Here is a 466,925-nt window from a genome sequence, read left to right on the forward strand (position 1 = left end):
GAGAAGAACACGTTGACGTCTCACTGTTTGACGCCCATGGTCGGACCCAAAAGTTACATCTCGATGACCTGCCCTTGGGTTCGGCATCGAAGAAGGCCAAAATGTGTTCGACCTAACAGACTGCCATGCCTGTTTCGGGATCGAGTCACAAGGTAGAAGCTTCCACTTTGGAGCCGAAACGCGTACATACCACCTCGGAGCCGAAACATCCAAGCTCCTCTTCGGAGCCGAAGCATGCAAAGTCCTTATCGGAGCTGAAAAAACTTCAATCTGCTTCAAAAAACACATTTTCGGCCCGATTAAAGGAGTCAATCACCAAGTTTTTTGAGCATACATTTGTGGGAAGTCAAAATATTCCATCTGCAGAGGAGGCAACGAAATTAGGCCCATTCTGGAAGTGATGGACCACAAACAGAGGAAAATCCAAATCCAAAAGGATACAGGGAAAATTATTGCCTCTCCTCTTCTATATGACCAAGAGGAAACTGTCATTCCAAGAAAGTCTTGAGGCTGGGCCTGCACCTGCAAAAATATTTAAGCACAAGGAGAAGCCAAAAACAGTACATCAGCCTTCTCCATCGCATTCTCCTTTCCTTCTGCACCACCTCAAACTCCACCACCACCTTCACCCACAGTTTTCTATACAATCTCCTGCCTCTTCACATGGGGATTATATGGGTGACAGTCCTTATAATGTAGTCCCATGGGATATGTATGATCCAGACCCTATTCCATCTAATGACCCTGATCTATATCCCACAAGGCCATCTCCACCGGAAGACACCAAGGCCTATAATCGGGTAATTGCTAGAGCAGCCACATACCACAATGTGCAGCCGCACTCTGAACCCTCCCCTCTACACATAAACAGTACCAATGTTTGCCAATACTACCAGGCGTGCTAAAACAAACTGATGACATTTTTAAAGAACCAGTAAAGGATAGGGTATTAACACCAAGGGTAGATAAAAAATATTAAGCTGCATTATCAGATCCCATTTTTATAACACAGCAATTGCCACCTGATTCCATTGTGGTCAGTGCATCTAGGAAAAGGGCAAATAGTCCACAGGGGATGCCTTCCCCCTGATAAGGAAAGCCGCAAATTTGATGCAGCAGGCAAAAGAGTGGAAACTCAAGCTGCAAATCAGTGGAGAATTGCCAACTCCCAAGCTCTTTTAGTCAGGTATGACAGGGCTCATTGGTGTGAGATGCATGAGTTCCTCCAATAAATCCCTGTGGAACACCAAAAGAGAGCACAGCAGGTAGTGGCAGAAGGACAAGCTATTGCCAACAAACAAATTTGATCAGCCCTAGATGCAGCGGACACTGCAGCTAGGGGAATAAATACTAACCTTATGATCAGAAGGCATGCTTGGTTGCGGTCCTCAGGATTCAAACCTGAAATACAGCAAGCAGTCCTTAATATGCCGTTTAACACACAGCAGCTACTTGGATCAGAGGTGGATACCACCATTGAAAAATGAAAAAAGGACTCCGATATAGCAAAGGCCATGGGTGCCCTATACACAATACCTTTTCGGGGTACTTTTCAAAAGCCTCAATTCAGAGGGGGTTTAAACCTTAAGCATCAGAGGCCTCTACATCCCAACAAAAACAGGGACAACAGTTTTATTCTAGGGGATCTTTCAGAAGATTCTATAAAGGACATGGCTTCAGAAGTAGGGGCAAACCCACTGCCACAAGAAGTGCCTCCACATCATCAAAGCAGCAACTTTCTCTGCATCCCCACACAACACACATCTCCTGTGGGAGGAAGACTGCAACATTTTTACCGCCACTGGCACAAAATTACATCAGATAAATGGGTACTGTCAATTATCCACAATAGTTGTTGCCCAGAACTCCTCTCCATTCTGCAAAATATCCCCCCTAGCTCACACAGGCTCTCTCAGGAACATATTGTTCTGCTAAAACAAGAGGTAGAATATCTTCTACTCAAAGGTGGTAGTACTATCACTCAAGAAGGAACAGGAGTATATTCTCTATACTTCCTCATACCAAAAAAGGATGACACTCAGACCAATCCTCGATCTCAGACCTCAATCAGTACATTGTCTCAGAGCATTTCCACATGGTCACTCTACAGGATGTCATCCCCTTTTACAAAAACAAGACTACATGACAGCATTAGATCTATAAGATGCTTACTTCCATAATCCCATACGTCCAGCACACCGCAAATACTTGAGGTTTGTGATAGGCAAGCACTACCAATTCAAAGTGCTACCCTTTGGAGTAACAAAAGCACCAAGGGTATTTACCAAATGCCTAGCAGTGGTTGGTTGCAGCATACCTCAGAAGACAGTATATACATGTCTTTCCCTATTTGGACGACTGGCTCATTAAAGCCAGTACCATTCCAAACTGTCACCAATACCCACAACCAACACCCTATATAGTCTAGGGTTCACAATCAATTACCAAAAGTCTCACCTTCAGCCAGTGCAAATACAACCATGTCTGGGAGCAATTCTGAACACACTGTCAGCATTAGCCTACCCAAACCTACAAAGAATTCAAGCGTTCCACAGTCTCATATCTCAACTACAATACAATCAAACTTACACAGTAAGGTTTATTATGAAACTCTTGGGAATGATGGCATCTTGCATATCACTAGTGCCAAACGCACATCCAAACATGAGACCCCCGCAACGGTGTATTTCACAACAATGGTCTCAAGCACAGGGTCAACGTCACAATCTAGTGTTATTGGACCACCAGACTTACAACTCTCTGCAGTGGTGGAATCACACAAACCTATCAAAAGGGCGGACATTTCAGGACCCTGTGCCACAGACCTTAATAACCACAGATGCATCAATGACAGGTTTGGGAGCGCCTCTCAACAACATCTCATGATACAGGGACAATGGGATTCAGTCCAGAACCGAAAAAACAAAATGACCACACGTCGCATCCAGGTACCCACACCCTTGATCCAAGGACAATGCTCTATGGATCAATTGGTCCAGGATGTTCCCCGACACTTTTTCCCCCGCTCTCATTTCTGGTCAACAAAATTAGTTGCGCCTCTCTTACTATAATACTCGTAGCTCCCACCTGGGCACGTCAACACTGGTACACAACACTGTTGGATCTGTCTGTAGTACCACATCACAGCTCCCAAACAGATCAGACATATTGACTCAAAACAAGGGTCAGATCAGGTATCCGAATCCCAGTATGCTCAACCTGGCGATTTGGCTCCTGAAGTCATAGAGCTGGGATAGGTACAGCTTCCATTAGAATGTATGGACATTCTAAAGGAGGCACGTAAACCTACAACCAGACAGTGCTATGCAGCTAAATGGAAACGTTTTGTATATTACTGTCAACCCAAAAACATTGATCCACTTAAAGCATTGGTACAAGATATTGTATGTTATTTGCTTTACTTACAGAAACCAAATCTTGCATATTCATCTATTAATATTCATTTAACAGCAATATCAGCATACCTCCAAAACAGACAGCATACCTCTCTGTTTAGAATTCCTGTCATAAAAGCTTTTATGGAAGACCTTAAGAGTTATTCCACCTAGAGCTCCTGCCAGGAATCTTAACATTGTGCTCACAAGGCTTATGGGTCCACCATTTGAACCCATGCATTCTTGGGCTCTTCAGTTTCTCTCATAGAATGTTGCTTTCCTGGTAGCAATTACTTGCTTAAGGATTCACTTTAGAAGAACCCTTTTTCCAAGTTCACAAACACAAAATAGTACTTAGGACAAATCTAAAATGTGTACCATTTCACATCAGTCAGTCAGTGGAATTGCCAGTCTTCTTTCCACAGCCAGATTCAGTTGCTGAAACAGCTCTCAGCACTCTTGATCTCAAAAGAGCTCTCATGTATTATACAGACAGAACAAAAGATTTTAGAAAATCAAAAGAATTTTGTGGCTTTTCAACAGCCTCATAACGGTAATCCTATTTCCAAACAAGGATTGGCCAGATGGATAGTAAAGTGTATTCAAACTTGCTATCTTAAAGTTAAAAGGCAACTATTAGTAACTCCTAAAGCACATTCTACTAGAAAGAAAGGAGCTTCAATGGCATTCTTAGGAAATATACCAATGGCAGACATATGCAAAGCAGCCACATGGTCCACACCACACACATTTATTAAACACTACTGTATGGATGTGCTATCTCATCAACAAGCAAATGTTGGTCAAGCAGTACTTAAAACACAATTTCAAACTACTCCAACTCCTACAGGCTAGCCACCGCTTACATTAGGAGGGGACTACTTTTCAGTCTATGCAAAGCACGTGTATCTGCAGCTACACATACCATCCAACGGAAAATGTCACTTACCTAGTGTACATCTGTTTGTTGCATGTAGTGCTTTAGATTCACATGCACCCTCACTCCTCCCCAGAAGCCTGTAGCCAATGTGGTATTTTTTTATGTAAATATGTATATACATTGCATGGACATCTTCTTTACTTACTGTACATCTACAATTCTTCACTCCTTCACCCTCTGCGGGAAAACAATCTAACAAACGACTCGATGCCCATGTGCACTATCACCGAGAGGAGTCACCACTCGATCTCATGACTCGAAAAAAGCTTCTTTGAAGAAAAACAACTTCTAAAACTCCGAGCCCAACACTAGCTGGGGAACTTATGCAAAGTATGTGAATCTGCAGCACTACATGCCATGAACAGATGTGCACCAGATGAGTGACAGTTTATTTATATATATATATATATATATATATATATATATATACACACACTTTTTTTTTTTTATATATATATTTAGAAATTGGCAAGAATTAGTGAAAAAAGTTAGGGCCCTGGGGAGGATCAAACCATATACTAAAATAGTGGAAAGTGAAGTCCCCCACCCAAGGATATAGAGTAGTTAGAGGTGATCTTGAAGAACTAGGGATCACAAAGGATGAGTACCTGCGTGACCCCCCCAGTGACCAGGAGAGCAGAGGTAAGTACCTGGTCTTCCCCAGGACTAACAAGAGGACTTAGAAATGGATTGTGAAAGAACAGGACCAGACCAGAGGAAACCAAATGTGGATTTTGGAAGTAGAGGACCTGCAAAAGAAAGTGACAGAGTACAGTCCACGATGGAGTGTCCAGCTGGGGCAGGAGCCACTCCCCACACTTCTGTGGATGAAGATCTGGGTCGACTGGGGAAGAAGACCAGCGGTGGAGTCCAGGAGCTGCACAGGAGTCCTTGGAGTGGTGCAGATGGTGTCCCACGTCGGGTCACAGATGGTCAGTGGTTTAGGATAACCACCACCAAGTCTTGGCAATTGCAAGAAGAAGCAAAAGAGTTGCAAGGCTGAGGAGGACCAGCAAGGTTCAAGGTACACGACCCTTGGAGGGGAGCCCGGGCTGACCCTCAGCAGTCGGGACGAGTCAGCAGAAGCGGTCGCAGCCCCTACAGGAAACCCACTGGCAGCAGGCACAGTTAAGTTGCAGTGAGGCCCATTTATCACACCTGGAGAGGAGTCTGTTCTTGGCAGGAGGAAGTCCTGGAGGCCAGGGCTACTCTGAGACTGAAGACCCCTTTGAGTATAAGTCAACAAACCTTGGTTGCTGCAAGAATCTCAGTGCACAGGGGTGCTGTCCTGTAAGAGGAGGCAAGGGCTCACTGTCTCCTAAGTTGGACAGCTGGCAGAGTGGACCAAGGGGACTGCTCCAGACCACCACTCTTGATGCAGGATCCATGCAGCCAGCTGTTGTTGCTGTAGGTGCTTGCAGATGGAGGGGAGTGACTCCTCCTTACTTCTTGTGCAGGCTGAGGTCTTGCCGACCCCAGAAGATGCAAAGCGGGGGAAATGTTGCAGTTGCTGGAATGAGCTGAAGAAACTATGTTGCAAGGTGAGTTGCAGTCTTATCGGTTCCTGGAGTGTCCAATTACGGTTCCAGTGGCTTGGAGCAGAAGCAAATGATGCAGAGGAGTCCTCGTGGAGTCTTGCACGTCAAATATAGGGACCCATCCTCAAGAGTCCCTAAAAGGGGGTTTGGTCACCTTTCACAGTGACCCCCTATCACGAGGGGTCTCTGACGTCACCTGCCTGACTTGGCCACTCAGATGCTCCCAGGGGTCTCTGCACCTCTTGGTTTCAAGATGCCAGAATCAGGTGGCCATCTGGAGGAGCTCTGGGCACCACCCCTGAGGTGGTGATGAACAAAAGAGTGGTCACTCCCCTTTGTCTAGTTTCGTGCCAGAGTAGGGACCCAGGGTCCCTAGACTGGTGCAAAACGGTTTATGCAAGGAGGGCACCAAAGGTGCCCTTCAAAGCAAACTGGTGGCTTGGGGAGGCTACCCCTCCTAAGCCTTGTAACACCTAATTCCAAGGGAGAGGGTGTTGCCTCCCTCTCCCACAGGAAATCCTTTGTTCTGCCTTCCCCTGCTTGAGCTGGTCAAGCAGCAGGACAGAAACCAGGGGGGGGGGAGGGGACAAGCAGCAGCGCTGTCAGCCTAGAAAACTCTAGAAGACTGGAGCCCCCAGAGTGCATGGGATCATACAACCATTAGTATTGGGTTATGATTCCGAAATGTTTGATAAACATGCCCAGGTTCGGAGTTACTATTGTGTAGCTGGACACAGGTACCTGTGTACAGTACACATGTGAAATGGCTTGCCTGCACTTACGAAGTCCATTGCAATAGAACTGGAGTTTGTAGGGGCACCTCTGCTCATGCAGGGGTGCCCTCACACACAGGGACCTGCACCATGCCCTCTGGGCTAGTAAGGCCGATCATAGGGTTGACTTACAGTGACCTGTGGTGAAAGGGTGAATGCACCTTGTCACGCAGCCTGAAATGGCAGGCCTGCAGACACATTTTGTATGGGCTCACACTTGTTGAAGGGGAAGAAAGAAAAAAAAAAAACATGCTGCAGCCCAAGGGGGGAACCCTGGTGTCCCAATGCCCTGGGTACCCAAGTGCCACTTACAATGGGACACCAGTTTGCCAATTGTGGAGTGCACAAAGGTCCTAGGCAACTGAATTTGGAGGGAGAGAGCACAATCCCTGGGGTCCTGGTTAGCAGGATCCGAATGAAAACAGTCTAAGCACACTGATAGGCTAGAAGTTGGAGTAACCATGCCAAAAATAGGGCACTTTCCTACAGCTCAGGCCATTTTTGTATCATCAAAAATGGATGTGGCCAAGTGAAAGAGGTCTTGAAATTTGCAGTGTGTCAAAGTGTACAAATGTCATCTATTTTAATGACATTAGTGAAGGCAACTGTGCACCCTCTGCAATCCATTGATGAGGGGGGTCAACTCAGCATGTTTTAACATGATTATAATCTTGCACGCTGTCTAGTGTCGGAGGGTGGGGAAAGAAAGGGATACAAAACAAAGAAAAAAAACTCTTAGGTAACCTTGGTTTTTAATCGGAAATGTTTTTAATGCGTTGGAAAACATTTGATTTGAATAGTTAACAATAAATTGATAGACTGGTTTCTGAAGCAGAATATTTACCATATGTGTAATGGCCAACATATACCATTTTCCTTAAGGGTTATCACCAATCTTACCAGATCTACCAGGAGTTGACAGCAGCTTAGATTTTCATTGTGTTAACCTAAAAGGGGAGGGGGGCTTAGAGCCCTCCCATTGCTTTTCACTGGTTAGCTATATTGTCACTCTTATTTGCTGGTATGTTTAGTCGGTATGCCACTTCACTTCCTCTTCGTGTGTTTCTCTCTTCACTGGAGCATGGGCAAAGTACTGCTCCTTGGTGGTGCCCTGTACCTTTCTGCTGCTCTTGCTTTCTCGTACTTTTTAAATATAATTTCAGCTCAATAACAGTGCATGTATTTGCATGCAGTCTTGCCCCCTGCCACTTTTGTTGCTGTTTGCCTGCCTGGTGTTGCTTTCATTCTCTTTGCAACTTCCACCCTCCTGTTGTTGTAGCTTGGTGCCCTGATTTCTCCTCCCCGCCCCCCCAGTGCTTAATTTGCAAATAAAAGCGTGCTGGTTCCCCCAAAGCCCTCCTCTTAAACAGGCGGCTCCTGCAATTGAATGTGGGAACACGGAATATTGAGGCGGCGTAATCCTGAAACCATCTCGAGCCTCTTCAGTCCATTTACTGCCACTCACAGCCCCCTCAGCTCACTCTAGCAGCTTTCTACTTTCTCACTTTGTGACGCATTTTCATTTTTCCCTTCCCTCGTCTTTCCCCATATGTGTCTTTTGTTCGTGCCAAATGCTTGAGGCAAAAGAATAAGCCCCGGCCCTCAAAAATAAGTGCCGGTGCTCAGCACCGGAAACAACAAGCACAAATTAAGCACTGCCCTCCCCCATTGTTGCCTTTTCCACCTCCTTGGAACCAGAAAATATAGATGCGCAGCCAGCATCATATCACTTTTTTCCTAACTTTTAGCGGCAATGCTGTGCAACAAGGCTAAAAAAAAAAAAAAAATATGACAGGTCCAGTAGCTCTGGTAGGCAAGAGATACTGGCTTTACTAATATATTTTTTTTCATTAACAGCCAGGTGCCTGTGGTATGCATGCTAACTACTTCGATAGCATACATGGTTTCGTAAGGTCCCAGCAATGATCAAAACTTGATGCATCGACCCAGTGAACTATCTGACCCCCCCCCCCCCCCAAAGAACCTTGCCACCCTACATGCCTGTCGTGGCACCAACAAGTAGTGGCCACTGTTCCCTGCTGAGCCATATTAGTATACCTGCCAAATAATGCAAAGATTTCCCCGTGTGACGAGGGGAGGACCTCGTGCTGAGAAGTACCCAAGAGGCATTTAATTAATAATACGCGCCCCCAAACCCCATCCTCAAAACAAGCAGAAAAAACAAAAATTGCTGGTGCCGATATCCCCGGGTGTTCTCACACCCCTTAATGGAGGTCTGCAGTTCAATGCCTGTAAGTATAAGCCGGAATCAACGGTCTCCGTGCGAGATGGCAGGTCTGTAGTTTGTGAGATTGAGTTTACCCATCATAAACGCCACTTTTCACAAAAGGTGTGGTCGGGCAATGCCTCCACTTCATCTGCTCCTTCCCTAAACTGTTTTATGACGGATTAAGATTGCGATGGCAAATTCAGCTCCCACACTCATGCATTCGGCCCACTGTAGTCCCTACCATAGCCCATTTTGGCACTTCAAAAGCACACAGAGGATGTTTCTCTTCAACCCTGCTCTCACACAACTCTTTCCTCGTGTCACCTTAGCAAAACTCACAAAATAATTTCGTATACCATCCAGAACTCTTAATATTTAACAGTAATAATTTTATGAGACGGCTAACTAGCACCATTCACTGTGTACGTCAGCACCGAAAGGCAGGACGATAGACCGCAGGCGTTCACAAAGTCAACATGTCTGTGTCATTATGACTAAGTGTATAATGCGCTGGGAGTACCAACGGGGATACTGGCCCGTGCACAATTGATAACACGTGCATCGAGACACTAAACAATGCGTTATTCGTAGTTCGTTCTAGTGCCATTAAGCCAAGCCTATAAACCTTGCATTTGTATATTTTGCTAAATGCAGTCAGATAATCTACACGCTCTTCCGGGTGAGTCATGCCCACTGCTTCAAGGCACACTGTACACATTTCACTATTGGTGTCGTGTCTCGTGTAGACCTACACACTGTAGATGTTTCACGTACGTGCATTGTATGGTTAGATGCCTCATACAGCCATGCATCAAGTACTAAAAGCAACTAGACAGCCTATAACCAATTCGAGTGTTTATCGCAAGCATAGTGCACAACCAGAGAATATAAACAGTGCATGATTTTTGCCGAGACAAACTGTAAATAATGGAGTATTTGGATCATGTGTTTAATTCAGTCAGAGACAAACCGCCTGCGATCAATTTGCCATTTGTGGTATGTGCCTGGTGTAGCCACACCCATGTTGTAAACGTGGTATTATGCATCGTGTTTTTTTTGTTTTGTTTGGATATAGGCAAACAGATCTTAGAGGGCACTATTTGCATGCTGTGTTATTTAGTCTGACTGTCTGTAAATAAGGCAGTCAGACATACACGAATCATGTAACAATAGTGTACTGGTATCACAGATAGCCAGACAAACGTTTTAAATGCTGCACTGTGCAATCACATGGGCGCACATTCTTAGCACCCCACTCTCTGTGTCAAGTGCTTTGGAGCACTATTTAAATCATGTGCAGCTTGTGTGCCAGCACACAGAATGTAAACGGTGCACTATTGGCATCATATGCTAAGAGCAGCCAGAACGGGTAGCAATGACTGCACCGTATCACCTGTGACTCCAGTAGCCCTAAAAACATACTGTGAACAGTGAAATATTTACATCACATGCTTAGAGCAGTCTGTAATCACTACACTGTCATGTCTCCTGTAGCCACACAAACAATGTAAACATTGTGCTATTTGCATCATATGCGTTTAGCAGCAGGAGAATACAACCATGCTATATATATATGGTTGCAGGGACATTGTGGTTGGGGAAATAAAATTTTAAAAAACTTAAATTCACTTTGTATATAAAAAATAAAAAAAAGGAATCTGTTGTTACCCTGTGAGCATCTGTTTGTGGCATGTAGTGATGTAGATTCACATGCTCTGCATACTCCTGCCAACTAGTGTTGGGTCCGGAGTTGTGCAAGGTGTTTTTCTTAGAAGTGTTTTGAGTCACGAGGTTGAGTGACGCATCCTCTCAGTGATATTGCGCATAAGCAACAACTCCATTGTTAAGATTCTTTTCCCCAAGGTGAGAAAGGAGTGTAAGGTGTATGTAAATGATGTGATGACCATGCTAAATGTAAATGTACATAGTAACTGCAAAGGCATCCGAGTCCTTGCATTAAGGATTTAATGACTGGAATTTGGAAAATGTAGACATGCTGTCTGTTGTAGATGTAGGCAGCAAGTTGTAACCGTATGGAAGTGTACTTTAAATCTGCCTTTTGTAAGTGAAGCAGATTGTAGACAATGTCGAGCACCGTAGCTTTCAGAGGATCAATTTGTTTGGATTGACAGTAGCAAACAAAGCGCTTCCATTTAACAGGCCCAAGTGGTAGGTTTGCGTGCTTCTTTAAAAAAATCTGTACATTCTAGTGGAAAGTCAAGGTAGCCAAACTATGACCTCAAGAGCCAAACTGCTAGGTTGAGAGTTTTCAGGTCTGGGAGCCTGTTGTGCCCTTGATTTTGGGTGAGAAGGTCCAGCCTGTTGGAGAGAGTCTTGCTTGGGATCTTACAGAAAGATCTAGGAGTGTAGTGCACCAAGGCTGATGTGCCCATAAGGGAGCCACCAAGAACATTGTAAGAGAAGTCTACCTGAGCTTCTGAACCAGGAAGGGAAGAGGTGGAAAAGCATAGGCAAATATTCCTGATAAACTCATCCATACGGCATTGTCCTTGCCCATTTGTTGTACACACATAAGCAATAAGTGAAAAAACACACTCAAGGACTTAACTCCAGGCCAATAGGTTTTTATATGGAAAATATTATTTTGTTAATTTATTTTTAAAACCACAAGATTCATTTAGCAGGTAAGTACATTAAATGAATGGTAGTTTACACAGTAATACTTAGAACTTTGAATGGAATCAACTATGTACACACTTTTCTTTAAAATGGCAAAAAGCTATTTTAAAAGTGGACACTGCAATTTTCAACAGTTCCTGGGGGAGGTAACTAAAGTACAGTTTTTAAGGGTAAATAACAAACTTACAGGTTCAATCTCCTGGGCACAGGTAGCCCACTCTTTGGAGTTCAAGATAACCCCAAACACCCAGCAACACAGGGCCGGTTAGATGCAGAGGTCAAACAGGAGCCAAAATAACCTGGATCCCTATGGAGACAAGGGGTACTTCGTTCCGGTCTCCTGGCAGGTAAGTACCTGTGTTGTAGGAGGGAAGACCGGGAGGTTTGGAGTAGTACTGGTGGGGCCCCAAGTAGGCACAAAAACCACACCCTCAGTGGCACGGGCGGCTGGGTGTAGTGTGCAAACGGCATCGGGTTCTCAAAAGAACTCTATGGAGGTACCTGGGGGGGGGGGGGGGTCATTTAGGCGCTGCAGGCAGGGCACAGGGGGCCTTTCGGGCAAGCCACCGACTGGGCAAGGGTGAGGGCTGCCTGAAGCACCTCCACCCAGGATAGGCTTTGTTTCCGACCACAGAGTGCACAAAGGCACTCATCCCATGTGGTCAGAAACTCGTCTGGAAGTGGCAGGCTGGCACAGACCTGTCAGCCTTGCACTAGCAGTTGGGCAAACATACAGGGGGCATCTCTAAGATGTCCTGTGTGTGCATTTTTCAAAAAATCCCACACTGGCATAAGTGTGTTTTTTTTTTTTTTTGTGCGGAGAAGTTTGATACCAAACTTCCCAATAGTCAGTGTAGCCATTATGATGCTGTGGAGCTCGTTATGACAAACTCCCAGACCATATTCTCAGTATGGCTACCCTGCACTTACAATGTCTAAGAATTGACTCAGACACTGTAGGGGCCTAGTGCTCATGCAGCTATGCCCTCACATATGCTACAGTGCACCTGCTTTAGGGCTGTAAGGCCTGCTAGAGGGGTGACTTACCTATGCCACAGGCAGTGGTTTGTGGGCATGGCACTCTGAGGGAAGTGCCGTGTCGACTTTGTCTTTTCGCCCCACTAGGACACACAAGCTGCAAAGCAATGTGCATGTACTGAGTGAGGGGGTTCCTGGGGGTGGCATAATACATGCTGCAGGCCTTAGGGACTTTCCCTGCCCACAGGGCCCTTGGTATCAGGGGTAACTTTTACAAGGGACTTAACTGTGTGCCAGAGCTGTGCCAATTGTGGAAACCAAAAGGTACAGTTTTAGGGAAAGAGCACTGGTGCTGGGGCCTGGTTAGCAGAGTCCTAGCACACTTCCAATCAAAGCGGGCATCAACACTAGGCAAAAAAAAAAGTGGGGGGTGACCATGCCAACAATGGCATTTTCCTATAGCGAGGGTGTTAATTATTTGAGAACTGCAGCAGCCCTCCTCCCCTATTTCAGCACCAGGGATCCCTCCCCCTTGCCAAGTGAGAGGAAACAGCTGTGTTGCAAGGGTGGGTAGCTCTGTATGTAGGAGTCTCCAAGACCATGAATGGCTCCAGGAGTGCCCCCACTCTGCCGTGCCCTGGGGTGGAGGTCCCTGGGGCCAAAAGCACCCATGGATGGAGGCCAGGTAGTCCCCCTCCCCCTTTTCTTCATCAGCCTAGCCCTGGGGAGGTGGTTGACCCCAGGACCAAAATCAGTCAGTTTCTTGTTAGTGCTTGCCAAATGCTAGTTTCTTTAATATTGCCCTTGAGCTTATCATCTTACTAGTTTGCAAGAGTAGAGTTTGACACACAGCTGTACTTTAGTTTTAACCATGAACCTATTTATTTTCTCGTACAAGTCTTTTTTTGAACCTCCACCCTTCCAGCAACAGCTTCGAATTGAGTCAACAGTGCTAACCCAATACAAAGCTTTTGAACTGAAGTCAATGGCACTAAAGAGTGTACATTTGTAGGTTCAACTAGTATTGTCCTTACTCAAATGTTAACATTTCTCGCTTGGAGTCTGGTAGAGAGAGTGGCAAGAGGATAACGATATGAAATAAGTAAACAAATATAAATATATATATGAAGTCAGCTAAGTAGTAGGCACCAGGTTCTGGTGTACTCTGCAGCAATTATTAAAGGTTCTAGGACTTCAAAGTACAAGTTGTTCCAGAAACTGGTGTAGAGCTTATTTAAAATGCCTACCAAAGCTTACAGGCTTTTGTAGTGTGATCTCATTGCTTTCATTTAGGTTTTACATTTCATCATCCATTCAGCAGCCCTGTAGGCAGCATCACTGAGGTGAATGGGTTCTCTTTTAATAAGCTCCATGCGGCGGTATTGTAACCTTACTGTCCAAGTTAATTGTGTTCATTATTTATTATTACGTAGGAGATGGAATAGGACATTCTGCCACAAGGTAATACTTTTAAGGTCTGGCATTATAGCCATGACTTTTTGATTTTTGACCAGAATTATATGTATAAATATACTTTCAGGCAGACCTCTACATGCACTCGTTTGCTATTGTATTCACGTTTTTATTCTGTATATTATTGTACACAGCATGGAATGCCACGTTAGCTCACTTCATCCATTGGCTAATTTCACTGAGTGAGAGAATTCTGGCCCGTCACAAGGAGCACAACCTTACAGAAAAAGTAGGTCATCCAAGTGTTTGAGCAATGCTCACGTTTTAGGACCAAAATTATTTTTTTAGCGACGTTTTTCTTACTTTTTGTGACTGAGGAGGACCCAGTAGCTCTTTCAACAATCAAGTCAAAAGGGACGGTTGCAAACACCGACATACTGGCTTTTCCAATGCTGGTTTTATATAGCACTTCAATATCGCACCTTCTGGCTATTAAACGCTAGTGTTATTATATCCAAATGTAATGGTATTCAAGTTCACCATGCTGGAACTCGAAGAACAACAGATGTGCAACCATAAGCATTCAATTCGCTGAACCAACCATGCAACTGAAAATTAGCTGGGGAAAAAAAAAAATGAAAATCATAAAAAGTTGATCCATATGGTGCCGTTTAGTTCATGGTATGGACTCTAAGGCAGCGCAAGGGTTTTCACTATTGAGATTTGTTGTCCACGATAAACGTAACACGTGTATAAAAACCTATCGATGCTGGCCACATCTGTGTGAGCAAGACTGTGTTCAGTCCGGAATCTTAGGAATGCGCTGTCTAGCTCTGTGCACGTGGCCGGTTTCGAGTGTTGCGCGGCTCCATGACGCCAACATCCTCAGGCTGTTTACACACAAGGCGCCGCGCCCAGCCTCATTACCAAGTTAGGAAGTGGGGCCTGACACCACAGCAGCGAGGAAGGGCCAATGTCAGGCACAGGCGTGCTGTACAAAAAAATATAGAAGCGAGACTGTTTCACAACTAGGAAAGCGGCCACGATTGTATTTTCACTTTCACACAAAACGTGACCAATTTTCTGCTGTCACATTCCAAAACGTGGCCGCTTGGCTACCGTTTTTCCCCACCACTGATTCAGACGAGATGCACGACCTATATTCTCGTTTCGCCGGACACAACTAACAATGAAGATCCCAACTGACAGAAATTCTACTAGTAACCTCACATGCCTGCATCTGCCACCCACCCACATCTTAAGGTGGCCGCCTTTTATGCACATGAAGTAGTAAATTTTTGTAACAAGACCCATTTGCCCTCTCCGTTTTCAAAATGACCGCAGTCAGCGGTATTTTTTTTAAATCCAGACTAAAAATGTGTCCTGAATAACGTTCTCAAAAGTGCCATCTAAACTATTTTTGAACGTCTGCCTCTCCACTGGCCTGTGTGTAAATTAGAATAATTTATTAGGGTAGGACTTCCAAAATGGCAGAGTTGGAGCAGGCAATTCAGTATCAGACTCTCATATGTTTGTTATTAGTTCATTAACAGTATTCTCACACGCACAGCGTTAGCCAACTGCATGCAGCTTTCTCCTGTGCCCTCAACATCACCTTATTGTTACAAAGCTATACCTACACCTTTCATTGCACTTACTAAAACCCTGATCAGTAATATAGCGATGAAAAAGCAAAAGCCCCCTCCGATGAAGCTTGAGATTTGTCCCACCCTCCTTAAATACGTTTTCAACCTTGTCACCCGTCTGTTTAAACCACTCACACCGCCTCATGTTTACATCACCTACCTTACAGCCCATATAATTTGACCATTACCTCCCAGCTTTCGCTTCCATGTTTTTTTAAAATATTTATTTCGAAAAGGAAAGTACAGTCCACGCAGTGACGTTCACAGTATGACTGACTTAGCGACCAAGTATCTAGTGGAAATAGACATTGGCAAAGTCAGAAGTCCTGGCACTGGCCACCAGCTTTTTTGTCTTGGTCATTTTTAGGTCAAGGGTGCAAGTGATTTGACCTGCTGTACATATTGTGGGCTTTCAACTACGCCCACCACATGCCCATCACTTTCATTCACTTATTCATTTGTGGGCTTGCCTTTCAAAAATCACTTGGTCATTGGTAAATACTTAACGTTTGTCCTGCCTTGGGGAGGTTACCACCTTGCAGACTGATCCGGTTACATGGATTAGTGCAAGATTGCTGATATACTTCAGCGTGAGTGAACAACTTTTTTTTTTTTTCTTTGCTCCGTGGCTGCCATGGCACTCGGAGCTTGAACTTATCAACGGTATTAGAGCGCTGCTTACATTGTTTGAACTTGCGCCCCCCCCCCCCCCCCCCCGCTCCAGGTCCGCTCCACCCTCCCCCGAAAGAGGGATTTTTATTTTTGCTTCTTTTGTTTGAGCTCTGTGGCTGCAAAGATGCTCTGAGCGCTAACTGGATCAGTGGTATTAGGGCACTGCTCACATTGTTTACACTGTTATCTAATAAAGTCATTTTATTTTTGTCTTTTATTCATGTAATCTGTAGGTTACCAGATCACCTTCTCAGATAATGCATGGTAAATATTTGTTTATTAGTGCGAGCACTTCCAGGCACATCGGAAATAATTTTCGTTTCAGGCCGAGGTATGATGAAAGCACAGCCAGTAATACCCGGACAAGCTGTAGGCGAGTGTCAGTGTAGGAAATGAGGCCTGTGTAGTCTGCAGCAGGGGGTAGGGGCCATGGACAAAACAACGGGTCAGTAGGACACATAGCAGAGACATAACATAGTCGAGACTTGACCCAGAGGCAGAAATACCAAGCCATTTTCATTCCAGAAAGAAAACAGTTATTTTGAGATTTTAACATTGTATGCACTCATCTGCTTATTACACGTTCTTTGCAGCAGGTATATTAACACTCTGCGCTACCTTATGATGACTCCAAGCTTCCACTAGACAAAAGTATATTCTCTTGCCAGAAAGAACTTTAATCACCAGCTATTCTGCCATTTTTGCCTCAGTATTTAATCATTTGACATTTATATGCAGCAGCCGTGTTACTGCATAGTGCTTTAAAGCTATTTTCTGCTTCAAAGATGCTTGTTTTTTTGGGCCGCCAGGAATAATGAGTTATTTGTTTGAGTGCAATATTACAACTTTACTGAACTCCCTAATAACTACCATCGAAATTTGTGCACTGCAGCCACTTCCGAACCCTGTGCAGGCAGCCAACCCCAGCTCTTGAGCTGTAGCTGCAGTCTGTGATGAAACAGTCAGGTAAGGTGCTGAGATCCTGGCTCCGCGTCTTTCTACTATTATACACTACTATTCAAGAGGGCATTCCAACTGTAATGTTGTAAAGGGGGAAGCAGGCCTTTGAGTAGTATTCATAAAGTTGTCCAGCTCCCAAGTTCAAAACTAGATTCACTCATTTAGTTTGTTTCTTCTTTGCGTTCTGAGATTTGTAGTTTTATGTTAATAATGTGATACAAGCTAGAAACCATCCCTTGGAGTAGTATTTGTAGAGTTGTCCAGCTCCCTAGTTTGATGCGTGATTCACTCATTTGGTTTGTTTCTGCTTTATCTTCTGGGACTTCTAGTTCGTTGCGAATACAAAGCAGAAACCGGACTAGATGAACTATACACGTTTGAGTCTGTGAAACTTGAGCTGTGTGCGCGTGTATTTATAAAACTAACCTCAAGGAGGCAGCTGATTATGCTATACAATGATCAATATTTTATAACTAATATTTCAGTTCAAGACTGAGGATCATTAATATCATGCGAGATGGCTCTCCTCAAGCGTGTGAAAAATCATGGGTTTTGTTAGACTCCCCAGACTGCAGTAAAGGGACAGTGATCCAGTAAGCACACATTCTTGGAGTACAATTATTTATTTATTTAGTTAGTTAGTTATCGCCCCGCAGTCAATGTCACCTGTACCAACTGCCAAGTAAATATGTTTGCACCTGGGAGTAATTTGTGTTTTAAGGGCCTTGTTAAAAAAAGATGTTCTAGTAGGCCTACTAGCCCTTTAGTTATATAAAGGGTCACTGAAATTATGTGGCAAAAAGGACCAAAATATGCAGCAGGGTTGACCAATTAAAGTCCAATTGTGCATTTACAAAACCAATAGCTCCAACTAAAGTAAATGAAAGACCTATTGCATTGTACATGCTTGTTTACTTAACTTGTCATGTTTTTGGAAAACGTTGTTTGGAATGTTGCTGGGCCCTCTTCAATTAAATAAAAAAAAAAAAATAAAAAAAAAAAAAAGGACAAAAAACTAAAATATTTCTTTTTCACGGAAAGGCATATTGCCATTGTAGTCCCTGGCACTTAGCGAGTGTAGCTGTGTTGTTGGTAATGGGCAGAATGCTGTCACTTACAGTGGAGTTAGCCAATGGCTGGGTTGGGCTGACCCACTGACCCATTCTGTATGGATTTGTGATATTTCGAAAGCTCCCACTTTCTTCACAGGAGTAAGCCAAATTTTCCAAGGAGTGCTTGAAAGAAGTTACTAAAGCCATAAAAAAAAATGTGTTGTCCCTTTACCAGAACTAAACACCAGTTCTGGTGCTATCTAGTCTTGACTTCTGAGATGATAGACTGACACTTTTTAAGGAGATGCCTGCTCCTTTACAATGATGTGCTTGTCTGAACTGAATTTCCAGTGCAACCATTAGGAAACATGCGGTGGCCATGATGGTGTAGCAGCTATAGTGTGGATAGGGCAAATATATGCGACCAATACAAATGACCACCATCCGATGAATCACCAGGGATGTTTTCTTACTGGAAAGTATGGCATTGCTAGGTTTCCCATTGAGTCATGTGAACATGAAACAACAAAATTATATTTTCATGAATTTCACTACAGTCAGTAGCCACACAATTTCGGGTTCAGCCTAGGCAGCACACATGTACTGTCTCACGGCATGCTGTAATCTACTTCTGTGGGCTTTCACCACGTGCCCACCACTTTCATTCTTTCCTTGGCCTGCCTTTCAAAATTCCTTTGGTAAATGATTTACTTTTATCCCACCTTTGGCTCTTTGGTTCCCGCCCTTGAGACTGACCCCGTTACATGGATTATTGTACAACTGCCCATATAGGTTAGTGTCATGGCACTACTTTTTTCTTTTGCCGCTGCTTGTTTAGTTAGTTTCCTGCTAGTGTTCTGCTAAGTTTCCACAATGGTTTGTTTCAGGGCATTTGGCTCTTATCTGGGGAAACATGCTCAGCTGACGCCACTTGCCAACCAGAATGTATGTGTGTAAACAAACTTTAATTCCCAATACATTTTGAGCCCCTGCGGCGCCCTGTTTCATATTATTGTACATTTTCAATTAACTACTCCTTGGATTGACAGTTAGGCTTACTTTTTTTTTTTTTAAACACACAGGGCGAGCCGACAAACTCAAACCCGGCTTCCCAGCTCTAAATATTATGCCACATCCTCTCGCCAAGACAATTAGAATTTTTTTAGGGTTGTGTGTAGCAATTGTATAGCTCTTCAATCCCTAGCAGCATAGTACCCAGGATAATGTGCTGCATGGTTAAACACTTATAAGGTCCCAGAAGCGAGACCTATTGGCAATGTCAATGCTTGTTATAATTTTTTTTGTCCTAATTGGTGACCGTTTTGCAGGGCCACTGGAGTAATATTCAGCGGCTGCCGCTTTTCCAACATAATTATACATTTGCAGAATTTGACTGCCACATAATCCATCAGCTGCTGCTTAATCTGCAGATTTTGACCCAACATTGCTTCAAGCTCACACGGTTCAAAAGCTACTAAAAAGGTGGCAACATGTGTTCATGCACAGTAGAAGGCTCTTTGTAAAAGTGAACTAGTCATCTTTCAGTTGCTTATTGATGCATTTAGTTAAGAGGTACTAGTGATGTGAAATCTTTGGCCAGGCAGTGTTACCATCAGTAAAAATGATAAAATAATGAAGTAATGCTATCACAAAATGTACTGTATTTTGCTGCAAAATTTGTGGTTTCTTGCCATATATTTTGGGCCTCCTCTGCAGCATAATTCCAGTGGCCTTGCCTATATAAACTGAACTACGGAGGTATTGATTTTGTCTTCTGAGAAGAAGCGATCAACATACTAGCAAGTTGTATTTTAGAGGGGACTCGGTTTCCAAATTACTTCAAAGTAAAATTTTAAAAAATGGGGAGATGTACTATTCAATTGTAACATACTAAAAAGAAAATGTTATAATTTGCCTTGAATAGTATTACAACTGTTCCCACTTTAACTCTGAAATGTTTCCCCTTTGTAATACATCAATTTACAAAAATCAGTAATTTACCCTGTAAAAAAGAAAAAAGAAAAAAAGCAGCACAACACATTTAAGTATGACAAACATTTTATTATTCACATCAGTTTAACTCAATACACATACATTCAAATGAACTGTCTTTACAGAAACACCCAGGCAATGCACATGACAAACTGTAAATTAAATAGTTAATTGGTTTTAGTTTTTAGTGGTATGGAAAATATATATTTCTCTACACATGTGTGTGTGCGTGTGTTTGAAATAGAAAAAGAAATAAAACTTGTTTAACCAACAGCCACTCACGAGGACAATATATTTTCTTAATCAAAGTGAGCAAAGCAAATCAAATACTCAGAAGGTTTGCATTTGTACTCTCCTTCGTTAGCCACTGTAGACCTGATGAATCCTTGAGGGGCAGTATTTAAAATCCAAAGGTGCTCTAAAACATAGAAAAAAAGAAAGGAGTGTAAGTGCAGCTACAAGACACAACATTTAGACACATAAGATCAATGGTATGCAAAAATAATTAGATATTTAATGATAAGCAATAGCATTTTGACCAAAAAAAAAACCCAAAAGCTATAAAACACATCACCATGTTGGTTCCAAAAGGATGAGGCAGTACAATTCATAGATTTCATATCATTAAGGTTGCTGTCTGGGTTTGGGGTGATTCAGTTATTTATGTTTAATAAGTTGTATGCACTTTCAAAAACACCCATACAAAAGATGTGCAGAGGGTTTGCACAGCATATTAAAATAAAAACACTAACAGGATTAGCTGAATTATACAAATACCTCTGACAAGGCAGCCAGAATCACCAATACAAGGTTGTAAGTTGTCAGTGAAACAACCCTGTGCCAGTATTGATAGGAAGCACCCATTATTGATTACATGCAGCAGTAAGATGATAAGTAACATCTAACAATATCTTCTACAGCTGAACCAAATACAAGTGCAGGTATCGAAATGAAGGTGGTTGAATTAATTACAGATACTAACCCCTTGGGTGCCGGGGACGAGCAACGATGCTTGTGTGCCAAGGACAAGACCAGCTTGTCCTGCGGGAGTGCTAGCGCGGCCCCCTTCGGTCACCCACCCACCAACACCCCCCTGGTCAGGGATGGCAGGGTTAGTGCTTCCCCTGCCACACGCCCCCTCTCCCCACCAAACGACGATCAGATGACGAAGGTCTCCCAGGGCACCGACGTTATCAGATGCTGCCGGGGACATGCTGGAAGCATTTGCTTCCAGCGCCGCCAAGAAGAAAGACTCATTTTTGGTGAGTCCCTACCCCTGGGGGGCGAGGAAGAAACAGACATAGGGGGAAAGGAAAGAGTTTTTCCCTTTCCCGTGCCTATTTTGAATGGATTCCTGTACCACGATCGCCGGCTGTGGAGCAGGAATCCACCCACTAGACACCAGGGATTTTTTTTTGTATTTAGGGGAGCCGACCCCTCAGGCAAGGGTTACTCCCCTGGGGGCAATATTTATTGGATCTGTTTTTTAGACACCTCCCCCCAAATCCTCCCAGGGGGCTAGATCAGCCGATTTTGCAAAAACCACTAGGCACCAGGAATTTAGTACATTTTATATTTATGGCATCGACCGCCCTGTGCAAGGGGTCGCTGCCCAGGGGGCAATATATTTTTCGGCTCCCCCCCCCCCCCCGGGCTAGATTAGCCATTTTCTTTGGCCGATCTGGCCCCCAGGGGGAGAGGGAAGGTCGGTCGGTCAAAACCCACTAGGCGTCAGAGATCTGTGAGTGTTTTTTCTTTGTTGGGGGCAGCCACTTGGGCAAGGGTGGCTCCCCAAAGGAAGCCACATAAATCTTGGCCATTTCTGCCCCCCCTTGGGGCAGATTGGCCTATTATTTTTAGGTCCATCGGCCCCCAATGGGGGCAGAAGCCACAAAAACACCAGGGATTTTTTTTCGTTTGTTTTTTGTGTGTGGGGGAGAGGGACTGCTACCCCTTGGGCAAGGGTTGCCACCCCACTAGGAGGACACATAACTGTTGGCCAATTCTGCCCCCCCCCCCCCTGGGACAGGTAGGCCTATTTTTTAAGGCCCATCTGCCCTTAAGGGGGGGGGGGGGGGGGGGAGGGGGGGGGGGGGACAGAAAGCCCACTAGATATCGGGGAAGATTTTTTTTTTATTTTTTATAAAGAGGGTGGCGGTAAGGAAATATCCCCATCCCATATAAATAGGCACAAAGTTGTTCGGCCCACCGGCAGATTGGGCAATTACCCCCGATCCACTCCAGGAAGGGTGGGGGGCGAGAGGGGCTGAGAGAAAGCCTACTAGATGCAAGGGAACTAAAAAAAAAAACTAAAAAAAAAAAATAGAGGGGTGGGGGCTGCCAACCAGTATGGGCATGGTTATGCCCCCCACCCCAACTGCAGGGAGTAACAGTTTTGAAGCCCCCGCAAACTAAAGGATCTTATCCCAACGGCAAGCAAGAGGACATTTGATTATTTTAGGTTTTGATTTTACATTTGGGCTAAAAGAGCTTGGCTAACTCTCAATATCGTCCCACTTAGAATGGTGAGTGGCTGCACTTTTTGGACTTTGGTACGCTGCCACCTAGAAAAATCTACCAGACCTAGACACATCTGAAAACCAAACATCTGGGCGAGTCCAGGGTGGTGTGCTTCACATGCATCTCCAAAACATGCCTTATTCTGCAGCACTTTTTTCCCAAAAAACAAAACAAACAACATTTTAGCTGTATTTTGGATCATTTCTTGGTCTCCTCCAAGGAAGCCCACAAACTCTGGGTACCTTTAGAATCACTAGGATGTTGGGGAAAAAAAGGATGCAAATTTGGCGTGGATAGCTTATGTGGACAAAAAGTTATGAGGACCTAAGCGCAACCCCAAATAGCCAAAAAAAGGCTTGGCACAGGAGTTGTAAAAGGCCTGGAAGCAAAGGGGTTAACAGAGTATCCCATAATGGACGCTCACTGTTGACAAAAACCGTTATACATCACCATACTGGCACATATTCAAATGTACAGAGCATACACCAATCATGCATGTATCAAAAGAGGTACATTCAACATCAGGTCCAAGACATAATGTAGAAAGGGTATGTACTCTTACAGGGATGTGGAATTCCTATCGCCCGGGACATCTTGTTTGGGGTCAAGGGCAACAAGTTTTTATGTTTACTTTGTCCTTGGGACAAGTAGGCCCAACCCTCTGCAGCACAAAACCTTTGGCTGCCTGTTTACAGAGAGTGGAACTCTCTGCAGTTGAGGTAATGTTTCCAAAAGATAATGCTGTTCGAACTTGTATTTATGGTTCATTATGTGAAATCCTTCATTATTAGGGTGAGTGCTGTAAATAAATGTTTTAAGGTCACACTTCACTACTGACGTTGGTTCCAGCACAAAAAAAAAACAAAACTTGTATACACATGTTTGAAAAGTTTAGGCTATGAGGCTAAGTATAATTCTCCCAGAATGCTCTCTGATTAGATGCAAATGAAGTGTCATTTAGTAAAATGTGTTGGTGCATGCTAGTATTTCCCAAAAATATTTGTAATGGAAAATCAGTGTAACCATTTTCAACACGATTATGGGAAGCATGAAAATAAACAAACGCTGACAAAGCCAACTGATCTGACATATTATTATAAGTCTTTTAGTTTCATCAATGCATGTCTTGTTTTGACATGGCTTTTGTAACACTTTATTGTTGTGGGAGCCATCAGGCCCTCAACACTGTAACAAACACTGGCAAAAAAAAAAAAAAAAAAACGTTTTTGAACTCTAAAAGCACACGTTGACACCAGTGGCACAACAAAGGCCCCGCAGCTGCCCTCCTGGGGGCCCCTTCAGCACAGCACCTGGCCTGAGTGAGTCTGGAGAGGGGGCTCCTCCATGTTCTTTGCAAAGGGGCACTCTCCAGTTTCGTTACGTCACTGATTGCCACTGTAGTTCCTGACACTGAACAAAACTACTTTGTGTGCCAATATGCTCCTTGTGGAAGAGCAGAATGTGATCGCTCACAGTAAAGCCAGCCGAAAGAGAGAGAAATAGAAGTTTAATAAAAACAAAATGTTTTGTTAACACCAGACCTAATTAGGGACCAAGACCCACATGTAGGTAGCTTTTTGCATGTCGCAAACAGCGACTTTCGCTGTTTGCGGTGTGCAAAAAGCACATTGCGATGCACAAACCCAGTTTTGCGATTCGGTAACCTGGTTACCGAATCGCAAAACGGGTTTGCGACTCGCAATTAGGAAGGGGTGTTCCCTTCCTAATTGCGACTCGCAGTGCAATGTAGGATTGTTTTGTGACCGCGGGCGCAAACCAATCGCAGTTTGCACCCATTTCAAATGGGTGCTAACACTTTCGCTAATGGGAAGGGGTCCCCATGGGACCCCTTCCCCATTGTGAATGTCAGTGTAAACATTTTTTCAGAGCAGGCAGTCGTCCTGCGGAACATTGCCTGCTCTGAAAAAATGAAACGAAAACGTTTCATTTTTGTTATGCATCTCGTTTTCCTTTAAGGAAAATGGACTGCATTACAAAAAAAAAAAAAAAAAAAAAACTGCTTTATTAAAAAGCAGTCACAGACATGGTGGTCTGCTGTCTCCAGCAGGCCACCATCCCTGTGAGGGCCGCCATTCGCAAGGGGGTCGCTAATTGCGACCCACCCCATGATTATTCATGAGGTGGGCATTTGCGAAGCCCTTGCGAATCACAGATGGTGTCAGGGACACCATCCTACATTTGGATTTGCGACTCGCAAATTGCGAGTCTCTCTGACTCGCAATTTGCGGGTCGCAAATCTGAACCTACTGACATGTGGCCCCAAATACTTAAAGAAAGTCACAAAAGTGCACCCATGGTATATGTTGTACCCCTATAAAATATCTGTGAACTGTATTTTAGCATGGGTAAATACGATGTGTAGATTTGCTCATGTGAAAATCTATTGAGCATTTGCAAGTTCATTTTCCCTACAGCCACTTTCTTCCCAACCCTGGAAGAAGTTCTAATTCTGCCATTGTCAGGAGTAAATGTCCAACCTTTCTTATTATGGGAAAATATTAGAGAGAAGCTGGTGAAAATCTTTAAAACATGCAGGTTAGTAGGTTTGCAGACTCAAAGGCATTCCAGCCCTTGAACTATTGCTTACTGCTTCCTCCAGCCCCAGTATGCAGATCTGCAGAAAGGTGGAAAAATAAGGAAATTGCTAGAGTAGGGATTGAAACTGCAAGTATTCAAGCCCTACTAAGGTAGTAGCCCGGGCATAATCAGAGAGGCTATTATCAGAGCTCTTACATAATGAGATTGCTGCCATAATTTGTCGCCACACTACATGGCACCAAAGGGACAAGTAGATCTTTTTACAGGACAAGTAGATTTGAGAAGCAACCTGTCCCCTGGACAAGTAGATATTTTAATAAATTCCACTCCCCTGACTCTTAACTTAATACAACTCCACATTTTTGTTCTTCAGAACAACCTTTCATTAAGTGTTCATGAACCCAAACCTATGTAACCAATGAAATGAGCCACCATGTCCTATTTGGTAGCGCCATCAAGAAGGAGAAGTTAAGAGGCAATTTTTGTGCCTTTCTGAAGTCCAATGATTCTTGAAATATTGAGAATCGAGCTTTGCTTTCATTAATTGATTTAATTTTTAAAAGAGGATTTCCAATTAAGGGCGCAAGTCCTCTCTATGGTAGTCAGGGGTCTGGGAAGAAACAGTACAATTATTACCAGAGATATCTCTGTTCCAGCTCTCTTCATTTTTTTTCCAAGTCTTTTGAGGTGCTTGATGTTAAAACAGGATCTATTCTCCAAGCGGCAATGCCGCATTAATGACAGTGTAGAAATACACTTGTCGCATCAAAATAATTCACTACTGTTTTCTTTGTGCTCAATTGAGTCTCTTAGAAAATGATAAAACGCAACTGATTGTAAATTACACCCTAGTTGCAGCTGAACAAATATTTTCAATAGCATTCAGTTAGTTGTGTCAGCAAGTCCATACAAGGCTGAAAATGTGATTTCGGAATGCAACTAGCACTGACAGGGGTCTAAAGACTGGCCTGTGGAGGGCATGAAGACAGATGTGTGATAGCTGGAGCTCATGTGCTGGTTTGAGAGGGGCGTTATGAGGAGACTACTCAAAGTCAGAAGGTGAAGGTAGTCAAAGTACTGAGATTTTGAAGGTGCATGTCAAGTAAAGGGGAAGTGGGGGAATAGTCCATGAGCATTACCATGGACAGTGAGAGATTTGTTGGCTAATGTGGAAAAAACCCAGCATCAATTTAAGTACATGGAGGAAGTGAACGCCTACAGGTTTATTCAGTGCCAATTATTGAAAAATGCACAGACATTGCCACTCTGGAAAACTATTGCCGACAGGTTTATTCAGTGCCAAATATTGAAAAATGCACAGACACTGCTACTCTGGAAAACTATTGCCGGCAAACCACCTTAATGCGCGGGAAGCCTTCTCAGAGCCGCCATTTTGGTTTGAGGGCACCTAAGTCTTTTCCTTCTTGGTGCAGTACCCTATTTAAATCGCCCTATGATGTGGACACGCAGCAGATAGCTTCTTTTCCATATGGGGAACTCTCTGCTATAGTGATCGCTAATTTTTTTAATTTTTTTTTATACAGAACAGTTAGTGAACACTTGATTTTTTTCACACTAAAGATGTTTTTTAGGAATTTTTAGGCAATACGGTTTTGGTTTTTTAACTTTCACTGGCACTTTTGAGTCACTTTCTGGTTCTTGTGAAGCCTTTTCAGAGCCGCCATTTTAATTTGCGGGTGCTCTAGTCTTTTTCGTCTTGGTGCAATTCCCTTTTTAAAAATAACCCTATGATGCAGACGGGCTGCTGGCATGCCTAAGGCAAGCTAGTCTACGCCTGGAGTGCTACCAGCATTAGCCATGCTACTCCCCCCCTAGCTCTGCTGACTTATTAAAAACTTGCACTAAGTCTATTTCACATTGTGAAAACATCATATCTTTATGCAACATTGAGGGCCCGGTTTCTTGTTTTAAATGTAAAACACGCCTTTGGGTACTAGACCCCCATCAGCTCATGAGACATACATGTTACAGGGTGGCCTGATTAACGCTTGTTCCCTTAACAAACACTCCCAGGAAGTCAATAATGCTATTTCTGAGGTTCAGGCTGATTTTTTTTTCACCACTGAAACCTGGTTAAAAGACTGGTCCAATCCGGATATTGCCCTTGCACTTCCCACAGGTTACACCATCTCCAGGCAGGACAGACCTAGTCGCTAGGGCGCAGGTCTTGCCCTTATTTTTTTTAGAGAATCCTTCCAGGTTGACACTTAATTTTAGCTCTGCATCAGAAGCTGAAAGCTCAGGGTTTTGCCTGAGGATCACCTCTCCCAATCCTTTGCAGGGGGCCTGATTTACCACCTCCCAGGTTCAACGTTCCTGGCCTCACATGGCAAAGCTCTAGCTCACCTGGAGCTTCAGAACTCCAACTTCACCATTACAGGAGACTTTAATTTTCAACTGGACTGTGCTACCGACTCAGACGTAATTAATTGTTCTCGTATTTTGAGATCCTTAGGACTACATACATTGATTTTAGGACCCACACATGAGGGGGAATCAAACTCTCAATGGCATCTGCTCAACAACCCCAACTTATTAGTAGAGGTCCCCATCCAGCAGAGCTGGTCAGACCACGTGCTAACTCCTTTCAAAATCACTCGGGAGCAAGGCAATCTTCCCTCCTCGGCTCCCTGTTTGGTCCCCTCCACCTCATGTATGTGGGGTAAAGTATCAATAGATCCTAGATTCTCAAAAACTCTTGATTCTCCCCCCAATCTGTAAGCACGAATTAAGGACAATGTGGAATCATTCAATAGGTGGATATCTCAAGCAGCTACCAGTTTATCGTGAGTAACTCTGGATCAAAAAAGGTCTAAATCTCTACACCCGGCCCCCTGCCTCAACCAGACCCTAAGAGATCAACAGCTACACCTGCTCTGCAAGCAACTCAAAAGAAAATGGCGTACGGTCTACAATCTAGAAGATTTGACACAATTTAGACCAGCAATTAAAGCCTATCACAAGTAGATTAGGTCTGCAAACTCTCCCCCCCCCCCCCCACAAAAAAAACTCATTTTTTTATATGCAAATTGAGGAAGTCCAATTTGGCCAAAAGCTTATCTTCAAGATCTTGAATTCTTTTCTCAAGCCTATGGCATTGGAAAAACAGATCCTGCCATCTCAAGCATTATGTGATCAAATCTCGTCTTATTTTAAAGAGAAGGTGCAGATCATTTTAAGGGATTTTATTACACCTGCTTTTGCATCTACTGACGTATGGTCGTTCGAGCCCTTGATAGTAGAGTCTGGTACTTTGGTAGCCTTCTAAGCCATTTTACTGGCCCAGTTCTGTCAGGCCATCTTAGCTTGTAAATTCGGCCATAGGGCCTTGTGGTTGCAGGGACTTGTTTTCATCTAATAAAATCCTTGAAGAAATGTTGTCGCTCACAGAGAGGAAAACAGTAGCCTGTGCACTCATTACTTCCAGGCTGAACGATTACAAAAGTCTGTATGCTGGATCCTCTAAACCAGTGGTTCCCAACCTTTTGACTATCATTACTGGACCCCGGGGATCGCCACTGAATCATTACTGGAATCTGGGGACCCCCAACTGGGTCATTACTGAAAGCTGGGAACCTAATCTATTAATATTATTTAATTTTCTAAGCAGTCGCGGACACCCTGAGGAGGCTTCGCGGGTCCCCCGAACAACAAGTTGGAAACCAATGCTCTAAACAGATTATGCATAAACTTCAAGTTGTCCAACACATGTCTATTAGAGCAGTACCTAAACTGCCTATAAGAACGTTCGCTTCTGCAGCCTTGAAAGTACAGCGCTGGCTGCCAATCCACAAGAGAGAGCTCTTTAAAATCCTCTTGATTAATTTTAGAACCCACAAAGCAACTGGACAGAAATTCTTTACTGCAAGGTTCACCCATTAGACTACTAGAAAAACCTTGAGATCTTCACATGCCCATCTGCTCATACCTGCCCCTTTTAGACTGAAAACCAAAGGAGGTAAATCTTTTACTGTTTTAGGCAAGACGGCCCGAAGCTCCCTCCTTAGCTACTTAAGGTGTATAGCCTCTGAACCAGTTTTCAGAAAACAGCTCAAGACGTGGATCTTTGGGATCCACAACTCACTTTGTTGTTCTCCCATCTTGAGAGTCATTAGCCCTTCTTCTGATGGGATCCCCCTCGCCATAAGCAGATCACTTCTCACCCTGGAATAGTGTGCGGATGCTCCTGTTGGAGTGACAGTTGCGCTCTACAAATGATTAATTCAGTTCAATTCAATGCACTGTACAGATGCTCGAGCAAGGCTATGCACTGGAGCACGGAGTAAGAAAATCTCACTGAAGTCCACTGACTGTCTTGCACACTTACCTCTTGCCCTGATATCCCATGCCTATTCCTTATTGAATCTGAAAACATAAAAAATGTTTTAAGGACTATGCACTCAAGTTCACTAGCAGCATAGCAACTAGCACTAAAACATTGGAACATTTAACTCACAGGAGTGCATTCATTTCTTTAGACAAATGTTTGGTGTTCGACTGCAGATATACAACTGAAGGTTGACATTGATGTTATTGTTCACCTGGATGTTCTGAGAAAAGAATTTCATTCCTCACCATAACCTGCACATTTTTATGGTTTAATTTATAACCATAATTGCACTTTGTAGGGGAATTTGAGGATTTTCAACCATACACAAAAGGTGTTATTGTGGGGAAACTGGCACCCTTTTCCAGTATAAACTTTTTGGTTTCTGGATGCAATCTGGACTGAAGTGCAATGGGGTCCTGCTAACCAGGTCCCCGGTGCCAGTGTTCTTTCCCTAAGATTGTGAAAATATTGATACCATTGGCAACTCCTTCAGCTGCCACTATAAGTCCCTAGAAAATGGTACGTAGGTACCCGGGGAATCGGGTACCAAGAGTAGGCCCCGGAGGGCCGCAGCAGAGATTATGCCACCCTCAGGGACAATGCATCCATGTGCACTCAACACTGCTATTGCAGGCCGAGTGTACTGGTGCAAACCCAACATGGAAAAATGACATGGCACACAGCCTGTGTGACCGGTCGACTACACACTATGCCATATAGGTAAGTCACCCTTCTGGCTGGCCTTTAAGCCCTAAGGTAGTGTGTACTACACTGCATGTGTGGGTACAGAAGCATGAGCAATATGCTCATACTGTGTTCGTGCCAAACCTGGGACGTAGTAAGTGAAGACAGCAGCCATTTCAAAGGCATGTACTGGACACTGGTCAGTACGAGTTTCACAGCTACATGATGGCCACTCTGGGTTGTTTGGTATCAAACAACTGAAAACAGTAGATCCCAACTGGCACCAGTATTATTTTATTGCACCTTAGAGATGACCCCCTGCAAAAGCTAACTGACTAGTCACAATCAACCTGCCACCACCAGACAAGATTCTGGAACCCTGGGGTGAGAGTCTTTGCTCTCTGGCTTCAGAAAACAAAGCACTTCCTGGGCAGAAGTGTTACATCTCCTCCCTCAGGAATGTGCACAGCCCTGCCTGTGAGCTTCAAAGGGCTTACCGCCCTTGAACCACGACCCCAAGCCCTGCAAGCAGCAGATGGCTTCCCAAGTTGCAAACACCCACTTTTGGAAGGCGCAACGGAGGCCACCCCCAGCTTGTACCACCCCTAAGGTGTAGCATGCAAGGTGACCTCTCCATTTCATTTTCCTCCATCATGCATGGTAGGAGAATAGCTTATCACAGATGAGGAAGTGACCTCTGCCCACAGGAAGTGGTCACACAGTGGGTATAGCCACTCTATGGTATATGATACATGGGTTACTACTAGGTACACCCCTAGAACTGCAGATCAGATTCCAAGGACACAAGAAGGCAGCAACAAAGACGACCCAAGGCTCAAAAACTGCATTCCTGATGAACAAGGAATAAGGCGCCAAACCCTGCCTGCTGCACCCAGGGCTTGACAATCGCCACTAAGGGATTACATGGATAGCGTATTGATTCTACAAAGCCCCAGATCTCCATCCTTCTGAAAATAGCCAAAGATCTCCCTTTGGAGTGAAGGCATCACTCCCTGCAACAAAGAAGCAAAGACCAGTGAAGTCCAGTTTCCTGACTGGCCGCTGACCAAGGAACCGGCACAGTAGTCGGACCAAATACCACCCGACGGACACGAGTACAAACCCTGCAAGTATGGTACCACTGCGACCTCGAGTGGCTGAACCGTGTAATAGCCAGGGATAATGCCCCCCAAACCACCCCTGACCCCCATTCGAGGGACTTCAGGACACGCAAGAACCAACCCTCCAGACTGGTCCTGCTGACCTGCAATCCACCCTCAAAGTGACCTGCCTCCTGCTTCGAAGGGCACCTTTGCACACAGCTCTTGGCTCACCTATTTGCTCTGAACCCGGACTCCCTGGACCCTGCACCGGAGAACCAGCTGTGCTTTAAAGGTCCCCTACCCCTTGCAACCTCTACACACCAAAGGGACCCAACAGACTCACCTTGTAGTTTGCCTGTGCATTACTTTTCCAAGTGGTCCCCTGCTGTGGTCCTGCACCAGCTCTAAGGACTTTCAACTTACAAAGTTCTTACCTGATTTTGATGATCTTGGACGTAGAAATTTCATAAAAATCTGAAGTATTTTTGTAAATTGGTCAAGTTATTCCTTTGCCTGTGTTCCATTTTTATTGATACTGCGAGTACAACAAATGATTTGCACTTCTCCAAGATTGGACTAACTACTTGACCAAGCTGCCATAAACATTAGAGCATTAGATGGTCTAGTTTTTACCTCTGTAAATCAAGGAGGGTTTGCTTGGACTCTCTGCACAGTGCACATCATTTTTGTACACTATATAGTGAGCCCACCTCCTACGTTTGGTGTCTCAGCGGTGGGATTCAAGACTTTGCATTTGCTGTTACCACTTTGTCAATATGTGAGCACACAAATAACTCAAAATTGCCTTTAGCTTAACTGCATTTTTTTCAATTGGCTAAATTTTTCTGTAAAATGTTAAACTAACTGCTAAGGCCACGGTTAGGTTCCTACAACAAGAGTTAGAATTAAGAGTCCTTACTTTAATTGGCCTTATCCAAAATGGGTTTTACATTTCTAAACAGGTCTCAACTTTAGTAGCATAAAACATGTCAGACTCAGAGAGCCAGAGCCAGGAGCTCAACCTGGCCCCTTACATGGCATATACCTATGCCCAGTTAAGGAAACTCTGCAAGCTGTACAAAATTTGCTACTGGAAAACATGCCAAAGTAGACCAGCTTAGGTTTCTGGTGGCACAACATAAAGTCCACTCCAGCTACAAAATAGATGGTGAAGTCTCTAGTGGAGAAGATGATACTGTGCACAATAGGGATGAAGGTAGCTCCTCTACTCCTAGCACTAGTGCACCTACTGACGAGGGCCTGACTTTGGACAAGTTGACCAAAAGACTGACTTTGGAGGCTCAGCTTTTAGAAATAAAAAGAAAAGAGTTGGGCTTAGCACCCATCTATTGTGGCAGAATATCAATAAATAGGGAGGAAGAAAGGCCTTTCAACCTAAAACTACTATAAGAAGTTGTCCCTGCTTTACCAAGAATGGAATGATATCATGAAGTGGTTTACTGCCTTTGAAAGACTCTGTGTTGGGAGGGAAATCAAAAAGAAGCATTGGGGTATTCTGTTACGGGAACTGTTCTCAGGCAAATGCAGGGATATGCTCCTGACTGAGTGAAATCGATGCTAAATCCTATGACCTCCTGAAGGGTACCCTGATTGAGGGCTTTGGATTTACCACTGAGGAATACTGCATAGAATTCAGGACGACTCAAAAATCCCAGAGTCAATCCTGGGTAGAATTTGTGGACTTCACAGTAAAGATACTAGGTGGTTGGTCAAAAGGCAACAAGGTACCTGATTATGAAGGGCAGTATAATTTAGTAATGAAGGAACACCTCCATGAAAAGTTGCACCAGTACCTAGTTGTTTTGGGGCCAGTCTCCCCCCCCCAAAGGTTCAGGAGGAAGAGTGATCACTGGGTAATTACTAGGGTGCCCAAAACTAGAACTGGAGAAAGTGACCAAAAGAGAAAGAGTCAGGGAAACACCACCCCTCCGCCCCACCAAGAGAAGAGGATGGACCACCCCCAAAAATAAGTCCAGGAGGGTGGGCCCAAAGATACCTCACAAGACAAAAGTGGGTACACCAGGGAGAAAACTGTAATGCTACTAAGACATGGTGCCGTAACTGTAAACAGAAAGGGCACCACACCAAGGACACTTCTTTTCCCACAAATCAACACACTAGTAAACCCCCAGGGGTAGCCAATGTAGCCATAGGGGATGAATCCTCAAATGAGGAGATCCTCTTAGCCTTTAAGTGGAAAGTGAGCCCCACAGATGAGTTGGAGATTCCAGAGGGGAGTAGACACTTCCACCACCTACTGCTGAATGGGATCTCAACCACTCCCCTGAGAAACATCTATGCCAGTCACACAGCTGTTCATGATAGGTAGGTGCTCTCCAACCAGTACATCCCAGGAGACTTCCAGAGAAAGGACTATCCCAGGGAAAGTTATTTATTTATTGTTTTTAAATATATTTTTATTGTTTTGTTTCATACTTGCAGAACTTTGATTACGTTACCTTTCACCCCCTCCCCCTGCCCCCTCAGCTGTTCAGGTCGAATTCCCGTGCTCCTTTCCTCTGGGCGCTGTCACCTTGGGTTTTGCTACCGATTGTTTATTGTCCAGCATATGGCAAGCCTGCTTGCTAGTCCGTGTTAATGTTTTCAGTTGAGTCTGATTCCTCTGTTGAGATGTCTTGGTCCTGAGGGTTGTCTATTGGGTGTTTCATGCGATCTATCAGCTTGTCCCATTGCTGTGCCCTCTCTGCGTTTCCCGCTCCTTTTGTCAGCTCCAGGCGTAATACCTCGCCTTCTGCTTCAGCCCATTTAATCAAAGTGTCTTTCCACATTTGGGCCCTCGGTCCTTTGGGATCCTTCCAGTGCATTGTGATTTCTCTTTTTCCTAAGATTAACGCTAGATCTATGAATTTGTTCTAAAGTTTCCTAGTAGAGTTACTGCTGGGGTTCTCGCCAGTTTCCTTCCTGTAATCCTTTTAGTTTCTTTCATTACCTCTTCCCAGTAGTTTGTTAGTTCTCTACAAGTCCATAGCATGTGTAGTAAGTCTGCCCATTGTTCTGTGCATCTAGGACAAGCGCTGCTTGCGTTTTTGTACATTGATGTTAGCTTGGCTGGGCTCAGGTATGCTCTATGGTATATGTAGATGTTGATCAATTTAAACCGGGCATTCCTAGACACTTTGTAGACTTGGGCTGTGATGTAACTCCACTGTTCATCGTCTATGTGTTCCCCAATATCTGCTTGCCATTGGGTTTTTAGAGTTTCTAGAGGTCAGTGCTTCTGTTTGCAGTGTTTTGTATATCGTGGATATTGTCTTTCTGTCTCCCCCTATTGTGCAAATGGCATGGCTTCCTGCGTGTGTGGGTGGTTCCCTTAGTCCCTGTTTCCAGTGTCGCTGTATCAGAGCTATTAGAGATCTATGTGTAAGGAACATCCCGGGCGGGACCCAGCAGTGTGTCATGTCCATGTATGTCATGAGCTCTCCATTCCTGTATAGGTCCCCTATCGTGGTTATTCCGTGCATCTCTATATTCTGGATCCCTGCTATAGAGCTGCTTCCGGGGAGTAAAGTCAGGAATCTTGGGGGGAATTTCGGTGTATATGGGGACTTGACTTGCACTCGCTGCAGGCTACGCTTCCAGCATGCACTTATTACTTGATATTCCAGTGATTTTGTCACCTTCCTAACCCCTGGAGCTATTAGTATCTCTGCGAGAGCTGTCTCTTTCCCTGGGCTTTCAGCTTCTAGCGTTATTACAGTGTGCCATTCCTTTGCTAGCCACTGGAGCTGTCCCGCCAGATAGTATAGTTCCATATCAGGAGCTGCTAACCTGCCTTCCGCGGTGGGCTGTTGCAATTTATGCAGGGCCAGTCTATGGCGTCCCGCCCCCCATATGAAGCCGGTGATGACGGAATTGATTTCCCTAAAGGTCGCTCTAAGTATCAGCACCGGCAAAGTCGTGAAGCCATATAACATTCTGGGTAGTGCCACCATTTTTGTCAAGGCCACTCGCCCGGTTACTGAGAGGGGCAATGTTTTCCAGATCTGGGTGGCTGATTTTGATGCCCGAACTTCTTGGTTTACATTTCCTTCTAGGAGATCTCCCAGTTCATGATATATTTGTACGCCTAGATATTTGAACCTTGTCGGATGCCATCCCAAGATCCCAGGGAAAGTTATGATAGGCCTGCAGCCATAGTTCCCCTAGAAGTAGCTGGGATCCTTAGCTGGAGAAGGGCGATAGTCATTACAGACCTCCCCCTTGAGGGTCTCCTTGGAAATGACCACCCAGAGGTTGGTCAGACCCCAAAATTGGAGCTGGTCCTCTCCCAAGGGTTCTACAGGTGCTGCCCCTGCAGTGTCTTCAAGTAGGCCTCAGAAGAAAAAGTAGGAGACTTAGACAACCTTTAAGGCTCCAGAAAGCCAAGGAGATTGTGTTCCATCAGGGAAGAACTCCACAGTTGGAACTGGTGAAGCGCAACCTCACCCACAAAAAGTCCTGACCAGTCAGGCAACTGTTGAGCCCGAGTTGGTGGCTCCTCAGTTAACAGATAAGAGTGGAAGGCGTGAGTTTGCTACAGGATGTAGTGGCACATCACTCCATTACAGAAGACATGCACCATGGACCAAAAGAAGCCTTCAAAAGGTAGCCCTGGGCCCTGTGGGTGAAGAGCTAAAGGAGTGGTTGTGGGCACTGACCACTGCAGTGGCCTCTGTTTGGTGTTAACCTTTATGGTTGCATGGCTCTTGGCATGGGGGCCTAACCCTATACCAAAGAGAAAGATAGGCTTCCAGTCCCTGTAAGTCATGGTGTGGTTACTCAAGCCATGGTAAGCTAGGGGCTGCTCTCGCTAAGATAGAGATAACAGAAGTGGGCACCTCTGACCCAAAGACCAGCCTGTTTCCCTACTCTTCCTCCTCTGACAGACTAGGAAAACTGTTCCGGAATTGGCTAAATCTCCTGGCTTGTGGGGTTTGTGTGGGAAACTGGCACCCTGTTGCACCCCTGGGGTGAGAGTGTTCTCTGGGTTCAGAAAACAAAGCCCTTCCTGGGCAGAGGTGTTACACCTCCTCCCCAGGAATGTGCACAGCCCTGCCTGCAACCATCAAAGGGCTTACCGCCCGAGCCCTGCTGCTAGCATCAGATGGCCGCCCCCATTGCAAACCCTCACTTCTGGCAGGAGCACTGGCGGGAAAATGCATGAAGGACAGGAGGAGTGGCCACTCGCACCTTGCACAACCCCTAAGGTGTTGCATGCAAGGTGACCTCTACAGTTCTTTTTCCTCCATGTTGTATGGTAGGGAAATAGCCTATCAGGGATAAGGAAGTGACCTCTGCCCACAGAAAGTGGTCACATAGTGGGTGTAACCATCCTAAGGTAGATGACCCATTTGTTACGACTAGGTACTCCCCTAAACGCCCACTAAATGCAGTATTAAGTGGGAACCCCTAGACCTGCAGATGAGATTCCAAGGCCAGCAACAAAGAAGACACAAGGCTCAAAAACAGCATTCCTACTGCACAAAGAAAACTGCGCCAAACCCTGCCTGCTGCACCCAGGACTTGACAATCGCCGCTGAGGGGTTGTATGGACATCGGATGGACTCTACAAAACCCCCCCAAGGACCTCCACCCTTCTGAAAATTGCCCAAGATCTCCCCCTAGAGTGAAGGCTCACTACCTGCAACAAAGAAGCAAAGATCAGTGAGGTCCAGTTCACCGACCGGCCGCTACCCAAGGGACCGGACGAAGCAGTCAGACCAAATTCCACTCAACTGACCCAGAGGACAAACCCTGCAAGTGTGCCAAGTTTGGTGGCACTGCAACCTCCAGAGGCTGAACAGCGCAATAGCTAGGGGTACTTGAACCCTAACGTCAGATACACAGAAGAAAAGTCCACTCCGGATTCTCAACAGACCAGGAGCAAACACTAGTTGAGGGACTTCAGAACAAGCAAGAACAACCCACCACCCCTCACCCCCCCCAGTGTGTCCGTGCTGACCTGCAATCCACCCTCAAAGTAACCTGCTTCCAAGGGCACCTTTGCGCACTGCTCTTGGCTCACCTATGTGCTCTGGACCAGGCCCCCTGGGCTTTGCACCAGAGAAACAGCTGTGCTGTAAGGGCTCCGCCCCCCCCCAACTCCTTGCGACCTCTACACTCCAAGGGGACAGAATGGACTCGCCTTGTAGTTCACCTGTGCACTTTTCTAATCTTTGAAAGATTATAACTTAAAAAGTACTCATCCGATTTTGATGACCTTGGTCTTAGAAATGTTATAAAAATCGGAAGTATTTTGGGAAATTGGTCTTGAGTTAGTCCATTGAGTGTGTGTCCATTTTTATTGATACTGTGAGTTCAACAAATGCTTGCGCTTCTCCAAGAGTGGCCGAACTGCTGGACCTAGCTACCATAAAAATTTGAGCATAAGGTGGTCTAGTTTTATCTCTGTAAACCAAGGTGGAGTTGCTTGAACTCTCTGCAAAGTGCACATCATTTTTGTACACTATATAGAGAGCCAGCTTCCTACAGTTAGAAGCAAAACTAATTATAACAACTACATATTAACATTTGTTCACTGCCTTATATTATTTGCTCCAGTGTTCTTAAAAGGCCACAACAGTACCTTAAAGTATAGCCCACTCGCTCACAATTTTCTTTAGATAGTCTCTTTAGGCCCATTTTAACAATTACCTATTAAGATGTTTGTAACATTAAATGGTTGGTTTAGGGTGGTTATCTTGAAAAAGGCGATTTCTTGAGATTGAAGCTAACACTGGGCAATGACTGCAATTAGAATATTTCGGTTTACTTTTCATGGTTGAATTGTTGATAATTAAAGGAACCATAGACAATGATGAGGGCGAGAAGATTTTGATGATTCTGTAATTCCACCAGAGAAAGTACTGTACTTTGTGCTGTATAATTAAGAATACCTTTTCGCATAACTTGGTCCTTCACGGTGCATCATTCTAGTAGTTCGTAGAGTGTTAAAGACCTGCAGCAGAGGGCTACTATTATGTTGATGAAATTCGTATATCTCACAGGAAAACCTTAACTCTGAAATGCGGCGTTTAATATCACTGCATTTTGTGCAATAAAACCAGCAACAAGTATAATGCTTTATAATTACAAACACACTGTTAATACTACAGAGGAAATGAAAAATCTTTGGGTAGATGGCAGCTTTTAGAGTGAAGGGAGCAGTTGGTGATGCACGAACACAGGGCTGAGTTTTGATAATTTGAGTGTTTAAAAGGTTGGATGGACTGCAGATGGTGTCGATATATCTGAACAAAAGTATTACCTCATTCAGGCACGTAATCAAGAAGGTGAATGTACATAGGTGGCTCTGTGGAATGGGAGGGCAGGCAAGGGTAGGAGCTGTGAGCACAGGAGAAGGCAATGAGCACTACCAGCCGAAAGCAGAAATGTGTATATTCTATGACCTTTATTATTAAGCAGACTTCCCAGTATTTTGTAAACCACGATGGGTTCTTGTGTATTCAAAGTATGACGCTGCATACATTGGTAATGTGACTTCATGTGGTGTATTTAACACACCCCTATGACCACCGTTTGGAGCTCTTGAACTGCAGTGGCAGCTGCTCACCTGTTAACACTTTCATCTCTGTAGAGGAAGAAACGTTTGCATTATGACCCTGGTTAACAACACCAGCAGAAAAAAAAATCTCCGACTACCAAGTAGCACCTGTTTGTTTAAATGTTTTCAGAGTAATTTCTTGATTTGACTACCATTTTATATGTAGTCAGTAGACATGATTTGCCAACAATAAACTGAAAATGATTTCAAAAGTATTCTTTTCACATGATATATATGATTGTTGTTAATTTTTATTTGTGTGCAGCTCACAGAGTCAGAAGGACACTACAAAGGAAACAAGTATTGGTAAGCCAGTGGGTCTAGCCACTTTATAAATCAAAGTGCTCTTCATTGGGTAATCATAATGAGTTAACAGTTGGAGGGACAAGTGCGTTGGTAGATTTACGAATGACATTGTGGAAGACTCGGGGGAACAGATGCAAAGTTAGAGGAAGACAGGCTTCAGGCAGTGACATTACTATAAACAGGACAAGAATTAGCAATACCATATCCGACTGAAGCCTTACACAAAGCATGGTATTCATCCAGCTAAAACATTCACTGAAACAATACAGTACGTTTTCTACGAGTCCATGTAAAGAGTGAACCATACACTGAAAATTCACGATCCATCCATGCACCTGTAGTGACATACACCTCTCTGTAAGTGTGGAAGGAGCCTAGCTTTACAACAATTTAATCTATGTTTGCCCAAGTGATGGGATGTCTCATGCCTTGTAAAAAAAATAAATTAAAAAAAATACACTTATCCGTTTCGTTCTCATCAAGGCAGGTGATAAATTATGGCAGTATCGCTGTATAAGAGCTCTGATTATAGGTAATCTGATTAAGTTAGGGCACACACTTAATCAGGGTATGGTAAGGCTCATATGCTGCCATCTTTCCGGTAATCTACAACTAGCGACTGGAAGTGGCTGAGAAACACTAGTTACAGTGTGAAAGGTCCTGAACTTACATATTTAATGTATTAACCAACCCCTTGAAAAAAGGGAATAACCAAAGGTTATTTTAGTACAGTTTCCAGGCCTAATTTTGCAAACTTGAGAATTCATGAAAGTAGTAAGCCCGCACCAATGCAAGGGCGCAGGTGCGCTTTTGTGACTTTAAGAAGCGGTCTTCTAATTTATTTTTCGTTTACTCATAATAGTTTTACATTTCCATTGTTAATCCTTATTAAATACTGGTGTGCATCAAACATTTTTTCTAAATGACATCTCAGAAATGGTATTTGAAGGTGCACACTATTTAGCGAACTTCGCAAAAAAAAAATCTTCACATTTTACTTGTAAAGCCCACAACTGCCAATCTTGCTTTCATGCTTGCGGATAAATTTGCATATAAACGAGGAGCATTCTCTTAACACCACAAAAAAAGTCTCAAATTGTTAAATTTTGCAAACATCCATGCTCGTTTTATAGCAGAAAAAAAATGTTAAAAAAATGCTTATCTTGGGGCACTCATCCCAACAGTGAAGGTTTTGCATTAATGATTAATATATACAAGTTTAAACAGCTTCAGCCGATTGATACAAATCTTGCCCTAGTGGAGGACAATCCTTTCTCGCAGATCTGTACTGTGGTACAGTGAACTGGCAACCAAAACAACTTGTGCTGTGGAAAGCTGGGTCACTTGCCCAGTGAACAGTATAAACATGAAAGGTTGTTCCCGGTCATGCTAATTAATAGGGCCTGGGTGTCAGGCCAGAGGGATCCTACACCCCTACTTTTTATAGGCAGCTAGGTCACTTTCCTTTGAAAACAAGGCAGCAAAGCATTTTCCCTTTCAGAAGATAAAAATAACAGTTGTCTCAAAGTGCTCGAGGTTGCCAAAATGGCGAATAGGGAGGCAACATGTCTTTCAAGTGAGCAGACACAAATGCATGCACAAAAAAACTCACTTGTTTTCTGTGTGACAGCAATGCTTTGTTGGTGAGCCTCATCTGTATTTCTAGTGTTTATGGTGCTGACCAGGCTGTACTTGCTGTAAATGAGAATAGGAAATTAGTATGGCTGCTGCCCATGTTCTACCTTCTCTGTCTAAGGGATAACCTTTGCATAGCAATCAAAGCTGGAAGCACTGCTATTGGTAAAACACAGGCAGATTAAGGGGTGCAATATCCACCTGGATAGAGACTCAATAAAACTGATCAAGAAGGACATTTACATACTTGCAAATATTAAGCAGCTGCTAAAAGGGATGTTTAGGGTAAAAAGTATTATGTGATATCCAAATTGACGTTTACACTGGTTACTGCAGGTGAGCTGCCATCCATTTGAACAAATTTGACAGATTATTAAAGAAAGGTTCTGCTCATGCACTTCAGCATAATTTACATGCCGACCTACTTTGTCACTGGAAATGGCCGCAATGCTGTGCAACAATTGTGAATGCAATCCGGACAGATTTAAAACCGAGACCCAGTTGACACATTCTGGTCCAACAACTATCTACGGAAAACCCTAATATTTAGTCTTTTTCTCAGGCACTAGTTCTGCAGTCAAAGGACTATTGTTTTCAGAATGTGTAAAAGGTTCCTCGACAGGAGGCAGTAATCCCTCCACAATGCAATCGATTAGAAACCAACTTGATTACCAAACACAGACATAGGGGATATTTGGATATATTTAAACTATTTTCTTCTTTTTTTTTTTTCTTCAACAATGATTTCCAAATGATAAGACAACATAGGCCCGCTCGAGGGAGTAGATTGGAGGGACAATAAGATGAAACCTAGGTTGGCCATATTAGGGAGGCTATACTTGATCCAACTTAATCACAATTTTTTCATATGGTTTGGAGTTTTTGTCTAGGATACGGAAAGTGGTGTTCTATATTCCAAATGCAGTAAAAGGGGCTGGTGTTCCCTGTATACATTTCATCCAGACTGGCCCTCCTAGGAATACTGGAGACTAAGTGGGTACCCACGAGGAACGAACTCTGATATGGCTGGTTACCCTGCTAGCTAAAAGGGAAACAGCTAAATGCTGGCAATAAAAGGCAGCCCCTCCAATATGGAAATGGCCAAAATGCATGGATGGATGCTCACCCAGTACTGAAAAATCTAATCTACAATTCTAGAGGCTGTTCAGTCAAAAATAAAATTTGGGGACCATGGCTAAAATACTTTTTTTTTAATACCTGCTGAATGAATCCACTGTTATGGATTACTGTGCTGCAAGATAACATTTACTCTACCTGGATACCAGATAATGTCTGTCATGTATAATATACCATCTGTTTAACATGTAATGAACAAGTTGAAGAAAGTAAAAAAAAAAAAAAATGAAATACACACTACTTTTGAGTTGCATCCCCTACCTGTGAACAATTAAAACAGGGGAGGGATTCAAGGTAGCAACACATTACCTTTTTGTCCACACGAACGAGTGGCTGCCTTAGTGAGATATCCTCGGATGATTCATTTGAATTTCCAAAAGACTACAAATTACTCTAATGCACTGTAGACATCAGCATTGTGAAAACGTAAACATCCCGTACTGAACTGCTGGTCCCAAAGCATCTTTATGAGTGAATTGGTCATCTCTGATTTTGGCAATAGATCAATGTTTGCTTCTGCCACAACCACCATTCAGCAAGCAATAGGTGTGCAGTGATGTAATGAGGTGTTTTTAAATGAGGATACTGCAAAATACACAAAGTTTACAAAAAATAGGTAAAGCCACAAAAGGAAACAAGCATTTGCACTGCAATAGGTTTTTGCATTTGCTTGGGTTATAGCTACTGGCGTTGTAAATTCATAACTGGACTTTTCTTGCCACATAAATTGGTCAACCCTGCCTCATAAGTTCATCGTTTCCTGCCATATAATTCCAGTGGCACTGCATGTAACTAAAGCACTCCCCATTTACCTTCTTCCTCTATCTGCAGCCAAAATTAAAATGTTGACATTTATCATCCTAATTTAAATCTGCCGTGCTAATCCTAATAGTATACCACTTGCACCACCCCACCATCAGAGTTGCTGGATGCCTAACACAATTCCCCAAAGCAAGGCAGCCACAGAGTAACGAGAAAAATAAAATAGAGGGGTCACCCAAACATATCAAGAGTGTCCATCCAGTCATAGGGACCTATCTACCAACACTTTGCACTGGGTTTGTGTCATGAAAGTGACACAAGTAGAAAATGTTTTTTTCTAATTTTTACTTTCCTTCGCAAAACTTGGTTTGTGCTGGAAAATGGCAAAAAGTAACGCAAAGTAGCACGAGGCGCTGCTTTGCATCAAGTGGGGATTACATGGGTGTTTCCATGCAACCACCCACCCTTTTTGATGCAAAACCCTATCTACCAAAAATTGAGAGCCAGGGTTTTGCGTTTAAAGTTAATGCCTTTTAAAACCAGGTGTTAAAACGAAAAATATTGTAATTTCTCCTTTCTTTTCTTAATTTGCACACTTGCTGCAAAGTAGGAAAAGTTTCAGAAGTTGCCTAGGCCTACTATTTTGTACTGGAAGGTTAACCTTCCAGTACAAAACCTATGACAGACCCTCTCACACACCCTTGCACTAAGGTGCCATGGTGTGTGCGTGGCGCATGGCAGCTGAAATCGGCGCCAGCATTAGGGAAAGGGGAGGAGGGCCATACCTCTGCAGACATGGCGCTCTTCTGCTCCCTCCTTCTCGCGCCACACAGCACAGATTTGTTGCCAGCTGCGCTGCATTGCCAGGAAGGATGGTACATTTTCCCAATAGTGTAATAAGGATGTTAAGTTGGCCTGATTCATGGTTATAATTGTAATAAGATGAGATTATTAAAACATATACAATTATCATATAAACCTTTATCAGAAATAAACTTTTGGCATTAGACTGTAATGCTCAAAACATTCCCTAGAGGCCGCCATAACAAAAATATAATTTGTAAGAAACATGGTCATGTAACCATATTGCTAGCCCTTAGGGGGCATAACCTCATGGAAAAAAACAGGATAAAGTAATGCATTGTAACCATATACTTAGCCCCTTGAGGGCGTTTTTAGGGCTAGAATACCTACTGCAATGATATTACAAACAAAGCTTTTAAAACAAAACTTCTCCCAACTGTAAAACAAAATGGTTTTGGCCATGAGAAAGCACAAAAGGCACTGAATGATGGGAGGAGTTATTATTTTGGGGTCCCCACTTATCTAGTGTGGTGACACAGAGATGACGTAGGCAGAAGGTTTTTTGATGGTGATCCCATTGTCCTAGGACCCCCACAGGCGGAGTTATGAGCAAAAACGTTTAGTAAAAGTGATGTCCTGCAAAGCATTATGGGGCAAGTTTCCGTGCCACAAATATTTTAGAATGTGGATAGGACTGTAATGCGTAGAACAGCCCCTAGAGTACACCACAATGAAAATAGCATTTGTAGAAAGCATGGTCATGTAAATATATAGCTAGCTCCTAGGCATAACCACGTAAAAATATAATAAATAATGCAGTGCAACCATATATTTAGCCTATAGAGGGCATGGTGCATTACACATTTTCATAGTAACAGAACTATAGCAATAATGTTACAAACAAGGATCTCAGCTGTAAAAACAAAAGTTCCAGCTATGACAATGCTTTAAAAGACACTGAATGGTGGGAGTGGTTATTATTCTGGGGGTCCCCACTAACCTAGTGTGGGGACCTAGATATGACCTAGGCAAAAAGAGTGCACCGTGCTGAACATTTTGGTGGTGGTCCCATTGTCCTAGAGCCACCATAGGCTGAGTTATGAGCAAACATAATTTGTAAAAGTATTGCCCTGCAAAGCAATATGGGGTGATTTTCCCAAGTGCAGTGCATACTGTAGTATCTGTTCTCCTGCTGTCGGGACAGCCCTTTCGCTTTGAGGATTTCTGTTTTAAGTAAAGCATAAACCAATTTCAAGGGTTAAGGGTGGGGGGAGCCACACTGAATGACTGATTAGGTAACTGTGAACAATGTAATCCTGTTGTGGCTGTTGGTCCTGTGAGCGCCATGGCCGCCATGCAGTACAAAGGAGAAAGACAATAGGAATAAACAGTTTGCCCACGCAGAAGTATATCAGCAATTGTGCAATAATCCATGTAACAGGAGCAGTCTGCAAGGCATGACAAAAACAGCCTCAAAGCGGGACAAACATGAAACATTTACTAATGACTAAAAGTGATTTTTGAAAGGCAAGCCTAGGAGGAATGAAAGTGGTGGGCATGAGATGGGTGTGGTTAACAGCCCACAATACTTACAACAGGTCAAAGCTCCTGCGCGCTCGACCTACAAATACTACCAGTACAGGCACTGAACGTACTAACTTTTAGGCAGATGACCACAAGAATTCACTCAGTGAAGAGAGTCAACGGGAAAGTGGGTTAATCTCCGCAGCAAAGAATGGTAGGCAGTGGAAGAAAATGTGAATGAACAGACCAAGCTAGGACTATTACTGACAAAAAGGCTATAAATTATATATTTTCAATGAAAAAAAAAACAAAGATTACAGGGACGTTTATAGTTAGGTTGATGATATACCCATACAAAACCACAGAAATTCAGCAGTTAGTTATATTTATAGTTATACTAAGAAACTCACTCATTGTCCAAAGTTACTTTCCGGTACAAGTTTTAGTTTCTTCAGATAAGTACAAGTATAACTGGAACTGCTGAATTTCTATGGTTTTATAGGAGTAAAACATCAACTTAACTACAACGTCCCTGTAACCTTTAGTTTTTCCACTTGAATTTTATTTTTTTATCAAGCATGTTAATATAACCATAACCACCACACCGCACAGCCCTCCAGCCAACCCTCCTCCATGCAGAGCACTGCTTTTGTGCACAGCAGGTTTTGGTGTGCTAGTAGGTTCCCCCCCCGTTTCTCGGAATCGCAGGTCCTTCGCAAGCTTAACCAGGGGGCAGCATAGAGCTTCACAGTGAATCCCTGGACGAAAAAATGTTTTTTATACACACACACACACACACACACACACACACACACACACACACACACACACACACACACACACACACACACACACACACACACACACACACACACACACACACACACACACACACACACACACACACACACACACACACACACACACACACACACACACACACACACACACACACACACACACACACACACACACACACTCCTTAGTTTGACAAAAGGAAAGACCGCAATCCAAAGGACTTCATTTTCAAGCTACTTTAATGCTGGGCTCAATCAATATGACAAGAAATACACAAACGCCCGACGCGTTTCGGTCATTACGACCTTGTTCACAGGCATTTCCGGTCATGCCTCTTCTCAGTGTTTATATACACATTCTAAACCCCTTAAAAATCAACATTTCATAACAACCACTAATAAATGTTTTTAATCCCCCTTATTTACACTACAATTCTGATTTATGAGTGTACTGAGTTACCGTAATTCAAACCAATTTGATTTTCATCCCTCAATCGATGAGAATTATATGGCATTGTGGGTGTAGTAGTTTTTACCCATTCTCCATGCTTAAATGCATCTTATAATACAATGTACCAGTACTTCGTTATCACTGCACTTCTTATTTGTGAATGAACTAAATTTACATGATTCTAACCAAATGCAATTAAAACCACCAATCAATGAGAGATCTACTGCATTGTGGGTATACTGGTTTTACCCATTCTCCGTGCTTAAATACATCTTCCAATAGTATATCACCAGTGCTCTATTTGCAAATAGGTTGCTAATTTCCGTATTGGATTTTTTTTTTACAATTTCTCTTGCTGGTAATGTATAAGCTGGTATATCATTCTAAACAACTCTAAAACAACAAAATCTCATTAAACAACAACAAACGACCATATTATATATTAAATAAAATGTCCAGAATTGAGAATGGACATTTTATTTATTATATAATATGGTCGTTTGTTGTTGTTTTTTTAATGAGATTTTCGGTGCGGCTCTGTAATGATGATTCTCGGTGTTTAGCGAAAACATACACACTGGAGTGTATGTATAAACTCATGAGTTGTTTAGAATGATATACCAGCTTATCCATTACCAGCAAGAGAAATTGTAAACAAGAGTAAAAAAAAATCTGGCCCCAGAACACGTCTGTGTAGGACTAACACTGTTTGGATCAATATATATATATATATAAATAAATAACTCAGTATACTCCTAAATCAGAATTGTAGTGTAAATAAGGGGGGGGGGTTAAAAACATTAATTAGTGGTTGTTGTGAAATGTTGATTTTTAAGGGGTTTAGAATGTGTATATAAAACACTGAGAAGGGGCATGACCGGAAATGCCTGTGAACAAGGTCATAATGACCGAAACGCGTCGGCATTTGTGTATTTCTTTTCATATTGATTGAGCCCAGCATTAAAGTAGCTTGAAAATGAAGACCTTTTGAGTGCGGTATTTCCTTTCGTCAAACTAAGGAATTTGTTTACATTTCGCAACAGATGTCCTACAGTGAAACCAGCACCTCCGGAAAACGCAGTGCACCAGAACACGCCAGTGTAGGACGAACACTGTTTGGATCAATATATATATAAAAATAAAAAAGACAACTTTTTGATCCCTCCATGTGTCCCATGAGGTCAGGATGCCTGTATACTGACCGTTTATATGTTTTTACATTTTTTTCCCACTCCCCGAGCCAATACGAGAACCAAAATGGTGTCCTCAACTTTTTTGACAGGTTTCGGCGAACCAATCAGGGCATTGCTTTTCCACCGGATCTGCCGAGGATCAGAGTCCCTAGATATACAAATTTCTTTTGCCTTTAATAACTCCGAAACTACTGAACAGATTTACACCAAATCACAGAAAGCATGCTTTCGGGACAAAGAGCTAGCTTTCTGCCAAATGTGGTGTAATTCCCTCCAGCGGTTTGGGCTGTAGTTGTATTCGAAATCCCTGTGGGAAATTGCATGGGGAAAGTGCGTCTTGGGACACACAAGCCCCCCACTTCTGGCCCCCGGCTTGACGAATCACCCTGAAACTCAAGACCGTAGCTGAAGTGAGTGATAAACTAGTTTTGAAAATGTCATGAAGATTCGTCAAACTGTGCCAAAGTTATTGGCAAAAAATGCTTTTCCTATGAAAACTTAGCTCTATTTATATAAACACACACAATTTTTAACTGTATTGTGATTCTTTGTGTAAAGATGAGAGGTGGGGTGAGAGAAACAAAAACAACCTAAAACCGTCACTAAGCCAGACCTAAGAATGACAAAATTGACACAGCTCATGTACTCACATCACTCACTTTAGAGTGCCCCAAATAATTTCCTTTTAATTCATAGGATGTTACAGATACCAACCTAAGACTTTTCTTATATCAAGAAGGACTTAAGTATTTTTTTAAATAATATTCTATGTATTTATTTATTTAGTTGAACAGGAGGGAAAGTAAATGAATGACTTTTTTTTTTTTTTTTTTTAATACAAAGCATACATGTGTGTGTATAAAAGGGATGCGTTTTTAACTGCAGACGTGTATTGCCTGAATCTTTCACTGCTGTACTTACAGACACTAGCACATGGTGCAGATATGAATGACTACATTGTATGAAAATATTTAAATCTGAATGCAATTCATCAAAACAAAGTCTGTTTCTCAAGCCTGGTCAGTAAAATGCGCCCATTGCCAATAAAGTTAATTGTATATTAATGCGGTGGTATCACTTTCTGTAATAAGACTGCATTTGATGTCATTGTGTTTTCTATTTTAATAAGATCGCCAACTCATGTATTTGGAATTGTACTATGATGCCCCACCACCAAACGATGTCTGATTTCAATCATCACTCCTCCTATACGTTTTTGGTCAGTACAAGCATATTGCATTCAGTCTGACATGTGCAATAGCTCGTTTTAAACACAGTATGAACATTTTGCCAGAAAACGGAGAATGACTAATCAGCGCAAAATTGCATTTTAGAAAAAGAGTGATGGAGATAATGAACAAGCAAAAATTAGGGTGAGAAAAAGCAAATTGGGCCAACATGAGGTATAAAACAAAACATAGGCCATAAGATTTAGACTAAGAGTAGTGGATTTTGCATGTTGGAGAGCGTCCTATAGTGTTATTCAAAACTATTCAGACAGGATTTACTACAAAGAGAGAGTAGCTTGCAAAGAATGCACAACCAGCTCTAGTTCCAAACTCCTCACCTCTCCCATCGTATACCTCACTGCTCAACCCTCACTCCTAAACCCAATTAGGCCAGTCCCAGCTCCTCAGCTGCTCCATGGCCCTTCTGCCTGCTGCTGACAGCCCCACCCACACTGTTGAGCCTGACTACAGCAGCTCCACCCCTATTCATGAGACTGATCGTGGCAGCGCCTCCTGCATTCCTGAGCCTGATTGTGAAAGCTCCCCCCACATTCCTGATCATGACTGCATGCTCACCCCGCAAACCCTGACATCGCCATGGCCACCCCTGACGGCTACAAGATGATACTCCGAGACCATACCAACAGGCATGGCGGGGGCATCACCATCATCTTCAAGGAAACCATCCAATGCACCATTACCGACCCAACCCCCCTCATGGAGGAGCACCTCAACATCTGACTCCAGACCATTGCCAACACCTTGATGCAATGCACCCCTGCATACAGACCTCTAGGACCATGCCCTACCTTCTGTGATGCATCGTCAATCTCATCACTCCGCCTTGCCACCGACTCCCTCCACTACATCATTTTCTATGATCACAATTTCCACCTTAACGACCCCATAAAGAACATCAGCCTCACCCAACTGGTCACCACACACACACACACACCTTCACTTCTAATGAAAAAAAATATGTCACCCATGTGACTGAACTCAGCTGGACTGACCCACGTTATCGTCTACTTTACCATCTCAAATTCCCAGCACACCACCTCAGCACCCCCGACTGGACCTGGAGCAAGGTAACAGAAACCCTATGGCAGAGGTCTTCAAAGTTTTTGATGCCAAGTCCCCACCTGTCAACATTTTTTAGGTGTAAGGACCTCCCTCCTGCCAAAAATGTCCAGAATGTGGTACTTATCATCGATGATCATAAATGCCCCCAACTTCCACAGCAAATCATTTTTACGGTGGATAAATATTAGCCAGTGTTTAGCAAACCAACGTTTTGTGGGTGACTCCTAGTTATGTTACGTTAGTTTGCTGCTGTTGTTGGCTTCAATCATGTTTTTGTATGGGGGGGTTTGGTGGGCTGGAGAGTGAGCGCAGAGAACCATGTGAAAGCGCTTTACAACCAAGTGGTGTAACATCCTGTGTTGTGCCCCAATGCACCTGCGACACACTGCTTTCTTCTTCTGCTGCTGCCTGGGAGTGAGAGCTGGCCTAGGTGCAGGGGTGCAGCCAATTGCTGAGGCAGGCACAGCCTGGGCGGGAGAGCAGGTGTTGTAGCAGCTAGCACAGTACTATAGGACAGTGCATGCATGCAAGACTTAAAAAAAAAAAAAAAAAAGAACACAACAAAAAAGCCACACATACAGGGTTCAATTTAGCCCAAAAATGTAATCAGTGGTTGCACATGGTCAATGAGGCGTGCACCAAACTGGAGGCACAGCCAGCAACGCGAGAAAGAAACATAACTGCAGCTTGCCGCCCGGGCTGAGTGAGTCTTAGCTGAGGGCAGACTGCTGCAGCCAGTGCAGTTGAGACCCCAGGCCAGCACCACCTATATTGTGATGAGTGAACTGTAGTCAAAGAGGCGTCAGTGCTGTGTGTAGTGCTCTGCTCCAATTCTTCCCAACCTCCCACCATCCGCACAGGAATGGGCAGCAGGCCAACAAACTGTCGAACTTTATTAAAAAAATAAAATAAAATAAAAGTATAGGAACTAAGATGCGGCATGCAATAGGGGTGATGTCAGTGAGCGTGGGAGCAGGGTCAAAGGTGTGGCCCCCAAAAAAAATATTCAGTAAGTTTTTTAGGGCTCTCACCGCCGGGTAGCCACGTATGTAATAAAACACAACTTAAAAGAAAATTAAATTTAAAAAAGTTGTTATTCATTGGGAAATGCACGACAGCACGTTATGAAACCTCTATTACTTAATGCACTGCAGTGGTCTGTGTGTAACCAGAAAGCCACACAATTAAATCGTTGGTGTTGCAGTGGAAAATAGTGACTTGTGTATTTTTAGTGCTACGAGGTCACAACCTGTGACAGAAAGCACTGTGAATATGCAAGTCATCATTTTAAACTTTAATTACACACAGTATGAAATATACTGCTACAAAATGCATTAAAAGTTTTACGATGAAACGGTGCTTCCAAAATATAGGTTTTAGCAATAACTAGACTGTAATGCACTTGTTTACATACCTGCACCCCTTCAACACCTACTCGTGTTAGTAAGCGCTATGTAAGTAAAATTAAAAACACTTGCATCACTGCACAGTTGTAAACTGCACTACCACTCAAAAAGAAGAAATCTTTGTTATCACAAAGTTTTGATCAGTGAAAGCCAGTGCTGGCTCCCAAGCATCCTTAAAATTTGCAGATTACCATTTACATTTGCAGACTTAACTCTTAGAGCACATTTGCATTTCTTTCGTGCAGCAGGCACCCTGGCAGAAGGGTATCCCACACACTGAAGTCCTCTGCCCTGTGGGCACAGGCACTAGCCCCTGCACAACTCGAGCCCTCAGCAGACCTCAACCAGGCGGAACAAAACTTCACCACCTGGATCACCAAATCCGCCGACTAGAGTCACCCCCGCTGAAACCAGCTAAAACCAACAACACCTTCAAGTCAGCGAGATGGTACACTCTGGAGGCAGCAAAAAGAGCAGCAATCGCTGCCCGCATTGACACCGTAGCTAACCACACAAAAGAACTCTTCAGAATCATCAATGGATTCTCTAACTTGATAGCCACAGAAACCACCATCAACCCATACCAGGAACTCCGCGACTCCCTGTCAGGCTACTTTTTCTACAGCAAGATCACTACCATATCTAACAATTTCGACTTCCCAACCCTCCACCTCCAGCCCAGATAACTCTCAAGCAGCGAACACCAGCCACACGATAACCTGGTCCCAATTACCACACAGACCACAGCAGCCATCATGTCATCAATCTATTACGGAGCACCCACCGACCCCTGCCCCCACCAGATTTTCAACAACAGAGCCAAAACTAGTAGCATGGAACTAACACACATCCTCAACTCCTTCATCTCCACTCCTGGACAAATGGAAGCATGCAGAGGTCAACCCCCCCCCCCCAACCCCTTCCCTAACCCCCCCGCTCAGCCCGACCCTGTTCATCATCTACAAGACACCCCTCGCAGACATCATCAGATCCTATAGACTCAATATAGTCTCCTACACAGACAACACTTAACTAATCCTCTCACTCACCGACGACCCCCACCACGCCAAAGTCAACTTCTGCAATGCCATGACCAACGTTGCAACATGGATGAAAAACAGTGGCCTCCAACTAAACACTGGCAAAACAGAAGTCCTGATCTTCGGGAAGAACACCTCCATATGGGACCATAGCTGGTGGCCAGCAGAACTCGGACCAACGTCTTCTCCATTACACCACGCATGAAACCTCAACATCCTTGACTGCCAACTATCCATAAATCAACAAGTACATTCCATCACCTCCTCCTGCTTCTACATCCTCTGTATGCTCCACTGAATCTTCAAATAGATACCTACAAACACCAGAAAGACAGTTATGCAATCTCTGGTCACCAGCCGCCTCGACTATGGCAACATTCACCATGCCGGAGTGTCTTCCCAGCTACTTAAAAGACTACAGAACAGCACAGACGGACTCATCCTCAACCTCCAAAAGCACTCAGTTATCACTCCACACCTCCGGAACCTCCACTGGCTCCCCATCCAGAAGAGATGCCAATTCAAAATCCTCACACTCACGTACAAAGCCCTCCACAACTTATGGCCTTCCTACATCAAACATCGACTGAGCTTCTACGGCCCAGCAAATTAACTATGCTCTGCCTCGCTAAACCTCTCACACACATACTGCATCCATTGGAGCTGCAAAAGAAGTAACTCCTTCTTCTACACAGCAGCCAAGTCCTGGAACCTTCTTGCCCCTCCATCTCAGAACAGCTCTCTCCCTGGTGAACTTCAGGAGGAGACTCAAGACGTGGATTTTCGACAGAGGCACAGCATCCTCAGTGCTGCACTTTACAAATGCTGATTGACTGATCAATCTTCTTATCCTGTATTTTCATCATTGCTTCTCATCCATTATTTGCTCACCTGCAGGGGTGTGAAATTTGTAGAGCCCAGAACATATTGTTTGGGGTCAAGAGTATCAAGTTTTCATGTTTATTTTGTCCTTGGGACAGGTAAGCCCCTGCCATGAAAAGCACAAAACCTTTGGAGTTTACAGTACCACATTATGGATCTGTGACAGAGCACGCTCTGCTGTGAAGGTAATATTTGTATCCATATGTTCATGCTGTTCAAACTGGTGTTCATGATTCATTAATGCAAAGTCTTTATTATTAGGGTGAGCGCTCTACGTAAATTATGTAAGCTCCGTTTACCATACTGCCATGGGTTTCTGTACAAAAAAAGTGTACACGTTTACAAAGTTTAACAATATGAGGCCACGTATAACATTCCCAGAATGCCCTCCGATTATATGCAAAGACTGGAAGAAGATTGAGGATTCTTTGCTTTAAAAAAAAAAAAAAAAAAAAAATGCAACTAGTGTTAGATTTTAGCTCCCATTACTTTGAAGCATCATCTGGTAAAACATGCTAGTATTTTGGGAAAAAATTAAATCACAATGGAAAAATCAGTGTGAAACCAGCTTCAACACGATTGTATGATACATGAAAATAAACAAGCCTTAGAAAAGCCAGTAAGTTTGGCATTGGTGGTAAGCCTTTTGGTTTTGTGAATGTGTCTTCTGTCGATATTTCTTTTTGTAAAACTTCATTTTGTGGGAGCTACCTGGCATATACAGTTATAACAAAACAATGGCCATAGGCAAAAATATTTTTGGTCTGAAAGAGAACACACTGCCTTGTGAAAGAGCAGAACGCTGTCACTTTTAGTGAAGCCAGCTAAATGATTAATAGACATTAGATATAATTTAAACAACAACAAAAAAAAGTTCTTGGTTAATACCAGACCAAATTAGGGGCCAATTTTTAAATGTAGTCTCAGAAGTGCACCAATGATATGTGCTTGCATTAGTGCAGATTGAAGACTTTCAAGAAATCACAAGTAATTACAGGAGTAGGCCTGGAAATCGTACTCCTAGAAAATGTCTGTGAGCTGAATTTTAGCACTAGCAAATGTACACGTGTAGATTTGCTCATGCAAAAGTCTGCTAAGCGTTTAAAAACTCACTTTTCCTCACATCCCCTTTTTCCCACCTGGAAGAAGTTTTACTTCTGCCCTTGTCAGGAGTAAATTATCAAACCTCCTCAGTGTGGATAAAGAATTAGAGAACAACTGGTGAAAACATAAGTTGTTATGTATGTAGATCTGATAGCAAGAAGATATAGCAGGGTTTGAACGCTAACAATTCCCTGATTTGATGAGTCTGGGCATAACCAAAGATGCCATTATCAGAGCTCTTATATAATGAGATTGTTGCCATAGTTTGTAACCTTACTGCATGGCACAAAAGAGACAAGTGGATGATTTTTTTTTTCTTTTTTTAACAGGACAAATAGATTTGAGGAGCATCCTGTCCCCTGGACATGTAGATACTTTATTAAATTCCTACCCCTCTGACTATACTCCTCATCCCCTGGGCCAACTCTTATTCAGACCTACTTCTCATGCCACATCCACGGGCCCATGCAATCATTCCAAAGCCTTCATCTATCATTCCTCAAGCATTTTTTCATATAGCCAAGGTATACCTGATCTATTCATCCCATTACTGTTGTAGGGCATGCACATGATTGTTGCAATTTGTTATGTTGTTGAGACTAGGCGTATTGTAATGATCTGGGTTTTGAACTAGTATGCAAAGTCACACAGAAAGACAATTTAAGTTGTCATTGTTGTTAATCATATGAATACACCTTTTGAAACATTACATTCTGCAATTTTAAGCAGATTGTGACGTTTTTCCGCCACTTGTGTGGACATCAAGAAAGATTTTTCTTTATTTTTCAGGAGAATTTGCCTGGTTTGGCTATTTACCCGCTTATTTCTTGACATCTGTCGGCTATATCACTTAAACCATATTGTATCAACAGTATCTGCATTCATGAGCACTGCAGGTCTTTATGTGGCTTCTATATTTCATTTGTCTCTCAGAATATAAAGTTATAATAGCTTAAGTACTTAAATAACCTAGAAAATATGGCCTTCATATAGACATTAACTTTGAATCAACAGTAACTACTGGAATGTGGAAGCAGGTTATTGCATCCAGTAATCGTGGCTTTAGCACCTGGTGTTTACATGGACTTAACTTGCAAAAACAATATTTCAAAGAATTTTCTCACATTTAAAAGGAATACAGTAGGCAACCTGATTTCACTGGTTCTTATGAGCATAGCATTTCTGTGATGTATACGGTATTGATGTTTCTAAATGCTACATTTCACATCTGTAATGTAGCCATTCCAGATTATTCTTGGGCTTTGATGCAAATAAGTGTTACGTACAGGAAATCCAGACAAAAGATAAATTGAGGCATAAGTATGGTTCACCATATTTTAGTCAGAAAATGATTAATAAAAAAAACTTCGCCCTCATTGTGTGGCCTGACAATTTCTAGTTCTGTGCAAACCTGTTTGCAGGAGGGAGTTGGAATTACACATGCTGCAAATGTTACTGCATCAGAGAATTACAGGATGTGATCAAGATTACATACCCTGTTACATTTTGGCAGTCATACCAGTCAGAAATAAACTCGGGGAAAAAGCTAACTGATTAAAATAACATGGTGATTATGGTGTGGTGAACATCAAAATATTTAGGTTAGTTCCCATTATTGGGGGGAAAACTTGTGAGATTTGTTATTTATTGCTTATATCTGGTTTTGTGTGTGATAAATATCTTACCTTCGGGGCAATTTATGAGAATTAGTGGGATCATTGATCCTTAGCTTGATTTAATAACAAATTATGTGTGTCTCCATACGTTTGTACACAGAGTTTTAGACTGGTGGGAGAGCAAATACAAACCTGTACATCAAGTATTATCTGCAATATTTAAGGAGACAAGGAAATGGTCAGAGTAAGTGGGTATGGTTGCCCTCACCCTACTTCAACTCCTATTTACATAGGTATACAATCCTATCTAGAGGTATTGTCATTAAGTGGCATTCACTGGTAGAGTTATAATTGCAGTGTTCATGGGGTTGGGTAGAATAAATAAGTCATTTGTAATCTATTCATCTTTATTATTACATATATAGACAATGCAATTAGTGTGGAAAAAACATTGCTACATAGAACAGCCATTTAGACCCTGATAGACAGTCTGCCTGGGATGAGGAGGCCATGGCTTCCACCATTATAGCAAAGGACCATCCGGCCCGGAGATCCCAGTCTGCCTGCCAATGAGCTCTGTGCTTTAAAGGGAGAGGCTGTTCACAATATTGCAAGTTTGCAAGTGTACGCCAACGTTTAAGGTGTCTGCTCTGCAAACTGTTTTGTTTAGCGAAAACTCAAAGCAGGAGTGTCGTTTTAAGGCACACTACATTTGGCATGATACCTTTTGTGTTCTATTCTAGATGCTAATGCACTCCACGTTTGCAGGTGGAATGACAGATTATACCACCATCACACTACTGTCAGTTCGGATCTGAGGCTGGCAGGCTGCTCTGCGTCGTGGGCCATTGTATTCAAATTATTTTAATTACTTCAAGTTGGTCCGCCTCCTCACCACAGTTTGGCGACAAGGAGTGTAGTAATGGTTGGGCCACCAATGCCAGGATCTTCGCACTGTCAACTAGATTTTCCCCACATCGTCACCAACATGGGAGCCGTGAGAGCCTTATTTGAGCCACAGCTCAGTCGAAGAATATTCATCATTCAAGTTTGGTTTTGGAGGGCATATCCAAAAGTTGGGCTCGAGCTCTACCAAGCTCAGTAACAATGCACAAGCTCCCATAAGATGTCACACACTTGTATGGCACAAAGTAACATGCCCTCATCCATGAGCGGGCATGACATCAGCAAGCTGATGCTGTAACGCATATAGTACAGCAGCCATCTTAAATTAGGGGCAGTGTTGCGGATAGCTCTTGAAACAAGGCTGAGGTTGTTGGATCTGCAACACGGTTTACCTGGTGCTGGAGTACCAGCACATGCAATATTACAGTCAACTACAGAAATATTTCATTATCATTATTTTTTTAAATACAAAACTATCCTTTAGAAGAAGCTGTGAGTTCACCAGTTATTAAACTCCACAGACCGCTGTGTTTTAATTTGATTTATCCCTGTATGCATCCTTCAGCATGGCAGGTGTCCAGCAAATCACTATACCACCACTGTTCTTGTCACAGCTTGGTTAACTACAAATAAAATGGTTGCAGTGGTTTAGATGGTTTAAAAACCATTTACTAGCTATTGATTCAACTAAGTATAGTCCTGTGCATAGATCTGCTTTATAATTTAGCAGTTCAATACAAGCTGTACACCAAATTTTAGATAATCTACCCACGTTATCATGTACAGAAAAACGTAGCATGTTTAAAAGTTAAAACAAGGGACAGTGGAGAGAGGAGCGGGAGAAACCGCAATGAAGCAGTAAGGGACAGGGATGAGCGCCGAAACATCATTTAAATAACAGCCTGAGTTATTTAGGCTTACTGAAGTGTAACAGTGCTATAGACCCTTACCTCAATCTTTAAATTCATTTAATATATAGTTGATTCACGACAAGGAACATCTGATAAGATATGCACATAAATAAAAGTAGCAACAGTAATGTTTCTTTCACAAACATTGTATTCATGAACTCTATGCTCATGTAGGTTTGGCCTTGCAAGGTTGGTGGAGCTGGTCATGTTGGACTAGTTTATAGTAACATTAGAAAGTGATGGCATTTGTAGGTAATGGTACATTACCAAGATTTGTATGTGTAGCCCCGCTCTCTCTCTCTCACTCACTCCCTCTTGCCCACGTTCTTTTGTTCTGTTTTCGTCTCCCACTTTCTCGTAGTTTCTCTCTGGCAAGGTCTGTATTCAGTTTAGTATGCCATGTGAAGTCCCTTAGGATACCTGTATATTGTTTTTCAGTCTCTGACTTTGTGCATAATAGTAATTAGCAGTGTCGTATTTAGCTGTATATACATTATAATCTTAGTTCCTTTGGGTTTGAGACATTCTTCTGTCCAACTTGAGTAACTTCTTGTTTGCCACAAGACATTTGTATATGCATAATTGTACACAAGATACAATTACACATGGGAGGATGTCATCTCCTCCCTCTAACGGCACAATTTACTTTTGTCACCATTGGAAAATATGTTTTAATGTGGAGACAACCCTTTCCTACACACCAATATCTGATGGCGATCCCATATCAGCTTTGAAGGAGATTTACTACTCTGCCATAGGTCTATTCAGCAGAGTAGGAAGGTGTCAGGAAGGAACTTAGGAAAAGTATACACTCGTGCATAAAAGGTGTTACAGAGCCTTTATACAAAGTCCACATTGGGCCACCAAAGTCCAGCTCCTTGAGTCAGATTAGAGGTTACCCAATGTTACTTCTATCATAGGGCAATAATGTGCATGAGTAAAATACCTTCACACTTAAAACGAATGTAAGTCATCCGCGATGAGTGTGAACTCTTCTCATGGCCTTCCTCACTTAGGCAAGTACCTACAGGCCTGCATATTTTGGGCACGATCATAAAAATAGAGGAATGGGGCAGTAATGAAGGGCTCGAGGGAGAGAGGAATGGTTATTAAAAACAACCACAATTTCAGAACTTTGGGGAGAGTAACAAACAGTCCCAATCTATTTTTACACCGCTAATGCAGGCACATTAGTAAATGAAAGGGGGTGTGTAGGAAGTTGGCTCTGTATGTGCTATTTCAAAGTAAGGAATAGCATGCACAGAGTCCAAGGGTTCCCCTTAGAGGTAAGATAGTGGCAAAAAGAGATAATACTAATGCTCTATTTTGTGGTAGTGTGGTCGAGCAGTAGGCTTATCCAAGGAGTAGTGTTAAGCATTTGTTGTACATACACATAGACAATAAATGAGGTACACACACTCAGAGACAAATCCAGCCAATAGGTTTTTATATAGAAAAATATATTTTCTTAGTTTATTTTAAGAACCACAGGTTCAAATTCTACATGTAATATCTCATTCGAAAGGTATTACAGGTAAGTACTTTAGGAACTTCAAATCATCAAAATTGCATGTATACTTTTCAAGTTATTCACAAATAGCTGTTTTAAAAGTGGACACTTAGTGCAATTTTCACAGTTCCTAGGGGAGGTAAGTATTTGTTAGGTTAACCAGGTAAGTAAGACACTTACGGGGCTTAGTTCTTGGTCCAAGGTAGCCCACCGTTGGGGGTTCAGAGCAACCCCAAAGTCACCACACCAGCAGCTCAGGGCTGGTCAGGTGCAGAGTTCAAAGTGGTGCCCAAAACACATAGGCTAGAATGGAGAGAAGGGGGTGCCCCGGTTCCGGTCTGCTTGCAGGTAAGTACCCGCGTCTTCGGAGGGCAGACCAGGGGGGTTTTGGAGGGCACCGGGGGGGACACAAGTCCACACAGAAATTTCACCCTCAGCGGCGCGGGGGCGGCCGGGTGCAGTGTAGATACAAGCGTCGGGTTTGTAATGTTAGTCTATGAGAGATCTCGGGATCTCTTCAGCGCTGCAGGCAGGCAAGGGGGGGGTTCCTCGGGGAAACCTCCACTTGGGCAAGGGAGAGGGACTCCTGGGGGTCACTTCTCCAGTGAAAGTCCGGTCCTTCAGGTCCTGGGGGCTGCGGGTGCAGGGTCTCTCCCAGGCGTCGGGACTTAGGATTCAAAGAGTCGCGGTCAGGGGAAGCCTCGGGATTCCCTCTGCAGGCGGCGCTGTGGGGGCTCAGGGGGGACAGGTTTTGGTACTCACAGTATCAGAGTAGTCCTGGGGTCCCTCCTGAGGTGTTGGATCGCCACCAGCCGAGTCGGGGTCGCCGGGTGCAGTGTTGCAAGTCTCACGCTTCTTGCGGGGAGCTTGCAGGGTTCTTTAAAGCTGCTGGAAACAAAGTTGCAGCTTTTCTTGGAGCAGGTCCGCTGTCCTCGGGAGTTTCTTGTCTTTTCGAAGCAGGGGCAGTCCTCAGAGGATGTCGAGGTCGCTGTTCCCTTTGGAAGGCGTCGCTGGAGCAGGATCTTTGGAAGGCAGGAGACAGGCCGGTGAGTTTCTGGAGCCAAGGCAGTTGTCTTCTGGTCTTCCTCTGCAGGGGTTTTCAGCTAGGCAGTCCTTCTTCTTGTAGTTGCAGGAATCTAATTTTCTAGGGTTCAGGGTAGCCCTTAAATACTAAATTTAAGGGCGTGTTTAGGTCTGGGGGGTTAGTAGCCAATGGCTACTAGCCCTGAGGGTGGGTACACCCTCTTTGTGCCTCCTCCCAAGGGGAGGGGGTCACAATCCTAACCCTATTGGGGGAATCCTCCATCTGCAAGATGGAGGATTTCTAAAAGTCAGAGTCACCTCAGCTCAGGACACCTTAGGGGCTGTCCTGACTGGTCAGTGACTCCTCCTTGTTGCTTTCTTTGTTCCCTCCAGCCTTGCCGCCAAAAGTGGGGGCCGTGGCCGGAGGGGGCAGGCAACTCCACTAAGCTGGAGTGCCCTGCTGGGCTGTGACAAAGGGGTGAGCCTTTGAGGCTCACCGCCAGGTGTTACAGCTCCTGCCTGGGGGAGGTGTTAGCATCTCCACCCAGTGCAGGCTTTGTTACTGGCCTCAGAGTGACAAAGGCACTCTCCCCATGGGGCCAGCAACATGTCTCAACTGTGGCAGGCTGGTGGAACCAGTCAGCCTACACAGATAGTCGGATAGGTTTCAGGGGGCACCTCTAAGGTGCCCTCTGGGGTGTATTTTACAATAAAATGTACACTGGCATCAGTGTGCATTGATTGTGCTGAGAAGTTTGATACCAAACTTCCCAGTTTTCAGTGTAGCCATTATGGTGCTGTGGAGTTCGTGTTTGACAGACTCCCAGACCATATACTCTTATGGCTACCCTGCACTTACAATGTCTAAGGTTTTGTTTAGACACTGTAGGGGTACCATGCTCATGCACTGGTACCCTCACCTATGGTATAGTGCACCCTGCCTTAGGGCTGTAAGGCCTGCTAGAGGGGTGTCTTACCTATACTGCATAGGCAGTGAGAGGCTGACATGGCACCCTGAGGGGAGTGCCATGTCGACTTACTCGTTTTGTTCTCACTAGCACACACAAGCTGGCAAGCAGTGTGTCTGTGCTGAGTGAGAGGTCTCCAGGGTGGCATAAGACATGCTGCAGCCCTTAGAGACCTTCCTTGGCATCAGGGCCCTTGGTACTAGAAGTACCAGTTACAAGGGACTTATCTGGATGCCAGGGTCTGCCAATTGTGGATACAAAAGTACAGGTTAGGGAAAGAACACTGGTGCTGGGGCCTGGTTAGCAGGCCTCAGCACACTTTCAATTGTAAACATAGCATCAGCAAAGGCAAAAAGTCAGGGGGCAACCATGCCAAGGAGGCATTTCCTTACACAACCCCCCCCCCCAAACGAAAGAGGATGAGACTAACCTTTCCCAAGAGAGTCTTCATTTTCTAAGTGGAAGAACCTGGAAAGGCCATCTGCATTGGCATGGGCAGTCCCAGGTCTGTGTTCCACTATAAAGTCCATTCCCTGTAGGGAGATGGACCACCTCAACAGTTTAGGATTTTCACCTTTCATTTGCATCAGCCATTTGAGAGGTCTGTGGTCAGTTTGAACTAGGAAGTGAGTCCCAAAGAGGTATGGTCTCAGCTTCTTCAGGGACCAAACCACAGCAAAGGCCTCCCTCTCAATGGCACTCCAACGCTGCTCCCTGGGGAGTAACCTCCTGCTAATGAAAGCAACAGGCTGGTCAAGGCCATCATCATTTGTTTGGGACAAAACTGCCCCTATCCCATGTTCAGAGGCATCAGTCTGCACAATGAACTGCTTAGAATAATCTGGAGCTTTTAGAACTGGTGCTGAGCACATTGCCTGTTTCAGGGTGTCAAAGGCCTGTTGGCATTCCACAGTCCAGTTCACTTTCTTGGGCATTTTCTTGGAGGTGAGTTCAGTGAGGGCTGTCACAATGGATCCATATCCCTTCACAAACCTCCTGTAATACCCAGTCAAGCCAAGGAATGCCCTGACTTGAGTCTGGGTTTTTGGAGCTACCCAGTCCAGAATAGTCTGGATCTTGGGTTGGAGTGGCTGAACTTGGCCTCCACCTACAAGGTGTCCCAAGTAAACCACAGTTCCCTGCCCTATCTGGCATTTGGATGCCTTGATAGAGAGGCCTGCAGATTGCAGAGCCTTCAAAACCTTCTTCAGGTGGACCAGGTGATCCTGCCAGGTGGAGCTAAAGACAGCAATATCATCAAGATAAGCTGTGCTAAAGGACTCCAAGCCAGCAAGGACTTGATTCACCAACCTTTGGAAGGTGGCAGGGGCATTCTTTAAACCAAAGGGCATAACAGTAAACTGATAATGCCCATCAGGTGTGGAGAATGCTGTTTTCTCTTTTGCTCCAGGTGCCATTTTTATTTGCCAGTACCCTGCTGTCAAGTCAAAGGTACTTAAGAATTTGGCAGCACCTAATTTATCTATGAGCACATCAGCTCTTGGAATTGGATGAGCATCTGTCTTGGTGACAGCATTGAGCCCTCTGTAGTCCATACAAAACCTCATCTCTTTCTTTCCATCTTTGGTGTGAGGTTTGGGGACTAAGACCACTGGGCTAGCCCAGGGGCTGTCAGAGCGCTCAATTACTCCCAATTCCAGCATCTTGTGGACTTCCACCTTGATGCTTTCCTTAACATGGTCAGACTGTCTAAAGATTTTGTTTTTGACAGGCATGCTGTCTCCTGTGTCCACATCATGGGTACACAGGTGTGTCTGACCAGGGGTTAAGGAGAAGAGTTCAGGAAACTGTTGTAAGACTCTCCTACAATCAGCTTGCTGTTGGCCAGAGAGGGTGTCTGAGTAGATCACTCCATCTACTGTGCCATCTTTTGGGTCTGATGACAGAAGATCAGGGAGAGGTTCACTCTCTGCCTCCTGATCCTCATCTGTTACCATCAACAGATTCACATCAGCCCTGTCATGGAAGAGCTTAAGGCGGTTCACATGGATCACCCTCTTGGGGCTCCTGCTTGTGCCCAGGTCCACCAGGTAGGTGACCTGACTCTTCCTTTCTAGCACTGGGTAAGGGCCACTCCATTTGTCCTGGAGTGCCCTGGGAGCCACAGGCTCCAGAACCCAGACTTTCTGCCCTGGTTGGAACTCAACCAGTGCAGCCTTTTGGTCATACCAAAACTTCTGGAGCTGTTGGCTGGCCTCAAGGTTTTTGGTTGCCTTTTCCATGTACTCTGCCATTCTAGAGCGAAGGCCAAGTACATAGTCCACTATGTCCTGTTTAGGCTCATGGAGAGGTCTCTCCCAGCCTTCTTTAACAAGAGCAAGTGGTCCCCTTACAGGATGACCAAACAGAAGTTCAAAGGGTGAGAATCCTACTCCCTTCTGTGGCACCTCTCTGTAAGCGAAAAGCAGACATGGCAAGAGGACATCCCATCTCCTTTTGAGTTTTTCTGGGAGCCCCATGATCATGCCTTTTAATGTCTTGTTGAATCTCTCAACCAAGCCATTAGTTTGTGGATGGTATGGTGTAGTGAATTTATAAGTCACTCCACACTCATTCCACATGTGCTTTAGGTATGCTGACATGAAGTTGGTACCTCTGTCAGACACCACCTCCTTAGGGAAACCCACTCTGGTAAAGATACCAATGAGGGCCTTGGCTACTGCAGGGGCAGTAGTCGACCTAAGGGGAATAGCTTCAGGATACCTGGTAGCATGATCCACTACTACCAGGATATACAGATTTCCTGAGGCTGTGGGAGGTTCTAGTGGACCAACTATGTCCACACCCACTCTTTCAAAGGGAACCCCCACCACTGGAAGTGGAATGAGGGGGGCCTTTGGATGCCCACCTGTCTTACCACTGGCTTGACAGGTGGGGCAGGAGAGGCAAAACTCCTTAACCATGTTGGACATATTGGGCCAGTAGAAGTGGTTGACTAACCTCTCCCACGTCTTGGTTTGTCCCAAATGTCCAGCAAGGGGAATGTCATGGGCCAATGTTAGGATGAACCCTCTGAACAGCTGAGGCACTACCACTCTCCTAGTGGCACCAGATGTGGGGTCTCTGGCCTCAGTGTACAGGAGTCCATCTTCCCAATAGACCCTATGCGTTCTATTTTTCTTGCCTTTGGACTCTTCAGCAGCTTGCTGCCTAAGGCCTTCAAGAGAGGGACAGGTTTCTTGTCCCTTACACAGCTCCTCCCTTGAGGGTCCCCCTGGGCCTAAGAGCTCAACCTGATAAGGTTCAAGCTCCAAAGGCTCAGTTCCCTCAGAGGGCAGAACTTCTTCCTGAGAAGAGAGGTTCCCTTTCTTTTGCTGTGTTGCAGTTGGTTTCCCAACTGACTTTCCTTTCCTCTTGGTAGGCTGGGCCATTCTTCCAGACTCCAGCTCTACTTGTTCACCCTGTGCCTTGCATTGTGCTCTTGTTTTCACACACACCAGTTCAGGGATACCCAGCATTGCTGCATGGGTTTTTAGTTCTACCCCAGCCCATGCTGAGGACTCCAGGTCATTTCCAAGCAGACAGTCCACTGGGATATTTGAGGAGACCACCACCTGTTTCAGGCCCTTGACTCCTCCCCATTCTAAAGTAACCATTGCCATGGGATGTACTTTTCTCTGATTGTCAGCGTTGGTGACTGTGTAAGTATTTCCAGTCAGGTATTGGCCAGGGGAAACCAGTTTCTCTGTCACCATGGTGACACTGGCACCTGTATCCCTCAGGCCCTCTATTCTAGTCCCATTAATTAAGAGTTGCTGTCTGTATTTTTGCATGTTAGGCGGCCAGACAGCTAGTGTGGCTAAATCCACCCCACCCTCAGAAACTAGAGTAGCTTCAGTGTGGACCCTGATTTGCTCTGGGCACACTGTTGATCCCACTTGGAGACTAGCCATACCAGTGTTACCTGGATGGAAGTTTGGAGTGGAACCTTTCTTGAGACAGGCCTTGTCTCCAGTTTGGTGTCCATGCTGTTTACAGTTATGACACCAGGCCTTTTTGGGATCAAAGTTTTTACCCTTGTACCCATTGTTTTGTGAAGAGGCTCTGGGCCCACCCTCCTGTGCAGGTTTTTGGGGGCCTGTAGAAGACTCTTTACTATTTTTAGTTTTGGTTGTCTCATCACCCTTCCCCTGGGGAGTCTTTGTGACCCCTTTCTTTTGGTCACCCCCTGTTGAAGTCTTGGACACCCTTGTCTTGACCCAATGGTCCGCCTTCTTTCCCAATTCTTGGGGAGAAATTGGTCCTAGGTCTACCAGATGCTGATGCAGTTTATCATTGAAACAATTACTCAATAGGTGTTCTTTCACAAATAAATTGTACAGCCCATCATAATTACTTACACCACTGCCTTGAATCCAACCATCTAGTGTTTTCACTGAGTAGTCAACAAAGTCAACCCAGGTCTGGCTCGAGGATTTTTGAGCCCCCCTGAACCTAATCCTGTACTCCTCAGTGGAGAATCCAAAGCCCTCAATCAGGGTACCCTTCATGAGGTCATAAGATTCTGCATCTTTTCCAGAGAGTGTGAGGAGTCTATCCCTACACTTTCCAGTGAACATTTCCCAAAGGAGAGCACCCCAGTGAGACCTGTTCACTTTTCTGGTTACACAAGCCCTCTCAAAAGCTGTGAACCATTTGGTGATGTCATCACCATCTTCATATTTTGTCACAATCCCTTTGGGGATTTTTAACATGTCAGGAGAATCTCTGACCCTATTTATATTGCTGCCACCATTGATGGGTCCTAGGCCCATCTCTTGTCTTTCCCTTTCTATGGCTAGGAGTTGTCTCTCTAAAGCCAATCTTTTGGCCATCCTGGCTAACAGGAGGTCATCTTCACTGAGAGCATCCTCAGTGATTTCAGAAATGTGGGACCCTCCTGTGAGGGACTCACTATTTCTGACTAACACAGTTGGAGACAGGACTTGAGGGGTCCTGTTCTCCCTATTTAGGACTGGAGGAGGGACATTGGCCTCCAAGTCACTAATTTCTTCCTCTGTGAGGTCATCATCAGAGGGGTTGGCTTTTTCAAACTCTGCCAACAGCTCCTGGAGCTGAATTTTGGTAGGTCTGGAGCCAATGGTTATTTTTTTGATATTACAGAGAGACCTTAGCTCCCTCATCTTAAGATGGAGGTAAGGTGTGGTGTCGAGTTCCACCACATTCATCTCTGTATCCGACATTATTTTGCTAAGAGTTGGAAGACTTTTTAAAGAATCTAAAACTGTTTCTAGAATCTAATTTCAAACTTTTAACAAACTTTTAAACTCTAAAAGACAATGCTAAACAGGGACTTAACACACAAGGCCCTAGCAGGACTTTTAAGAATTTAGAAAAATTTCAAATTGCAAAAATGAATTTCTAATGACAATTTTGGAATTTGTCGTGTGATCAGGTATTGGCTGAGTAGTCCAGCAAATGCAAAGTCTTGTACCCCACCGCTGATCCACCAATGTAGGAAGTTGGCTCTGTATGTGCTATTTCAAAGTAAGGAATAGCATGCACAGAGTCCAAGGGTTCCCCTTAGAGGTAAGATAGTGGCAAAAAGAGATAATACTAATGCTCTATTTTGTGGTAGTGTGGTCGAGCAGTAGGCTTATCCAAGGAGTAGTGTTAAGCATTTGTTGTACATACACATAGACAATAAATGAGGTACACACACTCAGAGACAAATCCAGCCAATAGGTTTTTATATAGAAAAATATCTTTTCTTAGTTTATTTTAAGAACCACAGGTTCAAATTCTACATGTAATATCTCATTCGAAAGGTATTGCAGGTAAGTACTTTAGGAACTTCAAATCATCAAAATTGCATGTATACTTTTCAAGTTATTCACAAATAGCTGTTTTAAAAGTGGACACTTAGTGCAATTTTCACAGTTCCTAGGGGAGGTATTTGTTAGGTTAACCAGGTAAGTAAGACACTTACGGGGCTTAGTTCTTGGTCCAAGGTAGCCCACCGTTGGGGGTTCAGAGCAACCCCAAAGTCACCACACCAGCAGCTCAGGGCCGGTCAGGTGCAGAGTTCAAAGTGGTGCCCAAAACACATAGGCTAGAATGGAGAGAAGGGGGTGCCCCGGTTCCGGTCTGCTTGCAGGTAAGTACCCGCGTCTTCGGAGGGCAGACCAGGGGGGTTTTGGAGGGCACCGGGGGGGACACAAGTCCACACAGAAATTTCACCCTCAGCGGCGCGGGGGCGGCCGGGTGCAGTGTAGATACAAGCGTCGGGTTTGTAATGTTAGTCTATGAGAGATCTCGGGATCTCTTCAGCGCTGCAGGCAGGCAAGGGGGGGGGTTCCTCGGGGAAACCTCCACTTGGGCAAGGGAGAGGGACTCCTGGGGGTCACTTCTCCAGTGAAAGTCCGGTCCTTCAGGTCCTGGGGGCTGCGGGTGCAGGGTCTCTCCCAGGCGTCGGGACTTAGGATTCAAAGAGTCGCGGTCAGGGGAAGCCTCGGGATTCCCTCTGCAGGCGGCGCTGTGGGGGCTCAGGGGGGACAGGTTTTGGTACTCACAGTATCAGAGTAGTCCTGGGGTCCCTCCTGAGGTGTTGGATCGCCACCAGCCGAGTCGGGGTCGCCGGGTGCAGTGTTGCAAGTCTCACGCTTCTTGCGGGGAGCTTGCAGGGTTCTTTAAAGCTGCTGGAAACAAAGTTGCAGCTTTTCTTGGAGCAGGTCCGCTGTCCTCGGGAGTTTCTTGTCTTTTCGAAGCAGGGGCAGTCCTCAGAGGATGTCGAGGTCGCTGGTCCCTTTGGAAGGCGTCGCTGGAGCAGGATCTTTGGAAGGCAGGAGACAGGCCGGTGAGTTTCTGGAGCCAAGGCAGTTGTCGTCTTCTGGTCTTCCTCTGCAGGGGTTTTCAGCTAGGCAGTCCTTCTTCTTGTAGTTGCAGGAATCTAATTTTCTAGGGTTCGGGGTAGCCCTTAAATACTAAATTTAAGGGCGTGTTTAGGTCTGGGGGGTTAGTAGCCAATGGCTACTAGCCCTGAGGGTGGGTACACCCTCTTTGTGCCTCCTCCCAAGGGGAGGGGGTCACAATCCTAACCCTATTGGGGGAATCCTCCATCTGCAAGATGGAGGATTTCTAAAAGTCAGAGTCACCTCAGCTCCGGACACCTTAGGGGCTGTCCTGACTGGTCAGTGACTCCTCCTTGTTGCTTTCTTTGTTCCCTCCAGCCTTGCCGCCAAAAGTGGGGGCCGTGGCCGGAGGGGGCGGGCAACTCCACTAAGCTGGAGTGCCCTGCTGGGCTGTGACAAAGGGGTGAGCCTTTGAGGCTCACCGCCAGGTGTTACAGCTCCTGCCTGGGGGAGGTGTTAGCATCTCCACCCAGTGCAGGCTTTGTTACTGGCCTCAGAGTGACAAAGGCACTCTCCCCATGGGGCCAGCAACATGTCTCTACTGTGGCAGGCTGCTGGAACCAGTCAGCCTACACAGATAGTCGGATAGGTTTCAGGGGGCACCTCTAAGGTGCCCTCTGGGGTGTATTTTACAATAAAATGTACACTGGCATCAGTGTGCATTGATTGTGCTGAGAAGTTTGATACCAAACTTCCCAGTTTTCAGTGTAGCCATTATGGTGCTGTGGAGTTCGTGTTTGACAGACTCCCAGACCATATACTCTTATGGCTACCCTGCACTTACAATGTCTAAGGTTTTGTTTAGACACTGTAGGGGTACCATGCTCATGCACTGGTACCCTCACCTATGGTATAGTGCACCCTGCCTTAGGGCTGTAAGGCCTGCTAGAGGGGTGTCTTACCTATACTGCATAGGCAGTGAGAGGCTGACATGGCACCCTGAGGGGAGTGCCATGTCGACTTACTCGTTTTGTTCTCACTAGCACACACAAGCTGGCAAGCAGTGTGTCTGTGCTGAGTGAGAGGTCTCCAGGGTGGCATAAGACATGCTGCAGCCCTTCGAGACCTTCCTTGGCATCAGGGCCCTTGGTACTAGAAGTACCAGTTACAAGGGACTTATCTGGATGCCAGGGTCTGCCAATTGTGGATACAAAAGTACAGGTTAGGGAAAGAACACTGGTGCTGGGGCCTGGTTAGCAGGCCTCAGCACACTTTCAATTGTAAACATAGCATCAGCAAAGGCAAAAAGTCAGGGGGCAACCATGCCAAGGAGGCATTTCCTTACAGGGTGAAACCTTAAACCATATAATAAAGGTGAAATTATGTGAACCCCAAAGCATTCGTGGAGGACATTGGCATGTCAAGGTATTTTACGGCAAGCGCAGAATGTCTCGACATGAAGAAAAAAAAAGTCACAAGCGTTTACATTGCAATTAAAGGGAAGGACATAACTGGTGGCAGAACTTGGCCAAAATGGGATTGTATCTCAAACCTTGTTCAGAAAAAGCTATTTTCCTTGGTGGCATGCCTATAGTATACATTAACAGCACTGAAGAAACGCTTGAGGGCATTTTGAGTGAGTTTAATGAGGTGTTCCAGAACACCTCAGGACCAACCAGCAGTCCCGTTTCCCTCAGTGTGAGAAACTAGCTCAAACAGGTGTTAGAAGATCTGCGTGCCTAAAGTATTATTGTACCTTGTGACTGTTCCCTGGATTGCGCCAGTAATGGTAACCCACAAGGAATCTGGTTACAATAGATTATGCGCTCTCATTCAATAATATACTTTTAATGAAGATGATATATGCTCTTGTGTTATTTGGCTTGAACGTCCCAATTGCTGAAGCCTTGCACTTCCTGGTTTCAGTTTCAAATGCAACAATTGCTGAAGCCTTGCACTTCCTGGTTTCAGTTTCAAATGCAACTGAAGTCCTTTGGGGAGCCGTTACTATGACAGAGGACAGAAAGCCCAGCCAGGCATGAAGAGGTAGCATCAGTTCAAACATTTTTCCTTTACATATTCTAATGAAAAAAATGTTTTAGATAGGCTCACATTGCCTCACTCCACATGGTGATTTAAAGGCCAAGCTTACTTAGTAGCTCACTCACCATTTCCAAATTCATAGAACCTTTCGCTAGGTTAGGTGAAACAGAAATACACTTACCAAAATAAAATAAAATGGTGTATGTCACTGAATTCCTTGGACACACATGGTTGGCATATTTATTCGTTGTCCTGAACAAGCAGATGCGAAATTGTTTTTTCAGTGAATAGATCTATAAAATTCAGCCCGCAGTCTTAACTGATAGGCTGTTGTCAACCAATAAGTATGAAAGGGTGTGTTAGAATAATTGGTGTAATGTGAGGTATCAAAAATAGGGACAATGCATGAGGGACGAATAAAAGGAGATGAAAAGAAAGGAGAAATAAAGAATGACCTAGGATGAGCGAGAGATGAAGGATGTGAAGCTGGGATGAGAAGTGGGAAACAACTGCTAATGGATGATAAGTGAGGCATGATGGATAATGGATGAGGGGTGATGGACGAAAGATGAGAATTAGGTTGTGAGAAAATCAGGAAAGGCGCACAACAGATGATTGAGAAGAAAAAGTAATGCAGGATGCGAAGTGAGAAATGGGGACTGAGAATGTGCTAAAATTGATTTACTATATGTGCTTAACTAGTTGATTTTGTTTGGAAGAGTGTGTTAGCATGATGAAGGCGAACACTGTTTTTAGGGTCGAGCCTGCGTTGCATGTGCTCGCGCATGCGTATCGCAGCGAGAAGCTTTTATATTTAGAAAAGGGCTCGAAGCCCTGTCAACTTCACGTCAGTGTTTTTTATTGGTTCGCGGGCTTGCCTAATAAAATCTGCTTGCTTTCATTAGTCGAAGGCAAGCATACGTGATGCCTTTTCCGGTGGCTAGCCCTCCTCGAGCGCAGCGACCAAGTACAGAAAACATGCGAGGCTCGCTGTTTTCCATCAGGCTCGTGGACTTCTTTTTCTCTAATTTACAAGCGTGATCTCGCTTGGCAGAAGTCAAGCGCTTTACATAGTTATTTTCACTTTTTCGGGTTGTGTACACAAATGCACTTTTACCCGATAGGTGAAAAGTCGGGTTAGGAGTTTACAACGCGATCAGCTCTAACATGAGCAAACGCGAGACCCGTTGCATTGTAAATGCTTGATTCTGTATTACGATGTACCAGGTAAAGGTGGCACTGACAGACAATGTGAATTAAGTGGTCCTGTGTGTTGGGAAGCCTGCCAGAAGCCACAATATCTGTATAACCTGTGAATAAAAGGGTGCCTACTCAAATGTAATCACGGCACGTGGCAAGCAGCACTTTAAAAAACACAAAACCCCGCCAATAGATCTCATTTATCTTGCACTACGTTTTTGCCCACAGCTAATATTCTGGGGTTTCCTTCTGCAAAACCCTTCTAAAAAGGTACTGTGGTAGCTCATTTTTTAATTATTTATTGTGAATGTCACAGAAAATGTGAAATAATTTATTAAAGACATGTCTGCTCTGTATGTGCGCAAGAAAATGAATGTTTGCTTGTCGTCTAAGCTCATTGGCACAGAATGTGTTTTTTTTCTAAACGGTTTTCTAAACGAAACTTTGTGAAGTGCATTTTTACACTACTTCTCCACAGAGTTTTGACTGATGGAAAGGAGATGGATCCAAAGTAGGAAAGTGAACCATCGAGGGGGAAGAGCTGCATGAGGGAGAGTTGAAAGACTGGCGGCTGAATAGTTAAAATGTGAGTTCAGACTATGAAGAGTGAATTAAGTATGGGCAAGATGGGACAACTGCATGGCAAACAAGCATTTGCAATGCAACGGGTCTCGCGTTTGCTCATGTTAAGAGCTGATAGTTTGTAAACTCCTAACCCGACTTTTCACCTATCGGTAAAAGTGCATTTATGTACGTAACCCGAAAAAGTGCAATTAACTGTGTAAAGCGCTCGACTTCTGCCAAGCGAAATTGTGCTAGTAAATTAGAGAAAAAGTAGTCCACGAGCCGGACAGAAAACAGTGAGCCTCGCATGTTTTCTGTACTTGGTCGCTGCGCTTGAGGAGGGCTAACCACCGGAAAAGGCATGACGTATGCATGCCTTCGACTAATGAAAGCAAGCAGATTTTAATAGGCAAGCCCACGAACCAATGAAAAACACTGACGTGACGTCGACAGGGCTCTGAGCCCTTTTCTAAACACTAAAGCGTCTCGCTGCGATACGCATGCGCGAGCGCATACAACACAGGCTCGACCCTAAAAAGGAAAGGAAATGCGATTTAAAAGGAGAGTGTGAAAGTGATGATGCAGTTAAGTTAACAAGTGAGCCTGGCACACCCGAGGTAGGAAAACCGTTACAGTATTGAATTAATGAGGTAGGAAAACCGAGGATGAGTAAAAGACGGCTGGTGACTGTAGTTAAGTATGAGAAAGTGAGTGAAGGGAGACTGGGATGGAATGATGAAGGTCGAGTTAACTGAATTGAACAGTCACTGTGGAAGGCTGGAGCAGAAGTGCTGGGGTAATAAATGTGGAAACGCTGAAAAAGGACTGTTGACAGCTGAACATGAAAGTACTAGGCTAGACATGCTGAACAGTAATTGGTAATGGGATAATGTATGACAGCTGAACAGTGGGATTAGATGCGCTATGTAAGTGAAATGAAAGCAAACTGTTCAAGTTTAAGTTTATTGACTCGGTTAATTAAAACCATCGAAATTCCAAAATGCATAATATAAATACTTTGCCTACTCATTATGTTAATAGAATCCCATAAAAAAAAACATAAAAGCTTATTTGAAACTAAAACATATCATGATAAAGAGTTGTGCATAGCTAAAATGTTCTCCACTTAATTCCAACATTGGTCTAGAACTTTACTTTAGGACTTTCTTACTCCCTAACGAACACTAGAATAGTAAATGAGTGAAGCCGAGTGAGAATCCTAAGTAGTACCTAGGGATGTTTCCTGGCTGGAATTAAACTTTCGGAGCTTTACTATTCATAAAATGATGGCCCTTGCACACTCTGCTTCAACTTTATTCACTAATTCTTTCTGAGCCTGTACCATGAATTTGGTCCCTAGACAAGAAAACTGGATTGAAAGTCTGCTAAGCCAGCTTATAATGGCCGGTCTTACATGAGCGTATGTTCAGTGTCTTAAAAATGTTTTTAGATATACTGTCCTGAGGCGTAGCAAAGCCGGGCACGCACAGAAAATGTGTTCTAATGACTCTTGTCTATACCCACACAGTCGACAGGAATGTGTCAGATCCTGCTGTCTCCATGAAGGGACCATATCCTTTGTTTCCATCACCCCAAAGCGGAAAAGCATGAACCGATGTTTCAGCGACTGGTTGAAGGTTGCAGATAGGTAGTCCTGTGCCCGTAAAGTTTTGTATGATGTTATTATAGTCCAGGCGTGCTGTCTGCTTGCCAGTTTTTGTTTATCAGAATTTAAAGATTTCTTCTTAGTGACAGTGTTTGCCTTACGAAAAAACTCCTTTTTGTCCGGGTTCTGGTCCCAGGCTTCTAGCAAACCTAGTGCTTTAATGCTTTTATTTAAGTGATGACCCCAGGTGCATTGTTATGTATGTATAAAATGCATCGATGCTATGCTGTAGCCCAACAGGTGTTTGGCTGAGTAGAACTATGTCGTCTGCGTACTGTAGCCATGCAATTCCTTTCTTGGCCAATACTGGCGGGTGGCTATTTACGGGAGCTAGAGCCTCGGCTAGGTCTGCAAGATAAACAGCGTGGGAGCCAATACACACCCTTGTTTGAGTCCTTTTGCTATTAATATTCTGTTGGAGAGGTGGCTGCCCTCTCCAATTTTTACTTGCGCCCAAGTACCTGTGTACAAGTCCATCACTGCGCCAAGGAGGCTGCATGGTAAGCCCCAACCTTTCAGTTTCTCCCATAGGCGGGTTCTTGGTACGCAATCAAAAGCTGCCTTTAGATCAATAAAAGCATGCAAGTAGCCTTTTTTTCCTAAGCCTGTCTTTGTTTCCCAGCAGGGACAGGGTTGCCAGGTTGGTGGAAGCACCCATACCAGCTCTGAAACCTGTCTGGCATTGTGGAATTAACTGTCTGTCATGAATCCATTCTGCTAGTTGTTGCAGTAGGCAGGATGCGTAGAGTTTTGCTTCCACGTCTATCAATGCTATTAGCCTGTAGTTTGAAGGATTTGCGGGGTTACCTTCTTTGTATATAGGGTAAATAATGCTGCCTTTCCATGCATCTGGGAGACCCGTAGTGCCTTGGAGCTCGTTAAAAAGCAGCGCCAAATAATACGCCCAGAATGAAGGGTCTCCTCTAAACAAGGCGTTTGGAATACCATTCTGACCAGCTGCCCCTTCCATTTTTAGTTTCTTGATAAGGCTTGTCAGCATTTCTATGTCAATAGTCATTAGTGCGTGCTTTCTTTCGTTTCCGTTTAGAGTTAAGTCTGTTTGCGCTGTCACTCTGAAGCCAAAATTAATCTTACTTGAGTCATTGGCTATCTGTGTGGCCTCCTCCTTCGCATGGTGCTCTGGGATTGAGAACATTGTCTGTACCTGGGCTTCCCATGTGACTGCATCGATACCTGCATTTGTGTGTCGATTTTGTCCCTTAGTTAGTCCGTTTATTAGTTCCCAAAACTTTGTTATTTTTCTGTTTGTTGGACATGAGCAGCTTGGTCCACAGATCCTCGTGATAACTGTTTTGCCATCCAGCAGTTTTTCTTATATTTGGCTCTTAATTCAGAAAGCCTTGTGTCATCAGATTTCCTCCCCCAGTGTACGTCCTTTTTTTTTATTCTCTAGAGACTTGATTTTTTAAATTGCGCAATGTCCTGTTGAACCATGGCTTTTCTTCTTTGCGACTCTTGACTTTGTTTTTTGACTATGACCGCAATTGGGAGACGTTTTTTGATGGAAAATGTGTTTATTAAAGAATCACACAAGTGCGTCCAAGCGATCACTCGTTCTCCTTGGGGGTGGTCTTCTACTGCCTGCACTCTTAGTGATTCTTTGACCTCTTTAGTTGTGCCTGCACTGTGGTACCACTACTTCCATTACTTTGTCGAGGCCCGGCCTCTTCCATTTCAGTTTTTTGTATCATAAGTCACTGGGGCTGAAATTATGATATTAGCAGTCGGGAGCCGATTCCATTCATTCCGGACCTTAATAAGTTGTGGAAAGTGATCACTCTCTGTTCGTTGTTGAATCCTATATGCTGAAACCAGTGGCAATGCGGTTTCGTTTATTAATGTAAAGTCTATGTTGGATTTTTTTGTGCCACTTGAAAAGGTTACTTGTGCGGATGAGGTGTCCTCAGGGAGAGGCGTCAGGCAGCGCAATCCCAGGGTTTCAAATTTTATATATGTGCATGTTCCGTTAGGGTGTTTTGTGCTGCCTTCTCAAATCAAGGTTGACATCACCAGATAAAATGAGGATTGCGTCCTTATTTTGTTTCTGCAGCATTTTTAGAATATTGGTCAATGTTTCAATGTTTCCACTGTTTTGGATTTTGTTAGGGTGTACATATACGCTGATCAATAGTAAAGTTCTGTTGTTACCTGATGTTCTAATTTTATTGATAGCAGCCAATCAATTCCCAGGTCGATCTGTTTGATCACCCAGTTGATTTTTGTGGAGCAATACGTTGTGAGGACCCCCCTTGGGGTGTCCATGTTTTTGAGGTTGTTTTGCAGAGACGTTTATCCCAGAATAACCCGAAATTTGTATTGGCTCCATGCACCATGTTTCCTGCAACATGATGATTTCAAACTGCTGTAGAAAACTCAGAGCCGCCCTGTCAGTAACCAGATTTTTTAAACCGCGAGTGTTCCAGGAGCAAATATGGATATATTCTGGGTTTTCGTCAGGACCATTTGTAGTTGTTGTCATTTAAATCTTGCCTTTCAGCCTGTTTGACTGTTCAGGGAGTACCAATGAAGATCTGTTGGTGCATGCCAGGATGGGACGTGCTTTGGTGCTTTACAATTGTAATGTGGTCCCAACCGCTTAGGGAGGTTTCTACTCCCACGTCCCCTTTTAAGATTGAGACGCCCTTCTTTTGTTTCGGTACCAAAAGGCTAGGGTATCTGGGCGGTTTTAGTTTTTGCAGAGCGATGCCCCATGCACTAAACGTATCTTGATGTGCTAGAATTTGGTCAATAATGGCAGACGTGGCCCAGGATGTTAGCGTTGCCTCTTTATCTTTATTGTTTGGATGTGGAGTGATTACCACAGTCATCAATTCTGTTGTTGAAATGTGAGCCAGGGGCAAAACGCATTTATTAACTTCAGTATGGTGCCTCTATTTAGAATGTCAAAAGCCCCCTTCAAATTATAGCAAGGGATGAAAAGTAATTTATTTTCCTCTGGGGCCGTGTTGCCCTGCGTTGTCTCGTGTCCTGGGATTCTTTTTTGTGCCCCGCTGTTTGTGCAATCATATGACCAAGGATGGTAACCATGATCTAATATCTGTTTGTTGTTGCCTGCGGGTTGATTTATTACGGTCATGTTGTGTGCAGAGCTTGTGCATTGAGGATTATGTTCCCAGGGTTTGCCAGTTTCCTGCCTGTCAGTAGACCGCTGAGTTCCCTGTTCTGGGCACTGCCTGATGATAGTTCCATTTCCCTGGAATTCTCTTAAGGCCGTCTCTCCGTGCAAAAGGCTGCTACCCTGCTTGTTGCTGGAACGGGGGGTTTTCAGAGACTTTTGCTGTGATGTTGATAGATTAACAAAAGTGCTTGGTTCGCCAGTAGAATTGTCCTTGCTGGCTGGCCGTTCTGCCCTGATCTGTCTAGATTGGAGGATCTTGTTTCTGGTTTCAGTGCGTTCCGATTCCTTGGACTGCGTGCCATTTGATTTAGCAAACGATTTCCATATACAGCTTTGCTGGACCCCCTTTGTTTTTTTCTGTGCCTTCCTTTTTTTCGTTTATTTTCCCATTTCGAAAGAGATGATTCCTCCACTGTTGAATTGTTGGGAATTAAATCCTTCGATCCATGCTTGAGGGGTCCCATTTCTTGTGTGCTAAGGCATGATCTGCCCTCTGTGTTGCTCTGAGACATTCCCTGTTCGGATAAATGAATATCCTTGATATTATTGCTTTCCTCATGGGATATCTTTGTGTTTTGTGGGTTGTCCTTCTTCCTTTGGCTTTTGGGGGTCTTCTTGCCACAACTAGTAAGATGCTCTTCAGTTCTAAGGGTCTGGATTTTTAACTCTTTCAAGATGTCATTTAGGATATCCAGGGATCTTTGTGAGTTATCGCCTGTGATGGAGCACTGACATGTCACCTGCTGAGTGTATGAGTGGGTTTGAGGCCTCTTTATCAGATCATTCAAGGATTGTAGCTTGTTGTCGATGCTCACAATGTGGATGGCAAGGATGTTGAGTAAATCTACCTGAGTATCCTGCTTATCTGCTTGAAATTGGATGGCTGCTGATAACGCGTCCATTGTTGCTAGCAAGGCCTTCCACGAGTCTCCAGATGCTGATGGTTCTACGTTTGCTTTAGGCCCCGTTGTGTGGTCTGGTGAGTCTTCAAGTTGCTCTGGTTGCTCCATTGCCATGACAGCTGAGGATGCGTGCGTGTCGAATGTTGTTGTTGTTGTTATATTACAAGATGAGAGATCTTTTCGTGGTGAGCTTGTACTACAGGTAGATCTCATTTTTGTTTTGTTGTTTGCAAACTGAGTGCCCTGAGGTGTATCAATGAAAGCAAGGTCTATAATACCTTGAGAGGAGAACATTGGGGGAGTATTGACTAGATGAGGTACTAGTGACAAAGATAAAGACATAGTGAGAAAGGGTCAATCAATCAATAATTGTAAAGCGCGGCTACTCACCCGCGAGTGTCTCGAGGTGCTGGGGGAACTTTGTCTGAGGTGCAAGGGGAGGTTGTTCTAACTCTTTGATGCAGTGTAGGTGAAAGATCGTCCTCCAGCAGTGGTTTTATGGATGCAAAGGATGGTGGCCTGGGCTATCTGAGCGGAGGGATCTGGATGGGGTGTGGAAGGAGACGCAGTGGTTCAGGTAGGCTGGTCTTGCGTTGTGGATGGCCTTGTACAAGAGGGTGAGAAGCTTGAAGGTGATTTGCTTCTGGACTTGTAGCCAGTGGATCACAACTATCACTGTTGTTAAAAAGTTGATACATTCATATTTAATAGAAAGTATGCTACAAGTGACATACAAGCTCTATCCGATACTTCACTACAATTAAAGTCTAGCACCAGATGTTACTTAAAGTAAAACAGAAGCTCCAAAGGACCCAGACTGCTAACCTGTGCAAGCGTCCGAGTACCCCATTTTCTCTTAAAAAGACTTCAGGAGAAAATGATGCACAGGCATCCATTCACACTATGTGCCTCAAGCACCACGACAAGCACAATCCCACTGCTTTCATCACACAAAAAGTACCACTTTCACAGTAAGACCCGCAGTCACTCTACCTTTGGTTGTGAATTTCTTCGAGTGCATCCCCTTGTTACAATGCTACAAACTGCGTGGCAGGTCTAAATAGAATTTAAAATGAGAATAGGATACAAAGATGGCAGTGAAAGGTAACTTGCTAACCAAAATTTGAGGGTAAAAATGTAATTTTAGTGCAAGTTGAAAGGTATTAATCAACAGGCATTGTGGAAGACAGTGTAACTCTAAAGGAGCGTGGTACAGAGGAAAAACATGATACTCATTACCCAATACCTAGTCTTCTATGTCATGTTAAGGTGGGGGCAGGAGGATACGTAAGACTACAGGAGGGTAGGGGTATGAGGGAAGAAGCAACACAAAACGGGAGGGTACAGAGTGGGGAGAAGAAGCAATGCGAACAAGGATGAGGGGCAAGGGGAGGAAGCAACACAGACAAGGGTGGAAAAGGGAGAAGAAAGAGCAAAACAGACCACGACGACATGGGAAGAAAATAGTACCCCAGTCATAGCACGAGGAGTGGAAAGTCCGCAATCAGCACTTGGTCCAAGCTCCATATGAAAAAAGAGGAAGTGAAGCTGGCATGCACTGTTCTATTCGGAGCCACAACAATAAAGCAGGATGACTTAGGGGAATAAATTACATTTTTTTAAATGCACAAAGTCACCCTTGTCACTGGATATACATTTATTACTTAAAATAATCATATTGATTTCATAGTAATTGCCAAAGAAAATGTAGACCTCTTCACCACAACCGAAAGCTGTAGCATTTAGGTTCTTTTGACAAATATACTTAACACAAACATAAATTAAAATATGATGAAAATATCACACTAACAGTCTTTTATGGGATTCCTTGTGTCTTCCCCAAAGTTCGAAGCAAGGTGGTGCAACCAGTCATCTGCAGATCAAATTCACCTAAGGTAGTCCAACATCTGCCAAGGCTCTAGGCCCAAATGGCCTCCTTTTTCACTTAGCTATCTCTATTCTAGTATTTTTTATTTTTGCAGACTCCTTTTAAAGATTGTCGGCGCGTTTCAGGCATTACAAATTCGGCCTCATCAGTGCACCGGAAAAAAGGAAAGCTCATCAAACCTATTAAAAACATATCACAAGTACACATAAACAAATACACCTAAAAAAGCCATATATCAAGACAGACTAGGAGGAGGCACCATGTAATTTTGGAGGACACCTTAATAAAACCAAATAGTGCTGTTGTGACCATTCACATGCCTTTACTTATTAGGGCTAGACACGCATACCCCCATGGTCGGTGCACATTTCTAGTGATATCCACCATGCAACTTTTGGTGTTAGTTATCCAACGCCTCATCTTCCCCTCTGGTTTTTGACGCTTGGTAGTGTTTAGGAGCTTAAATGACTCATTTATTGCATTTGAATGCTACAAAGTAGTTCATATCTACAAATTGGGGCAGATTAGAACTTGCAAACACACACAGAATTGTGGAGCCATCGAGATTTTTAAGTCAACCAGATCAGGTTACTCAATAGTTACCTTATAAGCAGACAAACTACTTAAAAACCCACACAAAGCAAATAAATTAAAGCCAATGTCTTTCATCTCACTACAACGCTGGAATAATGCACCCGCTGTCCCTTTCATTTGTCTCGGGGAATCTGAGGAATCCCAGAAATTTGAACTCTGGGCTCTTAAACAACAAATAGGAAAAGAGCAGTTCATCTTCACTGTGCACGACTCTCAGGGAGCTTAGGCAGGAATAATGCAAAATAGCGTTTTAGCGTAGCCTTTGTGACATCCTGTAGAGCAGAGGTCTCCAAACTTTTTAATGTCGTGCCCCCACCAGTTGAAAAATAAAAATCATTGGGCCCCCCTCAGAATTTTTCACAATTATTTTATAAACGTGGCAATGTTTAAACATGTCTAAACCTATTTAAACATTGCCGTTAAGTACTGTTACCTTTTTAAAACTGCAATAACATGCTTCTGCTTAAAACAAAGGCCTGTTATCTGTATAATATTTATTTTGTCCAGAGTCTGGGGCCCCCCCTGGGATCACTTCGGGCCCCCCTAGGGGGGCCCGACCCCCAGTTTGAAGACCTCTGCTGTAGAGTAATTTCGGCCCATATTCATACTTTTTGACGCTAAACTGCGCTAACGCAGTTTAGCGTCAAAAATTTTTGCGCCGTCTAACGCCATTCTGAAGCGCCATGCGGGCGCCGTATTTATGGAATGGCGTTAGACGGCGCAATCAGACCGGCGCTGCCTGGTGTGCGTGGAAAAAAACCACGTAGACCAGGCAGCTCCGGCGTTGGGAAAAAATGACGTTAGGGCGTCTTAAAATGGCGCAAGTCAGGTTGACGCTAAAAAATCGTTGTAACCCGACTTGCGCCATTTTTTTTCGACGCCCATCCCCCATCAACATGACTCCTATCATTGTAAAGATAGGAGTCATGCCCCCTTGCCCAATGGCCATGCCCAGGGGACTTCTGTCCCCTGGGCATGGTCATTGGGCATAGTGGCATGTAGGGGGGCACAAATCAGGCCCCCCTATGCCACAAAAAATAAAAAATAAATACTTACCTGAACTTACCTTAATGTCCATGGGATGGGTCCCTCCGTCCTTGGGTGTCCTCCTGGGGTGGGCAAGGGTGGCAGGGGGGGTCCCTGGGGGCAGGGGAGGGCACTCCGGGCTCATTTTGAGCCCACTTGTCCCTTAACGCCATGCCTGACCCAGGCGTTAAAAAGCGGCGCAAATGTGCCGTTTTTGGCCACGCCCACTCCCGGGCGTCATTTTTGCCCGGGAGTATAAATACCACGTAAAGGCCTGGGAGTCATTTTTTAAGACGGGAACGCCTCCCTTGCATATCATTAACGCAAGGAAGGGGTTCACGCTAAAAAATGACGCACACTCCGGGCACTTTGGCGCCCGAAGCGTCTAACGCCATAGTATAAATATCAGTGTCATCTACAGCCGCGCCAATCCCAGAAGAAGGTAGTGTCTCTAATCTATCAGTACACATAATTTACAGGCAGAATGTTAAATGAACTACTACATGTCGGTCAACAAAACACTTAGGTTATAAAAAAGAAATGGACCATAAAAGGTATGCAAATGTTACTTCTAAACAAGTACCATGGCACTGTGCTGATGATAAAGAAAAAGTAACATGCAGCTCAGCACTGTAAACGCCTTCAGAGGAAATGTGCCCTATCAGCCTTGTGGGCTCATGTTGTAATACCTGGAGAGCGAGCCGGGCAGAGCAAAAGAAAATTGCGCAGCCTCCCGAAGTAGCCACCATTAAGATGAAGCGCAGCATATTTTAACCAAAAAAGCAACAATGGGATGTGTGCAGAAAATAAAAGACGTGCTTACAACTGGAATACAATTGTAGAACAAAAGTTTCCAGCTTCCTCGTCACGTATTATGAAAGTGCCAACAGGGATGGGGAGGGAGGGTGTTTAGCATGGCAAGTAAGGACGCCGAGCAGCTCCAAAGAGAGTAGGAAACAATTACCAATATATATATATATATATTTTTTTTATGTCAGCGTCATGGGAGGGACTAACACTGCAATAATGGTTTTAGGGTTTGCAGTGGAGGCTCGGGGTGGAATGGAGACCTGCTATAGGAATTGCACAGGATAAAAAGGCAGAACTGATCACTAGCAAGGAAGGATTTTTAAATTACACTGCAACCAACAAATGAAATCGCTTTAAGCCTGCAGTGTAAGTATACAACAAGTTGTACACTTACGCTCGACCTAATAGGTTTGTGCATGACAATGCATGCCATTCACACTGTCCATCATCAAAGAATGGTGGTGTACACGCAAGGAAAAGAACTTAAATAAAAAAATAAGTACTTTTGGAGTGCACAAGAGCATGTACGTTGTGCATATTTCCCTTCTGATCCAGCCATGCAGCACACAAGCATGCTAATGGGGTGTATTTCACATTTTCTATGGATGGACATTGGGTATACTTGCCCACTGGCATGCATGACACTAATTGTACTACATGTTGCACAACACCAACGTTCTGTGTAAGAACACAGCGTCTTCCTCTAACAAGCATTGGCAAAGCCAATAGGTCTCGTCTTTGTGAGATTTATTGGCTTTGTCAATGGTTCTTAGCTATGTTGCAACATGGCTGAAAGTAACGAAAATAAGCTATACAACACAGCCAGCGCTGAACGCGAAATTGCTTCAAAAAAAAAATATATATTATAAATAACGTTCTTCCACTCTACAGTGAAGCCAGCGCTGCTGTACAATATGGGGAAAAAACGTCAAAGCCATAGATCTTGCAGAAGCGAAACCTACTGGCTTTGCAAATGTTTGTTCAGTTATTGAAGAGCACAGCCAACTTTCAGTGGAGATTTTTTTTTTTTTTTTTTTTAAACAAGATCAAACTGTCAAGGCTTTGCTGAAAAGGGTGAAGTGTTGTGCCCTCAAGCCACTTCTAGGTAGACCGTTAATAGAAATAATTGCATGGTCTGTGTTCACAACTTTTTCTACGACTATTCACCTACGACAAAGTATCATAAATCATATGTAAATATCGAGGTGTTGTCTGGAATGAGCACACACAAATCAATAAAATCACTATACATATAGACTGGGTATTATGACACGCTTTTAGCGGTGGACTAGTACCACGTACGGCATGTAGCAAGAGTATGTATAGGATGGCCACAAGTAACTGACAGTTCAATTTAGACACTACCAGATAGTTTGTAGACAAACACAAACCATTTAGGACACGGAAATACCAGACTTTAGACCAATCGAAAATAAATGAGACTGTAATTTCCGGAAAACAATCTGCTAAATGCACATCGAAGTGAATAAAGATATCGTCTAGCCTACAGTTTTGTAAGTAGAGCCGCTTTCGCCGAGTCACGTGATAATCTTTGACAGCTAAATTGGGAGGAGCTGAAACAAGCAATTCCGAGCACGTATCTTTCCACGTCATTACGTCGGACCCGTTTTCGACCTTATTAAACGAGTCTTTAATTTAGACACATATAAACGCCCTTGTCACTAACAAAATCGATTCCACGTACTCACGAAGTCCATCTGATCGTGATGACCCGCTCCGGTACCTTCCACTGACGAAACTCACCTAAAATTCAGGAGCACCTATCTTCCTCTTCTCCGCCTGGGCTGTAAACAGGACGGAGTCCGCACAAAATGGCGCCCACAATTTATGTCTCGCGCATGCGCACGAAGAACATCAAGTCTGTTTCTAGTCTCAGCCTTCCAAGGGAACATGTACTAGCGCTTCTTTTCTCCCGCCTCACTTCCGGCTGCACTTTAGTTAACTGACCAATGGGCTAACTGAACCGGTGTTCCGTGCCCCCTGCCTTACCAATAAGCATTTTCAGGTCCACATCCGGATTCACATGGCCAATTACTTGTTGGTAAAATCTGAGTTCGCTGGTTCAGGAAGCCAATCAGTGTGGTTTTCCCGTAGCACGAATGACAGCCCACGTTTATCTTACCTGCAATCCTTTTAACCTATCAACATTGACCATAAATACTGACCAATGGGGGTGCCCAACGCCCAGGCCAATCGCAACCACAGAGCTGAATCTTCAGCGTAATAACTGACCAATGGGGTTCGGGGGACTGCCGTCGGCTCGGGCTCAACAGCTTGTTATGTCTGTGGCTGCTCTCAGCTCAGAGGTGGGGGAGTGCCGCTGAACTTTCCGTGGCTGTCGTGAGGTGGGGGCGGAGACGGGGTGTTGCAGGTAAGTGGGGGTGACTGCACTGAGTAGTACAGGAGTAGACAATGCGTACATTCGCACATAGGGGGCTAGAGAGGCACACCGGGGGGAGGGGTCGGCCACAGGGGCGCTAGTAGGTGAGGGTATTTCACCGGAGACCAGCGGGAAAAGGGTTCCCCGTAGCAGCTGGGCCTAATTATACAACTTGCATATCGCCAAGTGAAGGGACCGGCTGCACTGAACGTCAGCCTGAATGCTGTTCACGCAGGCCCCTCTCGGTACTGTACCAGGAGATGGTACTTGCCTTCCGAGCACTGTGGGAGGGCCTTTGGCCCCCGATCTGTTATCCGAACCTTCATTCTGTGTCCCCTTTCAGGTTCCGCATTGCCTACCCTCCAGGTAACCTCACACAGATACTACCCACGGCCGGAATTGGGGAGGTGGCGACTGCATTGCAAGAACAGTGTTCGGGTTTTTGCTACCACCCTGGGCCCCCTCCAGGATTGAGCCCATTAGGTCTGTCGCCACATTCAAGCTTTGGCTCCCCTCATGAGCAGCCCTAACTCTGCCTTAAAGTCACTCACATTACCGCTATCCTCCAAGGATTCAACTCGCACCTCATTGTAGACGCCGAAAATACCCTCTAAAGCGATTCCTTCTGTTAGCGATGGAAAGCATCCACGAAGAAGCACCCGTCCAGCTTCAGTTATCCTTATGTGAAACAAGTTTTCTCAACTAATGAGTAAGAGCGCGGTTTAATCACTGCAGTTGAACTTCATATGTACCTGTAGTTTAGAAGTTAAATGGTGTGCCACCGTTACGACTAACTACCATAAAAAAGAATGCAGTTTTCTCCCCTATAAACGGTGTCCAAAAGCCCCTCGGTGACTTTCGAAGTGTCGTTTATGTGCCCGAGCATAGTTTCGTTCATTCACGGTCATCATGGCGTTCAGCAAGCATTTACTGGTCCCTTTTCACCTTGCCATAGTGCATCCGCGTGCCATTCGTTCCCTGTGCTGAACCCTATAAGTGCCTAGTCACCCAACCCCAGAATTATGAATAGTGTAACTTAGTGGTTCCCAACCTGTGGTCTGGGGACACCTTGGGGTCCGTCAAACCTCCTCAGGGGGTCCGTGACTACTTAGAAAAATAAATAATATTAACAGATTAGGCCCCCAGCTTTCAGCAATGACGTGGGGGGTGGGGGGCTGATTCCAATAATGATTCATTGGGGGTCCTCTGGTTGCAGTAATGATAAAGTGGGGGTCCACAGAAGTCAAAAGGTTGGGAACCAATGGTGTAACTGATGCTCGTTTCTAAACCAGCAACCCATCGTACTTGACCACTGCAAAAGGTGGCAAAATCCAGATAACCTTCCTAGTTGTTTTATCCAGCGCTTCTATATATATATATATTTTTTTTTTTTGTTTCCACTAAACCTTGCCTCCCCCCCCCCCCCAATTATGCACTTGTAAACCCTTAAAGCTCGTACGTTTCTGGCCTTCCCCACTGTCTCAAAAACTGACTGCTCTCGCCACAGTGTCCAGTTGACCAAATTCTCTTGTCATAGTTGTCCTTATAATATTTAAAACACTCGCATTGTCCCACTGCAAGATTTCCCGCCTGTGCACCCAATCCCTGCGCTACCCTTAACTGCTCCGTTCCGTACTCTTGGGCGAACAAAGCCAGCCGCTGTCCTTCCACGCAAGTACCTCGTCCCATCTTTTCTGTAAATTACACAAATATTGTCTTTGGCCGACCTTGTATTTCTCAGAGTCCGAGGATTCATTTAATCTACTCCTCTGTCAAATGAGGTTAAACTTACACCAGATTCATGTGCTTTCCTTGCTCTCTACTGTTATGGAAGATCTGACTCACATAAAATCATTCTGCCCCCTCAGCTACAACTTCTTTCCCTAATCTGGAGAATGTCAAAATAGTCCATTTTTTTTCTCGCTTCCACGTCTTATACAGCCACAGGTTTCCATATTGCCTTGAGTAGAGCTGCTTCTACCTCTGTAGGTGCCAGTCATCGTCCTCTACATCTAGCTGCTGCTGTGCACACTGCAGCAGCCTATTCTCTACCCCATGGACTGGACCCCCTTGTAGACAAGAAAAACCGTCCCGGCTGTTCAAAGGCCCACTGATGGGTTTTTGTGGAAGTAAAGTAGTTAAGTCCCTTGTGTGACATGAGGGTTGGGTCATAGCAGACGGGGATTTCATTGCTAGCCCCACTCTAGCCTACTTGGAAGCCTTTCTCTTCCTCCTGAGAACTACTGCGCTGGTGCATCCCTCTGCTCTTACAGTTAACATGTATATTGTTACTAGAGTATAGTTTCCACCCTTCCAGTCTCTGCTGTGTCATATTAGTGCTTCTCTTTCAATTTAGGTAGTGTCAGAAACAACCCTCTTAAGTTGTCTTGCTTTGAGCGCTAAAGCAGTCTCGCCCTACAATCTCCTCAGTGGCACTACTTCTTCCGTCTCGAAGTGAAAATTGTTGGCACCCCCAAGTACTCCTTCTTAAAGAGTTCAGCTATCACTAGCTTCACGAGTACTTTCTATTCTCCCGTCGCATCACCTTGTTTTTGCATGCTTAGCAAGAGAACAGGATTAAAAAAGCAAGAGTCCTGAAAATGCTGTCTGTGGATGAGACTTGTTGGTTCCTTGAATACTCTGTAAGTTGTTCTCTGAAGAGATTGTTTTTTATTGAGACGGTAGAGTGGGTTGGAACGGTAGTGGTACGTTTAGATTTTTAGATTCTAGTTTCACAGTATGGTTGTAACGTGCAAGAGACAGGTCAGTGGGGTTACCTTAGAATCCAATATTCTTCCAAGCTAGACATCCTCACACTCTAGATGTGAGACGACTTGGGTCAAGAGGTTCTTAAGAAAGCCATTTTAGAAATGCATAGTCTGATTTATGTAACCTGAGTTAATGTATTTACCCTGTGTCTTCTTCACTGTGCCAGCGTTTCCTAAATCTAGAGTGATTCTTTACTCACCTTTTGCGTCCCAAGGTTGTGATCCTTTTTAGTGGCATGGTTTGAAGAGCTTCCTTATTCTTGTGGTGCTGTCACCAAATGTTAAATTTTGCAGCAGTTCCCCCTCCTGTCTTCACTGCAGGGAAAAAACGTTATTTTTGATTACACTTTTTTTTTTTTTTTTCTGGCACAGCAGTTCAAGGTGCTCTGTCGCACTAGTACGCACCAATAGTTTACCTGTCATTACTACTGAGGTAACTATAAGTCCAAACCTCACGGCATGATAGCCTTCTCTCCCTCAGCTGCCTCCACCAACACAAAGACAACGTGCACAACCATATCCCGGCTGACCTTGACTCCTTGCCCGCATATAGAAATCGATAGGTGAGACAACTGACCTTTCCGTTTCATATCCTTACCACTAAATTTCCTCATTGAGACAGTGACTCACTTAAAAATGAATATGCCCAAAAAAAAAAAAAAATAACACTTAACAAGTTCTAAGCCCATGTTACATTTAAATGTGAGAAACTGACATTTTCTGCAAACCCCAGTGACTCATTAAAGCAACACATTATCCAAGCAATGGTAGTGCCTCTTAAGTTAGTGTGTGTAAGCGTGGGTCAGCTTTGGTTTACTGGATCTCTTTTGTGGTAAAAGAAAATATATTGGAATACCTGTGGTGAAACCCAAATTGTTTGTACTTCATTCCTAACCGGCCGAAATCAAACTTCATCCACAAGCAAATCAGCACCTCTTCCAACCTGAGACCTAAGTCCTGTTCTGGCAAGTTATAAAATTCTGCTCTTATATTTTCAAATCCGTCTGCAGTGCCTTAATTCTTCCCCAAACTAAGGAGTCTCCTCACAGACACTATACAAGCTGGACAGATCACACTCCTTGTGAGGGGAAAAATCTTGACCAGGCCCTACTTCAATTAAGAGGTGTGTTGCATACTAGTTGAACGCCATCACTGCTAAGAAATGCCCACTTACAGAATATGAATCTCTCTTGCTGTCAGGATTCAGCATTGACAGTGCCTTACTAAAACGTTTTGATGACGTATCATGTGGGATTAGTCATTTTTAATTCATTTGAGATTTATCTTGCATTTGATGTACTTCAGATGTGGTCTATGTAAACCACACTTGTGGTGCCCTATATAAAAATGTTAAATAATAGGGGTCATGTAAACCTTACTCGTGCCATTTCTCTTTTCCGTTAACAAGTAAAAGGCTTTAGCATCATGATGCAGTGATTTGCTTAGCGTACTGGTCCTAATTCAGTTTTTTTAAAGTATGGTTGATTTATTTTGTGACAAACAAATGTATGGTACTGTTCGACCATTGGTGAAACGGGGATAGCTGAAACATTTCTTAGCTCAGCCAGCAAACATCCTGTGCTTTTGTCTTGCACTTAACATCCCTGCACTACCAACTGAACCTTCCTCCAGCTTCTATAATGCAATTGCTGGTTCTGTCCTTAAGATTCTAATGTATAGCGATGATTCTAGTAAATAGAAATGAAGTGTGATTTAAAACCATTCTTACCCTCACAAAGTGGCTCATATTTTACCACATGTTTTCTTTCTTCGCCAGCACCAAGTAGAGCACCTTACGCTGTAAACTCAGACCTTTGGCAAAAAGCCACATACCATTACCCCTGTGCCCTTGCTCTGTTTGACAGTGTTCCCAGAATCTTGCAGAGCCTAAGAATTGGGAATGTGGCAGAGACTAGCCTTCCAACACCAGTTTTCTCTTCACTCATATATGTGCTGTGCATCTTAGTCCTTTCATATGCTCTGTTGTATCATTTTGTGTTACAGTTGGTAACCAGACATCGTTCGAGCTGGAATCCCTCAAATAACCTGTAAAATGAAGGTAAGCTGGCTTTTAGTGAACTGCAGTATGTGGTATGACTTTTTTATTGTCTGGGCAGTTTTTATTTTCTAAAACACAGCTTCTGATTGTTCAGTAGTTTAATCCGCCGTTTGCTCAAGATGCAATCCTGATATTGAAATTTAGCTCTGATAATTCTGTGTTGGTGACACTCATTACCTGAATGTTTTGAGGATACAACTCTTGGGTTGATAAGAACCTAGCGTTGTGGCTGTTCTTCCTCCTCTTTTTTTTTCCCTGGGCCTTTGAAATTTTGAGGCTGTGCAGCGGTTGTGAATGTCTACAATACTTAGCTTTGTGTATGTAGCTGAATTAAGAGCACAAAATATCTGTTGGTGAAATAGGATTTGCACAGTATGACTTTTGGAGGTGTTCAATCCGTTGTTGGATATGTTCTTTGATAAATTATTTGTATAGGTTAACACTCCTGATAACGTGGTTTCATTGCTATTTTGTGATGCACAATTGCTTAGGTTAATGTGTGTATTGGGAAAGTCTTAATAGATTTATTCGCTGTTTTTTTTCCTGTGGTTGTTGTTATTATTATTATTATTTTTTTTTTTTTTATTTCGATGTAAATGTTTTCATAGGCTCAACTGAGCAAAGTTCATATTTACAAATGCCACACTTGTGCAAAGGACATCTCTATCCACAAACAAGATTAGTTATATTTCTGAATTAGGTTTGGGTTGAAAAAATATAGATTTTGTTAATTGGTTCTTGTACCGAATGCAGTCTTCCATTAGTGTGGCATCACATTACTTTTCAATAGTCTATGGTATAACTGCTTTTGGATACCTTAACATCCAGTATATAACTTATTCAGGTTTTGTTGTATGTCTGTTTAGAGTTCTGGCTTAATCCGTGTCATTGTGAGGTAGAGTGTACAATTGTTTGATGGCCAGTAGTATTGTGAACACGTTGATATCAAACTAGTGGAGACTGTCTATGCCGCGGCATTCTTTCTGATATGTTCTGCGCAAGGTTATGTTATTGTTCATTATTTTTGTGACCATTGGTCATAATTTAGAGTACATCTTGGCGCTGAGTGTGTCTGCAGTGTTCTAAGATTGGCACACACTTCTGGAGCATTTCTTAAGATGAAAGTCATGGTCTTAATGGTCAAAGGAAGAAAGGGGGAAAAAATGGCAAGTGTTGTATGTTAAGACTTGAGTTTGAATATTATATACGGCAAAGAACCCCCAACATATGGGGGGCGGGGGGGACACCGGCTGGGCAGGGGTGCGTTCATAGGTTATCAGCATTTGATTAGCACCATCAAGCATTCATGTGGCACTGGAATACTTTAATTATCTGGGCCCCTTTTTCATATGGTGGAAACTGTAGTCTTTGCCACATAAGCCATCATCTGTCGCATGATCTGTAGATTTTAACAAAAAAAATGTCTAGCTCAAATGGTTCAAAAGTTACTAAAACTGCGACGACATGTGTTGCCACTCAGTAGGAGGCCCTTTGAAAAGCTGAATTGGTCACTTTTGTATTGTTTATTGCTATATTTGGGTGTTTAAAAGCAAAAAGGTTTCGGGAACATCTGAAGTGCGGAGTACGAAAGTAATGCACTTGCATACTGTTGGATATGTTTCTAACTGGCTTCCCCTCTGCACACAAGGCGGCTAGTTGATTGCTGTTCTAGCTGGGCATTGGGCTCATGTGGAGAGCATTTCATTGCTACCATTACATTTGTAGTCTGTGAAGCCCAGTTGAGCTGTAGAGTTTTTCCCTATTTAAGAACATTGCACTCCCCTGACCTCCAAAAATCATTATTCAGTGAGTTTGAACTCTGCCCGTTGAAGGGAAAGGGTGTGAATTACACATGCACGTTTAATGGTCCACGTGTACTATACTTACAGGTTTACTTTCAGTAGGGTGCACAACAGCTGTATTTATTAAAAAAATAAAAAAGCAAAACCTCACTTTATTCCTCATCTTTGCTGATGACAGTCCTGAGATAAAGGTTACAATTTATGATTTGCTGTATTACCTTAATTTTTTTAAAACTTTATCCAGGCCTCATTTGGCGCGTGTAATTTGGTGTAAGCTGAAAAGATAGCTCATGATAATTTCACATGTTTGGTGGATGATCGTTCTCAGCTATAGCTCCATGGGATCAAAGTGATGATGATCTGCCTTCTGTAAAATAACCTTTTGCTCATCCTTGGTTGCTTGACTCGAACAACAAGGATTAGCTCAGATAGTATTTGTGGTAGGTTAAAATATGCAGCCTCCAATGACTTTATCAAACTAGCACTGCTAGTTTGTGAAGTCCTTAAGACAGTTACCACTTGCTGATACTGCAGGCAGTTGTTTCTCTTGAGCTTGACGACTTCAGCAATAAAGTGGATGACTTGTGGAGCTGTTACAGTTAAATATTTATAGTGTTATTTAATAGTAATTTGGTAAGTGTGGCAAACCAAGTAGGAATGCTATAGTGTGCTACATGTCTGGTTTTAATCTTGAATATTTTTTTAATAACTAGGCAGCAGATGAGCCTGCCTACCTAACTGTGGGGACTGATGTCAGTGCCAAATACCGAGGTGCCTTCTGTGAGGCAAAGATAAAGACCGTGAAGAGGCTGGTGAAACTGAAGGTACAGTAAAGATACTGTCTTAAGTATTCGTCACAGGTCTTGTGTTTAGCTTATTGCTGTCATGTTAATGTTTTAAGTTTGCTGGAATTCTGAAGATTGCTCCCCAAGATCAGTTTCCGGGCCATCCAATTAGTATTGAGTGTATACAATGTCACTTTTTTTTTTTGTCATGTTGTTTATCACTCTCAAGGTGGCATTGATGTTAAGTCAAAGCAACCTACCGGAAGATAGATCATGATGGGTTTTTTGAGCCTTTGCCTTTTCTTTTGTCAACTCCCCCAGACCAAGAAGGTATATCCTCTTAATCTTGTTGGTTTCCGGTTCAGGGATGTTGTGCAGAATATGAATAATTGCAACTATGTCTGTGTTCTGTCTCTGTTAGATACTAATAATATGTATGCTCCTCCTCACCACAGCTGTTTGCGATGAATACGGAGTATTGGCTGCCTAATGTAATTTCTGAATAATCACAAGTAAAATTTTCTGAAAATGCCCTCATTATCGAGCTACGCCACTTATTGCAACTAAATGTAGAGGAATTCCGATTGGAGCAGTAGTCCTTGCTAGACTGAACCCTGGGATACCCTGGTATGTGGTAGAATGTTCAAATAATTGTGGTACGCCCTCAAAAGGCTCAAAATATGGGAGTCCAGCTTTGAAAAGAAGAGATCGTATTTAATATTAAGAAGAGCCCTTCACTGGCTCCCTATAAGCGCTAGTGACTGTTTCTGTGCCCATCATTATCAAAATGAATCCTTAATAGCCAACAGAATGCTGTGCTGTGAGGGCGGTAACTTCCTAAGCTGAATCAAATGTAGCCTTACCACTTTGGGAAAGATGTAGAGACTGATATCTTGGGGTCTGCTAGTGAAACGGTCTGCAAGACTACATAAGTGAGAAACTGATTTGGTCAAATAGAAGGTATAGCTTAGGAATCACATCTTTTAAGCCCTCCTCTGACGAGGAGTCCATGACCAGCACTTAAACCCATTCTGCTTTCAGGAAGTGACAATCTACTAAATATTATTTTTGTATTTCTACAAATTAGACAGCAAGCTTCATCAATTTTTCATACTGATTTTGATTTAATAGCTTGTCTTTATTCTTCGGTTTTAAATTACATTTTCAGGTCATTCTCAAAGAGGATAGCTCCACACTCCTAGTGCAAGATGACCAAGTGAAAGGGCCTTTACGAGTATGTATATGTCTTTCATTTAAAACATTTTTTTGCAGTGCATGACATTACGTTGCATTTGTTTTTGTTATCAATTTCTGTGTATTTATTAGGTAAATTATTGCATTTTAGGTGGGTGCGACTGTTGAAATGAAGACCTCTGAAGGATTGGTCCAGGAAGCTGTTGTCAGTAAATTGACAGATGCTAGTTGGTATACTGTTGGTGAGTTGGAATGTTAAGCCTAAACAAAGTCATTGTAAAATGTGTGCGCAAATGTACAGCAGTGAGAAAATGTGTTAATTTGAATTGCTGGAGAGCAAAATAAATATTTACAAAGGGAAGCTGAATTGGATCTTAATGTTGTGTTTACTTTACTTGCATCATCCTAGGTAATGTGGGAATCTTACAAGGAGAGGCATGGGTGGGTGCTTTCTTCTAAGTTTGACATGAAATAGCAGAGCTTAAGTAGTGTCTACATCCAGGTGACCAATCAAAGTCTACCAATTGCATTCCAATAGACTCCCATAACTGGTTGAAGAGATACCTGAACTGACAAGCACAGCTGCTTTCCAGTTTAAAAACCAAAATTCTAAAGTCTTTAAAAGGAGAAATATATCCTAGTCTTGTGTTTTTTTTTTTTCTTTTTTTTTTGTTGTTGTTGTTGTTGTTGAAGAAATTCCTAGGTTCAGTTCTATGACATTAGCTTAAAAATAGTAAAAGAAAATATCAGAGTGGAACAAGCAGTTCTGAAGCCATAGAAATGGTCTTTTTTTTTTTTTTTTTTTTTTTGTAGGATTAACTAAGCAATCTTCAGTTGATTTCTGCAAATCTGTAAAGTAACATGTTCAAATTATCGAGTTCTTTCTAGCCACACACTAGCTTCTGGATGTGGATTATCCATGACTTGCAAGTCTAGTTGCAAAGACCTGTCAGGAGAGGGGCAAACATTAATTAACTTATTATTCATTGAATAATATTGTTTGACAAAATGATTGTTAACTAGCTAAAGCACAGAAATTATAGTAATACACAATTTATTGTTCTAGCAAAAGGCAGTTTTTTTTTCTTTCAGACTACCTGTATTAACCCTTTACATCTTGTTTGTGCTACCTTGGTACAGTTAATTTCTCAAGGGGAATAACTTGAATAGAGTATAGAGCACTGTAGTTTTGATGGCCTATGGACACTAGTTGTAAGAAAATCAACCCCTCACCCCCTCAAATATACGGTGGCTGGCATTCTGAAGCCAAGAATTACCTTAAATATGCAAGCACCTGCATTTTGCTATAGGTGTCCCCGTATCACAATAATTATTCCCCTATTTAAGGGCCTACACGTTGCCCTGGTACCTTCCCTTGTGCCAGTAATTACCTGTAATATATGCCAGCGACAGCATTTCACCTCGAATGCCTCCATAAGACAAGCATTATCCTGAACTTCGCAGTACCAGTGACTCTATCTAGCACATCTTACACTATCTCTCCAGTCACTCACTCTCTTATTCACACACTCATCCTCATTGTGTCACTCTCACTCAGATTTACTTCCACTTACTGTATCTCACACTGAAGGAGACTCTCTCAAATGCTAGTGCACAGGTGGCATTGGTTTGGACTTCTGGTGAGCAGTTTCTTGTCTTCAATAATTAGAGTTCCATATGTCCCTATGGGCTCCTGTCCCTGTGCAACTCCGCTTAGTGCAGCATTAATGGCTATATTCCAGACTAACTCCTGCTACGTCACTCTCCTCCTCACTCATTCAAACTCTTGCCTTCATTTTTGGTTTACAGTGTCTGCTAAATATTATGGCTTGTGATTGTGGTAAGTAGCTAAAGTATACCCTCATATGTGAGGTCGAAACATTCATCTACAGAGAGCTGTGTTCTTAAATGGCACTCTGTAGGTGTGTTGTGCCTTAACAATAGCCTCCTGAAAACAGGAGGGGGGGGGGGGGTGAGAGAACTGCCCTGCGCACTGCCATGTTCATAAAAACGCGAGAGTATTGTTTTCATAAACACTATTAAATAAACTAATTAGCAGTGTGTACAGAGATTTGCGGTTTTATGTGGTGGCTCACAGGTGGCAGGTCTGTGCCCTGACACACCTGTTGACAGGCTGACTTTGTTACTGTAAAGAAATGGCTCCCTGTTGCAGTTACCCCCCACTTTTTGCCTGATACTGATGCTGACTTGACTGAGAAGTGTGCTGGGACCCTGCTAACCAGGCCCCAGCACCAGTGTTCTTTCACCTAAAATGTACCATTGATTCCACAATTGGCACACCCTGGCACCCAGATAAGTCCCTTGTAACTGGTACCTCTGGTACCAAGGGCCCTGATGCCAGGGAAGGTCTCTAAGGGCTGCAGCATGTATTATGCCACCCTAGAGACCCCTCACTCAGCACAGACACACTGCTTACCAGCTTGTGTGTGCTAGTGAGAACAAAATGAGTAAGTCGACATGGCACTCCCCTCAGGGTGCCATGCCAGCCTCTCACTGCCTATGCAGTATAGGTAAGACACCCCTCTAGCAGGCCTTACAGCCCTAAGGCAGGGTGCACTATACCATAGGTGAGGGTACCAGTGCATGAGCACTGTGCCCCTACAGTGTCTAAGCAAAACCTTAGACATTGTAAGTGCAGGGTAGCCATAAGAGTATATGGTCTGGGAGTCTGTCAAACACGAACTCCACAGCACCATAATGGCTACACTGAAAACTGGGAAGTTTGGTATCAAACTTCTCAGCACAATAAATGCACACTGATGCCAGTGTACATTTTATTGTAAAATACACCACAGAGGGCACCTTAGAGGCGCCCCCGGAAACTTAACCGACTATCTGTGTAGGCTGACTGGTTCCAGCAGCCTGCCACACTAGAGACATGTTGCTGGCCCCATGGGGAGAGTGCCTTTGTCACTCTGAGGCCAGTAACAAAGCCTGCACTGGGTGGAGATGCTAACACCTCCCCCAGGCAGGAGCTGTAACACCTGGCGGTGAGCCTCAAAGGCTCACCCCTTTGTCACAGCCCAGCAGGGCACTCCAGCTTAGTGGAGTTGCCCGCCCCCTCCGGCCACGGCCCCCACTTTTGGCGGCAAGGCTGGAGGGAACAAAGAAAGCAACAAGGAGGAGTCACTGGCCAGTCAGGACAGCCCCTAAGGTGTCCTGAGCTGAGGTGACTCTAACTTTTAGAAATCCTCCATCTTGCAGATGGAGGATTCCCCCAATAGGGTTAGGATTGTGACCCCCTCCCCTTGGGAGGAGGCACAAAGAGGGTGTACCCACCCTCAGGGCTAGTAGCCATTGGCTACTAACCCCCCAGACCTAAACATGCCCTTAAATTTAGTATTTAAGGGCTACCCTGAACCCTAGAAAAGTAGATTCCTGCAACAACAAGAAGAAGGACTGCCTAGCTGAAAACCCCTGCAGAGGAAGACCAGAAGACAACAACTGCCTTGGCTCCAGAAACTCACCGGCCTGTCTCCTGCCTTCCAAAGAACTCTGCTCCAGCGACGCCTTCCAAAGGGACCAGCGACCTCTGAATCCTTTGAGGACTGCCCTACTTCGATGACGACAAGAAACTCCCGAAGACAGCGGACCTGCTCCAAAAAGACTGCAACTTTATCCAAAGGAGCAGATTTAAAGACCCCTGCAATCTCCCCGCAAGAAGCGTGAGACTTGCAACACTGCACCCGGCGACCCCGACTCGGCTGGTGGAGAACCAACACCTCAGGGAGGACCCCCGGACTACTCTACGACTGTGAGTACGAAAACCTGTCCCCCCTGAGCCCCCACAGCGCCGCCTGCAGAGGGAATCCCGAGGCTTCCCCTGACCGCGACTCTCTGAAACCTAAGTCCCGACGCCTGGAAAAGACCCTGCACCCGCAGCCCCCAGGACCTGAAGGACCGGACTTTCACTGCAGAAGTGACCCCCAGGAGTCCCTCTCCCTTGCCCAAGTGGAGGTTTCCCCGAGGAAGCCCCCCCCCTTGCCTGCCTGCAGCGCTGAAGAGATCCCTTGATCTCTCATTGACTTTCATTACAAACCCAACGCTTGTTCTAACACTGCACCCGGCCGCCCCGCGCCGCAGAGGGTGAAATTTCTGTGTGGGCTTGTGTCCCCCCCCCGGTGCCCTACAAAACCCCCCTGGTCTGCCCTCCGAAGACGCGGGTACTTACCTGCAAGCAGACCGGAACCGGGGCACCCCCTTCTCTCCATTGAAGCCTATGCGTTTTGGGCACCACTTTGAACTCTGCACCTGACCGGCCCTGAGCTGCTGGTGTGGTAACTTTGGGGTTGCTCTGAACCCCCAACGGTGGGCTACCTTGGACCAAGAACTGAACCCTGTAAGTGTCTTACTTACCTGGTAAAACTAACAAATACTTACCTCCCCCAGGAACTGTGAAAATTGCACTAAGTGTCCACTTTTGAAATAGCTATTTGTGAATAGCTTGAAAAGTATACATGCAATTGAAATGTTTCAAAGTTCCTAATGTACTTACCTGCAATACCTTTCAAACAAGATATTACATGTTAAATTTGAACCTGTGGTTCTTAAAATAAACTAAGAAAAGATATTTTTCTATAACAAAACCTATTGGCTGGATTTGTCTCTGAGTGTGTGTACCTCATTTATTGTCTATGTGTATGTACAACAAATGCTTAACACTACTCCTTGGATAAGCCTACTGCTCGACCACACTACCACAAAATAGAGCATTAGTATTATCTCTTTTTACCACTATTTTACCTCTAAGGGGAACCCTTGGACTCTGTGCATGCTATTCCTTACTTTGAAATAGCACATACAGAGCCAACTTCCTACAGTTACCTTCTCCTGGTTAAAATAACTAACCGGCTAAATTAGCTGGTTTGCTACCGTTAATAGTTTGAAGCATATTTGTAAAAGGGTAGGTAAAGGTTGTGTTTTGTGCTGTTGTAAGGGAGGTGACTGATGCATGCATCTCTCTATATTCTTTTAAAACATAATTAAAAAAATTATATGACTCTACAGCTAAGGCATGGATTTAAGATTTACTTCATCTGAATAACAGCCCAAAAAACATCTTTCAGCTTCCTGGATTATATCATGGATTCCAAATAATACATAGTCAACTACCACAACATGGCCACGATATTTTAAAATCAATTTTCCAATGTCTATAATGTTATACACTTTATTTTTATTTTGTAATTTATTATTTTTATGTGTAGGCCTTTTTCAAGTAGTTGATCTTACCCGAAGGGTGGGGAGGGCGTATTAAGTTTTGATGTCAATAGAAATACGGTAGTGTGTTAAACATTTTTATTATTCTTACAGTGTTTGATGATGGCGATGAGAGGACGTTAAGGCGGACTTCACTGTGTTTGAAGGGAGAGAGGCATTTTGCAGAAAGCGAGGTAATGAAGACGTATCTTGTACTAAAGCATACCTTTATAGCTTTGTGTAATGGAGCAAAAGTCATCCTTGCTTTTTTCCTCTCTCTCTCGCTATTAGACACTTGACCAACTTCCCCTAACCAATCCAGAACATTTTGGCACTCCAGTGATTGGGAAGAAATCTAACAGAGGAAGGAGATCATCCCTTCCCATGTGAGTGTTTAAAATACGTTGAACTAGCTTTCACAGATTTTTCTGTTTGTGTGTGTTTCTTTCTTTTTTTTTTTTTTTTTGGTATGAACACATTAAGTTCTAAGCATCTAATGTAGTACAGGTGTTTTGTGTTTTCTATGATGGCTTGTGCGCCTGGATTTATACATGCTTTATCATAAATGTCCCTTGCTAGTCGGGCTTGTGTACATAAAATAAATCACTACAGTGAACATTGAGTGGTTGGGGATGGCCTTATGGACTACCATTACGTCACTGGCACAGCTGCTGTGCTTCACATAAAAATGACATCCTCCCAGTTGTGATCAACTTCACCTCTGTCCTCCTCAAGCAACCTCAAATGACTGCTGGATCTTTGGCCATTTGTAAAGCTTTGAAAGTCTTCTTCAGCACTGTGGATTGAAAATCTTTAACTACTTAAGATTATGCCAGCCCTTCCATTGAAATAGCAGTGTACATCCTGGACGCACTTTTGAAGGGAGGGGGGGCACATCCCTATCCCTATTGGGGGAATCCTCCATCTGCGAGATGGAGGATTTCTAAAAGTCAGTCACCTCAGCTCAGGACACCTTAGGGGCTGTCCTGACTGGCCAGTGACTCCTTGTTTTTCTCATTATTTCCTCCGGCCTTGCCGCCAAAAGTGGGGCCGTGGCCAGAGGGGGCAGGCAACTCCACTAGCTGGAGTGCCCTGGGGTGCTGTAACAAAGGGGGTGAGCCTTTGAGGCTCACCGCCAGGTGTTACAGTTCCTGCAGGGGGAGGTGAGAAGCACCTCCACCCAGTACAGGCTTTGTTAATAGCCACAGAGTGACAAAGGCACTCTCCCCATGTGGCCAGCAACATGTCTGGTGTGTGGCAGGCTGCTAAAACTAGTCAGCCCACACTGGTAGTCGGTTAAGGTTTCAGGGGGCATCTCTAAGATGCCCTCTGGGGTGTATGTTACAATAAAATGTACACTGGCATCAGTGTGCATTCATTGTGCTGAGAAGTTTGATACCAAACGTCACAGTTTTCAGTGTGGCTATTATGGTGCCCAGCAAAACCACATGGGGCGTCTCCTGGTGGTCCACCGCCCTAGAAATCTCCCTACTTTCTTTCTGGTCTCTACCCGCCTCCATCTCACCTTTTTCTCATACTACTACTGTGATCTCCCCAAAAACATTTTTTTTAGACTCTTCCCTCCTATCCCTCCATTATCCTTTTCAATCCAACTAACCAGCTCAAATGTCCACCGCTCAAATTAAATCACATTTCCCTATACTAATCCACCGCTGATCCTTTTTGGGTTCCGGAGTAGCATTCTACTTGCCGAAAAGCAATATGATGCCTCGTCAGGGGTCCCAAGCGCTATATAAATACAATTACAATATAGAGGTGGCTAACAGTTCATGCTCAAACCCCCCTCCCTCTTTTTTAAGGGCACCCATCAGGAAGGTACTCAGTGGTTAGATGGACCCCCAGGCATTCCCTTGAGTCAGGTGCAGTAAAGCAGGTGGATACCTTTCGTGCCCTAGTAAATAAAGATCGGTCTGAAACCTGAAGACTGAGGTGGATGAAAGGTCAAGAGCTTTTTTTTTTTTTTTTTTCTTTTGATACATATATTTAAATAACACACTGTCCTTGCCTGCGCCTAACTAGGGATACTCTACTGTGCAAAGGGGGACCGTGCACTAAAATTGAAATTCTGGACCTAGAGCGATGATGTATTAGTGATGTTACAACCTGTTTTGAATGTTAGATGGGTTGGTTTCTAAGGGTCTCATTCTTACTTATTGAAGTTCTCTGTATTCCCCAACAGGACAGAAGATGAGAAAGAGGAAGAAAGCAGTGAAGATGAGGATGAAGATCAGAAACGTCTCAACGATGAGCTACTAGGCAAAATTGTGAGCGTGATGTGCATCAGTGAAAATACTGAAAACCCAGACTGGTATCCAGCCTTGGTAAGTAGGAACTCTTCTTGTCCGTGTTTACAGCTTTAATTCCTCAATTTGGAAAGCAACGTTTACTGGATGTGAATTAAGAAACAGTTGACGTTGATGCAGTCTACCATATGGTTTCTCAGGTACAGTACTTCGTTGGTTCCTCTCATTGTGGAGTCTTTTTTTCTAACTGGCATAGAAGAAGCTAAAAACGTAATTTTCACTACAGAGATCTGATTGGTGAAAAATAATTACGAGCACTGATTAGTTTTATATTCAATAAGAATTATTTAAAAATGTTGCTTTTGTATGCTTTTTACTTTTCCAGTTAAACTCTTTCACTCTTCCAATAGTCCAAAGAAGTTGTGTATTGGCCTTTAGTCCTCCGACCCTCGTAAGACAATACTCTTCCTGGGTTCCACTCCCCTTCTGTTTGACAGCTGTCAAAATCAAATGTTTCTGAAAGGCTCTCACAAAAGAGTGACTCTTAAATAGCTTTGGCTTGTTTACGTGCCAGTACCAAATTCTGAGAGTTGATAATTCTTTTTTTCTTCCTGAGAAGGGGCTTTCAAAAGGAGTGTGCCCTAATGGATGTTTGAAGCGGGTGGAGGTCGTCTGTGTGACCTCCACCCGCTTCAGTTTTGTTCTGTGAGGATATGTGACACGTCTGGAGTGGGTGCAGTTCACTTTGTACTTAAAAGGATGGGCTCTTAATGGGGGTTGAAAGCGTGTCTGCTGCAATTTTATAAATAAGTTGTGGAAAATGCTCTTGGGTGACTATCATAAAACACTGTCACTGCACAGGCTGTCCTAAGTGTGGCAGGTTTTACTCTAATAGGGAAAAGCTACTTTGAACAAAAGAAGGGTGTGGTGGGACATTCTTCGTCCCTTCCTACAGGTAACTGAACCCTAGGATGCACAGTTTATCATGCTTATGGTGTTCCAGTAGACTTGATTACATAGCTGCAAAACCACAGAATGTTTGCCCTTGATTACAGTCGATGGTCGTGCCTTCTAACATACACGGATTGTTATGTAGTTTTCTCACAAGGAAAGGGGTAAAAATAACCTCAAGTGGCAGATATCCTAGAACCCAGCACCTTGTGGAGTTGTTAAAGTGTCATATCTCTGGGTCCTGTTCGATTAGGAACTGTCCTTGTCCCTTAAGTTAACAATCTTGCTCCAGAGCTTTTTCCATTACCTGTGCCAGTACAATCAATCAACATATTGAATTGATGATTTCCAGTGTTTAAGTTGATGATAGAAAATTTCACGAGTAATGTGATATGTCATAAGCTGTGCATGGCAGAAGCACAGGTATTTTTTTTTTTTTTTTTCTCATTCACTAAACTGTAACTGCCAAATTTCTATGGTTTTTCAGTTTCTTCTTTTATTTCAACACCCATTCAGTGAATATTACATGTTTAATAATTTTCTGTCCTTTTTCATAGAGGGATAAACCCTTCCTACCACACCATCATTCACATATGTATATTTATTTCGAGGTAACCCCTCTCACCTAATACCTTGTTTTCTATGAATATATAATGTTCCTCTTTTAAAAAAAAATATATTCTTAATTCCTATACCCTATGCTAAACTCTACAAACTCTACTACCCTATACACCCTGAACACTAAAAACAAACTCCTTTCTGCTCCCATACACTACTCATCCCTGTACTCTAAAAAACACTGACAACTCCTATGCTATTCTTCCCATTGAACGCTAAAAACCCATACCATCGTCCCTAAAACCCTCTTTCTACCCTTTATAGGTGCTGGATCCACTATCATATCCCTCACATCTGCAAAATGTCTAAAATTAGCAGGGGGGGGTGCACTTTCAGTATCACCTTTCCTCCCCCATTCCGTGCATATTCAAAGAATATTCCATTTCATTACTGTGTAGCTACCCGTGCCCTGTGTATCTTTTCAAAATACAGTTTCTATTACGCAAAATCTAGATTAATTTGTTCTAGGCAGTCCCTCCCACGGCAGCCTTGAATCTGCTGTATATTTTGAGTGCCTGAGTAGCCTTTGGTAGGCAGTCCCAATTTGTTTTAATCTTAATGGAGACCAGTTTTTAGAGGGTGCTTTAATAATAATCATCACCTCTTTTGATTTAGTTCACTAATATTTTGATGCTGGGAGTTTATACTATCCCATTACATTGCTCTGTATCCCTCTCCATCCTTTCTTTCTTAAGTTCCCAGTTTTGATCATAACCAAATTTCCCTCAAATTCCCTACTACCTCTCTCCCCAATCTACTACAAGCCCAACTTCCTGTTGTTCTAGCTTCCATTCTAAACTCTTCCCCAACTGTCTTGCGTGCTCTGTCTCGCTCACAGTGTCTGCTGTTTCCTTCAGTCATCCCTCATTTGTGTTTTAATCCTTCCCATGTCATCTGACATGGAGTCACTAATGTTTATTTAGGAGCATATTCACCTCATTGTAAACTTCAATATTAAAGTGTGTTTTCTGAATTCCTCTCATCCCGAAGACAGCATAGTGCAGATGTCTTTTATGTCTTGTCTGGGAGTCCTTCAAATCTTTTCAGGATTATTACACAGATAAGACTCTTAATTTCTATTTGCTTCCAGATTGCACACCTTCACAGTGGGTTGTAGTCCAGTGAAGCTTTTCAGTTGTTTTTGAAAGACTTCCCTTGAGCATTGTGAGTCTTCCTCCTAGGAAAAGAAACTTATTTACTTGTGGTTAAAAAAATATTTATATATATTTTCACAGGGGGTGTGAAATGTAATAAATTATGTACTTGTCCATGGGACTAGTTGCTTTATAAATCTACTTGTTTCTTTGGCGCCATGTAGCGCGGCGTCAAAGTACGGCAGTAATATCTTTATATAAATACTCTGATAATAGCCTCTCTGATTATGCCAGGGCTAATACTAGCAGTTTCCTTATTTTGTCACCTTTCCGCAGACCTACATACTGTGGCTGGGGATAGTGTTCAATTATAGTTCCAATGTTGGGATGCCCTTTTGAGTTTTCAAATCTACTAACATGCATTTCCCATTTACTCAGAAAGGTTGGGAATTTACTCCTGACGGGTAAAGTAAAGAAGTAAAATATCTTGTAAGGTTGGGGGGCAGGGTGGTTAAAGGGTAACTTAACATGTAAACGCTCAGCAGATTTTAGCATAAGCAAATCTACACCTGCATATTTGCTTGTGCTAGAATACAGTTCACACATTTTCTAGGAGTACTATTTCCTGGTCTATTTCAGTAAATTCCTGTGATTTCATGAAATACGCAAATCTGCACTAACGCAAAGACACATACCAGGGGTGCACTTTTGTGACTTTCTTTTAGAATTGGCCCCGTTATTACGTCTGCGTTAACTAAGACCTTTTGGTTTTATTAAAATGCTCTTTCTCTCTCAATCCATCAGCTGACTTCCTTGTGACTGATCCTACTTGCAGAACCTGCTCCTACTCGTCACCCATGAGGGTATCCAGGTGCTAAGTTCCACGCAGTACATATCCATGTTGCATAACAATGATCGCAATCTACTCTTTCACAAGGAGCATACTGGCACACAAATTAGTTTAGTTCAACGCAGGAACTACTGTGTCAATGTGTGCTTTTTGCGACCAAAAAATATTTTTACATTTTTACTAATATTTGCTGCAGTGATGAGTGCCCAGCAGCCCCCACAGCAGTAACGTTTTACAAAAGCCATGTCAAAATAAGACCCGCATTGACAAAACTAAAAAAGACTGTCCAACAATGTTGGATCTATTGGGTTTACTAATGCTTGTTTTATATGCATGTTTCCCATAATCTTGTTGAAACTGCGTACACCGACTTTACATTGTGAATATTTTTTGGAAATACTAGCATGCATCAACACATTTTACTAAATGATGCTTCATAGAATCAATTTAGCTTTCAAGCTTCTGCATATAATCCTAGTAATATACGTCGTTTCATATTTGTAAACTTTACAAACGTGTATACTTTTTTATTTTTTCCTTCTTCTTTTTTCCTGGGACCACTGTCAGTAGTGCAGTCCCGAGCTTACAACATTTAGAACGCACACCCTAATTAAAAGGCTTTGTGTTCGAACAGCATTAACATATGGACACAAATATTATCTCATTTGCAGACCGTTCCTTTCACTGCTCTATAATGTAGTACTGTAAATTGGCAGCCAAAGGGTTTGTGCTGCGGAGGGGTGGAGATTGGGCCTACGTGTCCCAAGGACAAAATGAACCTGAAAACTCGCTGTCTTTGACCCCAAACAATATGTCCTGTGCATTGGGCTGTAGGAATTCCACACCCATGAATGTTCAGATGAGACTTACACATATGGTGTTTACTACTTTCACCCATGCAGTGTACTCAAATTCTGCCCTGTCCAACCTTCACCACAAAAAATTGAACAGGAAGGACAATCTCCAGCATTCCTGCTCTAAGATGCAACCTGGTCAGGGTTGTTTCTATATAGACAACTTCATCTCCTTAATGTCTTTGTTGTATCTCTACCGAAAGCATCTAAGTTTCCTCTAGTGGCGAGCAAAACTGCACTGGTGCCTAAATCTGTCTCCAGCTGTGAGCCATATGTGTCTGTCCCAACAATCTTTCCAATATAAATCCTTGCTTACTAGAACTCCGTTGCCCATTGCAAAATTTAGGACATGATGGCAATCGATTTTCTTCTTAACCATAGCTACAGATCCTTGATGCATATGAGAAATATTATGTTGATGGTGACCGTTTAGAACCAACTTTGACAAGAGTTTGACAAGCAGTACTTGATGCATATGGGGAATCATTGTGCTGATTGCGTCTAGGAACTTTGTCACAAGAGTAACAACACTGCTCAAAGTCCTCGTCAGTTACAGGCACATGATTTTCCAAACTACTGCAAAGGAAAGCTAAAGGAGAAGGCATACAAGATAGAACATTGTGTCCCAGATCATATCACAATGACTTTGATCACCTGTTTGTGACACTTATTAGAGTTTCATTGGGGGGGGGGTCCTGATATCAACACAAAGTGGAAAATTGGTAAAGAGCACATTGAGGGGGCTCTGCACGTGACGGGTCTTGTTAGTGCTTGAATGTGATCAGAAGATGCCACCTATGGTAGAATGCCTGTAAACTGCCTTGGCCACTTAAACACTTTTTTACAAATGTTATTTTTTTGATAATGGGCATCCGCATGCTTTGACAATTGTGTTGAAGGGGATTGTACATACTACTTACCCATTCTGTTTTTAAGTCTCAATTGGAAGGGCACCTGTCTAGCTTTGTGAAGGTTATGTCTTCTGCCATCAGCAACTACATCATCGATGTGCTTTACTTAAGCAGGGTTACTTTGAGCAAAGATCACACCACAAAGCACACTTCTCCAGCATGCCACCAGAAGTACATCCTTGAAAAATGCCTGGACTAAATTGCCTCTTAACCTACATACAAATATGGAAGTTTTTTTTTTTTTCCACCTCTAGTGAACTTTGCAAAGTCTACATTCACTGTCTTTGTACCTGCATTAGTTGTTCCAATATTTTTGAAGCTTTCCCTTCAGGACTTGAGGATAGCTCTAGGAGTGCCTCTGTCTGTGTCCTCCGACTACATGGGAACTCCACATAGATTCATGGGCCTGGCCTTCGAACCTATCCATAAGGTGAACATCCTTGGCTGTCATGGAACTCTTGCTTTGCTGGTGGCTCTGTCTTCATCCACCAAAGTTGAAAAAAAAAAAAAATGAAAGCATTCATTCTGAGAGTATCTATTCTGTAAAGCATTTATACCAAACTTCCATCAGACTCTCACCTTCATACGCTTGCAATCTTCCCTAAAGCGTCTTATGAATGGGCATTCCAGTCCTTCGATTTTCCACATTACCCCACCTCACATTGTAGTAGTAGCTGCTCACATCAGGAGACCGCATATGCACGCATTCCCTTACTTAGACGACTGGTTAATAAAAAGCAGCACTCAGCAACAGTGTCTTCTACACACACAATACGTCATAGAAACACTACACAAACTAGGGTTCTCCCTAAACTACCAGAAGTCACATCTACAACCGTGCCAAATACAACAGTACTTAGGAGCAACAATCAACACACAAAAGGGAATTGCCACTCCGAGTCCACAAAGGGTACAATCCTTCCAAAATGTAATTTTAAACATGTACCCAAACCAACACTATCAAGTGAGGTTTGTAATGAAACTCCTAGGCATGATGTCTTCATGCATAGCCCTTGTCCCAAACGCAAGACTACACATGCAGCCCTTACAACACTGCCTAGCAACACAATGGACACAGGCACAGGGTCAACTCCAAGATCTAGTGTTGATAGACCGCCAGACACACTTCTCGCTTCAATGGTGGTACCCTATTCATTTAAACCAAGGGCGGCCATTCCAAGACCCAGTGCCAAAATAAGTGATCACAACAGATGCTTCCATGATGGGGTGGGGAGCACACCTCAACCAGCACAGTATACAGGGACAATGGGACGTTCACCAAAAACAACTGCACATAAATCAGTTAGAACTGTTAGCAGTGTTTCTAGCATTGAAAGCATTTCAACCACTGATAGCCTACAAACACATTCTTGTCAAAACAGACAACATGACAACAATGTATTACCTAAACAAACAAGGAGGGACACACTCATCACAACTGTGTCTCTTAGCACAAAAGATTTGGCATTGGGCGATTCACATTCGCCTAATAGCACAGTATATCTATCCCAGGGATTCAAAACCAGTTAGCCGACAATCTCTCAGTCGAGATCACCAACAAACACACAAATGGGAGATTCATCCCCAGGTACTACAAAACTACTTTCTACGCTGGGGAACACCAGAAATAGACCTATTCGCAACAAAAAACGCAAAATGCTAAGACTTCGCGTCCAGGTATCCACACCCTCAGTCCAAGGGCAATGCGTTATGGATGAGTTGGTCAGGGATATTTGTTTACGCTTTTCCCCCTCTCCCACTCCTTCCTTATCTGGTAAACAAATTGAGTCAAAACAGACTCAAACTAATACTAATAGCACCAACCTGGGCTCGCCAACCGTGGTACACAACACTACTTGACCTGTCAGTAGTACCTCATATCAAACTACCAAACAGACCAGATCTGTTAACTCAACACAAACAGCAGATCAGACACCCGAATCCAGCATCGCTCAATCTAGCAATCTGACTCCTGAAGTCTTAAAATTTGGACATTTAGACCTTACACAGGAATGTATGGAGGTCATTAAGCAAGCTAGAAAACCTACTACAAGACATTGTTACGCAAACAAATGGAAAAGATTTGTTTATTACTGCCATAATAATCAAATTCAACCACTGCATGCTTCCGCAAAAAACATTGTAAGCTATTTATTACACTTACAAAAATCTAAACTAGCTTTTTCTTCTATCAAAATACATCTCATAGCAATATCTGCCTATCTGCAGATTACACATTCAACATCACTTTTTAGAATCCCAGTCATCAAAGCATTTATGGAGGGTTTAAAAAGAATCATACCCCGAGAACACCACCAGTCCCCTCGTGGAACCTCAATATTGTATTCACACGACTCATGGGTCCACCATTTGAACCCATGCACTCCTGTGAGATACAGTACTTAACCTGGAAAGTAGCCTTCCTAATAGCTATCACATCTCTTAGAAGAGTAAGTGAAATACAAGCATTTACTATACAGGAACCCTTTATACAAATACATAAACATAAAGTGGTTCTCCTTACAAATCCCAAATTCTTACCAAAAGTTTTATATCACCGTTCCACCTAAACCAAACAGTGGAACTCCCAGTCTTTTTTCCACAACCAGACTCGGTAGCTGAAAGAGCCTTACATACGTTAGACCTTAAAAGAGCACTAATGTATTACATTGATAGAACAAAACAATTTCGCAAAACAAAACAATTGTTTGTAGCCTTCCAAAAACCTCATCCAAACAAGGCATTGCCAGATGGATAGTGAAATGTATTCAGACCTGCTATATTAAAGCAAAAAGAGATCTACCTATTATGCCAAAAGCGCACTCCACTAGGAAGAAAGGCGCCACAATGGCCTTTCTATGAAATATACCTATGACAGAAATCTGTGAGGCGGCCACATGGTCTACGCCTCATACATTCACAAAACATTACTGTGTAGATGTGTTAACAACACAACAAGCCACAGTAGGACAGGCTGTATTACGAACATTATTTTAAACAACTTCAACTCCTACAGGCTAAGCCACCGCTTTTGGGGAGATAACTGCTTAATAGTCTATGCACAGCATGTGTATCTGCAGCTACACATGCCATCGAACGGAAAATGTCACTTACCCAGTGTACATCTGTTCGTGGCATGAGACGCTGCAGATTTACATGCGCCCTCCCCGGGAGCCTGTAGCAGTTATAAGTTGATGAAACTTGTACATTTGTAGATATATACTATTTTTTTTTATACACATTATGTACATACATACTCACTCCATTGCATGGGCACCTTTACTATATACACAACTCCTACCTCACCCTTTACGGGGAAAACAATCTAAGATGGAGTCGACGCCCATGCGCAATAGAGCCGAAAGGGAGGAGTATGTACATAATATGGTTAAAAGTGATATATTTACAAATTTATAAATGTTTAAGACCTTTTTTCAACTTAATACGGCTACAGGCTCCCGGGGAGGTGGGAGGGCGCATGTGAATCTGCAGCGTCTCATGCCACGAACAGATGTCCACTGGGTAAGTGCCATTTTCTATATATATAGATAGATAGATAGATAGATCTATATATAATATAGGAAAATGGACAATTAATGTCTCTTCAGTTCGGCCATCTTTATGTGGGACAGCTGATTTAAAATTATTATTATTAAAAGCAATAGTACTCTACAAGTACAGCACTTTGCACAACTGTGTACACATTTTTGTACCTTAATATATTGCCCTATTGTGTGTGTGTGTGTTGTGTGTATATATATTTTCTGTGTGCTTCATAGGCAAACATGCAGAATGTCATACCCCCGGCGCCTTTTCTGCAAGATCCAGGAGATCCACCTCTTGAATGGAAACTTTGGCTACGGTCGTTTAAAGCATATCTGGGTGCCATTGATGGTCATAAGTTCAGACCAGAGAGAAAAAAAAGTTTATTATATTATTATTTGGGAATCGAGGGACAGAACATTTTTGATCATCTTCCAGTTTATGAACTCGCAGAAGATGAGGAGCTAGATGAGTTTGAAATGGCTGTTTCTCAATTGGACAAGTATTTCGTTAAAACTAAGAACATTGTTGTCCATCGTTATAAATTCTTCACAAGGTCCCAGTGAAAGCATTGACACCTTTTTATTACTGCATTGAAAGTTCTTGCAGCCAAATGTGAGTTTGAGAACTTTACATCACAACTCATCCGTGATCAGCTGGTTGCCAGGTGTTCTTCAAAAAGAATTCAGGAGAAGTTGTTGACTTGTAAAGATCCTTCGTTGGATAAGGCTATTGACATTGCTAAAAGCATTGAATGTTCCATGGAGGATGCCAAGCTATTAGAGGCTTCCATGGCTAGTGCAACCATCTCTGGTGCAGTTATCAGTACGCAAAGTGAAAGCAACAATAAGCGTTTGGAAAGAAAACAGGACAATTCATTTTTAAGAAATAGAATCAATCGGAAACTCACATGCTACAGATGTGGTTCTTCAGGGGTGTGGAATTTATTAAAATATCTACTTGTCCAGTGGACAGGTTGCTTCTCAAATCTACTTGTCCTGTAAAAAGATCTACTTGTCCCTTTGGTGCCATGTAGTGTGGCGACAAATTATGGCAGCAATCTCATTATGTAAGTGCTCTGATAATAGCCTCTCTGATTATGCCAGGGCTACTACCATAGTAGGGCTTAAATACTTGCAGTTTCAATCCCTACTGTAACAATTTCCTTATTTTGCCACCTTTCTGCAGATCTGCATGCTGGGGCTGGAGGAAGCAGTAAGCAATAGTTCTAGGGCTGGAATGCCTTTGAGTCTGCAAACCTACTAACCTGCATGTTTTAAAGATTTTTACCAGCTTCTCTCTAATATTTTCCCATAATAAGAAAGGTTGGACATTTACTCCTGACAATGGCAGAATTAGAACTTCTTCCAGGGTTGGGAAGAAAGTGGCTGGAGGGAAAATGAACTTGCAAATGCTCAATAGATTTTTACATGAGCAAATCTACACATCGAATTTACCCATGCTAAAATACAGTTCACAAATATTTTATAGGGTACAACATATACCATGGGTGCACTTTTGTGACTTTCTTTAAGAATTTGGGGCCACATGTAGGTAGGTTCAGATTTGCGACCTGCAAATTTTGAGTCGCAAATCCGAATGTAGGATGGTGTCCCTGACACCATCTGTGATTCGCAAGGGCTTCGCAAATGCCCACCTCATGAATAATCATGAGGTGGGTCGCAATTTGCGACCCCCTCGCGAATGGCGGCCCTCACAGGGATGGTGGCCTGCTGGAGACAGCAGACCACCATGTCTGTGACTGCTTTTCAATAAAGCAGTTTTTTTTTTTGTAATGCAGCCCGTTTTCCTTAAAGGAAAACGAGATGCATAACAAAAATGAAACGTTTTCGTTTCATTTTTTCAGAGCAGGCAGTGGTCCACAGGACCACTGCCTGCTCTGAAAAAATGCTTACAGTGACATTCACAATGGGGAAGGGGTCCCATGTGGATCCCTTCCCTTTTGCGAAAGTGTTAGCACCCATTTGAAATGGGTGCAAACTGCGATTGGTTTGCACCCGCGTTCGCGGTCACAAAACAATCCTACATTGCACTGCGAGTCGCAATTAGGAAGGGAACACCCCTTACTAATTGCGAGTCGCAAACCCGTTTTGCGATTCGGTAACCAGGTTACCGAATCGCAAAACTGGGTTTGTGCATCGCAGTGTGCTTTTTGCATGTCGCAAACAGCGAAAGTCGCTGTTTGCCACATGCAAAAAGCTACCTACATGTGGGTCTTGGTCCCTAATTAGGTCTGGTGTTAACAAAGACATTTTGTTTTTATTAAACTTCTATTTCTCTCTCTTTCGGCCGGCTTTACTGTGAGTGATCGCATTCTGCTCTTCCACAAGGAGCATATTGCCACACAAAGTAGTTTTGTTCAGTGTCAGGAACTACAGTGGCAATCAGTGACATAACTAAACTGGAGGGTGCCCCTTTGTAAAGAACATGGAGGAGCCCCCTCTCCAGACTCACTCAGGGCAGGTGCTGTGCTGAAGGGGCCCCCTGGAGGGCGGCTGCGGGGCCTTTGTTATGCCGCTGGTGTGCTTTTAGAGAGTTCCAAAACTTTTTGGGGGGGGTTTGCCAGTGTTTGTTACAATGTTGAGGGCCTGGTAGCCCCCACAACAATAAAGTGTTACAAAAGCCATGTCAAAACAAGACACGCATTGATGAAACTAAAAGACTTATAAAAATATGTCAGATCAGTTGGCTTTGTCAGTGTTTGTTTATTTTCATGCTTCCCATAATCGTGTTGAAAATGGTTACACTGATTTTCCATTAGAAATATTTTTGGGAAATACTAGCATGCATCAACACATTTTACTAAATGACACTTCATTTGCATATAATCAGAGAGCATTCTGGGAGCATTATACTTAGCCTCATAGCCTAAACTTTTCAAACATGTGTATACACATTTTTTTTTTTTGTACTGGAACCAACGTCAGTAGTGAAGTGTGACCTCAAAACATTTATTTACAGCACTCACCCTAATAATGAAGACTTTCAAATAATGAACCATAAATACAAGTTCGAACAGCATTATCTTTTGGAAACACATTAACTCAACTGCAGAGAGTTCCACTCTCTGTAATCAGGCAGCCAAAGGGTTTGTGCTGCAGGGGGTTGGGCCTACTTGTCCCAAGGACAAAGTAAACATAAAAACTTGTAGCCCTTGACCCCAAACAAGATGTGTCACACGCACGTATCTTCATTCAAGAATTGCCCAGCTGTACAACAGGAGTGCAGAATCTGCAACAAATTGGGACATTTGCAAGAGTGTGCAGAAGTGCCAAAAAGAACAACATTCGTTGTGTGATTAGTGGTGATACAGAGAATGTAGTGGAAGAACAAATGAATGAATATGTGTTGGTGATTAAAGATTCTGCTAATGTTAACAGAGTTGTTGTTGATCCTGACATCGATGTAATAATTGATGGGAAAAATATTAGGTTATTGGTAGACACTGGGGCTCGCATAACCATAGTGGCTCAGGAAAAGTCCATGGAAAACTGGACCTCTAAAACTCTTTACCCTCCAGATGTTTCCACTGTTGCACTTGAGGATAGCAAAATTGTTTTGATAGGTTACTTCTGGGCCTCAATAACCATTTTCGACAGAACACTGCGTGGTAAGATCTATGTAGCAAAAAAAGGATCAATGTTCTTGGGTTGCTTCATCAGGCTGAATTCAACCTAGCGATCAAGCCAGGCCGAGACAAACCTGTGGTTCTAGATCATGGGTACTCACAAACGTTTTCTCGGGGCCAAAATTGCAGTATGGTTTGCGGCCGAGGGCTGCACTGAAGTGACAGCGGGGGTGGGGGGTGGCGGAGCTTATAGGGGGCACAACCACCCCGCCCCCTTTTCAAAACATTGCTAAACAATGCTGCATTTTGAATCCAGGTTTAACTACAAACCTACAAAGAGGACATTTTGAAAAACATTTTTATTATCCGACAATAGTACTCTTAAGAGGCATGACATGGTAATCCTTGTGGACAGGATATTCAGCACAGGCCCAATGCAGCACAGTTTTCTCTGAGTCTGGAAAATAGGTATGTCAAAGGAAGACATACTAAGAACTTATTTTGCACTTCATGTCTCTTATTAGTGTTCTGTAATCTGGTATTATGTCTGAAACGGCAAGCCTTAAGAGCTGATCCAGATGTAAGTCTGTTAGCTTATTTCTTAGTTTACTCTTCAAAAGTCCCATTGTGGAAAACGAACTTTCGCAAACATATGTTGACCCAAACATACAAATTATTTTCTGGGCCACTGTAAAAAGAACAGGAAATTTGTCATAAGGCACAGTGTTCCAGAATTCTTCTGGTGCCTGCCCCAAAAAAGATGCTTCGAGAGCTGAGTTGTGCTGCATGTCTATCAGCTCCATTTGAGCTTGCGGTCTTTTCACGCCAATAAGTTCAACAGCATCAAGATTTCATGCACTCACCATCCAGGGGTTTTCAACCAGCCTGAACAGGGGGGTGAGGGTTCTGAATTGAGAAAATCGCCTTTTGATCTCCCCAGAAATTTCCTCAAGACATGCACCAAAATTTAGCATTGGCAGCATTTCTTGTGCATTTGGAAACCTCTGAGTCACAGCCAACAGTTTTAGAAAGTGGGTGAAGTCAGCAACATCCAGTTGTTCTTTGAATAGCACAAGCTTACTTTCAAATGAGTAAATACCATTCATCATGGACCACACAAGCTGTTGCTTGCCTTGCAGCATCAAATTAAGAGCATTGAAGTGTGCAAATAGATCTGAAAGAAAATGGAGCATTAAAAGCCATTTCACATCCTTTAGTTCTGGGAATGTTTGACCTCTGCTGTTTGCAAAGTGTTCAATTTCAGGAAGGAAAGCAATGAACCGCTCCAGAACTTTCCCTTTGCTTAGCCATCACACTTCAGTGTGCATCAAGAGGTCTGTATATTCAGCTTCAGAATCCTGCAGCATAGCCTTAAAAAGTCAATGGTTAAGGGCTTTGGCACAAATAAAATTAACAATTTTCACTGCAAGTTTTAGGACGTTATTCAGTTCTCCATGCTTTAATTTTGCACAAATAACGTCCTGATGAATAATGCAGTGGTAGTCTATTACAGGCTGTCCAGTGTGCTTCTTTTTAAGCAAAGATACAAAGCCTCTGTCATGGCCTACAATAGCAGGCGCGCCATCTGTTGTGATGCTAACAAGACTATCCAGTGGTATTTAATGTGTTTCAAAGTAGTTGCAGATACTGTCCAGAATATCTTCTCCTCTTGTGTGCCCGTGCAGTGGTAGAAGGCACAGGAGCTCTTCTTTGGGATGAAGCGATTGGTCCAAATACCTCACTGTAGTAAGTTGGCTCTGTATGTGCTATTTCAAAGTAAGGAATAGCATGCACAGAGTCCAAGGGTTCCCCTTAGAGGTAAAATAGTGGTAAAAAGAGATAATACTAATGCTCTATTTTGTGGTAGTGTGGTCGAGCAGTAGGCTTATCCAAGGAGTAGTGTTAAGCATTTGTTGTACATACACGTAGACAATAAATGAGGTACACACACTCAGAGACAAATCCAGCCAATAGGTTTTGTTATAGAAAAATATCTTTTCTTAGTTTATTTTAAGAACCACAGGTTCAAATTTTACATGTAATAGCTCTTTTGAAAGGTATTGCAGGTAAGTACTCTAGGAACTTTGAATCATTACTTTAGCATGTATACTTTTCACATAAAACACAATAAGCTGTTTTAAAAGTGGACACTTAGTGCAATTTTCACAGTTCCTGGGGGAGGTAAGTTATTGTTAGTTTCAACAGGTAAGTAAGGCACTTACAGGTTTCAGTTTTGGTCCAAGGTAGCCCACCGTTGGGGGGGTTCAGAGCAACCCCAAAGTTATCACACCAGCAGCTCAGGGCTGGTCAGGTGCAAAGGTCAAAGAGGTGCCCAAAACACATAGGCTATAATGGAGAGAAGGGGGTGCCCCGGTTCCAGTCTGCCAGCAGGTAAGTACCCGCGTCTTCGGAGGGCAGACCAGGGGGGTTTTGTAGGGCACCGGGGGGGACACAAAGTAGCACAGAAAGTACACCCTCAGCAGCGCGGGGGCGGCCGGGTGCAGTGTGCAAACACGCGTCGGGTTTCCTTCAGGTTTCAATGGGAGACCAGGAGGTCTCTTCAGCGGTGCAGGCAAGGGGGGGGCTCCTCGGGGTAGCCACCACCTAGGCAAGGGAGAGGGCCTCCTGGGGGTCACTCCTGCACAAAAGTTCAGTTTCTTTAGGCGCTGGGGGCTGCGGGTGCAGGGTCTTTTCCAGCCGTCGGGAAATGGAGTCTAAAACAGTCGCGGTCAGGGGGAGCCTGGGGATTCCCTCTGCAGGCGTCGCTGTGGGGGCTCAGGGGGGACAACTTTGGTTACTCACAGTCGTAGAGTCGCCGGAGGGTCCTCCCTGAGCTGTTTGTTCTCCACCAGTCGAGTCGGGGTCGCCGGGTGCAGTGATGCAAGTCTCACGCTTCTTTCGGGGAGTTACAGGGGTCTTTAAATCTGCTCCTTGTAACAAAGTTGCAGTTCTTTTGGAGCAGTGCCGCTGTCCTCGGGAGTTTCTAGTCTTTCTTGAAGCTGGGCAGTCCTCCGAGGATTCAGAGGTCGCTGGTCCCTTGGAAAGCGTCGCTGGAGCAGGTTTCTTTGGAAGGTAGGAGACAGGCCGGTAAGTCTGGAGCCAAAGCAGTTGGTGTCTTCTGTTCTTCCTCTGCAGGGGTTTTTCAGCTCAGCAGTCCTTCTTCTTCAGGTAAGTTGCAGGAATCTACTTTCTAGGTTCAGGGAGAGCCCTTAAATACTAAATTTAAGGGCGTGTTTAGGTCTGGGGGGTTAGTAGCCAATGGCTACTAGCCCTGAGGGTGGGTACACCCTCTTTGTGCCTCCTCCCAAGGGGAGGGGGTCACATCCCTAATCCTATTGGGGGAATCCTCCATCTGCAAGATGGAGGATTTTTAAAAGTCAGTCACCTCAGCTCAGGACACCTTAGGGGCTGTCCTGACTGGTCAGTGACTCCTCCTTGTTATTCTCATTATTTTCTCCGGCCTTGCCGCCAAATGTGGGGGCCGGGGCCGGAGGGGGCGGGCAACTCCACTAGCTGGAGTGTCCTGCAGTGCTGGCACAAAGGGGTGAGCCTTTGAGGCTCACCGCCAGGTGTTACAGCTCCTGCCTGGGGGAGGTGTTCGCATCTCCACCCAGTGCAGGCTTTGTTACTGGCCTCAGAGTGACAAAGGCACTCTTCCCATGGGGCCAGCAACATGTCTCTAGTGTGGCAGGCTGCTGGAGCCAGTCAGCCTACACAGATAGTCGGTTAAGTTTCAGGGGGCACCTCTAAGGTGCCCTCTGTGGTGTATTTTACAATAAAATGTACACTGGCATCAGTGTGCATTTATTGTGCTGAGAAGTTTGATACCAAACTTCCCAGTTTTCAGTGTAGCCATTATGGTGCTGTGGAGTTCGTGTAAAACAGACTCCCAGACCATATACTCTTATGGCTACCCTGCACTTACAATGTCTAAGGTTTTGCTTAGACACTGTAGGGGCACAGTGCTCATGCACTGGTACCCTCACCTATGGTATAGTGCCCCCTGCCTTAGGGCTGTAAGGCCTGCTAGAGGGGTGTCTTACCTATACTGCATAGGCAGTGAGAGGCTGGCATGGCACCCTGAGGGGAGTGCCATGTCGACTTACTCATTTTGTTCTCACTAGCACACACAAGCTGGTAAGCAGTGTGTCTGTGCTGGGTGAGGGGTCTCTAGGGTGGCATAATACATGCTGCAGCCCTTAGAGACCTTCCCTGGCATCAGGGCCCTTGGTACCAGAGGTACCAGTTACAAGGGACTTATCTGGATGCCAGGGTGTGCCAATTGTGGAATCAAAAGTACAGGTTAGGGAAAGAACACTGGTGCTGGAGCCTGGTTAGCAGGCCTCAGCACACTTTCAATTCAAAACATAGCATCAGCAAAGGCAAAAAGTCAGGGGGTAACCATGCCAAGGAGGCATTTCCTTACACTCACCCAAACTAATAACTTGGCCACATCGCCTATATCTGTGGACTCATCCATGGCAATGCTGAATAACGGTGACTCTGACAGCTTTGATCACCTGCTCCTGGATATTTTCACCCATTGCCTCTATTCTGCGTGCACAAGTGGAATCCGATAGCTGTAATGCACCGATTTCTTTTAAAATGCTGGATTTGTTGCTATAGTTTTCAAACAAAATTTCAGCTGCTGAAAGGAAACCTTTCTTCACCAGCTCTGCCTCCGTGAATGGCTTCTTATGTTTGGCAAGCAGGTAGCATATTTTGAATGATGCTTCTGTAACAGCCTCAGATTCCTTCATTTGGCAAAGGAAGAGCTTCTGCTGGGAAAGAAGTGTTTGGTTTAACTATGCCACTTTTGCTGAACGCATTTGTGAGTGCAATGGGAAGTTCTCACTATAACTTGCGTTTCGAGTTTTGTAGTGCCGTTCCAGGTTATATCTCTTAAGAACATTTACTTTCTCTTTGCAAAGCAAACAGGTAGCTTTCTCCTTTGGCCATTCAACAAACAAGTACTCTTTTTCCCATGCTGCCTGGAATGATATGTGTTCACTCTGTATGGATCTGGGTTGTTTGCTAGGCTTGGTACTGGACTGTAGGCCATTGGTCTCAGGTGAGTTTGTGCAATGAGTATCAAGAGTCAGGAATCAGATTTTCCCCTCACAGCCAAAGGACCGACACCACTTCACGAGCGACCGATGGACTGACACCGCCTCACGACCAATGGACCAACACCGCCTCACGACCAATGGACCAACACTGCGTCTCGCTACAGACCTCTGTGCACAACACCAAAGTAATATAAAGTGATGTGTAAAAGGAAACGAAGCATACCGTGATCTAACAATTGTCAACACACATGCTGGCCTTTGCCGATTCCCAGAGAACCATGTTATAAAATGTATTTTTTGCAATTATGCTTGCAACCTGCTAGGCATACTAGAGTGATAATGAGGCCAATGAATGGTATACGGGCCCCTTTTTAGAGATTGTTTTTTTTTTTTCAGCATGCTGGGTCACACAGCAATAGAAATCAACTGTGCACGAAATGCCAGGGGCCAGATAAAAACAAAGTATATTATTGTGAGACATTTTCAACAGCCCTGGCTCTAGTAGTATATTCCTACAGTAATCACAAGAGCCAAATGGGAATGTTCCAGAGTATATCCCTATCCTAATCACAAGAGACATTTAATTAAATGCAGCAGCCATTTATCAACCGCACCCCTGGGAGGAGGAGTAAGATGAAGGTGTTTGCTCATCACACAAAGTGTACCCCACTGGACACTTCACAAATGGTTTGATTTTATATTGGGATTGTCATCTGATTTTTGGTAGTTTTCATGGGTGGGTGGTTTCTCTCTGGCTGTACTGGGTTGGTGGGTATGGGTTATAAAAGTAAGCATTATTGTTTGGAGGTTGCACAAACAAAGGTCTAACTTGGTGCCTAAGCATTACAAGACAAAGATACAGCAGCACAGTTCTTACCCTTGCAGGGTCCGGTCTATCACACACAGAGCCATCTGCTCTCACCCCTACCCCAGTACCACACACAGCGCCATACACACACCGTGCCATCTGCTCTCACCCCTACCCCAGTATCACACACAGCGCCATCTGCTCTCACCCCTACCCCAGTAACACACACACAGCGCCATCTGCTCTCACCCCTACCCCAGTATCACACACAGCGCCATCTGCTCTCACCCCTACCCCAGTAACACACACAGCGCCATCTGCACACAGTGCCATTTGCTCACCCCTACCCCAGTAACACACACAGCGCCAACTGCTCTCACCCCTACCCCAGTATCACACACCGCGCCAACTGCTCTTACCCCTACCCCAGTAACACACACACACAGCGCAATCTGCTCTCACCCCTACCCCAGTAACACACACACTACATGAAAAACAAATAAATAACCAAAGAGCCTTACCTGCCTCAATAAAGCACTGTAAAGATGCCACAAATATACAACGGAAGGCAGGCAGGCGGGCGGGCGGCAGACGTGGAGACAGTGACAGGATGCAGACGAAAAAGCCCCGTAAAAGTTAGCTGCAAGCGCTGACTTTTAAGGGGCTTTGGCTTCCCGCCACTAGCCAAGATCGTCATGGAAACGCCATAAATAATGGCTGCTGTACGTAAACATAGAGAAGGGCCTCAGGAGATGCGCAAAGAAGCCACTATTGCGCATGCTCCCGCGGCCCTCTTCTATGTTTATGTACTGCGGCCATTATTATATGGCGTTTCTCGGACGTGTCCGCGGGCCACCAAGGTAGGTCCGTGGGGCCGCTGGCGGCCCGCGGGCTGTACTTTGAGTAATGTCGTTCTAGATGATGAGAGCTTAAGTCCAGTCAATTTTGTCTCTAATTCGGTAGAGATATGGCAACATAAATTCACCAAATTATTTCAGGAACGACTTGGCAAGATTACTAACTATTCTCACACGATAAAACTCAAACATATTGCTCTTCCTGTCAAGCATAAGCTGAGGAATGTACCTCTAAGTGTGAGATCTGATTTGTCCAAGTTGCTAAAGGAAATGTGTGAACAGGGTGTGATAGAAAAGATTAATGCGACTTTGTGGTTATCCCCCATAGTCCTGGCTAAGAAAAATCATGTGACTTGAGGATGTGTGTGGACCTGAGAAGTTTGAATGAGGCAATTTGGGTGGATAGTTTTCCCCTCCCGAGAATTGATGATCTGATTGCAAAAATTGGCTCCTCTCAGTGGTTCACCAAATTAGATCTAAGGTCAGCTTATCAAGTAGATTTAGATGTAGAGTCTAGACATCTTACTGCATTTATTACGCCTGATGGTACTTATCAGTTTTGTAGGCTACATTTCGGCTTAGCCTCAGAGGCTGCGGCTTTTCAGCGTCTTATGTCTGATATGTTTGTAGACAATCCTAATGTAGCAGTCTTTCAAGACGACATTCTTGTGTTTGCTAATAATGAAGCTGAACATGATCAAGTTTTAGAGCAAGTGTTTCACACATTAGACAGAGATGTAACCCTGAGAAAAGGTAAGTGTGTCTTCAAGGTCGATGAAATTGAATATCTTGGCCATGTCTTCTCAAGGTGTGGCATCAAGCCCAGACCAAGTCTAGTTAAAAGTATACTAGAAGCACCTCCTCCCAAAACCAAGGATCAGCTACTGTAATTTCTGGGGCTTTGCCAATTTTATGCTAAATTTCTGAAGAACTTTGCCAAAAACACTGAATGTTTTAGAACCGTATTAAAGAAACATGTGTTCTCTTGGTCCAATGAATGTAATGACATGTTTGAGCAAATCAAACAAGAAATTGTTAGTGTTCCTGCACTTCAACACCCCTTTACCATCCACAAAGTAACTGCATGGTCGAACGATTCAATTGAGCGCTTGTAGACTATATTCAAGCCTCATATAGAAATCACCTGTCCATTGATGAAGCTATTAAGGATTTGGTTTATTCTTATCGCACCACACCTCACTCTGCCACGGGGAAAACTCCTTTTGAACTCATGAGGGAGGGTGGCATCCACAGAGTTGGGCCCTTTTTGGATGGTTAAGTTATTCCATGCAGGTTGTGATCTTAAGGACCTTTGGCGGGTTGCTGAATGTAATTCCAATGTCAGTGGTTTAAAAAGGGGAACTGGTGAAGGCAACAAGGGAAGTAAACTAAAGGTTGGCGATTGGGTAAGGGTGAAAAATCCTGTGCTAGTTAAGAAGGGATTTTCTGAGTTTATGGATGCTCAGCAAATACGTGAAGTGCGAAAGAATGCCATCAGGCTGGCTGATGGAAGCTGGTGGAACAATTCTCGCATAGCTTTGGATCCTGTTGCACAAGATTATTCTGATGTCACTGGCAGTGAAATTACACCAGGCATCAATGGAGAACACAAATGTAGGAAAAGCACTAGAACACGTCAAATGCCCCCAAAAAATTGAGACTTTATGTCATAATTTATTTTTTGTTATGTAATTTATCTTTTGTGTGGTTTCATTATTTGTCATTCGAGTTAATTTTTTAAAAAAGGGGAAGATAGATGTGGTGACTGCTTTGTATTATGTCCTCGTGGAGGCATAGAACAGTGTGGCATCATTGACATGTCACGCTGTTCTGGGTTCCTCGTTAGGCAGTTGCTTCTCTCTGTGCCCCCTTCGTATACGGATCTTCTCTGTCTCTTCGATATAAATAAATCCAGAAGAAAGGATACGTGTCTTCAAGAATTAATTTCCCCTCACTTCATAAACCTATCCGATTTACATCACTTCTGTTCTAGTGATGGCCACATCAACCCAACCCACCCACCCGTTTTCTTTCAGTAATGGTAGTTGATATGCAGCTGATATCGCAAATTTTAAGAATTGCTAGCTTACCTTCAAAGAATCATCTTTCATCCCACAACCCCATATAGCCAGACCTCACTCTTCTTTCTTATACCCCAACTTGACTGTGTGCAAGGTCTCAAAGTAAAATTTCCTGGTAACACAATACAGAAAGTGGTCCACAGGAAGGCTCCTGTTGCTGTTTCTCAAACACGTTATTGTTCTATGTAAACTGTACTGCTGCTTACGTTCTTACAAAAAAAAAAAAATCACTCATCCATTTGATAGCCTAATTTCATCTAAAATGTTTTAAAATATATATATTTTTTCTTATTAGGTTGTATCTCCCAGCTGCAGTGATGATAGCACAACCGTGAAGAAGGACCAGTGTTTAGTTCGATCGTTTGCGGATTCCAAATTGTAGGTTATTTGACATTTGTTTTTTGTTAAAATAGAAGTTCAGCTTGTAATCCAGGTTTTTTTTCTCCTTGCTTAATGGCATGTTAAGGTGTAGAAGTGGTTTATACTGGTATGTCCTAGGCAGACTTGGGCTATATTTACACATCCCAGATCATGTAACACATAAAACATAAAGTCGACTGGGGGGAAGGGGCAAGTCTCACAAAGCAGATTTTACACAGCTTTCACAGACATTACCAAGACATGTCTTTGCACAGTCTAATGCTTGCCTCGTTGTGTGAATCAGAATAGCAAGATAAACTCAGACATCACATTTTGAATCCACAAACGAGAAGCGTAGGTCCGTACGTTTCTTTCTTAATTTTTTTTTTTTAATGTGGTCATCAAAGGTGTTGTCTTCTCTCTGCAATTCGCCAAGATTTAAGGTGTATATGGTGTCTAACACAGTTTGCATAAATTGTACCCTCCACTCAGCAAAGTATTCTTAACTGTTACATTGATGTAGTCCTTAGAAGAAATATTTCCTGCCGTGACCCTCTCCTGGGCACCCAATATTGCTCTTCTAGAGGTGGTGGGTCTTATGCATAAATCTGCCGTTCAACATATCTCATGGAAAACCTAGTTGTTAGTGGAATAGCTTATTCTTGTAGCGTGAGACTCAAGCTTTAGGTTCCCTGCCACCACAGTAGTGTTAAAACAGAATCTGCCCCATTTGCCAAAGGTTGTTTGATTACCCTGTAAATCATTTCATAACTCACTTCTTTACAAAATTAGTCCTCTTCTGCGGAGAAATCTCCTCAAACACTCTAGCCCTTTGTTTTTAGTTGAAATAAAGGACATGAGGAAATCTACTCATCAGTCAGCCATGGGCATGTTTTACACATGTAGCTACATCCACAAAGTTCCTCACAAGAGGGGTCTTTTTATGCATTGCTCTCTTAACTAAAAGGCAATTAAATCCTTTAGATCCAGTCTGATGGCCTTTTCAACAAGGCAGAAAACTGCTACAAAATCTTAACAAATAATGCATCTCAATTTTCTAAAAGTGAACGGCTCGAAGACGGAGTTGTTAATTTATTGGGTTAATTGAAAACCTCTGAATCTGCCATTCATTTCAGAAGCAGAACAGTGTTGGTGCCAAAGCAGTGCTGGATTATTACAATGGCATTTACCAGGAACTCCCCAAGACAACCTTGAACTGCCTTCAGCTGTTCTAGATTGCACCTGTTAAGCTAGTTAAAAGTAAATCCCATGTGCTCTCATATCTCGACCTCTTGCCTGTTTATAAGCATGCCTTGTTTAATGCACTGCTCTTTGAGTAATAGCAGCCTCTTGAGATAAGACAATGCTCCATCAATAAATTCCAAGTCTATTTCCTGAAACCTGCATCAAACAGAGCAACTGCTTGCAAACTTGGAAAGACCAATTCTAGATTCTGAGCCTTTGGAGTTCAAGCAACTCTCCATTTGCACTGCCTTTATCTGTCCAACTATCATGTTCAGAAAGGTGTCAAAGACTTGGTTGTGGTGATTCAATTTCAGAATCTCAGATGCTGGTAGAGCCATTGAAGCCTTTTGTATATGTGCATATTCACCATGAGTATTGCAGTTTCTTTTTTTTCCTTTATTTTTGACATTCACTGAAAATGGGAAACAACTACTTGTAGTACAATTTATATATTTTCCATACCCTATGTTCTTCGTTCAGGTGCTAGGCTTACACCTGTGTGCATTAGGCCTTAAACATAACCAGTTTAACATTCTTTATTCTTGCCTTCATTTAAAGTTTAGCATTCCTGGTATATAAAAAAAACCAAAAAAAAAAACCAATGATTAAATTTATAGGTGCTTAATGCTTCATTGCCCACTGGCAGACATTTCTTGAATGCATATGATGGCAGGACATGAAAGGTCTAGACAAAGAATGAACTGATGTTTTTAATGTACCTTTGGCATGGTCATGAAGGAGACCTTGGGCCAGGCCCTTTCCACTTTAACTCTTTCAGTGCCAAGATGTATGCTTCTCTCTGTAGCAGAGCGTTGTTAAAAAAAAAAAAAAAAAAAAAAACGGTGGTTGTATGTTCAGACGTATGTACCCCTGTGGCCCAATCAGGACTAGGTATAGTTGCAGCTTTTGCATCACTGTGTCCTTGCACGCTGAAAATATCACAATTTTGTTATCATTTTTTTTTTTTAAAACTCTTGCTACTTCCTCTACTTTTTAAACAGACAAAAATGTATGAAGCTAACCAAGGAAGTGTTTCCCTGAGCCTCAGTAGTCTGGAAGTGCTTAAAACATAAGTTTTCCTAGAGGATGTTGTCTACATAATTGTATATGTATTGTAGCATTTATGTATTACGTAATAACCCTATGTAGGGTGCTGAAGCAATTGCCTCTCTGGGTAGCACTCTACACCAGGGTGTGTGGTTGAAAGGATTATTTGTTTTGAACCTATGCAATAAGTGTTTCCTTGCCGTTCGTGATGACCACAGAGTTGAGTCTATCGTATTGTGGGACACGGAGCTCGCAGTGTGTTGGATGATGAAGTGTCGGGCACAGGCGCTCAGTCTTTTTGGTTTTCAGCATGCTGGGAGCTTTGAACAGCTCTACAGACACCGCTGTAGTATTTTATTTTTATTTGCTTAACTCGTTTCTTCACTGGGCTTTTCAGTCTGAGATTTTCTATACTTGTGGTCCTGTTCTGACATGGTTGGAGGGACACAGAAGTGGAGGGGTCTGTTGCGATGCGCATTTATTATTATCCCATATCCAAGTGTCATTTTGAGATTTAAAGAAGCGGTCAGAGTATATAGGTATTTGGGATCTGTAGTGGTAGACCATATTCTAGTCCTCTATATTGTTGCTCAGTGTGCCAGATCTGTTCAGTCATTCCATACCTGTTCATTTGGTGAAGCCTGTTTTAATTATTATTATATAATAATAGTGTATATTTGTTTTTTAGCTGTACACTGCTGGTGATGGCCAACTCTCATAGCACATAGGTTTTAAAGGAATCTAACAGGTATAAGTTAAAATTGGCTGCTGCCGTCTTCATATGGTCTTAAAATTTCTTGTGGGTCATACCTTATATATGCAAGTACATATGCAAGTACATATCTGTATAATGCCACGGCGAACCATAGTTAAGCCCTTCTTCGCTTAACTGCATATCAACAGCAGTTTGCAGGTCTTGTGATTTTCAGTCTGTGGGTCACAAGGATTCCACTCGAGGTTGCGACTGTTTTCTGGGCTCCGTTAGGATGTGGGGTGCAGTTATCTATGAAATGGCCATGTTTTCAACAGTCTTTGGAAGTGTGCATTCTCTTGACTGCTTCTAATGCAGGCTTTGGGTGAGTTCCAGAGCTTGGCGGCTTGCACTGAGAAAAACGTGCTTCCTAGGTATTTCTAATGGTAAGATGCTATGATAAGTTTTGATAGCCTGGAGTGCAGAGCTCTCTTTGGTTTGTATTGCTTGAATTTAACTTGAAGGTCTAGCGGTCATCTTCCTTGGAAGACTCTGTGGACAATGCAGAATGCCTTGAACATAGTGAGAACAGCAATAGGTAGCCAGTGGATTGATTGTAAACTGGACTCATGCTTTCTGAGTGAGACGGAGAAAGAAGCCTTGTGGCAACAGTTTGGATGAAATGTATTTTGCGTGTGATGTGTGGGTGCAACGTGGTTTAGGCTGTTGACCTCGTCAGGCTTGGAGATTAGATTACAAGTGTCAGGCTAGCTTCCAGGTTATGTTGGTATGCAAGGTATAGGTATGATATGACAGTGTTTTCGTTGGTTAAGAGGCCCTTTGTGAAATTTACCTGCAGTATCAAGGATAGGTTTGAATCCACGGTTAATCATAGGTTTCTTCTTTTGATGTTGTTGGAGGTTAAGTATTTGTTGAATAATAGTGACGTTATGATGGACGCCCGAGAAACACCATTGTGTTTTGTGCGAAAAGGTAAAGATGAGACAGAGTCCAGACCATCCAGGGGTGCCCAGACAGTACAGTGGGCAATGCCCACCTTTTTTGGAGATGCTTTCCTTTTGGACAGTGGTCGAAGAAGTGCAGCTGTGGAGTCCAGGTGATGCAGGAGTATCCCAGGAGTCGTCAACAAGCTGTCCCATGCTGGTTGTCGGACTGCAGAGAGTTCAGTGGTCAGTAAAACCACCAACAAGCCCTGGCAGATGCAAGAAAGCGTTGCACGGAGTGTTGCAGAATTTTGGAGAGCAGAAATGTCCAGGAGACTCTACCTTTTCAGGTAAGTAAGGGCCAACCCTCTGCAAGTAGTCAGCATGAATCATTGGAGCCCCCAGCAGGACCCTCTGACAGCAGTCTCTGGGAGGCCTCAGCAGCACAGCAAAGAGGGGTGCCCACATCTCAGGAGCTGCGGAGAGGACTTTGTTCCTGGAGCTGTGCAGTGCTGGAGACTGGGGCTTCTTGGAGCTAGGACGTCTTCGGACTGAAGAGCCAACAAGCCTTGGCAACCACAGACGGAGTGCACAGGTGTTCCAGCTATGCAGCTCCAGCGAGGGACCTCAGACTTCTCTGTTGCAAAGAAGACTGGTCAGACCTCTGGAGGGCCACAGAACTACCACATGTAATGTGGAGCCTTGGAGTATCTGTGGGACAGCAGGATCTACAAACCGGTTGTCAACCATGTGCTGTGATGCCTGTGTCTTTTTTTGTTTGTAATTTTCAATCTTTTTTTTAAAGATTTTGAGATCAGTTCATTGGAAATTTTGTCATAGGAGCCTTGTGATGGTATTGTTTGTGAATTGGCACTCTGAGTTGCGGAATTCTGTTAGGAGTTTATGGAGTTCTTTAGAAGGGTAGTCGGCTTCAGTTATGACTGTTAAGTAGTGGTCTTTTTGTAGGTTCTGTTAGAGAGGCTTAGTGTGCTTTTGTTTGGCCCATTGCTTATTTTCTCCATTTGCTTGGTAGTAAGTTGAGTTGTGTTTTCATTCTTTTGATGTTGTAATTAACGCATATGTCTTTGTGGTCAACCCTTGAGATTTTTTTGTTTCAATTTGTTAGTGCAGTTTAGTGAAGTGCTAGTTATAGGTGTGGATGTCCTTTAGCCATATGTTTATTGATGTTCTTTCTAGTTGAGCATTGAGTTGGTGTAGGTCTAGTTTTTTTTTTCATGGTCCGTACGACAGTTTGTTGTTTTTAGGTGTCTTTGTTGTGTTGTTGTTGATAGCAATGGTGAGCTTGAAAGTGATAATGCGGTTGCTCCAGCTTATGGGGGACTTGTTTCTTACTGCACCTTGTTTAACGGTGCAGATATGACCTCTAGAGTGTGTCCTGTGAGTTGGGTCAGAAAAGATTTGTGGAAGTTGAGGGCTTCCTGGTTGGCTGTAACAGCTGTGGCTAGATTCTTTTTGGCAAGCCATATCTTGATGCCTCCTAGAGTGTTTGAATGTTTCAGATGGGCATTGGTGGCATTGCTGCATTGTGGTGTATATATTACGAGGAAGTTATAAGTTCTAGTTGGAGTGGTATTGCCTCTTATCATCAAGGATTCACAGCCATTGTCCAGAGTGAGGTTTTCAATTATTAGCGGTGGTGTTTTCTTCTTTTTTTTTTTTTTTTTTTTTTTTTTTTTTTCTTTTTCTTTTCTTTTTCTTCTAGGCCACTTAACCTATTTTGGCAATGAGATTTTTGTTTATGATGTGAAAATGAAGTGGGATGGCTTCTGGCATGTGAGTGCAGAATCTTTGCTGAGCCACGTTTCTGTAATGAAGGTTAGATCTAGTGTTTCTGAGAGTGGGCTGAAGATGTTAAAACTATTTGTGTTCATTGATCTTATGAGTAGGCATTTTATTTGGTGTTTTTATTGCTTCTACATGTCCTAGTGCTTTGTGTGTATGTGTTGTGGAGGTTGAGTATCATAAGATATTTAGATGTGGCTGGTAATTGGTGCTTGCAGCTTTTGGTTAAGTAGAGGTTGAAGGGAACACCCCTAACCTGCCACTATCTACCTACGTGTGTCTGCTGTACTCCCTGACCTCTAGGCTTAGAGAGCCCCAGTGAGCAGTTGGCCTTATGCCAGTAGGAACCTTAGTATTAACCAATCCGAGTCCTAGACCTAGAGTCATTGTAAGTTCTAGCTCTGTCAGCCGGTCAGAACCTTAGCCTTATCAGCCAATCGAAACCCAAGTCCTAGGGCCAATAAACTCACAGATAAGAGTCCGGGTAGAATCAAAGTTTGACACATTGCTCTTTTGATTATTTACCAAAAAAAAAATAAGTATCATAACAGTGACTGTATGAAAAGTATAAAAGGTACATACTCCCTAATTCTGTGCAATGTAAGGCATCTATTGGTGCAAGCCAGGCCTGCACCACCACCCCACCCCACCCCGAATTACCTGGCAGGGACAGTGTGTTGTACTTGTCAGTTGTCAGATTTCTTGCAATTTTTCCCAAACAAATGGTAATTTCCTCCAGTCTTCCTCATGCAGAAACAAAGATAACTAACTCAGTGTTTTTCCTTGCATTGGATCCTGAATAGATGAGCATGCTTGAATTAGTATAAGCCGTATCGAGTAAAATCCATATATATTACATCCATAAGATTCTATGACTAATAAATAGATTGCACTTAAGCGAGAAGGGGTTCACTTTAGTGGAAAGGCTGGTGCAAATCCAGCTGATTCTTGGAAAGGCTGAATTCAGGCAGTGATATTTTGCAGATAAACGGATGTGGTAGAAGAACTGCTGCATAAAAGGCAGCCTTGGCTTTCATTTGCTTGTTGAATATGCTGTCAAAGCGGACTATAGAGGATAACCAGCCTTGGAGTAAGTACAGTAGCAATTCATTTTTCTATTTGTTGTTTTGGAAATGGACACCCTCTTCGGGGATCGCCATAAGCCGCAAAAGAGCAAGTCCATTTGACTGAATTGCTTGGTACTGCCGGTGTAGGTTTGTAAGCATCTGTGAACTTTGAGGAATGCATTGTTCGTTTCTGCTTGTCGCAGAGTTCTGGACGAATGGTTTGAGCATGATAGGTGAATTAAAGTAGAAGCCTATAGGCACTTTTAGAATGAATGTTGGGTTATTTTACAGTATTACATTGTCTTAATGTAAGCTACAAAAGTGGATTTGGAAGTGAGAGAGTGAATTGCCTGTTGGATTTCTAAAGCTTACAACAAAGCAGTTTACCATGACAAATTTGATGTCTGCTTACTACGTGGGTTTGGAAGGTGGTTTTATATACTGACCAAGAACTGTACTGAGCTCTCATGTGGGAGCCCGTGAATGTACAGGTTGGAAGATCCTGAACAACTCTCCAAAGAAATCAATGAACTTTGACAGTAGGTGTAGAGACTAGGATTCTTAAAAATGCATATGGTCACCAAATGGATACTAATAGCCTGACTGTGGCAGATGTAAGAGTTGGGGTTAATATTTGACAACAGTTTCAGCAGAGCTTCCATTTTGCTCAAAGCTATGGTCTCCACCTGACTGCATGGGCAGTCCGGTGAGATATCGGACTGTGAACTCTATGTTCAGGAGCCATGCTGATAAGCTCAAGGAGGCCAGGCAGTGGCGGGGAACTTGATTGTTCTACCTGGACAGTGGGTACTATTGTTTCCTCAGAAGCAATGTCAGAGCTTTGAAGAAGTGCAGAACACCTCTGACCAATACTGAAGGGCCATGGCAGAGGGCAGAGGCTACAAGTATCAGCTGGCGGGCCCTCTTGGCTTTGATAGCTCTCAGAACCAGAGTAAATGGAAAGACTCAAGGAAAGGTCTTGAGCTATGATTTCGAAAATACATTAAACCAACCCGGCCCCTCCCCAGTCCCGGATGCTACTGCCTTCTGGTGAAGTACCTGCAATTCTTGTTCAACAGTGTCGCACACTGTCACCTTTACCAGAAGGTCGTGGTTGCCAGATCTTGATGTAGTTCACATCAGCAGCAAAATCAATATAACCCACCTTCACTAATGGTTCCAAAAAGACACAATTCCTAAATATAATAAAGATAATTCATCAAGACAAAAGTTTCAATGTACATTCATATCTATATATTTCATATACATTTTATTTTAAAGTTTATATTTTCATTCAATTACATATTATATTAATAATGTGCACTGTACAAAAGTCCTATAACTCCTGGGAAACAATGGAATAAAAAAACTCACATGCACACAAACACATTCATGATTTTAAAAAGCAGGAAGGATGGGGATAGAGATATATATATATATATATATATATATATATACACACACACACACACAATCTAAGGCTCCTCCAATTAACAAAACGGCTTGGTTATGAATCTTCAATATTTAAATCTTCAGTATCCCGAAAATGCTCTGTTTTAAAGAGTCCTCTATTCCTGATTTAATGCTTTTACTTCATGATGAATGTTTGTTCGTTGATGAAAGGTAATTTCCATAAGCTATAGATCACAAAAGTTGTTCATCATTTGGACTTTCAATCCCCTCTATAGTACGTCTTTGTCCTTAACGGTGGTGCCGACTCTCGTTTCGGTGGCAAGTGGCCACAAGGGGTCACTCACCTTCAGGGCACAAAGCAATCATACATACAGAGCCATCCCAGGAGAGACTAAAGCAATAATACTCTATTCCTTCAATTTAAAGTGATTGCATAAAACTGATGGCTTGACGGCAGAAAAAACAAAGAAAAAGAATGAAGGAAAACAAATACGAAAGAAAAGAAAGAAGAATAAGAAATTCAAAAAACTATAGTGGTTCCGTCCACACAGGTGATTCTTGCGCTTATGCAGGAATGGATAAATATCCAAAAAGTGTGAATGCATGCACATGATCATGCATTGTTTATTAACTGGTATCTTCACTTATCTCTGTACTTTGTACTTCTCAATACCACATCAAAGAGCATTCCATTATTTAAACCAGACTCAATGTAAATTTAAGAACCTATATGATTGATTGTACAAATGGCCTCAATCAATTAACCGAGTCTCATGAAGAGCTTTCTGCACATCCTAGGATTTCTCTACCTATTGGTTTCCAGTGAGTAATTTTGGAAGTCGTGGAGTCTCTCAAATAACCGTCATAGCTGTCCTTTCATAGATGGCATGCACGGGCAGGAAAACAAAGCATGCCGCTTGGAATGCAGTGGTAGAAGGACACGGAAAACTTGAGTAACAACCCGGAAATGCTTATGGTTCTGAGCGGAACAATATATTGATAGACGACGGACCTCACAAAAGCTAGTTGACAGGCAAAAAGGGCAGTCGCCATATTGGAATGTTTATATTTTGAAAGCCGACATGGAGGGGAGCCAGACCCTTTACTAATTTAACAGTCTGAATAGTTATTTATTTAACAACAAACTTCACACAGGCTGAAAAAGAACAAAGATTATCAGCCACCATGTAAGAGTATTAATTTCAGCAAACGATAAAACGAAAGATGGTACCTCGTATTGATTAGCAATTATCATATGGGATAATGTCCCACATTGACAAAATTAAAACTGTATAATCAGACAACAAGGAATGTATCCAGTATAATATACAACATCGGACTCTACCGAAAAAAATAAAATAAAATTGGCAACAACATTCGCCATATTGGGGGAGGTCCTCGATGGGAAAACTACATATCCTGCTACAGACGTATCATGAAAAGGGCATCTACATAAAGGCATCTACAACTACAAGGTTAAAAAAGACCGTTAGCATGCATACAGATGATAACTAGACCTCAAGGAAGGAAAAACTTCCCATCTATCAATAAAGTAAATCTCCACCAAAAGATAGAGAAATAACTAGATCTAAAAAAGGATCATAAAAATGTATTGCAATATTATCTTGACGGATTACGAATGACAAGGACCAACTTAATGTTTCAAAGGAACACATTCCCCCAAGGAATTTTATCATTAAGTCCTTCGTACACTGTGTCTAAAAAGTAAATCCAAAAGACTTCTCTTTTCCTTCTATGTTTGTCAATATCACCATGGGATGCTTCAATTTTCTCAAGAATGGTCCATTTCAATTCACCTTCCTGATGACCCTTCTCTATACAGTGATCAACTAATGGAGCCTGAATTCTCAGATTCTTGATTGCTGACTTGTGTTCGCAGAATCGTACTCTTAATTATCTTCCTGTCTCCGCCACATAGCCTAAATGTCAAGGACACCTACTACAATATGACATTAGAATTTTGACAATTAGTCATAGTCCTTAAATTAACAGGTTTCTTATTATACTGAAAGGTGTCGGATATCCTGGCTTGAGCACAGGCATGGCATTCTCCACACCGTTGGTTACCTAAAACGGGATTGGTTCCTTTTATGCTTTTCTGAGTAAATTCATTACCTTTCAAGGATTTAGCGTGAACCAATTTGTCTCGAAGGTCTGAGTTTCTCTTAAAAGCAAACATAGGTCTAGTGAGTGGAGCATAATCATCATTAGTATTCCATATATTCTAATGTGTATTAAGGATTCCCTGTATTTTGTTGTTAATATTGGAATGTCTGACAACACACACCATCCTAGATTGAACCACACCAAAAAAATGAACAAATAAGGCGTCCCAATCTTAATATTTAGCTCTTTTGTAAGCATCCCAAATTACCCTATATGGATAACCTCTCTGTAAAAATTTCTCCTTCAGTGTCTTGGCATTTGTCATATTCAGTTAAGCTACTACAGTTCCTCCGTATCCTGAGAAACTGACTAAACGGGATGCTTTGTCATCTAGGGTGGACACTTTCAAAATGCAATAACCTGTTCTTGTTTGTAGGTTTTGTATGCAGAGTTACTTGTAGATGTCCATGTTCCTCAAAAATGAGAATATCCAGGAATTCTATCCTCCGATTATTAACATTAGGGGTGAATTTAAGATTGTTCTCACATAGGTTAAGCCACTCGGCGAATTCCTGGAGATGACCTCTGTCACCCTCCCAGATAAAATATAATCAGTGTACGCCCCCAATGTTTGACATAATGAAATTGCTACATTCTTTGATAGTGTGTATATATACTTCCTTTCAAAGAGACCCATGTAAATATTTGCCACACTTGGAGCACATGCTGCTCCCATACTTATTCCCTTGATTTGTCTAAATATGTCTCAATCGAATTCAAATAAGTTGTTCTCAAACTATTTTGAGACCACTCGTAATAAAGGCAACAGGGGCATCGGTGGACTCTTCCCATCAACAAATGTTGTACTGCCTTATAGGCTTCGTTTTGGGGAATATTAGTATACAGCGCCTCAATCTCCAATGTACCTAAAAATCCCCTATGAGGGTTGAATTCAAGACCCTCTGTTTTAACTATCATTTGTCCCGTATCTTTGATATAAGAGGGGAATTTAGTAATCAAGGGTTTAAGGAATGAATCAATGTATTTAGACGATGGTTACGTAACCGAACCAATAGTAGAAACAATAGGTCTAAGAGGAGGATTATTGATCTGCTTATGTGTCTTAGGTACCCCATATATTACAGGTAGTTTAGGATTGCTCGCGCTGAGAAAGTCTGCCTCCGATTTAGAAATAGTGCCATTCTGAATGCCCAATTCACAGATGGTATGAATTTTGAGGCAAATAAGTGCACTAGGATTACTTCTCACCCTTTTGACAGTGTTCTGGAACAGAGAGCATAGATTTTATTTTTTGTTTATATAGCTCATTGTCCAACAGAACAATATCTCCACCTTTATCACACGGATTAACTGATATTTTTGTTTTGTTGAAGATCTCTCAAGGCTTCTCTTTGCTCTTGAGTGAGATTAGGAGGGGGGGCTGGAACGTACTGAATTGCTTGTTTGATTTTTTTTTTTTCTCCAGAAACTATCTTTTCAAAAACACCTACTTCAGGGTCTGTTTGGTCTGTAGGACATTGTCCTAAGATCATCCATACATTTGTTAATGACTTCTGGGATGTTTCGTATTCAATACCATTGCATGCTCTATTGCATGATCCCAAAGCAGCCTTCCAAAACCGCAGGAGCCTTTGTGCTGCTATGCTTGTTGAGGTGAAACATGGCAGTCATGTTGTCCATTCTTGCTAGCATTGGCAAATTTGTTAGTCTTGGGAGAAAAGATGGCAGATAATTTCAGACCTCCCTCAGCTCTAGGGCCTTGATGTCAAGGTCCTTCACCTGAGCCTCGTGTTCTTACTTCTTCAAGGAGGGCTCAACACCCTTTCCAGGGACATGTCTGTGTTCATGACAAAATGAGCCGGAGGTTGAACTTTATTTCTAATGGATACTTTGAACTACATATTCCTCAACTTTATAATATTCATCTGTTGCCAGACTAGAGGATTTTAAACAGCAATGCACCAGCAAGACTGAGTTGCACTGTACAGCTGTGTGTTGACTTATTTTTTTTATTTTTTTTTTTTTGCCTACCCCGGAAGTAGTTATGGAGCCACATATAATCTCTACCCTCTGCATGTCGGTGTAAGTTCTTTATTTCATTGCCTTCATGTGCTGATCTGGAGCTTGCTTCCCACCTTTTTCCTTGTCTGACTAGTTTTTTGTTTTTTTTCTTATAAAAATTATTTTTCCAGTGTTGAAGGGAACAATATTGCCTTCTAAAACTACAGGGTTTATGCCCTGTAAGGACTGTTGCAAGTAAAGGTTTGACATCTGTAGGAAAGTACCATCTTGCCAGGCATGTTACCCCCATATTTCACTGTATGTATACTGTTTAAGCCCTTGTGTCACTGGAATCCTGCCAGGCAGGACCCCAGTGCTCATAGTATGTGCCCTGTGTGTGTTCCCTGTGTGGTGCCTGTAGGAAGTTGGCTCTGTATGCACTATTTCAAAGTAAGGAATAGTATGCACAGAGTCCAAGGGTTCCCCTTAGAGGTAAGATAGTGGCAAAAAGAGATAATACTAATGCTCTATTTTGTGGTAGTGTGGTCGAGCAGTAGGCTTATCAAAGGAGTAGTGTTAAGCATTTGTTGTACATACACACAGGCAATAAATGAGGAACACACACTCCGAGACAAATCCAGGCCAATAGGTTTTGTTATAGAAAAATATATTTTCTTAGTTTATTTTAAGAACCACAGGTTCAAATTCTACATGTAATATCTCATTTGAAAGGTATTGCAGGTAAGTACTTTAGGAACTTTGAATAATCACAGTAGCATATATACTTTTTACATAAAACACAATAAGCTGTTTTAAAAGTGGACACAGTGCAATTTTCACAGTTCCTGGGGGAGGTAAAGTAATGTTAGTTTTTGCAGGTAAGTACACCACCTACGAGGTTAAGATTGGGGTCCAAGGTAGCCCACCGTTGGGGGTTCAGAGCAACCCCAAAGTCACCACACCAGCAGCTCAGGGCCGGTCAGGTGCAGAGTTCAAAGTGGTGCCCAAAATGCATATGCTTCAATGGAGAGAAGGGGGTGCCCCGGTTCCGGTCTGCCAGCAGGTAAGTACCCGCGTCTTTGGAGGGCAGACCAGGGGGGTTTTGTAGGGCACCGGGGGGGACACAAGTCCATACAGAAAGTACACCCTCAGCAGCGCGGTGGCGGCCGGGTGCAGTGTGCAAACAAGCGTCGGGTTCGCAATGTAAATCAATGGGAGACCAAGGGGTCTCTTCAGCGGTGCAGGCAGGCAAGGGGGGGGCTCCTCGGGGTAGCCACCATCTGGGCAAGGGAGAGGGCCTCCTGGGGGACACTCCTGCACTGAAGTTCCGATCCTTCAGGTGCTGGGGGCTGCGGGTGCAGGGTCTTTTTCCAGCCGTCGGGATTTTAGAGTCAGGCAGTCGTGGTCAGGGGGAGCCTCGGTATTCCCTCTGCAGGCGTCGCTGTGGGGGCTCAGGGGGGACAACGTGGTTACTCAGTCTCTGAGTCGCCGGAGGGTCCTCCCTGAGGTGTTGTTTCTCCACCAGTCGAGTCTGGGTCGCCGGGTGCAGTGTTGAAAGTCTCACGCTTCTTGCGGGGATTGCAGGGGTCTTTAAATCTGCTCCTCTGAAACAAAGTTGCAATCTTTTTGGAGCAGGTCCGCTGTCCTCTGGAGTTTCTTGTTCCTCTTGAAGCAGGGCAGTCCTCTGAGGATTCAGAGGTCGCTGGTCCTGGAGAAAGCGTCGCTGGAGCAGGTTTCTTTAGAAGGCAGGAGACAGGCCGGTAGGACTGGGGCCAAAGCAGTTGGTGTCTTCTTTCTTCTTCTGCAGGGGTTTTTCAGCTCAGCAGTCTTCTTCTTCGGTAATTTGCAGGAATCTAAATTCTTAGGTTCAGGGGAGCCCTTAAATACTAAATTTAAGGGCGTGTTTAGGTCTGGGGGGTTAGTAGCCAATGGCTACTAGCCCTGAGGGTGGCTACACCCTCTTTGTGCCTCCTCCCTGAGGGGAGGGGGTCACATTCCTATCCCTATTGGGGGAATCCTCCATCTGCAAGATGGAGGATTTCTAAAAGTTAGAGTCACTTCAGCTCAGGACACCTTAGCGGCTGTCCTGACTGGCCAGTGACTCCTCCTTGTTATTCTCATTATCTCCTCCGGCCTTGCCGCCAAAAGTGGGGCCGTGGCCGGAGGGGGCGGGCAACTCCACTAGCTGGAGTGCCCTGTGGTGCTGGAACAAAGGGGGTAAGCCTTTGAGGCTCACCGCCAGGTGTTAAAGCTCCTGCCTGGGGGAGGTGATAGCATCTCCACCCAGTGCAGGCTTTGTTACAGGCCACAGAGTGACAAAGGCACTCTCCCCATGTGACCAGCAACATGTCTCGAGTGTGGCAGGCTGCTAGAACCAGTCAGCCTACACGGGTAGTTGGATTAGGTTTCAGGGGGCACCTCTAAGGTGCCCTCTGGGGTGTATTTTACAATAAAATGTACTCTGGCATCAGTGTGCATTTATTGTGCTGAGAAGTTTGATACCAAACTTCCCAGTTTTCAGTGTAGCCATTATGGTGCTGTGGAGTCCGTGTTTGACAGACTCCCAGACCATATACTCTTATGGCTATCCTGCACTTACAATGTCTAAGGTTTGGCTTAGACACTGTAGGGGCACAGTGCTCATGCACTGGTGCCCTCACCTATGGTATAGTGCACCCTGCCTTAGGGCTGTAAGGCCTACTAGAGGGGTGAATTATCTATACTGCATAGGCAGTGTGAGGTTGGCATGGCACCCTGAGGGGACTGCCATGTCGACTTACTCGTTTTGTTCTCACCAGCACACACAAGCTGGCAAGCAGTGTGTCTGTGCTGAGTGAGGGGTCCCCAGGGTGGCATAAGATATGCTGCAGCCCTTAGAGACCTTCCCTGGCATCAGGGCCCTTGGTACCAGGGGTACCAGTTACAAGGGACTTACCTGGATGCCAGGGTGTGCCAATTGTGTGAACAAAAGTACAGGTTAGGGAAAGAACACTGGTGCTGGGGCCTGGTTAGCAGGCCTCAGCACACTTTCAATTCAAAACATAGCATCAGCAAAGGCAAAAAGTCAGGGGGTAACCATGCCAAGGAGGCATTTCCTTACAGTGCCTAACTGTATCACTGAGGCTCTGCTAACCAGAACCTCAGTGTTTATGCTCTCTCTGCTTTCTAAATTTGTCACTGCATGCTAGTGACTAAATTTTACCAATTCTCATTGGCACACTGGTACACCCATATAATCCCCATGTATATGGTACTTAGGTACCCAGGGTATTTGGGTTCCAGGTGATCCCTATGGGCTGCAGCATTTCTTTTGCCACCCATAGGGAGCTCAGACAATTCTTACGCAGGCCTGCCACTGCAGCTTGCGTGAAATAACGTCCACGTTATAAGTTACTTATGTGCAGTAAAAAATGAATGTGAAATAAGTCACCCTATGTCTAACCTTCACCTGGTGAAGGTTGGGTGCCAAGTTACTTAGTGTGTGGGCACCCTGGCACTAGCCAAGGTGCCCCCACATCGTTCAGGGCAAATTCCCCAGACTTTGTGAGTGCATGACACCATTACACGTGTGCACTATACATAGGTCACTACCTATGTATAGCCTCTCAATGGTAACTCTGAACATGGCCATGTAACATGTCTAAGATCATGGAATTGTCACCCCAATACCATTCTGGTATTGGGGTGACAATTCCATGACCCCCCCGGGTCTCTAGCACAGAACCCGGGTACTGCCAAACTGCCTTTCCGGGGTTTCCACTGCAGCTGCTGCCAACCCCTCAGACAGGTTTCTGCCCTCCTGGGGTCCAGGCAGCCCTGGCCCAGGAAGGCAGAACAAAGGATTTCCTCTGAAAGAGGGTGTTACACCCTCTCCCTTTGGAAATAGGTGTGAAGGGCCGGGGAGGAGTAGCCTCCCCAGCCTTTGGAAATGCTTTGATGGGCACAGATGGTGCCCATCTCTGCATAAGCCAGCCTACACCGTTTCAGGGATCCCCCAGCCCTGCTCTGGCGCGAAACTGGACAAAGAAAAAGGGAGTGACCACTCCCCTGACCAGTACCTCCCAGGGGAGGTGCCCAGAGCTCCTCCAGTGTGTCCTAGACCTCTGCCATCTTGGATACAGAGGTGTTGGGGGCACACTGGACTGCTCTGAGTGGCCAGTGCCAGCAGGTGACGTCAGAGACCCCCTCTGATAGGCTCTTACCTTTCTTGGTAGCCAGTCCTCTTTTCTTGGTAGCCAAACCTCCTTTTCTGGCTATTTAGGGTCTCTGCCTTGGGGAATTCTTCAGATAACGAATGCAAGAGCTCACCAGAGTTCCTCTGCATCTCCCTCTTCGACTTCTACCAAGGATCGACCGCTGACTGCTCCAGGACGCCTGCAAAACCGCATCAAAGTAGCAAGACGACTACCAGCAACATTGTAGCGCCTCATTCTGCCGGCTTTCTCGACTGTTTCCTGGTGGTGCATGCTCTGGGGGTCGCCTGCCTTCACCCTGCACCAGAAGCTCAGAAGAAATCTCCCGTGGGTCGATGGAATCTTCCCCCTGCTAACGCAGGCACCAAAAGACTGCATCACTGGTCCTCTGGGTCCCCTCTCATCCTGACGAATGTGGTCCCTGGAACACAGGAACTCTACCCAAGTGACTCCCACAGTCCAGTGGCCCTTCAGTCCAAGTTTGGTGGAGGTAAGTCCTTGCCTCCCCACGCTAGACTGCAAACCTTTGTACTGCGTGATTTGCAGCTGCTCCGGCTTCTGTGCACTCTTCCAGGATATCCTTCGTGCACACCCTAGCCTGGGTCCCCAGCACTCCGTCCTGCAGTGCTCAACCCGCTGAGTTGGCCTCCGACGTCGTGGGACCCTCTTTTGTAACTTTGCGTGGACTCCGGTTCAAACATCTTCCAAGTGCCTGCTCAGGTACTTCTGCAGGTGCTGCCTGCTTCTGTGAGGGCTCCCTGAGTTGCTGAGTGCCCCCTCTGTCTCCTCCTCCAAGGGGCGACATCCTGGTCCCCAGCAGCACCCAAAAACATCTACCGCAACCCTTGCAGATAGCAAGGCTTGTTTGCCCTATTTCTGCTTGGGAACACTTCTGCAACCTTCATCGGGACGTGGGACATCTTCCTTCCAAAGGAGAAGTTCCTAGTCCTCTTCGTTCTTGCAGAATTCCAAGTTTCTTCCATCCGGAGGCAGCTTCCTTGCACCTTCATCCGGGGTTTCCTGGGCTCCTGCCTCCCTGGACACTGTTGCGACTGTTGGGCTTGGTCCCCTTGCTTTGCAGGTCCTCAGGTCCAGGAATCCTTTGTCAGTGCACTGCTGGTGTTTGTTGTTCTTGCAGAATCCCCCTATCACGACTATTGTACTCTTTTGGGGTAGTAGGTGTACTTTACTCCTACTTTTCATGGTCTTGGGGTGGGGTATTTTGGACACCCTGACTGTTTTCTTACAGTCCCAGCGACCCATAGGTCTGGGGTCCATTCGTGATTCACATTCCACTTTTGGAGTATATGATTTGTGTTGCCCCTATACCTATGTGCTCCTATTGCAATCTATTGTAATTCTACACTGTTTGCATTACTTTTCATGCTATTACTTACCTAATTTTGGTTTGTGTACATATAACTTGTGTATATATCTTATCCTCTCACCAAGGACTCTCACTGAGATACTTTTGGCATATTGTCATAAAAATAAAGTTCCTTTATTTTTAGTAACTCTGTGTATTGTGTTTTCTTATGATATTGTGCGTATGATATAAGTGGTATAGTAGGAGCTTTACATGTCTCCTAGTTCAGCCTAAGCTGCTTTGCCATAGCTACCTTCTATCAGTCTAAGCTGCCAGAAACACATCTTCTACACTAATAAGGGATAACTGGACCTGGCACAAGGTGTAAGTACCTTGGATACCCACTACAAGCCAGGTCAGCCTCCTACAACATGCCCATGAGGTGTGTCTATGGTGTTTGGGTTTGGCACATGAGTCTAACTAAGTCTTGCTAGGGGTGTGTACTCGTGAATCCAAAGGTGAACAGGGAATGCATAGCTTTACGTTACTGCACACTGATGGGTCTCAGGAAGCCTCTCCCACGCCAAATTAAGGACTCGGACCATTTCCGCACTCAGCGCCTCTCCTACCAGAAGTCATTTTTGCAGTCCAAGTGGAAGCTCAAGAAAGCGAAGTGGAATTAGTCTCTGTCCCACCACTCTCTGCCATAAAGGTCACAAGAAAGTTGTGGGCGGCTTGTGTTGTCGCTCCTGATTCGCCGCTGACTGGTCAATTCTGCAGCTGACAATGTATTCTGAGTTTCCCAGTCTGTCACTGGTGACATAACAGATTGAGGTCATTTATTGTGCCATGTTGCAGCGTTTGGTACTGTTATGACTCCCCAGGCACCAAGCAACTTGAGAGGCCTCCAGTTGGTTTACCACTGGTTAGTCTGCTGTCGGTGCTGTTTGTGCCTCCTGGGCTCTTCTTGGGTTTTGCTCCGACATCGAAGCAGACTTCCAGCCCAACACCAAAATCGAAACTGGTCCTGTTGGCACTGATGCAGACACAGGTGCCAGAGGGAAAAAAACTGTTTCCTTAGTCCTGTCCACCTCTGACCTGGATTCATCTCCACCCGAGTAATTTAACGCCCTGATGCTGTACTGACACACCCAGCCCAATCATATTTAGACAAGATCATGTTTTTGCCTCTTGAGTCTCATACCAGAGACTCAACACCTTTTTGGTTTTGACTATGATCAGAGTCAACCAGCCTTTCGAGATGAGGATTATTTTCCCCCAGCACTATGGTAACAATTTAATCTTGAGCTTTCAGGAGGCCTGTGGGTTGGCCGCTTTCCCGGGCATTGGGTTGTGGTTGTTTCCTGGACCATCAAAGAGAGAGCCTCCTTTGCTGTAGTAATAAGATGGGCTACTGAGGTATTGGATTTACAAATGCCTTCTATGGAAATTATAACTAACCTATTGACAAAGATTTTGTAACCTCGACAAACCTCATCCAATCCCTTAGTTCCTTTGAATGAAGCCCTGACTGATCGTCTTATAGGTACCTGTCTGAGCCTTTATGCTGACCACCAGTGTACAAGCAGCTTAACAAATTCTATCAGCCTATGCCGGACAACCCTTAATTTTTGTCACAGCACTTTACCTAAGTTTTGTGGCAGTAGGATGAACCCCAGTTTATTCAACACATGTCCCCAGACAGTCCAAACAAATCAGTTTATTCAGGAAACAGATGTTTTCCTCAGACAGCCTGGCCCCCTGGTCTGTCAGTGCCAGTTGTTGGCTGGGTGGGCATACCCATGCTTTATGGAACATGGTTGATGAGATCTTGGTGGCAGTCCCTGAAGAATGTTGGGCCAGTCTGCTGGATTTTGGCTAAGATGCTGCAAAATCTGTCTACTGGGCTGGACACAGACTGCTTGGGAAAAGCAGTTGGCACTAGTGTGGTAATTCACCAGTGGGTGGGATGAGGACCGCGAGCTTCCATAATGATGTGCATACCTCCCTAATACACATGCCGTTCGCTGGATCTCTCCTGTTTGGCCATAAGGCTTATTTAGCTTTGGAACGATTTAAAGAAAGTTGGGCCATGGCACGTCCTTTGCACCAATTCTGCGAAACACCACCCCAATAGTTTTGTCCATTTACATGGCTTCTTCATAGGTTGGCGTACCAGCACCACCAAGACCCACCACCCTCACAACAAGCACCTCAGTCCTTTTGGAGTCAAGCGATATAATCAAACACAAAAACCCCAGGCAATCGGGCAGTACACTTCCCATTCCCCCACTTCTTAGCATCAGCCTCCAAGCTGCTTTAGTGTGCCTTAAGTGGCACATGGCCACCGTGCAGGTGGCAGGAACAGACATGTCCACCAAGAGTGTTAAAAGATAACATCCAACAAGTGGATCAGCGAGGCTATGACCTGCCACACCTCCCTCCTCTTTTAGAGGCTCTTTCTGGGGAGCACCTGTCCATCTTATTCGAAGTGCAATAGAGTGGTCCCGTCCCAGTAAGTAGGCTTTGGCTGTTATTTCCACTGTTTCCTTGTGCCAAAGGAGGATGGACACCTTAGCTCCATCTTAGATGGCCACCATCCGAATGCCTTCTTGTGGCAGGAGAAATGCAAGATGCTCAAGCTGGTACATGTTCTGTCCTGGACCAAGCAACTGAATGATGGCTTTGCATCTGCAGGATGCCTGCTTTCATGAACGTGTCCTCGAATCCCATAGATGATCCTTGTGGTTTAAGGTGGATCAGGAGCATTTCCACTTTGCTATTCTCCCCTTCAACCTCATCAGTGCCCCCTGGATGTTCAAAAAAGTGCTGGTGGTCGCAGCACAACTATGTCGAGGTAGAGTAAAACTGGGATCCTCAATCTACAACTAGCTGTTGAAGGCTGGTCCACCTCAGTCAGTCAAAGACCACCTTTAGACAACATGGAACCTCCTGTCATTACTGGGGTTCTGTCAGCGTGCCAAAGTCACACCTGACTCCTTTGCAGGGAGTTCTTTTGGCTGGAGCGATCCTGGATGCATTGCAGTTTTGGGTTTTCCTTCCACAAGTTCAGGCCATTCAGGCTATAATACCCTTTGTTCTGGGTCTCTGCGAAATTGGCTGTGAGGTTTCGGGCTTCTTGACATTCTGTATCCTGCACATCTATTAGCCCAGATGTCATATGTAAGTTCTGCAGTGAAACCTGAAGTCTGTGGGCGGGCCGCAGGGTAGTCTGTTGGTATCCACCCATGTTTCGTCAAAGAATGCGTAAGGCCAGCTGCAGTTGTATTGACGGCGTACCTCTCTCGTTGTCCCATGCAGAGCGAACAGTAGTGACAGATGCATTGCTCCTGACATTGGGAGGTTATTTGGGAAAAGTGGAGATCAGCGATCTCCTGTCTCTGCACATCTGTTGGATTTGTGGGCCATTCACCTGAAAACCTTCCTACTGTCTATCCAAAGAATGTTGTTTCAGGTTCTCACCAACACCACACCTTTGCTACTGTGACAAGCATGGCAGTGTAGGGTAGGGCAGGGTCCTGTGCTAGGAGGCACATCAGCTCTGGAACTGGCTGGAGCCTCATGATGTTTCCCTAGTCATGGACCACCTGGTGGGATCTTTGAACATCAAGGCAGACCATCTCGGCCAGCAGCGCCTGGTAGATCACGAGTGGCAGTTAAACCCCCGGGTGGCACAGGGCATCTTCCAGCAATGGTTAGATCTGTGACCACTGAAAACAAGTAAGGTCAACTTTTTTGCGTAGTAGAATTTCCGAGAAGGCTGTCTCTCAGACTCATTCTGAATAGAGTGAAGCATGGGACACCAGTACGCCTTCTGACCTGCCTCCAGTTCTGAATGTAATCTGGATTGGGCAAGGAGTGTGTGGTACCTGGAACTTCTGGGCATAAGCCTCTCTCTTCCGTTCAGGCTTCTGGTTTTGGAGGATCTCCTGTTAAAGCTGCAGGGCAGGGTCCTGCATTCTAACTTGCACAATCTGCACCTACATTCAACGAGATTAAATAGTGGCAGTTGGCTCTGTTTGCACTTCCTCCCGAAGTTGTGGATGTAATTCTGGTTGGCAGGGGTCCTTATACAAATTGCAGTTGGTGAATCATTTTTTCGCTGTGATAACTGCAGTGGTCTTTTGACAAACCTGAGCATATGGCTGTGTCTCACTAGGTCTGAAATTCACTGATCAGATGTAATGTCTTGCCATTGAAAATAAAAGGAAGATATTCCACTTCCCAAAAGACACTAGGAAATAGGCATTGGAAACGGGGAAGCTACGCAAGCTGGAATTCACTGTCAGTATGAGGAATCCTGATGTCCCTGACTAAAAGTTGTTTTCTTGCGTTGCTTTCTGAAATATGAGGAGTAAAGCATTTAGCTTCAACTTTTGTATAGTTCAATTGCCTATAATATGGCATCTGTGAAGTTTGTTACTCTGGGGGTAGTATGGTATGCAATGAGAGATCTCTGCCCCTTTCACCAGTAAAGTCCAACTCTGTTTCATATTTGAACTCCCTGAAAGAACTAGCCATGCAGGTGTCTGATTTGAGCAATTGTATTGCCTCCTCTAAGTGCTTTTTTAAAAAAGATGCTTGCCATCAAACGGCATGTGTAGGATGCAATGTTGCTCATCATAAGTATACAAAGTGAATCATAAAAACCCATGTCATCTAATGACCACCGGTCTTGCCATATACTGAAACCTGGAGATAGCCACATCCATGCCATCATCTGTTTCGGCCTCTGAAGCCCTTTTTTGCCTCTTGGAGAATCTTGTGCAGAAGATGACTGAGATATTGGGCAATGTCCGCCCACGTCTTGAGATCATAGAGATCAACTATAGTCAGAGAGGTGTCCGTTTTAAGGAAGGAGACTTTTTTTTTGTCCATATGTCTGCCTCCCCTTTCCAGCAGTGCTGTGGAAGTTGGTTTCCTAAACCAGCAATGTTCAGCTTGGAACTTACAGTGCCATTGTGTTCTGAACCAGGTATACAGGTGTTGTATCTGCTGCTCTTTCCCTTTTGAAACTAGGTAGTAAGTGTAAGGAAATGCCTCCTTGGCATGGTTACCCCCTGACTTTTTGCCTTTGCTGATGCTATGTTTTGAATTGAAAGTGTGCTGAGGCCTGCTAACCAGGCCCCAGCACCAGTGTTCTTTCCCAAACCTGTACTTTTGATTCCACAGTTGGCACACCCTGGCATCCAGGTAAGTCCCTTGTAACTGGTACCCCTGGTACCAAGGGCCCTGATGCCAGGGAAGGTCTCTAAGGGCTGCAGCATATCTTATGCCACCCTGGGGACCCCTCACTCAGCACAGACACACTGCTTGCCAGCTTGTGTGTGCTGGTGAGAACAAAACGAGTAAGTCGACATGGCAGTCCCCTCAGGGTGCCATGCCAACCTCACACTGCCTATGCAGTATAGATAAGTCACCCCTCTAGTAGGCCTTAGAGCCCTACGGCAGGGTGCACTATACCATAGGTGAGGGCACCAGTGCATGAGCACTGTGCCCCTACAGTGTCTAAGCCAAACCTTAGACATTGTAAGTGCAGGGTAGCCATAAGAGTATATGGTCTGGGAGTCTGTCAAACACGGACTCCACAGCACCATAATGGCTACACTGAAAACTGGGAAGTTTGGTATCAAACTTCTCAGCACAATAAATGCACACTGATGCCAGTGTACATTTTATTGTAAACTACACCCCAGAGGGCACCTTAGAGGTGCCCCCTGAAACCTAATCCAACTACCTGGGTAGGCTGACTGGTTCTAGCAGCCTGCCACACTCGAGACATGTTGCTGGCCACATGGGGAGAGTGCCTGTGTCACTCTGTGGCCTGTAACAAAGCCTGCACTGGGTGGAGATGCTATCACCTCCCCCAGGCAGGAGCTGTAACACCTGGCGGTGAGCCTCAAAGGCTTACCCCCTTTGTTCCAGCACCACAGGGCACTCCAGCTAGTGGAGTTGCCCGCCCCCTCCGGTCACAGCCCCACTTTTGGCGGCAAGGCCGGAGGAGATAATGAGAATAACAAGGAGGAGTCACTGGCCAGTCAGGACAGCCCCTAAGGTGTCCTGAGCTGAAGTGACTCTAACTTTTAGAAATCCTCCATCTTGCAGATAGAGGAATCCCCCAATAGGGATAGGAATGTGCCCCCCTCCCCTTGGGAGGAGGCACAAAGAGGGTGTACCCACCCTCAGGGCTAGTAGCCATTGGCTACTAACCCCCCCGACCTAAACACACCCTTAAATTTAGTATTTAAGGGCTTCCCTGAACATAAGAATTTAGATTCCTGTAACTTACCGAAGAAGAAGACTGCTGAGCTGAAAACCCCTGCAGAAGAAGAAAGAAGACACCAATGCTTTGGCCCCAGTCCTACCGGCCTGTCTCCTGCCTTCTAAAGAAACCTGCTCCAGCGACGCTTTCTCCAGGACCAGCGACCTCTGAATCCTCAGAGGACTGCCCTGCTTCCAAGAGACCAAGAAACTCCCGAGAACAGCGGCCCTGTTCAACAAAGACTGCAACTTTGTATCCAGAGGAGCAGATTTAAAGACCCCTGCAATCCCCGCAAGAAGCGTGAGACTTGCAACACTGCACCCGGCGACCCCGACTCGACTGGTGGAGAAACACCTCAGGGAGGACCCTCCGGCGACTCAGACTGTGAGTAACCAAAGTTGTCCCCCCTGAGCCCCCACAGCAACGCCTGCAGAGGGAATCCCGAGGCTCCCCCTGACCGCGACTGTCTGACTCTAAAATCCCGACGGCTGGAAAAGACCCTGCACCCTCAGCTCCCAGCACCTGAAGGATCGGAACTCCAATGCAGGAGTGACCCCCAGGAGGCCCTCTCCCTTGCCCAGGTGGTGGCTACCCCGAGGAGCCCCCCCCCCCCCTTGCCTGCCTGCACTGCTGAAGAGACCCCTCGGTCTCCCATTGAATCCTATTGAGAACCTGACGCTTATTTGCACACTGCACCCGGCCGCCCCGCGCTGCTGAGGGTGTACTTTCTGTGTGGACTTGTGTCCCCCCCGGTGCCCTACAAAACCCCCCTGGTCTGCCCTCCGAAGACGCGGGTACTTACCTGCTGGCAGACTGGAACCGGGGCACCCCCTTACCTCCATTGAAGCCTATGTGTTGTGGGCACCACTTTGAACTCTGCACCTGACTGGCCCTGAGCTGCTGGTGTGGTGACTTTGGGGTTGCTCTGAACCCCCAACGGTGGGCTACCTTGGACCCCAATTTGAACCCCGTAGGTGGTTGACTTACCTGCAAGAACTAACATTACTTTACCTCCCCCAGGAACTGTGAAAATTGCTCTAAGTGTCCACTTTTAAAACCGCTTATTGTGTTTTATGTAAAAAGTATATATGCTCTTGTGATTATTCAAAGTTCCTAGAGTACTTACCTGCAATACCTTTCAAATGAGATATTACATGTAGAATTTGAACCTGTGGTTCTTAAAATAAACTAAGAAAATATATTTTTCTATAACAAAACCTATTGGCCTGGATTTGTCTCGGAGTGTGTGTTCCTCATTTATTGCCTGTGTGTATGTACAACAAATGCTTAACACTACTCCTTTGATAAGCCTACTGCTCGACCACACTACCACAAAATAGAGCATTAGTATTATCTCTTTTTGCCACTATCTTACCTCTAAGGGGAACCCTTGGACTCTGTGAATACTATTCCTTACTTTGAAATAGTGCATACAGAGCCAAATTCCTACAGTAAGCTTCACCGAGAGACTGATGTCTATAGGATTTTATCTTCTAGCTTCCAAGTGTAGTCTGCTATAAGGATGGATTAGACTGATTTTTCTAGGAACTACCTTGTAATTATAAAGAAAACAATCATTCTCACTACTTTTTACCGGTAGGACTTATTCCTATGATGTTGTATTAAGGAATGAAAGCAGGTGGTATCATCCAGAGGAGTGGTGGGCTCACCAGTTGCAGATGCCGCATTGTTGTCTTATTTATTTAGTGCAGTTTTGCTTCTATGTTACCATCCAAAGAGTCCTTTACTGCGCGTGAACAGTGCCTTGACTGTAAAGAGGCTGGTTTGGAGTTCGGAGAACTATACAGTCTGTGGCTGTAATTGTTGAACTGACCTGAGGAGTTTGTGGTTGAGCTGGCTGGTCGCTGAACTGGTCGGTCAATCAGGGGTGGTCTGATGTAGTTAAGATGCACCTTCAGGGTGTGCAGGAGTTTAAGGAAAACAACTATAATAGTCAGTTTATGATGATTAGTACTCTGAGCATTGCTGGATCTTGATAACGTCACTGATAATAAAATTCGTCAAAATGCCTTCCGTAATATGGATGACCACATCTCTAGTGGGAGTTCTCATGATGGATCCCTTTGTCCTCATGATCTTAATACTGCTGCTTCTTTTTGGCCCTTTGTGTGAAGCTGAAGGAGCCTTCATCCTGCAACTGTCTTCTTTGCATAGAATGTTTGCAGGTAACTCCTGAGGGACTTTACTTGATGAGGAATATTCAAATGTCATTGTACGGTTTGTGGGAGCCGTGGATAGAGAAACCAGCTTTATCTGTAGTGCTGATATGGTGGTTGTGTCATCAGTTAAGGTGATGCAGTAGGTGATGGAAATGTCGATAGGCATGCTGTCTGAGTTCCTGATAGTGGGTCTGTGGACTGTGCCACGCATGTCAACTGACAAGGTATCACCTGTGTTCATTTGAATGTGGATGAAACGGATACAGCTCCTTTCCTCATTGCAGTTTTTGACAGATGTTTGTCTTGTGATGGACCTTAGATGACTAGGTGGCCTCTCTGACTTCCTGACCTTTTATTGGAGGCCTGCCACGGATGTTCCTATGCAGTAGTTGATGGATTCAGGTCCGAAGACACCTTGTGAGGTGGTGATGTTTCCTCAAAATTATATTTGTGTTTTTTTTTTTTTTAACTTGATGGGAGGCACTATGAGTGGATTCCTTGCTGGAAGAGGCCATGTCACTTCATTTGAAACAACCGAAGCAGTCTACCTTCCCTGTCACTCAGACTTCCAGCTGAAACATTTTGACAGCTCTTGCATTCTTGCACTTGTGCTGTGGATACAGGTAGTAAACTGTGAGCTAACCACAGGTATATCTAACTATATTCTATATTGACCATCTGTGTAAAGATTAAGGAAATCTTACTACTAGTAGTTGGTTGTAAAAGACTATTTATGTTGACCATTGGGTCTAGGCTAGTCATGATCCTGTAGGTATAAAAGTGCAAGTATTTCCAAGCAGAGACAACACTTTCTTGTGTATCCCGTTAATGGGGCACACCAACCATAAATCCAGAAGTGTGGTTGCACGTAGCACAAATGGAGAACGGTCTACTGGAATTCATGAAACGGGAATATCTCTACTCCGTTGAATAATCCTACAACAGTTTACACATCAGACTTTAAAAAAAATGTTTTTAATTTTTTGTGTTGTATGTAGATCATAAATATGTTTTTGTTTCCTATTCTATGTTTTCAAAGGTGCACCTTTTTATATTACAAAAGCCTTCTTTTGTACTTTGTAAGTATTGTTGAATTTGGTTTGAACTGATTTGCGCTCAGTTGGCTTTTTATTTCAACATTATTGGCAATATTTTCTGTCTTTATTCCTTTTACTTTAATAAAGCCACCATGCCTTCACTTCTGGCCAAATTTCCATTTTGCTATGAAAAACTGATTCTCTTTGATTCTGCATCTTCCTTTACCCGATTACCACCAGGTGCAGAGACGATAGCAAGAATACCTATTGAGAATGAAGAGGGGATTTTGCTCCCTTGCAAAGATAGTTAACTCACTGTAGTATTTCTCCTGGTTGATTTTCAGCCCTTCTTCTAATGTTAGAAAGGAAAAACAGTACCAGTTGCTCGGTCCTTTTCACTGCTAGATAATGTTGTCAACCTCTACTTCAAACCAATCCTAAGGTTGCACAAGAGAAAGAAGTTTGTACTGAGGACTGTGGGCCTCAACCACTAAAGAGAAAGCACATCTGTTTTGTCAGAAGCAGAAAGAGTTGTCCCATCACCACTGCAACCTCCTTCAAAAGGAGATCTTTGATTCATTGTTGGTAGACTGTAACTCCTGCTTCTGAAGCCAGATGATGGACAAGTGTCTCCTAAAAATGAGGTTTTTTTCAGGGGGTGGAACTAAGCTTAATTAGCTCTGGATCACCTACTTGGGGGATGTGTACAAAGGGGATAGTCTTCTGTCGTTCCAAGACCTAAAAGAATAGTATGGACTGGATAAGACACAATTTTTCCGATATCTGCAAGTGCAACACGCCGTGGAGGCCCATATTTCTTCAGACACTCACCTCCCTGAAAATAGCCTGCTAGAGGCCAATCTACTAACCAGGAAACTGGGTAAGAAAGCAGTATCCCAAATTTAGAAGTCACTACTCACGAATACCACAGATGGTTTTGTCCACCTGTGACTGAAATGGGCACAATGGGTTGGGTAACCTGATGACTGTGACTTGCGGGAGGAATTCCTGGCCCCCAGGGAACTAGCCATCTCAGCTAGGCTGCGGATGATATTTAATTGCCTCCATGCAGCTTACATAACCGCAGCAAGACTACTGAATGTCTATCGGAACGCTTTCAACCTGTGCTAGGTGTGGCCTCCCTGGGGGGAGATGTTCTCCACATGATCCTGAGTTGTCCTCAACTAAGGCCCTTCTGGGAGGGGGTTGGTAATGACATGGCGGAGGTATTAGGGCTCCCTATAGACTTGAGTCCTAGGTTAGCTGTGCTGGAGCTGCTGAAAGAATTGGGGGGGGGAGGCAAGCAGAAAGGACATGTTTCGTAGTTAAAAAAGGGACATAGAACGTATGTGGACGCAACCCAAAAGTCCATAGTTGGTGGGATGGAGGGCGGGGGAGGATTAGTGCGCGCACCAAGAAAAGCAGATCTATGGTGCCCAGAAAAACATGACAAAATATGGGGGACATGGTGGACCCACCATGGAGTACTATTGTAATGTTACAATGAATGCTGGTGGACCGGTAATGCAACGTGAGATTTGCTATCTAACCTTACTGTTGCTAATGTTGGAGCGCGATGTGTATACACTGTTTCCAACATTCAATAAAAATTTGGTTATATAAAAAAAAAAAAAAAAAAAACTTAACCAACTCTCTTGTCCGGAGTCAAGGTAATTCCTCAGACTTTAACATAGAAACACATCAGAGCCTTTGATTCCCTAATTGCTGTGTATCCTAGAACCCAGTATATACATCTTCTAGACACCATCAGCTGTGCTGGGCTGTTGGGATCATTCTGTGTGGGGGTTCAGTGGTTCATGGAAGAGTATGTGAAAGAAAAAATACAAGACTGATAGTTTCAAAACCAGAGTGTCAGTCTGCATATCTGCTAATACAGCAGCTTGGACAGAAAAAGGATGTCCAGGCAAAGATCGACATGCTGCCTGGGCTGTCTCTAAGCCTTTCTTTTTTCCATCACAGGATAATTTGTTGTGCATATCATTAGAGAAATTAACTGCATACAAGATAATGTAAAGGCCATCAAGGTCTGAGATTTAGTGATGAGGGTTATTCTTCTTAGTCTTTGTTTTATTAGTATGGTGGTTATTATAATGATTATGACGAAAGTTTGAGGACTGATCATGTTCACTTGCACTCTCTGGTAGGGAAAGCATTACAAACATCTGAGAGAGACCAAGAATAACAAGGCAAATATTTGCCCATGGATTTCCAGAATGTCTATAATAAGATGTAAAAACATCACCTCCTGACTTTGTTCTTTCAAGGTTTAACATTTTCTGTACTCTGAAGATTATATTGGAACTGCAACTGTAACAAATGATGGAGCAAGCACCAAGTCTTAAGAAGCAGGACTACTGCAAAGTATATTTTCTTGTGAGGAAAGCAAAGCCCGAATAGGCGTTAAAAGTCTGTTTTGGACCTTGGAACAATCTGTGTGGTGGTTTTCCTTGCTGGTTGGCTGCGCTGTAATTTTCATTTCTTTGAATGAAATGGGAGTGGGTGATGTGGCTTGTAGGTATAATGTTTTCTATAGTGCATGTCTCCATGGGAAGTATGTACAGGGAGGGGATGCAGGGACTTAAAGCTGTCACTAAACTGTGTCCACTGTGATATTGTATGTTATCAGATACCTACAATGTCACTACTCTTAAATACACACTGTAACATTCTTTACAATCTATATGGGTGTGTCAGAATTTTCAAAGCACTGTTTGAACTTCACTAAATGTTGCTACTGTTGATGGCTAATTTGATACCCCTTCATATTCTAGATAAATTTGACTTGCCCACCTTGCATGTTCTTAAGTAGCTTGTCCACCTATCTTATATAGAGTGGTTCTATCGCGTGATTGGGTGGTGCAAGAAATTGGTATGATTGCAAGGTGAGTTGTGGTATGATAGTGACACACTATTTGTTCGATGGAATAGGAAGCAATGCAATGGTGTGCTGTTGGATGGTGTAGTATGGGAGGGTTTTTATAGTGTATTTCACTATTTGGGATATGTCAGGTGGTATAGCTGTCGTGGTATGATAGTTTGTGGTGCTGAATGGATGTAATATGCATAGTGACTAACTGAGTTAGTGAAAGTATATCTTAGTGGGCATAAGGCAAGGGTGGTGCCTGGTCTGATTTGTGGCATACATGTACTTGAGTAACTTTTTGTGTGCTTGATTGCATACTCCGTCTCATCCTTAAATGGTAGAAGGTCTTCTCGTGCAATTAAAGGCATAAAGAGTGCAGAAATGAGGCATAATTTATTTGATGTTGACATTGGTATGTTTAATATCTAAATTTGCAAATGTTGAATGCATTGCTGTTCGTACTGTTTAACAATATAATATGATGTTCTGCAGCTATTCTGTATCCAGGAGAGACGTCTCGCAAATTGATGCTCTAGACCTTTTGAAATCAGAAATGTCTTCAAATCAAGGTAAACTAAATCATGTATACTTGGATGTCATTCCAAAAATTCCTGCTTTTGCATTTCATTTGTTTACTACCAAAGATAACCTGTTTCAATATGTGCCTTTTTAAAAACATTTTTTTCATTTATAAAGGCGCATAGTAGCCGTTAGATCTGATTTCTAAACCCAATATAAAACAGTTGTGCTCTTTGCAGCGTGCAAGAACAATAGTAGGTCCTACGGCATATTAGTAACTGTCTGTCTCCATTGAGATTTTTTCTTTAATCCCACTATGTATGTACCAGTAAGCTTGCTAAATATAAGGATTTGGAGCGTCCTTTGACTTGACTTCTCTTGGTCCTGTAGAAGCATAAGATACTCTGTTGACATGTCCTTCTGCCAATTCAAATTGCATGAGTAGTCTGTCCGTCCAACCACCTCCAGTCTTCCAGTGACTATCAGAGAAGCACCTCACTAGTAATATGCCTAGTTTGTGTATTATTTTTATTGTTGTTATTGTTGTTGTTATTATTATTAAATCAGATGTTCCCAGGTAAGATGGCAATTTTCCTATATCTACAAAGTTTTTTAGCATGTCCTTGTCAGGGTCAATTATTTTGAATGGGATTTGCGTTAAGAATTCGGCAGGGAACATATTTGGTTGGGAGTCTTGCCAATTCGAAATGACAGAGGGGCATTAAAGTCATCACCTTGAAATCTTCATACTGGCGAGCTCACTCTTTGCGGGAGAGACTCTAGACTGGGAGGTCTTTTATAACTCTCCAGCACCACTGGTTTGACGGCTGTGTTCGGTGCATATAATACAGTATAATATGATACAAAGGTTTGTGCAGTTACTCTCAACTTGGAACCCCTGTTGAACCATTATAAGGCCCGGTATATCTTTTTCAATAAGCAGTCGGACTTTTTTATCCGTTTTGTTTCCCCTTTGATAAATGCAGCTTTGGGCTGCCAGCCAGGCCATGCCACCTTGAACTCTCTCAAAAGTTTGTTTTAGGTCTTTTTTTTTTTTTCTGTACTCCATATTGTGGGGTGTGATCGAGATTGGAGTCTGCAACTACCAGGATTCTAACCCTAGAAGATGCACTTCTGGTCTTGCAACTCCACCTTTCTGGTGACTAATCTTTCGTGCTGGGAGGCTCCGTATTACCACCCTGATTGTGGCTCTGAGCACTTTCCAGAGCGTTGGAGGCAACTCCAGTGTCCTGGCTTCTCTCGAAATAACATGTCTGCTTTACTTTTAACATGTGGTCTGAATCCTGAGTTAGTCAACCTCGCTGGAATCCGTCTGTCTACTGCCCCATCCCTTCATTTCAGTATCCATTCCCGAGGTGCAGGTTAATATAAAGCATCAAAGTACTGAAAATGAGGAGTAAGAAATTTAGGAATTTAACCACATCTTCCTTTAGATCAAAGAGACTGGATGGGCCTTCTCTATTACTGTAATTGAAATCAGTTTAATTTCGGAATCTGTGCTGTTGTTGAGTACCGCCCCTTGTCAAATAAAATCCGGATTTATAGAGCGCAACTACTCACCTGTAAGGGTCTCATTACAGCCTACAGTCCACTCCACAGTCCAAATGACTAACAGTGCCTTTCAGAAACAACAAAAGACTTGCTATCTTTAATTTAATAACTGGGTTTTAAGGGTCTGCACACAGGAATGCACTCCAGATTAGGACTTGATCTACAGAAAAACTGCCAACATATTACAGAATATAAAGCTGTGAACGAGCTACAACAAATTGACATCCAACCTAGGCCAAAGAATTAAGTGTTTGGGACTAACAAAGAAAGCTACATTTGTGGTTGATCAGTGGCAGCACAATTTAATGCCTGGCTTTGTTTAACCTGTACAATCCTCAAACTTCTCAGTATAGGGAAAAACGTTCAGTACTTACCTTTAACACAAAATGTGTGTTAGGAAGATAAGAGGTCTTTGTCCTCAATCTGAATTAGTATCATGTCTGCAGGCCATTCCCCCTTAGACCAGTGGTTCCCTACCTTTTGTCTTCTATGGACCCCCACTTTATGATCACTGGAACCCGGGGACTCCCACTGATTCATTATTTGAATCAGAGGACCTCCAATTAATCATTACTAGAAGCCAGGGACACTGGCCTAAACATGGATGATGATTCAAAACGCAATACAATACGCAAAAAACACAGAAACAAACATTCATCAAACACATACACACAACACATTTTAATTTGTGAACAAATATAAATAATTTGAATAGGAAGGTTGACGCATTTCTAAATTAAATTGAAGCTACACATCGTCCATACCATATTTGATGTCATGCACCTGCACTGCTCCCAAGAATCAATCTCAGGATACTAATTACATTTTTAGATTCCAGTTTCAAATTCCTTGACAATTAGTGTTTTTCAGTTGTACATTTAGCCATTTTACCTATATACACTTTATTAATCTGTTAATATTTTATTTAATTTGTGAAGCAGTCGTGGACCCCTTGCAGAGGCCTTGCGGACCAACAGGGGCTCCCTGCACTACAATTTAGGAACTACTGCTTTTTTTTTTGAAGTACTAAATGAACAGAAGCCTGTTGTTCGAGTAGGAGTTAGTGAATGGGTTTGGGAACGGAGAATACTAAAGAAGGGTTAAAGTTAGATGTTGGGTGTTGAAATGGAAAACAGTTTAAAATGTGAGGTTGTTTGAATAGTCTCTGCTTCTTCCATAAACAATATTGTGCTTGGTCACAATTCTATTTTGCTTTAAGTAGGTGTGTATGTGATATATATATATTCGATGGCATGTGTAGCTGCAGATACACATGCTGTGCATTATCCTGCCATCTAGTGTTGGGCTTGGAGTGTTACAAGTTGTTTTTCTTCGAAGAAGTCTTTTCGAGTCACGAGACCGAGGGACTCCTCCCTTTCAACTCCATTGCGCATGGGCGTCGACTCCATCTTAGATTGTTTTTTTTCAGCCATCGGGTTCGGACGTGTTCCTCTTCGCTCCGTGTTTCGGTTCGGAAAAGATAGTTATCAATCGGAAAATTCGACGGTATGTTTACGCTCGGTACCGGGTTAGTGCTAGCACATCGACACCGAAGAAAAGAAGAGCTCTGGCAGCCCTTCTGGGCTTCCACTCCTCGGCGGGGCCTGGTCGGCCCGACCGCGTGCATCTTCAAGGCTCATGGAACAGACCCTGTAGGAAGTTGGCTCTGTATGCACTATTTCAAAGTAAGGAATAGTATGCACAGAGTCCAAGGGTTCCCCTTAGAGGTAAGATAGTGGCAAAAAGAGATAATACTAATGCTCTATTTTGTGGTAGTGTGGTCGAGCAGTAGGCTTATCAATGGAGTAGTGTTAAGCATTTGTTATACATACACACAGGCAATAAATGAGGAACACACACTCCAAGACAATTCCAGGCCAATAGGTTTTTGTATAGAAAAATATATTTTCTTAGTTTATTTTAAGAACCACAGGTTCAAATTCTACATGTAATATCTCATTTGAAAGGTATTGCAGGTAAGTACTTTAGGAACTTTGAATAATCAGAATAGCATATATACTTTTTACATAAAACACATATAGCTATTTTAAAAGTGGACACACTGCAATTTTCACAGTTCCTAGGGGAGGTAAGTTATCGTTAGTTCTTGCAGGTAAGTAAACCACCTATGGGGTTCAAATTGGGGTCCAAGGTAGCCCACCGTTGGGGGTTCAGAGCAACCCCAAAGTCACCACACCAGCAGCTCAGGGCCGGTCAGGTGCAGAGTACAAAGTGGTGCCCAAAACGCATAGGCTTCAATGGAGAAGGGGGTGCCCCGGTTCCAGTCTGCCAGCAGGTAAGTACCCGCGTCTTCGGAGGGCAGACCAGGGGGGTTTTGTAGGGCACCGGGGGGGACACAAGTCCACACAGAAGTTACACCCTCAGCAGCGCGGGGGCGGCCGGGATGCATTGTGCAAACATGCGTCTGGTTTGTAATAGGAATCAATGGGAGACCAAGGGGTCTCTTCAGCGGTGCAGGCAGGCAAGGGGGGGGGCTCCTCGGGGTAGCCACCACCTGGGCAAGGGAGAGGGCCTCCTGGGGGGTCACTCATGCTCTGGAGTTCCGATCCTTCAGGTCCTGGGGGCTGCGGGTGCAGGGTCTTTTCCAGGCGTCGGGATCTTAGAGTCAGGCAGTCGCGGTCAGGCGGAGCCTCGGGATTCCCTCTGCAGGCGTCGCTGTGGGGGTTCAGGGGGGACAACTTTGGTTATTCACAGTCTTGGAGTCGCCTGGGGGTCCTCCCTGTAGCGTTGTTTCTTCACCAGTCGAGTCGGGGTCGCCGGGTGCAGTGTTGCAAGTCTCACGCTTCTGGCGGGGATTGCAGGGGTCTTTAAAGCTGCTCCTCTGGAAACAAAGTTGCAGTCTTTGTTGAACAGGGCTGCTGTTCTCAGGAGTTTCTTGGTCCTTTTAGAGCAGGGCAGTCCTCTGATGATTCAGGGGTCGCTGGTCCTGGGGAAAGCGTCGCTGGAGCAGTTTTCTTCCGAAGGGGGGAGACAGGCCGGTAGAGCTGGGGCCAAAGCAGTTGGTGTCTCCGTCTTCTCTGCAGGGTTTTCAGCTCAGCAGTCCTCTTCTTCTTTAGGTTGCAGGAATCTGAGTTCCTAGGTTCTGGGGAGCCCTTAAATACAAAATTTAAGGGCGTGTTTAGGTCTGGGGGGTTAGTAGCCAATGGCTCCTAGCCCTGAGGGTGGGTACACCCTCTTTGTGCCTCCTCCCAAGGGGAGGGGTCACATTCCTATCCCTATTGGGGGATCCTCCATCTGCAAGATGGAGGATTTCTAAAAGTTAGTCACCTCAGCTCAGGACACCTTAGGGGCTGTCCTGACTGGCCAGTGACTCCTCCTTGTTGTTCTCATTATTTCCGCCGGCCTTGCTGCCAAAAGTGGGGCCGTGGCCGGAGGGGGCGGGCAACTCCACTAGCTGGAGTGCCCTGTGGTGCTGGAACAAAGGGGGTGAGCCTTTGAGGCTCACCGCCAGGTGTTACAGCTCCTGCCTGGGGGAGGTGATAGCATCTCCACCCAGTGCAGGTTTTGTTACTAGCCCCAGAGTGACAAAGGCACTCTCCCCATGTGGCCAGCAACATGTCTCGAGTGTGGCAGGCTGCTAGAACCAGTCAGCCTACACGGGTAGTTGGTTAAGGTTTCAGGGGGCACCTCTAAGGTGCCCTCTGGGGTGTATTTTACAATAAAATGTACACTGGCATCGGTGTGCATTTATTGTGCTGAGTAGTTTGATACCAAACTTCCCAGTTTTCAGTGTAGCCATTATGGTGCTGTGGAGTCCGTGTTTGACAGACTCCCAGACCATATACTCTTATGGCTACCCTGCACTTACAATGTATAAGGTTTTGCTTAGACACTGTAGGGGCACAGTGCTCATGCACTGGTGCCCTCACCTATGGTATAGTGCACCCTGCCTTAGGGCTGTAAGGCCTGCTAGAGGGGTGACTTATCTATACTGCATAGGCAGTGTGAGGTTGGCATGGCACCCTGAGGGGAGTGCCATGTCGACTTACTCGTTTTGTCCTCACCAGCACACACAAGCAGGCAAGCAGTGTGTCTGTGCTGAGTGAGGGGTCCCCAAGGTGGCATAAGATATGCTGCAGCCCTTAGAGACCTTCCCTGGCATCAGGGCCCTTGGTACCAGGGGTACCAGTTACAAGGGACTTACCTGGATGCCAGGGTGTGCCAATTGTGAAAACAAAAGTACAGGTTAGGTAAAGAACACTGGTGCTGGGGCCTGGTTAGCAGGCCTCAGCACACTTTCAATTCAAAACATAGCATCAGCAAAGGCAAAAAGTCAGGGGGTAACCATGCCAAGGAGGCATTTCCTTACAGACCCCGTTCCGCTTCTGCCCCAAATGCCACGCTAAGTATCCTTATACAGACCAACACTTGGTCTGTAATCTGTGATTGTCCCCCGAACACAGAGGATACGTGCGAGGCCTGTCGGGCATTTCGATCCAAGAAGACACTGCGGGATCGTAGAGCTCGAAGACTTCAAATGGCGTCGACACCGGGCAGACACCCAGACGTCGAAGAAGAGGAGACATTCTCCATTCCAGATTCGGACTCGGACGAGCCCGAGAGAGAGCAGCCGACGAGGCAACAAACTGTGAGTAAACCAGCCCCGGCAAAGACTCATGAAGGCCCAGGGGACGCCACTGCCAACAGGCCATGGCTTTACCCGAAAGCACGGTGACCAAACATCGGCACCGAAAAAGGCCTCCCAGCAGCTGAAGACATCCGACTCCGGTCGAGATACCGGCTCCGACCAGACTCTGCACCGAGAGATTGGCACCCCGAAATCCAAAAAGGTTTCTTCGGAGCCGAAAAAGACTGCTGAAAAGGTTTCGGTGCTGAAACACGCAGCCTCTGAGCCGAAACACAGCTCCTATACAGACAAACAGGGCCTTTCCTCACAATTAAAAGGCCACAGGTTTGAACAACAACTGGGCATGGGAGAGCCGGACCATACCCAGAGGAGGCTCCATATACAAAGACACGGGGAAAATCAGAACTCTTCCTCCAATTAAGATGAGGCGGAAATGCAGCCAAAAGCAAAAGTGGCTAAGGAAAGAACACCACCACAGTTTTCTCCACAGCCATCGCCACCGCACTCTCCACATCTGCCCCCAGTAGCAACACCCCCATGATGCAGTCACCAACGCACACAGGGATGAGCCAAGATGACCCGGATGCATGGGATCTGTATGATGCACCGGTCTCAGATAAGTCCGGATTGCTACCCGGCAAGGCCATCAGCACCGGAGGACAGTACTGCTTACATGCAGGTGGTTTCCAGGGCAGCTACTTTTCATAACGTAGCGTTGCATGCAGAGCCCATAGAAGATGACTTCTTGTTCAATACCCTGTCATCTACGCACAGCCAATACCAAAGTTTGCCAATGTTACCAGTCATGTTAAAACACGCCAAACAGGTGTTTCAAGACCCAGTCAAGAGCAGAGCCATCACACCTAGGGTGGAGAAGAAATATAAACCTCCCCCTACGGACCCTGTGTACATTACACAACAGCTAACTCCTGATTCGGTGGTAGTAGGAGCAGCCCGGAAAAGGGCAAACTCACAAACTTCTGGAGACGCACCACCACCCGACAAAAAGTAGGAAATTCGATGCAGCAGGCAAAATGGTGGCAGCACAGGCAGCCAATCAATGGCGAATTGCCAATTTGCAAGCTCTACTGGCAAGATACGACAGGGCACATTGGGACGAAATGCAACATTTCATTCAACACCTTCCCAAAGAGTTCCAGAAACGTGCCCAACAGGTTGTCGAGGAGGGCCAAACTATCTCCAACAACCAAATAAGGTCGGCTGTGGACTCAGCAGACACGACGGCCAGAACAGTAAACACGGCGGTAACCATTCGGAGACACGCGTGGCTACGTACCTCCGGATTTAAGCCAGAAATTCAGCAGGCGGTTCTGAATATGCCTTTCAACGGACAACAATTGTTTGGGCCGGAGGTGGATACAGCAATAGACAAACTGAAGAAAGACACTGACACGGCCAAAGCCATGGGCGTGCTCTACTCCACACAGAGCAGAGTCACTTTTAGGAAGCCGCACTTTAGAGGGGGGTTTCGGGCCCAGACCACAGAGCCTTCCACGTCACAAGCCAGACCCACATACCAGGGCCGATATCAGAGAGGAGGTTTTCGGGGACAATATGGGGTGGACAGTTCCCTAAAACAAGAGGGAAATTCCAAAGCCCAAAAACCCCACAAACTAAACAGTGACTCCAACGTCACAAACCCCCACCACACAACACCAGTGGGGGGGGAGGCTCACAGATTATTACCAAAATTGGGAACACATAACTACGGACGCGTGGGTCCTAGCCATTATCCAACATGGTTATTACATAGAATTCATACATTTGCCACCAAATGTGCCTCCAAGAGCACACAAAATGTCCAAACAACACTTAGATCTGTTACAACTAGAAGTCCAAGCATTGTTGCAAAAAGAAGCAATAGAGCTAGTACCCAACCATCAAAAAGGAACAGGTGTTTACTCCCTGTATTTCCTAATCCCAAAAAAGGACAATACACTGAGACCCATATTAGACCTCAGAACGCTAAATCTTTACATCAAATCAGATCATTTACATATGGTGACACTTCAAGACGTGATTCCCTTGCTCAAACATCAGGACTACATGTCAACATTAGATCTCAAGGATGCTTACTTCCACATACCCATACATCCTTCCCACAGGAAATACTTGAGGTTTGTAATCCAAGGCGTGCATTACCAATTCAAAGTGTTACCGTTCGGGATAACAACCGCACCAAGGGTATTCACAAAATGCCTTGCAGTAGTAGCTGCTCATATCAGGAGACAGCACATGCACGTATTCCCTTACTTAGACGATTGGTTAATAAAAAGCAGCACTCAGCAACAGTGTCTTCTACACACAAAATACGTCATAGAAACCCTTCACAAACTAGGGTTCTCTATAAACTACCAAAAATCACATCTACAACCATGTCAAATACAACAATACTTAGGAGCAACAATCAACACACAAAAAAGGATTGCCACTCCAAGTCCACAAAGGGTACAAGCCTTCCAAAATGTAATACTAAACATGCAGCCAAACCAACACTACCAGGTGAAGTTTGTAATGAAACTTCTAGGCATGATGTCTTCATGCATAGCCGTTGTCCCAAACGCAAGACTACACATGCGGCCCTTACAACAGTGCCTAGCAAAACAATGGACACAAGCACAGGGTCAACTCCAAGATCTAGTGTTGATAGACCGCCAAACACACTCCTCGCTTCAGTGGTGGAATCCTATAAATTTAAACCAAGGGCGGCCATTCCAAGACCCTGTGCCTCAATACGTGATCACAACAGATGCTTCCATGATAGGGTGGGGAGCACACCTCAACCAGCACAGTGTACAGGGACAATGGGACGCTCAACAAAGGCAACTTCATATAAATCATCTAGAGCTGTTAGCAGTGTTTCTAGCGTTGAAAGCATTTCAACTTCTAATAGCCCACAAACACATTCTTGTCAAAACAGACAACATGACAACAATGTATTACCTAAACAAACAGGGAGGGACACACTCATCACAAATGTGTCTTAGCACAAAGAATTTGGCATTGGGCGATTCACAATCACATTCGCCTAATAGCACAGTATATCCCAGGGATTCAAAACCAGTTAGCCGACAATCTCAGTCGAGATCACCAACAAACAAACGAATGGGAAATTCATCCCCAGATACTAAAAACTTACTTTCTACGCTGGGGAATTCCAGAAATAGACCTATTCGCAACAAAAGAAAACACAAAATGCCAAAACTTTGCGTCCAGGTATCCACACCCACACTCCAAGGGCAATGCGTTATGGATGAGCTGGTCAGGGATATTTGCTTACGCTTTTCCCCCTCTCCCACTCCTTCCGTATCTGGTAAACAAATTGAGTCAAAACAAACTCAAACTAATACTAATAGCACCAACCTGGGCTCGCCAAACGTGGTACACAACACTACTAGACCTATCAGTAGTACCTCATATCAAACTACCAAACAGACCAGATCTATTAACTCAACACAAACAACAGATCAGACACCCGAATCCAGCATCGCTCAATCTAGCAATCTGCCTCCTGAAGTCTTAAAATTTGGGCATTTAGACCTTACACAGGAATGTATGGAGGTCATTAAACAAGCTAGAAAACCTACTACAAGACATTGTTACGCAAACAAATGGAAAAGATTTGTTTATTACTGCCATAATAATCAAATTCAACCGCTACATGCTTCCGCAAAAAACATTGTAAGCTACTTACTTCACTTACAAAAATCTAAATTAGCTTTTTCTTCCATTAAAATACATCTCACAGCAATATCTGCCTATCTGCAGATTACACATTCAACATCACTCTTTAGAATCCCAGTCATCAAAGCATTTATGGAGGGTTTAAAAATAATCATACCACTGAGAACACCCACCAGTTCCCTCGTGGAACCTCAATATTGTATTAACACAACTCATGGGTCCACCATTTGAACCCATGCATTCTTGTGAGATACAATACTTAACCTGGAAAGTAGCCTTCCTAATAGCTATCACATCTCTTAGAAGAGTAAGTGAAATACAAGCATTTACTATACAAGAACCCTTTATACAAATACATAAACATAAAGTAGTTCTCCGTACAAATCCCAAATTTTTACCAAAAGTTATATCACCGTTCCACCTAAACCAAACAGTGGAACTCCCAGTCTTTTTTCCACAACCAGACTCAGTAGCTGAAAGAGCCTTACATACATTAGACATTAAAAGAGCACTAATGTACTATATTGATAGAACAAAACTATTTCACAAAACAATTGTTTGTAGCCTTCCAAAAACCTCATGCAGGAAATCCAATATCCAAACAAGGCATTGCCAGATGGATAGTGAAATGCATTCAGACCTGCTATATTAAAGCAAAAAGAGATCTACCTATTACACCTAAGGCGCACTCCACTAGGAACAAAGGTGCCAAAATGGCCTTTCTAGGAAATCTACCTATGACAGAAATCTGTAAGGCAGCCACATGGTCTATGCCTCATACATTCACAAAACATTACTGTGTAGATGTGTTAACAACACAACAAGCCACAGTAGGACAGGCTGTATTATGAACATTATTTCAGACAACTTCAACCCCTACAGGCTAAGCCACCGCTTTTGGGGAGATAACTGCTTACTAGTCTATGCACAGCATGTGTATCTGCAGCTACACATGCTATTGAACGGAAAATGTCACTTACCCAGTGTACATCTGTTCGTGGCATGAGATGCTGCAGATTCACATGCGCCCTCCCGCCTCCCCGGGAGCCTGTAGCCGTGTTAAGTTGATAAAAATTGTACATTATAGGTTGATGTAACTTGTACATTTGTAAATTTGTAAATATATATCACTTTTATACACATTATGTACTTACATACTTACTCCATTGCATGGGCACCTTTACTATATACACAACTCCTACCTCACCCTCTGCGGGGAAAAACAATCTAAGATGGAGTCGACGCCCATGCGCAATGGAGCCGAAATGGGAGGAGTCCCTCGGTCTCGTGACTCGAAAAGACTTCTTCGAAGAAAAACAACTTGTAACACTCCGAGCCCAACACCAGATGGCGGGATGTGCACAGCATGTGAATCTGCAGCGACTAATGCCACGAACAGATGTACACTGGGTAAGTGACATTTTTTATTTATATATATATATATATATATATATATATATATATATATATATATATATACACATACATTAACAGATAAATACGCTGACATTGTACCTTTTTAATGTAGACCAATTATCATTATACCATTGGCGTATTGAAATTGTTAGCTATATTAAACACACAGAATTAGAATCCAAGCAATGATTTGGTTTAGAGTCTAGGCATATCAAACACAATTCCCCTATACTGCCACTAGTCCCCTCAAATTGTGAGCTTTTTTTCTTCCACAGCTGCCGAATGCGATATATAGATATAGATATAGATATATATATATATAGATATATATATATATATATATATATATATATATATATATATATATATATATAGATTTCACAGCCATGCTTTGATCTAATCCCTTTTTTCCACATTTCAATGATTGACATGTTTTTTTGCAATGTCCCTTTTAACGACGAGTAAACCAAACCGCAAAAACACTATTTGTGTCCGTATGTAACAGTGTGTAGCAAAGCAAGTTTCTAGTGTTTCTTGAGGCTCCACCTTACCTCTCTCTGAGGATACAATTAACTCCCTCCTAAAAGGGACCTTATTTACAATAATGCCATGGTGTGTGGATAACCTCTCCTGTCTGGCTCTTAAACCGAAGCAAACCCCGGGAGGCTATCTGGCTGTTACACTGGAATTTTATCAGGTGAGATGGGCAATTGAATCAGTCAAAACTGCAACACTATGGCTGATTTATGTGTGAATATTCTTGCTTCCTGCCCATCTTTCAGTGATGTTTCAAATGATACTTTCACAACCCTGTCTCAGCTTATCAAGAGTCTGGAGTGTTAATCATTAATGAGAAGCCTTTGTAGGATATTTTGTGTTCTGTTATTCCCCATCAATAACTTAGCCTCTGCCAGTTCAAAATCTGGAAGTTTAACCAAATACGTTATGTGTGGGGTGATTGCTGGATGTAACTGGAGGTATAGAAAATACGTCATTTGTGAAGCTCAGTCTCCTCATCAACCTCCCCTAAAGAACAAAAGGTTATCTAATCGCATCTCTCAATTCAAAAGTCCTGACACTATCCCACCTGCAGTTTCATTGCGATTTGAACACTTGGCCCAATGTGTTTCCCCATCTCATTGTGGCTTTCTGGTTTGCTTATACTACTATCCCAGATCGGTGAAGTTTCTCACCATATCTAAATCACTGTATGGGTGCCTCTGATGGAGGGTTACGAGAGAGTAACTCCAAAGTGAAGTAAAAATAGGTGGATGTCTGTCTGCCATTTTTCTGTCGCAGTGCAGTTTGAGTGTGTGTTCTACAGCCATTCATTGACCTTGATCAGGTGTGATGCCTTGTAATATGAAGTGATGTTTGGTGCTCAGATTCCCCTGTCGCAGTGACACTTAAAATATTTTTGGGGGAACCCAAAAGCCACAGAAAAACCTGTATGCTTGAGTTGAGCCGTTCTTGTTTGTTAAATTTTGAAGTTGGTAAATTAGTCTCAGCAAGGCAACCATCTTAATTAGAACTGCTCTTCCCATAAAAGAGGGGACCACAACGCAAGTTGGATATGTAGTCTGTCTGTAGATATGTTTTTCTGTCACGGCATAGCAGCTTCTTGTAAATACTCAGGACACATACCAGACCATTTTTTTCATTTATTTTTTTAAACTTTGCCCACCATGGCCATATGTTCCAGTGTGAGCAGTCCAGCCTGCCTGAACTGCCAAGTTCTCTCCAAACCACCACACAAGCAATCCAGTTTCACCGTCATTGGGGCTCTTTAGTCGGTTGCTGGTTGGTTCCAGTGGCATGGTGAGCATGGCACCTATGTCTGGGCATTGTGCTTAAGACACAATAGTAAAAGACGACAAAGTGTTGCACAAGGTGCAGTTTCTGTAGCACAGCATTAGAAGTGCCATGTGCAAATGATTTCAAATAAAAAAAATAAAAAAGCTGATGCCACCTCCAACTGTTTTTATGTTGAAAAGACTGTTGCATGCACAAAACATTTACTGCGCCCATCACACACCAGCCTACTATCAGGTCTTCTTGTCTGGTTTATTCTTCTAATTAAACTGCTAGACATTTTTACAAAGCAATGTTGCAGTTACTGCTATGCCATTTTAGTTGTCATTGAATGCATGTGAAGGACTATCGTTGTAATGGTTGGGCATTGAATAAACCTAAATAAATGTAGTTTCTTGTGTATTTTATACTGTTGTTTTTTATTGTCCAAGAGCCCTTAAGCTCCACCCAACTTGATTATTAGTCTAGGTGGTGAAGCAGTTCTGGAAAGAAAATCAACAACAGTAGCATATATGATGTGATAAGAACGTACAAAATCAATTTTGACTATCTGCAGTACAAGTATGTCTTCCAAGTGTAAATCTTTTTGGTTGCTAGGTGCCTTGGAGTCACCAATTGTGGTGTTTTTTTTTTCCTCTCCTATTGCGATGTTGCCAGGAGCTTCCTGAAATGCTGGTATGTGGGTAATCTTTTCGACCCTTGTGTTTCAACATATTAAACATAAATCGACATGTAGGTTTAAGGCTTGTCAGAAAAGACATTCTAGGCCCGAGTGTACTCTGTGAACCTTTTCTGTGGTATTACCACATGCAGCAGAAAGGTTTGAAATTAGTACATCACATTTTAATTTGATTCTGGCTTTGAGGTGAAGGGAGTGAGTGTGGGTTTGGTATAATTTCAATTCCATTAAGGCCCCTTCCTACCTTACTGCTTTGTGAATTTTTTTGTATTTATTGAGGAGCAAAACCATTTCAGCAATGCTTTACATAGAAATTAAAAGTGGTACATGATGTTCTCAGCAGGATGGTTAAGTTTGTCTGGGAAGTGGAAGGTGTTCTGAATTGGATGCAAACAATGTTGGCATATATAAAAGTAATAAAGTTTGTTTGTTAGACTTGTGGAGTGATCATATTGTGTGGGAAAGTTAGAGTTGAAGAGCTCAAGCAATAAAGTGTCATTGGTGTTATTGTTTTTTTAAGAACAGTTAACTGCTGGTTAGGAAGGAATATTTGAGGTTGAGTGAGGTGCTTGTCTAGTAGAGTGGCATAAGCAAAATAGGTTAATTACGATATACTACCAGTGAGGAGATGAATGTTGACATAACATAGAAATTGGGGCAGCAAATAGTGTCGATGTCTGATTGGTAAGGGGGTAAGCTAGCCTATTAATAAATAAACTACAGAATGAGAATTCTATTTTTTGGGGGAATCCAATCTGGCTGTAGCGTGGAACTGTGCTGATGTTTGGAGGTTATGGCAAAACTGCCCCAGAGATAAAGTACATTTTGGGAAAACTCATTAGGTTGCAGTAATTTTGTAATAGGAAAGGGCAATAATTTCATACTGCTTTCCTTACAGCCTAGTTTATAGGATGTATTACATTTGATGGTGTCTACCCTCTGTTTGGGGGTCATATCCCTCTTCCCATCACTTAAAAATATTACGTGAACAAAAGAAATCAGCATAGACAATCATGGTTCAGATGCCCATAATTGAGCAATGTATACATACAGCATTATCAGAGGTAACTAGTGTAGGAAGCTGGCTATCTATGTGGTGTGCCAGTTTAGGGGCACACTATGGAAACTGTACAGACAACCCCAGTTGATAGAGGCTTTAAGTAATAACACTAAGTGCTCTCTTTTGTGGCAGTGTGGGTGTGCAGTTGAGCACCCCCAGTCAGTAATTGGGACACACTTTCAAGAAGTAACACGGGACCAATTTAGAAAACTAATACTTATTTTTATATATTTAACACCAATAACTTCAATCTTAGGTAAGTACTTATAGAGTTAGTAAATTTACAGGAAAGACAAAAATGGATATTGTAATCCTATGGATAAAAACATACTGCATACAGTCACTTCTCAATGACTTACAGGACTGCCCTCTTGGACTTTACGTGAGTGGTGGTCAATGTCCAAAGCAGCACCAACAGGCCATCTTGGTCAGCTCCGGGGTGTGTGAGTGCAGAGGTGCTTTTCGGCATCTGGGGCCCTGCTCAAGTCAATAGGGAAATGGTCCTGTTGAAAAGAGGCTGCAAGCAGGGGGTGGGGGGGAGAAGAGAAGAAGAGGGGTTCAGTCTGGTTAAATCTACAGGGCGACTTCAGGGTCTCTGGCACTCGGAGACACCAGCTGTTCAATGATACTCTGGCTGGGGGAGGGGAGGGGGATTGTGTGCAGTGTTGCTTTGTCTAGCTGGGTCGCAATGTGGGAGGTTATCGCAGTTTTCTTTACCTGTGGAAAGAGGCTACAGGTGGGAGCTGGGGGACCAATGCAGCCAAATCCAGGGGGGAGCTCTGGACCTGATTGATTCACTTTGATTCGGGTGCAGAGGTGCCTTTTGGTGTTGGATCTTGGCAGTAGGATGCTCAGTCCTTGTATTGGTGACCTGGTGAAGAGGGGAAACAGGGCAGTAGGGCCACTCTTGATGCTGGGCTTGTGAATCCTGACATCCCTCTATGGTAGACCTGCCTTTGTGCTGTTGGGAGTCTGGATTGGACCACAACAAGCCTTGTTTGCTTCAGAGGGTCCGATACCCCTCCCAGAGCAGGGAGGCTCTGGGAGGGGTCAGCATCTCAGACCTTCAGTGAAGTGGCGGGGCTGATCTCCAAACAATCTTTGCCTAGCGCATTGTTTCCTTGGTGGGCCGGACAGTCAACGGACAGAGTACTTGACTTAGTGAGCAGTGCCTTCAGATGCAGGGATGCAGTTTCTCTACTTCAAAGGAGATCCTTTCCCAGTTGTGAGGTGTTAGGCAGCCCTCCAAAGGTTTGGGGAGGTTGTCCAGCTCTTTGAGAATTTGATCCCATTGATTGTCGAAGTGAAAGCAGCCTGGAGGAGTTTGGCACCAGTCTTCGGTGCACGTCTTCGATTCTTGCTCTCTTGGTCTTTTTCTTTCTTCCTTGGTTCCCAGTAGTCAGACTTGACACTTTCTGGTGTCAGGGAGCCCCTGGGTGTTGGAGGAGTGTAATGTAGTAGCCAATGGCCTACTTACCTCTGGGGTCACTAAACCCCCCATATGACCACTTCCTGCAAGTAGTGGGCATCACCCTGTCCCAGAGTTCCTGATTTCACCACACACAAGATAATCAAATTCTTTCCTTTGTGTTCACTTCAGTTAGTCCACCCTAGGGGTATGAATAGCCTGATAGTGTACCAAGCCTCCTGACTATCTAATTTGCCACCTGTCCTGGTGCCAAAGGAGCCTCAAGCAGAGGGGGGTGGTAGCCTCTCCCAGGCCTGGGGGAGGCCGGGATCGCATATTGAACTCTGCAGGGACTTTAAAGTCCCTGGCTTGGCATGCAGATTAACTAACCATACTGCTGGATGCGGTGATGGCACCTCCTGGCAGAGAAGGCATTGTTTCTGATGTCTGAGAGTAGGGGCTTTCACCTCCAGAGGGGGTCAGAAATTTGTCTGTGGTGGCAGGCTGGTTGAGACCAGTCAGCCAGCACACTTGAGAGCTAGTACGGTTTCAGTGGGCACCTCTAAGGTACCCTCTGGGTGCATATCATAATAAATTCAGTACTGACATCAGTGTGGGTTTATTAAGACGAGGTGTTTGATAACAAACTCCATAGGTTTCAGTGAGCCATAATTTAGCTGGGTTACTTGTTTGACCAGTGCCAAGTACGTAGCTTAAGATGGCTTCCCTGTTCACTTGTAATATTTAGTTATAGAGCTAGATATCTCATCTCATGCTGATATGCCCTCACATAAAATATAACAATGTACCCTGCCTTAGGGCAATGCGATATAGTAGGTCACATATGACACGTAATACATAGCTGCATACACTCATAGCATGAATAAAACCTCATAGCATGAATAAAGTCAATTACAAGCCAGGTCCGAGCTTCCCATGCACAGTATAAGGGTGTATAAAGTTCCCTAACAGAGGGATCAAAATATTGACAACAATAACAAACCTAGGGGCAGTGAACGAATAGCCCCAACTCGCCATTACTATCAAGAAAAAGTAAAAAGAAATTAAAATAAAGGAAAGGGAAAACAAAAGAAAAATAGGAGGGGAGAGTGGGGAGGTAGAGGGAGTTCACAGGAGGGCGGGTCACAGTGGGGGCTGTGGGTGGAAAGGGAGGAGTAAGAAACCCAATAGCGGGTTGGGAGGGGGAAGAAGGGGGAATCTGCATAGTCCTGTCTGTCCCAAAATGTGTGACTTGTAGCGTGGAAAGAGGTGCGATGCGTTTTTTTTAGTTTTTTTTTTTTATTATTAGTCTAAAAATCTGTACGGTGCGGAGGAGAAAAGCAGCGAAATTCTATTCTTGATATGTAGGCTGAGGAGTTGCCGTATCGTCTCAGATTTCATCTCTGTGAGAGCTAGTTTATGGGAAAGGTGGTCCATTGCCAGGACATGCCAGAACTTGAGGAATCCCAGCGCTGTTGCAGAGGGCGAGGAGTTGTTTGGCTGCTCCGGTCATGCGTATAAGTGTTTTCCTATCGGAGCGTGTCATACCTTCTACTTGAATTGTCTTAAGTCCTAGCAGTAATATGTTGGGGTCTGCCAAAGTTGGATAGTCCAGTGTGTTCTCAAAGTGTCCTAGGATTTCTTGCAAAAAGGTTTGGATCAAAGTGCAGGACTATTAGATAAGCAGAAAGTTCCCCTCTGCCTATTCCCTGTGCCAGCATAGAATCTGTGTGTTTTGTGGAACTTTAGTGGCATCAAGTACCATTGGTGCATAACCTTGTATTTGTTTTCTCCATTAGGGATACTCCTATACAGTTTCGGGAGGTACTTCTGTAAGCCCTCCCATTAGGCCATTTATTTCAAGGTCCCCTTGCCGTTGTGTTTGTGTGCATTGTGGGAGATTTACAGTTTTGCAGTGCTCTGCATATGTTTGAGGTGAAGCCTTTTGTGCTATTATAAAAGTAAATATTTTTTTCAAATGATTCAAGGGTGTGCGATGCTGCGGAGTGTTTGGTATGTGTAATGCCCAGTGATGCAATTGGAGCTATTGGAGACAAACATTCTGACGGGTGATACTCCATTTTGCATTGCTCTGAAGATTTCATGGCTCCCTTTAGAGAGATGTCACTTAGTGTCCTGCAGTTGTCATTTCCCACTCTGGGAATAAGCTTGGAAGTAGCACAGCTACTGGGTGCTGGACAATTGGGGTGTTAGGGGAGGTTAAGGTGGTAAGGCTCCTTTGTACCGCCACCTAGTCCAAGATATCTAGTACTCTTGGTGGGTGTGGCAGTGTAAGGGCTAGTGGGGCGAAGATGGCATGACAGCCAGGCCAAACCCCACAAGAGGTGGCAGGTCACCATGTGGTCCATGTTGAACCAAGGTTTCTTGCGTTCTCTTGCCACCCATTCTGCTAGGCAACGTAAATGAGCAGCTGTGTAGTAGTCTAACAGGTTGGGTCGGGCTAACCCATCTCTCTCCCTTTGGAACATGAGAATTGTTGCTGATATACTTTGTTTTTTTTCTCCCTATATAAATCAGAGAAGTGGAGCTGTGAGTGTTAGAATATCTGAGGCCCTTATTCTGTTTACCCTTTTAACAGTATGCTGTGGATTGAAGTTTGTTCTATCAGAGAGTATGTTGATCAGGCGTCCAGTCAGTTAATCCATTTTACTGTAATCATCCCTGCATTTCAGTTTGCTACCCATCACTTCATCCTTGAGTAACATCTTGCATGCAGACAACTGTGACCCCTAACTAGCAGTCACTCCATAATATATCCAAAATGCTTTGCTTAGTGTAAACCCATTCAGTAGTTTTTGAGAAATTAGTGCTTAAAGGTTTGCTGGTCTAGGCATGAAGAGGTTACAATTTGTAGATAACTGGACTGTTAATTTGCATGTCCTCAGACTGGCAAATATTATTGAAATAAAGGCACATAATTAGCCTAGGTAGCTTTTTCTCTTGTTGAAAATTGTGGATTTGCAAATCTGGTTGGGGAGTTGCAAAGTTGCAGCACTGTCATAGGCTGGCAGTCGCAGAGAAAATTGTTGAACTCCTCCTCACCCACTATGGTGCACCAAGCACCGTGTTTGAGGAAAAATTAAAATACAAATCTGAATAAGGGGGCCTACTTGTTGGGGGAGGGGACAAAGGCAACAAAAATATTTTTTTAACATGTATTTCGTAGTGTGATTTGTGAATCCTTTGCTGGATTTGCAGTACTGGGACCCTCCTTGGGTCCCATGTGCTCATCTGAGGCCCCAGGGTTTGTAGATCCTTGGGTGGGGGGGGGGGGGCTCTGTTTGGCTGTTAGCCAAGCAAAGCTGCAGTCTACTAAAGTGGAAGTTTACCACCTGCTGTTTGTATACACTGCCTAGTCTTGGCCCAGTCCTTGCTGCTAACCCCTTGTGGCACAGTCAAAGTCCTGGCGCAGAGGCGATTGGCCACACACTGCATGTTGAGGGATTGACTGCTGGAGAGACCATATTTCATCCTAATTACTAGAGTCTCAAAATGCTGGTTTAAAATTTGTGCACATATAAATGTATATGTTTCTACCAGAATTTCTGTTATAATTTATTAGTCATGATATGTCAATCAAAACTCCATTGTTAGTATTTCAAAGGATTCAAATTATATTTATCATTTGTTTAGTAATGTTCATAATGAAATTTATGCTCTGATATTTTACTTCTACCACTGCTCTCCGTCTTTTTCAATAGAACCGACATAGCAGAAGATACTGTAAAGAGTATGGCTGCATCAGGGATCCTTTTACTCAAAGCAGGTGCCCATGACAAACTACCAAATCTGCTGTTTTAGAACAAAAGCCTCATGAATGCATGTGAAAATAAAGATAGTTAACCCCTACACAAGACTTAGTTTTAGGTTGAGCGTATGGTCTCTTGTATACTTTTAAGTATACTTCTTCTGTATGCTTATAGCCATTTCATTTGCTCGTTTGTCATTTAAAAAATCTTCCTTGCTAGTGGTCAGTCACCCCTCTTTGTCTCTCCTTTTTCTTTTAGGGAGCATTGACCAACTACTGTGTAATTAGTCTGTCCTGTTAATCTGTTCTTTAGGGGACTTTTCTTTTTCTTTTCTCTCTCTTCGTTTCCTGCTCATGTTGAGCGAAGCTTCCCTTTTCATTTGCAGAGCATTCTTGCTCTCCGCTTAGCTTCGCTGTAAACAGGCTGTAAATCAGGCATTATCTTGATCACATTTGCTCTTCGTCAGCTCTGTACCCTCTCTCACTGCGCTCTCTCTCAGCTGCCTGGCTCCCACCCTTTATTGTTTTCAAAGTCATGGTCAAACTGTAGTCAAACATATTTGTGTGCGGCATGTCCCAAACCTTCCAGTCTTATCCTGTGTAAAGTGGGGGAGGGATGTGGCATTAGCCTGCCACTGTAGCAGCACACAGCGTTGCTGCCTCTTCCAGGAAAGCCCACACGTTGCCAGTGATCTGCTACATGCATTTTATTACTATTATTTTATTTTATTTTTTTAATCCTCACAAGACGTCAAACGAGCCAGATGCAAAAAGATAAGTGTTCAGTGGCTGCCACAACTCATCAATTTTGCACCACTGCAAGGAAACCCAAAGAGCAGCGCGCCTCAAGATGCTGTGTCATGCTCTCTAGGCGCCCCATGGAAGATCCACGAATTGTAATTGACTGTAAAGAAATGGCTCCCTGTTGCAGTTACCCCCCACTTTTTGCCTGATACTGATGCTGACTTGACTGAGAAGTGTGCTGGGACCCTGCTAACCAGGCCCCAGCACCAGTGTTCCTTCACCTAAAATGTACCATTGTATCCACAATTGGCACACCCTGGCATTCAGATAAGTCCCTTGTAACTGGTACTTCTAGTACCAAGGGCCCTGATGCCAAGGAAGGTCTCTAAGGGCTGCAGCATGTCTTATGCCACCCTAGAGACCCCTCACTCAGCACAGACACACTGCTTACAAGCCTGTGTGTGCTAGTGAGAACAAAATGAGTAAGTCGACATGGCACTCCCCTCAGGGTGCCATGCCAGCCTCTCACTGCCTATGCAGTATAGGTAAGACACCCCTCTAGCAGGCCTTACAGCCCTAAGGCAGGGTGCACTATACCATAGGTGAGGGTACCAGTGCATGAGCACTGTGCCCCTACAGTGTCTAAACAAAACCTTAGACATTGTAAGTGCAGGGTAGCCATAAGAGTATATGGTCTGGGAGTTTGTCAAACACGAACTCCACAGCACCATAATGGCTACACTGAAAACTGGGAAGTTTGGTATCAAACTTCTCAGCACAATAAATGCACACTGATGCCAGTGTACATTTTATTGTAAAATACACCACAGAGGGCACCTTAGAGGTGCCCCCTGAAACTTAACCAACTAGCTGTGTAGGCTGACTGGTTCCAGCAGCCTGCCACACTAGAGACATGTTGCTGGCCCCATGGGGAGAGTGCCTTTGTCACTCTGAGGCCAGTAACAAAGCCTGCACTGGGTGGAGATGCTAACACCTCCCCCAGGCAGGAGCTGTGACACCTGGCGGTGAGCCTCAAAGGCTCACCCCTTTGTCACAGCCCAGCAGGGCACTCCAGCTTAGTGGAGTTGCCCGCCCCCTCCGGCCACGGCCCCCACTTTTGGCGGCAAGGCTGGAGGGAACAAAGAAAGCAACAAGGAGGAGTCACTGGCCAGTCAGGACAGCCCCTAAGGTGTCCTGAGCTGAAGTGACTCTAACTTTTAGAAATCCTCCATCTTGCAGATGGAGGATTTCCCCCAATAGGGTTAGGATTGTGACCCCCTCCCCTTGGGAGGAGGCACAAAGAGGGTGTACCCACCCTCAGGGCTAGTAGCCATTGGCTACTAACCCCCCAGACCTAAACACGCCCTTAAATTTAGTATTTAAGGGCTACCCTGAACCCTAGAAAATTAGATTCCTGCAACTACAAGAAGAAGGACTGCCTAGCTGAAAAACCCCTGCAGAGGAAGACCAGAAGACGACAACTGCCTTGGCTCCAGAAACTCACCGGCCTGTCTCCTGCCTTCCAAAGATCCTGCTCCAGCGACGCCGTCCAAAGGGACCAGCGACCTCGACATCCTCTGAGGACTGCCCCTGCTTCGAAAAGACAAGAAACTCCCGAGGACAGCGGACCTGCTCCAAGAAAGGCTGCAACTTTGTTTCCAGCAGCTTTGAAAGAACCCTGCAAGCTCCCCGCAAGAAGCGTGAGACTTGCAACACTGCACCCGGCGACCCCGACTCGGCTGGTGGAGATCCAACACCTCAGGAGGGACCCCAGGACTACTCTGATACTGTGAGTACCAAAACCTGTCCCCCCTGAGCCCCCACAGCGCCGCCTGCAGAGGGAATCCCGAGGCTTCCCCTGACCGCGACTCTTTGAATCCAAAGTCCCGACGCCTGGGAGAGACCCTGCACCCGCAGCCCCCAGGACCTGAAGGACCGGACTTTCACTGGAGAAGTGACCCCCAGGAGTCCCTCTCCCTTACCCAAGTGGAGGTTTCCCCGAGGAATCCCCCCCTTGCCTGCCTGCAGCGCTGAAGAGATCCCGAGATCTCTCATAGACTAACATTGCGAACCCGACGCCTGTTTCTACACTGCACCCGGCCGCCCCCGCGCTGCTGAGGGTGAAATTTCTGTGTGGGCTTGCGTCCCCCCCCGGTGCCCTACAAAACCCCCCTGGTCTGCCCTCCGAAGACGCGGGTACTTACCTGCAAGCAGACCGGAACCGGGGCACCCCCTTCTCTCCATTCTAGCCTATGTGTTTTGGGCACCACTTTGAACTCTGCACCTGACCGGCCCTGAGCTGCTGGTGTGGTGACTTTGGGGTTGCTCTGAACCCCCAACGGTGGGCTACCTTGGACCAAGAACTAAGCCCTGTAAGTGTCTTACTTACCTGGTTAACCTAACAAAAACTTACCTCCCCCAGGAACTGTGAAAATCGCACTAAGTGTCCACTTTTAAAACAGCTATTTGTCAATAACTTGAAAAGTATACATGCAATTTTTATGATTCAAAGTTCCTAAAGTACTTACCTGCAATACCTTTCAAATGAGATATTACATGTAGAATTTGAACCTGTGGTTCTTAAAATAAACTAAGAAAAGATATTTTTCTATATAAAAACCTATTGGCTGGATTTGTCTCTGAGTGTGTGTACCTCATTTATTGTCTATGTGTATGTACAACAAATGCTTAACACTACTCCTTGGATAAGCCTACTGCTCGACCACACTACCACAAAATAGAGCATTAGTATTATCTATTTTTACCACTATTTTACCTCTAAGGGAACCCTTGGACTCTGTGCATGCTATTCCTTACTTTGAAATAGCACATACAGAGCCAACTTCCTACATTGACCATATAGTATTCTCACAAAATTTCCTAGAGACATGATTGGTGTCGTTTTATGGCTTCATGTCAGAGTAATATAAGCAAAACAATGCAAGGCTTTTGTCATTTTAAACCCGCATCAGACTCCATTTTGCAGCTCACTCGTTTTCCTGCAGCTTTGTTTATGTGGGGGCGTGATGGGTCCTGGTGCGTGACAGGCTTGAAAAGAGAGAGCATAGACCGGATTTGACATCAGAGTACATTTCCCTTTTGAATATTAGTTCACTTTTCCTTCCTTGGACAGGCTATAAAATTTTAATATTGGCTCTTCCATATCCTTGTTCAGTTTTGTTAATCCTACTTCATGTGAAGTAAGGCAGCTGCTATACGGTAGCGCTGATGGAGAGCAACAAAGGAAACTGAACTGCCTGTGACACCATTAATCATAACGTCTTTCCTGGGCTGTAGTCATCTGTGGTGAATTGGTGGCATGCATGCTAGATGTTTAAAATAAATAACAAATTAGCTTTACTCTACAAAATACACCTATTTGAACTACTTTGTTGTGCCAAGGGCCCTAGCCAACTCTAGAAATAAGAGGCCAAACAAATAGCCTTATTTCTTCGACTCCCCCCACCCCCCACAATTGGAAGTATTTTTTAACAAAATAAATACCAATTAATAGCACTGTGTATATTTGGAAACAAATGAATATTGCCTTAATGTGAGAGAAGTGTCTATAGGAACCTAATCCCACGGTCTAATTGTAGAAAGTATCTTTTGGAATAAGAATGCTTTTCCGTCTCTTTGGACAGGAAATTTCAATCTATGGGTGCTAGCGGTATCAGCTTCAGGTTACCCTCCTAAGTGATTGTGCGCTCTACAAATCTGCATAACCTAACCCAATCCTAAGAGGGCTGTTCTTCATTGCTGATGATGTAGTTTAACATGTGTACGTGGCCCTACCTGCTCTTTTTCACTCATTATCCATTTTCTTACTGATTGGTAGTTTTCCACAGCCTTTTCTTTACTCTCTGAAAATATTTTTTCTAGTTTGTTGATAGAGGCTTATTTATAACCTGCACTAATGCTGTTGCTAATTACTCTTTCTGAGGGAGTCTTTTTTCTTTTCTTTTCAGTGCTCTGTACCCTTTGTTCATAGTCGAGATTTGTTCCACATCCAACTCATCAAATCTAGAATTGCTCCCCATTCCCTATTACTTCTAGCACTTTGTTGTTCTAGTTATTTCCACGCTCTATAAGGAACAAAATATAAGTACCCCTAATGGCTATTTTATGGCATGGACAGCAGACCCATTGCGTGAAAAAGAAAAAAAAAAAACACACACACAAAAAAAAAACCACTGTACAGCATAGGATGCATTATGTCCTATTAACTGCACATGGCCTCTAAAGAGAAAATAGTCTGCCTTTATAGGAGAACAGGGTGCATGGAAGCCAAGGGTTCTTGATACAAAAAGTGAGCTGAAAAGAGGTTTAAGGAGAAAAGTGATCAGTAAAATGATTGCTGGCCAGAAGTCCAGATCTGGGCCTTCTGCTCAACCAAGGACTTTACTGCTTTTCGCTCATTGTTGTATTCTGTTTATTAGGCGCAATGGAAGGAATTTGAAGACGTTTCCTCTGGAATGGCAAGCAGAGCAAGGCCTTGATAGCCTGTGATATGCAGACGCCTCCCTACTGGCTAAATACATTAAAGTTGTTACTTTCTGTAGAAGATGTTCTTGGATATTACAGGAGTGCACAAGAAAAATGGTGATATCTGCTTGATTTTATTAGACCTAAATAAGATGGGTGAACATCTCTCACAAAGCATAAACCTCGAAACCAATTCTTACAGAGCCAGACTCCTGGAGTGGCATTTAGTCCTGAGCTATTCCAGAATTAGCTAGCATATACTAAAGTGCTCATCAAGTGTTAAATACACTGTGTTATATGTTAATTCATTTTATGAGGCACATCCCCAACATCATTGACAACTAGATACTATCAGGGTAGCTTGGTTTACAGCAAGGATTCTGAATGCCACAGAAACACAAAGCATATTCCTTTCTGACACAGAACTGTCTTAATCTTACTGAGTTCACAAGGAAGGAGGTTGATTCCATTGCTCAGCTGCCATTTGAGAGTAGGTTCAGACATCTAAACACACATGATTTGTTCTAAGCAATGCAAACCTAATCATTTCTAATGTGCAATGGACTGCAAAGCCAATATTGATGAAACTGACTGTTGCGAACATGCCCTGCTTTTCCCTAATGAACCCTGTGAGCGGTGGTCCCATATAAAGAGGCTATTATTGGCCGCTACAAGTGGGGCATTCCTGTTACAAAACATTTTTGCCCATAACTTGCCACATGATGTGCTCTGTCTAGGTCATCTCTGGGTCCCCACCCTACGTTGGGGTGGGACCCAAAATAATAATAATTTTTTTTAAAAAAAAGTAAATAATGGTAATATTTTCGATACTTGCTGCAGATAGAGAAAATACTTTAGTTATATGCAGGGCTATGGAATTATGTGACGGAGGACCAAATTATGCAGCAGGATTGACCAATTTCTTAGGCAAAACAGCCCACTTGTGTATTACGCCAATAGAGAACTATTGCATTGCAAATGCTTGTTTTAGTTTCAATAATCGTGACTGTACACCTTTTATAAAACTGTAAGCAAACAAACTCTGCTGAAATACGGTGCCAGTCTAATGCAAAATAAATAAAGGCCCATTCAAGCCTGTTTATTTTAGCTCGCTTAAAACCATGGTAGAAATAATGAAGCAAAAGCTGTTATAATTTTTTTTCACTTGCCACTTTACAGTTTTTCTGTCTCTTGTACTCCAACCACTCTACCCACACTTTTAAGTTAACCTGATTCATGTGAACTCTTCTAACTGGAATAAATTTGAGCCTTGCAAAGTAGTCATTATACAATCCTGAGCAAGTAGTTTGCACCCCACTCCTGGAGGTCAGTTTATCTTGCACATCCCTGTGTTCTCACTCTGCCAGATGAGTGATTCGAGGGGGACATCCACCTACAAAGCAGACAGCCCAATCAGCATCAGTAGAACATCAGTCTGTAGAGCAATGTGTATAGAATTGCAATGAAAAAATATACCAGCGTCATTGCATTTCAAATTGCATACCACAACAGATTGCAGCAACGGACTTTCTCTGTGCTCATGTTCTTTCTGGAAATGAGAGTACACTTTGGAAACAATACATCAGTAAATAGGGGAGGCAGAGCCATTGGTATTTCATCTAACAGGAGTGGGGCCTAATTTATTAGTTTGTCTGTTACTTGGGTGAATGCACACTCCAGGTGTTCTTTTGACTGCCCCTTTGCCTAAATGTCACCTAACCCTCTTAATGTCACATTCCCAGTCGTGGGTCTACAGAGCACCACTATTCATTCTAGAAAGTTCTGTGCTATATTTAGCAGTAATGTATAATGTTTTTTTGGTCAGTAACTGCGTTCCACTAGTTTATTTACTGTTCTCTAGTTGTCTTGTCATTTTACTCTCATTAGCTCTTCTAAACACCATGGCCCTCATTCTGACCCTGGCGGTCTTTGACCGCCAGGGCGGAGGACCGCGGGAGCACCGCCGACAGGCCGGCGGTGCTCCAATGGGGATTCCGACCGCGGCGGTAAAGCCGCGGTCGGACCGGCACCACTGGCGGGGTCCCGCCAGTGTACCGCGGCCCCATTGAATCCTCCGCGGCGGCGCAGCTTGCTGCACCGCCGCGGGGATTCCGACCCCCCCTACCGCCATCCAGATCCCGGCGGTCGGACCGCCGAGATCCGGATGGCGGTAGGGGGGGTCGCGGGGCCCCTGGGGGCCCCTGCAGTGCCCATGCCACTGGCATGGGCATTGCAGGGGCCCCCGTAAGAGGGCCCCTACATGTATTTCACTGTCTGCTGCGCAGACAGTGAAATACGCGACGGGTGCAACTGCACCCGTCGCACAGCTTCCACTCCGCCGGCTCGATTCCGAGCCGGCTTCATCGTGGAAGCCTCTTTCCCGCTGGGCTGGCTGGCGGTCTGAAGGCGACCGCCCACCAGCCCAGCGGGAAAGTCAGAATTACCGCCGCGGTCTTTCGACCGCGGAACGGTAACCTGACGGCGGGACTTTGGCGGGCGGCCTCCGCCGCCCGCCAAGGTCAGAATGAGGGCCCATATGTATACAGTCAAGTGAGAAAAGAATACATCTTTGCTATTCCAGTTTTATTTTTCCAGGAGCCTGGCTTCCGTGCCAAAGCTGTTTAACAGGAGAAATAAGCAAAGTCGACCTTCAGGTTCATTTGTTAGTTCTTCTGCTACCCTTGCCTCCCCAGAGAGAGAGAACTGCTATCCGGTTACTGGGGAAAATTGCTTACCCTTTCTGTTATGGTAATTCCATGCTCTGTAATTATTAGGCATTTTCCAGCTTAGGACTGTTTTAAGAATTACTTTCTAATACAAATAATTCCAAATTTGTAAATATCCATGTACTTTTCTAAATTGTCGTCTCCTTGCTACTTGGAAAGCAATACTTGTGAATCTTGTACAGACGTGAAACCAAATTTTCTTTCCCGATAAACATCTAACTTTATTCAGTACGTTGAAGTTTTTTTTTTTTTTAAATAAGATGTTTCGAGGTTTATCTAATCATGGAGAATCTAATCCATCAGGGAACCCAGGAAGGACAACTACTGTTAGAGGTATGTTTATGATGAATAATTCTAAATACAGATTCATCACCTTGTGAGAATACCTCTAGGTGCCAGACTGGATTTTCTTTTCTTTTTTCTCATCATTCCCCCTCTGGCACCGGTATGTCTCATTGTGCAGCTCGGTCTGTTCTGTAATGCCCCAGCAGTGACTTTGACGTTACTTCCTTTATTTTTGCTGATCTGTTGCTTGCTTTTTCCATCTGTATCTCCTGAAAATTATTTTCTTTAAGATTTTCAAACCTTTGTGCTCAAGGGACCTGTCTAAACTTGGCAAGGATTGCTGCAAGCAGATATCTGACTGGCCCTTTGTGGTGTGTAGGCTCCTTGCATTACTCTTAAGTCATACAGTGACTGTGCTCAGATGAATCCAAAGGCCTTCTAGAACTGCAAGGGCCAGATTTTCATTGTTAATGTCTATAGGAAGGCCTGGTCTAAGTAGGTCCAGAGTTCGGCATCCACACACTTTGTCATCGGGTAGGTTAAATAAAAAGAAGCACAAGAAAATGGTGCTTTCTCACCCTACGAATCCTAGGAGGCCTCCAGTCGAGTTACCATTGACCGATGAATTCCCATTGCCAACTGTGCCTTTCAAGTCTGCTTTGGGGCCTGCTCTGACTCCAGGGTTGATTACTGCTCCAACTCTTGCGACGCTGGGACCGGCGCCGGCATGTCAGATTTTTCAGACTCTGAAAATAATCTGATGCATCCTTGATAGAAGTCGCATCCACTTTTATCTCTCCCACAACTTGATGCCGACACGCTTCCTGCTAAATTTATGATTTTGTCACCTGGAGCCACTAGATGAGTAATCATACCTCACAATTGTATGACAAAAGTGTTTTTCTTGAGCTTTGAATGGGCAGTGGCTTCTGTAGTTCGCAAGACATTGGCCTAAACGCCACCTGGCCCTTCTACAGAAGAGTCTGCCACGTTTACCTTTATCTGGTGAAAAGCTGATGTACTAGACCTTCAACTTTCCCAATTAGAAGTAAGGACTAACATGCTCACAGAGGTACTGCAGTGATGGTAGACGTAGGAAAATGGCTCCTTTTTGCAGTTACCTCCCCCTGCCCCCCCACCTCACCTCACACACACACACACTTTTTGCCTGATATTGATGCTGACAGAGTTTGCTGGGACCCTGCTAACCAGGCCCCAGCACCAGTGTTCTTTCACTAAAAATGTCCACATCCACACTGCCATTGCAGATTGCCTTTTTCTCCTCACCAACACAAACAAAGTCGACATGGCATCCCCCTCAGGATGCCATGCACACACAATGCTGCCTGTGGTATAGGTAAGTCACCCCTCTAGCATGCCTTACAACCCTTAGGCAGGGTGCACTATACCACAGGTGAGAGCATAGCTCCATGAGCAATATGTACCTACAGTGTCTAGGTCCATTCTTAGACATTGTAAGTTCAGTGTGGCCATATTAAGAATATGGTCTGGGAGTTTGTGAAAACGAACTCCACAGTTCCATAATGGCTACTCTGAACACTGGGAAGTTTGGTTTCAAACTTCTCAGAATAATAAACCCACACTGATGCCAATGTTGGGTTTATTTTAAAAAAAGAAATGCACACAGAGGGCATCTTAGAGATGCCCCCTGTGTTTTACCCAATCCTTCAGTGCAAGACAGACTGGTCTGTACCAGTCTGCCACTGAGAGAAGACTTTTGACCCACTGGGGTGAGAGCCTTTGTGCTCTCTGGGGCCAGAAACCAAGCCTGCACTGGGTGGAGGTGCTTCACACCTCCCCCCCTGCAGGAACTGTAACACCTGGCGGTGAGCCTCAAAGACTCAGGCCTGGTGTTACAATGCCCCCAGGGCACTCCAGCCAGTAGAGATGCCTGCCCCCTGGGCAAGCCCCCACTTTTGGTGGCAAGTCGAGAGGGATAATGAGGAAAAACAAGGAGGAGTCACCCCCTCAGCCAGTACCACCCCTAAGGTGTCCAGAGCTGAAGTGACCCCCTCCTTGAGAAATCCTCCATTTTGCTTTGGAGGATTAGGATCAATAGGGATTGGGATGTGCCCACCTCCACAGAGGGAGTGGGCTCAAGGAGGGTGTAGCCACCCTCAGGGACAGTAGCCATTGGCTACTGTCCCCTGACCCTAACACACCCCTAAATTTAGTATTTAAGGGCAACCATGAACCCAGATCATTAGATTCCTGATAACCTACAAAGAAGGACTGCTTAGCTTAAAAACCACATGGAGAAGAAGGAAGATTACAACTGCTTTGGCCCCAGCCCTACCAGCCTGTTTCCTTCTTTAGAGAACATGCACCAGCGATGCATGGTGCGGGCCCAGCGACCTCTGTCGACTCAGGGGACTGCCCTGCACCTAAGAAGGATCAAGAACTCCTGTGAACAGCGGACCTGTCCAACCGAGAAAGAAGAAACCATCTTTAAAGGGACACCCACTTCACTCCAGAAGCGTGGGTCCCCAACCCTCTGCACCTGACGCCCCTGGCCCATGTCCAGAGAAACTAACTATCCAGAGAGAACCCCCAGGCGAGACTGATGTGTCCACCCTGGGCTTAGCTCCCTGCACCCGCACTACGACGCCTGCAGAGGGAATCCAGAGGACCCCCCTGACCGCAGCTGCCCGGAACAAAGATATCCGCTGCCTGGAGAAGCACTGCACCCGCACCTGCAGCCCCCAGGCCTGTGAGAAACCGACTACCAGTGCAGCAACGACCAGCAGGTGGCTATCATCAGTACCCAGTCAGTGGGTGGCCCGAAAAGCCCCTGTGCCCTGCATGCAGCGTCTGAGTGACCCCCGGGTCCCTCCAATGAATCCTATTGAACACTCTGTTTGCCCACTGTACCCGACTGCCGCTGTGCTTCTGAGGGTTTGTGTTATGAGCCTACTTGGGGCCCCTCCCGTGCTCTACCAAACACCCCTAGTCTGCCCTCCGACAACACGGGTACTTACCTGCAAGCAGACCGGAACCGGAGTACCCCGCTGTCGCCATAGGCGCCCATGTTATTTTGGCTCCTGTTTGACCTCTGCACCTGACCGGCCTGTGTTGCTGGTGCTGGGTGTTTGGGGTTGACTTGAACCCCCAGTCGTGGGCTACCTACGCCACGGACACTGAACATGTAAGTGCTTTACTTACTGCTAACTAAACTGTACTCCCACGAACTGTTGAAAATTGCACAGGGACCACTTTTAAAATAGCTTATTGCCATTTTATGAAAAACTGTGTACATTACTGTTTTGATTCAAAGTTCTAACTATACCTATGCAAAGTACCTTTCATTGAATGTACTTACCTGCAATCTGATCCTTGTGGGTCTAATAATTAACAAAAGGATATTTTTCTATATAAAAACCTATTGGCCTGGAGTTAAGTGATTGAGTATGTGTTCTCACTTATTGCTTGTGTGTGTGTACAACAAATGCTTAACAGTACCCTCTGATAAGCCTAACAGCTTGACCACACTACCACAAATAGAGCATTACTATTGCCTTTTTATTGCCTCTTGGAAACCCCTGGAATCTGTGCACTCTATATCCCATTTTGATATAGTATACACAGAGCCAGCCTCCTACAGCAGTGATCCACAGAACCTAGTCTACTGTTCAATGAGGCACTGACAGGTATGCTTTTTAGCACCGGGGCTGGCCAGTGTCTTGACTTCCTGTTAACTGACAAATAGCCAGGAGACTGACTGCCTTATTTAGATCTCAGAAAACCCGTCTGCCTTATTATGATCTCCATGGAATATAATGGGGTCGTAATACCGGAGATGGGCAATCCATTACATTTGTGACAGACCATTCCCCTCCGCCGAGATCTAAATCCGGCCAATAGTCCCTGACTCTTGGGTATCCATCTTTCCTCCTGATGTGACCAATACCAAAAAGCCGGATAGTCCGGCATCCACCAGCCGGTTGAATCCCAAGGCGTTTCTGAACAGACATCCAAAGTCAAAACACATGGAAACTTTTGGCAATTCCATGTTCTTGTCTGCTAGTCTTGTACTCAGGTCCGTAAATTATAGTTGTCTCCTGGGGTGTTATTCCCATGTGTAAGGAAATGCCTCCTTGGCATGGTTACCCCCTGACTTTTTGCCTTTGCTGATGCTATGTTTTGAATTGAAAGTGTGCTGAGGCCTGCTAACCAGGCCCCAGCACCAGTGTTCTTTCCCTAACCTGTACTTTTGTCTCCACAATTGGCACACCCTGGCATCCAGATAAGTCCCTTGTAAATGGTACCCCTGGTACCAAGGGCCCTGATGCCAAGGAAGGTCTCTAAGGGCTGCAGCATGTCTTATGCCACCCTGGAGACCCCTCACTCAGCACAGACACACTGCTTGCCAGCTTGTGTGTGCTGGTGAGGACAAAACGAGTAAGTCGACATGGCACTCCCCTCAGGGTGCCATGCCAGCCTCTCACTGCCTATGCCGGTATAGATAAGTCACCCCTCTAGCAGGCCTTACAGCCCTAAGGCAGGGTGCACTATACCATAGGTGAGGGCACCAGTGCATGAGCACTGTGCCCCTACAGTGTCTAAACAAAACCTTAGACATTGTAAGTGCAGGGTAGCCCTAAGAGTATATGGTCTGGGAGTCTGTTTTACACGAACTCCACAGCACCATAATGGCTACACTGAAAACTGGGAAGTTTGGTATCCAACTTCTCAGCACAATAAATGCACACTGATGCCAGTGTACTTTTTATTGTAAAATACACCCCAGAGGGCACCTTAGAGGTGCCCCCTGAAACCTTAACCGACTATCTGTGTAGGCTGACTGGTTCCAGCAGCCTGCCACAACCGAGACATGTTGCTGTCCCCATGGGGAGAGTGCCTTTGTCACTCTGAGGTCAGTAACAAAGCCTGCACTGGGTGGAGATGCTAACACCTCCCCCAGGCAGGAGCTGTCACACCTGGCGGTGAGCCTCAAAGGCTCACCCCTTTGTGCTAGCACCGCAGGACACTCCAGCTAGTGGAGTTGCCTGCCCCCGCCGGCCACGGCCCCCACTTTTGGTGGCAAGGCCGGAGAAAATAATGAGAATAACAAGGAGGAGTCACTGGCCAGTCAGGACAGCCCCTAAGGTGTCCTGAGCTGAAGTGACTAACTTTTAGAAATCCTCCATCTTGCAGAACCTTCAACAGAATATTCTGGATGCATTGAAATACATATTCAGATCGGATCTAGGCACCACCGACTGTCTGGGTAGGGCAGTGTTACCACCAGTGTGGTGCTTAAGCTGCATACCTGGATACGCTTCACAGGACTCTGAAGCGTTATCCAGCAATCACTTATGGACATGCACTTTGATTCATCTGCCTCTTTGAAAACAAGACTGACTCTGGGTTATTGCGCTTCAAAGAGCACAAGGCAACAGCATGATCCCTGGGCCTAGCACTCCCCTCACAGCTATGTCCCCAACAATATCTCTTTTGCAAGGTTTTGAAAGAGGCTGACATCCGAATGCACACCAGCCTTTGGCTCAGCAGCAACAGACCTCTGAAACCTTTTGGGGTAGAGGTCTATGATCCGGTCACCAACAGCCAGACCCCCAGGGGCCTGAAGATACCCAATCTCTGCCTCTTCCTCTGCTGCAGTGCCTCTTTAATTGGCCTTCAGCTGTGTACTCTCACCCCCATTGGAGGCTGGATAAGCATCACGTAAGACCGATGGGTGCTTCAAATTAAATTTTTCCAAACCGTTACCCCCTACCTTTGTTTTCCAGTTCAAAATCTGAGAAATGCCCACATTTTGTCTGCATTGGATTCAGGAGTCAGGATGGGGTTTGCAGCATGCCTATTTCCACATCCTCATTCTGCAGTCCCAAAGATGCTACTTGCTGTTTCAAGAAGGCCACAAGCACTTTTAGTTCTCTGTGTTCATGAAAGTATTGATGGTGGTTGCTGCCCATCTCCGGACGTTGTAAATACCAGCCTTTCTGTATGACATCAATAGGTCAGCTGTAGGTGGTTTCACCTTCAGCAACAGCTATCTCTGGCATTTTCCATTATTGTGGTAAATTCACACCTGACTGCTGCACAGAGGTTTCCTGTTACTGGAGCAGTCCCTTACAATGTACCGTTCAGAGCCTTTCCTCTGCCTCAACAAGTCCAGGATATTCTGGCCATGATCCCAGTGTTTCACCCTTTGACGTGAGCGTGATTCTGAGGCGTCTTTGCACCTTGACTCCTACTAGTGGACCACACAGAGTGGCACATTCAGGCTGTGCAGTGGGATCTGAAATCTGAGTGGGCTCTGCACTTGAGGGCACTTTTTGGCTTCTGTCCTGGTGTTGGAGTAGACTGCAAGAGATCTGCAATAGTGGCTGGTGGACCACAATTGATAGATCCCTCTTCCTCACCCACCCAGAGTTGATAGTCATGATAGATGCATTGCTGCTAGATTAAGGAGAGTCTTCTAGGAGAGGGTGACCTCGGCCCCTCCACATCAACCTGTTTGGTTCTGCAGGCGACTTTATTCCTCCCATCCTCCAAGGGGTAGCTGTGCACATCCTCACAGACCACACCATTGTCATGTGGCACTGCCATAGTCTGGGTAGGGATGGTTCTCAAACTGTCTGGGGTGTCGGGGCATCTCCCTGGTTGTACAACACCTAGCAGGATCTTTAAACGCCAAGGTGGATGAACTCCGCTGGCATTGCTACACTCAAGGTGGTACAGAGGATCCTTTAACAATGGGGTAAGCCCTGGGTCGATCTTTCTGGCACTTTCTCTGAAATGAATTTTGGTTGGAGGGGAACTATGAGACTCGTGTAAACCTTCCCATCTTTACCCCTCCTGTCCAAGGAAACCTGAAGATGATCTGGAACCATTGTGTCGGAGTCATCATAGTGGCTCTGGATTGAGCCAGGAGACTATGGTACCCAGAACTTTAGGCCATGAATATCGATCTTGGTTAGAACATTCAGCTGCCTCTTCGGGAGGACCTCCGGTCACAGCAGCAGAGCAGGGTCCTGCACTGAGCCTGAACAACTTGCACTACGTGTGTGGAGATTGAGTGGTGACATTTGAATGCTTTTGATTCCCCCCCCCCCCCCCCCCTCTTCCGTGCCCCCCCCTCTTATCCAAAGTAGTTAAGATTTTTGTCATCTAAACTTCCCTCTGCTAAGAGTAGGTGTGCGGAACAGTGGTAGAAGTTTGTTGTTTGCTAGTGTTCCCAGTGTATCCAACCCCTTCAAGCCCAGTTATTAGATGTTATTTTCTCCTTACCTCTTGCGCAGCCAGTCCTTATTGTGGCAACAGGTAAAGGATATTTGTAAGTTTTTCGGTTTGCCTGATCAGCTCTGTTTAAATCATCTTCTGTGATGCGTTTTTGAAAGGGCTGACCAATATGGTCCTACCAAAACCCCTTGAAATGTCCCAGTGGGAGTTCCATCTGGTTCTACATTTGTGATGTGCACTGCATTCAAGCAAGTGCAGTTATGACATTAAAAAGTGTTCCTCATTGTGACCACATCAGCTTGTCACTTGCAAGCAATCTCTCCAGCTACTGTATACTGCCATCTTCACAGACAAGTTAGTGCTAATAACCACATGGGGCAGCCTAGCACCTTGCCGAAGTTCTTTGCACCTCATCATCCAAGAAGGGAGAGAGACTCTATCACTTGGATACGAAGAAAGCTTTGAGCCTCTATATCAAGAACACCAAAGATTACCATGTAGACAATCTGCAATGGACCTACCTAGAAACGCCCTCTGTAAGCCTGTGGGCTTACTCCACCAGAGCCAAAGCTGCTACCACCCTGCTGGTGTGCGGAGTTCCTGTTTGGGACTCATGCCAGGATGTGATGTTGGCAAGTGTTACTCCTTGGATAGCCTGCTTGTATTGCCAAATCCAGCTGGAAGGCCGTACCCATTCAGTCCTCCAGTGTTTCCTGATCTGAGCCATTCTAAAGACTTACAACGTGGGGAGGAATTGAATTAGTATTTATTCTCAAGTTGAGGAATCTGTGGTTAGAAGTATCCTTCAGAAGAACAAGTACTTACCTTTGGTAATGCTCTTTCTGGTGGTTACTTTTTCTCTAAGCAGATTTCTCATCCACCCACCCTCCTCCCCATTATGCGAAATAGAATTCTTTGGTCCATACTAAAACTATTCCAATTACAGATCTGACCCCAGCCACAATCTGATTATTAAGGGCTCTGTGTCTAGCACAGACTATATCAAAAGGAAACTGACATTGAGGCGTGAAGCTGGCAGTTACATGCATCTCCGGTGTCACTTCTGGGGTGAGACAGAACCAGTACAGTGCTGCAGAATCCCATCTATGCCGGTTCTTGAGGCAATTGCAGAGAAAAAAAATGTCCAAAATAAAGTCTGGAGGCTCTGGGATTACTCAGAAGATGAGGAATCTGCAATTAGTTGGAGTATCCGCCTGAAAGAGCTTTACAAGTCACTCAAAGAACAAATTCTCTTAACTTTTCTACTTACGCAGTTAAAATCGCATTCAATGGCTTGTGTGGCTGTAGATCCACATACTCCTACCATCTAGTCATGGGCACACAGTGGTTCAAGTTGTTTTTCTCACAGAAGTGTTCTGAACCACGGGAATTGAGTGACTCTTCCTCCCTGTGATAGTGTGCATGTGCATTGACTCCTTTGTTAGATTGTTTTTCCTCCGCCATTGGGGTGGAGAGAAGGCACAAATTGTTGTCATTTGCGCTTTTCCACCTTAGCGCTCGTTTCGAATCATCTGTCTTGGCGCCGACCGCACGCTCTTCGCATCCTCGCCCAAATCAGACCTACCTTACCGTGTGACGGCGACCGATATGCTAACCTGATGGAATGGACTCCATTCTGTGTCTGCCCTGGGTGCCACCCTAAATTTCCCCACACCGCTCAACATCTGGTGTGTAACCTCTTCCTCTGCCCTGATCATCAAGTGGCTGCCTGTGACTCCTGCAGATCATTCCAATCAAACTGCGCTTTAAGGCTGAAGGACATGCCGATTGGAAATGGAGCACAAGACTCTGGACGACACCCCAGACATTTTTGGGGAGTAACACTCACAGGCGGAACCTGCGTAGGAAGAGGAGGCGGCCCTCTCCATCCAGGACTCCTCCGACATCAAGTCTGATATTGACAGCTACTAAATCACTTCTTCCCAACCTGTGAGTACCGTCACCTCTTCTGCTCACCCTTAAGAGGCCCCTTCTAGAAGGCCACTGCCACCATGCCATGGTCTGACCGAAAAACTGCTTCGGTTGCCCCGCCTTCCAGCTCCGAAAACATAATTCAAGACAGTTATTGACTTCGGTTTCGACCTCCTTCATATCAGACCTAGCAGTCGTTTCTGTTTCGATCCGAGCCGAACACCTACAGCCTCCACTTCGATGCTGACAAAATCGCACTAACTGAAGCCTTCGGTGCCGAAATCATCAGACAGCAAAGACTTCAACCAGTCTTCTGCTACTCCTTCTCATGTGGAGCCTATATCTTCCAAATTCAGGAGGGTACAGGATGCATGATCACTTCACCTCCTCTTCTTTTGAAGAGGAAGCTTTCCTTTCAAGAAGTTTTGGACACTCCATCTCAGAAGAGGAAAACCAAGGACAAGGCCACCAGACCAACTTTTAGGCCTTCTCCTCGACCTCCTCCAGCCCTCCAACGCCTTTTTCTCCTCCACCTCCCCTCCTCATGCTTCACATACACAGGAAGATTAAACTCCTCAGAGATCCCCTTTATTTACCTGGGAAAATTTGGGTGGGCCTCAACATGATCCAAATCCCTGGGACACTTATGATCCTGATCCCATCCTCTAACAACCCAGACCTCTACCTTGCATGCCCATCACCTCCAGAGAACACTACTTCCTCCTACCAAGTAGTGGCACACGCAGCTGCATTCCCCAATGTAGAGTTTCACTAAGGCTGTATCAAGCAGAACTTACTGTTCGATACACTTTACTCTACTCTCATGGATATTCAGTTTGTTCCAAAGCTCCCGGCATGCTTTGTCACCTGTCAAAATTTTAAAGGAACCTGTACACTTTAGTTATCACCCCTAGATTTGACAACAAATACAAACTTGCTTCCTCTGGCCTAATATATATTGGATCACAGACCCCCTCCTCACTCAATTCTTGCCACCCCAGCACAGAAACATGCCAGCAGTCAGGCCACCGGGGACTCCCCTCCTCCAGAGATGGGACAGTAAGAAAATTGATGCTACAGACAAGAGGGTTGCTGCGCAAGCAGCCAATCATTGGTGTATTGCCAACTTGCAAGCATTATTGACCAGATATGACCGGGCTCACTGGGATGAAATGGAGGAGCGCCTCCTGTTTCTACCAGATGAACACTGGAAAAGAGAGCAACAAATAGTTGCTTAGGGTCACACTGTTTCCTACGACTCAGTTCATTGTGCCCTGCATGCAGCATTAATACTAGAATTCTCCTCAGAGGGCACACTTGGCTCTGCTGCTCCGGTTTCAAACCAGAGGTACAGCAAGCAGTCATTAATATGCCTTTCGACAAGGAGCACCTTTTTGGGCCTCAAGTGGACACTACCTGTGAAAAGCTCAAAAAAGATAGACACAGCAAAGGCTATGGATCCCCTCCAATCTCCTACACAGAGGGGCACTTTTTGTTGCCCCGGTTTTCGAGGTTCCTTCAAAACCACATCCTCTGAGGCATCTGCATCACACTCCAGACAGCCTTAAGCCTCCTACTCTAGATGCTTCTACAGGAGTTCCTTTAGAGGCAATAATAATAAGGGATGAGGTAACAGCACTGCCTCCTGTGGCTCTTCCTCCACTGGAAAGCAGTGACTACCTCCTTCCGCTCATTATACACCTGTCAGGGGAAAACTGCAAAACTTTCGTTTGCACTGGGTCAGCATACCCATGGACAAATAGGTCTTCTCCCATTATCCAACATGGTTATTGTCTGGAGTTCATCACCACGCCTCACAATATTGCCCCGACAGACTTGCTCAGGAACACCTCATCCTTCTCAAATGAGGTCCAATCCCTTCTTCTCAAAGAGGCCATAGAGCCTGTGCCATTGCAACCCCAATAGTTAGGAGTATACTTCCTATACTTCTAATTCCCAAAATAGGCAGTTCTCTCAAGCCTATTCTTGACCTCAGACCACTAAACCAATAAATCCTGTCAGAGCACTTTCACATGGTACCTCTTCAAGATGTTATTCCACTTCTACAGAAAGGTGACTTTGACAGCTTGAGATCTAAATGACTCCTACTTTCATTTTCCCATCTACCCTGCACAGTGAAAATACCTAAGATTTGTTATTGCAGGAAAGCATTACAGTTCAAGGTTCTGCCTTTCGGAGTCACTATTGCTCCCAGAGTCTTCACTAAGTGTTTAGCGTTGGTGACTGAACACCTCAGAAGGCAGAACATCTACGTCTTCCCATATCTAGACGACTGGCTCATCAAAGCCAGTACCTTACAGCATTGCCAATATCACACCCAGTTGACAGTGGATCTCCTTCACAAACTGGGTTTTTCTCTGACATTTTCAAAGTCCCCCCCCCCCCCACAACTCTCCAGGTATAGCTGTATTTAGGACCCATGCTCAAAGCAGAGTTAGGGTTAGCATACACCAACCCTGTCCACGTTTTCAGTCTGTTCTCCCTCAATTTCAGGAGAATAATCATACATAGTAAGAAACATTATGAGACAGTTAGGGATGATTTTGTCTTGCATTGCCATCGTTCCCCATGCCAGACTACACATGCATCCTGTATAGCAGTGGCTGTCTTGCCAGTGGTCCCAGTCACAGTCACTGGAAAGATCTAATGTTGTTTGACCACCATACTCACAGTTCTCTGCAATTGTGGAACACCATCAACCTGTAGAAAGGGCGGCTTTTTTTTTTGGACCCAGTGCTTCTAGTCATCCTGACCACAGATGCACCACTGACTGGTTGGGGCGCTTACCTCGAGGACCTCACTGTACTGGGCCTTTGGGATCTCAGTCACCAATCCTGCACAACAATTATCTCAAACTTCAGGCAGTGTTTGTAGCCCTGAAAGCATTTCTTAGTCATCTATCTCACAAGGCTGTCATAGTCTGCACAGACAACATGACAGTCATGTATTATCTACAGAAATAGTGGGGACATGGTCGTCCCAGTTGTCACAAATCTCTCAGACAAAATGGAAGTGGACTCTCCGCCACCACATCTACCTGGTGGCAGAGTATCTCCCAGGGACTGACGACAACTTTGCAGACCTGCTCAGCAGGATGCAGCAACACATCCATGAATGGGTACTCCAAAAGTGCAAAACTCCTCAGACCTTTTTGCCACAGCAGAAAACGCAAAATGCTCAAGGTTCGCCTCCAGGTATCCACACCCTCTGTCCAAGGGTAACGCTCTATGGATGAACTGGTCAGGGGTATTTTCTACTGTCGACCCAAACGTATTGACCGCATAAAAGCTACTGTTCAAGGGATCATTTGCTACCTGCTCCACTTACTGAAAACAAATCTAGCTTACACTTCCATTCGCCTACAACTCGCAGCTATAGTTCTGTATCTAAAGAACAGACAACCTATTTATTTGTTTCAAATCCCAGTCATTAAAGCTTTCATGGAAGGCCTTAAAAGTAATTCCACTAAGGGTACCCCATGCACCATCCTGAAACCTCAACATTACGCTCACCAGGCCCATGGGCCCTCCTTTTGAGCCACTTAATTCATGTCCTCTTCAATACTTTCTTGGGAGGTAGCTTTTTTCATTGCCATCACTCAGGCATGTACGTGACCTCCAAGACTAACTTTGGAAGAACCTTTCCTCCAAATTCATAGAGACAAGGTGGTTCTTCACGCAAACCAGAAGTTCCTTCCTAAAGTGTTTTCACAATTCCAGATAAACCAGTCCATTGAGCTACCAGTCTTCTTTCCGCAACCTGAGTGTTCGAGAAAGAGCTCTCCACACTCTAGATGTTAAAAGAACACTTGTGTTTTACATTGACTAAAACAAAGAGTTTAGGAATACTAAACAGCTGTTTGTAGCTTTTCACTACCTCACAAAGACAGTCCAATATCCAAAACAGGCACAGCTAGATGGATAGTTAAATGTATACAGACTTGTTATGCTAAAGCAAAGAGTCTGTTACCTGTTTCCCCTAGAGCACATTCTACTACGAAAAAGAGCATCACTATGATCTTTCTCGGAAATATTCCTATAGCTGACATTTTGTAAGGCAGCTACATAGTGTACACCAAACACATTCAAGAAACACTACTGCGTGGATGTACTTGCACTTCAGAAGGCCAATGTGGGTCAAGCTGTGCTGCAAACACATGTCCAGTCAACTGCAACTCTCACAGGCTAGCCACCGCTTTCATGGAGGGACTGCTTTACAGTCTATGCAGAGCATGTGTATCTACAGCCACACATGCCATTGAACAGAAAAGCTTACTTTCCCAGTAAGCATCTGTTCGTGGCTTGTAGTGCTGTAGATTCACATGTGCCCCACCTCCTCCCCGGACACCTGTGGCCACTGCAGTTAAACTATATTTGTACATAGTTACATTTGCATGGAGATCTTTCTCTGTACTTCTCTTACACTCCTTTCCCACCTGCCTGCAGGAAAACAACTAACAAAGGAGTCAATGCCCATGAGCACTATCACCAAGAGGAAGTCACTCGATCCTGTGACTCAAAATACTTATTTGAAGAAAGACAACTTGCACCACTCCTGATACAACACTAGATGGCAGGAGTATGCAGCGCATGTGAATCTGCAACACTACATGCCACAATCAGATGCTTCATGGATATGTAACATCTACCTTTTTTAGTTTACAAAAAATATATATATATATATATATTTTTTTTTAACCTGTGGTTATCACAAATTAAATTTAGGACCTACTTAGGCTACAAGAGGTTCAGATACACTAGTGTACTACTTCTTGCAGGGTTGTTTTTTCAGCTGCTACCTGTCATATGCCATGCTGATTTCCTTGCAGGGCTCATTGTATTTTGGAAAGGTACATCTTATCTTAATTTGTGCATTTCAGTTTCAGATGGTTTGTGACTAACATGTTGAGCATCTTGATCTTTTAGGTTTAGAAGAGGCAAGTTTCTTCTTGAAAACAAGGGGTGTCCCGGATAACTGGAAAATGGACATGAGTGAAATTTTAGAGTCCTCCAGCAGCGATGAGGATGATGCGGAGGGTGAAGGAAGTGAAGATGAGAAGAGCAAACTGGAAGAAGACGAAAAAGTAGAGGTTGTGGTAAGCTTGTCCCACCAGTTACTGCTGTATGCATGAATCATAGATTTGAACCTTAAACATGAAAGAGCATGCCTTACTATTGAATGTATTGTGGACTTTGCAGCTTAGGATGACCAGAATGGTAAGTGGAGCTCCTCATTAGTAGGTTAAATATGTCGAGATGTCAATGATTAAAAAATAAAGTTGATATCTTCAGTGTAATCCTTTTTAGGGAATGTGTTTAATGCAGTAAAAGGCATTGTTTTCTTATCTCGCACTGATTACACATAATCTACATTTAATGACCTGCAAATATCTATGGTTTAAATTTTTAGTTATTGTTAGGAAATGGCTTTTTTGTTTGATCACCCTCAGTTTTTTTCAGACTGATGCTGCTGGTGTACTGACGCCTCTAACCAGACCTCAATATCCATGCTCTGACCCGAACATGTATGTTACATTGGCTATCCTCAATTGGTGTAGGCTAACTTACGCCCCCCCCCCCCCTGGAATTGCAGCACTGGTTGTGCCACCCTGGGTGTAACAAGAGTGAAGCAAGCCTCCCAGTATGCAATGGCAGGGTGCAGCATATTTGACTGCATGTGTGGCTGTGAATACACATGCTCTACGTCCTCCTGCTATCCAGTGTACAGTCCAGAGCTGTGCAAGTTGTTTTTCTCCTGTCAGTGATTATGCACATGGACATCAACTCCATCATTAGATTGGTCTCTCTGCCGTCTGGTTCAGTCGTGTGCCTTCACTCCGTGCTTCCATTCTTGTTCTATTCTTCTGATTCTTATCTATCTTCGGCTGTGTTCTTGTTTGTGTTTTTCCATCTCTGCACCTCCTTAAACTCTACTGCTTTGGCGTTGTTCAACTGAGAGCCCTTCGGGGCCTACCTTTGACGTTCTTCCAGCCTTTCCGAAGATGGTCTGTGGTAATGGAAGGTATGCCCTATTGGTTTTGCCTACATTGCCACACAAAATAGCCACACTCTGTGTGCAATTTGTCTCTCCCTCCGAACCACAAAGAAGCAGACTGAGGCTTGTAAGTTGCTCAGGTCAAAGACACTTCCTCGCCTCAAAATGTCTCACAGGGCCGTAGACCACACTTCTGACATCTTTGGCAAGAAACACGCCCAAGAGCAGATAACTTGTTGAAGAAGAGGCCCTTATCTCTTGACTCTAGCTCTGACGTAGACCTAGAAATGCAAGAAGTTCCATCTGCTCAATCTTTGAGTACCGCAACCCCTGCCACATCCCTCCACCCAAGCTGACCAAAAATCTTCAGCACCAAAATTTTCATCTGAGGTCACCGGTCTACCACTTCTTCCCAGCCAGTCCCTCCATCTCCGTGCCAACGAAGCCTCACACAATAACGCCAAAATCCTTGGTTCCAAAACCCTGAGAGCCGAAAGACACCAAACCTTCATACGCTTCCACGTCTCCTATTAAGCCTATGTTGGAAAAGCTGGACATTTGGCAGCAAAAGATCTAAATCCAAGTAGGAACTGGTCTATTATTGCTATGCCCTCCTCTCCTCCACCTCTAAAGAGGAATTTGACTTTTGATGAAAACCATGGACAATGCAACCAGCCTTTCTTCTACTTCCTTCCATACCTTCCCCTCCACCACCACCACCTCCATCTCCCCCCTCATTCTCCTCAACCATTGCCACCACCAGTGATCCCCTGGACATTACACCTCCGGGGTCACCATAATCTGATACTGGTGGGTTAGGGCAGGGCCACAAAGTGATTCTGACACATGTGACATGTATTACACAGATTCCAATACTGAAAATTATCCTGATCTGTACCTAGCTCATCCTTCCCCACCTGAGGGCACAACATCCTACCAGGAGGTCATTGCGAGAGCAGCAGCTTTCCACGGTGCGGAGCAACACAAGGAACCACTTGAACAAGACATCCTCTTTTTACAACCTAGCAGCTACACACAGCGACAACACATTATCTGCCCATGTTAGCGGGTGTGCTGAGACACGCTGTGCACATCTTTGAGGACCTGGTTAAAAAATATAAGACTGCGTCATCTGACCCTGTTTTCATTAAGGCCAACTGCCACCGGACTCCATAGTCACCAATGCAACATGCAAGTGGGTCAGTTCCCAAGCTACTGGGGATATCCGACCCCAGAGAAAGAAAGTAAGCACATAGATGCTGTGGGGAAGAGGGTTGCAGCTCCGGCTGCCAACCATTGGTGTACTAGACATTCCCAGGCCCTTTTGGGACGGTATGAGAGAGCCTGCTGGGACGAAATGGAGGAGCTACTCCAGTACCTCCCAAAAGAACCTAGGAAAAGGGGTCAACAAATTGTTACAAAGGGGCAAACCAACACCTCTACTCGTTGTGCCCTTGATGCAGCATATACTGAGGCTCAGGGAATCAAAACAAGCTTGTGTGAGGTGTTCTGCTTATAAACAAGAGGTCCAACAGGCTGTCCTTAACATGCCGTTTAACAAAGAACATCCCTTTGGTCCTCGGGTAGACACCACCAAAAACAACTACTCCCATGGGCACTTTTTGTCACCCAGGTTACAGGGTCCTATAAGTCCACTCTACAGAGGCATCCACCTTACAACAGAAGCTGGCTCAGAGTTCAAAACCAAACCAAATGCTACTACAGAGGCTCATTTAGAGGCAACAACCACAATGCTAGGGGGTAAGAGACTCCAGAGCAACACCCTCCACCAAACAGTGACTACCCTATCCTCCCCCACAACCACACAATAACTAAATCAAAAACCAAGTGCAGTAAGCCCAAAGGAAAAACGCATCAATCCCTAGTAGTTTTTAAATATTTAAATTGTACATAAATGGCATATAATACAGTAAAATGTAGTGTGCACTACCAGCAAAGTTCCTACTGCACAAAGGAACCAAAGGGGTGAAGGAAAAACACCCCAAATGTTAAAGAGCAATAAAGTGGGTTGTGCACCACCAACAATTGTAAAGACATATAAATAATATTCCAAGAAAGTCGTAGATTTTCATAGATTTCTTCCAGAAGGTTTATTTGATGCCACAGTAGATTAATGAAGAGCAACAAAACAGCAGCCAACGCGTTTCGCCCTATATACTTGGGCTTCTTCAGGGCTGCAAAAGTTAACAGATAGCCATAAGGCAAAAGTAAACTAACAGAATTATTTCTAACATTACAAGACCAAAACATATAAAGCAAAAATAACAATTACAGAGTATGATGTGCAAAAACACCAATTACATCCATTAAGAAGTTTTGTTTCAAAAGAAGGAAAATAATTTCTTCAAAACTATCATACTAATTATGAGTCAGTCTTGAGTTGTAATTAGTAAGTGGAACCGACAAGGGAGAAAAATAAGAGAAGGAGTAATCAGAAAAATCCAAGATGTGAATTCAGAGAATTGCATAAATAATGGAACAGTGCACAATAGCAACATGCCATAGCAGTTATACTGAGTAAAATAGTTACGCTGATCCGTAAACCAAGGTGCTGCCAACATTACCATAACACCAGATCAAGTGATCCATCACCAAAAAGTGTGGTTGACTGAGGCTCAAAAATGACAACTCGAGAAGAGGAATAAACGAGTAAAATTGAACTAAAAATATGCAAAAAATGAGAGAGAGTAAGTGCAGGAGGATAAATAAAGAGAAAAATAGTTCACTATGAACAGGCACATACCGAGTAGTAAGTTCCAATATAGGGTCAAAAGTCGTTTGTGAAGTGAGTATAGGATGCCAATGAGGGTTCAAGGAACTGAAAATGAAAATAAAACAAAAAGTAAATAAAGAAGGGCGATCCATATGTTGAAAAATAAGAAATAAAAAATAAATAAATAAAAGAGGGGGGTTGAAAAGGTACAAAAGTAATAGGGAGAGGGCCGTAATCCACAAGTGCTACTATGAATAGATTAATATCACTCCAATTGTAAATAAAGTGCCATTATCCAGCCTTACCGTCTGATACTTTTGCAGACTATCTTATTGCCGGCCGGATTTTCCAAATTCAAGAAACTAGTGTAACAGGACGGGCCCGGTCGCGTTGCCGCCCGTCTTGTGGGAAAAGTACGCGGCGCGTTCAAATGTTGACAAAATACCGGCAGAGAACGCCGAGAATTTGTAAACACCGCCGTACGTTGAATACGGCAGAGTGGTGTGAAAATAGTGAAGGGACAAAGCCCAGAAAGTGCCTTAGCGCGAGTAATTAGAGCGGCGGCCATTTTGAAATGGTCTATGGAAGTTCCTAAAAAAGTAAATGGAATCGAATACCATAATTACAAGGATGTTATCATATGTAGTAGTGGAATATGTCGCAGTAATGGGATTGTATTTCCTAAAATGTGTGTAAGAAATAAAGAAAAGAAGTAAAAGTAAAAATAGAATAGAAAAGAGAGAGAACAAGTGAAGGAAACAATCATCAGTGCAAAGTTAAAACAGTGAGAGACTATCAAGATCCCAATAGGAAGATGGTGTCATAGTAAATAAATATAATAATAGTGTGCAGTAAAAAATATACTTAACAGAGAGGGGGGGGCGGGCTATGGTTTCTATTGTAGTCAGATCTCAGTATAACAGGAAATTAAGTCTATTAATATACAATAAGCATACATGTATACAAATAGATGTTATTAACACTGATAGCAATTCATGTGTTGAAACCTAGTACAATCTCAAATAATAGATGAGAGATATTAGTGTTTTACATGTGTATACATCGTCTTTAAACTCCTATTATGTACAACGTTTTTGAGAAATAACTATTAATATTCAATACTCCACTATGGCACTAGTAATGCCATTATAAATAATAGTGGAGTTCATGGTCAATATTGTGCCCCAACTCAACCGTACGTAAGCGACAAATCCATGCTGCTTCTCTTTTACGTAACTGTAGTTCTCTGTCACCCCCCCCCCCTAGGGTTCGGTGGAATATGGTCAATCCCATGGAATGAAATTACATCGTCATGTTGGTGTGTCGACATCATGTGTAACGATAAAGGATATCTATTATCATTATTCCTAATGGCACGTATGTGCTCCTGTATTCGATGTTTCAATTGTCTTATAGTACTTCCCACGTATATTTTATTGCATGTACATTTAAGAATATAGATTACAAATTTGGTGTTGCAATTAATAAAACTCTTGATAGAAAAGACCCCTGTGTTGTTGTAACAGAAAGTCCTAGTTTTATCCAAGCCGAAGGAACACACATTACATTCACAACATGTATAAAAGCCCAGAGGCTTAGCTGGAAGCCAAGAAGGTACATTGGGTACAGACATATAGCTTGGACAAAGAAAGTCTCTTAATGTTTTACCTCTTCGGTAGGTAATTCGAGGTGTTGCGGGAAGGGACCCCTTAAGTCCGTGTAGATCAGTGAGTAAATACCAATGACGTTTTAGTATTTTGTATATGCCCTGACTAAGCACCGTATATCTAGTTACAAAGGACAAACGTTCATTGTGTGTCTTCTTTTTTCTTTTTGATTTCAATAACAACGTGTCCTTTCTGGATGTTTTCATGATACGTTGTTCTGCATTACATAGAGTCTGGTAATTGTAACCTCTATTAATAAATCTCTGTTTAACAAGTCTAATTTGCTCGTGAAAAAGGTCTTCAGTGCTACAATTTCTGCGCATGCGTATCATCTCACCAAAAGGAATATTATTAATGGTGGAGGGGGGATGTGCACTTGTTGCATGTAAAAGACTGTTACAAGACGTAGATTTCCTGTACAAAACACTCTGTATAGTGTTATTCTGAATGAAAAATCTGATGTCCAAAAATTCAATGCTGTCCCTACTATAATGGAGACTAACCACACAATACCTGTCGGAGGGAGACTACATTTATTTTCATCCAGTTTGGGATACCCTCACCACAGACAGCTGGGTATTAGCCACTATCCAACATGGCTATTGTCTGGAGCTTATTACCACACCCAACATTCCACCTCACACTCAAAGATTAACGCAGGAACATCAAACACTACTCGAGCAGGAAAACCAAGCTCTTCTCGGATGGACCATCAGACCCGTTCCTTTCCAGCATTAGGGCTCAGAAGTGTATACTTTGTACTTTCTTATCCCCTCAAAGGATGGGTCGTTAAGGCCAGTCTCAGGCCTTTAAACAAATATGTCCTATCAGAGTACACCTTACAGGATGTCATCCCATTGCTGCAACAAGGAAACTTCATGGAACACTAGACACTAGACCTGAAGGATGCCTATGTCCACATACCAATACATCCAGCCCATCGCAAATATTTAAGATTTATCATAGTGGGCAAACATTAACAGTTCAAAAATACTTCCATTCGAAGTAACCACCACACCTAGAGTTCACCAAATGCCCATAAGTGGTCGCAACTCGTCTACGCAGACAAAATGTCCAGGTGTTCCCTTACCTGGATGACTGGCTTATCAAAGCCAGCACTCATCTGTGCCAACAACACACTCCAATGACAATTAATCTTACGCAGATTAGGATTTTGTCATATTTGTTGAATTTGCCAGTGCTTGTTTGCGATTAAGTAAAATGCTTTGATTTACTGTGCCTTGTAAATTCTATATCGCTGGAACCCTCCGGTGGAACTTTTTAATTGTGTCTAAAAATAGTCTATTTTTAGGGACGAGCGCAAAGCGCTTCGTCCCTCTTCTAATCTCTCTTTAGTGGGATTTTAATCACGCCCATGTACGTCAAGTCACTTTCATTGGTTCGTGGGCTTGCCTTTTAAAATACGCTTGTTTTCATTTGTGAAAGGCATTCATACATCTTGCCTCTTCCGATGTTTAGCCCTCCTCGAGAGCACTGGTAAACTACTGGAAACATACGAGGCCCCATGTTTTCTGTATGGTTTCTGGAATACCTTTTCTCTTTATTTCGCAGTGCGAACGCGCTCTGATTTTGTTTTGTTTTTTTAAAAATGTTTTAATTTTTTTTTCATTTAATGTGGCAAAAAAAGTCTGGTCAGGAGTTTACAACGCTAATAGCTCTAACTCAACGTAATGTGAGACCCGTTGCATTGCAAATGCTTGTTATAAATTGGCATCAAAGTTTGTCAATTTCTTCTTGAATTGTTTTGGTGCAGTTTAGATGCTTTACACTTGTTCCTTTTTATAAGTATTGGAGCTTAGAGCCAGAGCTACCCAGGGTTGAGCTGAAAATTTGACAAATGAAACTTGAGGGTCCTGAAAGGGTTGGTGAGTGTATTACACAGTGAGGTCACACAACCACACCATATATTATAACACATATCCTCATAATTGTAAACCTTGTCTGTGTTTTTGTATGCTGGGCTTGGTAACACCATCTTGTTTAACTGGTAAATCAAAATTTAATTATTTTCTTCTGGGCTTATGTTTTCATGCATTTGTAATGTTTCTGGATGGTCATTTGGAATAAATGTAGTATGTTCATGTATATTTTTCTATGCAGTTCCATTTGCCTACATTGGATTGATTAGTTTGGGACTAAACCAATGATGATTCAGAGTTCTCCAAGCAAAAGATGCTAAAAATTACTGTGCCCCATAATACTCTTTCTTCTGACCTTCCTCTAGATTAATGCGATATTGTCTTGGTATCATTAGCAATCAGAAAACTTCTATAATGCTTAAATACTTCAAAGGCCAGAAAGTAAATGTCCCCCTATTATTACTAGGTCCTGGTTACCGCCTGCCTCCCTAAACTTAGCACCTCGGTTACCATAAGCCTCATTCCTTTCTCTGCTCGCAGCCATCCGATATTTTGTGTAGTACTGTCTGTGCTAATCTGGCCATCCTACCAAACCTTTCTGAATGACCCGAGATTGGAGAGGTATCTGATATGGATAGGCAATTATTTCCAAAAGTCTTGGGCCTGAAAACCTCTTGATTCGGTGGCATTTTAAGCTTGCATTTGCTGCCTCCATTAAAGAAAGGTAACTTTTTCTCAACGTGCCTGAAGGCTGCAAAGCTGGATCTTTTTATCCTTTTTTTTTTTCTGTGAGTGCCAACCTGATTGAGACTTCTGCTTTACTTCCTCTGAATGTATTGACTGTTGCTAAAATTAAATATAAAGAAATTGCGAGGAAATGCTTTTAGATTTAAATGGGCCATGTAGGAAGTTGGCTCTGTATGTGCTATTTCAAAGTAAGGAATAGCATGCACAGAGTCCAAGGGTTCCCCTTAGAGGTAAAATAGTGGTAAAAAGAGAATACTAATGCTCTATTTTGTGGTAGTGTGGTCGAGCAGTAGGCTTATCCAAGGAGTAGTGTTAAGCATTTGTTGTACATACACATAGACAATAAATGAGGTACACACACTCGGAGACAAATCCAGCCAATAGGTTTTGTTATAGAAAAATATCTTTTCTTAGTTTATTTTAAGAACCACAGGTTCAAATTTAACATGTAATATCTTGTTTGAAAGGTATTGCAGGTAAGTACATTAGGAACTTTGAATCATTTCAATTGCATGTATACTTTTCAAGTTATTGACAAATAGCTATTTCAAAAGTGGACACTTAGTGCAATTTTCACAGTTCCTGGGGGAGGTAAGTTTTTGTTAGTTTTACCAGGTAAGTAAGACACTTACAGGGTTCAGTTTTTGGTCCAAGGTAGCCCACCGTTGGGGGTTCAGAGCAACCCCAAAGTTACCACCCCAGCAGCTCAGGGCCGGTCAGGTGCAGAGTTCAAAGTGGTGCCCAAAACGCATAGGCTAGAATGGAGAGAAGGGGGTGCCCCGGTTCCGGTCTGCTTGCAGGTAAGTACCCGCGTCTTCGGAGGGCAGACCAGGGGGGTTTTGTAGGGCACCGGGGGGGACACAAGCCCACACAGAAATTTCACCCTCAGCAGCGCGGGGGCGGCCGGGTGCAGTGTAGAAACAAGCGTAGGGTTTTCAATGTTAGTTTATGAGAGATCAAGGGATCTCTTCAGCGCTGCAGGCAGGCAAGGGGGGGCTTCCTCGGGGAAACCTCCACTTGGGCAAGGGAGAGGGACTCCTGGGGGTCACTTCTGCAGTGAAAGTCCGGTCCTTCAGGTCCTGGGGGCTGCGGGCGCAGGGTCTTTTCCAGGCGTCGGGACTTAGGTTTCAGAGAGTCGCGGTCAGGGGAAGCCTCGGGATTCCCTCTGCAGGCGGCGCTGTGGGGGCTCAGGGGGGACAGGTTTTGGTACTCAGTCGTAGAGTAGTCCGGGGGTCCTCCCTGAGGTGTTGGTTCTCCACCAGCCGAGTCGGGGTCGCCGGGTGCAGTGTTGCAAGTCTCACGCTTCTTGCGGGGAGATTGCAGGGTTTTTTAAAGCTGCTTCTTTGGATAAAGTTGCAGTCTTTTTGGAGCAGGTCCGCTGTCCTCGGGAGTTTCTTGTCGTCGAAGCAGGGCAGTCCTCAGAGGATGCAGAGGTCGCTGGTCCCTTTGGAAGGCGTCGCTGGAGCAGAGTTCTTTTGGAAGGCAGGAGACAGGCCGGTGAGTTTCTGGAGCCAAGGCAGTTGTTGTCTTCTGGTCTTCCTCTGCAGGGGTTTTCAGCTAGGCAGTCCTTCTTGTTGTTGCAGGAATCTAATTTTCTAGGGTTCAGGGTAGCCCTTAAATACTAAATTTAAGGGCGTGTTTAGGTCTGGGGGGTTAGTAGCCAACGGCTACTAGCCCTGAGGGTGGGTACACCCTCTTTGTGCCTCCTCCCAAGGGGAGGGGGTCACAATCCTAACCCTATTGGGGGAATCCTCCATCTGCAAGATGGAGGATTTCTAAAAGTTAGAGTCACTTCAGCTCAGGACACCTTAGGGGCTGTCCTGACTGGCCAGTGACTCCTCCTTGTTGCTTTCTTTGTTCCCTCCAGCCTTGCCGCCAAAAGTGGGGGCCGTGGCCGGAGGGGGCGGGCAACTCCACTAAGCTGGAGTGCCCTGCTGGGCTGTGACAAAGGGGTGAGCCTTTGAGGCTCACCGCCAGGTGTCACAGCTCCTGCCTGTAGTACATTAGGAACTTTGAATCATTTCAATTGCATGTATACTTTTCAAGTTATTGACAAATAGCTATTTCAAAAGTGGACACTTAGTGCAATTTTCACAGTTCCTGGGGGAGGTAAGTTTTTGTTAGTTTTACCAGGTAAGTAAGACACAGGGTTCAGTTTTTGGTCCAAGGTAGCCCACCGTTGGGGGTTCAGAGCAACCCCAAAGTTACCACCCCAGCAGCTCAGGGCCGGTCAGGTGCAGAGTTCAAAGTGGTGCCCAAAACGCATAGGCTAGAATGGAGAGAAGGGGGTGCCCCGGTTCCGGTCTGCTTGCAGGTAAGTACCCGCGTCTTCGGAGGGCAGACCAGGGGGGTTTTGTAGGGCACCGGGGGGGACACAAGCCCACACAGAAATTTCACCCTCAGCAGCGCGGGGGCGGCCGGGTGCAGTGTAGAAACAAGCGTAGGGTTTTCAATGTTAGTTTATGAGAGATCAAGGGATCTCTTCAGCGCTGCAGGCAGGCAAGGGGGGGCTTCCTCGGGGAAACCTCCACTTGGGCAAGGGAGAGGGACTCCTGGGGGTCACTTCTGCAGTGAAAGTCCGGTCCTTCAGGTCCTGGGGGCTGCGGGCGCAGGGTCTTTTCCAGGCGTCGGGACTTAGGTTTCAGAGAGTCGCGGTCAGGGGAAGCCTCGGGATTCCCTCTGCAGGCGGCGCTGTGGGGGCTCAGGGGGGACAGGTTTTGGTACTCAGTCGTAGAGTAGTCCGGGGGTCCTCCCTGAGGTGTTGGTTCTCCACCAGCCGAGTCGGGGTCGCCGGGTGCAGTGTTGCAAGTCTCACGCTTCTTGCGGGGAGATTGCAGGGTTTTTTAAAGCTGCTTCTTTGGATAAAGTTGCAGTCTTTTTGGAGCAGGTCCGCTGTCCTCGGGAGTTTCTTGTCGTCGAAGCAGGGCAGTCCTCAGAGGATGCAGAGGTCGCTGGTCCCTTTGGAAGGCGTCGCTGGAGCAGAGTTCTTTTGGAAGGCAGGAGACAGGCCGGTGAGTTTCTGGAGCCAAGGCAGTTGTTGTCTTCTGGTCTTCCTCTGCAGGGGTTTTCAGCTAGGCAGTCCTTCTTGTTGTTGCAGGAATCTAATTTTCTAGGGTTCAGGGTAGCCCTTAAATACTAAATTTAAGGGCGTGTTTAGGTCTGGGGGGTTAGTAGCCAACGGCTACTAGCCCTGAGGGTGGGTACACCCTCTTTGTGCCTCCTCCCAAGGGGAGGGGGTCACAATCCTAACCCTATTGGGGGAATCCTCCATCTGCAAGATGGAGGATTTCTAAAAGTCAGTCACCTCAGCTCAGGACACCTTAGGGGCTGTCCTGACTGGCCAGTGACTCCTCCTTGTTGCTTTCTTTGTTCCCTCCAGCCTTGCCGCCAAAAGTGGGGGCCGTGGCCAGAGGGGGCGGGCAACTCCACTAAGCTGGAGTGCCCTGCTGGGCTGTGACAAAGGGGTGAGCCTTTGAGGCTCACCGCCAGGTGTTACAGCTCCTGCCTGGGGGAGGTGTTAGCATCTCCACCCAGTGCAGGCTTTGTTACTGGCCTCAGAGTGACAAAGGCACTCTCCCCATGGGGCCAGCAACATGTCTCTAGTGTGGCAGGCTGCTGGAACTAGTCAGCCTACACAGACAGTCGGTTAAGTTTCAGGGGGCACCTCTAAGGTGCCCTCTGGGGTGTATTTTGCAATAAAATGTACACTGGCATCAGTGTGCATTTATTGTGCTGAGAAGTTTGATACCAAACTTCCCAGTTTTCAGTGTAGCCATTATGGTGCTGTGGAGTTCGTGTTTGACAAACTCCCAGACCATATACTCTTATGGCTACCCTGCACTTACAATGTCTAAGGTTTTGTTTAGACACTGTAGGGGTACCATGCTCATGCACTGGTACCCTCACCTATGGTATAGTGCACCCTGCCTTAGGGCTGTAAGGCCTGCTAGAGGGGTGACTGACCTATACTTTCATAGGCAGTGAGAGGCTGGCATGGCACCCTGAGGGGAGTGCCATGTCGACTTACTCGTTTGGTTCTCACCAGCACACACAAGCTGGCAAGCAGTGTGTCTGTGCTGAGTGAGAGGTCTCCAGGGTGGCATAAGACATGCTGCAGCCCTTAGAGACCTTCCTTGGCATCAGGGCCCTTGGTACTAGAAGCACCAGTTACAAGGGACTTATCTGGATGCCAGGGTCTGCCAATTGTGGATACAAAAGTGCAGGTTAGGGAAAGAACACTGGTGCTGGGGCCTGGTTAGCAGGCCTCAGCACACTTTCAATTGTAAACATAGCATCAGCAAAGGCAAAAAGTCAGGGGGCAACCATGCCAAGGAGGCATTTCCTTACACAACCCCCCCCCCCAAACGAAAGAGGATGAGACTAACCTTTCCCAAGAGTCTCTTCATTTTCTAAGTGGAAGAACCTGGAAAGGCCATCTGCATTGGCATGGGCAGTCCCAGGTCTGTGTTCCACTATAAAGTCCATTCCCTGTAGGGAGATGGACCACCTCAACAGTTTAGGATTTTCACCTTTCATTTGCATCAGCCATTTGAGAGGTCTGTGGTCAGTTTGAACTAGGAAGTGAGTCCCAAAGAGGTATGGTCTCAGCTTCTTCAGGGACCAAACCACAGCAAAGGCCTCCCTCTCAATGGCACTCCAACGCTGCTCCCTGGGGAGTAACCTCCTGCTAATGAAAGCAACAGGCTGGTCAAGGCCATCATCATTTGTTTGGGACAAAACTGCCCCTATCCCATGTTCAGAGGCATCTGTCTGCACAATGAACTGCTTAGAATAATCTGGAGCTTTTAGAACTGGTGCTGAGCACATTGCTTGTTTCAGGGTGTCAAAGGCCTGTTGGCATTCTACAGTCCAGTTCACTTTCTTGGGCATTTTCTTGGAGGTGAGTTCAGTGAGGGCTGTCACAATGGATCCATATCCCTTCACAAACCTCCTGTAATACCCAGTCAAGCCTAGGAATGCCCTGACTTGAGTCTGGGTTTTTGGAGCTACCCAGTCCAGAATAGTCTGGATCTTGGGTTGGAGTGGCTGAACTTGGCCTCCACCTACAAGGTGGCCCAAGTAAACCACAGTTCCCTGCCCTATCTGGCATTTGGATGCCTTGATAGAGAGGCCTGCAGATTGCAGGGCCTTCAAAACCTTCTACAGGTGGACCAGGTGATCCTGCCAGGTGGAGCTAAAGACAGCAATATCATCAAGATAAGCTGTGCTAAAGGACTCCAAGCCAGCAAGGACTTGATTCACCAACCTTTGGAAGGTGGCAGGGGCATTCTTTAAACCAAAGGGCATAACAGTAAACTGATAATGCCCATCAGGTGTGGAGAATGCTGTTTTCTCTTTTGCTCCAGGTGCCATTTTTATTTGCCAGTACCCTGCTGTCAAGTCAAAGGTACTTAAGAATTTGGCAGCACCTAGTTTATCTATGAGCTCATCAGCTCTAGGAATTGGATGAGCATCTGTCTTGGTGACAGAATTGAGCCCTCTGTAGTCCACACAAAACCTCATCTCTTTCTTTCCATCTTTGGTGTGAGGTTTGGGGACTAAGACCACTGGGCTAGCCCAGGGGCTGTCAGAGCGCTCAATTACTCCCAATTCCAGCATCTTGTGGACTTCCACCTTAATGCTTTCCTTAACATGGTCAGACTGTCTAAAGATTTTGTTTTTGACAGGCATGCTGTCTCCTGTGTCCACATCATGGGTACACAGGTGTGTCTGACCAGGGGTTAGGGAGAAGAGTTCAGGAAACTGTTGTAGGACTCTCCTACAATCAGCTTGCTGTTGGCCAGAGAGGGTGTCTGAGTAGATCACTCCATCTACTGAGCCATCTTTTGGGTCTGATGACAGAAGATCAGGGAGAGGTTCACTCTCTGCCTCCTGATCCTCATCTGTTACCATCAACAGATTCACATCAGCCCTGTCATGGAAGAGCTTAAGGCGGTTCACATGGATCACCCTCTTGGGGCTCCTGCTTGTGCCCAGGTCCACCAGGTAGGTGACCTGACTCTTCCTTTCTAGCACTGGGTAAGGGCCACTCCATTTGTCCTGGAGTGCCCTGGGAGCCACAGGCTCCAGAACCCAGACTTTCTGCCCTGGTTGGAACTCAACCAGTGCAGCCTTTTGGTCATACCAAAACTTCTGGAGCTGTTGGCTGGCCTCAAGGTTTTTGGTTGCCTTTTCCATGTACTCTGCCATTCTAGAGCGAAGGCCAAGTACATAGTCCACTATGTCTTGTTTAGGCTCATGAAGAGGTCTCTCCCAGCCTTCTTTAACAAGAGCAAGTGGTCCCCTTACAGGGTGACCAAACAGAAGTTCAAAGGGTGAGAATCCTACTCCCTTCTGTGGCACCTCTCTGTAAGCAAAAAGCAGACTTGGCAAGAGGACATCCCATCTCCTTTTGAGTTTTTCTGGGAGCCCCATGATCATGCCTTTTAATGTCTTGTTGAATCTCTCAACTAAGCCATTAGTTTGTGGATGGTATGGTGTAGTGAATTTGTAAGTCACTCCACACTCATTCCACATGTGTTTTAGGTATGCTGACATGAAGTTGGTACCTCTGTCAGACACCACCTCCTTAGGGAAACCTACTCTGGTAAAGATACCAATGAGGGCCTTGGCTACTGCAGGGGCAGTAGTCGACCTAAGGGGAATAGCTTCAGGATACCTAGTAGCATGATCCACTACTACTAGGATGTACATATTTCCTGAGGCTGTGGGAGGTTCCAGTGGACCAACTATGTCCACACCCACTCTTTCAAAGGGGACCCCCACCACTGGAAGTGGAATGAGGGGGGCCTTTGGGTGCCCACCTGTCTTACCACTGGATTGACAGGTGGGGCAGGAGAGGCAAAACTCCTTAACCTTCTGGGACATATTGGGCCAGTAGAAGTGGTTGACTAACCTCTCCCACGTCTTGGTTTGTCCCAAATGCCCAGCAAGGGGAATATCATGGGCTAAGGTCAGAATAAACTCTCTGAACGACTGAGGCACTAACACTCTCCTAGTGGCTCCAGGTTTGGGGTCTCTGGCCTCAGTGTACAGGAGTCCATCTTCCCAATAGACCCTATGTGTTCCATTTTTCTTGCCCTTGGACTCTTCAGCAGCTTGCTGCCTAAGGCCTTCAAGAGAGGGACAGGTTTCTTGTCCCTTACACAGCTCTTCCCTTGAGGGTCCCCCTGGGCCTAAGAGCTCAACCTGATAAGGTTCAAGCTCCAAAGGCTCAGTTCCCTCAGAGGGCAGAACTTCTTCCTGAGAAGAGAGGTTCTCTTTTTCTGACTGTGTTGCAGTTGGTTTCCCAACTGACTTTCCTTTTCTCTTGGTAGGCTGGGCCATTTTTCCAGACTCCAGCTCTACTTTTTCACCCTGTGCCTTGCATTGTGCTCTTGTTTTTACACACACCAGTTCAGGGATACCCAGCATGGCTGCATGGGTTTTTAGTTCTACCTCAGCCCATGCTGAGGACTCCAGGTCATTTCCAAGCAGACAGTCTACTGGGATGTTTGAGGAGACCACCACCTGTTTCAGGCCATTGACCCCTCCCCATTCTAAAGTTACCATTGCCATTGGATGTGCTTTAGTCTGATTGTCAGCATTGGTGACTGTATAAGTTTTTCCAGTCAGGTATTGGCCAGGGGAAACCAGTTTCTCTGTCACCATGGTGACACTGGCACCTGTATCCCTCAGGCCCTCTACACTTGTCCCATTAATAAAGAGCTGCTGCCTGTATTTTTGCATGTTAGGCGGCCAGGCAGCTAGTGTTGCTAAATCCACCCCACCCTCAGAGACTAGAGTAGCTTCAGTGTGGACCCTGATTTGCTCTGGGCACACTGTTGATCCCACTTGGAGACTAGCCATTCCAGTGTTACCTGGATTGGGGTTTGGAGTGGAACTTTTCTTGGGACAGGCCTTGTCTCCAGTTTGGTGTCCAGACTGACTACAGTTTCGACACCAGGCCTTTTTGGGATCAAAGTTTTTACCCTTGTACCCAGGATTGGTTTGTGAAGAGGCTCTGGGCCCACCCTCCTGTGCAGGTTTTTGGGGGCCTGTAGAAGACTCTTAACTATTTTTATTTTTGGCTGTCTCACCACCTTTCCCCTGGGGAGGTTTTGTGACCCCTTTCTTTTGGTCACCCCCTGTGGAAGTTTTGGACACCCTTGTCTTGACCCAATGGTCCGCCTTCTTTCCCAATTCTTGGGGAGAAATTGGTCCTAGGTCTACCAGATGCTGATGCAGTTTATCATTGAAATAATTACTTAACAGGTGTTCTTTCACAAATAAATTGTACAGCCCATCATAATTACTTACACCACTGCCTTGAATCCAACCATCTAGTGTTTTTACTGAGTAGTCTACAAAGTCAACCCAGGTCTGGCTCGAGGTTTTTTGAGCCCCCCTGAATCTAATCCTATACTCCTCAGTGGAGAATCCAAAGCCCTCAATCAGGGTACCCTTCATGAGGTCATAAGATTCTGCATCTTTTCCAGAGAGTGTGAGGAGTCTATCCCTACACTTTCCTGTGAACATTTCCCAAAGGAGAGCACCCCAGTGAGATCTGTTCACTTTTCTGGTTACACAAGCCCTCTCAAAAGCTGTGAACCATTTGGTGATGTCATCACCATCTTCATATTTAGTTACAATCCCTTTAGGGATTTTCAACATGTCAGGAGAATCTCTGACCCTATTTATGTTGCTGCCACCATTGATGGGTCCTAGGCCCATCTCTTGTCTTTCCCTTTCTATGGCTAGGATCTGTCTTTCCAAAGCCAATCTTTTGGCCATCCTGGCTAACTGGATGTCCTCTTCACTGGAGTTATCCTCAGTGATTTCAGAGTTGTTGGTCCCTCCTGTGAGGGAACCAGCATCTCTGACTATTATTTGTGGAGTCGGGGCTTGAGTAGCCCTTCTCTCCCTAAGTAGGACTGGAGGGGGGGGAATTTCCCTCCAAGTCACTATCTTCATCCTCTGAGTTGCCACCCTCAGAGGGGTTGGCCTTTTCAAACTCTGCCAAGAGCTCCTGGAGCTGTACTTTGGTAGGTTTGGGGCCCATTGCTATTTTCTTTAGTTTACAGAGTGACCTTAGCTCTCTCATCTGTAGATGGAGGTAAGGTGTGGTGTCGAGTTCCACCACAGCCACATCTGCGCTAGACATTTTGCTTCTAAAAGTTGGAATACTTTTTAAGAATCTACAACTGGTTCTAGAATCTAATTCAAACTTTTACAAACTTTTAAACTCTAAAAGAAATGCTAAACAGGATCTAACACAAGGCCCTAGCAGGTCTTTTAAGAATTTAGAAAACTTTTCAAATTGCAAAAATCAATTTCTAATGACAATTTTGGAATTTGTCGTGTGATCAGGTATTGGCTGAGTAGTCCAGCAAATGCAAAGTCTTGTACCCCACCGCTGATCCACCAATGTAGGAAGTTGGCTCTGTATGTGCTATTTCAAAGTAAGGAATAGCATGCACGGAGTCCAAGGGTTCCCCTTAGAGGTAAGATAGTGGTAAAAAGAGATAATACTAATGCTCTATTTTGTGGTAGTGTGGTCGAGCAGTAGGCTTATCCAAGGAGTAGTGTTAAGCATTTGTTGTACATACACATAGACAATAAATGAGGTACACACACACTGAGACAAATCCAGCCAATAGGTTTTGTTATAGAAAAATATATTTTCTTAGTTTATTTTAAGAACCACAGGTTCAAATTTAACATGTAATATCTTGTTTGAAAGGTATTGCAGGTAAGTACATTAGGAACTTTGAATCATTTCAATTGCATGTATACTTTTCAAGTTATTGACAAATAGCTATTTCAAAAGTGGACACTTAGTGCAATTTTCACAGTTCCTGGGGGGGTAAGTTTTTGTTAGTTTTACCAGGTAAGTAAGACACTTACAGGGTTCAGTTTTTGGTCCAAGGTAGCCCACCGTTGGGGGTTCAGAGCAACCCCAAAGTTACCACCCCAGCAGCTCAGGGCCGGTCAGGTGCAGAGTTCAAAGTGGTGCCCAAAACACATAGGCTAGAATGGAGAGAAGGGGGTGCCCCGGTTCCGGTCTGCTTGCAGGTAAGTACCCGCGTCTTCGGAGGGCAGACCAGGGGGGTTTTGTAGGGCACCGGGGAGGACACAAGCCCACACAGAAATTTCACCCTCAGCAGCGCGGGGGCGGCCGGGTGCAGTGTAGAAACAAGCGTCGGGTTTTCAATGTTAGTTTATGAGAGATCAAGGATTCTCTTCAGCGCTGCAGGCAGGCAAGGGGGGGCTTCCTCGGGGAAACCTCCACTTGGGCAAGGGAGAGGGACTCCTGGGGGTCACTTCTGCAGTGAAAGTCCGGTCCTTCAGGTCCTGGGGGCTGCGGGCGCAGGGTCTTTTCCAGGCGTCGGGACTTAGGTTTCAGAGAGTCGCGGTCAGGGGAAGCCTCGGGATTCCCTCTGCAGGCGGCGCTGTGGGGGCTCAGGGGGGACAGGTTTGGGTACTCAGTCGTAGAGTAGTCCGGGGGTCCTCCCTGAGGTGTTAGTTCTCCACCAGCCGAGTCGGGGTCGCTGGGTGCAGTGTTGCAACTCTCACGCTTCTTGCGGGGAGATTGCAGGGTTTTTTTAAGCTGCTTCTTTGGATAAAGTTGCAGTCTTTTTGGAGCAGGTCCGCTGTCCTCGGGAGTTTCTTGTCGTCGAAGCAGGGCAGTCCTCAGAGGATGCAGAGGTCGCTGGTCCCTTTGGAAGGCGTCGCTGGAGCAGAGTTCTTTTGGAAGGCAGGAGACAGGCCGGTGAGTTTCTGGAGCCAAGGCAGTTGTTGTCTTCTGGTCTTCCTCTGCAAGGGTTTTCAGCTAGGCAGTCCTTCTTGTTGTTGCAGGAATCTAATTTTCTAGGGTTCAGGGTAGCCCTTAAATACTAAATTTAAGGGCGTGTTTAGGTCTGGGGGGTTAGTAGCCAATGGCTACTAGCCCTGAGGGTGGGTACACCCTCTTTGTGCCTCCTCCCAAGGGGAGGGGGTCACAATCCTAACCCTATTGGGGGAATCCTCCATCTGCAAGATGGAGTATTTCTAAAAGTCAGAGTCACCTCAGCTCAGGACACCTTAGGGGCTGTCCTGACTGGCCAGTGACTCCTCCTTGTTGCTTTCTTTGTTCCCTCCAGCCTTGCCGCCAAAAGTGGGGGCCGTGGCCGGAGGGGGCGGGCAACTCCACTAAGCTGGAGTGCCCTGCTGGGCTGTGACAAAGGGGTGAGCCTTTGAGGCTCACCGCCAGGTGTTACAGCTCCTGCCTGGGGGAGGTGTTAGCATCTCCACCCAGTGCAGGCTTTGTTACTGGCCTCAGAGTGACAAAGGCACTCTCCCCATGGGGCCAGCAACATGTCTCTAGTGTGGCAGGCTGCTGGAACTAGTCAGCCTACACAGACAGTCGGTTAAGTTTCAGGGGGCACCTCTAAGGTGCCCTCTGGGGTGTATTTTGCAATAAAATGTACACTGGCATCAGTGTGCATTTATTGTGCTGAGAAGTTTGATACCAAACTTCCCAGTTTTCAGTGTAGCCATTATGGTGCTGTGGAGTTCGTGTTTGACAAACTCCCAGACCATATACTCTTATGGCTACCCTGCACTTACAATGTCTAAGGTTTTGTTTAGACACTGTAGGGGTACCATGCTCATGCACTGGTACCCTCACCTATGGTATAGTGCACCCTGCCTTAGGGCTGTAAGGCCTGCTAGAGGGGTGACTGACCTATACTTTCATAGGCAGTGAGAGGCTGGCATGGCACCCTGAGGGGAGTGCCATGTCGACTTACTCGTTTGGTTCTCACCAGCACACACAAGCTGGCAAGCAATGTGTCTGTGCTGAGTGAGAGGTCTCCAGGGTGGCATAAGACATGCTGCAGCCCTTAGAGACCTTCCTTGGCATCAGGGCCCTTGGTACTAGAAGCACCAGTTACAAGGGACTTATCTGGATGCCAGGGTCTGCCAATTGTGGATACAAAAGTACAGGTTAAGGAAAGAACAATGGTGCTGGGGCCTGGTTAGCAGGCCTCAGCACACTTTCAATTGTAAACATAGCATCAGCAAAGGCAAAAAGTCAGGGGGCAACCATGCCAAGGAGGCATTTCCTTACAGGCCATTTTGTGAAATATTGTGCCATTTGCCTTAAAACTATCAATCAAAAAATGTCTTGAAACCTGCTTGTCTGATATTGGTTAGCGTTGTCTTTTCTGTGTTTTCATTAGACAAGTGTGATGTTTAAGACACAATTTATTTTTTAGGAGGTGCTTTTGGGGGGGGGGTTGCGGGGGTTATTGCTAAATAGGTGATCAGGTAGAAACAACAATGTGAAGGAGAGATGTCTCATTTGCTATTGCCAGAACATCCAATAAATCCACTGTAACTCTTAGCGTTCCATATTGCAGTCTGAAGCCTTATTGATATTCATCCAAGCAGCTTGGATCTCAACAAGGTCTTGAGACTGATCACATTCTACCCTTTTCCAGTATCATTGATAGCTAGTGTAACACTGAAGGGGGGCAGTTGCTCGGCATCTCCGTATCTAAAGGTTTCTTTTTTTAAGCATCGGCTTGTTAGGGGACATGAGGTTGTATGCTGTGCACTGCAGTATATTTATCAGTTCAGTTTATCGGTGTTATGCTCTCGGTATAGGCCTTAGCTGCCATTGCCATGAAAGAGTCTGCACTTACCTTTCTTGTATATGCTTCATATATCTTTAGTGTATATGGTCCACACAAGCATGAAGATTGATAGACATTTGTTTGCATATGCCTCATTTCTGGTGATCAGTTTATCATGCACCAAAATGTCTGATGGCTGCCATGATTTAAACAGTTGTTTTTGAATTCCCACTTTTTGTAGTGACACTGCACTAAGGAGTGTCAATATGGAGGACTGTTATTGCTTATCTCAAGAAAAGCACCAAATTTCCAACTATTTAGATCCGGGACCCTGGTGGTTCCATGAAGGCCACTAAAAAGATGAAATAGTCGTTCAAGGCCAACCAAAGCCCAGGCATAACTACATGGCCTGCATAGGTCACCTGGAGCTTGCTGGTAACACCTATATCGATGAAAGAAGTACTTTCTGCAGTCCCTAGGCTTGCCCAAGCTTTTAAAAGATAGATGATTGTGTACATATAGAAGATCCTTCTCAAATCGCCTAGGATCAATCGTTGGATTTAAGGATTGGCAAGAACACTAGTGAACTGAATGAAAATGTTCTTCTCGGACTAGCACAGAGCGAGCAGTGGAAGGCTGTTTGAGGACATTTTTCACTGCAAATTGGTTTTATGGAAGTCATTACAGCTTTAATGACTCACCACCTGGAAAATTATGGTTTTATTCACATTCTGCATGAATGCTAGAGCAGAACTTTAGAATGAGGATGGTAATGTGCTGCAATTGGAGTATTTGAGTGGTTAATGGAATCCAGTACCTCCTAAAATGAAACTCTAATTTTGGAGCTCTGTACGGTTTCTCAAAGCTTAATGTGTCATAGTCCATAATGGTGCAAAAGTGCATTCTAAACCATTTAGGTGGTGTAGAAAAAATGTGTCAGGATAGGCTGAGTGATGGAAAAATCCAGTGCTCTGGTCTCCACATCAAAATGAAGTGAGCACACCCTCTCTTCTAAATGATGTGGTTTATGCTTCGCTGTCCTAATAACCTGCTTGTTATATGGAGCCCTGGAAGGCCAACCCATTATACAGGATTAAAAATCAAAAAGCTTGGTTCATGTACATCATATAATGAAGCAGAGCGTAAATGCCCTTAAATCGCAACCAGTTGATAATATATCTTGGCTAATCACCTGACTGGAACTTGATTTCCTAGTGGTGCATGAGGCACCATAATGTCAAGCATAAACCAACCTTAACTGAACCACCAGACTGCTTTGCATGAAAGGAAAAATTTAATTTGCCATATGTGACATGGTAAATTAAGTCTACATGTTATATGGTGGATTGATTAATGTGGCAGGTTTTGAGACGGGTTTGACATTCCCAATTCTGTTTCAAATTTTCTGCTGCCTTTTTTTATTAGGTTAAGGAAATGTTAAAATTAATGCTTGAAGAATTTCCAGTTAGTTAATTTATGGAACAATAACTTTGTAGTGTCCTCCTGGTCACAGATTGTTTAAATCTTTGGTTACAGTTAAGGACGCTTTTTGCTTTTTGGTGACTGTAGGGAGCAGGCCTGGTGTGTGGTGGGTACTCAAGGTACTTACACCAGGTATCCCCTCAGTGAAGTGTAGGCAGTGTCTAGCAGCCAGGCTGTCTAGAGGTACCTGTGGATGAGCAGCCAAGGCTTATCTAGGAGACATGCAAAGCTCAGGCAAAACCACTGTAGTCGCACATGAAAGAAACTACACACTTACAACAATAAAGGTAATTTATTTTAGTGACACAATACCAAAATTACTAAAAAGGCACTGCTCCCTTAGGAGGTAAGTAAACCTACTAAATATGTACACTAGTGCTGGTTTAATAAAATGTGCCGGTCCTCAAACAAGCATTTAATTCAAGCCATCAAATCCAAGGATGCCAACGCCATCCGCTTAGCTAGGAAGTCCTACCAGCTAGCCATACGCGAAGTGTGACCAAGATAAGTGGTGGGCAGCACTCAGCGATGCTGCGCGCGAGAGGAATTGTAGGATGTTTTGGTCCCTGGCAGTGCAAGGCCCAGAAAGCAGAGGATTGAACATAACTAACATTGCCCCAAAAGACTGCGTAGACCATTTCAGTGGGCTGTAATCCAATGATCATGAAAGCCCCATTCCTGATCACATGAACCCTTGCTTAAACATTACTACAGTATCCACCACTCAGGTGCCTCAGCTGTTTTCCCAAAAAGACCTAGTATATTCCCTAGGCACTATAAAGCGCGGCTGGGCCCCTGGCTCGGATGGTGTTCCAGCAGACCTGTTCTAAACTGATATTGCAACCTGTTCAAGATACATCACCATCATAGCGAATGCAATAGCATCTGGGGCACCAATCCCTGAGTCCTGGAAAGGGGCTATTGTTGTCCCGATCTTTAAAAAGGGCAACAGATCACTCCCCTGCAACTACAGGCCAAATCAGTCTAATCGATTGTGCGCAAAAAAGTGCTCTGCCACTGTCTCTTGAGGAAGATAGAAGACTGGATGACTGAATATGATATCCTTAGTCCCCTCCAAGCTGGTGTCCGGAAAAAAATATCTACCACTGAGCAAGCCCTCGGGTTCCCATTTTTATACTGGAAAACTGCTCATTGGCAAAGGGAGCATATATGTAGCTTTTGTGGACCTAAAATCTGCATTTGATCTAGTACCCCGCAACAAACTATGGGACACTTTCCTGAATGGGAATTCCCAAGCACATCCTAGCACTATTGATATGGCTCCACAAGGGCAACAATGCATGCGTCAGCTGGAACAACAAGGGGCAACTAACTGATAGAATCCAGGTATCAAGGGGTGTGTGGCAAGGGTGTGTCCTTGCCCCCACCCTCTTCTCCTTGTATATCAATGACATCGTCACCTCTCTGCTTAGAGTGGAGGCTGACGCACCATCACTTGGCACACAAAAAAAATCCCTGTCTTGCTCATTGCAGACAACACTCTCCTGATATCCAAGACCCCTAGTGGATTAAGGAAACTCCTCACGTGCTTTGAGGAATTCTGCTCCATGCGGGGACTTGAAATCAAAGCCACAAAAATTAAATTAATGACCCTCAATCCCCATAGATCCTTTAGAGGGAAGTTCACACTAGAGGGCACCACGCTTGAGAAGGTGGGCATCTTCAACTACCTGGGTATAGCATTGACTGATAACATGTCTTGGAAACCACTCATAAGAAAGCAAGTTTTAAAACTAAAGCAAACAACAGGGGTACTAATAAAGGATTTTCACCTCTCACATACAAAACCAATTTGCCCAGCAATCAAGATATACGAAGCCCAGGCTGTGACCTCAGCGCTTTACGGGGCTGAACTATGGGAATATGCTCAAATCCAAGATATAACCATCCCTGAAAACAACTTACTATAAACCTTGTGTCCCTCCCACCAAGCACCCCACTGTTCCCCCTTTTTAAGGATCTTGGTATGAAATGCATTGGTCACAAAGCCCGCCTATGCCCTCTTCTGTACTGGCGGTGTCTCTGGACTACCCCAGAGCTCGAATCCTTCAATGCAGCTCTGCAGGGCATTTTAGAAACTGACCATCTTCATAGCATCCCCTGGCTTAGATATATCAAGGGTTTACTCTACTCACCTGGGCTTAGAGAACTCTGGAATTCACCAACTACCTCCTCCTTTCCCTCAAAAAACGAACTTAAAAAACAGTATTGGCACATGGTAGACTCCGAAGATCTGGGGTCCGCACTTTACACTACGTTATCTTGCGACTTTGTCAACCTTAAAGAGACATGCAAGTACGAGGCTTTCTGGGACATAATCACAGTACCAAGGGAAAGGAAACTGCACTTTCAGTTCCGCATTGGCATGCTGCCACTAAGACCGGATACCAGCCGCTGGTCACACGAAAAATCAACCACTTGCCCAGCCTGCAAAGCCCCCATTGAGAACCTTCCTCATGTCTGATTTGCTTGCCCCGCATACACTGCCTCACGTAGGAAATGGCTGGCCCCGGCATGCAGACTGCTGGGAGTCTGCGGTTCTGAAATAGCTCTCCGAATCCTCAGATCAGACACTCTGCCAACGTTAGTGATCGCCGTCGCCAAGTTCCTCGGAGCTAGTTGGATTGTTAGAGGAAACATTTTATCTCTTTAATGGTTCCAACAAGATTGTTCTATTACACAGTGGGAGTGTATTTTATCTTTATTTTATTCTTATTTTGTCAGCCATAGGTATCGTTATATTTATTTAAACTGTGTATTTGTATTGCTGCTATGTGCTTTTATGGCTCTTGTAGCCGAAATAAAGTTCTTTTGACTTGACTATGTACACTAGTAATCAGAAATGGACATAGAAAAGGTTAGAAAACAGTGGAAATAGCAACAAGCAATAGTGACTCTAAGGGGAGCCCAAACCATATACTAAAAAAAATGGATAGCGATAGCGTACCCGGAGCCCCACCTAGGTTAGTGGAATGTGTGGAGGAGAGCTGGGGGGGGGGGGGGGGGGGTACTAGAAAACCATCAGGAAATCAGGAGTAAATTACTGGAATTTCCCCAGACCACCCAAAAGGAAGGAAAAGAAGAAAAGACACCAGACAAGACTGCAAGAAACCAGTGGTGGATTCCCGGAGACGAGGACCTGTGGAGAGAAGGGACCAAGTCCAAGAGAGTCGGTGGAGTCCAGGAGGTGTAGTAGCTTCTACCCACCTAGCTGTACTTGCTGGAGTTGGCCGATGGTGAGGAAGAACAGGTCAGCACTGCAGCCCTGGAGCCGGAGAAGAGTTCCTGATGTATGCAGAGGATGTCCTATGCTGGAGTGAAGATTGCAGATTGGTGTCTGTACAGGAATTCCACCAACAATCCTTGGCCCCTAACACTGCATGTAATATATGTAAGTAATCCGCACAGCAGGCCTCAGTGTCCTAAGGGAGCATGCATTATATTACGTGTAAGGGCTTATCTGCAAGAGCAGATATGCCCCTGCTATGTCTTTGTCGATTCTTAAATATAGTAAGTTGGCAGGGAAGCCATTTTAAATGCATGTGCTATGCACTGGTCAGTATGAGTTTCCCAGCTACACGATGGCTTCACTGAAAATAGCAATGTTTGGTATCAAACATCTCGTATGGATAAACCCACACTGATTCCAGTAATGGACTTAACAGTACATGTACCCAGAGGGCACCTTAGAGGTGTTCCCTGAAAACCTTCCAGCCTCTGGTGTGCTGGCGGACTAATTTGAGCCAGCTTGTCATCACCAGACATGAGTCTGGCCCCCTAAGGTGAGAGCTTTTTTTCTTGGGTGGTCAGCTACAAAGCTTGCCCTGAGAGGGGTGTTTCACACCCCCACCTATCAGGATGACTTGCAAATATACCCGGGGGGACTCCCTACCTTAAATAAAGACTCTAGACCTCACACGAACAGGGGACCTGTTCTCTTCAAACTCCAAAGAAAGGACTCTGAAGCCTGTGGCGCCACCAAATCCCAGTGCCTGAAGTTGCCATTGCACCAGTCGCCTGTGGCCTCAGTTGAATTGGGCCACTGGTGCCAACAAGGTTCCCCAGCCCTCCACAGACTGAGTCCATCATAGTTTCACCCCTCCTAGACTCCTTGACCAGACCAGCAGCCTCTGCACAGAGCCCCCCTCTACTGCGACTGCTCTAGTAAGAAGAAAACTGGACACATGAAGACACTTCTGCACCTGTGACCCTTGGGCAGTGGAGAAGAGGACCAAAGGTGCCTACCAGTGCCTGAGTATCATGAGGTCCGAGCCCTGCTATTGGTTCAGCCCGATTGGCTTCCTAGCCAGAGCCCGCAGCCTCTTTTCGTAGTGACCGATCTCCATTGATGCGCATTGGGCACCCAACATTGTTTTGCATCTGGCAGCCCCTGTGCTGCTGGTGCTGTACTGCTGGTGCTGCCTTGGACCATGCCTGCCACTCACCTTAACTTCTGGAGATTGGTCTTGTAAGTCACTGTAATCTACCTGTTTGCAGAACTTGTTTTTCCTCCCATAGGATAACATTGCAGATGTCAGAAATTGCACTAAATGCCTACTTTTTAAAGTGCAAGGAATTTATATTTAAAAATGTACTTGCCTAAACGATTTTTCTTTGATGCCTAAACACATTTAAAGATACTTGTTATTTTTATAAAATAATGTGGATCTCCTTCTTGAGGTGTTCGTCTTAATTATTGACTTTTTTGTGTATTTGTAGATGTCTTGCACTCCTCTGTGTTAAGCCTAAGGCTGCTGGACCACACTACCTCCAAATACAGCACTTTGGGATTGTATAGGAAGCCCCTCTCCATTCACTGAGGAAACCCTGGACTCTTTCCACAGTATATCTAGTTATTTACATACCACATAAAAAGCCAGCTTCCTACAGCAAGGGTCAAGGCCACAGCAACAGGTCACAGCAGCCGGCACTGGGGCGGCCAGGTGCAGAACGGTGTTGGATGCCCAATGTTAGTCAATGGGGATACGTCCAGTTGAAAAGATGCTGCAGGCTTGGATTTGGGATCCAGGTAGGGGGGAATCAACAAGTGGGTTCCAATCATGAGATGCTTGGGGACGTGGGATCACCTTGGGTCTTTTTCTCCACGGGCCATGGGTGATGGGTGCAGAGGTGTCTTGAGGGATCTGGCTTTCACCACCGGATGCTTGCAGTTGAGGGAGCCTGCGGGCAAAGGCTGCAGGTGGCGTTCGAGTCCACAGTGGGCAAGTCGAAAGTGGGCTTTGTCCCTGGAGGGCTGGGGCACAATGCTGACACAGTTGGTCCACTTCTAGTCAGGCTGTGTGGCACGGGTGCAATGGTGCTTTCAGTTGTCTGGTTTTCACAGTCCGGCGTCTTCTCGGGTCTCTTGGTCTGCCTGCAAGATGCAGGGAAGCAGCTCCGCTGCTCCACAGGAGTTCCTGGGTCTTTGTTGAAGGCAGGCAGTCCTCCCAGGCTTTTGGAGGTACAGCAGCTTGCAGGACGAGTCGACTTTGGCGCCGATTGGTGGGAACAGCACAAGCCGGCAGGGCTGGGGACAAGTCAGGTGCTTCTTCCTTGGACTTTGCTTTTGCTGCTCTTGTGTGTCCTCCTTCGTAGGTCAGCAGGAACCTGATTTCCTGGTGCCAGGGTCCCACAAAATAATAATTTAGTGGGTGTTTTTAGGGAGTTTAGGGTAGTAGCCAATGGGCTACTTACCCTTCGGGTCACTGCACCCCCTATATGACCACTTCCTTTGGGAAGTAATCATAACCCTCTCCCAGAGTTCCTAAATCTTCCAACACCAAGATGGCAGGTTTCTTAATGTTTTGTCCACATCAGGCCGCGCACCTTAGGGGTGGGGCTGATCTGAGGGGTGGACACATCTCTCTGAATACTAAATTTCCCTCCTGTCCATGCACCAAATGGGTCCTGGGACAGGGGGTGGTCAGCATCTCTCCTTTCAGTGAAGGTAGATTTGCGTACCAATGGCAGTGGGCTTCTTTGAAACCTCATACCTTGGAATGCAGATTTGAAGGTCATCCTGATGGGTGGGCGTGTAACACTCCTGACAGAGGCTTTATTTCTGACCTCCAGAGAGCAAAGGCTCTCACCCTTGAAGGTCAGAATCTCTCCTGTTGGTGGCAGGCTGGCTAGAACTAGTCAGTGAACCCACCAGCAGTTGGTAGGTTTTCAGGGGGAACCTCTAGGGTGCCCTCTGGGTGCATGTATTAATAAATCCACCACTGGAATTAGTGAGGGTTTTTAATAAGAGATGTTTGATACCAAGCATCCATATTTTCAGTAAAGCCACCAGGTAGCTGGGGAACTCGTAGTGTCCAGTGTCCAGCACATGTACTTAAAAATGGCTTCCCTGTTCACTCACAATGTCTATGAATCGACACATCTGCTCTGGCAGATTTGTCCTCACGTAATATAATACACCCTGCTTTAGGGATAAAAGGCCTTCTGTAGGGGTGACTTGCATATATTGCACGCAGTGTTAGGGGACGTGGCACACAGGCTGTGTGCCATGTTGTGTTTTCACTTTTAGCTGCACCAAGACATGCAGCCTGCAATGGCAGTTTGCATGCCCTAGACAAGGGGACCCTGAGGGTGGCACAATACATGCTGCAGCTCTTGGGGACCTTGTCTAGTACCCATGACCTGGCTACCAGGGATACACTTTCTAGGGGCTTACAGGGGAGCCAAAGTTATTGCCAATTGGGTAAAAAAATATGCACAGTTCTAGGGAACGAGATCTGGCACTGGGGACCTGGTTAGCGTGGACCCATTGCACTTTCAGTCCAAATTGCATCGAATACCAGGCAAAACATAGGGGTGACAATATTAAAAAAAAAAAAAAGAAAACGGGTCACTTTCCTAAAGGTTCCCACTCTGTGTTGGATGCTTCTTGCTTCTTCATCATTTGCTCCCATCTAGCACTGGAGTACTTCTTTTAGCTGTGTTGTCTAGCATTATTGCTGCACACAACTGTTGCTACTGTGGAGTAATCACAGGGGTAGGTTTGGGTGTGCTGTGTCACTCCTACCTTGGCAAACCTCCTTCTGCTTTCACATATGATCTTTGTTAACAAGTCTAGGCTAATCTCTTGAATATCTCTACCTGCCTTTGTCTCAGTATTACACCTCCCTAAAACGGTGTTGGTGGGCATGCAAACCTTTACTAATGTCTACAAGGTAGTCTGAACAGACTAAGTAGGATGATGGTTTTTAATTTCCCGTTTAGCATGCTCACTCAGCTTTGCAAAAACCTTCCCTTGGGTAAATTAGGCACAAGTCCGCCCTTGTGACTGCCAGAAATCCAGTAGACATTTGCCAAAATCAAACTCTTTCGACTGTGATAGAAAGTTGCACGTTGTCAAGGATATCTCAGGAACCCAAGCTATGAGAATAATTACGCTTTGCAGTAGAGATCATTGGGTAGACTTTCATAAAGTCCATAAAAGGCATTTTTCCAGAACAAACGTAACCAAATGAAGCACAGTGCTAGCAAGCAGGAGACAATTGCCAAAGTGTACATGTTTTAGTTCAATCAGTTAGTGAGGAAAACTGTTATTGATTATGGTACGTCTTCGAAAGAAAACCTTACTTCTTTCTTTGGGTGTGTGGAATTCCTGTTGACACACGCTCAGGACAAATTTCTTGGGGTAAAAGGCAACAGGGTTTTATGTTTGTTTTATTCTGGACATGGAGGTTCAACTCCCTGTAGCACAAACTTTGGTAGCCGCAATGTGGATCTTTGAAAGAAGATTGCCTGGCACAAATGGCAACGTTTTAATCCATATGTAGAAGTTGTTAAAATTGTATGTATAACTGACTAATATGAAGCAATTTACTACTGGGGCAAGTGCTGTGAAATCTGCTTCTTTCACTGACTTTAGTTCCAGTATACAAATGTGTCACCTGTCTGTAGAATGTAACAATTTGAGGGTCTTGCTTACCAAATGCTTCCTGAAGCATTAAAGCAAGATTGCTAGTGGTTTGCTTTCAAAATAAAATGTACTAAAACCATGCAACTTGTTGGGGGTGGGGGTACGTTTTAGGCAAATTTAAATAGCAGTTCTGAAGCATTGTATAGTGATATACGTTTTATGCTGGAGGTTAGGTGTAAACCCATTATGGGCAATGTGGAGAAAAAACAAATGAGTGCCCAGGACTTTAAGAAAGTCACAACAATGCACCAGTATGTATGTCCTTGAACCAGTGCGGATATATAATCTTTGTAGATCAATAAGTTATGACTCCCACAGATTCATCTGATTAGCTGCAGTTTCTGCAACCATCTGTGATTCCTTTGCCTCTTAAAAAAAAAAAAAAAAAAAAAAATGGCGTCCATGATGCTGACGTAGTGCAGCAGCACAATGCCGTGCCTGTAAACACATAATTCCTGCCTTAGCCCAATGCAGACGTTTTTGTGCACAAAACATATTGAACACCAGCTAAACTTGTCAATCTGGAGCTAATTTCAGTGAATAGCTGTTTAAATTGCTAGGAAAAGATGCTGAAATTGAACACTTGTATTCTGATAGAAACTTCTGATCTCAGCTTTGTCACCTTATGAATTTCCCTAGGTGCCATACTGGATCTGAAAGTTTTTATTAGCAATTGCCTCGCACATCAGTGTTGGCTCTTTCCCATCCCAGATGTGAAGTCTTAGCCTTATATATGCACCCCTTCCTTGCATCAGTTCCTGTCTTTCCACTCCTACTGACTCGGATCCTGGGCTTCTCGAATAATCTTAAATGGACAGTTTTTTTTTCCATGAAACTTGCAGCAGTGTGCAGACATGTCACACCCCCCCCCCCCCCCCCCCCAAAAAAAAAACTACAGAGTTTATGCAGTGTCGAAACGGTCATTGACAGATGTTAGCGACGGATACCCATGACTTCCGTCTGTGGTGTCTTGGATCCAAACATGATTCTGCATTGTGTGAATGCTGCATAAAATTAAATCTCAAACCCATCTGTGATCGTGAAGCGAAACTCTCAGTGTAACTCAGAAAGAGTTCAAAGAAATGGTCCCGGCCAAAGTCAAGAATACAAATGTGCTGTCCTTCCCAAGGCCGCTCTTGTGTCCAGTCATCATCCTGAGAGTCCTGTGATTTGGATAAGTCACAGGTTACAAAAGTTTAAACAAGTGTGTCCATTTTCCTGCCACTGTCGTGTGGCATCCTGGGCACCTCTGGGCCACAAAGTTGTTGTCCCACTTTGGAAGAGTCTGATGTTGATCGCGGTGCACCCCAACGTTCCTTGTGCCAACAGCGACGCTTCAAATGCTCCAAGAGCTGAAACATGCCTTAGACACCATGCTTAGTTCCCCACTGGGTCCCTCTGACACACCTTTGAGCCCCAGCAATCCGGGGGCTGGTCCCTTCCTTAGGCTTGGCACCACAGACTATTCCGGTGCAGCAGCCAACGCCAGCCTTGGCACCTTGACTAATGCCACCAATTTGATCTCTGATGGCAGCACCGATGTCAGAAACGGAACCAATTGTTTTGCTGGACTACGGAACACATCTTCCACCACCGAGACTACACCAGAATCCAATTTCGACCAAGGAACATATGTCCTTCACCATGATGATGATATTGATGTGGATGACAATTATGGCATTTAGCACTATGACGATGGGAATCTCTTTGACATCCAAGATGACACTGGCCTGTGTACCTCGCCAAATATTGGCCTTTCCTCCTCAAACCTCAGATCCTTATGATTTGGGTGGTTCCACGGCAATGCAGAAGTTAGTGTATTGCAGCACAGATTTTAAAAAAATGACCTAGTCTCTTGAAAGATGGGAAGCAGACCTTTGCACAGATTGAGTTAGAAGACCAGTGAGAGTGTACAGATGCTTGTGTAGTGTTTATGTAAGTAATGTAAAGACCCAGAAATCTTCCAGTTCCCCTAGAAAGAGGTGTTAGGGTACATTCATGCTCCCCCAGACTGTTTGGCTTGCTGCATATTAGTTGCTGCACACTTTAGTCAAGGAACCTTTCTCCCACAAAATGTTGATAGTCTTTGAGCAAATAATTTTCAGTACTGACTTAATCCAGCAATGATGGTAAACTGATGAAATAGACTAAAAACTATTAGGAGGCTGTCATGTGAGTAACCTTGCTCTGTAAAGCACCGGAACGGACTCTGAATAGTGGTTAGACACCACTCTGTCTCAAGGGCACGCTGTGATTGTGAAGGAACGTCATGCCTACCTTGCTGTACTATATAGCTGTGTTCTTCAGGGCTGCTTGGAGTTATCTCATTGAACTCTACCAATGGAAAATTCACCTCGAGAATCTGATTCATGATCCTCATGCTTGGATGTTGTCATAGGATCTGATCCGGTCACATAACAATCCTTCATTAATGGATTTAACCAATCAATCAATCATATTTATAAAGTGTGCTACTCACCCGTGAGGGTCTCAAGGCGGTGGGGGAGGGGGTCACTGCTGCTCGAAGAGCCAGGTCTTGAGCTGCCTCCGGAAGGCGAGGTGGTCCTGGGTGGTCCTGAGGTGGGCGGGGAGGGAATTCCACGTCTTGGCTGCCAGGTAGGAGAAGGATTTCCCACCTGCAGTGGTTCGGCGGATGCGAGGGACGGCGGTGAGAGCGAGGCTGGTGGATCGAAGTTGATGGGTGGGCGTGTAGAAGGTGAGGCGACGGTTGAGGTAATCGGGGCCCTTGTTGTGGAGGGCTTTGTGTGCGTGGGTGAGGAGCCTGAAGGTGATCCTTTTGTTGACGGGTAGCCAGTGTAGGTGTCTCAGTTGGGCGGAGATGTGGCTGTGGCGGGGTACGTCGAGAATGAGGCATTTTGTATTCGCTGAAGACGTTTCTGAAGTTTTGCGGTGATTCCTGCGTAAAGGGTGTTTCCGTAGTCCAGGCGGCTTGTGACGAGGGCGTGGGTCACAGTTTTTCTGGTGTCAGCGGGGATCCAGCGGAAGATCTTTCGGAGCGTGAGGAAGCAGGAGGACGAGACGGCGTTGACTTGCTTGGACACGGTGAGAAGGGGGTCCAGGATGAATCCGAGGTTGCGTGCGTGGCCTGAGGGGGTCGGTGCGGTGACCAGGGCCGTGGGCCACCAGGAATCGTCCCAGGCGGACGGGGAGTTTCCGAGGATGAGGACTTCCGTCTTGTCTGAGTTCAGCTTCAGGCGGCTGAGTTTCATCCATTCTGCGACGTCTTTCATTCCATCCTGCAGGTTGGTTTTGGCAGTGGCTGGGTCTTTGGTGAGGGAGAGTATCAGCTGGGTGTCGTTGGTGTAGGAGATGATGTTGATGTTGTGTTTGCGTGCAATGTCGGCGAGGGGGCTCATGTAGACATTGAAGAGAGTAGGGCTGAGCGAGGAGCCTTGTGGGACGCCGCAGATGATCTTGGTGGGATCCGAGCGGAAAGGCGGGAGGTAGACTCTTTGGGAGCGGTCAGAGAGAAAAGAGGCGATACAGTCCAGTGCCTGTCCTTGGATACCGGTGGAGCAGAGGCGGGTTATTAGGGTGCGGTGGCAGACTGTGTCGAAGGCAGCCGAAAGGTCGAGGAGGATGAGGGCGGCTGTTTCTCCGTTGTCCAGCAGGGTTCGGAAGTCGTCGGTGACTGCGATGAGGGCGGTTTCCGTGCTTTGGTTGGCCCGAAATCCGGATTGGGAGGGGTCGAGCAGGTTGTTGTCTTCGAGGAAGTTTGTCAGTTGTTTGTTGACGGCCTTCTCAATGACTTTGGCCGGGAAGGGGAGGAGCGAGATGGGGCGTAAGTTCTTCAGGTCGCTGGGGTCCGCCGTGGGTTTCTTCAGGAGAGCATTGACTTCCGCTTGTTTCCAGCTCTCGGGGAAGGTGGCAGATGCAAACGAGCTGTTGATGATAGTCTGGAGATAGGGGGCGATGCTGGCGTCTGCTTTGTTGAAGATGTAATGTGGGCAAGGGTCCGAGGGGCATCGGAGTGGATGGTGTTCATGGTAGTTTTGGTCTCTTCGGCGCTGATGGGTGTCCAGGCGTTGAGGGTGACGGCTGGGGCTGTGGGTTCTATGGTGGTCGGCGGGATCTGTGGACCGAAGCTGTCGTGTAGGTCGGTGATCTTTCGATGGAAGAAGGTAGCAAGGGAGTTGCAGAGTTCTTGTGAGGGCGTGAGGGAGTTGGAGCTGGCGTTGGGATTGGAGAGCTCTTTGACGATGTTGAAGAGTTCTTTGCTGTTGTGGGTGTTCTTGTCCTGTCTCTCTTTGAAGGATGCTCTTTTGGTGGCGCGGATCAGCTGGTGGTGTTCGCGGGTGGCGATTTTGAGGGCTGACATGTTTTCTGCGGTGTGATCTTTGCGCCAGGTTTTCTCGAGGGTACGGCAGGTTTTCTTGGATTCTTTGAGGGCGTCTGTGAACTATTGAGGTTTCCTGGTGTTGGTCTGTCTTGGGAGGCGTCTGAGGGGGGCGAGGTTGTCAGCGCAGTTGGTGATCCAGTAAGGCATTAGTGACACTCAGATTATAAGAGGTGATGTCACTTTTATTCAAATTTTTCCACACCAAGTACTGTCTGCTACGTAGGCTCCAGAGGAACTTGCAGTAATGCGATTCAGATGTGTCTGAATGATGTGAGCTGAAAGTGAGAATACGCTGAAGTGCAAGTAAGGGTGTAAGCAAAAATGGGAGTAAAAGTCAACAAAAGCAGCCATTGAGTCACTGGTTATCAGCTAAGTAACTAGGCAAAAATGAAAAGTTTAACTGGACGAAATACAACTGTGTTCACTGGGAAACAACCCACAGGGGAAAAGTAGTACTTTAAACAAGCACATGAAAAGGCATACTTAAATGCAGTTAAATGTATAAAAATCCTAAAAGAAGCATCTAGCAAATATACATCTGAAAAGCTCCTCCCAAATGCCCCATGTCGAAGTCTATTACTTCGATAGCCCTCAGTCATGCTATCCATTTTTACTTTAATTAACATGCAAGTGTAAATATAAACATTTGAATCCAAATCCATAATTTAAAGTAGTCCCCTGTTTGTTCATGACCAGCTTCTAATTAAAATGTGAGCGTGGTATGCCTTGGTATTGGGCAATTGGCAGAAATTGTAGAAGCTGTTTAGACAAGCCCGTGAAAATTGCATCCCGTTGCACCCTTCTCACATGAAAGAAAAGTGGATATTTTCAAGCAGATTTTTTTCCAGCTATGGAGAAAGAACAGTGGAAACTGGGTGTCTTCCCGTGGTGCTAGATCAGCAAAATCTTTTGGGATGTGTGCTATTGAAAAGAGAAACTCCCCTTCTCAGTGTTACCTGCCTTTCCTTCTGTACCACTGTGTCCCAAGAGACCAAGCACCAGGGAAAGATTGACAAAATTCTGAGGCAAAGAATGCAGCACCTCAGGGAGGAGTATTTGTAGCAGCAGCATTTAAAGGGGGCGTCTTAGTACCCCCACAAGAAGGATTAATGTTGGAGGACCAGGTTAACAAAACCTTTATTTTCACAGGAAAGCCACTACATGCCTTGTAAAACGATGCCTACTTGGATATTGGAAATTTACTACAATCCCACAATAATAACTATTTTCTCAAGGACACTAAAGGGGTCATTATAACACTGGTGGTAGGTGATAATGTGGTGGTACCACCCCCAACAGGCTGACGGTACATACATATTATGAAATTGACGGGTTGGCTGCAGCCAACCCGCCAATTTACCATTCCAACCACCATGGCGGTAGCAGGCGCTGGGCTGGAGATGAGAATCTCCAGTCCGGTGGCCACTATTGTACCGCCAGCTGCATTTTGAGCCTGACACCTGCCATGGTTTTTGTGGCATTTACAACACCACGAAAACCATGGCGGTAGGCCCTACCGGTGACAGGGAATTCCTTCCCCGTCACTGGTAGGAGGCTCACCCACCCTCTCTCCATCCACGCTCCCCCCCCTCCCCCCCCCCCCCCCAACACGCACCATGCATACACCCACTCACTCACACTGGCATACATCCATTCATTCTCGCACACATCCATACACACATTCACACTGACATGCAGGCACGCATTCACATTTCCATTTGTACACACATTCTCACACAGATACACAGACATGCAAACAACACTACACAGTCGCATTCATGCACACTCACACATTCATGCACACCACCCCCCCCCCCCACACACACCCACACACCACCCCCCCCACCCACCTCCCCTGTCGGAAGCCCAACTTACTGCATCCAGCGGGTATTCCAGACGGGACACTGCTACCGCCAACAGCACCCGCCAGCAGTACACCGCCAGACTGTATCATGTGTCATGATATGGCTGGCGGCGGTCTACTTGCGTGGCGGAGCTGGTGGTAGCAGCAGCACCTTACCACCACCCGGCAGTATGGCCACAGACGACTTTCCACCCTTCTTGTGGCAGAAGTGGGACTGTGGTCAAAATTGGATGGACGGATGGTAGCTGCAGTGACTGTCTTATGGCAGCCGTCACCACGGTGGTAGGCGGCCTATACTGCCAATGTCTTACTGAGGGCCTAAGAGTGCATATTGGGTTTCCAAGTACCCATCCCAGGACACGGCCTAACATCCTTTTGTTTGAAGAGTTAGAGGTCATGTCGTCAAAACTAGAGGGGTGAAAGTGATTGTTAATTGAGACCTTATGATGATTAGGTCGAAAACCAATTTTGGGTACATACTCTGGTTTGAGTTCGAAAGGGGATTTAACAGGTGTAGAGTGTGCCAGGCACTGGAGTTTTCAACCAGGATTTGCAACAGGAAAATCCTGAAGTAAATCATGGCAGCAAAGTGTGCAAAATGACATCCACATCCACTAACGCATAGAATAATTTGCAAATTGCATGCCAGTTCCTCATTCCTGGATGTACAAACCTTAGTACGCTGCAAATGGTGCACTCAAACTTCACAGCCTTTACTTTCACAAATGTGATGGTATGCAATTTGCACCCAGTTTTTGCAGCACAGCATCTGTGCCTGTCCTGTTGTAAACCACGAATAAATTTGCTTTCTGCCATTGACCATTTGCGATTCACAGTTTGCTAATATGTTGCATTCAGTTTTATTTGTGTGGAGTCGGGCTTTTTTATTATGTGTACCGAAAAAAAACAGGGAGAGTTGCTAACAAGCAATCCATTCAGGGGTGTGACCCCATTGAAAAGGTTAGGGACTCTCCTTTCTAGCGGTACCTCTCATGTCAGTATCTATGGCTGGAAGACGGGACTACGCCCCTAGCCCACATAATATTTTTATGATTTTTTGTTTTGTTTTTAAGGGCATTCATCATTTTGTTTATTTTCGGTTCTTGTCCAGGGCTATAACGCCGCTTCTTGGGTAAGTAGAACCACGAGAGTACCATTTGAAAGAGGAGACCATCTATTTTCTAGTGGTGCCTCTTTAGGAGTAATTGTCCTAGGGATGGGTGGATTTTATGGCCCCATGCATGCAACAGAAGACATCTTTGAAGTGTAGTTGATTGGCTTTCTACTCACTATAACACTAATTCCCAAAAATTTACATGGAAAGCACCTAGGTTTTTTTTTTTTTTTTTTTTTTTTTTTTTATTTTTTTTTTAATACCATTGATCAAAGGAACATTTTAATCGGTTGATCAAAACCAACATAAATTGAAATCCTCCTCTCCAAGAAGTTTTACAATCTCTTATTTTACTAACAGAACGAACATCCGAGATAAAGCATTCCGTTGAGCGTGTGACAAGTCACTCGAAACATTGTGTGCAATTTAAAAACTGTTGGGTTCACTTCAGAATGGGTCAGTTCCACAATGTTTTTGTGTCCAATGATTTCGCCAAATGTCTGTTCAAAATATAATAAATAATAAAATATAATATTAGTTACTTTTTAAATTCTCAGTGTAAGAAACGAAGAGCGGCCGAGTTGGTGTACGTTTCAGGGGGAAAAACACCAGTCCTGTGTTTCGTTTGTGTTAGTCTTTTTCTGCTCCTAGATTGAAATGCCCATGGTTTCCCTTGGTGTAACTGACGATGCACTTCGACCCTAGCTGTGTGAGTGTTGCCTCAAGACTTAGAACTGGATGTCTGCTGATTGTTAAAAAAAAATAAAGATTAAAAACCTGAAGGGACTGAGTTCAGATTCGTCTTATTGGCACAGTGCGTCTCTGTGCTTATGTCTCGTTATATTGCTGTCACCCGGACATACTTGTTTAAGATTGTGCAAAAGATACACAAGGTAAAAAAAACTGTGTTGTAAACGTAACACGCCTATGTTTTGTACAGCGTATGGTTACTGTTCCCAAAACTGGCAGACATCAAACTTGATACATATAGGTTAAGTTGGTGTATTCCCAGAGCAGCCTGGTTTATAACTCCAGAGCGTTTAGGGTGTCCCAAAGCTTCTGTTCGGGGCAGAACTTTGCGTGTTTTGCTGCTAGAGTTACAGGGGAGCAAGCTAGTAAATGCACATGTTAATCTTACAAGTAAAGTGCTGCGCTCACGTTAGAAAGGCTGGCTTTAACAATACAGTGGGCTGCAAGCTGAGCATGTCCACACAATTTAAACCCACTTTCACGATGTGGTTGCCTAAAAGCTATGTGTCCCGCTGCACCATTTATGGGTGTTAAGTACTCGCGGGAGTACGGCATGCCTGCGAATTGGATGTTTGCTTATCTCGCACGAGGGTTCTTGCTGCTCAGGCCAAAGGACTGTGGTGTGTTTGGACAGCTAGGCGTGTTTACAAAGTATGCCCCAATGAGAGAAAAATAGAAATAAACAATTAAACAATTGCTACTTTATTAGCTATTTGTCGTGAGCTGTGAAAATAGGTAAAGTAGCTCATAGAACACGTGTTTTTTTTTTTTTGTTAAGGTCTTGCTCAGACTTGGCAGGAATGTTTTTAAGCATGGGTAAAGTGGGCCCTGGTCCTAAGCCTTTCAGGGGGTGCCCTGATGCTGCCGGCTGTGTTATGCAAAGAGGTTGCCGTGATGAAATTGAATAATTCTTAAACGGATTGTTTTAAAAAACATTTCCTTTAATTTTATTTTAATGTGGGTGATGTCTGGGAGTCTGTAATAGATACGTGTTCGTGCTTTTCAACGCAATGCAACATCCATAAAAAAGTTTCTTTAGATCAAAAAAGGGCCCCGCATGGGCGTTACAAAGATTATTTCCAACATATTAATGAGCTGCTGCTGTATATTCTAATTTTGAAAACCTGTCACTGTCCTTGAATAGCAGATGTAAATGCATTTAGAATTTGAACCTGTGTGCCGCATGAACACTTTCAGTGACATGGCCGAGGAGGGCAAGAAAGAACTGAAAGTGGATCACGATTCCAAAGCTATTCCGCTCAGATCCCCCATATTACGTTGAGTCCAGGTCCGCCGAAACCCTTAGGATGTCCCTGAGACTTTACTCTTTTCTCCGCTACGTTATTTTCTTTCTATGCATCCGACGTGTAGGAAGGATGGTGTCGGCATGCACGATTTGTGGGGCAGCTCAAATAGTTTACATTTACTTTTCAAAGTGCTTGTGATTTTCAGTCTCAAGCAGGACTGCTCGTGCTTGGGGAAGGCCTCCATTGTTGCCACGGCAACACACTATTGGTTTGAGTGAGCATGCTCAGAAGAGACAGGAAGGTTCAGCAGAGCTTGGCAGGCTGCCAGTGGAGGGCTGCCAGATGCTTTGAGATGGGTTGTCTTTTTCTTTCCCCTTCCTTTCATGTAATGTCTGACTTCTCTATATGGGAGAGACTACAAGTGATGCAGTAGATGCAGGTGCCGTGCATTCACCAGGGAAGCAGACAGTAGGCTCATCTGAAACGTGCAGGCGTTGAACAGTTTAAGCAGAAGCAAAAAGCAACATTGAGGCTTTAAAAATGCAGCATTAGAGGTAAGCTGCTTATGTGACATCGATCATTGATATCGTGGGCGGATTTTATTTCTTTACTGCGGACGTTGTGAGGCCTGTACATAAAATCACGCGTGCGATATAACCGTCTTGAAAGCTGTAAGATTTGAGCTTTGCTTATTGTCTGCATTCCTAGCGTTTCCCCCACCCAGCCATATTGGCTTCCTGAACGTAGGAGTGAGCTGTTAAATGGGATGATGGTAGATGAATGTGCATAAAAATGGTAACTATTGGATTTATTTGTATTACACAATCTAAAACGAATATGCCATATACCGCCGGGGTTGAAGTGTTGCAGGCTGTAATCGTTTTTCCACTAGCGTTCTCCTCCGAGCGGGTCTCACTTAAAGGAATGGTTCGTCTGACAGCATGCCTTCCCCTCACGTTTTCCACCGGGCTTCACCGTGCAAGCACTTTGAACAAGCAGTTTACGAATGAAATGCGCATTTAAAATTTAACAGAGGGTATCTTCGGCAGTGAACATGTGGATAATCCTTCTAGGAGAGAACTGCAGCAGCTGTGTACTGCTTTCTTTGTTTGCAGCATGCAGAGGGGAATGGAAAAAGTGAAATGAGGTGTACACCTCAAAGTGCAGCATATTAGCCAAGACATCGCTGGTTCGAATGCCGCCCCCCCCCCCCCCTCTGGTGTTATTTAGGTTCACAATGTAGCTTATGTGTAGAAAGTAGATTCCCGAGTGCTGAGACGTTTTATACATGAATTGATTCCAGATGTTTCTTGTGAAAGCTTCTGCGTCTGACTGTATTCACCTCCACTAAGTAGATCCTGACTTTGCGGGGCCCGTTTTGGTCGCACTTGAATGTGAAATCTATCCACACCAGCACAGCAAAACCCATTTTTCTTTTGTCTGGCTATCCCCACATAACGGAGCCGAGGCTGCATGTGCCTCATGACACTGTTTCATCAGTATGGAACAGTAAGAGACATTCTAGAAGTTTCATCTCATTATATTTAGAAATTATATGTTTGCCCTCGTTTGATACTACTGCTTCCTTGGTGTTGATGGATGATGCAATGGGAGTAAGTGTATTATTGTCCTTCACCTACCGATCTGATTTTGGAGACCAACATGCATGTAGGTCTTTCCTATTGTTATGGGAATGAGCACTTGTTCCACCTGGCCAGGCTCAGGGTGTACGTGCGGCCCTCTAAGTCTGGCCCCTTACATGTCATGTGAAGTGTCCCAGGGTTTGATCTTGGCTCCCCATGTCAACCAGTATCTTTATAGAGTGATGGCAGATTCGGCCAGCTCTATGCTCCATTATGCAGGCGAACATATATTATGTTTCAATTATGCACACCTAGCAAAAAGTCAGTTGAGTGCTGTACATTGTTAAAGATTCGCCTAAAGCCAACGGGTGATAGGAGAGATAGCTAGGTTGGAAACCACTAATGTATTGTGATGTACAGCATTCCTTAAAGAGGTGTATCTTTAATTCTTTGCTAAATTGGTGCGCTCCTGATGGATACAGGGATGTTCCAAATTCTGGGTGCATGGATGAAAAAGGCCTGCTGCTTTGTTTCTGGTTTTTACACTTTTTAGTCTCCAGTGTGGTGTTTTAGCTGTGGATGTGCCAAGAACAACCAAACCTGGTGAGCTTGTTTGCAAGATAAGTCGGGGTGCTGGTTGTGATGACTATGTAATGATGCAGCTGGTTTCGAAGATGGTGTGGGCCAACAAGAGGGAGCTAATGAGGTCCAATGCAGATGACATTCTGTTATAGTTGTGTTGCAGGAAAGCAATGCCTGAGGAACTGCCTTTGTGACATTGATGATTAAATGCCCCTCACCGTCCTAAATGTAATTTTTTTTTTTTTCAATGTCTAATCAACACTTCTTGGAGCCCCTCCCCTTTTCTATAGGCTAGGCTTGTCCCCACAGCAAATTTGCTTGTGATAATTATTTTGTTCCACTTTTATTTTAAAGTCACTGACCGTTCTACATTTTTTTTATCGACCGATTCTTTTGACAAGGCCAAAGCACCATAGTTCTCAGGCATGACATTAGAATTACCTTTTGTAATCCTTTTGCCTGAATCTGCCTTTGTGACAATCGCGTTCTGTAAACGGCAATCTTTTTAATCACTGAAAATGTATTTACTTCTTTTTTTCAATTGCAGAAGCATGTGCCTTGGCTCCAAAGTGCTTGAGAGGAGAAGAAAGGGGGTACTCTTTGTGTTCAGCTTTGAGGATGTGGGTTTATAAAGTAGAGTTCATGGGAACTTGTGGTGTCGCACATTGGGATCAGTGTGGTGATTAGACGGTGTTGCAGAAGACATAGCAGTGAAGCGAATAGTAAGGTTAATTATTAGTTTGCCTTTATTTACTTTCCCTGTATATGGATAATGTTGGTTGGGAGGGTGTGGGTGTGTAGAGCTACCCATATGGCAAGAGAAGGTTGTCATGCACAAGGCCGGTATGAGTTCTTCAGCCGTGTGGGAGCAAACCTCTTGCTTCACTAAGACAGGTTTCAGTATTTGTTTTGTAGTGTTGAATTAAAGAGTTTGAATGTTAACCTGTGTCTGCATTGGGTGGATGGGGATGAATAGACTGGGTTTGGTGTATTATGTTCCTCTAAAGGAAATGTGTCCTCTGTTTGGAAGAGCTGGGTCTTACTGTCCTGCCTAAATTCCAGGTAATCTTGAATGTTAAATATATTTGCCAACAGTGAGTTTTAGGGTGTGTATTTTTAAGTGAAACAAGCCTTAGCAAAGCCTATACGTTTTTGGCTTTGCCAATGTCTTTTAGCCATGTTGTATAGCAGAGCAGAGTGCATGGCATACAGTGGTGTGGAGTAGTGTGGCATAGGGTGGTGGGGGTCTGTGGTGGAGTGGTGTAGAATAGTGGCAGCAGAGTAGAGAAGAATGGTGTAGAGTGCAGTAGCATAGAGTGAAGCTGAATGGTTTAGTGTGCGTTGGTTATAGTGGTGTAGAGTGCAGTGGCACAGTAGTGTGTGGTAGTGTAAAATGTTGTGACCCAGAGGCCTGCTTCTGAGTCTCAGTTCAAGTTCTGTGGGGTCCTTAATCTTTGGATGTCTCATTGGTTTAATCAGTGGTTTGCAGGCAGAGGTCCAGCACTGGTGAGCATAGTTTAGAGAAAGTAGAAGAAAAGCAGAAAGTGTTTTACTCTGTAAATGATATTTGGGGTACAGGAGATAATTGTGCTGTGTCTTTATTTGGAAGACACGCAGAAGCCCAGTCAGTTTACAGAACCATATATGTGTATTCTGTGCCATAACGACTTTCCTTTTCACTTTCATAAACGAGCTGGTTAGCTTACAGTGTTAGGAGGGGGGTTGATTAGGGAACAGAAGCAACACTGAAGTGGAGCATGTGGGACTTTATAGAAGCTACACGGACGGGCATATGGGAGATGGCCTGAAAACACAAGGACTCATATGGAATGCTCACCGCTCTCCTCCCCACCCCACCCCCAAAACCACCACCCCTAAAAATGTACCTTCAAAAATGTGAGCAATAGAAGGATAAAAGTTCTTCGTCCATGATGCGGAGGGAGGGGGTCAAGCAAGACATAGGTATGCAGTGATAGGAGTGAAGCAAATCCGAGAGACACCGCAGCTAACCTTTGCTAAGCTATGGGCTTGTTAAATATTTATTAAGCACACAAGCACCTCAGTTAGAAGTGTTTTTCCAAAACTTCAGTTAAAGACATATTGGTCCATTTGCTTGGGTTGTCCTATGGGTTGAGCAGGTTGCCTTTAAAGAGATGTGTCCACCCCTCCCTTGGATAACGTATGGAGAGTTTAAGGTGGTGGAGGTATGTTGTGACCTAAGTAGAGTGTCTAGTATAAATTGTCTTTGCACCCTCTCCTGATATTTCAAGCATGAGCTAACAAAGACATTTTTAACTTTTTTGTGAGATATATCATGAAGCTCATGCTTGCGTCTCAAGACAATCTAGCAGTTGCTTGCCACCAGGTCAACTTCCAGCTATCTGATTTTGCTTTTTTATGGTGGTTTTGGGGATGTATCCTAATGGACACTTCTTCCTGTAGATTCCTTCTATGCTCATTAATTCAAGATGTCTGACAGGATTTGGAAAAATGCTCTGCTATTGGGAGCCAGGGTGACTCATGGCGCAAAACCACATGGAAGTTAATACTGGAGGTGGCATCACTTATTAAAATTGACGTTTGTGCACAATAGATATGGAAAGAACCAACTCATTTCTTTTGCCTTTTTCTAGTTTGTGTTTATTAAAACTCCTTTCGATGGTTATGCCTTGGTTTAATCCCTCCTGTAGTGAAAAATGTTTGTTTCAGTCCCTAGTCTATTATGCATGTGTGAACCTTAGTCTTTATTCTTATGAATCTGGACAGAGATTTCATCCGTGTGTGTGTGTGTTGGTGGTGTGTGTGTGTATTCGTTCCCAACGCCTAGGACATATTGTTTGGGGGTCAAGGGCAAAAAGTTTTCGTGTTTATTTTCTCCTTGGGACAAGGAGGCCCACCATCCTGTGGCACAAACCGTTTGTCTGCTAGTTTACAGAGAAGGGAACTGTCTGCAGTTGAGGTAATGTGTGTCCATATATTAACGCTGTTCGATCTTGTATTTATGGTTCATCAATGAAAAGCCTTCATTATTAGTGAGTGCTGCAAATATACGTTTTAAGGTCACACTGCACTACTGACATTGGTTCCAGTTAAAAAAAAAAGTGTGCACACATTTTTGAAACGTTTTAACAATACAAGGCCAACTATAATGTTCGCTGATGAAATGCAAATGTTTGCAGAAGCTTCTAAGTAAGAGTGATGATTCTTGGCTTTCAAAATAAAATGTTCAGGAAAAAAAGGCAAGTAGGAAAACATTTCCGCTAAAATGAGATTTTAGATGCTATTTCTTTGAAGCGTCATTTGGTAAAATGTGGTGATGCATTCTTGTATTTCCCAAAAATATTCCTAATGGGAAATCTGTGTAACCGTTTTCAACAAGATTATGGGAAGCATGAAAATAAACAAGCACTGGCAAAGCCAACCGATTCAACATTTTTTGTGAGTCTTTTGGTTTCGTCAATGCATGTCTTGTTTTGACATGGCTTTTGTAAACACTTTATTGTTGTGGGAGCTGCCAGGCCCTCACATATTTGTAACAAACACTGGCAAAATGAAAAAGAAAAAAAAAAACGTTTTTGGTCTCAAAAATCACATATTACCACCAGTGGCAAAACAAAGGCCCAGCAGCTCCCCTCCAGGGGACTCCCTCAGCACAGCACCTGCGTTGAGTGAGTCTGGAGGGGGGCCCTCCATGTTCTTTGCAGGTGGCCCGCTCCATTTTCATGACGCCACTGATTGCCGCAGTAGTTACTGGCACTAAACAAAACTACTTTGTGTGCGAGTATGCTCCTTGTGGAAGAGCAGATGCGATCACTCACAGTAAAGCCAGCCGATAGATAGATAGAGAGAGAAATAGAAGTTAATGAAAACAAAATGTCTTTGTTAACGCCAGACCTAATCAGGACCTAATTCTTAAAGTTAAAAAAAGTGCACCCATGGTAAGTCTTTGAATTAGTGGCTTTCATGAATTCACAAGAACTTACAGAAGTAGACCAGAAAATCGTACTCCTAGAAATTATTTGTGAACTGTATTTTAGCACAAGCAAATATGCATGTGTAGGTTTACTCATGTGAAGATCTATGGAACGTTTACAAGTTCACTTTACCTCCCTAACACTTTTTTTCCCCAACCCTGGAAGAACTTCTACTTCTGCCATTGTCAGGAGTAAATTTCCAACCTTTCTTATTATGGGAAAAGATTAAAGAATAGCTGGTGAAAATCCTTAAAACATGCAAGTTAGGATGTTGACAGACTCGAAGACATTTCAGCCCTGGAACTATTGTTTACTGCATCCTCCAGCCCCAGTTTGTAGATCTGCGAAAAGGTGGCAAAATAAGAAAATTGCTATATTAGGAATTTAAATTGCAAGTATTCAAGCCCTACTATAGTAGTATCCCTGGCATAAACAGAGAGGCTGTTATCAGAGCTCCTACATAATGAGATTGCTGCCATAATTTGTCACCGCACTTCATGGCACCAAAGGGACAAATAGGTTTTTGTACAGGACAGGTAGATTTATGAAGCAACCTGTCCCATGGGCAAGTAGATATTTAAAAAAATTCCACGCCCCTGTTTCTGTTCTGTTATGCCACCATCCCATTTACCTAGACTGTAAATTACTTAACTGATATAAACAAAGACAGCATCACTCTTTATGTAGGAGTCATTGATGAAAACAAATCCCAATAGCCAACAGATATTCACATGTTGATGCTTTCTTTGGTTGGGATTCAAACGTACTGGAATTCATTGAAATTTATTTAAGAAAAGATGACTGTGAAACTAACAACCTTTTTAACAAGAACACTGATATGCAGCAGTATTTGGACTTGCAAAATGCAGCAAGGCTAGACACCTTGTCCAGAAAGAGTTTAAATGCCCCTCTGCATAACCTAACGTTATTAAAAAAAAAAAAAAAACAAGGATCAGCAGTAGCACTTCTGGCGATCACAAAGTTAATCCCAACTTAGTAACAGAAATTCTGCTGTTAACCAGGACTGCCTCGTAGCCATTGCTAACTTTCAAACATTCGTAGCTAGAAACTTTTCCCTCAGCTTGGGAGGAACCTAATTGCACCCCTGTGGTCCATACATTCTAAACTAGAATCCTGGTTTTAGTTGTCGTTCAAGACCAGGCCTAATTGTTTTTCCTTCTGTCCCCTTTGAGACTCAGACCATAAATGCCTTTTACAAAAAAACCATTGTTCCTCATAGTCCGGCTCTGAAAATGGCAAACACTTCCTCCCATCTGACAATGTACAGCTATGCAGATATGGGAAGTGGCAGCTCTGACCACCAGTAACATACCACTCCAAATTAAAGATCCTTTTAGCCTGCTGTTTGAAGATGTTAAGGAGAGGTGTGAAACCTATTTTGAGCTTAGGTTTCGATAAAATGTATTAATTTCCTTGTCTTTGAATACTGTTTTGGTTACCTGCAAGCATGTTTTGATGAATTTGTGAGAATACTATTGCCTGCAAGGATTTAAAACAAATTGAGACCACACCTTTCCTAGGGTTTTGCCTCACCAACCTGCTAATTCCATCAATAATATATAACGTTTCATGATTATTTCAGACCATAGTACATGAGAAAAGGTCATCCATCTCGAGCATCACCCTATCGATGTTATTACTTTGGTCTGTCCAAAGACATTTGCAGAGAAAGGAATCGGGGAAACCTTGTCTTCTACATTATCTTCCAGGCTAGCAACATGTAAAGTTCTCTAATTGTTTCTTTCATTCAGGACCTGCCAATTTTCTGGCTAAACAGAGCAGATCTTTTCCCTGAATAGAGGACTTTGGTCTTATGACAAAGCCTGACAACCCTTTGCTTTAAGGACATGAGGCACAGACGTTAGTGAATGGACAGTTGTTTTTGACCTCTAAAAAACAAAATCAGCCTCCAAAGGAATACAAGCGTGTGCATGGAAACATGTTATTGCAAAGTGGTGCTCTCACCCTTTGCGTTTCCTAGGCATTGATCCTCAAAATTAGTTTCCATGACTAAGGACAATCTAACTTTTTACACTCTAGTCTCTGTTTACTCTGCTGCGTAGTGGTGCTTATTTTATGTTGCCTTGATTGATGCTGAAAAACGTTTAAATTATTTGCTTTCCCTCAATGTTTAGCTTCTCGTTATGGTACTGTTGTTTTTGATGTCCATTCTCTTCAGATCTCTTCTTTCTTGTGATATGAAATATTTCTCATTCTAAATTGGAATTTTTTTGATCGCCATTACTTTAGCCAGGAGTGTAAAGGGGTACTTCATGTGCATATGTCCCAGCTGAATTTTCAACAAGACCATATCCTTCTGAGGGACAGGAGTACGTTTATATGTGGTTGTATCCGGGTTTTATCTGATCTAGAAAACACACAACTGAATATATTTCCTCCTGGTGGACTACTTTCATATACTGGATTCAAACGGTACTCTCGGATTTTATGGTGCTCATTCCAGAGTTCTAGTCAAAGAAACTGTGGGGCTTCCCTGGTTCTGAAGGAATGCCATTACGCAACTGCTCATCCTCTGTATGAAAGTTTTGCAGACTGAGTGAAATAAGGGTTATGGTGCTTGCCCTGGACATTGTGCTGAAAATCAATGATGCTTGGGTGTGTGCCCACAGACTCCATATTCAGAGTACTCATTCAATATCGAAAAGTAAGGCTTCTGTCATGTTTACACAAATGGAGTATTCATCCTGATATTCATAGTGCATTTAGAAATGTGGGGGTATACACACGTGAATCTCTGTGCATTTCATTGGAAGGCCATTACTCCTCTATAGGATTTCCAAAAATGTGTTCTTTTGGAGTCACAGTGCAAGTACCTTAGAATTAACAATGTGGCTTATTTTTACACATTTTTTTTTTATTATTCAAAAGGTCTTGAGCAGCTACCCAAAATTTCAGGAACTGATCCTGGTGATTTTGGATTAGCTCATCTTTAGATGGCTCAGAGGAGTCCGGTTCCCAGATCTATAGCCTGTCAAGGAGGGTTTTTCCACTGCTTAATTTGCAGCAAGGGTTGGAGTGGCAGACTGATGCTCCTGCATATGGACCGAAACATCCTTCAATTACCTATTTGGCTCCTTAGGCGGAGGTAACTTGAACATCAATTCTTTGACGCGTTCAGTATTGTGGAAAATAATGTGCGAAAACGCAAAAGGCATTTAAATTCTGCGGAGTTTTTGTTTGCAGCTAACAAAGAAGGTTTGAAGATGACCGTCGTTAGGGTTATCAGATTCCTCTTTTAATTACATTTCGGAAACTCATTAACTGTTATATTTTAGATTCTGTGGTTTCTTTATTTTTAGGGTAACTGTCAAACCGGTAAACTCTCTTCCTTAAATCATTGATCAGTAGTGCCTCAAATTGATATTTACAGAATTAAAGGTTTAAACCTTTGCACAGCACTCTTCTCGAGTACCTTACTGGTAACTGATTTCCTTTTATTGAGAGCTTTAGCTTTTTTGGTGTCAGAGTTGCAAGTCTTGTCGGACTGTTTAGCAAAACAAAAACTGGAGCTGTTAAGGGCTTGCAGTCATATATTCAGAGCTGCCAAATACACGTTGGACACCTTTTTTATTGTTTCCTGTGGGCTTGCTTCTAAAGTTTGGCTCCTGTAAAACAGTCGGTTTCCATCAGATTAGTCTCCGCAGTAGATGCTAAAAGAGCCCATCAAAAGGACTGTATTTGATTTTTTGAAAAAAGATGGCTCAATATTATCATGTTGGGTACAGTAATAAACCTTAGTAGGCTTACCATTGGTTGGCTTGTTAGTCCCATATGCTTGCTTATTTAATGCTTTCCTTCCAATTTTTGTGTTTGTCTCCCTGGAGCATATCTTCTTTACCATCCATTTGATTTAAAAGCTTACTGCCCACAAATAGAGAACCCTTTTGTTCTTTAGCACATTTACTTGCATGGAGTGCTAGTCTTGCTCTCTTCCGCAAGTGCTACCAAACTCCACCTGCCCCAAAATACACACAATCCTTTAGTGAATTCTGTATTGCTCCATCAAACATAACACCCGCCACGTTGCCCCATTCCTCATCCATTGCTTTTTCCACTGCTCCTTGGCTTATTTTGCTTTGAATTTAATTTACCCCTCCTCGTGCACTTGTTGTTCATCTGCCCCGGGCCGCTCCCCATTGCTCCCACATGTTGACTTATTCCCCAAATGCTCCGCCATTTTTTCTCCCAACCCACGCATTACGTTCTTATTGAGGACACATGCCTATGTACAAGTCATCCTGCTTTCTTTTTTTTCCAGTTCTGAACAGAAGCTAGAAAGCTAGTAGTCGAAAAGATGAAACCCATTGACTTTGCCGTTGCTTACTTTACTTTTCAGAGGCATATCTATCCAGATCGCTATTTTTTTGCTGGGTAATGTTTGAAATATAAAGAATCAGTAGAGGAAAGGGTATCAGATGAAAAGGTTGCATCGTTTTATCAGCATTGGTTCAGATGTAATCTGTTTTTCCCTCTGCAGATTCTTTATTGCCAACGTCCTCTTTCTATCTTCTGGTGCCTGCTAGGCTGGAAACTTAAACAGTCTTGTAAGGTGGCACTATGTAAATACTGTTGTTCTAGTTATACTGGACACATGGCTTGGAGTCCACAACTGCAATATTTTCAAAAAGACACATCTGCAGAGGAAGAACAGGATCCATTAGAACCCACCATTTGAAGATGCTTACTTCTTGGATCAGTGGATACTGTTACTGCCTCATGGTATTTCTCCCTATGCATCATTACCTCCTAGATTGAGAGTGGGGGAGGGGAGTGTCAAAGCCTAAAACCGAATTATGTTCATTTTAACGGGTACACGACGAGGTGCTACGGACTTAATTTTTTTAAAGCATTTGTTAGGCTCTACCACTTGAGGGTCCTATTTAGCCTTTTCAGATTAGAAAAGTATTAGTGAAATCAGTTCAATACTTGTGCCTTACAGGGTAACAACCACCTGTATCTGTCTAAGAGCCTTTCAAATGTTGTAATATTTTTACTGAACTAGACTAAAGCATGATCTTCTTAACCTGCTATTTACTGTCCTCTCCATAGCCTGAAGAAGAGCCCGATCCAGAAGAAAGGGACAACTTCCTTCAACAGCTTTATAAGTTTATGGAAGACAGAGGTACTACATTGTGTCTTTTGTTTATGCACTTATCAGCGTATCTGTTTCCTAGGCTCTGCGTCAATAAGCATCACCAATAATAAGAATTCTGCAATATTTATTTGATTGGTGTCTGCTTGGATTTTGACACACTAATTGTGACATCATTTTCAAGATGGGCCTTTTAGCTGAAAATCGTCAATGCAAGGGAAGTTGAGGTTATGATGCAACACCTAAAAAGCTTTGAAGATTCCTAGTTATGGTTGTATATTAAATCATAATTGCAACGGCCCATTCTTGGATAATATTTATGACCTCATATGTTACATTGAAGATTACATCCTCGGAACACTACTGAGGGAAAACCTATTTTTACTGTTTCACAGCTTTTATTCTCGTAATGAAAATACAGCTCTGACTCTTTTACTTCAAACATGTACTTGTTCAATATGGTATTCTAATTTAGACTGTGAGCTCTTGATGAGGTTGCCCGTTTGATGACCTTGCAAATGGAGCCACTGTTTTTAATGCAATCATACCATAACTGTTGACTAGCACTGAAGTTTATCTTTTTTATGTAATATTAGGGGATCTCATCAGTGCAAAGGTAAAAGCCTTTCTAAGGAATATCGTAGGTCAGCTGGCAGTCTGTGGAAATTCAGCCTTTCATCACTGCCATGTAACGCAAGCTGTAGTGTCCATTATTGGTGATAATATAAGTGATGTGTCCTATGATATCCTTGGCATTGGCGGTGACATGTTGTAGGCCCGGCATAGTTCCACGGGATACATATTAATTGTTTATGGGGAAAGTGCCCTCTTTCTTGTCATGGTTACCCCCATTTTCTGCCTGTTGTCCGTGTGTTTGAGTGTTCACTGGGATCCTGCTAACCAGGACCCCAGTGATTATGCTCTCTCCTCTAAATTTGGTTGCTACTGACCTCTTTTCTTCCCACAATTGCCATTTTGGTCCCCCTCCACCATGTAAGTTCCTAGTATGGTACCTGGCTACCCAGGGCATTGGGGTTCCAGGGGATTACTATTCACTGCAGCAGTTATTCTGCCACCCATTCTGAGCCCATGCAAAGCGCCCTGTTGGCCTGCCATTGCAGCCTGCATGAAACGGGTGCATGCACCTGTTTTCACTACACCAGATCACCAGAAGTCACCCCTATGGTAGGCCCTCTCTGCCCAGAGGGCAGGGTGCAGGTACATGTGTGTGAGGGCACCCCTGCACTAGCAGAGGTGCCCCCACAAACTCCAGATCCATTTTCCTGGACTTTGTGAGTGCGGGGACTCCATTCTGATGGATACAACTACCTGTGGATTCCTCACCTAATGAATTCTCCCATGGCGCCAGCATTCGACGAAAATCTTCTTCCTAGTCTCTGCACGTCGACGAGGACGTCACTCTAGCCCACGCGACGCCGTCTGACGTCATACAGGCAATAAGAGGTCCTCGACGACGTGCCGACGTCAGTTCCCTTTTTTCCGTGCATTCGAAACGGTTATCTTCGAGGGAGCAACTGTTACTTTTGTGGTTACAGTGTATTTTTGCTGCGTAGTCTTTCGCTGTGGGAATAATGTCGCAGAGAAAGTCTGGATTCAAGCCTTGTCGTGAGTGTGGAGGCAAGATGTCAGTGACGGATCCTCATTCCGACTGCCTTTGGTGTTTGAGCTCCGACCACGACGTCTCGACTTGTGATTCATGCCAGCACATGAATCCAAAGGCCCTCAAGGAACATGAGGCGAAGCTGTTTATGGCGAAATCGAAAAAAGAGAAGCATCACAAGAAGTCTTCTTCGCCAAGACATCGGCGTCATCGAGACTCCCGGCGCCGTAGAGAATCTCGGCGTCATTCGAGCAAGGAGACTCGTTCCAGGTCTTCGGATCGGCGCCGAAGAACATGGGAGATCAGTCCCACGGTTACGCCTCATCCTTCGACGCCGTTGCCCTCTCCGGCGTCTCCGACTTCACCTGGACAGGCGTCGGTGATTGAGGTATTGGAGCCTCAGGTGTTATCTCCGGCGTCGCAGACGTCGAGGCCGGCGTCGGGGTCGCCTCCGAGACAGGCACCCCGGTATCCGGCTTTTCCCACCCCTGGAGCCGATGGTTCCGCATTCTTGAATGCGATGTATGCCATCTTCCAACAGATGGCTCCAGGGGGTGCTCCGGCTGGGCCTTTGGCCTTTTCATTGGGTGATCCTGCGCCTCTTCGGCCGGCACCCTTTATGCCCTTTCTCCCTTTTGGGAACGTGGGCTCGGCGCCGGTGTCGGCGCCGGTGGCCGCTCCGGTGGCTTCAGAGGGATTAGCCCCGGGGAATTCCATCCCGTCGACGTCGGGATTTCGGCCTGTGACTCCGGTGGCTCCATCTGCTTCGACTGCTCTTTCGTCGGCGCCGAAGTTACCTGCGGCGCTGGACGCGGCGTCTGTGGCTTCTGAAGATCGGCGCCGATCTTCGACTTCGGCGGAGGCATTGTCGACTCCGCGTATTGAGCAACGGCTTCATTCGAGGAGACGTGCTCTCCGTGTATTAGAAGAGCAGGAGTACCAACGAGCCCTGGAAGAAGGAGAGCTAGAGGACTCGGGTGATGGGCTGCGTGGTCTGGAGTCGGCCAGTGGGCTGGACACTTCCCCTGAGTGGGATCTTTCGTCCCCAGGAGAATATACTGAGGAGGCTGCTTCCTTTCATGCAGTAGTACGGAAGGCAGCTAGTTTTTTGGACCTGCCTTTGCCGGTGATGGAGGCAAAAAAAAACCTAACCGAGGTGCTACATCCGGCCTCAGCTGCGGCAGAGCCTCTTTTGCCATTTAATGACGCTCTGCTGGATCCGGTGTTAGAGGTGTGGAAGAGGCCGGCATCTTCCCCAGCAGTTCACAGGGCCGTGGCCAGGAGGTATCGGGCGGCTCCAACTGACCCTGGTTTTCTGTCTAGGCACCCTACGCCGCAGAGCTTGGTGGTGCAGGCCTCCTGTTCATCCAAGTCAGCGCCTGGTTCTTTCCCGACGGTGCCTGGGGACAGAGATTCAAAGAAACTGGAGGCGCAGTCCAAGAAGATTTTTTCGTCCTGCAGTCTGGCGTTGAAGGCCACCAACGCAACCTGTATCCTGGGGAGGTATATTCATGCTCTGATGGATGACATTTCCTCATCATTTACAGAGCTTCCCCAGGGTCTTTTGGACGTTGTTTCAAATGCCCAGGCTGCTGCGACCCAGATTATCCAGACTGGACTGGATACGACCGACTCGGTGGCCAGAGCAATGGGCACAACTGTGGTGGCAAGGAGGCAGGCCTGGCTCCGTAACTCGGGCTTTTCTGCGGATGTACAGCCCACATTGTTGGATCTCCCGTTTGATGGGGACAAACTGTTTGGAGCCAAGGCTGATTCGGCATTGGAACGTTTTAAGGAGAGCAGGGCCACGGCTAAGTCGTTAGGGCTCCAAGCTCCTTCTTCCACGGCCTCTTCCAGATTTTTCAGGAGGTTTCGTGGATTTGGGCGTGGCTCTTCCTCCTCTTCCTTTCGGAGAAGATATCAGCAACCTGCCTCTTCCCATCCCTATAGATCTTTTAGAGGGAGAGGTAGGGTCCGCACCAGAGGAGCCTCTCAGCAGCACTCTGCCTCTTCCTCATCCTCTGGCGGGGTGCAGCAGGGGAAGCAGCCTTAGGCTTCCACCATTCCCCACTCACTCCTCTCCTGTAGGGGGAAGATTACAGCATTTTCTCACCAAATGGAAGACTGTTACAACGGACACTTGGGTTCTCAGTATTGTGGGAAAAGGCTACACCCTTCCCTTTCGGGAGTTCCCGCCCCTCATCCCACCCCGCCCTTCTTATTGTTCAGAAGAACACCTCCTGTTGCTAGAACAGGAGGTACAAGCCCTCCTTTCAAAGGGCGCGGTGGAGTTGGTCCCAGAGCAGGAAAGGGGTCGAGGATGTTACTCAAGGTATTTCCTGATTCCCAAGAAGGATGGTCGTTTGAGACCAATCCTGGACCTGAGGATCTTGAATTGGTTCCTCAAGCAGGAAAAGTTCAAGATGCTGACCCTAGCACAGGTGCTTTTGGCGTTGAACAAGGAAGACTGGATGGTGTCTGTCGACTTGCAGGATGCTTACTTTCATGTCCCGATACTCAAGTCACACAGGAAGTATCTCCGGTTTGTGGTGGGATCGCAGCACTATCAGTTTGCGGTCCTTCCGTTTGGTCTTACTTCAGCACCTCGAGTCTTCACGAAGGTGATGTCGGTGGTTGCGGCAGAACTCAGAAGGAAGGGGATAGCAGTATTCCCTTACTTGGACGACTGGTTGATCAAAGCCAAGTTCCCGGAGCTTGTGTCGCATCATCTGCAGTCAACAACCCAGTTGTTGTTCGACCTGGGTTTTTCGGTGAACGAGCCCAAATCTCACCTAGAGCCCTCTCAGCGCCTCCTGTTCATAGGGGCAGTACTGGATACAACATTGGGTCGGGCCTTTCCTCCGCCTCAGCGGATTCAAGATATTCAGGATTTGGTTCCAATGTTTCGAAATGGAGCGGTAGTTCCAGTCCTCAAGGTCCTTCGTCTGCTCGGTCTGTTTGCCTCCTGCATTCTGTTGGTCACGCATGCTCGCTGGCACATGAGGGCTCTTCAGTGGTGCCTCCGAAGGCAGTGGTCTCAACACAAAGGGGATCTAGAGAGTACTGTCAAGATCTCCAGAGATGCTGCTGTGGATTTGAAGTGGTGGATTGCAAGCAACAATCTTTCACAAGGAAAGCCGTTCGAGCAGTCGCCACCAGTGGCCACAGTCATAACGGATGCTTCCACTCTAGGGTGGGGAGCTCATCTGGGGGATCTGGAGATCAAAGGCCTTTGGTCTCCAGAGGAACAGATGTTTCACATCAATCTGTTAGAGTTACGGGCTGTACGTCTGGCTCTCAAGGCCTTCCTCCCTTCCCTTCGCGGTCAGTCGGTACAGGTTCTAACGGACAATACTACCATGATGTGGTACATAAACAAGCAGGGAGGAGTAGGGTCGTACCTTCTCTGCAGAGAAGCTCTTCGACTATGGTCCTGGACAAAGGACCATCAGATTTGCTTGATAGCAAACCATCTGGCCGGAGTCTTAAACGTGCGTGCGGACCGTCTCAGTCGCCAATTCTCGGCAGACCACGAGTGGCGTCTCCATCCAGATCAAATCCGTTTAATCTTCCAGAGGTGGGGGTTTCCTCGGGTAGATCTGTTTGCCACTCGAGAGAACGCGCATTGTCCGTTATTCTGCAGTCTCCAGTATCCGATGCAGGGAGCGTTGGGGGACGCGTTTCAAATAACCTGGTGCGGCCAGTTGCTTTACGCGTTTCCTCCCATACCCTTGATTCCTCGAGTATTGAGGAAGATTCGCCAGGACCGGGCTCTAGTCATCCTAATAGCTCCGGATTGGCCAAGGAGGGTATGGTACTCCGACCTTCTCCAACTCTCAATGTGCCCTCCGCTCCGTCTCCCTCTCAGGGCAGACCTCCTCTCGCAGTCGCAGGGGCAGGTTTTACACCCCAACCTCCAGAGTTTGCACCTACATGCCTGGAGATTGAACGGGGCAACCTGAGTTCCTTCTCTCTCCCGCCTGAGGTAGTGGATGTTATATTAGCGGCCAGGCGACACTCCACTAAATCTATCTACGCTAATAGATGGTCTAAATTTGTTGCGTGGTGTGGAGAGAGGCAGATTGATCCCTTACATGCTCATCTATCGGACATTTTGTCTTTTGCTCTGTCTTTATCGCAGAAAGGTTGTGCAGTGGCTACCATTAAGGGTTATTTATCGGCCTTGTCAGCCTTCATATGTCTTCCAGACCAACCATCTTTATTTAAATCCCCTATTGTTATCAGATTCTTGAAAGGTCTTCTAAATAAATATCCTCCAAAACCATTCGTTATGCCGCAATGGGATTTGTCCTTGGTCCTGACTTTCCTTATGGGGTCCCCTTTTGAACCTATGCATTCTTGCCCCTTAAGGTATTTGTTTTTAAAAACAGTCTTCCTGATAGCTATAACATCAGCAAGGAGAGTGAGTGAGTTGCAGGCCTTATCAGTAAAACCTCCTTATACAACTTTTTATGGGGATAAGGTGGTGTTGAGGACCAAGGCTGCTTTCCTCCCGAAGGTTGTTTCACCTTTCCATTTGGCTCAGGCAATTACTTTGTCCACGTTCTATCCTCCGCCTCATCCTTCCAAAGAGGAAGAAAGACTGCACCGTCTGGACCCAAAGAGGGCGTTGAGCTTCTTTATTGATAGAACAAAGGATTTCAGGCTGGAGGATCAGCTGTTTATTGGATACGTGGGCAAGAGGAGAGGAAAGGCAGTCCACAAGAGAACACTATCCAGGTGGGTTGTTCTTTGCATTAAAATCTGTTACTCTTTGGCAAAGAAGGATCCTCCTGAGGGCATTAGAGCTCATTCCACCAGAGCTAAGTCGGCCACTTCGGCCTTGGCCAGAGGTGTTCCTGTGGTCGACATCTGCAAGGCCGCAACTTGGTCGTCCCTTCACACTTTTGCAAAACATTACTGTTTGGATTCTGAGGTTAGAAGGGACGGCCATTTTGCACGGTCAGTGCTGCAGGATTTCTTGGTTTGACCATTTGGGCACCCACCGCCAGGCGTGGTACTGCTTTGGGACTCTATTCATTAGGTGAGGAATCCACAGGTAGTTGTATCCATCAGAAGAACGAGTTACTTACCTTCGGTAACGACTTTTCTGGTGGATACATTAGCTACCTGTGGATTCCTCACGGTCCCACCCGCCTCCCCGTTGCCTTTCTGGTCTTACCAAGTAATCCTTGAGTGCGCTCCTCTTGGTCTTCGAGGGTGCAATAGATGTTGTATATAATATATTTATATATATGTATATATCTTTGTGTATATACTTGATGTGTATATATATTAAAAAAAAGAAGAAAAAAAAAGATATATATATATATATATATATATATATATATATATATATATATATATATATATATATATATATATATATATATATATATATATATATATATGATTTACAGCTATTCAGGCAAATGTTGTGTATTTTACAATGTTATGGGATGTTGCCTTGCTCTTTCATTGCATTGCATTGCCTGGTTGTTCTCATGCACGTAAAAAATGATTGGTACTGACGTCGGCACGTCGTCGAGGACCTCTTATTGCCTGTATGACGTTAGACGGCGTCGCGTGGGCTAGAGTGACGTCCTCGTCGACGTGCAGAGACTAGGAAGAAGATTTCCGTCGAATGCTGGCGCCATGGGAGAATTCATTAGGTGAGGAATCCACAGGTAGCTAATGTATCCACAGTAACTCGTTCTTTTATGCGTTTACTGGACATAGGTCACTACCTATGTCCAACTACATAATGGTAACTCTGAACCTGGGCATGTTTGGTATCAAACATGTCGTAATCATACCCCAATACTGTTGCAAGTATTGGAAGTATGATTACATGCACTCTGGGGACTCCTTGCAGGACCCCTCAGACTGGTTTCTGCGCTCCTGCTGCTTGATCCGATCAAGCCCAGGAAGGCAGAACAAAGGATTTCCTTTGGGAGAGGGAGGCAACACCCTCTCCCTTTGGAAATAGGTGTGACTGGCTTGGGAGGGATAGACTCTTCAAGCCACTGGTTTGCTTAGAAGGGCACGTTTGGTGCCCTCTGTGCATAAACCAGTTCAGGGACCCCCCCAGTCCCTGCTCTGGCGCAACACTGGACAGTGGAAAGGGGAGTGACCACTCCCATGTCCATCACACCCAGGGGCGCTGCCCAGAGCTCCTCCAGAGGGTCCCTGGGTTCTGCCATCTTGTTTCCAAGGTTGGCAGGGAACTCTGGGAGCATCTGAGTGGCCAGGCCAGGCAGGTGACGTCAGAGGCCCCTCCTGATAGATGCTTACCTGGTTAGGTGACCAATCCCCCCTTTCCGGGCTATTTAGGGTCTCTCTCTCTCTTGGGTGGGGTCCTCGGATTCGGCTTGCAAGGTTTCCAGCAGGACTCCTCTGCAAGCTTTGCTTTGACTTCTGGCCTCCGGAACAGCGACTGGAACGTCCAGGACCCGACAAGCTGCTTCCAAAAAGAAAGGACTCTTCAGCAACGTTGTTTCTAGGGCTCCTGCCAACTTTGCAACAATTTCCTCGCCGTGTATCCTAGTATACTGCAGCTCTTCAGCCCGCACAAGAAGAAGGAATCTCCCTCGGAGTGAAGGAGTCACTCCCCTGCAACCGCAGGCACCGACGACCAGCAACGACCGGCTGCGTGGATCCCCTCTTCTGCTGAGCTGCGTGGATCCTGCATGACGGGTGGTGGTCCGGAGTAGTTCTCTTGGTCCTGTCTGCCAGCTGTCCAACTTCGGTGGAGGTAAGCCTTTGCCTTCCCACGCAGGACGGTGCCCCCCCTGCACCATGTCTCTTGCAGCTGCCAAGGCTTGCTTGCATCTCCTCTAAGGGATCTTCAGGCGAAGTGAAGCTCCAGCCCCCAGCACTCCATCCTGCAATGCACAGCCTCCTGCGTGGTTCTCCTGTGGTGTGGGGTCCACTTTTGTTGTGTTGCGTTGGCTCCTACGACTCCGGGGTCCCCGTCCTATGGGACTCCTGTGGGTGCTGCATCTGCTCCTGTGGACTTTCTGGCACTGAGGGCTCTCTGAGACTCCCCCCTCCTGGGTTGAGTCCCCCCTAGGCCTCGCTGGTCCCCCACAGCACCTCTTTTCCACTAACCGCGAGTTTGCCTTTGCCAAGGCTTGTTGGTGGAAATTCTGCACGGACACCCATCTGCAATCCTCCTTCGGGCGTGGGACATCTTCTGCATCCATCACAAACTCTTCTCCGGCTCCAGGGCTGCAGTGCTGACCTGTTCTTCATAATCATCGAAAAACTCCTGCATCCACAGCTGGGAGGGTAGTACCTGGTACTCCTCCTGCACTCCACTGTGACTCTTGGACTTGGTCCCCTCTCTCCACCGGTCTTCTTTACTTCAGGAATCCACCGCTGGTTTTCTTGCAGTCTTCTCTGGGTGTCTTCTTTTCCTTCTTTGCCTCCTTTTGGGTGTTTTGGGGAAAATCTATTGTTTTACTTCTGCCTTCCTGGTCGCTGGGAGGTACTATGTTACTTATCTCTGGGGTTTTCTAGTACTCCCAGCTCCCCTTTACACATTTTACTGACTTAGGTGGGGGTACCTTGTTCACATTTATTTTTTTTTTTTTTTAGTATAAGGTTTGTGCTCCCCCTAGGGTCACTATTGGTTATTATTATTTGCACTGTTTTCTAACCTTTTCTGTGCCTATTTCTGATTGCTAGCATATATGTTCAATGGCATGTGTAGCCGCAGATACACATGCTTTGCATATTCCGCCCTCTGGTGTTGGGCTCGGAGTGTTACAAGTTGTTTTTCTTCGAAGAAGCTTTTTTCGAGTCACGAGATAGAGTGCCTCCTCCTCCCAGTGATAGTGCGCATGGGCATAGAGTCCTTTGTTAGATTGTTTTCTTTCCGCCGTCGGGTTCGGACGTGTTTTCTCTCGATCCAGTAAATCTCGATAAGAAAATTCAAAATGTATTCTAATCTTTCTGTAATATCCTCGATATTGTTTTCGATCGGGTTTCCAACTATACTCGATCCTATTCAAACCGTCAAGGTTGGTTTTTTTCTCACCCTTAAAAAGGCAACGCCCTTTAAGGGCCTGCTTCCATGTGAGTCTGATGTAACAAACTCAACTTCTATTCTGTCCTCAGTGTTACGCGAAATTTCTGTACACCGATCAGCACTCAGTGTGCAATCTTGGTCTATCTCCAGACCATCAAGAAGACAATTGCGACGCCTCTAGATCTTTTCGATCTAAGAAGGCTCTTCAGGACCGTAGACCTCATCTCGAGATGGCGTCAAAACCAACAGAAGAACACACCGGACATCTTCGGTGAAGAACATGCCCAAGAGGAGGTTTTGCATTAGGCAGTCTTTTTCTTCCAAGACTCAGACTCCAAAGAACATTCACATGACAACAGCCACTACATGCCTGCGGCGCAGTACGCGAGTACAACTGCCCCATCACACCACACACATTACTAAAGACTCCAGGACTGGTTGGCAAACCTCCACTGCCGTCAGGCCATAGTCTGATTTGTAAACAAAGTCCGGATGACCAACCTTTGGGTTCGGCACGGAGGTTTAAGACTAAGGTGCACTCTGCTTCGACCAAACTGACTCCACACCAATTTCGGAGTCGAGACGGAAATCCAAACTAACCACTGCAGAGCCGAAAAGGATTACACCACCTTCGGAGCCGACACTTACGGTTTGACCAAAACAAAAGTTTCAGAGTCGAATGCTAGGGGTAGTGAAGAAACTACTTCAACCCAGGAGTCCATAGACATTCAACCTATTCTAGAAGTGATGGACGCCAAACAAAGGAAAATACTTAATCAGAAGGACACAGGAAGTCTAATCGCCTCCCCTCCAACATCCTTTAAAAGGAAACTGTCTTTTAGAGACACTTCAAAAAATGCACCTCCATCAAAGAAGATCTTTAAGCACAAACTGGGAGAGGCTTAAATGTAGAAACACCCTTCACCACATTATCCTGTTCCTCCTTCCACAACTATCACCCACATATGAGGCACAATTATCACCATATACATCCTCAATTTCACCACATAGGGATAATTTTAGTGATGAACAGGACACAGATCCATGGGACACATATTACTGTTCCCATATTACCAAATGACCCTCAGTTATATCCTGCCAGACCCTCACCACCAGAGGACACTACAACATATAATCAAGTAGTGGTTAGAGCTGCAGCACACCATAATGTGCAAATGCACACTGGCCACATAGAGCAGGTTTTTCTGTTTGACATACTAGCATCAACACATAAGCAATATGAATGTTTTCCTATGCTCCCAGGAATGCTCAGACATAGTTCTCAAATCTTTCAAGAACCTGTTAATGTTATTAGATCTGCTGTGGATGCAACTGATACAGCAGCTAGATAGGTTAACACCAGTGTGCTTATTAGGAGACATGCCTGGTTGAGATGTTCAGGTTTGAAACCTGAGATACAACAGGCAGGTTTAAACATGCCATTTGATAAGCAGCAATTATTTGTCCCTGAAGTTGACACCGTGATAGCTGTCTCTGAATCTTTTTTTAGTTTGCCTAAGGTCATGGGGGTTTTGTATACCACACCCACCAGGGGGGATTTTCGTAGACCACAATTTAGAGGGGGTTTCAAACCTTCAGCCACGGAAAAACCATCCACCCATCAAAAACAATCCTCCCAATTCTGCACTAGAGGATCATTTAGAGGCTTCTATAGAGGATCTAACGGTAGAGTTAGAGGGAAACCCTCAGCATCCAAAGGTTCCTCACAATCTAACATACAGGGACTTTCTCACCATCCCCACAGAGCACACATCTCCTGTGGGAGGAAGACTGGTAAGTTGCTATCCACAACGGCATAACATCACTACAGATCAGTGGGTTCTGTCAATTATCCAACATGGTTACTATCTAGAACTGACTTCCACTCCTCCAAATATTCCACCTCGTTCACACAAATTAAATCGAGCATCTCATTCTATTAAAACAAGTAGTACAATCACTTTTTGTAGGAAGCTGGCTCTGTATATACTAGCTCAAAGTGAGAGATAGCGTGCACAGAGTCCAAGGGTTCCCCTTAGAGGTTGATAGTGGCAATAATAGATAATACTAATGCTCTATTTGTGGTAGTGTTGTCTAGCATTAGGCTTATCAGAGGGTAGTGTTAAGCATTTGTTGTACATACACAGGCAATAAATGGGAACACACACTCAAAGACTTAACTCCAGGCCAGTAGGTTTTTACATAGAAAAATATTATGTTCGATGGCATCTGTCGCTGTAGATACGCATGTTCTGCAATAGCTCGCCATCTGGTGTTGGGCCGGAGTGTTACAAGTTGTTTTTCTTCGAAGAAGTCTTTCGAGTCACGGGACCGAGTGACTCCTCCTTTTGTCTCCATTGCGCATGGGCGTCGACTCCATCTTCGATTGTTTTTTTTCCGCCATCGGGTTCGGACGTGTTCCTGTCGCTCCGAGTTTCGGAACGGAAAATTAGCTAATTTCGGAAGATTTTCGTCGGTATTGTTGCGTTCGGGATCGGCGTACTTAGATTCCACACCGCATCGAAGATCGAAGAGCTCCGGTGCCCTTCAGGGTAGTTTTTCGATCCCCCGTCGGGGCCTGGTCGGCCCGACCGCGTGCTGAAGAACGCCGATGGAACGGACCCCGTTCCGTTTCTGCCCCAAATGCCACAATAAATACCCCTACACAGACCAACACTTGGTCTGCAACCTGTGCCTGTCACCTGAGCACAGCGAACACACCTGCGAGGCCTGTCGTGCGTTCCGGTCCCGAAAAACACTCCGAGACCGTCGAGCCAGAAGACTTCAGATGGCGTCCGCACCGACAGCCCAACAGGAGTTCGAGGAACAGGAAGAGGAAGGTACCTTCTCGATCCAAGACTCAGACTCCGAAGGATTCGACGATACACAAACCGTGAGTAAGACGTCGAAAACCACACAGAGACACATTTACAAGGCCCAGGGGACGCCACTGCCATCCGGCCATGGCTCCACCCATAAATTCGGTGACCGACCGTCTGCACCGAAAAAGGCCCAAACAGTGCCGAGGTCGTCCGACTCCGGTCGAGACACCGGCACGCAGCCTTCTCGGGACCGAGAAAGTGCTGGAGACAAGCCTCGACACCGAGATGCCGGTGTGGACACGGCTCGACGCCGAGACAGCGGCACCGAAGCAGATCGACGCCGAGAGGTTTCGGCCCCGAAAAAGAAAAAAGTCACCTCGGAGCCGAAAAAACACGCAGACAGGGTTTCGATGCCGAAACAAACTGCAAGCGACCCAGCTCCAGGCTCTTATACAGAAGAGCACTCGCTAACCTCCCAAATGCAAAAGCATAGGTTTGAGGAAGAGCTACAAGCAACTGATGTGGACCATACGCAAAAGCGTATCTTCATACAGCAGGGGACAGGAAAAATAAGCACCCTTCCCCCTATTAGGAGAAAGAGAAGGTTGGAGTTCCAGACTGAACAGACACCACAACCAAAAGTGGTGAAAAGAGTTACCCCACCACCCTCTCCTCAGCCCGTGATTAACGTCTCACCAGCACAAACTCCATCACTCTCCCCAGCTCACACCACCATGAGCCAGGGTGACCAAGATCAGGACGCATGGGACCTATACGACGCCCCAGTGTCAGATAATAGTCCAGAGGCATACCCTACGAAGCCATCTCCACCAGAGGACAGCACCGCGTATTCTCAAGTGGTGGCTAGAGCAGCACAATTTCACAACGTAAGCCTCCACTCAGAACAGGTCGAGGATGATTTTTTATTCAACACACTCTCCTCCACCCACAGCTCGTACCAAAGCCTGCCTATGCTCCCTGGTATGCTCCGGCACGCAAAAGACATCTTTAAGGAGCCGGTCAAAAGTAGGGCAATCACACCAAGGGTGGAAAAAAAGTATAAGGCGCCTCCTACAGACCCGGTTTTCATCACTACACAGCTGCCACCAGACTCTGTCGTTGTAGGAGCAGCTAGGAAGAGGGCCAACTCTCACACATCTGGAGATGCACCACCCCCAGATAAAGAAAGCCGCAAGTTCGATGCAGCTGGTAAAAGAGTCGCAGCACAAGCTGCAAACCAGTGGCGCATCGCAAACTCCCAGGCACTACTTGCGCGCTATGACAGAGCCCACTGGGACGAGATGCAACATCTCATTGAACATCTGCCCAAGGACTTACAAAATAGGGCAAAACAAGTGGTTGAGGAGGGACAGGCCATTTCCAACAACCAGATCCGCTCCTCCATGGACGCTGCAGATACAGCTGCACGGACAATTAATACATCTGTAACTATCAGAAGGCATGCATGGCTCCGAACGTCTGGATTTAAACCAGAGATTCAACAAGCAGTTCTCAATATGCCTTTTAATGAAAAAGAACTGTTCGGTCCAGAAGTGGACACAGCGATTGAGAAACTCAAAAAAGATACGGACACTGCCAAAGCCATGGGCGCACTCTACTCCCCGCAGAGCAGAGGGAATTACAGCACATTCCGTAAAACGCCCTTTCGAGGGGGGTTTCGGGGTCAGAGCACACAAGCCAGCACCTCACAAGCAACACCGTCCAGTTACCAGGGACAGTATAGAGGAGGTTTTCGGGGACAATATAGAGGAGGGCAATTCCCTAGAAATAGAGGAAGATTTTAAAGCCCCAAAACCCCTACTACTAAACAGTGACTCACATGTCACTCACCCCCTCCACACAACACCAGTGGGGGGAAGAATAGGTCATTATTACAAAGCATGGGAGGAAATCACTACAGACACTTGGGTTCTAGCAATTATCCAGCATGGTTATTGCATAGAATTTCTACAATTCCCTCCAAACATACCACCAAAAGCACAAAATTTAACAACACACCATTCCAATCTCCTGGAGATAGAAGTGCAGGCACTATTGCAAAAGAATGCAATCGAATTAGTGCCAAACACACAAATAAACACAGGAGTTTACTCACTGTACTTTCTGATACCAAAGAAGGACAAAACGCTGAGACCAATCCTAGACCTCAGAGTAGTGAACACTTTCATCAAATCGGACCACTTCCACATGGTCACACTACAAGAAGTATTGCCATTGCTAAAACTACACGACTACATGGCAACTTTAGACCTCAAGGACGCTTATTTCCATATACCAATACACCCATCGCACAGGAAATACCTAAGGTTTGTATTCAAAGGAATACATTACCAATTCAAGGTACTGCCTTTCGGATTAACAACCGCACCAAGAGTCTTTACCAAATGCCTAGCGGTAGTCGCTGCACACATAAGAAGGCAGCAAATACATGTGTTCCCATATTTGGACGACTGGCTAATCAAGGCCCATTCGTTCATAGAGTGCTCAAATCACACAAATCAGATCATACAAACCCTCTTCAAACTCGGGTTCACCGTCAACTTTACAAAATCCAACATTCTGCCGCGCAAGGTACAACAATACCTAGGAGCCATAATAGACACATCAAAGGGAGTAGCCACTCCAAGTCCACAAAGAATTCTAAATTTCAACACCATCATACAACGCATGTATCCAACACAAAAGATACAAGCAAAGATGGTATTACAACTCCTAGGCATGATGTCTTCATGCATAGCCATTGTCCCAAACGCAAGACTGCACATGAGGCCCTTACAACAATGCCTAGCATCACAGTGGTCTCAAGCACAGGGTCACCTTCTAGATCTGGTGTTAATAGACCGCCAAACTTACCTCTCGCTTCTGTGGTGGAACAACATAAATTTAAACAAGGGGCGGCCTTTCCAAGACCCAGTGCCACAATACGTAATAACAACAGATGCTTCCATGACAGGGTGGGGAGCACACCTCGATCAACACAGCATACAAGGACAATGGAACGTACATCAAACAAAACTGCATATCAATCACCTAGAACTTCTAGCAGTTTTTCAAGCACTAAAAGCTTTCCAACCAATAATAGTTCACAAATACATTCTCGTCAAAACAGACAACATGACAACAATGTATTATCTAAACAAGCAGGGGGGGACGCACTCCACGCAGTTAAGCCTGCTAGCACAAAAGATTTGGCGTTGGGCAATTCACAACCAAATTCGCCTAATAGCACAATTTATACCAGGGATCCAAAATCAACTCGCAGACAATCTCTCTCGAGATCACCAACAGGTCCACGAATGGGAGATTCACCCCCAAATTCTGAACACTTATTTCAAACTCTGGGGAACACCTCAGATAGACTTGTTTGCGACAAGGGAGAACGCAAAATGCCAAAACTTCGCATCCAGATACCCACACGAACAATCCCAAGGCAATGCCCTATGGATGAACTGGTCAGGGATATTTGCTTACGCTTTTCCTCCTCTCCCTCTCCTTCCTTACCTGGTAAACAAACTCAGTCAAAGCAAACTCAAACTCATATTGATAGCACCAACTTGGGCAAGGCAACCCTGGTACACAACGCTGCTAGACCTATCAGTGGTACCCTGCATCAAATTGCCCAACAGGCCAGATCTGTTGACACAGCACAACCAAAAGATCAGACACCCAGATCCAGCATCGCTGAATCTAGCAATCTGGCTCCTGAAATCCTAGAATTCGGGCACTTACAACTTACCCAAGAATGTATGGAAGTCATAAAACAAGCTAGAAGGCCATCCACCAGGCACTGCTATGCGAGTAAATGGAAGAGGTTTGTTTGCTACTGCCATATTAATCAAATACAACCATTACACACAACTCCAGAACATGTAGTGGGTTACTTGCTTCACTTACAAAAATCTAACCTGGCTTTCTCTTCCATTAAAATACACCTTGCAGCAATATCTGCATACCTGCAGACTACCTATTCAACTTCCCTATATAAGATACCAGTCATTAAAGCATTCATGGAGGGCCTTAGGAGAATTATACCACCAAGAACACCACCTGTTCCTTCATGGAACCTAAATGTTGTCCTAACTAGACTTATGGGTCCACCTTTTGAACCCATGCATTCCTGCGACATACAGTTCCTAACCTGGAAGGTGGCATTTCTCATCGCCATTACTTCCCTAAGAAGAGTAAGCGAGATTCAGGCGTTTACAATACAGGAACCTTTTATACAACTACACAAAAATAAAGTCGTCCTAAGGACCAATCCTAAATTTTTGCCAAAGGTTATTTCACCGTTCCATCTAAATCAAACAGTGGAACTTCCAGTGTTTTTTCCACAGCCAGATACCGTAGCTGAAAGGGCACTACATACATTAGATGTCAAAAGAGCATTGATGTATTACATTGACAGAACAAAAAACATCAGAAAGACTAAACAACTATTTATTGCATTTCAAAAACCTCATGCAGGAAACCCAATATCAAAACAAGGTATAGCCAGATGGATAGTTAAATGCATCCAAATCTGCTACCTTAAAGCTAAACGACAGCTGCCCATTACACCAAGGGCAGACTCAACCAGAAAGAAAGGTGCTACCATGGCCTTTCTAGGAAACATCCCAATGCAAGAAATATGTAAGGCAGCCACATGGTCTACGCCTCACACATTCACCAAACACTACTGTGTAGACGTGTTATCCGCACAACAAGCCACAGTAGGTCAAGCCGTATTAAGAACATTATTTCACACTACTTCCACTCCTACAGGCTGATCCACCGCTTTTTGGGAAATAACTGCTTACTAGTCTATGCAGAACATGCGTATCTACAGCGACAGATGCCATCGAACTGAAAATGTCACTTACCCAGTGTACATCTGTTCGTGGCATCAGTCGCAGTAGATTCGCATGTGCCCACCCGCCTCCCCGGGAGCCTGTAGCAGTTTGGAAGTTACCTTCAATTATTTATATATGTATCATCTCAACCTTAAATAGGTGCATACTTAGTCACTCCATTGCATGGTGTAAGGAAATGCCTCCTTGGCATGGTTGCCCCCTGACTTTTTGCCTTTGCTGATGCTATGTTTACAATTGAAAGTGTGCTGAGGCCTGCTAACCAGGCCCCAGCACCAGTGTTCTTTCCCTAACCTGTACTTTTGTATCCACAATTGGCAGACCCTGGCATCCAGATAAGTCCCTTGTAACTGGTACTTCTAGTACCAAGGGCCCTGATGCCAAGGAAGGTCTCTAAGGGCTGCAGCATGTCTTATGCCACCCTGGAGACCTCTCACTCAGCACAGACACACTGCTTGCCAGCTTGTGTGTGCTAGTGAGGACAAAACGAGTAAGACGACATGGCACTCCCCTCAGGGTGCCATGCCAGCCTCACTGCCTATGCAGTATAGGTAAGACACCCCTCTAGCAGGCCTTACAGCCCTAAGGCAGGGTGCACTATACCATAGGTGAGGGTACCAGTGCATGAGCATGGTACCCCTACAGTGTCTAAACAAAACCTTAGACATTGTAAGTGCAGGGTAGCCATAAGAGTATATGGTCTGGGAGTCTGTCAAACACGAACTCCACAGCACCATAATGGCTACACTGAAAACTGGGAAGTTTGGTATCAAACTTCTCAGCACAATAAATGCACACTGATGCCAGTGTACATTTTATTGTAAAATACACCACAGAGGGCACCTTAGAGGTGCCCCCTGAAACTTAACCGACTGTCTGTGTAGGCTGACTAGTTCCAGCAGCCTGCCACACCAGAGACATGTTGCTGGCCCCATGGGGAGAGTGCCTTTGTCACTCTGAGGTCAGTAACAAATCCTGCACTGGGTGGAGATGCTAACACCTCCCCCAGGCAGGAGCTGTAACACCTGGCGGTGAGCCTCAAAGGCTCACCCCTTTGTCACAGCCCAGCAGGGCACTCCAGCTTAGTGGAGTTGCCCGCCCCCTCCGGCCACGGCCCCCACTTTTGGCGGCAAGGCTGGAGGGAACAAAGAAAGCAACAAGGAGGAGTCACTGGCCAGTCGGGACAGCCCCTAAGGGGTCCTGAGCTGAGGTGACTCTGACTTTTAGAAATCCTCCATCTTGCAGATGGAGGATTCCCCCAATAGGGTTAGGATTGTGACCCCCTCCCCTTGGGAGGAGGCACAAAGAGGGTGTACCCACCCTCCGGGCTAGTAGCCATTGGCTACTAACCCCCCAGACCTAAACACGCCCTTAAATTTAGTATTTAAGGGCTACCCTGAACCCTAGAAAATTAGATTCCTGCAAACTACAAGAAGAAGGACTGCCTAGCTGAAAACCCCTGCAGAGGAAGACCAGAAGACAACAACTGCCTTGGCTCCAGAAACTCACCGGCCTGTCTCCTGCCTTCCAAAGATCCTGCTCCAGCGACGCCTTCCAAAGGGACCAGCGACCTCGACATCCTCTGAGGACTGCCCCTGCTTCGAAAAGACAAGAAACTCCCGAGGACAGCGGACCTGCTCCAAGAAAAGCTGCAACTTTGTTTCCAGCAGCTTTAAAGAACCCTGCAAGCTCCCCGCAAGAAGCGTGAGACTTGCAACACTGCACCCGGCGACCCCGACTCGGCTGGTGGCGATCCAACACCTCAGGAGGGACCCCAGGACTACTCTAAGACTGTGAGTACAAAAACCTGTCCCCCCTGAGCCCCCACCGCGCCGCCTGCAGAGGGAATCCCGAGGCTTCCCCTGACCGCGACTCTTTGAATCCAAAGTCCCGACACCTGGGAGAGACCCTGCACCCGCAGCCCCCAGGACCGGAAGGACCGGACTTTCACTGGAGGAGTGACCCCCAGGAGTCCCTCTCCCGTGACCAAGTGGAGGTTTCCCCGAGGAACCCCCCCCTTGCCTGCCTGCAGCGCTAAAGAGATCCCTAGATCTCCCATTGACTTCCATTACAAACCCGACGCTTGTTTCTACACTGCACCCGGCCGCCCCCGCGCTGCTGAGGGTGAAATTTCTGTGTGGGCTTGTGTCCCCCCCGGTGCCCTACAAAACCCCCCTGTTCTGCCCTCCGAAGACGCGGGTACTTACCTGCAAGCAGACCGGAACCGGGGCACCCCCTTCTCTCCATTCTAGCCTATGTGTTTTGGGCACCACTTTGAACTCTGCACCTGACCGGCCCTGAGCTGCTGGTGTGGTGACTTTGGGGTTGCTCTGAACCCCCAACGGTGGGCTACCTTGGACCAAGAACTAAGCCCTGTAAGTGTCTTACTTACCTGGTTAACCTAACAAATACTTACCTCCCCTAGGAACTGTGAAAATTGCACTAAGTGTCCACTTTTAAAACAGCTATTTGTGAATAACTTGAAAAGTATACATGCAATTTTGATGATTTGAAGTTCCTAAAGTACTTACCTGCAATACCTTTCGAATGAGATATTACATGTAGAATTTTAACCTGTGGTTCTTAAAATAAACTAAGAAAAGATATTTTTCTATTACAAAACCTATTGGCTGGATTTGTCTCTGAGTGTGTGTACCTCATTTATTGTCTATGTGTATGTACAACAAATGCTTAACACTACTCCTTGGATAAGCCTACTGCTCGACCACACTACCACAAAATAGAGCATTAGTATTATCTCTTTTTACCACTATTTTACCTCTAAGGGGAACCCTTGGACTCTGTGCATGCTATTCCTTACTTTGAAATAGCACATACAGAGCCAACTTCCTACATTGGTGGATCAGCGGTGGGGTACAAGACTTTGCATTTGCTGGACTACTCAGCCAATACCTGATCACACGACAAATTCCAAAATTGTCATTAGAAATTGATTTTTGCAATTTGAAAAGTTTTCTAAATTCTTAAAAGACCTGCTAGGGCCTTGTGTTAGATCCTGTTTAGCATTTCTTTTAGAGTTTAAAAGTTTGTAAAAGTTTGAATTAGATTCTAGAACCAGTTGTAGATTCTTAAAAAGTATTCCAACTTTTAGAAGCAAAATGTCTAGCACAGATGTGACTGTGGTGGAACTCGACACCACACCTTACCTCCATCTTAAGATGAGGGAGCTAAGGTCACTCTGTAAACTAAAGAAAATAACAATGGGCCCCAAACCTACCAAAATACAGCTCCAGGAGCTTTTGGCAGAGTTTGAAAAGGCCAACCCCTCTGAAGGTGGCAACTCAGAGGAAGAGGATAGTGACTTGGAGGAAAATTCCCCCCTACCAATCCTATCTAGGGAGAACAGGGTCCCTCAAACCCTGACTCCAAAAATAATAGTCAGAGATGCTGGTTCCCTCACAGGAGAGACCAACACCTCTGAAATCACTGAGGATAGCCCCAGTGAAGAGGACATCCAGTTAGCCAGGATGGCCAAAAGATTGGCTTTGGAAAGACAGATCCTAGCCATAGAGAGGGAAAGACAAGAAATGGGCCTAGGACCCATCAATGGTGGCAGCAACATAAATAGGGTCAGAGATTCTCCTGACATGTTGAAAATCCCTAAAGGGATTGTAACTAAATATGAAGATGGTGATGACATCACCAAATGGTTCACAGCTTTTGAGAGGGCTTGTGTAACCAGAAAAGTGAACAGATCTCACTGGGGTGCTCTCCTTTGGGAAATGTTCACAGGAAAGTGTAGGGATAGACTCCTCACACTCTCTGGACAAGATGCAGAATCTTATGACCTCATGAAGGGTACCCTGATTGAGGGCTTTGGATTCTCCACTGAGGAGTATAGGATTAGATTCAGGGGGGCTCAAAAATCCTCGAGCCAGACCTGGGTTGACTTTGTAGACTACTCAGTGAAAACACTAGATGGTTGGATTCAAGGCAGTGGTGTAAGTAATTATGATGGGCTGTACAATTTATTTGTGAAAGAACACCTATTGAGTAATTGTTTCAATGATAAACTGCATCAGCATCTGGTAGACCTAGGACCAATTTCTCCCCAAGAATTGGGAAAGAAGGCGGACCATTGGGTCAAGACAAGGGTGTCCAAGACTTCAACAGGGGGTGACCAAAAGAAAGGGGTCACAAAGACTCCCCAGGGGAAGGGTGATGAGACAAGCAAAACTAAAAATAGTAAAGAGTCTTCTACAGGCCCCCAAAAACCTGCACAGGAGGGTGGGCCCAGAGCCTCTTCACAAAACAATGGGTACAAGGGTAAAAACTTTGATCCCAAAAAGGCCTGGTGTCATAGCTGTAAACAGCATGGACACCAAACTGGAGACAAGGCCTGTCCCAAGAAAGGTTCCACTCCAAACTCCCATCCAGGTAACACTGGTATGGCTAGTCTCCAAGTGGGATCAACAGTGTGCCCAGAGCAAATCAGGGTCCACACTGAAGCTACTCTAGTTTCTGAGGGTGGGGTGGATTTAGCCACACTAGCTGTCTGGCCGCCTAACATGCAAAAATACAGACAGCAACTCTTAATTAATGGGACTAGAATAGAGGGCCTGAGGGATACAGGTGCCAGTGTCACCATGGTGACAGAGAAACTGGTTTCCCCTGGCCAATACCTGACTGGAAAAACTTACACAGTCACCAACGCTGACAATCAGAAAAAAGTACATCCCATGGCAATGGTTACTTTAGAATGGGGAGGGGTCAATGGCCTGAAACAGGTGGTGGTCTCCTCAAATATCCCAGTGGACTGTCTGCTTGGAAATGACCTGGAGTCCTCAGCATGGGCTGAGGTAGAACTAAAAACCCATGCAGCAATGCTGGGTATCCCTGAACTGGTGTGTGTGAAAACAAGAGCACAATGCAAGGCACAGGGTGAACAAGTAGAGCTGGAGTCTGGAAGAATGGCCCAGCCTACCAAGAGAACAGGAAAGTCAGTTGGGAAACCAACTGCAACACAGCAAAAGAAAGGGAACCTCTCTTCTCAGGAAGAAGTTCTGCCCTCTGAGGGAACTGAGCCTTTGGAGCTTGAACCTTATCAGGTTGAGCTCTTAGGCCCAGGGGGACCCTCAAGGGAGGAGCTGTGTAAGGGACAAGAAACCTGTCCCTCTCTTGAAGGCCTTAGGCAGCAAGCTGCTGAAGAGTCCAAAGGCAAGAAAAATGGAACACATAGGGTCTATTGGGAAGATGGACTCCTGTACACTGAGGCCAGAGACCCCAAACCTGGTGCCACTAGGAGAGTGGTAGTGCCTCAGCTGTTCAGAGAGTTCATCCTAACATTGGCCCATGACATTCCCCTTGCTGGACATTTGGGACAAACCAAGACGTGGGAGAGGTTAGTCAACCACTTCTACTGGCCCAATATGTCCAACATGGTTAAGGAGTTTTGCCTCTCCTGCCCCACCTGTCAAGCCAGTGGTAAGACAGGTGGGCATCCAAAGGCCCCCCTCATTCCACTTCCAGTGGTGGGGGTTCCCTTTGAAAGAGTGGGTGTGGACATAGTTGGTCCACTAGAACCTCCCACAGCCTCAGGAAATATGTATATCCTGGTAGTAGTGGATCATGCTACCAGGTATCCTGAAGCTATTCCCCTTAGGTCGACTACTGCCCCTGCAGTAGCCAAGGCCCTCATTGGTATCTTTACCAGAGTGGGTTTCCCTAAGGAGGTGGTGTCTGACAGAGGTACCAACTTCATGTCAGCATACCTGAAACATATGTGGAATGAGTGTGGAGTGACTTATAAATTCACTACACCTTACCATCCACAAACTAATGGCTTAGTTGAGAGATTCAACAAGACATTAAAGGGCATGATCATGGGGCTCCCAGAAAAGCTCAAAAGGAGATGGGATGTCCTCTTGCCATGTCTGCTTTTCGCTTACAGAGAGGTGCCACAGAAGGGAGTAGGATTCTCACCCTTTGAACTTCTGTTTGGTCATCCTGTAAGGGGACCACTTGCTCTTGTTAAAGAAGGCTGGGAGAGACCTCTTCATGAGCCTAAACAAGACATAGTGGACTATGTACTTGGCCTTCGCTCTAGAATGGCAGAGTACATGGAAAAGGCAACCAAAAACCTTGAGGCCAGCCAACAGCTCCAGACGTTTTGGTATGACCAAAAGGCTGCACTGGTTGAGTTCCAACCAGGGCAGAAAGTCTGGGTTCTGGAGCCTGTGGCTCCCAGGGCACTCCAGGACAAATGGAGTGGCCCTTACCCAGTGCTAGAAAGGAAGAGTCAGGTCACCTACCTGGTGGACCTGGGCACAAGCAGGAGCCCCAAGAGGGTGATCCATGTGAACCGCCTTAAGCTCTTCCATGACAGGGCTGATGTGAATCTGTTGATGGTAACAGATGAGGATCAGGAGGCAGAGAGTGAACCTCTCCCTGATCTTCTGTCATCAGACCCAAAAGATGGCACAGTAGATGGAGTGATCTACTCAGACACCCTCTCTGGCCAACAGCAAGCTGATTGTAGGAGAGTCCTACAACAGTTTCCTGAACTCTTCTCCTTAACCCCTGGTCAGACACACCTGTGTACCCATGATGTGGACACAGGAGACAGCATGCCTGTCAAAAACAAAATCTTTAGACAGTCTGACCATGTTAAGGAAAGCATCAAGGTGGAAGTCCACAAGATGCTGGAATTGGGAGTAATTGAGCGCTCTGACCGCCCCTGGGCTAGCCCAGTGGTCTTAGTCCCCAAACCTCACACCAAAGATGGAAAGAAAGAGATGAGGTTTTGTGTGGACTACAGAGGGCTCAATTCTGTCACCAAGACAGATGCTCATCCAATTCCAAGAGCTGATGAGCTCATAGATAAATTAGGTGCTGCCAAATTCTTAAGTACCTTTGACTTGACAGCAGGGTACTGGCAAATAAAAATGGCACCTGGAGCAAAAGAGAAAACAGCATTCTCCACACCTGATGGGCATTATCAGTTTACTGTTATGCCCTTTGGTTTAAAGAATGCCCCTGCCACCTTCCAAAGGTTGGTGAATCAAGTCCTTGCTGGCTTGGAGTCCTTTAGCACAGCTTATCTTGATGATATTGCTGTCTTTAGCTCCACCTGGCAGGATCACCTGGTCCACCTGAAGAAGGTTTTGAAGGCTCTGCAATCTGCAGGCCTCTCTATCAAGGCATCCAAATGCCAGATAGGGCAGGGAACTGTGGTTTACTTGGGCCACCTTGTAGGTGGAGGCCAAGTTCAGCCACTCCAACCCAAGATCCAGACTATTCTGGACTGGGTAGCTCCAAAAACCCAGACTCAAGTCAGGGCATTCCTTGGCTTGACTGGGTATTACAGGAGGTTTGTGAAGGGATATGGATCCATTGTGACAGCCCTCACTGAACTCCCCTCCAAGAAAATGCCCAAGAAAGTGAACTGGACTGTGGAATGCCAACAGGCCTTTGACACCCTGAAACAAGCAATGTGCTCAGCACCAGTTCTAAAAGCTCCAGATTATTCTAAGCAGTTCATTGTGCAGACTGATGCCTCTGAACATGGGATAGGGGCAGTTTTGTCCCAAACAAATGATGATGGCCTTGACCAGCCTGTTGCTTTCATTAGCAGGAGGTTACTCCCCAGGGAGCAGCGTTGGAGTGCCATTGAGAGGGAGGCCTTTGCTGTGGTTTGGTCCCTGAAGAAGCTGAGACCATACCTCTTTGGGACTCACTTCCTAGTTCAAACTGACCACAGACCTCTCAAATGGCTGATGCAAATGAAAGGTGAAAATCCTAAACTGTTGAGGTGGTCCATCTCCCTACAGGGAATGGACTTTATAGTGGAACACAGACCTGGGACTGCCCATGCCAATACAGATGGCCTTTCCAGGTTCTTCCACTTAGAAAATGAAGACTCTCTTGGGAAAGGTTAGTCTCATCCTCTTTCGTTTGGGGGGGGGTTGTGTAAGGAAATGCCTCCTTGGCATGGTTGCCCCCTGACTTTTTGCCTTTGCTGATGCTATGTTTACAATTGAAAGTGTGCTGAGGCCTGCTAACCAGGCCCCAGCACCAGTGTTCTTTCCCTAACCTGTAATTTTGTATCCACAATTGGCAGACCCTGGCATCCAGATAAGTCCCTTGTAACTGGTACTTCTAGTACCAAGGGCCCTGATGCCAAGGAAGGTCTCTAAGGGCTGCAGCATGTCTTATGCCACCCTGGAGACCTCTCACTCAGCACAGACACACTGCTTGCCAGCTTGTGTGTGCTAGTGAGGACAAAACGAGTAAGTCGACATGGCACTCCCCTCAGGGTGCCATGCCAGCCTCTCACTGCCTATGCAGTATAGGTAAGACACCCCTCTAGCAGGCCTTACAGCCCTAAGGCAGGGTGCACTATACCATAGGTGAGGGTACCAGTGCATGAGCATGGTACCCCTACAGTGTCTAAACAAAACCTTAGACATTGTAAGTGCAGGGTAGCCATAAGAGTATATGGTCTGGGAGTCTGTCAAACACGAACTCCACAGCACCATAATGGCTACACTGAAAACTGGGAAGTTTGGTATCAAACTTCTCAGCACAATAAATGCACACTGATGCCAGTGTACATTTTATTGTAAAATACACCACAGAGGGCACCTTAGAGGTGCCTCCTGAAACTTAACCGACTGTCTGTGTAGGCTGACTAGTTCCAGCAGCCTGCCACACCAGAGACATGTTGCTGGCCCCATGGGGAGAGTGCCTTTGTCACTCTGAGGTCAGTAACAAAGCCTGCACTGGGTGGAGATGCTAACACCTCCCCCAGGCAGGAGCTGTAACACCTGGCGGTGAGCCTCAAAGGCTCACCCCTTTGTCACAGCCCAGCAGGGCACTCCAGCTTAGTGGAGTTGCCCGCCCCCTCCGGCCACGGCCCCCACTTTTGGCGGCAAGGCTGGAGGGAACAAAGAAAGCAACAAGGAGGAGTCACTGGCCAGTCGGGACAGCCCCTAAGGGGTCCTGAGCTGAGGTGACTCTGACTTTTAGAAATCCTCCATCTTGCAGATGGAGGATTCCCCCAATAGGGTTAGGATTGTGACCCCCTCCCCTTGGGAGGAGGCACAAAGAGGGTGTTCCCACCCTCCGGGCTAGTAGCCATTGGCTACTAACCCCCCAGACCTAAACACGCCCTTAAATTTAGTATTTAAGGGCTACCCTGAACCCTAGAAAATTAGATTCCTGCAAACTACAAGAAGAAGGACTGCCTAGCTGAAAACCCCTGCAGAGGAAGACCAGAAGACAACAACTGCCTTGGCTCCAGAAACTCACCGGCCTGTCTCCTGCCTTCCAAAGATCCTGCTCCAGCGACGCCTTCCAAAGGGACCAGCGACCTCGACATCCTCTGAGGACTGCCCCTGCTTCGAAAAGACAAGAAACTCCCGAGGACAGCGGACCTGCTCCAAGAAAAGCTGCAACTTTGTTTCCAGCAGCTTTAAAGAACCCTGCAAGCTCCCCGCAAGAAGCGTGAGACTTGCAACACTGCACCCGGCGACCCCGACTCGGCTGGTGGCGATCCAACACCTCAGGAGGGACCCCAGGACTACTCTAAGACTGTGAGTACAAAAACCTGTCCCCCCTGAGCCCCCACCGCGCCGCCTGCAGAGGGAATCCCGAGGCTTCCCCTGACCGCGACTCTTTGAATCCAAAGTCCCGACACCTGGGAGAGACCCTGCACCCGCAGCCCCCAGGACCGGAAGGACCGGACTTTCACTGGAGGAGTGACCCCCAGGAGTCCCTCTCCCGTGACCAAGTGGAGGTTTCCCCGAGGAACCCCCCCCTTGCCTGCCTGCAGCGCTAAAGAGATCCCTAGATCTCCCATTGACTTCCATTACAAACCCGACGCTTGTTTCTACACTGCACCCGGCCGCCCCCGCGCTGCTGAGGGTGAAATTTCTGTGTGGGCTTGTGTCCCCCCCGGTGCCCTACAAAACCCCCCTGTTCTGCCCTCCGAAGACGCGGGTACTTACCTGCAAGCAGACCGGAACCGGGGCACCCCCTTCTCTCCATTCTAGCCTATGTGTTTTGGGCACCACTTTGAACTCTGCACCTGACCGGCCCTGAGCTGCTGGTGTGGTGACTTTGGGGTTGCTCTGAACCCCCAACGGTGGGCTACCTTGGACCAAGAACTAAGCCCTGTAAGTGTCTTACTTACCTGGTTAACCTAACAAATACTTACCTCCCCTAGGAACTGTGAAAATTGCACTAAGTGTCTGTAGGAAGTTGGCTCTGTATGTGCTATTTCAAAGTAAGGAATAGCATGCACAGAGTCCAAGGGTTCCCCTTAGAGGTAAAATAGTGGTAAAAATAGATAATACTAATGCTCTATTTTGTGGTAGTGTGGTCGAGCAGTAGGCTTATCCAAGGAGTAGTGTTAAGCATTTGTTGTACATACACATAGACAATAAATGAGGTACACACACTCAGAGACAAATCCAGCCAATAGGTTTTTATATAGAAAAATATCTTTTCTTAGTTTATTTTAAGAACCACAGGTTCAAATTCTACATGTAATAGCTCATTCGAAAGGTATTGCAGGTAAGTACTTTAGGAACTTCAAATCATAAAAATTGCATGTATACTTTTCAAGTTATTGACAAATAGCTGTTTTAAAAGTGGACACTTAGTGCAATTTTCACAGTTCCTAGGGGAGGTAAGTTTTGATTAGTTTTACCAGGTAAGTAAGACACTTACAGGGTTCAGTTCTTGGTCCAAGGTAGCCCACCGTTGGGGGTTCAGGGCAACCCCAAAGTCACCACACCAGCAGCTCAGGGCCGGTCAGGTGCAGAGTGCAAAGTGGTGCCCAAAACACATAGGCTAGAATGGAGAGAAGGGGGTGCCCCGGTTCCGGTCTGCTTGCAGGTAAGTACCCGCGTCTTCGGAGGGCAGACCAGGGGGGTTTTGTAGGGCACCGGGGGGGACACAAGTCCACACAGAAATTTCACCCTCAGCGGCGCGGGGGCGGCCGGGTGCAGTGTAGAAACAAGCGTCGGGTTTGTAATGGAAGTCAATGGGAGATCTAGGGATCTCTTCAGCGCTGCAGGCAGGCAAGGGGGGGGTTCCTCGGGGAAACCTCCACTTGGTCAAGGGAGAGGGACTCCTGGGGGTCACTCCTCCAGTGAAAGTCCGGTCCTTCAGGTCCTGGGGGCTGCGGGTGCAGGGTCTCTCCCAGGTGTCGGGACTTTGGATTCAAGGAGTCGCGGTCAGGGGAAGCCTCGGGATTCCCTCTGCAGGCGGCGCTGTGGGGGCTCAGGGGGGACAGGTTTTGGTACTCACAGTATCCGAGTAGTCCTGGGGTCCCTCCTGAGGCGTCGGATCTCCACCAGCCGAGTCGGGGTCGCCGGGTGCAGTGTTGCAAGTCTCACGCTTCTTGCGGGGAGCTTGCAGGGTTCTTTAAAGCTGCTGGAAACAAAGTTGCAGCTTTTCTTGGAGCAGGTCCGCTGTCCTCGGGAGTTTCTTGTCTTTTCGAAGCAGGGGCAGTCCTCAGAGGATGTCGAGGTCGCTGGTCCCTTCGGAAGGCGTCGCTGGAGCAGGATCTTTGGAAGGCAGGAGACAGGCCGGTGAGTTTCTGGAGCCAAGGCAGTTGTCGTCTTCTGGTCTTCCTCTGCAGGGGTTTTTCAGCTAGGCAGTCCTTCTTCTTGTAGTTGCAGGAATCTAATTTTCTAGGGTTCAGGGTAGCCCTTAAATACTAAATTTAAGGGCGTGTTTAGGTCTGGGGGGTTAGTAGCCAATGGCTACTAGCCCTGAGGGTGGGTACACCCTCTTTGTGCCTCCTCCCAAGGGGAGGGGGGTCACAATCCTAACCCTATTGGGGGAATCCTCCATCTGCAAGATGGAGGATTTCTAAAAGTTAGAGTCACTTCAGCTCAGGACACCTTAGGGGCTGTCCTGACTGGCCAGTGACTCCTCCTTGTTGCTTTCTTTGTTCCCTCCAGCCTTGCCGCCAAAAGTGGGGGCCGTGGCCGGAGGGGGCGGGCAACTCCACTAAGCTGGAGTGCCCTGCTGGGCTGTGACAAAGGGGTGAGCCTTTGAGGCTCACCGCCAGGTGTCACAGCTCCTGCCTGGGGGAGGTGTTAGCATCTCCACCCAGTGCAGGCTTTGTTACTGGCCTCAGAGTGACAAAGGCACTCTCCCCATGGGGCCAGCAACATGTCTCTAGTGTGGCAGGCTGCTGAAACCAGTCAGCCTACACAGATAGTTGGTTAAGTTTCAGGGGGCACCTCTAAGGTGCCCTCTGTGGTGTATTTTACAATAAAATGTACACTGGCATCAGTGTGCATTTATTGTGCTGAGAAGTTTGATACCAAACTTCCCAGTTTTCAGTGTAGCCACTATGGTGCTGTGGAGTTCGTGTGTGACAGACTCCCAGACCATATACTCTCATGGCTACCCTGCACTTACAATGCCTAAGGTTTTGTTTAGACACTGTAGGGGTACCATGCTCATGCACTGGTACCCTCACCTATGGTATAGTGCACCCTGCCTTAGGGCTGTAAGGCCTGCTAGAGGGGTGTCTTACCTATACTGCATAGGCAGTGAGAGGCTGGCAGGGCACCCTGAGGGGAGTGCCATGTCGACTTACTCGTTTTGTCCTCACTAGCACACACAAGCTGGTAAGCAGTGTGTCTGTGCTGAGTGAGAGGTCTCCAGGGTGGCATAAGACATGCTGCAGCCCTTAGAGACCTTCCTTGGCATCAGGGCCCTTGGTACTAGAGGTACCAGTTACAAGGGACTTATCTGGATGCCAGGGTCTGCCAATTGTGGATACAAAAGTACAGGTTAGGGAAAGAACACTGGTGCTGGGGCCTGGTTAGCAGGCCTCCGCACACTTTCAATTGTAAACATAGCATCAGCAAAGGCAAAAAGTCAGGGGGCAACCATGCCAAGGAGGCATTTCCTTACACAACCCCCCCCCAAACGAAAGAGGATGAGACTAACCTTTCCCAAGAGAGTCTTCATTTTCTAAGTGGAAGAACCTGGAAAGGCCATCTGCATTGGCATGGGCAGTCCCAGGTCTGTGTTCCACTATAAAGTCCATTCCCTGTAGGGAGATGGACCACCTCAACAGTTTAGGATTTTCACCTTTCATTTGCATCAGCCATTTGAGAGGTCTGTGGTCAGTTTGAACTAGGAAGTGAGTCCCAAAGAGGTATGGTCTCAGCTTCTTCAGGGACCAGACCACAGCAAAGGCCTCCCTCTCAATGGCACTCCAACGCTGCTCCCTGGGGAGTAACCTCCTGCTAATGAAAGCAACAGGCTGGTCAAGGCCATCATCATTTGTTTGGGACAAAACTGCCCCTATCCCATGTTCAGAGGCATCAGTCTGCACAATGAACTGCTTAGAATAATCTGGAGCTTTGAGAACTGGTGCTGAGCACATTGCCTGTTTCAGGGTGTCAAAGGCCTGTTGGCAGTCCACAGTCCAGTTCACTTTCTTGGGCATTTTCTTGGAGGTGAGCTCAGTGAGGGCTGTCACAATGGATCCATATCCCTTCACAAACCTCCTGTAGTACCCAGTCAAGCCAAGGAATGCCCTGACTTGAGTCTGGGTTTTTGGAGCTACCCAGTCCAGAATAGTCTGGATCTTGGGTTGGAGTGGCTGAACTTGGCCTCCACCTACAAGGTGTCCCAAGTAAACCACAGTTCCCTGCCCTATCTGGCATTTGGATGCCTTGATAGAGAGGCCTGCAGATTGCAGAGCCTTCAAAACCTTCCTCAGGTGGACCAGGTGATCCTGCCAGGTGGAGCTAAAGACAGCAATATCATCAAGATAAGCTGTGCTAAAGGACTCCAAGCCAGCAAGGACTTGATTCACCAACCTTTGGAAGGTGGCAGGGGCATTCTTTAAACCAAAGGGCATAACAGTAAACTGATAATGCCCATCAGGTGTGGAGAATGCTGTCTTTTCTTTTGCTCCAGGTGCCATTTTTATTTGCCAGTACCCTGCTGTCAAGTCAAAGGTACTTAGAAATTTGGCAGCACCTAATTTATCAATGAGCTCATCAGCTCTTGGAATTGGATGAGCATCTGTCTTGGTGACAGAATTGAGCCCTCTGTAGTCCACACAAAACCTCATCTCTTTCTTTCCATCTGTGGTGTGAGGTTTGGGGACTAAGACCACTGGGCTAGCCCAGGGGCTGTCAGAGCGCTCAATGACTCCCAATTCCAGCATCTTGTGGACTTCCACCTTGATGCTTTCCTTAACATGGTCAGATTGTCTAAAGATTTTGTTCTTGACAGGCATGCTGTCTCCTGTGTCCACATCATGGGTACACAGGTGTGTCTGACCAGGGGTTAAGGAGAAGAGTTCAGGAAACTGTTGTAGGACTCTCCTACAATCAGCTTGCTGTTGGCCAGAGAGGGTGTCTGAGTAGATCACTCCATCTACTGTACCATCTTTTGGGTCTGATGACAGAAGATCAGGGAGAGGTTCACTCTCTGCCTCCTGATCCTCATCTGTTACCATCAACAGATTGACATCAGCCCTGTCGTGGAAGAGCTTAAGGCGGTTTACATGGATCACCCTTTTGGGGCTCCTGCTTGTGCCCAGGTCCACCAAGTAGGTGACCTGACTCTTCCTCTCTAGTACTGGGTAAGGGCCACTCCATTTGTCCTGGAGTGCCCTGGGAGCCACAGGCTCCAGAACCCAGACTTTCTGCCCTGGTTGGAACTCAACCAGTGCAGCCTTTTGGTCATACCAAAACTTCTGGAGCTGTTGGCTGGCCTCAAGGTTTTTGGTTGCCTTTTCCATGTACTCTGCCATTCTAGAGCGAAGGCCAAGTACATAGTCCACTATGTCCTGTTTAGGCTCATGGAGAGGTCTCTCCCAGCCTTCTTTAACAAGGGCAAGTGGTCCCCTTACAGGATGACCAAACAGAAGTTCAAAGGGTGAGAACCCTACTCCCTTCTGTGGTACCTCCCTGTAAGCGAAAAGCAGACATGGCAGGAGGACATCCCATCTCCTTTTGAGTTTTTCTGGGAGCCCCATGATCATGCCTTTTAATGTCTTGTTGAATCTCTCAACTAAGCCATTAGTTTGTGGATGGTAAGGTGTAGTGAATTTATAAGTCACTCCACACTCATTCCACATGTGCTTTAGGTATGCTGACATGAAGTTGGTACCTCTGTCAGACACCACCTCCTTAGGGAAACCCACCCTGGTAAAGATACCAATGAGGGCCTTGGCTACTGCAGGGGCAGTAGTCGACCTAAGGGGAATAGCTTCAGGGTACCTGGTAGCATGATCCACTACTACCAGGATATACATATTTCCTGAGGCTGTGGGAGGTTCCAGTGGACCAACTATGTCCACACCCACTCTTTCAAAGGGCACCCCCACCACTGGAAGTGGAATGAGGGGGGCCTTTGGGTGCCCACCTGTCTTACCACTGGCTTGACAGGTGGGGCAGGAGAGGCAAAACTCCTTAACCATGTTGGACATATTGGGCCAGTAGAAGTGGTTGACTAACCTCTCCCACGTCTTGGTTTGTCCCAAATGTCCAGCAAGGGGAATGTCATGGGCCAATGTTAGGATGAACTCTCTGAACAGCTGAGGCACTACCACTCTCCTAGTGGCACCAGGTTTGGGGTCTCTGGCCTCAGTGTACAGGAGCCCATCTTCCCAATAGACCCTATGTGTTCCATTTTTCTTGCCTTTGGACTCTTCAGCAGCTTGCTGCCTAAGGCCTTCAAGAGAGGGACAGGTTTCTTGTCCCTTACACAGCTCTTCCCTTGAGGGTCCCCCTGGGCCTAAGAGCTCAACCTGATAAGGTTCAAGTTCCAAAGGCTCAGTTCCCTCAGAGGGCAGAACTTCTTCCTGAGAAGAGAGGTTCCCTTTCTTTTGCTGTGTTGCAGTTGGTTTCCCAACTGACTTTCCTGTTCTCTTGGTAGGCTGGGCCATTTTTCCAGACTCCAGCTCTACTTGTTCACCCTGTGCCTTGCATTGTGCTCTTGTTTTCACACACACCAGTTCAGGGATACCCAGCATGGCTGCATGGGTTTTTAGCTCTACCTCAGCCCATGCTGAGGACTCCAGGTCATTTCCAAGCAGACAGTCCACTGGGATATTTGAGGAGACCACCACCTGTTTCAGGCCATTGACCCCTCCCCATTCTAAAGTAACCATTGCCATGGGATGTACTTTTCTCTGATTGTCAGCGTTGGTGACTGTGTAAGTTTTTCCAGTCAGGTATTGGCCAGGGGAAACCAGTTTCTCTGTCACCATGGTGACACTGGCACCTGTATCCCTCAGGCCCTCTATTCTAGTCCCATTAATTAAGAGTTGCTGTCTGTATTTTTGCATGTTAGGCGGCCAGACAGCTAGTGTGGCTAAATCCACCCCACCCTCAGAAACTAGAGTAGCTTCAGTGTGGACCCTGATTTGCTCTGGGCACACTGTTGATCCCACTTGGAGACTAGCCATACCAGTGTTACCTGGATGGGAGTTTGGAGTGGAACCTTTCTTGGGACAGGCCTTGTCTCCAGTTTGGTGTCCATGCTGTTTACAGCTATGACACCAGGCCTTTTTGGGATCAAAGTTTTTACCCTTGTACCCATTGTTTTGTGAAGAGGCTCTGGGCCCACCCTCCTGTGCAGGTTTTTGGGGGCCTGTAGAAGACTCTTTACTATTTTTAGTTTTGGTTGTCTCATCACCCTTCTGCTGGGGAGTCTTTGTGACCCCTTTCTTTTGGTCACCCCCTGTTGAAGTCTTGGACACCCTTGTCTTGACCCAATGGTCCGCCTTCTTTCCCAATTCTTGGGGAGAAATTGGTCCTAGGTCTACCAGATGCTGATGCAGTTTATCATTGAAACAATTACTTAACAGGTGTTCTTTCACAAATAAATTGTACAGCCCATCATAATTACTTACACCACTGCCTTGAATCCAACCATCTAGTGTTTTCACTGAGTAGTCAACAAAGTCAACCCAGGTCTGGCTCGAGGATTTTTGAGCCCCCCTGAACCTAATCCTGTACTCCTCAGTGGAGAATCCAAAGCCCTCAATCAGGGTACCCTTCATGAGGTCATAAGATTCTGCATCTTGTCCAGAGAGTGTGAGGAGTCTATCCCTACACTTTCCTGTGAACATTTCCCAAAGGAGAGCACCCCAGTGAGATCTGTTCACTTTTCTGGTTACACAAGCCCTCTCAAAAGCTGTGAACCATTTGGTGATGTCATCACCATCTTCATATTTAGTTACAATCCCTTTGGGGATTTTCAACATGTCAGGAGAATCTCTGACCCTATTTATGTTGCTGCCACCATTGATGGGTCCTAGGCCCATCTCTTGTCTTTCCCTCTCTATGGCTAGGATCTGTCTTTCCAAAGCCAATCTTTTGGCCATCCTGGCTAACTGGATGTCCTCTTCACTGGAGTTATCCTCAGTGATTTCAGAGTTGTTGGTCCCTCCTGTGAGGGAACCAGCATCTCTGACTATTATTTGTGGAGTCAGGGCTTGAGAAGCCCTGCTCTCCCTAAGTAGGACTGGAGGGGGGGAATTTCCCTCCAAGTCACTATCTTCATCCTCTGAGTTGCCATCCTCAGAGGGGTTGGCCTTTTCAAACTCTGCCAAAAGCTCCTGGAGCTGTACTTTGGTAGGTTTGGGGCCCATTGCTATTTTCTTTAGTTTACAGAGTGACCTTAGCTCTCTCATCTGTAGATGGAGGTAAGGTGTGGTGTCGAGTTCCACCACATTCACATCTGTGCTAGACATTATGCTTCTAAAAGTTGGAATACTTTTTAAGAAACTAAAACTGGTTCTAGAATCTAATTCAAACTTTTACAAACTTTTAAACTCTAAAAGAAATGCTAAACAGGATCTAACACAAGGCCCTAGCAGGTCTTTTAAGAATTTAGAAAACTTTTCAACTTGCAAAAATCAATTTCTAATGACAATTTTGGAATTTGTCGTGTGATCAGGTATTGGCTGAGTAGTCCAGCAAATGCAAAGTCTTGTACCCCACCGCTGATCCACCAATGTAGGAAGTTGGCTCTGTATGTGCTATTTCAAAGTAAGGAATAGCATGCACAGAGTCCAAGGGTTCCCCTTAGAGGTAAAATAGTGGTAAAAATAGATAATACTAATGCTCTATTTTGTGGTAGTGTGGTCGAGCAGTAGGCTTATCCAAGGAGTAGTGTTAAGCATTTGTTGTACATACACATAGACAATAAATGAGGTACACACACTCAGAGACAAATCCAGCCAATAGGTTTTTATATAGAAAAATATCTTTTCTTAGTTTATTTTAAGAACCACAGGTTCAAATTCTACATGTAATAGCTCATTCGAAAGGTATTGCAGGTAAGTACTTTAGGAACTTCAAATCATAAAAATTGCATGTATACTTTTCAAGTTATTGACAAATAGCTGTTTTAAAAGTGGACACTTAGTGCAATTTTCACAGTTCCTAGGGGAGGTAAGTTTTGATTAGTTTTACCAGGTAAGTAAGACACTTACAGGGTTCAGTTCTTGGTCCAAGGTAGCCCACCGTTGGGGGTTCAGGGCAACCCCAAAGTCACCACACCAGCAGCTCAGGGCCGGTCAGGTGCAGAGTGCAAAGTGGTGCCCAAAACACATAGGCTAGAATGGAGAGAAGGGGGTGCCCCGGTTCCGGTCTGCTTGCAGGTAAGTACCCGCGTCTTCGGAGGGCAGACCAGGGGGGTTTTGTAGGGCACCGGGGGGGACACAAGTCCACACAGAAATTTCACCCTCAGCGGCGCGGGGGCGGCCGGGTGCAGTGTAGAAACAAGCGTCGGGTTTGTAATGGAAGTCAATGGGAGATCTAGGGATCTCTTCAGCGCTGCAGGCAGGCAAGGGGGGGGTTCCTCGGGGAAACCTCCACTTGGTCAAGGGAGAGGGACTCCTGGGGGTCACTCCTCCAGTGAAAGTCCGGTCCTTCAGGTCCTGGGGGCTGCGGGTGCAGGGTCTCTCCCAGGTGTCGGGACTTTGGATTCAAGGAGTCGCGGTCAGGGGAAGCCTCGGGATTCCCTCTGCAGGCGGCGCTGTGGGGGCTCAGGGGGGACAGGTTTTGGTACTCACAGTATCCGAGTAGTCCTGGGGTCCCTCCTGAGGCGTCGGATCTCCACCAGCCGAGTCGGGGTCGCCGGGTGCAGTGTTGCAAGTCTCACGCTTCTTGCGGGGAGCTTGCAGGGTTCTTTAAAGCTGCTGGAAACAAAGTTGCAGCTTTTCTTGGAGCAGGTCCGCTGTCCTCGGGAGTTTCTTGTCTTTTCGAAGCAGGGGCAGTCCTCAGAGGATGTCGAGGTCGCTGGTCCCTTCGGAAGGCGTCGCTGGAGCAGGATCTTTGGAAGGCAGGAGACAGGCCGGTGAGTTTCTGGAGCCAAGGCAGTTGTCGTCTTCTGGTCTTCCTCTGCAGGGGTTTTTCAGCTAGGCAGTCCTTCTTCTTGTAGTTGCAGGAATCTAATTTTCTAGGGTTCAGGGTAGCCCTTAAATACTAAATTTAAGGGCGTGTTTAGGTCTGGGGGGTTAGTAGCCAATGGCTACTAGCCCTGAGGGTGGGTACACCCTCTTTGTGCCTCCTCCCAAGGGGAGGGGGTCACAATCCTAACCCTATTGGGGGAATCCTCCATCTGCAAGATGGAGGATTTCTAAAAGTTAGAGTCACTTCAGCTCAGGACACCTTAGGGGCTGTCCTGACTGGCCAGTGACTCCTCCTTGTTGCTTTCTTTGTTCCCTCCAGCCTTGCCGCCAAAAGTGGGGGCCGTGGCCGGAGGGGGCGGGCAACTCCACTAAGCTGGAGTGCCCTGCTGGGCTGTGACAAAGGGGTGAGCCTTTGAGGCTCACCGCCAGGTGTCACAGCTCCTGCCTGGGGGAGGTGTTAGCATCTCCACCCAGTGCAGGCTTTGTTACTGGCCTCAGAGTGACAAAGGCACTCTCCCCATGGGGCCAGCAACATGTCTCTAGTGTGGCAGGCTGCTGAAACCAGTCAGCCTACACAGATAGTTGGTTAAGTTTCAGGGGGCACCTCTAAGGTGCCCTCTGTGGTGTATTTTACAATAAAATGTACACTGGCATCAGTGTGCATTTATTGTGCTGAGAAGTTTGATACCAAACTTCCCAGTTTTCAGTGTAGCCACTATGGTGCTGTGGAGTTCGTGTGTGACAGACTCCCAGACCATATACTCTCATGGCTACCCTGCACTTACAATGCCTAAGGTTTTGTTTAGACACTGTAGGGGTACCATGCTCATGCACTGGTACCCTCACCTATGGTATAGTGCACCCTGCCTTAGGGCTGTAAGGCCTGCTAGAGGGGTGTCTTACCTATACTGCATAGGCAGTGAGAGGCTGGCAGGGCACCCTGAGGGGAGTGCCATGTCGACTTACTCGTTTTGTCCTCACTAGCACACACAAGCTGGTAAGCAGTGTGTCTGTGCTGAGTGAGAGGTCTCCAGGGTGGCATAAGACATGCTGCAGCCCTTAGAGACCTTCCCTGGCATCAGGGCCCTTGGTACTAGAAGTACCAGTTACAAGGGACTTATCTGGATGCCAGGGTCTGCCAATTGTGGATACAAAAGTACAGGTTAGGGAAAGAACACTGGTGCTGGGGCCTGGTTAGCAGGCCTCAGCACACTTTCAATTGTAAACATAGCATCAGCAAAGGCAAAAAGTCAGGGGGCAACCATGCCAAGGAGGCATTTCCTTACAGTGTCCACTTTTAAAACAGCTATTTGTGAATAACTTGAAAAGTATACATGCAATTTTGATGATTTGAAGTTCCTAAAGTACTTACCTGCAATACCTTTCGAATGAGATATTACATGTAGAATTTTAACCTGTGGTTCTTAAAATAAACTAAGAAAAGATATTTTTCTATATAAAAACCTATTGGCTGGATTTGTCTCTGAGTGTGTGTACCTCATTTATTGTCTATGTGTATGTACAACAAATGCTTAACACTACTCCTTGGATAAGCCTACTGCTCGACCACACTACCACAAAATAGAGCATTAGTATTATCTCTTTTTACCACTATTTTACCTCTAAGGGGAACCCTTGGACTCTGTGCATGCTATTCCTTACTTTGAAATAGCACATACAGAGCCAACTTCCTGCACATGGGCACTATTACTACAATTCAACTCCTACCTCACCCTCTGCGGGGAAAAACAATCGAAGATGGAGTCGACGCCCATGCGCAATGGAGACAAAAGGAGGAGTCACTCGGTCCCGTGACTCGAAAGACTTCTTCGAAGAAAAACAACTTGTAACACTCCGGCCCAACACCAGATGGCGAGCTATTGCAGAACATGCAAATCTACTGCGACTGATGCCACGAACAGATGTACACTGGGTAAGTGACATTTTCATTTCTTTACTTTAGAACCACAATATTCAGGATTCAAGTAAGTACATAAATGGTAAGGTACTTGGCATAGGTAAATTTAGAACTTTGAATGAAGACAGTAAGGTACACAGTTGTGGCAAAAATGGCAATAAGCTATTTTAAAAGTGGACACAGTGCAAAATTCCACTAGCTGGAGTGCCCTGGGGCATTGTAACACGGAGCCTGAGCCTTTGAGGCTCACTGCTAGGTGTTGTGGTTCCTGCAGGGGGGAGGTGTGAAGCCCCTCCACCCAGTGCAGGCTTTGTTTATGGCCTCAGAGAGCACAAAGGTGCTCACCCCAGGAGATCAGAAACTCGTCCCTCAGTGGCAGGCTGGCACAGACCAGTAAGTCCTGCTCTGAAGGGTTGGGTAAAATACAGGGGGCATCTCTAAAAGGCCTTCTGTGTGCATTTTGTAATACATCCAGCACTGGCATCAGTGTGGGTTTATTATTCTGAGAAGTTTGATACCAAACTTCCCAATATTCAGTGTAGCCATTAAGGAGCTGTGGAGTTCATCTTGACAAACTCCCAGAACATATATTCTTAATATGGCCACACTGTACTTACAGTGTCTAAGAATGGACTTAGACAATGTAGGGGTATATTGCTCATGCAGCTATGCCCTCACCTGTGGTATAGTGCACCCTGCCTTAGGGCTTTAAGGCCTGCTAGAGGGGTGTCTTACCTATGCCACAGGCAGTATTTTGTGTGCATGGCATCCCGAGGGGGATGCCATGTCGGCTTTGCCTTTTTCTTCCCACCAACACACACAATCTGCAACGGCAGTGTGCACGTGTTAGGTGAGGGGTCCCTTAGGGTGGCACAACACATGCTGCAGCCCTTACGGACCTTCCCTGGTCACGGGCCCTGGTACCACTGGTACCTTTTACAAAGGACTTATCTGTGTGCCAGGGGTGTGCCAATTGTTGAAACAATTGTACATTTTTAAGTGAAAGAACACTGGTGCTGGGGCCTGGTTAGCAGGATCAAAGCACACTTCGCAGTCAAGTCAGTATCACTATCAAGCAAAAGGGGGGTGGGGGTGGGGTAACTGCAATGAGGATCCATTTTCCTACACTTCTACTCAAAGGTGCAATAAAAGTGGTACCTGTAGCTCAACAACAGAAAGGAGTATTTTCTCTATACTTCCTTATACCAAAAAAAATGGTACACTCTGACCATTTCTAGATCTCGGACCTCTCAGTCAGTAGATCCTCTCAGAGCATTTGCACACGGTTTCTCTTCAAGATGTCATTCCCCTAATACAAAAACAGGATTACATGACCGCATTAGATCTAAAAGATGCTTACCTTCACATTCCCATACATCCAGCACATCGCAAATACCCGAGATTTGTGATAGCAGGCAAGCATTACCAGTTCAAAGTGCTACCTTTTGGGGTATTCACCAAATGCCTCGCACTGGTTACAGCATACCTCAGAAGGCAACATATACATGTATTTCCCTATCTGTACGACTGGCTCATAAAAGCCAGCACCATTCAAACCTCTCAACAGCACATACAATACACAATCGATACCCTACACAGTCTAGGGTTCACAATCGAATACCAAAAATCTCATCTCCAACCAGCGCAAATATAACCGAATCTGGGAGCAGTTCTGAACACTCAATCAGGATTAGGGTACCCAAACCCGCAAAGAATTCAAGCTTTCCACAATCTCATATCACAGCTACAATACAATCAACTTTGCTCAGTAAGATTTATCATGGAACTGTGGGAATGATGGCATTGTGCATAGCAATAGTACCCAATGCACGTCTAAACATCAGACCCCTGCAACGGTGTCTTTCACAACAATGGTCTCAGGCTCAGCGTCAACTTCACAATCTAGTGTTGTTGGACTGCCAGACTTACAACACTCTGCAATGGTGGAATCACACCAACTTACCAAAAGGGCGGCCATTTCAGAACCCTGTGCCACAGACCATAATCACTACAGATGCATCAATGACCGGTTGGGGAGCCCCTCTCAACAATCTTACGATACAGTGAGAATGGGACTCAGTACAGCAGACTTACCACATGAACCACTTGGAATTGCTGGCAGTGTTCTTGGCACTCAAAGTATTCCAGCCACAGATCACAAGCAGAACAGTGTTAATAAGGACAGACAACATGACAACAGTGTACTATCTGCAGAAACGTGTTGTCCCTTCAAGCTCAAACAATTTTGAAGTAGACAATTCACAATCGCGTTCACCTACTAGCAAAGTATACACCAGGGATACACAACCAACTAGCGGACCTCTTAAGCAGGATGCAGCAACAAATACACTAATGGGAGATTCACCCACAAGTAATTCAACAGTACTTTCATATGTGGGGAACACCAAACATATACCTTTTCACAACAAGCAAAAAACGCAAAATGACCAAACTTTGCATCCAAATACCCACACCCTCGGTCCAAGGGCAATGCCGTGTGGATCAATTTGGGATATGTGCTTATGCTTTTCCCCCTCTTCCACTAATTCCGTTTCTGGTCAACAACATCCATGACACTTCCCTCACTATGATACTTATAGTTCCCATGTGAGCACGTCAACACTGGTACACAATACTATTGGATCTATCTGTAGAACCACATCACAAGCTTCCAAACAGACCAGACCTATTGACCCAAAAGAAAGGTCAAATCAGGCATCCCAATCCCAGTATGCTCAACCTGGTGATTTGGCTCCTGAAGTCAGTTTGGGTATCTACAGCTCCTATCAGAATGTATGGACATTCTAAGGGAAGGACGTAAACCTACAACCAGGGAGTGCTGTGTAGCTAAATGGAAACTTTTTGTATATTACTGTCAACTCAAAAACATTGATCCACTTAAAGCATCAGTACAGGATATTGCATGTTATTTGCTTTACCTACAAAAAGCAAATCTTGCATATTAATCCATTCAGATTCATTGACCAGCAACATCAGCCTACCTCCAAAACAGACAGCATACCTCTTTGTTTAGAATTCCTGTCATAAAAGTTTTTATGGAAGGCCTTAAAAGAGTTATTCCACCTAGAGCTCCACCAGCTCCTGCCAGGAATCTTAACATTGTGCTCACAAAGCTTATGGGTCCACCATTTGAACCCATGCATTCTTGCACTCCTTAAGGAGAGTAAGTGAAATTCAAGCATTCACTTTAGAAGAATCTTTCTTCCAAATTCACAAACGCAAAATAGTACTTACGACAAATCTAAAATTTCTATCATTTCACATCAGTCAGTCAGTGGAATTGCCAGTCCTCTTTCCACAGCCAGATTAATTTGCTGAAAGCTCTCCACACTTTTGATCTCAAAAGAGCTCTCATGTATTATATAGACAGTCAAAAGATTTTAGAAAATCAGAACAATTTTGTGGCTTTTCAACAGCCTCATAACAGTAACCCTATTTCAAAACAAGGATTGACCACATGAATAGTAAAGTATATTCAAACTTGCTATCTTAAAGCTAAAAGGCAACTATAAGTAAGTCATAAAGCACATTCTACTAGAAAGAAAGGAGCTCCAATGGCATTCTTAGGAAATATACCAATGGCAGACATATGTAAAGCAGCTACATGGTCCACACCACACACATTTACTAAACATTACTGTGTGGATGTGCTATCTCGCAATCAAGCAAATGTTGGTCAAGCAGTGCTTAAAAACACTATTTCAAACTCCTCCAGCAGGCTAGCCACCGCTTATTTAGGGTGGGACTGCTTTTCAGTCTATGCAAAGCATGTGTATCTGCAGCTACACATGCCATTGAACCCAAAATGTCACTTACCTAGTGTACATCTGTTCATGGCATGTGGTGCTGCAGATTCACGTGCACCCTCCCCGGAAGCTTGTCACCATTGTGGTACTTTAAGTAAATATGTATATACTTTGCATGGACATCTTCTTTACTTACTATATATATGTACATATACAATTCCTCACCCCTTACTTCACCATCCTGCGGGGAAAAAAATCTAACAAAGGACTTGATGCCCATACGCACTGTCACCGAGAGGAGGAGTCACTCGATCTCGTGACTCAAAAAAACCTTCATCGGATTAAAATAACTTGTAACACTCCGAGCCCAACACTAGATGGTGGACTATGCAAAGCATGCGAATCTGCAGCACTTCATGCCACTAAACCGATTTTAGACCATAACCATAATCCTCATTCACAAGGTGTTTGGAAAATCACCTTTAGTAGCCAATGTGGGTGTCCTTGGAGCAAAGTTGTGACAGTGACTATAATCTATCTGCAAATAAGACTCTGTAATTTGGTTAAGGTCATTAGTAAATAAGAAAATTGTTGTTTGATAGTAAATATTTTTCCCAATTAGATAAATTTGCACGAAAAGACACAGATTGTGTACAATTTCAGATTGGTCATGAGGAGAGAATAGAAAAGGAGGAGAGTGGTTGTGGTGTTTGGGGCTGTCCAAGCTTTAGTTGCTAATCAGTTTCATGAGATAATTCTGCTGAAACATGTACCAATTGCTGGACAGGTTTACACCAAACTTGGAACATAAAATAGATTGGCCCAATTTGGGTTCTTTGGTTTTTAGCTTGCTGTAAAACAGTTCAGCTGTTTTTGAGAAGTTTTCACGTGACAATTTGGCCGATCTTGACAGGCATGAACTAGTTCACGAGTAGAAATTTGATTTGAAGGTCCTAGTTTGCAACCACACCTTCAAAATATTGTTGGCCATATGAGGTCAGTGTGAGGACATCCCAAATAAAGTGACCAGGCCACATGTTCAAGGGATTGAAAATGATTCCACTGTTCGCAGCCCCATAAATAAAAAAAGAAAAATGAACTCAAAATCCTAAACAACAAGTTTCAAAGTCATATAGGAATAAAAAAGGATATCCTGGGTATTTAACATGTCATCGCTGTAAGGAAATGCCTCCTTGGCATGGTTGCCCCCTGACTTTTTGCCTTTGCTGATGCTATGTTTACAATTGAAAGTGTGCTGAGGCCTGCTAACCAGGCCCCAGCACCAGTGTTCTTTCCCTAACCTGTACTTTTGTATCCACAATTGGCAGACCCTGGCATCCAGATAAGTCCCTTGTAACTGGTACTTCTAGTACCAAGGGCCCTGATGCCAAGGAAGGTCTCTAAGGGCTGCAGCATGTCTTATGCCACCCTGGAGACCTCTCACTCAGCACAGACACACTGCTTGCCAGCTTGTGTGTACTAGTGAGAACAAAACGAGTAAGTCGACATGGCACTCCCCTCAGGGTGCCATGCCAGCCTCTCACTGCCTATGCAAGTATAGGTCAGTCACCCCTCTAGCAGGCCTTACAGCCCTAAGGCAGGGTGCACTATACCATAGGTGAGGGTACCAGTGCATGAGCATGGTACCCCTACAGTGTCTAAACAAAACCTTAGACATTGTAAGTGCAGGGTAGCCATAAGAGTATATGGTCTGGGAGTTTGTTAAACACGAACTCCACAGCACCATAATGGCTACACTGAAAACTGGGAAGTTTGGTATCAAACTTCTCAGCACAATAAATGCACACTGATGCCAGTGTACATTTTATTGCAAAATACACCCCAGAGGGCACCTTAGAGGTGCCCCCTGAAACTTAACCGACTGTCTGTGTAGGCTGACTAGTTCCAGCAGCCTGCCACACTAGAGACATGTTGCTGGCCCCATGGGGAGAGTGCCTTTGTCACTCTGAGGCCAGTAACAAAGCCTGCACTGGGTGGAGATGCTAACACCTCCCCCAGGCAGGAGCTGTAACACCTGGCGGTGAGCCTCAAAGGCTCACCCCTTTGTCACAGCCCAGCAGGGCACTCCAGCTTAGTGGAGTTGCCCGCCCCCTCCGGCCACGGCCCCCACTTTTGGCGGCAAGGTTGGAGGGAACAAAGAAAGCAACAAGGAGGAGTCACTGGCCAGTCAGGACAGCCCCTAAGGTGTCCTGAGCTGAGGTGACTCTAACTTTTAGAAATCCTCCATCTTGCAGATGGAGGATTCCCCCAATAGGGATAGGATTGTGACCCCCTCCCCTTGGGAGGAGGCACAAAGAGGGTGTACCCACCCTCAGGGCTAGTAGCCATTGGCTACTAACCCCCCAGACCTAAACACGCCCTTAAATTTAGTATTTAAGGGCTACCCTGAACCCTAGAAAATTAGATTCCTGCAACAAGAAGGACTGCCTAGCTGAAAACCCCTGCAGAGGAAGACCAGAAGACAACAACTGCCTTGGCTCCAGAAACTCACCGGCCTGTCTCCTGCCTTCCAAAGAACTCTGCTCCAGCGACGCCTTCCAAAGGGACCAGCGACCTCTGCATCCTCTGAGGACTGCCCTGCTTCGACGACGACAAGAAACTCCCGAGGACAGCGGATCTGCTCCAAAAAGACTGCAACTTTGTTTCAAGAAGCAGCTTTAAAGAACTCTGCAACTCCCCGCAAGAAGCGTGAGACTTGCAACACTGCACCCGGCGACCCCCGACTCGGCTGGTGGAGAACCAACACCTCAGGGAGGACCCCCGGACTACTCTACGACTGTGAGTACCAAAACCTGTCCCCCCTGAGCCCCCACAGCGCCGCCTGCATAGGGAATCCCAAGGCTTCCCCTGACCGCGACTCTCTGAAACCTAAGTCCCGACGCCTGGAAAAGACCCTGCACCCGCAGCCCCCAGGACCTGAAGGACCGGACTTTCACTGCAGAAGTGACCCCCAGGAGTCCCTCTCCCTTGCCCAAGTGGAGGTTTCCCGGAGGAAGCCCCCCCTTGCCTGCCTGCAGCGCTGAAGAGATCCCTTGATCTCTCATTGACTTACATTGCGAACCCGACGCTTGTTCTAACACTGCACCCGGCCGCCCCCGCGCCGCTGAGGGTGAAATTTCTGTGTGGGCTTGTGTCCCCCCCGGTGCCCTACAAAACCCCCCCTGGTCTGCCCTCCGAAGACTTGGGTACTTACCTGCAAGCAGACCGGAACCGGGGCACCCCCTTCTCTCCATTCTAGCCTATGTGTTTTGGGCACCACTTTGAACTCTGCACCTGACCGGCCCTGAGCTGCTGGTGTGGTAACTTTGGGGTTGCTCTGAACCCCCAACGGTGGGCTACCTTGGACCAAGAACTGAACCCTGTAAGTGTCGTACTTACCTGGTAAAACTAACAAATACTTACCTCCCCCAAGAACTGTGAAAATTGCACTGTGTCCACTTTTGAAATAGCTATTTATGAATAACTTGAAAAGTATACATGCAATTGAAATGATTCAAAGTTCCTAATGTACTTACCTGCAATACCTTTCAAACAAGATATTACATGTTAAATTTGAACCTGTGGTTCTTAAAATAAACTAAGAAAATATATTTTTCTATAACAAAACCTATTGGCTGGATTTGTCTCTGAGTGTGTGTACCTCATTTATTGTCTATGTGTATGTACAACAAATGCTTAACACTACTCCTTGGATAAGCCTACTGCTCGACCACACTACCACAAAATAGAGCATTAGTATTATCTCTTTTTACCACTATTTTACCTCTAAGGGGAACCCTTGGACTCTGTGCATGCTATTCCTTACTTTGAAATAGCACATACAGAGCCAACTTCCTACAATCGCCAAATGCCACAACATTAATTTTGAATCCTTTGTGCATTACTAGAGGCTACGTACTTAAGCACTTGGCATTGCGGGTTGTTTAAGACAGTGCCTTGCAGGGGTCTTCTGTAGACTGTGTGGTAGAGAGTCATGTTCAGTACCCATAGTGTGCTGTGCACAGTTAGAGGTAAAACTCAAGGGCGAAGGAGCACTGAGGATGGGTGAACGAAAGTTTCTAGATATTGATTAATGGCCGTCATGACATGCAAAATTTTAACAATGTTTATGGTATAAGCTTTAGACATTAGACTCCAACAACCACAAGCAATTAATACTCTATAATGAGTACACATTACAAAAAGGAACTGACAAGATTTTACTTGTTTTTAATGACTGTTACAACACCTTGTATATTTTGTATATTCTCTAAGGAGTGGACAGTTCTTGGGCTAATGAATACCTGGTGGATTTTCAGTTCCTTCCCCATAATTGAGAAGAGCTAACCTCATTAAAAATACCCTTTTTCTAAAGAACCACAGAGAGGTGTCATTCGTAATGTGTCTGACAGTAAGGCGCCTTGATTTCATGCCTTTACTATCTGTCTGTAAAGCATCCCAGAAGTCCCTTACCTAAGGTTTATAATTTAATCCAGAATGGTGATGGATATAATGACCGATTCTGTATTGTTCATGCTACTTAGGTGAGAAGTCCTGCATCTCCTTCCTAATGATATCACTACTAAATCTTGATTAGATTTATGCAGTTAAATCCTGTATTGCCAACCTTAATTTTTCAGTGCTGATCTGGTTTGTCAAAGATAGTCAAATCTGGGACAACATCAAATTAGCTCTTGCTGTAATAAATATTGCTGAAGAAATGGCAATGAATGTCTTTTCTCACCTTGGCTGCTAAGAAAGCATTCAACGTAGTTGAATGGGGGTTGCCTTCTAGATTGCTGAGCAAAACAGTTCAGGTTCAAAGTATGAAGACCCTTATATTGGCTAGCTACCAACGCTGAAGAAGCAAGATAAATGTAAGTTGGACATTTTTGACACATAGTGCTGATTAGAGGAACTCGGTAGGACTGCCCTGTCTCATCCCATCTCTTTGCACCGTAAGTGGAATTACTCATACGTAATATACAAAACAATTCCAACACCCATAGCATACAATTTAGCTCCAGGCATCACAAGTCTGCTTTATTTGCAGATTGTGTGTTTCTTCATAACTCAAGACAAAAGAAACCCATATTTCATAGTCTAATCAAAAATGTTAGTGAGCCATCACACTTCGTTTATCTGTGCCAAATCAATTGGTATGAACATATCTCACCCCCATGGGTAACAGGCCAACCACTATGGCAGGATTTAGTTGATCTAGGGGCCAACATACACATTTGGGGGATTTAGCTCCCCTCCTCAGATTGATAACTATTTAAATGTAACGTACCACATGTGTTGGATAACCTAGGCAAGTGTCTCTTTATGGTGAGGCGAACTAGAGATCTCTTAATTTATGTTTACATGTATCAAAATTACCTTTATCCCAAGACTTTGGTGTATGTTTCAGTCTCTTCCACTAGTTTCTCAAATCAGTTCTGCCACAATACAGAAATTAATAATACAATTCACCTGGTTGCCGATATTCCTGGGATGCGTCTATATGTGAAGCTATGGGTGGTGTTGGAACAAGGAAAAAAACTCAATTCCCTTACATAAGAAGTTACGGTAAACATCAAACTGAGTGTACTAATCCTGTTTGTGACTTCAGTGTTACTGGAATATTGGAATAGACAGTCCTAAAGGGCAAAGCCAAGATGTCTCTCCAATCCTGAAGAACACTAGTTTGTTGCTGGATTCAAGGCACTCGCTGCTACTGAGTGATCTGTTTGTTTATTGAAGTGGTGGTTAGTAGCCAGTCATGCACCCAGGCCTACAACTTGCACCGAATCGATAATTTCAAGTTAATGCAATTCTTCACTGAGCACAGACAGTGGTTCATAATGTGGGAGGCTGCAGAGTTCCTGTGAAAAAACTGAATGGCAATTTTGATTATGTTGTACCTGGCACTTCATTTAAAAAAAAAAAAAAAAAAATCTCCCATGAATTTGGGCCGCAATAGATTAATGGGTTTGCATCATGACCAAGGGAGTTGAGATCATAAACTGGCCAGAACCTGATGTGATCAGTGTTTCCTCAAGGCATCGTATCTGCCACTAGCTTGTAATTGCTTCTTCTCACCCAGAGCTTATATACCCAGATGGGGAGAACTACACAGCAATATTTTTTCTTCTGTTTTGGGTGTTAACCATGAAAATGGTTGACAGCAGCAAACCTGATTGAATCATTATCTCAATTACCTTCAAGTGTTGCAGGCAGCTCATTTGACTGCCCCCAGCAACTTTTCCCCAGAGACCTAGCAAAAACATTAAAGATCTGTGCTACATGCTAGAAATCCAGGTAACGTTGAGCCCTATTATTTTTTTTCAGTGAGGGATGCTTTGCATCTTTTAAGAAGATTTCAGATCCTTTAGAAATATTTGTTGTTAATTAGCCAGATAGAAGCTGGGAATACTGGTACCCAGAGCCTTTTGCTCTAGCCACGTGTGAGAAGCAAGTATGTTTGAATAAAATGTGTCAACCCTAAAAAAAAAAAGTCCTCGGATTGAATGGTGTTGGTAACCTTATATACCAAAAATTCCCCGTACCCATCTACTCACCACTGCAAACGAGGCATCTGCCCACAAGAGAAAACCAGGATACTCAGTGTTGTTCTAGGTGATTCTTTAGCCAGTTGTCGATGCCCCTTTGAAGTGGGCAGTCTAGTCTTTTGAGTTGACAGTTCATCTAGGGTCCTTAGATGGGCCCAGCTGAACTGAGGCCAGTTGACAAAGCTATTTCTACTAGCTGGTGCAGTCCAGCCTCTCTAGCAAACATCTAGATCTTCCTTCTCTCCTTGTATAAGCAGGAATTTAGTTCCATTGAGTTTCTTATACTCTGGCCCAGTCTGTTGGGAGAATGGCAACCATGCAGAGGTCTTTCTTGGACTGCAGCACTGGCCTCCTCATTGTGGACCCTGTGTTGTACAAAGAACTTGTTGAATAAGCCAGTGTGTTTAATCATTTGAAGGCTAAGACGGGCTAAACATCCTTGTTAATGACCGTTTTTTGTGGTCTTCTGTCCCCAGCTGCAAGAATACTTGATTGATTGAGCTCAGGTGGGAATTTGTTCAGTTGTGTTAAAGCTTTTATAGCCAGGGAAGATATCCAGCTCCCAGAACAGGAAAGAGGTGGGTTTGACTGCATCAGGGTAAACCCGATCTTAAATAGCATCTGTTTGCTAACCTCATCCACCTGGTGCAGTAGTTTCAGGCAGGTGGACAGATAAGTGTGTGTGCAAGATGATTAATCTTTGTGGTAACTCATTCTGATGGATACTTTAACCATATACTCCTCACTTTGTGAAAACCCCAAGGTGGTAGACTAGATCTGGAGATTTTTCTCAAGTTACCTCATGCACCGGCAGGTGGCAACGTGCAGTTCCATCCAGCCCCAGAAGTAACAGCGAAGCCACATATAACCACCACCCCTATGCACTGGCATAATTTTATTTCTTTCTGAGCTTATGGACACAGATCTGGCGCTAGCGCCTTTGTTTTTCTGTCATGTGACGGAAAATGATTTCCAAATTTCACACAGTATGCATGGGAAATGGTTCCCCCCTAAAACTACAGGCTTCAAACCCTGCAAGGACTGTAACATACAAATGTCTATGGCAAGCCCTCACTAGGTTGCTCTGTGGTGGACAGGTACATCACACCACTTAGTTATTAAACCGAGGCGTCGGGTTGAACGCGAAGGCCATCGCGACTGCAGGGCCAGGGTCCACATCACCAATCTCAATCAGAAGTCCTATAAAGGCCAGTCTCGCTTGAAATTGATGACACGTACTCAGGGCTGTTGAGGAGCAACAAATTCCCATTCCAAGTCACCAGGTAAGTCGAAATCAAAGAAAAAAGAATAATAAGTCAAAACGTGACCAACCCTTCTTTCTGCCATGCTCAATAAATCTTTAACATCAGGATGCCTCCCAATCTCATTCCCTGTCCCCACCAAAGATCCAATCCCTCAGCTCATCCAGACAAACCCTGGATTCACAAGTCCATCAGAAACGTCACAACAGACCAAGGCCTTCAAAAAGCAATGATGTACATATTTGGCACCCTTCTGGCGAGCCTATTGGCCCCAAGGAGGCCTCCAATCAGACTGCTGCCGACAGGTCTAATCCCAAAGCAATCTCTGTGCCTCTTGACCCCGCTGTGAAATCTGAACAGGACTCTGCCCCCGAGTCGGGGGGCATACCTCTCACCCGGTGCTGAAATTCTCCCCTGTCTCCCACGCGACAACGCCAGCAGTGACACCACTGACATCGGAGGAAGAAAGCATTGCCCTTTTGGACTCTGAAATGAATCTGCCACACACCTGACCAAAGTTTGCACGAACATTGACCTCTGGCACAACCCATCCAGATTACAATGCAGCAGACCTGTTCTGCGGCACTCTCTCCTCCTTCAAGCAGGTTGAATCCTATATATCCCTACTATACCTCCAGAAGGAATTCCAAACACATGGAGGCATTTGGCAAAAGAATGTTCTTATCTGCCAACCTCGCCCTCTGATCAATCAATTAAATTTCTCTTAGGACTCTGTTCGCACTTCTTATGGGACATTGAGTGAGATCTTGCACACAGCCCCAGAAGACATTTGTGCAAATTATAAATAATTCTTTAAACAAAGTAATCACATCTGGGCTGGATACCACCGACTTCTTGGGTAGTACAGTCCGTACTGTACCAGTATAGTTTTTCGGCACCACACATGGATACGTTCCACAGGTTTTTCATGTTTATGCTGAGGCATCACTGATGAACATGCCTCCTGGAGGACAAAGCCGACTTGGCCCTATAGCGCTTCAAAAGAAACCATAGGCCATAGTGCGCGTCCTTGGCTTTTCAGTAGCAGTGCAGCAGTATCCCCAACAGTTCTTTTTCATTCCTTTACATCAGAGAGGGAAGTCAGTAAAGGCTATGCCAGGCTCTCTTCTGCAACAGCAGAGCTCTCCCCAAACTTTTTTTCACTTAGGGTTTGAATATTTTTCCACCAGCGCCTAGGACCTAGGGGAAATGTAGTACCCAGTCTCCTGCCTCAACCCCTTCCATACATACCAACCTGCCCCACGACCTTTTTAAAACCCCATTAGCTTGCCCTCCTGCTGGAGGCAGGATGAGGCATTACCTCCAAGGTTGGCAAAGCATTACATCGGACAGATAGGTGCTTCAAATTGTTCAGGATGGTTATGTCCTGACTTTCCTGATTTCCCCTTCACACATGCCACGTACACCACAGCAACAGTCATTTGTGGACCACATCCAGACACATCAGCAAACCTCCTCATATCTTTGGGGTTCTCTGTCAACATACAGAGGTCACAGTTGACACCTTTGCACCTTTCCCATTCATCAGAGCCATTTTGGATTCTGTGCAGTTTTGAGCTTTGCCTCAGCGAGCCCTGGAGATTTGGAATTATAGCCCAATGGTTCCGTCTTAGGCCTGGATCTAGCCGAGAGTGTCTCTGAAGCGTTTTGGCCATCTAGCCTCCAGTATGCTGTAACTGGGCCATGTGAGGTGGCACATTCGGGTTCTGTATTGGGATCTGAAGTCTGTTAAAGGAGACTGCTAATGATCTACAGTAGTGGTTGCTAGACTGCACTTGGACTGGTAACTGTCAGTTCTGGGTGGGGAATGGAGAGCAATCCGTCATGATGACTGCATCGTTTCTGGGTTGTAGATGGCATCTGAGTAAAGTGGAAATCAGGCGACTCTGGTTTCCAGCGGAAACTTGTTAAAGTTGCAAGTGATTCATTTGGCAATGAAAGTCTTCCTCCCGTCCTTCAAGGGGGAACTAATGCTGGACCTTGCACACATCATCACTGCCATGTGGTATTGCAACAAGTAGGGTAGAGTGGGGTCATTGGTCCTAGGCTGGCAGGCTCTGCGCCTCTGTAACTGACTGAGTCGGCAAGGCATTTCTCTGGGCATACACCACTGTGCAGGATCTTTAAACGCTAAGGAGGACAAACTTAGTTTAAGAATAGTGATTAGTCTCAAAAGCGGCACAGGGTGTCTTCTGACAATGGGTAGAAACGTGTTTTTTTTTGGGGGGGGGGGGTTGCACTGCTGAGAACATGCAGTGTCCAAACTTTTGCACATTGGAGCACCCAAGGCGACCCATCCTCAGATACTTAATGCGTAAAGCGCAGCTCAGAATTTCTGTAAGCCCTGTACCTCTCTTGTCTAAGGTTCTGAATATCAAAAACAGGGCCCAAGTCATCTTAATGGCCCTGAATTGGTCCAGGAGATTGTAATTCCCAAAACGTCTGGCCATGAGTATCTGTACTCTGATCTGACTGCTGTTTTCGGAGGTTCTTCTTTTGCAGCAACAAGGCAGAGTCATGTACTGGGCCTATGAGGTCTACACATCCATGCTTAGAGACTAAATGGCGACTGTTGACTTCTTTTAATCTTCCTCCAGGGGTAATGAATGTCATCTTGTTAGCCAAACGGCATCCACCTAGAGCATCCATGCTGGACATTGGGAGGAGTTTGTCGCTTGGTGTACCTCTCTGCAGATTAGCCCTTAGAAGATTAATTGTCCTATGTTGTGTGTTTTCTTTCTAGTGCAGGAATGACTTGCTGTGACTACTGTCACAGGATACTTGGGTGCCCTCTCAGCCTTTCTATGGTTACCTCATTAACCATGATTTTTCAACCCAGATCTTTTGTGATATCACAGTGAGACCTTAATTTGGTCCTTAAATTCTTGATGTGCACTCCATTTGAGCCAGTGCTTAGTTGCCTTTTGAATCTTCTAACATTGAAAATATTGTTCCTCATAGCAATAGCAGCTTATCGCATGAGTGAGTTGCATACACTGTGTTTTCCAGCAACCATATGCGCCAACTTTTCAGACACACTGGTGTTCAGGAACAAGGCAGCGTTCCTCTCTACGGTTGTAAATTGCACAGTCTATCACACTTCCAGCTTTTTGTTCCACCTCATCCATCCAAAGAGGAAGAGAGACTACATTGGTTGGATCCCAAAAGAGCTTTGTGCTTCTATTTCGATCCCACCAAAGAACATCGGATAAATGATTATTCTTTGGTCCTGCGAACCCCACAAAAATGTAGTCTGTTGGTGCAGAAAAGAACAATTTCAGGATGGATGTCCCCTGCATAAATATCAGATAGGCACTAGCTAAGAAGCAGCCCCCAAAGTTTAAGGGCTCGCTGCACAAGAGCCAAAGCTTCTACCACTATGTTGCTGTGTGCAGTTGCCTGTCTTGGACATCTATCAGGCTGCTACGTGGGTGTATGTTGGCACATTTATGAAGCACTACTGTCTTAATGGTCCAGTCTGTCAGGAGGAGCACTTTGCTCGTTTGGTCCTGCAGGACCTTTTGGTCTGAGCCACTCCACAGACCTTAGAAGGGAATGCTTTGGTATCTATTCACAAGGTGAGGAATCTTCGGTTAGAAGTATCCATCAGAGTACCTAGTTACTTACCTTTAGTAATGATCTTTCTGGTGGATATTCTGCCTAAAAGCAGGTTCCTCACCACCTCTCACTCCTCCCTGTTTTGTGGAATGGTCTCTTTTCCACCTAAAGTTCACAAGCTAGACATCTGCACACTGTCATACTGTCATCTTTGTGTTTTTATGGCTCCATGTCTGACAGCGCAGACAATTTTGAGGCAGAAATGGACATCAGCACGCTGGGTTGGTAGTTATATGTGGCTCTGATGCCTGTACTCTTTCGATCCAGTCTGGTATCTGCGGGTATTTGCAAGGTGGATAATCTGCAGTTAGAGTATCCACCTTCAAGAGTGTTACTGAAAGTAAGTAACTTGTTCGACTAGCACAACGGAGACTGCCATCTTGTGCTGCACTCACATGGAGGCCGATGTACTGACACAAAATTTAGAACCACATCTTACTGGGTTGTGCGATGGGTGCCGATTTCAGTACCACTGTTACCTTAAATCCTATTCAAAACTTTGACAGACTAATGCCTTGAGACCAATGACCTGATTGTCTTTAACTGTTTTATAACTAATCCTTTTGAGAGAATGCACAAAATTACCTATTTAGCTATTCTTGAGTATCTGTTGAATTGAAAAGGTTTGTTTGCCATAAGCAGTCCGCTACTTCTTTTGTCTGTTACTTCATGTAGATGTTGTGTTAAACACTATGCATTTTTCCCACAAGGTACACCCATCAATAAGCCACCTGTTTTAGGCTACAAGGACCTTAATCTGTTTAAGCTTTTTCGACTTGTGTATCAACACGGAGGGTGCGACAATGTAAGTATAATTTTATGACATTGCTCTTGTGCAGTGATTCTTATCTTTTGTATTCACCTTAATCCTACTTTATCACTGCTTGAAGACAGGGACCCCGTCCTAGGCAATTTCTTCTAATTGGACCTTAAAACAAACAAGTAAACAAAATGCAGAAACAAGTATACATCACACACAGTGAAATATTTTAGAGGTTGTCGTTTTTCAAAATTTGTTTTTGTTTCTAAAAGATGGACTGATATGCTAGTCTCTAACATAGGACTTTGTCTTTTTTTTTATTTTTTATTTTTTACTGCTATTACTTGCTCTGTTTTTGTCAGTGCAACCGTTGAGGCCACTAGTTCTCCACTCAAGTCAACCTAACAATACCAACTTGCTTTTTAGCATGCAGCTTAAAAATCCATCATATTTACAGAGCATTTTAAAATTTTCAGTTTCACTTTTTGCTTTTTTTAATGTATTTATCTGCTAATATTTTTAGTTTTTCAAAACCGTTGTGTACCCCCTATGTAAGTGTCTCAAACTCCAGGTTAAGTACTGCTGCTGTGGAGTCTTGTTCTAATCTGTGCTCCAAGCATAGGTTTATTTATTTATTTTTTAAACACCCCCTGTGGATTTTGTGTGTGGGAGGGGTGTTGGGTCAGAATAGACAACCCAACGTTAAATGTTTTCAAGTATTAGGAGTTATCAAAGGTGGGAGTTTAGCTGCTAAAAGGAACAAAAGCAGTAAATCCATCCCTAGAAAGAGGGAAAAATGGTTATTCTTACTTTTAGCATTTTCACACGGAATAGGTCATTGTGTAGACTGACCCAACAATTCTTTGCATGTGCCAACATTTGCATTTATTTATATGCATTGGGTAAGGTCATAATGGTTCTACAGTAAACCATACTAAACTTTACTAAATAACACAATTAGTTTGTAGGAATCTGGCTCTTTTATATAGTATTCCAAAAAGCGGTAAGCTGTGTAAAGAGTCCAGGCTATCCCTTAGAAGTGGACAGGGCTTTTTTTTATAATCCCAAGTGCTCTATTTGCTGTATGGTGGTCGAGCAGCTCAGGCTAATCAAAGGAAAGTGTTTGACATCTGCTGCATGAACACAGTCAGTAAATGAGAGAGACACACACATTCTATAAGGAGATGGGCACCAATTTAGAAAAATACATGTTTTATATCTTTTAGCACCAAGATATTAGTTATTGGGTAAGTATTTTTTTTTTTAAGTTGGCAATTTTGAAGTAAACAGCAAATACACTTGCATTGACTTTACTGCAGTACTGTTATCCAATGGGAAAAGAAACATATACAGCATAGGAATACTTGGCAGTGACTTACAGGACTGTTCTTTTGCAGTGAAGCATAAGGCAAGGTCCAAGGCAGCACCAACAGGTCATCTTGGTTGGCTCTGGTGCTTCCCGGTGCAGAGGTGCTGTTGAACGTCTGGTGTCGTAATATTATCCTATGGGAAAGAAACATATACTGCATACATGTACTTGACAACGACTATCTGATAGACTTCTAGTTGCAGATTCCATACCTTAGAATTTCCCCCAGGTGTCAGACTGGATCTGGAGATTTTTCTTCAAGCAGTACCCTTGTGCGTCGGTAGGTGGCATCGGTCGACTATATGGGCGTCGTTGGCATCGTAGTTGCCGTTATGACATCAGGAGTACTACATAGATGTTGCCTCAGTGCAGTGACGTCAGTTCTTTTCTTTCCCCGCCACGCGCTGATCCGGAAAGAGCTACTATGGCCTCTTTTTGACCTATTTCGACTGTTTTGTTGAGTTCTGAAGTGAGTTTTTGATGCTTCGAATGTCCCCGAAGAACGGGTTCAAGCAGTGCGATGACTGTCACCGCATGATGATGGTGACGGATCTGCATCCGGTTTGTCTGTGGTGTCTGGAGCAGGACCATGACCCGAAGTCGTGCTCAGAGTGCCAGGCCATGCACCCGAAGGCCTTGAGGGAGCGTTCCCTCAAGCTCATTGGCGGCCCGGCGCTCGACTCCGCATAGGTCCCGGTCTCGCTCGATAGGAAGGTTTTGAGGCCGTTCGCAGAGCCACCACAACTCATTTTCCTCAAAATCTTAGGGTGCAGGTAAGAAAAAAGTCGAAGCAGTGTCACTGCACTTCGAATTCGCCCCGTCGCTCGGCCGACGCGGGAGGAGCGTCGATGCTCAAGACCTCTATTCTCGGAGCCTGAATATGGGTCCGCTCCGTGCTTCCCCATGTTTCCGGGAGCCGGAGTGACCCCCCGCCCAGCTTAAGGAATTCTATGAGGCCATGCGCCTCATCTTTGACAGGCCGACCCGATACAGCGCCTTCGGGCCCAAGGGGTTCGTTTGATGGGCCTTCGGTTTCCATGCCGGCAGCCTCGGCTTCAGCCACAGAGGTCCCCTCCGGATCCGGTCACAGATCCGCACTGGGGCCGGTTGCACCACTGAGACCTTCCCCGATGCCGGGTCGATTGTCGACCCTCCTGACATCGGTAGTGCCCACTATTGACGTTGACCCGACCCTTATCCCTGAACGACTCTGAGTCGGAGCGGTGTTGGCCGACGCTGCCTCTACCTTTGATGGGGCCTACTCACCCCAGGTCGAATTTGGCAAGGTCTGTGGACTGGACACTTCTCCAGACACTGGTATGCTGTAGTCTCCTACTGTGGCTACGGCGGAGGGAGCGACTTACGCTATTGTGGTCAGTAGGGCGGCCGAGGTTCTTGGCCTAGAGCTACCTACTGTAGGTCAGGTCCAACTGCCTGACGGAGGTGCTTCAACTAGGGGCTTCCACATCTGAGCCCCTTTTATCCTTCAATGAAGCACTTACCGATGTCCTTTTGGGTACTTAGTCCTATTCACTGTGGCCCCTTTGTTGGGTTTGGACCATCACAGGCTGCCATCGTCCCAACACCTCACGCCTGAAAGTCTTGTCATCCAGGCTTCCTCTTCCTCAGGCATATTCCCTTCCTCACCCCCGGATATGGAATCAAAAAGGCTGGAATAATTTAGGAAGAAGTTGTTTTCTTCCTCCAGTCTCGCGCTGCGATCTGTGAACACCGCATGCCTTTTGGGACGCTATACCCACTCTCTGGGATACAGTTGCGCAAGTCCTGTCTCAGATACTGGAGGAAGCCTGTGCTATCGTCTCCCAAGCTGTCAACAATGGATGAGATGTGGTGAAGTTCACAATCTGATGTGGGCTGGACACAACTGACTCTGGGCAGATTGGTTGCTACGACAGTGGCCTTGAGATGCCCACCTGAATGCGTACTAATGGTTTTTCAGGGATGTCCAACAGTCTCTCATGGACATGCCCTTTGATGGCTCCTGTCTCTTTTGGAGTCAAAGCAGACTGTCTTGGAGAGACTTGTCTTAGTCTTCCCCTATCTCGATGACTGGCTTTTGAAGACGGACTTGCCCCAGAAAGTCTTCTCCCACCTTCAGACTACGGCAAGCCTCCTGCACACGCTGGGGTTCACTATAAACATGCCAAAGTCACACCTGAGTCCCTCTAAGACACCCCCTTTCATCGGAGCTGTTCTGGACAAAGTGCAGTTTCGGGCTTATCCTCCTAAAAAGCGAGTCCAAGAAATTCAGGCTATGATTCTGATCTTTCAGCCTCTGTTTTGGTTTTCATTGAGATTGACTGGGCGCTGCTAGGCCTCATGGTCTCCTGCATCCTGCTAGTGACACATGCCAGATGGCATATGCGGGTTCTGCAGTGGGACTTGAAGTTCCAATGGGCACAGAATCAGGGGAATCTCTCCGACATGGTCCAGATCTCGGAGAAGACGGTGGAAGACCTGCAGTGGTGGCTTTGGAATCCGCATTGGGTCCCCGGCAGATCCCTCTCCCTTCCCCAGCCAGCTCCATCTATAGTGACAGATATGTCGGTTCTGGGTTGGGTCGTCCACATGGGAGAGGCGGAGATCAGAGGCCTCTGGTCTCCGGCGGAGTCTGGGCTCCATATCAATCTTCTGGAGCTCCAGGCTTGCGTTGATATCATTTCTTCCCTCTCTCAAAGGGAAGGTAGTGCAGGTGTTCACTGTCAATACTACCGCCATGTGGTTCTGCAAAAAGCAGGGCAGAGTAGGGTCCTGGACCCTTTGTCAGAAGGCACTATGTCTCTGGACATGGCTGGACATCAGGGCATTACCCTGGTGGTTCAACATCTGGTGGGTTCTCACAACGCTAGAGCGGACAAACTCGTCCGTCATTGCACAGCCGATCATGAATGGAGTCTCCATCCGGAGGTGGCGCAAAGGTCACTTTCAGCAGTAGGGAGAGCCATGGTTAGATCTGTTCGGCTCCGCAGAGAATGCGCAATGTCAGTTGTTTTGCGCGTAGATGTTTCCAAGGGGGCACTCGCTCTGAGACTCTTTTCGTCTCTAGTGGAACTCTGGGCGGAAGTGGTATAGGCGGAAAGGCACAATGGAGGCCAGAGTTCTCAAGAAGAACAGGAATGACCCGGCCCAAGTCCTCCTGGTGGCTCCGGACTGGGCACAGGAGAGTATGGTATCCAGAGCTATTGAGTATGGCCATCGATCCTCCACTCAGACTGCCTCTTTGGGCGGATCTTCTGTCGCAGCAGCAGGGGACGATTCTCCACCCGAACCTGTCCAGTCTCCGCCTTCATGCATGGCGATTGAGAGGCGCCAGTTGACGACTTTTGATCTTCCACCCAAAGTCTGTGATGTTATCTTTGCAGCCAGGCATCCCTCTACCAAAACTGTATACGTCTGTTGTTGGCATAAATTTGTGGCATGGTGCACCAACCAGTGTTAATCAATCAAACTATTTGTTGAGCGCGCTACTCACTCGGAAGGGTCTCAAGGCGCTGATGGGGGGGGGGAGGGTGCTACTGGTCTTAAGGTGCTTCCTGAAGGTCAGGAGGTCTTGGGTCTTGGGTCTTGCGTCTTGCGTAGATTGGCGGGGAGTGCGTTCGAGATTTTGTCTGAACGGTGGGAGAAGGATCTGCCGCCGATTGTGGTACAGTGGAAGCGAGGGACTGTTGCGAGGGCGAGGTTGGCAGAGCTGGCATGTCGGGATGTGGAAGTTGAGTCGATCGTCGACTTACGCTGGTCCGGTGTCGTGGAGAGCTTTGTGAGCGTAGATTAGGATTTTGAAGACGATCCGTTTGTCGATGGGTAGCCAGTGGAGGTCCTTGAGGTGGGCAGAGATGTGTTCATGGTGAGGGAGATTGAGGATGAGACGTGCTGAGGTGTGTTCTGGATGTGCTGGAGTTTTTTTGGGGAGCTTGGCCGTTGTTGCCGTGGTCCAGTCTGCTGCTAACAAAGGCGTGGGTGACCATTCTTCTGGTTTCTACGGGAATCCACCTGAAGGTCTTGCAGAGCATTCAAAGGGTGTTGAAGCATGAGGACGAGATGGCGTTGACTTGCTGGGTCATGGAGAGTGAAGAGTCTAGTATGAAGCCGAGGTTGTGTGGGTGGGTGGTTGGTGTTGGGGGTGACCCGAGGGTGGCTGTCCACCAGGAGTCATCCCATGCTGACTTGTTGGGGCCAAAGATGATCTCGTTTTTTTCTGAGTTCAGCTTGAGGTGTCTTGCTGTCATCCATTTGGCAATAACGAGAAGGCTGGTGTGGAGGTTGTTCTTGGCGGTTGCGGGGTTCCTTGTGAGGGAGAGGATGAGCTGGATGTCGTCAGCGTAGGAGATGATGTTGAGGCCGTGGGATCGGACAATGTTGGCTAGCAGGGCCATGTAGATATTGAAGAGGGTGGGGCTGAGTGAGGATTCCTGGCCGACTCCGCAGATGGTTTTGGTGGCCTTTGACGGAACAGGGGAGACTAACTCTTTGTGTCCTCTCCGAGAGGAAGGAGGTGAGCCAGTCCAGGGCTTTGTGGCAAATTCTGGCGTTGAAGAGGCGTGTGCGGAGGGTTTGGTGACATACGGTGTCAAAGGCTGCAGAGAGATCGAGGAGGATGAGGTTAACTGTTTCACCTTTGTCTAGCCTGGTACTGATGTCGTCGGTGCAGGCAATGAGGGCTGTCTCGTGCTGTGGTTTTTGCGGAATCCTGACTGGGAGACGTCTAGAAGAATGTTTGTAGGAAGTTGGCTCTGTATGTACTATTTAAAAGTAAGAAATAGCAAGCACAGAGTCCAAGGGTTCCCCTTCGAGGTAAGATAGTGGCAAAAAGAGATAATCCTTATGCTCTATTTTGTGGTAGTGTGGTCGAGCAGTAGGCTTATCAGAGGGTAGTGTTAAGCATTTGTTGTACACACACAGGCAATAAATGAGGAACACACACTCATAGACAATTCCAGGCCAATAGGTTTTTGTATAGAAAAATATATTTTCTTAGTTTATTTTAAGATCCACAGGTTCAAGATTTACAATCAATACTTCAAATGAAAGGTACTTCACTTAGGTATCTTAGGAACTTTGAATCAGCAAAATAGCATGTACAGTCTTCACAAAAATGGCAATAAGCTATTTTAAAACTTGACAGTGCAAATTTCAACAGTTCCTGGGGGAGGTAAGTGTTTGTTAGCTTTGCAGGTAAGTAAACCACCTACAGGGTTCAAAGGTTGGTCCAAGGTAGCCCACCGTTGGGGGTTCAGGGCAACCCCAAAGTTACCACACCAGCAGCTCAGGGCCGGTCAGGTGCAGAGGTCAAAGTGGTGCCCAAAACGCATCGGCTTCAATGGAGAAGGGGTGCCCCGGTTCCAGTCTGCCAGTAGGTAGGTACCCGCGACTTCGGAGGGCAGACCAGGGGGGTTTTGTAGGGCACCCGGGGGGACGCAAGTCAGCACAAAAAGTACACCCTCAGCGGCACGGGGGCGGCCGGGTGCAGAGTGCAAACAGGCGTTGGGTTTGCAATGGAGTTCAATGGGAGACCCGGGGGTCTCTTCAGCGAAGCAGGCAGGCAAAGGGGGGGGGGGGGGGTGCTCCTCGGGGCAGCCACCACCTGGGCAAGTGAGAGGGCCACCTGGGGGTCGCTTCTGCACTGGAGGTCGGATCCTTCAGGTCCTGGGGGCTGCGGGTACAGTGTCTTTAACAGGCGTCGGGTTGTTAGAAGCAGTCAGTCGTGGTCAGGGGGAGCCTCTGGATTCCCTCTGCAGGCGTCGCCGGGGAGTCCTCCCTGTAGTGTTGGTTCTCCGCAGGTCGAGACGGGGGCGTCGGGTGCAGAGTGGAAAATCTCACGCTTCCGGCGGGAAACGTGCAGTCCTTTAAAGTTTGTTTCTTTGTTGCAAAGTTGTTTCTTCTTTGGAGCAGAGCCGCTGTCCTCAGGAGTTCTTGGTCCTTTTAGATGCAGGGTAGTCCTCTGAGGCTTCAGAGGTCGCTGGAGCCTGGGGAACGTGTCGCTGTTGCAGTTTCTCTTGAAGTGGGGAGACAGGCCGGTAGGGCTGGTGCCAAAGCAGTTGGTGTCTCCGTCTTCTCTGCAGGGCTTACAGGTCAGCAGTCCTTCTTCTTCGTCTTCAGGTTGCAGGAATCTATCTTGCTTGGTTCTGGGGTATCTAAATACTCAATTTAGGGGTGTGTTTAGGTCTGGGGGGGGTTAGTAGCCAATGGCTACTAGCCCCGAAGGTGGCTACACCCTCTTTATGCCTCCTCTCTGAGGGGAGGGGGGCACATCCCTAATCCTATTGGGGGAATCCTCCATCTGCAAGATGGAGGACTTCTAAAAGTCAGAGTCACCTCAGCTCAGGACACCTTAGGGGTTGTCCTGACTGGCCAGTGACGACTCCTTGTTTTTCTCATTATCTCCTCCGGCCTTGCCACCAAAAGTGGGGCCGTGGCCGGAGGGGGTGGGCATCTCCACTAGCTGGAATGCCCTGTGGCGCTGTAACAAAGGGAGTGAGCCTTTAAGGCTCACCGCCAGGTGTTACAGCTCCTGCAGGGGGAGGTGAGAAGCACCTCCACCCAGTACAGGCTTTTTTACTAGCCACAGAGTGACAAAGGCACTCTCCCCATGTGACCAGCAACATGTCTGGTGTGTGGCAGGCTGGCAAAACTAGTCAGTGCACACTGGAAGTCAGGTATGTTTTCAGGGGCCATCTCTAAGATGCCCTCTGGGGTGTATTTCACAATAAAATGTACACTGGCATCAGTGTGCATTTATTGCGCTGAGAAGTTTGATACCAAACTTCCCAGTTTTCAGTGTAGCCATTATGGGGCTGTGGAGTTCGTGTATGACAGACTCCCAGACCATATACTCTTATGGCTACCCTGCGCTTACAATGTCTAAGGTTTTGCTTAGACACTGTAGGGGCAGAGTGCTCATGCACCTATGCCCTCACCTATGGTATAGTGCACCCTGCCTTAGGGCTGTAAGGCCTGCTAGAGGGGTGACTTATCTATGCCATAGGCAGTGAGAGGTTGGTATGGCACCCTGAGGGGAGTGCCATGTCAACTTAGTGATTTTCTCCCCACCAGCACACACAAGCTGGCAAGCAGTGTGTCTGTGCTGAGTGAGGGCTCCCCAGAGTGGCATAAGACATGCTGCAGCCCTTAGAGACCTTCCCTTGCATCAGGGCCCTTGGTACCAGGAGTACCAGTTACAAGGGACTTACCTGGATGCCAGGGTGTGCCAATTGTGGAAACAAAGGTACAGGTTTAGGGAAAGAACCCTGGTGCTGGGGCCTGGTTAGCAGGCCTCCGCACACTTTCAAATCATAACTTGGCAACAGCAAAGGCAAAAAGTCAGGGGTTAACCATGCCAAGGAGGCATTTCCTTACAATGTTGTCCTCCAGGAAGCGGGAAAGCTGGTTATTGACCATCTTCTCTGACCTTCGCGGGGAAGGGGAGTAGGGAGAAGGGAGATAGGTCGGTAGTTTTTTAGGTCTTCGGGAACGGTGTTGAGAAGCTTCCATGAATGTCTGTGATCATGCGGTGGAAGAAGATAGACAGGGAGTCGCAGAGGTCTTGTGAGTGGGGAGGGTCGGTGGAGCAGGACTTGGGGTTGGTGAGTTGCTTGATGAGGAATAGCTCCTTGCTGTTGTGTGTATTGTTGTCAATTCGTTCTTTGTAGAAAGATCTTTTGGTGGTCCGGATGAGCTGGTGGTGTTTGCGCATGGTTGCCTTGAGGGCGGGGAAGTTGCTCTTCGATTGTTCTTGGCGCCAGGTTTTCTCAGATTTCCAGCATTCTCGTTTGGAGGCCTGGAGGTCTGCGGTGAACCAGGCAGCTTTCTTGTTGACGTGGGTGTTGGTTTTCTTGAGTGGAGCGAGGGTGTTGGCGCAGTCGTCGAGCCATTGCTTCAGGTTGAGAGCAGCGGTGTTTGGGTCGCTGGTTTTGGGTGGTAGGGTTTGGGCGAGGTTGGAGATCAGTTGTTCCATGGAGACCTTGTTCCACTTGCGTTGAGGGAGCGGATACTGTTGGTGGTGGGCTTCAGGAAGGAAAAATAAACTCAATGGTGGTCGGTCCAGTGGAGTTCGGTGGTGTGGGTGATGTTGACGTGGCTGCTGGGGGAGAAGTTGGCGTCGTTCGAGTGGTGATCCCTTCTCTGCCCCCCTATCTGAGGTTCTTTTGTTAATTCTTTCTTTGGCCCAGCAGGGCTCTGCCTTGCGCACCCTTAAAGGGTAGTTATCTGCCATTTCGGCCTTTCTTAGTTTACCTGATCAACCGTCACTCTTTAAATCTCCAATTGTGAGTAGATTTCCTGAAAGGTCTCACACATTTGTTTCCTCCCACTCCATTTATCATGCCTCAGTGGGACTTCAATCTTGTCCTTACTTATTTAATGTGTACTCCCTTTGAGCCGAAGCACAATCGTTCCTTACTGCTCCTCACCTTGAAAATTGTCTTTCTTGTTGCATTCACTTCTGCTCGCAGGGTGAGTGAGCTTCAGGGCCTTTTGTCCAAACCTCTATACTTGTGTGCACCCTGACAAAGGAGTTGCGCACTAAGGCTTCCTTCCTTCCTTCCTTCCTTCCTTCCTTCCTTCCTTCCTTCCTTCCTTCCTTCCTTCCTTCCTTCCAGTCCATCACCCTTCCTACTTTTACCATCCCACACATCCTTTCCATGAGGAGGAGAGACTGGACCCAAAAAGAGCACAGACAAAAAGTGGGGGTAGCCATGACAAAAAGAGGCACTTTCCTGTACTAACGATTTCTGGGTGGACGATCAACTCTTTGTCGGGTATGTGGGTGCGAAGAAAGGGAAGTCGGTGCAAAAACATACCATCTCTCGATGGGTACTTCTTTGCATCAAGATGTGCTACGCTTTGGCCAAGAAGCAACCCCCTGAGGGCTTGCATGCTCATGCCACCAGAGCGACTGCTGCTTCCTCTGTGTTAGCATGCGGAGTTCCTGTCCTGGAACTCTGCCTGGCAGCTACTTGGGCATCCCTGCACACGTTTGCTAAACACTACTGCCTAGACAGTCAGGTCTGTCAGGACAGCTACTTAGGTCGTTCTTGCCTGCAGGACTTTCTAGTATGATCTTGGTTCGCAGCCCAAGTCAGAAGATGGCATTGTTTGGGTATCTATTCTAAGGAAAGGAATCTGTAACTAGAAGTCTCTATCAGATGTACAAGTTACTTACCTTTGGTAACAAAACATTTGATAGACATATTCTAGTTGCAGATTCCTTACTGGCCCACCCATCCTCCCCGCTTGCAAACTGATTTCTAGGGACAGGGATTCCCCCTTCAGGGCCTCCGCTCCGGTGCACCAATCTAAATGTTCTTAGCAGCTCTTCGCCTTGGCGTGAAAAGTCGTTAAAAGAAACTGACGTCACTGCGCTGAGTCGACCAATGCCACCTACCGATGCACAAGGGTATTGCTTGAAGAAAAATGTCTGGATCCAGTCTGACGCCTGGGGAATTTCTAAGGTGAGGAATCGGAAACTAGAATGTCTCTACAAGATATTTTGTTACCAAAGTTAATTAACTTGTACTACAGAACTGTTCTTCTGGACTTAAGATAAGTATTGGGCAAGGTCCAAGGTAACACCAACAGGTCACTTAGGGAGGCAATGCAGTGTCCAGGTTCGGGGGATGCTTTACAGCATCAGGTGTACTGTTCACTTTAATGGGAAACGGTCCTGGGGGAAAGAGGCTGCAAGTGGGGACTGGGTGACCTTGAGTCTTGAGGGTCTTAGCCACGCAGACACACCATAGGTCCAATGGAACTCAGGCTGGGAGGTACGTGTGCAGTGGGTCTTTGTCCGGCAGGGTCGTGTTGCTGTAGACACTCAAAGTTCTCTGTTGCCTTTCAAAAACAGGCTGCAGGCAGGGACTTGAAGACCATTCTGGCTAAATCCAAGGCCGGGCTCCGTTATCAACCATCTTGGGACCTCGTTGGCACCGTTAGCTGACTTTGACTCGGTCTGGGGAGCTTGGGTGCAGTGGTGGTTTCGGGTTTTCACAGTCCAAGGCTCTCTTGGTTTCAATGTCCCACCCACAGAGGCTGCAGGCAGGGACTGGTGGTCCAGTCTGGCTAAACCCAAAGGGGTTGGGCTCAGCTCTGGAGGGTCTCTGGATCTTGTGGGCACAGTCGGTTCACTCCTTTTTGGGCTGTGGGGCTTGGGCGCAGTGTTTTGTCTGGTGGGGTCACACTGGCAGAGACTCGCGTGTTGGTGTTTCGTGCCCGCAAATGTGTAGGGAAGCAGCTTCTCTGCTCCAAGGGAGATGATGGTTGCTTCTTGAATTGCTGGCAGCCTTCCCAGGCTTTTGGAGGCTGATCCGATGCAGGATGAGTCTTCTTTGGCTCAATTGTTGAAGACAGCAGGCAGGCCGGCAGGGTTGGCGCCAAGTCATTTGCTGTTCCTCAGTTCTTGCAGCTCTTCAGCATCCTCCTTCTTTGATCCAGCAAACCTGAGTTCAAGGTGTCTGGAGGGTGGGCATCTAAATGCTGAATTTAGGGGTATGAAGGGTAGTAGCCATTGGACTACTTACCCTTGGGGTCACTACAACCCCTATATGACTTTGTCCTGTGGGAAGTGGGCATAACCCTCTCCCAGAGTTCCTAATTCCACCACACACAACATCGTGTAAGTCCTAGTGTTCGTGTTCACTTCAGGTAGCCCACCCTAGGAGTGTGACTATACTGGGAGTGTAACACGCCTCCTGACTATGCAATTTCCAGCCAGTCCTGGTGCCAAATGGGCTTCAGGGCAGGGGGTGGCATCTCCCTGGACTGTGGAAACCTGGGTTGCATATCAAAGACGGCAGGGACTTTGAAGTCCCTGGTATGCTAAATCATTAGTCAACCTGCTGGAGGAAGTGTGAACACCTTCCTCTTGAGCAGGTATTGTTTCTGGCCTGCGACAGTCCGAAACCTGTCGGTGGTGGCAGGTTGGATTATACCAGTCGACTGGTCCCCTGTCGGCATTTGTCTCACCGACGGTGCTGTCGTTGATATGTTGATATTGTCAGAGCATTTTCCAGACATGCGTTGAGAGTATTTTTTTCTTGAATTTTGGCAGATCAAAGAGTTTGAATCAGTTTGATTCAATACGTTACCGGGAGCAACTGAACACACTCCCCAACCAGAAGGGTTCAGCTTTTGAGTGGGGCATCAAAGGGGAAGCACAGTACATGGCAACTTGTAAATGTTTTAACTAGCTTTCTGTAACTAGGGATAGTGGGATGTTTAGAATGCTCCAGTAATTTAAAAAGTCTTGCTTCTGCATACAAAGTTTCTTTCAGACGATCCAGGTGTAATCTGGGAATAAGCACAGCAGTTTTGTAGTCAACATTTTGAGGTCTGCTGCTGGTATTAATGGTTTGATTACCACGCAAGTTTCTACCAGCATTGAGCAAAATTTCTATTGCATTTATGTGCATGTGTGTGAAGTCTGTATCAAGTGTTAAGCATGATGATCTTAATGGCAGCAAGCTTGACCACGCACTGTGTAGTATGTAAATCTGCTCCCCCATCCCTGTGTCCTCTTTTGGTGCCACTCAGGGTAGACTTCCCATTACAGTGGGAGTGACAGATTCCACACTTGAGCCTCCGAAGCCTAAACCTTCATCCAAGGAGCAAGGCAAACAGAGTGGTGTGTTACCTCATCTTGTCAGCTAATTCCTTCTCAGCTAAAGCTATTCAGTCTGGACGTTGCTCACTTCTTGTTACTTGTTGCATGGAGGAAGAAGTTGACTCACACCTGCCCCCCGTACTTTTGTCTGTGTTGCTTATTTTCTCCAATATTGCATCTTTCATAGATTCACATGCTTGAATCATCCCCGTCGTCTAGGTGGGAGCTTCACGGTAACCTCAAATACACAAAGCAGTAGGTTTTAAAACCACTAGGCCTAGGTAGGCCCCATAGGCTATTTTATAGCCTATCCATTTTGTTTTGTGAAAAGACCCAAAGTTCAGTGCCAACCAATCAGGCTTCGGGCACCCTCCCAAACACTCACGACAGAGGCTGCTTTCCCTCAGATTTTCTACCGCACGTCGTGTGAAGGGAGTCTCCCTGAGCTCTGCTCAGTTTACCTTTTCTGACAGGAAATGTTTTCTCTCAGGAACCCAGCTTTCCAGCTATATCATGTCTGAAAAGACAAAAAAGGGTCTGTTCAGAGACTGTGGCAGTTGTGGGAAGAAGAGACTACATGTTGATGACCCCCACAAAAAGTGCATCTACTGTCTCCATCCAGACCACAATGTGAGAGACTGCTAGATCTGTTGCACCTTCAGTCAAAAAACCCTCAAGGACCGTGAGGTTAGGCTTCTCTTGTGGCTACAGAAACAGAAAGCCTGGAACATCCTTCCTCAGATGAAAGCGAAGCATCATCTCATGCTTCTCAATCCCTAAAAAAAACAGGTGAGAAAGGAAGATTGCCTGATGAGCCACCGAGAAAGATGGCCAAAAAGATGAAGCAGATCTCTGAGGCACAAAAGAGACATGAAAAGAGTTTTTCCCAATCAGAGACCCACACAAGGTTGCCAAAAAAGGTTCTTTCAGAGCCTACTTCGCCTCTGCAGAGGAAGAGTACAGCGAAAAGTGCATCCCTGTCTGTCACCGCAACAAGATCCGGTAAGGTTCTCTTCAGACAAACACCCATCGACGACCACCCCGTCGATGACGGTGACATCAAGGACAGTGTCGTCGAGGTTTGCAACAGCGGTCTCACCGATGATCATGACGTAGTCACCATTGTCGTCGACGACGATCATTACAGCAAAGATATTTAAGCAAGCTTCGTCAACGGCGAAGGCATCGTGGGTCCACCAATCGACTAAGGCACTACTGTTGACGAAGCACCTGTCTGAGGTTTAAGAAGGTACCGTCGTCAAGCACACCGGCGACGACAGCACAGTCGGTGAGACAAATGCCGACAGGGGACCAGTCGACGAAGGACCCGTCGACGAGGATATCGTCGACAGTAATGACAACGTATAAACCATCGACCCTCCTGGGGATTTAACCGGAGCAATCGTCAACAATGATGACGTACTCTCAAGGGGACTCAACAAGATTCTTGGCTCGTTCACTCATCACCATGGGGGAGAAATCATCTGACATTCTTCCGATGCATACCTCCCCGAGCAATGTATTGCCATATCCCCTGCAACATCTCTTGGATGACGCGTACTCCCAAGATGAGGGAATGTTTGGTGCAGCTAGTAGCCCTTCTCAGCTGCATGTAAAATGTCAGGACTTTGATGAGGAGGATGAATGGCAGTACCAGCCCAACTATGCTTCAACATCATACCCTCCGAGAGAACAACAATTATCCCTCTCCATGCCAAGCACATTGGTGGCAGACCTTCAGTGTATGCTTAACGACTACTACAGAAGATTTCCACCATCAACACTATCCACGCCACCCAAGCCTGACAGCCACCAGACGCCTCGTCAAACCCCGAGGACCAGTCTCCTGGAGACGCCGCACACTGGCTTACCATTGAGTAGCCAAACGCAAGAAGATCATCCCTCGTCTGACGACGAGAGGGAAGAGGGTGAGATAAGGGATTCAGTGGCAGGTGAATTGGATGATTACTTCTGCCCCACACCATCTCCACCTCCACCTCCAGCAGGTCCGGTGGATTCGCCTCCGGAGGACATAGGAGGTTTTCATAATTTGATCTAGAGAGCGGCAAAGTGATTTGGCCTGTCTATTATTTCTCCCGAAACAGAGTACTTCCTTTACGATTTCAAAGGGCCATCGAAGAGATCGGTAAAGGCTATACCGATAGTAGACTTCTTATGGCAGGAAGGGTTGAAGGCGCTGAAGAATTTGGCGACAGTGCCTTCACAAATGCCAAGGCTATAGAAGAAATATAAGGCCCCAGATGATTCTCCAGCCTGTTTAGTGTCGTAACCAAAACCGGATTCGGTGATATCGCAGGCGGCGCAGCGACGTTCTAGGACCCCTTCCACACCTATAGCATCTCCCCCAGACAAAGAAGGGAGGCGATTGGATAATATCGGAAAGAAATTCTCCTCTGTAGCGGCGATCACGGTCAAGGCAGCTAATTCCCTGGCCATTCTAGGGAGATATAATCGCCAGATGTGGGCAGAAATGTCTGCTTTCTTGGATCTCTTGCCGGAGGATGTCAAGGTGGAAGCGAAGAAGGTATTGCAGGAAGGGGAACGGATTGCGGCAGAGATTATAGATAGTGCAATAGACATTTCTTTAACAGGTTTCAGACAATTAGCTGGGGCAGCAGTCCTGCGTAGGCAAGGATGGCTAAAGTCTACTTCCTTCTGACCGGAGCTCCAGAGCTGGGTTCTGGACATGCCGTTTGATGGAAAAGTCTGTTTGGAAAGCATGTGTACGACATGTTACAGGCCATCAAAACAGATACGGATATGGCTAAATCACTAGGTACCCTACAGTATAAGAAGCAACCTTTTCGTGGAGCAAGGGGTAGAAGAGGTTACTCCTTTCGAGGGGGCTACCATCAGTACAGACCCCAGTATCAGTCTTCCTCCACAGGACCCCGGCAACAGTACCACCAACAGCAGCAACATTACCGGTAGCCACCGGCTGCGGCCAATAAACATCCAGCGAGAGGAAGAGTGGCTGCCCGAGGAAGGGATAAGGGCAGGAAACAATGACCTGCCGGCCATACCAGCGTACTTCCCCTAACCAATCTCGAGGGTTGGCGGTCGCATCACTTCTTATTTCCTTCAATGGGCAGCAATAACATCAGACAGGTGGGTGCTTTGGCCATACTCTGGAATTCACACAGACACCACCGGATGTCCCCCCGTCAGGCCCTCCGCCCCCGAGAGGGAACCAACTCCTCAAGGAAGTACAAGTGATGCTGTGCAAAGGAGCAATAGAACTGGTCCTTTTTTCTCACAGGAACAGGGGATTCTATTCCCGCTTCTTTCTGGTAAAGAAACCCTCCGGGGACTGGCGCCCCATTCTGGACTGAAGAGCACTAAACAAGTTCCTAAAGAAACAATCGTTCAGGATGGTGACACTACAGGATGTCTTGCGCCTTTGAAATACCGGAGATATAATGACATCCCTAGAACTCCAGGATGCTTACTTTCATATTCCAATACACCGCAACCACCGCAAATTCCTCAGGTTCAAAGTAGCTGGTATGCACCTCCAATTTTGAGTCCTTCCATTCAGTTTGAAATCGGCCCCCAGAATTTTCACGAAAATGTTGGCTCCTGTAGCAGCACATCTCCGCCAGTCGGGCATGCAGGTTTTTCCCTACCGCTACGACTGGCTCATAAAGGCACCTTCAAAGCTTCAGATGGTACGTCACATTTCGGTTTGCCTCCAATTGTTCAACAGCCTCTGGCTTGTCGTCAATTATCAAAAATCTCATCTTCACACAGGTATTTAATTTCTTAGGAGCAATACTAGACACGGTCCGCAGCAAGGCGTATCCGTCTCACGAAAGGAAGCAAAAGCTAAGCTCCTTAGCACGCAAACTCTCTACAAAAAAAGTTTGTTTCAGTCTGCACCTCCAAATCATTGCTAGGGATGATCTTGTCAAGCATTCCGCTGGTCCCAGATTGCAGGCTCCATATGCGACCCCTGCAAGAACAATTGGATGCACAGTGGACTCAGGTGCACGGTTCTTTCGAAGACAGGGTTTGCATAACACCTATAATGCAGACCACCATGGAGTGGTTTGCAACGCTGACCAATTTGTCCAACGGGCTCACATTCCTTCATCAGGTGCCCAGTTACATAGTAACAGACGCTTCTCTCCAGGGATGGGGTGCACACTGCCAGGATTTACAAATCAGCGGATCATGGAATGCAAAAGAGGTTTGTCTCCACATAAATCACCTTGAGCGCAAAGCAATAGGTCTAGCTCTCAAAGCTTTTTTTGCCAAAACTTCAAAACTCATGCGTCTTAATCAGAACGGAAAATACTACCAGCATGTTTTATCTAAACAAGCAGGGGGTACAAGATCTCTACAACTTTCGCAACTGGATCAGGACATCTGGAAATGGGCCATCATGCACAACATTTCTCTCAAAGCGGAGCATGTGCCAGGACAGACCAACGTTCTGGCAGACACCCTGAGCAGGACAGTTATACCATACCACGAGTGGGAGCTAGACCAGAAAATTCTCGATCGACTCTTCCTTTTATGGGGCAGCCCAAATCTCGATCTGTTTGCCACATTCGAAAACAAGAAATGCCAGTATTATGCAAGTTGGCTTCCCCAGAAAGGATTGTGGGGGAATGCGTTTTCGATGAGATGGTCCGGGGTCAGTGCCTACACTTTTCCTCCGATCCCGCTGATACCGAGAGTCATCAAGAAAATGAAGACTGAGGGTTGTCGCCTTATGTTGGTAGCTCCCAGGTGGCCCAGACAGGTCTGGTACGTGGAGCTCCTAATGCTCTCCGAACAGCCACATGTGCAACTCAGAGTACAACCCTCTTGAAAATGCACCAGGGGCAAGTCATACATCCGGATCCGTCATCTCTTCACTTGTCGGCTTGGCTCCTGAATTCAATGAGTATGTAAATCTGAACATTTCCTTGGAGTGTAGAGAAATCTTAGCCAAAGCTAGAGCTGACACTACCAATGAAACTTAAATGGAAACGTTTTTGTATATGGTGCGCAGCGGAAGGTATACATCATATCTCTTCTCCGGAGCAAATACTACCATATCTGTTGCTTTTGGCAAAGACAGGACTTTCATACTCCTCTATTCGAGTACATCTGGCAGCGATCTCGAGATACCGTAGATCACAAGACATGGTCTCATTATATTCCACCAGGATTGTGAAGCAATTCATGAGGGGCCTGTCCGTGCTTTCCCACCAGTCCGGAAACCTCCGCCTTTATGGTCCTTGAATATTGTCTTAATGCAACTCATGAAAGCTCCTTTTGAGCTGATCCACAGAGCCGATCTCAAATTCATCTCATGGAAGACCGCGCTACTACTGGCTCTTACTTCAGCCAAAAGAGTGCGCGACATTCAGGCCTTCACTATTAAAGAGCCTTTCCTCCAATTCACAAACTCTGGTGTAAACCTGAGAACAAATCCTAAGTATATCCCAAAAGTTCCTTCAACTTTCCACTTGAATGAACCAGTCATCTTAAAAACCTTTTTTCCAAATCTGCAGGCAGTAGCGGAAAAGACATTAGATTCCCTGGATATAAAAAGGTGTCTGAAATTTTACCTACAGAAAACGCAAGTCATACGTCAGTCTGACCAGTTATTCGTGGCCTTTGGTGGGACAAAAAAAGGGCCACGCAGTGTCCAAGCAGACGATAGCCAGATGGATTGGCCTGGCGATCCAATTCTGTCATGCTCAGGCTGGTAAACCGCTCCGCAGCAAGGTGAGAGCCCATTCTACAAGATCGGTAGCCACTTCGGCCGCACTCTTCGCTGGAGTGCAACTGCATAGCATCTGCAGAGCGGCTACATAGTCCAGCCAGCATACGTTCACAAAACACTAACGTATTCAAGAAATAAGTAACATGGATGCAGCGGTGGGACAGGCAGTGCTGAGGCATTTATTTCGTTAAGGTGAGCCTCTTACAACATCCCACCCCCACAATCAAGGTATGTGCGATATGGTTCTTCAATTTCGTTAACATTTAATTTTATATTACAGTGCTAATTAGTCTCATATTTCGCTTGGTACTAGCCGTAATACCAAAGCTCCTTGATATTGTGTTAATGTTTTAAACTTCATAAGAACAGGGGCACATTTTGTAGCATAATATTCAGACATGCAGTTTTCTGTATTACTGTTATATTTATTAATATTATTATCAGTCAGAATTGCTATAAAGCAACATGAAGATTAATTCACTGATTCACCAACATTACTGCTCGCTACTCTGATTCAAGCATGTGAATCTATGAAAGATCCAATACTGGAGAAGAAAATGTTACTTATCTGTAACTGCAGTTCTCCAGTATTGGTATCTTTCATAGATTCACATGCGACCCACCCTCCTCCCCTCAGAGGCTCCCCGAATATACAGATATTGAACTTCGCACTTGTCCTAGAAAATCTGAGGGAAAGCAGCCTCTGTTGGGAGTGTTTGGGAGGGTGCCGAAGCCTGATTGGTTGGCACTGAAGTTTGGGTCTCTTCACAAAACAAAATGGATAGGCTATAAAATAGCCTATGGGGCCTACCTAGGCCTAGTGGTTTTAAAACCTACTGTTTTGTGTTTTTGAGGTTACCGTGAGGCTCCCACCTCGACGACGGGGATGATTCAAGCATGTGAATCTATGAAAGATACCAATACTGGAGAACTGCAGTTACAGGTAAGTAACTAATTTTCTTACTGTTACTGCCCTGCAAAGCCTTGCTGTGTACACTAGTAAGGGTTATTTGTCAGCCCTTTTGCCTGATGAGTTTTAATTGTTCTAGTCCCCTATTGTTATGTTTTTGAAGGTGTTAACCTATTTGCTTCCCCCTTCAGAATTTGTCATTCCAGGGTGGGACCTTAATCTGGTTCTCACTTTCTGATGGGTTCACCTTTTCAGACTTTATAAAGTTCTGTATTGAAGTTGCTTACTCTGAAGACTGTTTTTCTAATTGCTCTTACCTCTGCTTGCTGTGCTAGCAAGCAGCAGGCTTGGTCAGCTCTCCATTCACTCAATTTTTGTCATACAAGCTGGCCCTGTGGATTTTGACTTCCTTTTTCTGAAAGTGATTTCTCCATTTCAGGTGAGACAATCCATCAACATGTAGACATTCTTTCTCCCTGCTCATCCCACCAAGGAGTAGAAGAGGCTTCACCACCTGAATCCGTGGGTTGTTTGTTTATTGGTGGGCTCAACAATTTTTTGGGTGATGGATCATTTTCCCTGGGCTAAACTGGTTCCAAGAATAGCAAGGCAATTCATGAGCAGACTATTTCCAGCTGGATCATTCTGTGCATCAAGACCTACTACTCCATTGTCAAGGAGGAGTCCCCAAGGGCATCTGGGCTCATTCCACCAGGATAAAGGCACCTTTTGTTAGCATTGTGTCAGGGTCTTCCCGTGTTGGACCTTAGCTGAACTGCATTGTGGGGGTTTGGCCCACACCTTCTTCGGGCATCATTGTCTTGACTACTACATCTGCAGAGATGGCTATTTTTTTGCCAAATGTGGGTTGCTTGACTTCCTTGAGTGACCATCTCCTCAGACCCACTACTTTCGAGGTATTGCTTTGATACTGATTTAGGAGGTGAGGAATCTGTAGGTGGCAGTGTCCATCAGAAGAGCAAGCTACCTTATGTAAAAATATATTTCTGTAGTATACTCTTATCTACCTGCAAATTTTCCAACATACCTGTCATCCTCCCCTGATATAAAAAAAAAAAAAATGGTGTTGTGATTAGCTAATAAGGTTCCAAACTCTTGCATTATTGCATTTTCGGTCAGTCTGGTAAACCTTGTCTCCACCTTACATGGTGTAGAAAAATGGATCAGGATCTGATGTCTGTGGTGCATTGGGGTAGTGCCTATGAAACTTTGTGGCATTGTGTGTGGTGGAGTATGTGGGAGTCTAGTCAGAGCCATGGCTCCACCTGTTGGCACAGGAGCTTCTTCAACGTTTTTGGATCCAGTGTAGCATTTTGAAGAGATTGGAGGTGAGGAATCTGGAGGTAGATGGAATATTCAACAGAAAGATTGTTTCAGAAGGCAAGTTTATCCTTTCAACCCAGGCTGGACACCAAGTGATTTGATGGAGGGTAAACTAAGCCTCAAACATTTATGGGACCTTTTATGTTTTATGGCAAAACCTGATCAGTGAGTAAGGAGATAGGAAGATGTGGTGGCAGTCGTGGCTAGTTCTAAGAAAGATGATTTTTGGGAATTGTGTCGAGGGGTTTGTTAGTTTGATTGGTACCAATAGAACTAAAACTTAGTCACAGAGAGGGATAAAAAAAATGGGACGTGGCTGTAAATTCAAAGAACAATGAATAAACAACAAAAAAGTTGAATAGCAAAATTGTCTGTTCTCTTCAGCACTGGGTCTTAAAAGTATAAAGGGGAAGCATATACTTAATCTATTACTACATTCTGAAGTTTGAGAGATGCAACCTTATCTTTCTTATGCACACTGTTTTTGACCATTTCATTCACCAATTTGCATTTGCTTGGCAATCTTATGCTAAAGTCTGCAATTTAGTACAAGTCTGCCAACCAACTACAAATTGGCTGAGACCTGTAAAAAAGACTGCACAAGACACAAAAGTGTGCATATTCCAAACTTCCAAATCTAGGGATAGATAATGTTGACTTTGAGTGGTCCCTTCAGTCCTCGTTAATAAAAAAACAGTATATTCTCAAACCTCTAGTATAAGCAGTTTTGAACTAAAGAGCTTAAATCTGTAATTGTAATAGATGTTGGTTCCCTGAATTCTTCAGTATTGTATCTTTTATAGTCACATGCTTGAATCTTCCCTGTCGTCCTGGTGGAAGTCCCACTGTAACAGTAATAAAAGCAATGCTAAGGCATTAGCATTAAACTCCATTGACAAAACAATAGCAGTTAGTAGCCCATTCACATCGATTTAATACACACAAACTTCAGCCAATCAGAACAGAGACCCTGAAGCACTCTTCCACTGCAGAGCCACCATACTTCAGATTTCTTACCAAACGTCATATTAGGGAGTCTCCCTGAGCTCTGCTCTGTCAGTGTGTCACTGTTAACCTTTTGATCTGCAGTTTCCAGTTAATATATTCAGGTATACCATCATCTGAGGGACTGCTTTGAAGGACTTTGGCTGTGAATGTCACAGAATGTCTTGAATCTAAAAAAGGGCTTTTTAGCCCCTGCAAGACTTGTGGAAAATGCAGACTATATTCTGAGGATCCTCACAAATAATGCCTGTACTGTCTTTATCCTAAACATCAGCCCAAGGAATGGAAGTATTGTTGTACCTTTTCTGCTAAAACCCTCAAAGACTGCGAGGGAAGGTTACTTCTGTGACTACAGAAGAAGGCTGTCTCTGAATCAGGCTCACTGTGTGAAGAAAAGACTCCTACCACTTCTAGGAAGAGAAAAGAGGGAGGATCATCCTCCCACAGAGACCCTAAAAAAAATCTAGGTCTCTCAGTAGAGAGACTAGGGAGGAGATCAGACCAAGGAAGGAGCCAGTTGGCTCTTCTTTACATCAGAGGTCTGATTCAGCACCTCTTTCTGCTTCTCATACTCCTTTCAAGGAGCCCTCTTCAGGAAAAAAAATCTTCCATCGACTGCCCCACGACGAAGTTACCTTCGACTACTTCTGTGTCACCAATGGCCATACCATCGTCGGTGTCGACGGCAACTTCCACTGTGTTGACGATTAAAACAACGGCGGTGGGTGCTTCGTTGACTAAATCTGCTACTATGGCATTGTCGTCGACTTTGTCAAGACCTTCTCTGATGACTAAGAAGATTTCATCATCAATCACTCTGCCAGGGGCGGCATCTGCTGCTACACCGTCGACGAAGTTTCCTCTCAGTGCAACGTCGTCGGCACCACCATTGACGGCCCCATTGATGGTAGGAAAAGACACCTTGCACATTCCTAGTAAAGACACAGCTTCATCTATGCCTCAGGACTTTTCCAAAATTTCTCCATTGCTTCCAGCTCGTCGTCTTGAGTTTCAGTACTCTGAGGATGAGAGTATGTTTGGCCCTGCGTACAGCCCTTCACAGTTGAGTGTAAAATGTCAATCAGAGGTAGAAGAAGCAGAAGGTGATCAGTCAGCCTACCTGGAAGGCGACTATTCTTTCTCAGATAAGGGGCATCCTTCTCACCAATTTGATAAGTTCCAGGAACATTGTCCTTTTGAGGAGTAAGACCTTGAGCAGCACCATATTCGGGAACCTTCTGTAATTATTCCTATCACTCTGGTCACAGACTTAAGCATGGTGCTAAATAATTATTATTTTAAAAGATTCCCAGATTCCAACCCATCTCAGCAGCCTCCACTGAGACAGGAAGCCCCTGATGCAACTCGAGCTCCTCAAAGCATGCCTTGGCCTCAAAAAGGGGAAAAAAAATAAAATAATTGATAACGCCGCCAACGTCCATTCCGGATACTTTCCAGGACAGCGATGATCAGAAATTGGAAGAGGGCGAAATTCAAATGAATCCCATTGATCCTGATGTGTGGGACGTTTGTTTCACTATTGCCAGTGTCTCCTACCCCACCAGCATCAAATTTGCCACCTGCGGATATTGGCAGTTTACAGTTTTCTGGACAGAGCATCTAAGTACTTTGACCTTTCAATGCCATCTAAGCGGAGTATTTCCTCCACAATTTTTAAGGCAGGAACACAACGCACTACTGTGGTCATCACATTTGTAGATTTTTTTTTTTTTTTTTTTTTTTAGCAGGAAGGCCTTACATTAATGAAGACACCAGCGTCTGTGGCAGCTGTCACTCCAAAACTCAGCAAGAATTACATGGCTTCTGAGAGTTCCCCTACCTGTCTTATTGGCCTTCCCAACCAGATTCGGTCATCATGCAAGCTGCTCAGAGGAGAGCATAAAATCCTTTGACACCATGCACAGCTCCTCTGGATAAGGAAGACTGCCGGCTGTACAATATGGGCAAGAGGTTCGCTGCAATGGCTGCTACTTTGATCAGAGCCTCCAATGTCATGGCTATTATGGGGAGATACGACTGGCAGTTGTGGTCTGACATCTTGCCACTGCTGGACTATCACCCTGAGGACAAAAAAAAAAAAAAGAGGCGAGAGAGATCCTGGTGGAAGGTGAAAAGGCCTCTTCTGAGATCATAGATGTGGCTGTGGACATTTCTTCCACAGCCTTCTGGTAGATGGCTGGAACGGCGGTATTGAGTCACGAAGGTTGGCTTAAAGCCAATGCTTTCTATCCAGAGGTGCAGGCAAAAATAATGGACTTGCCGTTCAACAGAGTTGACCTTTTTTGGAAAACACGTTGACAATGCGTTGCAGTCAATCAAGTCTGACTCTGACACAGCGAAGTTGCTAGGAAACTTAAAACAGAGCAGGTTCCAGCCTTTTCGAGACGGAGGTAGAGGCCAGTATACCTCCTGGTTGCCATTCCTACAGTAGCTTAAGCCCTACTGTCAACAGGGATTTTGTTCCCAGTATTCGGTGCACAACTTCCTATCAAACCACAAAGGCTGCATATTCTATGCAACCCGGGGTGTTGATGCCCTTCAGCAGCAGGAAATTCTGAGGGTAGCAACAGGAGACATTGAAGTACCGCAGGCCCCTGTCACCACAATCCAATGTCAATTCGGCCACATATTATCCAGATGCTTCATGGAATGGAAGCTCTTATCTTCCAACTATGTTGGACGTATTCCAGCACGGTCATACCCTAGAATCTGTTCACAAACCTTCAAATTTCCTCCTCGGAAGACAACCCTTCATCATCTTCCAGTTCTCATAAAAAGAAAATCGGATTACTTCTCTCAAAACCAGCAATAGAGGAGGTGCTGCACAACCAGTGTAGTCGAGGTTTTTAGTCTCACTTCTTTCTGATCAAAAAGAAGTCAGGAAAGTGGCGGCAGGTAATTGATCTCAGGTTATTGAACAAATTCAACAATAAGCAACCTTTCAGAATGCTTTCTCCAAGAGATTTTGCAGCTGATGAATACAGGGGACTAACTCTTCTCTGGATGCAACAGACTCATACTTTCATGGGGCAATATACCGAACGCGCAGAAGGTTACCCAGGTTTGATGTGACAGGGTGCCATTATCAATTTAAGGGGCTCCCCATTCGGTTGAGATCAGGGCCCCGAGTATTCACCAAGTGCATGGCACCAGTGGGGCTTTCATCCGACGACCTGGCCACCAGGTATTCCCCCTATGTAGAAGATTGGTTAATTAAGGGTCTCTCTTTTCTGTCGGCAAAGAAGTTCACAGAGGTCTGCCTACATCTGTTCCAATTTGCTAGGTCTCAAATCCAACAGTGAAAATCATCCCTTATCCTCTCCATATCGCTGGTGTTTGTAGGAGCAGGCCTGAATACCAAAGTTTTAAAGGACTTTCGCACAGAAGAAAAAGTAACCCAATTGCAGACACTAACAAGATCACTCTTCAAAAAGGTGCGGTTTTGTAAGGCCATACAAATCTATGCTGTGGATGATGTCATCCTGCATCTAGTTAATTCCCCATTGCCGCATGAGACCTTTTCAAGAAGAGCTCAGTGCGCAGGGGACACAATTTTGGGGTTCTTTCGAGGACATTATTTTGATAACCCTGGAGATGAGGTCATGCATGTCCTGGAGGATAGTTTAAAAAAAAAAAAAAAAAAAAAACTCTCTCAGGGCCTATCCTTCCTTCCTGCCTGCGGTGCACCAAGTAGTGATGACAGCAGGCACCCAAGGAAGGTTTGAGAGCGCTCTACATGATCTGGAGGTCAATGGAAAGTGGTCCAGTCAGGAACAAATATTTCTCATAAATCTACTGTCATTGAAGGCGGTCTTTTGAGGTTTGTCAATTCTAGTCAGGACAGACAACACTACCACCATGTTTTATCTGCAAAAACAAGAGGGAATGAGATCTCAAGTTGTCTCATTCCAGGCACAGTAAATATGGGAGTGGCTCATAGCCAGTGACATTTCATTGAATGTGGAACATGTCCCAAGAGTGCAAAACGAGTGGGCCAATTACCTCAGCAGAGAAAACCTGCAATGTCACAATTGGGAAACCAGCCAGAGGGAATTAGAAAAGTTTTTTCAGTCTTGGGGGTGTCCTACCCTAGATCTATTAGCTACATACCTCAACAAAAAATGTAAGTTCTTTACCAGCAGATTACCTCTGCCAGGTTCTTTAAGGAACACCTTCTCCTTATGGGTACGGGCGTTCGCTTACGTGTTTCCCGCGTTTCCAAACATTCCAAATGTCCTACTGAAAATGAAAAGATAGCAGTGTTGAATAATTCTAATAGCCACAGCGCGGGCGAGACAGTTTTGGTATATCAAGCTTCATCGCCTTCAGAGGGCTCACACATGAATTTCACGCCAATGGAGGTTCTCCTCTCAATGAACCAGGGCAAGGTTGTTCACTCACAAATTCTCGCACTGTTTGTTGGCTTGGTTCCTCACCACTTTGAATTCGGAGGTCTAACAATTGCTGACAAATGCAAGTTGATTCTTCAACAATCCCGAACTCCTCCTACACTCAAATGTTACTCAGCAAAGTGAAAACAATTCTGCTCAGGGTGTGCTTCCCAATCTTACTATCCTTTTTCATCAACACCTGAACAGATTCTGCCTTAACTATTTCACCTTGTGTAAGGAAATGCCTCCTTGGCATGGTTGCCCCCTGACTTTTTGCCTTTGCTGATGCTATGTTTACAATTGAAAGTGTGCTGAGGCCTGCTAACCAGGCCCCAGCACCAGTGTTCTTTCCCTAACCTGTACTTTTGTATCCACAATTGGCAGACCCTGGCATCCAGATAAGTCCCTTGTAACTGGTACCTCTAGTACCAAGGGCCCTGATGCCAAGGAAGGTCTCTAAGGGCTGCAGCATGTCTTATGCCACCCTGGAGACCTCTCACTCAGCACAGACACACTGCTTACCAGCTTGTGTGTGCTAGTGAGGACAAAACGAGTAAGTCGACATGGCACTCCCCTCAGGGTGCCATGCCAGCCTCTCACTGCCTATGCAGTATAGGTAAGACACCCCTCTAGCAGGCCTTACAGCCCTAAGGCAGGGTGCACTATACCATAGGTGAGGGTACCAGTGCATGAGCATGGTACCCCTACAGTGTCTAAACAAAACCTTAGACATTGTAAGTGCAGGGTAGCCATAAGAGTATATGGTCTGGGAGTCTGTCAAACACGAACTCCACAGCACCATAATGGCTACACTGAAAACTGGGAAGTTTGGTATCAAACTTCTCAGCACAATAAATGCACACTGATGCCAGTGTACATTTTATTGTAAAATACACCCCAGAGGGCACCTTAGAGGCGCCCCCTGAAACTTAACCGACTATCTGTGTAGGCTGACTAGTTTTAGCAGCCTGCCACAAACCGAGACATGTTGCTGGCCCCATGGGGAGAGTGCCTTTGTCACTCTGAGGCCAGTAACAAAGCCTGCACTGGGTGGAGATGCTAACACCTCTCCCAGGCAGGAATTGTCACACCTGGCGGTGAGCCTCAAAGGCTCACCTCCTTTGTGCCAACCCAGCAGGACACTCCAGCTAGTGGAGTTGCCCGCCCCCTCCGGCCAGGCCCCACTTTTGGCGGCAAGGCCGGAGAAAATAATGAGAATAACAAGGAGGAGTCTCTGGCCAGTCAGGACAGCCCCTAAGGTGTCCTGAGCTGAGGTGACTCTAACTTTTAGAAATCCTCCATCTTGCAGATGGAGGATTCCCCCAATAGGGTTAGGATTGTGACCCCCTCCCCTTGGGAGGAGGCACAAAGAGGGTGTACCCACCCTCAGGGCTAGTAGCCATTGGCTACTAACCCCCCAGACCTAAACACGCCCTTAAATTTAGTATTTAAGGGCTACCCTGAACCCTAGAAAATTAGATTCCTGCAACAAGAAGAAGGACTGCCCAGCTGAAAACCCCTGCAGCGGAAGACCAGAAGACGACAACTGCCTTGGCTCCAGAAACTCACCGGCCTGTCTCCTGCCTTCCAAAGATCCTGCTCCAGCGACGCCTTCCGAAGGGACCAGCGACCTCGACATCCTCTGAGGACTGCCCCTGCTTCGAAAAGACAAGAAACTCCCGAGGACAGCGGACCTGCTCCAAGAAAAGCTGCAACTTTGTTTCCAGCAACTTTAAAGATCCCTGCAAGCTCCCCGCAAGAAGCGTGAGACTTGCAACACTGCACCCGGCGACCCCGACTCGGCTGGTGGCGATCCAACACCTCAGGAGGGACCCCAGGACTACTCTAAGACTGTGAGTACAAAAACCTGTCCCCCCTGAGCCCCCACAGCGCCGCCTGCAGAGGGAATCCCGAGGCTTCCCCTGACCGCGACTCTTTGAACCTAAAGTCCCGACGCCTGGGAGAGACCCTGCACCCGCAGCCCCCAGGACCTGAAGGACCGGACTTTCACTGGAGAAGTGACCCCCAGGAGTCCCTCTCCCTCACCCAAGTGGAGGTTTCCCCGAGGAATCCCCCCCTTGCCTGCCTGCAGCGCTGAAGAGATCCCGAGATCTCTCATAGACTAACATTGCGAACCCGACGCCTGTTCCTACACTGCACCCGGCCGCCCCCGCGCTGCTGAGGGTGAAATTTCTGTGTGGACTTGTGTCCCCCCCGGTGCCCTACAAAACCCCCCTGGTCTGCCCTCCGAAGACGCGGGTACTTACCTGCAAGCAGACCGGAACCGGGGCACCCCCTTCTCTCCATTCTAGCCTATGTGTTTTGGGCACCACTTTGAACTCTGCACCTGACCGGCCCTGAGCTGCTGGTGTGGCGACTTTGGGGTTGCTCTGAACCCCCAACGGTGGGCTACCTTGGACCAAGAACTGAACCCTGTAAGTGTCTTACTTACCTGGTTAACCTAACAAATACTTACCTCCCCTAGGAACTGTGAAAATTGCACTAAGTGTCCACTTTTAAAACAGCTATTTGTGAATAACTTGAAAAGTATACATGCAATTTTTATGATTTGAAGTTCCTAAAGTACTTACCTGCAATACCTTTCGAATGAGCTATTACATGTAGAATTTGAACCTGTGGTTCTTAAAATAAACTAAGAAAAGATATTTTTCTATATAAAAACCTATTGGCTGGATTTGTCTCTGAGTGTGTGTACCTCATTTATTGTCTATGGGTATGTACAACAAATGCTTAACACTACTCCTTGGATAAGCCTACTGCTCGACCACACTACCACAAAATAGAGCATTAGTATTATCTCTTTTTACCACTATTTTACCTCTAAGGGGAACCCTTGGACTCTGTGCATGCTATTCCTTACTTTGAAATAGCACATACAGAGCCAACTTCCTACATTGGTGGATCAGCGGTGGGGTACAAGACTTTGCATTTGCTGGACTACTCAGCCAATACCTGATCACACGACAAATTCCAAAATTGTCATTAGAAATTGATTTTTGCAAGTTGAAAAGTTTTCTAAATTCTTAAAAGACCTGCTAGGGCCTTGTGTTAGATCCTGTTTAGCATTTCTTTTAGAGTTTAAAAGTTTGTAAAAGTTTGAATTAGATTCTAGAACCAGTTTTAGTTTCTTAAAAAGTATTCCAACTTTTAGAAGCATAATGTCTAGCACAGATGTGAATGTGGTGGAACTCGACACCACACCTTACCTCCATCTACAGATGAGAGAGCTAAGGTCACTCTGTAAACTAAAGAAAATAGCAATGGGCCCCAAACCTACCAAAGTACAGCTCCAGGAGCTTTTGGCAGAGTTTGAAAAGGCCAACCCCTCTGAGGATGGCAACTCAGAGGATGAAGATAGTGACTTGGAGGGAAATTCCCCCCCTCCAGTCCTACTTAGGGAGAGCAGGGCTTCTCAAGCCCTGACTCCACAAATAATAGTCAGAGATGCTGGTTCCCTCACAGGAGGGACCAACAACTCTGAAATCACTGAGGATAACCCCAGTGAAGAGGACATCCAGTTAGCCAGGATGGCCAAAAGATTGGCTTTGGAAAGACAGATCCTAGCCATAGAGAGGGAAAGACAAGAGATGGGCCTAGGACCCATCAATGGTGGCAGCAACATAAATAGGGTCAGAGATTCTCCTGACATGTTGAAAATCCCTAAAGGGATTGTAACTAAATATGAAGATGGTGATGACATCACCAAATGGTTCACAGCTTTTGAGAGGGCTTGTGTAACCAGAAAAGTGAACAGATCTCACTGGGGTGCTCTCCTTTGGGAAATGTTCACAGGAAAGTGTAGGGATAGACTCCTCACACTCTCTGGACAAGATGCAGAATCCTATGACCTCATGAAGGGTACCCTGATTGAGGGCTTTGGATTCTCCACTGAGGAGTACAGGATTAGGTTCAGGGGGGCTCAAAAATCCTCGAGCCAGACCTGGGTTGACTTTGTTGACTACTCAGTGAAAACACTAGATGGTTGGATTCAAGGCAGTGGTGTAAGTAATTATGATGGGCTGTACAATTTATTTGTGAAAGAACACCTGTTAAGTAATTGTTTCAATGATAAACTGCATCAGCATCTGGTAGACCTAGGACCAATTTCTCCCCAAGAATTGGGAAAGAAGGCGGACCATTGGGTCAAGACAAGGGTGTCCAAGACTTCAACAGGGGGTGACCAAAAGAAAGGGGTCACAAAGACTCCCCAGCAGAAGGGTGATGAGACAACCAAAATTAAAAATAGTAAAGAGTCTTCTACAGGCCCCCAAAAACCTGCACAGGAGGGTGGGCCCAGAGCCTCTTCACAAAACAATGGGTACAAGGGTAAAAACTTTGATCCCAAAAAGGCCTGGTGTCATAGCTGTAAACAGCATGGACACCAAACTGGAGACAAGGCCTGTCCCAAGAAAGGTTCCACTCCAAACTCCCATCCAGGTAACACTGGTATGGCTAGTCTCCAAGTGGGATCAACAGTGTGCCCAGAGCAAATCAGGGTCCACACTGAAGCTACTCTAGTTTCTGAGGGTGGGGTGGATTTAGCCACACTAGCTGTCTGGCCGCCTAACATGCAAAAATACAGACAGCAACTCTTAATTAATGGGACTAGAATAGAGGGCCTGAGGGATACAGGTGCCAGTGTCACCATGGTGACAGAGAAACTGGTTTCCCCTGGCCAATACCTGACTGGAAAAACTTACACAGTCACCAACGCTGACAATCAGAGAAAAGTACATCCCATGGCAATGGTTACTTTAGAATGGGGAGGGGTCAATGGCCTGAAACAGGTGGTGGTCTCCTCAAATATCCCAGTGGACTGTCTGCTTGGAAATGACCTGGAGTCCTCAGCATGGGCTGAGGTAGAGCTAAAAACCCATGCAGCAATGCTGGGTATCCCTGAACTGGTGTGTGTGAAAACAAGAGCACAATGCAAGGCACAGGGTGAAAAAGTAGAGCTGGAGTCTGGAAAAATGGCCCAGCCTACCAAGAGAACAGGAAAGTCAGTTGGGAACCCAACTGCAACACAGCAAAAGAAAGGGAACCTCTCTTCTCAGGAAGAAGTTCTGCCCTCTGAGGGAACTGAGCCTTTGGAGCTTGAACCTTATCAGGTTGAGCTCTTAGGCCCAGGGGGACCCTCAAGGGAAGAGCTGTGTAAGGGACAAGAAACCTGTCCCTCTCTTGAAGGCCTTAGGCAGCAAGCTGCTGAAGAGTCCAAAGGCAAGAAAAATGGAACACATAGGGTCTATTGGGAAGATGGGCTCCTGTACACTGAGGCCAGAGACCCCAAACCTGGTGCCACTAGGAGAGTGGTAGTGCCTCAGCTGTTCAGAGAGTTCATCCTAACATTGGCCCATGACATTCCCCTTGCTGGACATTTGGGACAAACCAAGACGTGGGAGAGGTTAGTCAACCACTTCTACTGGCCCAATATGTCCAGCATGGTTAAGGAGTTTTGCCTCTCCTGCCCCACCTGTCAAGCCAGTGGTAAGACAGGTGGGCATCCAAAGGCCCCCCTCATTCCACTTCCAGTGGTGGGGGTGCCCTTTGAAAGAGTGGGTGTGGACATAGTTGGTCCACTAGAACCTCCCACAGCCTCAGGAAATATGTATATCCTGGTAGTAGTGGATCATGCTACCAGGTATCCTGAAGCTATTCCCCTTAGGTCGACTACTGCCCCTGCAGTAGCCAAGGCCCTCATTGGTATCTTTACCAGAGTGGGTTTCCCTAAGGAGGTGGTGTCTGACAGAGGTACCAACTTCATGTCAGCATACCTAAAGCACATGTGGAATGAGTGTGGAGTGACTTATAAATTCACTACACCTTACCATCCACAAACTAATGGCTTAGTTGAGAGATTCAACAAGACATTAAAAGGCATGATCATGGGGCTCCCAGAAAAACTCAAAAGGAGATGGGATGTCCTCCTGCCATGTCTGCTTTTCGCTTACAGGGAGGTACCACAGAAGGGAGTAGGGTTCTCACCCTTTGAACTTCTGTTTGGTCATCCTGTAAGGGGACCACTTGCCCTTGTTAAAGAAGGCTGGGAGAGACCTCTCCATGAGCCTAAACAGGACATAGTGGACTATGTACTTGGCCTTCGCTCTAGAATGGCAGAGTACATGGAAAAGGCAACCAAAAACCTTGAGGCCAGCCAACAACTCCAGAAGTTTTGGTATGACCAAAAGGCTGCACTGGTTGAGTTCCAACCAGGGCAGAAAGTCTGGGTTCTGGAGCCTGTGGCTCCCAGGGCACTCCAGGACAAATGGAGTGGCCCTTACCCAGTACTAGAAAGGAAGAGTCAGGTCACCTACCTGGTGGACCTGGGCACAAGCAGGAGCCCCAAGAGGGTGATCCATGTAAACCGCCTTAAGCTCTTCCACGACAGGGCTGATGTCAATCTGTTGATGGTAACAGATGAGGATCAGGAGGCAGAGAGTGAACCTCTCCCTGATCTTCTGTCATCAGACCCAAAAGATGGCACAGTAGATGGAGTGATCTACTCAGACACCCTCTCTGGCCAACAGCAAGCTGATTGTAGGAGAGTCCTACAACAGTTTCCTGAACTCTTCTCCTTAACCCCTGGTCAGACACACCTGTGTACCCATGATGTGGACACAGGAGACAGCATGCCTGTCAAGAACAAAATCTTTAGACAATCTGACCATGTTAAGGAAAGCATCAAGGTGGAAGTCCACAAGATGCTGGAATTGGGAGTAATTGAGCGCTCTGACAGCCCCTGGGCTAGCCCAGTGGTCTTAGTCCCCAAACCTCACACCAAAGATGGAAAGAAAGAGATGAGGTTTTGTGTGGACTACAGAGGGCTCAATTCTGTCACCAAGACAGATGCCCATCCAATTCCAAGAGCTGATGAGCTCATTGATAAATTAGGTGCTGCCAAATTTCTAAGTACCTTTGACTTGACAGCAGGGTACTGGCAAATAAAAATGGCACCTGGAGCAAAAGAAAAGACAGCATTCTCCACACCTGATGGGCATTATCAGTTTACTGTTATGCCCTTTGGTTTAAAGAATGCCCCTGCTACCTTCCAAAGGTTGGTGAATCAAGTCCTTGCTGGCTTGGAGTCCTTTAGCACAGCTTATCTTGATGATATTGCTGTCTTTAGCTCCACCTGGCAGGATCACCTGGTCCACCTGAGGAAGGTTTTGAAGGCTCTGCAATCTGCAGGCCTCTCTATCAAGGCATCCAAATGCCAGATAGGGCAGGGAACTGTGGTTTACTTGGGACACCTTGTAGGTGGAGGCCAAGTTCAGCCACTCCAACCCAAGATCCAGACTATTCTGGACTGGGTAGCTCCAAAAACCCAGACTCAAGTCAGGGCATTCCTTGGCTTGACTGGGTACTACAGGAGGTTTGTGAAGGGATATGGATCCATTGTGACAGCCCTCACTGAGCTCACCTCCAAGAAAATGCCCAAGAAAGTGAACTGGACTGTGGACTGCCAACAGGCCTTTGACACCCTGAAACAAGCAATGTGCTCAGCACCAGTTCTCAAAGCTCCAGATTATTCTAAGCAGTTCATTGTGCAGACTGATGCCTCTGAACATGGGATAGGGGCAGTTTTGTCCCAAACAAATGATGATGGCCTTGACCAGCCTGTTGCTTTCATTAGCAGGAGGTTACTCCCCAGGGAGCAGCGTTGGAGTGCCATTGAGAGGGAGGCCTTTGCTGTGGTTTGGTCCCTGAAGAAGCTGAGACCATACCTCTTTGGGACTCACTTCCTAGTTCAAACTGACCACAGACCTCTCAAATGGCTGATGCAAATGAAAGGTGAAAATCCTAAACTGTTGAGGTGGTCCATCTCCCTACAGGGAATGGACTTTATAGTGGAACACAGACCTGGGACTGCCCATGCCAATGCAGATGGCCTTTCCAGGTTCTTCCACTTAGAAAATGAAGACTCTCTTGGGAAAGGTTAGTCTCATCCTCTTTCGTTTGGGGGGGGGTTGTGTAAGGAAATGCCTTCTTGGCATGGTTGCCCCCTGACTTTTTGCCTTTGCTGATGCTATGTTTACAATTGAAAGTGTGCTGAGGCCTGCTAACCAGGCCCCAGCACCAGTGTTCTTTCCCTAACCTGTACTTTTGTATCCACAATTGGCAGACCCTGGCATCCAGATAAGTCCCTTGTAACTGGTACCTCTAGTACCAAGGGCCCTGATGCCAAGGAAGGTCTCTAAGGGCTGCAGCATGTCTTATGCCACCCTGGAGACCTCTCACTCAGCACAGACACACTGCTTACCAGCTTGTGTGTGCTAGTGAGGACAAAACGAGTAAGTCGACATGGCACTCCCCTCAGGGTGCCATGCCAGCCTCTCACTGCCTATGCAGTATAGGTAAGACACCCCTCTAGCAGGCCTTACAGCCCTAAGGCAGGGTGCACTATACCATAGGTGAGGGTACCAGTGCATGAGCATGGTACCCCTACAGTGTCTAAACAAAACCTTAGACATTGTAAGTGCAGGGTAGCCATAAGAGTATATGGTCTGGGAGTCTGTCAAACACGAACTCCACAGCACCATAATGGCTACACTGAAAACTGGGAAGTTTGGTATCAAACTTCTCAGCACAATAAATGCACACTGATGCCAGTGTACATTTTATTGTAAAATACACCCCAGAGGGCACCTTAGAGGCGCCCCCTGAAACTTAACCGACTATCTGTGTAGGCTGACTAGTTTTAGCAGCCTGCCACAAACCGAGACATGTTGCTGGCCCCATGGGGAGAGTGCCTTTGTCACTCTGAGGCCAGTAACAAAGCCTGCACTGGGTGGAGATGCTAACACCTCTCCCAGGCAGGAATTGTCACACCTGGCGGTGAGCCTCAAAGGCTCACCTCCTTTGTGCCAACCCAGCAGGACACTCCAGCTAGTGGAGTTGCCCGCCCCCTCCGGCCAGGCCCCACTTTTGGCGGCAAGGCCGGAGAAAATAATGAGAATAACAAGGAGGAGTCTCTGGCCAGTCAGGACAGCCCCTAAGGTGTCCTGAGCTGAGGTGACTCTAACTTTTAGAAATCCTCCATCTTGCAGATGGAGGATTCCCCCAATAGGGTTAGGATTGTGACCCCCTCCCCTTGGGAGGAGGCACAAAGAGGGTGTACCCACCCTCAGGGCTAGTAGCCATTGGCTACTAACCCCCCAGACCTAAACACGCCCTTAAATTTAGTATTTAAGGGCTACCCTGAACCCTAGAAAATTAGATTCCTGCAACAAGAAGAAGGACTGCCCAGCTGAAAACCCCTGCAGCGGAAGACCAGAAGACGACAACTGCCTTGGCTCCAGAAACTCACCGGCCTGTCTCCTGCCTTCCAAAGATCCTGCTCCAGCGACGCCTTCCGAAGGGACCAGCGACCTCGACATCCTCTGAGGACTGCCCCTGCTTCGAAAAGACAAGAAACTCCCGAGGACAGCGGACCTGCTCCAAGAAAAGCTGCAACTTTGTTTCCAGCAACTTTAAAGATCCCTGCAAGCTCCCCGCAAGAAGCGTGAGACTTGCAACACTGCACCCGGCGACCCCGACTCGGCTGGTGGCGATCCAACACCTCAGGAGGGACCCCAGGACTACTCTAAGACTGTGAGTACAAAAACCTGTCCCCCCTGAGCCCCCACAGCGCCGCCTGCAGAGGGAATCCCGAGGCTTCCCCTGACCGCGACTCTTTGAACCTAAAGTCCCGACGCCTGGGAGAGACCCTGCACCCGCAGCCCCCAGGACCTGAAGGACCGGACTTTCACTGGAGAAGTGACCCCCAGGAGTCCCTCTCCCTCACCCAAGTGGAGGTTTCCCCGAGGAATCCCCCCCTTGCCTGCCTGCAGCGCTGAAGAGATCCCGAGATCTCTCATAGACTAACATTGCGAACCCGACGCCTGTTCCTACACTGCACCCGGCCGCCCCCGCGCTGCTGAGGGTGAAATTTCTGTGTGGACTTGTGTCCCCCCCGGTGCCCTACAAAACCCCCCTGGTCTGCCCTCCGAAGACGCGGGTACTTACCTGCAAGCAGACCGGAACCGGGGCACCCCCTTCTCTCCATTCTAGCCTATGTGTTTTGGGCACCACTTTGAACTCTGCACCTGACCGGCCCTGAGCTGCTGGTGTGGCGACTTTGGGGTTGCTCTGAACCCCCAACGGTGGGCTACCTTGGACCAAGAACTGAACCCTGTAAGTGTCTTACTTACCTGGTTAACCTAACAAATACTTACCTCCCCTAGGAACTGTGAAAATTGCACTAAGTGTCCACTTTTAAAACAGCTATTTGTGAATAACTTGAAAAGTATACATGCAATTTTTATGATTTGAAGTTCCTAAAGTACTTACCTGCAATACCTTTCGAATGAGCTATTACATGTAGAATTTGAACCTGTGGTTCTTAAAATAAACTAAGAAAAGATATTTTTCTATATAAAAACCTATTGGCTGGATTTGTCTCTGAGTGTGTGTACCTCATTTATTGTCTATGGGTATGTACAACAAATGCTTAACACTACTCCTTGGATAAGCCTACTGCTCGACCACACTACCACAAAATAGAGCATTAGTATTATCTCTTTTTACCACTATTTTACCTCTAAGGGGAACCCTTGGACTCTGTGCATGCTATTCCTTACTTTGAAATAGCACATACAGAGCCAACTTCCTACACCTTGCCACATCAGGACATACATATTCCTCAATTATTAAAGATACAGTTAGCGGCAATTCCCAGATACAGACGACATTCTGGGCCATTATTGTGGTCCACCAAGCCTGTGAAGAGGTTTATGAAGGGTCTATTCAGAGACTATCACCTCCTCCAGTGCTCTAACAACTGAACGCTGTCACAACCCATGAGATCTCCATTTAGGCCTATTCATCAGTGTAAACAGAAATTTATTTTACGGAAAGTGTCATTTCTGTTGGTTATTACATCTGCCAGACTTATTAGTGAGATTCAGGCTTTCAACATAAAAGAACCTCCTCTACAGTTTTTGAAAGACAGTAATTCTGCGTACTAACTCTTCATTCACTACCAAGGTGCCTACAGCCTTTCATCTCAATGAACCAATCATTTTGCCTTCTTTTTTCTCCTTGCATTTGCCAGACATTAAGTGTTGTTTGAAGTTTTGCTTGCAAAGTACAAGTGTAGGAAGCTGGCCTGATGTGTGGTGGGTACCTAAGTTACTTAAACCTAATACCAGGTCCAGGCATCCCCCTTAGTGAAGTGTAGGAAGTGTCTAGAAGCCAGGCTCTCTTGAGGTAGCTGTGGATGAGAAGCCAAGGCTTATCTAGGAGACATGCAAAGCGCATGCAATACCACTGTAGTCACACAGCACTTACACACATGAAAGAAAGCACTCAGTTGTACAAAAATAAAGGCACTTTATTTTTGGCACAGATTACCACAAATCACTAGACAGGTAACCCACCCTTAGGATGTAAGTAATGCACTAAATATGTACAATAGCAATCAGACATAGGCATAGAAAAGGTTAGAAAACAGTGCATATAGCAATTACCAATAGTGACCCTAGGGGGACCACAGACCATATACTAAAAAATGGAATGCGAATAAGGTACCCCCCACCTAGTTATATAAAATGTGTAGAAGGGAGCTGGGAGTACTAGAAAACCCCTGCTAAGTAGCAGTACCCCCCAGCGACCAGGAATGCAGGAGTAAAACACTGGATTTTCCCAAACCACCCAAAAAGAGGAAAAGAAGAAAAAGACACCCATAGAAGACTGCAGGAAAACCAGCGTTGGATTTCTGAAGAAAGACTTGTGGAAAGAGGGGCCAAAGTCCAAGAGTCACAGTGGAGTCCATGAGGAGTAGGAGCTACTACCGGCCCAGCTGTGGTTGCAGGAATTGGTCGACGGTGATGAAGAACAGATCGGCATTGCTGCCCTGGAGCCGAAGACGAGTTCCTGATGGATGCAGATGATGTCCCATGCTGGAAGGAAGATTGCAGACAAGTGTCTGTGCAGGAATTCCACCAACAAGCCTTGGCAAAGGCAAACTTGCAGTTAGTGAGTGGGAAACTGCTTTTGCAGGATGGAGTGCTGGTTGCTGGAGCTACACGTCGCCTGAAGATCCCTTGGAGGAGATGCATACAAGCCTTGGCAGCTGCAAGGGATGCGGTGCACTGGGGTATTGTCCTGCGTGGGAAGGCAAAGGCTTACCTCCACCAAAGTTGGACAGCTGGCAGAGAGGACCAAGAGGACTACTCCGGACCACCACCCGTGATGGAGGATCCACGCAGCTCAAGATGAGGGAAGATCCACGCATCCGGTCGTCACTTGCTGTAGGTGCCTGCGGTTGCAAGGAAGTGACTCCTTCACTCTAAGGGAGCTACCTTCTTCTTGTGCAGGCTGAAGATTTGCAGTCTTCTGAGGATGCAGGGCAGGGGAAATGTTGCAACATAGAAACAAATTTGCAGAAGAGCCTTCTTCATTGTAGCAGCTTTTGTTGGTTCCTGGAAGTTCCAGTCGTGGTTCCAGTGGCCAGGAAGTTGAAGTGCAGGTTGCAGAGGAGTCTTGATGGAATCTTGCAAGCCGAATTTGAGGACCCACCCAAGAGAGAGACCCAAAATAGCCCTTAAAGGAGGATTGGTCACCTAACCAGGTAAGCACCTATCAGGAGGGGCCTCTGACATCCCCTGCCAGGTCTGGCCACTCCGATGCTCCCAGACTTCCCTGCCAACCTTGGAAACAAGATGGCAGAACGTAGGGACCCACTGGAGGAGCTCTGGCACCACCCCTGAGGTGGTGATGGACAGGGGAGTGATCACTCCCCTTTCCATTGCCCAGTTTTGCGCCAGAGCAGGGACTGGGGATCTCCCTGAACTGGTGTGGATTGGTTTATGCACGGAGGGCACCAAATATGCTCCTCAAAGCAAACCTTTGGCTTTTCTTCCTGTTGCCAAAAGGAAGATGGTGCAGGTGCTCTTAGACGACACCGCCGTAATGTGGTACTGCAACAAGCAGGGCGTTGTGGACCCTTTGTCAAGAGGTGAGGCAGCTAGGTAGAGTCGACCAGATCATGCGTTACCAAAGATAAGTAACTTGTTCGTCAATTGTGGAGAACTTCAGTGTACAGGGAAGTAATTTGTTTCTTCTTTTGTTTTTTTTCCACGAGGTTTCAGGTGGTTCTACTTTAAATCTTACTTTGCACTTTGATTTGATGCAGCGATTGGTATTATGAATGACAAAATTGTAGAATATTATAGTAATGGTTGTTCAAATGATTTGAGCATCTCCTCTTTCGGGTATCTAGAATCTACCAACATATTTTAACTTTTCTTTTCCCCAGATTGACAGTGGCGCTGTGTGGAAACAGATTTATATGGACCTTGGCATCCCTATTTTGAATTCTGCTGCATCTTACAATGTAAAAACTGCTTATAGGAAGTACGTATATCAAAATCTGATGCTTTTTGGCATGTTGGAAGAAATGCATTTGTAGTGCATGTGCATTCTTAATGAGCGAGGGTTTTTAATTTATTTTAGGTTACACATAATTTCTATGGCTATTGTCAACACCAAGTTTCCAAGTTAGACTAGCTTTGGGAGAAGGTGACTGTCTTTCTCATGGATTTCAGCTCCCAGGTTTTCAAATTTAAGACCATAACACACAGTTCTGTCCAGATAGGGGCAGAGAATGTGCCTGTGAGATATTAGCACATTTGGTTATCTCCAGGTATCTTGGGGTTGAATAGCTTTGAAAATCAGAAACATTTGGTGCTTTCCTGGTACACTTGCCACTGCTTTACTTTACTTATCAGTGGCTTGAGTACATTTTGAATTCTTTACAGCTGTTTCCATGTTTTGGAAATTAACTCTGGCAACTTGTTATTGAACAAATATGAGTTCGGTAGTTGCAAACGTAATGACCACACTTTAGCCAGAAGGCAGATCTGAGGGAAGACATGATGGGGCATGGAAAGAATGGAAGAATCAAAATAATTGTCTATCATTCAGCTGCACACCTAAGTACACAACATTTGACTTTGAAAGGCCGGAGAGTCATCATCGGAAAAGAAGCTGAAAAGCAAGCCAATTCAGGGCAAACATTTGATGGATTAAGAACTTTCCAGGAGGGTGTGTTTCAGATCTGTCTCCTATCATGACAGACTCAACAGATGGGGTTGTATGAGTGACTCATTTTGGGAGGATGTTATGGAGAACATTCCCCAATAATTCAGAACATTCTGTAATCAGATTACCTTGGTCACACTAATACAGAATACTTTAAACCACTCCATTCAAAGAGCCTTGTAGGAAAGTACATGTTTGGACTGCAGGGCCTTTTGATGACAAAATCAAAGGCGAATAGTTTAATATGAAAGGTAATGCCAAAACTACTGTGCCCCTCAACAACAGTTGCTGAGGAAACCAAATGATTTCTCTCTGAAATGGTAGGATCCTCCGGTAGCCACAAAAGAGTGGAGTGCCTCTCTTCAAAAGTCTCAGACGCAAGAGAATTATCTCCAGGGGAGTTCACACTACCCACACGCAGAACAAAGCCAACAGTTCGAATTTCCACTTAAGGGACGAAAAGCACCATGGGGAGGGAGAAGACTTCACCAAAGGTTATTAAGGATTGGCTCTCCGTGTATTAGCCTTCAGCAGAGTTTTGAATCCAAACTAAGGAATGGCACAGAGTGCATTGCCTTGTTTCAGGATCTCCCGTTGAGAAAATAGTCTGCACCTCCCAGAGAGGTCTAGAGTTGATCGCCTCCGAAAAGTCTAGGTGATGTCTGTTAACACCATCACTCGCACAGCCAGGTTTGCGACTGAGAAGAGATTGAAACTTCCTCAGCAAACAGGCTTTGAAGCAGAGCACTTCTTCAAAGATGCTTATACTTACACTGTCTTCTCGACGTGAATCACCTTACTTCAGGGAGCACAACATATACATCGATCCACTAAGTGGCAACTTATTAGTACCCACCCCATTAGAGATCTCAAGGAAGAAAGCTCTTTTGAGGAAGGTAGTTTGGGGGAAGTGCTGGCTCACACTGCTTAAAAAAAGATACAGACATTCCTTTGCCAATTTTAGGATGTTGACTACTTTTGGTTGCTGTACCCCCCCCCCCTCTTTTTTGCCTGGTTTTTGATGCAACTTTGATTGAAGTGCACTAGGTTCCTGCAAACCCCAGTTCCCAAGTGCCAGTGTCCCTTCCCCAAAATAAGACACCTGGTCACTTGATCCCCAAATGACCAGGCCCTTTAACTTCTCTGTGTCCCTAGTAAATGGTACCCCTGGTACCTAGATCATAGGTACTGAAGAGGGTCCCTAAGAGCTGCAGCACCACTTACGCCACTCTAAAAGACCCATCACTAACTTCATGCAGACTGCCATTGCAGGCTACGTGACAAGGTGCTCCCTAAAAGTGAAAGCACAACATGGCACACAGACTGTGCAATGTCCCCTAAACACTGCATGTAATATTTGTAAGTACCCCCTAGAGCAGGCTTTACAACCCTGGGACAGGGTTCATTATATTACATGTATGGGCATTTCTGCAAGATCTGATATGCCCCTGGTATGTCTTTGTCGATTCTTAGACACAGTAAGTGAAAATTAAAGCCATTTTAAATACATGTGCTGGGCACTGATCAGTATGAGTTTCCCAACTACATGATGGCTGCACTGAAAATAGGGATGTTTGGTATCCAATATCTTGTAATAATAAACCCCTCACTGTTTCCAGTGACCGGTTTATCGATACCTGCACCCAGAGGGTACCTTAGAGGTACCCTCTGAAAACCTACTTACTGCTGGTGAGCTCACTGTCCTATTCTAACCAGTCTGCCACCAACAGACCAGAATCTGACCCCCAAGGGAGTAAGCTTTTGCTCCCTGCAGCCCAGATACAAAGCCTGCTCAGGCAGGGGTGTTACACACCCCTTTCCCACAGGATGACCTGCATTCCAAGGCAGGAGCTTCAAAGAAGCCCACCGCCTTTGGTATGTAGAACTGGCCTTCCTCAAAAGGGAGATGCGACCCCCTCCAAAAGCACCCTATGCCCCCAGACCCACCTGGCACATGGACAGGCAGGAAACTTAGTAATGCAGGAGGTGTTTCATTTCCAGACTATCACAAAAAAGAAAGGGGGACCATGCGCGCTTATAGGTCCAGCATAAGGGCTCCTATGCAATCAATTATGTATAACAAGAGTTTGCACTTCCTTCTGGCAACCCTTTTTTTTTTTTTTTTTTTATGTCCAGCAGGAACTGCATAGTAATGACCCCAGGGGTAAGTATCCCATTGGCTACTCCCCTTAACGCCCCCTGAATTGAGTATTTAGGGGTCTCCCTGATACCAGATCCTTAGATCTTCGCTGGACACATAAGGAGTGATCAAGAAGCCTGCTGAACCCATGAACTGAGGAGCTCGACTGACTTGGTGCCAGCCTGCCACCACTGGCAAACCTGGTCTTGCCAACCATCTTCCCGATTGACACCCCCCTCCCCCCCCCCCATCTTCCGCACTTGACCCTCGAGGACCAAGTGACCTGTCCTGCTGCTGCAGCCTCCAAGAAACGGGGAGAGCTGCCAGTGCTTCACAAATCACCAAGAAGAACTTCCGTGGAGCAGAGGAGCTGCTTCCCTGCATTTGCATGTACCCAAAGAAAGAACTGTGAGGACCGGGCCTGCCAAAAAACCCAACGCCGGACAGCACCACTGCACCCGAGCCACCTAGCCCAAGCTGAAGTAGGCCAAAGGTGTCAGCGTGGTCCGCAGGCCATCCAAAAACTAAGCCCATCTTGAGTGTTCCACCCCAACTGCTAGTGACCTGGCGACAGACCCAATGCCTCAGGGCACCTCTGCACCTGTCCGCCCCAGACCGAGGAGAAGAGGACCAAGGTATCCCCACTTCTCCCAGTCTCGTGAGACCTGAGTCTACTTGTTCTCTTGGTCAGACTGGACCCCCAGTCCATGCCTGCAGACTGTTTCTGTAGGCCCCTGGCAACCGCAAGTAACTCCAGCACCGGACCCGAGGGCCAGATGAAACCACTGCACTTTCGCCCCATAGTCCAAGGAGAAGTGGACCAACGGTGTCTCCATGTGCCTAAGAACCTCAAAGGTTGAGCCCCTCGTGGGTTCCCCTAGACTGATCTTTCACTCCATCCCTGCAGCAACTTTGTAATCGGACTGACCCCAAAGACTTACACAGGGCATCGGACGCTGTACTGCACCTCTGCCCTTGGCCACCCCAGTGCCACTCGGTGACCTGCTGGTGTGGCCTTGGATCTTGCCAATACTTAACCTAAGCCCACAAGATTGGTTCCATAAATCGCTGTACATTACCTGTATGCAATGCTTGTTCTTCCTCCAAAGGATAATGTAGGAAGTTGGCTCTGTATGCACTATTTCAAAGTAATTAGTATGCAGAGTCCAAGGGTTCCCCTTAGAGGTAAGATAGTGGCAAAAAGAGATAATACTAATGCTCTATTTTGTGGTAGTGTGGTCGAGCAGTAGGCTTATCAAAGGAGTAGTGTTAAGCATTTGTTGTACATACACCCAGGCAATAAATGAGGAACACACACTCTGAGACAAATCCAGGCCAATAGGTTTTGTTATAGAAAAATATATTTTCTTAGTTTATTTTAAGAACCACAGGTTCAAATTCTACATGTAATATCTCATTTGAAAGGTATTGCAGGTAAGTACTTTAGGAACTTTGAATAATCACAGTAGCATATATACTTTTTTCATAAAACACAATAAGCTGTTTTAAAAGTGGACACAGTGCAATTTTCCCAGTTCCTGGGGGAGGTAAAGTATTGTCAGTTCTTGCAGGTAAGTAAACCACCTACGAGGTTCAAATTGGGGTCCTAGGTAGCCCACCGTTGGGGGTTCAGAGCAACCCCAAAGTCACCACACCAGCAGCTCAGGGCCGGTCAGGTGCAGAGTTCAAAGTGGTGCCCAAAACGCATAGGCTTCAATGGAGAGAAGGGGGTGCCCCGGTTCCAGTCTGCCAGCAGGTAAGTACCCGTGTCTTCGGAGGGCAGACCAGGGGGGTTTTGTAGGGCACCGGGGGCGACAAGTCCACACAGAAAGTACACCCTCAGCAGCGCAGGGGCGGCCGGGTGCAGTGTGCAAACAAGCGTCGGGATTCCAATGGGAGTCAATGGGAGACCAAGGGGTCTCTTCAGCGGTGCAGGCAGGCAAGGGGGGGGCTCCTCGGGGTAGCCACCACCTGGGCAAGGGAGAGGGCCTCCTGGGGGTCACTCCTGCACTGAAGTTCCGATCCTTTAGGTGCTGGGGGCTGCGGGTGCAGGGTCTTTTCCAGCCGTCGGGATTTTAGAGTCAGTCAGTCGCGGTCAGGGGGAGCCTCGGGATTCCCTCTGCAGGCGTCGCTGTGGGGGCTCAGGGGGGACAACTTTGGTTACTCACAGTCTTGGAGTCGCCGGAGGGTCCTCCCTGTAGCGTTGTTTCTCCACCAGTCGAGTCGGGGTCGCCGGGTGCAGTGTTGCAAGTCTCACGCTTCTTGCGGGGATTGCAGGGGTCTTTAAATCTGCTCCTCTGTAACAAAGTTGCAGTCTTTTTGGAACAGGTCTGCTGTCCTCGGGAGTTTCTTGTTCCTCTTGAAGCAGGGCAGTCCTCTGAGGATTCAGAGGACGCTGGTCCTGGCGAAAGCGTCGCTGGAGCAGGTTTCTTTAGAAGGCAGGAGACAGGCCGGTAGGACTGGGGCCAAAGCAGTTGGTGTCTTCTTTCTTCTTCTGCAGGGGTTTTCAGCTCAGCAGGCTTCTTCTTCGGTAAGTTGCAGGAATCTGAGTTCCTAGGTTCTGGGGAGCCCCTAAATACTGAATTTAGGGGTGTGTTTAGGTCTGGGAGGACAGTAGCCAATGGCTACTGTCCTTGAGGGTGGGTACACCCTCTTTGTGCCTCCTCCCTGAGGGGAGGGGGGCACATCCCTATTCCTATTGGGGGAATCCTCCTTCTACAAGATGGAGGATTTCTAAAAGTCCGTCACCTCAGCTCAGGACACCTTAGGGGCTGTCCTGACTGGCCAGTGACTCCTCCTTGTTTTTCTCATTCTCTCTCCTGGACTTGCCGCCAAAAGTGGGGGCTGTGTCCAGGGGGCGGGCATCTCCACTAGCTGGAGTGCCCTGGGGCATTGTAACACGAAGCTTGAGCCTTTGAAGCTCACTGCTAGGTGTGACAGTTCCTGCAGGGGGGAGGTGTGAAGCACCTCCACCCAGAGCAGGCTTTGTTTCTGTCCTCAGAGAGCACAAAGGCTCTCACTGCATGGGGTCAGAAACTCGTCTCTCAGCAGCAGGCTGGCAGAGACCAGTCAGTCCTGCACTGAACAATTGGGTAAAATACAGGGGGCATCTCTAAGATGCCCTCTGTGTGCATTTTTTTTAATAAATCCAACACTGGCATCAGTGTGGGTTTATTATTCTGAGAAGTTTGATACTAAACTTCCCAGTATTCAGTGTAGCCATTATGGAGCTGTGGAGTTCGTTTTTGACAGACTTCCAGACCATATACTCTTATGGCTACCCTGCACTTACAATGTCTAAGGTTTTGCTTAGACACTGTAGGGGCATAGTGCTCATGCACATATGCCCTCACCTGTGGTATAGTGCACCCTGCCTTAGGGCTGTAAGGCCTGCTAGAGGGGTGACTTACCTATGCCACAGGCAGTGTGAGGTTGGCATGGCACCCTGAGGGGAGTGCCTTGTCGACTTATTCATTTTCTCCCCACCAGCACACACAAGCTGGCAAGCAGTGTGTCTGTGCTGAGTGAGGGGTCCCTAGGGTGGCATAAGACATGCTGCAGCCCTTAGAGACCTTCCCTGGCATCAGGGCCCTTGGTACCAGGGGTACCAGTTACAAGGGACTTACCTGGGTGCCAGGGTTGTGCCAGTTGTGGAGACAATGGTACATTTTAGGTGAAAGAACACTGGTGCTGGGGCCTGGTTAGCAGGGTCCCAGCACACTTCTCAGTCAAGTCAGCATCAGTATCAGGCAAAAAGTGGGGGGTAACTGCAACAGGGAGCCATTTCTTTACAGATAACATTACCGCATCTGAAGAATGCACTGTCAACTTTTTTAAAAAACTCCTAAAAGTTCCTAACTCAGTGCTCACTTGATTCCAGTGATCTTGGTATCAAGGTTTATATAACAGTACATCTTATTTTACAAATTGGTGTCCGATTTCTTTGAGTTTGTGTCTCACTTACTGTATGATTGTGTGCCTTACATCCTTAGCACTACCCTCTGATAATCCTAACTGCTAGACCACACTACCCAAAAAGAGCACTGGGGATGTCATTTGTACCCTGTGATACCTCTGGGGATTGCTTGGACTCTTTGCACAGTGTCCACTTTATAAAGAGCCTGCTTCTTACACCTACCCCACTCCCAAATCTATCACCAAGTGCGCACCCAGATGTACATGCAGACTCCGAACAAGAATAGGACATGAGACTAGACTGCCCATGAAAGGATTAGAATTTAGTTGGCCCAAACTATTGGGCAGACGGAGGGTGCGAGTTTAGAATAGGCCAGCAAGACAGTTCCAAGAAAGATGAAAGAAACAGTTCTAAGGGCAGAGGTAAAGGCGGCTTCACCAAACCTACCGCCTCCACTGGCAAACCTTGACTTGCCAACCATCTGTTCCCCCCTAAACTTATCAATAAAGGTGCCATAGAAACAGTGCCTATAAACCAACAAGGCACAGGGGTTTATTCACTTTGCTTCCTTATACCCAAAAAGGACAGGTCCCTAAGGCCAGTATTGGAACTCGGACCCCTAAAGCGATACATCCTTTTGGAGCACTTTCACTTTATCACTCTGCAAGAGGTTACATCCATTACTACAACAAGGAAACTTCATGGACCTCTACTAGGTCTGAAAGGTGCCTACTTTCACACCCCTATTTATCCAGCACATCACAAATATCTCAGGTTCATAATAACCAACCCTCATTTCTAATTCAGTGGGTTTCCCTTACATACTTGAATGGTTGCTCGTCAAGAGCTCAACACATCAACTATGTTTTTAAGTTACTCAAACCACTATCAACCTGCTTTATCAATTATGTTGCACCATCAATGCAGTCAAATTCCATCTTCAACCTTTCCAGGTACAGCCTTGTCTAGAAGCTATTCCGGACTCACAAGGGAGAATAGCTTATCCCTTTGCCGCCCGATTCAATCCTTCCATGTGCTCATTTCACAGATCCAGCCTCACCAGCAGGTAACAGTGAGGACAGTCATGCGCATCCTTGGTATGATGGCTTCATGCATAGCCATAGTACCCCATGCCAGACTCCTCATAGGTCTGTTACAGGAGTGCTTAGCGCACCGATAGACTCGAGCGGAGGGTCAATTTGAAGATCTACTGTTGGTCTGCTGTCAAGTTTGCCATTCTCCTCAGTGGTGGAACACCAACAATCTCCTCAAAGGATGGCCATTCTGAAGACCAGTTTCCCTGAGAAACAAGATGCCTCCCTCACGGGTTGGGGAGCACATTCACAGGATCTCACAGTCCAGGGGCGCTGGACGCTCAGTCAACTTCATCTCCATATCAGTCACCTGGAGTTACTAGCTGTTTATCTTGCGCTGAAAGCCTTCCTTCCTCACCTAGTTGGCAAGGTTGTCCTCATCAGGACAGACAACATGACTACTGTGTATTATCTTCAAAAACAGGTGTGGCTCCGGATCCGCTCAGCTGTCTCATCTAGACCAGAACATCTGGAGGTGGGCTTTCCAATATAATATTAATCTGTTAGCGGGGTACCTTCCGGGAGCGGACAACAACTTTGAAGATCTCAGCAGGAGCCGTCAGCAAGTCCACAACTGGGAACTCCACCCGCGAGTCCACCTCCCATACTTTCAGTGATGGGGTCAACCTCAAATAGACCTCTTTGCTGTATCAGGAAATGCAAAATGCCAAACCTTTGCCTCCCGGTTCACACACAGACAGTCCAAGGGCAATGCACCATGGATGAGGTGGTCAGGGGTATTTGCTTACGCTTTTCCACCTCTCCCACTGCTTCCTTTTGTGGTTCGCAAACTTCACCAGACATCCCTCACTCTAATTCTTGTGGCTCCTACATGGGCCAGGAAAGCGTGGTTCACCACACTTTTGGAACTCTCTGTAGTTCCCCACAAGGTACTACCAAACAGGCAGGAACTTCTCACACAGAACCACGGAGAAATCGGGCATCCGGACCCCAGGTCCCTCAACCTTGCAGTCTGGCTTCTGAAGTCCTAGAGTTTGGTTATCTTACCACACCACTCTATAGACATTCTTAAAGAAGCACACAGACCCAATACTCGTGCTTGTTATGGAGCTTGTTATGCAGCAAAGTGAAAAAAAGATTTATCCACTATTGCCATTCCAACAAATTGATCTCTTACAACCCAGTGTTCAGGACATTATTTGCTATATTTGTATCTATAAGGTTACACCTAGTGGCAGTAGCCTCATATCTGCAAAACATACATAATTATGCAGGATCCTAGCTGACAGGGCCTTCTTGGAAGGCCTTAAATGGGTCATTCCTCCTAAGGTGCCACCAGATCCTACTTTGAATCTTGTATTGTATTGACAAGATTGATGGATCCTCAATTCAAACCCCTTCAATTCCACTCATGGAAATTATCCTTTCTAATGGGGCTCATTTCACTCAGACGTGTCGGTGATCTTCATGAATTAACATTAGAAGAACCATTCTTCCAACTACATAAACATAGAGTGGTACTACGTACCAATCCTAAATTTCTTCCTACGTTGATATCTCAATTTCACCTTAATCTATTGAACTGAATTGACTCAGTTGCAGAGAGGGCAATACACACCCTTGATGTAAAACAAGCCCTCCTGTATTATATTGATAGAGCCAACACTTTTAGAAAGACCCAGCACTTCATTGCTTTCTGTAACCCACACAAAGAAAAAGCCATTTGTAAATCAGGTATTGTATGTTGAATTATCAAATGTATCCAAACATGCTATGCCAAAGCTAGCAGACCTTTACCCTACTCCTCCTATTGCTTACTGTACTGACAAAAAGGAAGATTCTATGTGCTGGTTTGTCAACAAGCTAATGTCAGCCAGGCAGTCTTGCTTAAGTTATTCCAAACCACTGCAACACCCACAGGCTAGCCACTGCTTATGGAGAAGGACTGCTTTTCAGTCTGCACTAAACATGTGTATCTGCAGCCACATATGCCTCCAACGGAAAATGTTACTTACCCAGTAAGCATCTGATTGTGGCATGTAATTGTATGTTCGATGGCATGTGTAGCTGCAGATACACATGCTGTTTACAGTCCGCCATCTGGTGTTGGGCTCGGAGTGTTACAAGTTGTTTTTCTTCGAAAAAGTTTTTTCGAGTCACGAGACCGAGGGACTCCTCCCATTTCGACTCCATTGCGCATGGGCGTCGACTCCATCTTAGATTGTTTTTTTTCCGCCATCGGGTCCGGACGTGTTCCTTTTCGCTCCGTGTTTCGGATCGGAAAGTTAGTTAGAATCTCGGAAAAAATCGTCGGTATTGTTTGCGTTCGGTATCGGGTTAGTTAGAACAAATAGACACCGAATTTTGAAGAGCTCCGGTGGCCCTTCGGGGTTTTTTCGATTCCCCCGTCGAGGCCTGGTCGGCCCGGCCACGTGCGACTTCAAGGCTGATGGAACGGACCCCATTCCGCTTCTGCCCAAAATGCCATAACAAGTATCCGTATACGGATCAGCATCTGGTCTGTAACTTGTGCTTGTCCCCCAAGCACAAGGAGGAAACTTGTGAAGCCTGTCGAGCGTTTCGGTCGAGGAAGACGCTGAGAGACCGAAGAGCCAGGAGACTACAAATGGCGTCCACGCCGACAGGTCAAGAACGTTTCGAGGAGGAAGAAGAAGCTTTCTCCATCCGCGAGTCGGATTCTGAAGAACTCGACGCCGAAGAAACACCCCAAACCGTGAGTAAGACGTCGAAAATCAAGACTCACGAGAATTCCACGAAAGCCCAGGGGACGCCACCGCCAACAGGCCATGGCTTAACCCGAAAACTAGGTGACCGATCCAAGGCACCGAAAAAGGGCATGCTGGTGTCAAAGTCATCCGACTCTGGTCGAGATACCGCGAGACAGCGGCTCCGAGAAACTTCGGCACAGAGACAGCGGCACCGAAGAATTTCGGCACCGAGACACCACGCCGAAAACAAAGAAGGTTTCTTCGGAGCCTAAAAAGACTTCCGAAAAGGTTTCGGTTCCGAAACATCCAGCCTCGGAGCCGAAAACTAGTTCCTATACAGAGGAACAAGGATTAACCTCCCAATTACATAGATTTGGAGAGGAGCTTTAAGCTGTAGAGCCTGACTACACGCAAAGAAGGCTTCATATTCATGAGGACACAGGGAAGATAACCACTCTTCCCCCAATCAAAATAAAAAGGAAACTTGCCTTTCAACAAAAGGACAAGCAACCACAGGCAAAAGTGGCAAGGAAAACAACCCCACCACCGTCTCCACCACCATCAATACATGCATCACCAGCAACAACTCCACCACTAATGCACTCACCAGCTCATACTACAATGAGTCAGGATGATCCCGATGCATGGGACCTTTACGATGCTCCAGTGTCTGACAACAGCCCAGACTCCTACCCCACAAAACCGTCACTACCTGAGGACAGTACATCCTACACACAGGTGGTCGCAAGAGCAGCCGAATTTCACAACGTCACCTTACATTCTGAACCAATTGAGGATGACTTTCTGTTTAACACCCTATCCTCCACCCATAGCCGGTACCAAAGCCTTCCCATGCTCCCAGGAATGCTAAGACATTCAAAACAAATATTTCAGGATCCAGTTAAAGGCAGTGCCGTAACTCCAAGGGTGGAGAAAAAATATAAGCCACCGCCCACTGATCCAATATATATTACAACACAACTAACACCAGACTCAGTAGTTGTCGGGGCAGCTCGTAAGAGAGCCAACTCTCATACCTCAGGAGACGCACCACCTCCAGACAAAGAGAGCCGCAAATTTGATGCTGCGGGAAAAAGGGTTGCAGCACAAGCAGCAAATCAATGGCGTATTACCAATTCACAAGCACTTTTGGCAAGATACGACAGAGCTCATTGGGATGAAATGCAACATTTCATCGAACACTTACCCAAGGAGTTCCAAAAAGAGCGCAACAGGTGGTAGAAGGGGGACAAAGTATCTCAAATAATCAGATACGGTCTTCCATGGATGCAGCAGATACAGCTGCAAGGACAACAAACACTGCAATCACGATACGAAGGCACGCATGGCTGCGCACTTCAGGGTTCAAGCTGGAAATCCAACGAGCTGTGCTCAATATGCCATTTAATGAACAGCAATTGTTTGGGCCGGAGGTAGACACTGCCATTGAGAAACTCAAAAAAGACACCGATACAGCCAAAGCCATGGGCGCACTCTACTCCCCGCAGAGCAGAGGCACATTTCGGAAAACACCTTTTAGGGGAGGGTTTCGAGGTCAACCCACAGAAACCACAACCTCACAAACAAGGCCTACTTACCAGGGTCAATATCAGAGAGGAGGTTTTCGGGGGCAATATAGAGGGGGCCAATTCCCAAGAAATCGAGGGAAATTCCAAGGCCCCAAAACTCCTCAAAATAAACAGTGACTCACAAGTCACACAACCCCATCACATAACACCTGTGGGGGGAAGACTAAGCCAATTTTACAAACTTTGGGAGGAAATAACAACAGACACTTGGGTCTTAGCAATTATCCAGCATGGTTATTGCATAGAATTTCTCCAATTCCCTCCAAACGTCCCACCGAAAACACACAATATGTCAAAACAACATATAGATCTTCTAGGACTAGAAGTTCAAGCATTGCTACAAAAGGACGCAATAGAATTAGTACCAAATCTACAAAAAAACACAGGAGTTTACTCACTGTACTTTCTAATACCCAAAAAGGACAAAACTCTGAGACCAATACTAGATCTCAGAACACTAAATACCTACATCAAATCAGACCACTTTCACATGGTCACGTTACAAGACGTAATCCCACTGCTCAAACAGCAAGGTTACATGACAACATTAGACCTAAAAGATGCGTATTTCCATATACCAATACATCCTTCACACAGGAAATACCTAAGGTTCGTATTCCAAGGAATACATTACCAATTCAAAGTGTTGCCATTCGGAATAACAACTGCGCCAAGTTTTTACAAAATGCCTGGCAGTAGTAGCTGCACATATCAGAAGGCAGCAAATACATGTGTTCCCGTACTTAGACGACTGGTTAATCAAAACCAACACGCTAAGACAGTGTTCACAGCACACCCAATATGTCATACAGACCCTTCACAGGCTAGGTTTCTCCATCAACTACGCGAAGTCACACCTTTTACCGTGTCAAACACAGCAATACTTAGGAGCGACAATCAACACAGCAAAAGGGATTGCCACTCCAAGTCCACAAAGGGTTCAAACATTTCACAAGGTAATACAGGCCATGTATCCAACTCAAAAGATACAAGTCAAAATAGTAATGAAACTCCTAGGCATGATGTCTTCATGCATAGCCATTGTCCCAAACGCAAGATTGCACATGCGGCCCTTACAACAGTGCCTAGCATCACAATGGTCACAAGCACAGGGTCAATTTCTAGATCTGGTGTTGATAGACCGCCAAACATACATCTCGCTTCTATGGTGGAACAGTACAAATTTAAACCGAGGGCGGCCTTTCCAAGACCCAGTGCCACAATACGTCATAACGACGGATGCTTCCATGACAGGGTGGGGAGCACACCTCAATCAACACAGCATCCAAGGACAATGGGACATACATCAGAGGCAGTTTCACATAAATCACTTAGAACTGTTAGCAGTATTTCTAGCGCTGAAAGCATTTCAACCCATAATAACCCAAAAATACATTCTTGTCAAAACAGACAACATGACAACAATGTATTATCTAAACAAACAAGGAGGGACACACTCGACACAGTTGTGCCTCCTAACACAAAAAATATGGCATTGGGCGATTCACAACCACATTCGCCTAATAGCACAATTTATTCCAGGGATTCAGAACCAGTTGGCAGACAATCTCTCTCGAGATCACCAACAAACCCACAAATGGGAAATTCACCCCCCAAATACTAAATAATTACTTTCAAATTTGGGGAACACCTCAAATAGATCTATTTGCAACAAAGGAAAACTCAAAATGCCAAAACTTCGTATCCAGGTACCCACAAGATCAATCCCAAGGCAATGCTCTATGGATGAACTGGTCAGGGATATTTGCGTACGCTTTTCCCCCTCTCCCTCTCCTTCCATATCTAGTAAACAGGTTGAGTCAAAACAAACTCAAACTCATACTAATAGCACCAACATGGGCAAGGCAACCTTGGTACACAACACTACTAGACCTTTCAGTAGTACCTCATGTCAAACTACCCAACAGACCAGATCTGTTAACACAACACAAACAACAGATCAGACATCCAAATCCAGCATCGTTGAATCTAGCAATTTGGCTCCTGAAATCCTAGAATTCGGGCACTTAGACCTCACACAGGAATGTATGGAGGTCATAAAACAAGCTAGAAAACCTACCACTAGACACTGCCATGCAAATGAGTGGAAAAGATTTGTTTATTACTGCCATAATAATCAAATTCAACCTTTACACGCATCTGCAAAAGAAATAGCAGGATACTTACTACATTTGCAAAAATCTAACCTAGCTTTCTCTTCCATTAAAATACATCTTACGGCAATTTCTGCTTACCTACAAATTACGCACTCAATTTCATTGTTTAGGATACCAGTCATAAAGGCGTTTATGGAAGGCCTAAAGAGAATTATACCACCAAGAACACCACCAGTTCCTTCATGGAACCTCAACATTGTCCTAACACGACTCATGGGTCCACCTTTTGAGCCCATGCACTCTTGTGAAATGCAGTACTTAACGTGGAAAGTTGCATTTTTAATTGCCATCACATCTCTAAGAAGAGTGAGTGAAATTCAAGCATTTACCATTCAAGGACCATTTATTCAAATACACAAAAATAAAGTTGTTCTACGGACCAATCCTAAATTTTTACCAAAAGTAATCTCACCGCTCCACTTAAATCAAACGGTAGAATTACCAGTGTTCTTCCCACAGCCAGATTCGGTAGCCGAAAGAGCACTACATACATTAGACATCAAAAGAGCACTAATGTACTACATTGACAGAACAAAACTAATTAGAAAGACAAAACAACTATTTATCGCCTTTCAAAAACCTCATACAGGAAATCCAATTTCAAAACAAGGCATTGCTAGGTGGATAGTTAAGTGCATTCAAACCTGCTATCTTAAAGCTAAAAGAGAACTGCCTATTACACCAAAGGCACACTCAACCAGAAAGAAAGGTGCTACCATGGCCTTTCTAGGAAATATTCCAATGAGCGAAATATGTAAGGCGGCAACATGGTCTACGCCTCATACATTTACCAAGCACTACTGTGTAGATGTGCTAACTGCACAACAAGCAACAGTAGGTCAAGCTGTATTAAGAACATTATTTCAAACTACTTCAACTCCTACAGGCTGAACCACCGCTTTTGGGGAGATAACTGCTTACTAGTCTATGCACAGCATGTGTATCTGCAGCTACACATGCCATCGAACGGAAAATGTCACTTACCCAGTGTACATCTGTTCGTGGCATTAGTCGCTGCAGATTCACATGCGCCCACCTGCCTCCCCGGGAGCCTGTAGCCGTTTAGAAGTAGATCTTAAACATTTGTACATTTGTAAATATATTACTTAAAACTTTATTATGTACATACGCATTCACTCCATTGCATGGGCACTATTACTAGCATACACAACTCCTACCTCACCCTCTGCGGGCAAAACAATCTAAGATGGAGTCGACGCCCATGCGCAATGGAGTCGAAATGGGAGGAGTCCCTCAGTCTTGTGACTCGAAAAGACTTCTTCGAAGAAAAACAACTTGTAACACTCAGAGCCCAACACCAGATGGCGGACTGTGCACAGCATGTGAATCTGCAGCGACTAATGCCACGAACAGATGTACACTGGGTAAGTTACATTTTCCTTATATAGTGCTTACTACCCCAGACAAGGCGTCAAAACGCTTTTAGGCGAGTAGCACGCTATTCCGCTATTCCGGAACACAAGAGGAATTAGTGGCCGATTAGTGTAGGAAAAAATGAGTACATTATTAGTATGAGTTAATTTGAGTGGCGGATATGTAATTAGTGGTGTAGATTTATGTGCTGCCACCCTCCTCCCCAGACACCTGTGGTTATTACAGTTATCGCTTTATTTATCGTTCAGTATTTCAGTATGAACATCACATTATCCTTCACATTCTATTGTCACCCGTCTTGCACAGAAACAGTCTGACAATAGTCGACTGTCATGCACATTGCTGGCAAGAGGAGGCTCCGCTAAACCTCGTGACTTGAAGACTTTGCTCAAAGAAAAACAACTTTCACACATCCGAGCCCTACACTAGATAGCTGGATTATGCTAAACACGTGACTCTACAGCACTACATGCCATAAACAGATGCTTACTGGGTAGCATTTTCCTAAATCCATTAGGCCTATTAAAACATCTCCCTAACACCTACCGTAAATGGGCAAGCGAGATTGTGGCATAAGTACAAGTAATATCAAACAGGGTCATGCTTGGTATTTGCCTTGAGGCTATCCATTTTTAAAATAGGTACAAGAGCATCTTATTGGTTAACCCTTCAATGGTGAGCATCTGTTTGGCTGTCAAGTGGGTGAGTTGCTTGCAAAAAAAAAAAATAAAAGACACAGCCAAAGCTGTGGGTGTACTAGAGAACCACCCGTTTAAGCATGGGTTCAAACATCCACAAATGCTTGCAGAGGCCTTAGCGCCTCTAGCACTACAAGCCTGCACTACCGGTCTCCCCAAAAGGCCTTTCAAATAAGCGTGCAGCTAAGACACTACCCAACACACTGCCTTAAGCAAAGAGCATGACTCAAGATGGTGACAAACTGTTACGAAGTCTAAGTACTGGTGCAGAAAAGAACAGAAGAGATGGTAGCAGTCAGCAAGGCAAAGATGTGCACTCGCTAAACTTTTTAATTCTTAAAAAAAAAAAAAAAAAAAAAAAGTGGAACTGTGTGCCAAGTCTTAGATTTCAAGGCTTTGAATTCATACATTATAGACAACTATTTCAGAATGACAGCTCTACAGAGCATCATTCCCTTCTCTGGCAGGAAGGCTGCATGGCAAAACTCATCCTTAAAGATGCATATTTTCCATATGTGATCACAAATGATCTAGCATTTGGGACATGCATCATAAGGTTTATGTACTGCTGGAACATCTGCCAAAAGGGGAACTACGAAGTTGCAGATTTCACCAGCAGAAGTCATCGGAAAACACATGAATGGAGCTAAATCCCTAGGCCCCTGTCTCCAGCTGATCTGTGTTTTTTTTTTCACAGTAGGGTGCAAAATGCCAAAGCTTCACCTTCAGGTTCCCTTACCCACTGCTCCAGGACAATGTTGTATGGATCAGCTGATCAGAGATATTTGTGACCACTAATTTCCTGTCATCAAGAAAATGCAGCAGACACCACTGACATTCACTGGTCACCCCAACAAGGGTGAGACAATCACAGCTGTCCTTACTTCTTGGAATGCCCAGCCACATACACAAAGTTGCAGACCCGTCTAGACATACTAACACAACACTAGAAGCAAACCCTCCATCCAGATCCCTGAATCCTGCTATTTGGTGCCTGAAGTCATAAAATCCAGTGGATGCAAATGGTAAAAGAAACTACAAAACCAGCTATTCAAGCATGTTATGCTGCGAAATTGAAGCACTCAGTAAATTACTGTACTAATATTGGTGTACAGCCATTGCAAGCAACAGTCAAGGATATTTGTTGCTATCTACTGTACTGCACTGGCAGATTTCAGCTCTAGATTACACCTCAATTAGGGTACATCTAGCTACAGTTGCAACTTAACTCTAAACTTGATAGTTCTAGTCCATTTTTAAATAATCAAAGACTCCATGGAAAGGCTCAAGTGTCAGTCATCTTAGGGTACCACCTATACCTTCATGGAATCTTAACTCTGTTCTTATAATCTCTCCTGTTGAGCCAGTGCACTCATGGCTTATACAGTTTTTTGGAAGATGTAATTGCTTGTAGCAATTGATCCTTTCACAGGGACCGTGAACTGCAGGCATCAGGGAGTTGAGAAGCTTTTTATGAGGTACCCAAGTATGTGGTAGTTGTGAGAACCAATCCTCACCTTCTCCCTAAAGGTGTCTCCCCTATTTAATGTCTGTCCTCCCACACCCGCAGTCTTATGAAAATTGAAACTTCTTACAAACTATGTGCAAACTATTATTAAGACAAAAAAACACCAGTTTGTTTTAGCAAAATCTCTTCTAGGCAACCCAGTTAAGTCAGACATTACTAGGGAGATTAATTGCGTACAAATATATTGTGCTAAAGCAAAACCTACATTGTCCTCTGTTCTTAAGGTGCATTCCACTAATACATAAATACATGCAGAGCCACTATATATCTATATGTTCGATGGCATGTGTAGCTGCAAATACACATGCTGTGCATATCCAGCCATTTAGTGTTGGGCTCAGAGTGTTACAAGTTGTTTTTCTTTGAAGAAGTCTTTTTTCGAGTCACGGGATCGAGTGACTCCTCATCTCGGTGATAATGTGCATGGGCATTGACTCCTTTGTAAGATTGTTTTCTTTCTGCCGTCCGGTTCGGACGTGTTCCCTCTCGCTCCGAGACTTTTGATTTGGAAACTTTATATAAACTTTCTCAGTACCGTCGGTATTGTTTTCGAATGCGTTTACCTCTGCAATCAATTAGATAGTACTGTCGGGATCAAGAAAACGCAGTTTCAGGCACTTGTGCCCTTCTTGGGCCTTTTCGGGCCTACTGCGCCTTACCCTGATGAATTGGACTACATTCCGATTCTGTCCTCGGTGCCACGCTAAATTCGCTATACTGACCAGCACTTGATCTGTAATCTTTGCCTTTCTCCTGAACATTGTGAGGAAGATTGTGAAGCGTGCTGCTCATTTCGATCGACGAAGACACTGCGTGATCGAAGGGCAAGAAGACTCAAGATTACATTGAAGCATACAGAGCCCACCAACACCTGTGAGGAGGAGCAGGCACAGACAGCTGTTTCGATCCCAGATTCTGACTCCGAACAAGGATCAGAAGACGACAGCCAGCCAGTCACAGCGGCACAGTATGTGAGTACACCTGCCCTTACACCCACTTTGAAAAAATCAAGCAAGTCCTTGGGTGCATCACTGCTGTCAAGCCATGGTTCCACCCGAAAAAATAATAATCGGCGACCGGCCCCTGGGTTCGGCGATGAAAAAGCCCAAAACACCCCATCAACAGGCCACGCCTTTTTTCAGGGCTGGAGTCAAGCAAGAAAATAAGAAGCTCAACCTCCAAACCAAGCCGACAACTACAATCTTCGGATCCGAAATTATTGCATCTGGCTTTGGAGCCAAAACCTCAGCTAATATCTTCGGGACCGACACACCTCAGAACCACTTTGGAGCTGAAAACATCCTTCTATACAGAAGAAACAGGACTTTCGACCCGATTGAAACATATGCCCAAAATATCCATTGAACAATCCTCTAAGGCAGAGGTCTTCAAACTTGGGGGTGGGCCCCCTAGGGGGGCCTGAAGTGATCCCAGGGGGGGGCCCCAAGACTCTGGCCAAAATAAATATTATACAGATAACAGGCCTTTGTTTTAAGCAGAAGCATGTTATTGCAGTTTTAAAAAGGTAACAGTACTTAACTGCAATGTTTAAATAGGTTTAGACCTTTTTAAACATTGGCATGTTTATAAAATAATTGTGAAAAATTCTGAGGGGGGCCCAATGATTTTTATTTTTCAAGTGGGGGGGCGCGGCATTAAAAAGGTTGGAGACCTCTGCTCTAAGGACACAAAAACAACCTCTGAACATCAAATAGAGGAATCCGACATTCAACCAATTTTGGAGGTTATGGACAGCAGAGAGGAATACAAATCCACAAAGCGACTGGGAAAATGATTACTTCTCCACCTCCACAGACTAAAAGAAAGCTAGCATTCCAAGAGACTCTTGATACTGCCCCACAACCAGCAAACATTTTCAAGTGAAAAAAGAAGCCATCACCTCTTCAGCTTTCGCCACCACTTTCACTGCAGCTTTCTTTCTCACCACCACCTAATACCCCACCACCACTACCGTCACCATCACACTCCCATACTTATTCATAGGGAGACACAGTGGAACCATGTGACATGTATGATTCGAATCTTATACAGTCCAATGATCCAGATCTCTACCCCACTAAACCCTCACCACCAGAGGATAGTACAGATTATACCCAAGTTAAATCTAGGGCAGCTGCATACCATGGGGTCCAAATGCATGCAGAACATTTGGAAGAGGATTATCTTTTTAATACACTATCCTCTACCCATAAACACTACCAGTGCTTACCAATGCTTCCTGGTGTGCTTAGGCACGCAGACAACATATTTAAAGTACCAGTTAAAGCTAGGGTTCTACCTCCAAGAAATACAAGCCTGCATCATCAGACCCAGTCTACATTACACAACAACTGCCACCAGATTCTATTGTGGTCAGTGCAGCCAGGAAACATGCTAAAAGTCAGGCTTCAGGGGATACCCCAGCCCCTGGCAAAGAAAGTAGAAAATTAGATGCTGCGGAGAAAAGGGTGGCAGCACAGGCAGCCAACCAGTGGCGTATTACCAATTCCCAGGCCCTGTTGACAAGATAGGACAGGGCACACTGGGATGAAATGCAAGAATTCTTGCAATACCTACCCAAGGAACACCAAAAGAGGGCACAGCAAATTGTAGAAGAGGGACAGGCTATTACAAATAATCAGATTAGATCTGCTGTAGATGCAGCTGACACTGCAGCTAGAAGTATTAATACTAGCGTTACAATCAGACGACATGCATGGTGTAGGAAGTTGGCTCTGTATGCACTATTTCAAAGTAAGGAATAGTATGCACAGAGTCCAAGGGTTCCCCTTAGAGGTAAGATAGTGGCAAAAAGAGATAATACTAATGCTCTATTTTGTGGTAGTGTGGTCGAGCAGTAGGCTTATCAAACGAGTAGTGTTAAGCATTTGTTGTACATACACACAGGAAATAAATGAGGAACACACACTAAGAAACAATTCCAGGCCAATAGGTTTTTGTTATAGAAAAATATATTTTCTTAGTTTATTTTAAGAACCACAGGTTCAAATTCTACATGTAATATCTCATTTGAAAGGTATTGCAGATAAGTACTTTAGGAACTTTGAATAATCACAATAGCATATATACTTTTTACATAAAACACATTTGGCTGTTTTAAAAGTGGACACAGTGCAATTTTCACAGTTCCTGGGGGAGGTAAAGTAATGTTAGTTCTTGCAGGTAAGTAAACCACCTACGGGGTTCAAATTGGGGTCCAAGGTAGCCCACCGTTGGGGGTTCTGAGCAACCCCAAAGTCACCACACCAGCATCTCAGGGCCGGTCAGGTGTAGAGTTCAAAGTGGTGCCCAAAACGCATAGGCTTCAATGGAGAGAAGGGGGTGCCCCGGTTCCAGTCTGCCAGCAGGTAAGTAACCGTGTCTTCGGAGGGCAGACCAGGGGGGTTTTGTAGGGCACCGGGGGGGGGGGGGGGGGGGGGGGACACAAGTCCACACAGAAAATACACCCTCAGCAGCGCAGGGGCGGCCGGGTGCAGTGTGCGAACAAGCGTCGGGTTTCCAATGGATTTCAATGGAAGACCAAGGGGTCTCTTCAGCGGTGCAGGCAGGCAAGGGGGGGGCTCCTCGGGGTAGCCACCACCTGGGCAAGGGAGAGGGCCTCCTGGGGGTCACTCCTGCACTGGAGTTCCGATCCTTCAGGTCCTGGGGGCTGCGGGTGCAGGGTCTTTTCCAGGCGTCGGGTTTTCAGAGTCAGGCAGTCGCGGTCAGGGGGAGCCTGGGGATTCCCTCTGCAGGCGTCGCTGTGGGGGCTCAGGGGGGACAACTTTGGTTACTCAGTCTCGGAGTCGCCGGAGGGTCCTCCCTGAGGTGTTGGTTCTCCACCAGTCCAGTCGGGGTCGCCGGGTGCAGTGTTGCAAGTCTCACGCTTCTTGCGGGGATTGCAGGGGTCTTTAAATCTGCTCCTCTGGATACAAAGTTGCAGTCTTTGTTGAACACAGCGGCTGTTCTCAGGAGTTTCTTGGTCTCTTGGAAGCAGGGCAGTCCTCTGAGGATTCAGAGGTCGCTGGTCCCAGGGAAAGCGTCGCTGGAGCAGGTTTCTTCTGGAGGGAGACAGGCCGGTAGGGCTGGGGCCAAAGCAGTTGGTGTCTTCTTCTTCTCTGCAGGGTTTTTCAGCTCAGCAGTCCTCTTTTTCTGTAAGTTGCAGGAATCTAAATTCTTAGGTTCAGGGGAGCCCTTAAATACTGAATTTAAGGGCGTGTTTAGGTCTGGGGGTTAGTAGCCAATGGCTACTAGCCCTGAGGGTGGGTACACCCTCTTTGTGCCTCCTCCCAAGGGGAGGGGGTCACATTCCTATCCCTATTGGGGGAATCCTCCATCTACAAGATGGAGGATTTCTAAAAGTTAGTCACCTCAGCTCAGGGCACCTTAGGGGCTGTCCTGACTGGCCAGTGACTCCTCCTTGTTTTTCTCATTAATTCCTCCAGCCTTGCCGCCAAAAGTGGGGCCGTGGCCGGAGGGGGCGGGCAACTCCACTAGCTGGAGTGTCCTGCGGTGCTGGCACAAAGGGGTGAGCCTTTGAGGCTCACCGCCAGGTGTGACAGCTCCTGCCTGGGGGAGGTGTTAGCATCTCCACCCAGTGCAGGCCAGCAACATGTCTCGAGTGTGGCAGGCTGCTAAAACCAGTCAGCCTACACGGGTAGTTGGTTAAGGTTTCAGGGGGCACCTCTAAGGTGCCCTCTGGGGTGTATTTCACAATAAAATGTACACTGGCATCAGTGTGCATTTATTGTGCTGAGAAGTTTGATACCAAACTTCCCAGTTTTCAGTGTAGCCATTATGGTGCTGTGGAGTTCGTGTTTGACAGACTCCCAGACCATAGACTCTTATGGCTACCCTGCACTTACAATGTCTAAGGTTTTGCTTAGACACTGTAGGGGCACAGTGCTCATGCACTGGTGCCCTCACCTATGGTATAGTGCACCCTGCCTTAGGGCTGTAAGGTCTGCTAGAGGGGTGACTTATCTATACTGCATAGTCAGTGTGAGGTTGGCATGGCACCCTGAGGGGAGTGCCATGTCGACTTACTTGTTTTGTCCTCACCAGCACACACAAGCTGGCAAGCAGTGTGTCTGTGCTGAGTGAGGGGTCCCCAGGGTGGCATAAGCTATGCTGCAGACCTTAGAGACCTTCCCTGGCATCAGGGCCCTTGGTACCAGGGGTACCAGTTACAAGGGACTTACCTGGGTGACAGGGTGTGCCAATTGTGTTAAACAAAAGTACAGGTTAGGGAAAGAACACTGGTGCTGGGGCCTGGTTAGCAGGCCTCAGTACACTTTCAAATCAAAACATAGCATCAGCAAAGGCAAAAAGTCAGGGGGTAACCATGCCAAGGAGGCATTTCCTTACACATGGTTAAGGTCGTCGGGTTTTAGACCTGAAATACAACAGGCAGTGCTCAATATTCCATTCGATAAAAAGCATCTCTTCGGACCAGAGGTAGACACTACCACTGAGAAACTCAGAGAGGACTCTGATACTGCAAAAGCCATGGGAGCCCTTTATACCACACCTTTTCGGGTTCCTTTCGGAAACAACAGTTTAGGAGAGGTTTTAAATCCCAAGTTGCAGAAGCTTCCACCACCCATCCAAAACAAATACAGCAGTATTATTCAGGAGGGTCATATAGAGGTTATTACAGAGGACAGAAGTTCAGAGCCAGAGGAAAATTTAGAGCCTCAAAGAGTACTACCACACCCACTAAACAATGAATTCCCAAACATCCCACAATCGCATACGTCTCCTGTGGGAGGAAGACTGCAACAATTCCATTCTCACTGGCAGAACATCGCCACAGATCAGTGGGTACTTTCAATTATCCGCAATGGTTATTGCCTAGAACTCCTCTCTACTCCACCAAATGTTCCCCCTCGTTCTCACAGACTCTCTCCAGAACACACTGTTCTACTAAAACAAGAGGTACAATCTCTATTACGAAAAGGGGCAATAGAAATGGGTCCCATCTCACAGCAAGGGACAGGAGTATACTCTCTATACTTCCTTATACCAAACAAGGAAGGTACTCTCAGACCCATTCTAAATCTCAGACCTCTGAATCTATATATCCTGTCAGAACATTTTCACATGGTTACTCGACAGGACGTCATTCCACTACTGCAAAAACACAATTACATGACCGCGTCATATCTAAAAGATGCCTACTTCCACATTCCCGTACATTCAGCTCACCGCAAGTACCTAAGGTTCGTAATTTCAGGCAACCACTACCAACTCAGAGTACAACCCTTCTGGGTAACAGCACCAAGAGTGTTCACAAAATGTCTAGCTGTAGTAGCGGCCTACCTCAGAAGGCACCACATACATGTCTTCCCTTATCTAGACGATTGGTTAATAAAATCCAGCAGCATTCTACATTGTCAAGAACACACACTATAGATACCCTACACACACTAGGGTTCACAATCAATTACCAGAAATCTCATCTTCAACAAGCACAAATTCATCCTTATCTAGGTGCAATTCTCAATACTCAAAACAGCATTAGCCTACCTAAATTCTCACAGGATACAGGCTTTTCAATACCTCATAGAACAAATCCAGCTCAATCAGATTTACACAGTACGATTTATCATGAAACTATTGGGAATGATGGCATCATGTATAGCAATAGTACCACATGCAAAACTAAACAGGAGACCACTGCAACAGTGTCTCTCACAACAATGGTCTTAGGCACAGGGTCCGTTACAGGATCTAGTGTTAGACCACCAAACTTACAAATCTCTGCAATGGTGGAATCACAACAACTTAACGAAAGGGTGGTCCTTTCAAGACCCAGTGCCACAGACCATAATCACAACAGATGCGTCAATGACAGGTTGGGGAGCCCATCTCAACAAGCTAACCATACAAGGGGGAATGAGACTCAGCACAATCAACTTACCACGTAAACCACTTGGAATTATTAGCTGTGTTCTTAGCCATCAAAGCATTCCAACCTCAGATAATATACAAAACAGTCTTAATTAGAACAGACAACATGACAACAATGTATTATCTGAAAAAACAAGGGGGGGGGGGCACATTCATCCCAATTGTCCCTTCTTCCTCAAACAATATGCAAATGGCCAATTCACAATCTGATTCATCCCAGGAATACACAACCAGCTAGAAGACCTTCTAGGCAGGACGCAGCAACAAATACACGAGTGGGAGATTCACCCACAGGTACTTCAATATTACTTTCTAATCTGGTGAACACCAAACATAGACCTTTTTGCAACAAACGAAAACGCAAAATGCCAAAACTTCACATCCAGACACCCACACTCTGTCCAAGGGCAATGCCCTGTGGATCAACTGGTTAGGGATATTTGCTTACGCTTCCCCCCCTCTCCTGTTAATTCTATTTCTGGTCAACAAAATGCGTCACACCTCTCTCACCATGATACTCATAGCTCCCACGTGGGCACGCCAACACTGGTGCACAACACTCCTAGATCTGTCAGTAGTGCCCCATCACAAACTTCCAAACAGACCATATCTGTTAACTCAGAGCAAAGGTGTACTCAACATAGCAATTTGGCTCCTGAAGTCAGAGTTTGGATATTTACAGCTTCCATTAGAATGTAAGAACGTTCTAAAACAAGCATGTAAAGCAACAACCAGACAATGCTATGCAAATAAGTGGAAATGGTTTGTATACTACTGCCAACCTAAAAATATTGATCTACTTAAAGCGTCAGTACAAGATAGTGTGCTATTTGCTTTATTTACAAAAAGCAAACCTTTCTCTATTAAAATTCATTTAATAGCCATATCAGCATACCTACAAACCATACAGCATACTTCTCTATTTAGAGTTCCTGTCATAAAAGCATTTATGGAAGGGCTTAAACTCATTATTCCACCCAGAACTCCACCAGTTCCTGCATGGAATCTTAATATTGTACTCCCAAGAATAATGGGCCCCCCATTCGAACCCATGCACTCTTATGCTATTAAATTTCTCACATGGAAAGTTGCTTTCTTAGCAGCAATTACTTCATTAAGAAGAGTAAGTTAAATTCAAACATTTACTCTAGAGCAACCCTTCTTCCAAGTACACAAACGCAAAGTAGTACTTACGGCAAACCCAAAATTCTTATCTAAAGTGGTTTCACCTTTTCACATTAATCAGTCGGTGGCATTGCCAGTCTTCTTTCCACAGCCAGACTCTACTGCTGAAAGAGCTCTGCACACTCTTTACCCTAAAAGAGCTCTAATGTGTTAAGTAGACAGAACAAAAGATTTTAGGAAAACTAATCGGCTTTTGTTGCTTTCCAACATCCTCATCACGGTAATCCCATTACAAAACAAGGATTAGCTAGATGGATTGTGAGATGTATTCAAACATGTTACCTTAAGACAAAAAGACAACTATTAACTCCAAAAGCACATTCCACTAGGAAAAAGGGTGCCTCTATGGCATTCTTAGGAAATATACCAATGGCAGATATATGCAAAGCTGCTGCATGGTCCACACCACATACATTCACAAAGCATTACTGTGTGGATGTCTTATCTAGACAACAAGCCAATGTTGGACAAGCAGTGCTAAAAACACTATTCCAAACCACTTCAACTCCTACAGGCTAACCGCCGCTTATTCAGTCTATGCACATCATGTGTATCTGCAGCTACACATACAATAGAACGGAACATGTCACTTACCTAGTGTACATCTGTTTGTAGCATGTAGTGCTGCAGATTCACATGTGCCCTCCCTCCTCCCCGGGAGCCTGTAGTCATCATAGTACTCATTTATGTATGTGTGTGTATGTATATATATATATATATATATATATATATATATATATATATATATTTGGTTTTTTTTTATGGACATCTTAGTTACTTATGTATCTATAGTTGTGCATACACAATCTAACGTCACCCTTCTGCGGGAAAACAATCTAACAAAGGGGTCGATGCCCGTGTGCACTATTACCGAGAGGAGGAGTCACTCGATCCTGTGACTCAAATAAAGACGTCTTCGAAGAAAAACAACTTGTAACACTCAGAGCCCAACACTAGATGGTGGGATATGACCGGCATGTGAATCTGCAGTACTACATGCCACGAATAGATGTATACTAGGTAAGTGACATTTTCCATATATCTGCTTCTTGGACTAAAGTTCACACACTCTCAAAACTTTACTGTATGGAGATATGTAACTTGCTAAAAGGTGCAAGTAGGACAAACTATCTTGATGAAAGCTTTTTTTTTTTTTATTTATTTTTTTACGTCTTCTATTCTTACTTGTAAGCCACCACTTGAGTGGGAAGGCACTCCTTTTTAGTCTGTGCAAAGTATGCCATCCACAGAATTGATGCTGCTTTGCATCTCCACTCTTGAACCTACCCATAGGATAAAAACAGTCTTAGTTGGATTCTGTATCCTGGTGCATTGTGGGTTTCAGGGGGAGATATCACGGATCACCTTGAAAATGAAACCTCTTCTTTGAAATTAAACATCAGTCTACAGTACTACAAGCTGCAGTTGCTACATGGTAGTAATTTTATACTTTTATTATTGTGTTGGGACGCTTGCACTGGTGTGTGTGTGTGTGTGTGTGTGTGTGTGTGTGTGTGTGTGTGTGTGTGTGTGTGTGTGTGTAAACAATTTGCAGCGCTGATACCCATGTGGAACCTTTTCACTGCACAAAAGTGAAATTGAATAGAACATCAATGCTTTTTGTTGACTGACTCACATTTTCCTCAGTGGACTCTGTGGTCTGCTTGCAATGCCTCATGGTTTTTACCCAAAGTGAACCTCATAACCAAGCATTACTGTTGGCACCAGATTTGAGGCTATGGTGTAACTGATATTAGTAGTATTAGTTATTTTTAATTCCGAGAAAAAAGCTTTTTGACCTGTACTCATGGTGTGGGAGACAGCATACAGTCCATATTCATAAAATTCCCTGCAATCCTCAAATTGCTGCATGAGGTGAGTGGTATGCTATGTGTGGATTATAACTTGGAGTTTGTCTGGTTAGCTGATATGACACTAAGTACCTCCACAAAATGAGAAGTCTGCTACAAGTTGCCTTTAAGTGCACTGACAAATTCTTTTGTTTTCGCACCTTCTAATGCAGATCTGGAGCTTCACTCCCAATCTTGTTGATATTCTGATGATTTCTGAAAACAAGTTTGTGTGCCAGGGAATGATATCCCCACCCAAAATGATAGGTTTAAGACTGTGTTATGACTGCAGAGTTTAGATGTATTACATGGACCTGCATGAGGTATCTCTCTTGTCTCTGGTCTCATGCACTGAAAGGCGATATGGGACCGGGAGGCAAAGCTGTATGTCACTGAACACAGTCTTCTTGCTTCTGCTTCACATCTCAGGTGCAGAGTTGGTCCCATTCCAGAGGACTTTCTGTGAGCTGTCAGCTTCACACCTGGAGTCCTCCGATAAATCAAAATTTGAAGGACAAGAGCAAAAATAAAAATGCAAAGCAAGACTATCCCATCCTGCCACCATGAACCTGAAAAAGAAGGCACAAGTTTATCATGATGTAGATCGTTCACCTTTAAGGTGTCTGATCGATTCCACGACTAATCCTGGTGTACCCAGAGTTCCCCTGGCCTTTAGCGAAACCGCAGCTGTTGAAACCATCTAGGAAGCCGTTCTGCATATGGGTGTGCTTCCAATTCCTTCTGGAGCGCCTTCAAGCCCGAGGAACTGAAGGAGCCCCCAGTTGGGTTACTGTCTGCAGAGCCGTCCTCTGCATCATCTGACCCCTTGGTTGCAGTCGCGAGTCTCGTATCAACACAGTTAAAGACTTCCATTCTGGATTTGAGACCTGCACAGGACCCTTGCATATAGGCACCTGTACTTACTCCACTGGTACCAGAAGATGATCCAGTACTGATTCCGATGTCAGACACCAAACAGACTTGTGGTTTCATAGTGCAACACAGGTTGAGAAAGAGCCAAAGTGCTATCAACCATCATGCACTCTGACTCTACCAGAGCATACCCTCAAGCAGCAGATCCATTATCTTTTTGGCTCTGACTCAGAACAAAGACCTCCCAGGATGCAGATGGTGGTGGGGATTAGAATGGCTTCTGCCGAAGAGAAGATACTTTCTACATGGATTTGCAGGAGCCAAGTGGTGTTGACACCTCTCCTGAGGTAGTGCTGGACTCGCCACTGGACCACCAGTGGAAGAAAGTGCCTCATTTGCAGCATTGCCCAGAAGGCAGCTTAGGGTCTGGATTTACAGCTGGCTTCAGTTGAGAACAAAAAAAATATACTGACAAAGTGTTCAGCCTGAGCTAGCTACTTCAGACCACTCACTACCTTTTTAGGAAACCTTTACTGATAACTTGGTGGCCACTTGGTTGAAGTAGTCATAGTAAAAATACTTTATTCGGTCATACATGACCATCAAAGTGCACATAATACATAATACATTTAGAACAGTTTCATAATATAAACATAAAGCCTATAGATGGGTAAGGAGAGGGTATAAATAAAAATTCTTCTAGTAAAGTTCTTTAAATAGCTCAATCCTTAAAAAGGAAAAAAATATGGCCTCCGTACCCGAGGGGGAGGTGTTGCTTCCATCATTTACCAGAATGCACACAAATAATGTCATCAAGTATATTGTTTCAGGCTGATTCAGTCCAATAGTTTAAAATAGAATTTCCCAGTTGGATGTTTATCCTCCTGGATTAAAGTTTTTGGCGCCTGCACCAGAATAACAGCAAGAATCTGCTTACGGAATGTGCTATTGATTCTGTTGTCATATTTTAAAATTCTTAGGGCCTGCTGATGGAAAAGTGTCCCAAGCTGGAAGCAGATTTGGCGAATCCATCTTTTTCTTTGTTCACTATATTCTGGACATACAAATAAAACGTGAGCTTCAGTCTCATTCACCAGGCCACAAGCTAGGCTTAATCTTGAAGCAATGCCCCCCTTCAGAACCTGACCTAAATATTATGTACATACTTTTGGCCAAGGCCGGGGTGGTCCTGTCAAGGTATGGTTCAAAGTGTGGGGGGAAGAGCTTTATCTCCAGAAAACTGCTTGTCAAGGTGCTGCGAGTACCCGGCAAAACTTCTTGCTCATTTATAAACTCCCAATATCGTTTTTCAAGAATGTTGGTATCCACTTTACGTAAACAGTCAGGCTCATCCCAAAATCTGTTCAGATTCAGTCTACTAAACCAGTCTTGCACTGACTTCATCCAGGGTATGCGGGTGATGTTAGCTGGAGTGATCAGGTTCCTTAACTTGGTCGAAGTCCTGTTCTTGCCTTTTTTGTAAGGAGGCGGGTAGTTGGATGTCACAGACCAGTTAATGGTGACCATGATTTTTTTTTACCAAGAGAATAGTGGTTCAGGCCTCAAATAGTAAAGTGAATCCCAACTCCTTTCCCACCACTCCTCCAGATAGGAAATCCAAGAGGATTGAAGCTTTTGGTAAGCACATGTTTTTCCTCCCCCAGTCTGGCATTATGTTCAGAAAATGTCTGTTTAATGGGTCACTGTACACAGGCTGTGGGACAAGGCCAGTTAGATCTTAATTGCAGTCCCAGAAGACCGTAGGGCCTCTTTGGCTCGCACAATTCATGATTGATGGCAACTAGCCAAATGTTATTTGCGTTGGTATAGTTACTCCTGATTTGCTTTGGGAGGGGCCACAGGATTTCCCAGCAAAGCCTCCCTCATAGATAAACCCTCTGATGTGTCAAATCTTTTCAGTGAGAACGAAGAAGCTCTTTAAAGGATGTATAGCTATGGCGATCGCTTGGGTCTGTTGACCCACGATGAACAATCCATACCAATTCAAAGGTTGAAAGGCTATTTAATTGGTGTATAGACAGTCTCCCAACTAGTACACCAGTCGCCCCAGTTCTTTTGATGTAGTTGTCTTAGGTCTGGTAGACAGTGCACAGGACAGCAGGGACATCAGACCTTCCATTCCTCTTCTCCTGCTACAGCAGTCTCCAGACAACTTTAGTTTGCTGTGTGTGGGACATATCCATCAATTGGAAGGGTTGGGGGGACATCAAAAGGGGGCGAGGGGGCACAAGATCCATCATTTCCTCCTGGGAAGACAATCGATCATGTGTGACAGATGGGTCCTACAAATCGTTCTGATGTTATTCCCTGCTTTTTTCTTTTAATAGTCCCTATATATCAGAGCGAAATTTCAAATGAGCCCTGTCCATTTTACTGTAGGAGGTGTGAGCACTAATAACCAAGGGTACTATTGAGAGAGTATCCGACGCTGAAAGCTGAGAGGGGTATTACTTGCAGTTTCCTTCTTCTGCAAGTGGACAGGGGTCACAGGCCTATTCTGGACCTTTGGCCTCTGTCTTTCTTCAGAATGACAAATTCAAAATGCATATGCTGGCCCAGATCCTGCCTGCCCTGAACCAGGGACTAGGAAGGTGGCCTTGGTCCTACAGACACTTATTTTCATATACCCATTCTGTAGTCCCTCAGATTTTAGCTGTGGTTCATGGTGGTTCAGGAACATTTTCAGTTTTCTCTAATCACTTTCAGCCTCACCAGCATCCCATGGGTGTTCACAAATGTGATGGTAGCGGCCAGTACCTACTTAGACTGCATCGGTCCTTCATTATTGGTATTCTTTATTATCTACCTGAAGTCTCACCTGACTCCTTCAGAGGATTCCATTTGATGGAGCAGTCATGGGCACATTGCAGTTCCGGGCCTTCCTTCCACTTTAATGTATCCAGTACTTTCTGGCTGTGATCCTGATGTTTCAGCCTCTGTCCTGGATCACGGTGAGAGCAGCTCTGAGGGGTCTTGACCTCTTAGCCTCCTTTTTTTTCTTCTTATAAGCTGCACCAGGTCGCAAAGGCAAATGGTGACTCCAAAGTGGAATCAGAATTTCAGTGGGCCAGGCATAAAGAAAATCTGACAGATGTTACCCAGATCTCCTCAGAGTTGACTCACAATCTGCAGTGGTAGCGGTTCGACAAGCATTAGTTCTGTAGCAGACCCCTCTCCCTTCCCCACCCAAAGGTGACAGATGCGTCTCTGCTGGGCTGAGAAGGTCATCTTTGGAATTCAGGGTACCCTCTGTGTATCTAATTTGCGGTTAGAGTATACACTAGAAAGAGCGTTATTGGAAGTTAGTAGATAGTTCTGTTGTGCCAAGTGGTATTAACTCAATAACAAGTCTTTACTTAGAGAATCACTCATCCAAAGGTGAGAGGTCATTTGGTACCCACAGCTCTTGTGACCACAAACCACCTCAGTTACATTACCTTATCCGTCACGAGCTCTGCTCAGTAACCGGTTGTCCAAGGGTCTAAAACAAAGCCTCACATCAGTAGTGGTGTGGATCATGAAATCGAAATCCCCTCTCCGGCCCGTTTTCCAATTGGTTAAGACTAAGAAGCTAAAGCCAAATAATTGAAGCACCAGCTAATATCTTCTCATTGAGAAGGCACACAAGAAGCAGGGATTAGTGCACAGTGCACTGCTCTCCTTCTGTGTTCACAGTGGCCCGCCTCCATTCATTTTCTTAAGATGAAAAGTCAGGAACATCTTAGAGATGGGTCTAAGGAGATGGAAAGATATGAAGATTTTGAGCAAGAAAAGCTTGCAATAACGCTGATCAGTAAGACTTACTGAAAAGGACTAGGCTATGCTGTAATATTGTAGTTGGAAGTAGAGAAGATGAGACCGATCCCAGCTTCCCTAGTAGTCCCACCCTTGTATTGTCAGGCCTCGTCCCAGTCCAACCAAAGTAGTTCTGAGGAACTACGCTCTTCAAGGTGGTGTTTTAGCATTTAGTTTGTGTTTTTGAACGGTATAAACTTAGTGCAGAAAATACTGCAGCAAGCCCTTCTTGGTTACCTTCCCTGCAGTGGGAATGTGGCAGTTATCCCGTCTGGGACAAAGTAACATATGAGTATATTAAGATTATAGATTGTGCAGTTTGGCCTCAGCCTAACCACATACCACAGAAATGTTAAGAATGTGAGCAAGCACAAAACTACTGCGTGATGTGAGATTCATGGGATGAAGATACATTTTGATTGCTGATTGAATGGGTTCAGGACAAGAAATTATACCAACTCTTGTTGACAGGGTGCCTCATGGATTATTGGCCAGTGGTGACACCGCTTTACCAATTCTCAAATTGTTAATCCGATGTAGCCTGGTGTGGAAGTGAGCAAGTGGTTATCAAATGGAGGTGATCAAAATGAGCAGGGTCAATGCCAAACCAGCATTGGGTGAGAGAAAAGAACCTGTGATGACCTAGCCAGAAACGTCATCCCTCCAAAAAGAAGACTAATAGATTAAATCATGCTATGTTAGTCTCCCCATGTTTTTCTCAACTTCTCTCCAGTAAGCTTTTTATTTTTTTCTAAGCTTTACGTTTTAGTACTTGGATGATAAACCAACAGCACACTAGTGAAGTTATTTTGCAAACTTAAATCTTAACATTCATACAATTGTTACATCAGACAGTGCATCGTTGTATGCATTGTTCTAAACTATTATGCATTACAAATCGTCCTGTTGATTTTTGCTATGCAGGTTTAATTATTCAAAACTTTAAACACCATAAAACAATTTTCTCAGTGGTAAATGATACTGTAGGTGTAGATATTTTGTGGATTTTTAAATCTTATTTGGCGTTGCTTGACCTGATTTTAAATATTTAGCAACGTGTAAATCTGTAAAATTGGCATCAAGGAACCACTTTGCTTGCAGTTAGCTCATTATTGTTTAATGTAGTAGCTTCCTGTTTTTAGAAATTGGGGATTTAGTCAAGCTTGACAAAAAAATACATCATCATGATATGATTAATCTTGGCACATAAATCGTGTTTAATCGACGTCTACTTCATGAAGTTGCTTTTGGATGGGGGTGGTTTCCACTCTTTTTGATATTACATTTAGACAAATAGTTGTGTGCTTTTCACATGTAGGTATCTTTATGGATTTGAAGAATACTGTCGCTCTGCAAGTATTCAGTTCAGGACTATACACCACAATGATCCTAAACCAGCGCTAGTTGAAGAGGTTAAACTGGAGGAGCCAATGGAGGACCGCGTCCAGGCAGAACCTGAAATTCCCCCAGTAGAAGTAAAGAAAGAAGTTGAAGAAAGTATTGATTCCAGCAGCGAAAGTGAAAAAGAGGAATTAGAATTTCGATCACCACGAGTAAGTATCACTTTTGACATGCTAGCTTTTTTGCTAATTACTTCACAAGCAATTTATCCATTTAATCTGGTTGGATAGTGCTTGGTAGGTCTTGGCTACATACAGCTTTGACCGTGTATTGTCAAATTGTCAAAATACCTATTGTGTACAGAATCGATAGTCCAGGTTGGCTGTGGGTCACCCCACTGCATATTATTGTTTGGCTTTTTTTTTTTTTTTAAGTTATCATGTCCTTCCTTCTCATGCAATACATTTCCTTCCTCTTCTAGTATGTGCCCCTCCCCAGGAGCAAAGTGGTTTTAAATCGTTTTTGTTAGCAAGAAGTGGAAGGATACAACTCATGCAGTCAGTGAACTGCTTTTTTTTCCTTTTAGTTTCATCACTCCGTTGGACTGCATATTTTGTGTTCCCCATTTGTGTGCCTTTTTTGTTTTATCTTTGTGTGCCCGCTTTTGTGCTATGTGTTAATTCACCCCACAACAGTAACTGCCACCCATCCATATTCTACAGTTGTTTTTTGTCTTCCTCCCCCCCCCCCCAGTTCCTCTATTGCTCAGCCTGCCCCTCTTGCTCTTCCATTTATTTTTTCAAGGGCCCAGCAGCTGCACAATGCTGCCATATCTTGTGTGCATTTCATTTTTTGCACTCCCGAGCTTATTTTTTTGTTACTTAAGTTACTGTTCAAAAAATGGTCAGGGTTGATCTTGAAACTGAACATTTGAAAAATCCCAAATAACTGCTGGTGCATCATAATGCATATGCATGAGTCACAACGTGCACACACTGGCTCCCCTGCCATGGAATACTTCTTTTTTTTTTTTTTTTCTTCTTCTTCCAAAACATTTTCAAAATGGCTGCTCGTGCATACCCATGTCATGGTGCACACATTGTCATTGTGTGTGTTAAGGAGCGGCGATAGTGCCTATGTAGTTTGTGTCATACTTTATATTAAAAGGGTTTTTTTTTTTTTTGTTTTTTTTTTGTTTTCTGAACATTGTTGACATCGCTCGACTATGAACAAAACATTCCAAAACAAAAAAGGCCATCCTCATGGCAAGTGTCGTGCAGAGCTGTTATGAGGGGGGAACGAAAGTACTGTTTCTCATTTTAATTCCTGTGGGATTCATGGCTCCTCAATAACAGAAAAAAACGATTTAACTGAACTTTGAACAAAATTTGAAGGTAGAATTTTGCTCAAAGTCCTTTTGTTTCGTTTGGTGTAAATCTGTTTAGTAATTTTCAGGAAATGAGCATTTAAATTTTTTGTGAGTATGGCATAAAGAGGTTACATTTTAAAGATATGTGGCAATTAATTTGCCGAGTAGTTTAAAAAATCAGATTGGCTGAAGGAGCTTTTCCTTCCAAATGTAGAGTTTGATCTGCGAAACCAAAGCAATCTTGTTGGCTCGCTGCAACAGTGAAAAACAATGTTACACATCCTCGTACAGTACGTGGAAACTCAACCCATGCTGCCTGCCCAAAAGTTGAAATTTCACAATGGGTCTAGTAAATTATGTGAGACAATACAAAGTGTTACATTTGGATTTCCAGCATGCCCACACATCTTTACAAGGTGTCAGACTCATGTTAGACTTCAGGTTTGCAGGTTTACCCTGATTTTGATAAGTTTAAGAAATGCACCCTCATAACATGTGATTCAGGAAACAGTGGTGATATGTTCATGTCCTGAAGGGTATTGTATTTTGTATATACGTTAAAACCTCTGCTGTAATGGCATTAAAATACCAATGCTTTTGCACATTTTACCTAGATATGGGACATGTAGGTACACAGAAAATACAGCTAGGCTTGTATAAATGAAAGCTCCTCATAGAAGTGTAATTCAACAATAGTGAGTGCTGACTCTCAGGCCACAACAGAAATTACTACATTCCAGAAGAAACTACATGAATAAAGTACAGTCAGCAAACAAATCAATTGAATAACTATTCAAGATACATAAGCAGCTGAATCTTCCAACCCCACTATCTGTAGAATAGTGTCCACAAATGTAGTCCTCTTGCATAAAATACAAAGCAGAGCAAATACCACTTTTGCACTTACATTTTCTCCCCTCCCAAAACATTCATAGTGCATCTGTAAAAGCCAACTCTTTCAGTCACTGAGCTATTTGTATGTATTTCTAGGATCACCCAGAAGACAATCCAGTCATCTGCATAGGAACATGAAAGAAGAATACCAATGATGATGGGATATACATACACTTGCATTAGCATCAAAAAGGCCTTTATTAGTGCCTTCTTTACCAGTGAATTTTTCCACAGCAGCTGAAAGGAGACAAGTCATCCCACTCCTTGCAGAGCCACCCTATCTGAAGATCTTTCTGACCAATAGCAGATTATCATTGAATATTAAACATTGGAAATGCTAGCAAACACCCAATAAAGCATTCACTTTGCAGCTCAAAATCTGCTATGCAATTGGTGGGCAGATTTCAGGCCACGCTGCACAACAGCAGTGGCTTTTATTGATTTGAAAATGAATTGACCAACCATTAAAGGGGAAAAGCACTTCTAAACTAAATTATGGTACTTGCTGGAATTTTTCACTGTGTAATTTAAGATTTTATAGTGCAGAAATGTTATTCTTTTAGCCTACAGTCCTTAATAGTCCTGTGAATGCGTACAGATTTTCCCAGAAGCCTCCCAGTTGGCATTGCATGGTACTTACCATTAGTATCCATCATCTGTTTAAAGCCTCTATTAGGCCCGCTAGTCAGCATAAACATATGTCCAGCCTTGCAATGATGGCATTCTAGCTGTACCATCATAAATGTTTATTGCTGAACCTCAAAAGGGATAAAGGGGAAGTAATGTTATTAAGCTTAAAAACAAATTGAAATACACCACTTCACTTCACCAAAGGCAGTAGATAGTCGTTGACTTTTGATTGGGTGACCATGTGAGACAGCATCCATTGTCATACTGAGCAAACAATCATAGTACTTAAACGGCCACTTATACATAAAACAACCTTGAACTGAAAAACATCCTATAGGAAAAGTAAAGTAGTCATAGCAGGGGCAATTGTGTGACAAAAAGATTGTACTAACATCCTGTTTTGCATTGTGTAAACATTTTGTGGCCCAACTTCAAAATCCCCCAAACTTGCAAGAGGAAGATCTACATTTTTACCACAGCCACTAGATGAGTTAAAACATACCTTAAGCTACGGCTGCAATTTACTTTGTCTGCTTCCCATGACAAATGGAATTTACACCGTACATCATGGAAAAGAAGGTGGAAATTTTCAACAGCATGTCAAGAGTATGTAAACTTCTCATTGGTTGTCATCAAACCGATGTAAGCAGAAAGGGTAAGTAAACAACCATTAACCGTAAGGGGCTATAAAGAAAGCAGTCACCTGATGGCACCCCACCCACCCTTTAAAGACTGTCCTGTTACCAAACAAAGCAAAAGCTATAGCTAACCAAGGATTTAAGGACTTCATAAATTAGAATACACTATATGCAGGATCATACTGTGATCACTCTTGGGACTGTGGGCTTGAAGTACATTTTAGCTGGCATAATACAACTAAAATGTAAGGAGGATCAGTCTCTGGGTTACCATGCCATTCCAAGAATTAGAACAAGACTGTCCGTTCCCTGTGTTAATATTTGCATAATGTCATATGATTCCTGCAAAAATAGCAGTACTGTATATTTGACCAACACAAACTTCACAATATAGGGATTAAGTCCACCTATACCATCAGTAGGTGTTGTTTCTCGGCTAGCTCACTGTACTTCATCTGACCCACCAGTCAAGAATTGGAAAGATGTTGTTGGCATCCTTGAACATGACAATCTGATACCTAAGGAATCCATAGAAACGTATCTAACCCTTTTGTTACTCTTGCACGCCCAGGGTTAACACAAGGAAGATACAAAAAGCATTTTCAAAACATTTATTGAAATTATTATATTATATTAAAAGCAAGTCCTGCAATTATTAGCAAGATTAGACATACTAAGGTAATCAGCATTGTTAAAATGGTGACTAAGATAAACAGTTCAACCATGGCAGTTGCTAACGCTAATGTTTGTGTACTGCTATCTGCATCTAATACTAAACTAAAGAGAGTATAGTATGAGTACCCTCTGCCAGATCATTTGGGATAGTGTAAATCCCATACCTTGGTATTAGGTGTCAGAAAGCCAGTAGAGGTTATCCTCCTTGGCAGAATGGAGTTCGGAGTCAGAAGAGCTGCATCTCAATCACAGCTTGTAGGGGTTACGTGATATTCTCATTATAGAAGTGCTCCTCTTGATGAATAATAGTATGGGAGATGTTTATATAATCTTATTTTGTCTTATCTTTGTTTATATAATAAATCTTATCAAACTGAGAGAGAAATGAAGAGCAACTTATTTGTTTCATTTTGCTGAAATTAGTTGTCCCCTATCGAGCACACCAAGAAAGAAGACAAATGACTTGTTCTCGAATGTGTGATGCTGGAGCTAGCTATATAGACTACAGATCATCAGTGCCTATCAGAGATGCACATATAGCACACGCATACAGTAAAATATGGCAAAGGTTACTACCGAAAGGAAATGTCAACTTTAAGGAGCCAAATCTAAAATGGCAAGTGCATGCAAGCTATGCAACTATAGTTTCTTGTTTGATAGGCACACTTAATTGATGTCAGTGTCTAAGACTAGTGGGTAAATTTAGTTAGAACTTCAAATTAACCAATTACAATTTAGCAGGTAAGCATACGCTGAAGTGTTTCTCAATCTTATTGCATGGCCTGACCTGAACCTCACACTTTCCCACTCCATACCTTGAAGTATAAGGGCCATGACTGGCCATGCAGTAACAATATTCATTGATAACAGGTCACTAAGTGCAGAGGACCTCGGGCCTCTGAAGGAGTACACTCAAATATGGTGTGCCAGATGGCCAATCATTTGCCAGGAGTAAAAGAAATGCTTTCAGTAAATTTATATGTGGGAAATAATGTGTAGCTAATAAACAAACTCGGTGTTGGTCAGTGGTAAATTCAGATGATTAGACTATGTATCATGATGAAGAGATGGTGTAGGAATTTCATTGTCCTCCAATTACCCGAATTGCTCGTCCTTCGAACCTGGCCATAATTATGCATTTGTTGGGTCTGCTACATGTCTGTCATAATTACAAGTTTTGCAGCATGAATCCTTTTCTGGTTTCACATGCTTTGCATTATTCCGCCATCTAGTGGCGAGGTCTGTAAATTATTTTTTTATTTTTTGGCTGTGCGTCGTCGACCACCATTTGGTGGTATGCCTATCCCATATATGATGTCCGATGGTACCCCAGATGTTCATAGAAGCCATCTTCAGATTCTTTTTTCTGCTATTGGGTCTGGAAGTAACGGAGGAGGTCTGAAACTTTTTCAATTGTTTTTTTCAAATTTTTCAAAAAAATCTTCAGAATTGCTGAAAACCTCAAAGACGAGGACGAGAGAGAAGAGTAACCTTCTCTACTAATATGGTGGCGCTTTTATAAAGAAAACAAGAATTCGATGACTCCTTGAGAGAATTTTGAATCCCGACTAAACCTTTCGCGTCGAAGATGACTAATCAGCAACACCGGCGCCACAGGAGGAAGAACCCAAGGATGAGTTGGGTAGCACAGAGGAGACTGGAGGCGCAGGAGGCTTCGACTACCAGTCATGAGTCAAGATGGATACAGATTCTCTGAGGAAGGGGTGGATATCTACCTCTTGAGGTCATCTCCCTCCTGCGCCCTCTCCATGAAAAATAGTCTGATAAAGAGTGCTGCTGACACCTAGGGCGTACAACTGGAGGAGAAAAAAGGAGACTCGTGCCCAGCATCATTGACCGGAGGAAGGAGGCGTTCAGAGAACCTGCAACTGCAAAGGAATTTATGCCAAGAGTTGAGAAGAAATACAAACACTCAACACAAGACCCAAAATGTATACATGGGTATGCACCAGCAGACTCTAATTGTCTCAACTGCAAGAAAGCAAAACACCCGCTCCCACATCAACTGGGTCCCCACCTGAGAAAGAGAGCAAACGTCTCAACATGGTTGGAAGGAAGATGGAGAGGGAAGGCGCAACACAATAGCGTATTGTGAACTCAGACGCACTCCTAAATCAATGCGGCCAACAGCAGTGGGATGAAATGGAGTCACTCATGCAGCACCTTCCTGAAGAAAACAAGAGGAGTGCCAAGGCAATCATGCAGGAGGGACATAATATCCCAAATACGTGCCTGAAGTTAGCCCTGGATTCAGCTGATACTGCCAGCAGGCTGATGTGTACCAGCACCATATTAAGAAGACCTGCCTGGCTAATGGTGTCAAGGTTTAAACAGAAGATGCATGCATCTGTTACCAACATGCCATTCACAGGAAACACCCTGTTCGGCCAAGCAGTTGATGAGTCCATACAATAAATGAAAAAGGACAACCGTACAGCCAAAGTCATGGGACCCTACAGAAGGGGAGGCAGGGCAATGCAAAGGCCAATTGGTAGAACATTGTTTCCCCAGGGACAACAACACCAACTGGCTCAAGGCAGTTCCTTTCAGGGCAAGCAACAATCGGCGTACCAACAATAACATCCTGCCAGGCTGTCCTTTTGGGCAAGAGGAAAAGGAAGAGGTCAACCCCCACAAGAGGGGGCAGGGACATCAAGTAAGTGACCCCACACACAAATCAGACCTCCCCATCCCCCCCCCCCCCCCCACACATAATGCCAGTGGGAGGCAGAATAAGACCTTTCCCAAGAGAGCGGGAAGAAATAACATCAAACAAGTGGATTTTAAAAATTATACATCACGGTTACTGCAGAGAATTAACCAAAAAACCTCCAAAGCCACCAAAACAAATGATTTTTGGAGGAGAGCAACTCACACAATTAAGGGAAGAGTTGAAAACTTTTAATAAAGAATGCATCTGATAGAGACTTCTAGTTGCAGATTCCTTACCTTAGAATTTCCCCCCGCACGTCTGACTGGATCCGGAGATTATTTCTTCAAGAAATACCCTTGCGTGTCAGTAGGTAGCATTGGTCGACTTTGCGGGTGTCATAGTCGCCGTGATGACGTCGGGACTAGTATGTTGACACAGCCTCAACGCAGTGATGTCGGTACTTTTCTTTCCGTGCCACGCGCTGATACTGAGAGAGCTACCCTTGGTCAATATTAGACAGACTTTGACTCTTTGTCCCCGAAGACCGGCTCCAAACTGTGTGAGGACTGTCACCGCATGGTGAAGGATCTGCATCGGGTCTGTTTGTGGAGCTTGGAGCACGACCTCGACCCGAATTCGTGCTCCCAGTGCCAGGTCATGTACCCGAAGGCCTTGAGGACACAGTCCCTCAAGCTTATGTCGGCCCAGCATGACTTAGTGTAGTTCCTGGTCTCGTTCGAGGAGAAGGTCTTGAGACTGGTCGCAGTGCCGCCACCAGTAATCTTATTCAAAGTCTTTGGGTCAAGATAAGAAGAAGTCGAAGAGACGCGGTCACCCTTTGACTGCACCCCGTCGCTCGGCTGATGTGACGTGGGATAGGTGTTGACGCTCGAGGCATATGTCTTTGGAGCCTGGTTCTGGGTCTGCTCCGTGCCTCCCTGAGTTTGAGAGCCCAATTAAGAGTTTTACGAGGCAATGCGCCTCATATTTGTGCAGCCTGACCCTGCTACGGTGCCTTCGGACCCAAGAGGTCCGGTTGGGGGGCCTTTGGGTTCCGCACCTCCAGCCCCGTCCACCGAAGTCCCCTTCGGATCCACACCGACGCAGGTCGTACCTTTGAGACCTTCCCCGGCACTGTTTCAATTTTTTATTCCACCAAACGTCGGTGGTGCCCACCATCGACCTGATCCCCCGACGACCCTGAGTCGGACAGCGTTGGCCTCTGCCTCCTTCTTCGAAGGGGTCTATTCACAACAGGTTGGATTCGGACCCTTATTCTTATGGGTTCGAATTCTGGGAAGGATTGGTCGGATCCCTGGACCTTTATGAATACCAGGATGACCCTAACTTGGACTGGGAACAGGTGTTGGGCGAGGCCAGTGGCTGGCATGCTGTCTCCTGCTACCGTGGCTACAGCAGTGGGAGCAACTTATTCCATGCTGGTCAGTAGAGCGGCTGAGGTCCTTGACCTTGAGCTGCCTACTGTTCAGGTCAGGTCTAATCTCCTGACAGATGTTCTTCAATCAGGAGCTTCCACATCTGAGCCTCTTCAATGAAGCCCTCACTGATGTTCGTTTGGGTACTTGGTCCAGACCCATGTTTTGCTTTCACTAATGACCGAGCTGACAAAAATCTCTGGAATGCACTTCTCAGTTCAAAGAAGACATTATTATTTCACCACGAGGTTCCTAAAAAGAGATTAGTAGGTTGAAAGCACACGTTTAAAAATAGTCACAGCAATGAAAGGAAAATATATCAAAATGATTCTCAGCTGCAATATACACAGCAAATATATGTGATTCTATTATAGCATAATTGCAAAGCAAAGAATAAAGTAAAAATTAATCACCGTAGGGCCTGCCAAGCTCTTCATCTTTCTCTTGCCAGCAAGAAGATTATCCCGTTCAACTGCGAGAAAGAGATACCCGCCCTCACGGGACAAATGTGTATCAGGCATTCGACGTCTAATCCTGTCTTGGACATTCCACTGCTACTGAGCAGGGCCACCTTTTTATATCTTAAAGAACCGAAAGGGCCTTCTGGAGAAAACCTCTCCCATGAAAGAGAAATATTCAAACATACTGGCTACTGTAGGTCAGAATTGGAAGGAAAAGCGTTGAGAACTGGCCAACACCTCAGTGCTCTTCTCCCAAGGCCGAACCGTTCACTGCACTGAACAAATATGTACATTCTTATCATGTTGACTGACTAACTGTTCGGTGAGAAAGAATACGAAAAACAAGCACAGTTTACCATGTGGACAAAACGCAGCTGAATTGCAATGTCTAATAGGCAGCTAAACTGAATACAAAATGTAATCAGCAATTGGTGAACACAAAACCACTAATCCAGATGCAAAGTGGGGTAGCACAAAGTCAGTGGTCAAACATATATATATTTTCATTACTATTTACTATCTCAAAATGAGAGATAATGTGCACAGTCCAAGGGTTCCCCTTAGAGGTTGATAGTGGCAAAATTAGATAATACTAATGCTCTATTTTGTGGTAGTGTGGTCGAGCAGTAGGCTTATCAGAGGGTAGTGTTAAGCGTTTGTTGTACACACACTTAGGCAATAAATGATAACATACACTCAAAGACTTAACTCCAGGCCAATAGCTTTTTTATGTAGAAAAATATTATTTTCTTAATTTATTTTAGAACCACAAGGTTCAGAATTCAAGTAAGTACATAAATTGTAGGGTACTTGGCATAGGTAAATATGGAACTTTGAATTAAAACAGTTATGTACACTGTTTTGGAAAAGATGGCAATAAGCTATTTTGAAAGTGGACACAGTGCAAAAATCAACAGTTCATGGGGGGGGGGGTAGATAAGTATTGGTTAGTTTTTCAGGTAGGTAAAGCACTTACAATTTTAGTCTCCGGGGGCACAGGCAGCCCACCATTGGGGGTTCAAGTCAACCCCAAACACCCAACACAGGGCCGGTCAGGTGCAGAGGTCAAAGTAGGGCCCAAATAGCATAGGGGCCTGTGGAGAATAGGGGTGCTCCGGTTCCAGTCTGCTAGCAGGTAAGTACCTGCGTCCTCTGGGAGCGGACCAGGGCGGTTTTGTAGGGCCCTGGGTGGAGTGGAGGGTATCGGGGGGGGGAGTTCACAAACAGGCACACAAAATACACCCTCAGCGGCACAGGGGTGGCTGGGTGCAGTGTGCAAAGTAGGTGTTGGGCTGTAGATGGAAATCAGGGGAGAGACCCGGGGGTCACTCTGGCGATGCAGGCAGTACACAGGGGGGCTTCTCGTGCCAGCCACCGACTGTGCAAGGATGCGGGCTGCCTGCTGGTCACTCCTGCATCAGTAGTTGGTTTCTCTCGGGGCTGCGGGTGCACTGCTTCTTCCAGGCGTTGGGTTCTTTGTTACCGGGCAGTCGCGGTCAGGGGAGCCTCTGGATCCTCTTTACAGGTGTCACTGTGGGGGTGCAGGGAGGTCATCCCAGGGTGTCCACGTCATTGGAGTTGCCTGGGGTCCTTGCTGCAGTGTTGGTTTCTCTGGACACGAGCCGGGGGCATCGGGTGCAGAGTGTTGGGGACTCGCGCTTCCAGAGTGAGGCTGGAGTCCCTTTTAAGATGGTTTCTTTGTTGCAGTTTTGGACAGAGCCGCTGTCCACGGGAGTTTCTTGGCCCTTTGGGTGCAGGGCAGTCCTTTGAGTCTTCAGAGGTCGCTGGTCCCGCTGGATGCGTCGCTGTGTAGGTTCTTTGATCTTGAGACAGGCCGGTAGGGCTGGGGCCAAAGCAGTTGTTGTCTGTCGTCTCTGCGGGGCTTTCAGGTCAGCAGTCCTCCTTGTAGGTCATAAGGAATCTGGTTTCGTGGGTTCAGGGTCGCCCCTAAATACTCAATTTAGGGATGTTTCGGTCTGGGGGGGGGGGGGGTGGCAGTAGCCAGTGGCTACTGTCCTTGAGGGTGGCTACACCCTCTTTGTGCCTCCTCCCTGTGGGGAGGGGGGCACATCCCTCATCCTATTGGGGGGAATCCTCCAAAACAAGATGCAGGATTTCCTAAGGCAAGGGTCACCTCAGCTCAGGACACCTTAGGGGCTGTCCTGGCTGGAGGGTGACTCCTTGTTTTTCTCGTTATCTCCTCCGGACTTGCTGGCAAAAGTGTGGGCTCTGTCTGGAGGGATGGGCATCTCCACTAGCTGCTCATGCAACTATGCCCTCACCTGTGGTATAGTGCACCCTGCATTAGGGCTGTAAGGCCTGCTAGAGGAGTGACTTACCTATGCCACAGCCAGTGGGTTGTGGGCATGGCACTATAAGGGGAGTGCCATGTTGACTTAGTCCTTTTCTCCCTACCAGCACACACAAGCTGTGAGTCAGTGTGCATGTGCTGAGTGAGGGGTCCCCAGGGTGGCTTAATACATGCTGCAGCCCATAGAGACATTCCCTGGCCACAGGGCCCTTGGTACCAGGGTTTCCTTTTACAAGGAACTTATCTCTGTGCCAATTGTGGAGACAAAGGTACAGTTTAGGGAAAGAACACTGGTGCTGGGGCCTGGTTAGCAGGGTACCAGCACACTTTCAATCATAACTAGCATCAACAAAAGGCAAAATGTTTGGGGGTAACCATGCCAACAGTGGACAGTCTCCTAGGCTGTCACCGATGGGAAGGACACTGCAAAGTTCACTATCAGGTGTGTGCTGGAAACAACCAACTCTCTAGATCGGTTGCGACGACTATGGCCTTGAGGCGCCACGCCTGGTTATGTACATCTGGTTTCTCAGGGGATGTTCAACAGACTCTCACGGACATGCCCTTTGGCTCTCGTTTCTTTGGAGACAAGGTGGATTCGGCTTTGGAGAGGTTCAAGGGCTCCCCGGCTAGGGCTCGGTTTCTTGGCCTTTCCACTGCCCCTCGTCCCCAACAGTCCGCCTTTCGTGGCCACAGAAGGGGCTCCCTGTCAAGTCCCTTTCCCAAGCACCGTGCCACCCATGCTGTTTAGCAGATGCATAGCCGAGGTCGCGGAATCCGACAAGGTCGTGGGACAGGGAACCAGAGGTCTGCCAAGTCACCCCTGCTGCTGCTGCAGCCTCCAAACCTTCCTAGTCCGTCACCTCACTCTGCTCCAGTTGGCGTCAGGATTCGCCAGAACTTCCCCACTGGAAATCCATCACTACGGACAGGTGGGTTTTGCAGGTCGTTCGAAGGGGGCTACTCCTTCCCCTTCGACTCTGCCCTACCTGCCATGCCTTCATCAGTCAGCCGTATAACCGAGGATCATTTGGCACTTCTCCTTTCAGGAAGTTGCAGCTCTCTTGGCAAAGGGAGGCATGGGGGGGGAGGTCCCTGCACCAGAAGTAGGTTGTGGTTGTTATTCCTGCTACTTTCTGGTGCCCCAAAAAAGACAAGAGCTTACGTCCTATCTTAGTCCTTCAGGACCTCAATCTCTTCCTCAAGAAGGAGAAATTCAAAACGTTCACCCGGGCTCAGGTCCTGTCTGCCTTGGACCCAGAAGACTGGATGGTCCATATTCCAATCCTGCCTGCCCACAGATGTTACCTACGATTCATGGTAGGTCATGAGCACTTTCAATTTTACCGTGCTCCCCTTCAACCTTACCAGCGCTCCTCGGGTGTTCATGAAAGTGATGACAGTGGTTGCAGGTCATCCGCACAGGTTGGGGGGGGTTTGTCTTCCTCTACCTTGACGACTGGCTGTTGAAGGCAGACCCGCCCCATAAGTTGTCTCCCACCTTCAGACTACAGCAAGCCTCGTGCACATGCTGGGGTTCACTATAAACATGCCAAAGTCACACCTGTCTCCCTCTCAGACGCTCCCGTTCATTGGAGCTGTTTTGGACACAGTGCAGTTTCGGACATATCCTCTCAAAAAGCGAGTCCAGGATATTCAGGCTATGATTCCAATCTTTCAGCCTCTATCCTGGGTTTCAGTAAGAGTGACTGTGAGGCTGCTGGGACTCATGGTCTCCTGCATCCTGCTAGTGACACCTGCTAGATGGCATATGCGGGCTATGCAGTGGGACTTGAAGTTCCAGTGGGTGCAGCATCAGGTGAATCTCTGACATGGCCCAGATCTCAGAGGGGGCTGCAAAAGACCTGGAGTGGTGGCTTTCGAATCCTCATTCGGTCAGTGGTAGATCTCTCTGCCTTTCCCATCCAGATCTATCCCTATGGATGACTGGTGCGTCACTTCTGGGATGGGGCGGCAACATGGGAGAGGTGGAGATCAGAGGCCTCTGATCTCCGGCAGAGTCTGGGCTCCTTATCAATCTTCTGGAGCTCCGAGCAATCAGGCTTGCATTGAAAGCATTTCTTCCCTCTCTCAAAGAGAAAGTAGTGCGAGTGTTCACGGACAACACTACCGCCATGTGGTACTGCAACAAACAGGCAGAGTAGGGTCCTGGACCCTTTGTCAGCTGCCGCTATGCCTCTGGACATGGTTGACACATCAGGACATTACCCTATTGGTTCAAAATCTGGCAAGCTCTCTGAATGCCAGAGAAGACTAACTCCGCCGTCAATGCATAGCTGATCACGAATGGCATCTCCATCCGGAGGTGGTGCAAGGTCTCTTTCAGCAGTGGTTAGAGCCTTGGTTAGATCTGTTCGCCTCTGCAGAGAACGCGCAATGTCAGTTGTTTTGCGCGTTAGAGTTTACAAGGCGGCAATCGCTCTGAGACGCTTTTCGTCTCGAGTGGAACTCCGGCCTCCTATATGCCTTTCGACCTATACCACTTCTGTCCAGAGTTATCAAAAAGATCAGGAACGACTGGGCCCAAGTCATCTTGGTGGCTCCTGACTGGGCATGGAGAGTATGGTATCCAGAGCAATTGAGCATGGCCCCCAATCTTCCACTCAGACTGCCCCTTCGGGAGGATGTTGTAGCAGCAGGGAACGGTTCTCCACCTGAACTTGTCCAGTCTCTGCCTTCATGTGTGGAGATTGAGCTGCGCCAGTTGACTGCTTTTGGCCTTCCACACGAACATGTGAGATTAATTTAGCAACCAGGCATCCCTCCACCAATTCGGTATACGCCTGTTGTTGGCATAAATTTGTGGCATGGTGTCCCAACAAATCTGTTGATTCCCTCTCTGCTCTTGCTGAGGTTCTTTTGTTCATTCTCTCTTTAGCTCAGTAGGGCTCTGCTTCGGGCACCCTCAAAGGTTATTTCTCGGCTATTTCAGCCTTTCTTAGGTTGCCTGATCAGCCTTCACTCTAGGTTTCCTATTGTTAGTCGATTTCTTAAGGGTCTCACCCATTTATTTCCTCCCACTCCATTTATAAGGCCTCAGTGGGACCTCAGTCTCGTACATACTTAATATGTACTCCCTTTGAGCCGATGCATAATTGTCCCTTACGGCTCCTTACCTTCAAAACTTTTACTTGTTGCCATCACTTCTGCTCGCAGAGTAAGTGAGCTTCAGGCTCTTTCTTCTAAGCCTCCATTTTTGTCTGTGCACCCTGACAAAGTGATGTTACTCACTAAGGCTTCCTTCCCAAAGTTGTTACACCTTTTCATGTAGACCAGTCCATCACCTTGCCTACTTTTTAATCACCTTCATATCCTTGCCATGAAGAGGAGAGACCTCACCGCCTGGATCCAAAAAGGTGTCAAGATGTGCTGCGCTTTGTCTAAGAAGCAACCCCCTGAGGGCTTGCAAGCTAATTCCACCCGAGCAAATGCTGCTTTCACTGCATTACCACGCAGAGTTCCTGTCCTGGATATCTGCCATGCAGCTCTGTGGGCATTGTTGCACACGTTAACCAAATACTACTGCCTGGACAGTCAGGTCTGTCGGAACAGCTACTTTGGTTGTTCGGTCCTGCAGGATTTTCTGGTATAATCTTGGTTCGCAGCCCACCTCTGAGGATGGCATTGCCTGGGTATCTATTCTAAGGTAAGGAATCTGCAACTAAAAGTCTCTATTAGATGTACAAGTTTCTTACCTTTTGGTAACAATATATCTGGTAGAGACATATTCTAGTTGCAGATTCCTTACTGACCCATCCATCCTCCTTGCTTGCGAACAGATTTCTAGGATCAAGGCTTCCCCATTCAGGGCCTTAGCTCCGGTGCACCACTTTTCAGTGTTCTTCGTGACTCTTCGCTTTGGCGTGGATAGTCGTGAAAAGAAACTGATGTCACTGCGCTGAGGTGGCATTTATGTACTGCTCCCGAGGTCATCACGGCGACTACGCCAACAACACCGCAGGAGTCGACTGATGCCACTTACCGACATACAAGGATATTGCTTGAAGAAAACTTCTCTGGATCCAGTCTGACGCCTGGGGGAAGTTCTAAGGTAAGGAATCTGTGACTAGAATATGTCTCTACCAGATATATCGTTACCAAAGGTAAGTAACTTGTACTATAGAGAGAGTGCCCCTAAGGGAAAGAAACAAGGGAAACTATTCACCTTACCTAAACCTGAGACCAATCCTAGATCGCTGGTTCCTAAACAAATGCATTTGCACTCAACATTTCAAAATGACAACACTTCAAGGAGTCATTCTGCTCCTGATACAAGGAGTCTACATGGCCACCCTAGACCTCCAAAATGCCTACCTACACATCCCTATATATCGAAGTCACAGGAAGTGTCTCAGATTTCTTTTAGACAGAGTACATTATCAGTCCACAATGGTACCATTCGGCATAAAGTCAGCACCACATATCTTTACAAAGTGCCTTGCTGCAGTAGCAGCCTACTTAAGAATGGAGGAATACATATATACCCATACCTAGACGACTGGCTAGTAAAAGCAAAGACAAAGCAGAAGTGCCAAAGAGACATCCAAACAGTAATGTCAACTCTAGAGCGACGTGTTTTCCATCAACCACAAAAAAATCAGGAAAGGTGTTCAACGGAGCGACCCTAAACTCAAGGACAGCAAGAGCATACCCTGTCCAAAAGAAGATAGAGGCAATGGTAAACCAAGTTCGCCTTTACTAAAAATGGCAGTCTCTGACAGTCATAAAACTAATATGCATGATGGCATCTTGCATGCCACTAATAACACATGTGAGACTGCACATGCAACCTTTCAAAAATGGACCTGCAACAAATGATCACAATCCACCGGTATTTTGGGGCGATCTAGTGGTGGTCACAGCATCAATACAAGAGGAAGCACTATGGTGGGAATCGAAACAGGTGGAAATCGAACAGGTGACTGTAGGAAGACTATTTAAGACTCCAGCCCACATTGCCCTTTAGAACAGATGCATCCCACAAGGGGTGGCGTGCACATTCAGGGAACCTAAAAATGTGGGGATGTTTGAAAGTGCCCTCTTTCTTGGCATGGTTATCCTCATTCTCTGCCTGTTGTCAGTGTGTTTGATTGTGTTCACTGGGATCCTGTTAACCAGGAACCCAGTGATTCTGCTTTTGCCTCTAAATGTGGTTGCTACTAACTTTTTCTTCCCACAATTGGCATACTGGTCCCCCCATGTAAGTCCCTAGTATATGGTACCTAGGTACCCAGGGCATTAAGGTTCCAGGGGATCCCTACGGGCTGCAGCAGTTATTCTGCCACCCATGCAGAGGGTTCTGCAGGTCTGCTATTGCAGCCTGCGTGAAACAGGTGCATGGACCCATTTTCACTACAGGTCACTACACCAGGTCACTACATGTCACCCCATTGGTAGGCCCTCTCAGCCAAGAGGGCACGGTGCAGGTGCAGGTACCTGTGTATGGAAGGCACTCCTGCATTAGCAGATGTGCCCCCACAAACTCCAGATCCATTTTCCTGTACTTTGTGAGTGCAGGGATGCCATTTTACGTGAGTACTGGACATAGGTCACTATCTATGATCAGCTACACAATGGTAATTCCGAACCTGAGCATGTTTGGAATCATATGTCAGAATCCTACTCCAATACTGATGTAAGTATTAAAAGTATGATTCTTGCACTCTGTGGGCTCCTTAGAGGGCACCCAGCATTGCTACCACCAGTCTTACAGGGTTTTCCAGGCAGCCCAGCTGCTGCCACCCCTCAGACAGGTTTCTGCCCTCCTGCTAATTGATCTGATCAAGCCCAGGAAGGCAGAACAAAGGATTTCCTGTGGTAGAGGGAGGTAACACCCTCTCCCTTTGAAAATAGGTGTGACTGGCTTGGGAGTGGTAGCCTCCCCAAGCCACTGGTTTGTTTTGAAGGGTATATTTGGTGCTCTCTGTGCATAAACCAGTTCACACCAGTTCAGGGACCCCCTGTCCCTGCTCTGGCACGTATCTGGACAATGGAAAGGGGAGTGACCACTCCCCTGTCGATCACCTTTCCAGGGGTGATGCCCAGAGCTCCTCCAGAGGGTCCCTGGGTTCTGCCCTCTTGTTTCCAAGGTTGGCAGGGGACTCTGGGACCATCTGAGGGGCCAGGCCAGGCAGGTGACTTCAGAGCCCCCTCCTGGTAGGTGCTTAGCTGGTTAGATGACCAATCCCCCTTTCAGGGATATTTAGGGTCTCTAACTGACTTAGGTGGGTCCTCAGATTTGGCTTGCAAGATTCCAGCAGTACTCCGCTGCAACCTTCATTTTGACTTCTGGCCTCCAGAACTGCGACTGGAACCTCCAAGACCCAACAAGCTGCTTCCAAGAAGAAATGACTCTTCAGGAACATTGTTTCCAGGGCTCCTGCCAGCTTTGCAACAATTTCCTCGCCATGCATCCTCAGAAGACTGCAACTCTTCAACCTGAACAAGAAGGAGGAATCTCCCTTGGAGTGAAGGAGTTACTCCCCTGCAACCGCAGGCACCTACGACAAGCAACGACCGGCTGCGTGGATACCCTATCCTGCTGAGCTGCGTGGATCCTGCATCACAGGTGGTGGTCTGGAGTAGTCCTCTTGGTCTTCTCTGCCAGCTGTCCAACTTTGCCTTCCCATGCAGGACAATACCCCAGTGCACCATGCCCCTTGCAGCTGCCAAGGCTTGTTTGCATCTCCTCCAAGGGATCTTCAGGCGACGTGTCGCTCCAGCCCCCAGCACTCCATCCTGCAAAGAACAGCCTGCGGCGTGGGACCCACTTTTGTAGTGCTGCTTGGGGTCCTTCTGCGACTCGTGTGTCTTAGTCCTGTGGGTGCTGCCTCTGCTCCTGTGGACTCTGCGATGCTGAGGGTCCCCTGTGACTCCTCGTCCTGGGTTGAGTCCTCCTGGGCCTTGCTGGTTCCCGGCAGCACTTCTTTTCCACTAAGTACGAGTTTGCCTTTGCCAAGGCTTGTTGGTGGCAATCCTGCACTGACACCCATCTGCAGTCTTCCTTCCGGCGTGGGACATCTTCGGCATCCATAAGGAACCCTTCTCTGGGTCCAGGGCTGCAGTGCTGGCCTATTCTTCAGTACCGCTGACCAACTCCTGCATCCACAGTTGGGTGGGTAGTACCTCTTACTACACGTGGACTCCGCTGTGACTTTTGGACTTGGTCCCCTCTCTCCAAGTCTTCTTTCCCGGGAATCCACCTCTGGTTTTCTTGCGGTCTTCTCTGGCTGTCTTCTTTTTCCTCCTTTTTTGGTGGTTTGGGAAAAATCCATTGTTTTACTCCTGCATTCCTGGTCGCTGGGGGGTATGTGTTACTTACCTCTGTGGTTTTATTATACTCCCAGCTTTACTCTACACATTTTACTGACCTAGGTGGAGATATACCTTGTTCGCATTCCATTTTTTTAGTATATGGTTTGTCCTCCCCCTTGTGTCACTATTGGTTATTGCTATTTGCATTGTTTTCTAACCTTTTCTATACCTGTTTCTGATTGCTAGTGTATATATTTAGTGTAGTACTTACCTCCTAGTGGTGGGTCACCTGTCTAGTATTTTGTGGTAATTTGTTCCAAACATAAAGTACCTTTATTGTTGTACATCTGTTTTCTTTCATATGTGTAAGTGCTGTGTAACTACAGTGGTATTGCATGAGCTTTGCATGTCTCCTAGATAGGCCTTGGCTGCTCATCCACCGCTACTCCAAGAGAGCCTGGCTTCTACACACTGCCTACACTACACTACACTGAGGGGATACCTGGTCGTGGTATAAGGTGTAAGTACCATAGGTACCCACCACACACCAGGCGAGCTTCACAACAGGGACAGTGGAATAACACAGATATGTTGAAACACATCCGCTTTCTGGAGATGAAGACAGTTTTTCTAGCCTTGAAAGCCTTCCAAACTCACATCATGGGGAAGACCATGCTCATAGAGACAAAACAACATCTGTGTTCTGCCTGAACAAACGGGGAGGCACAAAGTCATATACACTGAGCAAACTAGTGCAAGGAACTTGGTAATGGGCAATTCAATCTCTCCACCGCACACCTACCAGGGAAGGAAAACACAGAAGCGGACAGACTAAGCAGACAAGAAAAAAGCTCATACGAATAGGAGCTGAAGCAAGAAACACTGGAGAGGATATTCAAGGTCTGGGGAACACTGGCAATAGACTTGTTTGCAGCACCAGAAAATACAAAATGCTAAAGCTTTGCCTCTGGGTTTTCACACCACTGTCAGAAGGGAATGCCTTGTCACTAACCTAGTCAGGGAGATTTGCTTACGCTTTTCCACCGATCCCCTTAATGCACAAGATATTGGAAAAAGCCAAACAGCCAGGGACAAATCTTATTCTGATAGCCCCTCAATGGGCCGGACAGACTTGGTACTGTGAACTGATTCAGTTGTCCTGGGGTCAAATGATCAAAATCAAAGCGGATAAGGACCTGCTAACAATGCTGACGGGCAAAGTGTATCACCTGGAATCCGCAACACTCAGCCTAGCAGCATGACGCCTGAATAAGAGTACGGACATCTACATCTAATGCCCAGAACAATGGACATTTTTAGGGAAGCAAGAAGAGCTACCGAAAGAGCAAGTTAATAAAGCAGATTGCAAAAGATATATCCACTGGTGCACAGACAACAAAAAAATGTCAACCAATAATAAGACTGGAGAAAGTACTAACTTATCTCACTCATCTATTGCATAATGGGTTAACCTATTCATCATTGAAGGTACACCTGGCAGCAATAGTAGCATACACCAGAGACCCCTTGTGTGATTCTTTCTTCACATCACCAGTAGTAAAGATGTACCTAGAGAGACCGAAGAGAATTGTGCCACCGAGGTCAGTTCCAGCAGCAATGTGGAACTTAAATACAGTGTTGATGCAATTAATGACAAACCTGTTTGAACCTATGCACAAGACAGATCCCAGATCACTAACACTCAAAACTGCATTCCTAATCGCTATCACTTTACTGCAGAGTGAGCAAGCGATAACAATACAGGAACCATACTTACAAACAAGGACATGGTGGTCCTCTGGATAAATCCTCAATTCCTTCGAAAGGTAGTCAGCAGTTTTCATGTTGGTCAAAGCATACAGCTAGTGCTGTTCTTCAAGGAACCACATGCACAAATGGAAAGAGCTCTGGACCCTTTGGATGTGAGAAGAGGCTTAATATACTATCTGCAAGAAACTAGAGTTTTGCAAGGGAAACAAGTTATTTGTATCCTCCGACAAAAGGAACCAAGGGGTCCCCAGTAACAAAGGGAACAATTTCAAGATGGATTGTAGAAACTATACAAACGTGCTGGATGACACTACCCACACGCCAAGAGCACACTTCTCAAGGAAAAAGAGCACAACATTAGCCTTCCTAGCAAAGGACCCATGGAGACGACCTGCGAAGCCCGGGACATCTTGTTTGGGGTCAAGGGCAACAAGTTTTTATGTTTACTTTGTCCTTGGGACAAGTAGGCCCAACCCTCTGCAGCACAAACCCTTTGGCTGCCAGTTTACAGAGAGTGGAACTCTCTGCAGTTGAGGTAATGTGTTTCCAAAGGATAATGCTGTTCGAACTTGTATTTATGGTTCATTATTTGAAAGCCTTCATTATTAGGGTGAGTGCTGTAAATAAATGTTTTAAGGTCACACTTCACTACTGACGTTGGTTCCAGTACAAAAAAAACAAACGTGTATACACATGTTTGAAAAGTTTAGGCTATGAGGCTAAGTATAATGCACCCAGAATGCTCTCTGATTAGATGCAAATGAAGTGTCATTTAGTAAAATGTGTTGATGCATGCTAGTATTTCCCAAAAATATTTCTAATGGAAAATCAGTGTAACCATTTTCAACACGATTATGGGAAGCATGAAAATAAACAAACACTGACAAAGCCAACTGATCTGACATATTTTTATAAGTCTTTTAGTTTCATCAATGTGTGTCTTGTTTTGACATGGCTTTTATAACACTTTATTGTTGTGGGACCTACCAGGCCCTCAACATTGTAACAAACACTGGCAAAACCCCCCCAAAAAGTTTTTGAACTCTAAAAGCACACGTTGCCAACAGTGGCATAACAAAGGCTCCGCAGCCGCCCTCCAGGGGGCCCCTTCAGCACAGCACCTGCCCCGAGTGAGTCTGGAGAGGGGGCTCCTCCATGTTCTTTGCAAAGGGGCACCCTCCAGTTTCGTTACGTCACTGATTGCCACTGTAGTTCCTGACACTGAACAAAACTACTTTGTGTGCCAATATGCTCCTTGTGGAAGAGCAGAATGCGATCACTCACAGTAAAGCCAGCCGAAAGAGAGAGGAATAGAAGTTTAATAAAAACAAAATGTCTTTGTTAACACCAGACCTAATTAGGGACCAAGACCCACATGTAGGTAGCTTTTTAATCTGGTTACCGAATCGCAAAACGGGTTTGCGACTCGCAATTAGGAAGGGGTGTCCCCTTCCTAATTGCGACTCGCAGTGCAATGTAGGATTGTTTTGTGACCGCGAACGCGGGCGCAAACCAATTGCAGTTTGCACCCATTTCAAATGGGTGCTAACACTTTCGCAAAAGTGAATGTCACTGTAAACATGTCCTGTGGACCACTGCCTGCTCTGAAAAAATGAAACAAAAACGTTTAATTTTTCGTTTTTGTAATGCATCTCGTTTTCCTTTAAGGAAAACGGGCTGCAATACAAAAAAAAAAAAAAAAATGCTTTATTGAAAAGCAGTCACAGACATGGTGGTCTGCTGTCTCCAGCAGGCCAACATCCCTGTGAGGGCCGCCATTCGCAAGGGGGTCGCAAATTGCGACCCACCTCATGATTATTCATGAGGTGGGCATTTGCGAAGCCCTTACAAATCACAGATAGTGTCAGGAACACCATCCTACATTCGGATTTGCGACTCGCAAATCTGAACCTACCTACATGTGGCCCCAAATTCTTAAAGAAAGTCACAAAAGTGCACCCATGGTATATGTCGTACCCCTATAAAATATTTGTGAACTGTATTTTAGCATGGGTAAATACGATGTGTAGATTTGCTCATGTGAAAATCTATTGAGCATTTGCAAGTTCATTTTCCCTCACGCCACTTTCTTTCCAACCCTGGAAGAAGTTCTAATTCTGCCATTGTCAGAAGTAAATGTCCAACCTTTCTTATTATGGGAAAATATTAGAGAGAAGCTGGTGAAAATCTTTAAAACATGCATGTTAGTAGGTTTGCAGACTCAAAGGCATTCCAGCCCTGGAGCTATTGCTTACTGCTTCCTCCAGCCCCAGTATGCAGATCTGAAGAAAGGTGGCAAAATAAGGAAATTGCTACAGTGGGGATTGAAACTGCAAGTATTCAAGCCCTACTATGGTAGTAGCCCTGGCATAATCAGAGAGGCTATTATCAGAGCTCTTACATAATGAGATTGCTGCCATAATTTGTCGTCACACTAAATGGCACCAAAGGGACAAGTAGATCTTTTTACAGGACAAGTAGATTTGAGAAGCAACCTGTCCCCTGGACAAGTAGATATTTTAATAAATTCCACACCCCTGACATGGGCAGATCCTCACACATTCACAAAACATTATTGTGGACGTCCAAATGAACAAGGAGGCACAGGTGGGACAAAGAGTATTACAGCACCTGATTGCAAACTCTGCCCGATTTCAACTCAACGGACCCAAGGGAGGGGATACTGCTATATAATCTAATGCAAAGCATGTGAATCAAGTAGTAGTTTGGCAGCCTGAAGATTTTTCTGGATTCACATGTAACCCACTCACCTCCCCAGAAATGGGAGTTTGATGCAACCAGGTGGGAAAAGGAAGATTCCAAGAGATGGAAAAAAAGAATGCGAAGATGGCTTCTATGCACAGGAACATCTGGAGCGCATCTGACATCATACAAGAGACAGGCATACCACCAAATGGTGGTCGACGCCCACAAAAAAGATGACAATTCATGACCCAACCACTAGATGACGAATTAATGCAAAGCATGTGATCCAGAAAACTACTCCTACTGGTAAGTAACCATTTCGTTATTTCCTGCTGTCCTTGACATCTGCCCAAAGGTTTTTAAAGTTTTAACCAAAACTAGTCTTGTTAGGTTTTATTGATGTGGATTCTTCATTCCTTGAATCTACTAGCCTCAGTGATGGCAAGATGTCATGCCAATTTTGTGAGCAGTCGAGGGAGTCTCTACAGAGTCCACTTAGTCTTGCAAGTTTAGGGAATCCTCTTAAAGATGAACTAGTGATGTCTGTTCACTATCGCTTGATCCTATCAACCTCGTCATTTCAGTTCTTTGCTCAGTATGGCATGACATTGCTGGCATGCAAAGCAAAACGTTTTTAGAGGCTGATAAGGAAAATTTAACCTCTTATCTGTTAAGACATTTGATTTCCTGCTTATTGAACCTACGTATTTTCGCAGCATCTTATTGTGGATAGTATTGTTTTCAATAACTATACGAACATTCATCCAGAATGTTAAGTTTTGTTAATTACAACCTTCTTTCTTTGTTTCTTAAGGATAGGGTCATGTTGAGACCTCCAGTAGCACCCTTAGATATTTTGGTTCATGGTAACCAAGATAGTGATATACCAACATTCCTCTTACCCTTGATGGTAGCACAAAAGGAGACTTCCTTTGACTGAATGACTAGAGAGCTTGTAATTCTCAAGTGATTTCCTGTGTATGAGCTGAGCGTGGCCCTGAGTGGTTTGCATAAGCCAAGCTATGTCGCAATAGATATATAGGTGGGTGTTGACCTTCTGAAGATGTATTTGCCTGAACTGTAACTGGTGTCCACAGTATGGTAGAGATAAAAGTGCAACTGCACCATACTTAAACAGCTGCTCATTCTGCAGGATCTGCAAAGCAGCGACATAGCAAAATCCCAAGTATATTTCACAATTCATCAGTCTATATGTTGCCATAAAGGCTGTGATGCAAGTTAGCATGTAGTGTTGAAGGCTAAGGCTCGTTGCCCACCATTCCAAACTTCATCAGGCAAACAACGAGTGGTGCTTTAAAATCATGTTCTATGAAAGTTGAATACTAAAGAAGAATACATTTTTTATAACTCAGTATCAATGGAGATGGAGAGCCAATCTTTCATTAATTGACATTTTGACAACCCTCACTATTTTGAAGACTCTGAGGGGTAATTTTGGCTCCTTGGCGTTAGTCAGGTGTGTGTATTTGTCATGCTTGTCACAAGTAGACTACAGCCATAAGCTTAAGAAGGCTAATTATTGACCAATGTTTTCTATGGATTTACATCCTGATGTTTGAGACTATTTAAAGATAGGTGACTGTAAAAGATGCAGGGCGTAGCTTAAGGGGGTGTTTGGGGTGTTACATTCCCCTAATTTATTTTCTGATTAATAGTTTGTACAGGTTCTTTCAGTCGGATATGGTGAGGTGCCTGTCAGATTTCATGTGGGATGTTTACAGACAAAAACGAAAACGCTCACTCTCTCCCCGTCTCTGTTTTGAATGCCTCAAAAATTTGGTTATTTTACAAAATATTTTTCTCTCACTTAGTACTCTTCCGCATCCCTCTTCCTTTCCACTGCCCCTTGAGCCCCCCTCATGCGCCCTGCTTGCGTGTAATTTATTTCAACATTATAAGCCAGCGTGATTGTTGCAAAATCTTAAGCCCACCTTCTCCACCTCCCCTCACCCACCCTCAATCTTATTGACCAAGCCATGCCCCTGAAATGGTGCCAGTGCTGTAAAGCAGCTAGACAAGTTACTTGTTCTTTATGTAGAAGATTTAGGTCTTTACCGAAGATTGAAAAATGTTTACCTGGGTTCTAGAAAGAGAAAGCATCCCCAGTTTGTACGGGCACTGCATCCCTTTGGAAGCAAAGTTACTTTTTCCATCATTCCATATCTCGGAGCTTCTAAGTTCTGAATATGTGTAGAAAAAAAAGTAATTTGAAGCTTCCTCCTAAGTACCACCACCGTTTTCTTAACATGTCCTCGTATCAACAATAGGAAACAATACATTTTGTAAGGTATGTTTTGAGAACTGATTGGGCTACCAGGAAACACAGATAGGTGTACACTAAGTATGTAATGCTGAGACATAACTTATTTGTTCAGTTGTACACAAATAGCCTTGAAGTATTCAACATCACAATGTCTTTGACATTAAATGTGTTTAAAACAAAACTATTTTCACTTTGCATATAACATTTGCGAAGTTCTTGGTGTTAATTTTAGCCATTAACGCCATTTTTTTTAGATAGTTTTCATCTTAAGTTATCTCAAGGTGCCTTAAGCCCAACGTTACTTATCTTCCATGGTTTTTGTCATGCATGGACCATGCTAACATATCACGCACGATGATAGCTCCAAGACATTGGTTCTTGCTCTATGCAAGACTTAGGCACCATAGTGCATTTTCATCCCATTACAACACTATAACATTTGCGATTCCTATGTAGTGCCTTTAGGCACATGCTTAGAATTGTCATGCTGTTTTTTACATAACTACTGGTTTTACTCCAGTACTATAAAATGTAAAACATTTTTGCTGTGAATTGTCAGTCATTTACTGTTGAACTCTGATGTTCAGTGTTCTTAAGCATTTTATTCCAGGGCCCACGTCTGACTTTGGTTGTCACCAGTTGCATGGTTTTAGAGATGGGCATATTTCATAGGATTTGAAAATGAGGGGACTGTCGACAGAAGACAAAAGAACTGGTCGAATAAATTCTAAAACGGAAGTTGCTTACAGTCAACATAACTGCCATTTCTATGTTGGTGTAAAATATTGGACTCACGCTTTCTTTGTGCCAACTCTTTTCCTAGTGTTGCTTGTTGTTATCAATTCCATGAAATATGTAACGCCGCCATTAATATTCGCACTAATTTCATCACTGCTCTCTCCCAGATGCCTGTAGCATGGTTTTATCGACACACTTTTGCTAAGAATTTGTATGTAGACGTGCTGTAATTCGGCCGGACAGCCACATTGATACAGTAGGGTGTTTCTAGAGGAATCTTTCAATTACTTCTCGAGAGGTCGAGTCCATGCCGCTACTCCCTCATCAAGTCATGTTTCCCTATTGCTATGGTTCAAAAAACGGTTGAAAGGGACATTAATGAGAAACACTGTTAATATTTAGTCAGAAATGCCTTGCTACACTTTACGGCCTTAACTGTTTCACCCTGGGTTGCTATGAACCAAATCGAGATTTGGCTGGACTGGTAAATAAGAGATATTTTACTCTAGAGCAGGTGCAAGTATGTTTCTGAAATGAATTTGTCCATTGGGCGTAAATGGCGGACGTACTACAAAAGTGGAAATTGAGAGGAGAAGAGTGCTTCTCCTTTGAGAGGTGTTTACTTTTTTGCTGGGGCTTTAATTTAGTGGAGCTTCGAGACATGTTTAATTGTAACTCTATGCTGTGGAAATCTGCTATTTTAAATGCCGTCACTGTAATTTAATCGAAAGCTGTGGTGTAATACTGCGAGTTTCAGACCTCTGAATTGTGTGCAATCTGTTATGTAGTGTTGTTTTTCCCTTATCAAAACTATCCTAGCTAAACAATGTATCTGCTCTATGTGGATGGTGGGATTAGACTCTAATTTCTTTTTTTTAACCACTTTCTAAACTGTTTAATTTTGGATGTGAGTAGTATTTCCTAGGTAATTTGGAATTATTTCAGTGTGAACTCTTTCTCAACTATAGGGGCGGCGGAAATTAATTAGAGATGCAATCCCCATCAACAGGGATTTTGAAGATATTGACCAATTAAAGGATAGTAACAAAGAAAATAAAGATACGATTGAAGACACTGAAAGAAGGGATTTTGAAACGCCACTTGGGAGGAGAAACATTTCTAGGCTTAAGGGAGACAGTGAAGAAAAAGAGCAAGAAGAATCCGATGGAGAATTGGATGAAGATGATGAAAGGAGCAGAGAAAGGTAGCTATTTGAAATACCAGATATTCATGATTTTACAGCTAATTGTTGCCGTTTTCTAATCTGTTGATTTTAGCACTATTGTGGTGGTGAGGTTTTCAGATTTTACTAATTGTTTTGGGGTTTGGAGGGTGGGGGGAGGTGAAAAGACCGACATGTACACAGTAGAGAAAGTACATAGTTGTGGTTTGGAGCCATTATAACTTTCATTTCGCTGTATGTTCACATATCCATGGCACTGGCAATTGGCACCCTAAACTTTTCATGCATGCTTTTTGCCTACCTAACTTCCCTTCACTTTTTGGAAATAGACAATTGTAATGGTTTTCTGATTCTCCTACAAACAGTACTTCACCCTGGCTGCACCACAGTCACTAGTGATAGTTGCTCTTTGCAAAAAGCAACATTTTGTAGGTCGTTCTGTAGCACGTGGCATTTTATAACTCTGTGGCACCTGATACAGTAGATCACCACATAGTAATTTCTTGACTAGGCAAACCACTTTTTTTTCTTTCTCAAAGCCTTGTGCAGCATTTGTGGTAGCACAGGACTCAGTAGGTGGCACTCCTTAATATAGTTGTACTCCTCACTGCCTCCCCTGTCTTGTTCCCCATGGTTCCGTTTTTTTTAATCTGTTACTTAATTTTTACATTCTGTTATTGACTTGTCTAATTTAGTTGTTTGGATAAACATTGCCCGGGCTTGTGTACAGACAGATCAGTTCTCTCTGGAACAGCTCCATGTAATAAAAACAACCATTTGCAGTGCAATGGGTCTCGCGTTTGCTTGAATTACAGCTATTTGCGTGGTAAATTCCCAACTGGACTTTCCTTGCCACATATACTGAAAATGAAAAGTAAAACAGTTGACATAAGCAAGCCAATTCAAAGTGCCACGACCACCATGAGCACGGACAAGAGACACAAAAGGAAATAAGTTTGCTTGCCATCAACCGTACAATTATCCATGTAACGGGGTCGATGGCCAAGGCGGTAACAAAACAGCCCCAAGGAGGGACAAACGTAATGCATTTACCAATGATGACAAAGGATTTTTGAAAGACAAGCCCATGAACGAGTGATAGTGGTGGGCGTGGTAAAAAGCCTACAGATATATTACAAAAGGCCAGAGCGCTTGCACGCTCGACCTAAAAATCATAAATTAAATGTTTCTAAACATACATATATGAAATGGTTCTGGGTCAGCCCCCCTTTATCTATTTGTGCGTTCAACTGTGGTGAACAGTTTCCATCTGTCCTCCACAACATGGAGGATTGACTCAGCAGTCTTCACACATTGGCTTTATTCCACCATGAGTGACTGCTTTTTTTCCTGATCGCATGTGCACACCCCCTAAAAAGAAGAGCACATCAATGCCAGGACTGGTGAGGCAAATGCTTTATTTTGAAAAAAAATGTTTGTTCTTTGTCCTTAATAGTTTTTTTTTCTAGTCATTCTTATCTTTAAACTGTTTTTCAGTTACAATAATTCAAAGGTAATAGTACATTTTCTTTAGGCCAGAAAGAAGATTTCCCTGTGATGTACATTAAAACTAAGCATTTCTGTGTCCGAAGTTCATTTGCCTGCTTGGAGGCACCCATACTGTTCAATTAAAATCATATGTGATGCTTACTTTTGAACCTAAAACGTTCTATTAAAAACATATAGTCACCAAGTTTAGACCAAAGCAGGTTTTTTCCCCTCTTTTTTTTGTGCCATATTTCCATTAAATAAAAAATACAAAACTACCAGCTTGCCGTGACCAAATCTGTTGGCTTCGACAGTGCTTGTTTGTATATGCCAATAGCAATGAGATGGTAGTAAGTCGACACAGATCTATGTTGCCTTACTGAAAAGCTTAAAAATTACTGGGCAGTAATCAATAGCTGAATGTGCAAATCCTCCTGAAATTAAGTGCAATTAAGATCATGTTATCTATGATCAAAGTTTTATTATGACCTTACCAAATCTAGTGGAAGAACCTGAAGTGGTAGGGTGTTGAGAGACACTCTACCGAACTCCCCCTCCCAAACACACCGTCCCCCTCCCCAACACCGTTCTTATTGCAGGTATAAATCTTGGAGTTATGTTGGGACAGTAGCCTTATGACTGTATAAATCCCTGTACTTGTTGCCACATGTTTCTTCTTCTCATGCACCCTAGAATAGCCACTCCTTTTCAGTTAGTTTACCCAGAAAAGGGTGTTTAAATACCTTTTAAAGGCCTGTGAGTGGTATTATTGCAGTACCTTTTATCTTGATCTCCTTAAAACCTCTTAATACAGGCTTACGTTTATTGAAAATGCAGTAGGTCTGTATCTGCCAAGTCTCTATATATTTTTCTAGAAAACGCTTCTGTCCTGTGGCTTCCAATTCAGACGGTGAAGTTGAAATTACCGTGCCTTGTGAATTCCTGCAGTGAAAACATGTATGCCTCTAAGTGTTTTACTTTGTGTTAACTTGTCTCAAAACCTGAGACTGTTCCATTAATTTTTGCGTACCATTCCTAAGTTTAAGCGTTTGCACAAAAGGTAAATGTTGTGTAGCAGCTGCCGCTCTTTGGAACACGTTTTCTTGCCCCCTGCAAAGGATCAAACTTACTGAGTTACCTGAAAGCAGAATACTCTGTGCTATAGCCTTACAGATGATTGTTGTAAAGGCATTTACGTTTTGAAATCTACTCTGCAATGACACAGTCCATCCAGGTATAAGGTAAGTTTTATAAAAACCATCCAAATGTAAATTTGAGACTAAACCAAAAATGATAAAATGATTCCGCATTACATTTTAATTACAGGAGATGGACAATTATAGTTAATGCATTGGGAGAGATGAATCAAGTGGTTTGTAAATCTCATCCGACATACGATCTATGAAAAGAAGTACAAGAATATGAGAAAAATTGGCAGCTTTTAAGATGAGTTATTTGGCTGCAAACCAGTTTGGCAAGGTTGCGAGATGAACCATGAATGAATTGTGTATTATATGGGATGTATGGATAAGTATAATGCAATTTTACAAGTGTTTTTCTGTCTCATGGTAAAAAGAAAAAAAAAGAGTTTGTGAATCTGCTTTGCAGTTTTATTTAGTTTGGCTTAACCGTTTTTTGCTAAAACTGTTTCTCATACTAGTGTTTTGGGGTTTTTGCAAATGGCATTCTACATAGCTTGAAATGTAGTTTCTAGTAATAAAGTTTGTGCAGCTTTGGCAAAAGTAAGATATTACCTCTGCCGTCCTTCTCTCGCAAGGTATCGTCAAACACAAATCTAGTTGCACAGTACTGGCCACTGGAGATGGCTCAGCCAACGTCGCCTGCCAGGAGGCCTTTCTCCGCACATGATTTCTCCCACTTGGGATGCCAGGCAAAATTCTTCCTCATTACCTTCTGCCTCTGAATTTCACTAACTGCTCACTAATCCCATGTTATTCTTAGAGTATATCGGCCGATGGACCAAGCACAGGTGGGAGGTTGTGGGTTTTACAAAACATTTAAAAATGCTTGTGGTTAACCGCAATCCATTTTCAGTTTTTTACCGTATGGTTGTAAAAGCCATTCTGGCTGCTGCTGAAACTATCCGTAACTGACTCCCAACAATGAATCGCTCTGAAGTCAAATTGCCTGTCCAGTTAATGCAAAGCACCCTTCTTTAACTATCAGGGAGATTTAAAAAAATCTCGAGAATAGTGCTGCTTCAAGGCTAACTCTGGACAGCCCTTGAAGAATTGTATTTCGTACAAAACTCTGCTTCATCTACACATCTGAAAGGGCACATCCTTGATTGGATGTTGTCTTTGACAGTTGATGTCCGTCTGATACTAGTTTCACCAAAGTGATCAGATTAAAATGTAGTCTCTTTCATTTAAAATGAACATGTTTCTTAAAATGCCCAGAAATCTCATTATTATATGCAGGATTTATAAAGCTGTTGCTTATGGAAAGGTTGGTGAGACAGAAATTAAAAATAAACAGAAGATGGACAATTAGTGGTAATATTAGTGCAATAATTAATGGTTATAATGCAATTCTGTGGTCCTTTGTAAATAACTGACTTTTCTCAGGCCTCTATTAAACCTAAATGTACAAAAATCCGAATCCTGGGTCTTCCCATGATTTAAAAAATGTGCAGGATGAAGTCGAACGAGTGGAAAGATTACGGTAATGTATAATGCTTGGAGTTAAGTGCAGTGAGGAAGCAACATAAGAATGCAATTGTGCCAACACTAACCACTTGAGCTAGAAATAGTAAATGTCCCAGCTCGACCAGAAAGTTGTTTTCACGATCTCTCTCCAGTAGGCGATAGCTTGGACCTAACATTGACTATTGTAACTTCGTTCAGGAGTACTTTCTACAAAAGTTATAATTGGCTATATTGGGCATCCCATTGTTGGAGACTGTGACCAAGAAAACTAAACCTAAGAGCGAACTCAAAGTACAAAATATGTTTGCAGTCCCAGAGTCTGCAGTGCACCGAATCGCATGTTTTGTCATTCGCACTGTACACATTGTGGCTCTTCGCACTTTGAAAGGAAGAGGGTGCATGAAATTAGCACCCCCACTCTACAGAACACAATGAAATGCATATGTGGTGTGCAATCTCGAACCGTTGGTTGGATACAGATACCTCCAGGGAGTAGTTTCCATGTATAGTAGACTGTTGCCTTTTTTTTTTTAATGTAGGCTGCATGCTTTTTGAGGAGCTGACAAGGGTCCATGTGTCCTGCTTCTGTCTCAGAACTTGATATTCATTTTCCTCATGGCATTTTTTTTTTTTAATTAATTGCAGTCCTTGTCTGTATGAATTTCAGGCCTGGCTGACCTCCATTCCTGCATGCGGATGAATTCTCATATAGAATGATTGTCCCTGTTATTAAATTTAATGGTCCAGGATTCTTGCGAATCCTTACAAATATAATGTGTGCTCTTTGATTAGTGTACCCATCGCAGAGCAAAAATATTTCAGAATCCTATAGCAGAGTGCATAAAAAATATGTATTTGTGATGTGACATGAGAATGCAACATTGGGACGGAAGTCTATTAACCCTTCATTCTCACAGGGAAAACCCTGTTCTTTATGCTAGATTAACTTGACCCTAAGACGAATTTACTTATTTTAATAAATACGTGAAAAGGCAAGGCACTGAGCCTCCAGGAGCTCATGTATAAAAACCTGCTACTGTTAGAAAAGTGATCTAGCTTTGTTGGACATTTAAACATCCATCTCCAAGGCTGTTGATCTGGGTTATCCAGCACCATTATGCTCCTAAATGTTGCCACCCTCGTCAATCCTACCCTTAAGTTTACATACTAAAATAAGCCTACAGAGGACGCTCTAAATAATGTGATGGAAAGCAAGATTAGAAGAGCCTTGACCTCTATAGTTTTTGAAGGGCCAACGCATTTTGCCAGCAGAGTAAGAGATGAGGATATCTGTTTAGTTTAATGTGAAAAATACAATAGCTACATAGAAGTCTGTACTTTGTTTAGACCTATTTAACTCTCGTCTTTTGCCATAGAGCCTAACCCAAATGTTCTTTGGCTGCTCTCGTTGTGGATTTTTTTTTCCTGTGCAAAGACTAGTTCACAACAGTACACAACACAAAATTGTCACTTTTGCTAGTAGTTTCTCATGAGAAGTTGGTTGGAGTACTTCAACTTGTCTGCTGAAATTTCCCTATAATGTAGGTCACTTTGCCTGCGCTGTAATATTCAAGTGATTTTTGGGGCACACCAGTACACCTCTGATTCCCTTTGAGGCACCTTATTTTTAGATGGTTGATGAAGTTCTGCCGTCTGTATGACTTGTATAAGATTGACCAGTTATTAAATCATCGGTGTCCTGCTCTGATCCACAGGAACTGTATGAATGTAATATTTTCAGGCACGTTAAATTGAGTTGGCACCCTCCGAGCATATAGGATATGACATTACAAGTTTTAATCCTTGCAGATTTAACTCCGTCCTTTGTCTTTATTAGGTTAATAAATTGTTTACCCTTACTTTTGATAATAGTAGCACCATATAAGCATGTACATTTCTTAGAAGGTGCCTAAATCAGTGTTAAGCACTATATAAATCTGTACTTTGTAAAACTCTTTTCACCTATAGAATTGAGGGCCACATGATCATCTTTTAATTTGTTTGGTCTTTGACAGGCACAGCTGTCTCTTTTTCTGGCATCAGAGAGAGACCTGCTTTAGCCAAGCACGACTGCATCACTAAGTGGTTTAAGAATAGATGGAACTGCCTAGACTATGGTCAGATCTTCTTTCTAAAAGGACTTTATTTTGCTGCACCAGTCTTTCAAGATAAATCTGCTAAAGACTTATCCATTAGAAGAGGAGACGGCTTATCTTTTGCTGGTGCTATTTTCTGGTGGACTTTGGATTTTCTGCAGAATCTGGAGTTATCCCATTTTCCTAGCAAGTTCTAAACTATTTGGAGTACGTTATTGTCTTTTCATGTCTGAAGAAGCGAGCTTCGGATGTGGTAAATTTTCATTTACATGTCTAAACTCCAGTAATTTAGAGTTGGCTGAAAGACACAGTTGCAGTAGAGTTTGTAGCTTCTCTACACATTCAGTGTGCTGTATACCAAGTTTCATCCCGAGGGACGCACATATTTTTTGGCTCATCTGTTCAGCCTTTTGAATAGTGACCGATGACGGTCATGAACCTTTTGCCCTTGTATGTAGCCTTTGACATCCTGGTCTACCTGTTCCAAAAGTTCTGTTTTAAATGCTGCAGTTGGTGGTCAGTATCAGTCTCAGCATGTGGACTAACTTCTATCTTTTACTTCTGTCTTGCAGGCAATTACATGTTTGGATGACTAAGGGTGCTTACTGTACCCCAGTTAGTGGATTGTCTGTTAAGCCCCTCACAAACCTATTTTATTTCCCTGATTTTCACTTTTACTCGTATTCTGGTGATATTCGCTGTTTGCAGGCAGTCAGGGGAGAGCACAAGCCGTTCGGTCAGCAGTGCACAATGGGAATCTGAGACTTTGTGGCAGCTGTTGGCTCAAACTAAACACACACAAGACAGATCATTGTTTGGGTGCAGAAGTGCCCTTCGAGTCCAACTTCTGGCCTAATAAAGTGTAGAAATAGGTGACATGGGGATATGAGGGGTAAGTGGGTTGTGAATACCCTCTGTGATCTAGCCTGCAAATGAACAACTAGCCTACTGTATTTGGAGAAGGAATAAATCTCAGACTACCTTAGACTGAGCTTTTGGACTCTACCCACCTCCTTGGTGTACGTTTGAACACTGGTGTTTCAGTGATGGTTGCAGATACAAGTGTGTTGAACAACTAGTGTCAGGAAACAGCTGGCTCATTCATGCACAATAATTGCTAGCCCTATAATCTTGGTTTAGATTGTGATGGCACGAATGTCCTTTCTAAGAATGAAATTCAGTTAATCTTTAGAACAACCTTGTAAGGAAATGCTTCCTTGTCATGGTTACCCCCTGACTTTTTGCCTTTGCTGATGCTAAGTTTTGATTGAAGGTGTGCTGGGACCCTCCAGTGTTCTTTGCCTAAACTGTACCTTTGCTTCCACAATTGGCACAACCCTGGCACCCAGGTAAGTCCCTTGGAACTGGTACCCCTGGTACCAAGGGCCCTGATGCCAGGGAAGGTCTCTAAGGGCTGCAGCATGTCTTATGCCACCCTGGGGATCCCTCACTCAGCACATGCACACTGCCTCACAGCTTGTGTGTGCCGGTGGGGATAAAATGGCTAAGTCGACATGGCACTCCCCTTAGGGTGCCATGCCAGCCTCACACTGTCTGTGGCATAGGTAAGTCACTGCTCTAGCAGGCCTTACAGCCCTAAGGCACGGTTCACTATACCACAGGTGAGGGCAGATGTGCATGAGCACTATGCCCCTACAGTGTCTAAGCAAAACCTTAGACATTGTAAGTGCAGGGTAGCCATAAGAGTATATGGTCTGGGAGTTTGTCGAACATGAACTCCACAGTTCCATAATGGCTACACTGAAATCTGGGAAGTTTGGTACTAAACTTCCCAGCTCAATAAATGCACACAGATGCCAGTGTGGAATGTATTTTAACATGCACCCAGAGGGCATCTTAGAGATGCCCCCTGAATACCAACCCAACTTCTAGTGTGGAGCTGACCAGTTTCTGCCAGCCTGCCACAACCAGACGAGTTGCTGGCCTCATGGGGAGAGTGCCTTTGTCACTCTGTGGCCAGGAACAAAGCATGCACTGGGTGGAGGTGCTTCACGCCTCCCCCTGCAGGAACTGTAACAACTGGTGGTGAGACTCAAAGGCTCATGCCTTTTTGTTACAGCGCCCCAGGGCATCCCAGCTACTGGAGATGCCCGCCCCTCCGGCCATTGCCCCCACTTTTGGTGTTAAGGCTGGAGGAGATAATTAGAAAAACAAGGAGGAGTCACCCACCAGTCAGGACAGCCCCTAAGGTGTCCTGAGCTGAGGTGACCCCTGCCTTTAGAAATCCTCCATCTTAGTTTTGGAGGATTCCCCCAATAGGATTAGGGGTGTGCCTCCCTCCCCACCGGGAGGAGGCACAGAGAGGGTGTAGCCACCCTCCAGGACAGTAGCCATTGGCTACTGCCCTCCCAGACCTAAACATACCCCTAAATCTAGTATTTAGGGCCCCCCAAGAACCCAGGAAATCAGATTCCTGCAACCTGAACTAAAAAAGGACTGCTGACCTACAAGCTTGCAGAGACGACAGAAGATGACAACTGCTTTGGCCCCAGCCCTACCGGCCTGTCTCCTGACTTGAAAACCTGCAACCAGCAATGCATCCAACAGGTACCAGCAACCTCTGAAGCTTTAGAGGACAGCCATGAATCCCAGGACCAAGAAACTCCTGTGAGCAGCAGCTCTGCTCAACAACCTGCAACAAACGTGCAACTTTTCTACAACTTCAAAGACTTCACTCTTCCAGCCAGAAGCGTGAAACTTCACACTCTGCATCCGACTCCCCCGGCTTGAGATGCAGAGAACTAACACCACTGGGATGACTCCCTTGCGACTGTGACCCTGTGAGTAGCCCGAGACGACCCCTCCCTGGACCCCACAGCGACGCATGCAGAGAGAATCCAGAGGCTCCCCCTGACCGCGACTGCCTGGAACAAGGGACCCGATGCCTGGACCAAGCACTGCACCCGCAGCCCCCAGGACCTGAAGGAACCGAACCTCAGTGCAGGAGTGATCCCCAGGCGACCCTCTGCCTAGCCCAGGTGGTGGCTGGCCCGAGAAGCCCCCCTGTGCCTGCCTGCACTGCTAAAGTGACTCCCAGGATCCTTCCATTGAAACCTATATAAAACCCGACACCTGCTTTGCACACTGCACCCGGCCGCCCCTGTGCCGCTGAGGGTGTGTTTTGTGTGCCTACTTGTGTTCACCCTCCCCCCACTCTCTACAAAATCCCCCTGGTCTGCCGCCTGGGGACATGGGTACTTACCTGCTGGCAGACTGGAACCGGAGCACCCCTGATCTCCATAGGCACCTATGTGTTTTGGGCACCTCTTTTACCTCTGCACCTGACTGGCCCTGAGCTGCTGGTGTTGTAACTTTGCGGTTGCTTTGACCCCCCCAACGGTGGGCTGCCTATGCCCAGGAACTGAGACTTGTAAGTGTCTTACTTACCTCTCAATCTAACCTTTACTTACCTCTCCCAGGAACTGTTGATTTTTGCACTGTGTCCATGTAGGAAGTTGGCTCTGTATGCACTAATTCAAAGTAAGGAATAGTATGCACAGAGTCCAAGGGTTCCCCTTAGAGGTAAGATAGTGGCAAAAAGAGATAATACTAATGCTCTATTTTGTGGTAGTGTGGTCGAGCAGTAGGCTTATCAAAGGAGTAGTGTTAAGCATTTGTTGTACACACACAAGCAATAAATGAGGAACACACACTCAGAGACAATTCCAGGCCAACAGGTTTTTGTATAGAAAAATATATTTTCTTAGTTTATTTTAAGAACCACAGGTTCAAATTCTACATGTAATACTTTGCATGAAAGTTATTGCAGGTAAGTACTTTAGGAACTTTGAATAATCACAATAGCATATATACTTTTCAAATAAAACACATATAGCTATTTTAAAACTAGACAGTGCAATTTTCACAGTTCCTAGGGGAGGTAAGTTATTGTTAGTTCTTGCAGGTAAGTAAACCACCTACGGGGTTCAAGTTTGGGTCCAAGGTAGCCCACCGTTGGGGGTTCAAAGCAACCCCAAAGTTACCACACCAGCAGCTCAGGGCCGGTCAGGTGCAGAGGTTAAAGTGGTGCCCAAAACACATAGGCTTCAATGGAGAAGGGGGTGCCCCGGTTCCAGTCTGCCAGCAGGTAAGTACCCGCGTCTTCGGAGGGCAGACCAGGGGGGGTTTGTAGGGCCCCGGGGGGGACACAAGTTAGCACAGGAAGTACACCCTCAGCAGCACGGGGTGGCCGGGTGCAGTGTGCAAACACACGTCTGGTTTGTAATAGGAATCAATGGGAGACCAAGGGGTCTCTTCAGCGATGCAGGCAAAGGGGGGGGGCTCCTCGGGGTAGCCACCACCTGGGCAAGGGAGAGGGCCTCCTGGGGGTCACTCCTGCACTGGAGTTCTGATCCTTCAGGTCCTGGGGGCTGCGGGTGCAGGGTCTTTTCCAGGCGTCGGGATCTGAGAGTCAGGCAGTCGCGGTCAGGGGGAGCCTCGGGATTCCCTCTGCAGGCGTCGCTGTGGGGGCTTAGGGGGGACAACTTTGGTTACTCACAGTCTCTGAGTCGCCGGAGGGTCCTCCCTGAAGTGTTGTTTCTCCACCAGTCCAGTCCAGGCAAGTCTGGGTCGCCGGGTGCAGGGTTGCAAGTCTCACGCTTCTGGCGGGAAACGCTGTTGCCTTTAAGTTGCTCCTTTGGAAACAAAGTTGCAGTCTTGGGTGAACAGGGCCGCTGTTCTCTGGAGTTTCTTGGTCCTTTTAGAGCAGGGCAGTCCTATGACGATTCAGAGGTCGCTAGTCCTGGGGAAAGCGTCGCTGGAGCAGTTTTCTTCCGAAGGTGGGAGACGGGCCGGTAGAGCTGAGGCCAAGGCAGTTGGTGTCTCTGTCTTCTCTGCAGGGTTTTTCAGCTCAGCAGTCCTCTTCTTAGGTTGCAGGAATCTATCTTGCTGGGTTCTGGGAGCCCCTAAATACTCGATTTAGGGGTGTGTTTAGGTCTGGGAGGGGAATAGTCAGTGGCTACTCTCCTTGAGGGTGGCTACACCCTCTTTGTGCCTGCTCCCTGAGGGGAGGGGGGCACATCCCTATTTCTATTGGGGGAATCCTCCATCTGCAAGATGGAGGATTTCTAAAAGTGAGTCACCTCAGCTCAGGACACCTTAGGGGCTGTCCTGACTGGCCAGTGACTCCTCCTTGTTTTTCTCATTATCTCCCCTGGACTTGCCGCCAAAAGTGGTGTGTGTGTTCAGGGGGCGGGCATCTCCACTAGCTGGAGTGCCCTGGGGCATTGTAACACGAAGCCTGAGCCTTTGAGGCTCAATGCTAGGTGTTACAGTTCCTGCAGCAGGGAGGTGTGAAGCATCTCCACCCAGAGCAGGCTTTTGTTTCTGTCCCCAGAGAGCACAAAGGCCCTCACCACATGGGGTCGGAAACTCGTCTCTCAGCAGCAGGCTGCACAGACCAGTCAGTCCTGCACTGAACAATTGGGTAAAATACAGGAGGCATCTCTAAGATGCTCTCTGTGTGCATTTTTAATAAATCCAGCACTGGCATCAGTGTGGGTTTATTATTCTGAGAAGTTTGATACTAAACTTCCCAGTATTCAGTGTAGCCATTATGGAGCTGTGGAGTTCGTTTTTGACAGACTCCCAGGCCATATACTCTTATGGCTACCCCGCACTTACAATGTCTAAGGTTTTGCTTAGACACTGTAGGGGCATAGTGCTCATGCACCTATGCCCTCACCTGTGGTATAGTGCACCCTGCCTTAGGGCTGTAAGGCCTGTTAGAGGGGTGACTTACCTATGCCATAGGCAGTGTGAGGTTGGCATGGCACCCTGAGGGGAGTGCCATGTCGACTTAGTCATTTTCTCCCCACCAGCACACACAAGCTGGCAAGCAGTGTGTCTGTGCTGAGTGAGGGGTCCCTAGGGTGGCATAAGACATGCTGCAGCCCTTAGAGACCTTCCCTGGCATCAGGGCCCTTGGTACCACGGGTACCAGTTACAAGGGACTTACCTGGATGCCAGGGTGTGCCAATTGTGGAAACAATGGTACATTTTAGGTGAAAGAACATTGGTGCTGGGGCCTGGTTAGCAGGGTCCCAGCACACTTCTCAGTCAAGTCAGCATCAGGCAAAAAGTGGGGGGTAACTGCAACAGGGAGCCATTTCTTTACAGTCTACTTTTAAAATAGCTTATTGCCATTTTAACAAAGACTGGGTATGATGATACTGCTTTTATTCAGAGTTCCTAACTTACCGGTTTGGAGTACCTTGCATTTTATGTATTTACTTCAAACCTTGAACCTGTGGTTCTTAAAATAAACTAAGAAAATATATTTTTCGATATAAAAACTATTGGCCTGGAGTTAAGTCTTTTGAGTGTGTTTCTCATTTATTGCCTGTTTGTGTACAACAAATGCTTAACACTACCCTCTGATAAGCCTACTGCTCGACCACACTACCACAAAATAGAGCATTAGAATGATCTAATTTTGCCACTATCTTACCTCTAAGGGGAACCCTTGGACTCTGTGCACACTAATTCTTACTTTGAAATAGTATATACAGAGCCAGCTTCCTACATTGAATGAATTAGACTTCTGCTTTTCTAGTAAATTAATTAAATGTTTGATTAAGGAGCTTGGGTGAATGTAACTCTTCTTTACCAATCAAAATCAAAGCTGCGTTATCAGCCCGAGGCTTTCCTCTTAAGGTGTTATGCAAGATCTCTCCCTTGCTTGAACATTCTGCTCTACTTTGGTGGTACTTGAGTTTTATGCTCATCACAATTACTTGAATGCTCTGTATATTGGGTTCTAAAGATCGTCCATGCCAGTTTCAGCTCATTGAAAATCCAGCAGCCTGCCTTTGTGTGTAATTTGTACAATTGAGCCTCTTTGGCTACTAATTTGGTTATTGTTTTGGGCAAAAAAGGCTATCCATTATATTCAAGGGGCACTGATTTGTCAGGCCATTTATGGTGCGGCCACGCCATCTTTGGTAAACAGAGTCACTGTTGAATTGTTGCTTCCTTTATCTGTCTCCTAGATTACTTTGGTGACAGTGCTGTTTTGACGATAGAGAAAATGAGGTTGCGTCTCATTTCTGGACTCTCCCTCATGGAAACAGCCTGCCTCTTGCTCTCAGCGCCACCAACAACCTACTGCATATCCGTAAAAGATTCCAACCTTGCCTCTCTTCTTCATCTCTAAAGCAGGAGTGGCTGTTAGTCTCTGCAGGATCCATCCGACTTCTACATTTGGTGGCAAGTGACCACTGGTAAATGTACACTTTGGAAATTTAGAGCTTCAGCATTAATTATTATACTCTAATCTGAGATGCATTCAACTGTTCAAGTCTTCGATTATAGAAAAGGGGCTGAGAGATGATTTGAATGGGATGCCAGGAGAAACCCTTCACCAGTTGTGCAAGCATTCCCTGCCCTTCAAGGGCGGTTCAGCACCTTATCACCTTTTAGTATTTTTAGCTTTTTGCTTGTAAATTCCATTTTATTTGTGTTAGACCTGGCAGCTTTTTGGTGTGTCTCCCTTGTCTTTATGCCTTCTGACCTCCTGGTTTTTTACTCTGTTTTTGCTGGTTTATTGCCTCAGTGCACTTTACCACTGCTAATCAGTGCTAAAGTGCAAGTGCTCCACATCTATATTATACTGGGGTTTGGTTTATCCATAATTGCCATGTTTGATTAACTGGTAAGTCCCCGGTAAAGTGCACCAGAGATGCCAAGGGCCCGTAAATCAAATGCTCCTAGTGTGCCTGCAGCACTGGTTATGCCATCCACAATAGTAGCTTTGTGAACATGGCTCAGACCTGCCACTGCAGTGTCTGTGTGCGCAGTTTTAAACTGCCAATTCGACTTGGCAAGTGTACCAACTTGCCAGGCCTAAACCATTCCTTTTACTACATGTAAAGCACCTCTAAGGTAGGCCCTAGGTAGCCCCATGGACAGGGTGTAGTGTATGTTTAAGGTAGGACATATACTAGTGTGTTTTATGTCCTACCAGTGAAATACTGCCAAATTTGGTTTTCACTGTGTAAGGCCTATCTCTCTCATAGGTTAACATGGGGGCTGCCTTTAATTATCCTTAAAGCACATATTCCCTTTGAGAGCAGATAAAAATATGGAGTTTAGGGTTTCTGAATTCACAATTTAAAAACACATATTTTCGTGAAGTTGGTTTTTAAATTGTCTGTTTGAAAATGACACTTTTAGAAAGTAGGCATTTTCTTGCTTATACCATTCTGTGACTCTGCCTGTTTGTGGATTGTCTGTCCGGGTCAGTTTGACAGTTTTCACCTTTCTAGACAGTGACACAAAATGGGGCAGGGGTGTAGCCTGAATATCCTGATGAGCCACCTGAGCTAGAGAGGAAGGAGGAGTGGTCATACACACCTGAAAGGACTGTGCCTGCCCTCACACATTGCAGTCTCCGACCCCCTGGTGTGCGTCTGGGGCCTGGCCTGGACAAGGAAGGGTCTTGCAAAACACTTGAGACTTTGCTTTGAAGATTGCCAACTTTAAAGGCAGAACTGGGTATAAGAAGACCCAAAACCCCAGACTTTTAGAATCTTTCTGGAATCAAGAGGAACCTCTGCAAGGAGAAGAGCTGAAAGAAGAGTATTGTCCCTTTGCTGTGCTGCTTTGCTGGACTGGCCTGCAGTTGCTGCTTCTGCCTGAAAAGAGTGCAAAGGGTGAACTTTGCTGTGTGTCCTGCTTGAGAAAATTCTCCAAGGGCTTGGAGTAGAGCTTGCCTCCTGTTGGCAGTTTCAGGGACACCAAAGACTTCAGTTTCCTCGACCTGCAGCACTAGGAACTGTGTGTTTCGTGCTGTTCAAGAGGAGAAACCACTGCAATGCCTCCAACGACACCGCTGGCCTGCACCGTGACCTGCCAACGCCGTACTGAGTCGCATTGTCCCGCTTCGCACCGCGACCCTGGTCTCCCCGACAGTTATCGGATGACTTCACCAAGCCGCTGCTCGCACCGTGACCTGTGGGCCCTCCACTCCGGCATTGCCTGCTCACACTGCAGCCTGGGCATCCCCGACGACAACGCTCCTGCTGACACCGGCGCCGTTGCCTGCACCATGGCCTGTGGACACCGCTCGTGGGGTACACAAAGCACCGTCCCATCCTGCACTGCAGCCCTGGTCCACCGACGCCAGCACCATCAACTCCTGTTGTCACCAGCATCCTGCCTGCACTGTGGCCTGTGGACACCGCTCATGAGGGTCACGAAGCACCGCTGGCTTGGGCCTACCGACGACAACGCTTCAGCAACCATGCCGCTGCCTGCACAGTGACCTGTGGACACCGCATGTCGCACCGCAGCCCTGGTCTCACCGACTGTCACTGAGCCGCTTCCTGGACCGTGACCTGTGGGCACCGCACGTCGCTTCTTCCCGCTTCGCACCACAGCCCCTATGCCATCCACACCGGCGCACCTGACTTCATCAGCCTGGGGTTCGATCCGCAACGCGTGTGACCTCAAGGGCCCGACGACTCCAGCACTTATTCCGGAACCGACACCACGAGGTCGGCGACGCAGCTCTCCGGAGCTCACTGGGAGGATCACGACGCCCTGCAATTCCAGGGTACTGTTTGTGGGTCTTCCCGACACCGTAGCTGGCCTACTCCGCCACAGACGGCCTGAACTGTTGGTTTTGTTGATCACGAAGCTGTGATGGCCCCAGGTGGAGCTATTGACTTCAAGGAACTGTATTTTTGAGTAAATCTTGCAGAATTCATATTTTTATTACTGTATGTTGGATTTTTATCGTATTTGGTCTTGTTTTATATTTTTATAAAACTGGTGTGGTGTCAGTTTGTAGTGTTTTCACTTATTACTGTGTTATGTGCAAATGCTGTACACATTGCTTCTGAGATAAGCCGGACTGCTTGTGCCAAGCTACCAAGGGGATGAGTAGAGGTTATCTGAGCTGGTATCTCCCTTATTCTGACTAGAGTGAGGGACCCTACTTGGACAGGGTGCAAACCGACTGCCAACTAGAGACACCATTTCTAACAACCATTGAGATGATTCAGTAAAAAGGCAACTCATGTGAAGACAGTCAGAAGAGAGTCCTGTTCCTTGGAAAAAAACACATGTGGCTGCTGTGTAGAAAAAGTACGTTTAGTTTTGTATGTTTTTTTTCATTCTTTTTTGTTCATTTGAGATGCCAGTTTGAAATTAATTTGTTAAATGATTGTTAGGAGCATTTGTGTGGGTCCGCTCGACTTACTAGCATGGTCCTGAAGTGCTTTCAGGCTTTGGGTTCACACTCCATGCTCTGGGATTTTAGGTGACCAAAGTCACAGCAGTCGAGGACCTTGTCTTTGATTACATTTTAATGAGTACCTCGACGTTATCTCCGCATTTACTCATCGTTTGCTTCCACGGTTCAATAACCAGTGTGCGTTTCGACTTGCAGCAAAGAAACCGAACTCAGAGGGTCGGATGGAGAGGATGACTGCGACGAATCGGACTCTTCCTTAACTGGAACCAAAGTGAAAGTTAAATATGGCCGCGGGAAGACGCAGAAAATCTATGAAGCCAACATTAAGAGTACCGAAATGGACAACGGCGAGGTTCTGTACTTGGTTCACTACTATGGGTGGAATGTCAGGTAAGGACGGTGCTGGGTCTTGTATCTGTAGAGTTTCTGCATTTATTGAGGATTCTCCGACAGGTGAGGTAGACGGGATATTTGAGTAACACGGAATGTGTCAAAGGCGTATATCAGCAAATCTGAAAACATGCGGCATTATAATGCTCACTACTATTTCTTATGTCATATTCTGGGTGAGACAAGGACCTTGATGTGCATTTACCTGCAGTGCAGTGTCGCGCCTTAGTAGTTTGGGAGCCAATGCCACTCAAGCCGGTGGTTTCCGGGCTCGGCACCGGCACTTATTGTCTGCCACGTGGTGGGGCTGTTTCTTATTTAGGGATGAGCACAACAGTGTATTGATTCTGTGTGCGTTGAAAATGACTAGTACCTGCATCCCAAGCCATTCATGTGGCTTAGGGGCCCGGAATGCTCAGTAGTCACTCTTGTAGGAGTGAGATGGTTAATAGCTGAGTTGGCATTGACATTGGGGCGCTTGCGGGGCAAAGGGAAGTGTGAGCAGTCTGCAGTGGCCTCCTGACCGGGGTAGTGGCCTTTTTTTTCTTTTCTTTTTCTTTATAAAGCACTGTTCGAGGCTTTTCTTCACACGAAGAACTCTGGATTTCTGCCCCCCCTGTGTGCCCTGCGCTTCCCAGACGTTTCTTCCATGGGGTTTGCGTTGAAAGTGTGCCTCCAACCCTCGTTCAATGCCAGTGCTAACTGTTTGACCCCGCTACTCTGAGATCGGAACACTCCAGTAGAGGCAGCGGGTAGTCTGCTGCGTGAATGCTCATGGTGATTGGAGGGGGTGGGGCAGCAAATTACAAGATTGTGACCACATACGGTTGTTGTAACTCCCTTTAAGAATCATTGCGTGCCTGTTCGAATCTGTGTCCTCATACTGCTATAGTTAGTTACGTGAGAATGAAAAGTCCAAGCGTGGGACATTGTGCCGAAGCACGGCTCGGTAATTTCTGGGCACCAAGTGTTGTGGCACCAGCGTCCATCGAACCCCGACAGTTGCTGTATTTTACTGTCATCAACAATCAAACGTCTATTTCCCCTGCTTGCACCAGGACCCTGTCGGCCTTGCTTTTTCTGTGGCAGTGAATTTGAAAGGTGTCCAAATATTGTCACACTGTTTTACATCGGAAGCTCTATGACCAAATTTCGTTCGTCACGAAATATTCTTCAAAGCAATAACTGAACAATGCCACACGGGCACCATTAATTTGCTACTGTATTCAGCCAGTGCTTTACAAAATAAGTGAACACATATATAAGCCGTTGGTGCTTTGCTATGCATCTCAATGGCACTGGTTGGATCACTAGCATTCTCCGTGACCGATTTGCGGAACGACTAGCTAAAGGGCTGTGTAGGTTGCGGACACCCTATACAAGCCTGAGCGCATGCCACTGAAATATTTTTCCAACCACTTCTTGAGCTGGTCTCGAATAATAATAAAACGCATTCCATGAAAGTCCTCAGCAATGTTTAGTGGGATTCCAGGCTCACAAGGGTTCTATTGTGGTTAATTCAGACGTATTATTTGACGCACTTCGGGCTCGAATATTTTATTTGTGTTTATTACTGTAAATAGGTTGCATCTGGCACTTCCGAGTACAGGAGGGGCCCGAGGGTGGCAGACCAACATATTCAAATGGAAACGAAAGTGGCTCTATTAAGTAGGTCGCACTGGCGTCGGCCCCATGGTTTGGGAACTTATTGATAACAAAAGCCCCAGTCTCCTTACTTAATGTGTTCAGCATTGACATCGTTTACCTCCTTTGTTTTTCTGATGCGCCCGTTACCCACGATTCATAGGTGTCAGAAGGTGTTACACTGCCCCCAGGGGGACCGGACGGAGCCAAGACCGGCGGGGGAGCAATAGAAACAAATGGCGGCGTGTAGGAATGGCTACAGCTCTGGAAATATTTATTCCCAGACTGTAAGTTCCAACTGGGCTTAAACCATGTAATACATGAACTTCATTTGATGTCACCAAAGGCTACTTTTCGGGAAATCGTTTTCTTCGTTTCCGGTATTACACTGGATTTTTTGCTGCCGTTACTAAGGGTAGTCTAGAGGAAAGGAAGAAGAGGTTGTGAGGCGCCTCTTTGCTTTGGTTCCTGATTCCCAATGTTTAGGAATCCGTCTGTTTATGAAGAGTTGCTGCGCCCAGCTCTAGTTTATCTGTTCAGGTAACAGGCGCTCAAAATGGATTCCTTGGTACCGTCTTCATGAAATGGCTGTTTGTGGCGTGTTAAACCCCCCTCAGCGCAATGCTGGGATTTACCAAGATTGCTAGATCAGGGTTTAAAAGGGACTCGTCGTGAGAAGTCACCGGCTGCTTGCATGGGCCATGTTTCACGCCCTGTATCCTCGAGTACTGGATTGTGAACCAAACTGCAGGTCTTTAAAACGAGTTCAAAAGATAACAAAAACTGCTTTGGCTTATGATATGAGTGTTCTGCAGCTCCCACAATGTAGTGTCTGAGTCCTTAGAACCAAGAGACTAAAACTCCATGCCTCATTTTCAGTTTGAATTCCTCCCCGCCCCCGTGTTTGCCGCCCAAACAGAGGTTTTCTCTTTTGTATCAGTATCCCGAAGCTGGGGGAACGTATGTATATGTACTAATAATAATAATGGAGCCATGTTGGAATACGTGTGCCAAGCCGAAACCGCTCGTCGTGGCTGCGATAGTGTTGGCTCTTTGTTTAGAAGATTCTCGTGCTGCGTTGGAAAGGGGCTATAGAGGTAGGTGGGTTCGAGGAGATGCGGGCGCTGTGTTGGAACCGTGAGTGAATACACATGTAGAACAAACGTGCAGGGGAGAACCCTTGTTTGATTAAGTGTGCACTTTGTGCGTAGGTAATTAAAACGCAGTTCCTACGGAGTAGATAGGAGGCCTTTTTATTCTGCGTGCACTGCGTAGGAGGCAGTGTATCGCCCTTCGCCTCTAGACTGACGATCCACGGGACCTGTTAGGGGAGGGGCCCAGTGTCGGCCCCAGAGAGGTCACATAAATGCAGGTGAGGGCAGTGGTGGGCGAGCATACCTGCAGCCGGACCCCTCCCACCCCTCCGGATAGGGGGCTAGCGATCCGCGGACGAGCCCATCGAGGTCCGGGCTCAGATGGGGTCACCTCGGGGTAAGTATGCGCAGGTGCACAGAGGAGTAGTGAAGGCCTGCAGACCACGTAAACTGGCTCGAAAGCGGGGGCAAGTGTGGCAGATATGCCAGAAGCTGCTGGCCCTGTGACGTGAGTTACCGCCTTTGTTTACAAGCGAATTATGACTATCCAAGGGAAGTATAGTCGATTATCCACTATACGGTGAACGGCTCTTGTGCACCTGTGGCTGGTTTCTTCCGGGCTTAAGTGCACCATAGATGTTCTCTCCACTGGAGAGATTATGATCCGTGCATAGCACATTTCTATGACGTCCAGGCCTTGCACTGTGCTTATGACCCTACCATGTACCGACCCATCGATATGTAAAACTCACAATCATGTTTGTGTTTGAAGCGACTCAGCCCTGCCTCTCTTGCACTTTCTTCTTAGGTACTCACGCAGAGGCTACGTCTTAACGCTAACTGCCAGGTGTGTTTTTCTGCCCCGTAAATTCACTGTGGGATTTTACAGCTCTACCTGATGACGAGAAATAAGTGATTTTCATGCACCTATTTAGGACATAATCTGTACCGTTAGCAAATATACTGCACTGCAAGGCGCAGAGGTAGATCTACTGTTGTTTTGAAAGAATGGGCAGATTGGGCGGGGAGGAAGGGTCATGTGGGCGATAGGAGGTGGCAGGGATTCTAGGCAAACCAGAGAAGGGTGTCCCGGCGTAGGTGGCCAAGCGCTTTATCGTTTTGTGGTGCGCGATTGGCTGCCAGAAATGGGCTTGTGAATTCGGGGAATAAGGAAGGGAGTGAGGTCGGCTGGGAGAGGTCTAGATGAGGAAAGAAGAAATGCAGGAGAAAAAGGAGGTCAGGCACAGGGGAGACCGGTTTGTTGACACTGAGAATTAAGCGGCGAGGTCAGACAGAAGGCGGCAGAGGATGTGCAGAAGAGGGGTGGGGCTGAGCAGGCAAAACGACAGGGGTGTGTTTTGCAAGGCGTGTGGTAGGAACTTGGTTGGGGGAAGAAGATGGGTATATAGGCAAGCTGACAAAGAAAGAAATTCAGACATTTTGCAATAGACAGACGATTTTCACCCCCGTTTAGCTGTGTAGAGTTGTTGTTTGAACGCACATGGTACCCAGATTGTAATTGGTTGCGACACTTGTTTCCTATACATCTAGACGCCCCTATATAAACTGATTTTTAGTTTGTTTTGGCACGTCTGAAGGTGGAGGGCTTCGTTGTCTTTGTAATAGTAATAAAACGGGCACTTGGCCTGCCAAAGAGTACTTAAAATTGTACGGTCGAGCCTGCGAGAGCATGCGCTGGCGTCTCGCTTGTAAGACTGCTAACCAAAAAGGGCTCGGAGCACGCCAGTTGCTTAACGTTTGTGGGCATACACTTCTCTAAGCCTCGACACCTCTTAATTAAAGGCCAAGCATAATTTCAGGTCCCTTCAGTGGAGAAGAAACGAAGCGCTGGTTGATTCAATGTAATCAGTGCATCTCCCTTCTCCCGACGTGATTGAGGCGGTACTTTTTTTTTTTTAAACTTCTATGGCCGTGCACAAAGAAGACGTGTGGCTGGCAAAAACATGCACAGCAAGACAAACAAAATTGTAAAGTTTTCTTTTCTATAGTTAGCTATTTTCTTTTATTTTGCCAGTTCTTTTCTTACTTTGCACTCATGTTTTATTTTTGCTCGTGGGCGCTGTTACTAAAACATAACAATTATCTAGTTCCAAATATTGCAGAGCAATATTGTTTCCTTCGTATGTGTTTTTTCTGAAATGAAGTACACCCGAATCTGTCCCATTCCAGTCCATTCCACCCCACCCCTACACCAATCCACCACACTCAACCAAACCACTTACCTCAATCCACCATTCTCCAATCCCCTCAACCCACTTTAATCTGCCCCTCCTCAGTCCAAAACTATCTTCCCCACACACCAGTTTAAAACAATCTGCTCCACTCCAGTCTACCCCACTACAGTTCAAAACAATCTTCCCCAACGCCAACCCAAAACAATGCACCCCACTCCAATCTGTCCCACTACACTCCAGTCTGTCCCACTCCAGTACAAAACAATCTGCCTTACTCCAGTCCAAAACAATCCAGCCAATTCTAGTTCGCCCGACTCCAATCCAGTACAGCCCAATCCAATTTACCTCACACCAATCTAATCGGGCACGAGTCCGAGGGTACACCTGGGTAGACTGTCCACCTTGTGAAAATAGTGGGTAGATGCACAGTCTACCCTGCCAACAAGTTGGCCCCCACATAAATATACTGAAATGTCCTGGTGTCAGTTTAAGACACCAAGGCACATTTAGTATCGCCTGTGCTTTGTCTGCTTTCATTCTGAGAAGCAGCGTGCAGGCGGGAATGGGGCTTATCACATTTCAGCTGAGCCTATAACAAAGGCCAAAGTTAAGGGGCTGTCAGGGCTCCCTTTGTTCCAATATCCTGGCACCTCATTGCAAACACAATGGAGGAGGGAAAGCAAAGGTCCACAGCTTGTTAATACTCCAGAAAGTACTTTAGAGAGACATGCTTTTGGCTATGTTCAGTTCCTGTATTGAAGAGATATGCATGCAGTGCATGTACTATAAAAATGTCAGGTGGGCGGATTTGTTACAGTATTTACACAAATAATTTACACACCATTAATTCGTTTTATTTCTTTTATGTTGCTACTCTCCAGGATGTATGGTATTGGAGGGCTTTACATCACATGTACACATTGTACTTTGCCAAATCGTGTGTTGAAATCAGTGTACATGATGTTACTTAAGACAGTGAGGGTTACAAGGTGTAGAAGTAACATGTCCATCATAGGGCATTGTGCTGTATTAGGATTACAATTTATGATCTGAAAGTAACAAAAGGATCTCAGTGTTAAAAGTAATAACTTAATTACCTAGCTACATAAAATAAAAATCTGCCATGCATATTATGTGATGTGCTGTGCAGGAGACATTACCCGTATGTGGTACTTTGATTCAAAACTGGGACTAGATAAAACAGATTTTTCTTTCCATTATTATTCCCTGACAGTTTCTGGGCACACAAAGATCTCTACAGCAGGTGTCTTATCCCCAAATAAGATATTTTAACATTTCGACTTTGCAAATAGTTGAGCAGAACAAATTTAATGGAATATTTCTTCGTTTTGCCAATTTCTTTGTGACACAGTTTAAAAAAAATGAAATGCATAAGTTGAGATACAGATTTTGTGTTTGGGTTACATTACACTTTTGGAACACCTCCAACGCAAAGTCTCATTTGTAAATCTTGTAAAGCACTTAAATGTACTAATGATAGACATGCTAAATATCTGTGAGGCTTAAGATCTGATATCACTTCCTATGAAGCCATGTGAAATGCCATGCATCTGATGTCACATGTTGTGAAGTCACGCACCATGATAACACTTGCATAGTGCCTAACTTGGTTAGTTCCCCCCACTTTTTTTTTTTTATTAGGGGACTTGTGTCCTGAATCCAACTCACCCAACTCCAGTCCAATTCACCCCACCCCAATTCAGTCCAGCCCAATCCACCCCACTCAACCATAATCCACCCTACTCCAATCAGTCCCACTCTAAAAGGCCTCCCTACTCCAGTCCACTCCACATCAATCCAATTCATCCCACACATATCCAGTCCACACCACCACAATCCACCCCATTCGAATTCAGTCCACCCCACTTCAATCTACCCCACTAAAAAAAAAAAAAATCCATGCCACTCCAATCCATCTCAATCCAATCCACCCCAATTCAGTCCACCCAATCCATTCCATTCCACCTCACCTCACTCCATTCCAAACCATCCCAGTCCATGCCACCCCATCCAATTCAACTCATGCAATACACCCAGTCCGATTGTTCCCCTCCATCTGTCTAACCCGCCCCAATCCAGTCCACCCAATTCCAGTCTAGTCCACCCCACCCCAGTTCCACCGCACCCAATCCAGTCCACCCAATCTAGTCAACTCCAAGTCACCCCATTCATCTCCAAGCCACCCCACTCAACTCCAATGCAATCTATCCAGCACACCACACTCCAATCCAGCCCACTCCTCTCCCTTCTAATCCAGTCCATCCCTCTCCAGTTCGGTCTAATCCTCCCAGGACACTCTAATCCACACCACACCAGTCCTGTCAGTACTGTCCAATCCACCCACCCTAATCCAAACCAATCTACACCACACCAATCCACCCGGTTCACCCCTACCTCAGCCATTCCAGTCCACCCCACTCTAGTCCACCCTACTCTGCCCCAATCAGTGCACCCCACTGTTCCATTCCACGAGACTACCCCAGTCCTCTCCAACCCACTCCACCCTATTCCACACCACTCTACAACACTGCACTCTACAGCAATCTGTCTCTGAACTCTATTCCTTCTCTTCAACTCCACAATACTCTACTCCCCATACTACACTCTACTCCAAGAAATCCACTCTACAACCCTACTCCCTCACTGTTTTTAACCATGCTGAACAGCAGCCACAATGGTGTACGACATGGCAAAACACTGCTGAGTCAATAGCGCTTGTATAGGCAAGACCTGTTGGCTTTGCCAGTGATTGTTGTTCACTACTGTGTTAGCAAGTCGCGGTACAAGTGCTTTACACAAACCCATTCCATTCAGTGGGTTGGGGGAGAAAGCTCATAGAAAGAGAAAATCACAAGATGCACAGACCCAGCAGCGCCTGATCGACCACATATACGATCCCACTTGGGATACTGGAAGCACATGGCATGCAAACTGTATTGCTGACACACACACAAATATATACGCATCGGTGGAAAGTTTGAATTTTGCTTCAGCGCTTTTAAAGCATCAGAATATGTGCCTCCCTTTCTCTTACTTAAATTTCTTCATTGTAATTTATTGTGCGTAGGGAAGTGCCAGTGGCAAGAATTGTGTCTTGTTAAAAGATTGAGTATTGTTTTGTGCCTCGTTGTACGATATTCAAAGTGTGTATGTGCAGCACTGGCAGTCATTTATTGTAGGCTTGCTTTGGTGTTAAATATTCAGGGATTTTGTGGAAGTCAGGGAAGTTCCACCTCAGCCTTATTTTCTGATGATTTGTAACGCATTTTCTCATTACAATCACCAAAGCATGTTTGGTTGAGAGTCTGTTTCACGTTGTCACTGGTTCTGTGGAGATTGCGTGGTAGAGGCACGTCTCCAAGCCTGTTTACTGATTGCAATATCTTTGACATGGAGTGGGGGGTGAAAGGTGTTTTTTTTTTTTTGACAAACAGACCAATTTCTCCCCACAGTTTTACCCGGGGAAACAGTTGCTTTCCGTTGACAAGTAGCGGGTCTGCAGTTTACGACTGACTTGGAAATTCTAATTTCCACCCACATTGGAATTGCCAGGCCCCAAAGTGAGGTCCTTCGTGGGTCTTTGTTTAAAAAAAAAAAAAATGAAAAAAATACAGGGCTAATCCTGCTTACATAAATGTACATTATTTGCAGGTTTAATGATAGCTACTTTTAGCAAATGATTTATTGGTTAATTTCAATCTTTTTTTCTTCTTTCTTTTAGGTATGATGAATGGGTGAAAGCAGATCGAATTATCTGGCTGTCTGACAAAGGTGGACCAAAGAGAAAACAAAGGCGGAAAATAAAAGTAATTTTATAGTCTGTTTAGTTGCCCACTTTAGTAGGATACTGTTTCTGCACATCCATTGTTTTTGATGAATGAAGCTAGATAACTTTAAAGACTCCTTTGCTAGTTGGAAACAAATGTTTTTGTGTATTTAGAGTAAAGAAGGAAGCGAAGTGGATGAAAGAAAGGAGGATGAGAAACAGAAGTCCAAACGCGGTCGCCCTCCACTGAAATCAACACTGCTCACCAACCTGGCTTGTTGTTTGTCCAAAATGCCTAGTAGTGAAGGAAAATTAGGTTGTCGAAGTGCACGAAACAATATGCCAGACAGCTCGCCGTTATCAAATGGAACTGAAGGTACATTCAACGTTTTTCTCCTTTCAAGTTGACTGTTCAGGCATGCAGAAGCATTTAAGACTTGAAGCAACAGAAGCGTCAATAGGTTTAGCCAGTTGAAAAACACTTTGTTAGACCGTAGCACACTGTCGCACCATACAGTGATGAGCTTGGGTTTTCCTTGTTAGGAGCTGCGATGAGCTATCGCTTAAATCTTTATAGAGCAAACTCATGTTCAGATTAGCTATGGCAGGTAAACCAATGAGGCCAATACCCTCTAACCCTTATGACCAGGGTAATAAATGTGTTTGCATTAGAGGTCAGTGCAAGGGGGAAAGTAACCTAGACTTCCACGGGATACAAAAGACTTAAGAAATTCTCTGTGTACCATAAATGGGATATCAAAATAAATTTATTATTACTTCATGTATTACTTTGATCATATTAATCAGAAATTCATTAAAAATACATTTTGTGAAACTTCAGGGCTTCCTGGATTGAAGGAGCCACTCGAAGTTCATAATTTTCTTAAAACCACACTCTGCACTGACTGTATATATAACCTTCACTTACCTGCACTTCAGCACTTTCATTGTTTTTAGGAGCACCTATTGAGACAAATGTGAAAATATAGTATATACTCTCTTATGAACAAAATTGCATGTTCAATCAATATTCACATGTAAAAACGTTTTGGATTAATATGATCAAAGTAATATATGAAGTAATACATTTCTTTTGATATCCCATTTATGGTACACAGAGAAGTCTTTTTTTAACCCGCGGAAGTCTAGGTTACTTTCCCCCTTCCACTGACCTAATGCAAACACAGATTAGCTATGGAGCAATCTGGAGCTCTATATGCAAAACATACCTCTGTTTATATGTCAGGTATATATTGGTGTTGACTGCTACTCATGGCTTTAGCAGTACATTTGTATTCTGGAAATATAGTACTGTTCCACTTCTCCATCATCAGTGGAATTACTTGAATTTGAGTATAAAAACATATGATAGGACTCGTTTTTTTTGTAGATTTTCTGTTACGCCCTTGATCCAAGGAATGTAGCAGTTCTATGCTAATGATCGTGTTGACCAATAATTCCTAGGTGCTAATCTTGTTTGATGTTTATCTAATTATTGACAAGTTTTGTATTTTTAAATTGTAGGGACATTTAGAAGACGTACCAGACATAACTCAGGATTGTTTGACTCCGATCAAGGATCAAATGGTGAGGTTTTTTTTGTCCTCTGGGGTTTATTTTTTTTTGCAACTTGCTTAATATTCTTCTCCTTACGGAAGCATGATGCAGGAGTCCATTTCGTTGCAATGATTAGGGGAACCATGTATGCATTCCATGTGCGGTGGCATTCATCCACATGCCTTATTAAATTTCGTTTAAATGCTTTTTGATTTAAAGATGACCATTTTTAAGATTAGAGGTTTTACTTTTGCTGCTTGCTTTGCGCATGTACAGTGTTATTTGTTATAACCATGGTGATTTCTTGGAAAGCCACTGCTCATTGTGTTTTGGACACAATTGATTTCTTCATATATTGGCTAGTAATTATTTGAACTACTGTAATTGGCGTGCTTGTGTTTACTTGTGAACATATCATGTTTTTTGTGCTCTGCTCTTTTTAGCATTTGTAATGTATCCCAACACATAACAGAAGCACTTCCACCTCTTTACTGTTTTTGTCTCCTTTGTCTATGGAAGTTGGAACCAGGGCATCATCGTGAACATTCTCATTTTCCTTATCCTCTTACCCACTTGACCCATGCGTGGGTATCGGCTGTTTTGAAAGAAAATTCCCTTTTGAAAAAAGATGCTCTGTCATAGTATGAATATGCGTGGAGGTCCCTAAACATTCTGTTAAAAATATATTCAGGTCTCTATACGTTGTCATAGCGAACTCATTCATACAATTCCTAACTGTAATAAAAATATTACAGATGCAGAATGAACAGTGTCATAAATGCTTGTTAGATAACTAATCAATTTAGCTGCTGGTATCTCATCATAGTTTTATTTATATAGTCACTTAAAAAAACAAAGGTTACAGGAACGTTATAGTTAGGCTCACATTTTAAATGTACAAAACCATAGGAATTGCCAGTTGTAGTTAGTTATCTCAAGTACCTGTAACTCGTGCCCTAAGGCTACTTAACAGATTGATACCAAATAACAAAAAGGGCTCTTTCTGCTAAATTTTGCGTAATTCCATCCAGTGGTTTTTAGCACCACCACTGTTCAAAATCCCACAGTTATTTTCTCTACCCCTGCTTGACGGACCATCCCGAACCTTTCTAGACAGCAGCTGAAACGAGCATCGTATTTTCTTGGAAAATTTGGTGAAGATTTGTTATGTGGCACCAAAGTTATTAGTAAAACAAATAATGTTCTTTCTATAGAAACTTGGTCCGAACTATAACTACCTAGTGGTAGCCACCACTGGTTAACATATGTGTATATATTTATAAAAAAAATATATATAATTATATCACATGCTTTTAAATTATTGCATCCTTTCGAAGCATTTTCACATGGTAACACTCTGGGACGTGTTCCCACTCCTTCAGCAGGGTGATTACCTTTCAGCACTAGGCCTGAAGGACATCTACTTTCATATCCCTATACACCCAGCGTACCACAAATACCTCAGAATTGTAATTGCAGGCAAATGCTACGAGTTCAGAGTACTTGCGTTCAGAGTAACAACTGCTCCACAGGTGTTCACAAAATGTGTAGCAGTGGTTGCCGATCACTTATGCAGACAAAATATTCATGTTTTCCTATGTCTGGAAGACTGGCTTTTCAAAGCCAGTACTCTCAACCTTTGCCTACTCCAGAGTCAAATCACCATAGATTTGCTTCACCAAGTGGGTTTCACTATCAACTTCAAAAAATCTCCCTGCACCCTCATCAGATCCAACCTTATCTAGGAGCTGTTTTAAACAGCTGGGTATAGCTTATCCAAGTGCAGTAAGGATACAGAATTTTCAAACACAACTTTCAAGCTTTCACCCCAATCATCAGTCGCAGTCAAATGCTTCATGAGACTTTTAGGGGTGATGGCTTCTTGCATTGCTACAGTCAAATTCCCATCTCAACATGCACCCACTGCAGGACTGTCTAGGACCTCAATGGTCTCAGTTGCAGGGTTTTCTCAAAGTCTAGTGTTGGTAGACAGCTGCATCCATCGCTCTCTGCAGTGGTGAAACAAACACAACCTATTAAAGTGGCAGCCTTTTATAGACCATGTTTCTCAGGTTATTTTGACAATGGGTGCCTCTCAGACACTGGACCCCAAAGCTCGCAATATGCACATCAGTTATTTACAACTTTTTGCTGTTCATCTAGCCCTGAAAGTGTTCGCAGTCCCAATCAACCAAGTTGTCCTGTACTGCACAGACAACATGAGAACCATGTATTATGTGATGACCCTTCCACTAGTCACTCTTATACCTCTCACGCACTGTTCCCCTACCTCTCTCCTATTTGTTCACTTCATGTCTTTGAGCACAATTTCTTTCCTGTACCTTTTCAAGATGTCTGTCCATCAAACCCATGCTCTCCTCTTATTGGGGTGTCTTCTACATACACAGGCACACCCTCTTTATGCGTCTGTGGCCTGCTCTCCCCTTCCTTGTCTCTTTCTCACGCATTCTTTCTGCTTCTCTGTCTGGAGTTCTTCAGCACCTCCCGTCCCTCTCTATCTTTCTTTCTATCCTGAGCAGTTCTCACCGCTATCTAGTCACCTTGCCACATAATTCCACTAAGCACCACACACAATTGCACAACTAACAATTCCAATTCAGCCCACATAATTCCACTCCAAACCACATACATCCACTCCACTCCAAACCAAAACATGGGTAAAAGACATTGTTTACAGTGCCAGTAGTTCTCTAGTGCTAGAGACACTTTTTCAAACCACTGCAACACCAAAAGGTTAGCCACTGCTTTTGGTAGGGTGTGCTTTACAGTCTATGCAGAATATTTGTATCTACAGCTTTATATGCTATCAAACGGAATACATTACTTACCCAGTAAGCATCTGTTTGCAGCATGTAGTGCTGTAGATTAATATGTGCCCACCCGCGGATATCTTTTTCTGTTGTAGTCTTCTCATAGAATTCATACATTCATTTGCATGGTCAACCTTTTCTTTTCTCTTACACTACACTCCGTTCTCACCCCCGCCGGGAAACAATCTAAAACTGGAGTTGATGCCCATCCACATTACCAGCAAAAATTAGGAGTCCCTGCACCTCATGACTTAAAAGACGTTTTGAAGGAAAAACAGCTTGCAACCTTTCAGAACCTGTGAATCTACCGCACTATATGCGACGCCATCGCCGACTTCATCTCCCCGCACGCCCTCGCCTCGCCGGACTACATCCTCCTAGGCGACCTCAACTTCCATCTGGAACAAAACAACGACCCCAACACCACCACCCTGCTCGACAACCTCGGCCTCAAGCAACTGGTGAACACCGCCACCCACATTGCCGGACACACGCTTGACCCTATCTTCTCCGCCAGCAAACACGTCTTCTTCAGCCACACCTCCGCTCTACACTGGACCGACCACAGCTGTGTACATTTCACATTCCGACGCGAGACCCGCCACCTCCGCACTCAACCCATTCCTCGTCGACAGTGGAACAAAATCCCCGAAGAGCAACTCTTCTCCGCACTCGCCACCAACCAACCCACCCTCACCAACGACGCAGCCCTCAGCCTCACAAACTGGATCTCCAACTGCGCAGACAACCTTGCTCACTTCAAACGCACTCATCGACAGGCCAACACCAAAAAACCTCTCTGGTTCTCTGACACCCTCAAAGAAACGAAGAAAACTTGTTGCCCCCTCGAAGGCCTGGCGCAAGGACCACACCGCTGACAACATGACCGCCCTCAAGAACGCTACCCGCGAACACCACCACCTGATCCGCGCTGCCAAAAGGAACTTTTTTACTGACAGACTGGACAAAAACAGCCACTACAGCAGAGAACTTTTTAGCATCGTCAAGGAGTTCTCCAACACCGTCACGCCTTCACAAGATCTGTGCAACTCCCTCGCCACCTTCTTCCATCGCAAGATCAGCGACCTCCACGACAGCTTCGGACACCAGACCCAACCAAGCATCACCGAACCCACACCTCCGACCATCACCCTCAACGACTGGACCCACATCAACACTGAAGAAACCAAAACCACCATGAACTCGATCCACTCCGGCGCTCCATCGGACCCCTGCCCTCACTTCATCTTCAATAAAGCCAACGACATCATCGCCCGCACCTCCAGGCCGTCATCAACTCCTCTTTTTCTTCTGCTACCTTCCCCGAATGCTGGAAACACGCCGAAGTCAACGCACTACTAAAGAAACCTTCGGCTGACCCGAGCGACCTGAAAAACTTCCGCCCCATCTCGCTCCTCCCCTTCCCTGCCAAGGTAATAGAGAAGACCGTCAACAAACAGCTGACCACCTTCCTAGAAGACAACAACCTGCTCGACCCTTCACAAACCGGATTCCGAACCAACCACAGCACTGAAACCGCCCTCATCTCAGTCAGACGACATCAGAACCCTGATGGACAACGGTGAAACAGTCGCCCTCATCCTCCTCGACCTCTCGGCTGCCTTCGCCACCGTCTGTCACCGCACCCTAATCACCCGCCTCCGCTCCACCGGGATCCAAGGCCAGGCCCTGGACTGGATCGCCTCCTTCCTCTCAAACCGATCCCAAAAAGTCTACCTCCCTCCGTTTCGCTCAGACCCCACCGAGATCATCTGCGGCGTACCTCAAGGGTCATCGCTCAGCCCGACACTCTTCAATGTCTACATGAGCCCCCTCGCCAACATCGTACGCAAGCACGACATCATCATCATCACCTCCTACGCCGACGACACCCAACTTATACTCTCCCTCACCAAGGACCCCGCCAGCGCCAAGACCAACCTACCAGAGGGCATGAAGGACGTCGCAGATTGGATGAGGCTCAGCCGCCTAAAGCTGAACTCTGACAAAACGGAGGTCCTCATCCTCGGCAACACCCTGTCCGCTTGGGACGACTCCTGGTGGCCCACCGCACCGACCCCCGCAGACCACGCCCGCAACCTCGGCTTCATCTTGGACCCTCTTCTCACCATGACCAAGCAAGTCAACGCCGTGTCCTCCGCCTGCTTCCTCACCCTCCGCATGCTCCGCAAGATCTTCCGCTGGATCCCCGCCGACACTAGAAAAACCGTGACCCACGCCCTTGTCACGAGCCACCTGGACTACGGCAACACCCTCTATGCTGGGACCACCACCAAGCTCCAAAAACGCCTGCAACGTATTCAAAACACCTCGGCCCGCCTCATTCTCGACGTACCCCGCAACAGCCACATCTCCGCACACCTGAGACACCTGCATTGGCTCCCAGTCAGCAAAAGGATCACCTTCCGACTTGACTTCTCACCCACGCACACAAAGCCCTCCACAACAAGGGACTGGATTACCTCAACCGTCGCCTCAGCTTCTACGCCCCCACCCGTCTCCTCCGTTCCTCGGACCTCGCGCTCACTGCCGTCCCTCGCATCCGCCGCTCCACTGCGGGTGGGAGGTCCTTCTCCTTCCTGGCAGCCAAGACCTGGAACTCCCTCCCCACCAGCCTCAGAACCACCCAGGACCACTCCGCATTCCGGAGACTCCTAAAACCCTGGCTTTTCGAGCAGCAGTAACCCCCCCCCCCGCCCTTTTCCCCTAGCGCCTTGAGACCCGCACGGGTGAGTAGCGCGCTTTATAAATGTTAATGATTTGATTTGATATGCCACAAACAGATCCTTACTGGGTATATACTGGGTATATTTTCCTTATATATTTCAAAACCGTGCCGCTGGGAACTGCAGAATTCTAGGGCGGGTGCCTCTGTTATCATGAGGGTGGACTTGTGTACAATTGTTCCCTGAAAAAACACTGAGCACTCACTGCACAAACTCAATGTTATCACTCGAGCAAACGCATTTCAGCAAGATGCCTTTCTCAATGCAGTGAAGCGACACCATGGAATCACTTACGTGTATTAAAAAAAATATTATAAACTCATCCTGTAGAGTCCACCGCAAAACTACATTCTGAATGGGCTGCCATTAGTCCCTCAGGTGCCGTATCTCTTCACTTTCCAATGTCTTTGTCCCTCTTCACTAACAGCAGCCCATTCAGGGTGGTAATTTTATGACGACTACATTAAATAATGGCAACTTACTTGTGGAAGTAATATTCAGTACCAGGGTTTTTTTGTCTGTGCAAGACTACATGGTGCACTTGTCTATTTTGGACTTTACATTTAAAATATACATGAAAAAGAATGGTACTGCCTTTTGGGCTAAAATGGTGAGTCATTACACAAGTGTGGCAGCCAAAAAAACAGTAGCATTTGTACTAAGAGGACAGTAGTCCTCTTTTGTTTGTCATGTTTGTATCCCCCACAGGATGAGTTTATATCATTTTTAAACACACAATTGATTCCATTGTGTCAATTTCATGAGCATTGAGTAAGTCATCTTGCCGAGATATGTTTGCTGGAGTAATAACATTGCATTTAAGACCACGAGTTCTCTGTGCTATGTGTGGTAAAGGCACACATGGTAAAGAAATTCATTGTAATGTTCTATAACTCTCTGAAGGAGTCTAGATAATTTGTATTTCTTTACTTTAACTGGCTCCTTAAGGTGGGCTTTCGCAGTCACTTGTGGAACGCCTCCAGAGAGCGTCACCCTTTTGACTTCTCTGGGTTTTTCCATCTGCAAATCGAAGCCCTGCCTGACGCCTTCGCCCCAGGTTCCCTTATGTAGGCTACCTTCGCATTCAAACCCTTTCCACCACCTCGGTGAGCCTAGAACATTAGGGGTATGGTTCAGATGATTCGGATAAAATCATAGATCCCAGTTCTGAGGCTTCTTTGGCTCTTAGTGTTCTACTATCCTCCTTGACCAATGCACCAGATGGCATAGATGAACCTTGCATTGTACACTTTGGTTTTAGTGCGCTCGGCACCAGTGCAGTCCGCCCAACAAAATCTGCATATTTCTATCAAAAGGAGGCTGGTGCTGATTCTAGCAGACAACACAGCTGTCATGTGGTACTGCGACAAGCAGGGTGGGGTCTTGTGTTGTGAGTCCCTGCGCCCTTTGTAGGTGACCAGGCAAGCAGAATCTACCTGATAGCCAGTCATCTTGCTAGGTCGTTTAACACCAGAAAGATGAATTGAGCTGTTGTTGTCTGGCAGACCACAAATGGTGTCTTCATCCCTGTAAGGGTAAGTTACTGGTTAAGGTAGAGTGAACCCCTAAACAAGCAACAATCGCCATCCTTGTTGGGGTGAAGTCACACGCAAACCCCAAATTAACCTGTGCTCAACCCTCTGATAGGTTGGCACAGAGCAGTTACAGGCAATGGATAATGTGTTTATGCATCACTTCAAGCAGTAATAATGTGAATACACAAGGAAATCTCACACCAAATTAGACAAATATGTTAAGCCTTAATAAAATAAAACAAGAACAAAATGACAGAAATGCAATCAATAGAATCAGAGAGGTGCAAGTTTAAAAGATTTCAGCGAAAATAGTGCCAACAAGCATAAAGTGGCAATTGGTTATCTGGTTGTACCAAGACATAGTCACAAGTTCAGGCTGACCACGGTGGAATGCAGGCCAGCTAAAGGGGCCTACTTCGGTCTACTGGACTCGGTACTTACACTTTTGGTTGTGAAAAGATGCAGAGTCTCTGGTTGAGGATGCATCATACAGTAGAGGTAATGCGAGGAGATGCATCGTGAAGCAGTAGTTCTGGAGAGCTATGAAGTGCAAGGTAATGTCCTGGCGTGAAGACTTGTTGCACAATGGGCTGCTTTGGGTGAGTCATTGTCCCGGTTCTGATGGGCTTCTGTTGATCACACAGAATCTTAGCGTTGGGGGGGAAGTCCACGCAGCAGCGGTGATGCATTGGTTCCTAAGGCGTTGTGCCAGGCAGCATAGGCAATGCGACAGTTCTGTGAGTCCACAGGGGGGAGCTAGCACCCTCAGGCCCACTTCGGAGGGTCCAGGACTGGCGATGCACTGCTTCGCAGGGTAGGACTCCGAGGATAGAGTCCTGGTGCTGGGTTTGAGATTGTTGGAAGACTGATCAGGAAGGCATCCTACTAGCCCTTGGAGTCACTCCAAAGACCTGGGTTTGGAGTTGCAGGTCCAATCCTTCTTACCCTGGCAGTAGGGCAGCAGGTCAGCAAGGAGAGACAGCATCCTGCACAGTGGCAGTCCTTTCAGCAGCACCGCATTCCTTCCTGGCAGAGGCTTCCTCAGTTCCAGAAGCGTATTAAAAAGTTGGATCTAAGGGTCCAATAATTATAGCTGGTACCTACCCGCTTTGAAGTAAAGGAAGCTTCTAGAGGTTTACACCCCCTGCCATCTGGGTTATGTAGGGCCTACCCTAGGGGTGACCTATGTGCTAACAAGTATTTGCACTGCAGTAGCTCACATTTGCTTGGTTTAAAGCTAATGCATTGTAAATTAATAACTGGACTTTTCTTGCCACATAAGTTGGTCAACCCTGCCTCATAAATTGGTCTTTTCCTGCCACATAACTCCAGTGGCCCTGTATATAACAGACACACCTCCATTTACCTTCTTCCTCTAGCTGCAACAAAAAAAATGAAAATGTTACAATTTAGCATCCTAAATTAAATATGCCATGCTAATTCCAGTAGAATACTACTTTCACCACCCCACCATCATAGTTGCTAGCTGGCTAACAGAATTCCCCAAAACAAGAAAGCCACAGAGTAACGAGAGAAATAAACCAGAAGGGTCACCCATATATATCAAGAGCGTTCAAACAGTCATAGTGTAGTAAGGATGTTAAGTTGGCCTGAATTATGGTCATAATTGCAATAAGGAAAGGTTAATAAAACATACAATTGTCATATAACCCTAATATAAAGAAATACACTTTTGGCATTAAACTGTAATGTTCAAAACAACTCCTAGAGGGCATCATAACAAAAATATGATTTGTAAGGAAAATGGTCATGTAACCATATAGTCAGCCCCTAGAGGGCATAACCACATGAAAGAAATGGCAGAAAGTAATACAGTGCAACCATATATTTAGCTTTTAGAGGGCGTAGTACATTAAACATCTTCAGGGCTAGCAGGCCTACTAGAATATTATTACAAACAAGGCCCTTAAAACACAAACTGCTCCCAGCTGTAAAACAAAAGTTCCAGCCATGAGAGACCTGAATGGTGGGAAGGGTTATTATTTTCGGGTCATTACTAACCTAGTGTGGGGACCCAGAGATTATCTAGACAGAAACAGCACATTGTGGTGAAAGTTTTGAAGTTGGTCCCATTGTCCTAGGACTACCACATGATGAGTTATGAGCAAAAATGTTTCGTAAAAGTAATGCCCTGCAAAGCATTATGGGGTGAGTTTTCATGCCGAATATTGTAGTATGTTGACTGTAATGGTCAGAACAGCTCCTAAAGGACACCACAATAAAAAAATAGCATTTGGAAGATACAGCACTGCCTGTTTGTCAGCTGAAAGACCGCCAGATCTGAGACTCTGGTAATCCTGGGAAATGGTTGTGATTCCACAGTTCTGTACTGACGAACCTGAGAAAGATTTTCTGTGGTGTCCCTCAACCTATGGAACACATTTCCCCTAGAGAGCTCACAATAAAACAGCACTTGTAATTTATTTGTATTCTATAAACTGGTCTCTTTCCTTAGCCTGTAAAGTGTACACCATTGAGTCATTTCCTATGAGCAACAGGAAGCCTTTGGGAGGTAAACACTGTGTCCAACAACACACATTTTTGTTATTTTAGGGCCGTGTGTGTTTTACACATACACATAATCCGACTGGACAGAAGACAGGATTCAGGACCTGGGTCGGGAATTAGAAATGCGAGTGCTTCATTCTCTTTCTGACAGTGAGGACCTTCCCCTGATAAACATTTTTTTCAAATGCATCACTTGCCATCAGGATAGTTAACCTGCAGACAAATCCTGTTTCTTTTAGGGGGCCTTAGTTCAGTAATTCATACTTTTTCACTTCATCCACTCCTGAATAATGTAGACCCCATGTTCACACTACTTCTTTTTTCCGAACCACTGCTAATTGTCTCGCTTAAAAGAAGATTTTTTCCCCAAGGCCCTCCACCAGACTTTGTCATGGTCATCTGAAGACACCACACGTGGCTATAGCCTTGCAGACCATTTTAGTCATCCATCCTGTTTGCCCAAACTTCGTCATGTCAAAGAGAAACCCGAAGGGGAGACGCAACCTTTTTCACCCCCACCTCAGGTAGGAGCCAAAACAGAAAATGAAACTGAAAGTAAAGCCTCTAGTAGCCTATGTCAGATGTGAGGCTGAACAGTCGACCCCAGCATCTTTGTCCCCTCTAACTTCCTATCTTTCACTGAAAATAGGCAGGGCTGTTGTTGCCTGAAATACTGCAACAAATTCCTGTGCTTTTAACCCCTTTGAGTGTAACTCCTTTTTTACCCCGATGTTGTGTTCCCACTTTGTCACTGTACACCCAATATACCGATTTGATATTCACTTGTACGAAATTCTGCACTGTCATGTGGAAATGGGGGGGGGTACTTTGCTAATCTCTTTTTAGTGCCTTCTAGTGGGGAGTTGGAAAATTTATCATGGAATGATAATTTTGTTTATGGTCATACTAACTAACACGTATGTATTTTTGGTAGATTTGAGCATATCTGACAGTGAATCAGATGAAACTTCAGAAAAGATGTCGATGAAAGAAGAATTTTCTCGTTCTGTCAATAAAGACCTTGAGGACTTTGGAAAAACAGATGACCTCGAAGACGAAACAAGGAATGAAATGTCACTTTTGATCAAAGAAAATGAAAGAACTACAACAAAAGCTTTAGAAATGTTGAAGCAGGACGTTGAAGAAAGTGAGCAAATTGTACAGATCTATGAAAACAAATTAGACCCTGTAGAAGAAATGGGAAAAGATGTTGAAAAATCACCAAAAGTGAAAGGCAAAAGAACAAGAACAAAAGAGCACTTTATAGATAGTACGAATGTTTCACCAACAAACCAGGATGAGGCAACAGAGTCTGAAAATGAACTTGAAATGTTAGAGCCCCCTTTTTTGGTGAGCAAAGAACTATTCCCTTGCCCTGATGAAGGTAGTGACCCTCCTGATGTACTAACAAAAGACAAAGTGCTGAAGAGAAGGCCATTGGAACAGTTATCACCTGAAAAAAAAATGCGCATTGAATGTGAACCTGAAGTGCCAAATATTGTTGGGGAGGACAAACCTGACAAATGTGTTCGAATAGAGGAATGTAAAGGTCTGGATGAGGAGTTGCTTGAAAGTAAAGAGATGCCTTCTTTGACAGCAGAATCAGATCAGCACATACAAGACCCAATGAATGAAGAATTTCAAACACCACCTAGGGAAATGGACAGCATTCCATACAAAGGACAGGAAGATGAGGATGACGACGACACAATGCCTCAGATTGGGCCAGAGACACTGGTCTGTCATGAAGTAGATCTGGATGACTTTGATGAAAAGTACAAAGACAGTGAGGAAACGGTTACAGAAAAATCAGAGCCCAACACACCAACGTCCGATCCACCTGCTTTGCCTCCTTCGGTTCCGCCCAACTATTCAGAGGCTTTGCTTGCTCTCAGTCAAGATGAGTCGCACAGTATAAAGAGCGAGAGTGATATAACCATTGAGGTAGACAGCGTAGCAGAGGAGTCTCAGGAAGGACTTTGTGAGAGCGAATCGGCTAATGGTTTTGAGGCCAGTACAACATCAAGTAATTGTAGTATAACCATCCAGGAGAAAGAAATCAAAGAGAAGGGTAAGTTTATTTCATCCATCTTTGTCTGCTGTTTAGAAGTATTTACTTTCCTACCATGGATATCTCAGTAATGACGCACCAGACATTTGGAGCTTGACCCCATAATCTGTTAACCTTTTTAAAGGATTTCTTGGAAGCAGATGGGCATTGGATAATGGTCTTTCTGGTGCAGCAGTTACTCAGCCTGCTTGTTAAACAAGATACTGCTATTTACAGAAGTGTATAAATCATACTCATGATTTTGAATGACTAAAAATGTAACCTAAACATAAGCGCAAACCGTTTGAAATTCAGCTGAAGGGTAATATACCTCTGCAAGGGGTGGGAACAATTTTGATTGCGAGCCATAGGCGCTTGAGTTTTTTTGGACAAATTTAAAACCATAGACTAAGACCAGTAAAATGGTAATCTTTGCACTTTAGGTAACATTCTAATGCATTGGAATATTTTACATATGCTTGCCTATTTGTTTTTAGGCCAGAAAAGATCAAGTGAAGGAAATAGTGGATCCACAGCGAAGAAGCAGAAGCGTAATGCCAAGCGATCAAGTACTACCTCAAAGATTGAAAAGAATGGAACAGGTAGAATCATTTACCACTTTGCAAGCGTACTGATGAAGTGACTGTCCTTCTGGCATGATAAACATTTCATATGGGCATTTTATTGGTTTTTAGACTTGGAAATTAGACTTAAATTTATTTTATTTAGTCAGAATCAAACACTTGCTTAACCAACAGGACGGGTTACCTGGGTAAGTATGATTTTGAGAGATTACCTCTTTTATAGGTTATTGTGGTGCACAGTCTAATATAAACCACTCAAACATTAGAAAAATCTAAGCCATACGGTCTCTGAAAATGTGAAGACTAATTTTTTAAAGGTCTTATTTTCCGGTGTATAATGGGAAGTTAATGACAAACCAGCATTGGCAAAGCCAATAGGTCTCTTATGAAAGCTATTGGCTTTGGAAGTGTTTTGCAGACAGGCTACAGCAGCACAGATGCTTTGCAGTGTGCTAAAAGCAATTTTAAAAAGCACTATGATGCAACCAGGGCTAATGCGTTTATTTTATTATTATTTTTTTTTAATGCGTTGGCACTTGATGCATCTGTTTTTAGCCATAACTCTCAGAAGCCACACTGCTGTAAAGGCTAAAGGTCGGCATTGCTCATGCTGCCCAGCAGGAACAAGAGGCAATTTTGAGACATATCTGCTTTGCCAAATTTGGCTATGTCTGGACACAACAACCCTATGATTCTGAGCATATGGTTGGGGGGAGGAGGGATGGGGGGGGGGGGGGAGACAATTTGCAAAAATTCCTGTCACATAAAGAAAGCAATTGTACCCATGTCTTCATGAAAATACATTTAGAAGCAGATGGCATCTGTTATCAAACATCCATTTCAAAGGAGTAAAGGGCTTGTTTTAAGTGCTTGTGGCATAGTGCAGCCTAGCTACAAATAGCAAGAGGTTCAACAAGGACGACAGGGAAGCAGAAAACAAAAGTAGTGCCTCAACCACAGCGCAATCAGCAGAAGGACAGTAGTCAAGCTGAAGCAATCAGTATGTGGGCCAGGCTCCTGCTAAAAGAAGAGCAATGTAGCACATGCTGGCCGATTGGATGGCAGCAGATAGTGACAATGAATAAATGAAGGCAACAATTTAAATAATAGGTGAGGTGCAAGCCGTTCAAATATAATACAATTGCAAGCAAGACCTAAAAAGTACATATACCACTATATACATATATTTCAAATTCCATGTGGCATCTGTCAGTTCAAATCGACCAGCTGGATCACGTGCTGCTAGTCACTGAACTGTATTGTCTTATGTGCATATGCATCCTTTGCTCTTGCCATTTTAATTGAAACCCTGCTGGCCCAGCACGTTTTTTCTACAGTGCGTCATTGACTTGGAATGTAGACCCCCCACACAGAAGGTACTTTGGATTGCAGTTTGCGTACTGTGGCGCCTGTAGTGGTAAAGTAAAAGAGTGAAGATTGGAATTTATCAAACTCTTGTTCTTAGCGTAGTTGTTGCTACAGTAAAAAAAAAGAAAGTCAGTGGATGATAGTGCCATGTCAGTGTGGGGAAATTCGGTTTTCTGTATTCCAGAGCTGTTATTCACACCTATCCACCCCCATCAATATGTGCACATTTAATAATTAGCATAGATTGATGTGGTTGCAGTTTTGAATTAATGAATTCACTTCGATATTGCCAGCAGGGGCCATTTGCTTTATTGGTTTTGTTTAGTAAAATAGATAAAGGCTGTGTCATTAAGATCACACCCCTATTTACTTCTAATAAATTAACATAAATCTCATGAAAAGATTGAGACATGGCTAGTTGAAAGGATGTTTCATCAACTTGTTGTTCGATTTTTCCCTTACAGGACAAAGCAGTGATAGTGAAGACCTTCCTGCATTTGAGAATAAATGCACCTCCAGTAAACACACAAATATATCAAAACCACAGAAGCTTACAAGATCACCTGCTAGAGTGACATCACCTCACATCAAAGAAGTTGAGAAGGACAAGCATCGAGAAAAATCACAGAATGCCCCTACAAGAACATACAAATGGAGTTTTCAAAATGGTAATAAACTGTTCCGTATAGCATCAACAAATAGGCTATAGGAAATGTTAGTGTTTCCTTTATATGTTTAGCATTTCCAAGTCCTATCTAATGGATTATTTACTCCTTTGTGGTCCATTAAAGGTTCTAGATATGAATGTCCCGATTGAAGTACAGAGGTTAGAAACTCTGTGTAAAGATTTGTATAACTTTGTGAGTTTCTAGAGTCTCCCAAAAATCTGTTCAATTATGCATATATGTCTCCACAAATAAATTTTTATCTCTATTAAGCCTCAGCTGTCCACTCTGGTTATTAGTATAATCTTCATAAGTACATACAGAGGAGATGTGCATTGTAATACTTTTGATAACATATTTCGCTCCCAAAGAAGGAAACGTAGAATATAAAGTGTTTTAACACATAATATACCAACTATATAATAATCAAACGACGCTCCGCAAGAGGAAAAATTGAAATATTAAAACACTTCACATTTTGCTTCAGCCCCTGGAGACACATTTGTCATTAACAAATCAGGTTCATACACTCTGAAGCGTCTAGTGCAAAATAACTGAATGCCCTTCAGGCTCATATTTGTGCTAGTAGATAAACACTAGCTGTCTGGAACTCAGTGTCCCATTTGAAGTAAAGAATATAGAAAGCAAGAATCCTTAAGGATAGTCCCTGCAGAAGTTACTGACTCCTATCTGAGGTAAGAAACCGAAGCAGGACAAGATAAGGCACAGCCTGGAGATAACCTTAATACTCATGTCTTCTTGTGGAGTTCAGGGCTGTAGTGAACACAGGAGGTGTAGTAGCTACAGCTGGAGCAGGTAGCAGCTTCCCTTACTCACTATGAGCCATCCCAGACTACCCTGGATGGTCTGTAAACTTTGACACTCTGGAACTCTGCTGGTTCCACAGGCAGGCAAATGTGTAGTACCTCTGGTTCTTGCACACATGCTGATCGACATGTTTTTATAGTGTTTGTGGGCTTGTGCATGGCTTAGCAGCCTTACTGCACTCGTTATAAGTGTAGTTGCTTTTGTGCGATAACTCCAGATGGTCTGGGAAAATACAGGCTAGTGTAGGGCCCAGGGGAGAAAACAGCCTGCCATCCTCTACCTCTCTCTTAGAAGGCTGAGGTGGTTTCCCAGTGTTCTCTCTGGCTGGCACTGGTAAATTCCAAATATTGTGGCTGAGTGAACAAGCAATGTTTTATCCAGGTGGCACACGGCAGTAGAATGTGCTTCAAGAAATGTTGTAAGAGAACGAATGTTCGGAAGTCAGTTTTTTCTGAATCTTAAGATAAGTACATGAAATTGTAAGTGCTGCATGTGACGACACATTTTTAGCTGGGTCTAGTGGCAGAACATTTAAGAAATGGAGATGGCACACTTTTCTTCCCCAAAAGCACAGTATTCAGCATTTGAATTGAGTAATGCACAGTCCAGTGTTTCTAACGGTTAATATACTGCAAGAAATCTTTAGGCAAAATTATGAAGCATATATCAGTTTATTTTCTCACAGTAAAATTAGACACTTTCGATATTAGTGTTGCCCAGTACTCCTTTAAGAATTTGGTAAATACAGTGTTGAAATGTCGCTGATGATCTGTGGCACTTGTAAAGTGGATATGGAAGCTTTAGTCTTGTTGACAGAATGCCCCTTTTGCACTTTATTGCAAAACCAGGATACCAGCCTACTTGTGAGATGAAAAATTTGATGAAACCGCTTTGGGAGAACTAAACTTATCAGATATATATTTGCCGTAAGATGGTGTTAGTGGCGTAACAATAACCCTGCAGGGGGAATTGTGGAAGGGGGAGGGAGTCGGAGCTCCTGGGGGCCCCATCAGCATAGTACATTAATGCATTTTCTTCTATGAACTTTGGGGGGCGGTTAGAGTGGGGGCTCAAGTTTCGTTACACCACTGGATGGTGTGTAATGAAAGAATCAATATTAAAAAAAAAAAAGGTAAATATACTGTCAAAATAGAAGCAGTTCAAGAGCACAAATATTTGTTGTTGAATGATTGAGAACACTGAAATCTGGACAAGGGTTTGTGGAGATTGAAGATAGATTTTTTTTCTTGAATTAATATTTCATAATGGGGGTGAAAAACGTATCTTATTTTTTTCCTTTACCCTAGAAGAACTGGACAGTATGACTCCTTCCGAAAGGATAGCCTTTTTACAAGACAAACTTCAGGAAATTCGTAAATATTACCTTTCTTTGAAATCAGAAGTTGCATCCATAGACCGACGGAGGAAGCGATTAAAAAAGAAGGACCGAGAAGGTAGCTTATTATATCTTACCCGAAGTGTTTTGTGTTTTTTCATTTTCATTTTCATTAAAGCAGTTTGTGAATTTAAATCCAAAAGTGCTAAATGGATGTAGTTTGTGTCTTGATCACTGAAATAGTCTCATGGGTATAAACTTATCTTATTCTACTAGCATGCTTTTGTTGTGTTGCATTACATTTTATTAATGTATGATCTAGCTCATGTCGACCAAAGCAGTGACCACCACATGCTGGTCATGAGACCAGTGTTAGCAACCTTTTACTTTGCAGTCAGGTCTTCGGGCATTCCAAGAACATTTTTGAACCCCTATGATCAACCTCGATAAAAATCTTTAATTAGATTTAAGTGCACAAATGTGTGCTTGTAGAGCCAGAATATGTCAAGGGTTTCCATTCTTAATCTATTGGAAAATAATAAACCCACCCAACCGCTTGTCTCTCAAAGGCAAATGGTGCCGCTGAGCAAAGTCCACTGTGGCCTCGGGTTTGTTTTTACATTTGCAACAAATGTACTCTAGATGCAACTTCATTGAAGACTGCCACAATGGTGGCACACATTATAGCTATGAAACCTGCCCCCACCCACCACCTCCCGCCCAACCAACACCGGTCGGGGCAGACTACAAGGGTTTCTGCCCCTATGGGAGCCAATTACCTCAGACCGGTGGGTTCTACACATAATAAGAGATATATTAAGAGGGCTACCGTTTCGAACTTATCCAAACAGTACCCAACATTCCTACACATGCACACAAATTGTCCATAGAACACCAGCGTCTGCTCCAAGATGAGAATCACACAATTCTTGCCAAAGGGGCCAAAGAGCCAGTCCTGCTGCGAAATCACAACAAATCAATCAACCAATCAAGAGTTTATAGAGCGCAGCTACTCGCCTGTTAGGGTCTGTTGGGGTCTCAAGGTGCTTGGTGTCTTCAGTTCCTTTGTGAAGCTGCAGAGGGAGGTGGTTTGTCGGATGGGTAGGGTGTTCCAGTTGGTGGCTGCGAGGTAGGAGAAGGAGCGTCCTCCTTTTCTGGTTTTCCTGATGCCGGGTACTTCTGCGAGAGAGAGAGCTGGGCTGAGCTTAGGGTCCTGTGGGGTACGTGGAAGTTGTCGCTGGTTAAGGTAGGCAGGTCCAGTGTTGTGGAGGGCTTTGTGTACGTAGGTGAGGATTTTGAAAGTGATTTTGTTTTTCAGTAGGGAGCCAGTGCAGTGTGTGTAGGTGTTGAAATGTGGCAGTGTCAGGGTAGGTCGAGGATCAATCTGGTGGCGGCGTTCTGGATGTTTTGCAATTTGCGGGTGAGTTTTTTGTTGATTCTGGCGAATAGTGTGTTGCTGTAGTCCACTCTGCTGCTGATGAGGGTGTGTCTGACGGTCTTTCTATGCTTGAGGAGGATCCATTTGAAGGTTTTGCATAGGAGGCAGAGGGTGCGGAAGCAGATGGCGGTGACTGTGTTGATCTGATGGTCCATGCTTAGGTTGGGGTCCAGGATGATTCCGCGGTTGCGGGCATAGCTGGCGGGGGTGGGTGGCCACCAGGCTTCGCTCCATGCGTTTTGTTGGGGGCCCAGGAAGAGTACCTTGGTCATGTTTGTGTTGAGTTGAAGCTATCTCTCATCCAGTTGGCGACTGCTTTCATGCCCTCGTGGAAGTTGTGTCTGGCCTTGTGTGGTTCGTTGGAGAGGATGAGTGGGTGTCATGGACTTAGGAGATTATTTTTATTCCATAGCTTATGACGATGATGGCTAGCGGGGCCATCTAGATGTTGAACAGCGTGGGGCTGAGGGAGGATCCTTGGGGCACTCCGTAGGTGGTGGATGTGCGTTCTGCGAGGAAGGGGGTGAGTCTCACTCGTTGTGTTCTGCCGGAGAGGAAGGATTGGATCCAGTTGAGGGCCTTTTCTCTAATGCTGGCTTCGTGGAGTCTTATCAGGGTGTGATGGGAGACTGTGTCGAACGCGGCCGTCTCTCCCTTGTCTAGAAGGGAGTGGATGTCATCTGTTGTAGACAGGAGGGCGGTTTCAGTGCTGTGGCTGGACCTGCATCCAGATTGGGAGATGTTGAGGATGTTGGGGCTTTCTAAAAACATGGTGAGTTGGCTGTTGACTGCTTTTTCTATGACTTTCACAGGAAATGGAAGTAGGAAGATGGGCCTGAAGTTTTTGAGGTTGGTGGGGGTCAGCTGATGGTTTCTTGAGGAGGGGGTTGATCTCTGCGTGTTGCCAGTTATCAGGGTAGGTGGCGGCAGCTAGTGAGCAGTTGATGGTGAGGCAGAGCTTGGGGGTGATGGTGTCTACAGCTCTGTTGAAGCTGTGATGGGGGCATTGGTCCATGGGGGCACCGGAATGGATGGTCTTCATAATTTTCAATGTATCTTCGGTAGAGTGGGGTGTCCAAGTGGAGATTGTGGGTTTGTTGGTTTCGGTTGTTGGACAGTGGGGTTTGGCACATGGGTTGTCCATGTTGAAACTGTCATAGATGGTCTTTATTTTGTGTTGAGTCTGTCACATAGGTCCTGTGAGGGTGGGATGTCCGTTGTCTCGATGTAGGGTTGGGCAAACTCCTTGATTATGTTGAAGAGTTCCTTGCTATTGTGTGGATGTGAGGAGATCCTGTCTTGGATAGCCTTCTGTCTGGTGTTTCTGATGAGTTGGTGGTGAGCGGTGGTGGTGGCTTTGAAGTTGCAGTGGGCTTCTGGGGATTTAGTTTTTCTCCAGATTGTCTCAAGGCGGCGACACATGCGTCTTGATTCCCGGAGATTGGGGGGAACCAGCTAGCTCTTTGCATGGGTGTTCTTTCTGAGCGGGCCTATGCTGTTGGCGCAGTTGGTGATCCACTTGTGGATGGTGCGTACTGCGGTGTTTGGGTCCTCGTTGCCTGCGACGGTGGGTGCAGGAATGGAGAGGTCAGCGGTGAGTTGATCGTCGGTTGTTCTTGTCCATTTTCTATGCGATGGCTGGGGTATGGTGATGGTGGGTGAGTTGAAGGTGAAGTGAATGCATCTGTTATCTGTCCACGGGAGTTCCGTGGTGTGGCTGAATGTAGCAGCGGTTTCTGTAGTGAAGATGGGATCGGGGTGCGTCCCGCTGGGTGTGTTTGCTCTGTCACGATCTGTCAAAATCCTATGTTGTGGAGGTTGTCTAGGAGGGAAGTAGAGTTGGGGTCTTGTGGTTTCTCGAGGTGGAAGTTGAGGTCTCCCAGCAAGGTGTAGTTGGTGGCCGCAATGGCTTGTGCAGAGTTGAAGTCAGTGATGGAGTTGGCGAAAGGTCTGCAGGGTCCCAGAGGGCGGTAGATGATGGGTTCCTCTGATGGTGGATGTCAGGCTGGTGTGTAGCTTGAAGTGGAGGTGTTCGATCAGGTTAGTGGCTTCTTTGGAGTCTTCGGAGTGTGTTCAGGCGGAGGTTGGGCCTGTGGGCGATGGCGATTTCTCTCTTGAGTTCAGAGGAATGAAGGGCTCTACTTGGAGCTACGAGGAGGCAGAGCAGTTCACTGACTTGGTCAGTGGTGTTGCTCGACCTACTGCGCAACGGCTGCCATTAAGTGGGTGGGTGGGAGGAGATGACAGCTGGGATGCGGGAGCGGAAAACAGCGTGAAAAGGTGGTGGAGCAGCAGATCCGGGTATAGAGCGCAAGGGAGGGGGGGCGGGGCAGCAGTGGCAGGTGGGAGAGAAGGGTGAGAGAGAGGAGTGAGAGGAGAAAAACAGGGAGGAGAGATTGAGATGCAGAAAGCGACAGACAAAAGGAGCACAAAAGGGACAGAACACGGAAGGAAAAGCACACAAAGAGGGAAATCGCGGCAAAAAGGAGAAAAGAGGCCAAGGGCAGCCTAGTAGAAGAGCAGAGCTCTCCCACTGAACACCAGGGATGAGGCACGGGCAGAAGCCTCTGTGTGGAGGAGGGCCTCGAACTCCTGACAGAGGTCAGAGTTGAGAGGAATGAAGGGCTCTACTTGCCTTTTGGGCTACGAGGAGGCAGAGCAGTTCACTGACTAGGGGGTCAGTGAACTGCTCTGCACAAATGGGTGTTTTTCCCAGTACTTTCTCAACCCCAAAAAGTATGGCTTACTCAGATGCATTCTTGACCTCTGGCCCCTCAACAAGAGCATCCTGTTGAACCATTTTCATATGGTCACACTCAGGATATCATCCCTCTTCTGCTGCAAGGCGATTTCATGACCGCCTTCGGCTGGAATTATGCCTATTTGCATTTTCATATCCACCCAGCCCATTGATAATTCCTGCAGTTTGTTGCGAGTAGACAGCAGTTCAGTTCAGAGTGCTACCTTTCAGGGTTACTATACAAATAATAGAGCTATGCTGGTGCCTACAAAAATAACTTTGAGAAACTATATTGCTTTAAGGATCCCAAAGAACATTATTTAAATAATTCACACAAAAAATAATAAAGCACAGTACCTGATAAACCATTTTTGCTCACAATGTATATTTCCAAAATCTTTAAAGGTTTACAGAGAAAAAGCTGAGACTAGCGTACTTTGAGGCCGAAATTTGGGGCTACATACCTATAAAGGAGCTGATTTTAGCAGAAAAAAACGTTTTAAGCTCTTTAGTTAATTTCCCCAAGAGTACTCCTTTAATCCCTTGGCTGCGTGACCTGGTCCTCGAACCTGTAGCCTCCAAAGCTTAGTTACTCCATTATTGGAACTTTCATAGATTCACATGCTTGAGTCATTCCCCGTCGTCGAGATGGGAGCCCCCGGTATAATTTACACAAGCAGTGCCAGGATATATTAACAAAGAAAGGCCCTAGGCCTCTTCAATTTAACAGTCCATCAGAGTCATTTTGTGAAAAGGACCAAACTTGAGCATCCACCAATCAGGCGAGAGCACCCTCTAGAATCCTCCTGAGAGAAGCTCCAGCACCTCAGATTTTCTACCGCATGTTGTGCTAGTGAGTCTCCTCAGAGCTCTGCTCTTTCCTCACACCTTTCAACAACTTTTTCTCTCCGAGAAACTTATCTAACTTGATTTGCCAGCTATTTTCCAACTATGTCTGACCAGGAGAAGAGCGGTCTTTTCAGAGACTGCAAGACTTGTGGAAAGAAAAGGCTTCATTCTGAAGACCCTCACCAGGACTGCATTTACTGCCTCTACCCAGACCATTCAGCCAAAGACTGTAAGATTTGTCCTACCTTTTCCTCTAAGACCTTAAAGGATAGGGAAGGCAGATTATTGATATGGCTGCAGAAACTAAAACACAGAAAAAATCTAGTTTCTGACTCTGAGAGTGATGACTCTTCAACATACAAAAGATCATCAAAGAGGGCGAGATCAGGCTCAAGATCTCCCTCTCAACTCTCAAGGAAAGCCCACAAAAAGACTGCTTCACGGTCTAATAAGGGCCGCAGCCCATCTTCCTCTCCTAAGAAAGCTTCCAGGAAAGAGGGGAGAGGTCATTCTAGCAGTTCAGAGAGGCACAGAAAATCTTCCTCTGTACCACCATCTGTGCCTTTTAATAAGCAATCCTCTGTGACTGCATAAAAAGCACTGTTGACAACGGATTCATCGTCGACGGTACCGTCAGTTAGTACTTTTCCGACGACGACGACATCCAGCTCTGCATTTCCACCGTCAACGGCTCCGCAGGCAACGTCGACGAGGACAGGTACCCCACTGTCGATGAGAACTGCAGCTACGCCATCAGCGTCGACGACCGTCTACACATCGTCATCGACGGCGCTGATGTCAGTGTCAGCCCTACCGTCGTTGACCCACATACCAGGGCCAGTATCAGAGGAGGCTTTCGGGGACAATACAGAGGTGGACAGTTCCCTAAAACTAGAGAAAAGTTCCAAAGACCCCTCAAAATAAACAGTGACTTCAGTGTCACAAATCCCCAACACATAACACCAGTGGGGGGGAGACTCACAGATTTTTACCAAAACTGGGAAGAAATAACAGACTCGTGGGTCCTAGCCATTATCCAACATGGTTATTGCATAGAATTCCTACAATTACCACCAAATGTGCCTCCAAGAACACACGATATGTCCAAACAGCACTTAGATCTATTACACCTAGAAGTCCAAGCGTTGTTGCAAAAGGATGCAATAGAACTGGTACCGAACCATCAGAAAGGAACAGGTGTTTATTCCCTGTATTTTCTGATACCAAAAAAGGACAAAACTCTGAGACCCATCTTAGATCTCAGAACACTTAGGGGGTTATTCTAACTTTGGAGGAGTGTTAATCCGTCCCAAAAGTGACGGTAAAGTGACGGATATACCACCAGCCGTATTACGAGTTCCATAGGATATAATGGACTCGTAATACGGCTGGTGGTAAATCCGTCACTTTTGGGACGGATTAACACCTCCTCCAAAGTTAGAATAACCCCCTAAATCTTTACATCAAATCAGATCACTTTCACATCGTAACACTTCAAGACGTAATCTCCTTGCTCAAACAAGACTACATGACAACATTAGATCTCAAAGATGCGTATTTCCATATACCCATACATCCTTCACACAGGAAATACTTACGGTTTGTAGTCCAAGGAGTACATTACCAATTCAAAGTGTTACCATTCGGGATAACAGCACCAAGGGTATTTACAAAATGCCTTGCAGTAGTAGCAGCCCATATCAGAAGACAGCACATACACGTATTCCCGTATCTAGACGATTGGTTAGTCAAAACCTACACGCAGGAACAGTGTCTTCAACACACAAAATACGTCATAGAAACCCTTCACAAACTAGGGTTCTCACTAAACTACCAAAAATCACACTTACAGCTGTGTCAAATACAACAATACTTAGGAGCAACAATCAGCACAAAAAAAGGTAAAATTGGTGATGAAACTACTAGGCATGATGTCATCATGCATAGCCACTGTCCCAAATGCAAGATTACACATGCGGCCCTTACAACAGTGCCTAGCATCACAATGGTCACAAGTACAGGGTCAGCTTCAAGATCTAGTGTTGATAGACCGCCAAACATACACCTCGCTTCAATGGTGGAATCCTATAAATTTAAACCAAGGGCGGCCTTTCCAAGACCCAGTGCCTCAATACGTGATCCCAACAGATGCTTCCATGATAGGGTGGGGAGCACACCTCAACCGACACATCATCCAGGGACAATGGGACACTCAGCAGAAACAACTTCATATAAATCAGTTAGAACTACTTGCAGTGTTTCAAGCGTTGAAAGCATTTCAACCACTAATAGCCCACAAACACATTCTTGTCAAAACAGACAACATGACAACAATGTATTACTTAAACAGGGAGGGACACACTCAACACAGTTGTGTCTCTTCGCACAAAAGGTTTGGCATTGGGCGATTCACAATCACATTCGCCTAATAGCGCAATACATACCAGGAATTCAAAACCAGTTGGCCGACAATCACCAACAGACTCACGAATGGGAAATTCATCCCCAGATACTACAAACCTACTTCCAAACCTGGGGAACACCTCAAATAGACCTATTCGCAACAGAATAAAATGCAAAATGCCAAAACTTCGCATCCAGGTACCCACAGCCTCACTCCAAGGGCAATGCGTTATGGATGAGTTGGACAGGGATATTTGCTTACGCTTTTCCCCCTCTCCCACTCCTTCCGTATCTCGTAAACAAATTGAGTCATAACAAACTCAAACTATTACTAATAGCACCAACTTGGGCACGACAACCTTGGTACACAACACTACTAGACCTGTCAGTAGTGCCTCATATCAAAATGCCAAACAGACCAGATCTGTTAACTCAACACAAATAACAGATCAGACACCCGAATCCAGCATTGCTCAATCTAGCAATCTGGCTCCTGAAGTCTTGGAATTCGGACATCTAGACCTTACACAAGTATGTATGGAGGTCATCAAACAGGCTAGAAAACCTACTACAAGACATTGTTAATCAAATAAATGGAAAAGGTTTGTTTATTACTGTCATAATAATCAAATTCAACCATTACACGCTTCCGCAAAAAACATTGTACACTTGTACTAAGTACACTTAGAAAAGTCTAAGTTAGCTTTTTCATCGATTAAAATAAATCTCACAGCAATTTCAGCCTATGTGCAAATTACACATTCAACTTCACTATTCAGAATCCCAGTCATAAAAGCATTTATGGAGGGTCTAAAAAGGATTATTCCACCAAGAACACCACCAGTTCCTTCGTGGAACCTCAATATTGTATTACCATTTGAACCCATGCACTCTTGTGAGATACAATACTTAACCTGGAAAGTACCCTTCCTAATAGCCATCACATCTCTCAGAAGAGTAAGTGAAATACAAGCCTTTAGCATACAAGAGCCCTTTATACAAATACACAAACATAAAGTAGTTCTACGCACAAATCCCAAATTTTGGCCAAAAGTCATATCACCGTTCCACTTAAATCAAACAGTAGAACTCCCAGTGTTCTTTCCAGAACCAGATTCTGTAGCTGAAAGAGCATTGCATACATTAGACATAAAAAGAGCACTATTGTATTACATTGATAGAACCAAACAAATTCGCAAAACAAAACAATTGTTTGTAGCTTTCCAAAAACCTCATGCAGGGAATCCAATATCCAAACAAGGCATTGCCAGATGGATAGTTAAGTGTATTCAAACCTGCTATATTAAAGCAAAAAGAGAACTGTCTATTACACCAAAGGCACACTCCACTAGAAAGAAAGGCGCCACCATGGCCTTTCTAGGAAATATACCAATGACAGAAATCTGTAAGGCAGCAACATTACTGCGTGGATGTGTTAACAACACAACAAGCCACTGTAGGACAAGCAGTATTAAGAACATTATTTCAAACAACTTCAACTCCTACAGGCGAAGCCACCGCTTTTGGGGAGATAACTGCTTACTAGTCTATGCATAGCATGTGTATCTGCAGCTACACATGCCATCGAATGGAAAATGTCACTTACCCAGTTACAGTGTACATCTGTTCGTGGCATAAGACGCTGCAGAGTCACATGCGCCCTCCCACCTCCCCGGGAGCCTGTAGCCGTTATAAGTTGATAAAAATAGAACTAGTACATTTGTAAATTTGTAAATATATCACTTTTAGTCACATTATGTACATACATACTTACTCCATTGCATGGGCACTATTACTATACACACTACTCCTACCTCACCCTCTGTGGGGAAAACAATCTAAGATGGAGTCGACGCCCATGCACAATGGAGCCGAAATGGGAGGAGTCCCTCGATCTCGTGACTCTAAGAAAAACAACTTGTAACACTCCGAACCCAACACTAGATGGCGGGATATGCATAGCATGTGAATCTGCAGCGTCTCATGCCACGAACAGATGTACACTGGGTAAGTGACATTTTCCATATATATATGTTCTGTGTGTGTGTATGTGTATATATATATATATATATATATATATATATATATATATATATATATATATATGTATGTATGTGTATATATATATATATGTATGTATGTGTATATGTATGTATATATATGTATGTATATATGTATGTGTATATATATATGGTGTATGCCTTTACAGTTACATAGATTTATATACAGGAATATAAGGATGTTTTCTTTATCAAGGTGTTTTCTATCAAATAGGTTATTATAATACAATGTGCATAGCTACTGCTCTCTACTCTGATTCAAGCATGTGAATCTATGAAAGTTCCAATACTGGAGTAAGAAAATAAGTTACTTACCTGTAACTGTAGTTCTCTTCCAGGGGATCCTCATCAATAGTCATAAACATTGAATATTCCCACCCTTGTGCGGGGACCCCGGGGCATATATATAATACACACATATTATACATGTGTAACAAACAGTCATGCAGGCTATCATGTTAAAAACAGGCTAAAATGCTTTATTTCTATGAAGTTTTTTTTTTTTTTTATATATAATAAAAACTACAATAGAGCATAAATATCTACCCAAGCTCCTAAAACCAGGCTTAGGGAAGTAAGCAGCAGCAAATTCTAGAGAAAAAATAGAAAAAACTGCATTGAAAAACAGTGAAGCATTCTTAGCCAATAGGCTGCATGCAGGTTAACACAGGAGAACCATAAAAACTTTGGCACCGTGCCTTTAAGACCCTGAGCACCTCCAGTATCCCACCATGCCTCAGGGGTGAAGGAAAGGTGACAGTTGGTTCACAGTTAGGTCAGTTCTTTTTTCCGGCTTCTTCTGAGAGGATCCTGGAGCATTGAGCTCTCAGTTTTTCTGAGTTTTTCTCAGAAAAATTCTTTAAAAAAGCGTTTTTTCACTTTTCATTCGACAAATAAATAACATATTTGTCTGAGCTAGGCAGTTTTTTCCTGACAGAAAAATGCCTTCACTTTTTGTCAAATGCCCTGCTTGTGGGAAGAAGAAGGCCCAGTCAGATCCCCACTCTCTGTGTATAGTGTGCCTGCCTCAGAGTCACTGCCCTGACATTTGTAAGTACTGCAAGAACATGTCTAAGAGGACTCTGAAAGACAGAGAGAAGATCCGGCTACATGGGCTTCAGGAGAGGCAAAGAACATCGTCCTCCTCACTTCCCAGACAACCAGAAGGCCATTCTCAGGAGAGAATGGCTCGGTCGACGTCAGCAGGTAGGAAAGTACCTGTTTGTTCACCGTCGACATCGTCGCTACCACCGTCTCACCGGCATAGGTCGCCGTCGACGGCGACACACCCGACGTCGAAGGAAACGGCGTCGAGGGAGCATCATCGCAGGGGCAGGTCTCCGTCGACGGCAGCCCGCCGATCGACGTCGAGCCATCGCCGGCGTGCCCGGTCGCCGCCAAAGGCTGTGCGCCCCCCGACGTCAGGACACACGCCGTCAAAATCACCACGACGGCATGAGAGACATCCGCCGTCGACCTCCCACCGCTCCACGTCGAGGCACACGACGGCGAGCAGGTCAAGGTCCAAGGATCGGCGTTCGACGTCAAGGCACTCTGCGTCGAGGCACTCCACGTCGAGGCAAGAGCAACCGGCTGGGCGCCCTTCGACGTCGACACAGCCATCGACGTCGACGCAGGTTTTACCTGTCCCACAGGGAGCAGAACATCGCCCCACGCCAGACAAGGCCGCGCCATCTCCAGTGGTCTCCATACCGAGCGACTCTTCTCGGTCAAGAGCGGTATCATCTGGGCATGTTTCGCCCGTCAATCTATCTCCGAGATGGCTGGAGAGCCTTAACAGACCAGCGGCCTCCCCAGATTCGCAATATTCGCGAATGTATTCGCCTACTGCCTCCCTGCCAAGAACGCCATCACCGACAGCCAGGGCAGAACGGGCTCGTTCTGCTCCTCGCCAACCGGCCGCGAGGCCTAGGCGCTCTGCTACAGCGTCTCGCAGCAGGTCTCGTTCTCAACGAAGATCCAGGTCTCGTTCAAGAAGATCACCCTCTTGGTCTTCATCAGGTTCATCTGTGGGGCGTTACTCACCCACCCTAACAGATTCACCACCTGCTGGAGTCCCACCGGTGGATGACATTACCACGTTTAACGAGGTGCTGCTAAGAGGAGCGCAGAAACTCAACATAGAGGTTCCAGAGCCATCTACCTCCTCATCAGTCATCTTTGAGACTCTACAACAGAGATCAGCATCAAAAAAGCTGCTGCCTCTAGTGCCTGGTTTGTTGCAGCCAACCATGGACACTTTTCTGGCCCCAGCCTCGCTTAAATCTGCCCCGGCTAGGATTCTCAAAAAATACAAGGCTCCCGAGCAGGACCCTTTGTTCCTCAGGAAGGATCCGCCACCGGACTCGGTTATAATAGCTGCCGCCCGAAAAACCCACTCGGTGGCATCTTCATCCACGGTACCCCCGGATAAAGAGAGCAGGCATCTAGACTCTCTGGGGAGAAAGATATGCGGGACGGCGGCTTCGACAATGAAAGTCTCCAGTGCGTCTGCGCTCCTGGGCAGGTATGATCGTTCTCTGTGGGACTCGCTCAGTAGATTCACAGAAAAATTGCCCAGAGAGGACAGACAAGATTTCCAGAAGATACTGCAAGAAGGATGCCTGGTATTCAACCAGGTTATCAGCGCGGCAGCAGATGGGGCGGATTTAGCTGCTCATGGGTACGCACATGGAATCTGTGCAAGGAGATCTTCCTGGCTGAGACTCACTGGTTTGAAACAGGAAGCACAACAACGCATCCTGAATCTCCCATTCGCCGGGAACTCTCTATTCGGTGCCCATGCAGACGAAGAAATGGCCTGCATGAAGACAGAGGTGGATACCATGAGGGCAGTGGGCCTGGAAAGAAAGAAAGATTTCAGGCGGAGGTACAGGCCGTATGACAGGCACCCTTTCCAGCAGAGGGTTCAAACCCCTCATTGGTCGCAAAGGTCACAGCAATGACAGGGACGCCCTCTTTTTCAACGGAGAAACACAAGGGAGCGAGGGTCAAGTAGACCTCAACAGTCCACTCCGAAAGCACCCACCAAGCAATGAAATCTCGCTTCCCTCGACACTGTACACCACTCCGGTGGGGGGGGAAGTATTACAGCTTATCTTCGCGAGTGGCACTCTATCACAAGAGACAAACGGGTGCTCAATATTGTCGAACATGGCTATTCTCTTCTTTTCAAACAGCCTCCACCACGCTTGCCACCAACCAAAGACAATCCATCTCATCTCAGCTTGCTACGCAAGGAGGCTCTCGCCCTCCTAAAAAAGAATGCCATAGAAAAGGTTCCACCTGCACACAGAGGACAGGGGGTCTACTCCCGTTACTTTCTGGTGGCGAAGAAGGGTCGAGAGGGCGTTTTCAGGCCAATTCTGGACCTACGGCTGCTGAACAAATACATAAGGAAGCAGAAGTTCAGGATGCTAGCGCTTCACCAGATTTTCCCTCAACTACATCAGGGAGACTGGATATGCTCCATCGACCTGCAGGATGCGTATTTTCACATCCCAATAGCTCCCAAACATCGAAAATTCCTGCGCTTCAGAGTAGGGTTACAGCATTACCAGTTCAGAGTTCTACCCTTTGGCCTGAAATCTGCCCCAAGAGTTTTCTCAAAATGTATGGCAGTGGTGGCGGCGCATCTTCGAAAACAAAGGATATACATATATCCATACCTAGACGACTGGCTACTGAAGGCTTCTTCGCCGGAGCAGGCGAGAAGCCATCGGGACATTGTACTCTGAGATGCGAAGCTCTAGGTCTTCAGGTCAATTACCAAAAGTCAACCTTGATTCCAACACAGAATCTTCACTACCTGGGAGCTATCATAAACACAGAACTCCAAAAAGTGTATCCTTCGGAGGAACGACTATCCTCAATAGGCAGGAAGTGTCAGGACCTGTTGAGAGCCAACGCACCTATGGCACGTCAGGTGACATCGCTGCTGGGCTCCATGGCATCATGCATTTTTATTGTCCAAAATGCCAGACTCCACATGAGACCCCTCCAAGAGGCATTGGAGACCAACTGGAGCCAAAGAACAGGTCGCTGGGAGGACACGGTGCAGCTACCGGCGGTAGCACTTCAGTCATTGAGATGGTGGATGCACAGACCTCACCTCTCAGTGGGTGCTCCGTTTCATCAGGTGCTTCCATCTGACACCCTAGTAACGGATGCGTCTCTTCAGGGATGGGGGCTCATCTGGGTCCTTTTCAAGCACAAGGTCTGTGGTCAGACAAGGAAAAGCAGTACCACATCAATCTGCTAGAACTCAGAGCGGTCCATCTGGCTCTCAAGTCTTTCATACCACTAATTCAGGGGAAAACGCTCTTAATACAGACGGACAATACAACCACAATGTATTACTTGAACAAACAAGGGGGAACGAGATCCCTACCCCTATCGCGAGAGTCCCAAGCGATATGGCATTGGCTCCTGGCCAGAGGAATGTCAATTACAGCGGTTCACCTGCCAGGTCAGCAGAACGTGGAAGCAGATTTTCTGAGCAGACACCTAGAGGACGCTCACGATTGGGTCCTACACGGCGAAGTCGCAGAATACATCTTCGTGCAATGGGGTCGGCCTCAACTGGATCTCTTTGCAGACGAAGTAAACAAGAAATGCCCAGACTTCGCATCCAGGTTCTATCGTCCGGGATCTCGAGGGAATGCCCTGTTGATCGACTGGTCAGGGATATTTCTCTACGCTTTTCCGCCGATTCCCCTCATTCCGGCAGTGATCAGCAAACTTTACAGATCCAGGACCAGAATGATTCTTATAGCGCCACAATGGCCCCGTCAATTCTGGTACACAGATCTCCTCAACCTGTCGGAAAAACCTCCCAGGAGGCTGCCGTGCAGACCGGATCTTCTGAGCAGAATGGAGGGCAGAATTCTACATCCCAACCTACCCTCTCTGAGCTTAAAAGCATGGCTCCTGAATTCCTGCAGTATGGGCACCTAGGACTCTCACAGGAGTGCATGAACATCTTGAAAGAGTCCAAACGGCCTTCCACGCGGCGTTCTTACGCTTTTAAGTGGAAGAGATTCTACATATGGTGCTGTCAGCAAGGTCATAATCCCATACGGGCGCAGGAGGATGTCATACTGTCCTATTTGCTTCATCTAGCGAAGTCCGGTCTGCAGGTATCGTCTATTAAGGTACATTTGTCTGCTATTACAGCCTATCGCAAGTCACCTTCTCAGGAATCCTTCTTTACGAAACCTGTAGTCAAGGATTTCTTAGAAGGTTTGAAGAAAGTTTTTCCGCCCATTCGGAGGCCTTCTCCTCCATGGGAACTGAACATAGTCTTGGCAAAACTTATGGGCCCTCCTTTTGAGCCTATACATAAGGCCTCTTTACAACACCTTACGTGGAAGACGGCTTTTCTAGTGGCCATTACTTCAGCGAGGAGGGTCAGTGAAATCCAGGCCTTGTCTTCCAAAGAACCGTACACGGTTTTTCATGACAATAGAGTGGTTCTACGAACTCACCCATCTTTCCTTCCGAAGGTGGTGTCAGAATTCCATATCAATCAGACAATATCTTTACCGACTTTCTTTCCCAATCCGGAGACTCCGGCAGAGAAAGCATTGCACTCCTTAGACTTGAAAAGAGTGCTGAAATTTTATCTGAATAAGACAAAATCGATTAGACATTCTAACCGCTTGTTTGTAAACTATGGTCATTTGAGGACAGGAGAGGCAGCATCTAAACGAACAATATCAAGATGGATAGTTTCTTGTATTGTTAATACTTACCAGCTAGCTAATAAACAATTACTAGCGCGGCCTAGAGCGCATTCTACAAGGGGAAAAGCGGCTACTGCTGCCCTCCTTAACAATGTTCTGATATCTGAGATTTGTAAGGCTGCTACATGGAAGTCTGTCCATACGTTTACGAGACATTACTGTTTAGACTCAGATGCAAGAGCGGATGCCCAAGTGGGGCAGGCCTCTCTAAGAAATCTATTTGCGTAATACCTATCTATTCCTGCACTTCTATCGGACAGTCCGCTGGATTTAGGGATGGGCTTGCTAATCTATTCAATGTTTATGACTATTGATGAGGATCCCCTGGAAGAGAAGGATAAGTTACTTACCTGTAAATCCTAGTTCTCTTCCAGGGGTATCCTCATCAAAGTCATAAACAACCCACCCTCTTCCCCGGACGCACGTCTCCTAGAAGTACAGAACAGACTGTATTTTGAATCTGTTATACAAATTGTCACCGTAAAAAGAACTGACCTAACTGTGAACCAACTGTCACCTTTCCTTCACCCCTGAGGCATGGTGGGATACTGGAGGTGCTCAGGGTCTTAAAGGCACGGTGCCAACGTTTTTATGGTTCTCCTGTGTTAACCTGCATGCAGCCTATTGGCTAAGAATGCTTCATTGTTTTTCAATGCAGTTTTTTCTATTTTTTTCTCTAGAATTTGCTGCTGCTTACTTCCCTAAGCCTGGTTTTAGGAGCTTGGGTAGATATTTATGCTCTATTGTAGTTTTTATAATATATAAAAAAAATAAAAAAAACTTCATAGAAATAAAGCATTTTAGCCTGTTTTTAACATGATAGCCTGCATGACTGTTTGTTACACATGTATAATATGTGTGTATTTTATATATGCTCCGGGGTCCCCGCACAAGGGCGGGAATATTCAATGTTTATGACTTTGATGAGGATACCCCTGGAAGAGAACTAGGATTTAAAGGTAAGTAACTTATCCTTCTCCAGTATTGGAATCTTTCATAGATTCACATGCGACCCACCCACCTCCCCGGAGAAGCTCACTTCACCTCTCTCTAACTCTCTATATATATATTTTTTCCTATATTGTACGCACTTGTGCTTGGAAAATCTGAGGTGCTGGAGCTTCTCTCAGGAGGATTCTAGAGGGTGCTGTCGTCTGATTGATGGATGCTCAAGTTTGGGCCTTTTCACAAAATGACTCTGATGGACTGTTAAGTTAAAGAGGCCTAGGGCCTTTCTTTGTTAATATATCCTGGCACTGCTTGTGTAAATTATACCGGGGGCTCCCATCTCGACGATGGGGAATGATTCAAGCATGTGAATCTATGAAAGATTCCAATACTGGAGAACTACAGTTACAGGTAAGTAACTTATTTTCTTACACCTCCTTTTTTGGTGCAGATTGAAGCGTACTCCTACATTAACTGAATAAAATCTTGCTTTTAAGGATATAGAGGGCCGTGACAAATCCTCTCTATTGAATGGCTAAGTTATGTGAAAAACTCTTTGGAGGTAATAGGTTTGGGTGATTACTGGGCAGCTAGTGCTGCACCATTCGCTATGGATGTACTTGAGGACCACTTTTGGAAATAGAAGTGGAAGAAGGACATGCAAAGGTCGAGCTGGGGCACTCTCACGGAGGCTTTTTTTCAGTTTAAATTCCATGTTGAATTTGAACCCTTTCTTGATTTCTTGTCTGACATAGCAGCCAGGAGCTTATTCCTCAAACTGCAATATGGCACATTGCGCCTCATCGTTTCCCGTAAAATGGCAACCCAGCACCATGGCAAGTGCCTTGTATCTGGTATGTTCGCAGTCAAATGAGTCCTTAGTAGATTTTTTTTCTGCCCAGGTTATTGGCATCCAAGGGAAACAAGAATTCTCCGGTTATGTAGGCAGATGGGATATAGGCAGTACCGCCTGATGCTTAAGCTATTGTGCACTGAAACCAGGGAATCTGTTTGTGCGGTGGCTAAATATTTGTAACTGGGTCATCGGGGCCAACGCCATGAACTATCTTGTGATGGTTTTAATTGCAAATTACTTTTTAACCTGAATGTGCCATTTTTTAAGACCTGCCATTTCACCTGTTTTACTATTAGAATAGATTTGCATCTTATTCCTGTTAAAAAAAAAAAAAAAGTTTGTGGTCTTTCCATTTGTATATATTATACTTTAATTTGTATTTGACTGACTTTTACTCTCTTGAGTTTCTTTGTACTTTTATGGTTCTTTGTAACTGAATAATGTAGTTTTAGATTTGGTATTAATTTCCAAAATCATATTTACATAGCGATAATGTGATTGCTCCACTGTGGGTAGCAAATGTGCAAAAAGTGCTTGAGCAAAGTGACTTGTGAAATTCAGAAGGTGACTGAGGGTAAAATACACAATTCACAATACAGTGCATAAGCTGCCTCTTAGTTGTCTGGCAATCTAAATAAGACCCAATTCTCAGAGGGCAACTAAAAATAAAAAATCCTTAGAATTACCGGGTGGGGATTAATATGTCCAGACTATTTAGAAAGCATTGGCGTTTTGACCCTAAGGACTGCGTGGTTACTCAAAACCATCAAGGAGGATCTACATCAGGACATGGGTAAGGTGGGTGGAGAAACCAATAATGTTAGGCAGTGAGGCCCATCGACTGTGAAATATGGGGGGTGGCGGGGGTGGACTGCAAGGTAGCTTGTTTGCTGCTTTCGAGAACTGGCCAAAGCAGCTACAGTCCGTAACTTAAAAAAAAAAAAAAAAAGAGAAACGGATGCAGTCTCTTATTGTCTCAATCAATGGAAGCGACATTTGTGGGTTACAACAGCCTCCAGGTGTTTACCAAGTGTTTAGCCCGTGGTAGCTGCTCATCTCAGATGGAGTGGCACCCACGTGTTCCCTTACCTCGATGATTGATTGAACAAGAGTGCCGCACATCGGCAGTGTCTAGCGCACATGCCCATTACCATAAACCTTCTTCACAGACTAGGCTTCACCATAAATGTGGCCAAATCTCACCTTCAAGTACACCCCATCATCTGGGTACTCTTAATTCAAGGGTAAGAAAGGCTTATTGGGTAAAAGCATTCCAGAACCTGCTGCATCTTTTTTAGCCAGACTGTCCGGTAATGGTCGGGACAGTCATGCAATTGCTAGGCGTGATGGAATTATGCGTTGATAGTTCCTGATGCACGGTTACACATGCATCCATTACAGCAATGCCTAACGACACAGTGGTCTCAATCAGAGGGTCAATGGGAAGATTTAGTGTTGATTTGCGGCCATACGCTTTGCTCTCTGCAGTGGTGGAACACAAAAAATCTGTTACAGGGACGGCCCTTTCTAGACCCAGTTCCACAGGACACTGTTACTATGGAAGCCTCTCTCACTGGATGGGGATTACACACACAAGTCATCCACACAGTGGAGTCTTCACATCAACCACTTGCTGACTATTCAATGTGTTCTTCAGGCATTCCTTCCATTCATCCTCCAAAAAGTTGTTAGAACCGGCAAAACCACAGCTTTGTTTTACATATACAAGCAGAGGTGTGGAACTCTGATAACCCGACGCACAGGACATATTGTTTGGGGTCAAGAACAAGTTTTCATGTTTATTTTGCCTTGGGACAAGTAGGCCCAGCCCCCTGCATTACAAACCCTTTGGATGCCAGTTTGCAGGGATGGACACTACCTGCAGTTGAGGTAATATTTGTGTCCATATGTTAATGCTGTTGGAACTTGTATTCTTGGTTCAGTAATGCAAAGCCTTAATTAGGGTGAGCGCTCTTATTAACCGTTGTAAGGCCATACTGCACTACTGATTTTTTTCCATTAACCCCTTCTGTGCCCAGGACGTAATGGTTACGTCCTGAGGCACAGTGCTGCTGTGCCCAGGACGTAACCACTACGTCCTGTGCACAGAGCCCAGAGGGAGCGCTAGCGCTCCCTCTGTGGGGTTCCCCCCCACCCCCCCAAGTCAGGGATGGAAGGGGAAGCCCTTCCCCTTCCACCCCCGACCCCCCCCAACCCCCCCTGTGACGTCAGCGCACGCTGATTAGTCACAGGGTCTCCCCCATCGCGCTGGAAGCAGAGCTTCCAGCGCGATTGAAAAAGAAATGCTTTTGCATTTCTTTTTCAATCCCATGGGGGAGGCCCCGAGAGGCTTCAAAGGGAAGGAAATGTATTTCCTTCCCTTTGAAGTCTCTCACAGGTTTCAAAAGCCGGATTGCTTGCAATCCGGCTTTTGAAACCCCACTAGACACCAGGGATTTTTTTTTTTTTCAGTGAAATTGGCAAAAGGGAGTGACCCCCTTGGGCAAGGGTCGCTCCCGGGGGGGGCATTTTTTTAGGAAGGCCTTTTCTGCCCCCGGGGGGGCAGAAACCTCTAGGCACCAGGGACCTTTTTTTTTTTTTTTTGTGATGATTTCTTTTTTTTTTTAGGTGGGGAGCGATCCCTTAGGCAAGGGTCGCTCCCCTACGGGGCAATATATATTTAGGCAATTTCTGCCCCCCTTGGGGGCAGATTGGCCTATTTTGATGAGGCCAATCTGCCCCCAAGGGGGGGGCAGAAACCATTAGACACCAGGGAGTTTGTTTTTGCGCGCGAATTTCACGCAACGGGAGCGACCCCTTTGGCAAGGGTCGCTCCCAGGGGGGCATTTTTTTGGGAAGGTCTTTTCTGCCCCCCCTGGGGACAGATCGGCCTATTATTAGGCCGATCTGCCCCCAGGGGGGGCAGAAAACCTCTAGGCACCAGGGATCCTTTTTTTTTTTTTTTTTTCTTTTTATGTTTTCTTTTTTTTTTAGGTGGGGAGCGACCCCTTAGGCAAGGGTCGCTCCCCTAGGGGGCAAATTATATTTAGGCCATTTCTGCCCCCCTTGGGGGCAGATTGGCCTCATCAAAATAGGCCAATCTGCTCCCAAGGGGGGCAGAAACCATTAGACACCAGGGAGTTTTTTTTTTTGCGTGAATTTCACGCAAGGGGAGCGACCCCTTAGGCAAGGGTCGCTCCCGGGGGGGCGGGGAGGGGGGGGGATTATTTTAGGCCATTTCTGCCCCCCTGGGGGGGTAGATCAGCCTATTTTGATTCGGCTGATCTGCCCCCAAGGGGGGCAGAAACCACTAGGCACCAGGGATTTTTTTGTTTTTCTGTTTTACAGATGGGGAGCGACCCTCTTGGACAAGGGTCGCTCCCCTGGAGGGGCAACATGTATTTAGGCCATTTCTGCCCGCTTTGGGGGCAGATCGGCCGATTTTAGGTCAATCTGGCCCCAAGGGGGGCAGAAACCACTAGGCACCAGGGATCTTTTTGTTGCGCCGTCACACAAGGGGAGCGACCTTGTAGTCAAGGGTCGCTCCCCGGGGGGGTGGGGGGGGGGCAAAATTATTTTAGGCCATCTCTGCCCCCCCCTGGGGGCAGATCGCCCTATTGGTATTAGGCCGATATGCCCCCAGGGGGGCAGAAACCTGTAGGCGCCAGGGCAATTTTTTTTTTTTTTGTTTGTTTTTTTAGAGATGGGGAGCGACCCATCAGACAAGGGTCGCTCCCCTGGGGAGCAAACTGTGTTTAGACCATTTCTGCCCCCCTTGGGGGCAGATTGGTCGATTTTAGGTCAATCTGCCCCAAGGGGGCAGAAACCACTATGCACCGGGATTTGTTTTTTGGCGCCAATGTCACGCAGGGGGAGCGACCCCGTAGGCAAGGGTCGCTCCGGGTGGGGGGGGGGGGTGGAGGGGGTGTTCGGGGGGCAAATTTATTTTAGGCCATTTCTGCCCCCCCTGGGGGCAGATTGGCCTATTATTAGGCTGATCTGCCCCCAGGGGGGGCAGAAACCTCTTGTTTCCAGGGCAAATTTTTTTTAGTGTTTCTTTTTTTAGTTTGTTTGTTTTTTTAGTGATGGGGAGCGACCCATCAGACAAGGGTCGCTCCCCTGGGGGGCAAACTGTGTTTAGACCATTTCTGCCCCCCTTGGGGGCAGATTGGTCGATTTTAGGTCAATCTGCCCCAAGGGGGCAGAAACCACTAGGCACCGGGATTTGTTTTTTGGCGCCAATGTCACGCAGGGGGAGCGACCCCGTAGGCAAGGGTTGCTCCGGGGGGGGGGGGGGGGGGAGGGGGTGTTCGGGGGGCAAATTTATTTTAGGCCATTTCTGCCCCCCATGGGGGCAGAAACCTCTTGTTGCCAGGGCAAATTTTTTTTAGTGTTTTTTTTTTTTAGTTTGTTTGTTTTTTTAGAGATGGGGAGCGACCCATCAGACAAGGGTCGCTCCCCTGGGGGGCAAACTGTGTTTAGACCATTTCTGCCCCCCTTGGGGGCAGATTGGTCGATTTTAGGTCAATCTGCCCCAAGGGGGCAGAAACCACTAGGCACCGGGATTTGTTTTTTGGCGCCAATGTCACGCAGGGGGAGCGACCCCGTAGGCAATGGTCGCTCCGGGGGGGGGGGGGGGTGTTCAGGGAGCAAATTTATTTTAGGCCATTTCTGCCCCCGGGGGGGGGGGCAGAAACCTGTAGGCGCCAGGGCAATTTTTTTTTTTTTTTTTTTTTTTTTTTTTTTTTTTTTTTAGAGATGGGGAGCGACCCATCAGACAAGGGTCGCTCCCCTGGGGGGCAAACTGTGTTTAGACCATTTCTGCCCCCCTTGGGGGCAGATTGGTCGATTTTAGGTCAATCTGCCCCAAGGGGGCAGAAACCACTAGGCACCGGGATTTGTTTTTTGGCGCCAATGTCACTCAGGGGGAGCGACCCCGTAGGCAAGG

At 45.3% G+C, this 466,925-nt stretch overlaps 1 protein-coding gene and 1 long non-coding RNA gene across 2 annotated transcripts; one reads left to right on the top strand and one right to left on the bottom strand.

Moving 5' to 3' along the window:
* Nucleotides 1-20,277: 20,277 nt before the first annotated feature.
* On the bottom strand, nt 20,278-83,941 carry LOC138259614 (uncharacterized). The gene is made up of 3 exons (XR_011198757.1): nt 83,748-83,941; nt 40,950-41,032; nt 20,278-20,647 (listed from the first exon to the last, which is right to left on the bottom strand). It is a non-coding gene; the product is annotated as an uncharacterized lncRNA (long non-coding RNA).
* Nucleotides 83,942-84,197: 256 nt separating this feature from the next.
* On the top strand, nt 84,198-445,137 carry ARID4A (AT-rich interaction domain 4A). The gene is made up of 24 exons (XM_069207594.1): nt 84,198-84,375; nt 89,157-89,211; nt 91,727-91,837; nt 92,967-93,032; nt 93,144-93,234; nt 98,327-98,406; nt 98,504-98,598; nt 100,413-100,554; nt 121,997-122,079; nt 152,796-152,872; nt 195,195-195,364; nt 245,907-245,979; nt 300,518-300,612; nt 340,277-340,374; nt 374,243-374,477; nt 401,095-401,330; nt 417,974-418,168; nt 426,844-426,928; nt 427,063-427,264; nt 428,413-428,475; nt 439,022-440,158; nt 440,635-440,739; nt 442,554-442,757; nt 444,890-445,137. Exons 2-24 carry the CDS (start codon nt 89,206-89,208, stop codon nt 445,135-445,137), a joined length of 3,897 nt encoding a protein of 1,298 aa, XP_069063695.1. The 5' UTR covers nt 84,198-84,375; nt 89,157-89,205.
* The last annotated feature ends 21,788 nt before the right edge of the window (nt 445,138-466,925 follow it).

This window comes from Pleurodeles waltl, chromosome 9 (assembly GCF_031143425.1).
Source record: "Pleurodeles waltl isolate 20211129_DDA chromosome 9, aPleWal1.hap1.20221129, whole genome shotgun sequence".
Classification (NCBI taxonomy): domain Eukaryota; kingdom Metazoa; phylum Chordata; class Amphibia; order Caudata; family Salamandridae; genus Pleurodeles; species Pleurodeles waltl.

What these genes read in the sequence shown, in the direction of transcription:
- ARID4A (XM_069207594.1), top strand. An exon ending in GTTATCAAATGGAACTGAAG is followed by an intron (nt 427,265 to 428,412) that starts GTACATTCAACG and finishes TTTAAATTGTAG; the next exon opens with GGACATTTAGAAGACGTACC. An exon ending in CTCCGATCAAGGATCAAATG is followed by an intron (nt 428,476 to 439,021) that starts GTGAGGTTTTTT and finishes TATTTTTGGTAG; the next exon opens with ATTTGAGCATATCTGACAGT.